A 576,716-nucleotide genomic window follows, 5' to 3' on the forward strand; every position below is an offset into this window, starting at 1 on the left:
GATGGATTAAGGAAACAGTAAAATTACTGCTTTATTTTCAACTAGCCAATAATTTTGTTGCAACAAAAATTGGCTTCAGTTCAGTGGTTCTTAAACAGGGAAATATAAACACATTACCCAAGCCAGAACAATAGTGGGATGAGGGGTGGGAGGGGGAGGCTGGAGAGTATAAGAGTAGTGGAATTTGCACCATATGCTCTAATTTGGATTTGGACAGCTTTTTGGATGTCTTTGGTAATAAACAGGATTTCTGCTTTTTGTCTTCTTGATGTGAGGTTTATATTTGGAGGAAAAAAACCCCACTAGTTTAAGGAAACAAATGAAGACCTTCTGGTTTGAATATTTATTTTAATGAGAAGAAAGCACATTTGGATTAAAAAAAAAAGGTGAAGAAAAAGCAAGTTTATACTCCCTTGATGTGCTCTATGATCACGTCTGTCTTATCCAGCTCTAATTTTCTTTGATTTTAACTCATCTGTATGACCAGACATCTGTGAGTATTTATGCCTTTTTTGGTTATGTGCTGTCCCGTTCTGGCTATCCATCAAATCCAGAACAGACTTCCCAGCAATGTTTTGTACAAAATGTAGAGTAGAATGATAACTGATTAGCATTACGTGATAAATGGACATTCTTCAGCTGAAACTGTAAAGTGCAAAACAGCTGAGACAACATATGAGCAGGAAATACAGTGCACAGTCTGTCTCTTGGTTCACTTTCACACAGCTAATTTTTTATTGCTACGACTCAAAACCATATACAGCTCAGGCACTGTATATTCTATACAGCAAATATAAAATATGGGCTGATGCCCTTTTGTCTGCATATATTTTGGGGAAGATATCTTGATGTTATATTCAAAGAATGATACATTGTTTAGTAGCATATAGAAAAAGATAAGGCTCAAGGTTGCTGCTGACTTTGTCTTTTGCTAAAACTCTTGGTGTGGTTGTTTACCCCTCCCCTAGATGCTGTAAGGTCAAATCTCATGTCTTTTAATTCTTTGAATTTGATTAATCCCTTGATGAAACCCTGAAATACACTTAGATTTGCAAACAAGCCTACAGAGTAAAGGAGAAAATGGTGGGGTGGGGTCTGACATAATAACTGCTGCTCTAGATAAAAGCCGCAGCTCCTTACCACTGGCCAACTTTTATTCTGCAGTAGCATTCAGACCAGTGTTTACAAATATACATTTCTTTTTTTAAGGAAGTTAATAATCCATTTCTTTAAAATATTATGTTTCCTAATTTAAAAAGTTAACACACACACATACACACACACACACACTCATGCACACACATTTTAAATACTCTAAGGAGTGAGATTTAACATGTAGGAATTTGAAACCTCTATTTTGTATAGTTTTTAAACAAACTTTTATTTATGTGAGATGACAAATACGTCACTTCATTTATATGAGACTTATAAGAGATGAAAAAATATGTATTTAAAAATGTAACTATCAAAGTTTAAGAATAGTCTACATCATATTAAAAACTGATTTATTAGGAAGTATCAGTGTTCAATAGAATATTAAATCAAGTAATAGTCTGTTGTAGTAATTTTTATCAATTACTATTAGTAATTAGTTACTTATTAGTTCATATGTAAATATTCTAACAGATTTTTTTTAATCTAACCCACAGTAGAGATGAAAACAATTAGAGTCAAAGATTAGGTGATGAGACAACACTGAAACACTGCAGCACAGTAGGAATAAGCAATTATCTGCACCCAGGTGCTGCTCCCAAATTGTGTTTTGATGCCCTTTTCACTACATCAAGCTTCTCTAATTGTAATAATGGGAACAAGGGTTAGATTATGACTTACTTAGAACCAACAGTTATAATAAGCCTTTCAGTTTGTAATAGTGAGAATAAGGGAGACATTATGGTTGCCTAACACCAACACTGAAAAGGGGTTTTAAACAAATAGCTTAAGGCAATGTCAAGGAGATTTTTTTTTAAAGAACACATTACTTTTTACATCAGATCAGATCAGATCCCAGGAGTGGCAGGGTTATTCTTCAGTCTGATACAATTTTTTTAAAATTTGTAAATGGCAATCTTTGTTTACTTACCTTTTTTGTTTGTTTGTTTAAACAATAGACTAAATTTCTTTCACGTTTTAAATTTAAGAAATTTTGAAGTCAAGTATACAGACTAGAGTCATTAGCTAATCAAAAGTAGAAATATTTTAGTGTTTTAAAAATTGGTTTCTACAATTAACATTTTTTTTTAATTCGGAAATTAAATTGCATTTGTCATTGTGGCAGTCTATTCATTAATGTCTAAAATCTAATAACCATGTCAAAGATTTTAACATTTCTAATTGTTGTAATTCTTCTTGGCCTCTGGGTGTTCATTTCCCTCCCATGGATCAGAGTAAATTAAAATTTAGATAATTACATCTATTTCATCAGGAAATAATAGTTTTTTTTCCTTTTCTGTTAAACATAATGCTTGTACATTTGTGAGCATGAAGACTGTGGTTATGTGTCATCTGGTTAAATTATATACTTCTTTCAGATCAATGAACTTACTAGGCTCAGGTAGAATTATGTTAGGTTTCTAGATATTTTATTTGTTTGGATTTGAGAACAATTTGTAATAGTATAAAACCTTTGCAATATTTTAAATTGAAAATTTGAAGATATATTCTAATTTGACATTTAATCTTTTTACAAAAGCATATTTGAAAATTTGTCCATGTTTTTTAAAATTTCATTTCTCCAAATTCTTTTTGCATTTTGATAAGATTTTTATTAGCCCATTAAGCTTCTAAGATATTTAAGAAAATTTATTATGATGTACGATGGGGTAAAAAAGCATTTTGAGGCAGAGACAGATAATGTAATGAAATGTACATTTTGTTCTCTAAAATATCAATTACTTTATGCTGCTGTAGGAGTTTCAGGGTGCCATATTTTAGATGTCTCACCTTATACATGATTTATATTCTGGTCACAACCATTGTCTCTACCAAGTATTTTATGTCCCATTTCCAAAGATCACATAATAATTCAATTTTTAATATGCTAATGACTGTAAAATATTAGGTCAAGTAAGTTTAACAGTGGACTTTTACAAACAGTAAAATCTAATGTAGAAATTGGGTCTCCTAACCATGTTAACCTTGATGCTTCTTCTTGCAGCTGCTAGTGGGCAACCAATACAATCTGTCCTCCAACTCTTTTTCAGTATACCTTTTCTCCAATATTAAATCTTACATTATTATGCCTTTGCTTGTTTCTAAAATCCTTGGCTACTGATATGAATACTTTGAAATGTTGGATTGACTTCATCTATCAAACGTGGGTTTTAATACTGTTTCTCTTCTCTTCATTTTTGTCTTTCCTCTTTGGCTATAATTTGTAGGAATCCTCTTGAAACAAAATAGGTTTGTGTTAAGCAAAAAGGTGGGGAAATGGATGCATAATCAACATACCCAACAATATTTTTAAAGAGATAATACACAAAATTAAATCATAGAATTTCCATGTTAAAATATTGCTTTGAACCAAAGAAGGTAAACACATACCACCAACCAAAGTAAATTTACTTGCCTTTAAAAAGTTTATATTGATTTTTATGGTGACAAAATAAATTGGTTGATTATTTTGTGAAGTAACTTCATTGCCTTCTCATGAGAATTGTAAGTAAAAATACTGCTAGAAGAATGTATGAAATGTTAGTCATCTCTGTTCTAATATTATCTCTTGAGAGTCTCTAAACAATGTTCCCATGACATTTGGTAAGATTTCATTTCAATGCTTAAACAGTCTTCACTACTATTTCCAGAATCACAGTGTTTTTCCATGGTATTTTGGAATTTTGACTTTATTACAAGTAAAACTATTAATTCTCTGCACATATTGTAGTATATTTGCTGTAAGCTAGGTAATTAATTGCCTCAACTAGTTTTTACAGTTAAAAATAAACAGGTATGAACTTCAAAGATATAGACAAAGGCAAAGATTAGATATTGCCTGCATTTTGTTCTCCCACATGTTACCTGGGGCAGATGCAGTGAGGGGAGTTACCTAAACATTGCTGTTGTGTTGCCTCATTCTTCCCTCATTATTTAATAATCATCTTTATTGTTTAATACCTTACATATTTTTTTCCACCTAGTTTGTCCTCATATAAAAAGTCAATGCATAAACAACAAAGACGCTTTTTATTCATGAACATGCATAGCTCTTTAGTAACATGCAGGAACTCGTATATATTGCAGATGGTGGAGGAGTAACTGAGTGCATATTTATGTTTGTATGTGACTGTGAGTTTGTGCCAACATCTTCCTGTAAACGGAAACCTTCCAGATCATTTATGCTTAGTGAAAAGAACTGCTCAAAGCCTGTTTTATGTGTAAAAAGAAGAGGAATTCAAATATATTTGGGGGGTTCTGGAATGCTAATGTTGCCTTTTCTCCGCACTATCTTTTACCCACTGATCAATTCTTGTGATTCTGCTGTAAGAATTTATTTCCAATGTAACACTTTTGAGCTTAATGATGATAAAATATTTTGGAAGGTTAATACATAAGTAGTTTATCATTAATGTGCAAGAAAAAGAAATGGAGAACTTTCCTCAGTAAGAGGCTTGTGAAGTGATTTTGAGAGTCCTAGCAATCCTAGAAAAAAAATGTTGACTATTATAAACATGGAGGAAGGAATTCAAGATACACAATAGGCTTTTAATATTGTTTACCATCGACTTGGGATTTGATGGTATGACAGTAGGGAGCAACATATAAATGATTTTTAAATTTATACATTTTTACAGTGCTTTATTTGTGACAATATATATTATTTTGCAATAAAATGTAATTAAAATGTAAAGTAAAAAGATTAGGGGAAAAGAGGGTCATTAAGTGGAAATAAATCCTTTATGGGAAAAAGCAATCTATAAAGTTTTCATAATTTTACAAATAACTATTCTGTGAGGGCCACAGGGTTGCAATCAAATAAACTTTATGTGACCCATTAATGAAGATTTTGTGAATGCAGTATGTAGGTTGGAAGGTTCAGCTGTGATGATTCCCCAAACAGATGGTATTAAAAATCATTCTGGGATTTAATTTAACCTACTAGTTTAATTAACCTACTATTGTGGTTACATTTTATCATCTGGCACTACATAAGCAACACTGTAGGAGGCCCAACTTCACTCTTGGGTAAAAAAACAACAACAATAAAATAAATAATAGGGCATTGACCTTTAAACAATGTTATAATAATGTTAAACTACACTTGTGAAGGGTGGCAAAGATTTTCCATAAACACTAATGGATTTTAGGTCAATTCCACTTTTTTAGAAAGCAGAGTTGTGTGCCATTCAAATACCAAAGCCCTTGGTTCTATTTTTCAAATGACACACATCCCATTTCTGAAAGGCAAGATAATCTTAAGGGAAAAGTCTGTAGCAGAAAGAAACCCCATGTAATAGAGAGTCTCATTTTTGTATTATATCTGTATTATGGAAATATTATTGACTTGATTAATAATGGAGGGCTGGGGATGTGGCTCAAGCGGTAGCGTGCTTGCCTGGCATGCGTGCGGCCCAGGTTCGATCCTCAGCACCACATACAAACAAAGATGTTATGTCCGCCGAAAACTAAAAAATAAAAATATTAAAAATTCTCTCTCTCTCTCTCTCTTAAAAAAATAATAATGGAGAACTTATTGGTAAATTAGAGCACATTGTAATTGCATAATAAAAATACAAAATTTGTGTGTACAATAATTGTATTTATATAGAGAAACATAAGTATTAAAGAGAATGTTAAGATGAAAATATTTATGTTTGATAGTGGGATAATTAATAAACATTTTTGTGCATTTATAACTATTTTCTCCTGAGATAAAAAGCAATCTTACATATGAAGCTGATAGCTCAAACTAATTGTGCAGTTAAGTCTCCTATATGCTTGTGTAAGAAATGGCCCATTTGTATGTTTCTGCTTTTACTTTCAGAGCTGCCCAAATTAACAATCAGTCTATCTTTAGAGATTATGATTTTATAGATCTGAGGTAGTGCATAATATTGGAGTGTTTTAATATTTTCTAACTATATAATTCAGTGATTTTTAGAACATATACAGAGTTGCACATCCATCACCACTAATTTCAGAATACTTTTGTCACCTAAAACAAAACCTTAAACACATTAGTAGTAATTTCTCATTCTCCCATCTTCCAGCCCCTAAAAACTGCTGTTTCACTTTCTGTCTCTTTGGATTTGTCTCCTTAGGATATTTCATATGAATGTTTCCATACAACATCATCTCTTGTGTCTGGCTGTTTTCAGTTAGCACACACTCTTCAGGACTCATCCATGTTGTAGCAAGTATCAAACTTTGTTCATTTATAAGGATGACTAATATTCCATTTTTTAGATATACTGTATTTATGTGTTCATCAATTAATATACATTGGTGTTGTCTCTACTTTTTTTGACTACTATATGAATAACAATGAATATTCATGTCCAAGTATTTGTATAGGCATACATTTTCAATTCTCTTGGATATATTGGTTGGGTATGTCATATCCAAAATGCTTGAGAAGTGTTTCAGATTTCAAAGCTTTTTGGATTTTGAAATATCTATGTAGACTTCATGGTTGAGCATGAAAATATAAAATACTAAATTCTACAAAATCTGAGACATTTTGCATGCCAATGTAATGCTCAAAAAGTTTCAGATTTCAGGGCATTTTGTATTTTAGGTTTTCAGATTATGAATGTTTAATTTATTAACCTACAAGTGAAATTGCTGGATCATATCACAAAATCCTGCTTAGCATTTTTAGAAATTGGCAAATTGGTTTCCACAGACCTCTATCATTTTACATTTCCATCTGCAGCATATGAAGATTCCAATTTATCCACATCCTTGCCAGCACTTTTTATTAATTAATCTGATTTTTTTAATGTAGACATTGTATTGGGTGTTTAGTGGTATCTCATTGTGATTTTATTCTTAATTTCCCTGATGACTAATAATGTTGGGCACTTTTCATAGGCCTTTTTTTTGGCCATTTTTGTATATTTTGTGGAGAAATGTCAAATTCAATGACAATTTTTAAATTGTTTTTGTTGTTGTTGTTTAGTTGCAGAGGTTCTTCATATACTATAGAGACAAGTCTCTTCCTTAACAGCTATACTATGGAAAATATTTTCTCCTTTTACAGACTTGTCATTTAAATTGCTTGCTTTACCTTCGTAATTATAGTAATAAGATATAATGTTGTTGACCATAATTATTATAATAAAAACATAATTGGGCAGACCATAATTTTACTTGAATGGGTAGACATAAGTATGGTAAAGAATTATTAAAGTAATTATTTTATGTTTGTGGGATGAAGAGTAGCTAAACATTTTTGTACTTTTATAACTTTTCAGTTTATTCTTAAAAACAATTTGAGGGATATGCATTTATAAGACAATACAAAAAGAAGTCACAAAATTTTATATTTTTGTTGTCTTACTTATCTAATTTTTTCTTTTGTTGCTTGTGTTTTTCATGTCATATCGAAGAAACAATGGTAACATAAGATCACCAGAGTTTACAGTTATGTTTCCATTTAATAGTTTTAGCTTTTATATTTATTTCTATGATGCATTTTGAGTTATTTTTGTGTGAGTTGTGACGAAGTTTCCTTGCCAATGTGTTTCCAGTTTTTTTAAAACTTTTTTTTTTGGGGGGGGGAAGAATGGTCTTTCCCTTGTGAATTATCTGGCTCCTTTGTCAAAATTGGTTGACTAAAAGTTTAAGGTCCATATTTGGATGCTCAATCTATTTCATATATGTACACCAATACCACAACATCTTGATTACTGTGGCTTTGAAGTATGTTTTAAAATAAAGAAGTATGAGTATTCTCTACTTTTCCAGTTTGTTGTGAATATTATGGGATGCTTGAATTGCTGAATGTTTTGGATTTATTGGTCAATGTCAGCAAGCATTCAGCTGGGATATTTATTGGAATTGTCTTGAATCTGTAGATCAATTTTGGCAGTACCAGTGCCTGCATTAGTTTCTTTGGATTGCCATACAAAGTACCAGAACCTGACTGTCCCAAGCCACAGAAATTAATTTTCTCACTGTCATTGAGTTTAGAAGTGTGAGATTTAATTTTTGGAAGGATTGAATCCTTCTCAGGGCTGTGAGGGAAGATGTGTTCCAGTCCTCCTTCCTAGCTTCTGATTTTCTGGCAGTCTGAAATTCATTGTAGGTGGTTGCCCTGTATCTTCACACTGTCTTCCTTCCTTCTCTTCATATAGCATTCTTTTTATAAGGACATCAGGTATACTGGATTAGGGGCTTATTCTTCATCAGTGTGACCTCATTTTAAGTTAATGGATTGCTACAATAACCCTTTTTCAAAATAAGATCATATTTTGAGTTACTGGTGGTTAGGGCTTTAATAGGAATTTTTAATGGATACAATTCAAGTCATAACAACAACTTAGAAATATTTATTCTTTTGATTACTGTACATGAAATAATATTTTTCACTTTCCTAAGTCTTTTATTAATTTTATTATAGATGGTTTATAGTATTCAGTGTGTAAGCCTTACACTTCTTTTGTTAAATTTGTTTGTAATTTTTCTATTGATGCTACCCAAATGGAAGTGCTTTCTTAATTTCTTTTTAAGATTTTTAATTGCTCTTATACAGAAATACAATGGGTTTTTGATAACTTAGTGTCTTGCTACGTAACTGAACTTATTAGTTCTAATATTTTTATGTGCATTATTCATAAATTTCTCTATGTAAAATCATGTCACCTATAAGTAGAGATATGGGCTACTTCTTTCTTTCCAACATGGATTTCTTTAATTTCTATTTACTAATTGCCCAGGGTAGAAATTCCAATACAATGTTAAATATGAGAGGTAAGAATGGACATCCTTGTCTTGGTCATGACCATAGTAAGATGCTAGCTTTGAGTTTCTCCTCTTAGTTTGATTGGTATTTTTATTGGGAAAGAGAGTCAAGTTTGTTCCAAATGATTTTTTTCTCCATTTAATAGTTAATCATTTATATTGAAAACAGTTTTAGTCATGGGATGTATTAAAATGATTAACTTTGTACACCGAACAAACCTTGCATTCTGGGCTCAATTCCACTTGGTCATGATATATAATCCTTTTAATTTATCCAGATTAGGTTTGTGAGTATTTTGTTGAGTATTTTTGCAACTCTAATCACAAGGAATATTTTGGGTGGCCTTTAATGAACACTTTCACAGTGGCTCTTCAACACTGGTATTTTTAAAGAGCCCTTCACTTTTTTTAAAGTCTTAGTTTAGTGAACTAATCTGATTTATGTCCATGTATCACAAATTTGAGCTATGCTGATTCTTTACTAAGCAAGAACTAACTTTCTTACTGAACCTGATAGACTTGTAGCATTTTAGTATAATTTACAACTATTAGGATTTAGTTTTCCATTCCTGAGCAGGTCAAATCTTTTCCTCTTGCTTCTTTTTTTCTTCTCCTCTTATCTGTATTTTGGACTTTCTCATTTCTGAAAGTCTCAGAAAACTTAAGAATATATTCTTCTGGATTAGGGCCAAGTTATTATTTTTTTGAAAAACTTACCAATATTATGGTACTCATCACAAAATATTACTAAACTGATCCTTCATGTTCTAATAATAATTTTATTTTATACTGATGTGTTCAGGGGTTTGCTTTTTCTGGGAAAATAAACTGTAGAGGAATTATTTAATGTTTTTCTGCCTTTTTTACCACCCTGGGTGATTTCTCAAATCAACCCAGTGTGTTCAGAAAGAAAATAAGCCCTGTCTAGTGTGTTTGAAACAATGTCCTTGGAGTTATGAAGAATCTCTCTTTCATAATCTGTATTCTGTGTGAAGATACTCTCTACTCATTCTGAAATATGTTAAATCCCTAGAAGTCCCTCTGATTTCTAAGAAGCATAGCATTTTCTCAGTTAAAAAAGTATGTTAATACATGTGTGTGTTTTTTTTTTGTGTGTGTGTGTTATTTTATGCTCATCTTATTTACCTGTGAATTAAACGGAAAGGTAGAACAGGAAAGCTTGAGTGAGAACTCTGAAAGCAAGATATGCTCTGGACAAGCAGAGAATAGGAAGGAGATGAATGTGCTGGTTTATTATGTACTTGGGGAAGGATAATGGAAAGAGAGGGGTGGTGCTAAGGATTTGCTTCCCCCAAGAGTGTTATACATATCTTGGATATTTGTACCCATTGCAGTTGTGAGAAACAGTTCTGCCTGTCTTAATGAAGCTCTCTACTCAGGGGGCTTAAGATTTCCTGGGGTTCTTTGAGAATATTTGCGGTAGATAAATGGATAAGTAAAAGCCACAGACAAATATCTCACAGGATAATAATGTACTCTTACAAAGTGGAACAATGGAGATGCTCCCTTTTCAGAAAAGGGATTAAAATAAAGAATCTTGTCAGTGGAAAATAGAAGGTAAAAGAAAATTGCCAACAACAGCAGTAATGCATAGCTAGGGGAAGAATAATGGAAAGCTTAAGTCTCTTGTTATGTTTTTTTTTTTTTTTGGGGTGGGGATTTGCCAGCAGAACCTCTTTGTTTAATGTTACTGTGTTACTGGTGGAGGGAGTCCTGATGGAACATGGGGAGAGCATCAGGGGAATGCCTGTTACATAGGTATTTACCTTCTTGGTTTTATGCTTTCCCTGGCTTGATTTATTTTTCCAGTTACTATTTTTATTGTATGGATTTCTTTCTCCCACTCTTTTCTAATTCTGTAAATGCTGTTGTTAGGTCAACAATGAAATCATTGTTCAATCTAGTTCACACTTTCCATCTTACTAATCATATTTAATCTCTTTTCCACATTTAGCACAGTGGATTCCTCTCTTTTTGAAATTCATTGCTTCCTTGGCTTCCAAACCTATTCTAATTCTTCTTCTCTTCCATCATTACTGGCAATTCCATCATTGCATGTCAGACTTTTTTTTTTTTTTTTTTGGCTTTTCTTCTTCTCTATCTCTTAACAATAGACTACTGAATGATTTCACCTTTTAACCTCTTCTAACTGGGAGTTCACCTGGCCAATATAAAGGCGATCAACCCCAAATTGTAGCTCCTAAACATCTTCTCTGAGCTTCATACTCATATTTCTAACACCCATTTTGATAATTCCTACTTGGTGGTAAATAATCTCTTACATCATAATGTCATTACGGTATGCCCTCCATTTCCCATTGGTTCCTCTTCCGTGGACTAAACTAATAGAAAATTAAAAGTATTAAGAAAAAATGTGCATCTATGCTGAACATACACAGATCTTTGTTGTGTTACTATTGCTTAAACAATGCAGTTTAAAAACTCTTTACATAGCATTTGCATTTTATTAGGTCTTATAAGTAATGTAGAGATGATTTTGTATACAGGAGAATGTGCTTAAGTTACATGCAAATTCTATGGCAATTCTATATAAGAGACTTGGTGTGTGTTTGTGTGTATATGTGTATATGTGTGACCTATAACCAATCTTCATGGGTCCTAAGTGATGACTGTATGTCTACATTCCCAAATCAGCTTTTCTTCCTGTATTTATTGCTTTGTTTTATGGTACTACTTTCCAACAAAGTGGAATGGACCTCACTCTCAGAAGCCTGTGTAGCCTTCTATCTGCTACTCATTTCCCATAAGCAGTCAGTCACCAGGCCCTGTTCAGTCTAACTTCCATCTCTAAATCCCATTCTTTATTCTCTTGCACTGCTATGGTTAAAGACAAATACCATGGTAAATATTTTTTATTTTTATTTTTATGAAGCACAGGGAATAAGAATGAGGAAGAAGAGAGGACCAATGACAAAACCATCTTATTGACTGGACTCTAAGTATGACAGCTAGTTGCTGAAAAATACTTCCCCCAAAGTCTTTTATTTTTATCACTTTTTATTAGTTCTTTTTAATTATAAATGACAATAGGATATCTTATGACATCATTGTAAAAGCATGAAATATAATTTGTTCTAAATGAGTCTCCTGCATTTCCCCTTCCCTCTCTTCTTCCCACAGATGTCTTATAACCTATATTTAAGGACTGGGAAGAGAGAGGTTCAGGAAATGTGAGGATTATTTATCAACCCAATTTGTTTTCTTTTTTAGTCAAAGATTTTTCTAGGACTTTCACAAATTTCCACTTACTGGTTATATATTTGTTTTTACAAAGTGGGACCACAAAGATCAACAGGAATGCCTCAACACCAGAAGCCCAAGACATACGACCAGTAAAAGACATGGAAGTGCTTTAGGTTGTGAACGCCTGACTCATGCAGAGAAAACTGAGCCTCAGAGGATCTGAGATGTTTTATAAGTGGTGTCTAATATACTTCCTAACTTCTTTCCCATTAATTTATCCTCTCTATTTTCTGCAATGTCATCAGCCTAATCTTTTGAATTGCTAATTCTACCAATATAGTCCTAAATCCTTTGGTTACTCTACATAACTCCTGATAAATTTGCAGATTCTTCATACCAAATACAAGGGATTCATAATCCAATTCTTACTCATCTTCTCAGCATTCACAATACTACTGTACATTTCCCTAAAAAATGACCATGGGCAAGGACCAGCATTTTACATCTGTTTATCAACTTGTGATTTCTTCTGCTTAGAAATCTCTCAAATTCAGCATTTAAAGTGGCTCAAATATAACTTTTTTTGTGATATGTTCTCTAACATCCTACATAACTGTCATTCTTTTCCTGAAATTTTTAAACTACTGGTTCATACTGTAATACAGCATGCAAGAAAATGGCTCAAGAATTGGTTTACACATATAGGATAGATACTGCATTCTATTTCTTTTGCTATTATCTGAGACTAACAAGAAATCTAAAAGGTATGAAAATTGTACTTAATATGGTAGATTATCTGAATGAATAAAACTTAGATAAACCTCTACCATAAATAATTTTATCTTATATTTCAATCTGTAGCAATCACCTTTCTCTGTTACTTTATACACACTTTTGTGTATCTTTTATGAAGTTATTTTTCCCACATCCATTTATATTTCAAATTTTAATTATTCAGTTGAATTATGATTTCTTTCAAAAACAGGATCATTTCTCTTCTTTATACTTTTCATTCCATTGTGCATAGAAAATAAGCTCAGTAGTCAGTATCAAATTCATTCAGCAAATGAATAAACTAAATGAAGAATATTTCACTTTCATTGAAAGTTTTGAATTGCTGCTTCATTTAAAAAATAAATTTCTTCAAGGGTTTGAGGACAATTTAAGAATGACTTCTCTTCTTATTATTTCTTTGCTCAGGCTGTTTTACTCTGTTAGTTTATGAAATTGCTGTAAAATATTATCAGTAGTTTCTTCTGCATTCTGTAAGGGGTCTAGACATTAATACATTTTAGCACTGCATTAAGATCCTCACATGAATATACGACTCTTAAGGATCATGAAATAATTGGTAATAATGGCTATTATAGAATTTGGGGGCTGAGCTATTGTTTTGGAATTATTCTGTGTAGTTTCTACATGTATAGGAATGATAATCTCTCATTATTTTTGATGTAATGAAAAGAATATGTGTTCCCTGTTAGAATCTCTCTGCATATAATTTTCATTCTCCTTTCTTCAATATATTTTGAAAATATCTATTACAGATCCTTACAAAAACGATATATATTATATGCAATATGAGATAGAGAAGCAGTGCTAATTTGAGGATTTGAATAGTTCTGTTCATATAGTGAAGTCACTGAATATAAATCCATGTCCTTTTTTTCTATCTGTACAACAATTGCCTCATTATTTAGAAAGTTTTCAAGTTACAGAAATATGACACCTAAAGTAAAGTGCATGAGCTCTCAGATTAACAAATAAAACTGTCTTTAGTAGTATTTTTTAAATTACGTGTATGAAACAGGGAGAAAAACTTTTAAAAAGGATAATGTTAAAAAGGAAAATTTTGTGCTGTCTCGTTTGCTCCTGTGCTATCTATAGTATAGCAAATAATAACTCGTTCCTTCTCTTTCTTTTTTCTTCTTTTCCTCTGTCTTTTCTGAGGATAACATTGATTTAGGGCAGCTTGCAGAGAAGGTATAAAAGACTATCAGGAAAAAAAATCACTCTTTTTTAAACCCTGAATTTATTTTAATGTGTTTATTTCTTTATTGAGTATTCTTATTACTAGTGTCTTATTAATTAACCATTAATTTTTTGAATGATCTCTGTAAGCAAAAGGAATAGCCTCTATTTATATTCCCTAAATGTCTTACTGCAAGAACTGTCTTACTATAAGAACTTTGGTTTGTGAGCCTGGAAGGCTATGTCAATATTTTAATCAAGAAGTAAGTAGCAGATACTTGGACTGAAAAAAAGTTAATATGAGGTGTTTTATAACATATGGTTTCTGGCTGCTGTTGAAAAGGTGTGCACACTTATTTCCATCTCTATAGCTACTCAACTTTAAAAGGAGTAGTACAAATTTCTCTAGTCACATAAAAAATACCGCCTAAATGACTGATAAGTATAATCAACCTTATTGATGAGAAAATTATATATTGGAATTTTAAGAATATTTCTTATTCATATTGAACTTCAAAACTAAAAATAAAAATACAATAATGACTTTATGTAAATTGTTTAATAAACATAAAGCGGATATAAATATCCTGATAAGAGTATATCTAATTCTTCTGCTGAAGTACATTGAATGAAAACCATTTAAAATATGTCATTAAGAAGGTATTGGATTTACTTCAACTATATTTATTTAAAATTGCTTAGTCATTTACTTTTGAGGTAAAAATGTGGATTTTAGGGGAAAAAGTCAAATTATGTTATTATTAAGAATTACATTTGTGAGAACTTCATTATCTGAAGTTAATATATAACAGGTACAATAACAACTTAACTTCATTTACATTTCTCATCTTAAACTTGTTGCTTAGGAATAATTCCAAATAAAGTCTCACAAACTAAATGAAGATTCAATAGAATGATTAGGCCTAAATATGAACAAGTAGAAGGGCCCATAGTTTTTCTTGTATTAACTGCAATTCGATCATAACTTGACAAAGACGTGGCAGAAGAAATAGAAATACTGCTATTCTTCATGCATTACTTCATGGAGAACAGTTTTATATTTACAGAAAACTTTTTTTTTTCTCTGAGTCATGGTCATTTCTAATTTTAGTGTTTAGTCTTTGAGAATCAATGAACCATTTATAAGCCTCATAGATCTTTGCTTAGTCACAATCATAAATGTGGCTCCAGAGTGACACAATGGTCATTATCATTGCACTGTAACATAGTCTAACTAGAGAAAATACAATTATAACTGTAGACATAACTTGATTATTTTCTACCTATATTATATCCCTTTATTCTTCTTTATTATATTAATTTCAGAGTACTCCATTAAAAATTACACTGAATGCCTTTGTAGAAATACTTGTCAGTATCTCTTATTACCATTATCTACTAAGAAATCTCAAATACATTAATTTTAAAACTGCTATCTCTGTTGAAAGGATGTTTTATCTGGCCACATATTGTCATATGGTCTAACATAAAGTCTAGAGTAAATATTTGTAATTTTTCTTTTAAAACTTTATCTACCTCAGTATTCCATCTCAGTGAAAAGAAATATTTTCTCAGCAGTTACTCAAGTAAAATTTTTTTCTTTTAACTTATTAATTATCTAATCTTTTGCTTCAAACATATGTTCCATATTTATCCACTTATTTCCACCTCAAAAGTACTACTTGAGTTTGAGTTACTCCCATTTCTCTCCTGGATAACTCCAATATCACCTTTTCCTAATTACTCTTACTCTGTGTTTCTAACCCCCTTCCTCCTGCCAAGGAATTCAGAGGGATACTTTAAAGCTGAATATAGACTATGTGGTTTTCTGTTAAAAATCTCCAAATGACTCATTACTGGACTTGTAGTTAGGCTTCAACTCCTTAAATTCATTGTTTTTCTACGTGACTTCTCTTTGTTGAATTTGGCTACACTGAGCTTCTTACTGTTGTTTAAGTACAACAAACTGGCTTAAATTTGACCTATATATCCTATTTGAAGAAACTTCTATGGGTACCCATAGTTGAATTGATTTTCATTAAAGTTCTATATTATCTGAGATGGAAAAACAGATTCAATGATCTGACATATACACAGTTGTATTATGGTCATCACAGCAGTCCTGCCTTACCTGGGTTTTTGCTTTCTGTGGTTTCAGTATTCTGCAGTCACCATGGTCTGAAAATATTAAATGGAAGATTCCAGAAATAAAAAAATCACAAGTTTTAAATAACTTAATCACAGCATATTGTTATAATTGTCCCATTTTATTATTAGTTATTGTTAATCTTTTACTAACACTATAGTATTAAACTTTAAAAACTAAATTTCATCACAAGTACTTAGGTATAGAAGCAACATCATACTCTATAGACTCCAAAGAGAACACACTCTGCGCTCTCTGCAGCTTCAGACATTTGCTGGGGCTCTTGGAATGTATGCTCTGTGGGCACCTGATTTTTTTATATTCTCTTTTATGTGTGGCAATTATTAAGCCATTCTCTCTCAGCTTCAAGTCCACCTTTTCATACTCAGTTTGTGATGCTGGGGCTAACACAACATCCCTATGTTGCCTCCTCTGCTGGCTAGTCTCTGTTAGGCCCTCAGTGGGAGGTAACACAAGAGTTAAGTGTTCCTGCCAGTGTCTCCTATGCAGCACTTCTTCACTCATCAGCAGCAGTTTGCTCCAACAGAAGCAGCGAATTCCAGGTGACAGTTTTCTAACAGTTCTAGAAGAGCTTCATTAGAGACACGCTTCTTGGAGTTCTGAATCCCACCTCTGTAAGGCCCCTCTCCTGAGTTCCCCAGGCTCCAACACTGTCCAAGCCATGTGCCTTTCTCAGAAATTTGAATTGTGTTTCTACTGGCTCCTTTTCCAAGATTCTAAACTTTAATACTCTTAACCTTCCTTTGTTTTTCCAGCCCTGGATTAGCATCTGCTTCTTGCAGTTATTACTTCATGATACTTCAGAATGGCCTTTTCCTTTCCAGTTTGCTAATGCCAGGTTAACAATTATTCACATTAAATTCTCTCTGTTAACATAACTTCTGTGGCTCCTATCTCCTGACTGGATTCTGACTAACAGAGTAGGACTGAATCATTGCCTAATTAAAATGTCTAAGGAGAGGACAGGGTTGTATTTCAACTTCTAAAGGAGCTCTTAGAGTTATGGGAGGAAAAACTTAAGTGGTTTTCTAATGTCGGTCCCAAAGGCACAAATTTCAACTCTTTGGTAAATTTTTTTTCTTTATAATGATCTCATTCTTGCCAGACATCCATATAATCTTGAATTGTCTGGTCAGGATTTTCATTGCAGAAAAGGCAGAGCAATAAGTGGTACTCATTATGAAAAGGGTACAGCCAAGAAGGAAGCATGATGAAGAAATTATAGGGATTAGAAAAGGGATCAGTGGCGGGGGCTGTTTATGAACTTATAAAAGTACATTCAATTTTGATTACACTGTTCTTCTAAAACAGTAAAATAGTTATTCATGCACTATTTATGTGGTATGCTTATTGACATATATAAGGAATGATCTAACTAAAAATATTTTGAGAAATATGAACTGCTAATTTGGATGTATATGCATTTTTTTAAAGAGAGAGTGAGAGAGGAGAGAGAGAGAGAGAGAATTTTTTTTTTAATATTTATTTTTTAGTTTTCGGCGGACACAACATCTTTGTTTGTATGTGGTGCTGAGGATCGAACTCAGGCCGCACGCATGCCAGGCAAGCACGCTACCGCTTGAGCCACATCCCCAGCCCATGGATGTATATGCATTTTAAAAATAATTTAGAATGTGTAAGGAAGGGTATGGGTATTCAACTTTTGGTGTCTGTTTTCATCATTCTATCCTTAAAACCAAGAATTATACGCAAATACTTTATTTAGCATTTCTTCCTACTAATATATATATATTTATACATATATATATATAGATATAGATAGATCTGTTATCATAACATGAATTTCTATTTGAAATGCTACTATCTGAAAGTCAGAACCTTTGCTCCATTTAGTTATTCAATTACCCTTAGACAATATCCTTTACATCACAGAAAAAAAAATGTGTATTTTCATGGTTATGATGCTTCTAACACCAAGTACTAAGTTACACTTACAAATATACATATCAGTTTTGAGAAAATAAATGACGTGATGTATCAATATTTGGATCCAGAATTTTTAAAAAAAAAGAAATAATAAATTTAAAGTGCTTTGTATGTAATTAGCATGTAATACATCCTTAAAACATTAAATTGGTTTCTAATATTTTTAACATTTGTTTTCATTTGAAGATATACTAACACGACACTGTGGTGATTTTTATTCTTCTGTCAAGGTTAGGCTGGAAGGCCAATAATATAGTGACATCAAATGACCTGAAGCAAAAATGTCAGTTGTAGAAAATACTATTTCCTTGGTTCTCTAATTTTTTAGAAAAAGTCTTTTATTTTTCTCTTAGAAAATAAATGAAGAACTATAGACTGCTAAAAACTTGCATGACATCCTAAGAGTTTGGGGGACTAAACATTTAGAAATTGCATTTGGACATAATTTTATCCTTCCTGCTTCTGAGAATTGGTAGTGGTATCTGCAGAGGGTGTCAGCTGTGGCTCTACCAACTGGTGCCAAGAGAAGGCTAATGTGGAAGTATATAGAAACTTTCCATTTTGGAAACAAATTCTACATTTTTTGCCAGATTTTGTGCCAGAAAAAATTATGAATGCAGTCCTTATCTACATCACACCAAATATAGGACAAATTCCTCCTAAGCACGGCAGAAAACATTATTTATTGAACAAGTGATAATCCTGGGCCTTCCCCCAAATCAACCTTTACAGCATGAGGAACATACTTGGGTGAGACCCAACCCTTCCTAAATAAGAGGCATTGACAATAAAGCACGACGTCTACCATTCTCAGCCCCTGAACGCCAGGTGAATCTGAAAATCCTGCTATTGCTGTCCTCCTGTTTGCATTACCCTCCGCCTCCATTCTGAACAGGCACAATGGCAGAGAGCCTCAGTTATTGCAGTTGTCTTGGCACGAGCATTCAGATATTCTGTTCTCTGGCTGCTCACTCTGTCTATTGGCAGACAGAGGATGAACAGGCTGCAGAATCAACCCCATTAGTGTCAACCTAATCCCCCATAATGGGATCTGTACTGGCCAAGACTAGGCACCGGTCCCTATCTCCATCCTTATGTGCAGTGCATCTTATCCTGGAACAACGTGGAGCAGTTAGTAGATGGGATGATAGCATTGTGTTTGCCGCCACCTTTTGAAGAAAACCAGAACATATGCCATGGGAGTTTGATGGTGCACATTAGAAGATTGGGAAAAATAGGTATTTCATAGTAAAAGGAGGTTATTGAGTTATATTTACCTACATATTTCTAGCCATGCCTTTTATAGAACAATAAATACTGTTGGAGCTGTTGGTCTCATGGAACAGTACCAAGATTCAAGGGAAAATGAAAGCATTTTGAGCAGGATTTTGTAAGTATTATATGTCTGTAAGGGTGGATGGAGAGAGAAAGAGAGAGAGAGAGAGAGAGAGAGAGAGAGAGAGAGAGAGAAGAGGGAAGAGAGGACGATGAACACTCATATAACATTTTTACCAGGGTGGGACAGGGGAACAGGTAGAAGGGCAGGGAGAGGCAGAGATTTGTCAATGTTTGTTGGGGGTAGAGTTTTTGAGATTGACGACAGACAGACGGTACATAGCATTCCTGATCACTAAAAGTTCTTGAGAATCTTTTGTTAGGTGAGAAATGAATCCGTTAGAAGATTAAGTTCTTGATGAATTTGATCTTGATGAATTTCTGTGGTTCCTTCCTGAAGAGTTAAAATTGCCTGTAAGAGCTCACTCCACTTTTGTCCCCCTTTTCTGCCTTTCTGTCTCAGAATATTTTGAAAATAAGAATACAGAGGAACATGGAAAAAAGCTGTTTTGGGCAGTAACAACAAACAAAGTCTAAGCATCAGCAGAAAAACAATAAGTCACTTGCACTCCCCAAAACAAAGTGAGCACTGAACAATGGAGAGAGAAACATCAGAAGCTGAGTAGCCTGCCTCTGGGCTCTTCAGCGATGACAACCTGGCTTCTAATAGTCCTAAGGCCTTGGAGTATCCAGTTCTGTTTTTGGAGTTAGGATCCTTACTTCATATACTCTAGTAAACCCTGGAACTCTTATGGTTCAGCTGCTCTTGTCGAAGCACCTGTCTGTGTATGTACCTGTAGGCCTCAAAATAGCAACAACCCAGGCAGCAAACCCAGTGGTGCTCACAGTTTGTGTTTCCATATAACTCCTTGTTAGGACACCCACTTAACACATGTTCTCATATTTTATGGGCAGCTGCAGCATTGGTTTCTTATTTCTTTCCATGTGAGGGTTTCCCCCGCCCCTTAAGAATTTTAAGTTTTCAAGAGCTGAGTCATCTTTGCCCAACTTTTCAGGATTATGTGGGGCTCCTCTGGAGGTTTTGCATACTAAAAGTTTTTTTAATTGGAAGATACAGGGAATAGTGAATAGATCAAAATCACCGTAATGAAAAGTAATTGAGATCCTCATTTGGAGACATCTGAGCTCAGAAGGAACAGCCAAAGAATATACTTTAAATGGTCTTTGTTTACTTCCCACCCCATAAAACTGGGGAGAATAGGAAAATTTTTTACTTTATTGAGAAATGTGCTCAGTTTGGACCCTTAGCAAAGGTCTAAAAACTCCCATTTACTAGCTTTTTCCCTCTGAGTTCAGGATCTTTTACATCAACTATGGTGCCACCCAATTTAGTCATTGGTTGAACAAGTGAAGGTCAATGGGTATGAAGGAAGACATAATTTCTAAAACAGCTGCCTCCAAAGATATGCAGGTATGAAAGATCTGAGCACAATATAAGGGAATAGAGTAGAGAATTTTATTTCCAACCTCAGAAGTCTTCCTTCTTACAAAAATGTCCCACTGTACCTTTTGAATCTAGTTTTGTGATGAGAATTCCACCAAAGAGTTTCAAATTTATGAGACAAGGCAGATTGCATCTTGTTCTACCTCCTAAGAAATTGCAACTTGAACATAAATTGTGGTGAAATGAGTGAGCAGTAATATACACCTTAGCAAGGAACCTCAAAATATCTAAACTCAGAACTTTAATATTTTTAGTTGTAGATGGACACAATACCTTTATAGTGTTTATTTATTTTTCATGTGATGCCAAGGATCAAACCCAGTGCCTCAAATGTGTGAGATATGCATTCTACCATGGAGTTACAACCCTAGACCAGCACTTACTCTTGATTATTTCTTAGGGTCCCTTCGTCCTGCTCTTCCCTAGGATTGCCTTTGATACCTTCTGTGTTTGCACTCAGCACTAGAAATATAGCACGGATGTCTTTTGGGTCATCTCCTGACAGATGCTCAGGAGGCAAAGTTTATTTTAGCAGAGCAGAATCATTGTTGTGCTGAGAGAAAGCAACTGACTTACATATAACCTCTGCCCTTCTCTTGGGCATTTTCAGGACTTTCTATGACATCATAAATATAGAGTTGTTGTCCTAATCTAATCTGAAATAGTTTTTATAATACTCTTTAGCTATCTTCTGCCTCTCTTGTATTGAAAAAGAATTAAAGGAGTTTAGGCTATGGATAATTCTGGCTTATTGCATATATATTAACATAATGATAGCTCATTCCTTATTTTGTTTAACAATGTATTAGAGACTCCTGTTGTTGACTGAATCAATACTTTATTTTGTAAGTAGCCTAAATAGCTTATATTATTACATTGCATACATATAACATATCATCCATTCTTATAATAGACATTTGGGTTGTTTCCACTTGTGGCTGTTATGAACATTTTTGCACAACTCTTTTTGTGTACATATGTCTTCACTGTCTTGGGTAAATGCATGAGAGGTAGAATTATTGGGATCTACAGTAGGTGTTGAAATAATTAGTTTTCTGAAGACGTTCTTTTAACATATTCAACAGATAATTATATATATATATATATTAGAACTTTATTTATTTATCTTTATGTGATGCTGAGGATCAAACCCAGTGCCTCACATAGACTAGGCAAGTACTCTACCACTGAGCCACAATCCCACCCCAAAAGATAGTTGAGTGTTTTATTTTGATGAAGTCTAATTTATCATTTTATTTTATGATTTTTTTGCAGTGTCTTCTCAAGGAAATTTTGTCTACTTCAAGCTCATGAAGATACTAGGCTTTCCCTGTGGAGTTTATATTTTTAACATTATTGGTTGGTCTTTGATGGATTTCAAATTAACTTTTGCATAGTGTTTGGAAGGACTTTATTTTTATAATTTCATTCAGTTGTTATAGTACAATTTGTTGATTTCTCTTTCCCCACTGAATTGCACTGCACTTTTGATGAAAATTGTTTCTGCAAGTTTTATTCCTAAATGCTCTCTTTGTGCGTATTGAATTATGTTTCTCTCCCCACACCAAGACTATAGTGTGTCATTACAATGCCTTTTTAGAAATTCTTAAATTCAGGCAGTGACAGTTTCCCAGACATATTCTTTTAAAAAATGTTGTATTGCTTAATCTAGATCTCTGCATTTCTATCTAAATTTTAAATCAGCTTCTCAACTGGTGCCAACAATTCATTTGTACTTTTGACTGGATCTACGTTGAAGCATACAGATCAATGTGGCACACCAAGAAAATTGTCTTAAAGTCCATGAATATGGTATATGTCTCCATTTCAATGGATTGCCTTTAATTTCTTTTAGCAGTGTTCTTTTCAGTGTAGAGACTGACTTTTCTTTCATTAACTCTATTCCTAAGTGGTTTAGGTGAGCTTATAAGTGTTTTTAAGAAACACAGTTCCATTTCTCAAAGTTGCCTCATATATTTTGTCTAGTGTTTTATTTTTTATTCCAGGAGGTCACAACCAGTTACTTTGTCATGGCCACAAGTGAAAATGCTGCAGCAATCTTTTTATAAGAGAAAACAGAAAACATTTTATGTTACCTTCTATTCGAATTTCAATTACAGTGGAAGACCTTACAAGTCCTCAAGGGATCCTGTGGTTGTGCACCATTCCTAACCTCACAACTCACTACTACTTCTCCCATTGTGATCATCATTCCAGTCATTACTCATTGTTCCTCAGAATTACCAGGAAAAATACAATATGTCCTTTTCTGAAATGCTCTCTGTGTCTGTGACAATCCTATTCGGATTTCTATGAGGCTGATTCTCCTCTCTCCATTTTGGCCTAATCTTATCCTCTCAATGGGGTCTACTCTATAAACCTCATTTAGTACTATAAACTAGGCTTTCCAAACTGGAAATAACAATCCTTGCTAACTTACTCTTTTTTTCCTTTTTGCCACTGACATTTTTGTCTTCTTCTAACACACTTGAAGCTTATTTTTCTACTATGTCAGTTCCTTATTGTCTTTCTTAGTGTGGCATATCTGTCTGGGCTCTAACCAAGACCTATAAACCTTTTATAGTATTCATGCTCCTACCCAAGTGCCATTATTTTTTGCATCTCTGGACTTTAGTACTTTCCTCCAGAACTATAGAAGACTGTTCTGTGTGCAGCAGACTGAATATGTGGAGAAATTAACACCTTCCAAGCACTTCTCCAATGACTCACATGAGTTAGTCCATAAATACTTTAGTTTTCTCAGTTCCCCTGTGGATAATTCTCAAACCTGTGTTTTCAACATTTTCCAAAAGTTTCCACTCAAGAGTAAGTGGCAGTTGCCCACTGCTCACTGTGGTAACTGATTTAATAATCCATGACTGATTGGTTGCCTTTCTATCCCTCATTTAATCGATCACTACTGTGCCTTCCAAATAATGTACTTCTAAATAAATTATTTCCACTCAAATCCTTTATTCAAGATCTGCTCCTGAAGCAAACTGAATTAAGACATCAGATAGAGTGTAAGTTCCATGGAGGCAGGGATCCTTGACTTTTAAAAATTATTATCACTTTTAATTGATGTATCTCAAATGTCTACAACAATGTTGAGTGCAGAGTACATATGCAAATATTTTTGGAATGACTTAATGAATGTAGAAAATAGTTTCTAAAAGTATTCTTCAGTAGTGAGACTTACATTTCTTGGTTTCCATTTCTGTTTCCATTTCTTGGTTGCCAATTTTCCAGTTTTATAAATCAACCTCATTTCTTTTTGCATTATAAATTTGTTAAAAAAAATTGGTAATTTTGGATTTTTAAGGGACTCTTATGGCTAAGATATTTTATAATTTATGCAAATTATAAATTTTACATTTATAATTATGTAAAATTATAGTTTATATTTTGAATTGTTCTTTACAAATTTCTTTTTGGGGGACTGATATGTTAAATACTTTTTGCAAGTTTTTTTCCTTATGCTTTTAATATTTCAATTTATTCAATGCCTAAAATTTTATATTTGTCTAGGTAGATCTTCCCTGTGATTCTCTGTATGCCTATACTCAAAATATTCAAATAGTAACCTATGTATTCTGCTTTTATGTTATCTTTTAAAGTGGATGTTTATTCTTTATTTTCCCTAGAATTAAGTGAGGTTTTCCCTTTGATATAGATAATGATTACCTTCACACTCTCTCTTGAATATAGTAAGCCATATTTTGAAGAATGGGGATTAACCATAAAGATAAGGAAGGGAACAAATTTTACAGCAAATGGAACCATATGGTGAGAGACAAAAATATAAGTAAGAAAATAATGGGAACCAGGATCTATAATAATTTAGCACATTGCTGGAAAAGTGAATTTGGACCTCCGTATTTAGTTTGGGACCTCAGTCTTATTATAGCACTATGTGTTGTAAAGGATTTGATAGTCCCTGTGATAGAGATGGTTCACGTGCTACCCTACATTTCCTGTCCTTCCTTTCAATTATGTTAGGACCATATGATTAATTCTGTACTTAGGACTGTCAGAGGAAATGATGTGGGTCAAATCTGAGATGACACAATCAAAAGCATGTATTACATTCCATCCCCACTTTGTTGTATGGAACAGCCAAAGGCCTGTGTTTCAAATAATAGCTAAAAGGGGCAGAGTCTTCAACAGCCTAGAACAGTATAGACAAAATCCCCAGGTAATCTGTGTGGGACACATAATGAATTTGAGTTCTCAGATGTGGGAGATAACATTCTGCATCATGGAGCACCCCACCTATACTACGAGAAAAATGAAACAGAATTCATTTTTCATTACTCCAAATCCATTATCCCATTCAATTTTCTGATTTCTGTTCATGGTAAACTGGTTCTTGCCTTTTTAGGAATGTTTTGAGGAATATATAAATAAGTATATTTTGGCACTTAAAATTTAGCAATCTTTCAGTTAGTGTTTGATATCATTGTTGTTAGCTACCTGAGTTCAGAATATTGGACTTTCTTGTCTTAAACCTTTTTCTCATTTAGTTAGTTATGGATACATTTTTTTCTATCTCCTAAATTCAGCATTAAATCAAGCTCACTTCCATTTCTCCTCCTGCTCTCTTAGTTTAAGCTTGACTTAGTCAATTCTAATAGTCTTATAACTAGTTTGCCTTCTGTTACAAGATTTATATTATTATTACTCATGCAATTATATTCCTCTCAAGCTTCAATTGTTGCATGCTTTCCTATGGCATACTAAGACTAAATTTTCATCTTAGGTTCTATGTGATTTAAGTCCAAGTTACACTCAAGCTTGATCTTATGCCATTCTTGTGAACCTTTTTCTTATATTACTGACCCAAACACATCTCATTTATTTTTTATTTTGTGCTTATGGAGGTGATAGCTTTAAACACTATATCAAATGCACCAACTCTTGTTTGAGTTCCAACTTGAATATTACTTCTTCCCGATAACCTTCCATGATTTTCCTAGTTAAAAGTAACCTTTTTTTTCCTGCTGATCTTTCAAGGCACATTGCATCTTACTGTATTCCAATAAATATCATATCTTTAAGAATCTACATACTTGACTCATTTTTGGTTTTTAATTGTCGCTTAAAATAGTATCTTGGATCTCTTGAGTGAACAGTATATATTACTTGATACAGACTGAGCAGTCCCAAGGTGATTTTATGTTAGAAACTTTACATGCCAAGTTCTTCATAATCTGTGTTTTCTTTGCAGAACTTAGCTGTTGCTTATTTATTTACTAGGGGCCTATTTTTAAATCAACTCATTGAATTGTGTCCATTGCAATTTAGTAGTTATTAAATAAAACATTCAAGTTATTTGCTTTTATTTTTCTACAAGGTGACATTCATGTCATTATCCACTACAGACTTTAATTTCTTATGTGGAAAGGTCTAGATTAAGGAAGTACACTTTCAAAGGCCAAGGAGAATAGCATAAGTTAGGAAAAAATTATTAGGCGCTTTAAAGATAAATAAAAGAAAAAATTATTAGGGGCCTTAAAAATAAGACAGTATGGAATATCCTCTGAAGCAGCTGCAACTAAAAATGTTAATAAGAATCCATGAAAGAACAAAAACTGTAAATGAGTCTTTTAACAGGTAGAAATACAATAAATTGCACTACTCTGGATAATCACAATTAGCAAAATGGAGAATAATTAACAAAACCAAATGAGAGCACATATAGTGATAAACGAGGTTAGACTCATTAAGAACTGTGTCATTAGCAGATTCTTTCTGCTGGTGGGTAAAAGAATAAGGAGAGAAAGTTTTCATGAAAATAAAAGGTGGATGTCCATGCCCTATTACACTTAATGAAATAGTGGTCTAACAGTGAGCTGTCCATAGGGATGAAAATCTACAACTAGGCAAATGTTCCTGAGCCCTCAGGGAGGCAGCCTCTGTCGCACAACTGTCACTCAAGTAAGTACTTGGAAGATTCAGGTCACTAAATACTAACCTTTTCCTGCCCGTGTTTTCCTTTGCAGAGAGTGGCTATGAATTACACAGCAGGAGAGGTGCGTGTCTGTGCTTATTAAAGTCAGGGAGGCTTGATCACATGTTTTCTGATACTGAAGGTTAACTGTGCTAACTCTCTAGAATATTCTTAAGAAAATAGTGTAATTCCATATCAATAATCCCTAAAAATATTATATTAAATATTAAATTAAATATTAAATATTTAATATTATATTAAATATTAAAAAATGGTATACATTCTCAGAGTTATCCTTGACTTATCAGAAACAATATGAGAATTGACTGTTTTGGCTAAGCAGCATGCTCTCATCCCAAAGTCTGGGATTTGTGTTGAGTGCCACCTCTGAAATAATGGAAATGTCAGGCCTGTGCCTCGAGCCTTCCAGGACTGAGTTTATCAGTGTAATCTGGTAGAAATGGGTGTACTAAGTTGTTTTGTTCAGTTCTCCTGATCAAATTACTTTAGAGTCATACCCTTAAATGACTAGAAGTTACAGCTATGTGCCCACGTGAGTAGCTCAACACTTTTTAACTCCGGAACACTGCTTTACCCTAATGTCTATTACTTTCAGTAACTGCCTACCTGCTGCAGTTGTTTGGTCTGTGAAGGATACACTGGTTAGAAAATACATACAGTTTCCAAATATACAAAATTCATGACATCTATGTTGTTCACAGATATCTAAATGAGTTTGTGGTTATTACTAAATTATATAAACCTCCTAGAGTATCCCAAGCTGCTATTTCAATAATTTCCTGAAGAGAACAGTTCCTGTTCAAATATCTGATCCTATTTTCTTGTCTGTTATGAGTCGATAAATGTACATATATTTGCATTTTGCTTCTTCAACATGTATGGAGAGTCTCCATAAGGTAAGCACTGGTTTAAGCATTAGAAATAGGGGATTGAATAAGAAACAAGTTTTTGTGTAAAGATTATTTTTAATGGGGAAAGATAGACAATAAACAGATGAACATACAACATTCAGTACAATGTATTGAATATAAAACAGGATGTTATGCTAGAGATTAAGTGGTCAGGAAAGGCTTTCCTTTTGAGAAGATAACATTGAAAGGTCATTCCTGAATCTGGATGAGTAAACATTTAAATGTTCTACAAGACCCTAAGATTTGAATGATATTGTTGTATTTGAAGAACAGAAAAATCAGTATTGTTAGAGTGTCCTGAGCAAGGCACAGCATGGTGTTAGATAGGTCTGAAGTTGGCAAAGGATCCAGTAGTTTGGTATATTGCATGTGAATTTTTTTCTAAGTGTAGTGGGAAGCATTTAGTTAATTTTAAGGGGAGAAACATAATAGCATGATTCCATTTTTTATCTGTACTTGGGATTGCACCCACAGCCTTTTTTTTAAAGGGAGAGAGAATTTTTTTTAATATTTATTTTTTAGTTTTCAGCGGACACAACATCTTTGTATGTGGTGCTGAGGATCGAACCTGGGCCGCATGCATGCCAGGCGAGTGCACTACCGCTTGAGCCACATCCCCAGCTCTGCACCCAGAGCCTTTTACATGCTAGGTAAACACCTTGCTACTGAGATATATCCCTAGATTCTTGATTTCTATTTTGGTTGGTCTGTTGAGAAGGATTGGAAAGGGACAAGAGTGGAAAAGGAGAAATCATTCACAGTAATCTGGATCAGAGTTGAGAACAGCAAAAATAATGTAAGGTTAGGTTAATCAGAATTATTCGAGAGAGGGGTTGGAGGACAATGAAAACATTTTTTCTTTAAATTTGTTAATTATGAGATGCCTATTAAAAATCCAAGTGGATGGATCATATAGATAGTTGGAGTCTGAGTTTTCAATTCAGAAAAGATCTTAGGACTGAATGTATACATTGGAGGTCAAAGACACATCAATTTATTTTAAACTTGAGCTAAATGAGATTGTCAAAGGAAAGATGGATAAAAGAATGAGGCCAGGATAGTACCCATGAATAATGAGAAATTGAGTAGAAGTGTAGAAGCCAGCAAAGGACAGTGAAAAGGAATAGCCAGTAAGGAAGGAGAACGAGGAATTCCTGAGATGAAATAATTACAAGAAACAAAGGATGTCTCATTGTGGTACATCTGTCTGAGCAGTCAAAATATGTAAGAGAGTATCCTAGGACCAATGGGGAGGGAAGCGGTGTAGTGATTATAGGAGAATAGAGAGATAAGCAGGACTTATTTTATTCAAGAGTGCTTGCATGCCATGGGCAATGCTCCCACAGAGATAAATTGCTGGTGCAAAAAAAAAAAAAAAGAAGTCATTGCAAAGCTTCATATAAATTTTGTAGGGACTTGTCTGAATAGATCACTTTCAGCTTGTGCACTGCAAAATTAAGAACAAAACTTGGAATTACCAGTACAGTACTAATCCTGGGAAAATGAACCTGAATCAGCTATTTAACGTGATTCACTGTTTCTGCATAGTAGGCACTGTGAATGTTATTGTTTGGCATGGATTATTTTACCACTATCATTGTACAGTGTGGTAATTTTGTGAAATAAAATTAAAGTTTTGCTAAGTTTAAATTATTTAATCAGGAAGAGTAATATAGTGAAGATAAAATATTTCAGTTCATAACATAACTTAGAGAATATCTATTGTCTTGAATTGTAATAGGTGGAAACTTGGCTATAAAATGTCAAATGTCACATATATCAGTTATAGCTATTAGAGAAGTTATGGAAACAAGATCTGCAGATATCTTTGCTTTGTAACCTGCCATCCAATCAATATGTAAATAAAATATGGTGATGTGTATCTGTAAATCATTTTTATGCTTCTTTACATATATATGTATAACTTTAGAAAACATGCTTTTGATTTGCTGAAAATAATAAGGTTGTTTCTCCCCCCCCCACACACACACAGACACAGATTAGGTTTTTTTGTCTGTTTTAAGTGTTATTTTCATGTATTTTCAGCAGTGCATTTTATGTGAATGAGTGTCATAAAGTGGTAAAGATATCTAACAACTGCTCTTTGAAGTAGTCTTTACTCATCAGCCCTGTTTTTCAGAGTGGCCATTTAGTGAGCAATGCTTTTATGTTGTATGGTCTGTATACATTACCTTGAATCTTGACAAAGGCCAACAGGTAAGTTATTATGATGTAACTTTATAGATTGAGGAAGTATGAGTCCATGTGGTTGAAGATACTTTCCTAAATTCACTCACATTGTTGGTGAATTAATGTAGATTTGAACTGTTGTATGTCTGATTTGTCATTCGGTTTATCAATGACTACCTTTCTTATTGCAAAAGCTTAAGTATATAAGTGCCAATCTATTTAGTTTATTTAAATATAATTTTTATACTTGGAAAAATCAAAATTATTTTCTTCCTGAGAGAAAATGGTATAAGAGAAGAAACATGTTTAAAAAGTCCATCATCTGTCAGAAAAAAAGTGAAATATAAGGGGCTGGGATTGTGGCTCAGTGGTAGAATGCTCGCCTTGCACGTGAGAGACCCTGGGTTCGATTCTCAGCACCACATAAAAATAAACATTTTTTTAAAAAGTGAAATATGATAAAAAATACTTATCTGGATTTTTGTCTTTGTTCAACGATATAATATGTAATCTTAGCCAAATTGACTCTCTGAACCTGATTTCTTCATCAGCAAAAGTTTGTTATTAACTATTTCAGATTTTGTGAAGTTTAAATTATATACATTTTGACTGTGTTTAGGGGCATAATGTGCTATTCTTCAAACTTCAAGATAAAGTAATGTTCTGAAACTAAAATAATGGTAAGGCCACATAAAAGTAATATTTATTGAGGAAACAAAAGTTATGTGTTAATAGGAATTTAATGGCAGCAGAAGCATTTTGGAAGACTCAAAGTCCAATCAAAAATTTAATATTCAAGTTTGTGGATATTATTGAAAATACAAAAACTTAACACCCAGAAATCAGCCACAGAGTAATCTGAACAGTTGAAATAAAAATAATTAGTCTCTTTGTTTGCAGGATAGTTCCCATAAAAATGGATCTGAATACTCTACATATGAGGAGGTACATACTGATTAAAGAGGGAATAGATAACCAGGCTTATGCATCTTAGCCTAAAGTAAATAAATGTTAAGTTTTTCTGTCATTTTTTTATTACAAGTAATGAAATGAACATTGAGTTCATACTAGAAAGGTAGGTAATGCATGTGTATTTCCTTATTAACAAATCTATTAAGATATAACTGATATATGAAGAACTTCATGTATTTAAAGTTGACAATTTGTTAAGTTTTGACCTATGAATACATTCAGGAAATAATCACTATAACCAAGGCAATGAGCATATCTATCACCCCCAGAGTTTCACTGATGCTCATTTAAAATCCCTCTTTCCTATTCCTCCCACTTCCTCCCTCTGCCCAAATATTCATTTCCTTCCTGTCACTATAAATACGTTTGCATTTCCTATGAATTATATAAATGGAATCATACAGACTTTACTCATTTTTGCCTGCATTTTAAAATTGTCATAATTATTTTGAGATAATGAATAGGCACATCTTGTGTATATAGTTACTTCATTATATTTTATATTTGATTAGTATTGTATTGTAATAGTTTATACATTTGCCTTTTAATTGATATTTGTGTTTTATTCCAGTTTCAAGCTATTACAAATAAAGCCATTATAAAGATTTATAAACAATTATTTAGATACTAATATGCTTTCATTTTTTCTTGGTGAATACCTGGAAGTGGAAATTCTCAGTCAAAATTTAGGAGGGTACCATTAATTTTATAAGTTACTACTAGAATGTTTACCAAAGTGGTTGTAACATTTTACATTTCACCAACAATGTAGGGAAATTCTTGTTGTTCACATCTTCACTGACTCTTGAAATGCTTAATATTTTTAATATTAACTATTCAAATAAATGGGTAGCAATGTTTCATGGTGGATTTACCTTACTTTTTTCTAATATCTAATAGTGTTGAACATTTTTATGAGCTTATTTAACATCCCTATAACTTCTTTGGTAAAATTTCTGTTTAAATCTTTTGTCCATTCCTTAAATTGGATTACTGATTATGTTATTGAATTTCGAGGTTTATTTTGTACATTTTGGTAATATTATATCAAATACGTAGTTTGCAGTAGTTTTGTTAGTGGTACCTTATTTTTTTCATGCCCTTATTAGTATCTTTAAACTAACATTTTTTTCATGAAGTCTGATTTTTCATTTTTTTTGTGGATTATGCATTTGAAACTGTATGTAGCTGAGATAATTGCCTGAACAAGTTTGCAAGTATTTACTTGTAGGTTTTCCCCAGATTTCTAGAAATTTGGCTGTTTTTTTTTGTTGTTGTTGTTGTTATAACACTTCCAGTACATACACAAGTTGGGGACATAGTATGATGAACTTTCATGCATTTATAATCTGTTCTATTAATTAACTCATTACAACTCTTGTTTCATCTGTATTCCTCCCTACTTCTACTTACCCTCAAGTTATTAATGGATTTTAAAAATTTTATTGACATACAATCCATATACAGAGAAGTCTACAAATCATAAATGTGTAGCTTAATCAATTTTTAAAAAGTCAGACATTTGTATAATCAGCATCCTAATCAAGAATGTCAATATTACCAGTCCTTCAGAAATTCCCTTATGTTCCAAAAGGAACTCCTACTCTTAATTCTGATATGATGCATAATTCTGGCCTGTAGCCAAACTTACAAAATGTAATCTGTAATATATTCACTCCAATCTCTTAGCTCTTTCATATGTCACTATGTTTATAAATTTATTCATGTTGTTTCTTGTAGTAATTTTTTTCATTTATTATTCCATTGTATAAATATATTATAATTTATTTGTACAGTCGGTTCTTGGTGGACCTTTGGATTGTTTTTAATTTCTACTTCTTACATACAGTACTGCTCTGAACATTTTTGTACAATTTTGTTTTTAATTATACATATGCAGTGTATGTGTGTGTGTTTGTGTGTGTGTGTATCATAACATTGAGTCCAAAACTAAAGGTAGAATTGTTGGGTAGTTAAGTATATGTATAATAAGCTTTAGTAGACATTGACACTTTTTATATAAGTAGTTGCATCAACAATGTATGAAAGAATATTGTATACATATATGCCATGTAATCTTCAGGATGATAAATTTTAATCCCTAAATTCTTTGTTTAAGTATTTCTGCACCTGTAAGCAGTAGAAAATCATTTGATACCATTTGCACTTGTTTTTTTTATGAGTGATTTCTCTGAACTTATTCAATTTTTTGGTCCAACAATAGAATTTCTGGCTATAATGTTGAGACTGGGTCTGTACATGAAGAAACCAACCAAAGTTTTTCCATTTCCTGATACTTCAATAAAGTGCTATTTGGTCTCCCTAGAAATTATTTTTGGTTCATTTCATTATAGCTGCAACAGTTTGTTTTTAAAAAAAAAGGAAAAAAAAAACTCTTCTAAAGCCTAGTACATAGATGTACAATAAATGTGATTCTCTTTCCTTCTATTACAGTAATCTTTTTACAATTTCCTTTAGCCTTTTCATTATTGTTAACATCTAGCTTTTTACAAAAAGTACCTCCATGGCCAAATCTAGACAAAAAGTAGAAATCCATCGCCATGTAAGCCTTCAAGCTTCAATGACAAATCAATACCACATCTCTATGAAACAAGTATATCTTAAAGTATTTTCACAAAGGTCCTGACCCACCCTATCTTTATGTAAGTTTGGGCCCAATCCAATAAAATTGTAGATCTGAAAAAAAAAAAATCTTTCCTATCAAGTAATGCTGTTGAAGTCTTTGAGATAAATTCATAACAGCAAAAAAATCACTCTTGAAAATCTGAATGCCTCATTTTCACTAATATAAAAAAATAAGTTGCTGATTTGTGTTTTAGTATGATGACAGGAATTATTTGAATTATACACATGAACATATTTTATGCATAACTAGTTATTATTTAAAGTGGTCACATTTTTGTGTGTGCCTGCCTCTCTATTTTGATATTTAATCTAGTTAACAGCTAGAAGGCAGAGAACATTGTGTATATAGAATCAGCAATTGTATGGTTTGTATGACTTTACTAATCACTGCTACTTGTGAATAGACATTTTCACATTGGGTAACGAATGGCAAAATAGATTACAGGTGATAAGCCAATTAGGTGGCACTGAGGCAATAGAGGGACATGTGAATAATGCTAAAATAAATATGAGGTCTGATTTGCACATTCACAATATATCTCAAGATCTGTTATTAATAGTAAGGTGGAGCCACTTGTGTTTTTCAAAAAATCCACTTATTTATGTGCAACTCTGTAATATAACTTACTTCAAAACAAGGGGCAAATTATGGAACTTGCTCTTTTGGTATTTTTATTTATTTATTTATTTAATTAGTTGTTCAAGACAATACAATGATCTTGACATATCATACATTTGATTCAAATAGGGTATGAATTCTCATTTTTCCACGTGTACAGATTGCAGGACCACATTGGTGATACATCCATGTGTATTTTTGGAAGTATCTTTAGACCAAACAGAGAGGGGGGAAAAAAGGAGGAAATTAAAAGCAAAATTGTTTCTCTCAGAAAGTTTATGTTGTGGTAGATCACATGTAATATATATTTACCGGGAAAGAAAATTTAAGATATGCCAAAGTTTCTGAAATGTTGAGTTTAATATTTAACATTCATTTTACTGAATTTTAAATAAGAGATGTCAACTATTATGTTTTATTTAAAATTTAACCTATTTAAGAAAGTCTTTTTGATTTATTCTGTGTCTTTTTTTTTTTTAAAGAGAGAGAGAGAAAGAGAGAGAGAGAAATTTTAATATTTATTTATTTTTTTTCGTTTTCGGCGGACAACATCTTTGTTTGTATGTGGTGCTGAGGATCGAACCCGGGCCGAACGCATGCCAGGCGAACGTGCTACTGCTTGAGCCACATCCCCAGCCCATATTCTGTGTCTTAAGAGTTATTTTTTCCCCTGTGTATTATAGGGTTATTCAGTAGTCTCTTTAGTTAGTACCTGTTGAATCAATATACTGCTAATATAGCAGAATCATTGTACAATGGTAAAATACAGAATCCTTAACTTTACAACTGAACTAAAAAAGGTTTAGGGCAGTGGCTTTGTCATTTGTACTTTTCTAGAAGTTCCATAGAAAGTTCTGATTCCAAAGGCTAGTTTGCCATTCCTTACACTTACGTGCCTGGCCGTGGGTGGGTGGGGGATGGTCCCTGATGCCGTGTGTGTGTGTGGGTCTCTCCCATATCTCTATGGCAGTGAATACTAACAGCTACATACCAGAATCATTGCCCTAATAATAAGATTAGACCAAGTGACTTTGTTTCAGTCAAAGTGGTAGGAACAGATGTGATGCCAATTATGATATGAACAGATATGATTTGTGATTTCAACTAAAATATTTTTTTTTTTCACTGAATCTTCCACTCCCTTCCCTGACAATTGGATGATTTTCCCATTATTAAACTTTATAGTCAGGAGCTGGATTCCAGACTCTCTATCAGTCCATGTGCTTAAATCATTGTGTGGAGGAGAGCCCCTTTACTGATACTGAAATTCCTTATAAGACAATATCAAACTTATTCTAATGTATTGGAGCTATTGTTTACATTTGGAGGCAAATTTAACTTACTCTAACAAACATTTTATCAAGGAATCTACTGCTTACAAAAATACATAGGAGAGGGTATTGTTTCTGTTCTTTTCAAAGACCACAGAATAAGAGTAGAATAGGAGATAAACAAATAATGGTGTACAACATGAAAAGTTCTTTGATTATGTGAAAAGTATAGATAGGAATGCCACCTTTCCTAGGGAGGAAGGTGAATGGTCAAAAATCAGGAAGCCCTAAAAAGGAAGTATTTTTGGAATATCATCTAGGGAATAAATATGAATTTTCCAGGTAGAGAAGGCACTTTATGGAGTATTCAAAGACAGACTGCTTTCAGGAGCAGGGGTTAAGTTTCAGGACTGAAGACCCAGCAGCAGGAACTAATGGAAAAGAATAGATCAGGTGGTGATCTTTATGCCATACTAAAGAGTTGGGCACTTATTTAAAGAGCAATCAGTGTATACTGGTTTTGAAAAAAATTAACAGGGTTATCTGTGTTTTCAGCAACATCACTTTTAAGTAAGAAAAGAAAATGGAGACAGAGAACATGATTTGGATGTTTTAAAATAACATCTGAAATTAAGTGACAGCATTAACAATGGGAAGGAGAGAAGAAGCTACAGAAGATTTTTAGCAGAAGATGAAAAATCATTTGGTAAAGAACCAAATATCTGAATAGTGATGAAGATTCAGGTTTGGCAAATGAGCAGACATTGGTGGTGGTCACTGAAAAAGGGAAGTTGGCAATGAAGTTAGTAACAAAAATGGCAGCTTTATCTGATACTTCACATGTATTGTGCCAAGTCATTTAAATGTACTAACCTATAAAATGTTCATACCTCCTCTGTGAAGTTAGTACTATCCTTTATGAATTTTGTAGATATAGTTATGGAGAGGTGATGCATTTTAAAACATACTGGTGGTGATATAAAGTAGTCAATGGAGAAGCTGGTGTGCATAGAGTCTAGGTTCAGGTCAAGCTCTTAATCACCACACTATAATGTGTGACTGCCTGAGAACTGAAAAGATAAAAAGTCTGTTTGGGTTTTGTTGAATTAGAAATGTTTATGAGTCATTTGGTGGAGAATTTGTGAACATCTAAAATATAATGTTCTGTTTTGTGACAGAAGAGAATCAACACTAGCTATGAGAGTTAATGATGCAAAAGTTGAAGAGATGTCACAGAAAGAAAATATATAATGAAAAAATAAGAGAGGTGGAGGATGGTTAATTAGTGAAGACAAATATATAGACATAATAAGAAAGGGATAAATATCAGCACACCAAGAATCAAAAAACTAAAAAGAAATTTAAAAAGAGCCTATTTTAATGAGAAAAGAAGAGTTCATAAAAGAGTAGTTAAAAAACATGCCAGATGTAGCAGAGACTTCAAGCAATATAAGATTGGGAAAAAATAAGTGGCAACCTTAGCTAGATTAATGTTAATATGTGGGAATTGAGATCAGAGTGGAAAGAGTTGAAAATTCATTTGTGAGAAATCAAGGAAATAAAGGGAAAAAATCTTTCAGATTTTTGAATAGATAAGTTTTCAGGGAAGGAATTTTTAAGATGAATACATCTTGAATCTGTTTTAAGTTGCACTTTCATAATTTATCAGTTGCTTTATGTAATAAATACATCCAGAATTTTGACACTGGTCTAAAACATCTATTGCTGTAACATCTATTTTGTCATATAACTCCCAGCAATAGTTCTTCCATTTGTTTTCCTTAAATTTCTTCTTCTGGAGTTTGACACTCATTTTCTTCTTCTATATGAGAGGACTGTTTCTTACTATTTCCAATTTTTTGCAAACATAGTTGACTACTTCCAATTTAACTTCTAGAACTAGGAAAATTCTAACTGGAAATATTTCCAAGTTAGAAGGCATTATAAAGTCTTAACTTGAAAAAAACCAGATAAAAAAGGATTAAAACACAATGAAAAATGCAAGTAGAAATTTTTCTTAATGCATTAAATAAAATTCCAAAACAAAAGTTTATTACTATGCAGTATAAACATTATCAGAAATTAGCACATGTTCAACCAAATTAATAAAAGCATCTCTTCCTTAAATTATTAAAATTTTCTTTGGTTTAATATGTAACTAGGCAACTACAATTACATGAACATGAGAGTTCCAAGAGTTTTATACAAAGTAAAAGCTGGAAATTGATCTTGTTTTTATTTGGATCTGAGGATGCAGAAAAGGAAAAAAAAATTGTACAAAAATGCCAATCACATTATCTTCATTGTGAATTTATTCTTTTATGTATTTATTTATGATAATCAGTCCATACAAATTCAGATGAAAATACATATTGGTCTTAGAAATGGTGAAGATGAAACAAAGAAAAAAATGTTTAACAATGTGACAACATGGAGTAATGGAGGAAAGGCAGAGTTACCTTAGTTCTGGAAAACTTAGGTCTGCCTCCCACATATTCTGTTGTATTCTCAATGGCCAAATTAAAAAAAAAAGAATAAAAATATCTCCCATAGTTTATTATATCAGAATCTAAAAGAAGATGGTGTGGGTGGGGTGGGAAGGGAGGACTGCTAAGACATAAATATAACCAAGAAGACTGCCCACTTTATTACTAAACAAGAGAATCTAATGGTATTACGTATGACATTTGTGGGACTTCACTGACTCTTGAGCTATGTCTAAATATCTCAAATTTGAAAACTAGTAAGGAGATATTATATAGCAATTAGTAAAGCAATTAAGTTTCCTGTGCAAGTTTTTTGGAGACAAATGATGAAAACCACAGATGAAAGTGAAAATTTTGCAAAGAAAAGGGCGACTTGAAATTAAAATAAATCTATCAATAGCACCAAGTTAGGAATGAAATTGTTTGTTAGAGAAGAGGTAGATGCCCAGGAACTCAGGAATTCCTGTCTTGAGTAATATTAGAAGCAATGGGCAGATGAGTTTAAAGGAATTACACTGAGTCTGAGGTATCTATGGGAAAACTGAAGTCTGACCTATGTGAGGTAGAAGTCACTAAAAAGTCACAGAAGTTGTTTTTTTTTTAATATATAAATATGCTGTCTACCAATATTAAATAAACTACACCTTAATTTGTGAACATGAACAACTGTAGAAAAAGAAGACCAGACTTCTTTAAAACAAAAGAGGAAAAAAATTAAAAATTATAAAACTTATTCTCAGAAATATTTGACTCATATATTGCATATCAGAAAAACATTTCACAAACTCTTATAAAAGTTTTTTAGAATACAAATACAAAACGCATTATAAATTTTAAAAATATTTGACATAAGTATGAAATAAATAAACCTGTGAAGTGAAAAAATTAAAGGAGAAAGAAATAGTGAAATTCTACTTGAAGAAAGAGATTAAAAATGAATAAATTTTGAAAGAAAAAATGAAATTTAGAAAAAGATAATTTGTTATTTGTGTATTTTCATAAAGAAAGAGTGAAGTAGAGTTGGAAGACCATCAATAATAAAAAAAGGAGAAGGAAGTATTACAAAGCAGCCAATAATATGTGATTTTTACATTATTTGTTGAGCAGGATTAACATTACAAATAGCTGTACTTTATTACCAATGGCATCTCTTTATTTTTCAGATAAAATGAAATTTTCAAAAATATTAAGACACAAATTCTTACAAAAACTCATACAGTAAATAAATAATTTTCAGTAAATATATCTATAAATAAAGACCAATGACAGGACTGTTTATCATATACATTTTGATAACAAAATAACAAAATTTAGATGATGTGGAACAATATTTCTAGATTTTTGAGTCTCTTGTTTTCTATATCTGGTAAAACTATTTTTCTTTTGTGAAGCTGATTTTACAAAAGGAGATTTGTCTCCCATTTGTGCATTATGTATTTGTGAATTTTCCTGCTTTCTGAAATTTGCTTGTAGCCACTAAATGAAAACTAATGATGTTTTTATGGTCACTTGTTGATATATACATTTGAAACTCAAAAAAAAAAAAATTGAGTAACCCGAGGTCAGTGTTCCCATTTGAAGATAAGCAAGGCAGCAGTTTACCTTTTTGTTTTAGTTCTCAGACTAAGAATAGGCATCCTTCTCAATGTCTATCCATTGCCACATTTTCATCATTTTTCTGCCGTGAGTGTGTGTGTGTGTGTGTGTGTGTGTGTGTGTGTGTTTGTTGTTTGAAAATTTTCTCTCATACCCAATTCTTGTCTATTATTCCTAAGTGCAAGACAACTTTAATGTGCCTTACAGGAAAAAAAAATGTGTTAAATAATTTTTTTAGGTCCAAGTATAGATTATATCTGTGATTCAATTTGTATAATTTTTTTAAAGATAGCCAAGATGCTGTAAATATTGTTGAAATGTAAATGTATATAAATTAAAGTTCAGACAGAATGCATGGAAATAACAAACATGAAGCTCATGAGTGTAGATTCTTTTGGGATGAGAAGAGAAAATTAAACAAAAACATCTAAGAATTTTCAATTATAATACTTCATTTCTTAAGGTGAATGCTGGTTACCATATCATATCATCATTTTATATTTTAGGTGAAATGTTGCATTATAATAAAACAGCATACTTTACACCAAATCTGTGCAGAAAAGTCCTGATTCTGTCAGGAAATATAGGCAGCTTAAATATATGAAAGTAAATTATTTAAAAACTCATTTATATTTCTATATGACACTAAGATACAGCATTAAAAGTAAGAGAAAGTATTAGAAACTGTTAGAAACAGCTTTTAAAGTATATGTTTGTCTAGAGAAAGTGAATGCCTGCTGTAGTTAACTTATCACCTCAAGAAATTTTCAGCCATTAATAAATAAACTCATATCGGTGGTCACCATCAGATTATTAAGATAATCTTGAAATTTTATGAAACAGTAGAGATAAACTAGCTTGAGTATGGCTTACATGGAGAACCTTTCCTGAATCTTTTTGAGTTTCAATGTCTGTATTTATAAAACTGGTATTTAAAAGCATTTACTACATGAGTGAGTAATAAGGATTAACTAGTAAAGAACATAAATACTTAAGTGTAAAAGTGCCACATGAATGCTATAGAATATTGTAAAACATTTGTCTACCGTAGGTGTTTTGTTGATATTTGTTCAACAATATACAATTATGTGATTTCATATACTACTCAGGCAGAGTGAGTTTGTTTGCTTTTTTTTGCTTTTTTAGTCATTGTTACTATTGGTAAAAATTCCAGATAAAACAAGAAAAAGCTCTTGATTCAAGGTAAGAACAGTGAGTTCATCTTTTTCTTACAGAGTTTAGAAAGAATCCAGTCCTCCATAACAATGGGAAACAAATGAATATGAAGGATTCCTCTCTCCTCCTCAAGTGCTTTTAAAACTCAAGCTGATCATTTCTGTAACAAGGATGTGAGTCTAAGTGGACCATTAATATGACTTGGTGGGGAATCCTTTCCTCACATGCTCAAATAAGCTGGCTTTCTTTGAAATATAACCTTTAGCATGTATTCTTGGAGACATGCAGCAATCTGTAGACAGGCAGGGGATAATGACAACTCTTACTCATGTTGGCAATCATCTCTTCCTTTGGTGTTTTAGCTAGTTATTACTCATGCCATCCTCTACCATTTCCAACTAGACAACACATGTTAATTTTTATAACATGAATATAGGCTGCCACAGGAAAAAATGCTAATAAAATAAGAATCAATAAATAAAAGGAAAGGGTTTTCTAAACACTTTTCTTGACCTGGCATGCTTTATGTTTCCTATTTGCTTCGAGCTATTAAAATGTTATACAAAACAGCAGGCTAAATAAGACAGATTTCCAAGGAGCTGAGCTATAAATTTCTTGACATATTATTTGATGAAGGTAAATAGTGTCATTTTCTACTTTATTAACTTCATGTGATATGCACTCTGATCTTTAAAAATTTATTATATTTGGAAGAGAGAGGAGATAGCTTGTTTAAAATCCCCTCTACCTATAATTTATTGGACCTCTTATGACGGTTGTGCATCTCACACTCTGATCTATTCACATTATATAGTATTTGGGTAATTGGATGTATTTTGGTTTTTCTTTATCTAAAATATGACAAAATAAGAATAAGAGATGTCTTTTTAAAGGGCAATGGGATTTATGAATCATCAAACAGGTAAATCAGGTTTTTTTCTTTTTTGTAACACTCCATGTCTATTTAAAAGATTGTCATTATCCTAGTTCTGTCATAGTTTTTTCTTCTTATTGTAAATTCTGGCATTTATGAGCAATATGTGTGAATTTGACCTTGACAGTATTAATCCTGGCTGTGTTTGTCACAACTTTATCTTCATTTCCTCCCAAGCAGCCTGAGTAAGTAGACTGTGATTAACCAGGCAAAAGAACAATTTTCAGCTTCTATTTTCTTGAGCCTAAGAAGTTGAATTACCTCCTAAGTCCCTGGGAATTATTAAACAGGATGCCCATCAAAATTAGTGAATGTGTGCAGCACTTTTCCTTAATGAGGATACTGAATGTCTATCTTCTATAGGAAGAGATAATTCCTCTGGTTTAGCAGTTCTCACAATTTATTATTTTCTGCAGAGTCACACTTGACAGATGATAGTCCCATGACCAACATGCTCCCATGAACTTATAGAGAAGGGCATTCAGTCCCCTACATGAGCCCACCCATTCCCACTTGTATAAATGCCCTACTCAATGCCAGGGTACATGATGCTTTTGTAGGAGTGACAACAAATAATTAATTTTTTCCCCAAGGTAAATGAACTGAGAGAGGCAATGTTATAAATATTTGCAGTAACAAATCAGAAACATTCCTTTTTCACCAAGTGATACCCAGTGTCTTGACTTCAGAATTGAGTATGGCAGCTCTAGATAGTATGTAAGATTTTAGAACTTAACTAAACACACAAAACTCAAGGATTCATAAAGAGGTTGTTTTCAATGCCTTTTAAAAATATAATATCTCTTATGAAATTGGTAGTATTTCATATTAAGAAGGTGAGGGAAATGGACAAATCTTATTCTTCTTGGTGAAAATAGTATAGAAATGGAAGAGTATTTATCATGCTTCTGTTTTTGATTATACTAAGACTTTCCACCACCAAAATGAAAGAATGTGAATCTTACCAACTTGGAATAATCTAAGGGTATCATGGTACTGATTACTAAAAGAAAACAAATACAGAATAAAAATATTTCCTTATTATAATGAAATTCTGATTACCAGAGAAATGATCTGCTTGAAATTGTGTCTTAGGCAAAGCATGCTTTTAAGTATTTGCTGACATTACTAGGTGCTGTGCTTTTTAATAATTCGGTGACATCTCCCATTCTCAGGTAACAGTAAGGTGAATGAAAGACCACTTAAAGCAGCTCTTTTCATTCTATAGATAAATAACTGTGAGCAGTACAAAGAGCACATCTAAAGAGGACAGAAATGAATCTTTATATCAGGCTTCAATGACTTCCTGAGCCCTGGGAATCAGTGTGCGTAATCATAGTTATATGGACATTTAGAGGGAGGAGTCCATAACTTTGTTGTTTTCTTAAATGGGGTTAATGATCTACTCAAGAAACCAAGGACCAAACAATTTTAGTATTAATGTTTTATAAGAGACTGAGAATAATCACATTGGCGGACTGGGGAATGGAAAGGATGTGGTTTGCCAAGCTAGATGACTTTCTTCTCATTCTGACTTGAATAGACCACAACAGTGTTTCCTCTTTAGTTGAAGTCAGTTGGATAAAAACAAACATGATCACAAAACTTTGCAATGTCAAATATAAAGTATTCTAGGGCTAATCATCTTTGGGGCATTCCACTTTTGCTTCTCTTCACTGGGCTCAACCAAGAGTTAGCAAACTATAATCTATGGGCTGAATATGGCCCAGAGGCTATATTGATAATATTTGCCAGCTAATAAAACTTTCATATATTTTTTTCAGAGACACAGACAGAAGTTTCTTTAGGAAAGCAGAAACATATTCAAGGAAGAATGTGGACTCTTGAGAGTAGGAAGGTCTTGGGGGTAAAGCAAAATGTACACATCCAAGGGGGTATACAAACCTTCTCCAGGGGGAGAAAAAGCTGAAAACTTTTATATTTTTAAAGAGCATGTAACAGAAAACGTACGTGGTCTGTAAATTATAAACTATATACTATCTGACTTTTTATAGAGAAAGTTGACCTTGGTCAGCCATGGATTAGACAAATCATTAAGTTATTTGAACAATAACTAATGTTTTCAAAGGGTTATCAAGCATCTGGTGAGATTTTAGAGCTGATAATACATCAGTGGAAAAAAAATGACCTAAGTACCTACTTTAGTAAATCTCACATCTATTTAAAGAACAAAAAAATAAAGGTAGTAAAGGAGTTAATATGTAGCATATTGTAAGTAATAAATGTGGGGAAAATAGAGCAGGGTATGGGATTTGGGGAGCAGTTGGGACAGGTGGGATGTGTTCTTATAAGGAGTGCCTCAGTTAAGTTCACTGAGAAAGTACTTTCAGTGCAGACTTGAAAGAGATAAGGTAGTAAGTCCTGAAGGTCTTCAAAGGAAGAGTGCAGTAAGCAGGTCAGTGCAAAGGCCCTGATGTGGGATATTTTGTTGCAGGAAGATGGAGAACAACACTTTAGAATTGACTTTGTATCAATAATCCATGCTTTAAGTCTTCCAGGCATAATTTATCTATAACATATTTATTTTAAGTTTTTGTAACATGTAAATCTATCTTTGTTTTACCAATATCTACACAAACATAATGACACATCTTGATTTATGACTTAAGTGCTATCCACAAGTGGGCTGACATTGTAATTTCATTAAACTTCTCAGATCTTATGAGGGTATCAGTATAATAAGTCATAGATGAAAAATTTAAACTGTCATGAATTATGTTTAGGATATTTTAATGTGTAAGAAGTAAATGCAGTTGTGCAAAATAGCTGCTCGTGTACACCATATATGAAGAAAAAATTATCATTAAGCATGCAAAAAATATTTAATTGCTTTCAAAGAACCATGCCTGAATGAGTTCCTGATGATTTGTGTAGAAGACTTTTAATTCTGCACTGTCCAGTATAATAGCCATTGGCAACATGTGTCCATTTTAATTTAAGTTGAAGTTGTTAAAGACAACAAAACATTCAGCTCTTTAGGTGTACTGGCCACATTCCAAGTGCATGGTAGCCACACATGGCTACTGTATTGAACAGCACAGATTATAGAACATTTCCACCCTAGGGTTGCTTTGACAGAAATAGTGAATTTGATTATGCTTAATAGAACTTACCTGAGGAATTGGGACTTTAGATATAGAAGAATGAGGGTGACTCCAATGATATATATTTCATGTAGGGGAATAATATATGGGCAAAACCAATCAATTGATTAGTACAATGTTTTTAGGTTATACCAATTAAAATTAATCAATGAATGTAATAAAAATTACATCAAGAAATAAATGAATGATGGCTATGAATCATTCTGCAATTTCAAAACTTATTCTGACAATTTTCTTGAAAACTAATCTAGCAAATCCAACTTAATCATATTAAGTATTGTTAAGAACTGGTTTGTTGACTCTTCATCCCCTTTTATATGTTACATACACAAATGTGATCTTTATTCAAAAATTTGGCCAGAATAAATATAATAATAAAATATTTTATATCTACCTAAAGATGGTCATTTATACTCCTTGAAGTTGAATGTTTGGTGCTCCAAGATAGCAGTGTGATTCCCTTAATTAGAGAAGATAATTTTCTAGCACCATAAATGAGGCCAGCAATAGAGCAGGAAGTCATGTTGGCTCTGAATTAAAGAAACATACACTTAAATGCTTGTTCCCTGCGGATTCAAAAGGCAAGTAGCTAAAAGATAAACTTCAAAGCACCAACCCCATAGATTGTGATAGTCTTTGAAGAAGCCTAGACAGAATAATGGCTTCCCCTAGACACTCCAAAGTTCTTCTGCTCTTGCAAAATTTGAGATGGATAACAAAACAAGAGTGAATGAAGTTTTTCATATATGGGGCAATTAAATGTCAAGGCCCTGAGATTTGTAGTTTAGATTGGCTGTGACTGGTGCCCCATTGTAATAGAAACCACAAATACAGTTGATTAACTCAAGCTGAAGAGAATCTTGATTTTTAAAAAGTAAATTGATAAAGATGTACTGAAGAGTCACAGTTACTATTTTCATAATTTTCTTTCCCAGATTCATTAAAAAATGTGAAAATGAATGATGATTTAATTATGAAATGTTAAGGCTTTGATACCTGCATACCATAGTATTTATAAACTGGAACCTGGCACAGTGTAATTCATATTCAGGTCATTACTTGATATTCTAAGAAACATGTTCACATACTGAATGGCAAATGTTCAGAGCACTGATGATTTGGTGTGAGAAAAAATATTTTCATATAAAATGTGCATTTGGAAACTTGAAATATCAACAATAGGATTATGAATAACCTGTTCTGTATGTTTATATCCATCTTTCAAATTTCATACAATAAGCAGTTATTTATTTTATAAACAGAGGAAAATATAGAATTGGAAATATTATAATTGGAAACCTTTCTTATTTTATGATACTTTTCTTTTTATCTCAATAGAAATATGTAGAAAAATAACAAGGAGCACAGATCTTGAAACTTTCTGTGAAGTTTTATCATGATAGTGAGAAAAGATGCTGCTTTATTATCATATGTACATTTCCAGGTAGATCTGATATTTTCATATTATTAAGTTACTAATATTTTTATATTATTCATAGAGAATTTCACTTTATTCATAATTTAAAATTATTAATAAAGTTAATATATTTTCATTATTAAGATAAGTCATTGTTTGGAATATAAATTATCAAATTTTCAGCAAAATATTAAAATGAAAAGTAGAACAAAAGTACCAAGCAAAGTATTTTGATCCTGGATATTTTCTCTTCAACCTCTCATCTCATTCTTTGGTCAGTAAAATTCTCCTAGATTATAATACCTGATATTTTCATTGAAATGTGCTACATTTGTGCTCTGGGTCTAAAACATTGGGCAAGAAAGACAAATGGAAAAATGTTGGGAAAGAAAAAAAGAGGGGGAAAAAAACCCCTAAATCCTAGGCAGACTTGCAACTTAGAAATATAACATGAAATTGTTACAAAATGCTTTTGTTGCAGGACAGAAGATGATGGGAGCAAATACAGTCTTAATTCAGGTGGCATAATCATTTTCCGTTAAATGCTCAGAAGTCCTGCTTTCTTCCACAGCACAACAATTACACAGCAGAACATAATTATTTTACAGTCAATTGAGTACACCAAATGGGCATATTTATGAAACCTGATTTATCCCTCATACTTGCAACACTACATGGAGCGTGGCTTCACCTCCCACCAAACCTGCAGCCAGTAAAGCTATCAGAAGGACTCTGCTTCAGCCCCACAGCAAAATAATTTCAGTTTGAGCACTCCTTTTGAATGTTGGTACTGCACTTAGCTTTTTTCTATCAAGTTTACTGCAAAGAGTAAAGGCAAAGCAAGCAATGTGGTATCTGTGGAGAAGCTCCATAAAAGTTTTATGGCTTTAGTTCATGCCCTGATTCTTGCTGTGGTGAGTGAGTACATTTTTCATTAGCCTACCCCACAAAGCAATGAGACCGTCTACATTTAAGTAATGACCTTCTCCATATAAACTCAAATTTGTTTTCCTTGTGCTTCAATAACCAAAAATTATTTATGAAGGTTTTCATAATTACCCAAGGTGGTACAGGAGTTTGATCACATTGTGACCTTCCTAAGAACTTCTCTGAATATGTTAGTTCTAAGATTTTGAAGACATTAGACTCCTGTTCCTTTTTCAGAATTATATCCTTTTCTCACTGATTTGTACAATTTGCAAGGCTTCATCTGTTTGTAGTGATGGCTTTTTAGTGCCATCAGTGAATTTTGTATTGCCTTTGTAATGCATGTAGATCTAGTATTTTTTTACATGCAAAAAAAAAATCAGGTTGATATGCTGAGACTATTTCAAAAGTCACATAATAAGTCACATAATAAGGATTACATAATAAGTGACTTTGTTGATTTGCTGATTAACTATATTCAGTGTATATGTTTTTCTTGTTAATTGCTTCATTTTAGACAATTGCATGAGAGTATAAAGTCTTCTGATTCCACTCAAGACTGAAAAGAAAAGGAAGTACTTATTCAGCATTAACTAGAGCACTGTGTGGTCTCTGGTCTCTCTGTAATTTTCATCTCCAATCTCTTAGCACAACCTAATATGGAGACTGTAAGACATGATTCCTCTATCTAACTTTGACTTCCAAATGAAAAAAGATTTTTCACTCCTTTTATTTTCCGAGATCAGACGAGATTGGGCGCGTTCAGGGTGGTATGGCCGTAGACATCACTCCTTTTATAATACCTGTGAAAATCGGCTCATGTTGATGGCCTCCAAGCATAGTAAACTAACAAATAAGGGTAAACAGATGTTTTCTCTATTAACAGCATCAACCACCTGGCTGCAGGCCAAGTCTAGTCTGGGGAGTAATTTCAACTGGCCTGCTTGTTAATGTGAAAACTGACTAAACACTTTCTCCTGTTAATCTTCCCATCCTGAAGTTGATGTTTCTTCCAGTGTATGATTCATGCAAGAACAGGAAGGAGGGAGATCATTTCAGAGATTTAATTAATTCTTAGTTGAAATTTTATTCAATTAACTATTTAAAATATAAAATGCATAGCATTTGAGATGTTAGAATCTAAACTAAATATGATTTGGAGAATTAGGGAAAACAGAGATAAATTTTCCTTAACACTGGAATCAGCTGTGGTATTTAATTTAATCTTTATTTAAACAACCTCAGTTCCTGGGAGACTATGAAACTAGGTTGCAGACTGTCTACTAAACAGTAAAGGAGTGAAAGTAACTTTTGTGAAGAGTAGGTAGAATCATGATCATATCACATATTATTTAGTTTTAATCAATGAATATATTATATTTTCCCAAATAGAATTGCCTTAATTCTAAATTTTAATGTTTTCTTTAGTAAAGACTCTTGAACAACATGAATGTATTGTGCTCTTAATGAACCCTAAATTATTTGAATTAAAAGTTACAATTTATAGCAGTATTATTTTCACAGACGTAAAATTGTCTTGATTTAGGAGAAATATCAGTGTTTTTTTATTCAAGGGTATTTGTTATAAAATATCCACCTTTGCAGAATTTCTCTTTTTTTCTTATTTACGGCTAAATGCTTTGATTACATTTTATTTGATTACATTTTATTTTAATATCAGATTAGGTATACATACTGGGAAATTCCAACCCAAGAAGAGCAATCCTTACAAATGGAGAACTGATCTTGGTCCAGAAATTATCTGATATTGATGCATGGCATCTTTTTTCCAACTAAACCTAGTGCAACTATTTTTCCTCCTGTGTTGAAGAGATCTCTAACTCTAGGAATAATTAAAAATTGTGCTTAAGGCTTCTAGACTCAAGTTGGCTTACTTAATGAACACGTGGTTTTCTACTGGCTGAGTAGAATTTCTTGAATGGATCAGCTAACAGGGAGGTGAAACTTGATGACAGTACTGATCAAGCTCCTTGCCTGGTGTGGAGAGAGATTCAAGTCTATAGACTCTGATTTGAGTCTTGAACTAAGACTTACTAGTTGCCCATTCCTTGCAGAAATGCATTACCAAGTTTCTTTAAATAATTACTAATGGGTTTATTGTGTGCCAAGTTCTGTGTTCATACCCCACACACCATGGTAGCTTTTAGGCTACCATAAATTTTAACTTCATAGAATAGGTAGTCTTATTGAGAAAATACACATAAACTGGTATAATTAAACATTGAGGCCCATGCAATAAAGGAGAAGAATTGAGTGCTGTGACAAGAAGTTATATACTTCAGTTTTGTGACTCATTTTGTATTGGTGGATTAGACAACGTTTCTTTAATGAAGAGGTATTTAAAAGAACACCACAGAGGTAATAGAGCAGCTGTTTAGATGGAAGAAGGAAGTGTGATGGAGAAAATAAGAGCAGAATCTGTAAGCTCCATGAAAAGAAAGAACCGAGGATGTTAAAAAATTGAAAGGAAAAATGTCACTTCTGATATCTCCCAGCCATGTTAGATGAGCATCTGCACAATAGATCTAATGTGATGTACACTTCAGATAATTGTTTTGGGAATAATTATACCTAATGTTTATTAAGAAGTTACTATTTACCAAGTACAAGTGGAAGCACTTGCCTTGAATTTATTCAGTTAGAGTTTATAAGTCACCTCATAACCACTCCCTCTTCATTTTCTAGATAAGGAAACTGAGTTTTTGGATAGATTTCAAAATTAATATTTGATTGACAGGGTAAAGTTGTAATCCAGAAGGATGGCATCTTGAATGGCATGATGTAGTTGATGCTTTAAGTGTAGAAATTGTTATTATACTTTACATGATACAGAAATATATTAGTCTGATGTACTGGCCTCCCACATTTTATAGTTATTTTTATAATTTATATTTCATGCCAGAATGATTTCAGAATGAGAGTGTTTAATTATAGGAGGAGAAGTATAAATCTAAATTGTACTGGTCAAACTGGGACAGATGGTTGTCCTGCCTAAAATGTTGTAAATTTGCCATAATTGGCTTGAGGTCACTATTTAGTGAACAACAGAAGTACTATACCTTCATGAATTCATTAAGCTGGAAGTGAATTTAGAGACTACCAATTCCAATTTCTTGTTTATAAATAATTTATTTTTAAGGGTCAGAGATCTGAGTTTCTTGCCTAATGTAGGAACTGGTTAGGAATTAGAGCTAAGAATAGAAATCCATTGTCCTCATTAGTTTGGGCTGCTATAACAAGGTACCATTGATGGATGGCTTATAAATAACAGAAAAAAATCTTCATGGTTCTGGAGACTGGGAGTTTGAGATCTGAGTGTAAGCACAATTAGGTTCTAATAAGGGTCATCACCCAGGTTGAAGTCTACTGACTTCTCTATAATCCTCATGTTGGAAAGATTTCAGTGGGGTTCTCTATAGAATCCATTTTATAAAGGCATTAATCCTATTTTTGAGGGCCACCTTGATGACACAATTACCTCCAAAAGGTCCTATCTACTAATACTATTCCCTTGGGGATCAGAATTTCAACATATGAATTTTGGGGGATGTAACATTCAGTTTGTTGCATTTGGTGTTTTTTTTTTTTTTCTTCAGCTTTAAAGTGGGTGCGGTGAATCATAATCCCAGCAACTCAGGATGCTGAGGCATGAGGACGGCAAATTCAAAGCTAGCCTCAGCAACTTATTGAGGCCCTATGCAATTTAGTGAGATCTTATCTTAAAATATAAAAAGGGCTGAAGATTTGACAAATGTATATTTTTAGTTGAAATATATGGAGTTTACTTTCCTATTATACTTTTCTTTTTTAAACTCATGAACTACATTACAGAAATGACCATGATTTCCAAATAATCTTGGAAACTATTTAGAAAGGTACCATAGTGAGTTTACTGAGATGTGCAATTGATATTTCTTAAACATAGGTTGTTAATTTTGCCTTTGTCATTAATTAGTTAATTTAATCGTCTTAAGTCAGTCAATTATTCTCCTTAAGCCTTGATTTCCTTATATTGAAAGGAAAAAAAAAACTTGCCTTTCAAGTCCTTTTAGCTTGAACTTTTATGAGAACAACAGTTTGAGTTTGAGAAAGGAAGAGTTGGTAAAGGGAAAAACAAAGATAATAAAAGATTTCAATTTTGCCAAGGGCTAGGCCTGAGTCTTTTGCATGTTAAATCACATAGTTCCTTCACTGGATTAGTGAGTAGGTAGATAGAGTTATTGATTAGGACACTAGTGATTATCCAGTAAATTATGCATGACTGAGTTTAAGTAGACCAACAGGATACTTTTGGACTGTTTCCCACAAGACAAACTAACATTGACAGCTCATTTTCTGGAATCATGTGGGATTGTTCAAGTCTTTACAAATGGGCAATCATGGGTATTTTAAATTTTTAATCCTAAAATAAATAGAACTAAGAGTCTAGAAAAATGAATTGCAACATTATTTGAATTTTAAAAAAGTTAGGAAGGTGGAGACTTGCATTTGCCTCTCCATTTTCTATATAATCTGGAAACAGTTGCTAAATATTTGTGTTGTTTAAAATATGGTAATGATAGTAAAAGAACACAGGTAAAATTTTAGGCATTTGGATTTGGAGTCAAGTAGATAAGTTTAAATCAAATGACTAAAACATAATAGCTTTGTGATATTTGGCAAGAGTTATGTCCACATTTGTAAAATGTAGCTATTACAATTTGTGGATTTATAGGATTGTGATGAGAATCAATTGAGATGAATACTTACCTCATCCTTTATTGTGCCCTAGCTACACAGCTTTCCTTTCATTCTCTGATTGCATTACATTCTCTTCAGCCACAGAGTTTGTGAAAAAATGCTGTAGATTGATTGGCTTGTTCAACTTCCCTTGTACAGAAGTTGAAAAGCTAGACTCTTTTCTAGGATTTAAATGTATCCAGAATTCCATAGACTTATTTCTACCAAACAGACCCACACAAATGAGAACAGGAGGGCAAAAATAAACATTGGGAGATAAAAGCTAGTTTTTAAAAAGAAATTTTATCTTTACTTTTGGTTAACATGTAGAAATTGTACATTTTAATAGAGTTCAGTGAGATATTTTAATGTACACATTTGTGTACTAATCAAACTTTAACCTTTTTTTTTTTAAAAAAAACCCTGTCACAGGCCCCACCTTTCCTGACCTCTAGTAATCACTATTCTGCTTTTGATCAATATTTCTTTTTTAGCTTCCACATATGAGAAAGAATATGCAGTACATGTATTTCTGTGTCTGACCTATTTTACCTAACATGTCTTTAGTTTCAAACATTTTACTGCAAATGGCGGAATTTTGTTCTTCTTTATGGTGGAATAGTGTTCCACGTTCTCTTTATCCATTGATATATTATAGATGGGCATCTAGGTTGGTTCCATGTCTTAGCTATTCTGAAGTACTATATAATAAACATGGTATGCTAATTTCATTTTCTTTGAATATATACTCATAAATGGAATATATCTACCCACTATCATGTAGTAGATCCATTCCATTGCTACGTTTTTGAGGATACTTCATACTGTTGTGCATAATGATCACATTCATTTACATTCTCACCAACAGTATATGAGAATTACTTTTTGTCCAGATCCTCACCAGCATTTGTCATTATTTTTGTTGTTGTTATTTTTACACAGGTAAGAAGGATTTTTATTCCTGAAATATCTGAGAGGATCTTATGTCTAATCCTTTGCTCTCTAGGACCACTGAATGCAGATGGTAGCATCAATGAGGTTTCTGGTGGTAGTGTTGGGTATAGCTTCTGGTTGAGTCACCCGGTTGTTTAGCATCAGTTTTACCTCCTTGATGTCCCCCAAATTCTATGCATTATTAATAAGCTCTTATATGTGCTCTTCATTTTAAACTAGCCGGAGTGGGTGCTGTTGATTGTAATTAAAAATCTTAAAAGTACTACAGAGATTTTGAACATTAAAAGAATTCCATTAAAGCCTCTGGCTACAGGAAAATCTTTATTTGTATATGTATCCTTTCAAAATAATTATTTAACATAAGATATTGTGTTAAATGCTGCCAATCTACTGAACAAATTAAAACATGTTATCCTTAGATGTAGAAGTTAAAAACTATTAGGGGAGACAGATTATTAACAAGTGACTAAACAAATAAATGTATGCTAAAATAGTAATTGTGATGTGAATTAAATAGATGAGCTGAAGTGATATAATAGGAGAAGAAGCCCAGTTATGTTGAAAGAGATTGCCTGAGGAAGAGAAGAAGTCAGAGAGTAAGAGTGTGAGAAGAGAATATCTCAGCTTTTGAGGTAAAAATTGTGTTTGGTGCACAAAGAACTTCTGGTGAATTTTACAGGTGTCCATTACATAGCAAGGAGTTAAGTTAAAAATTTTTTAAAATAGAGAAAATCTACAGTTTGGCGGTAACTGATATATAGTTATTAATGAAATGTAATTCTGATAACATGACAAAAGCAGAAAAAGTGACCTATTTCTAATAGTTGGATACCTACATAATTGTTTCCAGATATTTTTTAAAAGCTTCTTTGATATTTTTTTTAAGCAATGAGGATGGTGATTATCTCTCTACTAACTAACTCCTCTAATAACACATTACTCAAGTTAAAGTCGTACTTTTATTAAAAACCATATACTTTATATACAAAGATATGAAAAATTGTGCTCTATATGTGTAATAAGAATTGTAATGCATTCCACTGTCATGTATTTAAAAAATAAAATCAATTAAATAAAAAAAAATCATATGGCATATCTATGGTGGTGGGAATCCTATGATCACATATGATAGAAAAATAAGGTGAGGAACAAATCTAGTTATGAACAGCAAAATGAGCAAGCTAACAAATTTGGAATGACCCAGTGGCTGCACACTATCATTTACCACTGTCGGGAAGACTGTGATTACTGGGTTCTCTATAATTCTTCTTCCACATTACTACTAATTTTAAAGATATATTTTGTCTTTAGTATATTAATTTACCTTTTACAAGAGCTCACTGCTCTTAAAATTTAAAGTGATACTTTAGGGTCAGCAGTTAGTTCCTGCAGTTTTAATCAGAGAGACCTGTGATTAACACAACTGGGAACAAACTGGATCTTGAAGCTTTTTTAAAGACTTGGCTCATACTAATCAAACGGTGTGATGTGTTTTCAGTATTCACAGTTTAACTGAGTCTTCAACAATCAGGAGTTGTTTTATTTATTTTATTTATTTTTTTATTTTTACCTTAAGATGCTTATTTGTATAGGAAACAAATTTTCTCTTTAACCTGTCTTTGGCTGGTACCTTGGTCCAGCTAAGCCTAGTGGAGTGTTCTTTGGATGGGCACGCTGCCATCATGGCAGATGGACCTAGGGCAGCTAGTTCAAAAGCCAGAACATATATTGTATTTGACAAAGAAGGGCACAATGACACGGGTGTGTATGTAAATAGCACTTGGTGTTCAATCTCCCTCCCTGTGGCTGAGGAGACATGACCCACTAATCTAGCTGACCAATGAATTAACTTCATAATCTAAAACATTTAAGCCTAATCACTACAGCCCTATTGCCTAGGAAAGTTACAGATGGGATTCAGGGTATGTTGGGAGAGATGAAAATATAAAGTTTTGTCTCAAGATATTCTTTGAAGAAAATATTTGACATTTCTTCAAAAAAGGATTCTAAATCATTTACAAATATTATATTGATCTTATACTCCATTCATGCTACTTGTAAGGTACTATATCTTATAAACAAACTCTTTGAGAAAAGATTTATGATTTTTTTTCTTCACATAAGCAAAAGTACATTATCTGAGCAATAGAAATTTTATACTTTATATCCCTTTCATTTTTATATATCCTATTAATATATTCCAGGCTCTCCTCTTTAATTTCTTCAATGCATTCTTTCCTCTTCAAATGCTTTACTGTATCTTATATTACACTTCACCAAGAATGAATATTTTGCAAAATATCTTTTAAAGCATTTACCTACCTCAATTCCATCCTCTTAACCCTGCTTTTGTGATTTCTGGCAATGGTGTTACAATTACCCTGGTTTGAAACATCAAGGTCATCTTTGACATTCACTTACTTTCATTTACATACCTAAATATTATTCAAATTTTGCCAATTGTATCACCAAATTACCTTTTCAATTAATCATCTTCTTCCCAAGCACAACTTTCTTATTTTAATCTTTAACCACATTATCTCTTATCTGGATCAAGAAACTATTCTCTTAAGTATTTACCATAATGACTTTGAAGTAAGATTTGTTATTAATTCTGGTGAAACCATTTTGATGTCTAGCCAGAGTAGGTGCTGTTGATTGTAATTAAAAATCTTAAAAGCACTACACAGATTTTGAACATTCTTCATCCTGAAGAATTTGTAAAACAATATTTATCTCTAAAAATTGGGGAGGGAGGAGGCAGATAAAATAGTAATATGCATATGAGTATAAATATGTAAATATTAACTAAAATAAATGGTTACTGTATTTGCTATTATTAGCATCATTATTAATATGTTTTCTGGTTTCTTCTCTCTTATTGCTATGATTCATTAGTTAGATGCCACATCTAAACATATAATGACCAAACACCACTTCTACCCTCTACTTCAAACTTGCCTAAGATATCCTCCCCATTTTTATTAAATAAAATGGAAACACCTAAGTATGTACTGCAGCAGATAATAAGGTTTTGGTGTCTAGAATACTATATTAAGATCTTAGCTTGGGCATTTTTTGAAAAAAAAGTATTGGTGACCTATTGCTTACATGGGACTTTGCTGAAGACTAAAAATAGAAAAGTCAACCAAACATAATTACCCTCTTTTATCAATTTTGAATCTCAATTTACGTTGCTACTCTGGTGTCTACTGTCTCTATTTATAAAATAAGGGATAATATTTTAAACTGTAAAGCTCTTTGAAAGGTTTCATGTAATAAGAGTTAATGTTGTTATCATTAATGATTTTTAAAAGAATACACAGTGATAATTAAGAGTAATCAGATATGGGACTGGAGCGGTAGAGTGAAAAAAAAAAGGTAATACATATAGACGCTGAAGTTCACCTTCATAATGTTGAGGGAGTGCTCTAGATAGGGGAAGAAGGAATAAAACAAATCTAAAACCTAAAATACAACTGAACATTGTATTTATGACCATAGATGCAAAGAAAGTCTTTAAAAAAATCATTTGGACATACATACAACTATCAGCTTTTGTTTGTGGTTGGTTGCTTACTTTAAAACATATTTGCACTATGTGTATTACTTTTATCTTTCAACTTCTCTTACTGTTTTTGTTCAATATTTAAGTGTTAATAAGTTTGCATGTTATTATTTTGTATAAAAATAAAATTGAATCATAATTATAATGCTAATAAAATAAGAAAAAGTGGGTTGGAACCATGTAGGATTTTGGAAATCATAAAAATAATGAATTTTGTTATTGTAACAGGGGAGAGTTTTGAGGGGAGATAATATGAGGGAATCTAGGCTTTAACTAGTTCACACACTATTTTGTAAAGAACAGAAGGTAGTAAGGCATGACAATAGTTTAAGGAACAGTTAGAGGGAACAATTAGAGGCAGGAGTTGATGGTGGTAAAGTGGTAATGGTAAAAAGGTAGTGAAATTCTGCATATGTTTGTAAAGTAGACATAATTAATTTGCTAACTGGTAGAAAGTGGGACTTGAGAAAAGTATGTGAGTGGAAGATGACTCCAACTAATAAATAGTAAGGAACTGCCCTTTGCTGAGAAGTGTTGGACTGAAAGGGGAACAAGTTCTGAAAGGTGAAGTGGTTATACTGCATTTGGCATAGTCTCAAATATTACAGATCCTCTTCTGTGAAAATAATAGGATTATACTTCCTTATCTTTCTTAGGGCATGTCCATATGATTTGTTTTAGCTTAAAAAAAATATGAGTGGAAGTGATAGATGTCATTTCCAGGTGGAAACTTTTAAGGACCCCTACTTGATTCTACATTTTACAGACTTTTTCAGACTTGAACATAGAGACTGAGGTTAAGATGAAGTGTCTGGATATATTTGCTATGAAGCTTCATCCACATACATAAGCAACTACAATTATTTTAACTTCCTGTTAATCCCTTTTGGAAGTGTAGCAAAACCCAGAAGTGATTTTTTTGTTATGCTAGACCACTGAGATTTGGGGGCTTTTCACCACTGCAGCATATCATATCTTATCTTGATTGACACTAGAGAAGAATGGCAGAAACTAAATTTTGAAATTGCTATGTGTGCAGTGTTATTAGATATATGACTGAAGATGTCAAGATGGATATATCTGAATTTTGAGAGACAAGACTAGAGATATAGATGTGGAAGTCATCAGGATATAAATCATTTTTATGGCACAGTGGTGGATGAGATCACTAAAAGAATAATGTAGAGAGAAAAAAATTGTGTCTAAAACCTGAGTTTTGAGCCTTGCTATTCTAAAAAATCCAGAAAGAAAGATGGAGCCTGCAGATAAAACTTAGAGGAGCAAGCAGTAAGATTCTGGCATTATGCATGCCAAGTAAGGATAGAGTAATCAAGAGAATAGATTAATAAACTGCCAAATGCTGATGGTGGGTTAGTTAAGATAAAAAATAAAGTTTTGCTACTGAATTTAACAAAACCAAAGTTACTTGTGAGCTTGAAAAGGAAAATTTTGGTGGCATGGAAGAGAAAAACTTGCCTTCCTACTTTTATCTCCCTTTTCTATCACTGCCTGATATTCATTCACTCATACAATCATTTAAATTGTTTGTCCCACTAGAATGATCCTAGGTCTTTGTCTTTTATGTTTACCTTTTTATTTCTAATGACGAGAATAGTTCTTCAATAATTATTTGCTGAAAGAAAGGACAAACATCAAAAGCCCAAGAAGATTCAAAGAACAGATGAATATGGCTTTTCTACTATTAGCAAGAATTAATACTTTGTCACATATTTTTTAAACTCCAGGATCTTTTCATTAGCACTTTTGCTAGAATTGAGACACTAATTATTTAGCCAGCAGGCCACTGCATCTTCCTTATCACATTCAGGACAGAAGTTATGAATTAATCATAGGACTTTGAATATTAGTCAACATGCTCTCATAATCCTTCTCAACCCCTTGCTCTATGTAGTCACAATCAATTGGGTGGAAATTGTATACGGTATTATTTAAAACTTATTTATTGAGAGGTACCACTAACTAGAAATAGATATTACAGTAATGGTGTTATACAATGTACAAAAGCCATATATGTCTGTAACAGTAAATTTTTGATCTCTTTAAGAAAATAGACAATAAACAAATGTATAGTATATTAGATAGAGATCAGGGGATTTTGGTTGTATATAGGTTGATGTATCATTTGAAGTACACATAGCTCTTGCAACAGACAAATGTTGAAATCTCATTTAAATTTGTTTCTTCTTCATAATTGTAAATGACAGAAACTATGTATGCTCAACTCTTTGTAGTCATTTGGAGATCTAGACTAATGTGTGTCCTACTGTTTTCAAAGTGTGAGTCCCAGAGTTAACTTGGGCAGCATAATCTAGATGGCAGATAAGAAATGAGGATGTAGCAATTTCACAGATTTTTATGTGGTGGGCACAGAGTGGTGGGTTACCTTTCCCACTCCCCCCCTTTCACTCTGTATTATGAAATTACATGATTGCTGTAGGTTGAAGGGGTGTTGGCAACTGTTGTCCTTGCCTGGGTAGCCACTTGCTGTGCTGGTAATCATGGAAGATGAAAACCATTTTTGATATATTGGGTCTGGCAATTGTTGACTGAGAGTTCAGCATTTGAAAGGAAAGCTGGAAATAATGGTAGGGTAAACACCTAGCTCTCTCTATGAAGAACTAGTAGGCACAGGAAATAACAGATATAAAGCTCCTGAAAAGGGAAAGAGGTGTTCTTTGAGAGAAATAGTAAGATAAGTAAGAAAAGTAGTATCTAATGAACAAAGGAAAAGCCAGAAGACACAATATTAGAGGTGACCTGAGCAGATTCTGAGCAGATCCTAAGGTCAAAGTGACTGTGGTCAGAATTTCACTCTTTACTCTGAGAGATATAAGTAGTCACAGGAAGGAACATAGGAGTCGTGAGTTATAGTTTGGAAGAGAACTACTCTACTATAGAGAATAGATTATAGAAGCCCATGAGCAGAAGCAGGAAGGGTTATGATATTAATTCTAAAGTTCACACAGGTTGAGAAAAAGTGGTTAAGAACAAGCAGGTAGAGTTGGGTGGATATCCTAAGAAGTGTTTCTGGGGAAAAATAGTTTGTAGAATCATCACTTGTATCAGACTTTTTATTCTAACATCTTAAACCCAGAGAATATTGAAATAACAGTAAAATAATCAGAGTATATTTAACTTTCAATTTGATTCACCAATTGTTATTATTTTACTGTAGTTGCTTTAGCTTTATCTACTTTTGACTATGTGTGTATGTATGTTCACATTCAAGTTCTGGTTTTTTTTTTTGGCTCAATTAATTTAAAAGTAGTTTGTAAACAAATTCATGACCTAGCATTCCTCAATGTTTCATACTGCAGTTCTTAAGGATAAAAAAATTAGCCTACTTTACAATAATACTGCAAATATTTTGAAAGCACAACTGACAAGATTTCCTGATGGATATTTGTGGGATGTAAGAGAAAGACATAATCAAAAATGATTCCAAAGATTTTGGCAGGAGCAACTAGAAGCATGGAGATGCAGTTTACATACACAAGGAAAACTGCAAGAGAAGCTGGTTTTAAGCGCAAGAGATTAAACTTCCTGCCATCCTTGTCTAGACTTCGTTGGGCAAGGTTATGCTTTAAAACCTTGGGGGTATGTATGGTGCTGTACAAAACTACATGATCCTGGTGTCATAATATTTTTAGTAAAATATTTTTATAGGAAACTCAAATGGAAAATGAAGGTATGTCATTTGTAATCTGTAACAGAATTCTAAACTCAAACTGCTGTAACTTCTGAAAAACTATTAATTCTAATATGAAGAAATGCAGAGTAGCGTAGTTTGCAGAGTTGACTGAGTTGATGGATAGAAGTATTTCTAGTTTTCCATCCTATCATGCTAACTATAGATTTTATTTTGATAATGATTCCCATTGTGTTCAAGAAACAGCTATTAGAAATACCTAAAGCAATGTTTACTTGTTCTTGTCCAGTGAAATAGCAAGAGAGGAGGCTTGGTTTGTAATTCCCTGTTTTAATAATGCTTTATTGTATAAGGAAGATGAAGGAGTAAGCAAATAACAGAGTCCATTACTCAAAATGCTTTCATACGTGACCCAATATTGCCTTTTTTTTGTTTTTTTTTATGATAGATTATTATGTTTTGATCAAGAAGTACATAAAAAATTAACCATATAGTATATACTCATTTAGTATGGTTTCTTTGGTCATGCATAATCTCTGTGATATTTATTTATTCCTTTATGTGATATGTGTATACACACACAAGATATATCTATTCTTTGTGTTTTTGAATATTAGTACACAGTATGAATACACTACATGAATATTTTGGTTAATGACTAAATGACCCAACCAGAACAACTTCAGAGGAGGAAAATTTTATTTGAGGGCTCATGGTTTCAGAGGTCTTAATCCATAGAAGGCCAGATCCATTCCTTGGGACTCCAGGTGAGGCAGACTATCATGGCAGAAGAGTGTGGCAGAGGGAAACAGCTCACATGTTAATCAGAAAGCAGAGAGAGACTTCACTCTCCAGATACAAAGATACATGGCAAAGCAATATCCCAATTCCCACCTCCTCTAGCCACACCCTATCACTTCAGTTACCACTCAGTTGATCCCTATCAGGGGATTAAATCTTGATTGGGTTAAGACTCTCACAATGGATGTTAGACCATTAGCAGTTTTTGGTACTTTTGATTAATGCTACTGTTGAGAGCCACAGCTGAAGGGGCCCCAGCAAACTTTCAGACTGCCAGCTGATGATTGGCTCACAGCAGCCCCAGCAACATTTAGCTGATTGGCTTCTCTGCGGTGATGCTCATTGGAGATGCTCATTGGGCTGTTTCCCCCGCCCTTTCAGACTGCCAGCTGATGATTGGCTCACAGCGGCCCCAGCAACATCTAGCTGATTGGCTCCTCTGCGGTGATGCTCATTGGGCTGTTTCCCTGCCCTTTCAGACCACGGAGCTGCTCATTGGGGGACTTTTTTGGCTCCGCCCACACGACCCAGCCAATCGGCCTCAAGAGCAGGAGGATTGTGGGAGGTGGAGGGGCTTGTGGTTGTGAGAGAGGCTTGTGGGAAGCTTGGGCTCTGAAGGTTTTCCTGAGGAGCTGTTTTGTTTGGCGTGTGTGGTTCTAAAAATAAAGTTAGTTTCTTTTGACAAGTGGCTCCTGAATTGTGCCCAGCCAGACTGCGACAGCTACTATGAACTTTGGGGAACTATGCATATTTTCATTTCTGTTGGGTAAATACCCAGGAGCAGAACGCCTGGGTCACACCAAAGGTGAATGTGTAACTTTGTAAGAAACTGCCAAAAATTTTTTCGAAGTGAAGTCTTGGAAATAACAGAAGCAGAACGAAGGTATTAGCATTTGTGGTTATGGATTATTTAATACAAAATTTAAATTATTGTATGAATTGTTAATTCTTAATTTCCAAATTACTATATGTAGAGAAAGGAGTAAGGCACAGATCTTATTTACTGAAGGCATGCACTTATTCTTTCCAAGTTTGGCCAATGCAAAACTGCTGGCATATGATATTTGAATCTCAGAAAGAAGAGTGTAAATGGATCTTCCTGATGGAAAGAATACTCAATACTGTCTTAGAGATTCAGAAACTGAATCATCAACTTACTAGAGCCAAGAAAGGGCCATGGCACAGGACTGGAGCCTGATCTTTAAATTAATGTTAAACTCCAAGAACTGTTAGAAGAACTGTTACATCTCCTGAATGGAATGTGTTTTCTCTGTGTTAGGAAAGGTCTGGTCTCTTGTTAAATCATGGAGATTAGTTAGTTGTCATCTCCAAGATGTGGGTACTGGTGCCAACCCTGCAAAGTCATTTCTGACTCACCTATATACCCCTTTACCAGGTGCACTTTTACTGCCTGTCTACTCATAGGGCAGCATCCATTTTGGTGGGGGGTGGCATCAAAGATGTGCAATTCCAATACAAATATAAAATGCAAGCAAGTTTATTTGTTATGGCCCAGTTAGTTTACTTTTCTTGGCCTACCCTTTTTCTCCTTATAAATCTTGAGAAATAGCTGTTGTAGATAATAAGCCCTTTCATTGTTCTTCATTTCTTTCTTCTCTACTTTTTACTAACAATTATTTATAGCTGGTTTTATTCTGTATGCCCTACTTTTCATGACTTGTAAATATGCAACTGTGTACTTCTTTTGCTTTTTCTTATCTTCTAGACGAAAAGAATTTGTTCTATAGGACTCTTTGCTTTCCAAAATATTTAACAAGTTCCAGGATCAGCTCACAAATGTATTCTCATTACTTTGTATGTACACTCATTGACTTTTGGTCACTAAATGAGAGCCTATGTGCAGCCAAACTTTAAGAATGACAGCACTACTTAATATTGGTTTCTTTTCCTTTATGTACATGTTGCTACAATTTGTCATTGGCAGCAAAGTGAAATATTTGCAGGCCTAGGTTGACATTTTTTCCCCACTCTTTTTTTTTAAATAAATCCCTTGGCTTGAGGTCATTATTTTTAATAGAGAAAGTGATAATGTGACTGTCATATTTCCAATTTGGAACCAGGGTGTTTTGATGTAATGACTACATAGGAAATACCTACTTGACTAGTTACAAGTGTTAACTTGGGCTCTTTCTACAATTATTGGTGTGGGGTGAAGTGGAGACATATCCATCCTCCTTTATAACCCATTTGTTAAAAATCCCTGATTCTATATTTTTCATTGACTCAATAAATACATGGTTAATAAATGGATAGTTAGGTCAATCTATTGATCTAATTTCCTGGTGCCACTTCTATATTCTCATAAATTGCAGAGTTCAGTCTTACAATTCTGAGAAGTCATTGCCTCTGGATTCACCATGTTAGGCTCAGTGTCTTCATTGTTCTAGTTGTTTGCAACTGCTTCATCATAGGCCAAACCAGCTTGGTCTTTCGCTTTCTTTTCTAAAACATCACTCATATAAGTTTGTGCATCTAATAGACCCTTAACAATAGGATAACAGACAGTAGTTAGATCTCACAGAACCTTCTACGTTAAAATAGAAACCAAGACTACAATACCCTCCTACATTGCATCATCTCTTCCCTATCATGGAATAATTTTTGCTGACTTTTTTGCCTCATTAGACCTCAGCTCAGTACCATTGCCTTGGGCCTGTTTCTCTACCTGCTTTCCTTTGCCACTTCCAGGCTATCAAATGCAGACCTCCACATTGCTTTCCTGGTGCAGAAATTTTATCTTCTTTCTCCTACTCTTGCTCAGATATATCCAGAGACCCCCTACTTTACTAATATTGTAGACTCATCAAGTTTCTACAAGTGTTTAATACATTGAAACAAGGAAAATACTTTTGTTTTCTTTGCTAAAAGAAATATTTGATCCATATTTGGCTATAAACATACCTCTTTTTTATATCTATTGAGATTCCTTATCCCTTACCTCACTCTGATTATAATTTGAATCAGATTTCTGAGCTCCGTGATTTCAATCATTTTTTATCATCTCAGCATAGAAAGCAGTGAATATGAACTATATTGCACTCAGATTAAATTTTTCTAAGATTGCCCAAAGTGTTTTCTCTTCATATTTAACTATTAAACTGAGCATATCAAAAGAGATTATCAAGTGATAAAAACAATTTTTAACCTAATACTAAATCATAGTAAATTGAAGTGCCATTCTTGTACCATTTCATCATTTTGTAAAGGGAATGGTAAACTTTAAAATTTGGGTCATGAACCAAATACATCCCTTCTGCACAGCTAGGCCATGCTTTTTCCACTTCGTTCCTGAAGTCCAACATAGGAAAACTGACTGAAAACTACCCTCCTAAGTCCCATTATTTTGTCATAAACTAAATACCCAGTGTTTTAGACTTTTGGGACTACTATTTTTAATTTTTTTAAGCTGAGCTGCTTAAAATATATAGAAAGCTCATTTTCACAGGTTTGGAGCCTGGGAAGCCAAAGTCAAGGGACTGGCAGGTTCAGTGTCAGGTCTGCTTCCTCGCTGATGATTCCTTCTGGTGAACTTACATGTGGCAGAGACAAACAAACTCTTTAGGATTCTTTTCTAAGGTCACTAATCCTATTCATGAGGGTTCAGTTCTCATGACACAATTGCCTCCCAAAGTCCTACCTATTAATATGTACCACCTTGGGGGTTAGGAGTGTAACAAATGAATTTGTGGGAGACACACACATTCAGATCATGTAGCACTGGGGAGAATAAGGCTCTTTTACATTCTCTGAGTACCTTGTAAAGAGGAGGTTACTCAGGATCTCACTTTTGCAAAGCACTTAGAAGACACCTAGAAAGTACTTAAATGGTGTTGACTATCAGGATTAATGAAAGGTAACATCACAATAGTTATAAGACTGACCTCTGGAATAAAACTGCCTAGATTCGAATCTTGGCATACCTTACTTACTACTTGCTGTGATTTGGGGGCAGTATTCTTATATTCTCTGGGTCTGATTTCATTGTCTATGAATAAAATGTTATAATCATGAAAAGTATGTCAGGATATTGATCAGAGGATTAAATCACTTACTATATGTGATGTACTTAGAAATGTGTTGGTGCATATAAGTACTAAATGAGAAGAGTTCCTCTTTTTGTTCTTTCTTTTGCCAGAGGCTGCCTAAAATCACTTCCAGTGGCCTAGAATCACTTCATCTGTGCTCTGTGGCTTTGATGATTTCATAAGTTGCTGAGAAATATGAAACTGTGGTGATACTGTATCTGAATAACAGTAAAGGAAAAGATCTGGTGTTATCAACACTGTTTTTTTTACTGATTTTATTTTTTTAAATACATGACAGTGGAATGCATACTGTGGATACTGCAGATCAAGTGGAGCTCTGTCTAGAAAATTTTAAAAGGGTATATCATAGGGTATCTGAAGTGTGTGTGTGCTGATCCAGGGGACACTTGGTAACGTATATTCATAGTTCAAGCTAAACCATGAAATTTTAAATGAAGTAAAATATATTTTCACTGGGGATTTAAGGGTACTTACAACTCTACTAATTATAGAAAGGAATCAATGGAAATTTTGTCATGCACACTATTTCTGATGCTTTTCATTAATGTTCAGATTTGGAAATTTGGCTGATCTAAATATGTATAATGCATCAGGTTCTTTCATGTTTGGCAAATGGAAGCCACGAGGATTTTATTAGGGTTTTCTGGGCATGTTGAGGGAGGTGTTCTTTTTCCTCCTCTGCCAGTGTTTCCTCCAGCTACTGGCACTTCTCTGTGGTTTTGGTACCTGGATTGGGTCAGGTGAACCTTGGGAAGGGTTAGTTCATCTCATTGGGAATCTTACCTTGGTATTATTCAATTCCAAGAGTCTTTTATTCTTCAGGTTCAGGAATGTGGGTCTCGGATTTGTTGGCTCTGTTTGGCAGTATACAGGTTCTGATTTGTAATAGAGGTCTGGGAAAATATTCAGGCATCTGTTGGAAGGCAGGAACTGAGCCAGGGTAACTGCTGGAAAGCAATTGACTTTTTGACAACAAAAACTGCTTGTCTTTGCTTCCACATATGCAACTCTGTGAACAAAGGTAGAGATGGGAGTAATGAGTGGTGTGTGGCTTCTTATTTACCAGGAAGGGTCTGGGCAATTTACTAGCATCTCCAAAAATCTAGCTGTGTGATTCTGTGGTTGTATGTATGGAAGTGGTTATAAAGCTGAGCAAATAGGCAACAATGAGCAAAAGATCCCAGCATCTTTCAGAGTTGGCTGAATTAAGTGAAGTGGCCTCTATATCATGCAGAACAAAAGATGGATTCAGAAGAGGAAGAAAGCCAATGCCCCATGATTCTACAAGACCCAAACGGAACGTATGATCTTTTACCATGCTGCTACAATATTTTAAAAGGAACACATAACATAAAAGTGCCAAGGGCAGAGTTTTACATAAACTTTTCTTTTACATTATTTTGCAATCAACTTGCATGTTTCAATTAAGATGACACTTTAATGCTTAATGTGTAGAGATTTACACTATTAAATGAGAATTCCATGGTAATTTTTTTTGAATGTGTTAGGAAAAGTACTCCATGAATTATTTTAGGTCATTTAGTTAATGATAAGGAAAGGATTTACTTCACTGCGGTCTAAAAATATCAGTTAAGAGTTTACTATTGGGAAAAGATATGGCTTTAGAACATGTTCCTTTGGTTGGTTTAAGAAGGTTACAGGTGGACTGTTCATGGTGGTTCACACCCATAATTCCAGTTACTCAGGAGGAGGAGTTAGGTAGATCACAATTTTTAGATCTGCCTGGGCAACTGTCTCCAAATAAAACATAAAAAAAAGAGCTGAAGATATAGCTCAGTGCTAAAGTATCCCTGGGTTCAATCCCTAGTACAAAAAAAAAAAAAAGAAAATGTAAGAATTGGGACATTTAGTTCAATTTATAATCCATCACGTCCATTATTCATTAACAAATATTTATTGAGTGACATCTACACACAAAGCTCTTTCTTGGCTCTAGAGTTACTTCTGTGTAAGACTAGTTTCCTGGTCTGAAGAATATCAAAATCTGATGAAAACTAATGCTTAACAAGTAATCTTGATAAAACAGAATTATGTAGTCTCTGACAAGAGACATCAAAGATGAATGTGCAGGCTGTCACAACTGGGGTTCCACTTCAGCTTTCAATGCTTACAAGTGCTTTGATCTTTGGTTAGTTATTTATCTCTCTGAGCTTCCATTTCCTATCTCTCAAATGGAGATAAAATTATCATTTAAGGAAGTTTCTTGATATTGTTAAGAATATTAAATTTAAAAAAAAACTTAATTAGATGTATATAGTACCCAGCATATAGTAAGTGATATTCATGATTCCTCCACCACATACAGTTTGTAATAAATGATTTGTAAGTAATACTGGCACAATTTTGTTTTTTAAAAGGAGCTTTACATAATGGTCCCATACATCACTGTTTGTGCAACACAATTTGATATAAAGTCTGCAACAATTAGGTGGTGGAATTAAGTAACATTAGGAAGGTAACATTAAGAAGGCCTGAGAAAATGGATATTGGAAGAACATAAATTCATCTCTCAGGTACTTTCAATGAAGCTAAAAGAGAGAAAAACAATGGATTCCAAAGTTGACTGCCACCTACTGGGTAGATGACTTTGGAAATATGCTTTTTTTATGTTTAATTTACTTCTCAGGAATATAGGTCTGTTTCAGAAACAAACAGGAGAGTTTATGTAAGCACTTGAGACAGCACTGTGTGCATAGGAAGTGATTATTTCAGTGTGTGGAAAGCCATAGGAGAAGATGGTGGAAGAACGCCATAATCTGTCCAAAATGTTGAAGTGATTATTCTATCTGATAATGAAAAGCAATAGATAAATGGAAGGAAGAGATAGATGTATAGAAGTGTGGAAAAGAGCAAAGAGGACTACAGCAAAAGGACTACTACAGGGAACTGGGTGGTGTCAGTAGAGTTTTGATGAGGAATTATGTTTTAGGATGTTTATATATTTGATGGTGAGCAAATAGGATTTACTGATATGGGCTGAGAGAAAAGAGTTAAGATGTTTAGAAAAACTGGGTTTGAACATCCTGTTGTCTCTTTTTATCACTATGTTATTATAACCATTACTTCCCCCAAGTTTACACCATATGCACTATACTGTCTTGCATGTAGTAAGGGCTTAGTAAAAATTTAAGAACACTGTGGTAGTTTTTCTTTCTGTAAAATGCTTTAAATGCAAAGACTATTAAAAATAATAAATATATATTGTTTTAAACATTAGAGACAAGATATTGAAGTGGGAACAATAGAAATTTATAAAAAGGCAAACTGAGGTTCAATTCTGAGGTTAAATATTTAAGTTTTCTTAGGACCTATGTTGAGTCCTAGGTTCTGATTCAGTTCTCTGTCTAGTACATTCTCTGAGATGGCATATGCCTACAATTTTTGTTGTTGTTTTTATGCCATCCCTTTAAGTTGTTATTAAGCAGTATGTTAAATTTTGGTTCCCTATTATTTTTCTTTAATATTTTAGGATGATCACATTTTCTTCCTGTATCCAGTGACCCCTAACATTATTTGATCCTTACCCTTTTTTAGGTGACCTGTTGTGGATGCAGGCTTGCAGGATTTTTTTTGTCTTGTGTTTTCATAGCTTTCCTCCTCCTCCTCCTCCTCCTCCTCCTCCTCCTCCTCCTCCTCCTCCTCCTCTCCTTCATCAATGGATGGATTGCTTCAATTTGAGATTTTTCATCTTTCATTTTTTTTTTCTTTTCATCTCCTAGGACTCTTATTATTTGATACTGACATATCTAACTCTATGTATTCTCTACCTGCTGCTGATGACTTTGGGGCAGTTTATTCATCCGGTCTAACTCACTAATTTCTTCTTCTGCAGAGTCCATCTTACAGAGTATTCAACATATTGTTTCCTCAAATTTTTCTGATTTAATTGTTCTCAGATCGTCTCTCATCTCCTAAATATAAAAGGTATATTATTATTATTTTAAATTATCTGTAACTCTACTTTGAATGATAGGTTTCTGAGGAATTAGCTTTGTATTTAAAGGGTTCCAGCCAGGCTGGGTTGGTCTCATGAAGTTCAGGGAGAAATGAATCAGTTTTGAGTATAAGTGTGGGTGATCCCCATCTTCACAAAATGCCAATAAATATCTTATGTCAGGTTGTCATTACAAACCTTTAGAAAGAAGAAATTTTGAGTTAACCAGTGTCCCCCAAACTGTAATCCTACCATGTTGGGTACCCAAAAGGGGAACTTTCATGGTTTTCTAGTTAATCCTCTTGCATTCCCTTCACACAGTTCTACACTGAGTTCTGCACAGTTGCTGTGACTGATTGCTCTGGTGAAGGCGCTGAGTATGATGCTCCACAAGCTGTGCTGGACAGAGTCAAGGACAGCATGCAAACCATGCTTTCACCCTTTTCTTGCCACCAGTGACTGTCCTTAGTCCTGAGTTGGAGGTCCACTGACCCTTATTCTTCGTGCATTCAGCACACACCAGTTCAAGAAAAAAGGCTTCCCAAATCTATTGCTTGTGTTTTTGTTGTTTAGTTTGTTAATTCCTGAAGTCCAAGCCCATTTCTGTTTTCTATAACTTCTCCGGATTGATTTAATAAGAGAAAGCAAACAGTTCACTGCAGTTCCTTATCTTGTATGGTGCTCTACCCTTTAAGACAATACTCAGGCTTTCCCAAATCCTGAGGAAACATATGCAAATTGAACATGATTATTCATTACAATATAACTTTTCATTTGCATATTTAGATTGTAATTTTATTTTTAGTTTTACTCAATGTCCCTCCTTCAAAAAATAAAATTTTGTCTTGCATTTTATTCTCATCATTGAACATTGAGGAGCATGTAATATTTGCTTGTAAAACTGCCTGTACTTATACACCTAAAAAAAAATGACTTTCTAAAATATAAGCTCTATTTCTGTTGTCACACTTGTGAGATGATAAAACAGGAGGCCTGCAATGTGATGCGTTATAGTTAGTTTTTTTTTTTTTTTGTATCTTATTGCTGTGGCCTTGCAAAAAGAAATACTTCACCAACAAATAAAGTAGACAAAATAGGCTTGGATATAGAAAATGCAGCAAATGAAGTTAGAGAAAGTGACAGCTCACTGCTCTTCAAAATATTATGGGAACAATTGCTCTGAAAAGAGATTGTTGTGTGTGTTTTTTTTTTTTTAACCTGCCCATTTATTTATACTCCTTTCATTTGTTGAAATGGGTTTTTATTTGATTACGATACATATATATGTATATATATTTCAATGACTCAAGCACAATATAGGACATTAGGTACTTGAAGAATCATTTAACGCTTTTTAAAATTTTTTTTGCTTCAGGAGTTCAAAGCCAATTACAATCATAATATATTCATTAATGTGCTTATCTAGATGAGGCTAATGGATGTGATTCATTGGAATTTAAAGAAGCAAATTAAATAATAATGGGAATTTCTTAATGATTAAGAAACATCATAGACTCTACTAGAAAGTGAGAAGTGGAAGGGAGGAAACAGATTTGTGCCAGCTTTCTAGGCTAGCTCCTTCCTCTGCTATGAAATTTGGAAGTTAACCTGGCATATTCTGCAGCTGTTTTGAACACATTTATTGAATGTTTCACAATTACGTGTTTTCCCTGTTTGCTTGGGTAGGTGACCTTTGGTTCGGCTTCTGTGTGTACACACAATCTAATTGAAGCTTTTAGAGAGTTCCAAGGAAATGGAATTAGTTTTCCAGATGTTGTCTCTCAGAGAAATCTAGCCAGGAGGTGTGAAGGTTCTGGGGTTAAATACCTGCCTTTTAATGGTAAGACTATATCGTTTATTCTCTCTATTCCATTTCCTTTCCTTTTCTCTCTTTCCATATACTATATTTTCTTGTTGTTGGTGAGAACCTACTGTGATTCAACTAGAAACCAGAACTAAAAGAATTGGGATGTTTATCTGACCTTAAACAAATCAGTTTCAGATTAGGTAGGTGTTAAAGCAAATGAATTAATTTTATATATCGTGAATATTACAGCCATGAAATATGGTAGAGCTAAATGAAGTTGGATTTAAGAAAGCCAATAGCAAAGTAAATGTTTAGGAGTTATTGTCAAAGATAATTCTATTTTTTTTAAAAAATGCTTTTTGTACAAAAAAACATTTATATGAGATGCATTGAGAATTTTTTTTAAACTGAGAAATTTGTTCAAAACAAAAATATGATAAATAATATAATCATCAAGTTATTTTACTGTTGGTAATGCCTTTAAAGCCTTCCTTAAAAAATGTAATTTTGAAAAAGGAATGCTTTCTGTGTGCTCTAAACTGATGGAGAGCAGGTCCTGAAAGAGAAGCTCCCATGTGATCAAGCACAAATAACATAATTAATATGATGTCTAGATTTCCCAGGGGACAGTAGTCAGCACATATATTTGTGTATTTAGGTCCTAGTGTGTTTATGACTAAATCAAGCCTATCCTCATAAAGTCACATTGTGTATACTTGAGCAGTTAAGGTTAAGATACTACCTATTCATTTCATGTATTGTGAAAAAGGATGGGGGAAAAGAAAAGAAAGAAAAGAGTGGTGTTAAGAACAATTTATATGCAATAAAATTCAGCTGGATTGAAAGCTTTGAAGCAAAGGAACAAGTTTCCATGCAAGAATAATATGTTACCCAATGATTATAAAAGATGCACTGAATTTGATGGCTATCACATGACAAAAGCATTGTCAATGTCTATCAGCTTTTTTTTTATTACATTCCAGAAATATAGAAAATAGAGTTAGATGCTTAAAGACAAGGACAAGGAAGAAGAAAAATACAGTCTAATCTGTTCAAAGTTATCCACAAGCAGAATAATAGTATTTGCATATGAATACCAAAGGAAATCTCTACTGCCTAGTCCATTGATTTGTAATATAAAATATTATTGAACTTTTGCCACCTCTAAGATTTTTTCTTGCTAATATATAGTGCTGATGTTCTATGCATCTTTTTATCTTTAAGACAAAAACAAACAAAAAACAGTTTTTAGTACCAAATAGCAAGGAAATGTCTTCCTTCCTTCTTTCCTCCTTTCCTTTCCTTTCCTTTCCTTTCCTTTCCTTTCCTTTCCTTTCCTTTCCTTTCCTTTCCTTTCCTTTCCTTTCCTTTCCTTTCCTTTCCTTTCCTTTCCTTTCCTTTCCTTTCCTTTCCTTTCCCTCCCTTCCTTCCTTCCTTTCTTCTTTCTTTCTTTTTTTTTTCTCTGCCCAGCCTATGAATTCCTTCTTATGGCAAGTATAGACTGCATCATGAAATACTCTATGGAGCTTTGTCAGGCAGAGTCTATCTGTAGGTACAGGTTCTGATAAAACCTTTGGACCTTTGTGGCAATCAAAACATGAACATGACTTAGTATCAGTAATCAGGGCTTGGTAATGGGGCCAGGGACAGGGGTGCATTCATTTTGCTCATGGACCAGAAAACCTTTGTCATTTCTAGGGGAAGACATGGCATGGTGCCAGCAGCTGCATCCAATGTCTGGTGGTGGTAAGTGTAGAAACCAATGTAGGGGAGATAGGTTGGTTAAGATCCTTGGACTGGCAAGATTTTCATTTTAGTTATTTATTGAGCTCTTACTGTGTCTCCAGCACTGATCTAAATACTATCCATTGATTTAACTCATTTATTTTTATAAAAATGATGTAGGTAGATACTGTTTTTATTGCCATTACACAGATGAATTAATAAGGAATAGGAAAGATGAGCAGTTAGACTTAAGTAGGCAGACGTAGGGATCAAACACAAGTATCAGGTCATTGGCACCTAAGTGGTTAGCCTCTTTGCTTTCTGGTCTTCCTTTGCTCCTGTATTTTCCATGTCTCATGTCAGAACTTTCCAATTATATATATATATATATATATATATATATATATATATATATATATATATATATACACACACACACACACTAGGGTTTGAACTCAGAAGCACTCAAACAGTGATCCACATCCCCAGCCCTATTTTGCGTTTTTATTTAGAGACATGGTCTCGCTGAGTTGCCTAGTGCCTCGCCCTTGCTAAGGCTGGCTTTGAACTTGTGATCCTCCTGCCTCAGCCTCCCTAGCCACTGGGATTACAGGAGTGTACCACTGCACCAGCCCCAGTATTCTTTTAATATGCTATTTTTATGCTCAAAATATCCAGTGAGCTTCAGTTGCTAACAGTTAAGATCCCTACCTGATACCATAATTATTTTATAAATGAATTAGTTGTACAATCATAATCTATTGAATCACATATATGTGTATGTACACATATATATGTACATATGAAAATTTATGAGTGTTCTTATTTTCTTACCCTTCAAGCTTTCAAAGAATAATAAAATACTGTTTAGAGAATTAATTTATAAACTAATATTATTAAACTCACTAATTTCATCTGCACCAGAATGACTTCTAACCTCTTGGATGTAAACACCTTATAGTAGATATAAACTGCATCATAGTAGATATGGCCCATCGACTATCACAATATACCAGTCACTGCCCAGAATGGAAAACAGGAACTACTATGGATATTGTCAGTAACTGTTATAAAAATGTTGGAAGGACTTGAGAAGCAAAATGATGGACTCTTACTCTATTTAGACTTCAATAATTACAGGAAGTCCCTGCTGTGCCTGTTGTGGGAGGAATGAAAGTGATGAAGCATGAGTCAGCAATTAGAAGTTACAGAAAGCTGGTGCTCTCCCGGTGGCTGGAGACTTGTAATATTTGACACATTACATTTAATTCTAGAAACTTTTTAATGTGTAATTATTAAAATTTATTTTGCTTAGCAAGTTATTTTTATCTATAATATTATTAAATTGTTATTGGTGGCAAGCAAATGTTGGGAGGAATTCTGCTAACAATGGTACCATTCTCTGCCTTATTTCAATTAGAAAGTGGATAAGATTATTGAAAATGTTCCTTGATATTTCATCAATTCCATGTGGGGTTATCTTTTCATCAAACTTTATCGTCTTGCTAAGATTATAATTAGTCTTCAAATCCAGTACCACAATATTATCAAACTTTAGAGGGGTGAAAAAGTCTTTAAGACTTTCTGGTTTAATTTAGTATGTTATAGAACTTACTGGTCAGGCTGTGACTGCAAGTCCCTTCTGATACTTCCGTTCAATTTCTGTGTCCCAAATGTGGTACAGGGAATATAGTTTCTATCTATGAAAGCTGCCAGGGAAAGCTCTGGTAACTGTCCATGGTCAGGCCTCAAAAAATGAAATATAGGGTTTTGTCTAGGAACCAGACTTCTCAGAGGTGAGAGGGGTGTAATGTTCCTGTCAGTTGGTTCTAATTAGTTATACTTGATAGTAGAATGTATTAAGACGTATTGTACGGTGTATAATGTCTCATTCTTCTGGTTGTACATGATGTGGAATTACATTCATCATGTAATCATACATGCACACAGGATAGTAATGTTCATTTTTTTTCCTACTATCTCCCATTTTCTCATTCTCCCGACCGTCCCTTCATTTCTGTTTCTCTAATCCAAAGCACTTCTATTTTTCCCTAACTGCTCTCACTTGTTGTAAACTAGAATCTGTATATCAGAGAAAACATTTACCCTTTGATGTTTTGGGTTGGCTTATTTTACCTAGCATGATATTCTCCAGTTCCGTCCATTTACAGGCAAATGCCATAATTTCATTTTTTAAATGGCTGAGTGATATTCCATCGTGTATATATACCAGAGTTTCTTTATCATTCACCTATTGAAGGGCATTTAGTTTGGTTCCACAGTTTAGCTATTGTGAATTGAGCTGCTATAAACATTGACTTGGCTGTGTCACTGTAGTATGATGATTTTAATTCCTTTGGCTATGAACAAAGGAGTGGGACAACTGGGTCAAATGGTGGTTCTATTCCAAGTTTTATGAGGAATCTTCATATTGATTTCCATAATGGTTACACCAATTTGCAGTCCCACCAGCAATGTAAGAGTGTACCTTTTTCCCCACATCCTTACCAATATTTGTTGTTGTTTGTATTCTTGACAACTGCCATTCAGACTGAGTGAGATGAAACGAATTAAACTAAAAAGTTTTTCACAGAAAAATGAAACAATCAGTAATGTGAAGAGAGAGCCCACAGTATAGAAAAAAATATGTTCTGCACCTGCACCTCAGATAGAGCATTAATCTCAAGGACATATAAAGAACTAAAAACACTTAACACACACAAACACACACACACACAAAAAAAAAAAAAAACCAAAAAACCCTCAAATAACCCAACCAATATATGGACAAAGCAACTGAACAGATGCTTCATGGAAGAAGAAATATGATCAATCAACAAATAAATGAAAAAAAGTTTAATATCTCTAGCAATTAGTGAAATGCAAATTAAAACTTCACTGAAATTTCGTCTCACTCCCTTAGATGATGCTTCTAAATGCATCATCTAAGGTATAGTGTGAATAGGAATTAGGAAAATTAATCCACAGAGAGTAATACCTTCAGTCACAGGGTGCCAAACTGTGAAGGACCAAACATGGGATGAAATAATAGTTTGAGGCATCATAGAATATCTTTTGTCTCTCTAATTGATTTGGAAGATGTCTCAGGGACGAAGAACATATAACGTCTTTTTGTGGCTTTTTTTCTCCTAAAATATGAAGCCCTGAAGTAGAGAAAGTATTTAAAACCAGTGGGAGGAGGACAAAAGGATAATTTTGTTGTTGCAAAATAGATTACTTTGGCATTAAAAACAGGAAAGAAAAAGCCCATGCCAAAAGAAGGGTGGTGGCAGGAGATATCTCTGCGGAGAGAAGGCAGCTGACCATTATTTCCCTGCCCTAGAGGAAATAGAAAGTATAAATGGTGACAGAGGACCTTATGTCCACAGCCTTCAGTCTTTTTGTTTGTTTATTTGTTTTGTTTTGGTCCTGGAGATTGAACCTAAGACTGCTTAACCACTGAGCCACACCCCCAGCACGTTTTTATATTTTATTTACAGGCAGGGTCTTGCTAAGTTGCTTAGGGCCTCACTAAATTGCTGAAGCTGGCTGTGAACTCATAATCCTCCTGCCTCAGCTTCCTGAGCTTCTGGGATTACAGGCATGCACCACTGTGCCCAGTTTATAGACTCCTGCATTACCAAGAGCTTGCCACTACATCTGGTTCCAGTCCTCTAACAAGTCCTGGTATAGAAGGGAGAACTGAGCTTAAGTGTTTAGATTTGAAATACAGCTGAGCTTGAAAAAAATATGTTATAATGTGAGCTGAGATTAACATGTTCTCTGTGAAACTGACATAAATTCTTTAATAATATGCACTTAGTTTTAATGAACATTTATTGTATGCCTGATATTTTAGGAATAACATTTAACGACGTTCATGAAAACCCATTGGACACTTACAATTAACATCTACTCTATCCAGTTGAGAATATTGGGTATGTAAAATGATTTCCCCATACTTTGCAAAGTTGGCAGGTGGCTGATGTCAGGCTTCATCATAAGTATACACCTCTAGAGATTTTGCTGTTAGCTTTTACAACACTGAAGTTATCAGGTGAAAAACAAGACTGTTACTTACCAAGAAATATTTGGTAAGACTGTTACTTACCAAGAATATTTCTCTAATTGTAGATAAAAAATAAAGACAAGCTTTTAGTTTTGAAGGCTGGACTTGCCCTGAAGGTGAAGGTTATAGTGGTCCTTGCAGATATAAATTAGATAATCTGAGAAAAAAGAAATTCAGATAGAGGGGCTAGAGATTGCATCTGTTAATGATCACTAATCAGTGTGTCCCCACTGCAAGCACAGTGCTGGGAATGAGAAACAAAATACTATAGAGATTCGTACCCTCACATGGAGAGAGAGAGAGAGAGAGAGAGAGAGAGAGAGAGAGAGAGAGAGAGAGATCCCATTTGCACAAAAGAGGTGTGAGCACACAGTAATATGGCAGCCTCCTACAAATGAAGAGAAGTCACAATGAAATTTACCTTGTCAGCACCTTGATCTTAGACTTCCAATGGGCAGAACTCTAAGGAATCATTTATATTGTTAAGCCATCCAGTTTATAGTATTTTGTCATGGCAATTTGAGCAGATTAATACACAGGTATTTCAGTTTACCATGCTCTAACTTAATTCTAACTTAATACAAGAGACATGTTTAGAAAAACTACTCTCTAAAAAGTTGGTCTGTTCTTTAGACTGTCTCCTTGAAATACGACGTGTTTGCATAGAGGTTATGGAAAGTGTTGGATCACATATTATTCAAGGCTTAATTATTTATTCTATAAAACCTGTCCTGTGAAATGGTTGAGAGAGCAATACTTTCTTTTTTATAGCTGCTTAAATTTCACAAAAACACTTTTTCTAATATCATCTTATCTGATCCTAAAACAGCCTTGTGTTGCAATCTTTTCCCACTTTTCAGATAAAAAAATAAGGTCCTTAAAGAAAAGTAGATTGCCAGAGATTAGTTTATTTTTTTCAACTGACACTAAATATACATTCACTGACTTTTTCTTTTTTATTCCAGGCACTGTGCTTGCAATGGGGACACATTGATTAGTGATCATAAACAGATTTGATCTCTAGCCCCATGGGGACTCTACCTTCATGACCTCATCTAACCATAGCTGCCTCCCCTAGGCCCCATCTCCAAATCCCCTTACATTGGAGGGTTACAGCTCTGATATATGAATTTTGGGAAGACAAAATTCAGTCCTTAGCAAATGGATTTCTTGTGTTATCATTTAGTTTTGTGTTCTGGGCTTTATCTTCCAAGGCTTATTACAGGACATGGCCTTTTGAAGAATGATTACATATCCTCATTTGATTATATCTGAAAACCCTGTTGGCCATGATAACTTTATATCTGGAAGCACAGGGTAGGTACTGACATGACTTAGGCTCAAAGGAAGTTTATGCTCTCAAAATTCACTCCCAGGTTCCTATCTGTCTAACAATAAAGTCTCTACCTAATGCATTTTTATTGTCTTCAATGCCAGGGGGGGAAAAGGGCTAAAATCAGAGTTTTGTTTTTATAAGCAATTTATCTTATGTCCCTGATTTAGTTTTGTACTGTCTTGATCATTTACATAATTTCTAGTGTATCTTGGGCACTTGCTGTTTAAAAAAAATCATTATTGTTTATTATTGTTCTTACATTTGCTTATTTTCCATAAAAATTTCAAGATTTTTAAGATGCTATGAAAAAAATCAACCCAGAGCTTGGCAGACAGCAAACTTAAAAGAAAAAGCCATATGCATTCCTCTCCCACTGTGGTTCTCTGAGACTCAGGTCTTCCTACTGCCTTGTTTTATTTTTCACATTAATAAATTTAGGAGAGGGATTGTGGTGACCTATTTATCATACAATATTGGGAGAAGATAATTTTATAAATTACAACACTCTAAAGAACCAGAGGGCTTAAATTCTAGGAGCAATATAAATAATACATTACACTTCAGTCCCAGTTAATTTCCATAGACACAGAAAAGAATGAGTATGCATGAGAGTTTTAAATTATCATTATTCTGAAAGGAGAGGATCAGAAGAGTGCAAAACTACATTTGGGGGTATTTCAGAGGCAGATAATGTTTTTAATATGCTTGCCTTGGTTGGAGTCATGTCACAGTAACAGATGCCAGGAGGCACACAGCAGCTCTGATTGGAGGAGCGGCAGAGTAGCTGTACAGTGACATGTGAGGATGTGCTTTGTACATTAGGATGCTTAGTCCAGCTCAGGAGTCCCAGAGAATGATAAGTGATACTTGCTTGAGGTTCTCTTGCATTTAGATTCTCCACTAAACAAACACACACACACATAGCAAGAGAGATGGACATTCCAGTGTGGGAGCACCTTCACTGCCTGCCTTATTTCCCCTGCAGGCACATTCCAAGTTCAATGGTCAATGCAACCCTTACACAGTATGGAATCTATCATGTTAGAGGAGACCACAAGAACAGGATTTTTTTTTTCCTCATTAGCCTGTGGGCAGGTCCAAATTGTAGCCAAAGGTCTCTCCTATTACCAGTAAGGTCATTCTGTCATTCTCGTTGACAATGTTTCCTAGTTCTATATTCTATTTGTTAATACTATCATCTAGCCTAGAGCAGGCAGGTCCATAACCTGCTGCGGATATAAGCACAGGAAAATAAACAGAAAACAAAGCAGACCCTTTTGGATAGAGGTGTAAATACACATTAAGTATTTATTCTTCCGGGGTTTCTCTACCCTGAACTGAAACAATGTTGTTTAAATGATGTAATTTAATGGTACAGTGAGATAATTTTCTCCAGTGAAATAAAAGCACTGACAGAGATACTTCTTCTAACTGAAGATTTCTGCAGTTCACTTAACATCTGAAACACTTAGAATTGAATAATACAAAATAAGCCATATAAGAAAGTGATTTTGATTATTTTGTCTGAAAGAGTCACTATATGACCTTGTACAATTTCTTAGTTTTCTTAAGGCACTTTACTGCTTACAAAATAATTTTTGTAATTATGATAATTACAAAAACCTGGCCAGATTCAGTGGATTATGCCTGTGATCCCAGCAACTCCAGCAGCTGAGGCAAGACAATCGAAAGTTCAAAGCCAGCCTCAGCAACTTAGTGAGATTAAACAACTTAGCAAGGTCCTATCTCAAATTAAAACATAAAAAAAGATGTTTTTATTTTGTTGTTTTATTTGTGGTTCAGTGATTAAACACCCCTGTGTTCAATTTCAGGTGCCAAAAAACAAAACAAAACAAAAACATAAAACAAAATCCCTAACATTATATACTATGCATATGGTTTACTGTATGGATTGTAATAATTGGTAGATATTCTATGATTAATCTGCTATAACACTTGCAAAATTTAGAATAACTTGAGCTATGACAGGCCTTGAAAGTATTAGCATCATTAAAATTTTTTAGTCTTTTATCAATTTTTCTTACGTTTGTTTCCTAAAATATACTAATGACTGGCAGCAAAAACAGGAAAATCTATAAGATTTCTCTAATGACTTGTGCCAAAACAGTTCCCTAAGTATAGAACTGATCAAGTAAATAAAGGACAATCTAGAGAAGGATTATAGAGTATACATAACCATAAAACTCATTTTGAAAGTGTTATTTAAAGTAGCAAAAGAACATTTATATGCCTCCAACAAATAATAATTTGAATTGCAACATTATTTTCTTCAAAAGCACCAAAATAAAACACCCCCAATGTCTTTAATAATTTAATTAAATTACCTAATGATTTATACTGTTAAAAAAGTAGAGACGTTTTTCTCTATTCTTTGAAGTATAGTTGAAATTCTTGAGTATTATATATAAGATAAACATAAGAAAATGGGAGAAGGCAGAGAAAAGGAAGCAGATGAGACCTTCATGTCTGACATAAAGCAGTGAGTCCCTGGGTTTTATTTTTGTTTCATATATCACAGATTTGGTACCAGAGAAACACAGACATTTAACATATAGGAAAAAGGTCCAAGAAAAGTCTGTTCTTTCTACACAAGGGAAAAGGAAGGCAGTAGCCTATCAAGACACAGGCCTTTTAGATAATAATTCTTGTATTTTTTCTAACCAGTGTGAATAAGTTGTGGCCTCAAATGTATTAAAAGGGCAGAGTGGAGAACTTGGACTTCACCCTTTGCCAGACTCTAAAGAATCATCAAAATCCCTGTCTGGACAACTTCAGAGAAAAGAACAGGAAAAAAAAATTTATTACAGAATTATAAGTAGTATTTGGGTTCATTTTGACAAAATCATGTATGTGAAGAATGGATTTCAACCCTCCTCCCCCCCTTGCCTCCCCTCCTCCCTCCCCCAATCTCCCTCCTCTAGTCTACCAATCTTCCTTTCTTCTACATACACATACATGTGAAATTCCCTTTGGTATCTTTATATGTGAATGTAATATGATTTCGAGAAATTCATTCCATTTTTCTTCCCATTTCCCTGCCTTCCTCCCTCATTTTATTCTCCTTCTTCTATTCCCCTTAACTTCCCTGTATCTTTATGATATCTGATCCCTTCCCCAACTTCCTTCTTTCCCTTTATTTTGCTCTGCCTTCCATATATGAGAGAAAACATTCAACCCTTGATTTTCTGAGACTGATTTATTTCACTTAGCATGATTTTCTCCACTTTCATCTGTTTACCAGCAAATATCCCCAATTCATTCTTCTTTATGACTGACTAATACTCCATTGCATATATATGATATAATATATAAGTATGATATCATATCATATCTATCTATCTATGTATCTATCTATCTATCTATCTATCTATCTATTTTTCTATGACATTTCCTTTGTCCATTCATTTTTTGAAGGGCATTTGGTTGATTCCATAATTTGGCTATTGTGAATTGTGCTGTATAAATATTAAAGTGACTGTATGTGAAAGGTTTGGTTTTAGATTTTTTGGATAAATACCAAGGAGTGAGATAGCTGGGTCATATGGTGATTCCATTCCTAGTTTTTTTGGAAAATCTCCATATTGCTTCAGAGTGGTTGTACTAATTTGCAGTTCCACCAACAATATACAAATGTACCATTTCCCCCACATCCTCACCTGCATATTATTTGTGTTCTTGATAATTGCCATTCTGACTGCAGAGAAATTAAATTTTAGTATCTTTTTGATTTGTGTTTCAGGGACCTTTATTTTTGTTGGACAGTTAGGAGCCCTGGAGCACCCTCTCATGAGGAGAGACCATGCGGTGAATCTGGACTTCCACCCCCATTAATATATTGAGGCATGCTTTTCCCTTGTTGTGGTGGTGTCCTAAAAGCCTCAGGTGGGGATAGTGACTTATGCTGTGCCTTCCACTGTGTCAGTAGAACCACATCAGGGGAAGGGAGGAGCAATCGCTGGGCTCTAGGTCAGGATGCTGTGATCGGAAGTTTAATGGAGAGTTTGAACGTCCACCACCAACCCGACCATGACAAGAGTCTCCTCTTACACATCAGGATTCAAACTCATGATGAAATAGGAGGAATGTGGACTTCCATTCTTACCTGAAAGTAAGAAAGTGATGTCAGATGCTGCCTGCGAAAACACAATCAGCAATTCATATTCATTCTTCTAGAGCCCAAACACAGATTTTAATTGAAAATCACTACCAATATGATGAAACAAGAATATCTAAAATTCAATGAGAAAAGACAAACAACAGATATCATCATTGATATTACACAATTCTAGGGTTATCTGACAGGGATTTTAAAACAGCCATCATAATATGCTGCAATAAGCAATTGAAAACATGCTTGAAACAAATAAAACAATTGAAAATCATAGCAAAGAGGTAAAAGATAGAAGGATAAAATGAAAATTTTAGTACTATGAGATATAATAGCTGAAATTGAACAGTCAATGATGGGTTGAGAAGCAAATTAAGACGACAGAGGAAAGAATCCCAAAATGAGGACAGAACAATAGAAACTCTTCCAGTCTCAACAACAGAGAAACTGAAAAAAAAATGATCAGGGTGTTGGGTGATTATACTGAATATATAATATTCATGTCATGAGAATGTAGTAGGAAAGAAATAAAGGGGACTAACGGGAAAATCCTTGAAGAAATAATGCAGAAATCTTCCCATATTTGGCCAAATACATAAATCTGCAGAGTCAATAAGTTGTGTAAATACCACGGAGGATACATTTAAAGAAATCTGCACCAAGACCTGACAGTAAAAATTTAAATAATCACAGACAAAGAAAACCCTAAAAACCAATCATAGAAAAACAGTATGTTTTTATATATAGGGAAAGTATTTGAATTACAGAACATTTATCAAAAGCAATCATGTAAGCCAAAACGACATACCACATGCTCTACATGTCCTAAAACAGAAGACCTGCTGATTTAGAATTATTTATCCACTGAAAATATCTTTCAGTAGTGAAGAGAGGATATAAACATTTTATGATGAAGGTAAACGCAGTACGTTGGCCATCAGTGGACCTAAAACTAAAAAGAACAGCTAAAGGAGTTTCCCTAATTAGAAAGAACATGATAAAAAGAGGAATGTTGGAAAAACCAGGAAGGGATAACAAAGGAAAGGGCATATATATGAGAAAATATGATATATATTCCCATTGAGTTCCTAAGTTATATTTGAAGGATAAATTAGAAATTTTAATACTATTAACATGGTTTTCAATGAATATAGAAGAAATATGGCAATTTCAAATGGGATTTTCAAAGGGACTAAAATAAAGATAGTTTTTGTACTTCACTTAGACTGGAAATGTGTTAACATTAGTAGAGTGTGATAAATTATGTATTGCAGTTTTGTTGCATAATGATGGAAAGCAACTCATACATACAATGGTGATCCCATGAGATTATAATGTAGCTGAAAAATTGTTATTGCCTAGTAATGTGATAGCATAATGACATTGTCTTCATGCAACACATTACTTATTTGTTTGTGGTGATGCTGGAATAAATAAACTGACTGTACTGCCAGTGGTATAAAGGTACAGCACATACAATTATATATATTATATTTTATAAAGATAAACAACTTTGTTACTGGCTTATGTGTTCATTACATGATATTATTCGTCATCATTTAGAATGTATGTCTTCTACTTGTAAAATTGTATCCATTGTAAAGCAGTATGCCATATTATGCTGGCAGCAGCCTTGTATAGTTCATATTTACCATGTCTCTTGATCATGTGCTTAATTTTTCCTTGTTTTTAAATTTTATCTCTCTAACAACACATTACTAGGCACATATTCCTGTTGTTAGGTAATACATAACACAGAATATTTGGCTGTCATCTTGCTTTAGCCAAGAATTGGACAGAAACTAAAAGAAAAGAAAGAAGTTTGAGCAATAAATAATAATAAATTTGTAGGCTTATACATAATTTAATTATAACAGAGAGTAATCTACTGATAATGTTAAAATCATGAAAAAATATACTGGAAAGAACAGTGTGTGCCTGTAATCCCAGATGTGCAGGAGGATCACAAGTTCAAAATCAGTCTCAGCAATTTAGTGAGGCCCTAAGCAACTCAGTGAGATACTGTCTCAAAATAAAAAATAAATAAATAAAAAGGGTTGGGGATATGGCTCAGTAGTTAAGTGCCCCTGGGTTCAATAGCTAGTACCAAAACAAAACAAAACAAAACAAACAATAATTATCTTATCTTCCATTTTTGGTAGATTATTCATGATATAATTATATAGGAAGTGATATTTTATATTTTATATCAAACTTTTGAGAGTATTTATAGGTTCTTTAATTGCATATAAATTCTTTGTTGAAGCCAGGTGTCTTAATGTAACAGATTTCTAGCAGGTCTAATTTAAGGAAGAATATAAAATTTATCCTAAAAGGTATCCCGATGATATTAAAGGATTTTAAAAAGGTAAAAAGCTAATCAAATTTACATTTTAGAATGCTCACTGTGGCAACCATGAGATGGAAGTCTGTAGAATTATGGGGATGTAATTATAATCCAGTTAATAAGGGATGAGGGCTTGAAGAATGGCAAGAGACATTGCAAAAGTGAAATAATTCAAGGCATTTAGAGATAATCTATAGATCTTAGAAACTGATGAAACCAGTAATTAAGAAGGAAGAAATGCAGAATAATAAAAGTAAATTACATTGATTGTGTCTGTACTATTTACTAACTAAAGGAACAGAAAAAGGCACATGTTTTGAAATTTGGTGTTGAAGTGCTTGTAAGACATGCAAGTGAAAATGCCCAGGAGACATTAAATGGAGATCAAGTGAGAATTCTCAGCTAAATCCACAAAGGTTGCAAACAGCACATTCACACTCAGTCAAGGATATTTGTCAAATGTGTTTAGTGTGCTGTAGGTACTGAGCTTGGTGCTGATTATGCAGGGTGAATAAAATACTTCTACCCTCAAAATGTACATTCTACTGGGTAATAAGAAAACTGTTTAGAGTTAGAATTAGAAATTTATGTGTATGACAGATTTGCTTAAATTTACTGCTTGGGTGAAAATGAGTATACTCAGTCACCTAGTTTGCAAATGCTGGTAATCTGGGGAAATAAAGTTTTTGATTAAAAAAAAAAAACTATTATTATAATGTATTTTTAATGTTTGTATGTTTTTCCCCTGTGCAAAGGTCATGTATTCTAATATAGAAGACAATCAAAACAAAATAAGTAATTTATTCATAAACATTTACGGTGTGCCCAATACATATCAAGTGTTGCACTGTGTGTTGACATTAAATTTCCTCTCCTCTCTGGTCCAGCCAAAGAGCAATGTGCTTGCTTTGTATCAGAACCAGAGTGGTCCACGTGTGGTAGCCTTTTTCTTCTTCTTCTCTAAGTTCACTCTGTTTATTTCTATTTGCCCCTCATGTTTCCACCTCTTTGTTCCTTATTCTGAGATGCCTCCTTTGACATGGACCTTACAGATAAAATTATGTGTTTCCATGTTATTCTGTCCTTACCAAGCTTTTGGCAAATTTCCCAACATGTGGTAATTTCCTGTTTATTAGCACCAGGTGATTTTTGATAAAAATAATTTGGCTAAAATCATATTAATTGTCTTGAGAGTATGTTCAAAAATGACAATTTGAAAGTCAATATTTCTCATCACAGAATTTGGTTTTTGATATTGATGATTTTGGCACACCTAAAAGATCAATTTGTAACTTTTGCCCATTCTTTTGCTAAGAATTTCTGATTTTTCTTAAGTAGTTTTCCCAATCTTCAGTCAATTTTCTTGCTTTATAATCTTTGCAGTTGGAAAATATTGGCATACTTTACATAATTAGTTCAAATCATAGTGACTGAGATTAAGAAGCTGAAAAGTCTAACAGGTCTTATAACCATTGGAGACACGCATTTCAGCAGATCACATCCTAGTACTGGACTCTCACTGTTAGAATCTGTTCTTCAGTGACAATTGCCCTCTCACTCAAATTCATTATTGATGCATACCTAGTGACATTAAAAACCAAAAGAATGGTAGGATCCATAATTATTAGTTTTCCTTATATGAATAATCACTATCAGGAGGTGGCTTGCATTTGACATATTAAAACTGAACTATGAGCTGATGTTTCATTTTCTGATTTCAGATGGCCTAGGAATATGTTATCTTTGGGTCAAAGGACCAAAAAAGCAAAAGATGCTTCATCATTCTCATTCTGTACCATCCCAGATATAGAAAGTGAGTTAATATCAGGAACATTGGTTTAGACTTTTTGCTTCATTTTGGGGTGGTGTTTCTGACAGGCAACAAAAACCCTCTTAGATTTTATTCATTGTGTTTATCTAAAAATTTCATTTGACCTTTTCCTTTTCACCCTGTTGGAAAATTCTAAGGCAATATTGACTTGTAAAAGTCTCGGTTTCTCCAATTATATCTGAATTGGCAGTGAACATGTCAGATCATGGCATCATGAATCAAGCCAGCATTATGCCACTTTCTAACCTCCTGCAATGAGTTCCATGCTGAGTTTCATCACCAGCTCCAGAGCCCCGTCTGTGGCCTACACAGGCATAGAGATTGGAGACTGGATTCTGCTAATTACCAGGATGCATTTCTTTTAGTAATAAGTACATTCTGGAACATTTGGTCTATTTCCTTCCTGTTTGGAACAGAGAAATTTGGAAATAATTAGAGCTTTTTCTCAAGTTAAAACATTGACTGGTTATAATGGCACCTAAATTTTACATTGCATGCTCAGAGAAAACAAAACCAAAATCGTGTTCAGTCACAGGGTTTCATCTAGATAAATAGTGCCTTGAATGCAGAACAGGTATTTAGCTTTGTATCATGGGAGGCAAAGCAGTGCTTGGAACTTCTGAATTGTACTCTTGACTCACTCTTCTGTGTTACTCTGAATAGCACCTTCATGCCAGCATGAATTCATTAAACCAACGATTATTTTGGGCCTCTATCATATGTCAAGCACTAGTTTAGATGGAGAGGTTACAGTGGTAAGTGAAACAAAGTTTCTTACCTGATGGAGTTTATAAATTTGTTTTATTCAGAAACAAATCTTTATGAAAGATGTATTCTTTATTATGGCACATGACTTTCACTCAATTTTGAGTAGTGAAGAGACAGGGGGAACACGAACTGCTGCCTTTCCCTGTATAGCTTGGACATTACACATATAGTCAGAGGCCATCTGCCCTTCAGTATAAACTCTGAACTTTTTAGTTCAGCCTGTTCAAAGGAGTCAGTAAGCCAGCAAGACTTAGACCATATCTGTGATTTTCTTTGTTGATATTCCTAAGTATGTGAAAATAATAGGTTAGAATCAGGCAGCAATTGTCACTTAAGCAACGCTTCTAATACTGAGGGTTAAGTGCTGAAGGTGATCCTCTCATCAACTACAGATATGCATGTCTTAGAGTCACTGATGACAGAATGATGGGGACCTTGGCAAAGATTTACTTCTGTAGTAAGTCCCTATTTTGCACAGTGACATTAGGGATGTTAATGTGAAGGTTCATAAGTTTGCCTTCTTCAGATTTTAGGTTATTTTCCTTTGGTCTTTTTTTATTCCCTTCAGTAATAATAGTTTGATTTTTTTGTTGTGAAAATGTTGAGGAAGAGAAAATGAGCCATATTCTGCTGTAGCAATCATTTAACTTTGTGATCTCTCAGCCCCTCCTGTCCAGCCTGCCCAGAAAATCAACTCTAGCTCATGGCTATATAGAAAGTACAGTAAAATCTAACTTTCCCAGGATGTGAGGGGCAATTATTCTCTGGTTCCTAATGGGAGGTGATGACTCAGTGCTTTCTTTGGCCTGAAATAGTGAACTAAACTAGAGAAATTCTATCAGCTTTTTGAGATCACCCTAGAGTAGCTGGGCTCCAGATATGCCGAAAGGAAAGAGGGAAAGGGGTGGGAAGTTAGCCTAGTGTACAAGTGTTTCTGGCACCAGAGTCAGAAGGTGAGATTGCCAAATAAATAGGACAACAGGTCACTGAGGGAGAGAGATAAATTTTGAATTTTAAGGTTGTTGATTCTATTGAGCTGCAGCAGACACTAGGGCCAAAAATCAGCTGGCAAGGTCATCCGTGTCTGCCAAGTAAACACACAGCAAAGTTGTGAGATAGGCAAGATCTTATGACCCACTAAACCACCAGGAAAGAAATGAGACCACTAACCACAGAAACATGAGAATGATTTCAGAACCATGCATTGTTAGTCTTGATGCCGAATGGAGCCCTATGGTGTGCTGGTAAATTAACTGGAGCATTTGCTATTTTCTATAGTACAGATAATTTCTCCATGGCCAATTTTAAGCAACCAGTGGTTTGACATTTCACTCAACAGACATCCCAGAATATTTAATGTTTGGTTCTCATGGACCATTAGGAAATGCTTCCAGGAGACCACTGGCTAGGAAGTGGTATGTGCTATTAATTTTCTTTTTCTTTTCTTCCTTTCTTCTTCTCTCCCTCACCACCCTTCTTTTTCTTTCTTCTCCTTTTTCTTTCTTTCTAACATTAAAACATGGATGATGATAGTAAAACTAGAATAATCTTATAAAGATTGAGGAAGAATATCTTTATCTAAAGTAAAAGAAGAACAAGTTTATAGATTAAAAATTAGAAAATAGAAAGTTTCAAGGATGACTTGAATCAAGTCAAGCTTGTGTATCTGGATGGATGTTTGTCTCATTCACTAAGAGAAAACAGGGAGAAAAAATGCTCTATAAGGGATGGGCTGAAGAATCAAATTCAACTTTGGACATCCTGAATTTGAGGTAAGCATGAAAATAGTTGCTCTAACAGAATTGATGATGATTAGAACAGAGTCCACAAGCAGGTGAGCTATGATGGAATAAAGAGCATAATTAATTGATAATTCTCTTATTGAAGGAGGAAAGAAAGGAAAAAGCAAAGTATGGATCCTGACAACTTTGTTGTTGTCTTGAAAGGAAGTTGAGAAAGTTCTTGTCTCATGTCTTTGATTTACTCAGTAAATTGGGACACACAGTCATTTGCTGAGGTTGAGGCATAATGTAGGCGTTTTGTAAAAACAAGAAAAAATTAGGGATATTTATTAAGGTAAATCATTAGCAGAGACAGCTGAAAGGAAATTTCCTAGGGAGTATTAATGACCCAAATGAAATTGAATTTGTAGTGGTTTTGATTCAATGTTCTAAATAGCTACATGCCTTTTTAGTAATTAGAGAATATTATTAAATATTCTCTAACTCATGCTTTCCACTCATTCCAATATAGTCTCTGGCTAAAGAGCAAACTATTAGATATTCTGAAAGCAAACAATTTAGTGCTGTTAACTCCTAATAATTTTGAATTTTACTCACTGATTTAATCCTTGTAGCAATCCTAGGAGGCAGGTACCATGACTTCTCTCATTTTGCAGATGAGGAAATATAGTCCTGGGACATTAGTAAACTGCCCAAGGTCATATATCACCATTGAAATCACAACCCTTCCTTAGGCTTCAAATCTGGTGCTTTCAGTCATTTACATACCTCCCAGTATAGAATTATACATATAGAGCTGACTCAGAAACCTCAGTTCTTTTATTCTGCTTAATTGTATTTTATCATATGTCATCCAAATTAAGTAGATATAAAACAAGAAAATGTGAAAGCAAAGCAACAAGCAGTGAGGTTATAGTAAGCACCTTTATGTAGTTTTATTTATTTATACTTAGGGGAATATTGCATAATTCAACACAGTTTACAAAGATTGAACAATATTTAAATAACGAAAGAAATATCTTTCATGATGCTCTATGTGGAAGTAGTTTTTCTCTTATTAAAAATTGAGACAACCTAAAAATCCCATTTGATACCAGTATCAAAGCTATTCCCAGGCAAGCATACACAACCATGTTATTTAAGGAAATCTCTGAAGAATCAATAGTAGTAAATAGAAGGTTGGAATTATATGACTACATGTGGAGAAGACTTTATTTTAAGGGTTGATTTTGTTTAGATTGAGATGTCTTTGAAATTAGCATGTCAGTTTTGTTACTAGGATATGATTAATTCAAGTTGAGCAACACAGCAAGAGGAAAAATCGACAATTCCCTAGTGGCTCCTGTCTATGTTTTACCAACATTTAAAGAAAAGATTTTGTGTTATTTATATTTTATGGTCTCTATATACACCAAATATATGAAACTGTATTATTTAAAACACTAAGCTGTACTGATTTTTTTAACTTCCACTTACAAATTAAAAAAAAAAAACTATCTTTAAATGTTTTAAGTAAAAGACTAGCAGACAAAACTGATAATCATAGTTAAGATTTTAATGGTCAGATATGGCTAGTCAAGTAAGTTGAATTATCACAGAACATTCAGTAGCAAGTCTGATTCATGAGTCTTCAAACATCATTATAACACCACACCTTATGTCATGTTTTAAATAATATTAACATTATATCTTAAGATTATGTCCATTTGGGATTTAATGCATGATTGTCTTCACAGCAGAACTTTTAGTATCTGAGTCTATTTTGCTGTGATACCTCTAACTTTGCTGAGAGAACATGGGCTTTCTTATAATATGATAGCAGCTCACCACTATTTAAAAGCATCAATCTGAAGGACACCATGCTTTTACAAAAGGCCTGTGGTATCCCAAACTCATTTATATTTTATTATTGCTAATTCAGTAATGTGCTGCATTTTTGTTGATGCAATAACATGAACAATGAGTTTGAAATAACCTTATGGTGCTTATTTAAGGATGAGAATTTGGTATATTTCTAAAGACTTTCCCTACTTTTATTTTCTCATCATATTAATCTATACAACATATCAATTTACTTTGACAAACATCATTAATATTGTACTGTATTCCCAAAAAAGGATGATACAAAGCTAGGTGAAACACATCAAGAGAAATCAATAATTTTACTGTACCATATATTATGAAGAAGATGAAGGAAAAATGACATCCAAAATAGATAGTACTACAATTAAAGTAGCAGCATATACAAAGGTATGAAATAATAAAAGTTTAGAATATAAAAGTGGTTTGGTCTTGCTGAATTATAAAGAAGGAAAAACAGAAAATCAAGCAAGGATCATATGAAAAATTATAAAATCTTCCTTACTTATACTTATAATCCTTATCTTCTGCTTTCATAATTGTGCATGTTTCCATGCTATATCAAATCAATCCTGAGTATCTCTACATGGAAATAAAGGTTTTATTTTAAAAAAATCTGATATTAGCCTACCTTATCACCCTCCTATACTTAATCTCTCTTTCCATGCAAATTTAGCATTTGCTGACCTCTTCAAATATTTGTCGCCTTTTTTTCACTGTCCCCAGTGCCTGAGAAATTTCTTGTATTTGCCATGACCCTATTCATTTTTTGAAGGCAAAGTTCAAAGACACAATTGCAAGAAGCATTCAAAGTTTTCCCAATGGTATATTATCCCTCGTCTTTCTGGAAACACTTGAATTTCTATAATTCAGGGTATTTCTTTCTGAAGCTTTTCATAGCACAGATTTTTAAATTTGTGAATGACTCTGTTTTTCCATAAGTTTATGAGCTCTTTTTTATTTCTTGCTAACCATAAAATAACATAGGCTACAGTAAAAATAAATAAATAATCCGAAAAGCAATGGTTTGACTCAATAGGAACATACTTTATTCACATGGAGAAGTGCTGGGGAGGTGAACAGGGTAGCTGTTGGGCTCTCCTCTGCAGATTCAAGAACCCAGGAAAGGAGAAACTGCGCCATTTTCACCAAATACTTTCCAAGGCTGATATTGGTACTAATATTCCAACCAACCAGAAGAGAGAATGAGCCTGAAACGTAAGGAAGACTACCTTCCTGGGCCTGGCTTGACCTCACTCTCCCTCGCCTGTGGCTTAGCCACATGACCACACTTAAGAGTAAAGGAGTCTAGGGTTCATAGTCCAGATAACATGAGTGTTCAGCTACTGATCTTGGCCATGGTGCATTGTTATAACATTTTAATTATAACAATGTTAGTCAATATTGATAGAGCATTTATCATATGTTGGACAGTTTTTCTTAAGGGCTTTGCATGTGTTTACTGATTCACAAAAAGCCTTGAAAATAAATGCAGGCACTTTCTTCTCTCTCTTATTTTATACAAGGAAAGACAGAAACAAAGGAAATGTAAGTAAATACCATGATGGTCACTTGGTTAGTACGTTGGGAAGTAGGGCTGTCTTCACAGGGTCAATGTTCTAAGCCACTGCTTTTAGGAGGGTAAACTCTCAGATGTCCATCACATGAGTATACTGGAGGTCTATCAAGTAGCACACGACAGCACCAGGACATATTTACAGTTCAGGTTCCATATCTACAGAGTGGGAAAGTGGCTTATTAGAACTATTCTAAAAAAAATTGGGGGGGATCTATTTGACAAATGTTTACACAGCACCTTTAGGAAGACATTATGGAATGTTTACACATTTTTGTACTCAGTCTCATCATCAAAATATTATGAACATTAGGAAATGGACATTTTTTATATTTTTTATTTACTATAATTCTTAATCAATAGATGAAAATCAACAATAAACATAAAGGCAGTTTACCTACCCTTCATTTAAAACACTGCCTAGAGGTGGCTGGTGTGCCAGACAGCCTGGAGACGTTGTATTGACAGCTGAGTCTGAGTAAATCAATGGATCTGTGCCTTGAAACCAGTTCAAAAAACATTTTTACCAATGCATTGAAGAATGCTGAAGGTAAAATTGTAATGGAAAGGTCTTCAGTGAGTGGGGTCAGCCTTTCTTAGACTTTGTTTTCACTTTCTAATACAAAAGTTAACTAATGTGTCTTAACAGGTCATCACTTTTTTAGTGTTCTTTCAGATTTGTGCTGTATTCTATGTGATTCTCCTCTACCAAAAAGAGCATTTATTGATTTTTTTGAGCAGTCAACTGCAAACTTGGAGTCTCTTGGCTCAATCAACCCAACCTGAACATTTTGCAGAGCATTAACTGAAGGATTTTATGGAATGTTTCTTAAAACTTTATAAATTGAAGGAAGCACATTTCTTTCCTTACAGGTGTGCATTAGGATGATATATTGATATTTTTATTAGCACAGATATATAGTAGTGAATGTTGGCCATCTTTTCAGTTCCTAGAAATTATACCATATTCTTGTGGTAACAATATTTCTATTTTTTTTTATCTATGGCACTACCCATCTTTTTTTCATTGCAGTAGCTCAGTAATTTTGGGTGGATAGTTTTTGCCCAAATCTGGAGAAAGGATTGTATTGTTGTCCTCCAAAATAAACTAAAGAGATTTATGGAGATTTAGACTGTGGCTACTTGTATAGGTGACCAAAATCTTTTCTGCTGAATTTAAACTGTGAAGGCAGGAATCTGGAATTACTATTGCCATTTAACTTTCATTCATTTATTTACTTACTTACTCAATACATATTTATACAATATCTACCATAAGTATAGTGCAAGCACTTTGGATACAACAACAAATAACATAAACAGAAATTCCAGAAAACTGGATATAAGAATCAGCTTGAGAACATAATTAACACTGTTGAAATAGAACTGAGAAAATAGAGGATGGGTTTTTTTTCAACATTGTTTGTGTCCCAGGATAAAGCCTGAATGAAGTTCACACTGGCATGAAAAATTCTATTTCACATCCTGATACATTTCCTTCTTAAGTAGTATGGGTTAAATCTTTCACTTTCATTCAAAGACACCTCAATTAACATTTATACTTGCAATGACATATACTATGAAAATCACCTGAGTCATATGACTTTTACACTCTATCCTATTATTATAAATTTTTGCTCTCTAGATTTTCTTCTTGCTACTCCTGCCTTGCAATTTTAGGTTAGGGGTTGCATCATATTCATTTTATGGTTTTGAAAATTGAATGTGAAGTTCTAGAACACATAAATATTCTTTGTATTGCTATTACCCAGGGCTTGGGATATAGATGTGTAAAAGACCTGGTATGTATATATGTAGTTACTTCTAATTTTCAACATATGTATATTATATTGATTGAAGGTATGATTTATAATTGTGAGGAACAAAATATTTTTGTCCTAATTATTATTTGCAGTGTGGACTCAAAGATTTTTGATGTTGTTTTAATGTTGTTCATTTGTACACTAATTATATCATTTAAGAAAAACATCATGCCCTAGTGAAGTACTTTCAAATTGAAAGAACATTGTATAATGATGTTTTATTAATTATGCTTAAAATACCTCTTTCACTTTCCATTAAAGCTGTTTGTCTTATGTTATGATGTATTTCTTCCAATGTAGAAAACAAGCCCATCTAAAATTTAGATTGAAATATAGGTAATTTTGTAGGAATAAGCAATTACTATATGCTTAATGTACAAAATGAGAAAATGTAGAAAGATAAAGTAGATAAAAAAATCACCCCTACTGCCACAAACCAACTGATATGTTTGTGCATTTCCTTCCAGAAGTGTTTTAAATGATACAGAAGTATTTTTAAATGACTTATTTCTCATCTAAAGCATTAGGTATGGACTTTCATCACCTACTTCTGTTTTGAGTTTCTACTAAATAATTCTAAGTACGAAAGATAATATCCCCAACATATCTAATTTATTGTCATACCATGATCTCTTTAAATGTTCCTCTATTGTGCAAATTTACATTGTTTATAAATTCATTATTTTAAGAAATACTATAGCCGGCTTCTTATTCTGTAATGTTTAGCTGCATTTCTGATTATTTAATGCAAAAATTCCCTGAAGCATAGTTTTAAAACACAAAAATAATACTTTATCTTTGCCAGGCATGGTGGCACACACCTGTAATCCCAGTGGCTCCATGGGGCTGAGGCAGGAGGATTGCAAATTCAAAGCCAATCTCTGCAATTTAGTGAGGACCTGACTCAAAATAAAAGGTAAAAAAAAAAAGGCTTTGGATGTGAATCAGTGGCTAAGCACCCCTGGCTTCAATCCCTGGTACCAAACCAAACCAAACCAAACCAAACAACAATACTTTAAATTTTGGTCATTATTACTAAAGATAAATAAGTTGTCTTTTGAACTTCTTTCTCCATTTTTCCAGTATTATGTGGGCTTTATTCCTTTGCTTGTTTCTCTGTGTAACAAATAAATTAACCTTTTTTCTCCCATGTTCATTGCCAATATTTCTCTAAATTTATCTTTCAATCTGATTTAAGAAATTATTGGCATAAGAAGACATATGTTTGCATGCATGCTGAAAAACTTACTATTTATCTTTCTTTACAATTATTTGCAATGTCTTTTTGTTCAGAAAAATTTACACCCATACTTAAATCATTTACATAATACTTAAATAGTGTCTTTGTCACCTTTTTCATTACTGTAACCAAAAGATTTGGTAAAAACAATTTTAAAGGGGAAAAGTTTATTTTGCACTCAGAGTTTCAGAGGTCTTAGTCCACACATGGCCAGCTCTATCCCCTGAGACCTGAGGTGAGGCAGGACATCAACATGGAGGAAAGCAGCTCAGGATATGGCCACCAAGAATCAGAGAGAGAAGGAGATTAAGCTCAGTTCACAAAATATATACCTCAAAGGCAGGGCCCCAGTGATCCATTACCTCTAGCTACATCATAATCTGCCTACAGTTACCAACCAGCTAATCCCTATCAGGGGATTAATGCACTGACCAGATTAAGGCTCTCATAAACTAATCATTTTACCTCTAAACTTTGTTGAATTGTCCCACACATGAGCTTTTGGGGACACCTCATATCTAAACCATAACAAATTCACTTTAAAATATCCTTTCAGCATACAAAATAACAATTGGTAAGTACAATTTGCTAATTAGTGGGGAGTTAATTTTGAATTATGGAGTAGACAAAACTTGCATTTTTCATTCTTAACTTAGCTATTTTCCCTCATATCATTTGTTGCTTAACTTTTATTTTCCCCATTTAGTTTGATTTCTTTATCATGTAACTATTTAAATATAATACAAAATTCTCTTCCATTGATTCTGGGATTTTTTAAAATCTATTTACCAGTTTTTCTCTAGTAGTATACTACATTAATTTTTATAGCTGTGTCCTAGCTAATAACTAGTGTATTATCTTCACCACTTTTCTTTTTTGAGTACTTTCATATCAATTCTGGAATCTTTATATTTATAAGTAAATTTTAGAATAGTAGTTTGGAAGTTTTATAAAAATTCACCTACTGTTTTTATTGAAATTTCTCTAGTTTTCTATGTTGATTAATAAAAATTTGATTAATCTCAAGTGTTTACATCTTTCCTGAAACATAATGTGTGTCTTTAATCATTTATAAATTCTGTAATATCTATAGGTATATTTATCTCTTTTAACCTATACATACATACATATATATGTATATATATATATATATATATATATATATATATATATACACACACACATATACATCTACCTGTTTTTTGTTTTGCTGATTTCCAATATATTTTAATTTTCTATTGGTCAGTATATATATATATATATATATATATATATATATATATATTATATATTATATTTTATATTTCAGTATATCATATATGTTAATATATATGTCAGTATACACACACACAGAGAGACATATATGTGCGTGTGTTTGTGTTTGTGTGTGTATAATATATGCCCAAATATATATATATATATATATATATATATATATATATATATATATATATCTCCTTTTGGGCATGGTGGTGCACACCTGTAATCCCAGTGGCTCAGGAGGCTGGTGCAGGAGATTCTCCAGTTCAAAGCCAGCCTCAGCCTCAACAATTTACTGAGGCCCTGAGCAACTTAGTAAGACCCTATCACAAAAGAAAACATAAAAAGGATTGGGGATATGGCTCAATGGTTAACCAAACTTGGGTTGTATTCCTGGTACCAAAAGAAAAAGAAAAAAAAAAATATATATATATATATATATATATATATATATATATATATAATCCTTAGGTATTTCAGCATTACTGTGATTTATAAGGAAATTATTTGAATGGAACATTATTGGAATAGTTGAAGGAGTGAGACCTACAATCCATTTATGATCTCAGGAACACTGATATTGATTTTTCTTCACCTGCCTCTGTTTCTCATGAATTTTGACTGTTAGATGCATATCATGACAACTACAACAGTCTCCTAGTATTTGTGTGACTATGACATTGCTTGACCTCAGATGGAACACTTGAACAGATTTCTACATAATTTCTGTCTTCCAAATCTGGCAAAAGTACAACAAAGTATTGGAATATGTTTTGTATCCAAACCTCACTGTTAAGCTACTGTGAAAAATGTAGATTTTAGGTTGTGAGCCTGTAAAATTGAATCTGAGTCAATCTATAAGATCAATCATAATAGTATTTTCCATTACCTATTCTTAAAAATTGTCCCTGATATACAGTACATCCATTGAGATTGAATATTTATTACATTCACTTTAATCTTAATTCAAACTAGGTACAAAAACAAAAATAAATAAGTTTACAATTATAAATATGGTCTGATTGATAAACTTTAAAAATTTAGATTGAATTGAATTGAAATTATTAAAGCATAAAAATTATATTATCAATAATGTCTGAGTGATTGGAGTGGTGACACAAGCATATAAACTCAGCAAGTCAGAAGGATGCAGAGGCAGGAAAATTGCAAATTTGAGTCTCAGCAACTTAGCCAGACCACCAGCAAGCTACCAGAGTAGTAGTAAAAAAAGGGAGTCAGTCACAGGGTCAAATGCCTGTAATTCTAGTGGCTTGGGAGGCTGAGGCAGGAGGATCACAAGCTGAAAGCCAGCCTCATCAATTTAGAGAGGCCTGAAGTAACTTACTGAGACCCTGTCTCAAAAAAAAATCCAAACCAAACCAAAACAAAAAACCAAAAAACTGAGGAGGCTCCTTGCTTAGGCACCTCTGGGTTCAATCCCCAGTACCGAAAAGTAAAAATAAAATAAAATAAAAATAAAGGACTACAGATATACTCAGTAGTAAAGCAACCTTGGGTTCAATTCCCAATATAAATAAATAAATGAATAACAAGATAGATAGATAGATAGATAGATAGATAGATAGATAGATAGATAGTAGCTAGCTGGCTGGGCTGGCGACATGAGCTGGTCTCAAAGGAGCTTGCTGTATCAATAACTAAGAAAACAGTGAAGAAACCATGCAGCACAGGAACATGGGTTTCTAAGATAGAAGGTGGGACTACTTTGCGACCCCAAGGGTCAGCTCCACACTGGGAAGTGCTGGAAAGACAGAGCAGGCACCCAGATTCTTTTTATTTTATAGATGGGGACACACACAAGGGAGGTTTGATGAAATGTTTTTCACTAAATAAGGCAGGGAATAGGGTTTTGAAGGTGGAGTCTTGTTTTGTGAGGTCTTGTGGTCAGCAGATTGATTGACATCTTGGCTAGTCACACCCATCTCCAGTGCTGTGTGGGATCACAGGCAGAGCAAGAGGAAAGGCACTCCTTCATTGGACAGCCCAATCAATGTGCAATGCCAGACCAGTTCCCTCACATGCTCAAATGTGCATAGCTCACACACAGAGCCCATGGATGGCTCACAATAATAGATAGATAAAATATCAAAGTTAAGTAAAAATGTAATTTTTGGTAAGTATTTTGATAGTTTTTATTTTCTTCTTTCTCATTTCCTTTCCTTTGTGATCTAACAATCAGTTATTCATAGTCTTCAATGTCTAGCAATTTAAAAATTTACTATGCTTTTATCTGTTTTTTTTACTATAAACTTTGAATGACATTAATAATAACTTTGACAACACCTTCTTACACATTGACTTGATATCCTTAAAACCACATAATATATTTGTTAATAAAATAAATAACTGTAAATATATCCAGGTTATATTAATTTTGCTTCAGAAACCAGTGTGAATTGGCATGTAGACTATTTTCTCAAGTAAATATTCAAATGTTTTTAAAGTCCTATTTTGTTAATTTAAAAATGAGGACTTTTACAATAACGTAAGAATGGTTTCATTTTTCTGAGAAACACATAATATAAAAGCTAGAATAAAAACTCAAAAAACAGAGTCCTGCTGCTCTCACTTTCATACTTGCACATTTTAAAAATACATTGAGTGTTAAAAAAGAAGCACTCTTTCCTGATTTTTATTATTGAACATTCTTGTATAGTGGCTGATGGGATGGGAGAGGGAATGGAATTTAGAACGAGCTATAACAGTAATTTCTCATGTTCTCATATACCCCTGCTTTCACGGCACTCTATAGTCAACAACAACAAAAAGCAATGATAACACCCAACTATCAACTTAAAAGAAATTCATTCCTTTTAGGAAAATGGCTTTCTCTGTTTGCAGTGTGTCATTTTATTTTGTAATATTTATGTGATTAATGCTAGTAATATTTGGAGACTGTTCAGCATTCTCTACAATTTCAGTATAATTCAGTGCAACATCTTTATGTGCAGTAATATTTGATGAGGTCTGATGATTTAGTATTTCTAATTTTACTATCAGATGGAAAAGTTTGCCAGTGTAAGGCTTCTAATTTATTAATGATGTGCTTCAAAAGGTATTGTCTTTATTATATATGGTGTCTGGATATTTTTTTGTACAGTTGTATATGCGAATCCATAATTATAAACCTTTACCCCAGGCGTTGCCTTTATTTATTACCATGCCTGTTCTCTTATTCCTAACCAGCAGTCCTCTTTTCTGTTTATTTTGGTTTTCTCTGAGCCAAATGCCCTAGTAGCTTCAAGCAATACCAAAAAAAAAAAAAAAAAAATAGAGTGTATATAGAGTTCAACAGTAAACCAAACTAACAGTTTATAACTCAAATCCCCACCCAATTCTGTTTTTTCATGGCTCGTTTGTTTTACCCTTCTTCCCTGTCATCTGCACCTTCCGAATCTGAAGAAGACAGTACACATGTTGATTTGTGACTCTGAATGTCAGAACTTTCTGTAGACATAGTAGCTAAAGTTCACTCCGTGGTATTATGTTTCTAATAGAGAGAAAACTGAACTGGGAATCAGGAAATTGGATTTTTAGCCTCCTCCTATGTGTTGAACTGAAAGGAGCTGTGTTTTCTTTTCTACATCTTGTACTAGAAAGGAAGTTAGAGCTGGAGGGAGAATACTGTTGAGATTAATGCTGTGATTGAATATGACAATTATATACAAGTTGCAGACAAAGGGGTTTTCCTAAAGAGGATGAAAATTATACAGTCAGGCTTCATGATGGGAAACATAAATGGAACTTCAAAGGTTTCTTATGTGGATAGAAAACAATTAAATAATATACTTACCACAAACCTGTTCCAACTCCTGGATGATCAATTGAGTTTGGAAAAAGCCACCCGGTAAAAAAACAAAACCTTTAAGACAGATCTCTATGTTAAAATTAGAGCTTGAGAGGCTGGGGTTGTGGCTCAGTGATAGAGCACTGGGCTGGCATGTGTGAGGCACTGGGTTAGATCCTCAGCACCACATAAAAATAAAATAAAGGTATTGTGTCCAACTACAACTAAAAAAAATATAGAAATATATAGCTTGATACATTCCTTTGTTGCTGTATATGGCTTAATATGAAAAAGATTTTTAGAGGAATTAATTCACTGTTTACTGAAAACTCAATAACTGGATTACTGATTTGCAGCCAGAGTTACATCAGAAAACAGATGGTCTCATACAATTTATATTTTAATGTGTTTCAAGTATATATTAAGATTGCCATGATAAAAAATTCTAGGATTCTGAATATTGAAAATTCAGTAAAATAATGAACAAAACACTTGAATAGTCACCTCACATGAAACATCTTATATGAAACAGAAATGGCCAATCAGCATATGAGAACAAGGCCATCTTCATTATTGTTTGTGTGTGTGTGTGTGTGTGTGTACAATGTCTTAGTCTATTTTTTGATGTTATGATAAAATACTGGAGACAGAGTAGTTTGTAAAGAACAGAAATATATTTAGCATGGTTCTAGAGGCTGGGAAATACATGATAAAGGTGCCATCATGTTGGTTATCTTGTTGAGGGTCTAATCTCTATTTCCCAGATGGTACCTTGAATACTCCATCCTCTAGAGGATAGAGATGATGAGTCTCTTCATATGACTAGAGGCAAAGGGGCAAAATGGCTGAATACTGAATTTGATTTTTTACAAAATAAAGCCCTTAATCTTATTCATTAGGGGAAAAGCCTTACCTTCAATTGGCCATTAGATTTTAACACTTGAATTTTAGGGGGACATATTCAAATCAGGAGTGATGCCCAATAGACTCCATAAAATGAAAAGATGGAAAAATAAACAAATAAAAACAAGTATTCTAAAGAAGAAAGCCCAAATTCTTACACTGCTAGATAAAGTAGAAATGGCCATATCCACACTGAAAACTCTTTGGTAGAACCTATCAAAGGTGAACACTTGGCACACTAAAGAAACAGTAGAAATTCTATTGTCAGGCATATACGGGACATAAATGCATAGATAGGTTCAACAGAAGATACGCACTTTTCACATGGGCAATATTTGTAAGCAACACAAATTGGAGCCCAATAAAGTATGCATAAGTAGCAGAACATAAAAATAAATTGTGGTATTCCACAATGGAACAATTCTTGTGAATATAAAGTTGAGCAAAAGACGCCAGACATAAAAGAATACATATTCTGTGGTTTCAACTATATAATAAACCAAACGAGCAATTGAGGTTAGAAATCAGGATAGCAGTTATCATTGAGAGCAGATGTTGTGACTGGAAGGGAACAAGAGAGGTACTTTTTGAGCTCTGGTAACATTAGGGATTTTTACTTGTGAGCTGACTATATAGGCCTTTACATTTTGCAAAATTTTTCTTGAACTGGACACTTATGAAACATATACTTTTGTTTGTATTATTGGTCAATTAAAAATAAAGTTGCTTTCTGACTAAGCCCTACTCAGTTCAGCTCATTGCATTCACTGATTAGTCACTTTTAGTTCCATTAAAAATAGAGGTGATTCAATAGCTAGAATAAGTTTATAACAGACTTGTAAGTCCATGCTGTTTCATGAATATGAAAAATCATGTTTTAAATATGATGATAGGAATCCAGAACTCTCAAATTTTCTTTACATAAGTAGTAGCCATATGAAAAGACTAGTAGAAATAATGGGAAGAAAACCCTTACAATTTACTAACCTATTAATGAATATTGTGATAGAAATAACTTCCTATATCAATTTCAATGAAAATAATGAAAATTTACATGAATATCTTTGAAAAAAGGCTCTCATTGTCTGTACTATAGAATTTATTATTTTCAAACCTTGTTATGATGCACTTCACATAGGTTGTATAATGACCTTAAGTTCCAAAATTCTCAATCTATATATTTTTTTTGTTAAGGCCATAATATTTCCATTAATTTCAGCAAGTATTTATTGATTGCCTATTATATGGCCTTGCTTTTGTAGAGTAAGAGATACAATAGTGAATAAAAAAATTCTCTGATATCAAAGAACTTATATTCTAGTTCAGGAAAGTAGTCTCCAAGGCAAAAATGGTAAACTGTCATCAACTTCTTTTACAGAAATGTACATTTTTTTAAATAAGTTAAGTACTCCAAACCCCAATTACTGCCAATTATGGCTAATAAGAGAGGGCTTTGATATTAACTAAAGTTATTAAGAATCATGCCTTTTATGAGCAGAGTCCAATGAATTAATTGGTTTCTATTATTTCTAGTCAAATGAACTTTTTATGTAATTTCACTATTCTTTGAGAAGAGCCATAATTAAAATTCTGATTTGCAAACCGTCCATATAATGTTGATTCTAGGGTGGGTGGAAATACTTTCTAAAATACATTCACAAAAATAAAATGGAAAATTACTTCAATGATTCTGTTGAATTAAGACTAAAAGGGAGGGTAGATATTTAATGATTTTCCTGAGAAGGAGAGGTACTATACCCCTCAGCATCACTATTTAAATTTCTGCATAACAAAGCTGAGTTACTTCAGTATAAATTTAAAATTCTGTTTATTGCTTTAGTTAGATTGTGACTTCTTGTGAGAAAAGTAAGTAAATTACATAATGATGATGGTAGAGTGGTGGTGAGAAATCCTATTTATAGACTATATTATTTTAGACCAAAGCATTTAGAGGAAGAGGAGGCCCATATATAAAGGCACAAGGAGATACTCCTCATATCAAAACATAGTTAAATCATAAATGTACTAATTATTTAAGGTCTAAGTTAAGTGGATTATAAGGGTTAATGAAGATTAGCTTACTTTGTTACTATCACCACTGTATTTTTGAAAATTATTAGTTGAATGAAGCACTACTTTAAATCCAACCCTATAACCATGTGAAAAATCATGCAAGTATTACATTGTCAGTGTGTTAGAGTTCCACTTTTTTTCTGCCTGAGCAGAGTTCTTTTTTTTCTACAAATAGTAAATTTGTTCATCTTTATATTTAGTTACCTGATGATAAGAACATGCATACTAATTTTATTGTGGTTTTAAATTAAATAACATATTCATTAATATTTTCAGAGTATATTCAAGATAATAAATATTTTTTTTTCAGGTCCTCCCTAAACTTACCTGGGCATTTCTACACAGAAGTCAACATCACTGTTGATGATTGTTTACTATTCTGCTTGGTTGCCACAACAAAATGCTGGAGACTGGTAGCTGAAACACCAGAAATATATGGTTTCACAGTTTTGGAGGTGAGACACCCCAGATAAAAGTGCTGGCAGATGACTTTTCTAATGAGGCCACTCTTCCTGACTTGTAGGCAGCCATTTCTTCCCTGTGTTGGCATGACCTTTCCTCTGTGTAGGCTTCGTGTCTCTTCTTCTTCTTCTAAGGATCCCATTCCTGTTGGCTCAGGGCCCACCCTTATGACCTCTTTCAACCTTCTTTACCTTTTTAAAGGCCCTCTCTTTAAATGTAGTTACCTTGGGCTGAGGGATTCAACATAGAAATTAGAAGTAGGGTGAGGTAAGGCAGAATTCAGTCCATTTCAAGATGTTCAAATATTACTCTTTTTTTTCAAATAAACTTTTTATTATAGAACATTTTTAAGTTTGCCAAAAAATTATGAGGATGATATGGAGCATTCCCGTATGCACTATATTCAGTGTCCCTTTTATTAACTCATATAAAAATATGTTCATTTGTTACAATTAATGAAACAATATTCATACATTAATATTACAGTCCATGTTTTACTAATGTTCAATATTTATATCACGTTTCTTCTTTCTTTCTTATTTTTATTCCTTCCTTCCTCACTTTTCCTCTCCCTCTTCCTTCCAAATACACACACACACACACACACACACACACACACCTCTCTCTCTCCCTGTCTCTCTCTTTCTCTCTCTCTTTTTTTCTCCCACTCAGGATAACATTACAGTTAGTAGTCATTAGGCCCCACATGGCTGTGATAGCATCTCATATTTTTCTTGTTTTTGATAATCTTGACACTTTTGAAGATCATATGTTTTTTTTAATTAATTAATTAATTAATTAATTTATATAGACCAGGGATTGAATTCATGGGCACTCCACCACTGAGCCACATCTCCAGCCCTATTTTGTATTTTATTTACAGACAGGGTCTCACTGAGTTGCTTCGTGCCTCACTGTCTTTGAGGATGGCTTCGAACTCTTGATCCTCCTGTCTCAGCCTCCCAACCTAGTGAGATTACAGGTGTGTGCCACCATGCCCAGCTCTAGGTCATATGTTACATAGAAGCAGTGGGATTTTGTTCAAAGTTGAACTGGGGCTTGTGCATTTTGAAAGAACTGACCACAGAGATAACAGTGCTATTTTTATTACATCCTATGAAGAATTCATATTATCAATCTGACTTATTATTGAAGATGTTAATTTTAATCATTTAGCTCAGACAGTATTTGTCAGGTTTCTCCACTGTGAAGTTACTGTTTGCTTGCTCCACTTTCCATACTGTATTCTCTGAGAGACAGTTACTATGCTCTGCCCATACTTAAGAAGAACAAAGCAGTTATATCCTCTTCTTAAGAGCAGAGTATCTTTATAAATTATTTGGTATTTTTCTGCACTGGTCACTGTTTCTTCACTTATTCATTTAATAATTTATATTGGTTGTACTCATGTACAATTATTCGATACTTTATAGTCCAGTATTACTTTATTTTTTTTGCCCGAATTTTTATAGCTTTGGCTACTGGTAATCTTCTCACTTGGCTCCTGTCTTTCTTTAACATAACTCCATTGTTGTGACTTTTAATTAAAAAAATATTTTGAGCAATTCCTTACTTTCTGGCACTACAAGGAATTCCAGGTTCATCTTGTATATTTTCTGGGCCAGTTCTAGAATCAGCCACTTTGCCAAAGTGCTTTGATCCCTTTTTGCTGAACAATGATATTAGAGATCAAGATTGGGGTATTAGATGTGCTCCTTGTTACTGGGATGTGTTGCTTTTAAGCCTTTTCAGCTTCTCAGTACAAGGAGATACATGCACATATGTAATGCTGTGCACATTATGAAATTTGTATATTTAATGTATGTCAAACTAACATTTTTACTGATGTCCCAACTTCAATAAATCACTATCTTATCCTCTCCCCTTGCTTATCAGCAACTTCCCACTTCAGCACTTTCAAATTTCAATCCAATTATCTTCCCTTCAGTTGCTTAATTATTGTTTAATTAAATAAAACAACTGTACATAGCACCATACCTTGGTTAAGTAGTTTACCACAGAAGTATGGGTGAACAATTTGCTGCTGGGTGTTTTGGGCATCTTATCCAAGAAATCGTTGTGAAACTCAATGAATCTCTCCCACCAAGTTTTTTTCTAAGAGTTTCACAGTTTCAGGTCTTATATTTATGCCTTTAGTCCATATTCAGTTGATTTTGTTATTGTGTGAGATAAGAGTCCAATTTCATTCTTTTGCATGTGTATGTTACGGTTTCCCACTACCATTTTGTTGAGGAGACAAATCTTTCACCATTATGTTCTTGACACCCTTGTTGAAGATCCGCTGGCTGTGTCTGTCTGTGTGGGTTTCTTTCTCAACTGATGCTATAGAAATAGAAAAGATCATTAGAAACTATTATGAATGACATGCCACCAATTCAGATAGCCTAGAAGAAATGAACAAATTAACAAATTTCCCAGGACTTACTCATGAAGAGATAGAAAACCAGGAGAAAAGAGCAATGAATAAGGAAAAAGACCGAATCTCCCAGCAAAATAAAACCCAAAGATGAGATGTCTTCACTGGTAAATTCTACTGTGAACATTTAAAGAATTAACACCAATACATTTGAATAACTTTTAAAAATAGAAGAAAATAAAGCACTTCCAAATCTATTTTATGAGCCCAACATTACACAATCATTATTATTTTAAAATAATAGAGTTTTTTTAAAGGTCCATGTTGGGTTCTGTTTGGATATAATTGGTCTGTAGAAAGTTATTCATGGTGCATGATATAATTGGAACCAAGATAAACAGGCTCTTGTTTTGTGGCTTTATGTAATCTCCTCAGGAGTTGAGCTGTGTTGAAGATTCCTGTACATGTAGGCAACAGAGGTGTCCTAATTCTCATTTTCACATTCTGTTGTTAGTTTGGATTGAACCTAGTATTTCTCTTCTGGAGTCTCTTTCAAGGTAAGTCACTTTTTAATCCTGTGTTATAATATAACCCCTTCGGTGTTTGGTATAATACGAAATACTTGTATTTTGCTCTATAAATTTCAGATTTATTCTCATTCCTTTGTGGCATGGGTCCTTCCATTGGGTGTAGTACTCTTGTTTCTTCATTGTATAATATTTTGCTCCCTTAGGTGAGACAGGCAGGCTAGCAGGGACTGGAGGTGTAGGGGGTGAGTTTCCTTCTTCAGCAGAGCCAAAGTTCTGCTGAAGTCCCTCCCCTTGGAGAGCATGTCTTTATTAAGAAAAAGACTGTGAGGTTTTTGTAAGCATTCTTTTTCTCCTGCCAGTCATAATGGGAACTTTCTTGGATCTTTACTGAGATCCTTTTATAAAACCTGGGGGTAAATCTATAACAGTGTGAGGAGCTTCCTAAGATAAAGCTGCCAGAGTCTTTCACTCTGATACTTGTGGATTTTCAGCCCCCAGCAGTTCATCAAATTACCACATAAGTGTTCCTACCTGTTTGTGGCTCCAATAACTTCTGATCTAGTTAAGCAGATCTCAGCTCTCACTCTCTATTTTTCTGTCTCTCCACCTTTTGGGGTGACATTTTTTCCTGAGACCTCAGTACTCTGATGGGTCAAAAAAGTAATTGGTTTTTCAGTTCCTTGAGTTTTCTTGTGAAAAGGGAACTGATGACTTCCAATCAATTTATGTGTCAGAGCTAAAACTGGCAGTCTCGTATTTTTCTTTTAAAGATTTATGTGGCCAGATGTTTACCCAGACTCTCAATACAAACATCTGTAGCCATTTAGGCAGTTTAACAAAATGCTAATAATTTCCTTTATGTATTCAGAGCAAATGACCATCTGTGACTGCTGTGGTCAATTAAATTGTATATGGTCACTATGTGTGGCAAATTCTGAGTTCATGTAGAAACTAACTTTTTGTTCTTAAGTCTTGAGTTCATGTGGTTTAATAGCTATCATAAACATCTTAGTTAAATTTTCAAAATATCCAGATTCAGCTGTGGTAGTCAGAGTCCTAATTAGCTCCTTGGATTCCAAACATGCTTATATACATGCTCTGCGTAATTCCTCTCCCAGTGAGAGGGACTTGTCATGTGATGAGATAGCCTTTCTATGATTATATCACACTATATGACAGAAGAGACTTTTAAGATGTAATTAAGGTTCCCAATCAGTGACTCTGAGTTAATCAAAAAAGAGATTATCCTGCTTTGATTTATTTTAATCATATGAGGCATTGAAAAGGTCAAAAAGATTCAAGGCAAGAGGGATTCTTCCTGCTGACCTTGAAAAGACAAAGTCCCCTTTGGGAATTACCTATTGAGGGGGCTACATGGCAAGAAATTGATGGTGATTGATCTCTAAGGCTCAGAGTTTTCTTTAACATATGGAGAAAAAAAGGAGTATTCAGTTCCTATAGTCACAAAGAGCTAAAGTCTTTAAACAACCAGTAAGTTTGGAAGAGAACTTTGTACCTCCAATGCAAATACAATCTTCACAAACACCTTGATTTCAGCCTAGTGAAAACTTCTGGGAATGGGTCTCAGCTAACCCATAATGGGTTTTGAGTCTTGGAAACTGAGATAATGAATGTATGCTGCTTCATACTGCTAATCTGTAGAAAATTAATAGAAAAAGCTGGGGGAAAATGAACAATGTCAAAGTATTTGATTATTTTGTTAATATTAGCCCTATTGGAAACATACTCAGAATTTAGATCTAGTACAATTAAATTCCATTTTTTTATTCTTATATTTAACTTACTTAAATATAAGACTAATCTATAGACATACATAGGTGTGTTGCCACCTTCATTGGGCTGTGATTTCCATGTGGTCAATGCAACCAAATAACATGGGATTACCCAGCAGCACTACAAAATTCAAGCATTGAAAATTTATCAGTTTGATGCTAGCTGTTGGCAGGCAGGTAGCAAACAATTCCAAGATCTGTATTTGTTTCACAGTATTAATTTGCTTAACTGTAATTTTAAGAAGAATAAATATGATAGATCTGTGTGTACCTAATTAGCATACAAAAGTGTTAATTAATATGTCAAAGACAGACCAAATAGATAAAGACTAGAAATCCTTCACTGAGAAGTAAAATGGCAAAGAACACCAAAGAATAAACAATGAGAATAAAAGAGAAACACTCTGATTAATCAAATGAAAAAAATTACATGTGAAAAATTAATGCTTAAAATGCAAAGAACTAAAGAGGAGTATGTGTCGAACTGTGAGAGTTGTGTTGTTTTCTTTCCCATCACCTTGTTAGGTCTGCCTTCCTGTGATTTTTCATCTGGAACTATTTGAGTTTCAACTTTCATAGTTGTAATAAGCCATTATTCTATATAGTTAGCTTTCCAGAGCCAGAATTTGCTGTTTTCAAAAGTCTAGAGTTAAATTGTCAAAATTTGAATTTTTACCTTCTTATGTACAGCTCCCTGAGAATGAGATCATGTTTATCATGAATAAGATAAAATGGTACTGTACTATATTTTTATATAATATTCTTAATATTTTAAGAGAGGAATTCAGAAATAGAAACAAATATCCATCTTATTATGTAAATTGTCATAATATTTTTATTATAATAGAGAGATATTTTAAAAATCATCCCCACTTAAAAAATCTTTAGCATAGTGGACTTGTTTTCAAAAGTTGTTTATATTTCTGTTTTTCTGAATGTATTCCCAATTTGTTATCATTTTCTTTGTGGTTCTTTCCATTGAGGTTTTAAGACTCCTCAAATTCTCAAAAAAGGATGCCTATCTGCCTCCCTATTTGAGACCCAAATTCCTGTGTACAACCTCTTTGTTGGTTGAAAATTACTTCTCTACCAACTCCACTGTGAACTGTGGTCTGAATTCTTCCTTACCATCACCCATTTTAAGAGTCTACATAAAATGCAGGCTCTTTGGACACTTTTATCTTCCTGTATCTTCAGTAACTCCTCTTCAGCCTCTTGTTAACTCTGTCTCTGGTATCTGCTGTGCATGACCTCCTTTAGATTTGGGGAATCCTTTAAGTTTCACTTGCTTTATTTTCTCTATTTTTTTTATCTGCTCATCACTTCCTACTTGATTATATTGTGAGTCACCAAGGCATCACAACGTGTGGTATAATTTTTTTTGCTCATGTTATTTTTATGTTTCAGTATTACATCAATTCTCTTTTACTCCTTTTCTTGTCTAGTGGATAATGTTTAAGATTGACAGTTACGGTGTTTTTTATAATAATAGGTGTGATATTTGTTGCTGTATACTGTTGCCATATTCTTATCTATCTTTATTAAATAACATTTTGAACACCTGAAAAGCCATGAACTTATACTGAATATGGATGAGAAAATAGAAAGTCTTTATATATCTAACAAAGAAGAAGACTGCTGATGTTTCCCTTTTTACCTGAAATAATTTTGTTCAGTTAAAAATGCTCCAGTTTTCTTTTTTAAAGCTAATGAGCCAACCTCCTGATGTCTTTTAGGTGCCCTCTAAAATAAAGAGGAGACAATTTGTTATGTGTGTAAATAATCATTGACATATATTAAGTACACTTCTTTCCTGAAATATCTGTATAATAAATCTTTATTTAAATCATACTGCAACAACTCTTAAACTACTTTTCTACTTCATAGCCCTTTCTTCTTTTGTGTACAAATTGGTTTGTAATGAAATAATTGGACTAATTTTGCAATCAGGGAAACTAGAATTTATTTTTTAATGTCATAAGGTATTATAAAAGAAAACAGGTTCACAGAGGAATCCTGTATTGAAAATCTACTTACAAACTTTGAATTACCATCACTGTGCCATAGGTGAACTCGGTGTTCAAGTGCCAGTTTTAGAAACCACTTTTCAACATCTTAAAGAATTCCCTTTTTCAAAGCAGTGACAGTGAATGACTTGTGAGATGGCATGCTCTGCTAAATAGAATCAGTGTGCATTTTCTTCCAAATAAATTATCCAATGAACAGTAAAAATAATTTTTTAAAATAAATTAGAATTTTAAAAAGGAGTTGTGGTATTATGGGTTGAAACACAGAGACAAATTAATTTTTGGCATCATTATTATATTAGTTTTAATATCTTCTTTAGATGTACAATTTAATATTAAAGATTTGTAAATGTTTATTTAAAGATGATAAAAAATGAATATGTATGTTGTATCATTATGTTACATTGCTATATTGAATGAGAACAACTGTGCTTTACTTGTTTGATATGGTCATGGTGTTTTGAAAATGTTTTTAAATTGGTAATATTCTACTAAATTGCAAAGTGATGTCAGTAGGGGGCATGTATTATCTGTTTGAATTAAACTACCATGAAAACATACAGAGAATCTTCATATATCAATGAAAGCAATCTAATCATCAAGGAATTGTTTTACCCAAATGTTGTAACTACTATTAAAAGTTGTGAGCCATTCATGATGGCATATTTCTGTAATCCTAGTGGCTTGGGAGGCTGAGGCAGGAGATTTCGAGTTCAAAGCCAACCTCAGCAACTTAGTGAGGCCCTAAGCAACTCTGTGAGACCCTGTCTCTAAATAATATAGAAAATAGGGCTGGGGATGTGGCTCCATGGTCGAGTGCCCCTGAGTTAAAACCCTGGTACCAATAAATAAATAAATAAATCAGCAAAAAAATGTGTTATGATCAGTTTGAAATATTTGCACAGTTCTTACTAGTTATTTGTTGTCAGATGAATAAAAGGACTGGCAGAGTTATAGATTTAACAGTTCAGAGGAAAATAATGCAATCAAATAGTAGTAACATTAAAATCATCATTGTACAATGATAGTAAAAGCAATATCTGCTATCAACTTCTTGAATATTTATGTGTATGTTACTGAGTATAATGTTTCTGGTGGTGTTCTGATCACTTTCTAAGGGTAAAAACATTTGTTTCCCACAATAATATTATGTAGTAGTTATTATTTTATAACTTATAGTCAATAAAAAACTCGATACAGAGAGAAATCAAATAAATACAATGAAGCACTTAATACCATCAATCGAAGATGGCTCACATTGGCCTTTCTTTTCTCTCATGCAGCAGACAGACTAGCTGGACCTGATCTTTGTTTTATGCATAGATTTCTAGCATGTAATGGGTTTGCTGAGGATATTCAACAAAGATTTGTCATGACACGCAACTGAATCAGTAAGGGTCACTCAAGGTGAATTGGGCTGTCTACTAAATAACCAAACAGAGACATAAAATACCTTTTTTTGGGGTGTTCAGTGATGGCTCTTCAACCTTGGCTTCCACAAGAGAGGCAAGAAAAATAGGCAAAGAGAGAGAGCACCCCTGAAACCTATTTATTGAGGGGGGAAGACATTGGAGAAAGTTCAACCCAAATAAGGCAAGGGTTTGGGTTTCAGGAGGATGTAGCTCAGTCCTACTGGTTGACACCCACTCCCAGAGCTGTAATTCCTTGCCTAGGGAAGGTGAGGTCCACCTGCTTTGGAGCTTCGATTGGAAGTCAGTTCTACACCTTCACTGCTCAAGGCTAAGGGCATGTGCTCAGCTCCGACATGCTCAGCTGCTGTTCATTGTGGTCCCAGACAAAGATTCATGTGAACAACATAATGGTCTCACTGGACAAGAGAAATCATCCTTTAGTTAGATGTCCATCATGAACACTCACTCTGTCTCTGTCTCTCTCTCTCTCTCTCTATCTCTCTCTCTCTGTCTGGGCCTTGGGACATGTTCGTTCACACATGGCCAAGGGATCAGATAATCTGTGGAACTATTGAAAACTAGGTTATTGGTCAGGAAGTTACACTATATAAATAATACAAATTAAAGCAAGCATATACTACTACTATTAATAATAGAAATATCTCTTGTAGTAAAATAATAGTAAGTTATGTGTTTGGTTTTTATACCTCACCAAATAGTTCTCAAATTGATTATTTGTATAACTAGTAAAGCAATATTATTGAGTATATTTTATTATTGTCATAACTTTGAAAAAAGGACCTAATTTTCCAGGAGATGGGTCACACAGCCAGAACTTAGTAAAACCTAGTCTTGTCATTCCTGTCTTTTAGTAACAAATCCCCCTGAGATTAACTAGTTTAAAACAGTATGGTTGATTGGTCAGGTCCATGATTTGGGCTGAATTCCACTGGTCATGGCCAGACTTTCTCCAGTATGTACAGTCAATTGCTGGTCAGCCAGGTAGTTCTGAAGGTTGGATGATGGTGAGCTGAAATGAAGGGGAGGACTGAGCCAGGATGTCTCATCTAACAGTGTTCTAAAATGAGTAAAAGGAAAAATGCTCCAATGTTCCTTCACTTTTCAAGTTTTTGCTTGTATCTCATTTCTGTTATTTCATTGGTCAAAGAAAGTGACATCGCCAAGTTTAGTGTAGGTGGTTGCGGACCACCCAACAACATTGGTAGAAAGAGATGTGAACTGCTTGAGGCCATAATTGTAACAATCTACCAAACATACTTAAAGGATAAAGCCCCTCCAGTTTGATAGGTCCTATGACAGGTATTTCTAAGGGCACATTGATTATTGATTCAAAAAGAAATGAAAGTGTAAAATCTTTCAAAGCTTATGGAGAGAGTGTGGTGTAATGTAACAGTCATTTAAATCTCAAGCTATAAATCTCTAAAGATTTTTATAACACATTGTTCCTGAGAATTGTTCTTTCAAGAGATGAATTTTCTCATCAAAAATGTTTAGAAAATGCTTATATTCCTGTTTATATTATCCTGAGATTACACATTAGCATATATAATAGTTATTTGTGTCACCTTTTGACTGCACAGACATTTGATTAAATATAATTCTGGATGTGTCTGTAAGGATATTTCTGGATATGACTAACATTTGAAAGAGAGTGCCTTTATTAATGTGGGGTGGGATTCTTATCCCATCACCTGAAGAACTAAATATGACAAAAAGAGGAAATTTTTCCTTTCTGACTGCTCAACTGGAATATCAGTCTTTTTTTCAGCTCTTGAATGCAAAGTGAAAAATTGTCTCTCATTGGGTCTTGAGGCTGCCTGATTTCAAATTTTAACTTACACATTGGCTTTCCTGGTACTTAGGACAAAATGAAATGGCGTAGTGTACTTATTCTTGCATAGAAGTTTCTAAGCAAAGCAGAGCTTTCAGTGAGATTCTTCTGAGTTACATCTTTTTTGGGAAAGGCTGAGTACTAGATGGAAGGTTTATATGTTTGATAAGAAGATAATATAATAAACAATAGTAATGACAGTCCCATATAGTTCTCGGTCATCCTTAAGTTTCAGAGTATGTGTTACCTCATTTATAACATAACTCATGAACAAAAAAGCAGGACTTTTGATATGGCCACAAAGTCACAAACTACTAGAAAGTTCTACTGGTTGACAGATCAACTACTCAAAAGCAGAAAGAGTGTCATGAATACCTTGTCCTTACAGATTCAGAATATGAGGTTGATAAAGAACAAATAACATGGACAAAATGGATCACTCTGAAATATCAAAATAATAGTTTTGGGTTAATTTTTTTTAATTGCATCTAATAAGTAAAGATTACATTAAATATCCCTTACTCTAACAAATCTCAAAAATGGAAACTTCAACACTGTGGTGTCTGGGTAAAAGTGATTTCATTCTTTTCCCTTAATGTTCTGTGCCTCCCATAAAGTTTATTTTAGCTGGAACCAACTAATGCCATATATATATAATCATTATTATACTACTTCTCCAGTTAGTTTATAATTAATAGAGGATTCTGTCATTTTTCTCACCTTTTGTACATTGTGACCTCTTATCACAAGGATGAGGAAGCTAGAAAAACTTTTGGCTATAACAATTCGCCATCAATGTTCATAGCAGCTCAAGTCACCATAGCTAAACTGTGGAATCAACCTAGATGACCTTCAACAGATGAATGGATAAAAAATTGTGGTATGTATACACAATGGAATATTGCTCAGCATTAAAAGAGAATAAAATTATGGCATTGGCAGGTAAATGGATGGAGTTGGAGAATATCAGGCTAAGCAAAGTAAGTCAATCCCCAAAACACCAAAGGCTGAATGTTCTCTCTTGTAAGTGGATGCTGATTCATAATGGTGGGGGGGGTGGTGGTGGTAGGGATGGAGGAACTTTGATTGGGCAAAGAGGAGGGAGGAAAGGGGAAGGCCATGAGGGCGGGAATGATGGTGGAATGAGATGAACATCATTACCCTAGGTACATTTATGACTGCACATGTGGTGTGACTCTACATCATTTACAACCAGAGAAATGAAAAGTTGTGCTCCATTTGTGTACAATGAATTGAAATGCATTCTGCTACCATGTATAACTACTTAGAACAAATTTAAGAAAGAAAAAATATTACTATATTTCTAACTGCAAATATAAAGTCTACTGCTTCTTTAAAGAGATGTGCAGAAATATCAGCATTTTCTTATACTATTTGTCAGTGATTGATAGAAGTCAGACTGATACAATGATGATAAAATGTTGATTTTTGTGTCTATAGTTACATTTTTCTTCCATCACAGACTAGACCTAATCAAGAACAATTTATTTTTTATATTCTTATTTTTCTTCTCAAAGGCCTTGGGCAAAAGTTAGTTAATAGATGAATTTCCAGAAACCCAAATCTCTACTGGGACACTCAGTTAATTTGAAAACCATATTGAGAAAGAGGAAATGAGATCTTTATTTATGCAAAAAATACAACGAAAGGAAAATCATCTTTAGAGTTCTCCAGTATGAAGCTTGATATCTAATCATCTCTTTACTGAGCGTAGATCATAATTCAACTCTTTTTCCTCACCATGCATTTCACAATCCAGTTCAAATCTTAATCCCATTATTATTTTTTCCCCTGAATAGTGCATCTGAATGCAATCTTTTTCTTTTCATCTTCCACATCAATATTTTCTACACTGCTTATGTTATCTTTTTTTCACACGTTGGTGAATAATGTCATGGTTAATAAGAGCATGAATCACAGATCTTAAGGACTGAAGTTCAAGTCTAGCTCCACATTTATTTGCACTATTCACCTGAGTGATTCTTTCATGTTCCTATCAGTTAATCTCCATGAGGTATGACAGGCACATATGCCATTTAGGCCATTATAAAAATAATTAATAAAATATCTGATACATACTCTGAGTTCTAAAAAAATGATCTTGAATCATAAGCTTTATGAAAATTCTCAATGTTAATTTTCTAGTTATAGTTTAGATACAAAGGATGGGACAAATTTATAACATTTATTTTTTTTTAATGTCCATATTGACAGTGCAATGTCTTGCTCCTAGTTGGTACATAAAAATACTTGTAAATAATAGTTGTCTGATACTAGCTAAAAAATGAATAAAAATAAAGATACAGGGTAAAATATTTCTATATGGAAAATACTAACATTAAAATTAATATCTTGGGTGTCAACATTTAGCATCTATATTAAATCAATAGAGTAAATGCTAACATTTTAGACAAAGATTCTTTCAGGCTATGTTCACATAAGCTGTAATTCTTCTACTATGATTAAAATATTCTTGAAAGAACTAGAGGGTCAATGAAAAAATGATCTATAATATTATGAATGTGTCAAGTAGAGTGAATATAAGAATTAGCACATAGAAAATTTCTGTGATTTGCGTATGTGCCCTAAAATTTTATGTATTGGAAACTTGATCCCCCAAATCATATGTTAAGAATATTTGAAGGTGGGGTCTTTGGGAGGTATTTAGAATGAAAAGAGGTCATGGGGATGGGGACCCCATGAATGACATTAGTGGCTTTGTGAGACAAAGACAGACTCAAGCTAGCATTCTTACCTCTGTCTTGCAATGTGGTGCTCTCTACAACATTATGAAGTGGTTAAAAAGCCCTTGCTAGATGCTGAGCACATTCCATCCAGTGTCATGCTTTTGCACCTCCCAGCTACCAGAACTATGAGCCAAATAATCTTCTTTTCTTTATAAATTATCCAGTCTCAGGGATTTTGTTAAAGTCACAGGAAGCAGACTTAAAATAATAAACATCTCCAATTTTCTAGGCATTGTGGTAAATTCTGGGAATAAAGTGACTACAAGTCATCATCTCAAAGCAGCCCAAAGTCAAGAGGGCAGATAAGTAAGCAATAAATTGTGAGAGGGTGACATGACTTTACAGAAATATTTGTTCAAGATGGTAAAGAGGCACAGAGGAAGGGCACCCAAACAAGTCAAGAGAATGTGTCTGGGAACCATTTAGGGAAAGAAGTCTATTTTAGCAAATTTTTAAGACTCTGACAAATTGGTTAAGAGGCTACTGTGATTGCTTAGCCAAAGTATAATAAAGGTCTTGGAAAGATGCTGATTAAAATTAGAAAATAAATGAACCAGAAAAAATAATTCAATATACTCCCATGGTAGTTCACCCCAAATCAATCCAAGTTTGGAAATAATGGAATTATTGATTAACTCTCATCCCATGCCCAACCTGTTCTTAGAAAGAAGGAGTCTTTATCTTCTAAAGATGAGGCCAAGAAGAAAAATAGCCGAAATTTCATCTTGAGAAGATTCTCAGGTTCTCCTGTATCCATACTTACTGATTGTTGGTTTCAGAGTGCACCATGGAAGTAAGTCTATTCCTAGGCAGAATCCTGAAATCACTGCTCTGTCCCAGAAGTTCCAGACTGTTAAAAGACCCAGCATCATCCTCATTGATTATTAAAACTAGGAAGCAACTGCCACCAGGTGGCACCAAATGGCAGGCTGGGTTTCCATGAATTTGGAGTACACAAGTTGTCTGATTCCTTTACCAGTAATCTAGACAATAGAGCCCATCATTTCATTAAGTGTACTACAACATGAGCCAACATTTCACATGACTTTTTCTGTGTTTTCAAGTAAAAGAAGAAAACTACAGCCTGGTGGAAGGAGACAAATGCAAGATCATTTGATTCTGCTGGCTCACCATCAGAGGAAGTGATTCAGTCGTTGGGGCGTGAAGAAGACTGGATTCATAAGAATATGCAGGAAGAATCTTCACCTTCAACTGTTTAAGCTTCTGGAATAGATATTAATAAAGGAATGAGAATTAGAACAGGGGCAAGAAAGGCTGAGAGAGAAACCATTCTAACTATTTTTTAAGCAATTCATGAAAATTGGAGCAATGTTGGCATTGAGAGAAAAAAAAAAAACAGGAGATGCTGATGTTCTTATTATTGTTTCATTTTGTACTATTGACCAGTTCCTGAAATAGAATGGCTAGTTTTGTAATGTATAAAATCATTTCCGCTTGCTCTTCTCTCAAAAAATGTCATTGAACCACTCTTGCCTTCTGATAATGGTTTAAACTGTTGGCAGTCCAGGAACAAAATCTTAATTCCTGATAGTTTGATGCTTATTTTTTAATTTCTCCCCAAAATCCATGTTCCTGTCTTCCTAATGCAGTACTGAGTTTGAGCTCTGTCTGGTGATATAGCATTTTCATTGACTCAAGACCAGGCATTTTCTGTCCTCTTTCCTTGGGCTGCTCTTTGTCTTCCTTGGTTTGGAATTGCTCATGCCTATGAAACTTGCCTCCAAGGAGAACTTTGTCTCCAATTTTCATAATTGTTTTTGCTATAAAATTATCTCGAGAAGATTCCTAAATTGACATAACTCTGGCTCAAATTTATTCAACTAGGTTCCTAGATATGACTGATACATTTACCATGTATGTTTCAACACACTGTGATTGCTGACCTTTTGATGAGTTGAACCTGTGTTCCATTTCAACTCATACCATTATGTGGCAGAATCTACCTCTAGTGTGATGTTCTGACTGCACATGGAATAAGTAGGGATATTCTTGAGAAATCATCCTGTTACTGCACAGTCTGTCCTACAGTTGCTAGTTTTTAACACACTTTTCTAAATATTTTTTGAAGGTCTCCCATAGCAAAAAAATAATAGACTTTCCACATATATTCACTGTTCAAAAAAAAAATCTTTTCTTTTTTCTCATCCTGAGTTAGAAAATTCTACCTAGTATCCATTTTCTCATAAACTAATATTTGCCTTAAGCATTTACTGTAGCTTTACTACTTATTTCTGGTTATATAATTTTAACTATGGGATAGTAGGAGTTCTGTGTAAGATGTTCTCTACCTTCTATTCTGTAGTGAATCCTAATATAATATACTTTTCAGCAATGTGTGTGCGGAGGACATTTAATACCTTCACCCTACCTATGAGTATAGGGATCACTTTAGAATGTACCCCATAAATCCCTTAGTACTCAACAGTAACTTTTATGGTCTTCTCTAGGTTTTCTGTAATAATTTGAGATGCCTGCACTAATTCTAGTGTTTTTTTCTGTATATGAGGGAATTTCTCAATATTTTCTGGGTTGTGAATCTTGCCTGGGAAGTCATTACATTCTGCGTTCTGTGATTGTGATATCTTTGAGCTTTAGCCATACTAGCTGATTTATTAATAGCTAAAGCAACATACTCTTTCCAGCTACTCTATCTTTCATTTCCCTTATTAATATCTCTCTTTTCTGATCTTCTGAAATTCATTTCAAAATACATCTTTCTAAGATTTAGTTTTCCTTTTGAGGAAATCTTTCTTTCCCTGAAATAATTACCTTTTATTCTCATTCTTTTGGCATAATTTATCTAATAAAAAATTAAACTTTATTTTTTAGGTAATATCAGTTTCTCTTTGATTTACTATTATTCTTAGGGCTGTAAGTTCTAAACATGGATCTTTGTAAAAACCTCCTTGGCCTTTGGATTTCCCATCATTTCATTGAGCTAACTCTTCAAACAAAAGTAGATAGGGTATTTTCATAGGTATCCTTCTACTGTTGCTCGTTATTAAGAAAAATATTGTCATTTACTTGTGAAGGAGGCTCAATTTTATGACTACAGAACTGAAGTCATTGTTAGAGCTTGTATATTTAATCTAATTAACAATGAACTCAAGACCAAGGGCAGAGGTCAGGACTTGGGCTGTCAGGCAAATCCCAGATATAAAAATGCCTGATCCCATAGGTCTAAAGTATTCTCCTAAATTGAAAAATAAGAGGCATCAGTGTTTTTGTTTGTTTGTTTGTTTTGCTGGAGAAAATCAAGTTAGTAGGGAGAGACTAGATATTTTTATTTAAAAATATTCTCTTATAAAGTAGAAAGGAGAGGAACAAACAAAGTTCTTTCCTAATGTTTAGTACCAAGTCCAGTGCAATTTCCCCTGAATGAATGGGTTATAGAGTTGGGGGCTGGGAAAGTTCTCCTTAATTTTAAGTGCCCCAAAGCTATTATGGAAATAAGTGGGAAGGACTGCTTGACCGGAGATGATACAGGTGGGATCACAGTGTATGATAGCTGGTTAACTGGGTTTTTCTTTAGTTCTACAAGTTGATAGTTCCCTAGTAGTGATAAGGAACAATAGTGATAAGGAATAAAGATAGCAGAATTCAATTATATGAAAAATATAACAACATTTATATTAAAATATATTCTTTTATATATCTTATTTCAATTTACAATATATGAGATTTATTATATAAAGTGTTAAGGAATAGTAAACATATGAAAAATGCTAAACATCAGTAATCATCAGAGAAATTCAAGTTAAAGCACAATAGGATATCACTTCATACCAATCAGAATGAATATTATAAAAAAGACAAAAGATAAATGTTGGAGAAGATGGAAAAGAAGGAACACTGGTACACAGTTGGGGCAAATGTGTTTAGTATAGCCATTATGGAAAACTCTGTGATGGGTACTGAGGGGGAAAAAAGCAAAAAAGAAAAAGAGAAAGAAAGAAAGAGAAAAAATAGAACTACTACATGATCCAGCAATCCCACTACTGTTTATATATCCAATGGAAATAAAATCATTGTGTTGAAGAGATATCTGCACTTCCATGTTTACTGAAGCATTGTTCAGAATAGCTAACACATGGAATCAATTTGTGCACATTTTGTAAATATACATAATGAAATGCCATTCAGCTTTAAACAAAAAAAGGAATCTCGTCATTTGTAGCAACATGAACGAACAGAGGGCATTATGATAAATGAAATTTGCCAGGCATAGAAATACAAAGATTACATGATTTCATTTATATGTTGAATTTCAGAAAGTTCAACTCATAAAAGTAGAGAGTAATATAGTGGTTACCAGGACCTGGGAAAGGAGGGATTGGGGAGATATTGATTAAAGAATATAAAATTTCAATTAGAAAGAATAAATTCGGAAGATATACTAAAACATGGTGACTATAGTTAATAATCAAGTATTGTATTATAGACAATTGTTAAGATAGTAGATTTTAAGAATTTTCATCAAAAGAAAAGGATGGAAGTAATATATAAATCAAACACAAATTAGTTCTATTTAGCTAATCCACAATGTGTGTGGGACAAGATGTTTTATATGATCAATGTATAAAACTTTTATTAGTCAACAAAATAATCATTTTTTTTTTTAGCAAAGACAGACTTTCTTATTCCTTGAGAAGATGCACTACTGTATGGCAGTATAACTCAAATAAAGTGTTGTCAACAGAGCTACCACAAGAATTTAAGAAATGTCTCTGTATTCAAAATCAATTTTGGAAATACATAGAATCTTATGCAAAACTTTGAAGAAAAGAGAGTATAAGGAATTATGACTTATATTCCATATCCAAAGCTCCCAGATTTCTAAGACTCAGGGAAGAAATCCCATATCTTTATTTATAAAAATAGATTAGTTTACTGATTTTCAAGACTCTTTTTAATTGTAAAATATTAGAATTCTGACAAAGATGGAAAAAAATCTATAATGATGTAAATGAAATAATTTTGACTTATACATAAGATTAAAATATACAGAATATGTTTTGTTACATAATTATGATATATAATATTTATGCTAATGTATTAATATGATGGATGTTTTATCTGTTTTCATGTATAAATATTGATCCATACATAGTCTATACAATTAGCCTTTTAAACCTTCATACCTTTTATCTGCAACCAAAGAAAATCTTAGAAAATAGACCAAACTAAAAGTAAGAACTTTGGGGTCTAATGCAGGAGCTCACTCCAAATCAATGAGTTCCTTTAAATTTTACTCAACAAATTATTCACTTGGATTAATTTTTAAACACAAAATAACCAAGTACAAGTATTTGCTCTAACCCATGAACAGAAACTTGGAGAACAATACTTGTTGGCTATAGACAGACTAAATTTGTCTCTTCTTTAAGGCATTGAGAGTAAAACTTTGACATCAATGGCATTTTATGAATCAGAACTCTCAAGCAATAATCTGTATGTGTTGTGTTCAGATACACTGATGACTCTGAAAATACAACTTATGTAAAAAGAAACAGCTTCTCTTTTTTACAGAAGCTGGAAGTTCAAGGTAAGGTACCTCAAAGTGATCACTCAAGAATCCTAACCAAAATTAATAAATAGAAATTTGAACATCATTGCTCACCTCCATGTGTCAGGCACTGTGTGGTGAGGATAAAAGGGTGATCCTGGTGGGGATAAAAAGGTGCTCAGGCAGATATGGATTTCATGTTGAAACAAGGAGAGAGAGAGGAAATAAAACAATAAATAGCATAATTTCAGATGGCAATAAGTGCTACAAAAAACTACAACAAATTCATGTGATAAGAGTTTGTAGCATAGAAATTTCTTTGGAACAAAGGATGAGAGAAGAACTCTGAGAAGACATCATTTTAATTCACATCAGAATAATTTTATTAAATAAATTATATGACAATGAGGGGTGAGAGAATAAGGCCATAAGAATCAAACTGGTTTGGTTAAAGCAAAAGAACACAGGTTAGTTTGGGTATGATGAAGGTTGGGGGATAAGTTTGCAGAAATAGTCAGGAATGCATCAAAGTCATAGTTAGCACATGGGTTCTTACAAAGTCATAGTATAGAGATTCTTTTCTAAGTGGAATTACATAAAGGATAGCATTGGTGCCCAATTCCCTGGAGATATGTATGCTCTTTTTTTGTGTGTATATTTAACCTGCAGTGTTCTCTTCTAGGGATCTGTTTTGGAGGAACAATCCCCATGCTGTTGAAGTCTGCCTTGTTGACATTGTAAAGAAATATCTGAAAACAATTCCCAGAAAACAATTAGTTAATTAATAGGTGCAACTTCTTGTTGGGAAAACACTAAGACTTCATATTCTGTCTAGTGTTGGAGTGGCTCTGTGCGCCCAGGCTGAAGCTGCTTTCCATGGGAATATCACATCCTTGCTTGGATTTATCCATTTCTCTGTCATATTTTCCCATTTCCTCCCTGGAAACAGCTCCTTCTCAGTTTCCCTGGGAATGGCTCTTTTTCAAAACCCTTGCATACCAAACCTTTTCTAACATTATGTCTATACAACTCAACTTCTGACAGTTGGAAGACATTGGAGGAAGTTATCCAAAAAGACAAAAATTGACTAATGTTTGAAAAATATTGCCATGTAAAGAATGTGTAGTGGGGACTGGGAGAGAGCCAGGAAGTAAGGACAAAGTCAAGCAGCCATTTATATAATCCGAACTAGATAGCAAGCTGTAATTGCCTAAATTAAGTTCTATAAGATGACATAGGTGCATTGGAGAGGTTGCCATAAATGAAGCAACATGGTGTAAAAAGAAAATATGTTTAATTTCTTTGCTTCATTCTAGAATTTAGGAAATAAATTATGCTTCACTATTAATTTGTGGATGGACAGATATATACATGCTTATGCTTTAAAAACAAATTTATATATTTGAGGATGTGCTCCAAGATTTTGTCCTGAGGAAGTAGGTCATCAAAAATGACCAAAGAACACTGGTTTTGGACCCCAACCATCCTCATATTCTCTATTACAATGCCTCTATTCTTGAAAATCTTATGAATGCTTTTTATGTGTATCTGTCTCTGGTAAATACTTTTTCTCTTGAATCCTTCATTTTGAGGAAGGAGATTAAATTATTTGGGAGCTCCTAAAGGATGGTTATTTTGAAAAATGAAGCCATTCAATTTGTTCTGAAGAAGTGCATAACTAGTTGTGGGGGCAAGCTTGATAATTCTCTATTATTTTCTGAGGATAAGAAAATTAAAAGTGCTCCAGATACTTTAAGTGTAATTTTCCACCTACCATAAATTTACTTCAGAATGCTTTCCTCAAACAAGGTCAGGGCATTAGTGCTCATTAAGGACTATATACATGCACAGCTTGAGAATTCATCAGAAAACCAATCAGTTGTTTGAACTCAGAGAAAGTCTGTAAAAAATTGTTGAGCTAACTTTTTTCCTCACTCAGCAATTCACTGACACCTTTTCCATTAGGTATTGCTGTTTCAAAATGTAAATTTTATTATTATTTAGGTACAGTCAGTCTAGCAGATCAGAAGGCAATTGCTGTTAAAAAGATAACTTGTTACTTAAGAGATTCTAAGAGGAGAGACACAAGGCCATGCATGCTACTTAAAACAGAGAGTGTCCTCTGGGTTTAAGAAGCCTGTGAGAATTCAACAAAGGAGGTGCTTCATTCTGGGCATGAGCTTTAGATTGGTTGATTGGCACATGAATGGGATCTTACTGGTCATTTTATACTCATTCCAGAAACTGGTTTACCCTGGGAAGACAGTTTCTCCAAGGTCAGAAAGGTTCCAACATATGAAGCATCAGAAAATTCAGGAAATATGATATGTCAAGAGCTTTGTAATGTTGTGAACAACCAATAAAAAAATTAAAAAAAAGAAATAAAATGATGGTTAATACAATCACAAAAAAATGAAAGAAAATATGTTTTTATCATGGGATAAAAGAAGGAAAAAAGAAGAAGGGAGAAAGGTAAAAAAGAAGAGAAAGAAGAAAGGAGAAGAAGAAAAAGAAAGAGGAAAGAAACAAAATGGGGAAGAATGGAGAAAATAAAAATTGTACTTTTGCTAATTTTTAAGAGGAAAGGATTTTAATGTGATAGTCTAATAATAATTTTGTAGGCTTTATTTTTAAACTTCTTTCTTTCTAATGTGAATTGACTCATTTAGCAGTGTGGAAAAGTGTGGCTAAGTAGATTTGAGACAACTGAATGACTACATATTTCATAAGAATAAAAAAAAAAAAAGAGTTCCACATTCTCTCCTGAACACCTGTCAAGTTTGCAGTTCTTGATGACAAGAAATCTCCACTATTCATTTAAGGAAGAAATCATTCAAGCAAAAAACTTACAAAAAGAAATTATGTAAAGCTTAAGTTAAAATACATTCAATACCAAACTACATTTTCAGAACCTTTGTGGGGTTAGTGGAGACAACATGAATTCTGTATCAAACTGCCAAATTCAAATTAGTTTCTCCTTTATAAAGGTATTTGACCTTATGAAGCCAGATTTAAAATTAGGTAGTCAGTGTAGTTAGGTAAATGGGGTCTAATATCGAGTGAAATCTAAAATGGAGGCCATGCTGAGAATGATTCCGGGAAACACAGGACAACTCATGGAATGTTAATGAAGTCCCGAAAAGGCCCTAGGCCAAAGTCCACCCCAAAGAAATGTTAAGGGAACCCAGGAAACAGCCCCCAACAGATCTGGAGAAGTGACAAGCTCATCCCAAAAAGTGATAAAAAGTCCTTCCTGCCCTTTGGCCCACCTGTGTCCTAAACCTTCCCCCTTGCATTCCATCACCAAACCTCTTCCTCCTGGAGAAGTCTTTTCTGCTGTCCTTTAATAAACTTCTAATTTCTACTCTGACCTTGCCTTGGCGTGTTCTTTTCTGGTGTTATTCTTCAACATCAGGGAAGCAAGGACTCGTCACCGGCCAACAGCAGTAACACTTAGATAATTCACTTAATTCTTTTGAATTTCAGGGTTCTTATTTGTTAGTGAGACCATTATTGCTTGCCTAATGTAGATCAAGCCCCCCCCCCAAAAAATCATATAAATATTTTACAAAAATTTTGTATACCTTTTCCCTTTTAAAATTTTAAATAATATTTAACTGGGGTCAATTGTCCTTTTCTATAATCCCAGCTATTCTGAAGATTAAAGTTATGGAGGAACCATAACCATGAACTTGAGCTGGTCAGCAACATAACAAAACTGTATAAAAAAATCTTGTAAAATACAGTTTTGAGTAAATAGTTAAATTTACAGTTTTGAGTAAATAGTTCAGTAATAACAAAATACATTCATGTTGTTGTATGAATAATCTCCAGATTGCTTTTCATTTTGCAGGGCCAAAACTCTATGCCTATCAAATAATTCCTCATATCCTCTGTAGAGATATTCCTAAAATAATATATGACAAAAACTGTACGTCCATTTCAAAGAGTGATGTTTTGGCTGCAGATTCAGGTTTCTTTCTGTAGGAAGAGGGCATGGAGCAGCATCATCCTGATCCCTGTAGTGGTCCAGGTCTGCCTACATTTACTATGCTTTTATTTTGATTCTTCATGTCAAATTTTTGCTTATTCCTGTTCAGCCAAGTGATATTTCCAAAACCAAAGTAAAAGCATGTGTCTCTCAGTAAAAATTTTTGGTGGCATTGAGGATATTCTGAGAAAAGACCAAAATCTAGAATTTGCCCTTTTAGAATTTTTTTTTTATTTCTTCAGCTTTATTTTTATAATAGTCTCCATCATAGATTGATTCAGCCTCACTTATCATTGGATTCCCAGAAGGGGTCTTGCTTCTTCATCGCTCTTTCTTGTGTGTGTGTGTGTGTGTGTGTGTGTGTATATATATATATATATATATATATATATATATATATATATATATATATATATTGTGAAACTTGTTGGCAGTTTCTTTCACTTAGGACCATTTCCATGAATCCTGAGAGAAGGGTTAGAGCATTTCTTATGTCAAAATAATCTTATAACAACAAATTTCCACTATACTTTATCACATTACTAGGTAGAACCAGAAAATATAATGAAATTTCCATACAATGTATTAATGGAGGAAAGAGAGATAATATAATCAGTTACAATGTTAAAACTACTGAATGGCAAGAAGAAGGAGAATAACATGTAAGCATAATAGGAAATGATTTTATGTTTCCTCAAGGATCAAGAACTCAAACTGTATTAAAAATTGAGTTGGTTCCAAGTCAGTAGTACTGTTGTGAATGCATGTGATACAAGTGGTTAGCTGGGGGAAACTTCTGTGTACAATAAAACAACAACTAATGGTTTTCATTCTCTCTTTTAACTAGCAACTTGACTTGTCCATGTTATCAAGTTATCTGAAGCCAAACTTTTAATATTGGGAAATGCCATTTATTATTAATGTCTTTTCTTTATGAGTGTAAATGAGAGTCTATCAAACCAAATCAAGAAATATTAAAGTATTTGTATCCAGGATGACTACAGAGCAAAGTTGAGGTTCACTATTATATTCACCCATGATTTGGAAGACCTAAATTGCTTTGCATAGTAAGAGAAGAGAGAGTGTAAGAAGGTATCAATACTATGAAAAAAAATTATTTCTTTTATTCTGAAAAAGCAGCTGTGCTGAGGTTCAGCAACAATCTTAAAATAGATTGGAATGTGTGAAAGTCTGGTCATTGTTGTCAACTATTTTCATGTTCTTTACTCTGATTTTCTCATAGAAAAGGAATCCACCCTGAAGATATTATGTGCTACTTGTCAGAACAATTTAAATATATGGAGATACAGAGGCAGACAGAGAGAAGAGGATCAGGACCCTTTTCTTCAGGCAACTATCTGTAACTATTTGATTTATAGTAGCAGACTTGGTTGCCAGTTACCATGGTGGTTAAACCACATCTAAAAAATATGACAGATTCCTGGAAAGTAAAATAGCCTCATTTCTAATTAAGCATCGATAGACTTTTTAAGAACTTTGAGGCTATGATTTATCTGTTAATCCACAGTAATTAATTCTTGACTTTCAGAATACTTAAGAAAAAACTAGAGGCTATTTTTCTTCTGTAAGTTATATTTAAAATTCAAGAATAAAAAATATCAAGACTAAATTGGATAGAGAATGACAATATTTACAATAATTATAATTAATTTTGACAGTTAATTCCAGTGATTTGTGTGTGTGTGAGTGTGTGTGTGTGTTGTGTGTACTCACTTTTAAAGAATTAATTGTAGTGTGAATTGCCATAATGTCTTTCAAAAGGTTAGAAATTTTTAATATTCTGACCTAAAAATCAACCATCAAAGATTTTGCTTTGGAGACAATAAGTGGTTCAAGTTCAAGTACATGGCATTAAATGGGGGTACATAATCTTTCTCAGAAGTTCTTGCCCATCTCTCTAGTCTTTATCATCTAATCATCCTGTGGATTTGTATCCAAGAACACTCAAATACTGGCAATTTTAAGTCCATTTCTTATGCTTCCTGAATGAAAATTTCCTTTTATAATCTTGTTTCTGTTTGAATTTCAATACTCTTATTGCCATTTCATCATAATCCTGAAATAAATGTGATGTGAAAATAGGATCAGATGAGTTACTTAGGCACCATAATCTTAGAGCTTTGTGGCATTATTTTCAAAGTATCTTTGGGAATCTGGATACTTGTTGATTGCTTCCTCAATATCCAATCTCCTTTTCTTTCCACCAAAAAGAACCCGAGTTTCTTCAGGAGAATTTACCCACCCACAGTTTAAAGCAGACGTGTTTGGGATGATAGATGCCTCTAGTCTAGAAGTGCATTAAAAAAAAAAAAGTATCAGAAAATCAATGAGAAAACTTGTAAAATACAATAGCAGTTTTATAACTCCTTATAATAGCAAGGAAGTGACATAAAATCAAAACAAAATTAAAGAATGTATGTTTGTGATATTGTGCAACAAATAAAATTCTCTCGAATCTCTTCCCTAATTTGTAAAATGGTCATTGTAGCCGATGAGAGACTTTTCCTCTACCTTTTCAGTTTCTCTGGCTGGGCCTGAGGTTTAACCAGATACAAAGCAAATTAGCAGGAGAAATGTATCATGACTAAAGAACATCTTTTTCTTTTTTGATGTGTCATCTTCAGTTTCTTTCATCAATGTTTTATAAATTTTATTGCAGAGATATTCCACTTCTTCACTTAAATTTATTTTCAAATAATAATTTATGTACCTATTGCATATGAGATTACTTTTCTTGAGCTCCGCTCTCGTTCTCTCTCTCTCTCTTTTGAAGTCTGAATTATTTTTCAGAAATTCACTTTCAGTATATAGATACTTATTGAGGTTTGTATGTTTATTTTGTTTGCTCTAATTTTGTTGAATTGTTTTATTAGCTCCTGATAGTTTTTAGGAGGAGTATTTGGGGTTTTCTGTGTGTAGGAGCATGTAATCTGCAAGCAGTGACAGTTTGATTTGCTGTTAATTTGAATGCCCTTGTATATCTTCCATTTCTCTTACTTAGTTGTTCTTGATAGAATTTCTAGTACTATGTTTAATAAAAGCAATGAAATTCATCTGAAGAACTTCCTTATGGATTTCTTGCAATGAACAACTTTTGGTGATAAATTCTTTTAATTTTCCTTTGTCTTTATCTTCCTTTCATTTTAAGGGATAGCTTTGCTGTGTAAAATATTACCAATTGTTTATTTCCCTCAGCATTGTGAAGATCTCACTTTACTATTCCCTGGCCTATAAGCTTTTCTGTTGAGAAGCCTGCTGTCAAGAATTAGGAGACTTTTCTGTGTTATTTACTTATTTTTCTCTTGTTGCTTTGAGAATACTCTCTTTATTGTCAGCATTTTAAATTTGATTGTAATATGCCATATAGTATATATTGTTTAGTAGAATCTGACTAAAGACTGGACATTTATATCCTTCCCTAGATTTGGTACATTATATGTTATTTTCTCTTTTAATAAACTTTCTATCCCTTTGGCATTCTCAAGTCTCCATTGGGCCCCGATAACCTGAATGTTTGCTCTCTTAATACAAAGTAATCTGTCTTCATTTTTGTTTATTCTTTTTTTTGTTTTCTTTCTACCTGTGCATTTTCAATTAGCCTTTATTTGCAGTCACTGAGACATTCTTCCCTTTGATCTTTTTCTTTGATGCCTTCCATCACATTTTGAACTTTCATTTAGTGTACTTTTCAACTCAAGCATTTCTGTTAGATCTTTAAAATGTACTTCAATCTCTTTGTTAAGTTTCCCTGATAAAGTGACCAATTGCTTCTTCATGTTTTCTTGGAATTAGCTGGATTTCCTTAGAACAGCTATTTTAAGTTGTTCAGAGAGTTTCACATATTGGTGTCTAGATGGTAAATTCCTTGTGCCTTATTTTGTCTCTTAGGTTAAGTGAAGGTTCACTGAAAGTTCTTCATGATTTGGGCATGCAAAATCTGTACTTTGAAAGATTCTATATTTATTTCAGTCTTCATAATCTATCTTTGTTACTCTGTTTCCAGAAATTTGAAGCAGGTTATTTCCTCTGAACCTGTGGCATTGCCACCATTTCAGCACTAGGTGGTCCCCTTACTCCCAAGTTTGCTGTGAGTTCAAAAGTTTTGTTTTGCCACTGTTTCACTAGAGAGCACTCTAGGCCAAGTTTTTCCCAGTTCTGCAGTTGATTGTTATTCAGAATGGCATAAGGGTGTGCCTAAAAAGGATAAGCCATCCTCATAAGACACCATCTAGTGTTGTGGTGAGACAAGTCCTTACCCACAGTTGCAGTTAATGTGGTTTTGGAGGCTCTGTCTGTAGGCACTAGCCTGGGGCAGGAGACAGGGAGTGGTGCACATGGTGGTGGTGAATTTCACTTTGGCAGGCCTAATCCTGGGTTTCAAGTGTAGGGCCTGGACTTAACTCCTTATCCTTATGGAGATAGCTCTTATTGCTGGGTTTCTTGGAGTTGGGGAAGAGCTGACATGAGAGCCACTCTTTCCTTCTTGTCTTATTTATTACAACTTTTCTTATTCCTACCAAAGACAGATTCTGTGATCTCTCATTTTGTTTCCTTATCTGTGGTAAAGGTGATTTATCTATGCCTCTTCAAATGTAAATTCTGATACCAGTATATAAGTAAATAATTAGATAAATAAAAAGTTTGAACAAGTTGTAGTTAGTTAGTACAAAGGAAAATTTATAGATTTCTCAGGAATTTGAGAACAATAGGTCTGGAAGAGGTACTGACATAGGGAGTTACAGGCCTCAAAAATCATGGGCCCTCTTCTTTTATTTTTCTTTTCTACCTGTTTCTTATTTCTTCTATCCTGCCTCACAATCAATAAGGTGGCAAACATATTTATGTCCAAAACCATGGGGTTTTCACTAGTATCTGATAAATCAATATTTGAGAGGGAAATAAATATGTTATACAAAGAATGTTTATCTACTGGTAATTGATGACACTGAGCATACTTTCATATGCTTATTAGCTTTCTTCTAAGTTGTTGTTCAAACATTTCAGGCACTTTCAGTCTGATATTTCTTTTTCATTAATTTGTAAGAGTTTTTATGTATTCTAGATATAGATATTTTAAAACAAATACATTTTGTTTAAACATTTTTCATTTAAATGAACCAAAAGGAAAAGACACAAAAAAGAGTAGGAGAGAGAGTCAAAACTAAAAAACAAACAAAACAAACAAGGATTCAACATGGCGGCCGGCGAGGAAGCAGCACTTTCAATATCTCCACATTAACGGGATCAGAAAGACCTGTTAAAACAGCTACATTCTACCTACTGAGGAACTTCTAGCAAAATTCCGTTGAAAGGAGACCTGCCAGGAATTAGTAAGTTTATTAGAGGTGACAGTTTGTCCCAGACAAGTGAATCTTGGCCAGCCACGCGGGCGCAGAGGTCCAATCCTGCGGCCATCGCCCGCCTGGCTCTGCAAGCGGCCGGCGGCCCAGAGCAGCGAGGGCGAGAAGGGTCCCCGCCTGACCCGGCAGAGAGCCCCCGCCATCCTGGCTCTCTTGGTGGCCCCACTCGCTCTGCGAAAGGCCACCCCGCCCGCCCAGTTCTCTCCCCTTCCAAATTTTATTGTTCTTTCCATTCTCCGTTATGCTATCTATCTCCCTCTCCTTCTTTCTTTTCAAGAGCACCTTCCTTCCCCTTCCCCCCAACTTTCATTCCAAGCATTACGTCCTCCATTTCGTGTAACTGTCTAAATGCAAATAGGTGAATGTTTCGAGGCCGTCTATAGTGCTCCTAAATACCTAGCTACTACCAACACCCTGATCCAATTGACGGTTAGTATCCCCCTTCAGTAGAGCAATCTTCTAAAGGAGCCAAGACACACTAACCCTTATACCTGCATAGTACCTAACCTAAAGTCCTAAGAACAAAAAACAAATCACTATATGCATACAAAATCCGGAAGCCCTTTATAAATTGAATGAATCAGCTCTAAAGTACAATAAAGCCCAACATCTATAGGCATAATCTCCCACCACAAAGGAGAGACAACAGAGATAAACAAAGCCAAAACAAATGTATAGGAGAAAGCAGTTACAAAGCAGTCAAACAGAGCTGGAAAGTAACGTGAACAACATGAAAAAACAAGGGAAAAAAGGATTACAGATAATGCAGGACAACTTAAATATACAGGAGGACCTAGAAGCATCAGAAACATGGAGAGGGAAAGAAATCAAGGCATACCTAACTCAGATGGAATGGAATTTTAGAGAAGACATGAGACAGCAAGTCCAAGAATTGAAAGTATATTTTGAAAATGAACTAAACAAACAAATTCAAACTGCAAAGAACGAGCTTTACCAGGAGATAGAGATCTTAAAAAAAAATCAAACAGTAATTTTAGAAATGCAAGAAACCATAAACCAGATTAAAAACGCTAATGAGAATATTGCAAATAGACTAGATCAAGTAAAAGTCAGAACATCAGATAATGAAGACAAAGTTTATCAACTTGAAAAGAGTATAGTCAACACTGAAAAGATGCTTAAATCTCATGAGCAATCTATCCAAGAGATATGGGATCTCATCAAAAAACCAAATTTGAGAGTCATTGGGATAGAAGAAGGCACAGAGGTTCAAACCAAAGGAATGGACAACCTATTAAATGAAATAATCCTAGAAAACTTCCCAGAGATGAAAGATGGAATGGATTGCCAAATCCTGGAAGCCTACAGGACCCCAAACATCCAAAACTGTAATAGACCAACTCCAAGACATATAATTATGAAGATAGCCAACATACAGAACAAGGAGAGAATATTAAAAGCTACGAGGGAAAGGAGGCAGATTACATTCAGGGGTAAACCAATTAGGTTAACGGCTGATTTTTCATCACAGACTTTAAAAGCGAGAAGATCCTGGAACAATGTATTTCAAATGCTGAAAAATAATGGACGCCAACCAAGAATACTGTATCCAGCAAAATTAAGCTTCAGATTTGACAATGAAATTAAAATCTTTCACGATAAACAAAAGCTAAAAGAATCCGCAGCCAGAAAACCAGCACTGCAAAGCATTTTGGGCAAAATTCTACAAGAAGAGGAATGGAAAAATAGTGCCCAAAACAAACAGTTGAAGGTATCTCAGTAAAGGGGGAGGAAAACAACCAAAAAGTAAAAACTAGCCAAACTAAAATAAATAAATAAATAAACATGACTGGAAGTACAAATCATATCTCAATTGTAACCTTAAATTTTAATGGACTAAACTCACCAATCAAGAGACACAGGCTAGTAACCTGGATCAAAAAACAAACCCAACAATATTCTGCCTTCAGGAGACTCATATGATAGGAAAAGACATACACAGGCTGAAGGTGAAAGGTTGGGAAAAATCATACCACTCACATGGCCCTCGGAAGCAAGCAGGAGTGGCCATACTCATATCGAATAAAATCAACTTCAAACCTAAGTTAATCAAAAGGGATAAAGAAGGACACTATATCCTGTTAAAAGGAACTATCCACCAACAAGACATAACAATTATCAATTTATATGCACCAAATAATGGTGTAGCAATGTTCATAAAACAAACTCTCCTCAAGTTCAAGAGTCAAATTGACCACAACACAATAATTATGGGTGACTTCAACACACCACTCTCACCATTAGACAGATCCTCCAGACAAAAGCTGAATAAAGAAACTATAGAACTCAATGACACAATCAATAACCTAGACTTAACTGACATATATAGAATATATCAACCATCATCAAGTGGATACACATTCTTCTCAGCAGCACATGGATCTTACTCAAAGATAGATCATATATTATGCCATAGGGCAACTCTTAGTAAATATAAAGATGTGGAGATAATACCATGCACCATATCTGATCATAACGGAATGAAACTGGAAATTAATGATAAAAGAAGGAAGGAAAAATCCTGCATCACATGGAAAATAAACAACATGTTACTGAATAATCAATGGGTTATGGAAGACATAAAGGAGGAAATCAAAAAATTCTTAGAGATAAACGACAATTCAGACACAACATACCGGAATCTATGGGACACGATGAAAGCAGTTTTAAGAGGGAAATTCATTTCCTGGAGTTCATTCCTCAAAAAAAGAAAAAACCAACAAATAAACGAACTCACACTACATCTCAAAACCCTAGAAAAGGAAGAGCAAAACAACAGCAAATACAGCAGAAGACAAGAAATAATTAAAATCAGAGCGGAAATCAACGAAATTGAAACAACAACAACAAAAAAAAACCATTGAAAAAATTGATAAAACTAAAAGTTGGTTCTTTGAAAAAATAAATAAGATCGACAGACCCTTAGCCATGCTAACGAAGAGAAGAAGAGAGAAAACTCAAATTACTAACATACAGGATGAAAAAGGCAATATCACAACAGACACTACAGAAATATAGAAGATAACTAGAAAGTATTTTGAAACCCTATATTCTAATAAAATAGAAGACAGTGAAGACATCAATAAATTTCTTAAGTCATAGGAGCTGCCCAGATTGAGTCAGGAAGACACACACAATTTAAACAGACCAATAACAAAGGAAGAAATAGAAGAAGCCATCAAAAGACTACCAACCAAGAAAAGCCCTGGACCGGATGGGTATACAGCAGAGTTTTACAAAACCTTTAAAGAAGAATTAATACCAATACTTTTCAAGCTATTTCAAGAAATAGCTACCATCCCTAATGGATTGTTACTATGAAAATAATATACTCACATAACAGACCTGGGGAAAGCATAGTTGGTATAATCACAGAAAATAAATAAAGAAATAATGGGAGTGTGTGCACAAAAAAGTAAATGTATAATTTGTTTAGTTTGAATAATATTTGCATAATCAAAAAATATAAATATTTACTGACAACTTAACATAAAAAATTTGTTATGTAACTTTGAGTTTGTATAAATAAAAACACACACACATTTGGGGTAGGAGAGGTGTCTAAGAGACTGCTATGTATCATTATTTATCATAAAGGAGGCAAATGAAGATCTAACACTGAAAAAAACCAAAAAATCAGAATATCATTTAGATTTATTTAGTTAAGTATCAGATGATAGAAACAGCTAAAAGAATTCAGAATGTTTGTTTACCCTAGTAGGGTTTGGGCATGATAGATTTGGGGATATTATTTTTCTGTGATAGATCTAGAGAATATAGTCTCTTAATGTCACTCTGACTTGAAAATATGTACTGTATTATTTTAACCAATTTAAGAATTAGTTTATACTAATTGACTTCCCAAATATTATAACCTTATAATTTCACTAAAAATTTGGAAGCATATATATTTTGTGAGAAAATCAGCCACGATAATATCAATAGGAAAAATACTTACTAGAGCCTGGCTATAGTAGACTGTTAATTTGGAGTCATTTTCACATTTTTGTGCCAGAATATAATTAGTATTTATACAAAGACTGATAGGTTCCAGTGATCAGTATGGAGAAAATCCAAATGATTGATGGAAATATTAATATTTGGGATGTTATTCTGGTTAATATACTTTTGCAATACTTAAAGGAATTGGAAAGAGTAAAAAATGTGAGTAATTGACATAATTTTGCTTATAAATCTGGAAGTCTGTGAAACTCACATGAATGTAGATCTTCCTTTCTGTTTGCTGCTGCAAGCCAAGAAATAGTCCCACTAATTACTAGAAATAAGGGAGATTATGAGGACATAATATAATGATTTATCATCTTTACTTATAATTTGGTAGAAACATGACCCAAATGCAGAAACACTCATTCATAGGAATTAGTCAAATGAGATTTGATAACTTTTGATACTGAGGAGTTAAATGAGTAAATTTCAAGAGACTTCTCAGGTAATATCTTATGTTTGAAATCCATCCCTGAGAAGCCTATCAAGCTGAGCCTCCATAAAGACTAGGGGGAAACCAGAGACACCTGACCTCCAACCCCTCCTCCCAGTAGCAGCCAAAACGAAACCTGGCTAGCCAGCGCTGGGGGAGGGGCAAGCAGAAAAAATCAAAGTGATAGAGTGCCAGGGATCCCAGCAGCCTGCACCAGGGCCCCGGAGATCCAGGCCAACTGATTCGCGTGGCCTGCCCTGCGGCTACAGAAGGCGTGGCGCCTCAGTGAAGCCATTAATTAGCAAGCAGGGAGGTTAGGGAAGGCCATTAGGTGGAATCCCACCAGCCAAGCCCACACGGACCCTTGGGCCGAGCACGGGATCTCAGAAGGGGAAGGAAGCGGTACAGTCCCATCCCCCACAGCGGACACTCCACCGAGGCAGTCAGAGGCCACCATCCGGGAAAGCTGAAGGATACACCGCCACTCTCCTTCAGAGTGCAACATCAAAACAGCGGACACTCCATCCAGGCAGTCAGCGGCCACCATCCGGGAAAGCTGAAGAATACACCACCACTCTCCAACAGCTTGCAACATCAAAACAGCCAGCAGCAGGACCCCGGAGATCCAGGCCAACTGATTCGCACGGCCTGCCCCGCAGCTACAGAAGGCGTGGCGCCTCAGAGAAGCCATTAATTAGCAAGCAGGGAGGTTAGGGACTGCCATTAGGTGGAATCCCGCCAGCCAAGCCCACCGCCCACGCCCGGAACAGGCCCAGCGACCTGCCAGCATTGTAGTCACGACACCCCAATTGGAATAGGGACAGAGCAGAGCCGCCTTCCACTCCCGGAACAGGCCCAGAGAGCCGCCAGCGTGGTAGACACGTCACCCCAATTGGAGTAGGGGCACAGCCGCCGCCCGCACCTGCAAGGGAGACTTTTCAATTATACAAGAGCAACATAAATAAATAGGGGGTAAATTTCAAAACACAACAGTTGCACCAAGCAGAAAGAAACGCGAGCAGTATGAAAAGACAAGGAAAGAAAGGACCACAAGCAATGCAGGTCAACTCAACTTTAGAAGAGGTAATAGCTGCAACAGATGGAATATCAGATAAAGAGTTCAGGATATATATGCTTCAGATGATCTGGAGTCTCAAGGAAGACATGAGACAGCAAAATCAGACAATGAAAGATCACATTGACAAACAAATCCAGGAAGTAAAAAGATCAATTTCACAGGGAGATAGAGGTAATAAAAAACAAACAAATTGAAATTCTAGAAATGCAGGAAACAATAAACCAACTTAAAAACTCAATTGAGAATACTACCAGCAGAGTAGATCACTTAGAAGAGAGAACATCAGACAATGAAGACAAAGTATTTCAACTAGAAAAGAACATAGACAGCTCAGCAAGTCTGCTAAGAAACCATGAGCAGAACATCCAAGAATTATGGGACAATATCAAAAGACCAAATTTAAGAGTCATTGGGATACAGGAAGGCACAGAGCTCCATTCCAAAGGAATAAACAGTCTATTCAGTGAAATAATACGAGAAAACTTCCCAGAATTGAAGATTGAGACAGAATCCCAAATCCTAGAAGCCTACAGGATGCTGAATGTGCAAAATCATAAGAGATCCACACCTAGACACATTATAATGAAGATGTCCAACATACAGAATAAGGAGAGAATTTTAAAAGCTGCAAGAGAAAGAAAGCAGATTACATTTAGGGGTAAACCAATCAGGATAACAGCTGATCTCTCAACACAGACTATGAAAGCTAGAAGATCCTGGAATAACATATTTCAAACACTGAAAGAAAATGGGCTCCAACCAAGAATCGTGTATCCGGCGAAATTAAGCTTCAGGTTAGAAGATGAAATTAAAACCTTCCACAATAAACAAAAGTTAAAAGAATTTGCAGCTAGAAAACCATCTCTTCAAAAAATCCTTGGCAAAACATTACAGGAAGAGGAAATGGAAAATAACATTGAAAACCAACAATGGGAGGTAGGACAGTAAAGGGGGGAAAGTAGTCAAAGAGGATAACAAATCAGGCTTAGTAACATCAATAAACAAATATGGATAGAAGAACAAACCATATCTCAATAATAACCCTAAATGTTAATGGCTTAAACTCATCAATTAAGAGACACAGGCTAGTAGAATGGATCAAAAAACAAGACCCAACAATATGCTGTCTACAGGAGATGCATTTGATAGGAAAAGATATACATAGACTGAAGGTGAAAGGTTGGGAAAAATCATATCACTCATATGGACCTCGGAAACAAGCAGGAGTGTCCATACTCATATCTAATAAAATAGATTTCAAGCCAAAGCTAATCAAAAGGGATATAGAAGGACACTTCATACTGCTCAAGGGAACCATACACCAACAAGACATAACAATCATAAATATATATGCCCCAAATAATGGTGCAGCTGTGTTCATCAAGCAAACTCTTCTCAAGTTCAAGAGTCTAATAGACCAACATACAATAATCATGGGAGACTTCAACACACCTCTCTCACCACTGGACAGATCTTCCAAACAAAAGTTAAATAAGGAAACTATAGAACTCAATAACACAATTAACAACCTAGACTTAATTGACATATATAGACTATACCACCCAACATCAAGTAGCTACACTTTTTTCTCAGCAGCACATGGAACCTTCTAAAAAATAGACCATATACTATGTCACAGGGCAACTCTTAGACAATACAAAGGGGTAGAGATAATACCATGCATCTTATCTGATCATAATTGAATGAAACTGAAAATCAATGATAAAAGAAGAAAGGAAAAAGCAAGCATCACCTGGAGAATGAACAATAGGTTGCTGAGTGATCAATGGGTTTTAGAAGACATCAAGGAGGAAATTAAAAAATTCCTAGAGTTAAATGAAAACACAGACACAACATATCGGAATCTATGGGACACATTGAAAGCAGTTCTAAGAGGAAAATTCATTGCTTGGAGTTCATTCCTCAAAAAAAGAAAAAACCAACAAATAAATGATCTCATACTTCATCTCAAAATCCTAGAAAAAGAAGAGCAAAACAACAGCAAAAGAAGTAGAAGGCAAGAAATAATTAAAATCAGAGCTGAAATTAATGAAATTGAAACAAAAGAAACAATTGAAAAAATTGACAAAACTAAAAGCTGGTTCTTTGAAAAAATAAATAAAATTGACAGACCCTTAGCCATGCTAACGAAGAGAAGAAGAGAGATAACCCAAATTACTAGCATACGGGATGAAAAAGGCAATATCACAACAGACACTTCAGAAATACAGAAGATAATCAGAAATTACTTTGAATCCTTATACTCCAATAAAATAGAAGATAGTGAAGGCATAGATAAATTCCTTGAGTCCTATGATCTGCCCAGATTGAGCCAGGAGGATATAGACAACCTAAACAGACCAATAACAATAGAGGAAATAGAAGAAACCATCAAAAGACTACCAACTAAGAAAAGCCCAGGACCGGATGGGTATACAGCAGAGTTTTACAAAACCTTTAAAGAGGAACTAATACCAATACTTTTCAAGCTATTTCAGGAAATAGAAAAAGAGGGAGAACTTCCAAATTCATTCTACGAGGCCAACATCACCCTGATTCCGAAACCAGACAAAGACACATCAAAGAAGGAAAACTACAGACCAATATCTCTAATGAACCTTGACGCAAAAATCCTCAATAAAATTCTGGCGAATCGGATTCAAATACATATCAAAAAAATTATACATCATGATCAAGTAGGATTCATCCCTGGGATGCAAGGCTGGTTTAATATACGGAAATCAATAAATGTTATTCACCACATCAATAGACTTAAAAATAAGAACCATATGATCATCTCAATAGATGCAGAAAAAGCATTCAACAAAGTACAGCATCCCTTTATGTTCAAAACGCTAGAAAAATTAGGGATAACAGGATCATACCTCAACGTTGTAAAAGCAATCTATGATAAGCCACAGGCCAGCATCATTCTGAATGGAGAAAAATTGAAGGCATTCCCTCTAAGATCTGGTACAAGACAGGGATGCCCTCTCTCACCACTTCTGTTCAACATAGTCCTCGAAACACTGGCCAGAGCAATTAGACAGTCAAAAGAAATTAAAGGCATAAAAATAGGAAAAGAAGAACTTAAATTATCACTATTTGCAGATGATATGATTCTATACCTAGCAGACCCAAAAGGGTCTACAAAGAAGCTATTAGAGCTAATAAATGAATTCAGCAAAGTGGCAGGATATAAGATCAACACGCATAAATCAAAGGCATTCCTGTATATCAGCGACAAATCCTCTGAAACGGAAATGAGGACAACTACTCCATTCACAATATCCCCCCCAAAAATAAAATACTTGGGAATCAACCTAACAAAAGAGGTGAAAGATTTATACAATGAAAATTACAGAACCCTAAAGAAAGACATAGAAGAAGACCTTAGAAGATGGAAAAACATACCCTGCTCATGGATATGCAGAACTAACATCATCAAAATGGCGATATTACCAAAAGTTCTCTATAAGTTCAATGCAATGCCAATCAAAATCCCAACAGCATATCTTGTAGAAATAGATAAAAGAATCATGAAATTCATATGGAATAATAAAAGACCCAGAATAGCAAAAACAATACTAAGCAGGAAGTGTGAATCAGGCGATATAGCGATACCAGACTTCAAACTATACTACAGAGCAATAGTAACAAAAACAGCATGGTACTGGTACCAAAACCGGCGGGTGGACCAATGGTACAGAATAGAGGACACAGTAACCAATCCACAAAACTACAACTATCTTATATTTGATAAAGGGGCTAAAAGCATGCAATGGAGGAAGGATAGCATCTTCAACAAATGGTGCTGGGAAAACTGGAAATCCATTTGCACCAAAATGAATCTGAATCCCTATCTCTCGCCGTGCACAAAAGTTAACTCAAAATGGATCAAGGAGCTTGATATTAAATCAGAGACACGGCATCTGATATAAGAAAAAGTTGGTTATGATCTACACGCTGTGGGATCGGGCTCCAAATTCCTCAATAGGACACCCATAGCGCTAGAGTTAACAAATAGAATCAACAAATGGGACTTACTCAAACTAAAGTTTTTTCTCAGCAAAAGAAACAATAAGAGAGATAAGTAGGGAGCCTACATCCTGGGAACAAATCTTTACTCCACACACTTCAGATAGAGCCCTAATAACCAGAATATACAAAGAACTCAAAAAATTAGACAATAAGATAACAAATAACCCAATCAATAAATGGGCCAAGGACCTGAACAGACACTTCTCAGAGGAGGACATACAATCAATCAACAAGTACATGAAAAAATGCTCACCATCGCTAGCAGTCAGAGAAATGCAAATCAAAACTACCCTAAGATACCATCTCACTCCAGTAAGACTGGCAGCCATTAGGAAGTCAAACAACAATAAGTGCTGGAGAGGATGCGGGGAAAAGGGCACTCTTGTTCATTGCTGGTGGGACTGCAAATTGGTGCAGCCAATTTGGAAAGCAGTATGGAGATTTCTCGGAAAGCTGGGAATGGAACCACCATTTGACCCAGCTATTCCCCTTCTCGGTCTATTCCCTAAAGCCCTAACAAGAGCATGCTACAGGGACACTGCTACATCGATGTTCATAGCAGCTCAATTCACGATAGCAAGACTGTGGAACCAGCCTAGATGCCCTTCAATAGATGAATGGATAAAAAAAATGTGGCATTTATACACTACGGAGTATTACTCTGCATTAAAAAATGACAAAATCATAGAATTTAGAGGGAAATGGATGGCATTAGAGCAGATTATGCTAAGTGAAGCTAGTCAATCTTTAAAAAACAAATACCAAATGACTCCTTTGATATAAGGGGTGTAAACAAGGACAGGGTAGGGACGAAGAGCTTGAGAAGAATATTTACAGTAAACAGGGATGAGAGGTGGGAGGGAAAGGGAGTGAGAAGGGAAATTGCATGGAAATGGAAGGCGATCCTCAGGGTTATACAAAATGTCATATAAGAGGAAAGGAGGGGTAAGTCAAGAGAATACAAATGGAAGAAATGATTTACAGTAGAAGGGGTAGAGAGAGATAAGGGGAGGGGAGGGGAGGGGAGGGGGGATAGTAGACAATAGGACAGACAGCAGAATACATCAGAATCTAGAAAGGCAGTATGTCAATCAATGGAAGGGTAACTGATGTGATACAGCAATTTGTATACGGGGTAAAAGCGGGAGTTCATAATCCACTTGAATCAAACCGTGTAATATGATGTATTAAGAACTATGTAATGTTATGAACGACCAATAAAAAAAAAAAAAAAGAAATCCATCCCTGAAATATCCTGTGATAAACAAAACATGTTTGTAAATTTAATGGAAGAATACTATCTGTTTAATAAATTAGATTTTTAAAAGGTGTTTCTCTACTAGGCAGCAAATAGTCTTTTAATCAATGCAAGCATTAATGTAATTTCCTTCCTCCTTATTAGTCACTGTATTGAGCAGATCCTGGATGGCAGATTCTGTGCTGGTATTTTAAATATACCTGTAAATATTATAACAACCCAGGAAGTTTGAGAAATATTCTGAGAATAAGGAAATTTATTTTTAAAGATGTTAATTAAATTGCCCAATATCACAATGCTAGCAAATTGGAAAAAAAATATTTCTTTCTGAGAACAAATTTAATACTTTTCCATTACATCATCTCCTCTCATTTTAAACATGTATTCTTTCAATCAACAAGTGTTCATAGAGTGCCTAGTATCTGTCATACTCTATTCTTGACATTGAGATAGAGATATACACAATGTATTTTCTCTTCTTATGATTCTCGTAGCTTAATGAAGAGAAGTATTCACATAAAAATTTATTTTGGGAAGCATGAAAAAATTGGTTTTAGTATTATTATTATTGTTTTTTGAGAATTTTGTATGTTGGGAAAATAAATTAAGAATAGAATGCTATTACAGAATTTCATGAAGAAAAAAGAATCCAAAATAACTCTTCAATTATGACATTTTAAAAAGATAATAAGGGGCTGGGGATGTGGCTCAAGTGGCAGTGTGCTCACCTGGCATGTGTGTGGCCCGGGTTCGATCCTCAGCACCATATACAAACAAAGATGTTGTGTCCACCGAAAACTAAAAAAATAAATATTAAAATTCTCTCTCTCTCTCTCTCTCTCTTTAAAAAAAGATAATAAGAAGAAAAAATTTTGAAAGATAGAGAAAGCCAATGTAATGAAAACCTTATTTTGTTCCCATTTTTCTAATTTTGAAATTGTTTTCACAAATTATTTGGGAACACAAAGGGTATATAGAAAAAAATTGAAGGAATTTCTCATTTAAATGACTGCAATAAAATGTTAAGCATTTTCTGTGTATAAATATAAAAACATTTTTAGATTTACTCAAGCCATAAATTCTAAGTAATGGAATTATATATAAAAGACATGTTGCTGAAATACTACTTATACTGCTTCTGACTTACACTCTTCTGTGTACACCAAGCCAAAAGTTTCCATATTATTGAATCAGTATATTTCTTTTTTAATAATCATACATTTAACCACAAGATACTACTATAATTATTTTCTTTTGTGATGCTGAATAATGAAAAATTTAATTATTCATATGCATTATTTTTAAGAGACTTCTGGATCTTACAAAGTTAATAACTGAGTGAATCTGATTGTTGAATTATATGTGGAATAGGAAGATCAGTAAAGAAAATGTCATAATTATAACTGACAATAAAATCAATATGGCAAAAGTTCTGAGTGACATGGGATAAAAAGATGATGGATAATTTTGTTCACATCCTTTGGGATGTGTTGAAAAAGTAATTATAATACAGAAAATGTAACAGAATGCCTGCCCTTACCCAGGAAAACAGTGAGCTAATATTATCACTCCACTTAATCCAAAAACAATCTACATGACATAGAAGGATGATGGAACTACATTGTCAGATATCAGATGTTCAAACAAGATGGAACTGAAGCTGTTACACTTTTTAAAAAGATTGAACTAAGGAAAGCTTTGTCACTATACTCTGCCAATAACAATACTAACATACAAGACAGCTTGCTTGTAAAGAACATAATTTATTTGTTGGAATCTGCTTGAAAAATAACCAAACAGGTGTGACTTGATAGTAGCAGCCTTTCTTACATTATGCTTGCTATAAAGAGCCTCTCAACATTTTGCTTCCCAGAACATGCAGAAATTACTGTGCATGGAATTAAAGCTGAGATAGTTGCAGGTGGTAATTTGGAGATTTGTTATGTTGAAACCTTATTTAGTCCATTTTCTTTTTCTATAGCAGAATACCACAGACTCGGTAATTTTTTGACAAAAATAGATTTATTTGGCTCACAATTCTGGAGATGAATAAGTCCAAGAACATGGCACTGACGGCAGCTGACAAAGACTTTCATAGTAGATCAAAACATGTAAAAGGGCAAATTATGTTTGTGTGTATGTATGTGTGTGTGTCAAAGAGGGAGAGGGAGAGGGAGAGAGGTGGAGAGGGAGAGGGAGAGAGAGAAAGAGGTAGAGAGGGAGAGGGGGAAGGAGAGAGGTGGAGAGAGGTAGAGAGGGAGAGGGAGAGAGGTGGAGAGGAAGAGGGAGAGAGATGAAGAGGAAGAGGGAGAGGGAGATAGACAGAAAGATAGACAGAAAAAAGAAGTTATCAGTGCCTGAGCTGGGTTCGCTATTATAAAGCCTACTGTCTTGAAAATGGCTCAGTTCTACAATAACTAAATTAATCCAGTCACAAGAATGGATTAGGTGTCCTCAATAGTGGGAATTGTGTTTTCTTCATGGGTATTTTGAGAGACATATTTAATCCATAGCAAAACCAGTTCAAATTGCCATTACTGTTATCTATGATCATGATTAAGGGAAATTTTATTTCAGATAAATGTAAAATAACAATTAAGCAAAAATATTCCTGCTTAAACAATAAGTGAAGACATTCAGACTCTTTAAGTAGTTGAACAACTTCAATTTTAAAGATTGATTTGATCACTTTATAGGAATTAAAGAGTTGATAAACCTTTCCCTAGACAATGAAAAACTTCCAAACTCAGTGGCTAGTTTCACCATAAATGGGAGCCTATTTCGGCAAAGTTACTATAAATTATCTTAAACACCCATTGTTTATACTTGAAAGTGAGAAGAGAAATACTTTTCCCTAAATAAAATTTTAAAATCTTAAAATTTATTTTTAACATTTTAAGTAGAAAGATTGTAATCATAATTAATTTGGGGGGAAATTTTTCCAATTTTCTGAAAGTCCCATACATTCATTTCAGGATGGTATCACTTGGCTTTCTCTAAAAACTGATTTTAACATTCAACCCAATTAAAGGTATATTGAAGTCATATCTATGATTATAAAGTGGTGTGATAATTTTAGTAATAAAGATATTAACTCAAAGATATCCACTCAAGGAGATATATTGATAATCAGAAATGATGGTAGAACATTAAGGAAAGAGCTAGACAAGTTTTTTATGGTAATGTATAGAAATGAAAAAAAAGTGCTAGGACTGTAGCTCAGGGATAGAGTACATGATTGGCATGCAAGAAGCCCATGATTTTATCCCCCTCACACACAAAAAAAGAAAAATATAAAAAAGAAAGAAGAAAATAAAGGAAGGAAAAATGAACAAAGAACAGATAATAATAACCAATTTAATAGAAAATTTGTGTTAGTAGAACTATAAATACAAATCAATGCAATCACTATCATTTTGTACATCTTCTACAATGTCCACAGAACTGGTTAAATACATATAAAAATAAAATAAAATTGCCATATTTTATTTAATATGTTGTGTATGAGCCCTTATGTAAATGTTAGTCTTCCTATTAACACCTATTATAAATAACCAAAAAATTTTACATTTGATTGCATATTCCAGAATATACTATTTTTCTCATTTTGACATTTATTCATTTTAAGGGCAAAAGTTTTTTCATTCTCATATGAATTTTTGAATGTACGGGAATTGTTGGAGTCTACAAAACTAGATAAAATGGTACCACTGCATCTTCTCCTCATTGAATAAAAGTAGAATGTTCTATATGATTGCTTATATGAGCAGTAGGAAGGATTAAAATCAGGAGATCAAAATAAAAAACTGATTTTTGCCACTGGACCTCCCTAACTTCATAGCTCTCTGCTGTGTCAAAAGAGGCAAGAAGAAGACTGAAAACAGCAGCCCAATATTACCCAGCCAAGGAAGTGCAGTGAAACAAGGTAGAGCTCAATTAAACAATTTTCAACTTAAAAATGACATCATAATATTTAGTAGAAGAAACAACTTGGTGACTCTAACCCAGTTCTTCTAGTGTAAGTTTCCCATTTACATTTTTGTGCATCATTCATTTTCCTCTTGACCTCTGCTTTGGAGGATGATGCAATTCTCCTCCAAATCCTTCCAGACCTTATACCCAAAGTGGAGCCAAGTGGATCACTGAAAATCCCTGTCTAAATTAATTTCCATATAATTATTGTCTCCTGTAGAAGACCACTTAATTAGAGCTTCTAGGAGAAGGTATTATATTCTAAACTTGGCCAGATTTTTTTGTGTGTGTGTTTTTGATTAGCTTCATTTTTGTGACCATAAGAATGTAATAATAATTTAATGTTTTTCTCTCTTTTGTTTGGCTATTTTTCTCTAAGATCTTGTGACACCTTGTATTTCCAGAATGCAGTAGCTTCTCAAATTTTCAAAGACTTCCAAATGGGTTATAACATTATGATCTCTCTTCAGTTTTAAAGCATCACCCAATAAAATCTCCTATGTTTTCAAGTTTGTTCGGAGATGGTGATGTGACATAAGGTGAAGCCAACTAATGTCATTGATATTTGGTCCACAGAGGTCTTCATTGTTTAGTACTGATTTCTTTTAAAGGAATGATGATACATTAGTTCAAATGCAAAAGTTTGACCATCAAAAAAAAAGTGTGACATTTAACTTTAAAAACATACACTCTTCCTAAAAGCCTCTACAGTATGAATGCTTTTCTCTAAATCACTGTGCCATTATTTTCCAGGCAGCCTGGCTGAAGGTAATTAGTTTTGCTTCTCTTTGTGAAATCCATTGAGAACAGGTCAGTGGATAATGAATGTGAATCAGAAAATCTTCAGCACATTCATTTTTAAACAATACACCACAATGACTAGTTGTTTATGGTTTGGTTCCCACTAGACAAGAGCAGCACAGAGATCCAGGAGGCCTGACACTAGCTCCTTTTTGCTGGATGATGTGAATCAGCTTTTGACACATTGTTGTAATATTTCAGGTTTTACTCTAGATAGACACACATAGATATTTCCTGTTCATTAATTTAATTTAAATCTTAAGAATGAAGATCGGATTGAAATCAAATTTTAAGCATGTTGCTGGAAACATAATTCCATTCACTTATTTCAGAGATTTGAATGACGTTTCTGAAATTAATCATGTGGAAAATGGTCTTAAAGGGCAAATGAGATGGTGAAGTGACTTAAGTGGTACAATTTTTGACTTAAAATAACATCAAAGTTATATAAGTTCTCACTTGAGAAAAAAAGAATGGCATAGACTGTTCAAAAAGTGTCAATAGTAACCTGATGATTATCTTAAAACACCTTTAGCTGGGTGCCTTGAATGCCTGCCTATAATCCCAGTTCCTCGGGCATCAGGAGTTCAAAGCCAGCCTCAGGAAAAGTGAGGCGCAGAGCAACTCAATGAGACCCTATCTCTAAATAAAATACAAAATAAGGATGTGGATGTGGCTCAGTAGTCAAGTGCCTCTGAGTTCGATCCCTGGTACCCACCCACCCCCAAGAAAAAAACAAAACAAAACAAAAAAACCTTTTGGAATTTTCTTAGAGTACTTCATGAAAAGCTAATGTAACCAATTTTATTTTACAAATGCTGCTGTGTGGATTCAGCTAATTTTAATATAATTGATTAATCAGTACAGCTAAATAACTAGAAACTCGTTTATAGTTTATGGTTAATGGAGAATGTTTATTTAAAATATTGCATTATAAAAATAAGCAAATCATATGAAAATTAAATTTGTGATTCTAGAAATGCATAAACATTTAATACTCTTATTTATTACACCTCGGTGCTTACTTTTTAGAATTTTGTGAAGGCTTTTTAAAAACGTCATTCATCATCCTCTTCTTGCCTCCATCTAGACTAAGGAGTTTGGCAGTAGGAGGCATTTCATGATAGACAAAATGGGTCTGCAGGGAAAAGAGTAGTGGTCCAGGCCTTGAAGGTGAACCTTGTGAAGGAAGCTTGGTGTTTATGCCACCCACAAATTTTAGGAGGCTCACTTGGTAAGTTGGCATGCCTACAGTTGCTTCCATGAGAAGATACAAGTTCTGACTAGGAAGCTATCATCCTCAATAGATACATCCAAGAACATGAGTCACAGTGAGTGATAATAGCAGCTTGGGTCCTAGTTTTTCTTTGAAGGTGGACTGGATTAGTCAGCCAATTAGACAACACTGTGAAGCATATAAAGGGCATATGCCTATTCCTAGATAGTGTGGAATCTTCACTATATACAAGAATTAACTGTGGTGTGTGGTACAAGGAACTTTCCTTCATGCCTTTTTCAGAAATCATGATTTAGAAAATATATTTTTGAGTCCATTAAAAATCAAACTTTTAGGGCTGGGTCTGTAGCTCAGTGGTAGCACTGCATGGCATGTGTGAGGCACTGGGTTCAATGCTCAGCACTGCATGTAAATAAAAAAATAAGGCCTATCAACAACTTAAAAAATAGTTAAAAAAACCCTTACTTTTTGGAGAATATTTGATTTATGGAAAACTTCTGAATATAGTACAGAGTTTCTGTACATCTCATACCCAGGGGAATATTTTCCGAAGTAAACATGATTCAGATGCGTGTGTTTTGAAACTAGAGAAGAATCATTTTCTGCTCCTGAGGATGCAGAGTGGGGAATGTTTGTTATTTAGGCACAGCTTGCACTATCTGGATCCATCATAACCTATACTGTTGGAGCAAAAGCTAATGGGCAGCTGGCTATGAGCTTTTTTTTTTTTTTTTTTTTTTTATAAAGGCACTGACAGGCATTATACATGAAATTCTGGTACTGGTAATGTGTCTGAATTCTACAGGACTGAGGGATAGGATTGCCAATATATTTCCTTTTACAAACAGAAGAGTCCTGACCTGAGCCTGCAGGTGGGTGATTTCTGTATTTCAAAGTAGAACTAACCAGGGAAAGCCTAGCAGTAAGGCTTCTATTCCATATGTTAGACTAGTTATAAGGTAAATCTTCCTAGAGTATTTCATATATAATATTCGCTCATATACTGATATAGCTTGCTTATACTGTTCTGTATTTATTCAGGAAGCTTCTCCTGTTATGAAATTACATGAAGTCTTCAAGTTAAAACTATATTCTAATTTTCTTGCTTTCAAAGTACTATATGTACATCATTCTGTATGTTTTGCTTTGGGCCATGGGTAAAACAACTCTTTTAAATTGGGAATTGGAAATAAATATAACCCAAAAGAGAGCAAAGAGATACATTCATTCAATATGTGTTCATGAGTTTGTTTTTTTTTTTTTTTTAAGAATAGCAAACATGTACTTCTGAACATGGGATTTAGAAAATACTTTCATAATTTAACTTATAGACTAGCCTAATGCTTTAACGGATGCATCTTAGAAATAAATGAGTATAAATTCATCATGATGAAATGATTGATAGATTTCTGACAATGCTATGACAGCTGAATTGATGTGTGTGAAGCGTTAGCTTTAATGATAAACATTAATAAATGCTGCATGTAATTGAATTAACAGTGATGTTAAACAATTTTTTTGCTTCTATGCAAAACTCACTGAACCAGGCAGATACACTACATTCTTATGCCTAACATAAACAATTTCAAAGTAGAGCACCTAATACAGGATACTCATTGAGATTCCATTTATGTTGCCTAAGCTTGCATTCATCAAAGCTAATTTTCTTTGTGTAACTTCTTTAAAAAAATCATAGCTTTGGTGCTAAAGTTCATATTCATAACATAGTATTTTTAAATAAATTGAGTGCTAATGAAATATCAAAATTGTTCAAACTATGTAAGACCTACTAGTCCTTGATTATCCTTTTTATTAGTATGATACTAATAGCCTTTATATACAGGCAAGGCTGTTTCAATCAGGGACTACATTGTATATTAGTTTTTGAATTGTTACAAAGCAAATATTCTCCCTTCATTCACCAAAAAAAAATTAACATAATACTGAAATAATCCAAAGTACTCTTGCTCCCTTCTTAATCCTTGAGTGAATTATGTAGTATCAAAAGAAGACAGTGCAGTTGAAGCATCATCTAATTCAAAATAGATGAGTATTGTGTATGGATAGGAGAGTGAACTTAATACTTTTTTTTGAAAAATTTTTAAAAAAAGGTAACAATTAATCCCTTCCTTATTACTTAAAGATAGAATGCTGTGTCTTTCACACCAATTTATTCTGGTTCCTGAACCTGGTGGCAAAGGGATTGAGAAAAGACAAACAGACACAAAAGTAGAGAAAAAGCTGAGGCCTGGTGGTTCAGACAATCTCTAATGGAGGAAGACTGACTGACCATGAGCAAGCTCAGCACATTTATAATATAAGTTTTAACATCAAAGGGTATTATTGTGAGAAAGTTACTTTAAAACAAATAGAACTGAGCCCAATTATAGTTATCAGCTTGCATCCATAATTCTCTACCTCAGGGTGGCTGACATTTGAACCTCAGGCCATGAACTGATACATTTTGTGGCTGGCATAGAATTCCCCTTTGAAGAGGATGTCACCATAGCAAATGGGCAATCTTCAATTGTGACTTTGCATGGAGACATTCCCAACAGCTCAGTCTCTGGGCTATTTAAGACCCATAATTCAGTTGTTGCTTCCATTAATAGATGTGTCCAAAACAAAAAAATTATGACTGGAAGCCAATAGTATGTACAACTTTTCACTATCATTTGTAGATTCTGCTGCATTTTGAATTACAGATTCTACTGAATTATGTATTTTCTAAAAGTGAGTAAGGACTTTGCACTTTGATCAGGTTGAATATGTCTAATTTTTTTTAAACTCTACATCCTGCAAGTATGCTTCATTTCTTAGAATAATTATTTTGATATAGTTTGTGAAAATTATATGGTTTTGTAGAGAAAATGAAAAATACATTTTTCATATATAAATGAGGCAGATAGATATGCAAGCAAGAATTTAGTCTCATTCAAAACCTATTGAAGGACTGAAATTTCCTTCATCTCCTCCATTAGAATTTAAATAATATTTTTTCTTAGCTATGTAATGATTTTGTGTGTAACTTTTTTTCAGCATTCTAATTGTCATTGAGATTTTTTTTCTGGAAGAACTTACTTAATTTTAATTATGTTATTATGAAATTTTAAACCATATACTAATCAAGAAATAATCGATATATTCCTATGAATGTGCCAAAGACTGATCTTTAGTTACAGATTCATCATTCAGTTCCAACTTAATGAATGTACACTAAATACCTAATAATGTCAGATAAGATTTTGCTCCCTAGGAATTTTAATATAATCCTTTGCATTTATCTTTTCCAAATCCAAAAGGTATTCAATATTATGTTCTGTTTCTAGTGTTGAAAATGACAGTGAAGGGAAGTGAGCCACTGCTTACTGCAGGTACACATGCCAGATGATTAAGAATCAGATCATAAACCAGACCCTTTAATTTCAGGTTTCATTTTCTTTTTTTCTTTTTTTTTTTTTCAGGTTTCATTTTCCTTCCAAAGCACAGGAAAAGGAGAGTTCTTGTGAAATCAAGGGGTGGAACAGGAAGTTGAGGGTGCAGTTGAAGCATCATCTAATTCAAAATAGATTAGTACTTTGCATTTATGGAAATGCCAGAAGACTATGAATGAAGGACTAAGACTGGCTTGCTTTCTAAATCTCCTTTCTTGAGGGAGAGATAGTTGAGAAGAGAAGACAATTCTTGTCACACAGGGTTCTAAACAAAAATCTGACAATGACGTAGGAGGATGGAGACGGGATAGATAGTTGTTACCTAAGCCTTTTTTATAAGTTCAATTAGGGAGACAGAACAAGATGATATTTTTCATAGACATAAGTGTATTTTATAAGCTATCCTCACGTTGCTAAAATATATATTTTTGATTAACAATCATAATTACCAATAAGTCAGGTTTTATTGTTTCAATGATTTTATGCTTATAAATTAATTTTTAATTGGAGAAATGACTTTCTATTAAATTGGAAGATTGCATATAACATAATAATACTTTTAACAGATCAGAGACTAAGTGAACTGTGGAAAAATTCTTTTCATACTCTACTTCTTCAATAAAATCAATATTTATTTTCTTTATTTTTTTTAAGAAGTTAAAAGCTCAAACACTTAACTTTTGGGATGCTTAGCTTGTTTTCTAATTTTAGGAATTTCTAAGTCTTAGTCTTATTCAGTCCTCAAATAGAAGTCATTGAAATAAAAAAAAAAAGTTGAAATTTTTGGCATTGCTTTTTGTTGATTTGGATATTACAAATTCTTGAGCTTTTATTGTGGGAAATGACCTTACAAGGCTGTTCTTTTCTGACTATGTCTGACAAGTTTTCAGGAAGCTGGTTGAACACATTCAATAATGAGGTATTTGCCATGTACAAGGGTTGGTGTAGACTTCTGGCTAAAAGAAATGTCTCTAAAGTCTTTTTATGTATTTTTGAACCTCAGTTATGTTCCTTAATGTTTATTATTAAATTATTGAGCTGATTTGATGACTTAACACTCTAAGGTTATTCAGAATACTGTGACACATGGTGAATATCATGTAACAATTAGTTTCACATCCCAGGGCAATCATCTCATTTCTAAATGGATATACTTTAGAATACTTAGTATATATCCTAATTCATTCTATGAATTGGAAAACTTTTCTTGCGTAGGGCCAAGTAGTAAATATTTTCAGGCTTACAGGATACAAAGCCTCTGTTGTAGCTATAGACATGATCACAAATGCAAAAAGCAGTCATCAACTTATAGATTAGTATAGATTCATGACAATTTAATGAATATAATAAATATAAAATGAATGGATGTGACTGTGTTCCAATAAAATTTATTTGTAAAAACAAGTGATGTGCTAAGTTTGGCCCACAGTTCATAGGTCACTAATCTCTGATTATAAAGAGTATTTCAGTTCTTTTATCAGTTTATCATTCAAACTAGAAGATCCTTAAATCCAAGTTGAAACAAACATGCCCTAAATAAGGAAATTATGTATTCTATGCACCCTTGACAACAAATCCACTTGGATATCTGTCAACACAGTGGAGGAACAATGGCATCTAGAAGATCACTATTAACTACAGTGAAAACCTGGAAGGGAATATCAGGGTTCTGATTTATGACTAAAATATAAGTCTATCCAAAGAAGTACATTTAAAAATTACAGATAACTGTTAAATAAAGATGTTACACCTCTTCTGTATTATGATTTTGAATAGCAAAACCATACACATTTATACCATGTATGAAGACTTCATCTGCCAGTGTATTAGAAGAACTTATTAGTATTCATGAAAATTTAATGAATATAATAATATTTTATATAAATTGATGCTTAAAACAGTGCATATATGATTTGGAACTCAAATTATAAATGTAAAATATTGAGAATTTTTAAAAGATCAATATTAATACATATTTTAAAAATTATACATTAGAATCTGAAAAGAAAACATAGTTAATAATTCTAAATAGCATTCTATTAAGTAGTCAAATGAATCATTAAACTAAAAATTGAAATAGAATTGATATTTCAAACATTTAAACATGCAACCACTCTGGAAAGGAATATGGAGATTCCTCCAAAAACTAGGAATAGAACCACCACATTATCAAGTTATCCCATTCCTTGATACATATCCAAAAGATCTAAAATCAGCACATTACAGGAATACAGCCACATCAATATTTATAGCACAATTCACAACAGTCAAGTTATAGAACCAACTTAGGTGCCCATCAACAGATGACTGGATAAAGAAAATGGATAAATATATATTCACAATGAAGAATTATTCAGCCATAATGAAGAATGAAATTATGACACTTGCCAATAAATGTGTGGAACTGGAGAATACCCTGCTAAGTGAAATAAGCCAGACCCAGAAAGTCAAAGGTTAAATGTTTTCTCTGATGTGCAGAAGATAGTCCAAAGTAAGCAGTGTGGGGGTGAGCAGTGGGAGGGGAGGAGGATGGGGAACAAAGAAACAAAATGAAAGAAAAGGAAAGGAATGTGAGAAATTCCATCAAATTAGAAGCAAGATCAGTGGATAGGATTGAGAGGGAGGAAGGGAGGATAGGAAAAGGAAAGAATAGTGCAGTGAATCTGACTAAATTTTTGTATGAACACATATGAATATATATAGTGAATCTCACTTTCCAATATATCCAAAAGACACTAATTTAAAAAAATGTAAATAAATAGTAGAGAAATCATAGAGTAGAGGAAAGGGAACAGGGTGAGGGAAGAGAGGAAGAAACGGGGAAGTATTGGCAAGTGAATTAGAGCAAATTATATTGTATGCTTTTATAATTATGTCAAAATTAATCCCAATATTATGTATAACTAGAAAGAGCTAAAATGAATATATACAAATACAAAAATAAAATAAAATACTAAAATCTGAAAACAATTGGTTCTACCTGCTTAAGAATAGTATTAAGTAACTTCTAGTTTTAAAAAGTATATGTTGAAAGCACTTTTGATAGTTGATACTTATAAATTAAATAAGATTTTGTTTACACATAAAGCTATTTTGTTAAGTTTAAAAGTTAGCAGGATGTAATGTAATTGTAATAATTTTCCTAAATGTAAGTTGATGTTATAATACTTAATGAAAAAATATTAATAGAATTTTCAGCAATTTTAAAATACATTTTACTTCTTTTACCTTCATGAGTAAAATATACAGGACTTTGTGTTATGGTAATCCCATCTGTGGTGGATGGAAGAACTGGGGAGGAGGAAAGAGATTAAAATTTGTAACAGAGGAAATGAAGAGTGAAATAGATGGATTACTAATACTCAGTAGTTTTCAGCTTCTGACATGCAATTCAATCATGCAATCCAGTTATTGTTCTAAGGGAGAATTTATCAAATTTCTTTTCCCCCAATTTAATGCCTCGATTATCACTTAGTTTTTGGTATTACATGCACAGAGGTCAATAGAGTAAAAGAGCAATAATGCAGACTCTTAAAGCATAGATAAGTAGTACAAAGAGGGAACGGTACAGAACATCTAAAGAAAGCTCAATTTTTTATGCCTCTGGGGAATTCCATGAAAGAGAAAGAAGAGATAGAAAACTGAATCAAGGAGGGTGATATCCATTGACTCTGAATTGAGAGGAAGAAAGTATTTCTTGTGAAATGAAGAGGGAAGTTATGGCCAAAGGTAGTCAAAATTTTCGCATTTGGCTTCTCCTTGGAATTCTAAATTAACTTTAAATTTAGCAATCTAAATTTTAAGCTTCTGTCAACCTTAAATTAAAGACATGATTCAGAGGTATTATTTCAGGATTAGATCTCCTGAGCCAAACTCATTCATTCTTATCAGTGACATTGAATGCTGGGCTATATGTGTCATTGGTCCTGTGGTCGTACCACATAAGCAGATGGAGGTGGCCACAATAGAGGATGGCTAGATTCTGTATAAGTGAAGAAAATTACAGACTTAGGAAAATAAAACCAGAGATAATTTACTAAATATAAACAAATAAAATATAAGAAGTCTAAAGATTCAACAGTTATATATTTCAGTATCAGAAAATGGCAGAAAAATCAATAACCAATAGACATGTGATACACATGACCAGAATAGCACCTCCCTCAATCCCACTCAAAATGGTACATAGCCAAATATCTGGTACCTATACTTCCTTTCAGTTTGTTTGTGTTGCTATAGTAAAATACTTTAGATTGGTAATTTATATACAAATATAAACGTGTTTCTCATAGATCTGAAGGCTGGCAACTCCAAGTTCCAAGTTAGTTTTTAGTGAGGGTGCTATCTCTCCTAGATTGTGCCTAGTTGCTGTGTTCTTGCATGGCACAAGGGCAAAAGGGCTAAACAACTGCTTTGTATGTCTTTTATGAGGTCATCAATCCACGTCATGAGGAGTCCACTCATAACTTAATCACATCCTAAAAGTTCCTCCTCTCAATACTATCACTTGGTGATTCAGTTTCCATATATGAGTTTCAGGGGGAAATTTCAGAGGGTAGCACTCACAGAAACCATTTTGGAGAGGAAAAAAAGCTTATGTGAGAATTTAAGAGACTGATTGTTCTTTTCTTTAGAAACGAACCTTACTTGAAAACTGTCTTAACCCATGTTGCATCACTATTACAAAATACCTGGGGTTGGATAAGTGTAAGAAAAAGTGATTCATTTAGGTCACAGTTCTGGAGGCTCAAGGGCCTGAAACTAGTTATAGTCTCTTTGTTGGCAGAGTTCCAGAGAGTGCAAGGAATCACCTGACAAAAATCAGGGAGTGCATGCATGTCTGAATTATTTGGTACCTCCTTATTATAAAGCCACCTGTATTCAATCATGGATCTTCCACCATTGTGATCTTATCTAATCCTTATTCCAAAAACTGCACCTGTAAAGAACATAGTTGAATTAAGTTTTATTTCTCTTAATATTTCACAATGGTCCATAAATTTTAACCCTTAGGGGCAAACTCAAATCACCTCCAATCCCTAACAAAGGTACTCCTAAAATTATCATTTTGGTTTAATTGTAAAACCAAATTAGATAATCAGGTTAATTCACCCACCTCAGCAATAGGTATGTGTTTGATAGAAGAAGACAAAATGAAGTGCATACTAAATAAATAAATTATACAAAACTGAAGTGATAACCTTGTTTCCAGGTCACTATTGTAATTTGTGAATGTCTTCAAAGATTTATTATAGACAAATCAACAGTATTTATACAGTATAGAACCAATGTCTGATTTATTAATCATGGTAAAGAGAGATAAAGAGCACAAAACTTAGTTAACACATAAATAATTAAGACATTGACTTCTTGCTTCAAAATTCTCCCTGCTAATTTTTAACTAAGTAATTATTTATTTAAAAGACTTATTAAGTATTTCATGACTTCTGTGTTCTTTCATGAACACTAAAAGAATTAACATTTTTCACTCTTGGGGAACTTATTTATAAGATAAAATTTGAATACTTAGAAAATTAGATATTAACTCTAATAAATATCAGTAGAGAAGTTAAAATATTATATGAGAGATTGTTATTGGAATTGGAGGAAAAAGGTCATGATAGTTTGACCTTATAAAATTCATGAATTATTTGTATGTACACATGATAAAAGAATTAGATTGAGCTATATCTGAAGGGAGAGCAAATATGGAACATGACAGAAGTGTAGCATGGTCATAGACCCATTTAAAGTCAAGACATATATTTGGAATTATTAAGCAACTACCAAAATAATAGCAATATTTAGAACTTACTATTTAAAAATATTAACAACTCTATTATTGAGTTATTTTCTTTACTTGTATGTAACATTTCCCACAATTAAAAAATAGATCTGTTGTATACTGAACATAAGCATTTGCTTAAATTTATGTATTGAATTAGTAGCCCAAATTATGGTGGTACTAAGATGGAACATTTGGAAGGCAATTATATGCTTAGTGTGAATCCTTCAAGAGGATCTTTAGATTATTATTTCCCCTCTCCTCCTTCTCCTCCTCCTCACCAGAACCTAACCATTCTGGCCAATTGATCTTGGAATTTTAACCTGTGAGAAAGAAATATTTGGTGTTTAAACCACCCTGTCTTCAGAATTTGTTTGGTAGCTCAGATTAAGACAAGATCTGTACTCAGATGCCAGTGTTTTAGCTCCTTGTCTCAAACACTTCACAAAACTGAAAGACTAAGACAACATCAAATAAGAGTGGACATGGAATACCAGACATAAGAATTTTAACGTTGAAATAAGAGATGTGATAACATAAACTGATTGATGTAACAGTAACTTTTTGATAGAGTTCATGTTCAGAAGGAATGATGAGAAAAGAAAAAATAAATAATGTATATAATATAAATATTAAAGCTTTTTGGTATTATTGGATTTGGTTCTGAATCTGGGTTTGCTGATAACAAGCTGCATTACATTAAGTCCATTTCCTGATCTAAAAAGCTAATTAACCCTAACTTGGTTTTTAAAAAATGCAGGATGCTGGAATTAAGAGGTCACATGGGCTTCTCTCAAGATTTCAATGGAAAGTCTAGAAGTTTAGGCAAAGTATAGCAGAGTTAAATTCCTCCAGGCATTGCTTGAGAAGATAATATGTGAACTTGTGAGAATGAAGTTGAAGTTGCAGTGTAGACTCCACAGAATTAAGAGATGTCAGTAACATGGAACATCTGCTGATAGAAGTTTATGGCTATGAACACAATCTCCCTAACAAGGAGACTTTGTTTTCTAGAACTGGCACAGCAAACGGGGTGGGGCTTCTAAACCCCTTTGGAACATTCTTGCCACCATGTGTCTCAGATTCTGTACATCGAGCTACTGATTTTGTTTGCTCAACTGGGTTTTGATCTTGCTTTGGTCTGATTTTTTTTCTTTCTATTCCACTATTTTCCCCTTTTATAATGAAAATGTTTACTTTGTGCCATTATATATTGAACATGTGTAATTTGCCTTTGATACTTATGGGGTCACACTGCCAAGGGTTTGCCTTGAATCTTAGAGGAGTCTTTGGACTTCAAATTTTGAGCAATGCTGGAATTGTGAAAACTATGGAGACTTTTGGATATAGACTAACTTCATTTTGCATTTTGAGATGAACATGAGCTTTTGGGAATCAGGGGGAGAATGTTATGGCTTGGATATAAGGTGTCCCTGGAAAAGTTAAACAATAAAGAAATGCTCAGAGGTGAAATTATCAGATTATAGTAGTTGTTACCTAATGATTGAATTAAACATTTTGATAGGTTATTGAGTTGAATTGATTGAATTGATTAGCTGTAACTGTAGAGGTAGAGAAAGTAGGTTCCTAAGGGGGCCTCCTTTTGGGAATTATATTTTGTCCCTGGTTCTTTGCTTTTACTCATTGTGTTTCCTGGCTGCCATGATCTTAGCAGCTTTCCTCTGCCATGTCTTTCTACCATGATATTCCACCCCATCTTGGGTGCAGACCAATGGAATCAGCTGATCATACAGTGAACCTCTGCACCTTGAGGCCAAAGTAAACATTTTCTAGTGTAAGTGGTTCTTGTCAGTTATTTTGATCACAGTGATAAAACAAAAGAAAACAAAACAAAACAAAAAAACCTAAAACTACATGAGGGCATTGAACAAATATGGAATTGTGTGATATTTTTCTCTTTGGTATCCCTAGGTCCATAAGTGGAATAAAAGTTATTTATTAAGAAAATTTAATACTAATGGTCACAATCTTTAGGAACCAAAGAAGTCTTTCTTAGAACAGTTAGAAAAACAGAACTTTTGGGGAGGGGAAGTCTTTTGGAATATGGTGTGGAACATTTTGGAGTACAAAGCACATCTCCCACACTGTAGAAAATGCATTAAGTGTTCTCCCATAGAGAATGGCTTTAGAGAATGGCATCTATGGATCTTCTAGAATGGAAATAAAATGGAACAAAAGTTCCTAAATGATTTCATACTTTCAGATTAATAAATTTGACAGGATTATGTGTGCCTCAAAAATATTACAGATGTTTGCTAAATAGTTGATTAAAAGTAAAATTGCTAATTGGCCTATTAATGTTATCTCATGAAAAATTCACCTTAAGAGAAGACAACAGCTGCATTTCCTAGATTTGAGAATTACCCTGAATTATGATAAAAAGAAATCATTTACAAGACACATTTAAACATTTATCAAATGCATGTACTATTTGTTATAATATATTGATGGATATGAATTGTGATGGTATAAGAAAATTTTATTGTCCTTATATTTTCTGCAACTCTGTACAGGAAATATCCAATTTTATTTTTTATGCTCATTCACATTTAATGTGCCATAATAATTTTTAAAGCCTTTAGAAATTATACAGTCAACTTAAATTTGTCCTTAAGCAATATTAGAAAAGAATAATTTTGAAGACATTATGAAACATCAAATACCTTTAAATCTTCCAGACACTTGGAATCATAAAAATGAACTAAATGATCCTTTAATCATTCAACACCAAAGTCAATATTTCTACAACACTTGATCATCACCATTTTCCCTTTCTTATACTTACAAAATAGACTTTAATTAAGTGTTCAATAACAAATACATTTTTTAAATTCTTTGTATACTGACCTTGAATCCTAAGACCTTGCCATAATATACTTAATTTTTGTAAGATATCTTCAAAATTTTAATTTACACAGTCATTTCATTTATGAATAAAGACAGTATTGCTTATTAGTTTCCAATTTTTGTGATCTATATGTCTTTTTGTTGCCCTTGAGTAAGACAATGAATAGTGGTGATACAAATGGACCTTCTTGCTGGGGTAAATAATATTGCTTTCTTTGAATAAATAAAATTAGTTAAAATGGATGATTCCACATTAAAAGTTGCTGAAGTTAATCTGTAAAATGTTCATTTATAATTTTAATGTTCATAATAATGACTGTACTCAGTTATCTTTGCTGTACCTTTGCCCTGATATCACTGTTAAGATGACTGTGCAATGAGATAAACAGATGTCCTTTTGTCCTATTCTTTGACAGATTTTGATTGTTTCTTCATTAAATGTGAAGAATTATTGGTGGAGCCTTCCTGGGCATAGAGTTTACTTTGTGAGAATAGATTGAATTTTTCAGATTCCTTAGCAGATGTTTATTCAGAAAAATATCTTGTTAATTTGGGTAATTTTGATATTTTTCTTAGAGAATTTCCCAATTTATTTAAAATTTCAAGTGTATTAGAATAAATTCATTCATAATATTCACTTGTTATGTTTAATATTTTTGAAATCTGTGGTGTTACCCTTTTTCCATTTATAATGTTGTATATGTGGTTTTTCTTTTGAATCTTCTTATGATGGATGTTGTAACTTTGTTTTCCAACTTTAGACATGGTTTCTTTCTACTAAATATTTTTTAATACATTATTTCAGGTCTTTTACTCTTCTAATATGTTTTTGAAAGTCCAATTTTCTTTTTAATCACAGCTTTAGCTACATTCTACAAATTTTGCTTATTTTGATACTTCAAATATTTTCATTGTGAGTTCTGTTTTCATTAATGGGTTAGTACTATGTTGTTTATTTTTAAAATATTTGGAGAATTTTGAATTACACTTTTATTGTTTTCTTGATTAATTTTATTGTACTCTCATGATTTTAAAGTTTGCTAACACTTAAAAATTATCCATGTTTACAAATGTTCCAAAACATGAGAAAATAATTTGTATTGTGAAATTCTTGAGTGAAACATTCCATAGAATCAACTTTGTGAAGTTGTTTAAACTTTTTCTGATCTTTACATCCATATCTCTTATTTTATCCTTTATCAAAAATGGTATATTATCATATAGATATGTCTTTCAGTTTTCTTACTTCTCTTTTCATTTTTAGTTGTATATGGACACAATGCCTTTATTTTATTTTATTTTGGGGGAGTTTGGGGGATACCAAGGATTGAACTCAGGGGCACTGGACCACTAAGCCACATTCCCAGCCTTATTTTGTATTTTGATTTGGAGATGGTCTCACTGAGCTGCTTAGTGCCTCACTTTTGCTGAGGCTGGCTTTGAACACATGATCCTCCTGTCTCAGCCTCCTGATCCACTAGGATTACACACATGTGCCTCTGTGCCTGGTTTAGTCATTTACTTTTATGTGATGCTGAGGGTCAGACCTCATGCCTCACACATGCTAAGCAAATGCTCTATCACTGAGCTACAACCTCATCCCCTTACTTCATAATTTCTTTATTTTTAAGATAAAATACTAAATTCTTAAAAAAATATAATCTGTTTATATTCCTGGTGGATTGATTTTTATTCTAAAAAAATGATTCCTCTTCATTGTTATAATTGACCATTGCTTTAAATACAATTTTTCTATTACTTGTTTATGTTACATATTTTTCTTTAGGTTTCTATGTACCACCAGATATCCTATAATTAAGATATATCTCTGAAAAGAAGAATACAAGTATGTTTGCTTTAAAACTCAATCTGAAAATATTTATCTTTTAATTGGTCATTTAATCCATTTAAGTGTGTTTGGTCATAAGCGCACAATTTTAACATGCTACGATTTTGCCACTTATCTTATATTCCTTAGTTTGTTTCTCTTTCTCTGACATTATTCTGAATTAGTTAGGATTTATGTTATTACATTATTTCTCTTTACTACCTTAATGTTAATACATTATGAAACTTCTACTGGAGAATACCTTGGAGAGTGCAATATGTACCATTAATTTGTTTAAACTATGAACTGCAGTAGTATAATAACTGTGTTCCAGATAATGCTAGAACATTGAACCTTTGCTTAACAAAGTGTGATCCATAGACAAACAATATTGCTATCACTTTGTTGTATTTAAAGCTTCAAATTCTCCCCCTTGAGACCTATTGCAACCAAGCCTGGAGTTTTTGAAAGAATCTCAGGTACATATTATGTATGTTAAATTTGAGGAGCATTGATTTCGAACACTTTAACTCTATTAGATTTGTTTCTTGTCTTTTTCTTTAATTATGTCTGTGTAATTTCATTGCAAAGTATTGCAAAATTCAACAAATATCATTTTTAAGCAAATAGTTTGGCTACCTATTTACCCACAATTTAGAAATACTCACAAATAACATATTCACCTTTTCCCTCTCTTCCTTCCTTCCTTTTCCTTCCCTCCTTCCTTCTTTTTGATAATTACACCAATAATAGTTTTCTTTCTACTAGAGTAAGTATGTCAATATTTCCATTATTGTAGATAAGCTGGTGTTTAATTCTCCCATTTTAATGTTTTACAAATGTACTTACGTATCTTTAATTTGGGGAATATATATAACATAATAGTTAATGCCGCCCAGAGGGTCTAGCACAATGTGTTTGACACAGTAGATCCTCTACATATTTGGAGAATTAATAGTTGAATTTAAGAAATTCATTTTCTTAATTGAGTTGTGTTTGACATGTGACCCAATGGACAGTATCAGAGTATTTTTCATAATAGGAAAAAGTGATCCCTTATTTTCTACATAACAAAACAGTCAGTTATCCTTCTCTACTTTTTTTGTGCATGTGGAAATAATCTTTATAAAACCTCATATATATCAGTTACAAGAGTTGCAGGTCTGTATGGAGGTCACCAATGTTAATTAACTATATTCAATTTTAAAGTTTTGTCAAAGCAAATAAATATGTAACAGCCTCCTATTGTGCATTAAGATTTCAATTCAGACTGAAATTATATAATACGATCCATTTATTTTTGTGATAGGCTTGATTATAGCTGATCATGAATAGTTCTCAACAAAAGAGAGAATATATATATATATATATATATATATATATATATATATATATATATAACAAACTACAGATTATTTTGCTAGATATACATCTTAGCTGGAAAAGAAGTGATTAAACCCTCTAGCTAAAGAAGCTTTGTTAAATACATAATGTGCTGAAGAGTTAGACATCAGACTACTGTTGTGACTCTTACAGCAAATTAAATGGAACATCTAGAATTGGCAATATGTACGTTTCTGTTTTAAGTGTATGTCATCCAAATCATTTAAGTTCTTTTCCTGTTCACAGTGACAGCTGTCAGTGTTCAGCAAACAAATAAAACAAACAGACCTACAAAATCCTTAACATCTGTTCTTATTTAGCTATAACTATTTTAATAGAGTTTGTTTTACATTCTTTAAAATGGGAAGAATGGGAAACCAGCAAATGAATATTTCTCTTGGAAGTTATTTTTTACTGGTATTTACTAGTCTCTACATAACTGAAATGTCTATAAAGTGAGCATATGTTATTTTTTAATTAAATTTTTATTGTGTGCATAACATGTTGTGATATATAATAATGTGATATTATGGGATATATATATATATATATATATATATATATATATACACACACACACACACATACATACAACATATCGTCTCATATGGCTACTTTTTGTGGAAAGAGCAGATAAAATATATTCATTGCATTAATCTCAAATTCAGTACAATTTTATTATTTATAATTTTCATGTTGTACTTTAAATCTCTATACCTGTTACTCCTACATACATTGTAACCTATGTTCTACATCTCCCATGTGCTCTTCACACCCAGTGCCCCAACTCCACCCACAATAATCACTGTTTTATTAATTTTGTGTATTTGTTTATTTATTTTTATTTAGGTTTTAGATCCCATATATAAGTGAGGTAATGCAATTTTTTTCCTGCATCTAACATTTCACTTTGCTTACTGTTCTCCAGCATCATCTAATCTGTTACAATGGCAAGATCTTCTGTTCAGAGCTGAATAATATTTCATTATATGTATGTGTGTGTAATCTTTAATTTTTTGCATATAGAATGATGTTATCTGTGAACAACCATAATTTGATTTCTTCTTTTCCAATTTATATCTCCTATTGGGTTTTCATTGTTTGATTGCTTTTTGTTAGCACTTCCAGTACTATGTTGAACAGAAATGGTGAGAATGGGTACCCTTGCCTTGTACCACATGTTAATAGAAAAGCTTTCATATTTCTTCCACTAGTTGTAACATTTGATATGCGTTTTATTATATAAGTGGTCTTCATTATATTGCAAAACTTTCCTTTTGTACTTAGACCTTTGAAAATTTTTATCAAGAAAGAATATTAGACCTTGTTGAGTATTTTTCTACATCAATTAAAATGATCATGTGACTTTCATCTTTTATCCAGCTAATCACATTAATTGTTTTTCATATGTTAGACTAACTTTTCATTCCAGGGATGAATCATTATGTGCAGTCTTTTTGTTGTTGCATTTTGTTTGCTAATACTTCCTCAAGGATTTTTTTTTGCATCCCTATGTATTTGAGAGATTGGCATTTCATTTTCTTCTTTTGTGATGTAGCTGACTCTTTTAGGTGTTAAGATTAAATTGATCTTATAAAATGTTTACAAGTATTCCTTCTAGGTCTGTTTCTTGGGAGAGTTTAAGAAGCATTGGTATTAATTTTTTTTTCTTTTTTTTTTGTACAATTCAGCCATAATATAATCTGGACCTGGGTTCTTCTTTGTTTGAAAAGCCTTTTTTTTAAAAAAAATTATTACTTCCTCAATCTCTTTTTCATTCGACAGATAATGACAAACATGTAAGGTTTTCTAATGCTTTTTAACTCAATCTTCAGAGTTTATAGTTTTTTAGGAATTATCCATTTTGTCTTGGTTATTCAATTTGTAGGCATAGAGCTCTTCATAATAGTCTCTTATGATTATTTTTACTTCTAAGCCATCTGTTGTAATTTCTTCGTGTTTGGTTTTATTTATTTGAGTCTTCTCTAAATTCTTCTTAGACTTGCTAAAGGATTTTACATTTTATCTATTTTTAAAAATCCACTTTTATTCATTCTTTCTGTAGTATTTATTTTCTCTACCTGATTTATTTCTGTTATGATTTTATTGTTTCCTTTTTTCTGCAAATTTTGGGTTTAGTTTTTTCCTTTCCTAGTTCCTTGGGGCATAATGTTTGGTTATTTTGGATTCTCCTCCATTTTAAATGCAGACATGTATTAGAATTGCATTTGCTGCGTCCCGTAGGTTTGCATACGTTTTGGTATGTTGCATTTCTTTTTTTCACTTGAATGAAGACATTTAAGAATTTCCCTTTGATTTCTATTTTAACCTATTGAAATTTCAGAAACATGTTGCTTAATTGCATGTATTTATAAATTTTTAAAGATTTCTCTATTGATTTCTGATTTCATGATATTTTCTAATGCAATACTTGATATGTTTTTATTCTTTTTAAATTTGTTCTGATTTGTTCTGTGCCCTAACATATGCTCTATCCTGCAGAGTGTTCCTTGTGTCCTAAAGGAAAATATGGATTATAATGATTTTGGACGGAAAGTTCTGTATATGTTGTTAGATCCATTTGGTCAAAAGTACAATTCAAGTATAATATTCCTTATTAATTTTATGTCAAGTTGACCTATTTATAATTGAAACTACTCTGTTGAAATCCTCACTAGTATTGAATTCCTATCTCTTTCTATTTTCATGTCGATTGTTTTCTTATATACTTAGGTACTACAATGTTGTGTGTATGCATATTTATAATTGTATATTCTTTTGATGAATTGACACCTTTATCATTACATGGTGACTATTTTGCTTCTTGCAGCAGACTTATTTTTAAAGTACATCAAACACTAGTATTGCTATATGTATAAACATGGCTGTATAACCAAAGTGATTCTGCAATCTGTACACATGGAAAAATAGGAATTCAACCCCATTTGAATCAAATGTATGATATGTCAAGATCATTGTATTGTCTTGAGCAACTAATAAAAAAAATTATAAAACTTTTTGTTTCTTCTTTTTTATTGGTTCATAATTATTATATATAACATTAGGTTTCACTTTGACTTATTATAAATGCATAGAGTATAGTATACTCCAATCATGTCGTGAGTACTTCTGTTCCCCTTCTCCCTCCATTGGTCCCCTTTCCTCTATTATATTTATCTTTGTGTTTATTTAGTCTTTCATTAAATAGAGTTTTGTATATATACATAATGATTATATTCACTGTAGCATATTCATATGTGTACATTGAAAATCAGTTAAGATTCATTCCACTCATTTTTTCCTTATCCTATCTCTCTTCCTGTTCCCTCAAGCTCCTTCTTCAACTCCCTGATCACCCCTTTATTTTGATGGAAATTCCCCACATTTCTTTTTTTTCTCTCTCTCTCTTTCCCCATACCACTAATTTTAGAATAGATTCTGCATATCAGAGAAAATATTTGGCCCTTGACTTTCTGAGTCTGACTTATTTCATTGAGCTGCAAATCTCCAGGTCCATCCATTTAATAACAAATAACATAATTTCATTCTTTTACCTGACTGAGTAATACTCCTTTATATATATAAAGGAGTATATGTATATTGTATGTATGTATGTTTGTGTTTGTGTAGATATATATAACATTTTCTTCTGTTGAAGGGCACCTAGGTTGGTTCCATGGTCTGGAAATTGTGAATTGTGCTGCTATAAACTTTGATGTGGCATCCCTATAGTATGCTAATGTAGATCATTTGGATATACTCTGAGAAGTGGGATAGCTGGCTCATATGGTAGTTCCATTCCTATCTTTTTGATGAATCCCCATCCTGCTTTCCTGAGTAGTTGCATTAATTTGCAGTACCACCAATAATAATGAGTATACCTATTCTCCCACATCCTTGCCAATGATTTTTAATTGTATTTTTGATAATTGCCATTCTAACTGGAGCGAGATAAACTGAATATGTTTTTTTTTAAAATTTGCATTTCCCTAATTGCTAGAGATGTTGAATTTTTTTTTCATATATTTTTTGGTCATTTGTTTTTTTTTTTTTTTTTAAATTTGGAGAATTGTCTGTTTAGTTCTTTTGCTCATTTTATTTTTGGGTAATTTGCTTTTTTAGTGTTAAGTTTTTTGAGTTCTTGATATATTCTTGATATTAATGCCCTGAGGACCAAGTGGTAACTGTTTTTTGACTCAAGTCTATTTCATCAGTTCAGAGTACCAACATCTCTGTCTATTTTGGCATGATTTCCAAGGAATATCTTTTTCTGTGCTTTTATGTTTGGCCTCTGTATATCTTTAAATCTAAAGTATGTATCTTACAGGCAGAACATAGTTACATCTTGATTTTTACCCATTCAAGGACATTCCTTGTCCTTGGATGAGAGAATTTTATCCATTTGCATTAAGGTTATTGACTTGGTTTAAATATGTAATCCCCCAATTTTGAGTTGAGAACTTAAACCCCAATATAGCATTCTTGGAAGATAGGATCCAATGGAAGGTGTTTGTGTCATGAAAATCCCACCCTTGTAACCATACTAATGCTGGTTATATTAGAGCTTGAGACTATGAATTCTTTCATCCTCTCACTTTCCACAGTGGAATGAAATACCTTCACTTTAGACTTTAGACATCAGAATTGTGAGCTAAATAAATTTTTTAATTATAAAATAATCAGTTTGTGGTATTCTGTTATGCCAGTCCAAATGGACTAAGAAATTTAAAACTAATAGGTAATGATGCACTATTGCCATTTACATTTTTTTCTCATTGTTTGAGGGCTCATTTGTTCATTTTCACTGCTATTTTTGGCCACCTATGTGATAGTTTTCTATATTGCCAAGCTATGAATCCCTTCTTTTAATGTTTGTAGATCTTTTTAATGTTTGTAATTTTTATTTGTGGTTACCATGAAGTTTATACAAAACATCTTATAATCAACTATTCTAAGCTTGTAACAACTTAATTCTGTCATTGACAAAAACTATAGACTTTTATCCTTCAGCCCCACAAATTATGGCTTTGATGTCACAATTTACATTTTTATATTGCTCATTCATTAGAAACTTCACTTAGTTTTAGTTATTTCTGAGTGTTCTGATTTTTTATCTTCATGTTAGAAAAATATGGATATATATAATGTACACACACATCACCATTATAATATTGAAGATCTTTTATTTGACTATGTATTACTTCTACCAATAAGTTTTATATTTTTAAAATATATTTTTATTTGTTGATGTATACAATACCTTTATTTTATTTTATTTATTTTTGTGTGGTGCTGAGGATGGAACCCAGGACCTCACATGTGCTAGGCAGGTGCTCTACCATTGAGCCACAATCCCAGCCCCAAGTTATATATATATATATATATATATATATATATATATATATATATATATGATAGTAAGTACCATCCTTTTATTCCTACTTCATGAAGTCCTTTAAGAATTTCTTGTATGTTACGTCTAGTGGTGAGAGAATCCTTCACTGTGCATACTGAAGATTTATATTCCTTGATTTTAAAAATATAACATTTTTAGACATAGTATTCTTGGTTGAAAATTTTATTTTTTTCAACATGTTCATATGTATCCCATTGTCTCCTAGCTTGCATAGTTTCTACTGAGAAATCTGCTGAGAATTTCATATCACTTCCTGTTTCCATGTCATTTGCTGTTTTCTCTTGATGCTTTAATTTACATTTTTTCCTTTTTTATTTTTGTCCTTGCCTTTTGTCAATTTGATTATAATGTGCCTTAGAAAGTATCTCTTTGGGTTTTTATCTTTTTGAGGATATTTGAGCTTCATGGACCTTGTTGTTCATTTTGTTTCCAAGATCTAAAAAATTTAGCAGTTATTCTATTAACTAAGCTTTGTGTCACTTTCTCTGTCTTTTCTTCTACAGCTCACATTAAGCAAATATTTGTGTACTTAAGGATATCCCATAAATTCCATAGATTGTCATCACTTTTTTTCATTCCTTTTCTTTTATTTCCTCTGAGTCACTTCAAAAGATGTATTTTCAAGTACACAGATTCTTTATTATGCTTGATCTAGTTTGCTGTTGAAATTCTGTATTGTAATTTTATTCCATTATCAAATTCCTCAGCTACATTTTTTGTGGTATTTATATCTACATTTCTCATTCATATCATTAATTTTTTTCCTGATGTCACTGAATTGTCTGCTTGTATTTTCTTATATCTCACTGAGTTTCCTTAGGATCTTTATTTTGAGTCCCTTTTCAGGTAGTTAACAAATACCATTTCATTGGGGTCAGTCACTAAAACTAATTGTATTCCTGTGTTCCTTTGCTGGTGTTATGCTTAATTTTTTTTTGTATCCTTGAATTGATATCATGGATATAGTAATGGTAGTATAGTCAAATGTTACAGAGCTGCTAGTGTTGGGGAAGATTTTCACATGCAGATGGGCTTGAGCTGGGGTTGTTGGGCAGGGTGTGGTGACTATAGTTCTGTGTTTATTCAGTGTTTTAATCTTGGTGTAAATTCTTCTGTTGTGATCAGCATTAGAAATGACAATTGATTTAGTCAGCTTTTTTTTGCTGCTGTGACTAAAGAATATGACCAGAACAATTTTAGAGGAGGAAAGGTTTATTTGAGGGCTCATGGTTTCAGAGGTATTAGTCCACAGAAGGCCAGCTTCATTCCTTGGGGCTCCGGGTGAGGCAGAAAATCGTGGCAGAAGAGTGTCTCAGAAGGAAACAGCTTACATGTTTACCCCAAAGCCACATCCACAATTCCTACCTCCTCCAGCCACACCCTACCACTTCAGTTACCACTCATTTAATCCCTATCAGGGGATTAATTCACTTATTGGGTAAAGACTCTTATAACCCAATTATTTCTCTTTTGAATTATCTTGTTTGTCCCACATGTGAGCTTTTGGGGGACACCTCAGATCCCAAACCATTACAGCTATGTATTCCCCAATGATCTAGGCTGCAAGAGCTTTAATAAGTGACGATGCTGTATAGAAAAACATAAACCTCTTGTTTCAGCAGAAAGTGAAAACACCTTAGATTCTATGAGGGTAGCTGTATCAGCAGCAAGATTGTGCATGGCTGGTTCAGTTCCAGATACCACATGGTACCAAGTCTGTTCATAATAGAGGGCTGATTATCTCAATTATTTCAGGCTCTGATTCCCTGGGACAGGAAGCATTGCTTCTGCTCAGCATGGAAAGCATGGATACACTGATTGGTGGAGCTCTGGATACTAAGGCAGAGAGCACTACACCAACTATGGCATTTGGAAGTGAACTTGAAAGAGTATCCTAGAGGTTTCTAGCTCCTTCAGTACAGAATGCCTTCTCTCTGTGACAACAGGGGTGGGGTTAACTTCTTCAATGGGCTGTAGATCTGAAATCCAAAAGGGGTGGAAAACTGTCTCAGCTGTGACTATGATGTCAGGGAACATGACTACTCTGGTAGGCAGTGGTTCAGGAGGCCTGAGCTTTCCAGAAGTTGGGTACCACTTCAGCTTAGTCATAGAGGAAGCTGTACCAGTACATAGAATCAGGTCAATGGAGCAGATTATGAGCAGTTTGTCTGTAGGGGATAGGGAATAACAGTAACTTGATTTGGGGATGGCATGCCACTGGAGGGTGTGTTACTATAGTGGGGAACCTTTCAGGACAGAGGGTGCAATGGCTGTTTTTCTCTGGAGAAGGATGCACTCTAAAGGTGGTTCTGGTTTCAAGAAGGTGCAGTGAGACTGGAATACTGTATTAAATCTTCTGGGGATACTCAGCATGTACACTGTAGGGAGGACCCTTAGCTGGGTCAGAGTCTCTTAGGATTGTAGGAATCTCCTCTAACAAAGATTGCAGATGTCCACAATGGGGCTTCTGACTTTCTCTTGCTTACAAGAGATAGAAAGAAGTCCTCCAGATTCTGAACTGATCTTCATGGGGGGGGGGGATAAAATGAGGCAATGATTTCCTTCACTTCTTCATGCAGCTATACCACTCTGTATTTTATAGAACTTCTGCTAGTTCTTTATCTGTTCTTGGCAATGCTCTAGTCATTTTGTTTTTATGTATGTTCCTGGGGAAAAGTGTGTTAGGAGTTCCTAATCACCATGTCACATGGTATTTGTTTTTTAAAAATACACTGAACAGATATGTTATAGGTAAACAATATTTTTGATAAGCTTAACCTTAACTAATTAACTGACACAGATTTAGATTCTAATTGCTTTGAAAGACAGCCGAGAAAATATATTTTCTATATCATGTGAAAAGGAAATTCTTTATCAAACCTAAATTTTGTATGTTGTATCTTACTTTGGTGTGAAAAATATTTAGTCCATAAGAATGGGAAAAATGGCATCAACCAACCAATTTATTATGTGTGTTTTTTTTCTTTTACCTGATGAATTAGGTGGTTCTTTTCAGAACCTTGCTGCTTGATTTAGAAGTAGCAATAATACTTAAGTTCTTATTCCTATTCATAAACAGTTTACTGTGACAGGGCATTATCATCTCAGGGAGCTACTAAAACTTCTAGATACTCTAGTTTTGTGTGGCAAAAGAGCTTACTTTTTTTTTCTTCATCAAGCTACTATGTAGTACCAATATGTAGAAGTTCAACATTTTGGAATTAGGTGATTAATAGAAAAAAAGAGCAATACCATAATAGAAATTCAAAAAATATTATTCATCAAGCAATAAGGAAGAGGATCATTAAGCATCATTTTTTCCTTATCTAGGGTTTGAAACATTTTTACAGTTTGTAATCAACATTTAAAAAAAATTATCTATTACCTCTACCTAACTCATTATGGATTGATATTTTGTCTACTTAATTATTATTATTTTTATTTAGTTAAATTGGCTTCCATGTTTTTGTACCAACTATACACCAAAATAATATGTGTGTGTGTGTGTGTGTATAAAATATATATAAAATATTTTATCTCCAACTGGAGGAAGAAGTGCATTCTCAGGGTAGTTGTGCTATGTCTTTAATCATTCTACTAAATAGCTCTGAGAGCATGTTCTTTTTTATGTTAAAACACTGAAATTTGAACTATCTTATTTTTCCCAATTCATTACATTTTTAGTAATATGCCAATTTGAATTAATTAAAATTGCTCTAGTAACATTATTATAGATAGCATGATAGAAAATTGGACTGAAACATATCCTTTACTTTGGAACTGAAAATTTTGTAACAATTATAATGCTCAGCTCATACTTCCAAAATTTTCAGTCTTTTGTAAATAATACAGACTTCTTCCCTTTTGCATTCAGTGCAGAATTTAAACAATAAAAATCTTACTTATAGTTTAGGGAAAACATAATCTAAAAAATGCTGATATAAACAGAAATGTAGTAGATTCTTGTTTTTCCATGCAATCTGTCAACTTTTTAATAGAGAAAATAAAGATAATTTATAAAATATGGGATGGCAACAGATCTAAGAAAGAGTTATGCTTTATGCTTACTCCTAGATGTGTCCTTTTAATGCCTAATGATTTTGCTTTTTTTTTTATTAATTTGCTTTTAGTCATCTAGTTTAGTTATTAAAGACAGACACTATCTTCCTTTTCATGGATTACTATGTCAGATGAATTCAGATATTTCACTTATATATACTATTCTATTATCTATATTTGTAATATAATAAACTGTCAATTATAATTTGAAGTTGTATATAATGATATGAGTAATGCATAATTAAGGATAATTAATTAATTTTAGGCATCATATTAAGCATTGATGTTATACTCTCTTTGAATTATAACTTGTAGCCTCCATGGAATATCATATATGTAGTTATTAATGACAAAGAATGAGCAGTGTTAAAGAAAAAATATTATGAATAATTTACAAAGTAGATAATTAGGGTCTCAAAACAAAATTTTAGGCTTTACCATTTTCAAAAGTAAACATTTGATGATGTATTCAATTTAAGATAAAGCAATTATAAAAAGAACATTCATAAAGTTTTCTTAAGAGGAGAATACAGATGTACATATATATATAATCACTACTATCAATACTATTAACTTTAGTAATAAATACTATTGGTTGAGAACATTTGTTTTATATGTGAAATTGAATTTAATCCTTTAAAAATTACTGTAGTTCTTCCCACTTTCTAATTATGACACCGAGTTACAGTGAATTAAGAAATTTGTGTAAAATACGCTGCGAGAATTTAATAAAACCACTAATACCCTCATCTTGGGAGGCAAGAAGACTGCAATTTGAGACCAGTCTCAGCAACTAAGCAAGGCCCTAAGCAACTGTCTCAAAAATAAATAAATAAATAAATAACAACACTGGGTGTGTAGCTCAGTGGTTAAGTGCCTCTGAGTTCAATTCCTGGTGCCTACCCACAAAAGAGAGAGAGAGAGAGAGAGAGAGAGAGAGAGAGAGAGAGAGAGAGAGAAAGGAATATTTAAAATGAGTATTTATGTACAGATAAATTTTTGGAGTGCGTGATTTTAAGCTCAGTGAAACTGACTTTATGATGACATTTATTTTCCTACTAGGTCTTCTTTATACTTGCCGATTCCTGGTGATGGATATGGTAATATTACTTTCATTTAAAGTTCTATAACTTTTAATTAAAAGAAAGAATATGATTAATTGGCAGAGTAAATTAGAATTTCTAAGTTAAACCATGTTTCAAAAATAAAATTATTTATGCCTAAATAAACAAAGATAGTTGTACAATTCTTCAAATACCAAGTACAAGCCTATATTATTAGTCATCTTTTGCTGCATAAAAGGATATCACAAATTTAGTGGCTTAAACTAAATCATTTATTATCTCATAGCATCTGAGGGTTAGGAATGTAGTCACCACTTGGCTATGTTTTCTGTTCAGGGTCCCCCTAACCTATGAACAACGGATCAGCTAAACCATGTTCTCTTCTGGAGGCCTCAATGAAGAACTGGCTTCTAAACTCTTGAAGCTGAGCAGCAGTTAGCAGAACTGAACTTCCTTCTGTTTTTGGCAAAATTTGTTCCTTGCACTTTTATAACTAAAGGTTCTGACGTTTTTCTGGCTATTGGTTGGAGACCACCTTCAGGACCTGAAAGTTGCTTGAAATTCCTATAAAGGCCACCTGCAGATCCTTACCACAGAGGCTTCTCTAGTATGTTCAATTACTTCATCAGGGCCACAAGGAGAGTCTCTGACTCCTCTGCCAAGACTTATAAAGGCTGATATAATATAACATAATTACAGGAGTGATATCCCATAATATTTGCCATATAATGTTACATATTCAAGCCTAATAGTGGGAGTGAAATCCTTTGATGTATGACATTACCTAGTTACAGGAGTGATATCCCATAACTGTGCCTTATTCCATTAGTTAGAAGTCAATGGCTGCATTTATAGACCAGAGAAGCAGTTTAATATTTCAATAGTGATAATTTTGGATCTGCAAATAGGCAACTTTACCTTCTGGTAATTTAACTTAGTTCAATTCTAGTGTCCTTAATATCCAAAGATCGTAAGAACTGTATCTGGCCAATTTAAGGGTAGTCAACTCCCTTTTGGTTCAGAAATCTGCCTTCTTTTCTTTGCTTCAAAGGAATTTCAATTGTCAAACATAAGTTCACATATTAAGACAGAATTTAGTCATGAAGGTGCATTTTACTGGCAAATTCTTATTTGTAGATTATCTGCTATGTGTTGATTTTTTCCTTGGCTGCGTTTGCTGCTGTTGTACAAAATCCTGCCATGATCTTAGTTCTTTGACTTAAGTAGTTACATCCATGAAAATGTTCTCCTTTTTTTCACCAGGGATTGAACCCATGGAAGCTTAACCACTGAGCCAGATCTTCAACCCCAACCCCTTCCTTTTTTTTTTCTTTGAGACAGGTTCTACACAACCTAGGGCCTCATTAAATTGCAAGGTTGGTTTTGAACATGTGATCCTCCTGCCTCAGCTTCCCAAGCCATGGGCCATGCACCTAGCATTTTCATCCATTCTTACCCTCCTTGGGAGGTAGAGTAATGGAGTTCTCAATTACGTTGGGGAAAGACTCTGTAAATTGCTCTCAAGACCATTAAGGCAAATCATTGTACATCATCCACTACTAGTCCATTACTCTGGTTCCTAAAAAGAGGAGCTTACTGAAAATCTATTCCTTTATCTCCATTTGTTTAAATATATGATACTTAGAAGAAAGAATGTATTATTTTAGTTTGTCAAACTAGGATAAGTGTGTGATGTCTCATCTACTTTTACCCTCTAAGCTTTCAATTGCACTCTAAATTTTGTTTTCTGATAGTCAAATTCTAGTTCATCCTATCTGCCTCTTGAAGTTGTCTTCTAATGCCATCTTCAATTTACCATTCAAATCTGAGCTCACATGTCATTTCCTCCAAAAAAAATCTTTCATTAATATTTCTCTAAAGTCCCCTGCACACTTGCTATCACTTTCTCCTGCTCTTTTCATTAAAGCACATATCTGATGTTATATCAATGTTTTGCCTTTCTCTCCTGAGCCAGATCTTCAACCCCAAGATAGAGAGCCTTGTACCGGGTCCTGTTTGTCACCCTAATACTTACCAATGCCCAGCACATACAGATAAATGGTTGCTTAATAAATGAATTACAGAGGAAGTAAACAAGGGATTCTTTATATTATATATAATATATGTATAATATTCTTTATATTACTAGGTATTTTTGAATAACAAATGTATCTCAATATACTTTATCAAATAAGTCATTAAATTTCACTATTGGTTACTTTATGAACACAATTGTACATTCAATTAAAATAGACTTCAGAAACCTTTTTAATGAAAGCCTGATCACAAATTTGAAAATGAGGTTTGTAGCAGAAACTACTTTGTTTCATCATCATACAACATTACTTTTAAGTGCTATAGAAGTAGTATTTGACTTCAATTAGAGAAAGTTAAGGAAATTAGGCATTTATAATGTTTAACAAAGAAAAGTTCAGTATTGAAATCTAGAGAATTAAAAATATGCTGTATTATAAAAGATACTGTAATAAGAGTAGATTAAATTATAATTCCACTTTAAAAAGTAGTATCAAAAAAAACTGGTACAGAATGAGAGAGAAACAGTTACTCTGAAAATGGAGCAATGAGAAAAAGTAGAATATAAAGAATTACTTATAATTGAAGGGAGCACCTTGAAGTATAAAACCAAAAATAGAATGAGTTTATTGTTCATAAATGGCTTTTAAAATTATAATAAAAAGCATTTATAAAGATATACTCAGGGGAAATATCCTATTAGTGAAAAACTCCAGAAAGGAAGACTGTTAATGATGATATTAATTTGGAACACTATTGTCATGTAATTTATAAATTTTCCTTTAAATTCTAGAAAGGAGAGAAATAAAGACCTCAAAAAATTGTCAGTTGACACAAAGTGGATGAAAGAATGGTAATTAGAAAAAATGACCACATGCAAATTAGCAGACCTGTTGACTTTATTTTCTATGATTTTAAAGGATTGTTTTGTGCATTTATCATGTTTGAAAAGTCCTCGGGTATTCGTGCTGCATTTTCCTGTATATGAAAAGTCATCTGGTATTGAAAAATCACCTGAAAGTCTATAAAGAGTGAATCTAATTTGAAGGAGGAGTCTAACAGGGTGCCAGCCATTTGATGTCACATTGTCAGCCTTGAAATTTTAAATAGTTTGGAAAGAGCTATTCAAATGACCTTTATAAATGATGCAAAAACCAGTGGGATCGGAAATATTGTAACAGGTTTCAAGCTGTGAGTTCAATTTCTCAAATTTTGACATGCTGCAAGTAGTAACACATCTAAAATCTTCACAAAGATTTCTGAGTCTTCAGTGTGACTTTAACTTAAGTGAAGATCTAAAGCATCCTTATGATTAAGGCTTATCCCCATTGGAAAGTGAAAGAGAATTGAAAAAGGAGAGATGTGTAAAAGATAATATAAGAAATTTAAGCAAAGAAGGTGATAGAATGTTATGTGCCATGGAGAAAGAGTTACTGCTTTTATTGCTTGGTTTTATGGTTGGATTTTTCTCTGGTCTTGTCTTTCTGAAACAAAAATGTATCTTGTGAGCATCTAAAGGATGGGTATAAAATATCATGCAAATAAGCTTCCAGGGAAGATTGGAACATACTTCTACCAATTTTATAAACAAATGAGCTCTGATGGAAAATAGATATTGAAATTAACAACCTTGTAAAATGTTTTGCAATATACTAACAGTATGTATTTGATACCTGTATAAAAATAGAACAGATAACATTGCTACAGGTATATGTAATGGCTTTTCTTTATGTAATGTATGAATTGGACACATCTTTACATGTCCTTTTATGGAAAGGTAAATAAGAAAGGTGCAAAGATTACCTCAGCAATGGGTACTTGCTGCTAAAATTTCTTGCCTTCCACTGATTTTGAAACTAATCATCAGTGATGTATTAATAATTGTCACAAATAATCCAGTTAGGTTCCAATTGAAATTATTTGTATTTTTTTAATTTTTTTTGTATGTATGTGTTGTACTGGGGATTGAACCCAGGTTGTTATGCATACAAGGTCAAGTGCTCTAACACTGAGGAACTAACCCAAGTTATCATTTTCTCATTTACATTTTTGAGTAGAAAGTGATTATTTAAGCAGCCTGCAAGGAAATTTAGTGGTAAATTTATTAAACAAGCAATGGAAGCAAAGGCATTTATTTAAAATATCTTATACACTTTCTTGAATTTCCAGCCTGCCAACTTGACCACAAAATCAAGTCAACATCATCAAGCCTGGTGGCACAGGAAATCCAGAATCTAAGGCAGGAGGATCACAAGTTCACAACCAACCTCAGGAACTTAACTGAGTGAGACCCTGTCTCAAAATAAAAAAATAAAAAAGAGCTGGGGAATTAGTTCAGTGATAAAGCACCCATGGGTTAAAACCCCAGTACAAAACAAAACAAAATATAGAAAAATAAAAAAGGAAGAATTTGAATCCACAGATTTTGAGTTTTCTAGTCTCCCTATTCTGTGAGTCAATTCCTTAAAATTTCCCTCTGTCTCCGTGTTTCTGTAAGTCTCTCTTCACAATCAGATATGTATATTATATATAATATATGTAATATTTATTCACACACATGTATACACATAAGCATTCTTGTTTCTGATTCTTTAAAGATCTATGGTACATACTAACTTGTATAAGCAACATATTCTATTAGGTACTTGAGGGAATATTTTTATCTCACATCAGCAGTGCTACAAAATCCTGAAGCTCAGAGACAAAAAGTATGGTGTTGGACTACTTTCATTTTTCTTTTTAGTAATAAAAGCTTTAAAATTAACATCACAGTAAAGCTAAGACTATAAGAGTGAATGCAAGATTGTGTTGTTAGTAAATACCAATTATGATTCATCTAGGAGTTATAGCTCAGAATATCATCACTGATAATTTTTATCATTTTTCTATAAAAAATTCAATAATATAAATTTTATCATCTCCACCTACAAAATTAGGAAATTATCAGATATCTCTTTTCAGATATCCTTTCAAATGAACATTCTTAAAGCGATAGGGTTGTTAAAACATGTCATTCTTCTAAATATTGTCACATTTACTTAAATTGTTAATACAAGGAATGATTTCAGGAAATTTGGAGAAGTGATTAAGAGGAATCAAAAAAGATTCATGTCATAATTTTGTTTATTTGGAATGACATAATAAGCCAGAATAATGTTACATATTGTTAAGTACTTCTATTATATAAGTTATAATTGGAAACATTATAATAATTTTAAAATATAGATTTCTCAATTTATAGCATTAAAGAGCCATGAAAATATTTTAAAAACCAGATGGCAATGTGTGGGATGGGGCTGGTGTTATGACTCAATGGTAGAGTGCTTGCCTGGCATATGTGAAGTACTAGGTTTGATCCTTGCACCACATAAAAATAAATAAATATAAAGGTATTGTGTCCATCTACAACCAAAAAATAAATATGTGGGAGAGTGAGAGAAGTCATTCCATTTTCTATTTCAATAAACAAATTTATATATCTCTTTAAAGTTTATAAAACAATTTACACACTTTTGTTTTCATATATTCGTATGATGTGCAATAAGACCAGCCCACAGGACTTTTTTCATGACATTGCCTCAGTTAGACAATAATTGATGAGTGGATGTGGATATTGACTCAGAGTTCAACCCAACAAGGCATTTGTGCACACTATGGTATAGGTGCATGAGCAAATGTATTGTCATTTCTTAAAAATATAACACAGGATATAATTACAGAAAAGCACTCAAGCACTAAAAAGAGCAAGAAGATTGTATGTTTTTCCTGTTCCTTTCCTATGTGAGTTTCTCCCTATTGGAAATGTCCCTTTTAATTTATTTTGGCAGAAAACTGTGAGGGTTATTACATTTGATGGCTATGGGGAAATATTAGTGGTCACATGGTACACACACACTTAACCAGTCATTCATTTCTTTGAAAGGGTTCAGAGATTAGCACTATCATAGAAACATTTTTCAGCATTATGAGCTATTTCTTCTACTGGAAGTCTTTACTTTTAACTTTACCTATATTGAATAATAAATGTTTTGACTAGGTAATTATTTGATAACAAGACCACCATTTGCCTCTTCTTACAACTTTATTTAATAGATTATGATGGATTTGTCAAAGGTTAAAATTTTAGCCACAAGGACAAAGGTTTGGATTGTCATGATTGTCTGATAAACATTTTATTCATTCTGCAAATATCTTCTTTGCATTCTTGTTCACAGTTTACATTCCGGTCATCACAGTAGTCAATTTTCATAAGTCTTTCTACTTATCAAAAGTCAGGTTATGATGAGTCTAATTAGTTTATTCATTTCTGGTGAATGCAAATACATTTAAGTTTTTTTTCTACATCAACTTGTAAAGTCTTTTCAAATTTAGATCATTTAGTAAACTATTATAGAGAAAACTTCAATTTTTTATCTTTGACCAGGGGAGTTTTATAGTTCAGATAATTCAAGGAGGATTATTTTTATTCTATAAAACCAGAACCTGCTGTATATCATTAAATTATTTCAGAATGGCAGGACCTTTCTATCATTCACTCCCAACAACATTCATTATTTTTGGCCTTAGGAAAATTCCTGAAACTATTATGATCCTTCTTTTCTCTGACCTTTGATTCAACACTGTACTGTGCCTGATACTGTCCTTCAAAATTACCATTGGGGATAAATACAGAAAATCTTTATAAGGCTAAGGATGTAGCTCAGTGGTATAGTTATTTCCTAGCATATAAAAAGCTCTGGATTCAATCTCCAGCACTGTAAAACAAAAAGGAGAAATAAAGAAAAAAAAAGAAAGAGTGTGCAATATTTTTCATGTGTGTGCATATTTTCAATTTCCAAGAGATTTTAAGAGGGATGTGTGGTATCCTTACACCATTGCATGATCAGTTATGAATCATTTTTCAGAGGGGACAATAGGACTGTTGAACATTTTAAATAAATATTATAATTGACCAAACTGTTCAATATGTTTAGTACAGAAAAGTATCTTTGTGAATTATGTATTGGAAATGCAATTTCAAAATCTTAAGGAGGCCTATGAGGGTTATAATTAACCTCTTTGTTTTAAATTAATATCTATTTAAGTGGAAAAGATATATTTATATATGTATTGGATTTTTAAAATATTTATGATTAGACAAAACTATGCAGTTATAAATATTATACTTGACTTATGCATTCTATAAGCTAATTTTCCAGTGTACCAAATTCTTTAAGGAAGGAAATAGAAAATTAAAAATTAAAGGAACAAAAATGTTAATGATTGAGAAGTGTTAGATATTTTTTAGGGAAACTTCAGAATCCCTAGGAGGTATTAGTAAGTTGGCAGAGAGACAAAGAGAATTATTTTGAAGCTATTAACATTTTGACGTATAGATTTATTTTTTAGCTTATGGCTTTGGGGTGGGTAAAAATAGTGATTTGGAGTGGAGGCGGAAGTAAACATCTACATTTTAGAATCTTTAATGCAATCTTAGATAGAAAAAAAAATCACCTGAATCTTGAAATTAAAACATATGTAGAGATGTTGGGGTTTTAGATGTAGAAATCAAGCTAAAGCAGAATCTTCTCCTATGCTTTGTGGAATCTGGAATCATCATAAAATAAGACCAGAGCACTGGCATGCCTTGCCTGCCTCATATGACCAATTCATATTTATATTATAAGACATGTAAGTGAAAGAAAGTGATTCATATATATCTCCCTGTATACAAGTGTTTTGTAATGATGAACTGAGAATACCCATCTGTACAGAACAATTGGTGCTAATGATAAAGGATGGAAATAAACCAATAGAAACAAAATAAAACAAACAAGAAGTCCTCCAAAATTAACTACAAAAGAAATCATCTGAAAAATTGAAAAAAAAAATATATATAGTCATGTTAACAGATTATTTTCTTTTTAAAAAGGATTAATGGTATTTACCGTGATATCTTCATATAGTTGTTCATTGTGATTGAACATGTCCATCTACCCATTTTGCACCTTTGCCCCTTGCAAACTTCCTCTTCTACTTTCAGATCAACTTTTAAAAATTGGTTTATTTATTAATTCATTTATTTTAGTTTCCACATATGAGAGAGAACATTTGATACTTGTCTTTCTGTTTCTGGGTTATTTTTCTTAACATATGTCCTTCATTTCCATCTACTTTGCTGCAAATGACATAATTTTATTTTTCTTTATAACACACACACACAGACACTCACACACATACAAACACCTACACACATTTATTTATCCATTCATTTGTTGAAGGGCACTTAGACTCATTTTATATCTTACTTATAATGCATATTGCCACAATAAACATGGGCATGAAGGTATCTCTTCTGTATACTGAGATCATTCTCTTTGGACATATTACAGGAGTGGAATGTCTACATCATATGGTTGATATATTTTTGTTTTCTGAGGAACCTCATTACTGTTTTCTGTATTGGCTATACTAATTGACATTCCTACCAACAATGTTAAGGGTTCCATTTTCTCCATATCCTCACTAACATATGTTATTATTATTACTTTTCACTAATAGAAATTCTAAATGGGGTGAGATGGTCTCTCATTGTATTTTTTATTTCAATCTCCAAAATGGCTAATTTAGCATTTTTCATATATTTATTGGTCATTTTTATTTTTTTCTTTTGAGAAGTGTTTCTTCTGATCATTTGCCCACTTTTTAATTGGATTACTTATTTTTTGCTAAGTTTTTTGAGTTCTTTATGTATTCTGACTATTAACCTTCTGTCAGATGAGTAGCTTGCAAATATTTTTTTCCTATCCTATAGTTAAAATAAGCCAGACACAAACAGATAGCTAGTGCACATTCTCTCTCATATGTAAAAATGAATAAATAAATAAATAAACAAATAGATAGATAGATAGGTTGATATATTGAAATTAGATAAGGGGTTCCCGGGAACCAGGAAGGTGCAGAGGGCAAAGATACTATTTACTCTGGTCACTGTTTGCAGTGTATAAGCTTTTTAGTTTGATGCAATGCAATTTTTAAAATTTTCATTTCCTTCCTTTCTTCCTTCCTTCCTTCCCCTTTTCCTTCCTTTTTCTTTCACATTTGAAGTACCATTTAAGAAATATTTGCCTGTACTAATATTTTCATATCTTTCCCTTGTGTTTTCCTTATATTTTCAGAATTTTCCTGTCCATTTCAAGGTTTTTTTTTTTTTTTTTTTTTTTGTACAGGGTGGGAAATAGGAATCAAGGTTTAATCTCCTGCATGTGGATATCCAGTTTTCTAGGTATCCTTTGTTGAGAAGGCCACACTTCCTCCAATATATGGTTTTGAGATCTTTGTCAAGAAGCAATTCATTTTAATTATTTAGATTTATTTCTGCGTTCTCTTTTTTGTACCATTGGTCTATGTGACTGGTTTTGTTTTGAAACCATGCTGGTTTTGTTACTATAGCTGTGTAGTATATCTTAAAATTGGGTATTATAATTCCTCCAGCTTTGCCCTTTTTGCTCAAAGTTTTTTTGTCTATTTGGAATTTTTTATTCTTTCATTTGAATTTTAGAGATTTTGTTTTTAGTTCTGTGCCAAGTGTCATTGGTATTTTGATGGTGGTTGTACTGAATCAGTAGATTCCTTTGAATAGTATGAAGTCTTTCAAAGACAGTCAAGGATAATTATGTTTCAAAATATAGAAATAGATTGCTATGTTTAAAAATATATACTCAATATATAAAAGATATATTCAAGAAAGAGAACTTTTGGAAATGGAATGCCAGATAGCCAACATGAAATACAAGTCAAAAGTTGAGAGAAGATATACATTTTAAGAATAACCGAGATCACAGAGCAAAAGCAAAACACAGAGGTAGATAAAGAGAGAAGATAATGAGCAAGGTATGCTATTTCAAGACAGCCATTATCAGAACAACCCAGTTTTTTATTTTTATGAAGAGAGGGAAGGTGACAACAAAAGAGATTTCTCCAAGTTGAGTGTGTGCATTCATTGCTGTTATAATAATTGAATTCAAACCACATTTAGTCATACTAAAGTAAAATTACATCAATAAAGACATAAGAAGATATTCTAAAAGCTTCCAAAAAGAAATCAACTCAAACTAATATAAACAAACAAGCAATCATTCTGGAAGGGAAAGAAGACAGACTGAGATATGCATTCTCATTGGTGACAAAAGATGTCAAAAGACACGTAGAAGTAAAATTTTACCTGATCACTTTTACCTTGATTAAAATGATAGTCTGAAGGTATTTGACAGTCTTTGAGAATAAAATATCAGTATGCCGATAAGATACAGATATTTAAAGTCTCTAATCTCAGAAGCATAGTAAAACCAGAAGGCTATTAATGTATCAGGCAAGTGCAAAAGGTTGTTATTTAATTTGCAAAACATTTTATTGTTCATTTAATCTATAGACTGTTGTAGGAAAATAAGCTAATGAGCTGTGTTAATCTTAGGTCTATAAAAAAGAGTTTAGGTTTTTCTATTAGCTGAAAATTATCAGTCTCTAGTGTCTAGTTTTTCTCCTCCTGGGATATGCAAGAAGAACAAATGGTGGTTTTAGCAAATTTAAATCTAAACATAACATGAAACTGACTTATCTGGCATAATAAAAAGATTTTCAGAAATTGTTAGAAAAAAATGAAATTTTTTACCTATAATTCATATTTGAATAACTTATGCAGTAATTGTCATCATATAATAAAATAATTTTAAACTGTTATGAACTTAGTACTTTGACTTGATGGGTACTATTTCTTAGGGGGCTCTTTTAGTATATGCTCCAAGAAAACTAGGAAGTACTCCAGGCATACTTTGTAGATCTCAGGTGCAGACCAGTTGGATTGAATGCCAGCATGTGCTGTGTCACTGGTCAAATTATTAGCTCTGGCTCTCATGCAGAAGGGCACTGTATATAAGGTAAGGGAGTCACAGGTCAGCAATGTTTTCAGCCTTACTTGTGAGAAATATAGATTGGAACAGTGGGAGAAAAGGCTCTAAAAGGGAGATTTCTGGGGAGGGGGTTGGTGTAAAATGTGAAAGGAAATTAAAAGATTATGTGATTATGTAATTTATAGCCAGGATAGCAGAGTTCATTTAAGATCATAAACTCTAGCCAGTGTTATACTGCTCAATAATTCTGTGCCTTAGTTTCTTGTTCTCTGTAATTAGAATAACAAGATTTTATTGTAGGAATGAATTATTTTAAATAAAGCAATGATAATAATAATGCAGGATACATGAGAAAACAATATGTAAGAGCTGAAGGAAAAATGAGGATAGGATAAAAAATAATTCAGGAAAACTAATTAAAGTAGTATTAATTAACTAAAATGTGGCCTGACTTAATGAAAACAGTAAAAGTTTGAATTTGATTTTACAGTGTTCTTACAGAAGGCCAGGCTCTTGATATGCAATCAATCAGTGGTTGAAGAAAATAATTCCAAGTCAAAACTTGACTTCAGATCAAGTAATATTTTAAAAATCATTATTATGTAAATATAATTTACTGGGGTCAAAACTTTAGAGTAAATCTAAGAAAAAGTGGTTGAAGAAAAAAGTAAATGATATTCTCTACGACCAATGTAAAACAACAGACAAAATAAATGTGTTGCTGAGAAAATATTAGCAGTGAAGAAGGAGAAAAAAATAATGCTAGAGCATAGGACTTTTTCAAATGTTGATGGAGTTTCAAGAATAACATTGACAAGAATAATTAATAAAAATAATAACTATACATAAATTGTCCTTTAAGGATAGCAAATTTTGAAGATTGCAAAATCCTCATCATTTCTATCCAGGTGTTAGTAGAAATTGCTTTGATTTTGTTAACCATAGAATAATGCTAGTAAAATCTAAATTTATAAAAAATGTAATAACTCACATTTTCAGCAATGCTAAGAGATGAAAACACTATCAACTTCACAGTATGTATACATCTAGAAAATAAACTCCATATCCGCTAGGCTGAGCTCCAGACCCCACACATGAGTGTGGTGGGCAAGGGCACAGTTGTCTCAAACAGACACATCCCACAGTGAATGCTAAATATTGAGAGCAATGCTGAGATCTAATAGATCCAATAACAACTATTAAGAGATTGAAAGGAAGAAGCTCAGAAAGCTGTGGGAGCTGATTGTGAACACACTGCTTCTTTAGAGTAAGGAGGTCACTTGGAAGGAAGAGCATCTTCCTTTTCCTGCTCTTTTTTTCCTTCTACCACCCAATCCAGGAGATTGGGTGGTAGAAGAAAGGAAGAGAGCAGTAAAAGAAACTAATGGTCCTGTTGAAACACAAGCACATTATAAATTCAGCCTATATTGGTTTCCTATTGTATTGCTGCTGTAATAAATGACTACAAGTGGGCGACTTAAATGACTCAAATCTTTTATAGTTCTGGAGGCTGGAGGTCTGAAACCATTGCAGCAAGATGAAGTCAAGGTGTCAACTGGAATGATCCTTCTGGAGATTCTACAGGAAAATGTTTCTGGCCTTTCTAAGCTTCTAGTGGTTTCCTGTATACTCAGCCTTTGCAACCTTCTTTCCTCTTCAAAATGTGTCAATCAAATTCCTCCTTCAGCAAGGGCAATGCATTCTGTCTCACCCCAGCTTCACTCTTACAAGGACCCATGTGATTACACTGGCTCCACCCTTGTAACCCAGGATAGTCTCCCCATCTCAAGATGCTTGGTTTGACCATAAAAGTCCCTTTCTTCTTACAAAGCAGCATTCACAGATTCTGGGGATTAAGACACAGACATATTTGGAGGACCACAATCGAAATCAACTACCTTCTCCCTACTGAAATAGTATAAAATGAAACATAAAAGAAACTGCACTTTTCTATGCTAATGAAAGAGGGCAGTCTTGAACTAAGAAAACTAGTTAGACCCTCAAACGTTTCCTACATCTGCATACAACTAAGATCACTGGTCCCTAGGGCAGGAGGCAGGGCATTAGGAAATGAAGAAAGAGTGGGAAGACAGCATCTATAAAGTGCTTCAGAAAGAAGAAAAAATCAGAAAACTAAAGTGAAAATATTTCAAATTGTGGAAATTCTTTCAACAAGCACAAGTTCAAGTCAGAAGACAACTGCATCACAATACTCTAACCTCATAAAATATACTCAAGAAGAATTTTTATGTGAGGAAAACATCTCAAATTGAGAACTGAAAAAGTCAGGAAAATATGTAAAAACCAGAAGGATGTCAAATAAGCATTCATCAAACTTAGGAAAAATTCTTGAACAAAAAAAACACATCTTAAAAAAGTAAAGATTAAATTCCAAGTTACCAAAACAAGAGTATATTCACTTAAAATTTAATGAACATTGACAAGATGCCTAAAAACAGAGAATGAAGAATAAAAAATTTTAAAATCAGAAAGGAACATTCAAAAGAAAATCTAAAGTATTTTCAACTAGATTATGAGGATTAAGAAATAAAACAATGTCAAATAAATAATACATAATAACAAAAGCAAACTAAACATTAATCTGGATGTTAAAAGGAGTTAAACAGGAAGCTGAAGAATCAGACTACATAAAGAAGGTACCATAATACTTTTGATAACATATAATAGTGGAAACAAAATAAAATGGCAGAGTTGAAACAATGTATGTTGGTCATCTAAGTAAATGTAAGTGGACTTAACTCGCATATTTAGAAGATTTTCAGAGTGGTTCCCTAACAGAAATCAACTCTGTGTTTTTTAAATAAAAAGATTTCTTTTGTAAAAATTTTTAATTTGTTTTAATTATTTATACATTACAGTATCATGCATTTATGCACTTTGATATATCATATGTAGGTGGGATATAATTTCTCATTTTTCTGAGTGTACATGTTATAGAATCACATTGAGCATGCAGTCACACATATATATAAAGTAATAATGTCTGTTTTGTTCTACTATCCTTCCTATCCTCATACCCCTCGCTTCACTTTCCTCTAGGGAATCTGAGGTAACTTTATTCTTCTCTAGTGCCTGCCCCCCTTATTGTGAATTAGCGTCCTCATTATAGAGAAAACATTCAGCCTTTGGTTTTTTTTGGTCAAATGGTGGTTTCATTCCAAGTTTTCTGAAGGAATCTCCATACTGCTTTCCATAGTGGTTGTACCAATTTGCAGTCCCACCAGCAATGTATGAGTGTACCTTTATAAATGAAAAGATTTCTAAAATAAAAGAGCTCTCAGAAGCCATACACACACACACACACACACACACACACACACACAGGTCACAGATATATATGTACTTGTTTACATATCAAGAAATTAAAGTTCATATTCCAATATTAGACAGAAATTCAGGATGAAAAAGAAGTACATATGGCTAATAAAACAATTTGAGATTCTGAAAGCTCTAGTTCATTTTGAGGTGTAACTATCAATATCTCTATATAGAAAAACATAGTGATCTTCATAAGCAAAAACTACAGGAGATACAAAATAATAATAATAATAATAATAATAATAATAATAATAATTAGAAACACTAACCAGAGACTAATAAAACAATCACAGATAAAAGCAGGCTGAATGAACCAGCCAATAAGGACATAAAAATCATTAAAAACATAAATCTTAAGACAGATTTTAAGGTAATGTCTCAAACATTATACATTTTAAGAGTGAGTACATTCAGCATGCAAAGAACATTCACAAAAATTTTGCTCAAATATCACATTTTAAAATAGCATTATTAAATTCTATGTCAAATAAAACTTACACTCTCTGATAAAATTATTAGAACACTAGAAATTAATAAAAATCTAACAAAGTCTTTCCACTCGGAAATTTGAAATCTGTTTTAAAAGCCCCCGAGTAAAAGGGCGAAATGCAAGTTCAAAATGAAAGCCTTGTAAACTGTGATAATATAAACATTTCATATAAAGTGGGAACACTTAAAGCAGTGGATAGAGGAAAAGCTAATGCTTTACTCTATCAATAAAATCTAAGCAATGTGCATAATAAATTAAAAGGAAACAAATATAGTTAATAATATAAAAAGAGAAGTTGGTGAGACAGAACAAAGAAAGATATTAACAACTAATAAATCAACACATTTATTTAAAATTGATAAAATAGGCAAACAAATGAAAAAAACTGGAAAAAAATAAATCTCAAAAATAAAAAAATACAAAGGAAACATTTTAAAAAGAAATAAGAAAAATATACTAGGCACAGATATTTAGCAACACTTAAGTCCATAATATTATATTGCTACATAAATTGTTCTAGAGTTTTTATAAAGCTTATTCCCAAACCCAATGAATAAAATCCCCTGAAGAAAATTATATAAAAAAACTTAGTAATTCACACTGATACTAACAGCCTAGGTAAAGCATTAGCAAGCAGAATTTAGTACTATATTCAGATAACAATGTGTGGTGATAAAAATGTATCATCTTCAGTTAAGTTTGTTTTTCTAAGAATTCTTCCACATTAATTTTTCAGAGCTGCAGTTACTGTCCCTACAAAGGATTCAGACAACTAACTCAAGGACAAAAACATGTAATGACATCATGTTGAATGATATTTGGAGAGCAGACTTCCATAAATAAAATCTTTCTTCAGTTAGCTTTAACAATATTAGTAAGGACCAGATCATCCCTGATGACCCCTACTGCAGGTTTTTTTTTTAATTGGTTGTTCAAAACATTACAAAGCTCTTGACATATCATATTTCATACATTAGATTCAAGTGGGTTATGAACTCCCGTTTTTACCCCAAATACAGATTGCAGAATCACATCTGTTACACGTCCACATTTTTACATAATGCCCTATTAGTAACTGTTGTATTCTGCTACCTTTCCTATCCTCTACTATCCCCCCTCCCCTCCCCTCCCATCTTCTCTCTCTACCCCATCTACTGTAATTCATTTCCCTCCTTGTTTATTATCCCATTCCCCTCACAACCTCTTATATGTAATTTTGTATAACAATGAGGGTCTCCCTCCATTTCCATGCAATTTCCCTTTTCTCTCCCTTTCCCTCCCACCTCATGTCTCTGTTTAATGTTAATCTTTTCTTCCTGCTCTTCCTCCCTGCTCTGTTCTTAGTTGCTCTCATTATATCAAAGAAGACATTTGGTATTTGTTTTTTAGGGATTGGCTAGCTTCACTAAGCATAATCTGCTCTAGTGCCATCCATTTCCCTTCAAATTCTACTGCAGGTTTGATCAAGAGCAAAACCAAAGGGAGAGCAGTAAAAAGAAAAGATTCTTCCCATTCTTGGGCAAGATCTGCTTCAGGACTAAGTCAAACTTAACAACAGGATTCTGTAGAGTGTTTGTTTTGGAATTGAGTTGTCTGCTGAGGGAAGATCATGCTGATTTCTGCCTTAGAAATGTATTTGTGTTGGTGAAAAGGCAAGAAGGGATTAAAGCTACTTATAGAATTTTGTTGACCAGAGTGAATCCACCACAGATTGACTAACTTTCAAAATGTGAAGCAGCCACCAATGGATTTGCTTTCAGAAGAAAGCTCACTGTAGTGATCTGTTACTGATCAATTAAATATGAGATCAGTTATGGTTTTGCCTGTGATGGTTGAGTAACTGCCATTAATTAAAATTTTTAAATCTGTTTCTATATTAATTTATAATTATTTATATAGATTTCTTCCCTCCACAGAACTACAGGAATTCATTTTTGTCATCACCATGACCTTGTTGTAGATCAGGAAATGCTCCCCACTCTAGACAAGTGGAATTAGTTTAATAATTTGAGCTTTCTATTCTAAGGACCCATTTTCTCATTGTCCAGTTGGTTTGTTGATCTACAGCTTTCCTCACTAAACCCACTTGTTTGCAAAATACTTTAGGAGTGTATCATTGCAGCATTATAACATAACAGAAAAAAAAATCTCATAAGCACAGTGTACGTTAGGCTGTGTAAATTTACAGAGCTCAAACAATATTTTCTTTTTATTCTAAAGAAAAGGTAGAATCCAAAATATTTTGGGTCAAGCACAACTTACTGCTTTTCTATTATACCTAATTTCTCCATTCCCTCTACTTTTAATATGTACTCATATGTATATTGCTATTTGCATGTTTCACCATTTAATGAATGATGTTTGCTTAATCAACAACTAAGATTAGCTAATGATCATAGTTATCAGACAGAAGTAAGATTTTACATTTTTGTTCAGTTGTATTTTGGATATATTAAATTTTACCTTATTTTGTGGCAGAGATTAATAATTACCTACATAATATTTATTCTCTCTTTTTTAAAGGGAAAATTCCAAGTTGAGGGGAGATACCTCCCAAAAGTTGCATTACTTCCCTATAGTTGGTGCTGAACAGATATAATTTATGACATTGGGCTTCAGGAAAAACCCATTAAAGTGTGCTGTCTACTATCATGATCATTGACCATCACCTTTTTCCTTTTCCCTTTCTATTTATCTTTACTAGAAAGGTGACGAGATAATAGAAATGGAGAATCATCTACTGACATGAATAATCTGAAGAAAAACCATGGAAGGGACATGGACAATAGTGGTACCATAAAACAATCATGCTGGCTGTGCACTGCTTTCCTTTGATTTCCCTCAGAGACATAAAAATCCTTGCTTATTTGTATAGAAAGACTTGTTGTTGTGTGTAATTATATCCAGTTAAATTTATGCATACTTTCTACAAATACCTTTAAATAAGTGTTATTTCTATGCTCAGTAATACCAATTTATACTAAATAATCATAGAACAAAAATAAATTGCATTGTTTTTCATTGATGTGGGTCACATAAATTGGGCTTTAGCACACTTAGTCAGATGTTTTATACTAGAAAAAGACAACAGAAAAAAATATATACTTACATATGCATTCTCTGTGTGTGTGTGTGTGTATATATATATATATATATATATATATATATATATATATATATATATACTTTTGCTGATATATGTTGCACATAACTTTAGTGTTCAAATATTGAATATTTATTTTGGGTTCTACTGTCACTGATCAATATTTATTTTGGGTTCTACTGTCACTGATCAGTTTAAACATAGGCATAAAATTGGGTGCATAGTGGAGTTTGAAATATTCAGACTCAAAATCAACTGAACCATACACATTTTAAAGCTGTTTTGGTATCATGTAGATCTAGTGGATATTTATGGTACTATAGAAAATAATAATGACATATATTAATGATTCTCTATGACACTGGGATCTGTACTAAAGAAAAATTCAATCACCTTTTGAAATCTCCTCATGACAAGAGATATAGCTTGGCATTTATTATCCTTCTACTAAGAGCAAAATTTACTCTTAAGTGCCTCTGCTTAATCAACCTTAAAATAATTTAATTTTGATCATTAATTCCCTATTACAATACTAAATATAACAAAAGAGAGACAGATTTTATTGAATATTAAAGAACATTTTGATTGATTCTAAGCCAAAAAGTAACTGCTTCATATTTTCACTGGCATAAGTGTGCTTTCTATGTAAAGTTTGCTGCATTGGAGGGCCCATTTAGGAAAAAGTGAAACCAAAGCATTGTTTTGTATCTGCTGCATAGACATTTTCATGTCTTCTACTGCTTCTTTTTTAGAAATTCTCCAAGTTGAGGTTAAAGTCTTTAATGGCTATTATTAAAAATGTAAATAGACACTTAAATATATTTCAAGGAAAGCACGTGGCTTGTCCCTGAGTCTAACATGCAAGCAACAGGTATTTTTGTTTAAAGAGAATGATATTAACAAATGAGCATTTGCAATGACACATGTTCACTCCTTCCTCAGGGGAGATTCGTCACACTACAGATGTAATTCTTGAGGTATTCAGGGTACAGTATAATCACACTGTATAAGTACAGTAGTGCCCCAGCTTTAAGTCTGTGTATGCAGAAGTTTTTGGCAACTTGAAGGAGACTCATATGTTTTCTGAGTTTAGTTTCCAATAAGTAAAGGAGAACACTGGCATATAGGACATTCAAAATTCCTGCTATATGTGAAAGCCAACAAAGTTTATGGGTAGACATAGGAAATATTGTTCTATTTTAATATGTTTTTCTTCCAGGCAAAGTTTGAGATTCATCAGTTATCTTGCTTGTCTGTGTTAAAGCATGAGCGGGAGGAAGGGCATAAAGTATGTTGGCCTTAATATCAGCAGATCAGACAAGAACTGGACTGAATCACATTTTGACTGCTTACTCCCTGTGCAACCTTTCACAAAGCAATTAACCTTCAGACACTCAGTTTTATCATCTGCTAAATGGCAATTACTGTTTCCCCAGATACAAACAGTGGAGGAAATTTTAGAAGGGCACCTACTAAAGTGGCTGGGACATTGTATGAAGTCAGTTAATATTAGTCTAATTGAAATTTTATTTTGAAAACATAGAGATAAACTCCAATATAGAATCCAGTAGTTTATTAAGGTTCATTGAAAAGGAACCCTGATAACTATCTGATTCCAGGACAGAATAAATCATGTTTGATCATGACACTAGCATCTTGAATAAATAATACTTGTCTATTGGAGTTGGATAATATTAACAAAATACTTCGAAGAATAAGTGCAACAGTTCTTATATTTCGATGGTGGATATTGTTTCTAAAAATCTGGCTAATTTACAAAACATTTAAGTGGCATAGGCAGGGAGATTTCAAGGAATAGTTCTATGATGGGACATTTTAAGAAGAGTTGCCGAACCATAAGTTGAAGAGACACATCTCAAAGGAAAAGGAAGTAAATCAAATTAAACATAGTGAACTAAAAGTTTTTCTTGTTTTTTTTTTTTTTTCTTTTTCTGGTTACCCAAGTAGGTTTGGGTTTTTCATTAGAGAAGGTGATATCATGATTAATGTCTCTTGTGGTTTAAATTACACATATATTTTCAGGAATACATACTGTAATCAAGCCACAGTGTGTTTGAATTTATTTCTTTATTTTTCTAATTATGTCCTCTAAAAACTGGGTGAAATTAAATACCATTTTAAAGGTAGACAATTTTTTTCTCTACTGTTGAAATGAACGTACTTTTTGATCTTTTGCCATGATGCATTCATACTAAAATGCCTATGAGTAATTGATGAAGGAAGTTTTTAGCCTTATGCTAATGCTGTGGTCACTGTTATCAAATCTACCTCTTCTTAGCTGGAAGACTGTATTTTAATATAATTTGCATATTAATTATTATAATTATCTGTGATTTGCAAACTAAATGTACACCTCTGTTAAAAGATTTTTCTTACTCATGAGTCTCTAAATATCAACTGGATAATAGAACCAGAATTTTCTGAACTTTCCTTCTTTAGTTTGGTCCTCATAGCATGCTAAATGAGCTTTTCCAGCTATTCTTGAATTTGGTAAAGTCATTTTAGTTACTTAACAAGGAAAGCAATGAACTACTGTATTCCACATCAGTTTATCTGTGTATTTTAATATCTGATTTAGCATAGATGAGTAAGTCCAGTGTCTTTCCTCTCTTTAGTGATATTTATTATTTCTATTTTCATAATTGAAATATTTGGCTATCTATCCTGGACTACTTTTGTAAGTACTGGAAGATGTATGATCTTATTAAGGTCTAAAATAGAATTTTAAAATTACTTGTATATTACAGCTAAAGTCTGAACAAATATTGATACTGAGGAACTTCATTGTTTATTTTTATGCATCTTTACACCTCTTTGCAGAAATAAATAAGATAATGTTATTCATTTGTAAAGTATTACAAATGATGACAATATCCATTATACTTCTTATGTTATCAGTTAGATGTCTAAATGAAAAACTAAGAGTGAGATTATATGAAAAAATAGGATTCAAGTCTACAAATTACAGTATCCAGCCCAGGAAGGCATTCTTTCTTGTGTTAGACTTGTAGGAAGTCACCATCATCTCTAGAGATGTCCAGATAGCTAGACTGTAACAACTGGTCCAGAATGCCCAGCACATGATTAATGATATTAACTGACAATTTCCCTAGTGTTTTGGACTCATTTTCAAGTTAGAATCAACTAGATAAAGCAAAAATACATCCCTAACACATCACAGAGATGCTCCACTTCCAGTTAACCTGCTCCATGACATTTTATGCCAACATCCTCCAATTATGCCACTTGTAAATCATTCCCTCTTTTTCACAGTGCTTTGCCACTCCTCTGCCTGTCATTGACTCTGCCCTAACACAAGTGGTGGCAGCTGACTCTCTGCTGAGACAAGTTCTGAACAAATTGCTTGTTCCTGTTTTTACTTGGTTGACTTTTTATTTCAGCATTGGCCTAAACTACATAAAATGACTTTAGTTTAATACCTTCAATGTGACCTTTTTAATATGTTAGATTTTGTGCCAGGAATTGCTGTTTTGACAATTAACACATAGTGAGTTCATGCCTTCACTAGATTTAAATTGGCAAAGAAAAAGAGCAGGTAAATATAAAATATTAATATGATGAAATAACTTTGAATGTAGAGGTAGGCACAGGTTGTTATGGGAACACAGTCACCTCCAAATAGGAAAGATTATGTAGCAGAATCTGAACTTGGTGGTCCATCCTTGTAATCACAGGGACTCTTGAGGGTGAGGCAAGAGGATTGTTTAAGTCAAGGCCACCCTCAGCAACTTAGTGAGACCCTATGCAACTTAGTGAAAACCTGTCTCAAAACAAAAAATAAAAAAGAGTTGAGGATGTAGCCCAGTGGGAAAACACTCTGGGTTCAATCTCCCCTACCAAAAGAAAAAAACAAAAAGATTACATAGCTTAAAGAAAGAGACTAGTACATATGTAATACATTTTAAATGTTAATGTAAAAAATTAATAAATTATTTTACAACCAACAATCATTTTTATACTATTGTTTTCAAGTAATTCCTCTTAACAAAAGGATTATCATTCTATTGTTATGACTTAATATACTTCCAATATATGTTTCTCAAATATTTCTTCAGATTTTCTTTTATGCTGATAGATATTCAGCTCAGCACATCTTTTTGTCTTTTGGGACTAATGAGATTAGACACTCCTTTGATGAGTATGTAATAGATGTTTCCTCTTAGGTTCTCATATGTTTTTGACATTATACATGGATCAAATGGAAAATTGTACTAATTTGAATTTTGTAATTAGAATTCTTCAACTGTCTCATGTTTAAATAAAACTGTTTAATTTTAGTTTAGAAAATAATTTCTGCACATTTGGGGGCAATTAATATATGATGGATTGCTTCTCTTCTTGAGGCTAAAATGTGGTGTAAACTACCTGGTGTGTTGCTTGACTGCTGAAATCTTTTTGAAATCTTAAAACTATTCACTATCTTAACACTATTGCCCCTCATAAGCTGTAGCTTAAACCAAGCTTGAGATAATCTACAATTAAGCCAAATTCATGAACTTATTTTTTATCAAGTTTATTAAAAATATATAAATGGATTTAACTCTCAGTTTGCAAGGCACAGATTATCAAACTAGTGAATACACACACACACACACACACACACACACGCAGACTCTATATGTTGGTATCAAAAGACATAATGAAACTGAAGAGAGGAGAAATGTTTAAAATCAAAAGGAGAAATATGTTAGGAAAGTGTTTTAAAATATGTTTTGTCGGATATTTATTTTGCCATTGAGATTTAAAGGCCAAAAAGCAATATCAGAAATCTGTATGTGTCTATATCAAGGTAAAGTTTCAATTTGATGGAAGGATATAGTTATTACAGATTTTGCTGGATATAAATAAGGAAGCTTCAAAATATATAAAGCACATATCAGATAATTGCAACAAGAGAATATGATAAATTCATTTTCATATTTGAAGACTTTTATACTTATCTCAGTATTTTATCAAATAACTACACATTAAAATATAGACCAATTAGGGGCTCAGAGGTAGAGTGCTCGCCTAGTATGCATGAGGCACTGGGTTCAATCCTCAGTATCACATAAAAATAATTTAAAGATATTGTGTCCACCTATAACTAACATATATATCTAACATATATAACTAACATATATCTATATCTATATATCTATATCTATCTATATCTATCTATCTATCTATCTATATCTATATATATATATATATATATATGTCAGAGGTGAGCTTTCATCTGCCCTTTGGTTTAAAAAATATATATGAAACAATTAACATGTGTTACAGTTGTCATAAAACACCTTTAGCTGATTTTTTAAAATTGGAATTATGTATTTATTTATTTATGGTACCAGGGATTAAACCCAGGAGTACTTAACCACTAATCCACATCCTCAGCACTTTTAAAAAATGTTTTAATTAGAGTCAGGGTCTTGTTGAGTTGCTTAGGGCCTTGAAAGCTGTTGAGGCTGGCTTTGAACTCATGATCCTCCTGTGTCAGCCTCTTAAGCCACTGGAATTACAGGCATGCACCACGGTGCCCAGCTTTAGCTGATTATTATAAAATACATATTTTAGAACTTGAGCATATATCTTTCAGTAAAGTCTGAGCCAATAAATTCTAAACAACAGGTTTTTTTATACAGACCAAAATTTCTTAACCAGGGGCTGGGATGTTGCTCTGCAGTAGAACACTTGGTTCTTTCAAAAGATTAATAAAATTGACAAAACTTTAAGTAGAATTAAGGAAACAAAACAATGCAATAAAAGTACTAAAATGTAATAAAAATACTAGAATGCAAAAGTGTTACAATGTAAAATATAACTCCAATGGCAATATTAGAATATAATGAAATTAACTTGGACAATTATATACGCTCCTTGAAAAATATAAATTGCCAAAACTGACTAAAGAGGAACAAATCCAAATCATTCCTACAATCAATAAAAATTTAACACAGAAATTGGAATTTTCCCAAAACAAAATCCAACTTCTAGATAGTTTAGAATATGTTCAGCCCACAATCAAAAGAAATGAATAGAAGGAGTCAGGGAGTTCATAGCAGTTCATTTTAAATATTACTGCATAAGCTAAGTAACCCAAGGTTACTTAATCACTGAGCAACACTCCCAGCCCCTTTTATTTTTTATTTTATTACAGGGTCTTACTAAATTGCTTAGAGCCTCGCTAAGTTGCTAAGGCTGGTCTTGAAATGGGAATCCTCCTGCCTCCTACTTCCATGTTGCTGGGATTACAGGTGGGCATCACCTTGCCGAGCTAGTCTATGCTTATCTTTGAAAGTCTTTATTTTCCTTTGATTCTGAAGGATAACTTTGCTGGGTATAGTAATCATTATTGACAGTTTAGTTATTTTAGTTTGTGAATGGAAATACATTATTTCATGCCTTCCTGGTCTTTTGAGTTTCTTCTAAAAAAATGCTGATATTTTGATAATAAGAATTGTAATGCAAAAAAAAGTACATGTATAAAGACATGAATTGGTGTGAACATACTTTATATACAAAGATATGAAAAAATGCTCTATATGTCTAATAAGAATTGTAATACATTCTGCTGTCATATATTTTAAAAATAAAATAAATTAAATTAAAAATAAATTAAAATAACAGAAAGTTTTACCTTGAAATCTATTTTCTGACAGGGTGCAGTAAGTAAATGTTGTGTGGATTTGTATGGAAAACTAAATACCTGTACCCAAAAGAAAATATAAACATTTGATGATGTGTCTGAATCACAAATATCAAGGTACATTTTTATTGTTGATGTAATTAAAAAAGAGAAGATTTTGAATAAAAATATTAATAAGGAAAAGTATCTATATTGATTCCCTTTAAATTATAATCTCTCTCTCTCTCTCTCTCTCTCTCTCTCTCTCTCTCTCTCTCTCTCTCTCGTTATGGGTTTTTTGTTTCTTAAGTATGTAACTAAAAGACAACAGTATTGTTGAAGACCTGATCTTAATGTGTTTTAAATGAAGCAACAACAAGGAACTTCTGATGGACCCAGATTCTAGTATAGAAGGTTATTTTGCAGGGTCTAAGTCCATGTTATGCTCTCTTCACACCAATAATAAATTAAGATTATATATTACTTCTCTTTGATTTTCCTTTCCATATTATAATTGTTAAGATGCTAATTAGCAAATGGTGTGTTTGTTCACCAGTTAATTTATTTTGGATTTTTTAAAGTGTAGGAACAAATTAGCATGGCATATGACACACAATCACCATAACAGCATAACAAGCAAAAGAAAATAAATGAATATGCACATATTAAAGTTACTTGGAAGATTTAATTTTATTTTAGTTTTTGAGAAAGAGGCTGATACTTTATATGCTTGGTGGAAATTTCCATTAAATTGGGATATGTAGTAGATATTTCTGAAGGTTTTATTGAAATTAAACTGACCATTATTATGAGAAGAATAACTTCTTTCTTATGTTGTGGAGATTTTCTTATATTGATTCATTGTGTGCATGTATTTCATCAACACTTAATCTATACCAACATTCTAGAAACTTCTATCTTACTTGTATTCAGAATATGCCTGCACAATTTTTTTTCAACATAGATGAATCAAAATATCTTAGTATTTTGTGTACAAGAAAAAAAAAACACTTCTAAAATCCTACACAATAAAATTTCTGTTATTTGATGAGAACTAAATTTTAACACCACCACCAACAAAGCAGTCTCTTAATATCTTTATATGCAGACAAAGACACCTGGCATGTAGTAAGAATACATTAATAAAAAAATGAATAAATACAAAAGTGGATCAGTGACTTTCTAGATAACCAAAAATGATTTTGTAACAATAAATAACTAAAAATTGTTTTAGCTATTTGTTGTTATATTAGAATACCTCACAATATATGTAGAATGACAATTTTATATTTTCAATGAGGTAGAATGTGCTGAAGAGAAAATGGAATCTCTGGGTGACAGTCACACAGTATAATGGAGTAGCATAAAATGGTGCATACAAATGATACAAGTGCTTGGCAACTTTTTTTGGCATAGTATGAGCCATTTTTTCCCCTTTGAGAAAGTCCCTCTTCAGTGACAGTGCATTCTATCTGGTATTGGAGTGTGGTTTGTGACTTTTGAAGGCAGCTCATGTTTGGATGCCAACATCATCACCTGTAAAGAAAGAAGATCTGTGTCATTTAGACCTATAACAGAACCTGATGTTTACTAAAAGACCCTTGGCACAGAAGCATCAATTCTTAGAACCAAGCAACCTCTGCAGCAAAATGGCTTTAGAGAAGGGGAGACAATGGAATGCTTTATATTCTTTTGTTTATTTTGATCAAACTTATGTCTAAAGGTAATTGATGCCTTTCAAAGTGTAAATGGCCTCTTACCTTGAACTGAATTTAAGTTTTGTTGCAGATATCAGTTCTCCTGTGAATTTATTCATTAAAATTGATTTTTGTTTTTTCCTTTCACTAGTAAGGGATTTCATACATACCCTCCTAAACTGTCATGCTTGGCTTTCTTCCATTAAAAAGGAAATCCAAACATGACTTACGACTTGTATAAAGACTGAAATATCTTTTTCTGGAAAGAGATGAATGAATGTTAGCAATGAATGGATAACTCCTTTTGAGAGAAAAATCAAAAGGTATTAAAAGGTTATTCCAAATCAAATTTCCATGGTTTTATCAACATAGTTTTATTAACTGAGTTGAATAGTGTCCTGATGAAATTCATGTTCACTCTGAACCTGTGACTGTGACTGTTCAAGTTTGAATGTTGACCGTCTCCTAAAGAGCAGTGTAATAAAGGCTTAGTCTCCAGATTGGTGCTATGGGGGATGAAGAACATTCAGGAGGTAATGCCGAATGGGAGGTCCTTATGTCTTTTTGGGACTGTAGGACTCTGGCTCAGTCTTTTGAAACTTTTTATTCCTGGTGTTGAGGTGAGTGGTTTTGCTCAGCATATACTCTCACCATAATGTGCCACCCCACCAAAGGCCCAAAGCAATGGGACCAAAAAATCATGCCCTGGAAACTTTAAAACGTGAGAAAAACACACCTTTTCTGTTCATAAATTAAGCATCTCAGGTACTTTTTTTATAGTGACAGAAAATTGAGCAGAAAGTGACTTCATTTGGAAATAGGTTGTTTGAAAGTGTAATGAACTAATATGATATTATATATATTATTAAGAGTAATACACACACACACACACACACACACACACATATGTGTGTGTGCCCTTAGGCCAATAGATATTTCTCCTTACAAAGAGAAGAAAATTTGGACACAGATAAGAAGATACACAGTAAAGAAAACCATGGGAAAATTAAAACTTTTGATACTCAAAGAAAGAAAGAGAAACAAAGGAAAGATTCTCCCACACAGACATCAGAGGGACTTTAGTCTGCTCATTTTCAATTTCTGCTCTCCCAAACTGTGAGACAGAAAAGTCTTTCTTAAGCTATCACGTCTGTGTAATTTGTTTGTATCTCAGGGAAACACTTTTATTAAGATTCTGCTGTTGGAAAGTTGGATCCTGATGTAAAAAAATAAAGTAAAATAACTAAAATGAGACAGTGGTAATCCAAAAGGCCTTTCATCCATAGTTTTGCTTTCAATAGTTGCCTGAGGTTAACTGCAATCTGGAAATATTAATTGGAAACTTCCATAAATAAATAATTCACAAAATTATGGGCCATTCTGGTTATGTGATGAAATCTTACTCTTTCCTCCTCCATCCTATATGAGATTTGATTGATCCCTTGGTGCAGCATAGTCATAATACATATACTGCTGAGTCAGTCACTCACTGGCTTTCCAGTTATCAGATACTGTTGTGGTATTGCAATGGTTGTGTTCAAGTAACTCTTGTTTTAATTAATAATGGCTCAAAATATAAGCATAATGGTGGTAGCAATTCAAATTTAGTGAAGAGAAGCCAAAAGTACTGTCTTTAAGTGAAAATGTGAAAGTTCTTGACCTGATAGAAAAGAAAAAAATATCATATGTTGAAGTTCCTAATATTTATATAAGTACTGTTAATCTTTTCCTGTGCTTAAACTATAAATAAGACTTTATCATAGGCATTTGTATATAGGAAAAAACAATATAGATAGAATTTGTTACTATCTGTGGTTTCAGGTATATACCAGGAGACTTTGAACCTTATTCTTATAATGGCATGGTTTCCCTAGACTTCAACAGAAGACAATCAAGAATTTTGAAAATTTTATATGAGTACAAAACTGTAGATCTGAACTAAAAGAAATAGTGATAGGACAGATTTCTATTTTAAGCCACCATTTTGTGGGATCTTATTATTCAACACTTAGAAATAAGTAAAACCTTTAAAAGATGAAAAACTCAATTGAGTAATACATACCTAACAAAGTCATATTTTCTTCTAAACGGAGAGGCAATGTTTGAGATGAGCTCTATGAGATTATTAATGTCTTTTGAACAATGTCTCTAATATCTTTATCATTAGGAGATCAAGAATAATCTATAGGTTAGACCGAAAGTAAATATAGTAATTGACAATTTATACTACTATGGGACTATATGAGCAAATTAAATGAGTGAAAACACATGAATTTTTTAGAGTTAATGTGGATATATTTTTTATTTACACAAGAAATGTGTTCTCACTATTTTTTGAAGGTATTATTTTCAAATGCTTTCTGTTTTCACCAAACCCTTTTTCTGCTTTTGAAGACACATTGGTATAGCTCCATGGATTTGCTGGCAACCACTCAACTTTGTCATTGTAGGGAAAAAGGAGCACTGTAAAATACATAAGTGAATGAGCATGGCTATATTTTATTTACAGAAAGAGACAAGGCTGGATTTGGTCAATGGACCTTCAATTTTTCCTGTGGGTAAATCCTGCTCTAGATGACAACAGAGATAACACTTTTATTTATCACTAAAGAAATATGTAGGCATCTATACAGTGTAGAAACTGCCCTTAAATTCAAAGTTTAGGTGGCATGTAAGTAGAATATGGTAGTAGCCTCCTTACTAGACAGGCCACAGACGTTCTCAGCTCTGATCCTTTTTACATGCTAGTGCCCTTGAAGTACAGTTCTGTGCATGTTGATTTTCTGTACATATATATTTATAGGGGTTTCCACGGATAATAGAGGAAAGTTCAAATTCCAGCTTCTCATCTTTCAGACTTAGATTAATATTACTTTAAATTATGTCCGTCTTACTAAATTGAAATATTGCTTTCATTAGCCTTCCTCCCTTTGATCATTCTATTCCTTCCAATTTGATATGCCAATATTCTCAGGTAGTTGAAATGTCATTTCCTTCCTTTTTAAAAATATTTTTTCCCTAATAAAACTACTCATCATTTTCCAAGTTGATGATTTTCCAGCCTATGTTACAACACCCACAGGATTTGTTTTATTTATGCTTTTCTTCTGGCATTTCATCTTCACATTCTGTTCTAATTTTTGGTGTAATACATTATCTTTTTTAAGTATAAAAAGATTTTTGAAGATAGGATTGGTTTATGATTCATCCCTATTTTTTCCCCACTTATCTCACTAGGAGCCAAACAAATACTGCTTCTTTGAATTAATGTACAATGCAAAACTGTAACACAGATATATTTGAAAGATGTATATATAGTATATGTGTGTGTGTCTATATATATGTATATATATATATATATATATATATATATATATATAAAATTTATACTTTTTAAATCTTCCTATTTTACATATAACAAATCATTCTTCCTAAGGCTTTTTCTTAAATTAGCTATTTTATCCATAATATATGTACATATATACATATATTTGTGTTGTTTTATATTTTTTAAAAATGTTATTAAGTGTGGTGGTGATTGAAAAAGCAAGAATCTGCTTAGAGTAAAATAAAGGCATCTTCAAGCATAAGAAGGCTAGAGTCAGGAACCTTAGCTTTCATCTTGACTCCTCTATTTATCTGATAGCAGGCAATGAGAAAATTATCTAAATACTTAGTTTTAGTTTTTTAATCTGTAAAACATAGATAATGAAATTAACTACCTCATAGGTTTTCTATTTCAACTAAGTACTTGGCACAGGTGAAATACAACATTATTCCTTCAGTTAATTGCAGTTTTTAATATAATTAATCTCATGTATAAGAATATTATATATCTGATTTTAGACTTCTATGCTCATCATTAATATCCTAATAATTTTCACTTTTTAAACATCTCAAAGCAGATATTCATTTGTTTTGTTTTGTTTTTTTCCCCTATAGCAAAGTTCTTACCACATTTCAGTAGTGCAACTAGAGAAAATACCACATGAGGTTCCTATATGATGTTAATCTCAGCGATTTCTGGATAGATTAATATATACAGGGACTACATTTAATTGAAGAATAGCACAAATTATAATAGGCAACATTATTATTTAAACTGAGTAATTTATGCTAGAATGAAAGAAGTAGTGAAAAGATTGAAAAGTGATCAGAATTTATTTCCACAAAGAAATACCAAAATTATGGTCTGGGTCTGTAGCTCAGGGATAGAGCACGTGCCTTGCACTTGTGAGGCACTGGATTTGATCCTCAGCACCACTTAGAAATAAATAAATAAAAATATTTCAAAAAAAAGAAATACCAAAAATTTTCAGTCTTTTTTTCTTTTAAAATATAGCAACATTGCTTTATTGCATCTATGCCTTTATCTTTTCTTAAATTGAAGAAAAATATTTGAATTCATATATAGAAGGCTAGAGTTATCTTACTTTGATTTCTAAACATAAATTATTGATAAATAAAACATCATAGACCACAAAAATTAAAAAAATAAGTCATGCATTTCAAGTCTGGAAAATTATCTCTTATCTTAATTTGGCATTTAATGAATGAATAGAATAAATCCATTCTACAGTGAATAGCATGAACCTTCTGTTATGTTTTGGATATATGGTGTCCTCCAAAGTCTCCTGTGTTAAAGCAGGAACACTCAGAGGTGTTATGGTTTGATTATGGGAGCTGTATGTTAATCAGTTCATCCTAGTATGATGCACTAATTGGGCGGCAACTGTAGGCAGCCCAGGGTGTGACTAGGGGAGGTGGGTCATCTCCCTTATTTATCTTCCCTTGTTCTTCTCAGCCACCATGAATGGAGCACACCTCCTCCACCACACTCTTCTACCTTGATGTTCTACCTCTCATTGGGATTGCAGCAACAAAGTGATTGACTATGGACTGAACCTCTGTAATCATAAGCTAAAATAAACTTTACTTCTGTAAGAAGTTCTTATTGGATATTTTGATCACTGTGACAAACAGCTGACTAACACATTTCTGTTCCAAATGTGAGTCTCTTGAGATTTAAGACTTTTGTACTTGTTTGTTTCTGGCTTGGAAGCTACTACTTCTGCAGGAACTTCATTTTAGAAATATGATGACATTTTAAGGTCACTGATTGCTACTTTGACCCTGTAGACTACTCTTAAAGCCTAGAAATAGGACATGCTCATTGAGATAAGATTTAAATATTTTTGTATGAGCTTAATATGCATTAGTTTAATTGTCTTAAGTCTGTTTTGTTCTAGAATAACAGAATAATACAGGGTGGGTAATTAGTTTATAAAAAAAATAATTTATTTCTTACAGTTCTTGAGTCTGGGAAGTCTGAGATGAAGGGATTTCACCTTTTGAGGGCCTACTTCTTGCACCATAACACGACAAAATGTATCATATGTCAATACAGCATATACGCTTAGATCCATAACCAAGCCACACCCAGGAAAACTAACCCACTCCCTCCACAATAACACAAATCCACTCATGAGGGCAAAGGCCTCAAGACCTAAACATTTCTTAAAGGTACCACCCCTCATCACTATTGAAGGTACCACCCCTCATCACTGGGCGACACATTCAAACCATAACAAAGTGCAAATAAGATTTTCTAATGTATCAAAATGAAAGAAACTTTTTTATATACATTGAAAAAATCCCCAAAATATTATAAGTAATCTTAACCAAAAAGCATGGTTTAAATACATAAGTTTTGAAAAATACTGTTTTTGAGCAAGTCTGACAATACATACTGCTGTTACACAGCCTCAAGGTTTCTATGGAGCAATATCTAGATTATAGCTAAGGTTAAAACAATTAATATCCTGGCAGGGCATTGTGGTCAGTCACCCTGCAGCTATAGATTAGGCCACAATTGAAGGAATGGTGGCCTTTGTACTTTAAGGCATAAATGAACAACCTTAAAAGACTGCAGGATGAATCATGGACTGAGGTCAAATATAAATGGAGTGGCCCTTCTAGAACATGTAGTATTATTTTAGTCAAAGGATCTCATGTCAAAAGTTAATGTCTTTCATGTATTTTCTTTTAAGCAAGTAGAGTAAATAATTGCCTATTTACCTCTATCATTGATGGCTAGCTGCTTAAGTCATTTTCAGTTGTCTTTGATCAATCTGCTTTTCTGAACATCCTGAAGGTTAGACATGTGGTGTTGCAGATGATTCTTCACTATTGAAACTTTTGGAAACATTTGGTACATTGGCAATTCTGATAAAACTCAAGAGATGAAATTCAAAGATAATTTTTTTTAAATTTGTTTTTTATTCTAATTTGTTATATATGCCAGCAGAATGTATTACAATTCATATTACACATATAGAGCACATTTTTTCATAACTCTGGTTGTATACAAAGTATCTTCACACCATTTGTGTCTCATACATGTTCTTAGGGTAATGATGTCCATCTCATTCCACCATTTTTCTACCCCCATGCCCTCTTCTTTTCCCTCCCACCTCATTCATCTATCTAGAGTTTGTCTAATCATCCCATGCTCCCCCTCCCAACCCCACTATGAGTCAGCCTCCTTATATCAGAGAAAATATTCAGCATTTTTTTTTAGAATAGGCTAACTTCATTTAGCATGATATTCTCCAACTCCATCCATTTGTGTGCAAATGCCATGATTTTATTTTCTTTTATTGCTGGGTAATATTCAATCGCATATATATACCACATTTTCTTTATCCATTAATCTACTGAAGGGCATCTAGGTTGGTTCTCCAGTTTAGCTATTGTGAATTGTGCCACTATAAACATCGATGTGACTATGTCCCTGTAGTATGCTATTTTTAAGTCCTTTTGGTTTACACCTAGGAATGGGATAGCTGGGTTAAATGGTGATTCCATTCCCAGTTTTCCAAGGAATCTCCATACTGTTTTCCAGATTGGCTGCAGCAACTTACATTCCCATCAGAAATGCAAGTGTGTCTTTTCCCCTATATCCTTGCCAGCACTCATTGTTGTTTGTATTCTTAATAGCTGCCGTTCTGACTGGAGTGAGATGAAATCTTAGAGTAGTTTTGATTTGCATTTCTCTAATTGCTAGAGATGTTGAACAGTTTTTTTTCATGTATTTGTTGATTAATTGTATAACATCTTCTGAGGAAGGAGTGTCTGTTCAGGTCCTTGGTGCATTTATTGATTGTTTTTTTTTTTTTTTTTGTGTGTGTGTGTGTGTGTGTGTGTGTGTTTGTTTAGCTTTTTGAGGTTTTTATGTACCATAGAGATTAGTGCTCTATCTGATGGGCAAGTGGTAAAAATTTGCTCCCAGGATGTGGCTCTGTATTCATCTCACTGATTGTTTCTTTTGCTGAGAAGAAGCTTTTTAGTTTAAATTAATCTCATTTATTGATTCTTATTTCCAATTCTTGTACTATAGGAATCTTATTTCGGAAGTCAGGGCCTAATCTGACATGATGGAGATTTGGGCCTGCTTTTTCTTTTATTAGACCCAGGGTCACTGGTTTTATTCCTAGGTCCTTGATCCACTTTGAGTTGAGTTTTGTGCATGGTGACAGATAGGGATTTACTTTCATTTTGTTGCATATGAATTTCCAGTTTTACCAGCACCATTTGTTGAAGAGGCTATCTTTTCTCCAATGTATGTTTTTGGCACCTTTGTTTAATATGAGTTAACTGTAATTTGGTGGATTAGTCTCTGTGTCCTGTATTCTATACCATTGGTCTACAAGTCTATTTTGGTGCCAATACCTTGCTGTTTCTGTTACTATTGCTCTGTAGTATAGTTTAAAGTTTGGTGTAGTGATGCCACCTGCTTCACTCATCTTTCTAAGGATTGCTTTAGCTGTTCTGGGTCTCGTATTTTTCCAGATGAATTTCATGACTGCTTTTTCTATTTCTATTAGGAATTTCCTTGGGATTTTGATTGGAATTTCATTAAATCTGTATAGTGCTTTTGATAATATGGTAATTTTGACAATATTAACTCTGCCTATCTAAGAACACAGAACATCTTTCCATCTTCTGAGGTGTTCTTTGATTTATTTCTTTAGTGTTCTGCAGTTTTCATTATAAAGGTCTTTCATCTCTTAGCTTGATTCCCAAGTTTTTTTTTTTTTTTTTGAGACTATTGTTAATGGGGTAGTTTTCCTCATTTCCCTTTCAGAGGATTTGTCACTGATATATCAAAAATAAATTTAAGATAAATTTGTAGTGTGCACAAATGTGTAAAGTTACAAGATATACCAAGACATATAAAATATAGGCCATTAAATAATATGAAGAAACATATAGCAATTCATAAGTGTGTTTAAATTCGCTTAATACTAAGAACATATAGAAAGAACTTACTTAAGGAACCATGTTATAAATTAATATCATTCTAGATAGGAATCTCAGTGAATTGGAAACAGTTATTTTTATATACCTTTGGCCTCTTGTTTCCTTTGCTTTAAATAATATTCTGATATGTTTTTATACTTGCAGAGAAAGACTGACAAATAGATGGAGGGACTGTGTGGAAAAGAAATGAACAGGATGAAGAAAGAATAAAAGGCTCAATTAAGACCAACAGAATTAGGACCTCTTATATAGTCACAATAAGAGAATTGCTAGGTCATTTATTATTATCATGACAAGATATGGAAGGTACACTTGTTGTTGGCTTGAGTTTCCTCAATAATGATCTAAGATTGGCATTTCTTAGAAATTTTAAGTTAACATAGTTTTGGACTTTGATAGATTAACTCTCATTTGCTTCACTTATGACTTCTTTTCTCTTTTATGGAGGGGGCGTGTACTGGGGATTGAACTAAGGGGCGCTTGACCACTGAGCCACATCCTCAGCCCTACTTTGTATTTTATTTAGAGACAGTGTCTCACTGAGTTGCTTAGTACCCTGCTTTTGCTGAGGATGGCTTTGAACTCATGAATCTCCTGCTTTAGCCTCCTGAGCTGCTGGGATTACAGGCATGTGTCAGGATGCCTGGCTCACTTGTAGCTTTGTGGGCCTGACCTAACTTATTAGCCATTTTGAGTCTTAGTTTGTAAAACAAGAATTTTACCTACCTTAAAGAATTCTTATGAAAATTCAATGAAAAAATAAATATTGGAAGCTCTGATATAATTAGCATAGTACTTGTAATACAATGAGTGCTTTGTAATGTTAACACTCCTCACCTGTTGTCTTGACATATAACTATCAGAAATATACAAAGAATTCAAGAACCACTTTCACAACCCACAATTGTGGTTATAATTTTGTTGATTTGTATAATTTCCTATTATCAATGAAGCCAATTTGTACATTGCAGCAGATCTTTCATAATGCATCTTCCTACTTGTTTAGTTGTTATTTAGTTAACTGAAATCTCAATTTCTGTCATACAAGCCACTGCAGTGCATTAGTGTTTTCCTTATCCTTTAATATTGCTATGTAAATATAAAACATCATTTATGATTTTATCTTTTTGGTCTTACATCATCCTAGAATGTATAAATCTTTTGGGTCTCTGATTTTTGTCTTTCCAGTTCATTATTATCATTAAAAGTGATAAGAGTGCTATCTATATGAAGATTGTACACAATATGCAAAACATCTTTTTAGTGGAAGATGCTAAAGATCTATGGATTTCCAGTTATTGTCTATATTATTGCTATGGGAAGCTTCAACCACACCATCATCCTGCTCATGCATTTCATCTTGTGAATATGATTACAATGCGACTTTGTTAATGTCTTGTTTAAATTTTAAAATACTCTACTGCAGGTGTCTACCTGATATGGCATTCTAATATCTAATTCTGTGAAGGAATTGATGTCAGTCTGATATGACTCATACCGAGCTATCACTATTTCGTTTTCCAAATACTTAACAGACTATTATTTTAATGAACCATTTGAAAATTTGGTTTAATTACAGATTCTCTGGTCTATAATTTTTCACCATTTTTACCCTCTCAAAATTAGAACATTATTTATGCATATCTTTTCTTCACCACTTTCCAGCTAGCCTTGATCAGTCAAGAATTAATATCAATGCCAATATAGTCCTGAAACAACTTTTCTTTGTAACATGGTAAAAATTTGTTCTATGCCTTAAAGTTGCATTTCCTGAAAAGCTTAAGTTTTAGATAAAATTTTTATCACTGTGACCAAAATACCTGAGAAGAACAACTTAGGGGAGGAAAATTTTATTTTGGTTCATGTTTTTAGAGCTTCAATCAGTTCCATTTATTTGGGCCTAGGTTAGGCAATCATCCTGACTGTTTTATGACTAAAACAGCCTTTTCACTGCTGTCACCAAAGTACCTGTCAAGAACAGTTTTACAAGAGGAAAAGTTTATTTGAGGGCTCATGGTTTTAGAGATCTCAGTCCATAGATGGCTGACTGTATTGCACTGGGCAAGAGATATAGTGGGACATCATGGGGGAAGTGTGTGGAGGTGGAAAACAGTTCAGGACATGACAATGAGGAAGCAGAGAGATTCCCTTCACCAGGGAAAAAAAAAAAATTCTACCCCAGGGTCATGTCCCAGTTTTCCAACTATTACAGCCACACCCTATAGACTTTACCTGCCTACAGTTACACTCAAGTAATCCCTATCAGTGAATTAGTGCACTGATTAGGTTAAGTATCTCATACCCTAATAAATTTTCTTTATTTGTTAATTTGTTGATGGATACTTAGGCTTGCTTGATGACTTGATTTTTACTAATTATGCTGCTATAAATATGGGTGTGAATGTGTCTTATAGGATGATGACCTTAATTAATTTAACCTAATCATTTTATAAGATCCAAGGCATTTCGAATACTTTTTCTTGATCCTACATGTACTTCATACTTCTTTTCACAAAGGATTTAATCCTTAAGCATAACTGAAGTTGTTTGGTATTGAATTTAACTGATCTAGATTCAAATACTTGTTCCCTGATGGACCTTGGAGATATTGGTTAAATTCTGTGCTCAAGAAAATATTATTCTCTGTCCTCAAGAAAATATTATTTTGACTTCTTCAAATGTGGATTTGAATGGGGCAGTATAGAAAGAATTTGTAATGGACTTAAACTTTGGTATTTAGACTTCCAGTTGCCAAGTTGTATTACAGTCTACCCAAAAATATTTTAAGAATTCTGAAATTAAAAATAAATATCACTTGTCTTAAGTAGGGTTTCCTGGTAAACAGACTTTGGTGGAAATTTGCATGCCGAGTTTATTAGGGAGTGCTTTTGGGGATCAATACCAATTATGTAGTGAGATGAGGGAAAGTTGTACTGCTATGTATGAAGCTCTGCATCTGACATGTGTTTATTTTAGGCAAGGGGGTCTGGATTTTATATTTCTGCATTGACCAGACACAGAGTGAGGATTGCCCCTGGGAAGGGGACATTAGGCTCTGGTAAAGCAATTCTTTTTGGTGGAGAATATTTTTTGGAGAATGAAAGCTTCAACCTTAAGAGGTATCTAAAGGGAACATCACAGAATCTTCTACAGTTCATTTCTTATGCTTCTAAGATCCATTTTATTTCATTTAATTGACTTTAATTTTCATCAGATCCTCAGGGATTCAGATTTGTCTCTAATCCTTGGAAAATTTACAGGAGGAAGACTAATGGGATAAAGTACAAGCCACATACTGCAGCTAGAGTTAAGGCTTCAAATAATACCCGTCACCTCTCTCCCCTACTAACGATTCTAGATTTTCCTCATATTTGCTTAGAAACTCTGTGCCTTATTTGGTGGGAAAACCGTGGGAAAACCGTACCAATTATTGCTGATGAGTCAGCATATCAATTCATGTATGTCTCCTGTTTATCTGCTAGATTTTCAATTTATGTTTAAATTTGGGCAGAGGAATACTGTTAGGTGTCTAGTGGATCACCTTTATGGCAGACATGTTTTCCCTTGCCAGTAGCATAATGGCAACCTATTTTCCCGTGGCGATTGAGGTCACTGGGAATCAATTTCAATTTAGATTTTGGTGAATAATGGTCCTTCAAATGTCAGAGCATTCTACCCATTCTTCTTTTTCAATGCATTTTCATATGAATAAGTGATTCATAGGTTTCAATAAGAGTATGGAATTATTTATTGATATATTTGCTTTGTTTGCAAGGTCCTTGTTCCTGGGAAATCTGTTCTTGTATTCAACAAATTATGAGTCTAAAAATTGTCTCAATCTTTCACATTTTGGGGCCTTGAAGTCTCTAAGCTCCTGCTTATTCAACCTTGATTTCTTTTTGTTCAATAGATCAATACCTTTCTTGCCCATCTATGTTGTTCCAAGGCTTGTTGTGTTTTATTAATCATCTCCATAACTGTATCAAATAATCAAGGTTGCCATCTAATCTAGCCACTCATCCATTAAGTATGTCTGACTTTAATGATTCTATTTTCTTCTATTATTAGGAGACTCTTCTACATTAGCATCTCCTACCCTCGGTTCTAGCTTACAGAAGACAGTTTCAATTGATTTTCTCAATCAAGTGTTTTGTTCTACCTGGAGCATTTCTTATTTCTATAATAAAAGGAATGTTTGCTGGCCCTTTTATGGATATTATTCAGCTGATAGGTTTTCTGGCTTTATGTATCATATCAATTCTAGTATGATTCTTTCTTTGAACTTATTTCTTCCTCTCTGCCAAAAGAGTTCTGTTATTTCTCCTTCACTTAGTGTGAGTTATCAATCTCTGAAGGCTTCTAAGGATCATTCTAGCTGTATTTTAGCACCTTCTTCTGGAGCCTTGCCAAATTATTTTATTCTCTATCATGGGAGAGTTCTCCCATATTGAAATAAATTCTTATTAATCCAACTTTATATGCCATTTTCCTTGATCCAGCACTTTTAGGAGCCATTCTGAAAATACTTTCTTTACTTCTTTGGGTACCTATATTTCCATTCTTGTCGAGAATGTTCCTTTTTTTTTCCTTTAACAGACGTGACATTTTCCTGATCAAATTATATTGACAATTCTAGGTATTGGTATAGAGGTCAGCATGGAAGGCGAGGAGAGAACTGAGGTTTGTAACATGTAGTCTATTAATCCAATGGCTTCAGCATCATATTCAAGGAAGGAGAGAATACTAGTGCTAACTTAGAAGCACATCTCTTCAAAAAAATATAAAGTTCAGATAGACACAAACTGCAAAAAAACAATGTGAAAGTAAAAAGCCCAATTTCTCGATTTCACATCTCAGGAGAGCACTCCTTTCAAATCAGGGACATGATAATAATTTATTAGCTTACTAACCCTTATAAGAGATTCTTCAGCAAGACCTTTTTTTTATTGTAATCTAACTGCAGGAGATAATAGACTCTTAAGCAGGCATCAAAGAGGATGCTGTTGCCTTCATATTATGCATTATTTTTTTATAAGTAGCAGAGCAAGATGTTTACAAAGAGGCAGGATACACTTAAGAAATGGATTGCAAGTGATGAGAGAGAGAGATTGATTGATTATATTTTAAGTTAGTATATGATCATTCTTCTTTTATTATCATCCCTCAAAGCATATTTTGTGTGTGTGTCTGTAATATGGTTATATATATATATATATATATATATATATATATAACATATGTGAATATATATTTATATTACATATAATTAAATATATGTGTGTATATATGTGTACATATATGTATATATACATATATAAATATATATGTGAGCATACACACACACACTCAAAATAATTATTCAAATCTACAGACCTTATAACTACTTTTATCTATCAGAGGTCATGATCACACCTGCTAGTGCATTACTTTATGTTGTATAAATAAATAAGTCCCATTCTTCACCAGCAAAGTTCTCAACTATTTCTTCACTACTGCTTGATGAGGGCTATTAACACTCTGCCTCCTGGTGAGGTCGTTGTTGTAAGCTGGCTGACCAGTAATCCAACTCCCAAATCCCACTATACCTACTCTTGTAGATTCAATTGCAGAATTAAGAATCTGCAAAAATTTTTACTCTTGGGAGTAACAGTTGGAAGAGAGTGAGGAAAGCAGGATTGAAGTCGGGGAGAATTTCAGATTCGATACAAAGGCAACAGAGGCTTCAGCTGATCCCTGGAGAATTTCTAAAGTTTGTATGGTTCTTCAGAGATGCTCTGCAACCAGCCAATTGGTTCAGGCTGCCCTCTAGTGATGAGGCATACCTTAGAGGAAGCATCTTTCTTTGGCCAAGGAAGAGTATCAACTATGCATGGCAGCAGCAGCTCTCAGTAGCTGAGACAATGAGCACCTATATTGTATAAAATGTTATCTTAGTGGTATACTACCCCAACCACTACCCTTCATGATCTCATGAAGTTTACATCAAAGCAGATTAAGAATTGTTTTCATGGGAGCAGGAAAAGAAATGTTACAATAAGGCAATATAGTGAAATGTTGTAGTAAACATCAATATTTTCAGCTAACATAATAATGGTACACTGAATGAATGAAATATGATTTTTTTCTTTTTTCCATTGGTACATTATAGTTATCCACATAAGTGGAATTCATTGTCTTTTTTTCTTTTTTTTTATTGGTTGTTCACAACATTACAAAGCTCTTGACACATCATATTTCATACATTAGATCGAAGTGGGTTATGAACTCCCAATTGTCATATGTTCATACATGCACATGACATGATTTGATTACTTCATTCAGCTATTCCTTCTCTTCCCTGTTCCTCTTCCTTCTGCTTCTTTTCTTTCCTCTATTCTACTCCTCCCCTTTAAAATATTCTATATTTCTCTCTATCTTCCACAAGAAGCAAAGACATTTGACCCTTGGCTTTATGAACCTGGCTTGTTTTACTTAGCATGATGTTCTCTAGTTCCATCCATTTACTGGCAATGTCTATTCTTTTTTATGGCTAGTTCCATAGCTTGGCTATTGTGAATTGTGCAGCTTTGATTCCGTATAGTATGCCGATTTTAGTTCTTCTGGATAAATACAAGGAGTTGGATAGCTGTGTCATGTGGTCGTTCCATTTCTAGTCTTTTGAGGAATATCCATACTGCTTTCCAAAGAGATTATACTAATTTGCATTTGCACCAACAGTGTTTAAGTGGGCGTTTACTCTCACATCCTCAGCAGCATATATTGTTCTTTGTATTTTTGATGACACCATTCTAACTAGAGTGAGATGGATTCTAGTGTGGTCTCATTTGAATTTCCCTGATTGCTAAATATGCTGAACACTTTTTTCACATTTTTTTTTTGGCCATTTGCCTTTCTTCTTTTCTATAATATAGATTTGGAGTTATTATTTTTTGAATTCTTATTTCTCGAAAGAAGGAACTTTTGTTTCTTAAAAGAGGAATGTTTGAAAATTTCAAACAAATGACATTTAAATTTTTTGATTAAAATATTTTCTGTTTCTCTCACTTTAATTGTGCTTTATTTGTTCTTTTCATTTACACATGACAGTAGAATGTATTTTGACATATCATACATACATGGATATAACTTCCCATTGTTGTGGTTGTACATGATGTGGAGTTATACTGGTCGTGTATTCATATATGAACATTGGAAAGTTATGTCTGATTCATTGTACTTTTTATCCCATTCCCATCTCCTCTCCCTTCTCCTTAATCCTTGCTGTCCAATCCTGTGAACCTACCCTACTTCTTCCCCATGCCTATTGTGAGTCAGCCTTTGCATATCAGAGGCATCTTTCAGTCTTTGTTTTTTTTCCCTCACTTTTAAGGCTTTTGAAATATCAGTTGCTGTGCTTTTAACTCTGTGTAACAGAATATCCCAAGAGTGAATTACATGTTTTAAATATATATATATATTTAAAATATATATAAATATATAAAATTTACAATTAACAATTAAGCTTGAGATAGATACGTAAGAGAGTTCATTCAAAAACGTCACAATGTCAACTGGGCCTTATGATCTTATATATTTTCACTAGATTCTCAGTGACACTTAAAGTATTCCATTCTTACCAAAACTCTGTTCTGAAGACTGAAGAGGAAGAGTCAGAGAGAAATGTTTCTCCCTTCTTTTCTCCATTTGGGTTAGAGATGAAACTTTTTCCTAAGCCTCTTTTCTTCCTTGACCATAAAAATTTCACCTGGTTACTCCTAGAATTGCAAAAAGAGATGAGACTAATAAAGTTGGCATAGATCAATTGATTCATCACTTGGGACAGGGCATATTGTCTCTCATCCCATCTGAATAAGCATCTGTAACCAAGAAAAAAGAAAGAGTAGGTGTTGTATAGGCAGATAATTTACTTTGCCACTATTACTTTAGCAGGATGACACTGGTGTAAATCAGGATGTGGAGGATGACATATTCAAATTTAAGAAATGATGGAAGAGCAGGTGTGATTATATTAAATAAAATTGTATTAACTCACTCAGGAGCAATTTTACATCGTAGAAAGAAATGCTGCTCTTGGAGACTTCAAATAAAAACAATGTCTTGATCAACATTTTATGGCATAATATTTATCTTTTCATTGAATATACTCCTAAGCTTGTCATCATTTTAATGTATGGCATATCAGTATGACAATTGAAAATGATGACAGCTAAGTTTTTACTTCAGTATTGGTTTTCTACTAAAGTATTTAAAATATTCTGATATTTAAGGAAGATGACAAAGTACCCTGAGAACATACAATTCTTGCTTTTATCTGTCTGAACATACATGTATGCGTGCACACACACACACACACGCATGCACAATTTTACCATTGTCTTCTTATGAAGCATAGACTTCTTCCAGGAAATGTATGTTTTAAAGGAATCATTACTTTCATATGCATTTATGAATGAATGAATCTGATGTCTGCTTTTTAAACTTTTCTTTCAATTCTATTTATAGCTCTCTGACACTGCTTAGCTTTGCTTTCTGTTGAATGTTCACAGTGCTTAGCTTCTGTTTTCTAATAACTTTTCATACTTTTATATTACTCCCTGTTTTTCTTCTTTGTCTCCAAAGACAGCACTCACTAGACTGTGACTCACTGGACTGTTTCTCACCTGTGGCTATCTCTCAGTTCTTGTCCAACAATCCAGCAGTTCATGTTCAACTTCTTTTACTCTCAGATTCGAATTTTTTTCCTTAAATTTAACACTTTTAACAAATAATATATTTTTGAAGATTAAACACTGCAATATTGAGAAAATTAATGTTGCTCTGAGAGGTCTTAGAAAGAACTATTTACATATGTTTAACTTTAATTCTGTTTTAAAGCAAAAAGAAATTGCCATATTATGCCTTTTCTATTATTATTATTTTTTGCACAGCAATGTCACTGCACAGGGTTCCTTGCAGGTACTTCCAAGGGTATCCTAGAACATCAACTCAGCCAAGATGGATTATTGACTTACACTACTGAAAATAATTTCAGAACTTGTTGAAAACAGATCGTAAGCAAATATTTATTAAAGGATAGTATAGGTGTACATAACCCAACAACAGGGTGAGTACACTCCTTGTCTCAAAGAAGACAAATGACTCACTCAGGGTTGGGATATCTGTATATAGAATTTTTCAGGGAAGAAAAGTACAGGTTTCCAGGTAAGCCTTTGTGATAATCGAGTGCAATGTTAATCATTTCATATTTGGGGTTCTGAACGTTTCTTCTTGGTTAAGCCATCTAGACACAAATCAGTTGTGGGCACATTATATAGTTTTTTGAGTCTGATGTCATTTAAATTGATTATGTTTTTGTTCTAATTGATGTCATCCAGGCCCACACAGGAGGTTTTGTTTAACTAAAGAGACAAGCATGTCTGGTGATGTTCTATGTCTAGGTTTCCATCTAGTGTGGTTCTGTCTTTCTCTCCCTGAGAATCTACCTATCTCAATAACTTTTTAAGACCATCTATGTTACTTTTAAAGAGATTGTTTAATAATCATATTTCATATCACAATGTTAAGATTTAAATGTGCATATGGAAATGTAACATGGAATGAATACAAACATGAAGTTTTACAATTTATAATATACCATGTTTTAATTCATTCACTAGATTATTCAATATCCATGCATTATATGAACTTGGAATACAAGGAAAAAAATTAACCTTAATGACATATTAATGTGGAAGCTTCTGTTGTGTAGAACCATCAGTTCCTCTGCACTCTACCAAATAGCCTTAGATCAATTTAAATTTATGAAATAATCAATTATTTCCATCATTGCAATAGCTTTAGCATCGTATCCATTAAAAGAATTATGATTATTTTCTTTAGTACAAACTGATTCTGGATTTTCTTTTTACTAAAATCAATGGAAATCACAGAATAAGTTTAAGCAAAAATAACATAATTAGTTAAACTATTCCTATGGCATGATAATGAATAAATCAGAGAACAAGAGGTGCTTACTGTAAAAACAGTTGGGGAATATTCTAGTCCAATCATGGCTGGGCAATTCAAAACTTTGGTGCCAGGAGTTATATAAAACTTCCTTAAACTGTATAAGTTCAGAGGAAGACTAACAAATGGAGTTTAACTCCAGTGTAGGAATACTACAGTGATTTGAGGTCAGGTCTGGAGAGACCTGATGATCAGGTGTTAAGAACAGAATGCTCTGGGATATTTTAAAATTGTTCCTTTTCTCCTGTTCCTACCAGAAGTATAAGGGTGTATTCTCTCATCATTGAGAAAATCTGGTAGAACACCTGGGATATAAAAATAACAAAAGTCCCATCCCTCCATTACTGGGTCCTCCTGGATTTAAAAAAAAATCTGAAACCCATTCCACAGGCAGCCTCCAGCAATTTTGTGAATTTCAATTCAAGTTTCTCCATCTCTGTGCTAGTTCCCCTGGAGTTAGTCAGTTTCTGCTTCAGTAAGTTGTGATTCTTATAACCTCCAGCTGTCTTTCAGGTTTTGGGAGACAGTGGTTTGTGCTGAAACCTTACATTTTTGACAATTCTAAGATTTAATTTTTTCAGTTTGTATAGTTTTGCTTCTTGCTAGGATGGAGAGATAGAGGGACATCTTTTAGGCTCCTCAGATGCCTGAACAGAAACAAGAAAACCAGTTTTTTAACTCAATTATGATAACTTCTTAGAGCAACTGCATCTGAATGGGACTTAGGTCTGAAGTCAGGATTAGGTAGTTGAATTAAAGAACACAAAACCTGAAAGATACTTTTTAGTTGATGATATAGAACACAAAAAAGGTGAAGATAGAAAGAATACTGAGTAAAAGAATTATTAAAAAAAATAAGAAGAAACTTCAAGCATGTGAATTTGTTCATGTTAAAATAATCATTTTTTTAAATTAAATTGATCCATTATTAGGTCATAATATACATTTTACTACCAACATTTAAACAAAATTATAAAATAAAGAAGAATGGAAGAATTTAGAATATTACTTATAGTGAGTTTAAATATCTTTGTACTTTACTTCTGTATTGCATACATTATGATTGTATGTCAATTTTTATAAAAAATTTCATTTCACACTACACAATGAGCAATACTACATATTTTTTGAAGATTTTTTTAAAATTTGTTTTAATTAGTTACACATGACAGCACAATGATCTTGACATATACAATTGAATCAGATGGGATATAATTTCTCATTTTTCTGAGTGTACAGGTTGCAGAATTACATTGGTCATGCAGTCACGTACATACCCACAGCAATAATAATGTCTATTTTATTCTGCTGACAACAGAATAAAATACTACATATTAAATGTTAATTGTTTACTTAATGATTAAATATGTACTTCTATTTTCAAATTAACTGAAATGAAATGTGTTGGTAGTGGGACAACTAGAAATGATATATATAGAAGGCAAAACTAAGTTCCAAAACAAGGACCAGTCATGCTACCTCTTGAACCATATTGGGTGTGGGGTCAATTTCTTCTTATTGTGAGCTTTCATTCTCTCAATATATTGCTGGTTACCCATACTACAGATGGAATGCAAAATGATAAAAGAAGAATTCCTGGTTCAATCTTGCAAGAGTAGATTTTCTTACTGATATTTTGTATATGACAACTATTTGTATTTGTGATGTCTGAGAGACATTTGAGTGTAGTTTCTAATTGTCTGGTGGAATAGAGGTACATATATGACTCAGTACATTATGACTTCCTCATAGCTGCTTATTCGTAGTGTTTTTGATAAAAATGTAGAAAGACCTTTTTAAATGACACATAAGTACAAATTCCAACCATGTTCAATTTTTTTTCTTTTCATTTAGAAAAGAACTTAGAATAAACTATTCGAGGTTACATTTTCGTGGGATTTCTAAGACAATTGAGGTCACATATTTTTGCATTAGACAAGGAAAAAGGGTGACGGTTTTGTAAGACAAAGTGTAGTTTGATTTTATCCAAAATTTTTAAAAATGTCACTGTATATTTTTGAAATATCAAATTAATATGCACATCAATTAAATATAATGAGAAAACAAAAAAATGAACATGTGAACAAGGAATTTTCACCAGGAAAAATCAATTCTAAACAGTTTTTCTATTTACAGAGATTGTTGAAAAAAGTGAATTTTGCCTAAAATTTTTGTCACAATGAAAGGTAAAACACAGTTTCATTGTTTCTGTTCATTTGTTGTGTAGTTAAAGTGTAAAGATATGGGATAGATAGCTTTTGTTTATCAGAGGATTTTGATAAGGTTTTATACAATTATCAATCCTGACCCTGATATGTGTTGGTGAGTATTACAAACTAGGGTGTTAGGCATAAAGAAGAATTAGAAATGTGAGTATCATAAACTTACTTATCAGTTAGATTTTACTGTGTAATATGACAAAAACCCAGAGGCTTAAAATAACCAAACTTTTAGTTCACATTTTGAAGGTTGTTTAGAAGTGTTGAATTCCAATATGGGCTATGTTTGCCTAATCTTGCCTGGACTTGGTCAGCTGTCATGTGGAAAAGAACTGGCTGGATTAGGATGGCTTCAGTTAGAAAGGCTAGGAGGACATAGAGCTCTTTCCAGTAGACTAGCCAAGCTTATTTATGGGAAAGGTCTTAGAGTTAATATAATAGCAAAAAGGTAAGTTCCCCTGTGCAGGACCTTATCCTCCGCTTGCTTCATATTGCTGTTTTCCAAGACCTTTTACATCATGTAGCCTTGAGAAATTATAGGCTAGTACTGACAAAGAACTTAGTTACAGGATATATGAGAGATTGTTCCTGCAATCAGTCCACTTTGGCTGCTATGATACAGGATGATTTCACATAACCAAGGCAAGTTGATACTGGAAGAGTGATATACACACTTATATTTACCATATGTAGAGAGTTAGGCTATACCCCGCTCTGGGTTACTCATTGATGTATAGAAGAGCAGTTTTCAGGCTGTGCCTAAAGCTGAGTTACTCAATTTTGTAAAGGGGTAAAATTTGCCATAAGTGACTCCATTTTGAGTACAAGTGTCAAGATAGGATGATGTCACACCTTGTTCAAATAAACAACCACCATCTGCTCAGCACCACCATAAGGCACAAATTGAAAAATGACTTATACTTGCCAATTTATCAAACAAAATCAAGGGGTAAGTGGACATGTGGAGGTACCAAATCACAACAGGAACAGCAGACATTGTGACTTATCAGCCTCACCAGATGAGAACCACTCACTCAAGGCCCATAAAAAGAGGATCAGCCCAAGGCCTTGAGCTTGTAACCTGCCTCAGAAAAATGGCCACAGTGACCAACATCCATTTCCTGTCCCCATTAGGCTTCAGCAGAGTGTGGTTACTCCTGCCTGAGATCACCACATATACCCACTCCAAGCTGACACTTAAAGCTGACACTTTGAAACTGAAACTACTGTCCATTTGAACCTCTGCTTTGACAACTCAGCAAAATTGGTTCATTTAAAATCCTTATTTGACCAATAACAGTGACTCTTTGACTCCATTCATCTTTCTCTTTGTGCACTTTTGGCATAGTATCCTGTAACCTTGAGATGGCTTTATAAACCTTTCTTAGTCTTTCTGTGGCCTATTTATATAATATTGAGTGAAGTATGTGTAACATGAATATTATAGATATTAGAAATTAAGATTAGAATAAAATAATTTTTGTTTTCCCAGCTTATAATTACCAAGTGACCCACAAATATTCAATGAACTACCATTGATGAAAGTGTTGTAATCTATGAATTTATTGTTATTCTATAGATTGTAACATTGTGGAAAGGCACAAATGTGTTCTATGTTAATGACAGAGCACACTCATGACACCATAGAAAGTGCAGCAAATAGCCACTTTGCAGTGCTATAACCTTGCTGTGATTTTCCTCAAATGTCAGCAAAAGTTTTTGGTTTTTTTTTGTGTGTGTGTGTGTGTGATTCTCTATTCTTAACACAATGACTTTTAGTTAGTGTGCACTCTGATGAAATGAATGAACTGCGATGTTACCCATTATGGGGCTATTGGAATATAAAAAGGTAGAGATATTAGAAGGCAACATGCAAAGAGAAGATTAAGAATTCATTATAAACAAGAAGTTTGGTTCAAGGGTGATTATCATGATCATAACCCTCATAAACTTCTGCATGTTTGGGGAATATTTTGGGTTTCTTATTGAAAGTAGAGTGAGCATTTAATAATAATAAGAGACAATCCTTGTAAGATATTCAGCCCGTTCTGTAACATCTTTTAGCTTATTTAACACAATATTCTTATATATTATCTTGTTATTCACATTCTACAAAAATGGAAACCTAAGTGCATAATATTTGAGTGAATTCTACAGGGCTCAATCTCCACAGGGCTTGTAGAAGTTGAATCCATGTGACAATAGAAATAAATTTCCAATTGACCCAAAACTCTTAGCTGTTTATTGAGGTAAAATGAAAATGAATCAGTTCACTTATGAAAGTAAAACTAGAGGTTTCAATAATATTGTTAAGCCTTTGAAGGACAATTTATTTTATTATAAGTTTCAGAATATATCCATTTAAGGTAAACACATATTCAGTATTTCCCTGTCTACTGTTTATTCCTGTATTTCCTGTATATTCTATATTTGTTGCTATTAAAAATGTCATCATTGCTCTCTCCTTGGTTTTAAAAACAACCTTGTTGATATATCTACCCTCATTTCATAAAGACCTCATTGGTGGTGTAATTAAGCTGTTCTATTTTAATATTAAATGAAAAACTATAAACAAAACACTACTTAGCTTCATTAGCCAGTCTTGGATTTTAATGAATTGTGTGTTTCCTGTGACTGAGCTGCCTATTTTTATCAAAATTTCTGGATATGTGTTCCTCATATTCTCATTTTATTAACATATAGAGAGAAATTTTGTCATATGACTTCAATATTAAATAAAGTATAACTATAAAGAGGCTGAAAAATGCAGACAGCTTTAAGTTAGATAATGGCAGTCCTCTGTTGCCCAGTAGATAGCACTTCCTAATATAGCATAAAAAGGCTTTTTCTGTTAGTGAAAATGGACTAATAATGGCAGCACTTGCCTTTTCAGGCTAGCAACAAAGTGCCATAGACTAAGTGAAATTTACTTCTCAAAGTTCTAAAGGTTGAAGGTCTCAGAAACAGCATTGGCAGGTTTGGTTTCACCTGAAACCACCCTCCTTGGTTTGCAGGCAGTTTCTTTCCCACTGGGTTCATACATATCCTGTCCTTTGTATATGCTCACTTTTGATATCTCTTCCTCTTCTTATAAGGACACAAATAGGGTCCTTATTAAAGAGGAATATTATAGCGCAATATATGTAAACACACCTTTCCAATCAGTGAGTAGCTTTATGTAAAAAGTGGGGGGCTACCATTCTGAAAATTTTTCTGGGATGTGGTTGTGTGGTAGGTTGGTGTAAAAGACTACAAAGGTTTATTCCTCCCAGCTTCCAAACTCTAATCTTAATTGATTGAATTTTTAGATTTGCCTGCATGGATCATACTTGATCCTAGAAAGAATTTTTCAATCCAATGAAGGAAGAGAACTTTCAGAATCTGAAGAGATAGAAAAAAATAATTTTAAGTGGTAATTGATGCAGTTACTCAGATGAAGAGATGTTCTTAGAGAAAGAACGAAACCAAGTGGTAATTACAATGAGCTTCAGGTATAAGTGGTACTGGCATGTAGGCTATATGCGTGTGCAGAGAGAGAGGAAGGGGAAGATTGTGATGATGGAGTTACACAAGTGTGAGATCATTCAGAACACTGCAGTACAGAGCCCGACTGAGCTGTTTTTGAACTCAATCTAAATTGAGTCAAGCTCAGCAATTGTCTGTAATTTGTTTGAGAGACTCTTTATCACATATTCTTTGAAATTGGATTTAGTATTAAGATTAGCTATACATAATGGATTTTTGATAGGACCTACAGGATAATTGGCTGAGAGAATAATTCTGAGATATCAGTGATGAACTAGGCTCAGAAAATATTATTTTTTTTCTTTTTAGGAACAAATTGAAACCAGAGCTAAGTCTATACATATTAAGTATGTCGATATAAACTGAAATTCTTTAGAATGCTGGATATCATTTGATTGCTATAGGGAAATTAAATTTAATGATTTTTCCCATATTTCATTCAAATATTAGTACTTCTGAAATTTGTATTTTGTGCATAATTCTCAGGTTTTATTTTTCCTAGTAATTACCTTAATATATCATCAGTTTTTTAAGTTTAAAATTTGCAAAATTTAAAACAATTTTAATTCCACAAAACAGAAAATAGCTCTTTCTTTGCATGGATATCATTATTCCAGTTATATGTATATGTTTCTTGACTCATTTTTATGTTTTATTAGACAAATTAGAATAATTTAAAATTCAGTAACAAATAGACTAGAATCTCAGGATGAACTTCACATAGATTTACTGTTCTTATTGTATTTGGTACACCTTTATGTCTTTCCTAGGAATCGATGCTCATATGAAAATCTTCAATATTCTCAAAGGTATCTGATTCCATGATGCTGTCTTCTTATATGTGTGCTCCCTTGTGTCAAGATAGAGCCAGGAAGAGGCAAACAAAGGAGATTTTAGCACCGCCCTCCAACCCCCGCACCAATAGCTGCATCTGTTCTACAAATATGTCATTTCCGTGAACTCCCTTACCCAACCTCAGCTCAAATGCAAGCACCAATCCTGAAAACTCTAGTCTTCTTTTGTGATCAGGAAGGAGAAAATGAAATCAGAATTGTAAAATGCATAGCATGGTTTTGATTATATGATACTTAAAGATATGTTCTGGGAAATAAGGACAGAGGAGAAAATGAAAATGTTTTTGGCACATATGTGATCTAAAAGACCAGAGGCTGATAAGGCACAAAGTTGCCTAGTAAATAAAATTAAGGAAACATGTACTGATGAGAATTCAGCAACAACTTCAGTCCAGTCAACCAGAGAGGAGAGGATTAATGGATTATTAAAACAGAGATGCCAGACCACTTATTAAAAAGTGATGTAGGGCTGCAGTAATTGGAGGGACAAGGGAAACATGTGCTGAGGCATGATGTGTAGGAGAGTCAAATGTGGGAGTTGGTATTAATTTTCAAAGATATATGCTATGTTCTTCCTGAAGTGATATTACACATTCTCATGCACTTGAACTCTGAAATGGAAATATAACTTGCTTTGACAAATAAAATATGAATGCAAGAAACAGGTTCAATCCCAAGCATAACTGTTAAGAATGAGTGTGCTGTATTTCATGAAATTTTTCCCCCATTCTTTGGACATGAAATCTTGGGTTGAAATGCAGATTCTATCAGCTGATGTTTTTAGGTGACAAAAATGAGCAGATCCTCCTAAGCACATACAAACATGCAGTGTAAATGTTGTAATTACATAGAGATATTCAGGTTGTTTGTAATTGCAGAACAGCTTATCCCCTCCTGACTGAGACAGAAATTGAGAGGAGGAATAGGGACCTGATGTACCAGAAAAGTACATTATGTATTTTTTAATTAGATAGTGCACAGGAATGATTTTCTTATTGGGGGATGAAAAGGTTATGCAAAAGTAAAACATCCCCTTGTATAATGTGGAAGGTTGAATAGTCTTACATATTTTGTGCCTTTCAAGAAAGATGGAAAAACACACAAAAGAAATGAGGAGACTAACTCTTATAAAAGTCTGATAAGCAAAAAGTAACCAGCTTTAATTCTGGAGTAAAATTGTTCTTATAGACACAATGGCTATGTGGGTATATACAAAGAATTTTGCAATAAGGTACATATATATAATGCACACAGATGACTACATATATCTTGTTGACTGTTATTATTCCAACCACCCAACAAATGCCTAAAACATAACAGTGTTGTCACAAGTGTTGTGTAATATTTCCAGTTTGTAATATTTCTCTCTCTCTAGAGACAGAGAAAGAATGAAAGAAATGATGCCATATATTATTATGTTATGTTTGCTAGTCATCTTTTCTCTCCTTTTTTACTTGTTCAGTGTTTTTTAATTACAAATATAAATAAAAGAAAAAGAGCTTTACATATGCAGCTTTTGAGTGTATGAAATCCACAAACACTTGTCTTCCTGAATACACTGCTAAGCTTCTAAGCATTGGTTCCTCTGGATGGTATTATACAAAGTAATAGATGAAGTCCTTGAGATTATTCTTCATATATTCATTTCAATAAATAACTTCTCCACTATTTTAATAAGTTTATCAAATTTATTTAAGAAATTTTGGAAATTTTCTACCACAATATTTGATTTTTTATATTATGGAAGGTCTTTTATTTTTAAGGTTTTCTATATAGGTTTGGGTTTCTGTCTTCTTGATATCTTTAAAAAATGTTCTTAATTCATTTTGTGTTTTCTGTTTTGTATCTTTTGTGTCATTTAAAAACTCTTAACCTTCCATTAATTAATAAAACAAACATAATGCCATTCTCTGTTAGAAATCTTGTCCTTACTAACTTCTGTTCAAAAACTGTTTTCTATGTATATTTTAGTCCATTACTTTATGGACCTTTGATTTTTATCTTATTGGATCTGTGTTACCTTCAGATAATCTTTAAAAATTAAAACAATTCTTTAAATTAAAAAAAAATTCTTTCTCCAAATATTATAAAATTGTCCAAATTTTATTTACTTTGTGTACTTGAGAAGATATTTTTAAACTTGCCAATTGTGAGATAGTTCATTTTTTCATTTCTTACTTCAGACAGTAATTTCAGGAAGATACATTTCACACAATGGCATGAAAACCCAACCATACTGCTCATGAACCATAAAAAGATCTGATAGGATTTGATAAACCATTTTTAATTATTTTTTCAACTCCTTTAATTTGTTTACATCTTCTATTTGTATGTCGAATCATTAGCATTTGTGCTCAAACACATTTATTAAATCTTTATTCTTACTGACTGGCTCTATTGTCTGATACAGTCGGCTTCTATTTATCTTTTATTCTTCTCTAGCTCCTAGATTCAGCTGAAATTCCCTTTAATAATTAAACTGTCTTATATGTAGAAATGGTAGCCTTAATTTATTTTCTCATTTCTTCTTGATGTTATACAAATTTAGAACACTGATATTTTCCCATCCTGAGTTCTGGAATTGTGAATGTGGATTATGAAATGTGAAATAAAATTTTCATATATTCTAGACATCTATTCCAAATACCTACACACAAATAGTAAACTACTCTGGGCTAAAGCTATTTTCATGATAATGGCTAAAACGACACTAGAGAGAGAGGTAACTCAAGGGACAAGGCATTTAATGTGTCTTCATGGAGGTTCAAGAAACTCACGTATTTCCCCTTTTATCACTTGACACAATTATCATGGCATTTTCAAAAGTCTGTTTGCTCCTAGGGCGTCCATAAAGGCAGGACCTTGCCCTCCTTTCCACCCCGTATGTTGCCTGACACATAAGAGTTTTGTTATGAATGGAGTTTTTTGTTTTGTTTTTTTTTTTTTTTTTTTTGAATAGGAGGTGTTTGGGGAATGAAGCAGGTTCCTCAGTCAGAGGACACAGCTGGGGTTACTCCCACCTCACTTACCCTCTGTGCTGTGATGGTCCTGAACTAGAGATCTTTAGTGTTACTTATTCTTTTTTCAATTATGTGTGTAAAACACTACTAACTTTCTAGTCATAGAAAACATATTTCATTTTTTTTCTTTTCCTAAGTTCCATACAATGACTGCAAGTTGAATTCATGTATTCCCAAGTGTTTTCCTAGTTCTTATTAGACTACATCTCCACAAGGAAACTAAAGTGTTCCTGCCTCAAATTTTCTTACTCTGATGCCTCAAATCTGTCTCTTGCTCCTACTTTATATACATAAATACAACCCAAATCCTAAATATCATCACTTCACTTCCCCATAGATATTTGGAATTTAATCTACCTGCTTGTCTTGTTCTGTTCCATAATTCATTGAATGGCACCCAGAACCACTAAATTCTTAAGGAAGTAAACTTGTCTTCATCTTAATTGCTCCCTCGCTTTTGAACACACTTTCATCATTTCTGATCCAGCATATTTTGGTCATAGATGGTTAGCAAAGTTGTCACAGCTTCCTACTCCCATTGCTAACTTCCTTTCAGGCTACTGTCAATTCCAGTAAAGGTTACCTTGAAAGCATAGCATTTTTACTCCAATTTTTTCCTCCTCCATGCTTCTGGCAAAATGAAGTTTATAAAATGCAAGCATGATTCTGGCATTCCATGACTAATTTCATTCTATCATTTCCTTCGCAAGAATTTATTAATTTACAATAACCTTGTTCATTACCTCTTTCATCCTTAAAATCCTAAGCACGGTTTTTTATATCATTAGTAATGTGGTATTTGCTTGCCCTTCCAGATTTTTCTTTCATCAGTTGCAATGTATGTTGAAATTATACTCAACTCTGATCAGTTTCCTTATGCCCCTGGGATATGCCTATCCAACCACCTCACCTTATGTTCTTCCTCTAGCTAATGTCTGTTCATTATGATTGCTTCAGCTTTGAGGTCTTCTCTTTCTTTTGCTCTTCCACAATTTTCCAAGCATAGCTTAGATGTCCCTGACATGAACTTCTGTTGGAACTTATACTGCTAACTTATGCCCTCACAAAATATCATTATTATTTATTCTGTATCTAAATGCATTATGATCCTTGTGATTGAAGCATGTCTTTTTTGTTCAACTTTGCATTCTTTGCACTGAGCACAGAACATGGAACATGCAGGCTATTCAAATATGTACTATTGAATGTTGAAGGGAAGATACCTTTTTAGAAGTGGAGTTTCTAAATTTTATTTCTAAGAATTCATTTTGCATTGTTATCATCAGACAAACCTAAATATTGAGGTTAAAAAAGTAAAGCAGACAAATAAAAGATTTTAGCTTTTGAGAGGTGGAGTGTTTAATGTAAATAAGTCCTTAGCAAATATTCGGAGTCAGTTTGGACACAAAGACAATGAATTCCCAGCAGTAGCACCAAATGTGGAGTGTACCATAGTCCATGAGGCACTGAACACCTAAAGCAAACAACCTGGATCAACTTTCAAAAATTGTGGTCTATAATTAAAAACCACATAAAAATTCTAAATCCCACATTTCTTAAGGAATATTGTTAGTTTATGCAAGTGTTTGGTGTGCATAAATATAGAGTGAATTGTACAAGTTGGGAATTCTTGTGGGGACTGTGCGTGGCTCTTCCTGACATCAATCACAAGAGTTAGCGACTATAGATTCCACAGAAATCAATTCCGCAGACAAGTGCCTTACGTTGTACAGATACAGAAACAGGCCATTTTGTGTAGGGATGTATGATGATCACACTGTAACTTTAAGCCAACCATTTTAACAATATATACTAATAGATACACCGTTACATATGTACTATTGGAATTGGTTTTGGCTAGTAAACTGAATTTTCTTTAGTTTAAACATATTACTTGGGCCTCTGACTTCCTAGAATTCATAATACGATTATACAATTTCAAATCTCTTCACAATACTACTGAAATTGTATTTTTGGATAAACATGGAGAGCAAATGGGCACTTAAGTTTGTATGCTCCCCTCTATATGTATCTATATCTTTGTGTATGTGTGTTTGTGTATGTGTGTGTGAGGTTTGTGTTTTGGTGACATTTGGCTTTTGTTGGGTTTGAACCACAGAAGTTATTTTGCTTTTTTATATGAGCTTTCCGTACCTCACTGCCTTTGATTGATTTATTCTCAGTGGTCTGATGGGATTGCTTTCTCTCCCTTCTCCACTCACTTGATCCTCTGTCTATTTTCAGTGGGCCCCTGGCCATTTTTCCCTTTGGTATTTCTCTGCCTTTATTCCTTTAGATGTCTTCCTCACACTGTTCCTCCACACTCTGGGAATCTAGGAAAATGCACTTCTCCTGCTAACTAGCCCCTTGTCTCCTTGTGAGTTCTGGCTCTTACTTTCTTTTCTTCCTTATTTCATGTTTATTCCTTGCTCGCCTGTTTCTTACTCCTTTTTTTTTTTTTTTTGAAATTTCCCTGCTCTTTGAACTTTCCTATTTTTTCCCTCCTGTCCCATTGGACTCCTTTTATCTTTGTGGCAGTGAGGCAGGGGTCACATAGAAAGATTCTGAGATGGAGACCCAGAGATTGCTAGGCTTCAACATGGCTTGTTTCTTGCTACCTGTGTAGCCTTGGGCAAATAATTGGCACTCTCCGAGGCTCAGTTTCTTTCTCAGTGAAACAGATAATAATAATCACCTTGTGAGATTGTTGCCAGAATTAGAGATAATGAAAGTAAAGTGCTAGCCTGGTGGCTGGCACTGTACATCAGAGGGCCCTTCTTGTCGTTTTCATCCTTATTACTGCCCCAGTAGGGTTACCGCATTCACTAGTGTAGACTTAATAGTTTTGTTGATTCATTTTTCCTTCCAATTTATGTACCCTTGAAGCTGTACAGCTGGGCCTGTTCCAGTTCTCATTTGACATATTTTGGAGCAGTTTGTATGGAAAAAGTTTTAATCTTTGGAATAATCTTTGGGTCACATTTAATCATTTTTTTCATAAATAACCATTAATATATACTTCTCCTTTATTTAAAAAAACTTTATGTCTGATTATCTTTATCATTTTGGGTGGTATTTTGGGCTATTGTGAATCACGAATCTGTCCTTAAATTTACTTATATCCTTATGTTAACAGTCCTTTATGAAATAGTGTATTATATTTTAATATCACATTTTAAACTAGAAGCAAATATGCCGACATTTCTTGGAACCATGATGACATTATTTCCTAATATTCAAAATCAATTCCTAATATTCACCATGACTGTCTGTATACATTATTAGGGCATTCATGTTGTTGGAAGACTGATTTCTTATTTTGAGTAATATGAAAACAGAAATACCTACAATAAATTTCAGAGAACAGTCCATCAAGTAAAGATATTTGCGACAGAATGATTGATTTATAACACTAAATACAACAAAGAAAACTGCTGTCTTTTTAGCTTCCACTTACTAAAAAGAATGTCTAAAACTTGTTGGATTTTTTCGGTATCAAAGATAGTAAGTGCCCTATATGGACATGTTCCTTGGTCCTTCAGGTGGACTAACTCATAAACAGTGTCTTTTGAATGAAGCTCAAACCAGTAGACTGTAGGGAAGGCATTTCTCAAGCCCTGACACTCTCTACTATTGGACACAAACCCTGAGTGACCTCTTGAAAACATGTATACTCTGACTGGCTTACCTTTAAAAATGGGCATCCTCAAATTGGAGATGATCCTTGGGGTTTTGAATTCAATATGTTCCATTAAAGTTATTTTGCATCATGTGTACTTATTTGTAAAATAAGCAGGCCTTTATATTAGTCAACTCAGGTTGCCAATAACAGCAACAAAAATTAAAAATACAAAAAATATAGACTGAATGGCTTGAACAATAGAAATTAATTTTCTAATTGGTCTGAAAACTGGAATTTCAATATCAAAAATCACCATAGTCAGGTTTTGGTAAAGATTCTCTTCAGGTTATAGCTGGCCATTATTTCATTGTGTCCTTATGTGGTAATGGTGGCGGACAGAAAACGGGAGAGAGGGGAGAGAGAGGGAGAGAGAGACAGAAAGGGAGGGAGAGAGGGAGGGAGCGAGGGACTGTGTTCTCTGGTGCCTTTTTTTACTAGCATTAATCTTATCCTGAGGATGATCCCACACTATTGAACTCATAACTAACTCTATTTCACAAAGACCCCATCTCTAAACACCATCACATTAGTATAATTACAGGTTTGGTTTCAGCAGAACACTCTTGGGAGGTGGCAGAATCTTTGGGAGGTGAGATTCAGTAGGAGAATGTTAAGCCATTGTGAATCCCTTGAAAGGGATTTTGGGAACCCATCTCTCTCTCATTCTAGTTTAAGATGCAATTACCTGCTTATTCCTGTGTGTGCTCCCATGGTGATGAGCCACTATCTCATGCCCTTTACCTACCAACTACAGCCAACCACTATTATGGGAAATTTAAAAAGGAAAATTACTATTATTCTTTATTAAGACCCAGGATGAGATCCCCATTCCCCATTTCTTGTAAAAGAAAGTTTAGTTTCTGTTCTTGGATCCAAGGGGCTCTCTGATCTAGGCCTAGGATAGTTTGCCAGCAATTTACAAATGCAGAACCTTTTATTGGAACATCCCAAACTCCCTTTCTCTATTCCTCTCCCCCCCACCCACATATATTTTGAAAGGCATGGCTTTCATTGTTTCTTTGCCTTTCTACACTTTATTCTCTTTCTTCCAAGATATGCTCAGAACTGTTTTGTAGTATTTATACACCACTATCCTTCTAGTTTGAACTTACAGAAAATAGGGACCTATTCATAATTATAGTCTTGATTTAAAGCCTAGAAACTTATATTTTATTAAATCAATCAAATAAACATGTTTTTGACTTGTGGCTCTGGAAAATGATTTCACTATAATTTTGTTTATGTGCTATTAAGCAAAACTGTTATTTTTCTCTATGTATGTTCAGTTGATAAGGATGTTTATGCTAGAATTCTTAAGTTATCTTAGGCACTGAAATTCTAGATGTACATGTAATTGTTTTATCCCTTTAATTCTTATGTTTCATTATTACTTGACAAGAGCAGCCATTGAGCCAAAGCTAAGATCCATAATGTAGGACAACTGGGTTTTAGAGAGTTCCACTCCCCATGTTGCTCCTGGGCTTCTGGCCTCACAGAAGATAATACAGAAATCTTACTTCATGTAGAAGGGATCATGAAGTCATGGCAAGGGAGGAGTTGGAAACCCAAATCTTTCTTCTGAATTAGAAGGCAATTAATAATACGTAGATACAACAACAACAAAAAAGAACCGGATCTAAGCATTTTATTAGTTTTCTCTTATTAATTTTATTATCTTTCCCTCTATTTAAGCATGGATATTTTTTAATGAATGTATTCTGTGGTATTGTGGTCCTAACAAACATTGGAAACTTTATTCACACACACGCACACACCCATACATCATATATATATATATATATATATATATATATATATATATATATATATATATATTAATTTAAAAGAATTTAAGTGATGCTAATTCCAGCTGGTTCTTCCTACATTCTGCCCTGGAATAGAACTGTACTTCTTGACAGTGGAAGAGCAAATACAAGACATGGGCTCTTGACACTGAAGGATTGCATTTTAATTTATGGCATTTCCAAGGTTCTTTTTCCAGGGTATTTTTTAACTTACTTTTCCCAAACACACTAACTTTAACAAATATTCTTTCAGAAGTGACAGGTATTGAGATCACTCTGGGGAATTCTCTGGATCTTTCTATTACAGTTCCCAGGTAATAGATTTGAAACCTACTGCCCACACATGTTTCTGCTATAGCAACATCTATATTAATGATAAAATATAAGAATTTGTATTTCAAAATGCTGCACTTGAAGTATAAAAGTTATAGGATCGTTTTTATCATCTTTGTAGGATATAAAACAAAATGCTTTCAGAAAAATAGATGATATTTAAGCAAATAATTGGGAATAAACATCATTCCTTTCTATTTTTTTCTTTTTCTTTTCTTTTTTTTTTAAAGAAAAATAGTCCTTCAGAGATTTTGGTGAGAAATTATTGCCTCTAGGAGTTGTTAACTGTTTGCAAATAGTTTATCTTTAAGCATTTGCGTTAGAGGATGCTATTATTTTAATTAATGTTGCATATAAAAATATTTTAATAGCAATTTATTCTGAATATATTAAGGCTAAACAGGCATAATATTTGATTTACAAATATGAATTAAATACCTGATGAATTAAAAACTTTTATAATAAAAATATAAAGTTTTGTAAGTGAATTTTAAATATAAATTTGAAGTAAAATCTGGTACTGTTTTGTTACATTGTGCATCACAGAAGAATCCTGAATATTGCTTGACTGTTCTGCATGATCTAGGTAACACTATGGCCCTCATACATAATTTTCAGAGGCCAATGATTTTTGTCTATCTTTATTCACTGCCGTAAGTCTACAGGGTCTAGAAATAGAGTTTGATATATAGTAGACACATAAAAATGTTTGTTGAAAGAATAAATATACCATCATCTCTTGACTACTAGGTCAATAGACATACAAGTTTGAGTATAAATCCTGTAATTCAATATGATTCCCTTTGCTCTTTATTAAATATCTGGTCAGCCACTGAGGAAATGGGAGTTACTTCATTTAAATTTAAAAAGAGTAAGAATAAAATGACATTTAGAAGAATGCTTTTCTAGGAGACAATACAATGAGGATGAGGACATTTTTACAGCCTTAATTAGGTTGTTTTTGTTAATTTGGGGATTAAAATTGTTGTTGTTGCTATGTTTTTAATTTTTTTCTTCCCAATGTTCCAAAACAATGAAATGGAATAAATAAATAAATATTCAGGTACTGTTCTGGGTTGGCTGAGTGGAGTGTGGAAATCCCACCTGAGAAGCAAACCTGAAGATACCTTGGCCAATATCTATTCTACTTATTTTCTTGCCCTGTGTATTTTATCCCCTACTTACCCCAATAAAAACCACCACCTTCACACACACCCCAAAATGTATATAGACTTGACTTTATACTGGACTCCTTGAGAACTATCTTCTAGTTTTTTAATCTGTAAAATTGTTGTTAAGATTAAACTTATATAGCTGTCAGAAATGCCTTTCTTTTGACATGTCTAAAAATCCTTAGGAAAATTTGTTAATCAGTTCCTAATTTAGCAAAGATGACTTAGAATGTCAGTAATTGGGATGTAAAAAAAAAGAAAGAAAAATAAATTTGGAAGCTTAATTGATGCTTCAATACCTTTAAAGGTGACTTCCCTTGATACTGCTGACAATGTTTAAAGGTGAAGCCTGAACACAGAATGAAGGGTCTCATCTCCTTCTGACAATGAAATGAACATTCAGCAAAATCTTTTGTTATCTCTTGCTGCTTGTAATCTGACCAACTGTCACTAAGCATTGTCTCTTTAGCCTGACAAGCACTAAAATACCCTGAGGAACCCTGTTTTGTTGCGATCTGGCAAAACAATGATTAGAATAATGACAGTTTGTAGGAGGCAATGTATGTGCAAAGCCTCTTAACTCTGTAGTGCTCTGTACATGTGAGCTGTTTTTATTACCCATAACTGAAGTTGTCATGACTTACTATTTTCTCTGCTGGGTGAGAAAGTCTTTATTTAACCCAGGCTTCCTTTTGCATTGGCTGAGAATGTATGTCTCATGGACATTAACTGTGACAGTTTTCTGGAAAGCTTCTTCTTGTTTGTAATATCTTTGGGGAGGTTTTCTTAAGGTTACAAATCTAGTTTCAGAAGGTGGCTTTTTAGCTGGTAAATGAATTATTTGTGAAGGAAGGTCACTGTGCGATGTATTATTGAAAACACTGAAGATGATGCAGTTTGCTGACTTTTTCAGAAAATAGTGATTCCTGCATATTTTAATATTAATTGAACCTAGAGTTTGTAGTGGAAAGAGTTAAGAAACAGAAAGAAAAGAATCTGAGTCTAATGAGGAAATGCTAGAAGGCATGCTCATTAGTACCCACTGGAACTTTAACCCTCAAGAGTATAGAAACCTTTCTCTGTGTCAACACTAATTCACATATTCGTGCCTCCCTTACAAATGGATAGAGAAACTAAATCCGTCCTTTGTCCTCCTCCATTCACTTGGTATCTCTTTGTGTGTTTTGGCACACATGTGTCCTGTGTTCTCAGAGGTAGTCACTTAGTATTTGAGTATATAAAATGACATTTTTAGATTCAAATTATCAACATGTGACAAATTAGCAGTTGAAATTTTCCTACTCATTTCCTCAGTCCCTATTCCTCATATTTTTTCCTGCAATTCTCTGCTCCTTATATGGCTACTAATGAGAGGTGCTTCCCCCAACAGGAAGTAGAATGGGCAAATGGGAAGAAATCCTGCTCTGTGATGGTCTCCTATTGACATACCCTCAAATAGCTTAGCTCAGAATCTCTGCTCTCTGGTCAGTAGTGGAATGAACATTAGCTTATGTGATAAATGGAAGAGCTAAACTAAATTTCTGTAGACAAATAGATGACTAATCCATATAAAACTCATACTTAATATGATCTATTAATATGATCTACTTTTATCTAACTTTTATGCTAACTTTAAGGAGTCACATGCACATCCTTATTCTTTCCTGGAATTGTCCTATATCTTCTGACATTATAACCTCACTGAAATGTTAGGTATGCATGATTTGTTAGAGGGTAGAGTAAATAGATGAGTAAGTCAAGGCTTGTGTCTGAGATAATTGTCCCTCAAATATGTGCTGTCAAAGATACATAGTTTTGTAAATGCACCTTACAGGTCTGTAAATATTGCATTTGTTTTCTAAGAGCCTACTATGTGTTTTGATGACACAACATACAAATAGTAGACCTTTGCCTTCTCGCAAATGGTGATTATCTGGTAATTTTTGTAAGAGGCCATATTTGCATAATTGCACAATATTCTGCAGTTAGTAGAAACTCAAGTTTTCATTCAAAATCTAAGCCATCAAGGATCTTGTCTCCTACCCTATGATTCCACCATTGTTAATAATGGCTGCTGTACACCAGGCATCACATGGATAGTTCTGGCATAGACAAAGATGCAGAGCAGGAGTACTCTGGTTCATTGGCCAAACTTGAATACATGGCTCAGTTTTTATAATATCTAATAACACATGTGGGTACACTTCTATCTTCCACATGTCAGAATTATTCGTGAAGGAAGGTCACTGTGCAATGTATTATTGTTCTGTTTGCTATTTGAGATGCAGCAACTCATTTGGAAAGTAGCCATTTGTCATTTAGCAGAATTACTCAGGGAAAGTTTGAAGAAAAGATTCTGAAGAATACCCTGCATATCATAATCTCATTAAAAAAAAAGGTAAAACATTTGTGGCACAAAAAGAAAGGCGATTCTGTAATGTCAGAAGTGTTTATCTCAGTTAAACCTATATGGAGGATCTGCAGGCACTCTGGAACATCCTGTCCCTAAAGACAGGTGGGGCAGAAGTCTCACTCTGTCCTTAGGCAGGTAGTGCTCCAACTGTCATCTAGGAATAGAAGTAAATTCAAACCTAGTTTTATATTCATAAGAACCAGGGAACAAGGCTCATTAATGTGCTTACAAGACCTAAAAAGGAGCCAACGACGTGTCTCTTATTTCCCCACTGAGAAATCCATCAGATTTTTGTTCAGGCACACAATTGCCAAAATCCTTTTCTCTATTTCTGAATCTTAGCTCCTCAGCAGTGATAAAAGAATAACTGTTGGAAACATTTCCCTTAAATATTTATCCTGTCAATTATAATCATCAGAGTTTTAAAAATTCCTTGGCTTCCATATTGCTTTTTAGTATGATGTACTTCCACACTATTCTATTTTTGTGCAAATCCATATAATTTAAGAACAAAGATTTCTGAAGCTAGAATAAACTTCAAAATCACTTCTTCAAGGCTTCTTGTCAAGAGGCAGGCAAGATTATACTATACTCATTTCAGGGAAGATATCCTAAATCCAAAATGGCTTTTATACTCTGTTTATGGGGGAAAAGTGCAAATGAGTGTTGAGAGGAATTGATACAACTCAGTCTTGGAAGTCAGATCAGCAATGAGCTGGCTGCTGGATTTCCAGGCATGAGTGGCATATATGGATATTTTACAGCAGCCTTTCTAAAAATGATGTGAGCAAGGGTTCATAAATGAGGTATCAGAGACAAACTGGTACTATGTGTTGCATGAATCACAAATGATTGAGTGAAACCCTTCTGATTGAGTGATGGAATGAATGAATGAATGGAGACTCTAACCAGCAATACAGTTCAATTGAGGATACTCATTCAAGCATGAAGCCATTGCTGAGAGTTAATGCAACTGAGGTGCCCATAAACAGGAATGAATCAGGAACCAAGTTACTCAGACCCCATATTTGTCTTTTCTCATGAACATTTTAATACTCCTATTCAGAAAAGTGACACAGACATACCTCTAGTTCTAATTCTGGTACCAGTTCAAATAAATGATTGCCTATGCTATTCCCAGGTTCCACAATGGATATAGGAAAAGAATAGACTAGTCAAATTCCTAATGCAAGAAAAATGTGAAATAATCATTTTGTCTGAAAACAGAATCCAAAGATATTAAAAGGGGGTACAGTGGTGAAAGGCATTGAAAATCCAATGTTGATTGATTCTGCTGGAGAGTCCTTAATTAAGGATGACTGGACCAGAGGTTGGGGTTTTGTCCTTTCAGTAGAAATGATTAGAAAAAGAAGTAGGTCAGATCAGCGCTTGACTTGACTTGTAGTCACTTGACTTACTGGTTCTTTTGTTTTTAAGTTATTATTTGCTAAAATGTTCAATGCACAAAGTTTTAAATATTAAGAATTTTTTATAGCTTTATAATAACATTGAAAAGAACCCTGCTCTTTCACTCCACACTTCTGATTATTGTTTCTTATGAATAGCTGTTTTAGACATTTCTTCTAATAATCACCTCTGCATGTCTGTTTATATGATGTTCTGAGCTCTTTAATTTTAGATGTTATCTATGAGCTATTAGATAATATGAGGATTTTGTTTCCTCAACTTGACTAGCATTTCATCCTAAACCCATTTCCCTTCTTCTGATGCTTCGTAGAGTTAGTACATTAAAATTACTATCTAATGCATACATTATTGTCTCAATGTAAATACCACATACAACTAGCCCCTTTAATCTACAAAAAATTATATTTCCTTTCTTATTAGCTTTATTTTGTTTTGCTTTGTTATAGTTAAATAGCCTTAACCAGCTGTGTTGGCACCTGCATAACATCCTGTCCATCAAGGGGCTGAGGTTGGAGGATTGCTTTAATTGAGAAATTGAAGAGCAGTGTGGTCAAATTAGAAAGCCCTCCATCTCAGTTAAAAAAAAAGTCCATTTTTTAATTCATTTTGTTTTCTATACATCTATGTGAATTTATTATCAAATCTGAAAGTGTAAATCAATGTTTTTTTTTTTAATATTCTTTGCATCATTCTTAATCAGAGCCTGTATTCCTGTTCTGGCATATCCTACCCTAGTTCTTCTCTGAGCCCTTCACCCAAACCCTGAAGATTCCCTTTATCTATTGCCTGGGCTTAATCTCTAGTGTTCTCAACCCTATGTCATTTCTTTCTTGATCATCTTACTGATGTTGATAGAATGCATTTTTCAATGTGCTTTTAGGAAGAAATGATTGTAGGTAAACATGTTGAAAATTGTGCATTATTTAAAGTTCCTTCCATCCTTGGTTGATGTTGGATACCAAATTCTCCAAACTGGAAATTAATGCCCACCCCCAGAATTTCTAAGTCATTACTAAGCTACTTTCTGGTTTCCCAGGGTTGCTTTTGTGAAGCATAACATCTCTGGAAATTTTGAAATATTCCTTATGTGATATTTGCATTTAGAATTTCACTGTGTAATACCTTGGTGAGAATTTTAATTTTATCCTCTGGTGTATGAGTTTTGTAGGACCACTATATCAAAATGTCACAGGATTGGTACCTTCTGGAGATTGAAAATCCAAGATCAAGGTGCTCACATTTTGGTCTCTCCTGAGCCCTCTTTGCTTGGCTTGTAGATGGTCACCTCTACACACATTTTTCTCTATATGAGCATGCCCGTGGTGTGTCTTTGTGCGTTCAAAATTTCCTCTTCTTATCAACACACAGGTCAGATTGGATTAGCAATCATCCTAACCACCACCCCCCTCTTGAAAGGTATTTATTTACAAATACAGTCACCTTCTAAGGTACTGTATGTTAAACTTGAACATACAAATTTAAGGGCATAATTCAGCATATGCGTCTTAGAGTTAGCCCTTTAATGCTGAGATATTTCCTTGAATCATTATGATTAATACTTTTTATGGTCTACTCTACCAATTTTCTTTCTTTTTTGAGATTTTTATCATATATATACTGAATATCTTAATCTAGTGTTTGAATGTTTTCTTTCCATTTCTTCATTATATTTTCCTTGCTTTCCCAGTAGAGATAGTGAACTTTATTTTTTATATTGATTTTATTTGTGTATTGCAGTATCTCTTTTTAACAGATGTTTTGTATTAGCTTTTCTTATTTCATTTAGTTTAACCATTTTCCTTACCCATGAAATATCATGATATATTGTTTTTAATTTTTTTCTGCTTTTAGCATTTTCTTTTTCATTTTATATCTTAGAGTTTTTGCTCAGATGATTGGTGATATTTGTCCACTTAAATTTAAGAATGAGACACCATAAATATTATTGGAAGTTTTGAAACTATGGATGAGTTTTATCAACTATCTGGTTCCATTATGGGATGTTCTTTTCTTGGAAAAAAATCTGTTAGTATTTGTAAATTATTCTTTAATATCTTCTCCATAGTTAAATCCTCTAAATTCTGACCACAGCACAGAAACCAATATTTCATAATTTTCAGAATCTATGGAATAGAGGATTATATGCTTTCTAGCAAATATAGTCACGGTACCTCCTTTTTTTTTTTTTGAGTCTTGGACCTCTGGCAAGGTATCTGTGTTTTCTGATACTGCTAAGTCCAGAGTGTCTGTGCTTTAACTTCTTCACAATAAACTCTATTTTCTGGAGGTTTATAAAACTTGATCTGGGAGACTAATTGCTCTATATAAAGGTTTGCAACCTATCCTGTCTGCCTTTCTCCTGTTATTTTAAACTTTTTGTGCCATTTTACTGAGGTTTTTATGAGTAAGAGAAGGAAATCATGGATGTTCAATCCATCATCATTAACCAGAATTCATTACTCAGGCCCAGGTTAGGGACAGGAGTAACTCCATAGCAGTGACTCTCAGCCAAGGACACTTGACAATTTTGAACTCTTTTTTGTTGTATGTATTCTGCTACATATTCTACAGTGCATGGCACAGACCTCCTCCCCCAAGAAGAGAATGATTTAGCCCAAAATTTCTATTGTGTTACAGTTAAGAAAGCCTGTCCTAATGGGAATTTAAAAGGCTGTCTGTAGGGGAAATTAAAAGATGTTAAAGATTTAAAGGATTTGTACATGAAGAACAAGTCAAATGCTAAAAGGTATAGTAAACCTTGGAATTTTTTGTGCAAAAAAAAAAAAATAGAAAAAACTCCATTATGAGCATTTGTTTTAAATATCTTAGTAAATATTTAGACTGACATTTGTGTTCAGTTAAAAATTTTAAGGCAAGAAGTTAATATAAATATCCACATATATTAAATAGGAAAATGAATCTACCACAGTGCTTCTCAACTCCTATGGACATTAGAGTCAAGTGCAAAACTTTGAAAAATAAATAGTGTTGCCTATATACTACACAAACAAATTGAATCAGCATCTCTTGGGGACATATCCTAATAGCATTGTTTCTAGAAAAGTCCCCAAATGATTCTAATGTGCAGTCAGATTTTTGAATCACTGATCTAGAGCAAATATCCAAGTCCTTTTCACATCCACCTAATGGTTAATTACTGTTTATTTGATGCATTGTGTTCTCCTTTCTGACCTTTCTTACATCATGAGAAAAATTAAACTATTGTATGTGCATTATGATATTGGCATATGGCTCCTTTCTCTTTTGTTAAATAAAAAACAAAGCTATCTCTTTTTAATCTGTCCTTCTTTGTAGTGTTTTCTTTTCACTTTCATTAGAAAGTAAAGTTGTGGTCATTTTAAGCAGTAGTTTTTTTTTTTTAACTTTATATATCTGTGGTGATTTATTTCCTGTCCTTTTAATAATGCTTACATAATGCCTGCTTAGCAGTGGGTCATCTATCTCAATTTCTTTGACCTTCTATTTCGTTTCCCTCAAAGTGACCATATTCCTTCCTTGCATAGATATTACCTGATTTTTGCCACTACAAATATTGATAACATGAAAAGAGCTTTTTAGAGTAACTTAAAATAATTAATACATTTTTCTGGCTTTAATAAGATTTTGGAAATCCTGAGTTCTATGTATGTGTTTTTTAAAATTATGTAATCATTAACATCAGTTTCATTAAGACTATAGAATAAGAGAAAAATCCAAATTTATATTAATATATAAAAATTTTTAAATGACACGATTGCCACATAATATTTGAAAGTAACAATGTCAATAATAGCTAACTGAGATTTATTAAAAACTTACTATGCACATTTCATATAACATGAATTAATTGATGTAATCTAAATTAATCTGTTTAACATAACCTATCTATGTAGTAGGTACCATTTGAAGAATGAGGATATAAAGGCATAGAAAGGAATATATTGCCTGAAGACATAAAACTGACATGCAAGGCACAAGGATTTTATCTCAAGAGACAATATTCTTCATCACTTTCTACTAACTTGGATTTTATAAATGTGTAAATTCATAGAGTAAAATTACGGAAAAATAGAAAGTCAAAGCAGATTCTGTTTTGTAAAAATATTCCATATTTTATATTTTCCTTTATTATTTTATAATTTTGTGTTGGAAAATAATCAACATGATTGATCTTAGATATATTTACAACTTTATAGCATCTGTTTGTTTAAAAATAAGTATGTAATGAAATTAATATTTGAATATATCTTCCTGTATATGTTTATTTTTGTGGATTTTCAACTGCAAATGATAAAAATGTACAGACATGGACCGTTTATATTGGTTTATTTGTCTTTAAGATTGCCAAATCACTTTAGTGTCAACTGATATATAGTTATCAAGAATCATGTAACTATTTCTTACACTGGCCACTGTGAAATGTTCACAATTAGATTTACAATAGCATTTCATTCTTTTAAAATTCCAATATTCTTGGGATTTTCCTCATTTGACAAGCTACTGTAGTGGACTTATCCAAGATTCAGTGTAAGATCAACATTTCCTAGATCTAAGGTATTTAGCAAGTTGCTTAATTTCTCTGAGTTTAAAGTAGAATAACAACCTAACTCATTGTTGTGCAGAGGAAGACTGATTTAGAGTAGGAAAAAGACTCTTTATAGACTCCCCAAGGTTATATCTATCCCTGTACCAGGCCCTCAATTCCACCATCACCACCAGCTGAGTGATATTTCTAGAACAAAAAGGCCTATAGATTCTATTATTCTCCTTTTAACTCTATTCTGCCAACATTCTTTTTTTTATTATTATTATTCTTTTTTTTATTAGTTGCTCAAGACAATACAAATGATCTTGACATATCATACAATTGATTCAAATAAGATATGAATTATGATTTTTCCATGTGTACACATTGCAGGATCACATTGGTTATATAGCCATGTATATACATACCAACAATACTAGTGTCTGTTGTATTCTGCCAACATTCTTGATGCAAAATGCCTTGGATGCAAAATGCCCAATTCTAAAGGTTCCAAAAGATGGTCTCAAAACTTGGGAAGAATCGTTCTAATGGATATGAAGGTGACATTGGGGTGCCTAAAGAAGTAAGTGATATAGATGCCTTCTTGGCAGTTTCTCTATCTCCATTCCTTCTAGTAAGTAAACAACATAAAGCCTTCTCAAAGGAACTAGATCATCCTACTCAATTTTGAAACACTTCCTTCTTAAGTTGGGAGTGTTTAGCTTTACCCCTTAGTGATGTGTTTCTCTTTACCATAAACTCCTCAACACCTATGCTGTGAAACCTTTATAGATTATCTTTTGAGGAGCACAGCACTTTATTTTTCTCAACAATCTTTCAATGGCATTAAATCTCGCATAAACACCAAGAAACCAATCTAAAAGAATTCTTTCAAAAAGGAATAAAAATGAGATTGAAACCTGTGAGGTCTAAATTCTTTCCTTTATATCCTAACAATAAACCATTTATAGACTCAAGGTATTGCACCTGGCTAATTTAAAGATTTCATATACATAAAATTGGCCAATAGTTTCCCTGGCTTTAGATTCCATGTGATATTCAGACACATGTAGTTAAAGTTATACAATCAAATGTCTCCAGATAGAAGGACACCTTAGGAAACCCCATATCTTAGGCCAATTATGCTGTTATAACAAAATGCCTAGACTTGGTAATTTATAAACAACTGAAATTTATATTTTTACAGTATTAAAGGATGAGAAGCCCAAGATTAAGTCTCCATCAAGTGTAATGTCTTTGGGAATTCCATTCTTTGTAGTTAGTACTTTGTAGGTATCCTAATGAGACATTAGGGATGGAAGGACAAAAGGAAGTAGATATTCATTCAAGCTCTTTTATAACATCATGAACTCATTTATGAAGTTAGAGCCACCTAAAGATACTTCCAGTGTTTTACTTAGATCATTTAACTCAAGAGATTATTATGGCCTGTGCACATTTGTTAAGCTATCCAAACTCTTTAAACAAAAATTTTTGCTCCTTCTTAATAAATCTCATAGTAATGATACAAGAAGATTTTTATCAAGTTGGTAGTTTATTCTGAAATTCATGTTTTTGCAATTTAATAATCATATTATTGTTGCATTTATTTGTAGTAAAACACATTGAAGTTAGCATTTTAGAAAGAAAAAAAACAGCTACTTTTTAAAAAGATGAATTACTATGAAGTTATCATATTGAGGACTGGATTATACTCTAGGTATTTAATGTATTTGGTTAATCAGTAATTTGGTTAAACAATATTTGCAAAGTTTGGATTATTGCAGATAACTTTAAAATTATAAAGTATTATTTAAAATATGTCAGATTCAGATCAAATTAATAGAGAAGTGCTGAACTGCAATGTAGTTTTTATTGAGACATTGTTTTTTATATCTCTATGCAGGATGTTATAATTTGATATATATGCACAATAATCAAATCAAGGTAATAAGTATTTCTAGCTTTTCAAATATTAGCCATTTATTATGGGAATGCATAGTAATGTTAAAGTCTGTAAATAATAGCACCACCACCAATTTAAAAAATAGTGGTATATGGCAATTCCAAATCAACCAGAATGTATCTTAAGGAATTTCTTAGTTTCAGTTTTACACAATCCTAGATTTATAACCATCTTACTCATCTAGATTTTATCTATTATTTATGTTTAGAGCTTTGAAATTCATATTGACATTTAGTTGACTGTTTTATAAGTTTTTGAAACAGTATGTCTATAACATTTTCAGTCAATTCTCAAAGCTTAAGTCTTCCAGTTTTATCAATGGACCAAAAACCCCAAATAATACTTTTTAATCTGTGAAATAATCACTTTATTGAAATATTTGTACTTCTTTTGTAACTTTTAGTTTGATTAAATCTTCTCCATTTCTTTATCTGAAGCATTTTTTTTTTTGGCAATTGAGAAATATTCAGCAGGACCAGATTTTCTACAGACCAAGCTTATGTCTAGGGGGCTAGGGAGTTATATTCTTTTTTGGTTTCTTATTCTTTTTATTTTCAGATTAGGGATCTAACTCAGGGTGCTTTACCAATGAGTTACATCCTTAAATCTTTATTTATTATTTATTCATTATTTACTTATTTATGTACCAAGGATTGAACCCAGGGGCACTTAATCATTGAGCCACATCCTGAGCCCCCCCACTTTTTTTTCATTTTTTAATTTGAGACAGGGTCTCATTAATTAGCTGAGTCTTGCTTTGAACTTGGCATCATTGTGCCTGAGGCTCCCAAATCACTGAGATAACAGGAGTACACCCTTGCTCCTAACAAACGGGGTTGCATTCTTAAGAAAATGACTACAAATTGTGGTATGGACAAGACATAAATGTTTGTTCTACAGAAAGTAAGATTTTTGATTTGTGATACTCCTGAAGTCCCTTAAACTTGAGTGAGCATATTAGTGAAAGTTTGGAGAGCACTCCTTTCCTGCTTACTGTCATTTTCTTTTTATAGTGAACATGGTTTTTATTTTGTGTGAGTACAGAATGTTGTTTCCAGAAATCTTGGCATTTGAATATTAAAGACTGAAAGACAAAGAACAAATCATTGAAAACTCATATTTTTGCTCTTTCAAATTTTTACCATCTTAATGAAAAAAACTATCTAAAAGTTAAGAATCAGAATAGTATCTAAGAGTTCAATATGGAACATTAGGAAATACTTAGAAAGTAAAATGTTGCTTAGTGCTATCAAAGTAGATCAGGAAGGAGGAAAAGAGGAGATAGGATATACTGAAGAGTGCTTTAGTTTAAAAAAAATTAATATAATGAAAACATAAAGCTAATTATTACACCATGGAATGTTTTTACAAAGCATTCTTTTTTGATGTTTTTTGTTTAAACACTTGTTATTGGTATGTGGACTCACAACATTAAATGTTAAATATGAAGACTTCCTTTTGGAAGAGATAGTAATGAAAATTTATGAATGCAGACTAGAGAATGGATAGAGGTAGATATGGGAGATACTGAAATTCAGAAGGCCAAATCCCATACTTTAATTGATATAAGTATTTTGTTTGAGACTTCTTTTTTGTGAGTCTGCCAGAGTATATCTATTGTATTTGGTTACATGAATTTTATTTCTATGACAATTATTAATAATCAACAGTATGCGTTAACTTATGCTTATGTTTTATTAGGGCATTACAATTATGCATAATATTGGAGTTCATTTTCACAATCATACAAGCATGGAATATAATTTGCTCCACTTCAGTCCCCTTTCCCTTCTCTTCTTCCTCCCCTGTTACACTTCCTTCATTCTATCCATCCTTCCTCTATTTATGTAAAGTTTTTATTTTTTTTTAAATCATATCTTTATAGATATACATAAAGGTGAAATTCACTGTGGTCTATTCATGTATGTACATAATACAAGTTAGTCAATTTCATTCTACTTTTTCTCTCTTCCTGTTCCTCTTCCCTTCGCCTGCTCCATTGATCTCCCTTCTATTTTTGTCTCTGCTTTTTTGGTCTAGTGTGAGCATATGAAAGAAAACATTGGACTTTGACTTTCTGAGTCTGACTTATTTCATTTAGCATGATATTCTCCAGTTCCACCAATTTACTAGCAAACATCATAATTTCATTCTTATTTATGGCTGAGTAAAACTTCATTGTGGATATATACCACATTGTATTTTATCCATTCATCTGTTGACAGGCATCTGGACTGCTTCCATCATCTGGCTATTGTGAATTATGTTGCTAAAAACACTGATATGCCTGTATCACAAGACAACCCAATTATAAATGGACAAAAGGACTAAACATGCTATTCTCAAAAGAAGAAACACATATGGCTAACAAATATATTTTTAAAAATGTTCAAAAACCTTAGCAAAAGGAAAAGCATATCGAGGCAACAATGAGATTTCATCTTACTCCAGTTCAAATGGCGATCATTAAGGATATAAATAATAATAACTGTTGGTGAGTATGTGGGGGAAAAGCAACACTCATACAATATTGGTGGGACTGCAATTAGTACAGCCACTTTGGAAAACAGTATGGAGAGTGCACAAAAGACTAGGAATAGAACTGCCTACCATACTACCCAGTTATTTTTACTAAGTATTTTTTTCCAAAAGAACTAAAATTAGTAACGTATTTTTTAGCATACTACTGCTTTTGATTAAATTTTATATGAAGATGGATGATCACCTGCTCACTAGCTTTATTTTTTTTAATTATATTTACTTATTTTGGGGTAGGTACCAGGGATTGAACTCAGGGGCACTCAACTACTGAGCCACATCCCAGCCTTATTTTGTATTTTATTTAGAAACAAGGCCTCACTGAGTTGCTTAATACCTCCCTTTTTGCTGCGCTGGCTTTGAACTTGCAATCCTCCTGCATCAGCCTCCCAAGCAGCTGGGATTACAGCTGTGTGCCTCCACACCCAGCTCACTAGCTTTATTTTTCCCAAGACTTTTGCTTTAATTTGTACAACTTAAGTCAGCCTCCACTTATTTTTCCTGTCCTTACACTCTTAGGATTTTTTTAAAATGCTTTTTTAGTTGTAGATTGACACAATATCTTTATTTATTTATTTTTACATGGTGCTAAGGATCTATCCCAGTGCCTCACGCATGCAAGACAAGTCCTTTAGCACTGAGTTACAACCCCAGCCCTACTCTTAGGATTTTATAACAACAGTTTATTCTGGATTACTTATGTTTTAAACTTAAAAAAAAGAAAGGAAGATTCCTATCAGATATACAGCAGTTAAATCCTCCCTGTCTGAATTCCAGCTTTCTGCACTTAAGGAACTGTCAGTGGATATATTCTTTCAAGCCTCATTTCTAATATGGTTGTCAGAACACTAAAAATAGGTTTGAAATTTGTGCTTTTCTTATATTTATCATTGTGTATAAATATTCGAGTCCTTTATCTTGAATTGTCTTATGACTTCATAACTATTGCTATGCTTGCACTATTATTCTTTCTCCTAAAATTTTTTAAAAAAGAACACGTTATAAAGGTCTCATCTCACAAAATGGTTGTGAGCTAGAAGAACCAAAAATATTGAGATGTGGACAGAGTTAATTAGCTTTAGAACCCTAGTAAACCTCCTTATGTGAGAGCCGTAATTGTAAATACAAGCCTGCTTCAATCCACTCTCTCATTTGAGAGCAATCATAACGAGTACCATCTGCCAAAGGGGAGAGAGAAGGCTGCTTGGAGCAGTTGGTTTGTAGGACAAGCTGCTCATTGTGTCATTGTGTTCTGGCTCTTTGTTTCAAGAAAGTATGTTTGATTTGACAATGAGCTCTTATGTTTTCTTTTAAATATTGTTTACATGGGAGTTAAACATCAAATAAACAATAGGCATTGATGTTAAGAAATTTAGAGCTGATTTCCTTTACATCTTTCTTTCATCTAGAAGAGGATTATACTCTATTGTTCCTATTTGCATTCAAATTACTTGCATATGTTGTGATTAAAGTCTTTGAAGTTTACTGATTACCAATATGAATAAAACAAGTTATCATTTTTAATCTATATAAGCTGCACAGAGAGATAATATGTGTATAAAATGCTTCTAGGCATTGATGATATATACTAAAATTATGGGATATATTTTTCTATTATTAAGGGCTCTCTGCCCAGGTGTCAAGGCAGGGTATATACATAATAATAACAACTAACATTTTTGGTGTACATTATAATTCAGGTAGCTGCTAATTCAAATACTTTTCTTTCTTTTTTAAAGCATGCAGTAAACTTTATAATTCAATGGCTACACCTGGTTCCAAAACAGGTGCTGATATTGTTATGAGAGTGGAAACTATAATGTTAGTCAAAGTGGTAGGACACTGAATAAAAGGCTAAGATTATTATCATTATCATTATTGATAAGTAGGTAGCAATAAATAGAGGATTAAAAATAGAGAAGCTACATGGAGATCCATTTAGTAAAAAAACATTATAACAGTTGCTGCAGGACAGGCCCTTTTCAGATAACAAAGGTTGATAAAGATATAAAAAAAGTGTCCATTTGAAGAGGTGGGACTAAAACTCAAATGCCAGTTTGGGTAAGAGAGTAATCAGTCATTATAAGCTTGTGCTAGAATGAAAGTGGAAGTTCAAAGTCAAGGCTATGATTAGAGAAGGGATTTAAGAGAATCATCTGGGTCATACTGAGTTAAGAATAAATGAAGGAGAAAATGAATGATAGACTTGCAAACAGCATGAGAAATTTGGTTATTAAAAGAAAGGAAAGAAATAAGAGGTAGTCAGAAGGATCAGTGGAATCAACTAAATCAATCATCAAAAAATAATGGTTAATTGCTCAATTGCTAAGTATACAACATTATTTTCTATTAGCACTGCCTTATAGAGCATTCCATGATAATGGAAATGTTCTGTATTTACAGTCAGTAGCTGTTTGTGCTTACTGAGCACTGAAATTATGGCTGGGTGCAACTAAGGAACTGATGTTAAATTTCATTTGATATTAAAGTATATACCCACATATGATTCATATGTGCTCTTTTGAATAGCAGATCTAGATATTACCAATATAAACAGGAGAAGAAAAAAATGTTGAATTAGTCATATTTTGGGCACTATAAAAATACGTAAGATAATCAACTTATAAAGAGAAAATATTTATTTTGGTTCACAGTTTTAGGGGTTCCAATACATTTTTCAATTGACTTGTTGCTTTGGGTCTGTTGCAGCACACAATGGCGAGCATATGTGGAAGAGTAAAATCACTCATATCATGGCCAGGAACAAAAGCAAAAGGAAGAGAGCAACTGCCACAGTCCCATTATTACTGTTTAGATAGGAGGTGTCCCCCAGAAGCTCATGTGAGAGCAAATGAAAGATTTATAGGTGAGACAATTGGTTTATGGCAACCTTAACCTAACCAGTGCATTAATGGATGGGTTATTGAATGGATTAACTGGGTGGGAATCCTAGGTATATAGGGTGTGGTTGGCGAAGGTGGGTCTCTGGGGCCATGGATTTGGGGTTTATATTTTGTCCCTAGTGGGTAAAGTCTCTCTCTGCTTCCAGATTGCCATGTTCTGAGCTGCATTACTCCTCTCAAACTTTCTATTATGGTCTTTCACCTTACTTCAGACTCAGAGCAACAGAGTCAGTGCTCTATGGACTGCAACCTCTGAAACCTTAAGCTGCAGATAACTTTTTTCTCCTCTAAAATTGTTCTTATAGGGTCTTTGGTCAAAACAGCAAAAAACACCCTTTCAAAGGTATGTCCCCAATGATCTGAGGATGACCCCCAAGATCCTAACTCTTAATGTTTCCACTGCTGCTATTTATTTATTTATTTGCTTATTTGTTTATTTATTTTTTAGTACAGGGAATTGAATCCATGGGCTTTACCATTGAGTTACATCCCTAGTAATTTTTATTTAATTTACTTATTTATTTTTTAAATTTTGAGGCAGGTCTTGCTAAATTGCCTAGGCCTTGCTAAATTGCTGAGGCTGGCCTTGAACTTGCAATTCTCTTGCCTCACACTCCTGAGCTGCTGGGATTACAGGTGTGCCCCACTGTGTCTGGCTGTTCCACCCCATTTCAATAGCACCAAGCTGGGGACCTAGCCTTTAATATATAGGTCTTTGGTGGACACTATCCAAACAATAACAATCATCATCTTTTGAAATTGAAAATTAATACAGAGCAAAATCCTTAAGTCTTTTTTTAAAGAGAGAGAGAGAAAGAGAGAGAATTTTTTTAATATTAATTTTTTAGTTTTCGGCGGATACAACATCTTTGTTTGTATGTGGTGCTGAGGATCGAACCCGGGCCACACTCATGGCAGGCAAGCACTCTATCACTTGAGCCACATACCCAGCCCTAAATCCTTAAGTCTTAAAAGTCTAATTTGTTAAGTTTTAAGAACTGAATAATCCCATAAAACTACCACCCAAAAGTAGACACAGAAATTTTTATCAATCCAAAATATTTTTTATGTCCCATCAAATTGATCCCCTTCCTAAGTCTGAGAGCAGACAATTTTTAGCTTTTTAAAAATAGATTCATGTAATATTTTCTCATTACTGTCTGGATTCTTTCATAAAACATAAAGCATTTAATGTTCATTGTACACTTGTATACAAATAAATATAGTTATACATATGAACAGAATGAAATAGTTCATTCTGTTTTATTGCTGAGTAATTTTCTGTCATATTAATAGATGATAATTTGTTTATATGCTTTCCTATTCATGAACATATGTGTTTGGGACTTGTATTATATTCATATACAGTTTGGGATTTGTATTATATTCATTGTTGATTATCCAGAGGGAGAAATGTATCAGCCATGACTTTCTATTCAAGTTGTGGGCTACCCAGAATGCCCAGGCTCATGTGATTAAATTATCTAGGGGAAGGTTTGATTTTAGATGCAGCTTCCTACACATGCACTTAATCATTAAGATCCAATTTAACTCTATCTTCTTCCTCCCTCCCTCATAGTCTAGCTTCTTGGTGGCAAAATGACTTGCAGCAACTTAAGCTTCCTATCTTTATAAGCATAATTTCATCAGATAATATAAAATAATATATAAAATAATAATATTTATAAATAATACAATTCCAATTCTATAGGGATTAGATAATTTTCCTATGAACACCAAAGATATGTCCAAAATATTAAAATAATCCAAATTTCATGAACATATTGTAGTGGAAAGTTTGATTGCCATTAATGTATTGTTTTTGAAGGACAATCTGAAGAAGAGACAAGCATAGTAGAATATTTATATTCTAATGGTTACTATTCTGGACTTTGGACAAGGGCAGATTTGAAGGTCCAAATATATAATATTGACCAAGTTATTCAGTTGCTCTATTTCTTTATATATAAAATTAGAATACTTTATAGAGCTCAAAATATTGGTAAATGGTAAGGATTAAATGAAACAAGGTATGTAAATTACTTATCAAAAAGACTGACATAAAATCTTAATAAATATTAATAATTATTATTATCATCAAACATACTTTATGAAGTTCTTTTATGCATGTGGAATTTAAGATTGTGGAGATTTCTTGCTCTGTATTTGAGGGACTCATAATGTCTGGTGTTAACTAACTTTTCTAAGTTTATATACCAGTCAGTTGCAGAACCAGAGTTGGAATCATTCCTTTTTTTCCCTTTCTAATACAACAATATGTAAGCATTTTTGCAAGTCCTGGCCTATTTGTATCCTAGCTTCCTCCTTTTTCTCTGAGACACAAAAAGAATTTTACTTACAAATGCCCAAGTCAAATTACCTTCTTTGAGAGATCCCATTGCCTCAGTGAAATCAATTCATGGAATATAGTGTTGGTAATATGGAAACAGTTCAGAATTAGGAAAATAATCAGAGTACTAGAATGTTTCCATGTCTGCCCTTGTGTCATCTGCTTCCCCTTTATCGTCCTCCATGCCCCCACCATTAATTCCCCCATTAATTCCTAGTTACTCATATGAACTCTACCTATTGGAGATTTTATCTTCTGCTCCCTTATCAACTTATCTAGGAGTCTTCAATGAAACCAGGCAGGTGTTCCTGACTTGTACATATCAGTAACTACCAGTCACATTGTGATGACTGAAAGGATTTTCAACCCTGTATGGGGTTATCTATACTAGCATTTCCTTCTCTCACCACCACCTTCTCCATTTCACCTCCACTTACAGATAAAGCAGAGTATATGTTTCTGTGTCAATGCACTTTTACAGCTAATTGTCAAAAGTGAATGTCAAGGAGAATTGAAGGTAAAAATAGACTAAAGAGGAGAAATATAAAAGAGTAATTGCCATGATTCAAATGCACTGAACCCACTTTCTGCTGTTCCATGAGGCTATCACATTTGATATGTGGCTTTTATTCTACTGGGAAATGCTTTATACTGAAAGAAATAGAAAACAGTGTAGAAGATTTGTATTGATACTTAGAAAGAATTTCCCTCTTGGTGGCAATAGCCTCTTTTCTCCCACAGTGCCCTGATGGTGGTTTCCTAAAAGGGAGGTAAGTACACCCTCCTACCAAGCTGAGAAGAAGGAAAATATGTGAAAGAACTTGAGCAGACAACACATTCCTTGAAATGTGAAAGGGTGTAGGGACAGGGAACATGGGCATGCGGGAATTAGTTCAAGAGAAAATAAAGAGAAATAAGGTGTTAACAGATGAGTTTGAAGAAAATCAGGGAAAAGAAGAAGGTCATGGCAGAAAGCAAAGAGAAAGGCAGAGAGCCAAAAGGAACATTTGACAGGAAAGGACAAACCAGCATGTAGAACCTAGAAAAACAAGACCTATTCATGATAGTAACAAGGATAGCAGTGATACTTGCAGTGGAAATCTGTTTGGTACTTCAGTGTGCCCTATGACATTAACTGAAGGAGCAATTTATCAAGACCAAATGTGTTAAGTAAATCCATTGGTATAGACCTGACTTCCCAGATTAGCAAACTTTCAGAATTATTTGGATAGGAGGAAATGGAAATTTGGGCTTATAATTTTAACATTTACCTAAGAGTATCTGTAAGTAGTTTATGCATTCAGTTTAACTGGTTATCACATCTGGCAATAATGTTGCGTATACCATGTGGATTGAACTGTTTTTAGATCATCCTTTGACTTTGTGGTATGAATTTGAAAATCTTAACCCAGAAAACTGAAAATTGAAACATTTGAACTGGGCTATATTGTCCCAATATTTTTTATTACACTTTCATGTTTTATTGATGCAGTTGGAAAAATCCTTATCTTAATTTCTAACCAGCCTATCATTGCTGTACTATGGAAGATCACTAGGCTGATTGTGTCCTGGAAAGAGAATCTGCTTGTTTTTACAGTAAAATGATACAATTTGGAGACACTGTCCAGAAGACAGAGTTTAGAGCAGTGTGGGAAGCATCACTGGGGAAATATTGTTTCCAGGTTTCTGCTCATTTAAAAAAAAAGTTTCATTCTGTTTAAAAATGTTTAGCATGGGCTGGGGATGTGGCTCAAGCAGTAGCTCCCTTGCCTGGCATGCATGCGGCCCAGGTTTGATCCTCAGCACCACATACAAACAACCATATTGTGTCCGCCGAAAACTAGGGAATAAATATTAAAAAAAAAAAATTCTCTCTCTCTCTCTCTCTCTCTCTCTCTCTCTCTCTCTCTCTCTCTCTTTTAAAAAAATTTTTAGCACATGTATTAGGTATATGTGTATGTTTGGTAATAAATACTGTTTTCAGTATTACTATTTACATTAAGCATATTCTACTATACTTTGAGTATTTAGTATTACTGATAAAATATGGTCTCAATAGTGTCTACCATTTTCTGCTGAGTTTTTCTAGAAAAAAATTGCAAGTCATGTCCCTCTGACTGTGCTATTGTTTATATATTAGGTGTCCTCCAAAAGCTCCTGTGTGAGACAATGCAAGAAGGTTTATGCATGGAATGATTGTATTAAGAGTTTTAACCCAATCAGTAAATTAATCCCTGATAGAAATGAACTGAGTGGTAACTGAAGGCAGGTAGGGTGTATCTGGAGGACAGAGCTCATTGAGGGCATGCCTTTGGGTTTATACTTTGCATCTGGTGAGTGGAACCTCTCTTTCTGGGTTCTTCTTGGTGGACATGTCCATCACATTCTTCCATCATGAAGTTCTGCCTTACTTATAGTCCTGTGCAAAGTAACTGGCTCTTTATGGACTGAGACATCTGAAACAGTTCCCCAGCAAGTATTGATAAGTTGTACTAAAACATTTCCTATGGTTTCCCCTCATTAAACCATCATTCACTGAATGGTAAAAGGAGTGTCCAATGAAAAATATTGAAAGATTGAATCTCTAGAGAAAGAATAGACCATCAAAAATGACAGAGTGTACGCAGTAACAAAAGACTGTGATCTATTTCATTCTAAAATTTAAAATACCAATGCAGTGTGAAGTATTAAGTATTAGTTTAATCCTATGTCAACAAGTAGGGAAATATAGGAAAGACCTTTTAAACGTAAGGTGAGTTTCATGTTAGGATGTAAGGAATTATTGTAAATCACTTAATTTGAAGATTTGCCTGAATTATGAGGTAGAATTCAATATTGGGAAACTTGAGGGTAATCTTATTAAGGGTCTAATGGCAGAGTTCAAGGAATGGTGGTCATGAATTCCACCCAGCAGAATGTGTTCTTTTAGAAGGAAGTATATCCAAAGCAAGAATGTTTTGTGTCCATGGAGGAAAGATACTTTATAAACTACAGAAAATACAATAACAAAGAGTCATTTGAAGGACTTTAAAAAATGAAAGACTTGAATACTGTTTATATTTTTATTTTATTTTATTTTAAAAAATAAGTTTTTTATGGTTTGTTTTCTTTTCAAGTACAGATTTTTCCTCTATAAATTATAGACTTCAAAAGAAATCTCAGATTCCTGATTAAGATTTTTTTCCAAGAGTTTTCCCTGTTGTTATTAAAAACTACAAATAAATAAAATGAAATAAAGAAAAAAAGGAATGCTGTTCTAAATAAGAAATAAAAGACTTAAATAACAATATCATAGTTCTTTTATAAAACTTATTTTTCTCAAGTAGTTTTAATAAAAATATAACCTCTTCTACCTTTTACTTACAGGAGAGATTGTAAAAATGTGTGCAATTTCTAATACTTTACAATTGACACATTGTATATCTTGAGTGAACTGCCTACAATAAGCCACCTCATTTTGAGTTTTATGATTTTCATGTAGAGTGTTTTTTTTCTTTTTTCTGAAGACACCATGGTATAACTATTTGGCATAACACACACAATATATACAATATTTAATAGAAATACATGTCTTTATTTGGTAGAACTGTACCACTTCCTTATATCACAGGTTTATTGTGTGAGTCAAATATACATTCAAAAGCCAAGGGCAGAAAATTAGTATCTGTTTTTAAGTCTGAAAATATATATTTAAAAGTCATAGCCATGACATATTGATTATATTTGGTGGAAATATTACTCAAAGTCGGGGTAAACTTAAGGACTAAAACATGTTTGGAGGTCACTTTGGATTATCAACTTCTAAAAATTAATGAGTGATTGTAACTGGAGAACTGAAGTGTACACACAGAATTTTTCTGTTAACTGTGAAAATGGCAGTGATGGGTATGAAGAGGACTGTGGTTCACTTGGAAATTTAGTAATAAGATCAGCCCCTACTCCATGCCCCACCCAACATGTTGGGAGAGCTGACCTATAGTAGGATAGATTTTTGAAAATATGTTGTCAAAACTGAATTTAAAAATCCCTTCTATATGCATAAATGCCCTAGTCAGTTGAAGTCAAAAGGCAGAAATCAGCGAGCAACAACTGAACAATAGTTATAAAGACTAGACAGGAGAATTACCATTGAGCTTAATTCCATGTTACCAATAGTATAGTCCATTTAAGAGTCTGAAGTGAGAATTATTCTCACTGTTGCTGATGGTTTCCTTAATACCATAAAAATTGTGTGGAAGGACAAAGGATTAGAAAGAAATGCAATGTATTCTTTATTCTTTGTCTATATTTTCACTGGCTAGTAAATGATTATTTAGTTGGTCTATTCAACTTCATATCAGGGTACATACAATTATGTGATACAATGTAGAGGTAAATTACAAGTTTGGAAATAAATGAATGACTCTCTTTGAATTAGAGTATAAAGAAAGACACGGAATTTTTAGAGTATATCATAGGCACTTTACAAACATGTACAATTATAGCAATTCAGCTCAATGTAGCCTAATGTGATAAAGCCATTTGCAGAGGACAAGTGAAAAATATTCAGTTATTCTTTTTTGAGTCAAGAACTTTTTTTTTATAATCTCAAAGAATGAACATCTGTGTCCCCAAAACACTCATGTACAGTTACTCAATCCTTCACCCATATTCAATCTTGGGTAATTAAGGACTATCAGAAGTTTGTATTGGATTTCATGATGGCTTCTTTTTTATTTTCTAATATAGGTTAATCAGACTAATTCAGTCTGTCTTTTATAGTCTTAGTTTACTCTTGTGTTTCTGGGTAACTGATATCCAGATTTTCTAGAGAAATTTCTTTTCTTTAAGTTGATATATTATACAAATTTATTGTATCTATTAAAGGCCATCTGAGTAAGATCTAGATGCATGTTTGATATAATAATGAGATTGTAATCTAGAAAAATTCACATGTCAAAAAATCATCAAAATTGTTATATAGTATGTGGATTTAGGTGTCAACAATATTTATTATTTATAAAATACCATATCTGTCTTCCCTAATGCTGTGAGCATGTAATACCCAAGAGTGACAATTTGAATCTATGGTTGTAAGAATTATAATGAATGCTCATAAGAATCATTGAAGTAGTAATTCACCTGTTTTTTTATACCTGAAGTGAATTTCCAAGCATAGTCATGGGTGCATGTATGTTCATATTGTGGCTTTAATTTTGAAAATAAGCACACCTTATTTTTTCCAGTATCCTGAGAGATACTTTATGATAATGCTATTTTTCACTAAAACATTTAGTATATGTTTTTAGAGCTATAAATCCACAGTTATTACACCTACATGTGCCAACCTATTAAATTTTGTTATTAACATAATTTTCCCATTTGATATTCTTAGTCAATGAAAGTTCGTGAATGAAATTGTTCTGTATGTTTATTACAAGAATTATGTCTTCCACCATATCATTAATTCTCAGATGTGAAGCCCTAGATATAGCTACTATAAACTGAATAAAATGTGGGGTTCTTGCTGGTTAGTTCATTGTGGCTTCACTTTAATCAGTCTTTTCTAGTTTGTTAAAAAATTTTTCATAATAATGCCTGAAAAATTGTGAATAAGTTTTGGAGTATCAAAATAGAGAACTCTCCTCCACAGTGGTTCTAGAAAATTTAAGGAATATATAGCACACACAGATCTTGGTAATTAAAGATTAAATATCACATGCATGCATGTAATATTTACTATACCTGGGAAAGTTTTTCAACAATTATAGAAAATGTAACTGGAAGCAATTCTGGTCTAAGATCTATTATTACTCTATTATTACTCAGGAGATTCAAGGGAATGGAAGGAGTAGCCACCAATTTGGAATCTGAGAGCTTAGCACTGATTGACTAAGAGTGCCTTCACTAGAGATGTATCACTTCTCCTCTGCTTCCGGGAAAAATGTGGAATGCAAGTACCAAAGTAGTTTTTAATGTGAATGCTGTCCTCTGTGTGTTTTGTGCAAAATTTTTGTTGTACATGAAAAACTATAAAATAGTTCTTTATATTTAAATAGCATAAGAGGTAAATTTGGAGTAAATTCACAAATGAGCATAATAATATCTGTTAAATAACCACACAGTAAGGAAAACACAAGGCTGTCATCAGTAGAATATACTACCTGCACAGGAAAGGTGCAGAAAAGTAATGGAAGGGAAACACTTCTTGATAGAGGATAAGTTGACTCTGATCACAAAGGATGGGCAGGGTTTGCCCCAAAAGAACGTAAAATAAAACCTTATGGATGGAGGAAGAAACATTGAGTTGAGCTGGCAATGCTGTGTCTAGCAGACCTATGGGGAATATAACTAGGAGAGCCATAATTAGTGGGTGAAGAGAGCAGAAAAGCAGACTGTGATCAAACCACGTAGGAACATAAATACCAGGAAATAAAGTCTGGAGTTTATCCTTATAGGTAATGATTCCTGAGAGAGCCATCAGCATAGTGAGTAGTGACAAGAATAATTGAACATAAGAATTTGAGAGAACACTTTAACTTAATAAATGTATCAGCTGTATCATTTACCATAATGGATAGAATAATATGATTTATTTTAGTGCTAATAGTAACACAGGAGGCCAGTGTTCCAATGAAAATGATTTGGTTAATGAATTAACTTGTAAACATACTGGGCAAGATATCTAATGCTATGTCAGGTCCCAGGCTTCGTGTACTGCCAGTACTCCAGGAGTAAAATATAATAACAGAACTTGTCAAGAATGAAGCAATACAAGTGTCATTGAACCCAAGGGACAAGAAGATCACTTAGCTTTCACTTACCCAGGAATATATACTTCCATTTTTTCTCAGGAAAATCTAAAAGTCTGTTAATGAATTTATACTGAAAAATGAATACATTATGCATATATACAGCATGATTCAGGTCCCCACATCATAAAGAAAAAGGAATCGTACTCGTGTTGATTGGTCTCTTAAGAGGTGTATGGGGGAAACACCCCTCTCTTAATCACTGAATTAAGTGGAATTTGCTAGCATTGGTTTAATCAGTACCCTGTAATCAAATCAGGCATGAAATCAAGTTTTGATTATATATTATTCTCTCTATTACTAACAAATTGGCAAATCATTGGAAACACCCCTACATATGAGGGAGGATGGCAAAGAATTGGCAAAGCAAATAGTTTATTTAGTAAAACAGAGAAATACAATTAGATCTCACCATGTTTTCAGAGCTCTTCAGCCTTCATTTTTGAGCTATCCTGGGAAACTTATATTCCCAACATCTTGTACCTGGTCTTATGCTACTGTGAAGGGGTGTAGCCTGAATATAGATAGGGAAAACTACTTGTTTCCGCTGTCTCCTCTAAAAAGTCTTAAAAACGTGGAGACAGCTTTAAAAACAAAATACAAAGACTTTCTAGTTTTCTATCAATATTCCTAATTAATCATTCCATTAAAGGGGTTATACAAAGCAAAAAGTAAACTTTATTCTAAAATATTTGCTTTCCTCTAGGTAAAGATATAATTAAGGCTATGACAATGCCAATTTCTTTACTTACATTTTCACACTAAAATATTTTTGTTGTTATTGTTTTTGCCATTTTTGGTACCAAGGATTGAACTCAGGAGTGCTTAACCACTGAACCATATCTCCAGCCTTTTTTGTTTTTTTATTTTGAGAGAGGGTCTCACTGAGTTGTTTAGGCCCTTGCTAAGTTGCTGAGGCTGCCCTCCAACTTGCAATTCTCCTGCCTCAGCTTTCCAAGTCTCTGGATATACAGATGTGCGCCACCTTGCCCAGCTACATTTTCACATTAAATTCTAACAACCCTCATAGTGAAGGTATGTTCCATTGCATAGATAAGAAAAAAATGAGTTCAATATCTTTCATTATATAACTTACTAAATAGTAAATGTGAAACTGAGATGAAGTCAATTACATACAACTATTTTTTCATATTTCCATTTAAAAAAATCATGTTTAAATATACCTTTTTCCAATTCAGGATATTAGCAAGCAAGAAACCAGTGATGGGAAAATCTACCCTTGCAGGACAACAGAGGCCTAATAAGAGAAATCTTTTAAAACCAGGAAATGACATAAAGATTTGTATTAGTTCTCAAGTCATTCACAGATTGCCTGTTGAATGTGCATCAACTCAACAATGTACAACTGCAATTCTTCAGCATATCTAATTACAGTCGTGTGCCATATAATGATATGTAGGTCAACTCTGGGTTGTGTTCATGATGGAGATTCTCTAGGACTATAATGGGACTGAAAATTGATATCACTCATTTTGAAGTCTTAATTAGCATCTAGTGATGAACTTTTGAAAATTGATGAACAACTTGGAATTGTGGAGCAGTGCCTTCACATATTGGCCCACTGACAGATCTTTGGGTGAAATAGTACACTTGGATCTATCTTCTTTTCTTCTGGCACACTTTCTGTTGATAAAAGAGAGAACTCTGCAAGCCATGCATAGTCTTATACCAACACTTCAGTTACATTCTTTCTTTCTGTCACATGCAGCTAGGACTGCTGAACTACAGTCCTCTTCTCTATATAGAAAGTCTCCTGAAGTATATCATGACATCAAATTCAAAGTCATTTTCAAGAAGATGAAAGTGTCTTCACGGTAGCAATATTGGTAAACAAGCTACTCTTCCAGAGATGATAGTATTTTTATTTAAAAAATAAAAAGCAACCAATTCACATATTTGGATATGGTGCACATCTCCCTCTCTTTGCAAAACTTTCAAAAGACTCTGCAGGATCCTTTGCTTCATGGACTCTGCACTAGTAGGCCTATTTACTCCTACTGTGGCAAACATATGGCTCTAATGTTCACATACAGTTTAAGTCTTTGTCAGGCATCAATTGCAGCAAACGTCTGGTTTTCTGTATTTGATTATACCTTTTGTTCACTATTTTCCTCAAAGACTTTAAATCTGAGGCTCTCAAGGACTAACAAAGGAAAGGACAAGTGGGAAGTGAGATGTGCACGTGCCTCACATTCTCAGAATCTGACTAGAAAACCAACACATGGCTCATAGTATCAGGGATCACTGGGTTTTCTATCCTTTGAACACACTCCAATATATTTGGAGTAAAATAACCCTCTGTTTGGTTACTTAACATGAACACATTACACATTACAAACTCTACTTTTTTTGTAGACAAGTATTGAGATTTTTCTTTATCTCAGCACAAACTGTGCACAGAATAATGAGCATATGCATAAATTCTTAGGGTTTGGCTGTAGCACCCTACTGGATCTTTATGTAACATTAATATAAAGTGGCTCATGATATTAAGTGGCTAAAAGCTCCGTTTTGACAAAGACAAGATTCCTGTTGCTATTGGTTACACAATATTTTTCATCCATTTAAATCATACACTCTTCTAATAGGCTAATTGTTTTGTATCCATTCTATTTTAGACCTTGATCTCTAGAAAATAAAACCCGAGGCAAGGAGTATTGCTAGTCCTTGACTGAGAAGGTAAAGTTCCAGAGCAAGAATGAGAGAAAATGGAGGTACAGTGGAAAAGGATGGAGAGAAAGGCAAACTCATTAGTAACTGGGACAGTAAAGCTGGGTTTGAGCAGGCATGACAAATCTGCAATGTAGGACAGATCCCAGCAACATAGTATAGTCAAGGGGACTTAGGAAAAGGAGAGTTTTGTTTTGTTTTGGTCCAACTCTCTGTAGGGCTGTTTCTCAATGGTCAATGTTTCCACATGGGAGAAAAAAAATTATCTTCTGACATTTTGTTTACCCTTTCTTCATATTCTTCAAAAGTCACATCACAAGCCCTTTGATGGAAAATTCCTTCTTTTAGGAAGGGTGGTCAAAATCAAGAAGTAAGGTGATATGGAATGTTGTTATGAGCATATAGAGATGGCCAAACCAAAAGATCTCAGCTCTGTTAAGCAAACAGCAAGTAAACTCTGGCAGTAAAACCATATGGGCCCATTCTGATCTCAGTGGAAGCCACAGCAGAATATGTGGCTGAGGATCTGGGAAATAATGGTCCTAAGTGATTGAAAGAAGGCATAGGAGACATATTTAGTATTCAACAACCCTATAGGATATGTTTATTTTCTTTTATCTCTTAGAGTTCTTTAATGTACCCATTAGGTAGGAGTTACATACTTAGTGATGATCATTATCAAAATCTACAATTTCACAATGAAAAATTAATACTCTATGTGACTTACACATAGATTATTAAATATTTTATATGAATGACAAATAACTTGAGTTTAAAAACAAAATATCCAATATTGTTTGTTGAAGGCCTAATATTGGGGGGAATTGGTCTAACTTCTGTGGATAGAAAACTGATTTTTTAAGACTAAAATTTCACACTTCAAAGTTTCACAGTGAGGCTGGAGATAAATAAAAGTATATAAAAAGTATATGATCTCACTAAACAGAAGAAACCTGAGGATATTATTGGAATATAGAAGAGAAACAGTCACATAATGCTTAATGGTATCAGAAGATTCCTTTAGGAGATTGTAGTTTATAGTCTCAAAGATAAAGTAAACAGGAGGATGAAGTAGATACACTCATTAAAGATATGACTTCAAATTGTTCAAACAATTGAAAGAATGTTAGTTTATGATGTCTCATGAGATCAGCAACATGATTTAATTGAGGGAATGGTAAGATTGAGGTTGAAAAACAAAGAATAGTACATTTGTGTATGAGAAAAGAAGGGAGGAACAAGAGAGAAAAGGAGGAAGAGGAACAGGGGCAAAGGAGAAAAAGTGGGGGAAAGAAAGAAGAGGGGGAGGGAAAGAGAAAAAGAAAGGGAAAGGAGAAGAAGAAGAGAGCAAATTTCATTGCAGAGGTATAATTGAAGGTCAAGTAGTTTCTTTGACCTTCAGCAGTCACCTCCTTCCTGACCATTTCAAGCCCTTGTCTTCCACATTATTGCAACAACTGTGCCTTATGCATAATGTTTTCAGCATATTTGCTAACTGAGTGGTATGCAAGAATTTGTCAATAAAGTGAATCGATGCTATCAGGAGTTGAGTTTTAAGTTGAATGTGTCATTGTCTATACGTTCACGAGGTATAGATATATGTCTATATCTCTTAAGTGTAAATAGAATACCTACCCACAGTATATAAATGTTAGAGTAGCCTGACTTGAGCAGTCCATAATAAGCAGAAAAGCATTTAATTCCTTTCTCAATGATGATGCTGATTTTTATTTAGGATCCAGAAATCAAACTGGTACTGATGCTGAAATTTCTGCATACTGATCAGTGACATCTGACAAATTAACTTTTGGGATATACTAAGGGCATACATTTCAGACAAATGAAATAACTTCAATTATACTTTAATTAGTATTAAGGCTTATTAAAAATCATGATAATTCACAATAATGGACTAAAATCAGGTACAAACACTGAGGTTCAAGAAATTTTATAATATATTAACTTTTATTGATAATTATTTTTTCTCACCTTTTCCAGGATCATTCACCATTTCATTCAGAAGTGATATGGAAAATGCAATTTTAATTAATAAATGAATTTGCATAACCCACTCATTGTTTTGTATGGAAATGTTGCTCTGGAAAAATATATTTTTTTAGGATATAAAAGATAGTAAATGAAATTAAATTATCTGTAATTTTTTAACAAAGCAGCAAATTTTATTATTCATAGTCTTATCTGTGTTATCATTTTGTTTAATAATGTTCAATTTATATCCCAGTTATATGTATATATTCTCTTAGACAGTTTCAGCACAACTATCATGGCGGAGATTTTACATTGTCTTTGATGCTTAGTCTGTGAAATAATTTGTTTTTATACAATTAAGGTTATTGATTTAGGCCTTTATAAATTCTTTGAAAACTTAGTGAGTTCATGTCACCCTCTTCTTTGAAATACTTTAGCAGATTAATGATAAACAAAAGACAAAATTCATAGATAAATGAAAGGCATGAGCTTTGATAACTAGATAATCCTGACCTAAAATAGTGTGGATACTCCAAGGACTCCTCTCCATGTGTCCTTTCCATTGACTTGGCACTCATCCTGTCTTACTGGTGTTCTTTCAGTAACTCAAAGTCTCAGTATACTTCCCATTTCAAGCAAGTACTACTTGCATTTCTTCCAATACTTTCACTCCCATTCTTCCCTTGGTATCATTCCTCAGCTATGTTTTTCCTGTGCTACTTATTCAGAAATAATTATGAGCTAACACTTCATGCCAGACATCTTCATTGTCCTACTAATATAGCAGGAAATGCAGAAGAAAAAAATATCCAGGCCTTAGAGCTTATATTCCAATGTGATAGAAATAATAAATCAAATATAAGGTTAATAAATAGAATGCCAAGAAGTGAAAAGTATAGAGAAAAATTAGATAGCAAGTTAGAAAATAGAAAAGCAGGTGCAGTTTTAAATGACTGTTTAAAGAAGGTTTCTTGGGTTACGCTTCTTAGGTTATACTTGAGCAAAAATCTAAATCACAGAGGTAAGTCATGGCAATATCTAGAATAAAATGGTCAAAAAAGAGAAAAATATGGCAAAAGCTCTGATGGAAGAGCCAGCATTTCTGTTTTCAAAGAGGAGTAAGGACAGTATAGCTCTGGCCCTGTGAGGCAGGGACAGAGCCCAAAATGGTATAGACAAAGGAAAGTGAGACCACATTTTGTAGGTTTTATTGTCCAGGTGTGATATTTTGTCCTTTATTATAAATACAATTAAAATCTATTGAATATTTAGAATAAAGAAATAGATTTGTCTGAATTAACTTTAAGAAGAATAGATCTAGCTATTCAAAAATAGATTCTAGAAAATGTAGTAGTTGTATTTTGCCAGGAAACAATTAACCCCAGACTCTCAACACGGTGGAGGGGGAAAAGATTATGATGTTGACATGGCATATAAAAGGTGGTTATCATAAGAAATCATGAAATCAAAGCTATTAAGGACATGTATTAACATGAAGGGAGTTGATATAATAGTCCCTGCTGCTCTGTTTTTTTTTTTTTAAGTAGTATTAGAGGAAACGGACTAGGAAGAGGGGAGTTGGAGATGAAAGAGAAGGAAAATTTTAGTGGAAGCTGGAATGTGGTGACATTATTGGTAATGTCTAGGATATGGATATAGGAGTTGGTGGGTAAGAAAAGGCACAGAGTGAGATCACGAGAGGTGAGGAAGTGAGGGAACTGAGAGACCAAAGTAACCATAAGACAGAAATAGTCATGATGAAAAAGAGAGAACAAAAATATGATGTGTTTAGTGAATAAAAGCCCAATAGGGAGGGCAGTGGATGGCTGCAATGAGCAGACTATTGGAACCATGTTTGATATGTGTTTTAGAGAAGCTGAATTGTCATAGGATTAGGGAAAAGCCCTCATCTAGAAACAACCATAACAAGCAAAGATGGATGCACAGGTGATTGTGGTGGGGGTATGTCAGAATCAGGAATCAGACAGAACTCATGATGTTCCCTCCCTTCAACACATAACAGGGCCTCAGTAATTATTTGCATGGAAGAATGATAAAGGATTAAAATGAATTTGGGTGAAAAAGAAGGATCTTGAACTTAATGAAATTAAAATATTTAAAAAATATTAGGTATATTTTTTTTTCCTGAAGAAAATATTTGGATTAAATTTCTATGTGTGATAATTAACTCAAAATAGCTCCATTTAAAGTATTATTGTTAATTTCAGTTATTCAAAGATACGGGTTATTTTAAAAAGCACTAAGAATAACATTGATGGGCTGGGGATGTGGCTCAAGCGGTAAGTGCGCTCGCCTGGCATTCATGGGCCCTGGGTTCGATCCCCAGCACCACATAAAAATAAAATAAAGTTGTTGAGTCCACTGAAAAAACTAAAAAATAAATATTAAAAAATTCTCTCTCTCTCTCTCTCTAAAAAAGAATAACATTGAATACTAGTTATTTTGAAAATTTATAAAACGCTGTATTTTTTACCTATTTGGTATATTTAAATGTATCTCCACATTGTTTTTTTCCCTTCAAGTTTATTTTAAATAATTTCACTTATATTCTAAATATCATGGCATTTTTTTGTAATATTCTTATTGATGATGTCTCTTATAAACATTGAAAAGACTACTATTGCTCTAAAGTAACCATATTTTGTATTTTGTCTCTGACATTTTTATTATGATTTTCATCTACTAAATTTCTCTTACAAGTCTATAAGTTTTCACACCAAAATTACATAAGTTTATCTTTTGTATTTTTCTAAATATTCTTGAGTTCTCTTAGAAAAATAATATCAATAAAAATTCCTTCATTCCAATTTTTAATAAAATAAAATAGTAAAATGGATATTATATAAATTATCTGGAGCTTTCAAATATATTAATGATAATCTCCTCTGAAGGACATATGCTCCTAAGAATAGAATTTTGCTGATATTTATGGAACTTGGAATATGGCTAAAAGAACAAGTATAAAAATAAATTGAAGAATTATGAACTTGAGTTCTAGAACATTGTAAGACAACCTACAGAGAGAAAAGTGGGCAAAAAGATGTTTGAGAAAGTTATAAGGCGATTATTGAGTTATACTCTAGATAGTTTTTCTTAAAAGGAATGAGAAAAAAATCATTTGGAGATATTTTATAGATAATAAGAAGCAATTGAAAGTCTAAAAGTTATATATTCCTCTAGCAAAAGTAATAGGTAGAAACAATGTGAAAGATATTTGAGTACCTCTGCCTATTCTTAAATCACAAAAAACAATTAAGATTTACCCCTGTATGGCAAGGTATTCAGAAGATAAATTTAAGTAAATTAACACTACAGACTTATTATTTGTGTATCTAAAATATATTGAAAATAAAACATTTTTGTGGGTAATACATAAAATATATTCCAATGCTAAATTTCTAGGCATTTTCATCACTAACAACTATTAATTATCTAGTTTGTGCATAACACTGGGCCAGGTTCCTGGGTATAAATCTTTATTTTGTTGATTTTATGTAGTATATTGCAATTTGAAATAATCATTTCAACCCTTCTTTAAGGCAGATATTTAAATAATCTTGTTTTTTTACTTCATATAATGTTGAAATATGTTATTATTTAATTTATTTTTTATTATGTAAAATAAATCTATCCTGACACTTAAATACAGTGTCACTCATGCTGTTTGGCAGTCTTCATAAAACAATATGCATTCAGCAGATAAAAGAGAAGGAAACAAACAATTTGTAAGCTTTCTAAAAATATGTTCAGAGGTTGTTTTGTGAGCCCAATTAAATAATTAAGGTGATATGTGTGAATCAAGAAACAGGTCAAGATGACTGTGAAAGAGCTTACTTAAAACATGCATGTAATATTAGCAGTCTTAATATTATAATATCATACTGGAATGACTCAATTTTTACACATTTCATAATTTGGAGGATAAAAAGAATCCTATTTATATGTTATGGCAAAGATTGTGTGATGCATGAAAAATGATTAGTTTTTCACTGCCAAAATAATGTGATAATGGCATAGAAAAAAAAGTAACATTATTTGCCACTCAAGAGTTCCTCCTTCCTGTCATTGGTGTGTGAACAAGCATGTGTGTGCCATTGTACATGTCAGTACATGGGAAACATTAATAAAAGCAATAGCAACAAAGAAACGGTATGTAAAATATGAAAGAGATGAAATTAGGTCTAAAAATGATGAGTAAGAAATAAAAATATAGTCCAAAAGTGTGAGAAGTTTTTTCTTTTCACATTAGGTAATATTTTGGAAAACTTTTCCTGTCAAGTAAAATGTCTATTTTTAGTACAATAGCACAAGCTGAACACCATTAAGGAATAATAACAATTAAATATAAAAAAATAGGCAATATTAGCCACTACTAGCCTGAGGAAAATCACATTTCCCCATTTTCTCTCTTGACTTCTGGATCTCATTATATTTGTGTTGAGGGATTTTTTTTCTTTGTTTTTGGTTGCTTGTTTTGGTACTTGGTGTTGAACCCAGGGTAATTTATTACTGAGTTTCATCCCAAGCCCTTTTTATTTTTGATTGATTGGTTGATTTTAACACAAGGTCTTGCTAAGTTTCTTAGGGGCTTGCTACATTGCTGAGGCTGTCTTGAACTTGTGATCCTCTTGTCTCAGCTACCTGAGCCATTGGGATCACAGGTGAGCACCACCATGCCCTGCAAGTCTTAGCCCTTTTAATTTTTGAGATAGTTCTTACAAATTTTCCCAGGCTGGCCTTGAACTTTTGATCCCCACAGCACCAGTCGCTGGGAATACTGGTATGCCCTACCATACCCTCCTGTGTTGAGGGTATTTATGTATTATTTTGCTAAATCACAGTGGTGACATGAACTAAACATACTAAAACCCATTTCACTCCAATTTATCTTTTTAATTTAACCACTCATAATAAGTGACGTGGTTAATTTGTTCATTTGTTTTATTTCATTTGAACTCTGTACAGCTTGTTCTTTTTATCTTCTTTTGATAAAACATCCTTAGTAAGTATTTGTTGTGAGATTTTTAGAAAGGCATAATTTCTTACTTTAGAGTAAGATAAAGTGTTACTCAGGTGATCATATATCACATCAATACCATTAGGTAGTTGGAGGTAGTGACAGCTTAAATTCCACCATTGATAAATTTTGAGAATGCTATTAATTAAAAATTCCCTTATCAACTATACTAGTTCACTAAAAGAATCTTCAGGCATCTATCATATGCCATTGCATTTTTGTAAACAAATACAGCATCCATCCACAGCTGCCTATGAATACTGAATGTAGTTGCTTAGGGTTTGGCACAACTTCTTTTAAAAATATTCCAAATCCACGTCAGTGTTTCTTCTCATCAATCACCCACTTACTCTAATAATGCATGTGTAAATGTGCTGACAATGTATTGTCTCCTCAGAATATGCCTTAACATGCTTATATGTGAATGTTTTTTTAACATGATTTACTGTTCAAAAGAAAAAAATGAAAATATTCATTGATAAATACAGAAGGCATGCCATTATTTATGATATCCATTACCAAAGAGTATATGGACATCTTAACTGACTACTTTGGGACTTATCCTTTTAGACGATTTGCACATATTCAGACCTATTACCCTGAAGTAAGATGGTGAAATGCTTTCAATCAGATTGGCTTCTGCATCAGTATACATTTTATTTTAAGACTCTTCATTATGGTAAATTTTGAGTGTGCCTCTGCTGTAATATCACAGACAAAAATTACATTAAACAAATGCACTTTTTCCTATAGAAGACTAGAAAATATATGTACAAAAATTCCATAAAATTTTAGGAATCTTCTAGGTTCCCATAGTGAATACACTAGTTAGAAAAATAAGCTATTCTGCAATGAAGCACCAGAAAATGAATGTTTTGTTGTTTCCAGATTGAAGAATGGCATTTTATTAGGTCTTATGAAGGACATTAAGAATAATTGAAATTTATACATTTATGGGACGTACAAGACAAATATATATTAAGATGTAGACATGAAATATACCAAATTCCTGTAGAAGAAACTACTCAAAATCTGAATATGACACAGGGTTAATCATATGTCCCAAAATCCAGTTATCATTTAATACAAGTGCACCAACCAGGGGTTTTCAAATAGGAATTTTAAGATTTGGAGAAGATAGTGTGACAGGAGTGGAGAGATGATTTCTGTCTCCAGCAAAGGTTTACACAAAAGCCAGGAAAACATATTCAAATGTATCAGTGAGAAAAACACAATCACTTTAGTGAGTCCAGAATGGAACTTATGCACAGATAGTACTGAGAGATAAGTGTAAGTAAATGAGAGAGGGTCATGGGAAACAGGTGGCATACTCTGGAAAGACACACTAAAGTGATTGAGTTTAAAAATAATGGCAAAACATGTCATTTTTTAAAATAAAGAATAAAATAAATTTTTACCAGATCTGCAGAGTTTGCAAAACTGATGTGCTGTTGTAGAGTGTTCAGTTAGACCCTCCTGTAATTGATACCCAGTAAGCTTGGGTGATCAGGGATACAGTGTGTTCTCTAATTGCCAAAGAACTATTCTTCCCTATCTGGAATGGGAGTTCTGGCATTTGGAAAAATACCAATGCTTGAATTTTGAAAACATCATGAAAAATTTTCTTGAATTGATATTGATCAATTTTAAGGGGTTTTAAATGATGTACCACTTCATATTTGTGTCTAATTTAAAGAGCTTATGGAGTCAAGAGCATTTTTTGGCTCAATATCACCTTGAGGAAACAAAATTAGGAATAGGATTTGAACAGATAAATACATTAATGGGAACTGAATCTCAGTATAATTGATTATTTCAAAATAATTATTCCTTAATATAAATCAGAAAGGATTTTTGTTTTTATATATTCTTGCTTATCCACCTCAATACAGCTATACAATCTCCTATGACACTTTCATATTTGACAATTCTGCTTGAGGTAGAGTTTAATAAAATAATTGATGACAATTTCCGCATTATTACAAATTCCGCCCTTACACACAACAATAGATAATGCTGTTTTCTTGTTCTCTCTATATAGTTAAATTTCCTTGACTAATGGAATCACACCCTCCACCTTCCTTATTGGATCCTACTCTCTCTGGACAAAGCAGCTGCACGGAATGCCTTCTTTCAGATATCTGAAAGATCTGCTCCTCTCTCTCATTTATATCTTCACTGAGAGGATTTAGAATGTATCGATCTAAAAGAACCCATGTTCCTTTCTTTAGTTTATGACTACTTATTTTTCTTTATTGAACTGTATCATTTTTTTTCCTGGCTCTTCCACTAGAATGTAAGCTTTGTGAAGGTCCAAAGTAGATACTTAATAAAACTTTAATACTTGTTGAATAAATGCCAAAAAATCAACAAGCATTATGGTCATTACAATCAAATTAATATTGTTTATCTTTGCAATCATCAACATTTAGCAACTTTTATACCTTCTACAAATAAAACTTTTTAAAAAATTTATTAAATATCATTGCAATATTACTGCTCCTAATGAAAATTAAAGGTGGAAGGAATCAAAGAATATTATAGATTTATAAACTAACTTGTCCTCTAAGAAGTGAAGATCACTTTATAAAACTGAATTCAAATTTTTGGCTCATGGGTAAGATTCTTTATTAAGTGCTTGAGTTCCTCAGAATTCAGTCCAGACTTCCTTTTCATTTTGTATTTTGTTTTGGGGTGATATCTTCAATGTCCATGATTTTACAATTCTTATAAACACATCGTTTACATATTTTATACTTCACCCAGGCTTTTTCCCATGCGTGCTGAATACTGAATACAAATGTGTATTTGCATTTATGCATGGGTCATTGAAAGGTATTTTAAGATGAACACGTCTGAAAACAAATTCATTATTTTCTACACCCATCACTTTCTCTTTTCTTGTTTTTCAGTCTTACTAATGGCAACATTATTTATAGGAAAGTAAAATACCGAAAAGCTTTGATTAATGCTGACATCTGTAACTTTCATTTCAAAGTATCACTTAATGGATTTGGTACCCTTAAATGAGAATCAATACCCCTAAGTATATTATTCAGAATTTCACTTTCTTGGTTTTCTTTTTTTTTTTTTTTTAATTTTATTTATTTATTTATTTTTTAGTTATTGGCGGACACAACATCTTTGTTTTGTATGTGGTGCTGAGGATCCAACCCGGGCCGCATGCATGCCAGGCAAGTGCGCTACCGCTTGAGCCACATCCCCAACCCACTTTCTTGGTTTTCAATAGTTTCATGGTATTCTGTTTGTATAAAATGTTATTTTGTCCAAATAGCTGACAGGTATTTTGATTTCATATGACATCAGAGATTGACATTCAAGTTTTTCTTAATGCATTGAACATGTTATTCTGGTGTATTATAGCTGTCATTATTTCAGTTAAGAGATTCAGTATTTAAACTAATATTCATTAAATTGAAATTAATCATCTTTTTATTTATTTCTGATTGCTTTTAGAATTTTCTTTTTTTAGTGTTTCATTATCTTGATTCATAACACCTATTTATTATTACTCCTTATGTTTTGGGAGGGACTCAGCAGTGTTCTTATCTCTGTGGAATTTGGAATTCATTTTCATGTCAAATATTGTGTCCTTTAATTTTCTTTCTCATGCCTTTCTGGATGCCCAACTGGATAGATATTGGATATTTAAATTCTACTCCTTATGCCTCCAATTAAAATTTTCCTATCTTCACCCTATTTGTTGTATTACATTTTTAAATAATATCTTTATGACAATTTTTAGAACATGAATTTCCTTCAGTTGTGATAAATCTCCTTATCCTTTACTGGTAATTCCAGTCCTTCTTTTTACTTTAATTACTTTTTTTTGTACCAGGGATTGAACTCAGACGTGTTTAAGCACTGAGCCATATCCCCAGTCCTTTTTTATTTCGTATTTTGAGCCAGGGTCTTGCTAAGGTGTTGAGGCTGGCCTCCACCTTGTGATCCTCTTGCCTCAGCCTCCCAGGTCTCTGTTATTAAAGGTGTGCACCATTATGCCTGGCTGTTGAAGTGCTTTTTTAACATGTTTGATAATCTCAATATCTGAAATTGTTGAATGGACTCGAATTCTTGTCTTTTTCTTCTGTCACTCTTTGCTGCAGTTTTTACTTCATTTTTACTACTTTGCTTTTTTCTTGTAGATTCGCCTCTAGAGATTTCTAGATGCTCCTATTGAAGGTGAGAACATTTACGAGGAATAAGGAGAGGGCATGGAGGAAGAAGAGAATGACAAGGAAGGGAAACAAAAGGAAGAGGTTTTTTTTTTTATTATTTGTTTGTTTTGGTACCAGGGATTTAACCCAGGGGTTTGCTTTACCACTGAGTCACATCCCTAGCCCTTTTTATTTTCATTTTTGAGATAGGACCATGTTGAGACTGGTCTTGAACTTGTGATCCTGCTTTTTTTTTTTTTTTGGTTCCATTATTTATTTATTTATCTTTATTTTATTTTATTTTTTATTAGTTACACATGACAGTGCAATGATCTTGACATATCATACATTTGAATCAAATGACGTATAATTTCTCATTTTTCTGAGTGTACAGGTTGCAGAATCACTTTGGTCATACAGTCACCTATATACATACAGCCATACTAGTGTCTATTTTATTCTGCTGTCCTTCCTGTCCTCCTTTCCCCTCTCCTGCCCTCCCATCACATCTCTCCACCCAATCTAATGTGACACACTTCTTTTTTTCCCCCTCACATCATCATACATATATTCTGTATAACAATGAGTGTCTCCTTCCATCTTCCATGCAATTCCCCTTCTCCCTCCCTTTCCTTCCCACCTCTCTTCCCTATTTAGTAGTAATCTTCTTCTCATTCTCTTCCTCCTTATCCCATTTTGAGTCACCCTTCTTATATCAGAGAAGACATTCGGCATTTGTTTTTTAGGGATTGGCTAACTTCACTTAGCATCATCTGCTCTAATGCCATTCATTTCCCTGCAAATGCCATGATCTTGTTATTTTTTAGTGCTGAGTAATATTCTATTGTGTATAAATGTCACATTTTTTTTATCAATTCATCTACTGAAGGACATCTAGGTTGGTTCCACAGTCTAGCTATTGTGAATTGTGCTGCTATAAACATTGATGTGGCTGTGTCCCTGAAGTATGCTCTTTTAAGGTCTTTTGGGTATAGTCTGAGAAGGAGAATAGCTGGGTCAAATGGTGGTTCCATTCCCAGCTTTCCAAGGAATACCATACTGCTTTCCAAATTGGCTGCACCAATTTTCAGTCCCACCAACAATGTATGAATGTACATTTTTCCCCGCATCCTTGCCAGCACTTGTTGTTGTTTTACTTCATAATGACTGCCATTCTTACTGGAGTGAGATGGTATCTAAGAGTAGTTTTGATTTGCATTTCTCTGATTGCTAGAGATGGTGAGCATTTTTCAGGACAGCATCATTCAAATGGAGAAAAATTAAAGGCATTCCCTCTAAAATCTGGAACAAGACAGGGATGCCCTCTCTCACCACTTCTATTCCACATAGTTCTTGAAACTCTAGCCAGAGCAATTAGCCAGATGAAAGAAATTAAAGGTATAAATATAGGAAAAGAAGAACTTAAAGTAGCACTATTTGCTGATGACATGATCCTATACCTAACAGACCCAAAAGGTTCTACCAAGAAACTTCTAGAAGTAGTAAATGAATTCAGCAAAGTGGCAGGATATAAAATCAACACCCATAAATCAAAGGCATTCCTGTATATCAGTGACAAATCCTCTGAAACAGAAATGAGGAAAACTACCCCATTCACAATATCCTCAAAAAAATTAAATAAATAAAAATAAAATACTTGGGAATCAACCTAACAAAAGAAGTGAAAGATTATACAATGAAAACTATAGAACCCTAAAGAGAGAAATGAAGATGGAAAGATATACCTTACTCATGAATAGGCAGAATTAATACTATTAAAATGGCCATATTACCAAAAGCACTTTACAGATTCAATGTGATTCCAATCAAAATCCCAACGCATTCCCTGCAGAAGTAGAAAAAGTGATCATGAAATTCATCTGGAAAAATAAGAGACCCATTATAGCTAAAGCAATTCTAAGCAGGAAGCATGAAACAGGTGATCCTCCTTTCTCAACCTCTCAAACTCTGGGATTAAAGGCTTGTGCTACTCTGCCCAGCTGTATTTGCTCTTTAAAAGCATATGGGACTACTACCAACTGTTAATCATTTTAAATTAAATTATTACTTTGAGCTCATATTTAGGAGTCCTCAAGAAAAATTTATCCTCTATTTCTATAAATTAATAGTAGTTACTTAGTTTTATCCGAATAGCTAGACACAATAACACATGGATAATGTGCATTTTAGTAATGTATTTGTTCTAAACTCTCAAAATCATAAAGATTTAGGCAGGCAAAAAGTAGTATATCCAAAACAAAAAATTGAAAGAACTGGTGGCAAGGGAATGTAAATAGCCTTCTCAAACAGTTCCTTCAATTGAAAAATATAGTACTTGTCCCACCTCTTGATACTTACAGTTAAATTTAGGGAAAGGTGATAATCTCACTACAATGAAGCATGAATACAAATAAAATAAAACCGCTAAGAAGGCAAACAAAACATATGTCAAACCCTTTAAAAATGCTATCCTTTAAATTTGATAGGAAGGTGATTTGTTACCTAAAGGTTTACCACACTTTTATTGTAGTTGCTCAAATGCCTATCTTAGTCTAGCGCCAAAGTACAGCAGTTGAAGTGTTGGCTGGGTCTGCCCACCCAACACACGCAGACTGGCACATTTAAGAACTTCTACAGACTGACAAAACAGTGACTTCCCTGTAATCTAATGAGGTCTGAATATTCTGAGACACCAACTGTTTTCAACACCCACTATTTTAGAAAATGTTTCCTAAAGTCCGCTTTGTGTTTTCAACTGAGATATTGCTGTGGTTAGTAATTAACTAGGCAGCATCTTTTCTCTCTCTCTGCGAGTAAAACAAAAAAGCCTATCTTTGCCAAAGATTCCAACATAAGATCAATACAAAAACAAAATATCAAATGAACAAAAGTAGGAAATGTACATTCTTGTCTTTTAAGCAGCTGTAAATTATTTTATTATGTTCTATTAACAAGGCTCATTTGTTCATAAATTGATTGCCAGCTGTTCTCCTTTTTATGCTCAATGTAAGAAAAATCTTGTACAATAGCCGAAGTACACTTTATTAAAATATTTATTTTTTTAATGAAGAAATTCTTCTTGATTCACAATGCAAAAGAAGCTAGAAAAAGCCAAAAAAATTTAAATAAATAAAGTAAGGAAGAAAGAAAGAAGGAAGGAAGAAAACAAAATGGGCTTAAAACACCTAAATCCAAGAATGATCATTATGTTTGAGAGCATCCTTCTAATTGTTTGCCTATCTATATTGGATAGATAAATTACAAAAGTCATGCAATGTGCATACATACACATATAAGAAATATGCATAATCATATATCACACAAAGTTTGCTTTTAAAAGCACATACATATGCAGTGGATATGAAGTTCCTGCATCTATTTTCTTAATGTTTTGATAAGCAAAGGACAGTAGTAAATATCATAGATCCTTTAATGTGGTATATTTTAAACTATGTAATTTTGATTATTCATAGTATCTTCCCACCAAGCCTAAATGATTCCTACTTATCACACTATCTCCTTAGTTCTCTAATTCCCATCTTGAAAAGACTCTTTATTGTGGGGAGAGAATTTTTATCTGATCTTTGTTCTTTAAACTTGAGTACTAGTGAATGTCCAATTCACATATACAAGTCTTGAGAGATTTAGGGTACTATAAATACCTATAATAGCTACAACTTTTATAGCACTTTAGATTATATAGATAAAAATTTACAATCACCATTTTATAATATCTGTGAGGTAGATGTTATTAGGAGCAGACTGTATAGATTTAGGATTGAAATAGATTTAGTTGAAATCAGCCCTGCTATAGTATAGTTATATATTAATATTTCAGATCCCCAGTTTCTCCCTCAAAAAAAAAAACAGGTAGTATAGTCTATCACTTCTAGTAATTGGAGTAAATTCAATGAAAAATACATGTTTGATTGCTTAGCATTTTGTTATCACACAGTAAATATCCCCCTACCAACTGTCTTCTTTTCAGATTGAATGGCAGGTTGGAGAAAGAGCAATTATGTATCCAAATTTATTTGGGAGTAGTAGAAGCAGAGTTGGCACTTGATCCCCAGTTTTTCAGTTCAGTATTATCTTAAATTATTGCCCTTCTAATACTTAGTGGTGTCTACTGACAAGAGGTATGAAAGAGAAATGACAGATCTAATTTTGACTCTCAGCTAAAAATTGTAGAATTGTAGAGGGAAAAATTGGATATATTCTCTGTTTCTGAATTACACTAAAACATATAAGGGAAGTAGTTCAAGTCTTCACTCTTATACATGATCATAAAATATTAGAAGGGATTTATGGAAGTAGAGTGAAAGCAAAAAATGAAATTCAAACACATTATTCTCAAAAACTAGGAAGGGAAGGAGGGCTTTTGTATATTGCTACTCAATATCAAATCACTTTTATACTACTTTATTCATGATTATGTACATTTTGTAAAATTCTAGATTGAAACATTTCATTATGCAATATTATAGCTTTAAGAAGTTATTTTCTACATTAATGTGACTAGATTGATGTAAATATTGAAATTAAAGATAATGTGAACTAAGTTAATGTGAAGCATTTCTAACACTCTGGTTGAATGGATTTAGTTTTGTCCACATTTGACAGTGGAACATTTATCTTAGTAGGTATTAAATGTCCTTATCATTGTCAAAACAGAAATCTCTTTAAATAGATTTAAAATAAGGACTTCATAATACTCATATTTGTGTTAAAACTAATTGCCAGTACTGATAGTGAAACTGGAATGAACTACTAAATAAAGAAAAGAAATACTTTAAGTAGTAGTCTTTATTCATCAGTATGTCTGAGGTCCAAAAAACTACCTACTGGCAAAAATAAGCCTTGGAAAATATATCCTCTACTATGTGGTTAGTTTTGATGAATATAAACTTCTGTTGACTTGTATTTACTGTAGACTCACAATGTCTTGAAAATGACTTAGAACCCCCTTTTAATTTTATATTAATTTCTAACTTTATTAAGTGCAGAAATAGAAGAAAATACTAAGAGTAGGTAAAAGTTTACTTTGGGCCAAGCAGGATGATATATGATAGCACTCTGGAATCACCACTAGCCAGAGTCTGGTTCTCAGGGTTGTAGGGTTGAAACTTTTTTTGAGGTTATTGCTAGAATGAATTTATTCTGAAGATACTATATATTGCCTATTAATGAACAAGATAATGCTTTGTAAATCATACTCAACTGCATTACTTCATTGCCAAGATCTGACTTCTCTCAGATATTCCTGTCCATCTCTCTTCACAACTGCTTATGTTGTCAAGATTAAAGAGAAAGAAATTCATAAACAGAATCTGTCAGTTGTCTTGAACACAGCATCAGGGTGAAGATGACTGTGAGGAGAGATTAGCAAATGGAGCAGATTCAGAGATGGGCCAATTGTCAAAATCACCTGAGGAGATAATGTCACCCTAATTCTAACACTTGATAGAAATGCAAGGGTAATAAAACACTTACAATTTTTTAATAGAATGTATCCTAAGAAACATATGAAGTTAAAAAAATTCTCAAATGACTCTGATATGCTAGAAGAATTTCCCCACAGTGCTAGAGAACATTACATTTTTATACATCACATTTTAAAAACTTACACTTGGTAGATTGTCAGGTGTACCTCACAAGAACAGCATTACATAAGCCTATTTCACTTATCCAATAACAGAAAATTTGATCCTATAGATTTGTTGTTATATTTCTACAATCTTTATAGCAACTGAATGGTAACCATCCATTTTGTCTCAGGTAGTGAAGTAATTCCTTTTTATTGATTATCTTTTCTCTCTTTTTTAGAGAAGAAATATTTGGAATGAAATATGTCTAGTGATTTAGTCACTGTTAATATAAATATTAAATTCTATAATTAGGACACAGATATTTATCCACTTACAATTTAAGTTCCTATTAACTAGCTTGTCCTTACAGGGATGGTGTCCACAAAAAACTAAAAAAATAAAATAAAATAAGTCTGTTTCTTAGAGCACTATTTTGTACTTGACAAATAAGCAGTCTCTAATCATATGTATTCCATAGACATCATGGCATTTATATATATGTTAATATTTAATTGATTTTATTTTTTAAGTACAAAACAGTAGAATGAATTACAATTCTTATTACACATATAAGGCACAATTTTTCGTATCTCTGTTTGTATATAAGGAATGTTCAGAATTTATGTCTTCATTTATGTACTTTGGAAAATAATGTCTGTCACATTCCATCATCATTGCTAAGCCCCTGCTCCCTCCCTTCCCCTCTCACAGCTCTGCCCTATCTAGAGTTCCTCTATTCCTCCATGCTTCTGCTCCCTACCCCATTATGGGTCAAGCACTTTATATCAATGAGAAAATATTCAGCATTTTTTTTTGTGGGGGGGGGATTGGATAACTTCACATAGCATTATTTTCTACAACGCCATCCATTTACCTGCAAATGCCATGATTTTATTCTCTTTAATTGCTGAGTAAAATTCTATTGTGTATATATGCCACACTTTTTAAAATCCATTCATCTACTGAGGGGTGTCTAGGTTGGCTCCACAGTTTAGCTATTGTGAATAATGCTGCTATAAACATTAATGTGGCTGTGTCCTTGTAGTTTGCTGTTTTTAAGTCCTTTGGGTATAGACCTAGGAATGGGATAGCTGAGCTATATGGGGATTCCATTCCAGTTTTCCAAGGAATCTCCACACTGCTTTCCATATCGGCTGCACCAATTTGCAGTCCCACTAGCAATGTATGAGTGTGCCTTTTCCTCCACATCCTTGCCAATACTTATTGTTGTTCTTCATAATAGCTGCCATTCTGACTGGAGTGAGATGATATTTTATAGTAGCTTTGATTTGCATTTCTTCAATTGTGAGAGAGGATGAACATTTTTTCATATATTTGTTAATTGATTGTATATGCTTTTCTGAGAAGTGTCTTTTCAGGTCCTTGGTTCATTTGTTGATTGGGTTATTTGTTTTTTTTTTTTGTTGTTGTTGTTGTTGCTTAGCTTTTTGAATTCTTTATATACCCTATAGATTAGGGCTCTATCTGATGTGTGAGGGGTAAATTTTGTTCCCAAGATGTAGGCTCTCTATTCACCTCACAGATCATTTCTTTTTCTGAGAAGAAACTTTGTAGTTTGAGGCCATCACATTTATTGATTCTTGGTTTTAATTCTCGTGTGATTCGAGTCTTATTAGGAAATTGGGGCCTAATCCCACATAATGAAGATTAGGGCCTACTTTTTCTTCTATTAGATGCAAAGTCTCTGGTTTAATTCCTAGGTCCTTGATCCACTTTGAGTTGAGTTTTGTGCATGGTGAGAGATAGGGGTTTAATTTCATTTTGTTGCATATGGATTTCCAGATTTCCCAGCACCATTTGTTGAAGAGGCTATCTTTTCCCCCAATGCATGTTTTTGGCATGTTTGTCTAACATAAGATAATTGTAATTTTCTGGGTTAGTCTCTATGTCCTCTATTCTGTACCACTGGTCTACTAGTCTGTTTTGGTGACAACGCCATGCTGTTTTTGTTACTATTGCTTTGTAGTATAGTTTAAGGTCTGGTATAGTGATGCTACCTGCTTCACTCTTCCTGCTAAGGGTTGCTTTATGTATTCCAGGTCTCTTATTTTTCCAGATGAATTTCATGATTGCTTTTTCTATTTATATGAGGAATGCCATTGGGATTTTGATCAGAATTGCATTAAATCTGTATAGTGCTTTTGGAAGTATGGTCATTTTAATAATATTAAATCTGCCTATCCAAGAATATTAAATCTGTCTATCCATCTTCTAAGTTCTTCTTTGATTTCTTTTTTTAGGGTTCTATAGTTTCCATTGTATAGATCTTTCACCTCTGACGTTGAGTTGAGTCCAAAGTATTTTATTTTATTTTTTTTGAGGCTATTGTAAATGGGGTAGTTTTCCTTGTTTCCCTTCCTGAGAATTTATGACTGATAAAGAGAAATGACTTTGATTTATGGGTGTTGATTTTATATCCTGCTACTTTGCTGAGTTCATTTACTAGTTCTACATTTTTCTGGTAGAGCTTTTTGGGTCTTCTAGGTATAGAATCGTATCATCAGAAAATAGTGCTAATTTAAGTTCTTCTTTTCCTATATGTATCTCTTTAATTTATTTTGTCTGTCTAATTGCTCTGGCTAGTGTTTCAAGAACTAAGTTAAATAGAAGTGGTGAAAGAGGGCATCCTTGCCTTGTTATAGTTTTTAGAGGGAATGCCTTTAATTTTTCTCCATTTAGAATGATGTTGGACTTGGGCTTAGCATAGATAGCCTTTTAGATGTTGAGATATGTTCCTGTTATCCTTGGTAATCTCTAGTGTCCCTATTTCTAGTGTTTTGAACATAAAGGGGTGCTGTATTTTGTCAAATGCTTTTTCTGCGTCTATTTAGATGATCATATTATTCTTATCTTTGAGTCTTTTGATGTGATGAATTACATTATTGATTTTCTTATTTTGAACCAACATTGCATCCCTGGGAGGAATCCCATTTGATCATAGTGCACGATCTTTTTGATATGTTTTGTATTTGATTTGGCATAATTTTATTGAGTATTTTTGCATCTTGAGTTCATTAGAGATATTGGTCTAAAGTTTTCTTTCTTTGATGTGTCTTTGCCTGGTTTTGGAATCAGGGTGATACTGGCCTCATAGAGTGAGTTTGGAAGTGCTGCCTCTGTTTCTATTTCCTGAAATAAATTGAAGAGTACTGGTATTAGTTCTTCTTTAATGGTCTTGTGGAACTTGGTTGTGTATACATCCAGTCCTGGACTTTTCTTGGCTTGTTTTTACTGTAGACCGGATATCAACAATATACCACCTATGAACACTTTGTTGTTATTAAGTCATTCACAGTTTATTCTCAATGTACAGAAATATTGGATTCAATTATTATCTAAAATATAATCAATGGTTTTGTATAAAGGTTTATAGTTTCTCATGGTGGACAATGAACTGGGGGTGGGGTGTAGGACCATATGCTGAGGAGGTAGGATGTGAGGATATAGAGTTAATATATCTTAGGAAGTGTGAAAGAGAAATCTAATGAAGAGGGCTAATAGCAAGAGAATAGATAGGTAATTTAGAGTAGGGAAGTATGTGGGAAAACAGTAGAGTACATAAAACAGATACAAATATGTATTTAGAGAAATACAGATGTTAAAATAGTAAAATTTGTAGGGGGAAAGAAAAATGAAAGAATAAAAAGGAAAAGAAAAAAGAGCATATTCAACACCTCAATATTATATTGTTCAGATGATTTAGTCCTCAAAATCCTATTTCATGCAAAGTTTTTGGTTTCACATTTGTTGGGGGATGTGAGGGCTGGAGGGTAGAGGGGTAGAAGAGAAAAAAAAAGGAAAAAAAAAACAAATAGATGGGATCCTCTGTTGTAAGCTGGTGTCTCTGCCCTCAGGATGGTGGAGAAAACCAGGGTGGGAAATCTGGTCTTGGTGCAGGTCACCTGGAAGCGGGCAGTGGAACCTGCCAGTCCCTGCAGGAAGACTGCACCTCACAGGTCTCTTTTTTGGGACCGCTTATCTGACTTGAGCACCTGGTACTATCTCTCTATCTTGCCTAGAGATTTCCCAGTTCCTGGTTTCTCTGTTAGGCTCCAAAGTTTAGCCCCATCTCCCTCTATCTTAGTGGTTCCTAAATGAGGAACCTCTCACACCAGGGCTATCTTGGGTGGCTCCCTGATCACACTGCACACCTGTGTTGGGCAACTACTGTGTTGGGTAACCACTGCTTGGGAGGCAGTTTTGGAAAGCTGTTACCTGGCCACTGGAGATCCAATCTGGGAGCTGCCCCCACCTAATATGGTGAGAATGTTGAGGTAAGATGGAGACCATCTGCTTTCAGCTCTGGGGTGTCTGGTGAGGTGAGGGGAGCTTGTCAATGACATTGTGCTGTGTGTAGGTAGCAACTGAGTGACCTATGTGGGAGCAGAGTGAAGTCTTGGTGATCTGCAGATGTGTCTGATAGATGATTCTGCTAAGGCTCTCGAAAGCCTTGCCTACGCTAGAACTTCTGGCTTTGGGTACTGCTCCAATGCTGAGGCCCGGAGCCCTGCGCAGGGTCACAGTGTTGGTGATTTCTGTGGAGATCAGCTGAATAGGGGTCCTCTAACACTCTCAGAGATGCAGTATTCTGACTAAATGAGATCTGGATCACTGAGCAACACAGAATCCTGCCTACTTTTGGCCCGCCATCTTGAAACTCATGCATGACATATTTTTCATGTGATAATATAATTAATATTTTATTCTATTTTAATTTTTATGATAAACTTGATTAGAAATCTAGGGATTCCTAACTTTTCGTTACATTGCAAGAAGTTTTGATTTTATTACTCTGCTTATATCCAGAACTGACAATACACCCAACAAGGATTATACATCAGTAAAGCAATATGGTCAATATATTAACAAATAAACATAATATGATTGGGGGAGGACTTGAAGAAGTCACTACAAGATATTTCAGAGTACATTTTTTGGCTTTAACATAGAAACACCAAAACCGGTGCTAAATGAACAGCATTTCTAACTAATTTTGTCAATCTCTGATAGCAGAACAGAAACCGCAATGTAGAATCTACCTCTTGCAGCATTTTCAATGACTTTATAAGAATTTTGACAGGCTCCCCACCCCACAGCCTGAATTAACTATACACATTGTTAATCTCTGGAAAGCTGTTCACATTTACCAAATTTGATTCTCTGTCTTGTGAAATGATAGATAAATTAATGTCATCAAGGAGTAATGGATTTTTCAAAGAGCTAGAAGGTAGTTAAATGCTTCTCTCATGTAAAATAAACTCTTAATCTCTAGCAAAAATAGATTATTTAAAATCATTTGTACTTTCAGTGGACTTCGTGAATTTACATTATGAAGGATACATTATGACTTGTTATAAAATCTAGTATTACAAGTACCTTGACACTACCAGAATTTCCTGTGGAAAGGATGCTGAAGTTCCTGAGAAGGTAATGTTACAAAGCATTCTCTCTTAAGGACATTGGTATCCATTGTCTTTGACAGCACTACCATGATTGGCTACGTTCTTCCTTAAGACATTTAAATGCAGCACAATATCAATTTCACATAATTTAAATGAGAGCCATGCAGTATTGCATTTGTGCTTATGCTGTAAAATCAAGATTCATGAGGGCTCAAGGAGAATCAGACAATGAATGTGTTATAAATGAAAGTGCTAAAGGCCGTAAAACTAAGGCAGTCATGTTATGACAAATTGGTACTCTCATTACAAATATAAATCTGAAAAATATATGCTACATTGTAAGAGATTATAATGAATACATACAAAATTATATTCATTTAATTAGATTTTCTAGCATTTGAAAGAAAAATATTATTTTAGAATCTTCTCCTGAGAATGATTGACATATACCAGAAGGCTTGTGATGCTTTATAGCTGAGATATATTTGGTTTTCACAATGAAACTTGTATGGGCTTTACTTGACATTCCTATGTAATTGATCTATGCTAAAATAGACATTTCAGAAAGATGATATTTGCCTTAAGGAATAGCTTTCTGAATTCATACAGACATGAAATAATGACCTTAGTCCTTAAATCCTCTTTCATTGATTAAAATACTAACTCACTTTGATTTTGTCAAATTTTTATATAATAATTACCAAACTGTACTTATTTTAATAGGATTGGTCCTTAATGGATTCTTTGTTATGCTTAAATCATGTTACTTGGTTAATTTTATGCATATATAGTTGTTTGTATGGGCTTTAGAAAAGAATAAGTCAACATGCTTAAGTAAAACATCAAGAATTATGATTATATTTTAAACCAATGTACTTTGCAGATTAAAAATCGATGTGCATTAAAAATATTTATTGTTGGAACATGCTTGGTGTAGAAAGTACACACATGATATAGAAAAAACTTAGTATGATGATGGCCTTTGAGACTTAACTGTCCATTGTAAAACAGTATGGCCATTAATTAAAAAGATCCTGATAATCTTGTCTATATTGTTTAAATAGATATCCAACATCAACAATGTGTTTTCTTATGCTTTATGTTTTGACTTTTTTCCCAATTGCTCTTAAGAATGGCTTCTATATTTATTTCTCACCTGTAGTTGTAATTACTCTTGCCCTAATCTCCCAAGCCCTTCAACTTCATCACATGATAAACACTTCCTCATTAAGATGATCTGATGCATGTGGTGTTTTTTTGTTGTTTCTTTTTTTGTTGTCACTGTTGTTTTTACTTGGGTCTTAATTTTTTAAATATGCCAATTCTTTCAGACTCATAGATTTTACAGCCACTCCTTCTTCCCTCTAAATACCACTTATCTACTCTTCCCTTTGCTCTTTCTCTGCTCTTCCTTGGATCTTTGGTTGAATACAACTGTTAAAGGCTTTCCCTGTGTTCTGGGTCTGAATTGCTTCCCTTATTAGTTTCTCCCAAATTAACCCATTTTGTCCTTTATATCACAACATTAATGATAATAATTATGGATCTTTTCAGTTATTTGGTTTCCATATATTTCTTTTACTAAAAAACAAGCTAATCAAAGATAAGTCCCATATTCCTAGGCTTTTTTATATTGCATTAAATAGTCATACAGGGAAAATATTTTGAATGAAAAAAAATGTAATATAGCATTAAATTGATGTGCAAGACAACCATCTGTGAAATATCCTGGAAAGTTAATTATGAATTAAGATTAAATTCAAGTAAGATCCAAAGTGAATGCAAGTGAGTTGTATTACAGATTTAGATGTCAGGCAGTCATTTGAATCTCAGTTGTGATACTTACCTACTAAAATGTGACTAAGATAATTTATATATTTTAATAATTTTCCACATCTATAAAACAAGATAGATCTAGTACAATGACTAAAATGCAAGATGTGTGAAATCAACAGCTATTTTTGAACTACATAGAACTATACTATTAAAAGTCTTTTCTCAAATAGGCTCAAACTCTTCACAATTTTAAAGTGTGAAACTATATTTTTTAAAAATGTTTTGTTCTTTTTTGGTGGCTATTGCTTCACAAAAGTCATTTAGTTGTATTATCTTACTTGTGGTTTATTACAAAATGAAGATTTTAGCTGCATTTTAATGTTTGGTCAGATTCATGTTATATTCTCTATTGCAGATAGGTCTATAGATCATTTTGCATAATCTGCAAAAGATAGTAGGAAAATCATTAAAATGAAAAACCTCTATCTTTCATGATCATTACTAACTTCTTGATATTGTGTGAGCTCTTAATATATGTGTATTTGTGATACTAAATATGTGACTGTCCACGTGCTTGGGTGTGTGTTTTTGTGGTTCATGTGTGTGAGGGGAAGGATGGCCTAGTATACACACTGTTAGATTACACATATTCTTCTGTAAAAAGTGAAGATATTTTTTCTTCAATTTATACTTTTCTTTTAGAATTTGATCAGAGATGAAAGTTTTACAGATTTTATTGGGAGAAACACATGAGTCTTTATTCTATAGGAACAAAGCTAAATGGCAAACAAACAACAATAACAATTAAACACCTATTTTATAATTACATTTTTGTGTTTTATGTTTTCACTAGTTATTTATGTAAAAGTATAAGCATGATGATTAAAAACAAGTAAGTTCAAACTTCTATTCAGTCTCCTGAAGATGATGGTTATGCATGAGGCCTTATTAAAGTACCAAAAATATTCTTTTGAGATTTTTTTATACTTTTAAAAAATATTAGTTTAAAAATAATCAAATTCATTAAACATGTTATGACAATGAAGCATTAGGGTAACTTCATTGTCTTAATCAATCATGTGGCCTAATTAATTGTTAAAATATTTAACTTGTTCATTTCAGTGTTCATTAATTTTTATTTGCACTTTTTAGTTATGCATTATCCGTAGAATGCTTTTTAACATACCATATATACACAGAGTATAACTTCTCATATTTGTGATTTGTTTCAGTTATTGTGTATTGGTCTTAACATAAATTTCTATAGTCATTTGGTGAATATTTTTCTATAGTTTCAAATATTCCATTTCAGATATATACTTTACTTTTCTTATTTTTGAATTAATTTTTTATTTATGTTGTAAACATGATTATATATATATATGACAGCAACCTATACAAATGATTGAAGTAATTTATTCTAAGATACCACATCTTCCCCTGTTTGGGAAATGTATTTTAGAATATACAATAAATCAGACTTAATAAAGTTAATGAAAAACATCTAGAGATTTTTTTCCCCCACGGAAACTATCTGCTGTACCTTATTTTCTCTGACCATTTCCTAGTTCCTTAAAATAAAATGGGTCTTCAGTGGTACCTTACCCTTCCGTGAATTTCTCAGATTACCACTTTGCTTTGAATAAAATTTAAATTACAACACTTAGTTGAACCATAACCTAAGACTCAGAACTGATCACTTTGAGAAGTTGTGAATTACTTGAGGAAAAAAAATGTAAAAGAGGAAATTTCTGTTTAGCATTATGTAACATTTGTTTTTCAACAAGCCTATGTCATTAGAAGGTGCACAGGATGCCACTTGATCTATTTTTTCCCTTCTGAAAATAGTTGGCAAATTGAATGTTTTTGAAGCCTGAGACCCGTCAGCACCACACTGAGCTTTCCTTCCTTGGTGCTCTTATCAGACAATGACAATGATTAAAAGTGATGAATAGCAGATGCATTTGAATCTATAATTGAATGTCTTTAAACATAATGACATTTTTTCTCATTTTGAATTGGCTTGTAGGATCCTGATGTTCAGCAAGAGCAAACATTCACACTAGAACGACTTATCTGTGGTCCCAGGTTGGCGCCTTCAGATACTCTTGTTGCAGCTGGCAACCTTTAAATCAGAGACTAAAGCCAAATCAGAAGAGAGCTGAAACTTGTGTCATATTGAAATGCAAGCTATGTACTAGCCTTGAAGTACATAATATGCATTTGCTTTTCAGAGGATTATGTTTTTTTCCTCCATTGATAGGACCAGATGTTGCTGTTAATACATCTGGGGAACACATTTTTCTTTGTTTTGGTGTCATTGATGAGAAGATGCTGTCAATTCTGGAAAAATGCCATTTGTATTTCTCAAGTTGCAGAGGGAACAAGGAAGGTAGGTAGTTAATTACAGAATGGAATTGCAGTGTTTTGCATTATCAAAACTTTGCATTATCAGAACTTTGACCAAGCATTCACATTATGGTATGCTAAATTATTAGTCAGAAAACCTACAATTCTCAACAATTTTTATGAGTACTGGGTGATGTGTCTTTCATCTGTCATTCTTAGTGTATTGCCTGGATAAGATTTTAAAATTCAGTCACATGAGTTGATAAATTAGATTCAAATACTGACCATTTATCTGTTTTCCTTCTTGCAAAGTGGGAATAAATGAGTCATTTGTTTGTCTCTGTGAGACAATATGGTACTCTGGAAAAACTACATTAGCAATCATAATATAAGAGTGTTAGTTGTAATTTTGTAAGACCTTGACTCATGGCCTTATTTTTCAGTCTTTTTTTCTTAAATCATGAAAAAAAGGCTGACATAATAATCTCTGAGGCCTTTTGATTTCTAAGCATCTATGAAGTTTGCTACTTTTGACATGGAAATAAAAGTAATTTACATCATACTTCTTTAGAACAGAAACTCTATATTTAAAATGCCTTCCATTCTAACCTTATCCAGCTCCTCAATCTTTTACTCTTCTACTTGACATTATGTGTTGAAATAAATTCCTACCATAGAAAACTGTTCTGTATAAAGTTTTTACAGTCTTATTGTAATGTTTTAAAATGTATATATAGAAATTAACAGTCTCATTATGATATCCCCATAGTTGTTATTAACAGTAACATTCTTCTTTTATAGAATCATTAAAGTCATTCTTCTATTAGAGATAAGACAATGGAAAAGTTCAATGAATGTTATGGTTTGGATCTAAAAATATCCCCCAAAGATTTCATGTGTTAAACTATGTTCAGAAGTGAAAAGATTAGATTATGAGAGCTGTAAACCTTATCAGCAGATTAATTCAATTGGTGAATTAATAACTTGAATGGAACTATGGGGTTGTAACTGTATGCACAGGAAGCTGGTCCCTGGGAGCATGCCTTGGACTATAACTTGTTCCTGACTTTTCTCCTGTTCTTGCTACTTCCCAGATACTGTGAGCTAAGCAGTTTTCCTCTACCACACCTTCTGCCATGATGTCCTGCTCACCTAAATCCCAGAGCAACAGAGTTGACTAGCAATGAACTAAACCCCTGAAACTGTGACCCCTCCCAAACAAACATTATCCCCTCTAAATTGTTTTTTTTTAATCATATATTTGCTCAGAGTGACAAAAAGCTAACTAAAACAATGAACTATCTGAAGTTTGCCAGTTATTATCATGAAAAGAACCCAATGTTGAATCCGCATCATTTAAAGTAAATATTCAAAGTATATTTGTCTATTCTTTCTGTAAACTTTAGAGTGAGTCACATTTCTTACTTCTGTTGTAGTCTTTGTGGTTGGCTAGATAAATTCTTCCAGGGCATTCCACTTGTGATCTTCTTGAATGTATATAGTTCAAGACCCACAATGACACAGTTGATATATAGTGAAATAATAACAAAATGAAATATTGGGGGGGATTACAAACTCTCTGTTATATTATAAGTCACATAAAATTTATCAAAACAGGAAAGTTTTCAATAAGGATTTAAATTTTACAAACTTTTTTATAGAAAGTTAAAATAATTGTTAAAAAGAAGAAATAGCAGGCCTATGATACTAGGCTTTATATCTTGCCCTTAGGATGTGGGTTTGGGTACATTAAAGCTATTCTATGTTTTAATTTCTTCATTTTAAAAGTAATGATGGGCCAGAGAAGATTGATACTTTTGGTTTCAAACTTTTTAGACTTTTAAAAAAAAAAGTTCAGGCAACTCTTCATATAATATATCATCAACAAAGAAAGAAATTGCTGATTTTGATATAACTTGATTATATTCCCCAAAAGGTACATGCAATTGGGCATTTGGTTCTCAAGGTAGTGGTATTGTGAGGTGGTGTAACTTTAAGTAGGTGGTGCCTCGAAGGAGGTCTTTAGATTATCAGAGGAGTGAGGTATTTCTCATGTGACCCTTTGATAGGTCTCAAAAAGTATTGTGATAAAAGGAGCAAGCCTGGTCAAATCATCTGTCTTTACTTCCTGTGTTAATATTTAATCTGCTTGCTCCATAATGCATGCCCATTATTGCTAGGTACCATGAGGTGGTGCAAACAAAAATCGGTCTTTGCTGAGCTTGTGCTGTGACATTTGGTTTTGAACCTGCAGAACTATGAGTTAAATAACCTTTTTTTCTCCATAAGTAACTTTTGTCGGACATTCCATTACAAGACAATAAACTGACTTATCTAGCAAATCATAATACAAATTATGTTTTTTTTTCTCAGTAGATGTACAAAAACTATAGGATTAAAAGCTTATCCCATCTATTCTATTCTTAGAACATCCTCTGAACAAAATACCTAACAAGAACAACTTAGAGGAGAAAAAGTTTATTTTGGCTTACATTTCTAGAAGTTTCAGTCCATAGTTAAAAGACTCTATTGTTCCGGGCCAGAGGTGAGGCAGAAAATCATGGTGGAAAGACCTGGCAGAGGAAAGGTTGTCAGGCCATGGAAACTAGGAAGCAGAGAGGGAGGAAGGGGGAGAGAGATTGGGGGGGGGGTGTATCAGGAGCATGGGGAATGGGGAGATAAATTCTTCCAGGGCATTCCACCAGTGATCTTCTTCCAATTGGGTCCCACTACTGAGTACTCCATTCAGCTATAATTGGATTAATTTTTTTTTAGATTAATTCACAGATGAGGTCAAAACCTTGATGATTTATTTAATCATTATCTAAAAACCCCACCTCTGAGCCTTTCTGCTTTGGAAACATTGCTTTCAACCCATGACCTTTTAGTGTCATTCCAGATTTAAACCATAACAGCTTGGTTTCAGTGATACTGGGCTTCCTTATTTCTCTTGTACAGACAACTCTATTTTTCTTTTTCCAAAATGGAGTTACCCTCCATTTTCTTTTTCTTTTAATTCCAAGACATCAAGTACCACTTATGGTAGCTTGATGATCAGAAAATCTATGCCTCTAACCATGACTTCCTTCCTTAACTCTGGTTCTGTATTTTAAATAGCCTATTAGACATTTTATGCTAATGTCATTTGTGCATTTCAAACTCAGTTTATCCTGGTAGGACTTGATTTATTTTCCAATCTACCTTCTGCCTCAAATGTTAGCCTATTCTCCACTTTATTGATATTTAATGACATTTTATTCAACTATATCCTGAAAGTTCTAACATCTTTTTCTCTTTCTCTGTCCCACTTTCCATTTCCGATGTCACATAAGATTCAATTTGTGTAAAATTCTCTTTGCTAACTCTTATGCATACCCTTCTCTTTGCATGCTTATTCTTGTAACAAATACTTATTCCATTTTGTTACAAGTATTTGTTTCTGTGATGGGACCCTTCACTAAATCATGAATGTAGGAAGGTCATAGACAAAGCCTTAGAAACACTGTGACTGTATTGCAAGTAGAACCATGTTTTATCAATAGGAATATTTCATATATATGGATATATTATGATTTTAAACTTTTTTTTGGGGGGGTAAGATTTGTGTTTTATTTACTTATTCTATCAAACCACAGCTGTTATGTCTGACAATGATTAGTTTCTGACCTTTGGCTATACAAAGAAATTATAACAAAAACAATCCCAATGGTTTTATTTTTTTAAATCATCTATTATTAAAAGATACTTAAATCAACATAAAATGTGCCAATAATAGCTAAAATTAATCAATATTTAAAATAAAGAATGTTCAAAATATCATGCCTGTAGTCCTAATCTCAATGTAATATTAATTTTGTTACATAGGTGTCATAATAGTCAAACATTTGATATAATTACTACTTTTAAATTATAACTGAATGCTATGTAATTTTAATTAAGTAATATACTGTTGATGGGATCGTAAGTTAATACAATCAATATGAAAATCAGTAAGGATGTTCTACAAAATACTAGGAATAAAACCACCATATGACCTAGTTATACTACTCTTTGCTATATAGCCTAAAGAATTAAAGTCATAATTAGCTAATGATACATGCATACCCATGTTGAAAGCAGCACAATTTATAATAGCTAAACGATGGAGCCATCTTAGTTGTCCATCAATGGATGACTGAATTAAAGAAAGGTGTGGTACATAGACAATGGCATTTTATTCATACAAAAGAATGAAATTATGTCACACACAGGAGAATGTAAGAAACTGGAGAATATTATGGTAAGCAAAATAAGCCAAAGGGTCAAGAAATGTATCTTTTTTCTCCTATGTGAAAGTTTGAGAGAAAAAGAAAGAAAAAGAGGGGGTTTGAATCTCATTCAAATCAATGGGAGGGAGATCAGTGGAGTAGAGGGCAGGGAGCAGGGGAGCAAGTCAGAAAATGAAAGGAGAAATACTGGGGAATGATATTGGCCGAATTATAATGTTATATCGCATGTTTGTGTGAATATGTAACAACAATTCCCACCGTTTTGTACAACTATATTATGTACATTTATCAACCTCCACATGAATCTGTCACTAAAGCCAGAAAAAGTACAACATCCTTAACTTAATGTAGCCACTTCACTACTTGGCTCATCACTGCCCTCAGATGAAGTCCAGTCTCCTTAGTACCTGGCTTTCTGCTCACTCATCCAGCTTCTGCTCTCAGCCCCAGCAAAGTGAGCACATTGTCACATATTTGCAGTTTCATTTTTTTTTAACGTGCATAATTTCCTAGCATTCAGACTTTTGCTTGTAGTTTTCTTTCTCTGAAAGATAAAATTCTTCCTTGTAGGGAAAATTTGCTCATACTCATTTCCATGACCGGACCATTAAAATCTCACATGTATGTATACATGAATTTCTCCTGAGAACTCTTTCTCAATTGACATCTCTCTCCCTTAACTTAAGTGCAGGCTAGTTATTTGTTTGGTGGAATTTCATAAGACTGTTCTTCTTTATCTTGCAATTTCTCTGATTTTTTTTTAATTCCTCAGTAGCAGTACTTATTTTTGCCCTAGCCCTGTTCAATGGCATCCCTAGTGTCTGACAATATTTAAAATAGATCCTGAATTAATGTTCTTTAGTGGAATGAATTACAGTTTTCATAATTCGTCCTAAATTTATCTCTTTAAAACTCATTTAATTATTGGTGAACTTGATGAACCTTTATAATTTTAGCTTGTTCTCATACTTATGATTTGATAGTTCAAGGGTTCATGATCTATGAGCCAGAAATCTGTCATGCAAGTTAGGCATTAGGATCACATTTTGAACCCAAAATAATAGAAACTTGATATTCATGGGTTTTAATATTGGCAGCTTCAACAGTGATTTTCTTATTATCCAGAAGGCTAATGAAAAATGGCAATATTTGTACAGTGGCTGTGATATCAATTGGAAAAATAAATTTTAGGCTGATTTGAAGAAAGGAGTCACTTAACTAATTGTTGAGGCTACTTTGACTTTCTAGCTTCTGACTCTCAGTACGGCTTTATTTTTCTATAATGCAATCATGTCTGTAAAACAATGGTTTTGGAGAAAAATCAAGTTTTGGGAGTTGTTTATGATTGAAACAAAATTTAGGAGTTATGATTCTTAGTTTAAAGATGAAGTTTTATGAGGAAAATAAGGTGTAAATGGTATTCACATCTCCAGTAATTTCTGGGACAAGTTATTGAGGAGGGGGGGGAAGGAAAGGAAAAGAAATGAAGGAAAAGGAAATGAAGAGAGAGGACAGGCATAATAATATTTACAAAATTGGTATTCACAAAACTATCCAGCTGTATTAGCTACAAATATCAAAAGTTTATTTTATAATGGCACCATTGACAGTGGTTCTACCACAGAAAGATAAATGTGGTAAATATAATTAGACTCTGACAATTCCTGTGAGAATTATGGTTTTCCATCTTTACTAGTTTTGGAGTAGGTCTATAAATCATTGGAATGTAAAGAACTTTAAATTCTAAACTAAGATGAGGCCTTTCTGTATTTGCAATTTTCTAACGTTTTGTTTGGTTTCACACTGCTTCCTTCAGAACATTTTATCACATTTAACTTTTCCAATAACACATTCTTTTTCTTTGATTGAAGAAGTTCAGCGGCTCTCAGATTTTGAGATCCTTTCTCCTTCCCGCCAAGGCCTTCATAATTGCATGAGAAGTGTATCATTGCTAATGAAATCCCAAATCCTATGGTAAAATTGTATTGACTTAAACAAACAAGGCTCCAAAGTAATATACTAATTTAACTGGTTTTCTCTTTAATGATGACTTCAGTATCAGATTAGGCAGTCAAGTTCTCTGTATTGACAGAGCAACAAAATATCATTTCCACATATGATTGTTATATGAAGATTGTCATAGTTTCCATGGAAATCTGGACTCTAAATTGAGGAGGAATAAAAAGAAAATATTTGATAAGTAGGATGATTTTGGGACTAAATCAGTATAATGACAAATTATTACAAATTACCACTTTTGGATATTGAATTAGAAACAATTTCAACAAAACTTTTTAAAAAAACAATTCAATTTTCAAATACATAATTGTAACATATTATATGCTGAAATTATCTCCAAAAATTGAAAAGTTTTACATTTGATAAATTATATTGAGTAAATTGTGGATTGTATAAACTATATATCAAATATGTATTAAAAAATGACCTGTAACAATTTAAAAATATTTTAGGTAGTATACTTAAAATAGTCAAATATAAAATATTCACTTTAATTTTATTATTCCACATTATTTTCTGGATGTTTCTCTATCAGAAAGAAGCCACATGACTGTAAATAACACCCTATGATCATGCTGCAATGTCTGTAAACACAATGCATATTATAATATTATTGACTGAAATATATATTTATAAATATTTACTTTCATTTATATTTGCTATGAATTATATATTAAGAATAACTTGCATGCTTCTATTAAGAGTAGTTGAATATAAGATTTTGAATCATTTCAAACTCTGTTACTTGATATTTTCAATGGAAAAAATGGTCAGAGAGAATATGCAGGTTGGAATTAACAGTGTAGAATTAGTGCAGTAGTATCTACACAGAATATGCACATGCATATGTCCCGATAATCATCAAACACCAAAACCACAACTGCTGCAAATTCAATGGAACTTAAAGGCAAGAGATTCCACAAGAATATTACTAAAAAATAGGATCAATTAATTTTAATGCAGTAATAGAGGGTAATTTCCTTCCTGATCTGCTTTAGTTTGTCACTTGTAATGAGATTGTGACATAGTTACTAAGGTATTAGAGTACATAGGCAAAATCTGCACCAGATTTGGACACATGTGCAAGTGACATGAAGATCTTCATAGGTACCCACTAATTCTGATATTCAAAGCACTAGGAGGCTCATTCAGCTTGACATTGGATAGTAGCAACTAAACCCTAATTATGCAAACACTCTTGAGTTCAAAAGTACAATTTTTAAAAAAATTTCTTCCTAAGCTATCACTTTATTTCACTGGGTCTGGCTAAATTGCTTATCCTGGCCTTGATATTAAATTTCTCCTGTTTATGATTCCAGAGTAACCGGGATTATAGGCATGCACTACTGCATCCATATTTCTTCACATAAATATTTTAACCCCTTTTATTTCAAATTTCCATCTGTGTTTTTTTTTTACTTTTTATTGCAATCATATTGATGGTACCTATGTACTGTCCAAATACATTTCTTAAACACACACACACACACATAAACATATGACATACAATGTCATATACATATAAATATGTCTTTTATTGAATTTAAGAAATTCAACAAGCAAAAAATCAAAATGTACATAATTCCTGTTGTCATTTATGCACTTAATGTTACTATGAAGAGGAACTGAGAATTAATAATAAATAAATAAATTCATATTTGGAAAGCAGGTTGTGCTTTGCTCTGGGTTACTCCATGATATATACAATAGTGGTTTTCAGTCTGTGCCTAATCCTGAATTACTCTATTTTGTAAATCGATAGTTTGAAATAAGTTACTCCATTTTGAGTATGGGATGACTCTATAACATGATAGTACAAGTAAACAACCAACATCTACCTTTGGTAATTATAAGACGGGCAGTCACAATATTAATTCTGAATACCTATAACACTAAACAAATATATATAAAAGAAAGATGGAAAGCAAGAGATCAAACAAGGAACACATTTTATATATTGTAAAGATGGGAAGCAAGGAGATCAAACAAGGAACACATTTTCCCTCAGAGTCTTCAAAGTAGATCAATTCCACAAACACCTTGATTTAGAACTTTTGTGTCCTTCAGAACTATGAAATATTATTTTTTGTTGTTTTCTGATATAAGACTTTTGGTAATTTGTTATAGCACCCTCAGAAAGCTGACACTGAAAGTATACTGAGATGTACTATCCAATGAAATAGGAAAGAGGTTTAGACATATGCAGGTATTTTAAGAAATTATAGGGCTGGTGTAGAGCACTGTCTAGCATATGTGAGGCATTGGGTTCAATTCTCAGTACCACATTTAAATAAATACATTTTTAAACATAAAGGTTCAGGTTCATCCACAACTAATATATGTGTATGTGTCTGTGTGTGTATGTGTATGTATATACACACATACACACACACACACACACACACACACACATATATATATATATTTGTATATACATAAGAAATTATATATATAAATTACAGATTTATGTATCTTAATGAGTATATGACATTTAATCAAAGATCTAAAAGAAGTAAGGGTAAGCCATCAGATAATTCCAAATTCAAATACATTTCAAATACAAAGAAGAAGAGGTAAGAGTATGGCTATACCTTATAGAACAATAAGGAAAGGATGGGTGGGCCCATTTGAGTGACAGGCAAGAGGATGTAAAATCAGTGACAGGCTCAGTCTGCTTCACAGAGGGTCATGTAGGTAAGAATAAACATAAGGCAATATAGGATGTTGGAATATCATATACAGAAGAGAGACATGTTATTATTAAGATCCTTTGTTGAGGATGCTTTTTATATTTTTTTTGTAGCTGTAGATGGACAACATGTCTTTATTTTATTTGTTTATTTTTATGTGATGCTGAGGTTCACACCCAGTGCCTCACATGTGCAAGGCAAGCACTCTTCGACTGAGATACAGCCCCAGCCCTGTTGAGGATACTTTTGTTTGAAAGGGGCTAACTTCAATAATAGATAGTTAAACAGCTATTACAGTAATCTAAATAAAAACAATGGTAGCTTTGTGCAGGGTGATAGGACCAAGATACAAGTAATAGTGGTGAAGAGAAGGTCAATTTCCAGATACGTTTTCAAGGTAGAACCAATAGAATATAATAAAAATATCGTGTAATGTGAGAAAAAAGAGTTGAGATAGAGTCCATATTTGTGGTCACATTAGCTTTAAGAATGGAATAATTTAGTGCATGGAGGAAAAAGCAAGAGGAGTATGCAGTGAATTAGCAATTTGGTGTTAGTCAAGATAAGGTTGCAATGAGGTGCTTTTCATTCCCTTACTTGATTAGTCCTCCAATATTACTTCAAGCAAGACAGTTTCATCTCCAGATCTGAGTTCTGTCTTCTAGATGATATTCCAAAAGAAAATCATATGGTCAAAATATCAATTTTCTTCTTTTCAATTTAAATATGTCACTTATTTTTTTCTTTGGTCAATATTTCTTCTGTCAATTAGTCTGTCAATAATGACTTCACTATCTATCCAGTTACTTAGATTATAAACCATCACTGGTTGTGGTGGTTATTTTATGTGTCATCTTGACTAGATTAAGGATTCCTAGAGTTTTCTCTAAACATGTTTTCTGGATGTGTCTGTGAGGATGTTTCAGGATGGGATTAGCATATTGGTTGGCAGTCTAAGTAAAGTTGATTCTTTTCCCAATCTAAGGTGGGTTTCATCAAATCTATTGAAATCCCAAATAGAACAAACAGGTGGAGAAAGAAAGAACCTCCTTTATCTCTTTTTCTCCCTGACTGCTTGGGCAGTGCCCTTGGATCTGGAATTACCACCACTTGTACTCCTGGTTCTAAGGCCTTCACACTCCGTCTAGAATTTGCACTAAGTCTCTTCGATTTTCAGGCCAAAGAACTTGTATGACATTTTATATCATTGATGGTCTAGGTTCTCAGGCCTTCAGATTCAGGCTGGGGATATCTCACCTGGTTCTGTAGTTTGTAGGTGGCAGATTGTGGGATTTAGCCACCATAATTATATGAACCAATTTCTTATAAGAAATTCCTTTCTAGACATTTTTGAAGCCCACATATGCTTTGTAAATGCATTGTGTTCCCCCAAAACAATATGAAAGACAAAGAATACCCCATATATCTTCAACGTTGGCAAACTTTGCGCCACATTTGAGAATCATAAAAGAGAAAAACATCAAAGTGGAGAGTGTCAGTGAAAATAGTAAAGAACTGCCAGTTTCTATTCATCCATAAAAAGCAATGAAAAAGAGCAGAAATGCCAGAATCAACTTCATCAGGATTCTGGAACTAATCAAAACCTTGCAGTAATCTAGGAAGTGCTTGCTTAAGAAAAATGGCTGAAATTTTGCTAGAACAGTAAGACTTGTATCATTTTAATTTAACCTAATTACTTTCCTATTTCAGCAGTATAATTGAAGATAACAGAAAATATTTCTAGTACTGGGAGAACACAATGGGTTTTATTCTCAAATAATTGTCCTTATTTGATTTGTCTGGTGACTTCAAAGTCAAAGCTTCCCCAAAGCTTTGTCTAGCTTTTTTGGTGCAGAATTCTCCCTATATTAAAGTTTATCTGGGAGATGTGGAATGGCATTGGTTGAAAGCAGGTAAATAAATAGTAATTGGGGCAAACAGCAGCCTAACTAGAAAGCTTGGGTTAAAAGGTGTGGGGATGAGATGTTTTGGGGAATTAGTTTTGGGAAGCTCTATGAGTCTTGGGAATCTCAAAGCCAGTGTGCATGCTCAGGTAAAACATGAGAAGACACTTACTTCTGGGTAATTTTGAGGCTCTGTACAAGCAGGAAAATGATAAAATTAGAGTTTTAAACTGCCTGTTTTTGTGTTGAAGATATGCACCAACACAGATGGAACCCTCTTTAAAGACTAGGAACATTCTTTGTTCCAGGCTTCAAAGAAAATATCTGTCCAATCATTAGCTGATCACTAAATCAACAGAATATTTAAATGGGAAGATGCTTCCAACACTACAAGATGGTGACATAGTCAATAGTAAATACCTTATTTTTAGACTCCCCAATACAATATACTTTTAACACTATCACTATTCTTCATGTGACATATAATCCTGCCTGTCCTGGCTGCTGTAATTATTTTGTTCCTCCATTTGTTTCAACTTATGTTGATTTGTTAATATCATAGTATAGCAGAATTTCAGTTATAACAACCTAGAGAAAAACTATTTCAGCTTCCTCTTGCCTTTCATAGTATCATTGAGACCATTCAGTTTATCCAACTGGATTCCCAAGGCAGATTTCTTTCTTCTTCTTGTTCTATAACTCTAGCAATATAAATCTCTGTAGCTTTTAAATTAACAATATAGTAATTTACTAATTAAAAGACTGTATTTTTCAAAAATTGGACACTGTATATTCACAAACATATTAAGCACAAGTATTAATTTTACCAATTCTGTAATCTTAGATTGAACATGCCATGATTGATATGTTGCAACTATAATATTCTAAAGGGGGTTCAATCAATAGGGACAAAGACCCAGCACCATTTTGAAAAGAAAAATAGATATATACACATTATATTTCAAGTACATTACTGATATACATATATTATACTAATTTTAGGATATCATTCTGAATAGTTTGGGAAATAGCTTTATATTGTTTTGCTTATTTCAAATCTATTCTTCCATTCTTCTATTGGACCCAAAGAATAATATCAGAAGCAATGAAGTAAGATAACTTAATTTCATTAAAAGTTTTAACTTCTGTTAAGAAATAAACACTTTTTTAAAAGTCAGTGTTCTGAAAATTAGGCTTTGGTATTTCAACAGGGAAATTTACTTTTTTTTCTGGTTTCATTTCTTTCATTTAATTTCACACAATATCCTAAAGGAATGGCATATGTTCACTCCTTTGGAAGTTATTTTCCCCATATTGAAAGATAATTTTTCTTCCCAACAACAAATTAGTGCAAATTATTACTATCATATATTTAACCAAATGAGGGTAATACTTCCTCAGAGGTTTTAAAGATGGCAGGTCACCATTTGGTTTGTTCTTTGACATATAAAATATATGAGATGATAAATACATTCTCTATATATTTTTACTTCTTTTTTCTCCATAGCAACACTTGCATAGTAATTATTGATTTCGTGCAATATTTAAAGAATATAATCTCAAAGGAAAAGTTTGGAGATTAAGTGAATATCTAATTAAAGTGTATTAGATGGCTTAACATTAATTATAAAATTCGTGCACATTAAGTATTACTTTTCTATTGATGCATAAAATATTCTTATAATATACATACTAATGAAAACTTAATGACTATCAAGACACAAATCTCAGAAATCATTTTCTCTTATGTTTAATAATATTTTACCTATAAATTTGAGATACTATGTTCAAAACAACTACACAAACACCAACAAAAGTATACTAACATTTTCTTAATTCATAACTAATTTTACATAGTGATAAGTATACATATTTCAAAAGTAAATGTTATTATGTTGCAAGAACTTTTGTATAATAATGAAAGAAGCACTTTAGGCAATCAGTGAAGCTAAGTTTGATTTCTTTATGGATTGAAACTTCCAAAGTACCAAAGTGGTTAATATCTGAACATTCCAAATAGGAAATAATAGAAAGAGAGTAGTGGGAACAGGGCCCTCCAAATTTAACAAGGAATCAAATCTTCAGGAAGGACTTCTGTTTTATATTTTTGGCTTCAGAAGTAATGAATACCAGTCCAGGAAGGCACAGATCAGTTTATTAATTGATCATGAGACAACCCCCATATCCCAGGTTTAGGCTAGAAAAGTTTGTAACTACTATGTAGGCTCTAAGTCTGGCCAACAGCAATAACTCTTTCACAAATCAATTTATAAACCCAGAAATGATTTGTTTATTTTCCACCATGCTTCTTGTCTCCTGCACACTTAAAACTAGATGTATTTTGTGGGATATAATATAGCCTAAATTAATAGTTTTCTTCATTCCTCATATGCCTTATGACTTGTGAAATTGGAAGATGATAAAGTTAAGAAGTCAGTAGCATAACCTAACCCATAAATTTTCTGCAAACTTATTACATTTTCTTTTACTTAAAACAGTTAAGAGATTCATTGCCAAACAAGTACAGTTTTCAATAAAATAAGAAAACAGCAACAATAAATTAACAAAATCAAAATGATAAGGCAAATTAGGCTTTTCATTTGCAGCAATATGTTACATAAGTTATTTTACCATAAGCCTCAGTTTTCTTACCTGTAAAAATATGGAGAGGGGTTGTTTGTTTCTTCAGGGTTTGCTGAAGGGATTAAGTCAGTCAATGGCATAAGCAATGAATATTTTCTAAAGATACTCATCTAAAAGCTTTGTAGAAACCAGAAACGTATGAAAAATGGTGACGATTTTTTTCCATATATTCTTAAGGCTTAGTGCTGTTTTATTCTATAAAGGAATTCCTATCTTGTATTTTCCTCATGGTATGTTGTCCAGCATGTACTGCTGAGTAGGGAGAAAATATTTTACAGCTACATTAACATCATATGGCCAGTAAGGGTTATTTTGTTCACACTGGAGTCATAATTTATGACATCAGTTTTTTATTAGTTTGAAGGAGTCAATACTAGTATTCCCTGTGCACTAATATGGTCAGACTTATTGTTGGGAAACTGCTATGAAGTTCTCAATGAATAATATTCTATAAACATAATTTGATGATGTTTTAATAGCAAAGGGTTGGTAATAATTATGCTTTCCAATGTGCTGAGTAGGAAAGCTCTTTAATGTCTTATGCTCTTGAGGTCTTAATGCTGCAAGATGACTCTTGCTAAATATCTGGCAGGGATTCACCACTAGGAAGTTAACTTTGTGCCTTCTATTTGTGTGTGCATGTATTTTCCAAATGTAGAAACATCTTGTCTCATTTCTAGTGTGATGCAGTGGTGACACCACTTAATTACATGCTTATCAAGAAATAATATGACAGCAATTGCAGTAGACAGAGCAGTGAAAGTAGATAATTTCCTGCAACATTCTTACCAGCCATTAAAACAGAATCTATGGAAAAATAAAATTGAAGCAAATTCATTGTTCTTTGATAAATACATGCATTACTTCAAGGAACAAATAAAGCAGTTGAATCTAATCACTTTTAAAATACCTTATCATATTATTTAAAGTTCTTAAAGTTATTTTCTGCTTCTCCTGCAAGTCTTTAACTTTACCCTATATCTGCTTTATTTACTCCCTAGCACAATAGTCCAATTTTATGAACCCAAGACAGAAGTAAACCTAGTTTTTATCATTAATAAAGTATGTTGCCTGCCATAAATTTGAGAATTAATGGAAAAAAGGCAAAAATAGATTAGGTTTTAATGGACCCATATTAATTATTAAAGCTTTATATAAAGCAAATTGGAGATTTTTAAAGGCAGACTGGGAAAATTTCCACGCCTCTAAGAAATTAAGCAGGGTTTCTAGGACAAAAAGATATTCTCATTTCTCCTTACCCTTTGTTTAATGATGTGGAAAAGTATAAGTTGACCCATTCGCCAATGAATATTTTTCCAGTTACAAAAAGTCAATTTTAGGCTACATGTAAAATAATTTTAAAATGTATGTTATGAGGTCTTGTTTTCATAAAATATTATATTATATTTTGAATCCCACTCAACTTGATGTTTTCTTATAACCTAAAGCTTATTGATGGGAATTGAAAGCTGCACTGCCAATGTAAACAAAATGATACAACTCCAAATAAATTATTTTCATTAAATCATAAAAAAATTAGAAACATGATTGGTATAAAAAATTAAACATTTACAGTTTAGGCTAGTGAGAGAAAAATATTCATGCATGAAAAGAACAAGAATTAATTTTTATTCATATCAGATTTATGTTTCTAGGATAATATTCTACTAAACTAGAAATGTAAAATATTCTTTAAAGCTAGCTGCAAAACTAACTGCTTATAAAGTTTGACATTTAATAGTACTTTGGGATTCTAAGGAAAAAGCCTAGCCTGTAAAATTTTGTCTTCATATTTAAATCTACATATACATACATATATTTATACTTGAGGAATTATATTAATATACATCTAGATGAATACATATGCTTATTATAAATCAATGGAGCACTTTATATTCTTTGGGTAACTTTAGATAGATTTCCCAGATAATTAGAAAAATTATATAAGATGAATAAGTGAAGAGACTGATATTCAGAGGTGTTGTAAGTTTATCAGTTATTTTTTATTTTATGAATTATTTAAGAAACATGAAAATAGACTTTTAGACTCACTTTGGATGATACAACAAATAAAGCATTACACATGTACTCTTTCTAACCTCAGCCATCTCCCTCCTCTCCAGAGGTAACTACTATGCTCAGTGTATGTTAATAAATGCATAGTTTTCTATTTGCTAATTATATATGTAATTTAAAACAAAATATAATATTATGTTTACATGATTTATTATATTAATAGTTTCAAATGTTGTGTATTTTAATTTGCTTCTTATGTTCATTCTTATGTTTTTGACACTTACCTATATCCATACACAGTTCTCTAATTTATTCATTATGTTTGTTCTATATTACTAAACTGATCCATATACAGCAATGTAGTTAATATTTCTTATGCTAATGAACTTTACTTTTCCTCTTTTTAGCTATAAAACACACACACACACACATGAATATATAAGTTCACTGCATACTTGAAAATTTCTCTAGCAATGGGGCTGTTTGACAGTAGGCATGTAGTTAACATTTCTCCTGCTAGGGTACTTTTATATTTTTTCTCTAAGCTATCAAAAATAATGCTTATGTGAGTTTATAAATTCAATGCATGCATTTGTGAGAGTTCCTCTAACAATATAACTGTTTTAGGGTAGACATGTACATTTTAGCTATATTAAATATTACAAACTTCACTGTATAACAGTTTGCTATCATATATCCCACAAACAACACATAAAACATTTTTAATAATTCCATCTTAAATTTGTTTGCTCTTAGAGCTTAGCACAATTCAGTCTGGAAAATACACAAAAGAAGTCCCATATATTTTTGTGCTTTATAAATATAGCTAAGATTCATTTAAAATTCAGCATAACCATTTATATTAAAATGACAACTCTTAATTATATAATATAATTTAATATATCTGTCTTTGAAGTTTGTTTCTTGAGAAGTTTTACATCAATAATTCCTCTTCCATTACTAAATTGAATAACAAATCATCCCTTTATGCAAAATAGAAAGTTCAACCTAACCAATTTACAAACATGTCACATTCTGAATAGCTTGGGATGGGATTGAATTAGATTTTCTACATATGCATTTGTGTCCTTTTTTACATATCAACCTTTTTATTTAATAATAAGTTCACTTTTGCAATAAACTAAAAGCACGACATACAAGTTTTAGAGTTAGTTTTGCTTTGGTCTTCTTAAGTAATTTTTTTAAAATTTATATAACTTAGTGAGTTATTTATCATTTGTATTTCAACACCAGAAATTTAAACACTACTAAGCATATGGTATGTTCAGAGCAACATGAAATAAATTAAGAAATAAGATGAAGAAATGTGTGAAAATGAGTATTAAAAAGTTGAAATGCAAAACATTATTCTAGTGAATGAATTATATTGTAAAATGAAAATAGATTTCTAGTACTGACATTTAAAAAGCTTGGGAGTTTTCACACACATCCTTACAAACACAAAAGGAAGAACTTACTGAAAAGCAGACACTTAACCTCCTTAGAACCTCCTGTGTGCAGGACAATGTCCTGGTCTGGAATCTGGAAAGACCCATGAGTCAAGAGTAATAGTTCAGATTTGCTTACTAGGAACAAAAAGCAAAAACATTTACATGGTATTAATAATGAATTAATATAGACTGAGCATGGAATGACAAGTGATTGAGAAACTGCTGGCATCAAAGTCTTAAAGATCCATCCACACTTTCATGATTTTTTTTTTATTCAGAAACACTATCAGAACCAAGAAATACCCACTTACAGCTCTATCAGAAGAAGAGGAAAAGTAATCACTATGAAATATGCCTAGAGCTTTTTTCATAACAAAGGACGATTCTTCAGGGAAAAACACTTTGCCAAACCTTTATTTCATTTGTGGGGAAGATAGTCCTTCACCTCTTGTTCTCTCTAGCCTTTTTGTCTCACTGAAAGGTGGAGGAAAAAAAATCTATTTATCTATCTATTTTTCTATATCTATCTGTTTTTGAAATAACACATGTGAACTTTTCAGCCAGGAATATTAGGTCCCCTAAAGAGATTTAATCATAAGATTAATAATGCTTTCCCTCTGCAACACCTGACCAGCATATCAACATGGCTCTGGTATAACAATGGGTTATAGCTTAAAGCCTTGAAAGATGAAAGCATTTTCTGAATAAGAGTACTTAATGACAGACAAAATTAAAAGAAGGAAGAAAGGGAAAAGAAAGAAAGTCAAAAAGGAATGTGTGGCCTTGTTCATCTTCATTTACGGCAAATACTAATCACAGCCTAATTTCTAGCATGGTCTCTCTCTCTCTCTCTCTCTCTCTCTCTCTCTCTCTCTCTCTCTCTCTCTTTATCTATCTATCTATATACATATTTATTTGTACATATACATATATATTTTTGGGGGGAGGGTGGGGTACCAGGGATTGAGCAGGAGCATTTGACCACTGAGCCATGTCCCCAGCCCTATTCTGTATTTTTATTTAGAGACTTTAGAGACAAGGTCTCACTGAATTTCTTAACACCTTGCTTTTGCTTTTGCCAGCCTCAGGCTTTGAACTCTCAGTCCTTGTGCCTCAGCCTTCCAAGCCACTGGCCTAGCAATATTAGAGTAAATCCTAACTCAAGATTTACATATCTCAATTTTCATTTAGTTGTATGAAATATTTTTCTTTCAACAAAAAAGCACTAAATATATTAAAAGAAAATGTATCATAGTTTGAAGAAACCAAGTGAACAATTTAACCAGACTTACATATAACATAGATGTCAGGATTATTAGACAAGGCATTTAAAATTGCTATGATTAATATGTTAAGGGCTCTAATGGAGGAAGTAGAAAACATTAATGAAGGTATGAGAAATATAAGCAGTAATATGGACAATCTAAAAATTGAAAGGAAATAAGAAATAAAGAATGTCTTCAATGGATTCATCAGTAGATTGGACATGACTGAGGAAGAATTACTGAAATTGAATAATGCAAAGAGAAAATCACATAATAATTATAGAAATGGAACATATAAGAAATGTAGAACTATTATAGGAGGTGTGACATATATCTTCTTGAAATTCCAGAGAAAGATGAGAAGAAGAAGAATTAAAATAATAATTGCCAAAAAACTTCCAATTAATGACAGTTGCAAAACCATAAATCCATAAAACTCAGAGAAGAACAATTAGAAAAATAAATACATAAATAAAACTAAAAACAATAAAAGGAAAAACAATGAAAATAATAAAAATTATATATATATAATTAATATAAATTTTATATATATATATATATATATATATATATATATATATATATATTCACTTTTTGGAAAACCATAGATCATAATAAAACCTTGAAAATTCTATGGGTACAGGTTTAGAAGTAACACCATACCTACAGAAAAACAAGGACTAGAATTACAATAGACTTCTCATCAGTAACCAAGCAAGCAGGAGACAGTACATAGAATATTTAACTTATTGAAAAACATAAGAAAGCTAGAATTTCTTATTTAGTGAAATCTTTATGTGGTAGTGAACAAGAAAAAAGACTTTCTAAAACAAATACTGAATACATTACCAGGAGACTTGCCCTGCAAGAAGTAATAAAAGAAATTCTTTAGAGAGAAGGAAAAGGATAACCAGAAATTCATAACCACACAAATAAAGAAAGAAGTCAGAATAAATAAAGAAAGGTAAAACAAAATATTTGATTATTCTCAATTCAATTGCTCCAAATCATAACTTTAATCATAAAAGCAAAATATTCAGTGTATATAGTATGTGGGTAAGTTAAATGAATTAGACATTATCACAAAGATTATCACGAAGAAATAGTGCAAAATTTCAGATGCTTCACAAATTTTGTTCTATGCATACCTAGAAAAATGTGATTATCAGCTTAATTGATTTGAATTTATCTCAGTAAATTACAGTGTTGAAAAATTTTTTTAGTTCAAAAAAACTGAACCATATATTTTGGTTCTCACCTCCAAGTCCCTGTGAACTAGGTTTACTCTTCAACTAGATTTATTAAGAATTACAGTAATTGATTGGTAAATTACCATTGGCTGGTAATATGCTAGTAGTTTCTTTAGTTTCTTATGGATGCACAAACAGGCCACTAGGAACTTAAGCTGCATAAAACCACAGCTGCTTAAAGAAAACACAAATATATTAATATAGTACTATAGATTAGAAGTCTGTAGGCTTAGCTCATTTCTCTGCTCCAAATCCCACTAGGACCAAATCAAGATATTGGCCATCCTATGGTGGTAACTGGAGGCATTAGGCATTATCCACTTTTATATTATTGACAAATTTCAGTTTTGTGTGGTTGTTGGACTGAGATCCTTTTTGCTTCATGGGTGTTGGCTAAGGATGTGCTTATCCTATAGAGGCTGCCTATTTTCCCTTATTTGTAACCTCTTTCTCTATTTTCAAAGCTTTGAGCCCTTCTCCTCTTTTGATATTATCTTTTCCTTTGGACTCATTTCTCTTTATTCCACGTCTTTGACTGTTCTGTTATTTTTTTAGGTTCCATGTTATTACATAGGGCCATGCCAATAGCAAGGATAATCTCAACATAACCACTGAGTCACAATTTAAAAAAAAATATTTTATACCAAATTTCAAAGAAAAAAAAAGACAATTTTGAAACCCACAAGAGAAAAAGTGACTTCTCATGTACAAAGGAAGCTATATAAGACCATCAGTGGATTTCTCAGAAGAAATTTTGCAGAAGCTGAGTGTGGTGGTGCACACTTGTCAACTCAGTGGTTTCAGAGGCTGAGGCAAGAGGATCACCAAGTTCAAAGCCAGCCTTTGCTACTTAGCAAGGCCCTAAGCAACTTGGGAGACCCTGTCTCAAAATGAATGAATGAATAAATAAATAGGGTTGGTTCGTGGCTCAGTGGTTAAGTGCCTCTCAGTTCAATCCCTGGTACCCTTCCTCCCCCTCAAAAAAAGGAAGAAGAAATTTTGCAGAAGTAAATGGGATGAAATTTCTAGATAGAAATGAATTACTATTAGTGTGCTGAAAGAGGAAAACTACCATCCAAGAATAAAATAGCCACAAAAATGTCCATCAAAATCAAAGCAGAGATTAAAAAAAAAAAACATTCCCAGATTAAACAAAATCATACCAAATCTCTCTTCTGACCACAGCAGAACGAAACCAGAAAGTAATTGCAAAGAGAAAACTGGAAAATTCTCAAACGTGAGAATTAAATAACTCACTCTTGAATAACCAATGGTCATAAAATAATGAAATTGGGAATTTAAAAAATATCTCAAGACAAATGAAAACAGAACCATGTCATACCATAGCTTGTGGAATATAGAAAAAGCAGACATCAGAGGGAAGTTACAGTGATCAATGCCCATATTAAAAAACAACAACAACAACAACAACAACTTAACTTTTACACTTCAGGGAAATAAAAAAGTACAAACTAAATCCAATGGTAGTGAAAGGAAGAAGATAATAAAAATTAGAGCAGAAATAAAAGAATAATGGAAAAAAATAATCAATGGCAACACAGTTTTTTTGAAAAGATAGACAAAATTGACAACTACTTAGTTAGAAAAAATGAAAAGAATACAAATAAATTTTAAAAAGAATGAAAAAGAGATGGTACAACTGATGTGCAATTTATTCATATTATCTAACAATCAATTATAAAAAAATTTCTAATATTTATGCTTTATAGTAAGTAAGAAAGTAGTATTTCTCTTTACATTTGTGTATTTTTTTCCTCCCCTCATTTATTTTACTGTTGTGTCAAAAGTTAAATTCATTTTTTCAAGCTTCAGATTTTAAGCTTTTTAAAAGAATCTATGGTCCTGGGGATTGAATCTGAGAGCACTTTATCACTGATCTGTACCTGCAGTCCTTTTTAAATTTTTTTTTTTTTTGAAACAAGGTCTTGTATATTTGCTGAGGCTGGCCTCAAACTTATGATACTTCTGTATCAGCCTCACAAGTCACTGAGATTACAGGTGTGCACAACCACGCCTAGCACAAACTTCAGATTTTAATAATATTATTATTATAATTGTTTGTATTGTTTTCTTCTTCTAATTCTTTAATTCCTTTCTATTCTGCAACTTAATTCCATGTAGTATAGGGCACTTTATTTAAAATTTAAATAATGACATTTGGTATTTGTTTTTTAGGGATTGGCTAGCTTCACTGAGTATAATCTGCTCTAGTGCCATCCATTTCCCTGCAAATTCCGTGCTTTTGTCATTTTTTAGTTCTGCGTAATACTCCATGGTGTATAAATGCCACATTTTTTTTATCCATTCATCTATTGAAGAGCATCTGGGTTGATTCCACAGTCTAGCAATTGTGAATTGTGCTGCCATGAACATCGATGTGGCAGTATCCCTGTAGTGTGCTCTTTTAAGGTCTTCAGGGAATAGTCCGAGAAGGGCAATAGCTGGGTCAAATGGTGGTTCCATTCCCAGCTTTCCCAGGAATCTCCAAACTGCTTTCCAAATTGGCTGCACCTGTTTGCAGTCCCATCAGCAGTGTACAAGAGTACCCTTTTCCCCACATCCTCGCCAGCACTTGTTGTTGTTTGACTTCGTCATGGCTGCCAATCTTACTGGGGTGAGGTGGTATCTTAGGGTGGTTTTGATTTGCATTTCTTTGACTGCTAGAGATGGTGAGCATTTTTTCATGTACTTGTTGATTGACTGTATGTCCTCCTCTGTGAAGTGTTTGTTCATGTCCTTGGCCCATTTGTTGATTGGGTTATTTGTTTTCTTATTGTCTTCTTTGATATAATGAGAGCAACTAAGAACAGAACAGAGAGGAAGAGCAGGAAGAAAAGATTAACAGTAAACAGAGACATGAGGTGGAGGGAAAGGGAGAAAAAAAGGGAAATTGCATGGAAATGGAGGGAGACCCTCATTGTTATACAAAATTACATATAAGAGGTTGTGAGGGGAATAGGATAACAAACATGGAGGGAAATGAATTACAGTAGATGGGGTAGAGAGAGAAGATGGGAGGGGAGGGGAGGGGGGATAGTAGAGGATAGGAAAGGTAGCAGAATACAACAGCCACTAATATGGCAGTATGTAAAAATGTAAATGTGGATGTGTAACCGATGTGATTCTGCAATCTGTATTTGGGGTAAAAATGGGAGTTCATAACCCACTTGATTCTAATGTATGAAATATGAGATGTCAAGAGCTTTGTAATGTTGTGAACAACCAATAAAAAAAATTAAAAAAAATTAAATAATGGTTTATATTAACAGAATTTATATTTTAATGATATTTTTGACAATTTAATATTTCTTATTGTTACCTTTTGTTATCCAGTTGAAAATACACAAAACTTTTCTATTAGTTATTAACCTTAATGTAATAGTTCCTTCTATAATATGGAAACTATAAAATTCCTCATTAATGTGAGATGGAAATTGGTAATATGATTTCATTTTCTTTTGGAAGAAAAGAACATGACAAAAACTTATTAAGAATCCCCAGTGTTGGTTGAAAATCTTTAAAAGTTTGTATTTTTTGGTAAAACATTTTCTTTGATTATGTAGTTAATTAATAATTTAGCAAAATATATCTGCTTGGTAAAGATTTTTAGAATAATTCAAAATTTTAAAAAGCATACCACAGTTGTTTGCCTGTCTCTATTGGTACCTAGATTTGATAATTTGGTCTATTTTCCTCAGACATTTTTGTTTTTTATTTGTCTACTAGTGTTTACATTTTCAGTTATTATTTTTTTTGCATATAGTGTGAATTGGAATTCTGCTTTTTCCCAAAATGTATTGTTGAATAAAACCACCTTAATTTAATTTAAATGAACATTCACAGTTAACAAAGTGTGTTGTAAATTTTAAAATTTATTTATAGTGTTGTCTTGAAATTTAATGCAATGTTTTAAACATTTTAGCACTGAGATTAATATTTAATTTCAGTAATTAGGAAATACCAGTTATTCTTGTGATAACTTCCATGCTATTTTTAGCTTGATAAAGTTATAATGAATGATTGCTATGTTTAACATTCATTTTCATCAAAACTATCATATTTTTCTATGTGATCTGACTATATAGTAAATATTAGATCTGATACTGAAATTTTGAATTCTGTGATTAAGTTGAAATATTATTTTTAAATAACAGTAAATAGGATTTGAAATGTTTTAAAGTGTTTACATGCATATTAAAAATAAATTTGACCTGTGCTTTTGCTTTATTATGTTTTACTTTTTTGTTAACCATTAACCAAAATCTTAAAATTATTTGAGAATTCCTCTGATAATTTTCTCAAAAAATTCTACTCACAACTTATTGCTTACAAATATTACAAAGAAGAAACCAACACATACACAGAAATTATTTTGTCTTATAGTTAAATATCTTTTCATTTCTAAATGTACAGTTGTAAGTGTGTTTGATTCTAAAGCATACTATACATAAAAATCTATATTTATATCATTATTTTGCTTATTTATTATGGAAAGTTTTAAAATTTTCTCCATATCCTTAGAAATTTTACATTTCTAAAATCATATTTAAATAAAGACAGTTTTCACTAATACTACATACGTATGTTGGATTCTTTAAATCTGAATGCTAAAGTTTATTTCAGCATAAGTAAATTATTAATTTATTGACCCTCTATTTTTAAAAATGCTTTGTTAGTGCATTATAGTTTTGCATCATAGTGGGGTTCATTTTGGTATACATGTATGGAATATAATTAGCTGTATCTCAGACCCCAGTGCTTTCTCTTTCCCTCCCTTCCTACCTAGCTCTGTTTCCCATTCTCTTCTTTTACTGTTGACCCTACACTTTTCCAAATTTTTATTTCTCTAAGTTTATTTAAAAATCAAAGTACACAAAAGTTAATGTTTGTGTTTTCAACCACTGTATCTTTTCACTTTCCTTTGTCATATTTTATTTATTTGTAATTTTGAAAAGTATTTTCAGAATATTTATCAGCTGGTCTTCCAGCTCAAACATTGTGTCATATACTCTTTATTCTGTTGTTAATGGCATCTATTATTTTTTTTAATTTGTAGAATACTCAATTATTATTTTATGATATTCTCTTATGATATTATCCTTGGAAGTCACTAATTAAACTGCAAATGATTTTCAGTTTCTCCATTAACTTTTTTATTGTTTTTGAGAAAAATCAAAGTTATCAAAAATTGTTTTGAAATATGGTATATACATTATCAAACAACCAACGATGTCACTAGAGGACTTGTCAAATATTTGGTAAGAATATTCAGGGATATATGGATTTATATAACACTGGCTGTACTTCCTTTTAAAAATAGTCAAATGAATTTATGCTGTCAAAACTATCACTGTATAGAGAAAAAGATAGATTATTAAAAATTTTAAGAGGCAACCAGCATATTTATTATTTAAAACTTATAAAAGTATTAGAAAATATGGAATGTTATCCATGTATAAAGTTGCCACATCATTAAAGAGTAACAAATCAAATATATATAAGAATTGGAAAAATAATGTAACATGACCAAAGTAAGCCTTCTCTGTCCCCGTCAGGAAAATGTAGAAATGTTCAAAATTACTATGATTTTTACAATAGTGCTTTAAAGGAGAAAAAAATTGTGATAAACATATTTACACACAGTATTTATTGGTCAGTAAATCTTAAACCATGAAGTACATCTAACTGGAGCCTAACAGGGCTCTGGTGCTTCCTAGCTCTTGTATTCTGGGTGTCAATTGACACTCTGAGTGTCAATTCCCTATGGTGTTTTTTGAAAGAATTCAAAGGAGTAATACACATAAAATGCTTGTAACACTGGCATATAGAGGCATTATTAAGTTTCACCTGCTATTGCCATTATCATCGTTGCCACTAAAGACAGGATGTGTCAGTGATGTCTGCCACCAGCACTTTCTTCAGCATTGTTATGAATGTTTTAGCTAATACAATGAGGAAAGAAAATGAATGTACAGAAAACCGAAGACCTGTTACAACTATTAAAAGATAGTGGTACTGCTGTAGTTACACTCAGTGTAAATGCGTGATTTTAAAAATTTGATACATTCTCTTAAAAATGAGATAAAGAAGGGGAATTTTTTTTTCATAACAGAAATAGTGAGTTTTTTATTTCTAGATCCAAATATGTAAGGAATGTCCAAGAATTTTATGACAACTCAAAACAAAATTACCTATATGTAAAACTAGAAGCTAAATAATTAAAAATCATAACAACTTTGTAATAGATAATTTAAAATATTGACAATATTCTGTCAAAATTACATTTAATTCAATTTTACTATGATTCTCATATTGGGGGGGTGGTATTACAAGAGAATGCTTGTAAAAATTTACCTAGTAGAATAAATGTGAGAACAGATGATAATATTTTTAAGTATTGGGAGAACATTGGGGAGAAATACAATATTTTTCAGAACAGAGGATGCATGTCCGAGATCAATAGTGGTAGATAAGATTATGCTGCTTCAATTCAGGGAGTATTGTAAAGACGTGTGAATACTGGAAATGCAGCTCTGGTATTACATGAGAAATTGAACAAGCATTGTCAAAGTTTTTATCATAACATTAGCACGTTTGAATCTTTAGATTAAAAGATTAAACATTCTTCAAAATGCAGTCAAAATTCTGAAAGGTAAGGATTCCGAGATGTCAGATTTCAGACACATGGGTTCTCCCCAGACACCTTGAGTTAGAATTTCCTAGACTGGAATGTGGTAATCTGTTTTTTAATGAGTACTTCTGGTGATTTCAATATTTGAAGTCAGATCTTAGTTCTCAGAGGATATTATTCCTAAGAAATTGGTTTAAGAAATTGTAAGAAAATGCAGATATTAGCTTCCTCCTTTAAAGATTCAATCACAAGGGACTTAAGGAAAAATAAAATGAGACTCAATATTTAAAAATAAATATTCCAAATTAAATTCCTAAACTTTAAGCTTCATGTTATCATTTGTCTAATATTTATTTTAATTGTAAATTTGTCTCCAAGTTGCATCTGATTACTTTTGGCAAACAATTATATCAGGGGAGGAATGCACATGGGATTAAGAGTTAATCCTAATAATGTGAGTCTAAGATTATTTGGAACAGGTGGTTTTATATAGTTTTCCCCTAATAAGCATTATTTAAGTAGAATTCATAGCATTTGTAGAATTAGGGTGAGTTTTGAGAGAAAGGAGTCAAATATTGACATTAGCAATGTAGTTAAAAAACAGGCAGGTTTGTAGCATGTGAAGAAATATTTATTTAGATTTCTAAGCTTTATCAGATATTAGAGATGGATAAGGATGCATGGGTCCCAGGACATGAAAACCTATCTTTAAAAGAATAGAAATAAAAGTGAAATTACTAGAAAAGAAAGATGACTGACTGGCAAAGGCTTAAGGTTAGAATGGAATTCTTGAGAATGCAAACATTTCAAGAAGTAAGAGGTAAGCACCAAAAATTTATGAAATGAATGAGAGTGCAAAGTACTCAAAAATTAATTAAGTGCATAGTGCCTTAATCCCTCGGAGAAAAGCTAAAAGTATCAGTCCTTTAACCTAATATTTTTTCTCATACATGCACAAAGAATATTCATATTGTACTAATTCCCCACTTGTAACACAAATCTCTGTAACCTTTAACTCAACTTCTCATTGATTCTAAAATGTTTTTTCTTCCCCCACTAACTCTATTTGCAATCCAAATATAGTGTGGAAATACTTGAATAACCTGTATTTAACCCCAGACAGGTATTAAATTACGAATTACATATGTTCAATATCAATCAACTTTAGCCCTTTGGAATATCTTCTTATAGCCACCAACTGTACTTGCACCATTTTTTGTCTGTGTTTAGAGAAGGCGGTATGTAGGAAATCATTATATGAAATATGTGTGTTCCAAAAGAGCTCTCTGAGAGTGTCCATTTCTATACTGGATTATATTTGAAGTGAATAGAATACTTAAAGAAATTCTCTAGTGAATCAATTTGTATGTGAGTTTTGTAATCTCCCCTTTGAGGTTTTGTTTTTTTTTTTTTTTCCTATTCTGCCTCTTGTACTTGGAGCTTTCTTTACATCTCTGAGTTATAAAATTATAAAATCAGACCTCTTAGTCCGATGTCCTATAAAATTTCAAAATCCCACAAACTAAGCAAATCACACCAGCAGAGAAACTTCCGTTTTGCACACTGATATGCAAACATATGTCAAATAAAATAAGTGACTTATTTAACACTAATACAAAATAGTTTTAACTTTAAATATACTAAAATTGCCTGCCACTTTATGGCATAATTCATCTTCCTTTTTTATTATTATAAACTCCTTCATATCCCTTGGTTAATTTCTTTGAAGCACAGGAAGACTACCAAGAAATTAAAGGGACCAAAACAATTTTTTATACTAGCTTATTTTCTACCTTTAAATCAGTCCGGTATAAAAGCAATTGAAATTTTGGCTCTTGTTTCTATATTTCTAACAGAAATGCTGGTGGTAGTTTAGGCAAGATATCCTATGGTGGGCCATCTCTTTGAATGTTTTGAGTCACTAGAACCTGATTATTCTTCCTTCAGACTCACCCATTTTCCACCAAACACTGTCTTCCTCAGAATTTATCCTATGCCACAGAGAAGATCAATGAGAAACAGTCCTAATGTAATTTGGAAACTTCTCGTCCAGTTGTTGATGAATTTAGCCTCTGTTAGAGGGTTTAGGCACATTCTCCATATAATATGCTATCATGGGAGACCAACAGTGTGTTTAGACACCTTCTAACATAGCTCATAGCTTTTAATTTGATTTCCCTTTGAAAATGGATCTTGACAATCTTCTCTGAATACATACCCTGCTTGAACTTTTTATTTCATGTGCCTACATTGGCAAAACTACCCATTAGTTTTTTTTCTTTAATATCAAACATGTCCAGCAATAAGCTCAAATTCATTATATTGCATTCAAATTTGTATTGTGTTATTGACCATTTCCCAGGAGAAATGTGACACCCCTACAATAATTAATGCTTCATACTTCCTGGTCTTGCTAAAATTTCTGGTTTATTTGATGTCCTGTTTTTATAATACAAGCATTTTTGAAACTGCTGTTGTTAAATATTTGAATAATGGCAGCTCTGGAACAAATTCTTCTTTATAGGAAATTAATCTTATTTCATCATCTTATTAATAAACCATTATTTTTCATGGTTGAGCCAATTGCTTAACAAGAGATTTCTTGTTGAAAAGCACTACTTTCTTTTTAACAAAATGTCTACTAGGTTGACTATCAGGTTGATGTCATATATAAGGTAGTCATATTCCTATATTTCCTTTCCATTGAAAAGGTCTTTCACTAAATGATTCTGAAAGCAAAACTATAGAATGCAGTTTATTAATTTTTGCTCCATCTAACATAAAATAGCAGCAATAATTCTGTATTATAATTAGCAATTACATTCCTTAATGTAAAAGTAGTTTGCCTCACTAGTAATTAAATAATGCAAAGTAGAAATAAATTTTAATCCCAAGCTATAGATAGATTCCTTACTTTGGGAAATTTCATTTGATTAGTATTATTTTATTTTATTTTTTAAAATATTTCCAGACATAAATAACTAAGGAGATAATAAACTTACAATTTATTTTTACAAGAGTTTAACAAAAAATAATACTCAAATCCATTAATCTGTGTTTTGGTATGGTTAGTTAATCTTTGACTCTTATTGAATTTTATATAAAATATTTTGTGATCTATTCTAAACAAACTGACTTATGGGAACAAGAACTCAATTCTGACTAGCTTTTTTGTCTAGTATCATTTCTTATTTTTTCATCCCCAATCTTACATTTTGGTGTCCTCAGTTTATTTTTAAGTTACAATGGGTAATTGCATATTTGAGGTCACTGCTTCATGATGAACAAGAGGACCCAGTTCCTTAAAGGTGCACGTATTTATTGGAAGGCATACTTATATGGCAGATTTTAAGCACTGAAAACTGTGGTCAGAACTGTATGTACAACAAAGTTTATGAAATGCATATATGTTTCACTCCATTTTTCCTCTCCATTACAGTTACTAATATTGTCATTATTTACAATCATCATTTGATGTTTAATTTCTTCTATGAGTCTGATCACTGTTCTTAATGCCTTTGAAAAATATAGCAAAATAAGTCAATGCTCAAATTGTTCCATTTCTAGACTGTTTCCTTTGTGCTATAGACAGAGTGTTTAAGTCATTTATTGAAACCTAATCCCCAATGTGATGATATTTGGAAATTGAGTCCAAAAGGAGTGACTAATTGGGTAGAGCTGAAAATGGGATTACTTTCATTTAAAAATTATTGTCATTTTAAAGACCACCCTGGCCCATTTCATCCTGTGAGAACACAGCAAAAATATGGCGGTCTATGAAATAGAAAGCAGGTCTTCATCATACATAAAATCTTTTGGTGCCTTGATCTTGGTCTCTTCAACATAAAGGACTATGAAAAAATAACTTTTGCTTATAAACTACCAGGTTTCTTGCATGTTACAGTAGTTCACATGAAGGCAAAAACTGATTCAGAGAAGAGGGGTTGGATGCTGCTGTAACAAACATAAAAATGTGGAGGTGGCTTTGGAAGTGGGTAATGGTAAAAGTCGGAAGAGTTTTAAGATTCATACTAAAAAAAATTTTTCATTGCCATGATGAACCTGAAAGGCAATTGTAGGAAAATATCTGATAGAAAACAGGAATTTTATAGACAATGTCTCAGTCTTGTTAGAGAATACCTTAATATTTATGAATAGACATTGGTAGAAATATGGATAATAAAACCTAGTCTAATGAGATCAGAGGGAAATGATATATTTAGACATGAGTTGTCGCCCCAAAGCTCATGATTAGGTTAGGAGAACTGTTACCTAATCAATGGATTATTATGTTTGATGGATTAAAAATTTGAAAGTACTACTGTAGTAGGTGACAAGTGTAGGTAGTTAGGGTATGGCTGGAGGAAATAGGTCATTTTGGGGTTTATATTTTATCCCTGGTACCTCACTCTCTCTCTTTGCTTTCTGGCTTCCATGAACTAAGTAGATTTTTTCTGCCTTGCCCTCCACTATATGTTCTGCCTCATCTCAGGCCCAGAGCAATGGAGTTGGCCCTGATCATGGACTGAACCTATGAAACCATAAGCTCAAAATAAATATTTTCTCCTCTAAGTTGTTTTTTTCCAGGTATTTTGGACTCAGCAATGACAATGACATACAGAGGAAATGAGGAACATTTTATTGGAAACTAGGGGAAATATCCTTCTTGTTATAAATTGACAAGGAACTTAGCTGAATTGTGTACATCTAGTGTTTTTGGAAGGTATAACTTTTGAGCAATGAAAGTATATATTTGGCTAAGGAAATTTCTAAGGCAAGTACTAAAGGAGCAGCTGTTCTTTTCCTGATCATTTATGATAAAATATGAGAAGTGAGGAAACTATGTAAAGATAGATTTTTTTTTAAAATCAAAATGGATCAGAACTTAATGACTGGGAAAATTCTCCATGTATCCATATCTTTTAGAGTAAGAAAATGTGTTTGGTAAAAATACTAAAAATGTGGCCTAGTGATTGGCAAGGATGTGGATCAGTCATACAACAAAAGTCAGGCATTATTCAAGAAAATGGAATAATGGCCCTTAAGATAAAGTAGAGATCATGAAGGCCGCCCTTTGTATCACAGGCTCACATAAAAACAAAAAACAAAACAAAAAAACAAAACAAACAAACAACAAAAAAACAAAACCTGTGTGGTGTGAGTAGTTTCAAAGGTGGAGCCATCAAAGTTTATGCAACCTTAGTGTTGCCCAATTCTGCCTCACATCATAGGCTCTGCTTCCCATAATCTGGGGTGCAACAACTTGGCAGCCTCAAATGAAGCTCAGGTAGGCCCTAGTGTTGCATATTCTGCATTAGCGACCTCTCCTGAGAGCAATGTCTCTGGGAGATAACAGAGCACAAGAATGTTGGGGGCATAGTTACCTCCAACTGGATTTCAAAGAATGGGACCTATGTCTCACAATACCAGTTTGTTATTGAAATAAGACCATCAATCCAGTTGGCTTACAGAGCAGAATATTGAGCTAAAGATAATTCTTGAGTCTTAAGGTATAATGGAATCAGTCAAATTGAATTTTAGACTTATCTTGGATCTCTCATTCCATTTTTCTTTTTACTTTTAAAAATGGTTAATTCCATCCTATGTCTGCCCAACCATTGTATTTTGGAAGCACATAATGTTTTTTTTTTTCCCCCCTAAAGTTCACAGTAGGAAGAGAAATTTTCTTCAGGATTAATATACCTTGAATCTCATCCCTATATGATTTATGTGATATTTACATGATATATTTTACTTTAAGTTGATGTCTAATGAGTTAAGACTTTTTTGTTATTGGAAATATGGATGAGTATGAGAGAAGTATATAAATTTTGTGGGGCCAATGATGGAATGCCATAGATGGAATGTTTATGTTCCCCTATATTTCTATGTTGAAAGCTAATTCCCTGTGTGATAATATTTGGAGGTAGAAACTTTAGGAGATGCTAAAGTCATGAGGGCAGAGTCTTAATGAATGAATGTCATTAATGTTAAGTATTTTAAAATTATTTTACATAACAGTAGTGTATATTTTAGAACATTATATGTACATAGAATAAGTATAACTTGTTCAATTAGAATTCCATTATTGTGGTTGTACATAATGTGGAGTTACATTGGTTGTATACTGCTATGTAGATAGAAAAGATATGTCCAAGTCATTCTACTGTCTTTGCTATTCTCATTTCCCCTCCCTTCTCTTCATTCCCCTTTGTGTAGTCTAATGAACTTTTAATCTTCTCCCCCCTTGTTGTGGGTTAGCATCCACATATCAAAGAGAACATTATGCCTTTGGCTTTTGGGGAATGGATTATTTAAATTGGCATGATATTATCCAGCTCCATCCATTTACCTGGAAATGCCAAAATTTCATGCTTCTTTATGGATGAGTAATACTCAATATTCAATATCTATCACATTTTATTCATCCATTCATCTGTTATAGCGCACCTAGGTTGGTTTCATGGCTTGGTTATTGTGAATTGAGCTGCCAAAAACATTAAAGTGGCTGCATCACTACAGTATGCTGATATTAAATACTTTGTGTATAAACCAAGGAGTAGAATGACAGTCATATGGTGGTTCCATTCCAAGTTTCTTGAGGAATCTCCATACTGCTTTCCAGAGTGTTTACGCCAATTTGCAGTCCCACCAGCAATGTATAAGTAAACCTCTTTCCCACATTCTTGCCAATATTTATTGTTGTTTATATTCTTGATAATTGCCATTCTAACTGGGATGAGATGGAATCTCAGTGTCAATTTCATTTGCTTTTCTCCAATTGCTAGAGATGTTGAACATTTTTTTTCTTATATTTTTGACCATTCATATTTCTTCTTCTATGAAGTATGTGTTCAATTCCTTAAACCATTTATTGATTGGTTTATTTATTTTTTTTGGTGTTAAGTTTTTTTGAGTTCTTTGTATATCCTGGAGATTAATGCTCTCTCCTCTGACATGCTGGTAGTAAAGATTTTCTCCCATTCTGTAAGCTTTCTATTCATCTTCTTGGTTGTTTCCTTTGATGTGAAGACATTTTTAGTTTGATAACATCCCTCTTATTGATTCTTGATTTTAATTCTTTTACTTTAGGAGTATTATAAAGAAGTTGGTTCCTAAGCTGATATAGTGGAGAGTTAGGCCTACTATTTTTCTAGTAGGCACAGAGTCTCTGGTCTAATGCCTAAGTCCTTGATGTACTTTGAACTGAGTTTAGTTCATAGAGACAGAGTTTCAATTTCATTTTGCTACATATGGATTTCCAGTATCATTTGTTGAAGATGCTATCTTTTCTTCAATGTCTGTTTATGTCTTCTTTGTCAAGTATTAGATAATTATATTTATGTGGATATGGTTCTGTGTCTCCTAATCTGCTCCTTTGTTCTTAATATCTGTTTTTTTTTTTTGCCTATAACATGCCATTTTTTAATTTTATTTTTTTTATATTATGACAGCAGCAGAATACATTACCATTTATATTACACATATAGAGCATATTTTTTCATAACTCTGGTTGTACACAAAGTAGAGACACACCGTTTGTGTCTTCATACATGTACTTAGGGTAATGCTGTTCATCTCATTCCACCATCTTTTCTGCCCTGCTGCTCGATTCCTTCCCCTCCCTCCATTTTGCAAAGCCATTTTTGTTACTATAGCTCTGTAAAAAATCAGTTGCGATTGTATACACTAATGATGAATCAGCTGAAGGAGAAATCAAGGAAACTATCCCATTCACAATAGCCTAAAAAGAAAAAAAAAGCAATCAACCTAAAAAAAAAAAAGAGAAAGAACTCTACAATGAAAAGTACAGAACACTAAAGAAAAAAAAATTGAAGAAGACCTTAGAAAATGGACCTTAGAAAATGGAAAGATCTCCTGTGTTCTTGGATAGGCAACTTTAATATTGTCAAAATGGTCATACTACCAAAAGTGTTATACAAATTTAATGCAATTCCTATTAAATTCCAATGACAATCTTCATAGAAACAGATAAAGCTGTCATGAATTTATTTGGAAAAATAAGAGGCCCAGGATAGTGAGAAAAGTAACCCAGGAGACATCACAATATCAGACTTTAAATTATACTACAGAGCTACAGTAACAAAAACCATCATGTCAAGTTATATGGAGAAGAGGGTAGTTTATCAACCTATAAATGGGCTCTCAACAGACATCAGATTTTTGTTTGCCTTGATCTTAGACTTTGTAAGGATTCAGAATTGTAAGAAATGTATTTTTGTTTTTATGACACCTAGTTTATTATATTTGTTTTATTGGGTTGAACAAAGTGACATCTATATTGCATGATTCTTTAATTATTTTCTCATTTGTTCCACAATTCAAAAACCTCATCTTGTATCTGTTAGGCCTTTCTGCTCTTAGATTCTATTATTCAGTATAGATTTTCCAGTTCTTTGCTAGAATCAATCTATGGCCAATTTTTTGCAAATTCCCCAAGTCATTCCATCACATCACCTTGATTCTGTGTAATTTCTTATGTTATCATTGCCTCTTTCTGAACAAGAAAAAATAGCTGAGCCCAGTGATAATAGGTAACATGAATAGAAAACTAAAAAATCTCCTATTCCAACTGCTCATCTACACCAATTTTATAATCCTCTCTATTATATAAATTCAGCCCTAGTGTTAATCCATTTGATCAGATGAAAAAATTAAGATAAAGGATCTTGAGTAATGTGACTAGAATCATTTTACCTGTTGTAGTTTGGATGTGAGGTATCCCCCAACTGCTCATGTATGAGACAATGTAAAAAGGCTTAGAGGAAAAAATGATTAGGTTATGAGAGCCTTAACACAATCAGTGAGTTAATCCTGTGAGGGCATTAATTGAGTGGAAATTGAAAGTGGTGTGGTGTTTCTGGAAGAGGTAGATTCCTGAGGGCATGCCACTGGGGTATATATTTTGTATCTGGCAAGTGGAATCTCTCTCTGCTTTCTGATTATCATGTGAGCTGCTTCTCTCTGCCACATCATGGCAGAAGCCATTGATGTAAAGCCTTGAAGAATGGAGTTGATTGCCTGTGGATTGAGACCTCTGAAACTGTGACCTTCTAATAAAATTTTTCACTTCTACTATTTTTTTCTGGTCAGGTCTTTTAGTAACAGCAGTGAAAAAGCTGACTAAAACAGGGTATTAATTTGCAAAACTTGAATGAGAATCCAGGTGGACTGCCTGCATTTTTCTCACTCTATGTAACTGACTCCTTCCTACCAAGAAAAAAATCTACACAATCAGATGGACTGTAGATATAATTTGGTAATCTTTAATTTCAACTGGGTCTTTCACTTTTCCACATAGTCCTTCTATTTTCTAACCATTTTGTCAAAAAGTTAGAAATGATAGGGAGAAATCCTTTCCTCATCAATATTCTTAGAAAGGTACTCTGAGTGAACATATCTAGATAAAAAATTTTCAAATCAAACTCCTAAATTTATAAGGTTTCTGTTAACTGTAATTATAAACAACAGTTTCCTTTCATTAAATAATGATATAATCCCATACAGAGAGATAAATATTCTGATATTTATTTTAAAATTTCTCTCTTAATTTTTTCTTTATTTACAGATGAAATCCTGAAATTTGAAATGGGAAAAATAGTCCATAGTCATTGTCAATAGTACATAATATCATTGTCAAATATTACATATAGTACATAACTGAATGTGCTGTACTTCACACAACAATATCACCACAAACACATGAATGGGCATTGTTCTATTTTGTTACATTGGCTACATTACTAGCAATAGGATCTTTTCAGCTCCATTATAATCCTATAAGGTTTTCATCATACACATGATTCCTGGCACACTATAATGTTATGAGGCAAAAGATTACACTAAAATCTTTATTTCTACCCCACACCTCATGTTCCCATTATATCTAGGAAAATTTGCTTCAATTTTCCAGAAAATCTATATGCCATCAAACCAATAATATATATCAATGCCAATGTAGTCACATGCATAATTGCATGATCAACAGTGATTTCAAGTTTCTGATTCCAGGGTTGATTGTCTCCTGATTTATAATTATAGTCTGGTTTTTATATACTGTGCTCTTTATTCACTCTTCCTTTCTTATTTCTTGTGGTTTTTGATCCAAATAGCTTCACCCCTTTAGAATTAAAAGAAGATTCAAATATTTTCTATGTTTACTTAAAACAGCAACAAGTTTTCATACTAAAATTCATTTTAAGACTTCAACCTCTGTCTCCTGTTACTCATCTTTTATCATTTCTTCAAATAAATGTTATTAATTCTACCCTCATACTGAAATGTCTTTTTTCTTTGATAATTGGTCATTATTTATGTTGTTGCTTCCCCCATTTTCATGGAAATCTACACTTATTGTAATGGATTAAGTAATTATTTTTTAAATGTTTTGCCCTAAGGAAATTAATGTGGATTGGAAAAAGTGATTATGTTATATTAATTCTTCCTTATACTTTCTTTAGATCTTTTATTTTTAGGATGACATATCTATTTCTACTATATACTGTGTCTGTGGGAGAAGCCGAAAATGTCCAGATGCAAAGAGGAAATGTGTGTCAGTTATTTAAGCATTTTTATGCTGTTTCATATTGTTATGGATATCCCTAGTAAGCAAATAATTGCGGGGCTTTATTTTTTGATGTAGCAATTAGATATTATGTAGATCCAGAAATCTCTTCATTAATTGTGTGATAGGCAGCCTCGATTCAGCTGTGACAAGAAAACAAATCTTAATGGCAGAAAACTTAGCATGAAATATTTAATCTATTATAATCTTTCATTCATTTCAATGATAGCTATAATACATTACAATCAAACTGGTTACAACAGCCTATTTAAATTGAATTTTGTATCATGTTATTCAATTATAAATGTTATCTTTTCTGAATGCTGAGATTCAAATGCTTTAATAGAGAAGAGGATGATAAGGTTTCTAGGAACACTGGCTAAATAGTGTACATATTTACAGCTGAGTAGCTCATCAAACATGGAAAGATTAGAATAATTATAAATCTGACCCCCAAAAATTCTTATTGAATTTAAATCACAAAAGTTTCTCTTCCACTAAAAACTACAAAAATTCAGAGAGAAGCACACTGATGTTTTTGAAAAGAAATAATCAATCTTCAACAGAATTTTGAGTAACTGCTTTCTAAAATAAAATGAAGTTGACCTTGTGGACAATTAAACACACATATATACACAAAGAATATTCTCTTCAAAACACTGAAAGCACAAAAAATACAATTATTTTTCTTCATGGAAACAATAAAAATGATGTACTGAGAAATGATGTAATACCTGTTCAGAAGATTTGATATTGTTTCTCTTTCACTTGTCTGACAGACTGCTTTTTTTTCTACTTATAATAATGAATTTAATGTTTACAAACAAATTATATTGTGCTTCTTCTATCTTCAGAATTGTGAATAAAATCAACTAATATTGCCGATTTATGTCACTACCCTCACTAAAATAAATTATCTGATTCAGATTTGGTGGTCTTAAAATTTACCTTATGCTCTATTTTCTTCGGTAGCCCATGAAGAGATGTTTAACAATAGATATAGGACAGTGCTCATATACCACAGGGTTGGACAGTGGCAATACAGTTGAATTTTACTACAATTTACTGTGATATTTGCATCTTATTCATATGAAGCAATATTGCTGGAAAGGTTGAATGCTATTAAAACATTATACAACTTAACCAATCATAAGACTCTGTTTTATTGCATCAGTGCTTACCAGTCTAGTAACTAGTTATGTTTATGTATTCATTTAAAATTACACTTATATATGAATTATATGTGATTACAAAGACATACATAAGTGCAAGTGAAAACCATCATGCCTTAAAATATATTATTTAAAAATCAAAGAATTCATTTAAAAATTAATAATTACATTATTGCTTTCATATCAGCATATAAAATATATAGCAATATTTATATTTGTACATATAAATATCGCTATAACATTCTTAATCCATCTTTCATAAGTCATTAATCAGTATGTAAAAACTTAAGAAATACTTTTTTTTTTCAATTTTGGGGAATGAGTCCAGAGCCTTGTGCATGCTAGGCAAGTGGTCTACCACTGAGCTACATTTCCAGATCAGAGAATGCATAATATATATATTATGTATGTATACACACACACACACACACACATATGTTATCTGCTGTTATCTGGCGAGTTGGCCTCACATATATTAATTCCTTTGTATTTCCTGCTTAGCTCTTTGTTTATATCTTTGCATGGATTTGAAGGATAGACCTTGCTTGAGAACAAAGAAATTTCAGTTTCCATCCTTCTTGAATAAAAAATACATCCACATAGAAATAAATTGTCCATATTCTGACAGATAAAGAACTGAGGTCTTATAAAGATTATGTTGCTTTAATTTAATTTTGGTGTTGTCTATTATTCAGTCCTCATGTTTTCTGTCTGAGGTTAATTTTGTTGGTTTTAGTTATTCTTTACTCCATAGGGGGTTATTATTTTTTGTTGTGCATTTTTTAAAATTAGAAATTAAGAGAGGTTGATTTGAATATGAGAGTCTAATACTTTCAGAAAGAAAGTGATGACAGCTAGCTTGGAGAAAAATTAATTGAAATCCATATGAAAGAAAACAGAAAGAAAAAGATAAGTTAATTTTTATTAAAACTAAAAATATGAAAACACAATTAAACACAGTCAAATGCATATGAAACATGGAAATAGACCTAAATATATTTGAAATGGAAGAATGTGAGTTTAGAATAAGATTATGTAAGTATTCAGTTGTTCATTGCTTGTATTTTTTACAGGCATTCAATAGGAATTGGTTTTGAAAGTTGCTCTTGTTAAAGGATCTAGTCTTTGGACTGGACACAGTATTTACCTTCCTTCTTTAACATGGAAGAAACTAAACATTGATTTTCCAGCCACCACGAACTATATGACAAACTAGGCTTTTCTTTCTTTGACAAAGGACTTTGTTACCTTAAAGAAAAACAAGAAAAGAGAAACAAACAAATGGGGTGGGTTGGGGTAGAAATTGGATGTAGGTAACCACTTACAATGAGTGGTACACGTAACACATAAACTCACTCCTCTTTCTCATATACATACATAGACATGCACATACATGGATTGGAACATAGAACGTGATGTGTTTCAAATCTGCAAAACTATTGAACTGAGGACCCTATATGATCCAAGATAAAAAAAAATGTTTCTCATCAAATGTCTATTTAATCTAGTTTAGAATATGTAAGGAATTGACCGAATGGAGATTTTGGAGGGTATCATTTTACAAACTATATTTGAAAATAAATTCTTACCTGTGAATGTGTTTGAAAACACTGAAATTTCAATTATTTGGCAACAGACCTTTAATGTGGAATATTATGGAATGCCTAAAACAGACAAATTTTAGGAATGGTGTAGTAGTACACAAGGGAAAGCTACTGTCAATAATTTAAGGCTTAATTTATTGGTTTAAATCACTTGAGATTGTCATTTACTTGCAATAAGAATCATTTACTTGCACACACACACACACACAAACACACACACTCACACACACACACAGATAGGAATGTAGAGCATGATGTGCTTCAGCTTGGCATGATGTGTTCAGTTTGGCAAAACTTCTAAACCTAAGTCCCTAGATGAGACAAGATGAAATAAAATGTTTCTCACTCTGCAAAAGTTCAAAAGAAAAGAGACTAATGAGATAAAATAAAAATAACAGACGAGACACCTTTGCCATATTTAGTTATGCACTTTGGGTACTCTTTCCATGTCATTTTTGGCAGTGATTGAGAATATCAATAAGGAAAAAATTAAGACAACACCAATTATTTTGAGGGCATGCAGTTAGGTACATAGCAACTAACCTGATGCTTTGTGGATTCCAGATGGGACAAGTAATCAGATTACTTGTGGGTGTTTTAATAGTACCCAGAGGGTATCATAAAATCACTCACCATATGTTTAATATCCATATCGCTCTCTTTCTTTGAACTGCTACTTTAATCTTCCTTTTTATTTACTTTTTATTGCCATATACTTAAATTGATGTCTTTTCTTATCTACAGATAAACTTACAGGCAATATGTGAACACTCAGGCACATCTCTTATCTCTCATCTTACTGTATTTCCTACTTATATATTTTAAATTTTGGTTTTCTGTCCTGTAATACAGCTGTCATTCAAGCTTTATGACTCCAGGATTCCATTCCCATGTCTCTTGGTGGTATCTATTTTAGGTTTTTTGATTAGGAGTATGAAAGTTATAAACCAAATTGCCATGGGCAGAAAAAATTGGAAGGTATAGAAATATGGAAATCAAGTAAATGTTCTATGTAAATCTGTCAGAAATATTTAAGTGGTTCTAAGTCATATTTATGGTCTCAAGTAATATTTTCCAATGAATTATTGTTGCTTGGTTATTTCAATGCTACTTTAATGTTATAGCTAGCAAGTTTTTTTCTTTTCTTTTTTCTTTCTTTTTTTTTTTTGTTGATAAATTGGGAACTTGTTTTCAAATCAAAGTCCAGGAGGGAAAGGCCGTTAGCCCTCAAAATAACCTGCTGTGTATTCAACACAGAATAGCATGGAAATCACAGCAAAGAGAACACAGAGCATTCAAGATGAAATAAAGGGAAAACAGAACATTAAGTGTCTGCTCCTACAAGTACAACAGACAGGGCAGCTATTTTTTGCAGAGCATTTAATAAGAAAAAGTAGAAATTATTAACTATCACCCAGTATTCATTTTCCCCCTATTTAGTAAGAGAATTCCAACCCTGAGTTTTAATTTTGTGTGGCAATCCAGTTGTAGAGAGCACACCCAGAATCCCCTGCCACTGTGTGTGGCCATGTGACCAAACTTAAAAGAAGGTCATGTGGGCATCAGTGAAATGTGCAAAGTGAGTCATTTTCTGAGAGGAAGATACTTGTCTGTGACTTTGTATTCGTTCCTTGTCACTGATAGGACAAAGGTTGATGACAGAATAACAAAAGAAGTCACACAGGGAGTATGTAGAAATGTCCCAGTAGTGCTAGCCAACTCATCCCTGGATTGTTATAAGTAAGAGAAATATTTATCTGTCAGGAAATTAATTTACCATTCTATATTTTGAGAATTTTTTTAAAATATAAATTTAGCTTTTACCCTAGTACTGTATTTTCTTAAATGAGAAAGTAAGCAATCAGAGATTAAGCAACCATTGGTTAAGCCTACAGAGACTTGCTACTTATACAACACTGTTAATGCCCTTCATTCCTGTGGGCAACATCTTGAAGCCATTACCTCATCAACAAGGGACCATTTACTTAGATTTTTGGCTTCTTATCAACACATCTAGGAGAAGTTTAAGAAATTTGTCTATGATTTTAAGGTGTATTTGTACAAGGCCAGTGTGATTTAGAATTTCTATGTACTCCCACGTTTTGAGGACATTTTATATTTCTCCAGATTTACTAGGTATTTTTAATGGTTGCATCTATTTCAAATTAATTTCCATGGTGGTCTTGGCTTTGTAACAGCATCTTATAATGGAATCTATTAACCTTCCTTTTTAAGTCCACTACGTACATTATAATATTTCAAGTTTAGTTTTTGATTATTCTCTTACCTCTAAAAATGTAACAAATAAATGTGTGTAAATATATACACTCATACATATGTGCATTTTAAATGGAGATTTTCTCTAAATATTTGGCTTTCAGTAGGTACACTATTTCTATCTTAAATCTATTTTCATGCAGAGCATTTATCTCATCTTACTGATTTGAAAGCAGTTGAATATAATTTAATTGTCCCATGCATTTGTGACAAATGTTCTTTTTGCATTTTAATACAAATAAGTTTTCTGAAGTGTTTCTAAATTTTGACTTACTTGTCAGTAAGCTGATTTCTCTCCTGTACCAGAAATACTGGGGAAGTGGAGAAGAGATAGGCTATGATTTTTAAAAAGAGGTATAATCTGATATAGGTACCTATTATCTACCATGAACAGTGAAGAAAAGAATAGAGAGATGAAAGATATTTTATCTCTGCTATACCCAACTCTTAGGTAAAAATCAAGATGTACAGTCTTAGCAAACACCATATATATATGCTTATGAAGCATTAAGTAGTATCAAGTTTCCCACAGCTCATTATTAGAAATCTGCATGCCTGAAGAGAATGTCCCATGTAAACCATTTATTGGTGTGAATGCAGGATGGAAGCATGTATAAGTAGATAGATGAACCATAATTTGTGATCAAGACCCTCCCCTATGGATCCCAGGATCCCAGAAATTCTTGTATGCAAAAGTACAAGGATGTCAAAGATAACAACTGACTTTTGTTAAGGCAATGGAGCCACAGACTATGAATTCACAACAGATAGTAACTTCTAGGGACACGAGCCATAAGTTCTGTGTTTAAGGATATAAGACAGCATTTCTTGCCCCAATGCAGACAGGTTTAGTTTCCTTCTGAAATGAACTGGTCAAGGTAGCAGACAAGATGTTTCAATTCCTCATTGAGATATGTGGATGGTCCAGAGGGTACCACGTAGCTTCAAGGATTCTTTCACCTGCATAAACCTCAGCACTTATATCTGTCAAACCATCTTTGAGTGACTTGTAGGAATGAGAGGAAATTTAAGAGACTCATTATATCATATAATACTACTGAATGCATGTTTAAACAAATGTTTAAATTATAATATTGTATAAAAATTAAAGCACTGGACTAAAATATAATTTTGTTTTGTTTCCTCCTGCTACTCAGCAACTTTGGGCCCATAAAGAACAGTTAAAAAGAAATAAAGTAGTATGCTTTTCTTTCCATATTTTAATGGAGGATATTTGTGGTTTTGTTACACATACTTTCATTCAAGATGGCATCTGGACATATGAGTCCATTTTTAATTCACTATCTCTCAGCTCTAACTCCACTCTCTTGCCCTGATTGGTAATGCTGGACCTAGGGTCCCTTAACATTCCTCCTTTGCTGTGGAGCACCATGCTGGGTCTCTCCAGTGACAGGTGCTTGAGGAAACACTGGGAGCAGAAGGGTTGGCTTCTGATTCTGGGGCTCTATTCCATGTTATCACAGCATGATTGCCTACAACAAGTCCTGTGCATTGGCAGTCTCCTCACCAGCAGATGAATTTTTCCTGTGATTTGTAAGAGATCCAGTGGTCACAAGCAAATTTTGCTGACTCTTGAATAAGTACATTCCTCAGTTTAGGTAGCATCTCTGTTGACAAATTCTCAGCAAATTTTACCAGAACCATGAAAGGAAATTCGGTACTGAATTTATTTTAAAATAACCTGTTTCACAAATACATGTGGGAAACCAAATGGGATTTTTGTTGTTGTTTTATTTTTGAGCTTTGATCCAAAAGGGAAAAAAAAAATGCTGAATGAATTTAAGGACAACTCATTAGCTAGTAATAGAGTTTAAGACATGCATTTCCACTGCAGGGATAAAATTTGACAGTCTCTCTCTTATTAGGACAATATAAAAATAAAAAAAATCTCATTTTCTTTATTTTAAATGTACCAGGGTAAGAAAACTTAAGAGATAATGCAGAAATTCACCCTGTTAAAATATCTTAGGTGTAAGATACAGTATTGTTGACCCTAGGTGTAATGTTAAATAGTATCCTAATTCATCCTGTGTGATTGCAATTGTTTACTGTAGAATTGCAACTCTCCATTTCTCCTTTCCTCAAAACCTGAGAACCAGCATTCTACTGTTTCTAGAGGTTAACTATCTTGATTTGGTTAATTTGTATGTTTTCTCTTGTAATCAAATTTTTAAAGATCATAGTTTTTTTTTTTTAAGTTCTTTGTAAGACAATTCAATATCCATTTCCTTAGGGTTGGTTACCAAATCTTTATTTTGTTCCTTTGATTATGTCAACATATTTCATGTTCCTTATGGTTTGCCCTGGTTATATATTTGAAGAAACAATCACCTCACTCAGTTTTTATGGATGGGGTTCAGTAGGGAAAGAAAGTACTTTACCAGTGATCTTGTCTAGAGGTTCTGGAAGGCTTTCAAATCTCTCCACTGGCTGTACAATCTATGCATATGTGCATGTAGCTCTGCAAGGAGAGGGGACTTACTGGTCTCTGTCTTCCTCTATCTCTTGTTCCTTCCTTGTTCCTTTGTTCTCAGGCTCCTATAATCTGTTGTTCTGTCTGGGATTTGACTGCTACAGTTTGGGCTGGGACACCAGAGGCAGGCTCTAATCTCTCTTCCTCATGCAGAGAAACATCAAGTTCCATGCTTTGTCCCAGTCTTGCTGATGTGAACTAGGAATCCCAGCTCACTGTTTCCTTTCCTCTTAGCTGTACCCCACAAAGCCATAAGGGTGTCCTTAGTGTTCTCTGGATCAGTCAAGACAGAATTGGCCCCTCAAGCAGCACTCCCTTCTGGGGAAGAAGCCTATGGTTCTGCACTCTTTATCAGTTTTTACAGAGTCATGCTGGCCATAACAAGCCATCCATTCCTTTTTCCTTTTTATTAATAGCCCCAGGTGTTTGATCTATGTCAGTTTCTCTGAACTCCATTGGAGGCGAACTGGCCCCTCCAGCTGTACACTGAGTGGCTAGGCGATTGAATGTTTGCTTCACTGTCTTCCTTACCAAGGAAAAACTTTACTGGCCTAGGGAATCTCAGTTGTTGATCTGTGCTGGAATGGTGGTTTGGCTGATGTGATTAAAGTGTCTGTTTTCATCCTTTTATCCATTTCATTACAGATTTTCTTGCTTTTGTGCTTGTTTGGAGTAAAACAAATTCTTAAATAGAATCTGGGCTTCTTATATATTGTTAAATTGTTGATATCACCTGCTATCTTCCTATTTAATTTATAGTGTTTCAGTTAATACATCTCTCGGATTGATATGTTCATTTTTTAATAAGTGAATGGCCATAAAATTTTGCAGGCTTGGGAAAAAAATCTGTCAATTAGTGATTTTTTTTTTTTTGGTTATTGAACATCATTAATTGAAAACACAATGTATAGTATGGTCGCATGGAACTCGCATACGAGTGTTTATGTAATAAAACTATAAGTATGCCACTGATCTACAATAGCACAATATAAATATATTCTACTGTGAATGCAAGTGTAACTAAGATGTAAATATGAAGCATTGTGTGATTCCCTGTGATATTGAGTGGACCTCAAGATGTCATGGCCATAATTTAATGTTTGTTTCTCATTTTTTGCAGTAGCAAAAGTTTGAAATTTTAAGATGAATGAATCTAATGAGTTTAACTAGGTTATTATAGGACATTTCAATTATATCAACTGGAGGATGAAGTATGACTAGAAATTAAAACTTATAAAATACATACAATTATTCATTCCACAAATATTTCTGGGGCATTTTTACATATGAGGTTCTTTGTTAAAGGCTGGGAATAAAATGCTGTAGAGATTGTCACAATACTCTTGCATTTATACTGTAATAAGGGATATGAAAATAAATCATTATGCAAACAAAATATTCAAAATAATAAATGATGGGAAGGGGGTGCTCTGGGCTACAATGAACACTAGTTTATCTAAGTTAGATTTTTCACTAGTAAAATGTCAAAATTTTGCTGGTTTTGTATTTCCTCTAACAAAGCAAGAAAAGGGCATTCTCTAAAGATTATATTAAAATATTTTTATTAGGATATAGTTCATGATATGAAAGACTAATATGTTAAAAGGACAGATAAAGACCACACATGAACAGAAAACTTAAAACATTGACAGTTAACAAGATGTATGTATAATAAGTATACAAAATCTATAACAAGTGTAAAATTAAACATTGTTCTATGTTAAGTACCATAAAACTTCCAAAAGCTTTTAGCTGAGCCCTCTGGAATTTTGCTAAACATTGGGTCTCCCATACCCTGAACTTTGCATTGATTACAGCATCATCTTTTTCTAAGCACCATAACAAAAATACCATAAAATAGAGAGCTTATAGACATAGCATGGAGTTCTGAAGCCTAAGAAGAACAAATAAAGGCATCGTCAGATTTGTTGTTTGCTGAGTGTCCATACCTCACAGATGGCACCTTCTAGCTATGTCCTTACATGGTGGAAGGGTTAGATGATCCTGTGGGGCTTCTAATCCCATGTGATGGCTATACCCTCATAGATCTCATCAATTCCCAAAAGGTATCATTCTTTATGCCATAACTTTGGAGGTTAGGACTTCAACATATGAATTTTGTAGGGGACACAAACATTCATACTATAGCATTCCACCCTTTGGGCCCCTTAAAATTCACATTCTCCTCATATACAGAATCCATTAATTCCATCACAGTACCCCTTGAAAACGTCATTCACTCCAGCATCAACTCAAAAGTGTCAAGTCTAGAGTCTGATATAAATCAGATATGAGTGAGACTTAAGGTATGGTTCATCCTGAGACAAGTTTTTCTCTAGTTGTGAACCTCTGAAATCAAACATGTGGTGTGCTTCCAAGAAACAATGGTGGGACAGAAGTAAAATAGTCCCATTCTGAAGGCATGAAATAGTAAGAAGAAAGGAATAACAAGTCCCAAATAAGTCCAAATCCTGAAGTACAGGGAATAGTGTTTACTTGAATCTCTACCGGCAAGGCGGAATGGGACCCAGATCATTTCTCTGTATCTCTCCTGGGGATTTCTGAATGTCTCTTCTTTCAAGGTACTGGATGTCCCTATTCCCACAATGCCACTGTCTCAGCTTTCCTGGGTTGGAGCTAGGTATGTGCAGATCTCTCAGGCTAGAGTTTCAACTCTCTGGCCCTACCAGTCTGGAGGTTGGGGATGGTCTCACTCCTTACTCCCTCACTGGGGTCATAATTTGAAATCTAGATAGAAACTTCTACACCTCTTAGCGCATGCAACCTGTGTACCTACAAAGATGGTCTTGCACAAAAATGGCCAAGATTTACTGACTATGCACTTTAGAGAGGAGGTCATCAAGGCCAAAACACCCCTGAATTTACTGCAACGACACTTATGGTGGCAGAATAACAGGGCTCCAAAATTTGGGGAAAAGAGAATTGAGGTGCATTTCACAGCAAGTGCAGAGATCCTACAGGTCCGTACGACCTTCTTTGAAACTGTGGTGTTCCTCAGGTCCTTATACTCTGTGTCTGTGCCTGTGAGTCAAAATCTTCAGAATGTCTATTGGTTCTTCTTTCACTATCTTGATGAATAGAATCTCACCTCTGTAGAGAGAGTCTAGCCATGATAATCTCCTTATCAAATCATATCTTGGCCACACTTTGTTCATCTTTCCTGAACATAATTTTTCATACTTTTTCTGTATGGGTAGGCTAGGAAGTTTTCAAATCTTTAAATTCTGCTTCATGTTCAATTGAAAATTAGTTACTTAGTTAATTAATTAATTTACTTATTTGTTACTGGGATTGTTGAATCCAGGGACACTTTACAACTGAGATACATCCCCAGTCCTTTTCATCTTTTATTTTGAAACAGGATCTCATTAAGTTGCTCAGGCTAGCCTCAAACTTGCAATCCTCATACCTAAGCCTCCTCATTACTGGGATTACAGAAATGTACCATGCCCTGCTGAAAATTCCTTTTTTTCCCCCCAGTGACAGAAAATGGTCCTTAAACAGAGAATTTTATTTCCTTTTATAGTTTGTTCTAATTAGTTACACATGATAGTAGAATGCATTTTGATACTTCATACATAACTGGAGTATAATTTCTCATTCTTCTAGTTGTACATGATATAGAATCATACCAGTCCCATACTCATATAACACATGGGCTACCCATGTCAGATTGGTTTTACTATCCTTCCTAATCCTAAACCCTTCCCCTCCCTTTACTTCCTTTTATCTAACCAGAGTAAATTGATTCTTCTTTACCCCACACTTTATTGTGAATTAGCATTTGCATATCAGAGAAAACATTTTATCCTTTGTTTTTTTGGGGGGATTGGCTTATTTTACTTAGCATGACATTCTCTAGACTCGTCTATTTAGCAGCAAATGCCATAATTTCATTCTTCTTTAAGGTTGATTAATATTCCATTGTTTCTAATACCACATTTTCTTAGGAATCGCCATACTGTTTTCCAAGGGAAGCTGAAAATTCTACCTTTCTAGTCTCTTCTCATATTGCACCATAAACACTCAAGAAAAGCCATGCTATACCTTCAACACTTTGCTTAGAAATTTTTCTGCTAAATACCCAATTTCATTTCTTGCAAGTTTTACCTTCCACAAAACAGTAGAACACAAATACAATTTAGCTGTTATTCGCTTTTTAACAATGGTGACTTTTCCTCCAGTTTCCAATGTTCTACATTTTCCCCTAAGACTTTATCACAATGGCTCTGACCATCCAAATTCATATTAAGTTTCTGTTCAGAAACAGATAATCTCTAAGAAGATTGAGCATTCTGTCCCTTCTGAGACTTCACCAGATTCACCCTTAAAGGTCTGGTTCAGAAAATGAAGGATATTTCTAATATGTAAATCCAAACTTTTGTAGACTTTGCCCATTACTCAGATCTAAAGCAACTTCTACATTTCTAGGCATTTGTTATAGTAACATTGTACTCTTGGTAATCATTTCTGTCTTAGACTCTTCAGGCTACTATATCAAAAATACTGTAGACTGGACAGCTTATATATACCAGCAATTTGTTTTTCAAATTTTTAGAGTCTGGAAAGACCAGGATCAAAACACTGACATTTTAGATGTCTGGTAAGGCCTGTTCCTCGTAGACAGTGCCTTCTCTCTGTGTCTTCATATGGTAAAAGTGGAAAGACAACTCTGGAATATCTTTATAAGAGCACTAATCCCACTGTGGGGTCTCTGCTCTCCTGATCAAATCACTTTTCCAAAGACCACCTCCTAATATCAACACCTTGGGAATTAGCATTTCAACATATGAATTAAGAAGTAACATTCAAACCATAGCTTTATCTGAAACCCAAAATTTCCCCAGGACTCTGTTTTTTTTTTTTTAATCTCTTTTCAGCAGGGTGTTTTCTTGTGAATCATGATTTATATCTTTGGGCTCAGAATTGGAATTAACTGTTTTCCTTTCTTCTCATTGCTGTTTCCAGGTCTTTCTCTTTTCTTACTTACCTACTGGTTCACAGAAAGAATTTAAATTCTTCAACAATACAAATCATCATGTACCTCATTGCAGAAATCTACTCACCCTGGTTATCATCCTTCATCTTACAGTAAATTTTGTTAAGAATTTGGTAAGGTGTATGAAATTAGCTAAACATGCTCTAGTGTATTGTCTTAAATGTTCTAAATTTCAGTACAAATGAACATATTATTTGAATTTCTATACTGGATAAATTGCCTTCTATAAAGCAAGTATAGCTATGGCAGCATGTACAACCAATAATGTTACTTGGATTTTGTTGCATGCATTGATTATTTTTGATGTCACTTTTTATGAGGTCCAGGTGCTTTGTCTGACAGATCTGATTTGGCAAAAAGAAAAGAAAAAAAACAAAACAAAATGCTTTTCAATGTTGAATGTCATTTTTTTCTCTTTGAGGCATAATTGAGGTCATGATGTGCAAATGTTTATCCCCTGAAGATCTCAAAGGTAACTTACCCATAGGGACTCATTATTTCTTTCCCTGTTGAAATTCATGTTTTATCTCTAGACTTGCATCTGTAAAGAGCTGGCATAGAAGAGACATACTGTGTCTAGCAAATAATATAGTGTATAAAGAGGCAGCAAAACAAGTTTTATTGCCACTTCAAACATTAACTTTTATATGGAATGCACTCAAGGTTTATTTATCTTTTTGTAAATGAAAGCTGGAAACAAAATTATTTAATTAAAAACAGTTTTACTGGTTACTATATACATTTGTTGAGACATGTCAATTATGCTCTAGTAGCAAACAATTTACAATTTTTAGTAGCTTAAATTTACAAAGTTTTACTTCTTGCTGCAGATTGACAGCATTATGTATTTTATTTTTATAATCCTTCAGGATCCACAGTAGTAGAGTTGATACTCTAAAATGCTATCATCATCAAGGCAATAGAAAATAGATTTTGGAAGAATTCACACTGTAATGTAATACTCTTATTTGAAAGCCATGCATGGCCCCTTCTCTGTCTATACCAATATCCCAATCATTTCCAAAGAAACCAGAAATGCAGTCCTATTACTGTTAGGGAGATGGAAAAGAGGAAGTGTTTGGTGAAACACACTAGTAACTAATGTATTAGTACCAATTTCAAGTAAATGAGAGATACTAAAATATAAGATTACTCAGGGAGCTGATGTAGTCTTACTAAGCTATGTCTGTAGTTCATACCTAGAAAGTCAAAGTAAACAGACAAAACTTTATTATAGATGATAGAACATAGAAAGTGAAGTGTCTTCTTTTTCCCCCCCAAAAATCTTGATTTGTTTTGCTACTGAGAAGATTTTAATTAGTGTATATTAAACACATATATTAATATAAATGTGACATAAACTGTAGGTTAGAAACTAAAGTACATTATCAAAAAGTGTTTACTTTAGAATTTAAAAGTTTCTCTGTAATTTTAAAAATAGTTTCATTTTCTCAAAGCTTGTAAGCAAATGGATGTCAAGCTTTCTTATTTTGAAACTTTACAATTTTGGAAGTAGAAATCCACTCTGAAAAAGTAAATAATGAATTAAGCTGCTAAAAGTAAAGAAAGGTGACTTCATTTTTACCTAAGAACAAATAGAAAGGAACAAAGAGAGGTGCAAATTAATGTGTATGCAATAATTAATTCATTTAATAATACTTAATCATAATTAATCTAAAAGTAAACATTGATTTTAAAAATTGATAAATTTTTAAACATTGATAAATTGTATTTATCAATTTTTATACCCTAATTTAAGGATACAGAACCTCAATTAATATGCCTTGATGTCCTAGAGTTTTAGAATACTTGGTTAAATATCACAATTCTTTAATTTTCTTCTAAGATTGGAGAAATAACAAGATTATAAATTTTAGAAAATGTTTTAGTATACAAATATAGATTTATTTTCAACAAAGTAGGCTTTTAAATGTTTATTTTTATCAATATCTTTGGGCTTATAATAAAAAAAATCAAATCTTATGATATTTTATTACCTAAATTGTTTTATGTGACAATATCTATTATCTATAATACAGAGATTTCATTTGTGATACTGCTGCATGCATAGGCTATAGTTATAGGATACAATCTTCCCTTGGAAATAAAAGGAATGATATATTCTTACAACATTATCTTGGCCTTAATGTTATTGTGCTATTTTTGCTTATATAGAGAAAATAAGAATAGGAACAAGAAATCACCCTCCTCATTTCATTTCCACAATGACTCAGTGAAGGCAGAAGACCAAGAAGTCTGATCATTTTCTGTATCTTCCTAAATAGAAAGGAACTCATAGTAATCATCTATCCCAGAGAATCAGCTTGACAAATCATGAGAATTAAAACATGATCTGGAAAGTAGGAGTCAAGACAAATTATGAGAATTTGAATTTTGAAAATCAAGCTTCAGTCACAACATAGAAACAAGTCTAAATTTTCAATGTTTTTTATGATTTCAATTGCTTCAAATCTATGAATGATTTCCCTTGCTTTTAGAACAATTCAATATTTTTAACAAAAAATGAGGCACCATGAATTAACTGATCTCCGATTATCTCTGTGGCCTTACAACAAGATCCTACATCTTTATGCCTATGGATTTCCTTTTCCTTTGCTTTGACTTCCAGTCCTCAAACCCTATACTAAACACCTTCATCTGTTAAAAATTTACTTGTATCATGTACCATGGACTACAACATCATTCTCTCTCAGAGATCATTTCTGGACCCCAAGCCAACTTAGATACCCCTAATATATATCAACAAAGCTTTTTATACCAAGGATTGTCCAATATTCTCAATAGTCAATCACAAACATTCTGCTTCGGCAAGCACTAAACAGAAGAATAATAAAATGTGGACTTCAACAGCATTAATTAGTTGTCAATTAATGCCCTCATATTCGGGAAATAAAACCGATTACTAGACTACATAGTATTTGATCTTTGCTTATGGATTTTCATTTTTTCCCTTTGCCTTCTGGTTGCATGAAATTCTAAGATATTTCAACCTGATAAAAGAAAGGATTAGCCAGTATCCCTAATTAAATACAAACCCAAATAAATCTTCCTCTCCAGATATAGGATCTATTTACCTATTTTACCATGCCAGAATTTTAAACCAATGCATAAAAGAATAAATACTTAAGTCAAAATTAATTTAATTTCACTAAATCTGGATTCAATAAGAAAAATAAGTATATTGCAAAGTGATTGTATCATTTTTGCTTTTCCACTAATAGTTTTTCATTGTTTCAGTTACTCCATATCCTTTCTAGTAGTTGATGCTTTTAGTCTTTTTGAATTTTAATTCTAGAACTATAATATTTTAGTTTGTACTTTCCTGAAGACTAATAAATTTAAGCATATTTCATGGAGAAAAAAAGAAAAAGAAAAGGAAGAAAGTAAAATGCTGAGGTCTAAATGATTAAGATGGTTTACAATAATCCTCCCGAGTAAAAAGTATCTGATCAAGGGACACTTTTCAGTATACAATTATCTAGAATCACAAGAAGAAAATTTTTTTTGTTGTTTTCAGGTGCTACAAACTTAGAATCATTGAGGAATACTTTTCAGAAAGTCTTGTTATAGAACCAAAGAAAACAATTTATAGAAATGGGAATAGTGTGTCCTCTCTCTGCTGGTCATTTTATTATGTAAAAGTCAGTCTGGTAACATATCTTGCTGGTGATTGAACATCTTACACTTTATCTCTTCTTTAGCAGAAATAATTCCATTTGTGGTTGGGCATTTATGCCTAGATTTTCCTCCAGAATGAGTAGGTTCCATGTAGTTCAACTGTGTTTTTTTAAGACACCTTTGTGCCATCACCATGCAGAGTGGTACAGGTGTTCAACAAATGTCTCTGGTAGAACAAATGAGAAAATGAAAAGATATGTGCATGAAATAAGTGAAAACCATGTTGATAATACCATGACATGTTAGTACAGAGAAACTTCATTTCTGAAAATACTTTCTAATTGACATTTCTTTTGAAACCATAATTATACCTCAAAAGGGTTATTAAGTCATCAATGGAAAAAAATTTGAACTTTTCTAAACTTTGTTTTTCCATTTACTAACTAGAGTTTGGCATAAATTATTATGTTCTCAACAAATTTTACTAAATACTTATTTGTAGAAGTCCTTAAAAAATTAAATAAAAGCAGTTTTAGATGATGTGTTGATTCTGAATATGGACTAATTGAGGAAATTTTTCCCTGTTTATGTAATATTACTCTTCAATTACCAGAAATAAAAAAAAATTACATTTAGTATTTTAGTATACTAAATATATAAAATTAATTTACATCTCCTACTGTTTCATAATTATTTCCAATTCTCTAAATGTGTTACTCATGCACTTTAAATAACATTAATTTCAAAGTAAGGAGAGTTTGCCTCTAAAATTAATTTTCCCAACATATAATGAAAATGTGTTTTGACATAAGGAAATATGTAGTTTGGTGATAAATAACAACTATACAGATTACAAATTTATTTGAGGTGGATCAGGAAATAAAAGTTCCACACACTGGTTATTTCAAAACAATCCAGATTCAGTAAAATACTTCCCCTGCTCTTTGAAGAAACAATACCACATAGAACCTCAATTTGTCTTTGGACTGAAAGATACAATTGTAACACTGCAGAAAAGAACTTCGGTTTGAAGTGGAAAACTAATTAATAAAGCAGGTCACAGACAATTTCTTAGGCTATTTTATGTGCTTTGATTAACAGCATTAGAAACTTTGTTTAAAAGAAAATCCTTAATAGGAGCAGAGAAGTAAATTCAGGATGAAATAATTCTCAACATCACACTAATTACCTTCGTGTTATTTTCCCCTCTGCAAAATGCCTGCATGGCAAAAATTCCATTAGATTTGCGTCTTTTACTGAATAACATATTTATTTTAGTGGATGTCTGTACAAATAAAATGTTGTTACCTGTTGTTTATATTATCTAATAATATAAATTAAGACCATGAATCTTTTTTCCACAATCCATGTAAACCAATGATGTTAAACAGTACACTTAATTTCACTGCAATGTAAAAATTTAATTTACTTCTACAAAATATGCTGCTATTCCTTAAAAAAGAGCATATGGAGGACAATGATTAGTACTTAGGAGGCAGTATCTAGATGTACTGAGTAATGGAAGATTTGGGTCTTGAAACAATAACTATAAAACTTCTAAGCTCATGGGCTTATTTCCACTTACCAGGCAATTTCTTTTTTCATCAAAAACCTTTAACTAGCCCACATTTATTATTACAACCTCAGAAAAATTTGGGTCTGATTAGGACAACATGCAAGCTTAAAGCAAAATGAGCATGTCGGTTCTTGGCTTTTGGTTCTGGTCTCAAAAAGGGGGAGGGAAGGAAGCATTTAGAGAAGGAGACTGTGCTACACACATGAATAACTAAGAAACAAACATGGTCAACATCTGAAGTACTTCTTCCAGGAACTGAAATAAATAGGAGAAACTGTAAATGAAGCAGATTTTATAATGCAGATTTGTTATGTTTCCCTAGAGAGAGAAACATAATAAAAATGTTTATATTTTAATTTCTCAGTTAAATTATATGATGATAGTATATAGACAACAACCATAAATTCTCAAATTCCCTAAACAAAATATAAAAGAAAACCAAACAAAATATATTTGCCAACTTACTGGAACTTAAAGTATTACCCATTTAGACAGAGTTGAATTTAAGATAATCTTCATTAAGTACACTTAACTAGTACTTTTCCTCTCTTCAACCCTCCCTTTCTTCCTTATCACTTTGAATACCACTGGTTAAGGAGATTTTGTAACAATTCTTGGAAAAACTCAATATTCACTTAAAGAAGTAACTTTCTGTTTTAATTAATTAAAGTCATCCTCTCTTGCTTGCAAAGAAAAACTGCCATCAGTATAATTGCAATCCTTCTAGAGGTCACTATGTACAAGGCCAAGCTGGTCAGAAGCCTTGGTAAACTACCATATGTATTACAAGGACAATAATTATGTGATCAGCATGAGAATGAAACCTAATGTGTGAAATAGAGGGATAAATGCTAAGTGTGTGGCCTGCATTACTTACTACTGCTGGTGCTTAGCAGAGGGCAGCACACATATGAGCAGGGGAGATCAAGAATACCCAAAGGACTTAAAATCAGCATAATATAGTGATGCAGCCACATCAGTGTTTATATCAGCTCAATTCATGATAGCTAAACTATGGAACCAACCTAGGTGCCCTTCAACAGACGAATGGATAAAAAATTGTGGTATATATACATAATGAAATATTACTCATCCTTAAAGAAGAATGAAATTGTAGTATTTTCCAGTAAATGGATGAAACTGGAGAATATTGTGCTAAGTGAAATAAGCCAATTATAAAGAAGCAAGGCTGGATGTTTTCTCTGGTATGTGGATGCTAATTTACAGTAAGGGTGGGGAGAAGAACAGTATTTTGTACTAGATATTGGGGAATGAAGGGAGGAGAGGGGATTTGGGGGTAGAAATAATAGTAGAATGAATTGGACATTACCCTAAATGCACATATGATTATATGACCTGTGTAACTCCAGACAAATGTACCACCAGACAAATGAGAAGCTACACACCATTTATATATGATGTGTCAAAATGCATTCTACTGTCATATATAACTAATTAGAACAGTTTTTTTTAAAGTTGACATGTGAGCTATAGTTTGAAAACTATATGGAATTTAGACATGCAGAGTTTGAACATGTATTAAAGGACAGCAAGTGATTGAGATGATTGAAGCAAATGTTATGTTCAAAAATGAAGAAGACAGTAGGGAGAACTATTTTATACATCTGGTAGTCCAAGAATCCCTTGTAAGTATTTGATATTTCATTCATAAAGGGAAAATTCAAAGATTTTCTGTAGATTAAAAAAAGATACTGCTGCTGCTTACATAAACAATTTATTCATCAATATCTTAAAACTTTTCATCACATGATCTATTTATCATTGGAGTATAGCATATATACTGACTAGCCAACTTCAAGAATGTTCAGTGAGTGGGCATACCAAGCCAATTAGAGGCCACATCAGAAGCAGAGCCTACCTACGCTCTTGTCCCTTCCATAATCAGGCTCTTAGATGGGACCCTGTCTTTATATATAAAACATAAGTTGTTTCTTGAACATTATACAAATACAGTGAATATATTCTTTGCATTTCTTTGTGTCTGTCCTTTCTCAGTATTATGAAATCATCCATATTATTTTGTATAGTTGTAGTTTGTTCATTCTTATTGCTGTTGTATTATTCTATTGTTAAAGATACCGTAATTCATTAATTCATGATACCATTAGTGGTAATGGCTATTTTGAATGAACTATATTGCATATATCATTGGATGAGTATAAATACCGGAATTTATTTTTTACATCAGAAGATGAGTTTGGATTGACATTTTTGCCCTTAATTCTATCTATGTATTGGATTAAATGGATTGATTTGTACATGTTGAACCATGCTTTCATCCCTGGAATGAACCTAACTTGATAATGATATATAAACCTCTTAATATATTTATTTAATGTATTTATTGTTGTCTAGGTTTTCAAGGTAATCCCTAATGATCCTCTGGATTTCTGTGATGACTCTAGTCATATCACCCTTTAAAAAAAAAAAAACCTGTTTTTAAAAATATTTATTTATTTTTAGTTGTAGTTGGACACAATAACTTTATTTTATTTATTTATTTTTATGTGATTCTGAGGATCAAACCCAGGGCCTCACTCGTGCTAGGCGAGTGCTCTACTGCTGAAACACACCGGAACCCTTAACCTCTATTTTTATTAATTTTAATATTCTCTCTCTTTCTTTGGTTAGCTTGGTCAAAGGTTTATTGGTTTATTTATCGTCTCAAAAAGTTAACGATGTTTCATTATTTGTATTGTTTTATAATTACTATTTCACTAATTGTGGCTCTAATGTTATGGATTTTCTTCCCCCTACTGGTTTAGGGAATTGTTTGTTCTTATTTTTCGGGGACCTTGAAATATGACATTAGGTTTTTCACTTGTAATCTTTCTGTTTTTTTTTCTGTAGGCACTCATAGCTACCAACTATATCCTTAGTACCACCTTCATAGTGTCCCAGAAATTCTGATATGTTGTATCTCTAGTGTATCTCTAATTTAAAGATTCTATGAATCTTTAAATTTCTCTTTTTATTTCTTCTATCACGTATTCATTGTTCAAAAACACATTGCTCAATCTACATATGTTTATATTGTTTCTGTAATTTTACTTGCTATCATTTCTCATTTCATCCATTAAAACTTGAAAATATATAAGGAATTACATAGTTTTGTGTTTAATTTTAGTTTTAGTTTTTTATAATACTTTCTGGCTTAAAATATGGTCTATTTTGGAGAAGGTGCCAAATTAGCTAAGACAAAGGTAAATTTGGCTATTGTTGAATATACAAAGATTAGTCTTACAACACTAATATAAGATAATAACATTATTGGCAACATGATATAGGATAATTGGGGTGTATGCATTTTCTTTGTAATTTATCTGCAAATCTTAAGCTATTCTACAAACAACAAAGTTATTGAAGAATAAAAAAAACAAAACCAAAGTATTTTGATTGGTTTTGCTATTACTAGGTTGAGCACATTTATACTATCAGTTTTGGATTCAGAGTTATATTATGTTTTTGACTCTAAAACAGTTTACAAAGTGGGTATTTTAGCAGAGAAGTCTTTCATTAAAAAATCATTTCCTCTTTAAAGCATAATTGGATATCTCTCTATATATAATGTGTAGACAAAGAATTGAAAAAAAACAAGCAAAACTGGGGTTTAATTTTTATATAAAATAATGGGAAATAATAATAGGACACAATGACAGTATCAGAAATGCTATAAAATAATCAAGACTAATAATATTTTCCTTTAAATTTCTACGAAAAGTTGATAGCAATTATTCTACTGTGAACTTTCAAAAATGAACAAGCATCTTTAGCATCTTTTGAAAAACTTAAGCATGTTTTAATTTATCGGAGATAGTTTTAATTTCAAAAATAATACAATATTATTCAAAGACCACAATCATATTTTGAAATGGGAAAATAGAGAGCCCTGTTTATGTGCATCTGGAGTATTTTTTAATGAGTAGGACAAAAGGTTAATTTGGTCCCTTGATTAGAAAACCTGTCTTAGGTTCCATCCATATGTACACCAGCTGACTTTGCTATCTAAACTAACAGACAACTCTTGCAACATTGTTTAAGAGGGTATTTTTGAGTTTGGACTGACAAGAGCTGCATTCTGTTAATCCTCAAGACTTTTGGGGTAAGAACTATTATTTGCAGATAAAGAGACTTTGAAAGGCTGTATGGTGTGCCAGAGGATGTAATGCACTCTGAATAAGGGGTAGAGTAGGCCTGTATTGGAGGTTAGATTTTTATCTCCATGTACATTGCCTACATAGACTTCAGTACCTAGTGTAATGCATGTTTTCCTAGGTAATATATTGCAAGTAACACCATTATGGATTGAATTATGTCTGCCCTGACCCAGAGATATGCTTATATACAAATGCTTAGCACTTTAGAAAGTGACCTACTATGGAAATATTGGCCTTATAGATGTAATCAAGTTAAAATGAGGTAATAAGTAGGGTTTCTTAATTAAATATTCCTGTTTACAGAAGGAAGAAAGTTTGATTCAGAGACAGATGTACATAGATTGAGGACCATGTGAAGTATGGAGGAAACATCTTATAAAGATGGAAGAGATGGGAGATCTGCATCCACAAAGCAAAAAACACAAGGATCTATTTACCCCAACAGAAGCTCTGAAGAGACAAAGAGAGATTCTCCAACACTGCTTCAGAAAGAGCAGTCCTTTCAATACCTCAATTTCCAACTTGTATCCTCCATAACATAGAGACAATGCATTTTTGTGATTGTAAACCACTGAGATGCTTGTACTTTGTTATGGTAGCCCTATAAAAGACAAAATAAGAACCAAAACAAAATTTTTTTTTTTACACTAAGCATTCTCAGAGTGATATACAGTAATTATAATTACCTTTAAACTTCATTTGTTCTATTCGGGTACAGAATGAATGAAACAATTTTGTCAAATTATCCTGCAACTTACCAAGGTTGTACTAATAAGGTTTTTGTTGTTGTTGTTTTAACACTGTAATTCTCTTAGATAAACTGATGACTTCTCCATACAATTCTGAGAAAATTTTCTTTCTTTTCCTCTCTCTATTATTTTGGATGTTTTGGGGTTGTAATTGCTGTTGCTTAACTCTTCCTAGAAATTGAACACTCATTTGATTTTTCTACATTAGCTTTTTAAAAATATTGCATGCCCTGCTTCCAGTTCCTTTTATAGATTACATTCTACCGTACATTTGCAAACTTGAATTTCAAGGATTAATTTAGTATTACTGAAACATTTACTGAATTAAAGTAATATTGTTATCTTATTTCTACATTATGTGAGCATGTGTACACATTCCCAAGAAAATGTGTATGTTTTTGTTTGTAAATGAACATGTGAAGAAATATTTATCCAGTTATCTTTGTCTTCAATTATTTATAATAATGTCAGTTTGAATTCTATAAGCACATGAGTATGGAAAATAATATAAAGGTATGTTGAAAGCTGTTAAGTTTGCCTGCAGCTATATATTTGCTGTGAAAAACACACATATAGATAGCTTGAAGTCTGATAAGTTTTTTTTTATTTAGTACATTAAATGATAGATCAGTTTAAAGGAGATTTAATGCACTTTGAAAAATTAAGTATATATCAATTGGTACTAATTTACAGTGAGAAAGGTGTAAGAGTTCCTGGTGTATTAGTGCACAATGAAGGGACTATAGATAACAACAAACTGTACATTTCAAGAAAGCTGGAATAAAGGGTTTTGAAACTTTTCATCATAAAGACATGATAAATGTTGATATATTTGCTTCATCTGATTTAAACATCATACAATGTATATAGGAATATTAAAAGATTCCCCAATCATATGCACATTTTTATGTTTTAATGTATCACCTAAAAGAAATTTTAAAAATAAACTATTTCTTCTCTCTTAGAAAAAAATGTATTTTTCTTCCATAATTTAATCACATGGTGCACCATCACTTGCTTTACAATTTGTTATCATACAACATTCTAACAAGCAAATTATTTGATTTATCATTTATATAAGTAGTTTAATTAATTAATTTAATTTAATTAATTAGTTTAATTAATATGTATATATACATATTTCATGTATGTATACACATACATTTAAAGTTTTATGTGTGTGTGTTTCCTTCACTCCATATCCTTTAGTTTACATTTTATGTAATTAAGTTCCCATAATCCTTTAAGATCCTAATAGGCAGTGATTAAAGGAATTGCTAAAGATAAGTGACTTGTACAGCTTTTTAAGTAAATGCCATTTAAAAAGAAAATATATCATCATGGCAAAAATATTCTATTATGTTCTATCAAATCCAGTTCATGTAATTTTTCATTTTTAACCACACACAAAAAATACTTGCCTGTGAATCTTTTATCCACTAATAAACATAATTTGGTACTTGTGCTGTACATTGCTCTAATTGCAACCTTATCTTTTATGTGAAAGACAGCCTCAAACTATGGGTAAGAGAAGGAATCTTTTCTTTCATGAAAGGGCTTAATTATGTAGTCTCACAATTGTCTTTGTTGCTTAGTATTTGCCTTCCTTTCAAAACACAATACTCCAATTTATCAAGTAATCATTCTACCTGTTCTTTTATCTCCAATTTCACACATTCATCAAAAAGCTTTAAAAATAATTATTTTATGATACATCCACATTTGTATTACTTTCAAGTCAGAGAGTTTATTTCTAAATGCTTTCAGCCCTAACCTCTAACATTAACAAGAAGCATGCCATTTCCAAAATGTGTGAAAATGTAAAGCACATGAAATATTTTGCAGTATGTAAACTTGGAAACTCTTAGATCTGGGGATGAGGAATGAAATATCTACTATTTATCTGATAGTAACAAGTTTAAATTGGACCACCTAATTCCAGTTTACACAGTCTATGAATATGAACCTTTTCCCTTTACCAACCTCAGATAAAGGAAAAGCAATATATATGAGTTCATCTCTTTTAAACCATTGTAAACAAATTAGACCATTCAAAATCAATACTTGTTAGCACTTGATATTGTAGCATTCACAATTACACAGATGCAAGCATTTTGAATTCTTTTATCTGATTCCCCCAACCCCCAGGGAGGGAATTATGGAAGATTTTTCTGGATGATCACCCTTTAAGTCAACCATTACTTATAAAAACAATGATATGCATATATGCACATTAGAAGTTCTTCCTCTCAAGTTTTCTCAATTTCATAAATTGATACTTGCCAAACTGATGTTTTTTATTCTTTAGCTTCATAAGGTATTTTTAGAACACTAATTTACATTATTCAAAACATAGCAATTATTAAAAGTTCGATTGTTTCTAAGTAAATAAAAATTATTTTTGGAATGAAATAAACAGGTTTGAATCCTGCTAGATGAGCAGCTTTAGGTGAGTTATATCAATTCAGAGTCATAATATTCTCACCAGTGAAATAAATATTGTAAATATTGTATAACTCAGAGAGATAATACAGTAAAAAAGTAAGCATTAAGTACATTTTGTCTTGTATGAATCTTTTTGGTTTTTCTATTTGCAATGAAATCAATGAACTTCTACTCTTTTTTCAATCATTGGATTCCTCTTTGCTTAAAGTACAACTAGATAACATACTCACTTATGGTAATAGAGCATTCTCAAGATGAGAGTTTGAGAAATCCATAGCACACAAGTGACAAAGACTTGTTTTTTGATGCAACTGTAGTGAAGATCCTTGGAGCCTTCTTTTTCAGTTAAGCTTCAACCTTGATCTCCTGTACCTGCCAGGCTTTAGCAAGACTTCTTCTAAGTTGAATTAGAAAGAATATCTTACCCTGATCACCCACAAAAAAATTGATGAAATTCTTTATCTTTCAAAACTAATATCAGATTACCCTCTCTTTCTTCATCAGGAAATTACAGAAGTTAGTCTAGAAGGAATCCCACTACCCTTGATGTCTGGTCTTTTCTTTTTTAATATGACAGCAGAATGCATTACAATTCTTATTACACATATAGAGCACAATTTTTCATACCTCTGGTTCTATACACAGTATATCCACACCAGTTTGTGTCTTCATACCTGACTTTGGATAATAATGATCATTTTCTATTTATTGAACCACCCCCATTCTGACATCTTGGCTATAAATCCCCACTTGACTTTGTATTTGGTGTTATGCTTGTTTTCAATCCTTTACCTCAATGTACCAATTGCAATAGAATTGCATAAAATCTTCCCCAGGGTTTTAAGAAATGTGAAAAATATTTTTTACCATACTACATATAAGGACGCATGTTAAACATTGGTATTATTTCTGTATATTTGGGTTGTTCTAATTACTTCACCATTATTAAAGCATAAATTTATTTCTGCAAACATTATTAAAATATTTTTATTGTTTAATATACATAATGGTGGATTCTGAAGTCCAGTTAAAGCAAATAAGTTAGTTCAAACTAATTATCCCACTAAAAACACATGTGATGTCAGCTTACTTATTAGAACAAAAACAAAAACACACAAAAAACCAAAATTTTACAGAAAATTCTTATAAGAATATTGTCTGTAACTTGTCTTTTTAGCTCATTCAATGGTATTTTTCACATAGCAAAAGTTTTATTTTTGATGATGTCTATATTTTTTTTCCTTCAGATCATTCTTTTAAGGTCTTATCTAAGAACATTTGAGTTATTTTTATATCTTAAACATTTTCTTGTATTTTTTTCTAAAATTTTTAGAACTTACGATTTACATTTAAGTACATGATCCACTTTCAGTTAATATTTGTGTAAAGTATATTCAGTTGATATCTCTTTTCTGTTTTTCATCTATAACTGTCCAATTAATTCTGGAATCATTTATTTCATTTTATTTATTTATTATTTTTTTGCATGTGTGGTACTGGGAATTAAACTCAGAGGTCTTCCACCACTGAACCACACGACACACTTTTTAAAAAACATTATTTTGTGAGTTTCTATTAAGTTGCTGAGTATCTTGCTAGGTTGCTGAGGCTGACTTCAAACTTTTGATCCTCCTGCTTCAATCTCCAGAGTTGCTGATGTGTGTCATCTTGCGCAGCTTGAATTATTTATTCTAAGAGATATTATTCTTCCTGTGAATTATTTCCATGACCTTGTCCAAGATGTGTTGGGCACTCCTTTATGGGTCTAGATCTGGGTTTTCTATTTTGTTAAATTGATCTATATAACTATTCCTCCAGGAAATACACAATGAGAAAATATTTTTAGACCTTATATCTAAAAAAAACCTACTAGTATTTAGAATATAAGGACCTCTCCAAATAAATTTTATAAATGTAGGATAAATTAGTGGTTTTTAAGGGGAGTTCTAGGAGGAAGAAGAGAGGTAAACAAGGTTACAAAAGGAAAACATGAATGATTCTCGATGTGTTGGAATTATTTGGTATCTTAACTGTTGTGATGTTGAATTTTACTTTAGTTTAATAAAGAACAGCTATATAGGTGATAAAACTGTAAAGAACTAGTTTAAATACACAACAAGTGAGTACAAGTAAAACTGAAAAAATCTCAGTGGCATCAGTGGGATGTATCAGTGCCAATATCTTTGTTGGGATGTTGTACTATATTGCTTCAACTGTGTAGATCTCTATGTAATATATATATATATATATATATATATATATATATATATATATATATAAAATATATATATTATATATATATTCATATACATGTATATTTATATGTATTTAAATAGAAATAATGAAATGAAGGAAAAATAAAAATAAAAATAGAAAGAAAGAGGAAAAAATGAAACTACTATTCACTAAGCATAAGTTTTTTGAACAAAAATCATGTTTGTTCCTTTTACCTCTGGGCCTTTGTTTTGGCCTTATATCTTCTTTCTCTTGCCAGTGTTCCTCTCAGAACACTGAATTTTTTTTTAATACATTATTTGTTGCTCTGAGATAGAAGGTTGTGTGAGCAAATAAGATTAGAAAAAAAAGAGTCTGCTTCTCCATCTTGGAAATAAACAATGTAATTTTGTATATTATAAGTTACGAGAAATTCTGTAGTGGTAAAATCAGTTTTCAAACTTATTTTTAAACTTTTGATTAATATATTTTAGTATATTCCCAAGATATATGATCTCCTTGAGTTGAAGATGTAGAAAATATTCAATATTTTTTTCATTTTCAGTCTCTCATTTATAGTTATACAAATTAAACAGATATATCCAATAGAATTAATATATTTGAATTCCCATGACTTAACACAGTGACTTGTACATTGGTAGGTGCTCAATAAATAATGTGTTAACACCCTGAGTATCGTGTTGTAGCAAATTCAATGATCAAGTTACATATAATGAGAGCATATACTATGTTTGCTCTGTTAGTTTTCACTTCACATTTTTTTCCTTGCAAAATCTGAATTTTATCACAGCATCTATATGTACATGCCATGTTTCTTTGCTTATTAATGACAGAATTACTCTGTCATTAATAAGCAAAGGGCAATTTTCCATTTGAAACAAATATTGGATAAAACCATCATGGGTTTTCATCATTATTATCATCATGATTTTAATTATCATAATTATTGATTTATTTCAAATTCAAATGTAAACAAGTAAATATAGTCCTTCATGTTTTGATTATGTTATCTTTATTGGTATAAATTCAATAAGTAAAAATATTTCTTTCTTCAAGTAATGTAAGTCTTAGCTGTAGACTAAAATAATCTATTTCCTTATAATATTTTATCTGAATAATAATTTTTAAAGAACTTAGTCTTTGAGATAAAGTGTTTCCAATAGGCCAAGTATAGAAGTTTACTATCTATATTTCTGGAATCAATGAAGTTTTTTTACATTTATGTTAATCTAGCAAATTTTGCTTTATTAAATTTATTTGAGTCTCAAAATATCCTATAGAATCTAATAGTATTTTTAATGAGTAATTTTGTTAAAGACATTTAAATATTATATAATTTTAAACTCATTAAAAGTTTGTTTTCATTAGCTTTGGTGTCACAGTCTGATATAATTGTTCTCATTTTATTTTATTAAATAACATTCTTCTTCATGTATAGACATTTTGAAGATATGTGATCAATCTGTTTCTGGCTGTAAAAAAATAGCTGCAGGAGATTTCAGTCCATCCCAACAAAATTTCTTTTGCAATTTGCTCTTAAGTTGAATACTAATAACAAATGAAGAAAACACTCTTGTCTCTAGGGCAAATAATGAACATTTTGTTGATGTATTTAAGAATGTGATTTTAGTTTTTATTGCTTCAGGTTGCTAATAAAAGATGATTTATATATACAACAAATTGTCTTTCCTAATAATCTTACCTTGAAAACTGAATTGCATATTATTTATATTGTTTTTATTTCAAAATTGGCATTTACTCTGAGATAATATTTCCTTTGCTGGGAGCAGAAAAATTGCAGACATCTTTTAATATATTGATATTCATTCATTTGTAAATAATACTTGTATTAGAGTGAGCATGTGAATATATAGGATGGCCTTGTTTGATACACTAAAGAATATATTTTGCCTATATATTTTACCTAGTTTTCCCCCAAAAAATTAAATTTATGTTTCTGTTGTTTTTCATGGTGCAGGTGTCAAGAACTTGGGAATTAAGGGTAATAATGTCAAGATTATATTAATCTTAGAATGAAAAATAATATCTGATTTATCATTTCCTATAAGGCTTTTTGCACTTATTCTACCAAAATCTTGACAGTGCTATCTTTAAATTATCTAAAATCTAATATATCAGTATTTTGCCCTAATTGACAAATTATTTTACCCTTAAATAAATATTTATTTAAATTTCTTTGTGTAAAAGTATACATAGAAAAACCTTAATGAAATTGTGTCAGATGGAGAATAAAGAAACATTTATGCAGAAGGTTCTCTCTCTCTCTACCTCTAGAGTTGGTCCACATAAACAGCTGCATATATGCAAAAATTATTAATAAAAAACTTTGGAATATATAAAATACAACAATAAATTTTTAAGATCCAAAGGCATTACTGTAATATACATTAATATATAGTAATATACATTACTGTAAGGATTCTGACCATGGAAATATACAGAGAAGCCTTCCTCTGGTGAGCAAACTCCCAGGGGGTAACTGATACTCTGTTTCCCATCCTTAGAATGCCCTGCAGTTTCTCCTAGGAACTAGTAAGATAACTAATGCATATGCTATGTCTAGCTGCTGTGGCAATGCTGCTAAAGTCTTATCAGTTTTGACCTTGATCTCAGACACACAGCTCCTGGTAATAAAGAAACTATGTTGTTAGACAACCACAATGTTTTACTGAGCCTAAACCTGTCCACAAAACAGTAACTTTATACAATGGATTTTCTTGAGAGCTACACAAAACTCCTAACATTGCACATTGCAATTTGGTATGTAACTGAAGAATAAGCTGCATAATGTTGCTAACTCTGTAACCTGCCTAGTAATACAATGAACAATATGTACTAATGATGCCATTGACCTAAAGTAACCCATTGATATGATTAAATATTGGCTGCTCTGCCTCTATGTCATTCTGTCATCTTTCTTTCCTTCCTCTGCTTCTTGTCTCTGTCTCTCCTTCTTATTTTCCTTACACATTACCAACTTAATGTATTCCCAAATTTTCACCCTGTTTGACCATTAGGCCTTTTCTTCCCTAATTCACATTAATATAAATGCATTGTAAAATCTTGTTATAAGTAAGAGGGATATATTGAAATTTTGGGAACTCAAGGGAACAAGGGCCATATCTATGTATTTTCTATTATCTAGCACATTGCCTTAAATATTACAGGTAGGAAATACATATTTATTAAGTAAATAAAGTAAAGAAGTGACCAGATCTCAGTCTTGCTATAATCATGTGATAAGTGTTAAGAAGCATAAGTATTATCAGTCCATTCATATCAATGCAGGTTTACTTATACTTTAATAAACCCATTTGACACGTTGTTCCTATACTCAGGTGCAGGTTGCTGGGGACACTGAGTTCATATATCATTTCAGTTATTTTCAACATCTCCATTAATACCACCAATGAACCATACCTAATGCTATAGACAAAACAGGATCACCCAAGAGCATTTACTCAATCAGTGTCAAAACCATTCTCACTGGAAGTCTGTTCTGCTACAACAGACTGGTGAGTCAATGCTAAGTAAATACTAAATGACAAGTAAATGTGGAAAAATTAGAGGCAAAGTGGATTGAAACAACATTCCAAGAGATTTAGTCAAACTACTTTTTATTTGTTATAATTTCCCTGCTTTAAACACCCTTTCTTATCAATCTGTTCAAATTACATCCTGCAATTAGAATTCAGCTCAGATACTACCTTTGTTAAGAATTCTTTTTAAATGTCTGCTACTGTAACTTTATTTTGGTTAGCTTACTCAAGAAGTTTTATTGAGCACCTACCATATGCCAGACACTATTCTACATGCTAAAAATATAGCAGTTAATAAAACAAAACAAGAAATTGACATCATGAAATTTATATTCTAACATGAAATGTACATGATAAGCAATTGAAGAAATAAAATTTCACAAGCAGTGGTAAGACTTATGGAGAAATATAGAAGGAAAATAAGTGAAAGATCTTATCACAGAAGTCATACCTATTTATGTGATAACAATTGTATGTATGTCAGCACATAATGAGATAAATATAATTAAAATGCCTCACTCAATATTTTAATGTTTGTCTACAGACAGCTTTAGGACTCACAACCCTTCTTCTCTTTTCCACATCAGGGCAAGTTGAGAAAGCATAGATGTTCTTCCTTGGGCTCAAGTAGGAACTTCAAACCATGTAACACCTTTCTGGCATGACGGAACCCTCAGCCAGGCTCCACTCTTTTGCCACAGTAAGGCTCCAGCTCATCTCCTTTCCTTGTTTTTTAAGCCACTTTCAGACCTTCTTGGGAGGCCCATCTTGATCTCTTCAGAAAGCTCTGTTTATCCTCTTGGTTGGCATCATCAGTCTTGGCATCTGAACTGAACCCTGGTGGGAATCAATACTGATTTTACAGAGTGGCTACAACACTTGTAGATAGAAGTGAAATGAAATTTGAGTGAAAGTGCAAAAGTAGGAACAACCTGATATTTGAGTGACTTAAAAGTTTAATTTTACTGGAATGAACTTTATGAAATATATAGTTGTCAGGAGAAAAGACCAGGAAGAAAGTTATGAAACACATGATTAAACTACTACATGACTAAGATACTATGCATTTTTAGGTGAGTATCTTGACCAATACAGCATGGTTGAGAAGAGTATAGGATTTGGAGAAAGAGAGACCTAGAATGGAACCCTAGATTTGTGACAATGGAAGAGTGAGGTAATCTCACTGAGATTTGGTTTGTTCCTAATTGGTTATGTTGCATCCAACTTACACTTATGACTTTCTTTTCTCTGGAATATTTTCATAAGATTTTTCAAAATGTGTATAGTTAGTAAAAATCCCTTGCTCAAACCATTAAAATTATTCCCATAGCTTTCAGACAAGGTTAAAACTGACCCAGTACCCACCTTACTATCCAGTCTTATCTTTGAACATTTCCTGATCTAAGGACTTCAGAAACATGCTATTTTTTACCCTGTGTTTAAATGAATTATAATTTCCAAGATTTACAGTATTGCCCCACATATAACTATTGTATTTCAACACTGCATTAATGCATATTTACGAGAATTCTGTGAATCCTAATCTTACACCAAAGACAGATTAATTATAAATGATTTAATGTAATACAGGCTTTTTTTTTTAGAAAAAGAATCACATAAAAGTTCTGCCCACACTTTTGCAAAAAATATTTGGCATCAAAGTCTATGACAATTATGCAGTTAAATATGCATTCTTGTTTAAAAGCTTCATGCTTTAATGTTTTATTCCCAGTGCCTGATGAGTTTTGGTAAATGAATTGATGAATAAACAACTGAGAAGGAACAAAGTAAGATCTTGTAAGCAATTGAAGGTGTAAAATCAAAGGAAAAGCTTTCAGTTTGGGAGTTTTTCTAGAGTAGAATAGGCCAAGTTAAGGTCTAGAACTGGAAAGTCCTCTAAATTTCATGTGTGGGAAGCAGGGTCCCCAATTCAGCAAGGTTCAGAGATGGGGCTTTAGGAAATGATTAATGCTCTGACCTCAAAGTATATTAATTTAGCAAAAGGGTTAATCCAATGATAGCTGTGTGGACTACCAGGAACTAGTTGGAGGAAGCATGTCATTGGAGAGAATGCACTGGAAGTGGTTATGTAGTCACTGGCCCCTTCTCTGTGTTTCTTGACTTACTGGGAGATGGTGAAAATGATGGGCATGGCTGAGAAAGTAGGTCACTAGGGGTGTGGCCTTGGGACTCTATCTGTCTGTGGCCCCTTTCTATCTCTCTCTGTTTCCTGCTGCCATGAGCTGAGCCACTTTCCTTCACCACACTCTTCTGCTATGATGTTCTGCCTCATCTTAGGTCCAGAGTGATGGAATCAGTCAACCATGAACTGAGACCTTTGAAACTGTGAGCCAAATTAAACTTTTCCTCCTCTAAGTAGTTCTCATTAGGCATTTTGGTCACATATATTAAAGCCGTCTAAGATAGCCAGCAATCAGCTTTGATGACATATTTTATTTGAGTAATGTTCAGTTTTCAGATTCTATATTCAGAGAGAACAGTTGGAAATATAGGACTTGGGCTCAAAGAGGCACAATCAATAGATATTATATATGTGAAACAAATATTCGAATTAGATATTGGATATCTAATTTGATTCACTGGTCTATCAATATCTGAAAAGTGAGAACATCCATATGTATGACAGAATAATTATAAGACATAGGAAATGTAAATGTTAATATAAAAATAAAAAAAATGTGAATACATCTGAAAAAGAATATTATTATTTTATGTGATTTTTAATTTATTATCTATTATTTGACTAATCTAAAAAGGTTGCCAGTATTCATGCTAAGTCAGACAAAAAGTGAAACACAGAAAATATTTGTGAAGAAATTAATCTGCAAATAGGTGAGAAGAGAAACAGGATATTATATTGTTGTAGAAATCAAGTTTTATCTTCTGAGTTTATTTCTATGGGTAATATTAATTAATTATGATGCTTAAATGGAGTACACTAATATAAATTCTTTGTAACATATAATTTGCAATAAATACACTCTTGCTTTGTATATTTAACATTATCCAATTAATATGTGGGTGGGTTTTTGTCATTGTTGTTGTGGTTTGTTTGTTTTTTTTGCCTCTGTCCACCAATGAGCAAATATAATAGTTATTCTGGCACATTTGGCTCTCAACTTCACCTGGTCCTTTACTTTATTTTTAATATAAAACTATTCTCCTCTATTCTTTTTGTTTGTATTTTATATTAGTCTTCAGTGATTCAGATGAAGCATATTTGTTGTGTTTACAAGTCTGTTTCACCAATGACAAAACATCATCATTCACTTATTTTTATAAATGGTCTCAGAGGAACTCTTGGAGTAGGACTTGTCACAATTTCAGCAGTTCTCTTAGTATTTCTCAAGAACAACAACAAAAATTAACATCATACTATCTTTCAAAACAGGCATAATTTTTACCTTTTAAAGTAAACTACACTCTATGTAGTTCTACACTTCAATGAAATAGCAGAAATAAAAATAAAAATATCTAATAAAAATTTGGCAGTGTATATACTTTATAAGTAGATTAATAGGTATTGATTATTCAGAATGTATTTAGACTTACTTTTAAAAAACAATTTAGAACTAAATGAGCCTGGCAATTTAAATCAGTGTATTTAAACCTACATAAATACTTTAGTAAATAACTAAAAGTTTACTCAAGTATCCAGTTTTCTGATAAATTGATTTTTATATGACTTTGCATTAACAATTTTAGCTAAACTATAGCGTTAGCATTTAAAGATTCCATTTCCTAAGTATAGATCTATTGGTATACATAAACTTGCCTGTTTTTTAATGTTGAGATATTTTACTCTTTCCATCAGAATGAGGAAAGACTTGAAAGGCAGACAAAAATCCATTCATGGCAACATCAAAAATGCAGTGAAAAATATTTCAATTATAATACAGTTTATATTTTACTAAACATTTGTTTTGTTCTAGGAATAATTTGAGAGACTTAGCATAGGTTGAAAAGTCCTCCCAATAACCCTGTAAGGAAGAAATGACTCTTATTATCCTGATGAAAAAACTGAGACTTTAAAATTTAATAATTTGCAGATTACTCCAACTCAAATGATAGAGGTGAGATTTGCACCCAATTCAGTCAGTACAGTGGGAACCCCCTTATTTGCAGTTAATTTTCTGTGGTTTCAGTTACTTACAGTTAATTGTGCACTGAAAATATTAATTGGGAAAGTCCAAAAAAATTTTAATAGTTCATTTATATGTTATGGCTTTATGAGTAGTGCAATGAAATCTGTGACAGCCAGTTCTGTCCTGCTTTGCATTTTAATGACTCTTTCCTGGTCTAGTGTACATACATTGTATATGCGACAAAGTCATTTTCCATTAGATTGATGCCATGGTATCACAGAACTGGTGTTAGAGTAACCCTAAATAGCCCTATAGTACAGAAGTAGTGATGCTGGCAATTTATGTATGACAAAGGAAGTACATAAATTAATGTGTTTTTTTTCCAGTACTGGAATTGAACCCAGGATTGCTCTACCAATGAAGTATATCTCCAACCATTTTTATTTTCTATTTTGAGGCAGGGTCTCACCAAGTTGCTGAGGCTATCCTTGATTTTGCAGTACTTTTTCCTCATCCTACTGAGTTGCTAGGATTTAGCATCTAGAAAAGTGCATGAGACTTCATATTAGCAATTAAATCAAAGTTGTTGAACAAATAAATGTAATTCACCTTACCCAACTTTTATCCATTTCACATTAATCTAGCTTCATGAAATATTTTATCTTTTTTTCTCTTGTTACCTTCACATTTACCTTTTTGCGTGTGTTTTTGAGTTTTTGGTATGTGTGGTTTTGGGGATGAAGTCCAAGACTTTCTCATGTTAGGCAGGGACTCTATTTGTGACCCAATTTCCAGCTTTTGTGTATTTTTATTTTTTTAACGATTGTTTATCTTTAAATCCCTTAAATATTAGTTGCCCCATTTCATTCTTCATTTCTTAGATGAAGGGATTCATCTATTTGAGTGTATAAAACAACCAAACATTTAGAAGATGATAAGTCTGAATTGTTTTTTTTAACTCAATATTTTCTTTTAACCTGCAGACAGTATTCATCAATTATCTCCACCAATATACCCACAATAACTCATCCTAATGTATCCAACACTCAACTAATTATCTTATGAAGAAATTTAATTTTACTATGTACCCCTTGTCAAATATCTATGTGACAAAGTTTTAGCCTATAAATAAGGAAGAAATAATTGGGCATATTACACTAATAAACTATAAGCACAATAAAAATGTACTACTGGAGAAGCTCTATTATGATGAAAATAGAGTATTTTGAATACCACGAGGGAAGAAGTGGATTTGGTAGATCCACTTGGCAGGTTTTGCACACTGGCTTAAAATATGAGCTGAGAATGCAGAAAAAAGATTAACAAAAAAAGATTTAAGGTAAAATATCCAAAGGAAGAAAAGTCCAATTAATTCAGGGCTATTTAGCTCACATTTCATTGTGTGATATAATTTATTCTTTTCTCCTTTCATCTGAGAATTTTATTTTACAGTCCAGGAACAATTTAAAATATTAAGTGGAATTTGATTTCTTTCAATTAAATAAATAGTTATCTTCCTGTTATCTCCAAGTACTTGTCCATTACATGTGAATAATATAGTAATTAAGACAGTCATAGCCCTTATTCTCAATGAAAAAGCTGGTGTTACAGATGAATTTAGCATTATTGCTTCTGAAAATATAATCAGGAGGCTTTCTTTCTCCTTCTTTGATCTATTCTTTCTCTCTCTCTCCCTCCCTCCCGCCCTCTCTCTTTTGACTATGCAGAAGCCAGTCAATATGGCCTAAGAAGAAAGTGCTCCTTCTGGCCATGCTCAGCCCTGGCACCTGCAGTTGGCATCAGTCCCACACAGATCACAGGGACAGAGAATAGACAAGAGATAATTTCCAAAAGGATGACAGCATCTGTTACCAAGAGTAAGACCTCTGTGTTGGCAAGAGGATAATATATTAGCTATAGTCTACCACTTCAATGGATGCCCAGAACCTTTCTTCTCGAACATGGAATTTAAAAAAATGTTCTCTTTAACATAGTGCAACTATCTCTATACAATTAAAAACTCACTCATCCTGTCCCCAGAGGAAGACAGCACTGTCTTGCCAGTTCCACCTACAGGATGATTAGCATTCCTTTCATTCAGATCCAGATGGAGCTCATCACAGTCCAGTAATCTGTGGAGGAATGATAAATTTTACAAACTCTCACATATACAAAACACAATGGTGCAGAAGAGTCGCAATAAAAGTTGCCATTTGGAGTAGGGTACAGGAAAAAAGAAACAAAGTGATTTTTCTGGGCAAGGATAGCAAAGATTCCTAACCTGAAAGAGAAGAAAGTTCTGAGGCAGGCAATTCTGTTTGGCTGACCAAATATATTCTTAGTAGGAATTCTTTGATTCATTGTCTACCTGGGAAATAACTATTCGAGAGATTTTACTTCAGGGGCTACATTATTATATTCTTCTAATTTATTTTCTGGAATAGGGACTTCCAAAGTGATGAACCATGCCTATGGGAGATTTGGTCTTTGTTTTGTATGCAACTTCTCAATTAATGTTAGCTTGAACACAGGGAAATCCCTTTCAATCAGAAGGTATAATCCATTACGGGAATTTTTATTTTTATTTATTTTTTACTTAAAAAAAAATCCAACCAGTAGTATTGCAATAGTTGAATAAATATGTGTTAAATGAGTTAATCAGTTTTCCTTTTGCTGATTCCCATCTCCCATTTTATCATCCCTGCCTACTAAATAGACATTAAAATTGCTTATTTATCTTTATCTCCTCTGAGATCACACTACTCCAATTCATTAGCCTACTATCAAAAATACTCTGTCAGCTTAGAAAATATTCCTTGATATAGTTTAGATCAGGAATGCCCCCCCTCACCCCCACTGCAGAAGCTCAAGTGTCAGGCAAAGCAACAATGTCCAGAGTGAAAAGATTGGCTCATAAAGGCTCTGTCCTTAGCAGGACACTAATCTACTCAATGCACTAATAGTTTGAATGAAATCGTGGGGAAGCAGTGGAAAGTGTAGGCAGGTAGGGAATGGATGAGGAAGTAAATAATTAGGGGCGGTACTTTGGCCCCTTTCTGTTTGTCTGCAGGCCTATCACTCCGTCTCTCCTCTCTGCTTCCCAGATTCCTTTGAGCAACTTTCTCCATCTACTTTCTTCTGCCATGGTGTTCTACCTCACCCTGGGGCCAGAACAATGGGCATGGCTAACCATAGATTGAGACATCTGAAAGCATGAGTCAAAATAAATCTTTCCTTCTTCCAGTAGTTCTTTTCAGATATTCTGGTCACAGCAATGAAAAACTAGCGTGGACCTTCTTTCATAATTCTATTCCATTCTATTTCATTTAATACTCGACAGTAAATTTACACTTTTAAAATACAGTCAGGTTTATGTTAATGCTATCTTTAAGTGGTTTCCCATCCTACTGAGAGGTTTAAAAACTGTAATGTGACCTGTAGTCTAGTTCCTCTTTTCCTTTGTGTATCACTCTGCCCACTTTCCTCTGACCTCTCTCTCTTCCATATTCCCTCGATTGCAGTCACCCTAAACTTGTCCCAGCAGGTTAAATATTACATGATATTTCAATTTGAAATATTGATTCTTTCACTTGCTATTCATTATTTCTAAAATAAAACTTTTGATCCAGTTCCTTTCTGCCTTTTATATGGCAAATTTCTAGGGTTATTTTCTGTACACCAGGAAGGATTTGGAAAATTCTGAAGTTAAATTACCTTGTAATATGGTTGGAAATGGCTTGAGTGTGTCCCTCAAAGGTTCATGTATGGAAACTTGGACTCCAGTGTGGCAATGTTAAAGTGGTGGCACCTATAAGAGGTGGGGCCTACTAAGAGGCCATGACTGGCCCCTTCCTTCTGGCTTCATGCTTCATTGTGTGATCTCCCCCTTACAGAAGTTCTGGTCTTTTATTATAGTAATGGAAAACAGATGAATATGTCTTGGGAATGAACCCTTAAACTCAAGTTAATTAACCTCTTTCTATTTCCTTCTAAAGGTCTGTGTAGTGGGCATCAGTTATGCTAACTTGCAGGACACCATTTCTTGAACAGAATTCTCCTTTCTGATTGAGAATCTTCCACACTCATGGCATTTTCATTGCTGGTAGATCCTGTCAAGTGCCCACCACTCTCTGACAGCAAAGGGCATACTACTCAGGTCTGGAATGGGAATTCTGATTTTTCCTCTATTTCTTACTTTAATAGCAGACAGAGACATCAGATCATCAATAGGAGAATTTCATCTACTTTTCTCTAGGTGACTTTCCAAGATGTCTTTATGAAAAGGAGATAATTTATTTTTTTTCCAGAAACTTTTTGGAAAAGAACTTGGGAAATCAGTATTTCCTGGTATTCCAAAAAGATAGAGTTCTTCTAAAGAAATTCAAAGTTTCAAAATTTTGAGTTAAAAATACTGCTTTAATTTGTTAATTGACTCTTCTTTTTAGCCTTAATTTGTTAAGGTAGTAGAAAACAATTAGAGTCCAGTCTCCTTGAATCATCCTCTTGTGTTTAAATTCCTAATGCACAAAGTAATATTGAAGAACTAATAATTACTTAGTACTTATTTGTAAATCAAGAAAAAGAGCAAATGGATGAACAATTCATGTATTTCTTCTTCTAATAGTTCCTTATAGCCAGAGTAAAAACATTCATTTTGGGGATTATTTTCCAGTCAGACCTAATGAGTATAATTTAGTCAAGATCAAAGGAAAGGTATCGGCCCTGTGGAAAGATTCATTTAACTCTTTTAATCACTACCTTTATGTTCTAAGCTAGAATATATTAATGATAGATTTCATAAAATGAATTTGAGTAAGTAGATGGTTTTAGAGTGATCATTAATTTTATAGTTTCTAATTTTTCACAGTAAGTCTGTAATATTCTATTTTCCATATTCTGTCATAAAATAAATTTACTTCATCACTTTTCTTACTATTTTTAAATCTTTCTATTTCTGATATCTGTATTATTTATTCAAATATTAGGTTGCATATGTCTTTCAATAGATAGTACACAGGTCACAAAGATATATGTATAATGCTTGGAAGTTCATTTCTAAAATTCCCTTTAAAACCCAAGAAAATATAGAGAAAAACAGAGACTAACTCTTATACCATATGTATAAACTACAAATGACAAATACTTATCATAATAAAATATTTTAAACTAATTACATCACTAATGGGAACATATTTTTAAATGTCATTAATATAATTTACCATGTGTTCCATTTATTAAAAATTTCATATAGACCACTCTATTCACTAGTAACCTTGAAATTCTGTCTAATGTCAATACCTACATTGCCAAAAGAACAAAGGTTCCATATCATTAAATGACTTTCCTTGGCATTTTTGTCTTGATCCATTGAACTACTATAATTTGAAAATATCCTAATCCTTAGAAACCATGAATAAAATTTCTCATTGTCATTTTTTAGTAACATTATTAGTTCCTCCAATTATCTTCAACTTTGGAAGAAATTAGAACAGAAAATTATTCCAGCAGCATGAATTGTTTTAATAAATTATATAGTACCTCAGGTATGAAATATCATCTGTTTCTACTCCATGCCTCCTGCGTCTTTTAAATGTTTTAAGAATTCTGTCACTCACATTTGCAAGAATTCATTGTCAGTAGAATTCTGCATCAGATTATACTAGTTGGGAGACATGAGATATGGAAGGTAGAAAAGAAGAGGTACTGTTCTATAACAATGAATAGAACTAGGAGCAGACCTGAGAAGATGTACAGCAGTTTAGCATAGATGAAACTTTTGATACCTTCCTCTTGAAATTCTAGTGCTTCCTGTTTCATCAAGACTGACAGTGACTCTCATTCTTCATTATGCCAATGTGACCAGTGGCTTTGCTAGCACATAATTCCCTACATTGCGTTTCTTTTGTGTTAAAATACATGGATTTTTCTTTTATACACAAATATGATGAATGTTTCCCTTTGTGTGTGTGTGTTTAAACATCTGTCCATATATGTACATACATCACATTGTATGTGCATGTGTAATTGATCAAAGATAATGATCATGTTATGCATTTCGAGCAAATTTTGTAAAGTATATTTCACCTTGAATTGTTTATTCTGACTCATCCCACACACACAAAAAGCAGTTTGTATGCAAAAAGTAACTACCCACCTATTACTTCACTCAAAAATAAGGACGTGCTTCAGGTTTGATATAAACCACCTTGATGTTGTATGCAAATAAAAAGTAATTTTTATATAAATAAAATGTAAATAATTGACTTTAAAATAATCCGTATATACTCTGAGTGTGAATGCACTAATAAGAATGAAAGAACCTTGAATCAACAGAAGTTAAAATCATGTCTATAATGCTTAGGGTCATAAGTAGCATAGAACACTCTGACATTGAATATCCAAGAACTGCACATGGATGTCACTGCATTTCCTTAGATTTTTGATGGACTGGAATGAATACCTTGGAGAATAAGCCACTCTGGCTCCTTTGGCAGATCAGATTCAGGGTATCTGCAACCAGAGGCTGTTGTGTACCAGTTGGAAGCAAAAAGCTCTTATATGGAAGGAGAGAAAGACTGACCAATTCCCAGTAAGATACATATGCCACACACACCCTTCCTTCCCCTCCTCCTCTTTGTTAGTTAGCATAGCTGCTTAATTGCTGAATTATGATAATTGCTTAATTGATTTGATTGCTTAAGAAGCGTGTTGAATAACAATAAATGTGTGTTTAGAAATGGTTTATAGCTTTATTGTTTACCTCTTCTGATATCCTTCCAAAATCCTTCAGATCTCTGTCTTTTACATAACCCTAGAGAAAGATTTGATTTTTAATGTGAGCACTTGAACATACAAATTGGAACTTAATACAAATACAGTGTTTGAGAAAAAAAAATCAAAGAGCAAAAATGATGAAAAAACTTGTATAAAATTTTTCAATGTAATGCAGTGTGATTAGTATCAAATAAACTTGAAATAAATAATCTAAAACAATATTGTCTTTTTGGGTGGGAGGCACAGATTTGATAGCTTATTCTAATATTCTATATATTCGAGAAAATGAGTGTTTCAATTATTTTTTAAAAAAGCTATAAATTGTGCTTATGAAATGTCCATTTTAAACACTAATTGCCTAACACTTCCACTATAAAGAAGTGAAGCAACAACAATTAGTCATATACAATACATATTATTCTGAAATATTGTTCATAGGAGTTTTCAACCAGCTAACTTAATCCTGCAATTAGCATATTCTTTGTGCCTAGTGAGCAGCACACTACAGGGTTAGAGCCTTCTGAGAAACTTAAGCAGGATGAAGGACTCCTTCAAATGTTCATTCTTGCAATCAAGTCAGAAAGAGGTTAGACATGTGGCTCAGAGTAACAGATATGAGTATATTAGAAGGTCTAGGAAAGGGGAAATGAGGACAGTATTAAGGGTGAGACTGAGTCTACTCAGAGAGAAGAGGGCCAGTGTGCTTCTCTCACACTCCAGTTTTATTAGGGATCTCATGGAAGTTTCCATCGAGGTGCACCCAGGTTCAACTGTTGACTTCTGACTGATGGCAATATGACATGAGACTTTCAAGTTCCCCCATGACAACTCTAGGTCACTTTGGTTCTTGCTAACCATTTTTAATTGGAAATTATTCTTACAGATTTTATCCTTAGGGGGAATTATCTTTATCTCCCTGGGTTCTGGGATCTGTTCTATATAAGGATAACAAAGGTTCCTCCATGCAGGGTAACTTGTGTTCTCTAAATATATTGGGGCCTGCATTTCTCTTGAAGATAATAAGTAGTTTGCTGAGAAATGTAAACACTCCTGTGGACTTAAGCCAGACAGGGCTGAAAGTATATTTCTTTTCAAAAATGAAAGCATGTGGGAGTCAGCACACTGGGCCTAGTTTATACAATTATTCCTTTAACCTCATGCTCTCACCATTATCATCTATATTCTTTATCATACAAACTACCAGAAATCGCTGAAGTTTGTGATCTTTACAAAAATGCATGGCATGTCATGCATTGTGACAATAAAAGGAAGCTTGATGCATCAATTTTATGTAAGAGGTAAGAATTCATAGTTAACATTCTGTGAAAAAGGACTAATTTATCCATCCTTAGATAAGGTCAGACATGACATTGGTTAACCTGGAACATGGTTTAATGTGGGGAATACAGAAGCCATGGCAGGATGAGTGAGTATCCTTTAGGTTCGCTCACTATAATCACCTTACTCTTAAATACATATTTATAAATGTCTAATTTAATAGTATCAGCTTCCTACACTTAACTTTAAGTTTTTTTCCCTACCTTGAAGCTGTTGCACTGAACATGGATCTGGTACATTAAAAAAAGTGTTCAATGAATGGTGAAACAGAGAGAGAGGGAGAGGCACAGGGGGAGGGAGGGAGGAGGAGAAGAAGAGGGAGATGGAGGAGGAGCAGGAGGAGGAGGAGGAGAAGGAGGAGGAGGAAAGAAAGAAAGAAAGAAAGAAAGAAAGAAAGAAAGAAAGAAAGAAAGAAAGAGAGATAAAAGGAGGGAAGTAGAGGCATTGCATTTGTCAATACATCTCTTTCCTTTACATGTTGGTTACATAACACAACATTTAAAACATATAAAAATGAGATGAAAATAAGGTAAAAACATAAAAGAGTTTGAAATCTCTTCAAGTACATCCAATTATGTTTTTCCCTCTTACATGAAACCTATTCAGCACACATTATTAGCTATTACATATTACATTTGGAGACCTGGTACTTATTATAGCTGAAGATCATGTGCAAAATATTTAAATATTAATTTATAGTAATGCTTTTTTTCTTCATAGCTTAGCATGCCATAACATCTGGAAATGGTATATCTTTTAAAACATTTAAGAAAACTGAGTAAAATTTCATTTTGGCTGTCCACGTTGTACATATTTCAGCAACACATTAAGAGATTCTTTCTCTGTGAATTATACTCAGAGATTAAAAATAAAAATATGGTGGTAAAAAAAAAACCTGCCAAAGGACATTATATGACTGTTTCTGGCTCCCACTCTATATCTCTCTATCCAAAGGAAGGATCTTCCTGCCAAAAAGATACAGGTGTGGAAGCAGTTCGTTCAGTCTGTGAACTCTTGGGTTTACATCTGAAGGATGTATCTTATTTTAGAATACATATAGAGGATTTACAAAAAAAGTGTTCTTATGAAAATGAACAAGAAGGGAAGCATATGTCACCTTTTTTGAATTACAGAAAATGTCAGAGAGATCTGGAAGATAGCTACTCAGTTGTGCTCCAATATTTGTAAAGCAATATTGGGTGCATTGATCCAAATACACAGGTTGAGTGTTGAAAAAAAAAAAGATCCTAAATACTATTGGTAAAACCTGCACAATATCATACTAATTTATAGTGATGTCTGGAAAAAAATCAATGCTTATAAGTGACTTGTGTTTTATGTTTTGCCAAGTATAATTAATGTGATGTTATGGTATTTTTGATGAATAGACTAAGAACATTTTATTCCAGTGAAAGGAAGGAATGATTACAATAGATCTTGGCAAAGGAGATGAAAAAAATTTCATATCAGAATCTTAAGGTCATTTTGAGCATGGTTGGAAATGTGTTTACAATGTTGGAAAAACACAGTAACTCAATTGTTAAGTTGCAAATATTCAGATTTGTTAAATTTTATTATATTTGATTCAGTAGTCCTTTCCAATATAAATCTTCTGAAAATAGTACATCTTTTCATATATTAAGTTCAGTATTATTTTTTCAGTGCTGGGGTTATACCCAGGTCCTCATACTTCCCAGCAAGTGCTCTAGAACTGTGCTACTCTCTTGGTCCAGCGTTCTGGTTTTGAGTGACTTCTATAGGCCACCAGTTATAGAGGTAACATGAGAGATTCAAAATGGTACATGGTATGAAATGGTTTCAATGGTCTCTTTCTTTACTCTTTAGTTTTTTTCTTTTCTTTTCTTTTTTTTCAAGGAAGGTTATACCAGGGATTGTGCTCAGTGTCACTCCACTATGGAGCCACCTCCCCAGGCCTGTTTTGTATTTTATTTAGAAACAAAGTCTCACTGAGTTCCTTAGCGCCTCACTTTTGCTGAGGTTGGCTTTGAACTAATGATCCTCCTGCTTCAGCCTCCCAAGCCCCTGGGATTAGAGGCATGCACCACCAAGCCTGGTTTGTTTAGTTTTAAAATATTGTAATGGTTCACAAATAAAGAGAAATTTGATTTCATTCCTCATTCCTCATTATTCACAGAAGTCAGTTCATGTCCTTTTTCTGTCCCAAGTTACAATTTTGTATTCATCATGTACCTATTCTCACTTGAGCCTACAGAATTCTTTTCACCCTTATAATGTTCACATTTTTGTGTTGAGATAACATACCTGTTAGATCAGGTAAACAGTTATTAACAATACAAAGCCATAAAAGACTAGTGCATGTAAACCTATGACAGAACTATAAGAACACATAAGAAAGGAAATACACTTTGGACTGAGGTGACCAGAGGTACAAAGTCAGTGAAATATTTGAATTGATGTTTGAAGGATGATTTTATTTTTTGTTATCAAAGATGTCAGCAAAATAACATGTCAAATAGAGGAAAGAGGATGAATAAAGATGAAAAAGGAAAATCGTGTTGTAAGTAGGGACGAGGTGGGAAATTACTTGAAAATGTAAAATCGGATAGTAATAGGAGCTGTGGAAGCCAGGATGAACAGGTTGTTCCAGCAAAGAGTAGGGAGGAAAAAAAAAAAACACTGCAATTGGGTTTTCTTGTAAATGGGGTAGCTCAGCATACAAATGCTGCCTTTGTAAAACTTATTGAAAATTTTTGTAAAGATAGCTATATTTGTACAAATATTTCTGGCACTAATCCATCTAAATATGTTTATGAGAGCCATATTTGATCAACTACCAGTTGCCCAACTAAATTGTCAATATCTCTTATGCAAAAAGAGTTCAAGTAAATGTACAATAAAAGTATTTTTCTTAAATGTGAATATGTTAAATTCGCCATTTAGAAATGGTGCCATTAAAAGAGAAATTACATTATATAGACAAACAGAGGTGACAGTTAGAAAAATAGAGATTTTTTTAGAAGTTTGGCACATATTATAGTCCCTTGTTTTAATTATGTCACCTGTAAAATGTTGATTCAGGATTTTTTTTTTTTTGTATTTACGTATTTAAGTAGGCCTGTTTTGTATTTTATTTAGAAACAGGGTCTCACTATTTCAGACACAAAGTTCAACATTTTGCAACAGTGAATGTCCACTCTAATATAATGCTCATATAAAATTTATTACTAAACCTCATTATATATCATTAACATCTTCAATTTTTAAAAGTTAAGGTAGATTAATAAAAATTTTCATCATTTTTGATGCTTCTACCTCAAAGAAATGTGATTAAACAATTCATTTTTTCCAAGAAAATCATGTCCAAACTAATAAGCATTGAAAAATTTCATAAAATCCTATCATAAACTTTTATATATTTGCTTGGAAACTCCAATGAAATATTATTTTGAGGTGTAAATTTATTAGGATAATTCATTAATGTATCATCATTTTAATTCATGAATGTGTAAAATATTTTTCTTCCCTATAGGAAGAAGCTTTTATGATTCGATTTGGGGCAAATCTCCATAGTCAAAATACTAATCACATAGTATTTTGGTACTGAAAAAGAGAATGTATAAGATGCAGGGCAACAGCCGCATAAACCGTTTTCTTTAACAAAATTTGAAGCAAGTAGAAAGAAACTACAAATGAGAATAATTTGCAAATTTTCTTTGCAGGTACAAATGAGGAGAATTTGTAAATGGCTCTTTACTGGTGTTAATTGTAAAGGTGTGGATATCTTTACCTCTTCAAGGGACATGAAAAAACACATCTAATATACTACTTCTTAAATCTTCGTTTTCTCAGTTTTACTTTCACCATCTGCAAATTTCTTGCCCTTCATATTTCAAATAAAATGTAAACGGGTTTTGCCTTACAAAGTTGGCATTGGTTTGGTCCTCAATAAATGGCTATCTGAATTGAACTACAGTTATAAGACTTATAAATCAAAAAGGCATGATTAAAAACTAACTCACTGGAAGCTGTAGTTAACACATGTAAGATTTTTTAATAGTAGAAAAGATTAAAAATGATATTGCTTTATCATAGTGAGACAGAGTGAAATATTGCCTTAGAGAATATCAAAAATATGTTATAACATTTAGCAGTTGAAACAGTCATTACAATATAGATTTAATCACCAATATTTTAGGGGATAAAATATCTAGACATAATACTCCAAGAGTTCTCCTAGTTGTGATCCTGCAAACAGACAGTCACAATGGCTCTAGAGTTCTGTTAAAACATTTGGCTAATTATAAAGTATCAAGGAGATAAAATGTATCCATATTTTAAATTTTCTATTATTAATCTTGATATAAGCCTTTTTTGTTTTAAAATAGCATTCCAAATATTTTTATATTTCCTCTACTTTGTGCATTTATTCTGTTGTTCATTTGGTAGAGTATGATATCACACTGCTCTAGTCATTTGGTGCTAAAAGTCATCTCTTTCCAACGTTTTGTTCACCTTTATACTTCATCATGTTCCATTGAGGTCTTTTTGCCTCTGTCCTAAAAAAAAAAATCACAACTGAAAATGTCATTGATATAATTCTGAATGATCATTTGTCTAAGTTTATGTTTTGTATTCATAATCTATTAACATTCTGCTAATTAATATTGAGTAAATACATTTCTTAATCACAAATTCATATTTATTTTCCATATGAAACACAATTATTTTTATTTTTAATGAACTTGTGAAATATGGTAATTTGATATGTATTCCTGATAAATAAGTTTCATGCAATTGGAAATGTGATATGGAAATTGATAACTTATTTCAATTGAGAACCCTTGGAATAATATTATTCAGTTATCTTTCTAAAAGCCAACATAAATTTTTCTAAAATTAAACATCTATCCTTGCTATGGGCAAGGACTTGAAAATTGATCTATGTCTTATCTGGGAAACAAATGCCCAAATATAGCTAAATATATATATATTTTACAGGAGAGTTATAGGGTCTCTAATTCTTTGATAATAGAATTATATTTCAAAAAAATGTTTGCATATAAAGCAAAGTCAAGTATGAAGAAAGAAAAACATCAAGGACAGAAGGGTTTAATCTTTCCTTCACTGATATCAACTGCTTCCTGATTAATATTTTCTCTTTTTGATGCAGCTTCTTCATTAATATCTCTCTTCTCTTCTTTAGGTTCATGTTACCGAGTGTCCTTGTGTTTTCTATTTCCTTGCAATTTTATCTTCTTTGCTTAGGAAATGACCTCATATCAGCCATTTTTTTTTCTCATGAAAAGTTTTGTCCCAATTAGAAGAATTACAGGCATGGGAAAAGACAGAGAAGCAGCAAGATCTTCCCACAGTATTTGAAATCAAGATGTGTGGACAGGTGCTTGCTGCACTAATGAGAAAAAAGTGGCCTTCCTTTTGATGTGTGAAAAGCTCTAAGGACAAGATCAGCATACACACAGCAATTATCCCTGTTTCCCCAGATGTGTGGATGGAGGAGTGGAGGCTTTTGAAATAGGAAATTTCAATGTCAGATATTTAAGAATTACTTCTGACCACAGTGTGTGCAATGAAAATGTAACACTTTCAAAAGAGTGTTGACACATTTATTACCTATATACAGAAATGATTGATCATTTGGGATGTTGAAAATGGGTACTTGGGAAGGAAAGCAAGTGTGAAATATTGAAGTCTTTGGAACCTACAGTAGGAAAGACAGAAATTAGTATTTATTCTATAGCAGCAGGTGGCTAACAGAGGGTGGTCAGTCAGAAGTGGAAACCAAAGAATCAAATTGTGTGAAATGAGTAACTGACATGAGGATTAGAGGACTCTAGAAACAAGAAATGTCAAAGACATTCAAGTCGAGGGAATGATGCAAAGGGGAATCAATACTGAGACCATGTGCATTGACAAGTCTCAAAAAATGTTCTGCTATTTCATCTCACTTTTATCCAGTTCCATAATCACAACAGTGTTAGACTTCTCCCTTCCATCTCCAGTCTCTTGATTGCTCTAAAATCAAGAATGATTAAGACAATTATGATCATGTAAATACCATTCCAAGAACAGTATTTTGCAGAACAGATACAATTGATTATGGGGCAAGGTCTCCAAGTCACTGTGAGTGTCTCAGTGAATAGGTAGGAAGCCATAGACATTTCTGGACTCTATGAAAGAGGCCATCTAGGATACACTCTTCTCCAAATGAGACATAATTAATGGATCAGTATTATGGATTTGCTTTTATAATCATAACTGATCATTAATAAGTAGTGAAAAAGTTATGGCCTTCCAGATACCTGAACAAGAAAAGAGGTGATTTTTTTAGTTAATAATGAGAAATATATGCTACACTTACACCAATATTTTATATGTGTTGAACTTCAGAACCTATCTAGTAAATTTGTTTGAATTATGTTGGAGGTAGAACTGATTAAAACATGACCATGTTCATTCTTTCTCTTTCTCTCTCTGTGAATTTTAAAGCCTGGAGCTTTATCACTAAAATGTAACACAATTTAGAATTAGACAAAACTCTAGATATATATATATATAATAAGGTAGTTCCATATTCTTATTGCCATTCCCACTTCTTATTAAATATGGCAAAATCAAGGCCATGGAATTTTAAATAGTTCTCTAAATGTCTAATAATTTTAAGAGACACAAACTTTTTCTTTTTTTCTTCCAAGTTTCATTTTTTACCATACTACATCATTCAGCATATAATAAAAATATTGATGTCTCTTAATATTCATTACCATATTTTCTTAGTCTGAAGCTTAAAACAATACCATTTTTTAAGACAGATAATCATATATAATGTTTATATTCTAGTTGTTTTCATTTGAGGCATATTTCATATAAAAGCTAATGGTATTACTCATTGTTCAGTGGACATTCAGAGGTAGTAAAATAGATAACAGTTCTAAATTTATTTAAAATGTTTGGTGATATGTGTGTTTTATGGCATAGTAACACAGAATTTTTATATGTCACATTATTAAATAGCCTAAAATCCTTTTTTTTTTTTATTTTGGTGGTGGGGGGAGCTTAGGGAAAGAGAAGGGAAAGGAATGATTAGAGATAAATTCATTAGTTTTTCACAAGAAATATCATAAGGCTAAATCCATTTCCAGATTGCACTCCAATTAAAAAGTGCCTCTTTCTGCCAAAGGGGTTATGAACCTTTCCCAGAGGCACAGCTCATAGAAGATGGCTGTGACACAGAGAATGTGTTCTCCCCAGACAAGTAAAATAGGAACTGCTGCAGTGGCCATGACAGAAATGGGCCTTCCCCACCCCCCTTGAGTACAGTGCAGTGCTTCTTAAGAGTTAGCACATAAAGATCAGGAACAGTTCAGGTCAAGAACAAAGACCACTAAGTGGTTGGATTTTCTAACTGGTTGGATTGGAACAAAATGGAGCACACAGTTAAAAGGATAGACAATCACTGAAGGAACCTGTCTCTAAACTGCCCAGAGAAATTTACAATGTTACCTATTTTGGTTAACTGATTATTTTTAGTGTTCTGTACATTTTGGATATGTTTGGATAATTTTAAACCCTCGGAAATTTTTCAGATAATTGCACTTTTTTCCTTATCCATGAAGATTAACAGTTATCACTAGTTTCTTAGTAAAGAGCAACTGGAGGCATTTCCAAAATTAGTATATGGAGTATCAATAAAAATATTTTTTTTTCTTTTTGGGGTTCATCTCTGTCATATCTGAATGAAGTTCAGGAAGGTCTGACTTTTTTTTCCCTTAATCATTGAATAACCCTTCTTTATCACAAAGCCTTACTTCTGGAACATTTCTTATAAAATTTGTTAATGATGAGGAGTTACATATCTGGTTAAGGGTTAATTAAAAAAACTCTTAAGTTAAAGAAACTTCTAATGTATTATTAAATCTAGATGATTTATTTCATGTGCTCTATTAGGGTTGGTAGTTTTAGAAGAATAGAATAGAGGATACCAATTTAATCTTAATTCCTGATTTAAAAAAAAAAACAACAAACACATTACATAGAACATAATTACACTAAAAAAGGTTTTTCTGAAATGCAAATTTAAGTAGACACCTTGTTTTTACCTGGCAATCATGAATTTACTTGGTGATTAGGAGCAAGGTTGTATTTACAACATTAAAATCAGGTGAATTCTTTATGAAATGATGCTTTTAAAAATGCCTATTTCTGAGTTTGTTGTCTGTATTAGTTGAGATATTTCTGACAATACATCTATTCTAGACTTTGGAATTTCTTTTACATTATTTTGAATACCTACATTTCCTATTCATTTATTTTGGAGTGCTTGATGTGCTATGAATTCTTATGTCATTTTATATGAGAATCACTCTTCATTGTAACAAGAAAGAATTTCATGGATTACCATGCCCAATATACTTATTTCCAAAATTAATATATTTAATTGCAAATGAGTAAGGAGACTTGCAATAAGGTTATAGATCTAGATGCTGAAGCAGACTTTTTAAATACCAGAATAATGGACTATGTAGCTCACTAATAAGCAACAATTTAAAATGAAATAAATATATTTGAAGAAGTGTTAATTAGTTCAATAAGATGCTTAGCAAATATAAGGAGGAAACAAGGAACCATTATATATTAGACATATACTGTATTCCAAAACACAAGTCTACTCATTTAACCCTCTCAAACACATGGGAAGTAATTTCTATACTTACTTCAAAAAATTCTCGAAAAAGAAAAAGAAATCATATTCTCTGAGAAGATTTTTAATAAAGTATTGTTAAAATGTGTCTCTCCCCCAATGTTGTCCTCTCTTCTGAGAATATGTCATTCTAGCACATTATCAGCTTAGATAGTGTCAGGTTGTGTGGAGGTGTATTTTGACCTGAGATTACAGGTATTTGTCAAAATTGTTTTAGATGAAGAAAATATATATAATTTGCCAGAGAAGACACCATGAGCAATTGTTGCCTCCAGTAGACCTCATATACCACAGACACGAAGAAAGACTAATAAACAACAGCTTGCCATGGCCACTGCTAGTTTCAGAAGTTGCTTCCAACATCAAATTTTTGTTTTTTCATGGTCTAAAGGATGGCTCTATACATTATTCATCTTAAGTCATCTTTTGTTCTTTCCATTGATATTCTTGAACAATGTAAAGAGCCTATCAAATTTTATCACTTTCCTGCTTGAAATATTTCAACATTTGTCAAGGTTTAGTGAGGAAGGAAATTAGTGAACTTATCAAACTTGTCTGCATCCCACGGTATGGCAAGGACTTTGCCATCTTCTCCATTGGGTTCTTGCTACCTTGCACAGTCTTGGTGGAGAGTCAGTGCCACACCTACAAATTGCCTATTGAATGAATTTTAGAAGTTTAAAAGTGAAAAAAAAATTATACATATAAAGATGTATTTTTAATTTTTTACAAATTTGTTTTTATGTTTTTATTACTATCATGTATTTCAACTAGTGGAAGATAGTTCCGTTTAGGCTGTTTTTTAAATTGCCAGATGGAGCTTCATATTTTTCTATCCTTTATCATAAAATAATTTCATTCTCAATAGGTATTTCCTAATTTTTTATAGTTTTTATAAATATCTGATTAGAACAGGGCTATTAATTACATGTCAAGGGGATTAAAACTTCAAATTGAAGTTATTTTATCTAGGGATCTCTGCCTCTTTTAAAACCTGAAAAAATTATCTTGAATAGTTTCACTATATATTCATAAGCCATCAGTTTGAGATATTTTTTAGATGCTTTTGCTATTCAGAAATAACCTTAGAATTAGGGTTTTTTGTTTAAAAAAGATAAAACAATTGAAATTTTGATAGGCATTGCATTGAGTATGTAGATATTGGGGGGTACTACCGACCTTTTTAAAAACATTGTCTGATACTCTATGTGCATGGAATTTTGGGTTTTCATTAATTTATTTCTTCTTTAAATTCCCACAGCAGTGTGTAGTAGTGTTTTTGATTTTTTTTAATATGTCCCTTTATTTCCTTGGTTAAGTTATTTCTGAGTACTTTCATTTTTTCTGTTGCTACTGTAAGTGGAATTGTTTTGGTAATTTCCTTGTCAGAATGTTTATTGTTATTGTGTAGAAATGCAACTGTGTTTTTATGTGTTGAAATAATTGTGCTACTTTGCTGATTTTATTTGTTTTTTTTCTGACAGGCTTTTTTTTTTTCTTATAGAGTCTGTAAAGGTTTTCGACAGACCAGCTCATATCTCCTGAGAAGAGAGAGTATTTTATTTTACTTTTTAAAAAAATCTTGGATGTATTTTGTATGTCAATACCACCCAAAGTGAGCTACAAACTTACTACATCTTTGAGAAAATCTAAATGGCATTTCTACAGAAACAGAAAAACTCATATAAATTTATATGAAACTTCAAGGGACCCTGGATAGACAAAACAATCTTGTAAAAGCACAATGCTGGAGGACTCACTCTTCCTGATATCAAAACTAGTTCTAAAGCTATAGAGATCAAATCAGTGTGGTCATGTCTTAAAAGTATGCATATGGACCAATGAAATAGACTAGAAAGCCCAGAAATAAACTTTCACACATGTGTCAAATGGTTTTTGAGAAGGGTATCCAAACTATTCTCTGCAGAAAGCCAGTCTTTTCATCAAATGGTTCTGTGAAAACTTGACATCCACATGAAAAATGTAACATCATGTGCAAAAATTAACTCCGAATGAATCAAAGACCTAAATGTAATACCTAAAAGTATAAATCCCTTGGAAGAAAATCTAGGGCAAAAGTTTCACAACACTGGGATTGTTAGTGACTTTTTTAAGATATGACACCAAAATGCATAGATAAGAAAATAAAAAAATAGACAAAAAAACTTTCATTAAAATAAAAGCAATGTGCATCAAAAGATACTACAATCAGAGTAAAAAGGTAAATCATAGACTGGGCATAATCCATTCACAGAAACCAAATGCTTTATGATTCCACTTATACAGGTAGAATAGTTAAAAAAAATCATGGACTTAAAGTAGAGTGGTGGTTTCCAGGATTTGGCATGACAAGAGAAAGAGGAGCTTTTATTTAGTCAGTAAAATGTTTCAGTTTTAAAGATGAAAGGAATTATGGAGATGAAAGTTGGTGATAGTTTCAAAAAATGGTAAGTCTTGTATTTAATACCACCAAAACATGTATTTTAACACATAAACACAATTAATTTAAAAAAAAATGCTGAAATGATTAACCTTACTTTTACATCATTTGACACATGTGGGTATATCTAGAAGATAAATTCTAAACATAGAATTGTTGGACCATAATACTTGTAAATCTATAATTTTGATGACTATTGCATAGATGGCACATTAATTTAAAAAAAGGACATCAAGTGTATTGTACATATGAAATGAGTAGAAAATTTGAATAGGTATTTTAATTATTATTGTATTTATTTTACGTCTCCGTACAAAACTGCTGAAAATACTAAATTTAAAGTTAGCATCTTTAATTTAGGATACATATAGACAACTGATGTTGTAGTTAATGACATGTATCTTTGTTTACGGTCTGATAATTAAAAGAATGATAGCAACGTATTAAGTTAATCTATACACAGCTTTATTAAGATGTACAATAACTCATCAAGAATAGTACATCTTAACAGACACTGTGACTGTTTGCAATCACAGTTCAATGTTGAAAGTGATGGGCTATAAAATATAAATACAATTCTTAGTGGATAAAAGTGCAATCTCTTCAGGTACTAAATTTTCACTCTGTAAAATTAGTGGCTGTTCAGAAAACTGATTCTCTTCCAGGAGAGGGAGTTTTCAATTATTAGAGGAGAGATCAAATCCTGTGATAATTTAGCATCAGCACATTTCTGATTGAAGGGCCTCTCCCATAAAGTATCTGACAAGGTCAAGAGGTTTCATTCTGTGCTGTTTACTCACAATTGATTTCTTCCCTCACTTTGCATTTTCAAGCAATTAATATTTTTCCTGTACTAAATGTGTTCTGCTTCTTTTTGTTAACCCTTATCAAATTTTCTGTTTCATGAATGAAGAAGTGATGAGATGGGGAAAAAAGGTAATAATTTGTAGTAGAAAGAAATGTGAATCTCTTGTTTATGGAAAAATAATTTTATTTATCTAAATTATTCAAATAATATGGTTTAAAGTTACTTATATTATTTCTGAGTTCTTGTTAATTCAAGTTTACCTTCTCATTTTTAGTTACCTACAGAGGTTGTTATAACTTTGAAGCAACCTTGAAGAACTCATCTTGTGTCTCTGCATTATTATTTTAAAAATACCTTAAAAATCATACACCCTTGGACTCCAGCAAGCATTAACATCCCTAGGTGAAAGATCTAAAGAACAGACTTCTATGAAAAAGATTCCAAGGGCAGATAATTATTTAAATAATTAACAGGAAATTGGTGGTTTTCACTGTGTCTGTCCTGCAGAAAGAGAAGCAAAGAGAGGGAGGGAGGGAGGGAGGGAGGAAGGGAGGGAGGGAGGGAGGGTGGGTGAGAGAGGGGGGGGGAGAGAGAGAGAGAGAGAGAGAGAGAGAGAGAGAGAGAGAGAGAATGAATAAAGTGTATAGAAATTCTGACCAGAAAGGAAGCTACATGTAACCTGCTCATGCATATTATAATCTAAGAAAACTGATTTTCATTTATTAATGAGAAATGTGAGGATATAAAATCTTTTGCAAATAACAAAAGACAACTAGGTTATTTTGTTTCAGTATTTCTCCCTAATAAGAGAGTGTTAGAAATAGAGCCAGTGTAGGAATCTCTGCTCATTCTGATGCTTTTCTGAGAAAATTCCCTGGAGAAATTGACAAGAGTAAATTATGGAGATAATGCAATAAATGTTTTGTTCTATGAGATAATAAAACTATAATTAAAAGTTTTTTTTTCTTCTCATATTAATGTTTTTCTGAAATATTCAATGTTATTATTTAGAGTGTAAATTGTTTATATTAAATGCTTATTAAATATAAACTATTTTTATTAAAAAATTATAACAGTTTCTTCATAGGGTGAACCATTTTCAATAGCCAGTTATTTTCATTTAGTAACTGGTAAAGTATATTTTAAAAAGCTAATAATAGGTTATTTATGGTCCTTTAAAAACAGATATGAGTCAGTTTTCTCTTTTATAGATTTTAGGACTCATTGCCATTTTTCCCAGAAGCTTAAGGATATATCTGTGTTAATAAGTTTTCATATTATCCCAGCCCCAGGAGAATTAGAGGAAGATTGTACATTAAGAAAAATTCTTTAAAAATTTTTCATGTGTGTCTCCTTATATATATGGCTTGTATCTTTGGTTTTTTTGTTTTGTTTTGTTTTGTTTTTTCCTTTTCCTCTTTATAGTGCTGGACATGGAACCCAAGTTGCTCTACCACTGATCTATACCCCCCAGTCCTTTTTATTTTTATTTTGAGACAGATTCTTGATAAGTTTCTGATGCTGGCCTCCAACTTGTAATCCAAATATTTCAGTCACCAGACATGTGCTTTGACTCAGTATCTTCTATTACTTTCTTGGGCCCCAAAAGTGTTATTAGTTCACAAGTTTTACTATTGAAAGACATATATTTTTTTGCATTTTTATAGAGATTAGAATAGAATATTTCTTCCTCTCTGTGGAATATAATAAGTTCCCTAAAATACCCTGCTTATATATTACCATATTCATCAGACCCAACAATTCTTTCTTTCTTTTTTCTTCCTTTCTTCCTTTTCCTTGAGAATGATATTATTTTCACTAATTTGAATATTCACTACTGTATAAAATGTGTATTGTTTTTCATGGAAATATGAGTGAAAATGTTGACTTGTAATCATCATTGGAATTAAAAATAAACTACAAAAAGAAAACAATACTCTGATGTTTGCAGGAGGGTGGGCATGCATACCCACAAATGAAATGTATTGTACACACACACACACACACACACACACACACACACACACACATTCTCCTTTAGCCAAAGTACTACATAAGAAGAATTGTTCCTTGGATAGTTAATAGGATTGCTATACTTAAATTAAAACTTTTAGAACTGAGGCAGGTGAAAAGACAGTCCAAAGACTCTAGATGCTTTTCTTGTGCATGCAACTTTAACTGCTTTAATGTTGTTTTTTTTCTAAAAATAACATCCTACTTATTTTTCTCAACATCCATCTTAAAAAAAAAAGAAAGAATCCACAAAGCAATTCAAAAGAAGGGAGTGGGTGTTGAAGAAAAGAGGTAAGCAACTTTATAGAAGGTGGAAAATACTTAGGCAAGCAAATGATTGGATCAATGCCTGGGACTGTGAGGGCCCTGCTGGAGGTTAATATGAATGAGATGTTATGCTTCATTGACTAAGTTTACCTCATTCTTTCATACATCAATATTGCTTTTTATGATGCTGTTGCCTAACTTTGTTGCAATTTGCTATTTAATCTATAATGCTATTATAACCTCAACAGCAATTGGGAAAGCAGCTGGAGAATGCTTTGATTAGACCTTAATTATTACCATGCCTGTGCTATACGTACAGTGAGAATATACAATCTCTACCACCCCTATTACTCTCAGTATCTTACTTCAAAGTAGCAGCCAAACACATCACATCTGTAACAGGCAAATATGGCACATTAGTTCTTACAATGCACTGCAAAAATCTAAGAGGTTTGTTCATTCCCTGTCACTAGCATCAAGAGAAGCCATTGGATAACTGACTATATATTATACATTGTCATAGACAGCAGAAGCATCACAAATGAAATATATTCTAGTTTGTTTATTTTAAGGTATAGCTAAAAGCTTGATTTTGTATTCTGTTGGTTTCTATAGTTAAAAGCTGCATTAATGTGGCTGAAATACTTTGAAGTAAGTAGAGATAAAACAAATCAGCAGGTATTTAAACTGAGGGCTATGAGGTGGAAAAATCGCCACTTTCCCTTCAGGTAGAGGCTTGAAGATATATCTTTGTTAATGAGGTTTCATGCTGCCTTACTGGATCCTTAATCATTTAAAATGCAAATCTCGAATAATGAAGTAAGAGCTATCATATATATGAGAAGGGTGCTGATTTTTTAATAAACGATTATGCCATCTGCTTCCCCCATCACTCTCCCGACTGTGAAATTCCACCTATGAAATTACATGAACTTGTATGCTATAAACAATACACATTGGAAGTCAGCAAATGAAGCATCATTTCTCTGATTTCCTGCCTCCTCCTCTCAATTTAGAGCATTTGCTCATAGAATCAGGCACAGAGAAAAGAAAAAAGAATTACATTTTTATGAATAATCGGCATTCTGCTACTTATGATTCTTACATTATTTTTTATGGTGGTTTTTGAATGAACTAGAAGGACGTTTATAAAGCATTATTTCAAAGTGACCTACTTTAGATATCTGTAATACATACAGAGACTAGCTGTGCCTGCAATTTTTTTTTTCAGGTAATTCTGTGTGAAATGAAGAAATTGGGATGAGGACTTGGTTTTTGTTTTCAGAAGGAGACTTTTTCTCCTCAAGGAGAACTCAGAGTGACTTATACTCTACTTTCAATGCCACCTGCCTCTAATCTATTTGAGGGATTTTAAAAATTTCCTTTTCTTTCTTCTCTCTTTTCTTTTATTTTCCTTTATATTGTTATTATCATTTTTAATTCCACTGCTGGCTTGATCCATGCTGCAGCCTCATTCTGTCTTTTCACTTTGTTCTTCACGGTTACTTTCAGGTCTGTCTCCACTTGCCTTCCTGCCACTCTCACCTTGAACGATGGAACTGCCATCCTGCTTATCCCCACTGTATCCCTGGAAAGGATTGAGAAGGCTGCTTTTTACCTAATTGGCAAATCCCTTCATTCCTCTCAATAAAACACTACATTCAACAATAAAAGCAAAACAATATGAAACAAGCAAACAAATTAAGCAATAAAACCATACCTGGAGTTGAGAAAAAGAGAAATGCTGTGTTTTCACAGGAAGATCCTTGTGCAAGCATCAATTATGTTATCTGACTGCCAAGTCCACCTTCCTCAGAGGCTGTGTTTCTTAAGAACTGTTTCTTGGTCTTGGAATTCTAAAATATCACCTTTTGCTACCTAACAAGTTTCTTTAAGACTTATTTGAAAAGTGGCTTAATACTGAATTTTTATTTAAATTCTTTACTGTGTTTCATCCAAATAAAACACTGAGGTAAACCCAAGTCATAAATTAATATGTTAATGAACTTCTTAAGACATTGCTTATTCCTAATGATTTTTGGCCAAAGGTATAATTCTGTTTTTAGAGAATAAACGAGTTGAAAAGCTATATTGCATCAGACGGTATATATATATATATATATAAATTATTAAACATCAAATATGAAATGATAAAAATTGAGGCTGAACAAGGTAGGCAAAACAGAAATCATTAATTCATTTGCAAGATGAATTTTCATTTTACTTTTATAAAAGTTGAAACTTAAATATCTTTAAATAAGTAAATATTTAATATTTGCCATACCTGAACTATTTCAATAAAGTTTAGGAGAAATATTTGACAGAGGTTAGGGTGAAGGTAGGATAAGAAATTGAGTCACAGAAGTGAGAACAATGACTGTATATATTACAGCAGTGACTATATGCTGTAGTGGGAATGGAGATTCCCTGAGAAAGAATCTAAAGAAAGAAAAATTTGATTTAAAATATTCACAATGTAAAGAATAACATATACTAGATTTTTTAATTGAAATTCCAGAATTTCCCATTGCAATGCTATCCTGCATATAATTTTTAATCTCTAAGTTCAGACTAATACTTAAACAAATATTCAAGGTCACATATTTTCTTCTCCAGGGTATTTAAATGACATTATATTTGTATGCAACAGTATTCTATGCAAACTGCCTTTCAATATCCCAGGAGAATGACAATACAACTAATTCATTCCCCTCCCCAAATTATAGCTTTACATTATTTTAAATTTCCATACCATCTTACATAGTTAAAGGAAACTAAAATTATGATGTTAGATTATATGCAATTTTATATTATTATTTAAAATCAAATGTTTCAAGAAAAATGCATAAAGTAATAGGTGATGTTCTAGTGTGTGTGTGTGTGTGTGTGTGTGTGTGTGTGTGTGTTGGGAGTGTACTTCATCTTTCTTTCACTGGTGTTGATGTTCCTAAATTAAATCAAGAAAGCCTGTTCTACAATTTTTTATTTACTCATTTATTTTTAGCTTTTATAAGAAATGTTTTCATGTCTTAAATCTATTAAAAGAGGAAAATACATAATTTCTGGTCACGACATTTCTCAACAAAAATCTAAAGAAATTGATATTAGAACACAATTATGAAGGATGAACCCAGGCTAATAGAAGATGTAGAAGAAAGATATTCTAGGCAAATAAAGCACTGTTGAGAAAATTTGAGTAAGTGAAAGATGTGGGGAAAGGGTGAAATGACATGGCAGCCATATAACACATGAGCATTACTAGTGCTACAAAATAAATGGGATGATGGAAGGTGGGAGAGTTGTGGTCCTAAAGTTTGAGTGATGATAAAAATTGAACTAAAAATTGAGGAGGTACAGGGCCATTGACAATATCAAAAAGTGAGGCTGAACTTGTGTCTCAGTGGCAGAGCACTTGCCTAGCATGCACGAGGCACTGGGTTTGATCTTCAGCACAACATAAATGTAAAATAAAGATGTTGTGTCCACCTGAAACTTAAGAATAAATATTTAAAAAAATCAAAAAGTTTAACAAGGAATTAGTATTATTTTCAAGAATGAACTTATAAACATAGGGAGTTAAGTTGAAAAACAACTTACAGTATGAGAGAAATATTTGCAAACTATACATCTGACAGAAGTGTACAGAATATATAAGAAACTCCCCAAACTCAATGTCAGAAAACCAAATAAATCAATTAAAAATAGTCTATAGACCTAAATAGACGTTTCTCAAAAGAAATGGCCCACAGGTACATGAGAAAATATTTAGCATCACTAATCACCAGGGAAATGCAAATCAAAACCACTTTGAGATATCATCTCCCCTGTAATAAGAGTGCCTATATTAAAATGATAAAGGAGAACAAGTGCTAGTGCATACTGTTGGAGAGAATGTAAATTAGTAGGAATGTGATGAAAATAGTATAGAGATTTCCCAAAAAATTTAAAATGGAACTAGCATATGATATAGCAGTTCCACTACTAGATATATATTTAAAGGAAATGAAATCAGTCTTTGGAAGAGCCATTTCCACTCCTGTGCTCATTGTAGCTGTATTCATAATAGTCACTAAATGTCAACCAACTTAAGTGTATATTGGCTGATGAGAGGATAAAGAAAGTGTGATCCATCATTTGCAACAATATGAATGGAGATCATTATGTTAAGTAAACCAGGCACAGAAAGCTAAGTGCCACATGATTTCAATTCTATATAGAGTCAAAAATAGTTGATTTCTAGCAAGTGGTGGTTAACAGAGGTGAGAGAGAGTAGAGGGTGGAGGAAAAATGGGGAAGAATTACAAATGGGTACAAAATTACAGTTTGATAGAAGTAAGGAGTTTTGATATCCTACTTCACAATAGGTTGGCTATAGCAAAAATAATACAGTATATTTCAAAAAACTAAAAGAAAGTATTTTGAATGTTTTCAACATAATTAATAATAAATATTTATTTAAATACATAAGTTTAACTTGATTTCAATATTACCAATATATATAGATATATATAGTATCAAAACATTACATGGTACCTCATATATATATATATATGAGTGTGTGTACCCATATTTCATTGTGTTATGATTCTCTATGCCAATAGGCACTTCCTATTTTAATGTCATTTGTCTCGAGTAGAAAATTTAAACAAGTATGAGGAAGATGAAATAGTCATTCAATGTTTTAAAAGCATTCACTTTTTTAGGCTGTTTCATATGAAGTTTGGGATGTATTATTATTTAGTTAAAAAAAACAAATTTGAAAATCATTGTTTTATATTTAATTCAAGAATTGTGGGTATAATCATATTCAAATTTCCAAACTGAGATATATCTTATATTTATAATGTAACTATGGACTGATCAAAATAAAGTTCCTGGAACAGTTTATGTCATCCATATCTTTCTTCCAGTTTAACTTCCTAAAGGCCACAGATAATAGTAATAAAAAGGAAGGCATCTAAGTCTTCAGCAGAACTATGCATGTCTGTGATAAAGTTAATGCAACTCATAGTATGCTATTTCTATTGCTAGATGTAACATGGGGGTACATTTTACAGTATACTACGATATATACATATATTGGGATTTGTGTATAAATTACGATATATATATATATATGTATATATATATATATATAATCATATGTTGAGCTATTATGATTCACTTTGTCAATTTCTATTTATCTTATCCTCTATTTTGAGGTTTAAGGGTGCTTGAACCCAGATTTCTAAACTCCTAGATGTGAATTAGATTCTATCTATTAAAAATGTGCCCATAAGATTTAGAAGTCAAAGCCAAGAAAGGTGATTTTCCTTCAATTCTGTATATTTCTATTCAAGTAGTTTATGGTTCTCCTGCAACAGGACCCAGAGCTCATTCCTGAGTTTCTGGAAGAAGTACTCTTTGGTTTTATTGGTTCTTTATGGGTTACAGTTTTACAGGTCCTTTGGGTTTTCTCGTATCCAAGTATTCTTTGGTAGTGGAAGAGGCATGATGGGGCATTTTAAGACAGTCAGGCTTTACAACCAGTAAGTTGTAGATTGTTCTTGGGATCACTGTGGAGTTTCACCTAGAAATGACTCTTTTAACACTTCCAACAATTTTATAAGCACCTATTGTGATAATTGCTTATTTTTCTTTATGGTAGCTTCTGTTTTTGCTTCACCTCCTGAATTATACAATGTATAGTTTATTGGAATTATATCAGTATGACTGTCTCTTAGTTTATCTGTTGATATTTCCTGAATTTGTATGAGAACAAATTCAAGTGAGAACTATTTACCTTAGAACAAATAACTATAGAGACTAGGAAGAGTAATTTACAGGAATTCTCTTACTAAAGCAAGGTAGAAATATAAGAAGGTGCAATTAATTTTACTGGATATATGTTTTTATGTTGATGATCATCCTTATGGGTTTCTTTCTTGTGGACTTAAGAACTTGCTTCCTCTTTTTTCTTTTTTCTTTTTGCCTTACTTCATTGTGTTGTGATTCTCTGTGCAAATAGGCACTTCCTATTAAAATGGCATTTGTCTTGAGTAGAAAATCTAAGCAAGTATGAGGAAGATGGAATAGTCATTCAATGTTTTAAAAGTATTCACTTTGTTTAGCCTGTTTCATATGAAGTTCCCTGAGTTTCTTCTTTAAGCATTCTCTTCACATCCCCTCTGTCTTCCTTTGTTTATTACTGTGTTTTTCCTCATAGTTCTATTATTTTTCATTCACTTTCCATCCCTGTCACAATTGCACCTCACTCTACACCAATAAGCAATTTTTACTGAATACTGAGATAACAGGTTCTTCTGGGTCAAAGCCTGAAAGAGCTGTCAACATGACACTTATTCTCTAAATGTACCCTTAAATTTTACCAATTCATGGACTGCTAGTATTGTTGCTTTCTCTGGGGTTCTTTTCCTCTAAAAGAATAAAACTCAGAGCTTGTGATAATTTTTCTGTTGCATGTAAAAAAGCAGTCAATATGTGTATAAACAAAGATGACAAAAATGAATGGTTTGAAGAGCAATGTAACATGGAAGCAGCTTTCTAGACATAGCTGAAATTCAGGACCTTCATTAAAGATTTAAGCTCGCTATTCAAGTGGGTTTCTTTGCTGGGGGAATTTGCTGATTACCTACATAAAATAGGTCATGGAATTTCGGTTATTTTCCTACTTTGCCACAGAAGAGTATTGTGATCCAAAGGAAAGGGAATAATTAGGTCAATGGGGAAGTCGAACAACACAATCTTAGATGGAAAGAAGTGCCTTGGAGTTTTAAAATATGCTTTTTAGATGGATACTTAGTTCAGGAGCTAGAGTATTTATTATGTACACTCAAGGTCTCTGAGGAAATCTTGCACATAAATGTTGGCAATATAACTTACAGAACTCATAATCTTAAGACGTGTTTGCCTGAGGTGTTTGTATTTCCATTGAACTGCACAATTACAATATTAAAAAATAAGAATAGGTAAATAGAATGATTAGAGATGCACATCTTAAGGATTAAAGATCCATAAAGGGCAGCTGATCTACTTATTTGTACATGACTTGACTATCATTACTAATGTGATTGAGCTTGTAATTAATATATGTTCATGATAATTTGAATCCTCAATTCCTGTTTAGTCCACATGATAATGTCTATTTTAGTTGCTCATAATAAATTAGTGATTCTGAATAAGAGAAAAATTTCTAGGCATTGGATAAACATTTTTAATTAAAAATGGTATAAAATATTAGGAGAAAAATAGCATTATGTCTCTTGAGTGGGTCAACATCTGGAAAACGCATGATCATAATTCTCCCTCAAATCTGGACATCACATGCAGGTTTAAATCTTCCGTATAAATCCTCTGGAAAGAGAACATAGAAGAAAAAAAGTTAGTGGGATTATTGTATCTAACTAAATATTTCCTTTCTCTTCATTCCTTTTTCCTACTTTCTCACAGTTAAAACTGGTGTTCATCACAATCCTCAAGTTCATGAGTTGTTTCAGTCAGTTGCCTATGGAAAGCAAATGCATCTTTTATATATCCAGTTGGAAATGATCATATTAATGGTGACACTTAGTATTAATTAAGCTCATTGCTTTATGTCTTTTTTCCTCCTTTTCACTCTCATTATGATGTCTCTTCATGAACAGAATTTCTAAAATATAATAGTCTTTTTAAGTGCTAGAAATAAATAGTACATATTTAAAGTGAAAAAAGCTTAATGCTGGCATACGAATAGATGGAGACATTATCAACATATCTAAGTAGTTAACACATTGATCACCCTAAATGTCTCTCATGCCCTTACTAAATTATTTTGTTTGTTGTACTGTTTATTGCATCCCAAGCTATCACTGATATCTCTCATTAGAGATTAGATTTTACTAGAGCTACTTTTTTGGGTCCAATTTCTTTACTCAGAATAATATTGTTAAAAACATTCATGTAGTAGCATGTGTCAAGAGTTTATTCTATTTAATTTACTTGAGAAGTTATTCATTGGCAGGGTACACCAATTTGGTTAAGTTAATGTACAGACTGGTTGTTTCCAGTTTTGGTTAATACAAAAAGATATGCTACTACTTGGTATGATCAGTATTTTCAAATTTTAAGCACCCTAACATACCAACAATGTCTTTTTTTTCATTTTTTTTATGCTAGAGATTGAACCAAGGCCTTGTGCATGCTAAGTACATGCTCCACTTCCAAGCAACAAACCCATCTCTATTATTGTGGCTTGAATTTATCATTTCCTGATAACTTATGAATTCTGATGATTTTTCATATATATTCTTTGGTAAAGTACCTGTTAAAATTATGTTCATTTTTATATTGTTTGTTTTTAAATTGATTTTTGAGAGTCATTTATATATTGTAGTGACAAATCAGTCATGTATATAATTAGAAAATATTTTCTACAAACTCGTGGTTTGTATTTCATTACCTTAAATATATTGCTAGATAAGCAGTTATTTTAAATTTTTATGACATCTCTCTGATCTATATATTCTTTAAATGATTGTGCTTCTGCTATCATAGCAAAGAAAACATTACGCATTAAAACCATCTAAAGTCTAGAGGCTTGAACCTTCATAAGGCTCATTTTGTTTATTTCTCATCTCAGGAAACCACTAAACTTACCAGCAGTCCACAGACTTGAAAGCCATTGTTTCAATTTGCTCTTGGAATTATTTTAAATAAGAAGATGAATCTGATCCCCATTATTACATCTTGAACAAGCAGGACCAAAATGCCTGAAACTTTTGGACATAGGCAATTTTCAATATCAGAAAGAATTGTACACAATGACATTTATTTCACCTCATTAATGTTCAACTGTTTTCTGTTCTAACACATTTTTAACTATGAGTTACATTTCTGGAAGACCTGTTTAATCTCAAGAAAATAGGCAAAGTTTTTGGCCTGTTCTTAAGTTAATAGGCACTTTTCCAAATCTATCACAATAATCATTAATTTTTATTGATGTTGTTGCAGTGGAACATCATCCATCTCATTATGTATGCCAGAAAACTGGGTGTCATCACTGACATCTACAATCCCTCAGCATCCTTCTTAATTTATCACTGAATTTAGTCAGTTTAAATCATGCATTTCTATGAAATATTTTGAATACTTTTAATAGCCACAAACCAAAACTGCTATTATCTGTGTGTTAGAATATTGCAATATTTTGGTAAGTGGCCTATTCTCAACACCTCTTCCTATCAGCTGTTCCTCAGGCTGTGATCAGAAGTAAGTTTTTGGAGCAAATAGTGATCACATTAGCACCTTGTTTGAATGTGTTATTCTCATGTTCTTTGGAAAAGATTAAAATCCTCAACAAGACCTGTTTTTACCATACCTATATTTAAAAACTTAATATCATTACCTTTAGTGTAAACACTCTATTCTTTATTGTGGTATATTTCCTCTTGTCACTAATCTCAGCTACAATTCTGCATTAATTCGTGTGACTATTTGATTAATATTTATCTCTCCTTTAAACTTATACATATAGTATAAACATACCTTCAAATTACTAGAACTTAGCCCAGTCCTTGACACATTTTATCATTAAATAAATATGTGATAATTGAATTATACAGAAACGTTTATATAATTATAAATACTTGTTAACAGAGATACAATAATAAAACTAAATTTATTAAATATTTCACAAGACACAGTGCTCAGATTTTCCATAAGCCATCTCATTTTACACTGAAATGTACTCAGTGAATTTAAAATACATGTAAAGGAGGAAATAGTTCAGTGATATTAAGAAACTGATCCAAGTTAAGCAGCTAGTGGGAAGTAGCACAAATCTAAATGAACATTTGTGTGACTCAAAGATATTTAGACTCAGCCATTATATTACTATTTCTTCTATAAAAAATTGAATAAACCAAAACTTGTTCTTTTCAAATAAAACATTGCACGTTTAGCTATATATTTCTAGTTTATTTCTGGGCAAAATTCTTCTGTGCATGTATTCTGCTATCATTCTACATGTAAGAGTCTATCTATTTGAGAGATGTTTAGTTGTCATTAAATGTGACATTTTTTTTCCCAGGGTGCAACAAATTAAAGTCTATTGAGAGAATGATGAGAATGGGATATTTGATTTACAATCTAAGGCTGTGTCCCTCCAAAGTCTAAAATATTGAAAGTCAAAATCAATTTGAAATCATTCAGGGTCAATGTTGAGTAAGGGAAAGTATGACATGGGGCTCTTATAGATTTATTACTTACTAAATGATTGATTTTTACATTATCAGGTGTGTTACAGCTTCTCATACATTCATATAGGTGGATACACAAATTGTGAGTAAAATAGTTTTTAGGAAAAATGATCCTTTGTTACTTTTGTATTTGAACTTGCGTCACAGTACTCTAGGAGACCTAAATATCGAAAAAAAAAAAAACCCAAAACACCACAATGGTTCATTTAAAAAAAATCTCTAGATAAACACTTCATATTCTACTGGCAATAATTTCACTGATTTTCAACAGTTCTTTCTTTGAATTTTTCTGATTAATTCATGGATTTCTTGAACATATAGAACATGTACTTCCTTCCAGGATGATCTGACTCTAGGTGTACTCTTAAGGCTCAATTCTGTTATCATAACCCACTTCCATCTAATGTATGAAATATGATATGTCAAGAGCTTTGTAATGTTGTGAACAACCAATAAATAAAATAAAATTTAAAAAGGCTCAATTCTGTAATTTATGATATCAAGAAATCCTGATTTAAGGTATTTATTACCTTCTATATTTGGTATCTCATGATATATTACTGTACTCATGTGCTGCTAACATAGCCATCTAAAACTGATTATTCATGGAGGTGAGACTACTTACTTCTGATTTCTCTGGAAGCAAACTCTTTACCAACATTGTTGTTAATGCAGACCTCACAGTATCATTTATGATACTGCATTTGAGGTACCACTTAACACCTTAAGGTTCTCCCAATTCAGGATACTCAATAGAAGAAAATAGCTAAATGGGAAGTTCCTTTGTTATTAATAAATGTATATAGTCCTGATTTCCCAGTAGAAAGGTATAACATAAAAACAGCTAGGTTGGCCAACATGATTTTAACTGTACAGTATAAGTAGAAGCCTCCTGAAATTTATTCTAACAATAAAAATTGTACTCATTTGCTCAAGATTGACTATATCTTGTGAGATGAAACTGAACCTGGTGGTAATACTCTAAGTCTAGCCAACTGCATAGGTGGATATATAACTTATTTTACTTCAAAAGGGGAAGAAAAAGTACTTAGCTTACCCAAACATCTCAAAATATGTCTTGGTAAGTTGCTTTATCACTAGCTAATAAAGAAGTTGAAGCTGGTAAAACAATGTACTCTACAAGAGCTTCACCAACTTTTCTGCTGTTGATAGGATTTTTGCCCACTAGTGACGTGGGACCCAGACATACTTTCACCAATAATTTCAGTATTACCACCACTGGAAAGAGATAAATAAGAAAATGTATATAGTCAGAAACATCCCTGGGCCATAAATGCAGTGTGAAGATATTGAAAGAGGGGCAAATACTTTTCCCTATCTTACCTCAGAGCTGATTACATAATTAAAGAAAAAAAATTACTTCTGACCAGTCTCCATAAAGGATATTCCATTATAAAACTTTCTTGGGGAGGGAAAAATTTTTAGCAATAGAGAAATATTTCATTGAATTTGCTGTGCCAAGGTAGTTGTGCTGGATTTGGTTCTCAAGACAGATAGATATATGCTGTGCCAGAAATAGTTACGCTTATTTTATATTTGGGACTGTTGTAATATTTATCTTAAATGTCCCCAAAGGCCATATGTTAAGGCTTGGTCCCAATTGATTTCACTACACTATACATATATTACTCTGTTAGTTATTAAGAATGAATGATATGTATACATATATTACTTTGGCAGTGTGGAAGCTTAGATGGGGCCTTGTATAAGGAAATTACATCACTGTATGGTAAAGGGGATAATGGAATGCCAGTCCTTCCTCTTTCCCTTTTCACTTTCACAAAGTCAATAGAACTTCTCCACCATGTGCTTCCAGTCATGATACACTGTGTTATCATAGTTGGTAAGTGATATAGCTCAGCAATTATGGACTTAAAATTTTGAAACCATGAGCCAAAATAAACCTTTCTTCTTTAAGTTTATTTTACTTAGATATTTTGTCACAGTAATAGTAATAACTGACCAACACAGTTACTTGGTACTGAATTAAGAATATAACATATAGAATATTTCCTCCTAAATAATTGTACTCAGTAGAGTGCATTTAGTACTAAGTAGTTAATAAATTTGTTCTATGATCTGTCCTAGGGCTGTTGTGTTGGGACAGTGTGAGGTAGCACAATCAATATTAGGGTATTACACGGTTTTCCTCAAGAAGAATTTTTATCCATATTAAAATTGGTGATGAGATATAGAAATATCATGAGCAGCTAATGTATTGAATGCTTGTTTTTTTGTGTGTGACATTATGTAAATATGTTAGCATACATTATATCATTTCATCACAAAATCAACTTAAGAAAAATTTAAATGTAATCTTTATTTTATGGATAGAAAACCAAAAACTTAGAGAATATAAACAGTTTAGTGAAGATAGCATAATAAATGATGGACCCGGAATTTCAACTCTAGATCCAAGGGCAATAGCATCTAGTTTCATTAGTGAAATCAGAGACACACTGCATTAACTGGGCATGAAAAAAAACAGTTTCACTTATCAGCAGTTTCTACCTACCAACAATCCTTGTCATTTTTAAAAAAAATAATTATAGTTACAGTATTATAAAATAATTTTATATTGTTAGTTATTAAGAATGAATGATAAGTATACATATATTACTTTGGGCACAAAGTGGATGTAATAAGAAAGATGCTTTTTCATTTTTCCATTCAAAAAAAATTGTTTAGTTTTTAAAGCAATGGAGGAAGATTATACACTTGTCTTTTCTTTCTTTAGAACTGAAGCTGCTTTTAAGGATTTGAGTGCTGAAGCTCACAGCTTGAAATTTGCTGTCTAACATTAGATAAAAAGATTTTGAAGGAGATTTATTGCTCAAAAGAACTGTAATACTTGGGCTATTGCAAAGTAAGTATAGAGATATGAAGAGCAGCAGTAACTCTTCTTATCAAAAAGAGAAAAACTTGTGGTATTTTAGGGTGTTATGGGTGTTATTTTTATTTTAAGTATTTTATTTGGCATTTGAGACATATACTTTCAGGTGCAACATCAGTGTATTTTCCTGTAAATGAAGCATAGAAAAACACTTAAGGCAAGATGATTTGGTATCACACTGAAAAGTAGTAAGCAAGACTGTCCTTCAGGGATTGGGATAGATTGGCAGAAATCTGTACAGATAACTCTTATAAAATATCAAGCAAGGGAAAGTCCCCATTCCAAACTAGAAAGTTATTATCTCTATATGTGGCACTCTGATTACTCTACTTTGCTCTTTGATGAATGGCTAACTCAAAAAGTCTCTAAATTAGCGTTGAACTAAGAGTTCAAATATTTAATGATAGGGTAGCTTTACTGATATACTTTCATTGAGCTCCTGATACTGCTCTGAACACTGTCTTCACTAATGCAAATCTCTGGTTGTATGAAATCTACATATTTGTATTGAAAAAGTAAATAATTTATAAAACCTCTCTTAATGTCAAAGTTTTTTTTTTCTTCTTTCCCCCTTTACCAACAAACTGAAATGATATTTTACACCAGGCTATTGGAGCTGAATGAACGTTACAAATCTCTGGTTGTATGAAATCTACATATTTGTATTGAAAAAGTAAATAATTTATAAAACCTCTCTTAATGTCAAAGTTTTTTTTTTCTTTTTTCCCCCTTTACCAACAAACTGAAATGATATTTTACACCAGGCTATTGGAGCTGAATGAACGTTACAAGTTAGACTGAAACTTGATCTATTTTCTCTTTCATCCATTTCAGTAGAAACTCTGCTCTCAGACCCACTATCATAGCAAATGTTTAAGAAAAGGTTCTCTTATAGGACACCTTGCCTGGATGGTGTGTCAGACTATTGTTGGAGTTCAGCCAGTTATGGGACCTTAGACATGCCAGTTCCAGTTGAAGGAAACACCAAAATCAAGATGAATATAATTATCCTCCTTAGAAATGACGTTACTATTTAAAAAAAAAAATAAAAAAGAAAACAGGACTGATATGGGTAGTGACAGTGAGTCTTCTGAATGACCCTGTAGAGATGGTACCCCTCAACAGATGAATGGATTAAACAAAATGTGATATATATATATATATATATATATATATATATGACGGAATATTACTCATTCTTAAAGAAAAATGAAATTATATCATTTGCCAGTAAATGGCTAGAGCTGGAGAATATCACACTAAGTAAAATAAGCCAATCCCCCAAAACCAAAAGCCAAATGTTTTGTCTGGTATGCAGATATTAATTCACAATGGGTTTAGGCTAGAACAGACTGACTTTAGGTAGAGGGGAGTGAGGAAGGGGAGGGTGTATGGAGGTACAAAGGATAGTAGAATGAGTTAGACATCTTTACCCTGTGTACATATGTAACTATATGACCAGTGGGATTCTACATCATATATAATCAGAAGAATGAGAAATTCTACTCTATTATTTATGATGTATCAAAGTACATAACTAATTAAATGAATATTAAAATTTTCTTTAAAAGTTCTTAGAAATAACATTTCTACCAAAAAAGATATATTAAATCTTCCTATTAGTAGGTAGTTTGTTGGTAACTTGATTGCCATTAGTAGGTTGTTAACTGGAATCTTTAAAATTTTTAATTGTTGCTTCCCCCACCCTCGTAAAATATATAAAAGTACAACATTTTTTTTTACATGTCATCTTAAAGAATGTTATCCCTAAGGAAAAACACTAGAGAAGTGATTTTAATTGGGGGAAATTTCCCCACAGGAAATATTAAGCCATCTGGAGGTGATTTTGATTGTCACAACTGGGTGCTAATAGCCTCCCATGAGTATAGGTAAGGGATGCTGATAAACATTAGGCAGTTCACAGAACAGCTCCCCACAATAACATTATTTAGTACAAAAACCAATAATATCAAAGTTAAGAAAACAAAAATGAAAGTGAAATTTATAACACTTACATAAGTCACTACCACTATGATCCATTTTACTTTTAATTCTCTGGTGGCTTCTAATCATTTCCTCAAAGTTCCACAACTGAACATTGGTGCAGTGGGGACCAAGTCTTCAACACATAAGACTTTGGGGGACATTGCATATCCAAACTATAACTCCAGTTCTAGTAACCAGAATAAAAATATGTATATAAATGATGTTTTTTTCCTTTAGTTTTCAATACATGAAAATGGGATTCATGAGGGAAAAACAAAAGATATAGAGAAGAGGTGAAAGAAATATCATATGTAAATATCATATGTAAATATGAGAATTATATAACAAGAAAAGTTGCAGATTGTAATTGAACACAGGAGAATTTCTCTAAGCAAAATACACATTTGTATTAAAAATTTAAATTCAATAGTTTCTAGAAAAAAAATGATTTAAAAACTTACTCTTGGATATTACATAGAAACATTCTTAAGGTTCGAGGATAAACACCATATATCTTACCAATATTCAGACCAAAAGAACACTTGATTCATAGATATTTTATCTGACATACTAGAAGCAAATAAGGAAAAAACATCTACAGATAAAATGGAAAAAAATAGAACAATCTCAGAAACTATGACACAGCATATCTTTTCTCTGTTAAAAAAAAAACATGATACCTATTTAGGCATGCAAGATTTCAGAAAAATATTTACTTACATATGTTGAGAGTCACAGTTTAGTCGGAATGACGCCTGGCATTTTGCTAGAGGGAATGGTTAAAAGGTGAACCTGCTCTGGGATTAGGGTGGCTCCAGGATTAGGGCGGATCCTTCTGGGATTAGGGCGGATCCTGCTGCCTCTGGCACCTGCCTGCTACTTTGGAGTTACCTTTGAGTTCTCCTGGGGTTCCGGGAGAATTGGCATACTCGGAACCTGGTGGAGGGAGTGTGTTCCCAGGAAGTGTGTGTAGAGTGCCAGAACAAAGAGTTGCTGTTTGAACCTACAAGGCTTTGTGGCAGCTCGGTTATTTTGTGCCCAGACAGACTGCGGCATACATGTTCTTTAACAAAGTGTCAATTGCATCATACAGACATTTCAAGATATGGAGGATAAAATAAGTAAACAGTGGCTAGTACAAATTATTATATCAATTATAATTAAATTCAGATAGTTGGTAATATTGTGAAAACATTTAAAATGTAAGTAATTAATGATTACTAAAACAGAAGACAAAATGTGAAAGGAAAAATATGTAATAACCTGTAACTAAGGCCTTTTGTATATTGGTGATAAAGGAAAAGCTGGCTGGGGAAGTAAAACCTTTCTAAATTGAGATTTTAGGTTAAAGGGGATTGAAGATAAAAGTGAAAGTATTCAAAAATTTCTCCCTGATAAAAAACTTGTTGGTGAATAAATGATCTGGGTGACAGTAAAATTTGAAAGAACAAAGATATACAGCTTGGATCAGGAAAAAGAATAGAATTAGGAAAGGCAAAACAACAATGAACACAATCATAATGCAGTATAGACATAAATGAAATGAACAAAATAGACTGTTCATTATCACACTAAATGTGAATTTACTGAATCTCTTATCAAAATACAGACATTGTGAGATTGAGTGTTTTGGTTAGGATCTTCTTGGGGCCTTTGAAAGAACCCTGGTGATATGGAGCCAAATGGAATGTGAACTAGCATTCCCACAGAATTTCCTAATTTTGTGTAGAACCTAAAAAAGACATTTGATCATACTGGTCACCGGATTGTTCTTTTAATTATCTGAGGCCCAAAGGCTTACTATGAACTGACTATTGGAACTTGATTATATTATAATACATCAGTTTGAATTTAATCTTCAATGCCCTTTTTAAAATGGGAGAGAGAACAAAATTCCTCTGGGGTGCATAGGATTAACTAAACTCTTAGCTTGTACTTTAAGCATGATTAATAAGAATGTTTTACTCTATCTCAGCTCTGGCAAAATCACTTTCCTTTCCAGTGGATCTCATGATGGTAGGAGATTGATTGATTGTGACTGAGCCACATGGTATGAGCTATGTTCTTTGAATGAAATCAAGAAATAATTTTAATCTCCATCCAGAAACTATGAAATCAATAAATAAAATTAGTATCTTGAAAATCAGCCAGATGTCTGGTGAGGTGGAGTATCCCTAAGTTCAAGGCTACCTCAGAAACTTAGTAAGACCCTAAGCAACTCATGAAGACTCTGTCTATAAATAAAATATAAAAAGGGCCAGTGATATTTATCAGTGGTTAAGCACCCTGGATTCAACCCCTGCTAGTAAACAAAACAAAACTATACAAAGAGACAAACTCATCATTAAACAAATATATACCATGTAAATGTAAATGTAGGAATCATACATGTATAATATAAATATAACACAATTGGAATTAATTAAGGGCCAAAAGAATTATGAGGAGAAATAGAGACACATACTTAAACAATTTAAATCAACAAACACCAAACATCCATGAATCAATTACAAGAAGCTAAATGTATGAATATAAGTTACTTAGATACAGGAAAAATTCCATAAATACACACATTTTGTGGGTAATTCAATACACCCTTTTCAAATGTAATAAACCAAACATACAGAAAATCAAAGATATAGCAATAACAGAGGGTTTAGAAATAATACATATATGTAATTTTGTTTTCTATTTTGAATGCACATGTTTTTCTTATACACATACCTATTGTATTACTTATTGCAAAAATACTCATTTATTTTAAGAAGTTGAGTATTTCATAGGGCAAAATTCAATGAGTCCTAAAAATCAAGAGTAAAAAAACTATCAAAAGTGATTTATGAATTTAAAAGCTAAAAAATATTCTCAAAAATATCCATAGGTAGCTAGAGGATATAAAAATAAAAACTGGAAATAAACAAAAAAATAACAAAAAGTAAAACAATTCAGTAAACTATGAGAATCAGATAAGAATATATTTAGAAAAATAATTAACAAGGTACATTTATTCATTATGAAAATCAGATGAAAATTAGGTAAATTAAATATTTATATTTAATAATATGAGCAATAGAGCACAAAATAAGTCAAAGCAACTGGGAAATAAAACTATAACTAAGGAACTATGGAAGAAAAGAAATATAATAGATCTGAGCTATAAAATTAAATTCTTGTTTGAAAGAGCAATAAATCTTTGTAGTTTAATGTTAAAAGAGAGGAACAAAATCAATTTCTTATTTTTGCTTAAGGCATTGCTAATTTCTTATGTAGTCCATTCCGAAGACTTTTTTTTTTTTTTTTTTGCAATGAAAGTGATTTTGTTTACAGTCAGTCAAGTGGTGTGGTTTTTAGAGTCACAGATGATGAATCCACAGGCAAATGGGTCTAAGCAAATGGTAGTACTCTCAATCATGTTGCAAAGACTTTAATTTAGTCATGAACATATGGCATATTCTAAGAAATGAGAAGTTAAGGAAAGATAACTCTGTGCAGCTTTTGAAAAGGTTAATGTTTGCAAGATAAGGTATTAGATGGGATTATTTTATGTTCGACCTATGGACATTGTTATGTGTAAGAAAAGACTGAGCTGTTTGTGGTCATTGTGAGAAGTGGTCTAAGATTGTTCCTCAAAGAAGGCACATGCAGCAGAAACTGTATTACTTGGAACCCTGTGAGATCTACAACTCTTGGGCCCATTCCAGCCCAGGGTTATTTAGCAGAAACTGTGATGTAAGAAGCCTGTTGGGTGATTACAATGCAAGTTAAAGTTTGAGAACTACTACTTTAACAGGAAGAGCACCATTCTAAGAATGGTTGAGGGGAAACATTGAAGGAAATTGAATGACAGTGGTATTGCTGAGATGTTGATTTAATCATATTTGTGACATTTTTATCTCCCAATGTTTTTAATTATTGCTTAGAACATCTAAATTTACAGCTCATAAATACAAAAAAAGAAAAACCAGGAATGAAATATTAAAATAAAACAATCTTGTATACATGCCATAGTCTGGCTGGGCAAATAACTGGGAGGAGACAAGCAACTTGAAGGTTGAAGCGAGAACTACTTTATTGCACATGAACTCAGCAGGAACTGAGCAAGAACTCAAAGTAGTGGGCACCCGAGGTAGCAGGAGCCGCTTCTCTGCTGGAGAGCAGAGGTATATATACTTAATTAATTACACACAGCTTAACTCAATTAACATAATCTAGATACAGCAGTCAGCCAATAAGGAATCCTTATCATCTTAATGGCTCCCTGACCAATTTCACAAACCACTCCTCCTGGCAAAGTGCCAGGTGCCATCTTGACTTGATTTGCATCCCCAACATATACAGTATAATGGCACTATATAAGGAAAATCTAGAGAAAATAACTTTCTAACAAAATATAATTTGACACATTTTTGAAAGGGGAGTTTTTAAAAAAGGACAATATTGATGGAGTGGTTAGAAATGCAATAGAACTCCATTACCAAAATGAAGACATGAGCAACAATGCTTTAATAGCTGATTTCCATTAGCCAATTAAAAGAAAAGCAATTTTCTTGTAAACAGTTTAGATTATAGCAACAATTAGAATTTATCATAGACCTAATATTCTTACAAATGAAGATAATTCAAGTTCATAGTCACTTATAAATACAAATAGAACAAGGCAAACATTATATTAGTGTATTGAATCTAGGATTCATAAAAACAACATAACATGATCATAGTTAGATTTTATTCTAGCAAAAGAGTTTCAAGAAAAAAATTTAAAAAGGAAAATGAATTTATTTAACAATAAATTCTAATAAGCTAATTGATAAAATGCAGCAGTCATTTGTAGTATAATAATAAATAAAATAGGAATAGAAAGAGAACTAATTAAACAGGATAAAGTTAATTTTCAAAGCTCATTAGAAAACATTAGAAAGCATTTTGAAATATTGAAACCTTTTTATATTAAATTTAGAAAGAAAATAAAAATATGTTTTCTTACCTATTTTTTCATGTTTAGAGACAATTTTAACATATTTTGGAATGAAAATCTATAAATTTTTTATTCATCTATTTGTGAAGATGATGATATTGCAAATTTAAGCAAAACAAGACTCTTTTGTTAACATAATTAATTAAATGGGGTGATATTTTTAAGACATAAGGTAAATGTGAAAAATAGGATTTTCTCTAACTGAAGTAAAAGCTACATATAAATAGCAACACACACACACACACACACACACACACACACACACACACAGCAAAAATATAAGAACCTGAGGAAGAATTGTAATAAAAAATGTTTGTGACTAGCAAGAAAGAAATAGTCTATTTTCAAGGATATTACAAATTCCTAGAGTTAATTTTCCATTTCTTTACATAAAAATTTGTATGCTACCTGATAAATAAAATCACTTTTATAAAAATATATATTTAAATGCATTGTACTTCTAAGACTTCTATTGGAAAAAATGTAATTTACTTTCTTGAATAGTATTTAACTTGTTTTTATGATGCTATGTTATATAGGGTTATTTCATTTTTATTGCATAATATTTGTGCTTCTTGGTAATTCATTGACTTTCCATTACTCTAACATCCTATGACTTCTCCTCTCACTTCAGCAAAACCACAGATTTGATCACTATGCTCACCAGTGGATTGTCTTTAAGTAATACAATTAATGTATAATATCTTTCTTTTCATTGGGATGAAAAGGGAATATTTAAATATTATATTCCATTTTCTTTTTAAGATAGATCCTGAACTTGATATCCCTCTCATAATTTTGAAACATAAATTTATTACTGAATCAGTGATTCTGTTAATATCAATATATTCCAATAACTAATATACTTTTAGGATCTGTTGCAAAACATTCCAACTATATTAATTATTTATATTAATAATTTTATGAAAACATTCTATTAGTTAAATATTGGGCATATTTTTATTAGGAGTTTACTGTATGTTTACTATATAAATAAATGTATTCCACACATAGTTAATCCAAATTGCCATATAACTGGCAAAGTTAAAAACATATATCTTTTTCCCATTGATCCTGTTATGTCACTCTGGGAAAAAAAAAAAGTCATTCTGAATATAAGTGACTCATGTAATCATATGATTAGGTTAGTAGAGTGTCTGAAATTATGCATATGGGAAAGCTATGGGGATAATCTCAATATGCTTGAATAGCTAATATATCTCTTTCATCAGCATTTCATAATTAAACTATGTTCCCATGTATCTTTTAAGAATAAACATAAATAAACAAAAACAAATGGGACTGTTTTATGCTCACTATAAAACAGTTTGCAGCTGGAAAGGCATTAGAAAGGATTTCTTGAACCTGTCACTTGATAAAATAAGATACTGAATACTGAAACAGAGTATCCAGCTAATAATTCTTTGTAAATATAACACACTAAAATTCTGTTAAGTTTAATTAAAGAAAACGTATGCATAAAGGCATGTAGACAATTTCAGGTGAGCTAAGGATCTAAATTTTGTTTTCTTATCCTAAATTCCAAGTGTATCCCTCATATGTTATCAATCATCAAAATTACTTGGGGCATTTGTCAAAGTGCTTATTTTCAAACCCCTTAATTTGAGGCTTTGACCAATTCTGAAGATCTGTGTACTTGCTTATCATTGTAAGTAAGGATCTTTGGAAAAAGCTGAACAACAAGATCTTGTCCTTAGAGTGGGATATTACCAAACCTTAAATTTTAACAAAATATATATGCACATCAGTTGCATCCATTCCATATGATATTCTCTCCAATGAATTCATCTAATACTCAGCTCTTAGTTACCAGTCTTTCTTTCATTCTTTTTTTTTTTTTTAATCAAAGGACACTATGAACAATTGTCTCTTTTTCTGATTCCACTGGAAGAAAATTCCCTGTCTACTCTAAATTTTTAAAGCTTTAATTAAATAAAAACTCTTCTTTGCCTGATATGTCAGATTCTATAATTTTAATATGCATATATGTGTATATAAATGAGTTATTTATTGATCAATAAATATAACAAAATTTGAGTTGAATAAAATCAAGTCTTTCAACAAATAAGAAAATATCTTTAAAAATACTAAATTGTACATCATTTATATCCATTTATTAATGTGGACTTGTCTGATTTTCATTAATATATAAGAGAGAAATTTGTGTTAAAGTTACTTTTTTTCTCTTTTTATTTTAGATATGATACAATATATGGTAAGGCAAGAATGTAGCAAGAAGTAAATTCAAATTTTACAACATCAGTAAAGCACTTAAACAATTAGATTAGGCAACAACCAAAGACAACTAACTAAACCATACTGGTACATATCAACTTTGGATGCATATGAAATGTTTATTGAATACGTATATGTGGCAGTACCTACATTAAGTGTTTGGAGACAAGCAGAATACAGTATCTATAAAGAGTTTTTCAACTGATTAAAATGTTATAATCATGTGGAATTAGTCATTTATTTTACTGGAAATTGTTGATATTTTCACACAGGAGCACACTTAGCCATTCAATTTCCCACATGATTTTGCTATTGGAAAAAGGGAAAGAATAAGGTGAGAGAATATTGACATACTTTTTTTTTTTTTTAGGACCCCAGTCCAAGTCATTAAAATGCTACTCTGCAGGATACTCTATTCTCACCTTCTTTCCCTTGATTAAGTATCAAGTACTACAAGGATTTTTCACACAAATACCATGCCTATTAACCCATGAATGCTTTTTTGAGAATTTGGAAAAGTATCCCTTGGTGCTGGACAACCCCTATATGGTAGCTCAGCATGTATAATTAGTTAAGGTGCAAATACAGTCTTCCATGAGCATTTTAGCATCTTCTCTAACAAAGATGCTTTGCTTCAAAGCAATTATCATTTAGAAACATTTTTGAATGTCAATGCACATAGATTCTTTAGATGTTCCTGAAAGTTATAACAAATTCTGTATTTTTAATAATAAGGAATTAACTAATGGTTACCTCCCCCTAACATCTTTCCATCTTGTGATTTTTCATTTGCAAAATATGTTGAAGAGTCAGTATTTATGATACCCATATTTACCAGCTTCAAACACGTGCTTGTTATTTTAAATAAACCTATTGAAATAACTCAAACGGGAAAATGATATCTTTACCCTTGTTTCTTCCTTCCTTCTGTCAGTCACTATTTTTTTTTCTTTCTTTTTTATAAGGAGAAACACCTGGTCATTTTATTTTTTTCCCATGAGAAACTTGCCTAGTTTTTAATTTGGAGCTCAAATACTTCTGAGGAAAGCTGTTTTAAATAGTAAATTTCCCAGTTCCATTCATTTTTTTCTTAACCATGCAACTGGCATTTGTTTTGAAATACAGTCCAAAAATTATTTAAATCTTCAAAATAAGGTATAAGGTTTTATATATCTGGCAAAGTGTACCAATTTACAATTTTATAACATTAGTATTGTTCTTTTCAACATACTTATTTGTGTGGCAGTTTTCTCATAAAATGGTGATAAGATGTAAGAACATACTTCAAAAACTACCTTGGAAACTGGAACTAAAAAAATAGTTAATGGAAAAGAAATAGAAAAAAAATACAGTGAATTACACTGAAATAATGCTAACAACATCTTGTTTATAGCTTCCTTTTATTTTTCTGAGTGAATTGTCAAAGTTCTTATCACTGAGGTGTGTTGACTGACTTTTGTCCAAAACCATCAGCAATTTAAAATTAGCCATTTGATATTTACTCCAGTCTTTCCCAGCTATCTTTAATTTTCAGAAGACAGGGAATTGTCAATGAATAAATTTCAAGGATATTTTACATTTTTCTTTTATATTTTGGTGTTTATATTTAAAAAGTAATAGATGTAATAAATGTTAATTTTTTCTCCCTGAAACTTCACATATATCTTTAGATTTTATTTATAGAGTCATATTTCAAATTCAGTGAAACAAATGTGTCACATGAAAGAGAAAAATAGATTTTTTTTCAGGAACTTCAAAAATGTTTTTTAGGTTGGTGTTGTCATTTGGTGGTATATTACTTGTCTAGCATTAAACCCCAGCACTAAAGAAAAAGAAAAAAATCTCAATACAACAGTTTAAGGTAAACATTTTCAAAGTTGGAAGTGACTAACTTCTCTGATGTTAAATTAATCTTTCCTCTATTATATAATTTATATCTTTAATAAGTTTCAAATGACATGTGATTATAGCCTGCCTCCACTTACTATTGAGATAGTGAGAAAGGCCCACATGATAACGTCATGCTTAGAAAGACACATTTTTTTCTTTTTACCCTTCTTTCCATTGATTAACTAAACATTGATTCCATAAGCAGAAATAGTGAACACATTTTTCCATAGTTAACCAGCTAATATGATTTCCTCAAAATTCCTCTCTCAGTAGTTCTCATTAATTACTGTTTGGGAAAGCATTGACTCAGAAACCAATTATTTTACGGGAGAAAAAAAAAAGAAGGAGAAGAAAATTGCCAGACAGAAAGTAATATCTCATTAGTTCAGACCTATTCTTCATGTCATGCTCATTATCAAGTAACTGGTATTTCTTACAACCACTGTGTTAATTTGGGTAATGCAAAGTACTCCCATGTTTCAGTGTTGATGAATTTTTCCCTCTCCCTTGTTTACATTTTTACCCCCAATAGCAATAACTTTTCCCCCCTGTATTTGTTTTCAAGAGACATTGCTTGTATTTATGGATTTTCTTTGGACTAAAGTTATTCATGAAATAAAACATCTCTGGAATTTGTCTTGCCCTGAATAAATTAATTTATTCATACTCGAATGTCATTTACTCTTAACATTGCTATTTAATTCCTGGCTTGTTCCTATGAAACTTATGTGGTTCCTGAGGTTTCTGTTTAGAGAAACACTAGCGAAAAGTTACTGGCTCAGTGGAGGCTTGCCTGAAATCTCAGCAGAAGGAGAAGCTGAGACAGGAGGAACAGGAGTTTAAAGAGCCAGCATCAGCAACAGTGAGGTGTTAAGCAACTCAGTGAGACCTTGTCTCTAAATAAAAAACAAAACAGGGCTGGGGATGTGGCTCAATGGTTGAGTGCCCCTGAGTTCAATATCAGGTACTCCGCCCCGCACCCCCCAGAAAAAGAATATCAGTCAAATGGTTTCAAGGGGGCCTCCAACTTTTGTAGCTTTCTGCCTTTTTTTTATATTAGTTATTGATGGACCTTTACTTATTAATTTTTAATTTTTTAAAATTTATTGATTTGTTTATATGTGATGCTGAGAATCAAACCCAGTGCCTCACACATGTTAGGCAAGCTCTATACCACTGAGCCACAACCCTATCCCAGCTTTCTGCTTTTCATAGTTATGTTTGCCTTCTAGGCCATCCAAAGATGTATTACATGTAGAAGAGTCCAGTAATCCCAAGTTACTCATCAGAAGCAATTAGAAATAAAAATAGTTAAAAAAACCAAAGAAAATATTCAAAACTTCTGTGTCTGTTTTACCTGGTAAATAATAATATCAAAATATCACAACAAGGTTGTCAGCGAATGATATTTCTCTTTAATATTTTTACTGAGTTCAAAATAAAAGGATATAAAAATAAGAGTAGCTACAGATGACAAGATGATATGTGAAGTAGAAGGAGTCATTTCCATCCCACATCAGTAACTTCTTTTATAGAACATTCGGCTAGCTGCAGCTACTCCGCTTTCCATTTTTTATTTCCATGTGAGTGACTTTCCCAAAAGAGTGTCTTGGATTCATTTTTGCCTTGTATTCTGTTTTTCCCTTTATTTTTATAGTGTTTTTTTTTGTGAACTACTTTTGCATCTTCTTTTTAAATGCTAAGAATTCTCTATCACCAGTGATAACAATGAAAACATTTGGATGAGTAAATTCTGTGACATTTCTTATCATAGAGTTCTTGAAGGAAACTTAGCAATGTTCACCATTTCTCTTTCATTAAGAAATAGCCTTGAAGAAGGAGATTCTCTTTGCCCAAACCCATGCAGGGCTTCCCAGCAGAGGCAGATTCAAAACATCAGGGTGTCCTCTCTTCTGTTACCAAATGCTGCTCAATTTCCCATAATTATGAGAGTGGCACCTCTCCTATGCCAGGCTTTGCTCTGGCATTAGCACAGGTGCTTTGCCTGATTAGCTTTCAGTCAGCTGTCAGGTTCAGCAGCCCTTTTAAAAATGTATGTGTCTTGTCACTTTTGTGCTTTTCAGCAGCTCCCTTTTCCATTTCATTCTGTTATAACATTTTGAGTCTTTTTGAGTATTCTATGAAGGATGATATGAAGAGATAGTTTCACAATTATGGGAGAAGTCGTGAGAGAAAAAGTTCATAGTTCAATAAGTGACCTAAAGAGAGATTTGTCCCAAGCTATCAAACAAACAGGCTTACTTGGATCTAAGGCACAGGGACTAAAACGTTTGAATAGGTAAGTAACTTGGATTTTTAAAAAGAGTTGTGACACTCCAGGCTGTGGGTATTTGTGGAAAAAATATAATGCCTTTGTTAGAAAGCTATTCTTGTTTGCTCTGAACCCTACTAATCACCTCTGATGTGGGTTTCCCATTGACTTCAAAGGATCTTACCCCAGGCAGGGTGCTGTGAAAAAGGAAAAAGAAGTCCAAGGTCCTTGAAAGTCCTTGAAAGTCACAATAATCCTCCTTGATGATTCAAGTTAGCCAAGTAAAAAAAGGACAAAAACAACAAGGAGAGAGACTTTAAAATAAATGGAAATAAACGTGGGAATAAAAGAAGGACATGAAATTTAAAAAATATCACTTTGGTTACTGGTTTCTATATTGTGAGTTCTTGTTCTATTTTCAATGTGTCACATTTCCAAATCTTAGTAAGTTAATTCTTTGAGTATGACATAATAAAAAAAAAGAAGGGAAAAAAAAAAGACTTGCCCAATATAATACCCAGGCATGTTAAGATTTACCTGCTCTGTGAAGTTATATTTGCAAAATTGCTTCTTTGTTCTTCAGAATTAATTATGTACTATATGAAATTAATTTTTAGCTCATTTCATTAATTTTTGAGTGGCTCAGTTAATTATAGTAATACATATTTACTGTAGGTAACAAAAACGTGTATCATTTATACCTTATCTTTTCAAATATGTACAGTATACAATAAATACATATATGTGTGCATGTGGGTCTATGTATGTTTGTGCATATACAAATATATGTGTACATTATGTGTGTGTGTGTATATATATAACTTTATATATATATATATATATATCTTCAACTAAAGGTAATTAGTTAGCTTTTTTGTAAACTGACATATGTGGTAAAAAGGAAGTAGTATTTATATACATACAATTACATTATCATTAAATGTATCTTTAGCATTTTATGTAACATCTTTTAGATTGCAAGAAATAAGCATTCTAGGATATATAATTTAATTAATCACAATTTCCTTGAGCAATAATTTTTATAAGATTTCCATGTATCTCCCATATTAAATATTCATTTAAAAACAAGGGCTGGGGATGTGGCTCAAGCTGGCCTGGCATGCTCGGGGTGCTGGGTTTGATCCTCAGCAACACATAAAAATTAAAAAAAAAAAAAAGATATTGTGTCCACTGAAAACTAAAAAATAAATATTTTAAAATTCTCTCTCTCTCTCTCTCAAAAAAAAAAAAACACCACAAATTGTTGATGTTAAACCTTATTCTTTAAAGAGATAGAAACAGAGAGAGACAGATGGTTGGGGGGGGGGGCAGGATACAATGTTGGCCATAATTTCCGCCTAATTCTAATTATCCTAAGATCAGAATTTATGAAAAAATAGTTTTTATTTAAAAAACAACACAGAAAACTGATTAATTCAAGTTAAAATATATGTGATGAAATGTATGTTCCTATCCTTCAAACTTTTTATTATAACAAGAAGAGTATAATATTCAAATTGATAAATTCTGCTCCTTCTACTAATACTGCTGTATGACAGGAAAATGTCCAATTTTAGATACCTTGGTTTTTCAGGTGTAAGAAAGGACTCTTGAATATGTTGATTTGAGGATAAAGTGAATTGTATGAAAATATTGCAATAAAGACAAATTATTGGTAAGCTATTGGAACCTGGCCAAGCACTTACTTAGATAGGATAAGTATTATCTTTTTCACAATCACTTCATTATCGTATGTGATGGTAAATGTCTAAAAACTTTACAAAAAATAATGAGTTATTGGTTGTCTAACCTCTGCTAGAATATATTTCTAAGTTTTAGTTTTTATCATTGTATATAAAATAACATAACAAATATGTAAAATGATAGTAATTGATATATTTTTGATGTAAAGTACTTAAACAGCATCAAGGTTTGCTCATAAATGCAAACTATGCTTAACTGTATCATTATTATTATTGAGAAAGAAGAACAGAAAGCCCATTCTATTACTTGCTACTTGTAATATCCATAAACGTTATGATCTTTATGTAGTAACAGATTTATTACTAGGTAGCATGATTGCCAAGCTGATGTTTTGACCACTCACAAATCACATCACAGTTCTTTGAATTTGCCACAAAAAAATGGTTAAAATAAAATCTTTCTAAAATGTTAAAGCTATAATACAATTCTATTCCAGAAAAAACGGAAAATACTATAATTACTCAGGTGAAGAATCAAACTTATGTAAGTCTATACTGAACTCTATACTGCAGGGACCTGCACTATTTGCTTTTTGGCAAAATTAATGGTGCCAATATTAACCAACATTCACTTTTTAATTTAGTTTAACCATCACAGTTAATTTTAGGAATAAAAATAAAGTTTTTTTAAAGAACTTAAAATATGAAAAATATTAGATACTGGTCAAATAAAATGGTAAGGTGTCAAACACCATAAATATTTTAATTCTCAATAAGCAGTTTGAACATTTGTAACACAAAATCTAAAATGCTCAAAAATAAAAAAATTTCTGAGCACGAAAAAAAGATATTCAGAAAGATTTGTATTTTGGAGCACTTCAAATTTCAGACTTCCTGATTACAAATGCTCAATTGGCAATTTCTATGCAAATATTCCCCAAATTGAAAAAACTTCAAAATCTGAAACATTTCCAATTCTTTGTATTTTAGATAAGGGATTCTCAGTCTAAGATAATTTTATAAATATATGTACAAATCTTATTTATAATCACATATTTTATCTGAGATAATTGCCCATCCACGTGCAGTTAGAAACAATAATACAGAGAGATGGCTGGTACCTTTATTTACTTTTTAACATCTTATAAAATCATAATACAATATTTAAACTGGAATATTGATATCGATAAAGTCAAGACATGAAACTTTATCATCACCAAAATGATCTCTCACTGAAATTTCATAAACTAATCTGTGATATTCAATAGACGATGTGTATCAAATGCACTTTCAACTTATGACATTTTTAATTTGAAAAGCTTATTAGATAGTAACCTAATTGTAAGTTGAGATGTATCTATATTGATATTCTTATATTTTAATTAAGTTTCTTGCAGACAGCATATATTTGAGCTATATTTTTTAACTACTTCACAAATCTCTTAGTTTTACTTTTTAATCTCTGTAATTTAGGTAATATCTATAGTTTATTTATATTTAGTATAATTCTTGATATATTAAGGATTTGTCCATTTTTTGGATTTTGTTTTCTGCTTGTTCTCTCTTTCTCTTTCTAGTTGTTTTCTTTTTCCTTCTTTTCTGTATCGTACTAGAACATTTTTAGTGTACCATTTTTGCTTATCTGTAGTACTTTCAAGGTGTCTTAATTTGGTTGGGCTGCTACAATAGTATATTATAGTCTAGGCTGATTGTAAACAACAAAAATATATTTAGCACAGTTCTAGAGTCTGGGAATTTGAAGATCAAGGTGTTATCAGATTTAGTTTCTGATAAGGGCTTATTTCTTGATTCATAGATTGTTGTCCATCAGCTGTATTCTCACCTTGCTTCTGTATTATTCATTATGTCCCTCTGTGTATACATTGAGCCTTTTATTTCAATTACTATATTTTTCAATTCTACCATATTCATTCATTTCTTTATTTTTTTTATTGTTCATCTTTTTTTTTTAAATGATCTTTCATTTATTTTCGTTTCAGGTGTGTTTCTAATTGTTCTTTGAAGCACTTTATGACAACTGCTTTAAAACTTTTGTAAAATAATTCTAATATCTTTTTCATCATTGAGTTGTCAGTTATTGACTATTTTTTTAATCACTTTGAGATCCTCCTTTTTCCTGATATAGCAAGTGAGTTTTTATTGAGACTTAGATGGTTTGGATATTATGCAATGAAACTGGAAAACCTTATTTCTGTTTTTCCTGACTTTCTTTGATGCAAGTCTGACAAAAGAAGTGTATATGAGAGGGGGCCCTTCTTCACTTCTACCAGACAGGTTTAGAAGTATAGGATTTGCACTCATAATCCATGGCTACAAGAACAAAATCTCCTTATTACAGCTGGACCTGAGATCTATTCTAAATATTACAAGTCAAGAATCAGTTTTGAATTTCCACACCCAAGTTTCTAAGCTGGTATTTTATCCTGATTTGGGGATTTTAATTACATTTATTAGATAAATTATCAATTTATACTATATTTTATAGACAATCTTTAAAAATAACTTTTATATGTGGATTCTTTTCTCCAGGATTGAAAGGAGGTTGTGACACTTTTTTCCTCATCTAGTATATATGGTACATGAAAATATATTCGAAGTCAATTGTAGATTGTTTTGCCTACATGTAAAAGTTACTCAAAAAATAGACCTTATCTGAGGTAAAATGATCCAGACTATGTTATGCAGAACCTTAGGGAGAATGTGTTTTTATGCTTTTTTATGTCTTTAAATAAATGAAAATGTATGAGGCTTTTAGTAATATTAGTATTTTTACAGAGTATCATCTCTTAACTGCAATGTTTTGTGATTGAATATCAAAAACAAATTAATGAATGAATAAATAAATAAAGGCAGAAGAATGACCAGTTTAACTTAGGATGGTGATTTAGAACTCCATTCACAAGTGTTATCTTTTATATCTACTTGTAGTTTAAATTAGGGTGCCCTTTATGCCTGTTTTATACTTCTAAATATTTCAAAGGGGTGAATTTATATATTACTCTTAAAATTCAACACTTGAAAATGCAGGTAGTGAAAAGGGGGTTTTAAAATAGATCCACACTCTGTTACAAGGTGATCATTTTATTTCAAATAAATATTCAAATTTCATCAAAACATACAATCAAGAAGTTGTCAATTGCTAAATTAAAGCCGAATAAATAAGGAAGTATGAAAATATCAGCTTACTATTGTGGAAATAGCCACTATTACTTCTTAAATGCCTACTGCTAGAAATCAAAGTCATGGAATATAAACTACTGTTTAGATTTGTCATTGAGACATGACTAAAATGCCATTTAGTATATGACATTGAAAACCACTGAAAGAATTTATTGTATATGTTTCTCTCTGGAAGAAATATTTTTCTATAATTCAGGAAGGATTCTGGTTCAGAGTTCCATTTAGTTTGGCATTTCCTCAATATTTATTGAGGACCTACTTTAAAGTAGACAAGTTATTTTATTTAATCTTTAAAATCCCAAAATACATGTATGATTTTGTAGATGAGGAAACTACAACTTTAAGTTATTTTTTTCTTCAAAATTTTCTCATGTCATGGTACATGGTTCCTTCAGTCACTTTTATTAGCATTTTATCCTGTGTTTTGTAATCTAAATGATATTTTATTTCATTGACTTAGTTGTAAACACTTTCAAAGTTTTAAATACAGAGCTTCTACTTTAAGTTTTATATGAGATTATTCTTAAATTATGTCACTTTCATTATAAAAATCATTACTGGATTCCAGTATTTGGATTATTTCTTGATGTCTAATTCTCATGTATCAATATGTGAGTAATTTTTTCTTTGTTTTTTTTTTCATTAAAAATAAACTTTCATTCTTCCATTAGAAATATATATATATATATATATATATATATATATATACACACACACACACACACACACACATATATATGTATATTTATACTTATGGAGTATGTAGCTATATATTTATAAAATGTAATTTTATACAGATATAAAAATCACATTTATATATTTATGTACATGCACATAAATATATAAATGACAGTTTTAAAATACTGGTATGAAAGATAAAGGTTTTACTATATAAAATTCTTCAGAGATGTCATAGGGAAAATTTATTATGCCTGCAATGGCTGATTCTGTGTATTTTGTCCAATTCTTTATCTGGAACACTATTAGTCTCTGAAAATATCCAATTGTTTATCTACATACTTCACTTCCTCTTCAAGCTTAAGTTTGAATTGATGGTTCTATATGTCTTGATTCATTTGAAATAGTAATATTTAGTACTCTCTGGTGATGAAATCTTAATGTGTAGAAATTCTCTTCAAATGACACAAACACATTTAATTTGTCTACAAAGTCTTCACATATCTCATCTTTAGTAATTTATGATCATGTTAAGATTTTCATACTTAAATAATAAGTTAGTTATTAATAAACTTGCAGGAATTGGTGATTTAACCAATGATAATCTCTCTTATTAAAGGTAAGTATAGTCTGGAGAGCTCATTTTGCTTTCATTTCTTTTAACAAGGCAGAATTCTACATAATTCCTTTCAGCTATATAGATTTTCTAACTTTACAACATTTGCTTAAATTTTCTTTTGCAAATGTTTAGCATGTGGTAATTCTAATATTTCTGGAAGTTAAATTCCAGTTTTAACTAACAACTCTTTCTTTCAAATGAATGTGCTTCTTACTGTTTACTGATAAGCCACTGAGTAGGAATATCTTGCCAAAGGTTCGAAAGTGGGAAGCCAATTGAGGGTAATCTCTTTCTCTTAATTTTTTTATTCAAAGAATTATTCATTTAATATCATCATTTTCTTCCTTTGCATCTAATTGTATTAAAGTCAGGATATTTGAATTCTTCTGATTAAAATCTGACTATAAGATGCACAAATTTTATACTTGTTTAAGAGTAACAAACTCTAAATATTTTTTTTTCACAAATAGATACCAAACATATAAGAACTACAAAGTAATAACACTTTGAACATTAGCCAACTAGATTTTTTATTCAAAATTACTGGAAAGTAAAAAAGTTTATTGTTAGGGAAAAAATTCTAGTATTTACTATCAGAAATAGTATTAGAGACAGTGGAATGTATTAAAATAATACCTTCTATTTTCCTTTTCAGTTCTGAGTCAACTAAGAAATAAGGTGAGTTAAACAAAAAGTAAAAAAAAAAATAAAATAATTAGAAAATATTGCATAGATCCGAAACCAAAGTACACTGCCCTCATCTTGTTATACTGACTTGCATTGCAATTCATTATCATTACATGGTTCTACCCAGTCAGAGGCAGAAATGTCAGAAAACTGCATTTCCAGAGGGACAGGGAGCTTACTGAATTAAATGAAGAGTAAAGAACAAGGAGAGAGAAAAAAAAAATGTGCATCCTGTTGCCATATGACCTTGAAAGATTTAGAAAGGCCAGGCATTGAACTGCAAATATGAAGTTTCTTCTCCTAAATTTTATAATGTACCTCAGTTCTCTATCATGGAGAAAAATATTCTTCTATTCTTTTTCTTCTTGAGGACGTTAGACAATTATTTCTTCCATGGAAAATGGAGGAGTAAGCAATAGTATATTTCAACAAATGATAATTTTAGAAATACATTTGAAGTTTGAAATGACATTGATTTTTATCAAAACTCTTAATATAAGTTCAGACAAGTGTGTCATACATTACTATATCATATAATTTGCATCTCCATATATTTTTGACAATGACTTCTTAACCACGGGTGTTGTGGTTACTTGTATACATTTTCATTTCACAAAGGCATCAGGCCAAAATGAGAGTAGAAATTAAAATCTAGCCCTTTCATTCCTTGTCCAACCCTTGGCTCCTCTTTGAATCTGTGTCAGCCTAGAGGAAAACCTGTCTCGCATCAATATACCTAAAAGTGCTAGTTGTTTTCCAATTTGAACAAAGACTTTATAAGAATTAGTAGAGGCCCTGGGTGACAAAAGGGTGTTAAATAAAAATGATTACTAAGGAACTGTTTTAAATATACAGTTATCCTTTGGAAGCAGATGAGACTTTTAAAGGCACATAAATCATATCTCACAGGCCACTATGTTACGATGTAGTAGTGGCCTTGACTGTAAAGAACAGTAGGGTATTTTCAGGTTTATTTATTTTTTTCTATTTGTGTCCTTAGACTGTAAACAATCCTGAATGTAGTGGCAATATGTTTTAATATAGAAACACTTCATGAATAGAAGTGTTCTAATAAGAATAAATGGGTCAGCTTCCTGTTAAAGACTGAAACACTTGTCTTCTTCTGAGACATCTCCACCCTGATCATGTACCATAATTATATAGCTTAGTAAGAAACTGAAAAACAAAATAATAGCTATCAGCTATCACTTTTTCATAACTATCCAGCTAAACTTATGTATGACATTAAAAAGTGGCTTTCATTTTCATAGACTTCTATTTCTTTTAATTGCTTCCATTTTTCTTGAAGTCATTAATATTAAAAAAAAATTAATCATTGCACTTACTTCATTTCCTTTTTGAGAATCTTAGATAAAATACTTCATAAAGCTATAAAATATAAAGAATTATTTCCATATTGGAATAGTTTTTAAAGCAGGATTTTGAAGTCTTGCTTTACATAGAATAAGCCTGGCCTCTTTTGATATCTAACAGCTGAAAAATTACTTTTGAGAAAATGTTCTTAGGTTCAGGGCCTTTTGTCTCCTCTGATAATTGCTCAAATGTCTATATTTTATTTTATGTTTTGTTCCCTTGAGATTTTTCTTTCATTCTAATCACATACAAAATTCTGAATACAGAAAATGTGTTTTAAATTTAGATATTTATTTCAGAAACAGTGGCCTTTCTCTCTTCAGAGGGCAGCGTTGCAAGTGCTGTTTTGCATTTGTCTTTTTCATATATTTTGTTCTTTGAACCTCTGTAATTTAAAGTACTTCAGTTTTGTGTTTAAGACAATAGCGATTCATTTATTTATAAGTTCTGGTAAAAAGATATTGTTGGGATTATTTTAAAAGTTAAAACACATGTAGAAATGAATAATCTCATGTTATTCAGGTATTTTGAATTACATATAGCATAGCATTTATGCAAGTGTCAATTAGTGCATTTTTACAAAGTTACACATTATAATAATTTTATATATTTGCCTGCATTCTTTTTTTTTTTGCTTATATGTGAAAAACATTTCAAAACTTTGTTGATATACTGACAATACTGTTTGAGTTAGTCAGATTTCTGTCACTCGAAAAAGATAACTGAAATAAACAATTTAAAAGGACTCAAAATTATAATGACTCTTGGTTTCAAGTCCTATTGTCACTTGACCCCATTGCTTTGGTCCAGTGGTATGAGAGTATATCATGATGAGGAGCCCAAGGTATATATACTCTGTTCAGAATGACAGCCAGGAAGCAAAGAGATAGCACAGAAAGGGCAGAGTTCCAAAATCTCCTTCAAGGGTTTGCCCCAATGATATGACTTTCCTCCATTAGGTCCCACCTCCTAAATGTTCCACCTCCTCTGGGTGGTGACATTAGGCAGTGGCCAAGTGTTTAGCACATAAGCCTTGATGGAACATTTGTAATCCAAACCATAACATTGTTAACACATTTTACCCTTAATATTACATCACAAATATTATTAAACACCCTATAAGATAATTGTGTCCTTATCATCAAGTTGAGACTGTTTTTAAAGCTTAAGTCACTTTATTTCTCATTAGGACAATGATATTTTCTCTTCCTTAGGCCATTTTTCCAATGATAATTCTAAACCATCCTCATGCATATTTGCCCAAAGATTGTTCTAGTCATATATGTATTCATGATGGAGCTAGAAACATTTTTAAAATGTCATCAGAGTCCCTGCCTTGGTTAATCCTTTTTACTTTTGTTGTTAATAGTGGTCCTGTTCTATACTGAGAGAGAGGTCATTGAAGATGAGCTGGGAAAGTTATTATCTTTACTATTATCCCTAATTCTCTTCCCTGTTAAGAATATTGAACTTTTAATATGAGGCCTCCATTCTCAAAATTATAATCTATTATTTTAATTATGTAGTCTGTTTGCTTAAAATGTAATTTTATTCCTAAGAGACTGCATTAAATGAACTTTTAATATTGAAACATTTCTTCTATCAGCTGACCTGAAAGAAGTAGAGGAATACTGATTCCAACTCTTTCTACTTCCATGAAAATTTAAAACCAGAATTCAATATCCTTCCACATTGCAGATCTTCAAATTTACTTATTTATTTATTTGTTTGTTTGTTTGTTTTTAGCTTGTGTACATCAAAACTAGATATCCTCTAGAGGGGCTGATTTCCCTGGGAAGCATTATTTTCCAATCAGTTTTCACATGAAAAAATTTCTCATTGCTTGGGCATGATTCTAACATTCTCTAGCTCAAATTCCAACCAAATTGCAGTCTATGTATATTCATAATTTTTTTAAAAAGTTATTACTTTGAGTTATGTCATTTTCATCCCCTTTGTGAGTAGAAGGTTTCATTTTTCTCTCTTCTAGACTGAGTTCTGCACATTCATAATAACTTTCTTAATGAAGATTGATATTAAAACTTCATTTTTTAAGATATTCTGCTACAAATGATATGTAAGTAAGTCTTCTGAGATTTTATTGGATGAAGAAGTACTCCAGTATTTCCAACTTCAAAAAAAATTGCAAGAAAAAAAATGTATTCTTTTGGAAAGGAGGGCTTTAGCATACAAATTCCTCTGCTTCACCACCTATTTGTAAAGAAGTAATCTTTTCCATGTCATCCAACATGATTTGATGACTTCAGTACAAGAGAAGGCCATGAGAATATCCATATCTCAACAATTAGAAGAAATATTATTGCATACATTATTTAATTTAATGAAATTCCCACCAACCTTCCACTGATTCTTTGCCTGTTTATAAACCTCACATATAATTGGTACCTTTTCCATTAATTGTGATTGTAAATCAAGAAAATATAATTAATTAATTCTGATGCTTATTAATTTTAATGGAAAGATTCCTTTGGCAGTAAAGTTAATTCAGGTTTTTTTTTTTTTTTTTGAGAGGTGGGTCTGGCTCGGTTTGTTTAAAAGTTTTTAACTTGACATATCCTATATAAATGGAATATAACTTCGAATTCTTCTGGTTGTACATGATGCAGAGTTATACAGGTCATGTAATCATATGCACAGAGGGTTATAATGTCCGATTCATTCTATTATCATTCCTACCCTCATATCCTCTCCCCTCCCCACACTCCCCTTTGTCTAATCCAAAGTACCTCTATTCTTTCCCAGCTCCTCTTGTGAATTAGCATCCGCATATCAGAGAAAACATTAGGCCTTTGGTTCTTTGGGATTGGCTTATTTTGCTTAGTATAACATTTCTCCAGTTCCATTTATCAGCAAATGCCGTAATTTCATTCTTCTTTAAGGCTGTGTGATATTCCTTTGTGTATACATATCACAATTTCTTTATCTGGTCATCTGTTGAAGGCCATCTAGGTTGGTTCAATAATTTAGTATTGTGAATTGAACTACTATAAACATTGATATGACTGTGTCACTGTAGCATGCTGATTTTAAGTGATTAGGGTATTAAATCGAGGAGTGGGATAACTGAGTCAAATTATGGTTCCATTCCAAGTTTTCTAAGGAATCTCCATATTCATTTCCATAATGGTTGCAACAATTTGTAGTCTCACCAGCAATATTGAGTATACCTTTTCCTCACATCCTTGCCAATATTTATTGTTGCTTGTATTATTGATAATTGCCTTTCTGACTGTACTGAGATGGAATCTCAGTGTAGTTTTGATTTGCATTTCTCTAATTGCTAAATATGTTGATTTTTTTCATATATTTGTTGGTTGATTGTATACATCTGTGAAGTATCTATTCAGTTCATTAGCCCATTCATTGATTGGGTTATTTATTTTTTTGTGTTAAGTTTTTTGAGTTTTTATATATCTTGGGGATTAATGCTCTGAGATGCATTTAGTAGGTGAAGATTTTTCCCATTCTATAGGTTCTCTCTTCATGTTACTGATTGTTTTAGTTGCTGAGAAGATGATTTTTTTTAGTTTGATTCCTTCCCATTTATTGATTGTTGAATTTACTTCTTGTGCTTTAGGAGTCTGATTAAGGAAGTCAATTACTAAGCAGAAATGGTGGCCTACTTTTTATTCTGTTGGGGCAGGGTCTGTTCTAATGCCTAAACCTTGATCCACTTTGAGTTGATTTTTGTGTAGAGTGAGAGATGGGGTTATAATTTCATTTTGTTACATATAGATTTTTACTTTTCCTAGCACCATTTGTTGAAAAGGCTATCTTTTTTTCCAACTTACATTTTTGGTCTCTTGGTCTAGTATGAGATAAATGTATTTATGTGGGTTTGTCTCTGTATTCTGTACTGTTGATGTATGTATCTGTTTGGGTGTCAATACCATGCTGTTTTTGTTACTGTGGGTCTGTAGTATAATTTAAGGTCTGGTATTGTGATGCCTCCTGTTTCATTTCTCTTGCTAAGGATTGCTTTGGCTACTCTGGATCTTTATTTTTCCAAATAAATTTAACAATTGATTTTTTTTATTTCTATGAAGAATACCCTTGGAATTTTAATAGGAACTGCTCTAAATCTGTATAATGCTTTTGGTATTAGGGCCATCTTGACAATGTGAATTCTGGCTATCCAAGAGCATGGGAAGTCTTTCAATCTTCTAAGGTCTTCTTCAATTTCTTTCTTTAGTGTTCTGTAGTTTTCATTGTAGAGATCTTTCAGCCCTTTTGTTATATTAATTTGCAAGTTTTTTTATGTTATTGTGAATAGGGTAGTTTTTCGAAATTCTCTTTCTGTGGATTCACTAATTATAGGAGTGTATTTGATTTATGGGTGTTAATTTAATATCCTGTGAATTTGCTGAATTCACTTGTTCTAGAATTTTCTGGTAGAATTTTTTGGATCTCCTAAATATAGAATCATGTCATCAGCAAATTGTTGTACTTTGAGTTCTTCTTTTCCTATTCATATCCCTTTAATTTCTTTTTTTCTCTCAAATTTCAATGGCTAGAGTTTCAAGGGTGATGTTGAACGAAAGTGGTAAAAGAGGGAATTCCTATCTTGTTCCAGATCATAGAAAAAAATTCTTTCAAGTTTTCTTGATTTGGAATAATGGGTTTAGCATACATAGCTTTTATAATATTATCCCTAGTTTTTCTAGTGTTTTGAACAAGAAGGTGTGTTGTATTTTGTCAAATGCTTTTTTTGCATTTATTGGGATGGTCATATGATTCTTGTCTTTAAGTCTATTTATGTGATGAATTATGTTTATTGATTTTTGTATGCTGAACCGACCTTGCATCCCAGAGATGAATTCCACTTGATCGTGGTGCACTATCTTTTTAATATGTTTTTGTATGCAATTTGCCAGAATTTACTGAGAATTTTTGTTCATGAGGGATATTATTCTGAAATTTTCTTTCCTTGATGTGCTTTTGTCTGGTTTTGGTGTCAGGTGATTCTAACCTCATAGAATGACTTTGGAAAGGTTCCCTCCTTTCCTGTTTCATGGAATAATTTGAGGCATATTGGTGTGAATTCTTCTTTGAAATTCTTACAGTACTTGGCTGAGAATCTGATTCTGAGCATGTCTTGGTTTGTAGGCTTTTGATGGCATCTTTATTTTGTTGCTTTAAATTGCTGTTTAAATTGTTTATGCCCTCCTGATTCAGTTTAGGTATGTCATATGTCTAGAAGTTTGTTGATGTATTCAAGATTTTCTATTTTATTGGAGTATAAATTTTCAAAATTGCTTCTGATTATTTTCTGTATTTCAGTAATGCCCATTGTGAATTTGCTTTTTCATCACGAATTCTGGTAATTTGAATTTTCTCTCCTTTCTTTTTGTTAGCATGGCTAAGAGTTTCTCCATTTTATTTATTTTTTTCAAAGAACCAACTTTTTGTTTTGTCAATTGTTTTGAGTTGTTTCAGTATCATGGATTTCAATTCTGATTTTAATTATTTCATGTCTTCGACTACTTTTGATGTTCATTTGTTCTTTTTCTAGGGCTTTGAGGTGTAATTTTAGGTCATTGATTTGTTGACTTTCTATTTGTTAATGAATGAGATCAATGCAATAAACTTTCCTCTTAGCACTGCCCTCACAGTGTCCCAGAAATTTTGATCTGTCATATTGGTGTTCTCACTTACCACTAAGTATTTTTTTATTACATCCTTGATTTCTTCTACTATCTATTTATTATTCAATTGTGTATTATTTAGTCTCCACTTTAGTTTTTATTTTTTAATTTTATCATTGATTTCTAATTGGTTCCATTGTGATCTCATAGAATGCAGGATACTTTCTCTCTTTCCCTCCTTTTTTTTCTTCTATTTGCTATGAGTTGCTTTGTGTCCTAAGATATAGTCTGAGGACTATACTGATGTATGTAGATACTCCATTGTTTTGGGCATAAATACTTATGATTGTTATGTCTTATTGATGTATAAATCCCTTAAGCTGTCTCAAAGATCCTGCTGTGTCCCTTTTGATTAACTTGGCTTGAAATCAACTGTATTTGGTATGAGGATAGAATATCCTGCTTGTTTACACAGTCCATGTGAGTTATATGATTTTTCCCATCCTTTCATCTTCAGTCTGTGGATGTGTTTACTTAAAAGGTGAGTCTCTTGGAGAATGCGTATTACTGAGTCTTGTTTTTTAATTCAGTCTTCTGGTCTATGCCTTTTGATTGATGAGTTAGGTCATTAACCCATTAACTTTCAAGCTTGTTATTGACATATGATTTGAATTCCTAATGGTTTATTCTCTATTTTAATTTGAATTTCTCCTTTGATTTACTTAGTTTCTCCTTTGATTTACTATTTCTTTAGAGTAGTTTCTCCTTTCATGAGTTTTTACTTTTTTCTTCTATTTCATCTTCATAGATTGTTTTGTTGAGAATATTCTGTAGTGCACTCTTTCTGGTTGTAAATTCTTTTAACTTTTGTTTATCATGGGAGGTTTTTATTTCATCTTCAAACTTGAAGCTTAGTTTTTGCTGAGTATAGCACCCTTGGTTGGTACTCATTTCCTTTCAGAGATTAGTATATGTTATTCCAGGACCTCCTGGCTTTGACAAAGTATCTGGACTGAGAAATCTCAGATCTGAATTGTTTCCAACTGTACGTAATCTAATAATTTTTTCTTGCAAACTTTAAAATTCTTTCCTTATTCTCTATCCTAGGCATTTTCATAATAATGCATCCTGATGTGGGTCTGTTATAATTTTGTACATATGGTGTCTTGTAAGCCTATTGTATTTGATTTTCCATTACATTCTTTAGATATGGGAAATTTTATGATATATTTAATTGAAAAGATTTTGTATTCCTTTGATTTGCATCTCAGTGCTTTAATCTATCCCAATAAATCTTAAATTTGGTCTTTTCATGTTATCCCATACTTGTTGGAAATCCTTTCATAGTTTCTTACCATCTTCTTTGTGTGGTCAACTTTATTTTCAAGATTATATATTTTGTCTTCATTGTTTGAGGTTCTGTCTTTCCAAGTGGTCAAGTTTGTTGGTGATGTTTTTATTGAATTTTTAATTTGATTTATTTCATTCATTTTGAGGACTTCTGTTTCTTCCCCCCCCCCCAGAATCTCTGCCTCTTTATTGATCTTTCACTTTCTATATTTTCTATTTCATCCTTATTCTACCCTTTGCTTCACAGATCAGTTTAATTATGTACATTCTAAACTCCTTCTCTGACATTTCTTCCACTGTGGTGTTGATGAATTCTGTTATTGGAACATCTTGGTTTGCTTAGGGTGATTTGTTCCCTTGATTTTTTATGTTGTTTTTGTATCTACCCATCTAACAGTGTGGATTTGAGGCAGTAGAATTTCTATCCTGTGGACTTATAGTGTCCATGAATGTTTCCAGTACTGTTTGGGGAGATAAATAATAAAAAACAATGGAAGCAATATTCAGCAGTAAACCAAATAGTATCTACTGTGACCTCTATAATGTTAATTATCACAATAATCCGAAATAATATGATTAATTATTGCTTTTAGCAAAAACAACACGTTTGCAAAAGGGTTTACATTTTCAAATGTTAAAGAGAGAGGAAAAGAAGTGATATAGGATGTGATAATTATGAGAAAGGAGTAGTGGAGACAGAAGTAAAAAATTAAAGAAGGAGTGAAAGGCAGAACAATAAAGATTGGCTGTTAATGGAATAAAAGTGAGAATCAAGGAAAAGGTAGAAGAAAAGGAAATATATATAAAAAGTGAAAATTTAGAAAAAGATTAAAAATGAAAAAGAACAAAAAATAAAAGAACAAAAAACAAAAACTAAAATATACTTATCAAACATCCTGGTTCTCAAAAATCTAATCCATGAAAAATAACTAGCCTCCAAAATTCTAGAAATAAATATAAAAATGTATAAATGCCCGTGTACCGTTAAGGTCACAATTAAACTCAGAAAAGGAATGAGAAAGAAAAAAGAAAAGACAAAAATCTTGATGATAGGATAAAGAATTTTTTCTTTGGGAGTTCAAATATTCTTATCTTCTCTTCTCAGCAGTTTTAGTGGGGTCTTCTGGAGTGTGATGTTTCACCCTCTGGAATGCTGGAATGAGAGAGGTAATCCTAAAAACAGGATTCCTGGAGGCAGGGTTTAGGTTTAGACAGGCCCCAGGCTCTTGTTTGAATGACAATTGGCCTGAAGATTTCAAATGGGTGCACCTCCAGTGCCCAGTACTTGCTGATGCATGCTGGAAGACCTTACCCCTGGGTTCCACTTATGTGGTGAGGCAGCCCATTCTTAATCCCCTTTGTCACCTGTTAACCCCACATTTCCTTGCTTCAGGTTTGGTCTCCAATCTCTCCCACCTCTGCCCTTCCAAGTTTCTGGCTAGATGTGTCTCTCCTAGGAGGTCCTTAAAGCAATTGGATTGGCAGAGGAGGGGTAGAGCCAAGTGGGTTTGTACAACCAGTTGTCCAATATAAACCTCTCTCCATGTTTGATTTTATCCTGGTCACTTAAGCACACTCTGTGCCTTACAGTGTGTGTTTACTGGGCTTATATTTCAAGCCAAACAGGTTTGCCAGGAATCGGCTTCCTCAGTTGCTGGCCCCAGAATAGTTGCTATAAAATGGTTTCTTCTTTTGTCCTCTCATGCCTCCTGGATGACATCCTCTTTCCCCACAAAAAAAATATCCTGCCAAGCACCCTTCAGGTTTGTTGGACAATGTCCTTGGTCTCTAAATGCTCCATACCCAGAAACACCTTGAGCCTCCCTCAAATGTAGATTCCTTTAATTCCCTTATCCGTCTAATATGCTCATGGAGGGACCACTTTGGATGGTGCTTCCACTTGGCCATGGCAACAGCTATGCTGCTGAGGATTTTTTCCTTATTTTATTATATCCAACCTCCTGTGTCCCTTGTCTGCTTTGAATGTTCAGTTTTAAGTTTCAGTAAGCCCTCTCGTTTTCTGTTCACCCACCTTTCAGAGAAGCTGCCTGTCTGCTTTCTTGATTTCATAACATGGAACAGCCAGGAACATGACCTCCTCTATTCAGCCATCTTGGATCTTGCATCCATGAACCTTGCTTCCAAAGCTGTTGCCCTTTGCAAAACAAAATTTTAAGGATGTCCAGTGAATTTTAAAAATGTAGAATTTGGTAGTTGTAGTTAGCATTTTCTAAAACCAGCTGTTCTCTTTCTTGCCTTTTTTGGTCACTAATGAAAATTTATTTTTTTTTTCACTCCATTTTAGAACTTTCTACTTCTCTGATCCAAATTTCCTTTCCTTTCCTTCCCACTTAAATGTTCCATTCTGTAATCTGAAAACCTACATTCTATGTTTTTAAAATGTCATTTTTATTTTAAGACTTTTACACAAAATTATTTCAAACTTTCTTGTTTGAATTGAAGCTAAACATCCCTGAGGCCATTTCATTATCAGCTTCTCATTATTTCTGCTTGCTCTCTACTGTCTTCTATGAGTACTTTCTCCAACCTACTCTTAAATAGCATTGTGGATTTGATAGACCTATCCCCTACTAATATTATACTGTGTTTCATTGTCTTGCTACCCCAGAAACTAACTTTCATTGCTGAAGAGTTTTTGTCTCTTATCCTTGGAAATTCTATTGACCCCATGGTGTCAACTTTATGAGGGCACCCTGAGATATCACCATTTCCTCTTGGTTCATTAATCCCCTCAAGTCTGTATGCTGTAAATGTCTCTACTATTGGTCATACTCTGTCTTTAATAATTTTTTTATGTAATTTAAGCACTGGAATTAGTCACTTCAACCTCAGCCTTTTTATTATTGTCATCATATTGCATCAAACTTTAAATGTCATTCTTAGATATTTGGATTTTATTCTCTCCTACCAAATTTAAGCTGTATTTCAGTGTTTCTGAAAAGATGATTCATGATCACAAATATGCCACTTATAGAAATTTATGATCTTAGGCAATCCAAGAACTTCAGGAAATAATACCAATCTTCATCGTCCTTTATCATTTCTTTCAACCAACTACAAACCTTATTCCCCTATCCTTTATGTAACATTTTTCAGGAGATAACTTTCTCCACTTTTCTGGATTATTAATATCATCATACTGAAACTGTACGCATTTCTTATAATGTCAAAGGCAAATCTAACATTTGTAGCTAGATAACTCTAATGACTATAGTATAACTGCAAAACAAAACAAAACAAAACAAAACAAAAAACTCTTTCGATGTCTGTACTAACTATATTAAAGCTGGGCTGGGTGGTGAATGCCTGTAATTCCAGCATCTCTGGAGGCTAAGAAAGGAATATTATGAATTTAAAACCAACCTCAGCAATGGTGAGGTGCTTAGCAACTGAGTGAGACGCTGTCTCTAAACAAAATACAAAATAGTACTGGAAATGTGGCTCATTGGTCATGAACAGTGAGTTCAATCCCTGGTACCAAAAAAGAATTACTAACTATATTCAGGATGCCACACATTCATAAATTCATCAACTAGTCATTTTATTTTTTTAACATCATTTTTCTTTCTATTGGACCATTTATCAATCGACCAGTAATTATTATAAAATACATGTATTTCTATCTTACAAATTCTTTCACTTTATCTATTCCCACTAAAACTGTTTTTTTTGTAGGCAATTGTCCTATTTTTGCCTGACTTACTCTAACATCTTCCTAAGTGATTTGTATTGTTCAGTCTGTTGATTCATTAAATACAATTGCTTTTTTTTTTCTTAACTACATTTCTCACAATGTCAATGATTTTAAAATACAAACTATCCCTGGATCCTCTCATATTACTGAATGCATGGAAGCTAGTCCTTCATAATAGTCTTTGATATCTCAATTTTAGACAATAAATAGATCAACTACCATTCAGTTTATTTTCAAATTTCTCCTCTAAGAATACGAATTATAAGTTCATTTGATATGATATCTAGTTGACTATTATTTTTATTTTTGATTACTGACTAATGTAAAGTGTGCTTCTTGACCTAACATGTAGGTCAAGAATGATAGCCTATGTTGGCACATTATCTTCTGTTCCAGTCACTTTATACTATTTTGAACATTGCCCATTAGGTATAAGAATTCCAGTCTAGAGTCATTATCTATCTATTTAAAATCCCCTGAGGCTGCTGAAAATGGTCTCATATAACATGATTATGCCCTATGTATGGGGCTATTTCTCCAGAGATACTGCCCCATATACTTCTACAGCCTTTGTTTCTTTTGTTGAAATATAGAACTTTTTTTTTTTGGCATTTTATGTCTCAGGTAAAATAGAAATATGTCAGCAATTATTTTATTTCTTTATTGCTATAGCCCTCTATGTCTACTCAGTGTGAAGATTGAGGTGGTCACCTCAATAAAGGATGACAGGATATTCACTTTCTGACTTAATTACCTTCAAGATTTGATATGGGGATTTTCTAATGATCATTAACTGACCTACTTTGAGGTAGCCTTTTGAGGATTTTCACAGTGTCATGACCCTATGCGCATCCCTTCCAGAGTCTAGTTTTCCTTTACCTATCTACTTGACTGTATAGCCAAGACATTAGTCATTCTTTATAGTTGGAGTACTCCCAAACTTTGGAAATCTTGGCATTGCTGAATTTTTGGCATCACTGCAGAGAAAGAGCCACCATCTAAATTCAAGCAGTTCAATCATTCTAAATCAAGAAGGTCAATCATGAACTGTTCATAGGTCAGAAGATGACGTAGCAATAGGATTCCAGCAGCCTTATAGAAAGTTTCTAAGTAAGTCCTTGAAGAAAATAAGCTACCTGTTTTTTTGCTTTTTTAACATGAGAATCTCCTTGCATTTTTTCCAATTTTATGTTTCTTGAAAAATAATTTCCATTTTATGATGGAACTCTTATGGGAGCTACCTTCCACTACCTCTGACATTGCACATAACATTGCAGTTTTTAAAATCTCAAGATTATTTTATAACTTTCAGTAATAGAGACAATCAAAATGAATGTTCAATATCAAGGCAATGATTATCCCTCAAAAGTATAACCATGCCTTGTCCAATACCCCAGCAGTCACTGCTATGAAGTATTAATTTGCTTTTGCCATAGCTCCAGGCTGCATAAGTGCAAAATACATTCACTTTGAAATCATATCTGAGTGTGAATCATAATGGTCCAAAGGCATTGATCAAGTGACTTTTATCTGAGAATCAAACATAGTATGTTGCTCTTTGGTACTCACTCAAATATAGGCTTATTTTTTTAGTAGCTCTATAAACTGGGGCTAGAAATATATAAGAATATAAAATGTGCATCCCTGAAAATCTAAACAATCTAACACAGTGCCATGTTTTTTGCTTGGTTTAGCTCTTTTTTCCCCTAGTTGCCTGTAGAATGGGTGAATCCTACCTGAGTTGTTCCAAAGATTTACATCATTTTGGGAGACCCTTGGATGTTTTCTGGATTAATCGACTAAACTCTTGTTAGTCATAGAGGTCACCACTGTATTTAAGTCAGTTCTATTTCATTCTTCAGTTTCTGATATTATCATGAAATCATCAGTGTAGTGTTTTATCACACCAAGAATCTTCATTAAGTCCAAATCACAAAATTTTGTGGTAACTGGCAAATTCAAATAATTCTATGACAATCTATTAAATGTGAATTGAGATCCTTCCTACATGAAGGCAAGATGTTCTACAAGAAAAATGTCTTTGACTCTTGCTTTTTCCTTTTCCTTTCTCTTGTGAATCACTCTTACTTCATTAGCATGTATACAAGCCGAAGTCTGGCTGGGCACAATTCACGAGCCACTTATCAAGCACAAACGAACTTTATTTTTAACACACACACACACACACACACACACACACACACACACGCCACACCACAGGAGCTCTTCAGGAATTCCCTCAGAGCTCAACTGCCACCACCTGCTCTCCCAGCCAGCCTCTCAACCGCTCTTGACCCGGATTGGTTGGATTGAATGGGCAGAGCCAAAAGAGTCCTCCAATGAGCAGATTCGTGGTCTGAAAGGTTGGGGAAACAGCCCAATGAGCATCACCACAGAGGAGCCAATCAGCTGGAAGTTTGCTGGGGCAGCTTGGGCTGTGGCTCTCAACATATACAGTACCCATAAGAGGAAACTCAAACAATAAATCAGATATGTTTTTTCTGATATGGTCATGGTCAATTTTCTATAAAACATGATTTGCTTATTCTTCATAGGTAAATCTCCATCAGTGTACTACTGGGTAGGGTAGTCATACTAAATTATAAAAGGCTTCATGGCTTAAACAATAAAAGTTTATTTTCACAGAGTTCTGGAATCTGAGTACTCAAGATCAAGATTCAGCAGGGTTCAGTTTTTAATGAGCATACTTTCTGCCTGTTAGAAGGCCACCTTCTCACTGTGTCCTGTATTAGTCAGTATTCTCTAGAGGAACAGAATCAACAGGAGGTACAATTATAAAAATGGAATTCATTAGATGCTTGCAGAACCAGAAGCTGGATAGTTCACAATGGCCAACTACAGGCTGGTGAGCTGGAGGAATCAGTAGCTGTGCAGTCCAAGATACAAAAGCCTCAGAACAAGAGGGCTCAGCAATGCTACCCAAGTCTGAGACAGAAGGCTTCTGGAAACTCCTTCAAGAATCACTGGCATAGTTTTCTTTGGAAAAGTGAAGGAAAGAGAGTCTGTTGTCCTCAGGCAATTTCAGCAACAATCAAGAACCCATTTCAGAAGAAAGGAGTTTGCATCTGCTGCTGCTTCCTTATTCTTCCAAATTTTATTCTGTCCAAGCCTCCAAAGTATTGAGGGGTGCTGCCCATGCTTAAGGAGTGTCTCCACTCCAGTTCATTATCCTACAAGTCTATCATCCCTAGACACAGCCTCATTGACTCAGCCCCAAATCTCTTAATCATTGGTATCTCTTAATCCAATCAATTTGGCAATTCAAATTAACCATTATATCCGTACATGGTCTTTGCTCAGTGCATGAGCATGGTGAGAGTATGAGCTCTCTGGTATTCCTTCTTAAAAGACCCCTAACCCTTATCCATTTAGGGCCCACCCTTATTATTACATTTAACTCTATCTTCCAAAGTCTCTGTTACCACACACAGTCACATTAAGGTATGTGGTTTCAACATTTAAGTTTGGGAGGGGAGTTGAGAGAAATTCATTCCATAGCAATTAGATGCCTACTTTAGTAAGACTCCTCAGAAGACTTCATTTGCATTTCTTATATGCATTTCTTCATGATCTATACTAGGAAGAGACTTATCCGTATTATAAGTCTAATTTCACTCTTCAGATCCTTCTAAGCCACTCTCATCATAATTGCAACCAACCAAATCTATCCCCCAAAGCCAATAACTTCTACTTCATTTATTAAATATGCCAAGTAAAATGAACATCATTAACCTAACCCAATGTCAGAAACCCAGAAAAAAAAAAACAAAAAACAGTCACAGTCACCTCCTTTATTGTCATTCATGACCTGTGTGGAAAGGGAATAACTAACCCTCAGAGGTGTGGAGAGGCTGAAATCAAAAGCCTGAAAAAGTAATATTAAAAAATAATACAAAATACAAAAGACATGGAAAATATTTTTCAAAGCTGGGTGCTTGACAGGTGGAAGTGACCTGATGGGTCTGATCCTAACAAAGGGAAAAAGCCATGGGATTCTTTATTCATAGTGAAACACACCAAAGAAATTTATGCTAGGGAGGGTTCTCCTTGGTAACAAGAAGCCAGCACTTGTAGGGATGTTGGCCTGACTGGGGCCTTTCTACTTGCAAAGCATGTCTTCCTACTCCAGGCCTCCAGATGCCTCAAGGCTAGATGGGGCATTGGGGTCTCTCTACCTCCCAGAAATTACCTTTGAACATAGGGCTGTCTGAGCCAATAATTTCCAGGGTATCACAGAATTCTCTTTGAGCAGATGTTTGCCAAGTCAAGGAAGCAGTCTCAGATCAGTGAGACTACACTGATAGTTCTCTCAGGGGCTCACCTTCACTTAGAGATGGCTTCAGAGAAACCCACAGTTCATTCATGGCTTCCTACACTTTATCTCTGAAGTCTAGTCAATCACAAAGTTATATTGATTTTTAAATCCCACATGAATCAGTCTACTTCAGGTAATTTTCAGTGTCATTATTGAAATTCTTATAATCTCAGGCATGTTAATCCATCTTCCTGTTTCTGTTCTTGTCTGCCTGTAAGTCTTCCTGTACTTTTTAATTCAATTTCTTTCCAATATCATAATTTATTCCCCTAATTGAAAACCATCATATGATTTTAAGGAGCTTCATAATCTCTCCTTAAGGTAACATTCAGAATCCTTTATGAACTGGCTTATATTTACTTTTCCAACACCAATTCTTAAAAATGTTTTCTTATGTTCTAAGATCCTACCCTTAAGAATGAATTGTCTTCTCTCAACTGGATCATATTTTTAGATCTCCAGAACTTTTAAAACACAGTTCTAAATAAAGCACCTTCTACCAATGTCTTTATTTCTTTTATCAAAAGCCCTATAATCATTTAGGACTCCACTTAAATACTCCCATCATCTTCCCTACACTAATTTCTTCAAATACATTTTAACCATTTTGATTTATGTGTGACTTACAAGTAGTAATTACAATAGCTGCCTGTTTTCCCATCCATAGGAATAATTATTAATCCTGTTAAGAATGAAAACTTATAATACAGAGCTGGGACAAAATTGGTTGCCATGTTTCTCAATGTGAGCAAAACTAAGAAAATGAGCTCTGAAATTCCAAGTGGCTGCAGAAACTATAGTATGCCAGACTGTGGTTTCCCAAATTGATCATTGTAACTCCCATGTGCTCCTCTACAATGTGACTATGGAATTTCCTGTCCCCTCACTATGTAATTGGTAAGGCAGGATAGTCTCTACCTTATGCTTTAAAACTCATATGCTTGCAGCTTTAAAGTGCCATGTAAGAAGGCTTATTATAATAAGGTCAAATACTGTGTGAAAGCTGAGGCACATATAGACCATGTATAAATGTTGTGATTTGAATGAATGAAAGATCCTTCAGGTGATTCTGATTCCTATTTATCAAGTCACCGCCATTAATTGAGTTTGCCCACTTAGACCATCAGACTTGGTAGATCAGAGGCAAATAGTTCTGATTTTACCCTTTCTGAATTGTTAACACACAGAAACTATGAACATAATAAAATGGTTTTGTATACCACTAAACTGGGTGTGGTATGTAATATAATAACAGAAACCAAAGGGTAGGTCAAAGAAAACACAATATAAATTTTATAAATTTCTTTACAATTTGGAAACATAGAATGAGAAAGTAATGCTTTTTTATACATATTTTCTAGATGCCTTATTTTTGTATTGGCTTTAAGTTCAAAAGAAACGTTTTGCTAAAATTAATAGAAATCTCATTTCCAAAATAATCTGATAGATGTGTTAAAAAAAATCTAACATGTTCAGATAGTCACTTATACTTTTGCTGATTCTGAAATGAAACTCATCCTCCTAAACTGCCAAGGTAAGTTTTTATTTGACAAACGAATTAAAACCAATGCTCGAAGATTTTGTTGTTGTTTACTAGTTACTGATGAGTTTTTGCTTTGTCTTAGGTATTGTCAAAATTTTCATTCTTTCAAATATGCCCTCCAATAGTAAGCAAAAAAATCACTTTAAGTCTTTTTCTTAACTTTTTTCTTGTTTTTATTTCCATAAATATATAAAGCCTTTTTACTATGAATGAGAAATAAAATCAATTAAGTCTATGAATAAGATGACATTTCAGCTAAAATAGGAAGTTTTTTTGTTTGCCCAAACAGGAAGAAAAAAAATTACCAAATCATTTGAGATTTTCAAGCATCCAACACAGAAGAAGAATTTAAGTCTTCTTTTTCTGCAGCTTCTTAAAAGATACCATGTTACTGCATTTAAGAATTCAATTACATATCATGATATAATGAATGTATACATAATGGAACTACCTAAATAAAAAATATTTATAGATTATTATACTGTAAAATATAAATTATACATTATATTTTAAAGATACTATATGAGAACATTCTTCTAGCCTTTAAATGAAAATATTCCTTAAATGTAAACATTACAAATAGTTTTGTAAAATTGTTCATTATTTAAACTAAACATGAGAGAAAATTCAATTACTGTTTTTCTGACAGATAAAATGTGTTCATTTTTGTACTAACATTTAATCATTGTCCATAACATTTTAAATGTGTAAGATTATAGAAGTGTTCTTTTTTATTATACTGTTTTATTCTTATTCCATAGTATGGTTTATATATCTATTTACTTAATGGTCATATAAAATTACATCAAGGATATAATATTCTGAACAGATTGACTAAAACTATAACAATCCACAATTATTTAGACTAATTTCTCATGTTGTAAATAATGCTGTGCAAAACACCTTTACATATATGTTTTTATGTGTGCTCATTAAATTATTTTCTTAGGTTTCTAGAAAGGATACAGTGTGTGTCATATGTTAGAAATCTGCATGACCTTGAAAGATATTAACATGTTACTTTCTAAAACGGTTATTCAAGGCTAATAGTACATTATACATATGTTTTAGGAATACTGAAATTTTGTGGGCATGGGTTTATTTATTTAAGAAATATTGATAATTTAAACTGTATGAAATTATACCTTTTCTTATTCAATTCTAAAATCCTTTTATAATTTTAAAATATTACAGCTATATTGAGTTTTTTTTAATAGTTGTCCTATGGGATCTAAAAACTTCTATAAATTAATTGCATATTCCTCTGGTTCAGCTATGGAGTCAGTGAAAATCCTAGCCCTTCAAAGTAGTAGCTGTGTGACACTGAGCAAATGACTTGATCTCATTAAATCATAGGTTTGTTATCTGCAAAATGGAAATAAATTGTCTTGCCATTCTCATGATGGCATGAAGATTAAATGTGATTAGATATATAAACTCTTAGAAAAATAACTGATGGAATGTTCAATAAATAGAACAAATTGTTGATAACATTATACTGCATGTGTTTTGTTTGTCAGAAAGTTGGGCTTATGACACTTTCAAGACAAGTGAGCATATATAATTTGCATGGTTCTGTAACCTTGACTCACACAGGATTTTATACATAGTAAAGCCCTGGACACTACTTTTCAGCAGTTTCTTTTTCCATAATTTCAGTTACCCAAGGTTAATCATGGTCTGAAAATAGTAAATGAAAATTTTCATAAATAAATAATTTATAAGTTTTATATTGCACACCATTACAAGTTCTGGAATGAAATCTCATGCCTTTTCAATCCATCCTGCCTGCGACATTAATCATACATTCACACTGTATATGCTTCCCATCTATAAATCACTTAGTTTCTCTCTAGGTTACCTAATTGACTGTTGTGGTATCATGGTGCTTGTGTGTAAATAAACCTATTTTACTTAATAATTTCCCCAAAGCACAAGAACTGTCATTATAGCAACTGCAGCAGACCAAAGAAAGGCAGTAAAGTGTTTCTTTTAGGTGCAAAGATGAAAGTTCTAAACTCAATAAAGAAAAATATTGCATGCTGAGATTGATGAGCTGTATGAGAAAAAAAACTCTCCTTGAAATTGTGAAGAAGTGAAAAGAAATTTATTCTAATTTTGACATTGCATTTCAAACTGCAAACATTAGGACTCTAGTGATAGGTGTTTAGGTATGAAGGAAAATCCATACATTCTAAGGTTCATTACTGTTCTTGCATTCAAGCATTCAGTGGGGAACTAGAGAAAGATCTCCTGAGGGTAGTGGGGAGCTACTCTCATAATTGTTAAACAATTGAAATGTGAATGCATGCAATAAAAGCTAGTAGTACATTCATCCCTCTTAAAACATTTGAATCAATCTTTTTTATAATTATTTGTTCAATTAAATATGGCTTCATAAAGGTAAAACTGATAATTCAGCATAGAAGTGGTTTTATGGAAATTATTCAATTCTCATTTTAATCTACATAATTAATTTAAACTTTATCAAAGATAAGCTTACTTGGATGCTTTATTGAACAGATTGTGTACAGCTCTATAAAGATTAGATCTGAGTAAAAACTCTAGATAGCAATTTGGACCTCATCTCTCCAATCTTAAAAATTACATTTCTACACAAAATATCCTTCAAAAAATTGAAAATTTTAAAAATCTACAATTTCTAGGGAAAACATTTATAATTTTATTATGTTAATCTTTTTATGGAATATATTTTAGAACTTATTGTAATCAAAAACATGAATTAATAGATGTTTTATCTGCAGTAAGTTTTGGATTCAATCAGATCAGTACACAATTTCTACAAATGTTGTGCAAATTATTACTATATATCACAATTGCTTGATTGTAGTCTACTATAATGGGATTTACATAAAATGTATTGAGAAGCATTTCAAAGTAGGGGCTGGGGATATGACTCATGCACAAGGCTCTGGGTTCAATCCCCAGCACCACACACAAAAATCATTTCAAAGTAATAAGTTTTGCAAAGTAATATGATATGTACCTGTTGGCCATAAAAGAAATACTGTGCCAACCAAAAACATTGCATTGGAGGAGGGACTTCTAGTTTAGAGCTTAAGGATTGTTAACTGAATTTTCTTGGCTTAACCTATTTTTAAAAAATTTTCATTGAAAGAAAACAGGTAGAGAAACAGCTATCATAACCATGACATGTAAACTATACTGTAAAATTTAAAAGATAATAATTTTCATTACAAATAGGTTTTAAGTAAATGAAAGATAATTTTCTTTTTTAATCAGATAATAAATTAAAGATTATTAAAATAAGGGTCATTTGATGGCTAAATGTGAATTATTGAAAAATGTATAGGACCTTGTATTGATTTGTAAACACAAAGAATATTCTTTTAGGTTATTTTATTTTGGAACAAGTTCTCTTATTTTGAAATAAAGTTTCAAATTATGAATATATTAGAGGTGCAGTTGTATGATTTATATAGGAAACCACCATGTTCTTTGCAGGGGAAGATGCTAACAATAAAAATAAGAAATCTAGGAGAAACATCAATGAAACTATTGAAAAAAAAAGGTTTGTAATAAGCTTTGGAGTGAAAATAGCTTAAATTAAGAAGAGTTCTCTTTCCTCACTTTCTTCTCTCTGAACTGGTTTCATGTGGAAGAAGGAAAAATTAAAGAACAAATAATGTTGAGAAAATAATGTCATAGAAAATGCTAACATGTTTCAGCTCAAGTTCTGGCTATACTTGAAAGAAGACTGTTGCAGGTTAGGAGGGTAATGAGTAATTAGTGATCTGATATTGTGGGAAATGAGGCAAACCCAAGGCCTATTCAGATTATGCATAACCAGTCCTAAAGTATTATCTCTTTTGAGACCATTAAATGAGAAAGAAACCTGAAGTCAGCTGTTATCAGGTGTCTTAAAAATACAATAGATTCATAAAACCCTAAGCAACTGTTTTAAATTGCTTTAGAATTGCTTTTCTTATTTTGGGAAAAATACAGCACAATTTGTATGTGAAAAAGACTGCAACTACACACAATTTTAAAGTTTAATTCATTTTAATTTTAAAAAATAGAAGTTAGCCAGCTGCAGTGGTACACACCTGTAATCTCAGTAACTTGGGAGGCTGATGCAGGAGGATTGCAAGCTGTAGAACACCTCAGTAACTTAGTGAGCACTTGTCTCAAAATGATAAACAAAATAGAAAGGATTAGGGATATAGCCCAGTGGTAAAGCACTCCTAGGTTCAATCCTAGTACTGTAAAAAATAAATAAACACAAAGAAGTCTTTTTAAAACACTGTTTAAATTTAATAGTAAAAATAGTAAGATATACCATTCCTTAAAATAGAAACATCAAAGTAATTTGTTAGATTGAATAACCAATGGAAGTAAATAGAGTTGAAAATTTATGAAGGAGCAGAGATTTATAATCATAAAATGAAAAGAAGATACAGCAAATAAAATTTGGTAAATATATCTAAAGATGCTATGATACTTATTCAGTGGTAAGGGAACTTGGTACTTGACTTTTTACTGAATACTTATAAACTTTATTAAATATATACACTTGTTTCATTTTTTACAAAGAATTTAGTAATCATTTAAATCAATAGGCCTTCTATTGTTACTCAATATGAAATAGATAACATCACCTGCATACTTTTCGTGCCAAAAATGTTTAACCTAAATTCAACCAAATCCATATCTAATACCTATTTATAAAAAAAAGAAATAGAAATAATAGAAAGATAAGTTAAAGGTAAAATGAATAAAAATATTGATGTCAGAGCAAAACTAAAACCAAACAAACAGAAATAAAAATAAAACAGAAAAGAGAGAAAAGTTTCAAGATTTAAAAGCCATTGAAAAGACCCAATAAGCAAATGTCATCCATGGCTATTCAGTACATTCTGGTAAGTCCTGATTTTGTGAAGACATTATAAATGATATTTGGGGTAAAATTGGCCAGAGTTAATATGTTTTGAGCTTATGACAGCAACTTTCTTTATAAAAAATAATATTATGAAAACTCAAAAATATTTTAAAATTAAAAAAAAAATCCTGGTTAAAACTCTGATCAGAGAAGAAAATTTTTAAAATTAGATAAGAAAATTAAAGTTGAAGAGAAAAGCAAATGTAGAGAAGGGAGAACTTCTAGATTTGTGACGACTTTCTCAGTCAAATATGATAATGCCAAATATTGCAATGACAGAGGCTGTCAGCACTCCATATAACCCGTAGACCTTAAGTTTCCGGGTACACTACCCAGCTTCTATTTGCATTCGTGTCTTTGGGGATGATGGCTTTTTCTAGGAGGGAGTTTCTCTGCCTGCACATGAAGCAAACCAGAATCATCAGGAAATTAAGAACTCTTGAGTAGCCTCGAAGATATAAATGATGAAAGTTAATGTTAATAGTCCACTTCCCTTGAACATTAAGAGGAATAATTCTCTTTTACACCCTTTCCCAGACTTTCTCAGTATGAAAAAGCTTCAGTTGCTTACTGTAGAAACTGGCTTAATAATATACTTTTGTTTTTGTCTTTCATTCATTCTTTCTCTTTTTCTTTCTTTCTTTTTTTTTAAATGTTAATTCCTACTTCCCTGCAAGGATTTCCCTTGACTCATGATCTTCATATCTAGATTTGTAGAAAACCATAAGAAGAGATTTGGCCCCAAAATTGGTCTTAAAAATAAATGTTCATCTTCTGTAGCTGGATTTTCTAGCCAGATTGCATGGGCTGTTATACAGACTGGCGATAGGATACCAGTCTAGGCATATTGTAAAATCACAATTACTAGTTACCTCATTGTGAAGAATTGTGTTTTATATGCATAGGAGGTATACTGGCTTACCAAATATCTCATGCATTTTAGGAATTTGGTGACAATAATACGGAGAAAATCTGAGAAGCTGGCTGTATTTTGTTCAGCACCATCAATGTTCTGAAGGAAGAAAATAGTTTGTTTAAGTGAGCTAACCAGTGACTCAGAGACCTGGTAAGAAAGACCAAAGACCACAATGGAAGCATTTTTTAAAAGGCCTTTGTTTTCAAAACAGGATCTGAAATTAGGCAGAAAACCAATTTCAAGAATTTGGTGGAATGAGGTGAAATTATTACCCTAAGAACATGTATGACTGCACTTGTGGTGTGACTCTACATCATGTACAACAAGATAAATAAAAAAGTTGTACATAATTTGTGTACAATGAATTGAAATGCATTCTGCTATCAAGTATAGCTAATTAGAACAAATTTAAATAAAAAGAATTGATTGTGACAATGTCAAAGGAAGGCTGTATTCACAGTCACAACATGTCTCCAATACTAAAACCAAGACACTATCAGGATGTGGGATCCTGAATCCTGACATGGGAACATCTGGGTAGATGCACTTGAGGCTATTGGAAATACACATTTACTCTTTGTTAGAAAAAAGGAGGCTTTTCTAGTCTTTAGACCTGACAGAACCACACTTGAGGAGAGAGAATGAACTGTGTTATGTAATCTCTCCAAGATAACCCATTTATCCTTTCAAGAGTTCTAGATCAATAAATTATGAAGAGTCTACAAAGCCTAATTGCAGAAATACTTTTCTTGCATTGAGGGGAAATATAATATGCACAAAATGATCTGGAAGCTAATAAGATAATAAATATTGACAAGAACTATGAGAAAATGTTTTGAGGTGTGTATGACAAAGTATCAGGCTAGTTAAGGGAAATTTTACTAATTGTGTTACTCATATGTAAATCAAGGTTTATATTGTTAAAAACATACTGGAATCCAATCTAAATGCACTAACTGGATATCTATATGAAATTTATAGAGAATGATGACTCATTGGAAATGAGATTTGATGAGTTTCCTTGACAGAACAAGAGGAGAAAGAACTCAGAAATGTGAAAATGTTAAAATAAATTTATGTCTTAAATATAGAAAAACCACCAGCTGTGTTCCCCAAGGCATTCCAGAAAATTCTTCACTTAATCAAAAGAAAAAAAGTGTTATTAAGGGGTTACAAGATGGTGAGTCAGAAGGAGACAGCATCCTGTGCTGCTCTGTGACTTGGGGTTCAAGTTGTGAGAAGAAGGCTTCTCTGCCAGTGACATTCCTGCCCCCATGCAGGAAGCACCATGCCCATCCAGGGCTACAGGTCTCAGTGTCAGAGTAGGTCTCCCAACTACTTGCCCAAGCAGAACTACTGGACACCTGAGTGAGACCAGCAGCAGCAGCTGCAGCACCTGAGAAGAACTTTCGGCCACCCACTAGAGCAGAAATCATGGACATTGCTCCCATGGAGGACACCCAGCAGCTTCCCATGAGTAAGAACTCTGGCTGCCACCCCCATGTGGACCCCTTCTACTAATGTGGGGAATCCACTGGTCACCACCACCTTGGGACTCTGCAGCAGTGGACATAATTCCCTAAGCTCAGTAGGCTGCCTGCACCTGGGGACTTCGCACAGGCTCTGAAATCAGCCAACACTGCAAGCCATAGAGTGCGCCACTAAACTCATCATCCAACACCATTACCCAGCTCCCCCAACCCAACCCGACACCTCACCACTGAAAGCAGAAACCTCCATCTTGGGTCACCTTCATAAACATCTTCCAGGTACCCAGTTTTTAACTCCCCACTCTACCCAGAAGCCATTAACCTAGCACATTGACACCCTGGTTACCTTTACCATTCTGAGGGTAGAGATACCAGCTACAGATGATCCCACCTATTGGATGAGAATGGAAACAGGAAAGATACTGATAACCAACCAGAATAAGCCCTGTGTCTTCCTTCAAGATTCATTCTCTCTCTCTCTCTCTCTCTCTCTCTCTCTCTCTCTCTCTCTCTCTCTCTCTCTCTTCCCCTTTCCTTCTCCTTTCTTCTGCCCTCATATCCCCAACACATGTCAAACCAAATACTTTGCATGAACTCAAATTTTTAGGTCTGGAGCATCTGAACAGTATATTACATTGTGTTGTACATTTTTTAAATTATTTTTAAAAATTTTATCTTTTCTTTTTTACCACTAATTTCTGCTATTTTAACATTTTTTTAAAAATTTTCTATATATATATATATATGTGTGTGTGTGTGTGTGTGTGTGTGTGTGTGTTTTATGTACTTTACTGTCTTCCCACTTACTTGTCTACACAAAAGTACTTCTTCTCCTTTGTCCTTCTACTAATTTTCCTATTTAGATTTCTCTTTCACACTTCCTAAGATATAACAACTCTTTATCCTCCCCTCCTTCCTCCTTAGCATATCATTTTACTTCTCACCCCTGGTTCTTTATCTACCATCAAAAACTGTAAATGCTTTTACAAACCGATTGGATATATTGTAGATAATAATTGAATTCACACTTTCTGTACTTTGTGAATTGCAAATGTCTTACTAGCAAATATTTGGTTTTTTTAGGGTGTATATGTTTTTTATACTGGGATCTGATAACATTGTCCTTCACCTCAAAGGAGAGGTATTGGATTCCTACAGGGGCACAATAAGCTTATAGGGTAAAATCTGTAATGCCTAGGATCCACAGTGCTAGAAGGGAAGACACAAAAGCAATATGAAGAGACAAAGAGAGAAAGTGCCCCAAATAAATCAAGGTACACATTATTAGAATCCATGGCCACTACAGCAGAAGATAAGACAGAGAAGGAGTGGAGGATGTACATAATTAAAATGTTCTGTGAATTAAAAAATGATACAAGAGAGCAAATACAGGCATCAAAAGATCATTTTGACAAACAGCTACATAAACAAATACCGGAAGCAAAAAAAAAATACTTTGATAGGGAGATAGAGGTTTTTTGTTTGTTTGTTTTGTTTTTATTCCAACAGATATTCTTGAAATGAAAGAATTAATAAAACAAATTAAAAGTTCAATTGAAATCATCACCAACAAATTAGACCACTTGGAAGACAGGACCTCAGACAATGAAGACAAAACATATAATCTTGAAAAGAATGTGCACTGTAGGGTTTCTGTGTTTGGGATTGGGGTTCCTGATGACTTCATTGCTGTGGCATTTTACAGTAGATCACACAAATAACAAATGCTGAAGGTTTTCTCTGAAATAAGGAGGCTGATTCATAGTGGGGTTGAAAGCAGAAGCATGTGAAGATGAGAGGAACTCTAGATAGGGCAAAGGGGAGGGAGGGAAAATAAGGGGGTAAAGGGTGTAAAAAAGTTGGTGGAATGAGATGGACATCATTTCCCTAAGTACATGTATAAAGACATGGATTGTGTGAATATAATTTGTATTCAACCAGAGATACGAACACTTGTGTTGTATATGTGTAATATGAATTGTAATGCATTCTGCTGTCATATTAGAATTAAAAACAAAAACGGTGTTTTTAATACTACCATCATGATTTAGGTTTGTAGTAGCTGATCTCTCTATGCGAGGCTTGGTATTTCTTTATCTCCAGAGACAAGATGAGCATAATTATCAGTGAGCAACAAAACCAGAAAGGTGACCCAGAGATATTGACCTTCACAGATTTGTGGCCACAGATTTCTCACAGAAGTCTTTTTTTTTTCAGATTTAACCCATTTTTAAAGGGAAAGTTAGGAACCCTGAAGCAGCTGAAGCATGTACTTAGAGTAGCAACTCAAAGGGAACCGAAATGCCATTATGCTTCATCACACAGCTAGAAAGGAACACGTGGAGTCCAGGAGATAGAGCCTTAACTTAGGTCTACCTCAAAGCAATTTAAAGAGGTCCAAGAACATGCTTTATGCTTATATTGCTCTTGGGGTCATAATGGGTTGTAGATATACATCATAGCTATCAGAGCACAAATTTTGTTTCCAACTTCAAACATACAGCACAATGGTTCCCATCAATACCTGACTAAGTACTGGTTATTTTTCTATTTTTAGTCATGTACATGTAGGAGTCATTCAATTGACTATTAATAAGATCCAACAATTTTTAGAAGTGCAATAAATATTCAAATGGTTTGTGTATGTCTTTTTACTTGCTGAGAAATAGTAAAATTTCTATTTGCAAGCATTATTTTTAACTGTGGTTGAAGTGAAAATACAAAATCTGTGAATTCAAGAGATAAGTGCCATTTCTGAAAATGGAAAATAGTTTTCTTTTGTAGAATCAAAATATATAAAAAATATTAAGCATGCGATTGAAAGTGTTTTTTTTTTCTTTTTTTTAAGCATTACACTTGAATAGAATGTAAAAAGTGATCAGTCTTCCTTTGAAGATCCAGAAACTGCTTATCTGTAGTTGACCTAAAAGCTAGCTATTTTTATATGCAAGAACTAGAGCTAGTGCAAATGACTAACAGAGGACCATTGTGTGGGGCTGTACTTTTACAACTGCATTTTAACTTCTTGCAGAGTTCTTAAAGAAAGTACTATAATGTGCATTGCCCACGTAGAGGAAAAGAGCCTACTTCTATTCTTAGATGAGTGTTTCATAAAAGCTCTTTATTTTTCCTTCCTTGGAACAGCTTGTGGTGGCTGTACTCCAAATCAGTTATGGGTGTAATGGTCAACTAGGCTGAAATATGTCATATGCCATTTAAAATGTTCCTTTTTGATTCTTAAAATTGGACAATATTTTAAAAACATGAATTATGAGAGGAAACCTATACCATAGAACCAACAGTTCATCAGAAATGTACATTGTTACCTTTAGAAGATGTAGCTGGCTGCCTCTTTTCTAGTAGAACCCTCGTTTGGCTCAGGTAACCATTTCTCCATCTTAATGCCTTGTGCATCAGAGGAAGCCAAGCCACCACTAACTACAGATGAGGCCCCAGTGTTTTAAAGAAAAGCTCATTTGCCTTGATAGTATTGGGATGGAATTAAATTCTGATCAGTAAAACATGAGGGGAATTCTCCCTAGAGCATCTGGGAAAAGTTTTCTAGTTCTTTACAGAAAACTATATGAAGAGATGGTCTCCCGCTCTTGTCATCCTGAAAGGTGACTCCTGAAACAGCTTTAAATATTTTAATAGACTCCTAAACATTCAGCCAATATAGAGTATAACTCACAGAAGAGATGGAAAGACCAAGCAATTAAGCTTACCATATTTTTAATGTGTGTGAGGTAATATATTTTCTTATAATAAAGTTAACTTGGGTTGTCTGCTACTTACAGATAAAAAGAATCTTGCATGTCTAATAACTGCATGTTCTATAACAATATTTCTTTTTTATATCCCTTTCTTATTTTCCATTATTTCATTTATTTCAGGTACTTTTATATTCACCTACAAAGTCAATAGTTTCTTGATGGCATTACAGCACACTAAAATGAAAATTAAAATCAGAAAGATTGTAATTCAATATTACCCAGAATCATTTTTCTTTTTGAAAAATAGTAAATACATGTCAATATTAATAATAATTAATGATTGTTGAACTTATAAATGTACCATAAACTGTATTGGGCACTTTTCATATTTTATTTGTATTAAATTATTTATTTATGTAAAGATGCTATAAAGTTCATAGAAGTTAGGCAAATTGTTTAAATTAATCAGACTATTAAATGGAAGAACCAGGATGTGCTCACCAGTGTCATGCATTTGCAAGGCCATATAACTTCCTCAATGTAATTAATTAAGTAAAACTATAAAAAGATGCATTATTTTAAGATAACCGTTAACCATTTTGGTAATAAGAAATTTTTTTCCCTAACCTATTTGGGGAAATAAAGTATACTTATCTACTGTGGCAAAAATGATAACAAGATTATATTTTCTGTATTTTGCTGCAATAACATTTCAAAGAAATTTAAATGTTTCATTAGCTTATAATAAGAAAGATTTATTTCTTGCTCAAACTAGCTTTTTTAAAATTAAAATTCTATGGAAAGACTGAGGTAGTTTTACTTTAGGCCACTGGTGAATCCAGATATGTTCTGCAGTCTCACTTTCAGGAATTAGCAGCTACCCAGTTCAGCTCTCTATATGGCAGATGGCAAAGCACAAGGCCCGAAAAAGTTTCATCATCTTTTAAAGCTGAAACTGAGAAATGCCACATTGAGGCAATCCATTGGGTAAGGAAAGTCACATGGAAGTGCAAATCAAAGTGGCAAGGACCTGCACTATATTTTTGGTAGTAATGGAAGGAATCTAAGAATGAAAAGTTGCAGAATAATAATAAATACCAGCTTTTCTTATATATATTAACTACTATTTCTACAAACCAATGATTCATTTGTATTCATTACTGAAATACATATTTGCTCATGTACATATATACAAAATGAAATATACCCCAAAAGCTATAATATAAAACCTAATTTTCCAATTTTCTAAAAAAAATACTGATTTTTTTTCATATTTATTTTCTTAGTTTATCTAAAAAACTGTATTTATATAACTATTCAGTCTGTTTGAAAATCTTATGTATTAATCTGTTAATTCCCAGCAATGAAAAGTAAGACACATGAACACTTAACAACTTCCTCTCTACTATTTATTTTAAAGAACAACAGCCACAGAAATCCAGTTTGTATTATGCACAATAATTATATGAGTTTAATAACTTGAAATTATGCTATTTAAGTATAGTTTGTGCAGTTCTTATATAAAAATTCTTCGGTTAGAATAGTTAGTGTGTCTCTTCATTTCTGTCAAAAGAAAAACTTTATAAAAACTAAATTTAGCAGGTGTTACATCTCAAAACACCAAGTAGAGTTCAGAGTGCTCCATGCATCTAGCACCATTTATAGACAGAAAAAGGAAGTGACAGAGTAACAACCTGATTGGTTGTAGTTTGGCATTTACTTTATATGGATATGATCTGAACAGTTGGCAGCCTGTGATTAGCTAAAGCCTGCCTGCTTTGTTTGGCTGAAACTCAACTAGATGTTGTAAGAATATACTTTAGTTAGGTTGCAGTTTGTTTTTTACTAAATTAGGTTGCAGTTTTCTATATACAAAGGGAGAATTAGTTTAAATTTAGCTAAACAATTTTAAAGTCATCTTAGGTTATTTTCCTGTGCTTTTCCATCTTCACCTCTATTATTTCATGTGACTGAGTGGAGTCGGTGTGTGATCTTCTTGAGGATACTTCCATCCATTTCCATTTGTCTTGGAATCTTTTCTACCTGGACACTCTGGACCAGGACTTCCATTTTAGGTAGGCATGGCGTGATTGAAGGAGGTAGGTATTATCCTTTACTAAAACATAAAAATGAACTATAATAAAGGAACTCTGAAGCACAATCCAATAGAGTCAGGAAACATCCTTTTCACACCTTGGATGATTGCAAATGAAATTCTGTACCTAGAGAAGAAATCAACAAAAGATACAATGCCTAACAAGTTCCTGTAATTTTTGTGTTGAAATGTTTTCAATAGTGGGATGGATAAAGATGCTTTTGCTATTAACCCAGACCAATTTGGTTAAAGGATGTTTGGAGGAAAGAAATATGATACAAATTATTCTAGCTTAAAAACTGACATATGATTCCACTTGAAGTCAAAATGGAATAATATATGCATACAGAGCCTATGTGTAGATCCATTTTTTTCCTTCTAAATTTTCTTTGAAAAGATAGAAAACGGTAGTATGTGTGGCTTACTTTGTACATAGGTGAACTGTTGATGAATTTTGTGATAAATTTCTCAAATGATAGTTCAGTATTCATTCATTTCAACATCTGGCTTAATATAGATACAAATATACTATACATTAGGACCTACTGAGTAGATTATCCTGAATAAGCCAATTAAATTCATTGTGCCTACTATATTATTGCAGTAATTGAAATTTATTGTCAAATTTCATCCTGACATGTATACCAAAGAAGGAGATTTTAAAAACAAAATATGACAAGTAAGTATAAGATTTTAGACAAATAAATATAAAATCTCTAGCAATAATTTTTATTAGAATTTTATAATATACAGCAAAAAAATCCACCTACTTATTCACATTTATGCTTCTACTAAATTTATTATTCAATTTAATTAACTCTGTAGCATAAGAATTATTTTAATAATCACATTTAGACACTGTAAATCATCCTATAATTTTTATTAGGTCAAAAGAAACAAAATATTTACAGATTTTATTCATCTTTTCTAAAATTTATGTTATTTTGTACATGATTAACTACTTTTACCAGTGATACCCTGTCTTTACATTTCTCTCTGTCTCCATCTTGCCAGGAATTTTAAATGATTCAAGATTAAAACAAGTAAGTGCTTCCGGGGAGATGGAAGGGAAGATGTGAAGTAGGGTGCACTTGTTCTCAGGAGGTGGAGGATTTTCCACACATTAGAGACCCAGATTCTGAAGTGTTAGATAAAATATGTACATGTTGAAACCAAAACAATGTAAGGAAGTCCTGAGAGTGGGTAGTACAGAAGAGATCAATTTAAAGAAATCCATGCCTTTGCAAAGGGAGTCTTTGAGCCATCAAACACACACACACACACACACACACACACACACACACACAAGTGTGCATCTATTCTAATAACAAACTAGATATGAACCAAGGTTCCCACAGAAGGATAGGGCTTTGGCAAAGGAGTTTAGAATTTGAACTTTAATTTAAGGACTTTCTGAAGAAATTCTTCAGCCAAGCCCTGCCTATCTATACAGTAGTCCATTCAAATTACTAATCAATCAAATGGATTTATCCACCCATAAGAGTACAATTCTCACCATCTAATCATCTTACCTGTGAATAGTACTGCATTGCTTAACACATGAGATTCTGGGGAGAACACCTCATACTCAAACTATCATAGTATTTCAGTACCTATCAATTATCACTAAAACAATTATTCCCTCCTTTTTATTATTGATATGAATTTTAACATTTCAAACTATTTTTTAAGTCACACTCCATTGTCAATATATATTCAAGTTTTTTTTCTTATTTCTTATTTTTATTTGTTGTTTTTAGTTATACATGATAGTACAATATATTTTGCAAGGATGGCATATAACTTATTCTAGTTAGGATCCCAGTCTTATGGATGTACATGTTTTTTTTTTTTTTTTTTTTTTTTTTTTTTTAGAGAGAGAGAGAGAGAGAATCTTTTTTGTAGATGGACACAACACAATGCCTTTATATGTGGTGCTGAGAATCGAACCCGGGTCCCACCCGTGCTATGCCAGCACTCTACCGCTGAGTCACAATCCCAGCCCAATGTACATGATGTTGAGATTCACTGTGATATATTCACATAAGAACTAGGAAAATGATGTCACATTCATTCTACCGTCTTTCCTCTTCCTATCCCTGCTTTGTTCTCTTATGTCTTTCCCTTTTTTCCTGTGGTAGTGATTTTTTTTACTTTCATATTTCCTGTTCAAACAGCTTGTTTAAATATCTTGGATCAAGAGATACTTCATGATGGTACTATTGACGTTATGAACAGATGATTCTTATTGCAAAAAAAAAAATGTTGTACACTAGATGATGTTTATCTCTGGTGGCTACCAGTTAGATGCCAGTAGCATTCTACTGATATTAGTTATCACTCAAAAGTTTCTCTAAATATTGCTGAATATCTTCTCCTTCAAAAGGGGCAGATATTTCTGTGCTGAGAATCACTGATATATAATAAGAAGTTTCAGGATTATACTGATGTCAATTATTTTTCTCATTTTCCTATATTTAGGACCATCTAACTCAATTGGACATACAGTCTATGGACATATCATATGAGACTGAAAATGTTTGGCTGTGAAGTGACAGGACCTACGGAAAGGGAGAATGATCACTTGTGATTTTTATGCTTTTGTTCTTCCCATTAAATATAGGTTTTGCATGTCTAAAATAAGAACTTAAATATCACAAAATCCAATCATGTAAACTTCCATTGGGATCAAAGTCAAGTCAGTAATTAGTGGATGTCCTTTACCACTACATTTGAGAAACTTAAGTAGAGTGATGAAAATTATTCCAGAATGTTAAGAAAGTTCATAACCTTAGGCCTTGGTACAAAGCTTACTTCAGGCATCGATTTCCACTGATTTCATTGAATTTAATTCCCACCAAGTAAGGTTTCAGGTTTCAAAGTGCATTTCCATCTTTACCAGTGCTTCTCACAAGTAATTGCTATTTTTATAGGTAATTACCATTTATATAATTAGATTAGGAAAGCTGGTAATTTAAAAGATGGCTAGAATTGAACAGTGACATTCTAAAGAATGACACTGCCATCATGCTTCTGTCATCCTCTTAAACTTCTTGAAGGAGTAGAAAAAATGAGATTGAAGTTATGGAAACAGCAGTATGGTTTCAAAGAGCCTCAGCTTTAACGTGAAAGTCCAATAAGAATTTTACTTTGCAATTTGCTGAGAGTAAAACCCTTATATCTGAATATTCTGTAACTGTTTTTCAAATAAATATAGTATACATTAATTGTGATTGTATTTCTTTGTGGAATTAATTGCCAGGCTCTAAATAAATGCGAGGGCAGCACTGTCCATTATGGTTTGTGTGCTGGCATCTGCCTGATGGAGCTCCCCTGTTGTCTCACCCACCTGTTCCAAATTAACATCCAAATGCTCTTTTCCCTGGGGTTTCTTTCAAAAATATTTGCTTAGAAGAAAGGTGATACCTACTCTGCCTTTTGACATTCTTCTAATATCCTCACTGAGTTCTTAGGTCATTATATAGTCCTTTCAGTGATGATTGGGGTTGCTGTACTCACACTCCAGGAGTTTTCTGTTAATATAACCCCTTAGAAAATATGATGAAACAAGATGTTCATTGAATATTGATATATATGTATGTATATTACATATATATCCACACCGTTTATGATTAAATTTAAAAATTATCAATTAAAACATTCATTCTGTTTTCTTCAAAGTATGTATTTCTAGAAATGTACGATTGTAGGATATAAGTATAACAGTGAAAAAATAAATGAAGGGCTTTATGATTAACATTTCAATAAATGAGATACTCATTCTAATTCAAGTGCTTTTTTGTCTTTATAGTGAAATTTGCAACCCATTCTCATTCTGTTGAATGTATTTTCGTCTTAAAAAATTAAGAGGGAAATAACATTTAATCACCAGACTCTGTGGATCTAGCAAAATTTCACATTCACTCCAAGAAAGTTTTTAGTATACAGTGGTTGCTCAGTGACCTGCCTTCCATAGATACCAAAATCTTCACCTACTCAAGTTCCATACATCAAATGTATTATTTGCATGTAACCTAACCACACCCTCCTGTGTTCTTCAAATCATCTCTATGTCACCTATAACTAATGCACTGTAAATGCAATATAAATAGTTGTTATACTGTATTGTTTAGAGAATAATGACAAGAAAAGTCTATTCATATTCAGTACAGTTGTAATTCTGCTTTCATTCCACCTCAGTTGAACTGAAGGTTATGGAATTCATTGTTAGAGAGCGCTCTCTCTCTCTCTCTCTCTCTCTCTCTCTCTCTCTCTCTCTCTCTCTCTCTCTCTCTCTCTCTCTCTTTCTCTGTCTCCCCCCTCTGTGTGTGTATATATACACACACACACATAGATAGATAGATAGATAGATAGATATAGATAGATATAGATGCCTTTGTCTATCTATCCTATCTATTGAGAGTCAGCTCTCTCTTTCTATACACACACACACACACACACACATTCTGTTGTTTTGGTCTGTCATTCAAAATGTTTTAACAATTGAAGTAATTATTGGCTTTAGTTAGATGTCTTACCTTTCCCTGTATTTTATAGGTCACCTAATTTTAGTCAAAAGTAAGGCTGGTTTTATTTGTAAGTGAAATGTAAAGACAGATATAGGGTACTGATTAAAGAAACAGAAAATTTGCCAAATACATCAAATTACTGATGACCCTTAGTCCAGAATCACTATTCTTAGTTAATTCATTTAATGTGAAATCAACTGAAAGCAACTTGGAAACACAAAGATATTATAAAATTGGGTATATGCTAAATAATGTTCATTCTTTAATAGCAGGTTTAGATAAACATGTAATAATCTGACATTGATGGTTATTTTAAATTTTTTTAAATTGTTTGAACAGAGGAAAAATATATTTCCATGGAATTTCTTAATTAAACAGAAAGCAAACCAAGGGCTTTATTGGCAGTTTTAGTAAAAAGATGGTAAATGTTTACAATTTGTTTTTCTTATTTACCATTAATATTAAGAGACATGGTTCAAGTTACTTAAGTATGAAACACAAGGTCATCTGACCATTCTTTTTGGCTTTCTATTAATAGAACATCACCAGTGAATCCACATATTAACCTTGTTTATTATGCCCTTTTCTCAATAGGAGGAAAATTAATTCCTGTGTTAGCAGTAGATATATCTATGAGAAACAGTATAATAATAATTTTCTATTTTATATTCCATTTTTAAATTTCCTTAATAATATTGTAGAACAAATACAATTTTATGATTTAGACAAGTGATTTTTTATTATTAATTTTGAAAAATCTATTATTATTTGCTACCTTTAACTGAAACTGTAACAAAGCAGTATTATGATAGTGTGTGCAAGAATATAATTAGTTACTTATGCATTTATTAAAAGTTACATATTTTCTATTTATCAATTTTATATTGCCTTGTTCTTTGACTTTCCCACAAAGTCGGGCATTCTTATTATCTCAAGAAGGGAGCATAAGAAGCTAAAAGATGGGTCATTTTGGGTCTTAAATTTTAAATTTTTGTGCTTAGAAAGAAATAAAAAGGATTTAAAAGTTAAGAAAAATATTAAGAGCAAGGATTCTGTTATTCTTGATGACTGCCCTCTTTCTCATACCTTTTCTCACACACCCAAGAAAACAGAAAGGTTTTCCTACACAACAACAAAAGTGGAAGGAAGAAACTGGCATGATATTATAGAAAATAGCCTTGTACCCCTCAACAAACACACACACACACACACACACACATTTTTTTTTTAAGAGAGAGGGAGAGAGGGGAGAGAGAGAGAGAGTTTTTTTTAATATCTATTTTTTAGTTCTCGATGGACACATCTTTGTTGGTATGTGGTGCTGAGGATCGAACCCGGGCTGCACGCATGCCAGGCGAGCGCGCTACCGCTTGAGCCACATCCCCAGCCTCACACACATTTTTTTGTCAAATTCTAAGTAAATATTTTATATTTAAGCATAAAAAGAAACTGATTCTAAATTTCCCTTGAAAAGCCACCAAGAGAAGGTAGACAACATGGATTAGAAAAGAATGCATGATATCTCTAGGCACATAAGACCTAAAAATATTTAGAGAGTTCTGCAATGCATGAAAATTCTTTTAAAATAGGATTGTTCACCAGTTTCAGAGAACTGATATGACCGATGGTCACATCAGGAGATATTAGAATATACCTGATTACTTAGACAATTATCTACTGAATGTCTATTTATAGCAAATATTTTTATAGACAGTAAGTCATGACTGTGAAGAATGGTCATAGAAATCTTTGCTTTTGTGAGAATTACACTCTAAAACAGTTCAATGGTATTAAGAACCAGTTCTTCATCTCTAACTCTTTAGCTTGATGTAATAATACTTCCAGAACATAAATTCAACTCTCTAGTTAATGAAAATCTGTTAAATCATCTCAGAGAATGGACTGTGATAAAAGTAACATCGAACTTGAAGAAAATATTACAATTAAGTTGTTACAGAAAATCAAGTCAAATTCACTGAACCATCCTGAGTTTGTGGGCAGAGGATTATATCTACTCCTGAATATGTGCAACAGATAATGTTTAAGAGCTAGGCATATGGAACATTTCTCTTACACATTAGTTTATGTTTCTGATGTTGTTATTGATTATTGAAATTAATAATAAAAAGTATACAAGTATGGAAAGAAGAATTCAGTTTTCCAATGTTCATTAATTTCTTCAACTCTTAAAATAATAAATTCCCTCCAAATTATATACAATCAGTTCAAACTGACACCATATTAGTTCTTCACATTCCCCAAACCAATGAATATTTATGTAAAACAATAAGACACTTTAAGGTATAAATAAATCCTTCATATTTACATATATGCACATTTAGATAAACTATTTTAAAGCATCATTTTCTGGTCATATGGTGAGACCAATTATTATCTCCACCATAGAAATGATGCTAGTGATATTCTTTATCAGGAATCTTATGTAAAATGCTTATTTTATTTAGTTAGTTGCACTGATGTTTGGGGCATACATATTATCAGTATGTCTTCCTGTTGGATTGTCTCCTTTACCAATATGTATTGACCTTTAATGTCTCTTTGTTTTTTCTAATTAAATTGGGCTTGACGTTTGCTTTACTGGATATGAGAATAGGTATTCTTGCTTGCTTTGGGGTTCCACTTGAATTTTCAGCCCATGGGTTTCATTCCCTGTAAGGGACATTGTTGCAGGCAACATGTAGTTCGGTTTTTGGTATAATTCAATCTCCAATATATGTCTTGTAATTGGAGAAGTGAGTTTATTTACCTTCCATGTTGTTCTAGTGAGGTATGACTCCTCTCATTTTGAGTTATTTCTAATGTTTCTTTCTTATTTGCATAGTTATATTTTTTTATAATTTTCTTTTTTTATAACTTCTATCCTGTTGTTGATTTTTTCCCATATCAGAGTTTTGTTGGCTTTCTGGAGAATTTAGAAATTATTGCCCAATTTTCAATTATTTTAACAAATTTGCATAAGATTAAAAATTGTTAAAATTTATAAAATTTGACAGTCCTTGGGTTTTCTTTGTGGGATCATTTTATGTACCACTTCAATATTTTTAGTTTATGAAGATGAGTTCTTTTCTCGGGATTGTATATTTCATTTATCTCTCTATATATGTATTTATTTTTATTTTAAAATGTTTTTATCAGTGCATTATAGTTTTATATAGTAGCGGGGATCATTTTGACATAATCATACATGCATGGATGTAATTTGCTCAATTTTAGTCTCTAGTACTTCCTATTTCTTTTCTCTCCTCCCTTGTGCTGTTCCCTTTCCTCTATTCTATTTCTTTATAGCTTTCTTAAACTGGTGCTTTACAGATATACATAAAAGAATCTACTATGGAATATTCGTATATGTAGATAACAATAGTATAATTTGGTCAGTTCCATTCCTTTTTTTCCCCAGTGGTGTTGTTTTTTATTTTTAAAATTTTAATATTTTTTTAAATACAAGATAACAGTAAAGTGCATTACAATCCTTATTACACCTATAGAGCACAATTTTTGTATCTCTCTATATAAAGTATGTTCACATCAATTTATGCCATTATACATGTAATTTTTTGCATTACAGTTCTTAATACACATACATACCACAATTTTTCATATCTCTGTTAGTATATAAGGAATGGTGACACCCAATTCAAGTCCTCATACATATACTTTGTATAATGATGATCATCATATTCCACCATCCTTGCTAAGCCCCTTCCCCCATCCTTTCCCTCTCACCCCTCTTCCCTATCTAGAATTAATCTAATCCTCCCATGCTGCCCCTCCCTACCCCACTATGAGTCACCCACCTCCCTTATATCAGAGAAAACATTTGGCATTTGTTTTGGGGGGATTGGCTGACTTCACTTAGCATTATCTTCTCCAGTGCCATCCATTTACCTGCAAATGCCATGATTTTGTTCTTTTTTAAGGTTGAATAATATTCTATTGTGTGTAAATGCCACATTTTTTTTTCCATTCATCCACTGAAGTACATCTAGGTTGGCTCCACAGTTTAGCTATTGTGAATTGTGCTGCTATAAACATTGATGTGTCTGTGTCCCTGTAGTATGCTGTTTTTAAGTCCTTTGGGTATAGTCTGAGAAGAGGAATAGCTGGGGCAAATGGTGGTTTCATGCAAGATTTCAAAAGAATCTCCATACTGCTTTCCAAATTGGCTACACCAATTTGCAGTCTCACCAACAATGTATGAGTGTACTGTTTTCCCCACATCCTCACCAACACTTGTTGTCATTTGTCTTCATAATAGCTGCCATTCTGATTGGAGTGAGATGATTTCTAACAAGACTTATTCTTTTTTAGATCTAAGTTGCTTTTACGCTCTTCTCTGTATAGGATTCTTTGTAGTATCTTTGGCAATGCAGACTTAGTAGTCATTAATTTACTTTATGTTTATCTGTATCAGTCTTAGTGATTATTTTCTTTCTGGGGGTTTTCTGGAACTTTAGGGGCTTTACTGAGAAATATGATGTTTATTTGATTGAATTTTCTCTCAGTGTGATCTAGCATCTCTTTCACCAAACTTTTAAGATTCTTTCTAAGATCTGTGTTTTTGACATTTTAAATTACAAAGCTTCATTGAAATGTTCTTTGTTCATCTTTTCTATTTGGGTTTTTAAACTTTTTCAGAACTTGGATGTCCATGTCATTTCCACTCTTTAGAAATTTTTCTATTATGCCACTAAATAGGTCATGAATGACTTTAGCCATTGTGTGTGCTCCTTGCTCAATGCCTAGTGACCTTAAATATGGTCTCCTATGTTGTGCCAGATTTCCTGTACATTCTGATCACAGGGTTTTTAAAATACTTTCTCTTCATAGTTTCTGAATGTTCAAGGCCAACTACAATGTTTCCAAGACCTGAGATTCTGTCCTCTACTTGATATAAGATATTGGAGACATTCAACTGAATTTTTATTTGTCTTATTGAGTCTTTCACTTCTAAAATTTCTGTCCACTTGCTTTTCTGAATTCCTTTCCCTTTATTAACATGCTTTTTTATATTCAGAATTTTCTTTTTTGATTCATTCCTTAGAACTTCTTTTAACTCACTGATGATTTTAATAATCAATGGTTTGGATTCTTTGCAATTTCATCTATTTTGAAAACTGTGGATTGAGTTATTGGGAGGTTCTGAACTTTTAAAAGCAATTTCCTGGCTTTTATGTTTTTGAGGGGTTTTATGATTTCCATATCTGTTGTGAGGGATTATTCTTTTTCTATTATATGAACGTTTTTGATGAGCATTTGTATCTTTACAATCTATTCTGAGGAGATGGCATATTGTAACATCAAAACATTCATTCAGTTTAATCAAATATCTCAGTTCAACCAGTACTACTTTGAGAAGGGAGAATAAATTCCAGTAATAGTCACAACAATAGCAAACCATATATCAGTGCTTTTGTATCTTTGGAAAGGTGGCTTCCCAATTCAAACTTCTACTTTGAGGGTAAAACAAAATAAGATGTACCCATATATCAAATAATCATTCTGCTTTGCTGGGTATAAGTGTTCTCCTAACAAAACCAAATAAAGTAATAATTGCCTTTTTTAGGTAAAACAAAAACAAAAACAACTTATATTATTTTTGAAGAATATGATCTATTAAAAATGGAAGAAAATTAGAAGCAACTAATAAGTGGTATAGAGGTTATGAGCACAGATTCTAAACCTAGAAGAATCCCTGAAATAATACTGAGTTGCCAATAAGGATGCATGTTTTCTTCTAATTTTTTGTTCTTTTTTTTTATTGGTTGTTCAAAACATTACAAAGCTCTTGACATATCATAATCCATACATTAGATTCAAGTGGGTTATGAACTCCCATTTTTACCCCAAATACAGATAGCAGAATCACATCGGTTACACATCCACATTTTTACATAATGCCCTATTAGTAACTGTTGTATTCTGCTACCTTTCCTATGCTCTACTATCCTCCCTTCCCTCCCCTCCCATCTTCTCTCTCTACCCCATCTACTGTAATTCATTTCTCTCCTTGTTTATTTTCCCATTCCCCTCACAACCTCTTATATGTAATTTTGTATAACAATGAGGGTCTCCCTCCATTTCCATGCAATTTCCCTTTTCTCTCCCTTTCCCTCCCACCTCATGTCTCTGTTTAATGTTAATCTTTTCTTCCTGCTCTTCCTCCCTGCTCTGTTCTTAGTTGCTCTCATTCTATCAAAGAAGACATTTGGTATTTTTTTTTAGGCATTGGCTAGCTTCACTAAGCATAATCTGCTATAGTGCCATCCATTTCCCTGCAAATTCCATGATTTTGTCATTTTTTAGTGCTGAGTAATACTCCATGTTGTATAAATGCCACATTATTTTTATCCATTCATCTATTGAAGGGCATCTGGGTTGGTTCTACAGTTTAGCAATTGTGAATTGTGCTGCTATAAACATCGATGTGGCAGTATCCCTGTAGTACACTCTTTTAAGGTCTTCAGGGAATAGTCCGAGAAGGGCAATAGCTGGGTCAAATGGTGGTTCCATTCCCAGATTTCCCAGGAATCTCCATACTGCTTTCCAAATTGGCCACACTAGTTTGCAGTCCCACCAGCAATGTACAAGAGTACCCTTTTCCCCACATCCTCGCCAGCACTTGTTGTTATTTGACTTCACAATGGCTGCCAATCTTACTGGAGTGAGATGGTATCTTAGGGTGGTTTTAATTTGCATTTCTCTGACTGCTAGAGATGGTGAGCATTTTTTCATGTACATGTTGATTGATTGTATGTCCTCCTCTGAAAAGTAGTGTTCAGGTTCTTGGCCCATTTGTTGATTGGGTTATTCGTTATCTTATTGTCTAATTTTTTGAGTTCTTTGTATACTCTGGATATTAGGGCTCTATCTGAAGTGTGAGGAGTAAAATTTGCTCCCATGATGTAGGCTCCCTATTTACCTCTCTTATTGTTTCTCTTGCTGAGAAAAAACTTTTCAGTTTAAGTAAGTCCCATTTGTTGATTCTTGTTATTAACTCTTGTGCTATGGGTGTCCTATTAAGGAATTTGGAGCCCGACCCCACAATATGTAGATCGGAGCCAACTTTTCCTTCTATCAGACACAGAGTCTCTGATTTGATATCAAGCTCCTTGATCCACTTTGAGTTAACTTTTGTGCATGGCAAGAGGAGGGGATTCAGTTTCATTTTGTTGCATATGGATTTCCAGTTTTCCCAACACCATTTGTTGAAGATGCTATCCTTCCTCCATTGCATGCCTTTAGCTCCTTTATCAAATATAATGTAGTTGTAGCTTTGTGGATTAGTCTCTGTGTCCTCTATTCTGTACCATTGGTCCACCCGCCTGTTTTGGTACCAGTACCATGCTGTTTTTGTTACTATTGCTCTGTAATATTGTTTAAATCTGGTATTGCTATACTGCCTGATTCACACTTCCTGCTTAGAATTGCTTTTGCTATTCTGGGTCTTTTATTTTTCCATATGAATTTCATGATTGCTTTATCTATTTCTACAAGAAATGCCATTGGGATTTTGATTGGCATTTTATTAAACCTATAGAGAGCTTTTGGTAATATCGCCATTTTGATGATTTTAGTTCTGCCTATACATGAACAGGCTATATTTTTGCATCTTCTAAGATCTTCTCCTACTTCTCTTTTTAGGGTTCTCTAGTTTTCATTGTATAAATCTTTCACCTCTTTTGTTAGGTTGATTCCCAAGTATTTTATTTTTTGAGGATATTGTGAATGGAGTGTTTTTCCTCATTTCCGTTTCAGAAGTTTTGTTGCTGATATACAGGAATGCCTTTGATTTATGCATGTTGATTTTATATCCTGTCACATTGCTGAATTCATTTATTAGTTCTGGTAGTTTTTTTGTAGACCCTTTTGGGTCTTCTAGGTATAGAATCATGTCAACTGCAAATAGTGTTAATTTAAGTTCTTCTTTTCCTATTTTTATGCCTTTAATTTCTTTTGTCTGTCTAATTGCTCTGGTCAGTGTTTCAAGAACTTTATTGAATAGAAGTGGTGATAGAGGGCATCACTGTATTGTTCCAGACTTTAGAGGGAATGCCTTCAATTTTTGTCCATTCAGAATGATGGTAGCCTGAGGCTTAGCATAGAGAGCTTTTACAATGTTGAGGTAAATTCCTGTTATCCCTAGTTTTTCTAATGTTTTGAACATAAAGGGATGCTGTACTTTGTCGAATGCTTTTTCTGCATCTATCGAGATGATCATATGGTTCTTATCTTTAAGTCTATTGATGTGGTGAATAAGATTTATTGATTTCCGTATATTGAACCATCCTTGCATCCCAGGGATGAATCCTACTTGATCATGGTGCACAATTTTTTTGATTTGCCTTTGTATCCGATTCGCCAGAATTTTATTGAGGAGTTTTGCATCTAGGTTCATCAGAGATATTGGTCTGTAGTTTTCTTTCTTTGGGGTGTCTTTGTCTGGTTTCGGAATCAGGGTGATGTTGGCCTCTTAGAATGAATTTGGCAGAGCTCCCTCTTTTTCTATTTCCTGAAATAACTTGAAAAGTATTGGTATTAATTCTTCTTTAAAAGATTTTGTAAAACTCTGCTGTATACCCATCCGGTCCTGGGCATTTCTTGGTTGGTAGTCTTTTGATTGCTTCTTCTATTTCATCCATTGATATTGGTCTGTTTAAATTGTGTGTATCCTCCTGACTCAGTCTGGGCAAATCATATGTCCTAAGAAATTTATGGATTTCTTCATTATCTTCTATTTATTTGGAATATAGTTTTTCAAAATAATTTCTAATTGTCTTCTGTATTTCTGTAACATCTGTTGTGATATTGCCTTTTTCATCCCGTATGTTAGTAATTTGAGTTCTCTCTCTTCTTCTCTTCATTAGCATGGCTAAGGGTCTTTCGATCTTATTTATGTTTTGGAAGAACCAACTTTTAGTTTTGTTAATTGTTTCAATAGTTTCTTTTGTTTCAATTCCATTGATTACCACTCTGATTGTAATTATTTCTTGTCTTCTGCTACATTTGCTGTTGTTTTGCTCTTCCTTTTCTAGGGCTTTGAGATGAAGTGTGATCTCATTTATTTGTTGGTTTTTCCTTTTTTTGAGGAATGACCTCCAGGCCATGAATTTCCCTCTTAAAACTGCTTTCATTGTTTCCCATAGATTTCTATATGTTGTGTCTGTATTTTCATTTATCTCTAAGAATTTTTTGATTTCCTCCTTTATGTCTTCTGTAACCCATTGATCATTCAGTAAAATATTGTTCATTTTCCATGTGATGTAGGATTTTTCCTTCTTTCTTTTATCATTGATTTCCAGTTTCATTCCATTATGATCAGATAAAATGCAAGGTATTATCTCTACCCCTTTATACTTACTGAGTGTTGCCCTATGGCATAATATATGGTCTATTTTTGAGAAGGATCCATGTGCTTCTGCGAAAAAAGTATATCCACTTGATGATGGTTGATATATTCTATATATGTCAGTTAAGTCTAGGTTATTGATTGTGATATTGAGTTCTATAGTTTCTTTATTCAACTTTTGTTTGGAGGATCTGTCCAATGGTGAGAGAGGTATGTTGAAGTCACCCATAATTATTGTGTTGTGGTCTATTTGATTCTTGAGCCTGAGGAGAATTTGTTTTATGAACGTCGCAGCACCAATATTTGCTGCATAAATATTGATATTTTTTATGTCTTATTGGTGAATGGTTCCTTTTAACAGTATATAATGTCCTTCCTTATCCCTTTTGATTAACTTAGTCTTGAAGTTGATTTTATTCGATATAAGGATGGCCACCCCTGCTTGCTTACGAGGACGGTGTGCATGGTATTTTTTTTTCCCAACCTTTCACCGTCAGCCTGTGTATGTCTTTTCCAATCAGATGTGTCTCCTGGAGAAAACATATTGTTGGATTTGATTTTTCAATCCATGTTACCAGCCTATGTTGCTTTATTGGAGAATTTAAGCCATTAACGTTTAGAGTTACTATTGATATATGGTTTGTACTGCCAGCCATGTTTGATTATTTATCTTTTTTTTAAATTTAGTTTGTTGCTCTATGATTAGCTTCCCCACCCCCTGCCCTCTGTAATTACCAAGGCACTTCCCACTGATGGTTTTGGTTGTTGTTTTTCATTTCTTCCCCGTGTAGTGTTTTTCTCAAGACGCTTTGCAATGCTAGTTTTCTGGCTGCAAATTCTTTTAGCTTTTGTTTATCATGAAAGATTTTTATTTCGTTGTCGTACCTGAAGCTTAATTTTGCTGGATACAGAATTCTTGGTTGGCATCCATTGTCTTTCAGTGTTTGAAATATGTTGTTCCAGGATCTTCTCGCTTTCAGCATCTATGATAAAACATCCGTTGTTAACCTTATTGGTTTACCCCTGAATATAATCTGCCTCCTTTCTCTTGTAGCTTTTAATATTTTCTCTTTGGTCTGTATATTGGCTATCTTCATAACAATGTGTCTTGGTGTTGGTCTACTGTGATTTTGTGTGCTCTGTGTCCTGTATGCATCTATAATTTGTATATCCGTTTCCTTTTTTATTTCTGGAAAGTTTTCTGTAATTATTTCATTCAGCAGGTTACTCATTCCCTTGGTTTGAATCTCTGTACCTTCCTCTATCCTGATGACTCGTAAGTTTGGTTTTTTAATTTTATCCCATATCTCTTGGATGTTTTTCTCATGATTTTTTACCAGCCTTTCTGAGTTGGCTAGACTCTTTTCAAGATGATATATTTTGTCTTCATTATCTGATGTTCTGGCTTCTACTTGCTCCAATCTGTTAGTGATACTCTCAATTGAGTTTTTAATTTGGTTTATCGTTTCCTTCATTTCTAGAATTATTGTTTGATTTTTTAATAATCTCTATCTCCTGATAAAGATGCTTAACTTCTTCTTTTATCTGTTTATGTAATTCGTTTTCAATGTGTTCTTTCACTGTTTGAATTTGCGGTCTCATCTCCTCTTTAAGGTTCCATTCCATCTGTCTAAGGTGTTCCTTGAGTTCTTTATATGACCATTTTTCTGATGACTCTAGGTCTTCCTGAATATTTAGGCTGTCCTTCATTGTTTGTACTCCTTTTCTTCCTTGCTTTTTTATGCTGCTCATGTTACTTCTTGTTCTGTTTGACTGCTGAGTTACTGTTTACTCTTATAAATTCATTTGATGCTTGGGAGGAAAGATATTAGAAGGGAAGGGAAGAAGTCACTAAAGAGAATGAGAGTAGGCAGGTAGAATTCTAGGAAGGGGATTAAGAAAATTAAAAAGAAATGAAAAGATAAAAGAGAAAAAATAGAAAATAAAGAAACAAAAACATTTTTTTAAAAAAAGAATAATGATAATAAAAAAATGAAAATTAAAATTAAAAAATAATAATAAAATAAAAAAATAAAAAAAATTAAAAACATTTAAAAAATTAAAGAAAAACAACAAAAAATGAAAATGAAAGAAAAAAACCCAAATTAAAAAATAATAATAATAATAATAATAAATGCAGTCAGAGAGTTCGATTAATTTCTCTTCCCACTGGGCCAAGCTTCTCCTCTCAATAGCTGGGAACCAATCACTGTGCAGCAGCTCTTCCTCCCAGACTGTGCGGGTCTGCAATCCTGAGTGCCTAGGGCCTTCTCTTGTGTTTCCTCAAGCCAGGCCCCGCTCACCTGTGACGCTCACCACAATACTGGCTACACACCAGGTCTGCTGCTCCTGGGAGCCCTGTTTTCATGAACGTCTGGGCATACTCTCCCTGTTTGCCTCCCTCAGACCCTAAGTTTGTAGAGCTTGGGGCTGAGAACCCCCAGCAAATTTGCTTGCCCTCCGGTTGCCATGCCCCCGGTAGCTGGTGCAAGAGACCTCAGTTGTCAGCACTGGTGGGAGCGGTAGCAGGGAGTTCCGCACCGTGAGTCCCGCGCCGCTCCTGATTCCCTCGTGAGAGCTGGGAGGGGCCCTTAAGGTTTCCCCGCTGTGTGGAGAGGGATGGCTAGGGGATTACACACCTGTCGCCACTGGTTTCAATGAAGTTATCTCCTCCGTCCGTGATGTCAGTTCTCTGCCATGGTGGTATCCCATGCAAATGGTGATACCACCACGGCAGAGAACCGTTCGTTCCCTTTGCCGGGTGCCCAATGCAAAGGGTGGGTCCTGACTGTCTCTCCCAAGCCCCGTTTCAATCCTATGGCCACTGCCTATGAAGGCTCAGTTGGCTTTTACCTCTGTAAGTTCAGAAGGACCGAACAGTTATTTCAGCGGGATCGTTAGTGCTGAGTCAAGAGAAGCAGGCGAACCGGAGCTTGAATGCAGCTGATCTGGGCTCGATATGTGTTCTGAGAGGCCCAAACTGTTCGCCCCAGATCCACGTCAGCTCAGTATTGCCTAGTGATCCTGAGCAAACAGCATTTAGACAGTTTACGACTCCCTATGCCCGCACAGCTGAAGAGGTCAGAGACTTGATCTCTTCGCGCCCACCGCCATGTTGGATCTCCCCTTTTCCTTCTATAAGCTCTTCAAAATGTCAGGTATTTTGGTCACAGTGATGGAAAAGCTGACTGCTCTTCTAAAGAGTTTCACTGCATCCTGAGAACAGCAGTAAGCCTACAATGGATATGAAACCATGTGTCAGTTTCCTTTTAGAAGGATCTCTTGGTAGCCTGGTGGCAACACCAGTGTGGTTCCTGTTCCCTTCCACACCATAGCTTCATCAATGCTACAGTGTTACCAGGTCTTAGTAGCCGAGAAAACCAGGAGATTTATGACAGCAGGTAGGGTCCAATGGTTCCAGAGGTAACAGCCACATGTGTGAGGCAAGATATCCTGGACTCCCACAGGACCATGGGGCATGTCCATCCAGCTACACCACACAGCTACAAAAATCTATTTCTAATTTAATAACTGGAAGCCTCACTATTCTCATCTGTAAAATGCAAATCATAAGATTATTTGATGAGTTTTTATAAGTATAAAGCAAAATAATGTATAAAATTCACTTATATAGATCTATAATATAGTTAATGTTTTAAAGAAATGTTGCATCTTAGTGTGCTTTAAGTTAAATAATTATTTTTATACCTAACATAAAGGATGGAAGTCAAGAGTCTATATCTGTTTTGGGTGTAAATAGTTACACATGCAAGAGATGGACTACAAATAGAGGTCAAAATTTTATCTGTAGTACTTACTTATTCAGCACCACCAGGAAGTAAATTGAAGCATTTAACTTCATAGAGGAAACATATATTTGACATGCTGTTAGGAAGTAGGAGAAACATAGATAACTTTTAGTTAAAATTCATTAAGTGTTTGTTATAATTTGGAAAACTGCATATCATACAGTATTTCTATAGGCAGAGCACTTCATATCAAAAGGAAACTTGAGCTAAACACTTAGCAGATGAATCTTGATATATCTATGAAATATAACTGATATATTCTTAGACTCAAGAACATTTTAAGTTATAATAGAAGAAAACATTCAATAAAATTAATACAGATATCTTGATGTTAACAGAAAGGAAGTGTTAAACAATGTTTTTTTTTAAGTGGGTGTACCCAATAACCTTCAAACATTTTATTCAGCACCACATGTCTCTAGCCATAGTTTTCTATCTTACCACAGGTTGAAAAGTAATGGATACAGCTGACCATGAACTGAAAGCTTTAAAGCTGTAAGCAAAGTAAACCCTCTCTCTTTTAAGTTGATTTTTTTTCTTTCTCAGCTGTTTTGTAACAGCAATAAAAATCTGACTAACACAGAAAATTGGTACAATGAACTGGGTTTGATCTTGAGATTATACTTGAGAATGTAGTTCAAAAGCCTTTGAAATTGGTTTATGGGAGACAATTTGATAAAATTTTGAGAAACATGTTATAAAAAGCCTAGCATATTGTAAAAAAGACTCTAAGGGATGATTCTCATGAGGCTCCAAAAATCAGAATGCTCAAAAAAATTCTGAGAGTAAAGGTCAGGCTTATGAGGTTTCAGATGGAAATGAATATTCTATTGAAGATTTAATTTTGGCCATTTACCTTACATTCTGGCAAAGAACTTGTCTACATTTTGTCTATGCCAGGAGTCTTTGTGAGAGGCTGAGTTTAAAGGTGATGGGCTTATTTCCCTTGCAAAGGAAATTTCAAAACAGGATGATATTGAGGCAGTGGTATGCATATTTTACTTACAGAATTTAACTATAAAGATAGTGAGAGTTGAGCAAAAAGCAGAACTGAAAATTTGGGGGAAATTACAATGTGGCCAGAAAAGCAGACTGTTTAAAGCTCTGGCCAAGGAAAGTATAGTTGCTAAAGAGATTATGACATTAAACAGCCAAGACTTTTGCACAAGAACAATAGGAAATGTTCTTGAGGGCCTGTCTGGAATTATCTGGAATCATGAGAGCCCTGGGGCACTCCTCTCAAACATGGCTGTCTGGGGGATTATTTCACCAGGATTCATTTCACATGCTCAACCATCTAGGCACTTAAGGACCACTGCAGTTGTAGTTCAAACAGGACCTGGTGCAGCTTACACCATCCACAGACTTGGGCATCATTCACATGATATGAGTGTTTCAGCTACACAGAATGTAAGAGTTATAGGGTTCCACCAAGATTTTCAAAGGAAATGTTGGAGGTCAGGCAATATGTGACATTGTTGAAGTCTTTGCAATCAGATCCAGAGAGGATGATGCAAGAAATTATGATCTTGAAACTGAAGCTACAGATACCCAGAATGTGGAGACATCTTCCAAGAAAAAGCAGAGCCAACCCAAGAGAGTGGCCATGTGGGCTGTCACCATCAAGGCCACAAAAGTGGGGATGCCCCAAACCATTGGTTTTCATAACATACTACTATGCCCTGGGTACTGGATATGGAAAGGTAGAATTCAATGTTAGCCTTGCAGGGTTTCAGTTTTATTTTCTGTACCTTATTCTCTCTTTTAGAATGGAAATATTTACACCATAACATTGTATCTAAAAGTATATAACTATCCTTTTGAGTTTTGCTGTGAAGAGTTTGTCCTAAGCCTCAGAGGAGTTTTTGGACATAAATGTATGAGCAAAGCTAGAACTATTAAGTTTGGGGACTCTTTAAGATGGAATAAGTACATTTTGCATTGTGAGATGGACATTAATCTTTGGATGTCCAGGGATGGAATATTATGGTTTTGATCATAAAAGTCCCCAAGGACTCATGCTTGAAGGTTGGGTCCTGAGCTGACGGTGCTATTGGGAAATGGTGGGGCTTTTAAGAGGTGGGCCCTAGTGGGAGGAACTTATGTCACTGGGGGTTGCCCAGGAAAGCTGATATTTGGCCCAATCCCTTCCTCTCTTTTTGCTTGCCAGTCACCATGTGGTGAAGAGTTTTGATTTACCACATGCTTCCCTCCAGGGTGTTCTGACTCATCACAGGTTCAAATGCAATGGAGTCAGAGGATCATTTCAGCCTGTTTCAGACAGACTGAAACCTCTGAAACTGTGACCCAAAGTAAATCTTTTCTTATTTAAATTGATTTTTACCTTAGGCCTTTTGTCATGGTGACAGAAAGTTAACACATATAACTTTGATAGAATGTAGTATTTATTGAACAGACCATACATTATAATGTATTTTTCTCAAGATGATTTACACCATGCTTGCTTTATTCAATATTCATAATATATGATTTAGATTCTAAGAAATATCATTATTAAAAACTACTTTAAAATGAATCCAAGGGCTAGTCCTTATAGAGTGGCTAAGACATCAAAAATAAATGAAGCTACAACTTGTCAGAATTTCTTTTTTTTTTTTTTTTTTTTTGTCAAATACATTTCTGTGCTACTTGTTTTGGAACTAAAACTGTCCTTAAAAATGTCATCTGTTACAATCATTTGCTTTAGTCTAACAAACAAATAATATCAAACCTCTACTAAGAGCACACTGTGAAGCTGTAAGAATACAGATGAGGAGAGAGAAAAATTTAGCTGTATAAACAGTTTATCATTTCATTTCATAGATATGGAAGCTGAGGCTTGCATAAATTACTTACCAAGTCTATGCAATTAGTAAATACTGACTAAGACCCAGAACCCAGTTTTTATTTCTAGTATTGTACAGTTGTTGATATACTAATCTGATTTTCAAACATAATGTCATAGTTTGGATGTGAGGTGTCCCCCAAAAGCTCATGTGTGGGACAATGCAAGAAGGTTTCAAGGAGAAATTTTTGGGTTATGAGACCCTTATCCCAATCAGTGAATTATTCCCCTCATGTGATTAACTGAGTGGTAACTAAAGGTGAGTAGGGTGTGGGTAGAGGAGGAGGGTTACTGAGGGCATGATTTTGAGGTAAATATTTTGTATCTGGCAAGTAGAGTCTTTATTTCTGCTCTCTGATCATCAGGTGAGCTGCTTTCCTACATTACACTCATCTGCCATGATGTTCTGCCCCATCTCAGGCCTTGAGGTTTGGAGAAAGCTGTCCATGGACTGAGACCTCTGAAACCATAAGTCACCAAATAAACTTCCTCCTCCAAACTTGTTTTTGTCAGTTCTTTTAGTCAGAGCAACTAAAAAGCTGACTAAAACACATAGTCTCAAGATGACTTGAGTATTTCATTCAATAACTTTAATAATGCCCAATTATAGTTAATGATTATAATGAATTAACTCTCATGGATAAAAGAAAATAATTTTGCTACGATATGTGTATGCATTCCAACATATGTACTATGATATAATAGAGTGAAATTTTAGGACACTGTCCAAAGATCTTTTTCTATAATTTTACACAATGACTAATAGTAGAAATACTATTACACCATAGGTATGCAGGAGCATTTTATACAAATAGCTACTAAATGGAACAGAAGAATTGTTATGGACACTAGGAAAGTGGAAATATTAGTAAATATTATACATTAAACTCATAAAGGGTAATGGAGCTAGACATCAACTGTTACTCTTATCAGCCAAGTTGAAGTTGGAAGCAACTACCTTATCATTTAAATGATTTGTGCTGCACACTCTAAACCATAGGCAATATCCAGCAGTGAGATCATTTTTAAGCAATAAAAATCATTTGAATACAATTACTTAAGCAAGTGAGCATCTGTGTCTTTTTCTAAATGACCAAATGCTGGAAATTGAGGAGAGAATCCAAGATGCTCTTTCTTAAAAAGAAGCAAAACATAAGCACAAAATATAACACAGTATTTAGAAACAGACAACTGGCGTGTTACTATGATATTCCCTGGGAGAATTTATTTTTTTCCTAGTTGCCTGTGTCTTTATTGTTGCCTCAGAATTAAATTGCTATTTTAAAGTTACATTTACCTTAATAAAATTATTTCTAAATATTTTAAAGAATGACAATATTTTTTTTAATTTCTTTTCAGTTACAAAATTCTATTGGCTTTTATTTTTAAGTAATACCCATAGATTTTTAAGACGGGTGGGATTTTATTTAAATCATGATTTACATATCATTTTAAACAAAATATTATATCAGCAAACTAAGTAAAGACATGAACTTTTATTGATCAATTGCATGCAAAACTCAATACGTGGTATCTATATTCATAGGTAAATATTGTTAAACTCAGATTGTCAAAGATATGTAGAAGAACAGAAAGGGATAGAGCATACAAAATCTGCAAACAGCAGACATCTAGTTATGTTCTAAGATATAAAATAACTGTAACATAACTAAGATATAACATTCTAAGATATAATATTCTACATTGATAGAATGTTGAACTTCACTTTCTTATAGGGCAAAAAGCTGAGCAATTAGAATTTTAGATCCAAAATTCAAGGCATAACACTTCATTAACATAGTATGGGAGCCAGACCCAGTGGCACATACCTATACTCCCAGCAGCTGGCTGGGAAAGCTGAGAAGAGGAGCTTCACAAAATCAAAACTACCCTTAGCAACACTGAGGCACCAAACAACTCAGTGAGACCCTGTCTCTAAATAAAATACAAAAGAGACCTGGGGATATGACTCAGTGTTTGAGTGCAACTGAGCTGAGTTCAATCCCTGGCTCCTCCCCTACTCTCCTTCTCCCAAAATAGCTTGGGAAAATAAAGTAGTTAAAATATTTTCAAAACTTAAAGGAAAGGAAGATCTCATTTTTTCTTTTTTGTTGTTGTTGTTGTTAGCTAAATCCCTGTGTGGAAGACCAACCTTACATGTGACTGAGTTACACTCCCTGGCTGGGTGCTGAGGCTCTCAGTTGCAGAAATGTGGCACCCTTCTTGGGTGCGAAGGTCAGTGCATGGGTGTGTCTTGCTACAGCCCCATGGGTGAAGCTATGCTCACCTGTTCCTTTGTAATATAACCCCTTGCCCTATTTAGGATAGAAACTTCCATGGAAGTGCCTTGTGTGTGTCCCCTTCTTTTACTGTGCCCTTGGGTGTGGCCTACACAGGTGTCAGTCAACCTGCTGACAGTGGACATCATGAAGACTCAGCCCCCTGAAACCTGACCCCTTGCCTCATTTGAATAGCTTCTCCTCAATAAAAGGGGTCAGTGAGTGCTCTCTATCTCTCTCTTTCTGAGGACCCTTAAGGTAAGAGGAGCCGTCACAGCGACCCCAAAGAAAAAGGTATTTGTGTCTCTTGTGTGGTTATTTCATGCAGCCCAGTTAGCCCAGTTTAACTGGAGTGACCCCTGAGCCTTTTAGTCGAGAGAACAGAAACCCCAACATCCCTGGGTTGCTTTGAATATAAATGAAATAACATAAAAATGCGAAACATAGATATTATATTATGAAATCTATATATACTGAATAAAGTACTTCTGAAATATTTTTATTTCTATTTTTTTCCTATAGATGACCACTTTTAATAACCTAAAAGGAAATATATCATATGTGGAACTTGCACATCAGCAGAGAGGATAAGACTATGCCTGGATAATATTTAGAAGCTAGATTAGCTCAGAAAGAGAGAATGGCTAGTTTGAAGATGTCCCACAATGGCCAAATGATAGGGGTTCAATCAACAGGTGTTTAACATGGTAAATTTTAGTGAATGCTAAAAGTGGAACATAGAACTTGCATATCTCATAGCTGACATGAAGGATGGTCCTGCCAAGCCATAAAATAGCATTGTACCCACTACCAAAATGCCATTGAAACTCATACTGTGGGTTAGAATTTTGCATTTATGTCTCAAATACATTTACTACCATATCAAAGTCACTCTGAACACAGTCATAGTTGTTAAGCAGCCATGTGTATACTCGTGTTTCTATTCATGGATCTTACCTATTAGGCTTGATGTCTTTGGCACATGGCTCGACTAAGGTTAGCACTGGGAAGTTAACTTGAAATGACTTGTCCTGTAAAGACACACCAAAACAGTGTTTTCTTTGATACCTAATTTAAGATATACCAAGGGAACAATAAAGTATGTAAGCAGTGCAAAAAAGAAATAAGAAGAATGGCCATGAGTAACATGAACAACTCATAATGAGATGTCACACACTGTCATACATCCAGGACCCCATAGAAGAGAGCATGTGACTTTCAAGATAGTGAGAAATTTACAGAGAAATAAGCCATTCTTAGGGTATATAAACCAAAGTCTTGGGTTCTTAAAGTTAATCTTTTCTTGAAAAATATTTTATTGTGAAAATTTGTTTAAATAAATAAACATTTATAAAAGACTAAATAGAGCTAAAGTTTATGCCACAGAATAAGAGTGATAAAAATGTAATATAAATGAACAAACTTCTGGAGAGATTTCAGAGAAAAGAATCATGTATGGATAGAGTTACCCAGTGTCTCAGCTTCCAGACTGTGACCTCCTCATGGGGCAGCCAGGATGGGGACAAGTCAGTGTTCAGATTAGAAAAAGAAACAAAATATTTTGATATAATGTCAAAATTATTCGGATTATTTACTTACCTTCTAATTTTTGTCCTTCAGCATCAGGAGTTGAATTTGTGTTAAAAAATAAAACTGAATCAATAATGCAGCATTAAGTTGTGTGAAACTGCATTTTTGGGGACTTATTTGAAAGTTAAGAATTTTAAAAGTGCAACAGCAGTAAATTAAGCCAAATACAAGGTCTGTCTGAGCACAGGTTCCTGTGCATTTGCACAAGTAGAACACTTATAAATCTGGTTTTGAAGGCCTAGGGCAATCATGTCAATTTCCCATGAATGAATCATTGTGGTGGAGATAGTGCTCACTCATCCCTCAAGTCCTTAATCTAATATCATTATTGTAATTATGGGGTGGCTATACATCTAGGTATCAATTGCTTTTTTGTTTACCAGACATCTCTCTTCTAACTTACAAAGCACAACATAGTTACCAACAATGTCCAGAATATTCTCATCATTCAAAATTCTCTTCATGAGTTTGGATAAAGTTCTGTTACATTCAACTGGCTAAGATCCTGAGCTACACTAGAGATAATATGATTATAGTAAAACTTTATTATTGAATTTGAAGAAAGGAAATAATAATTTCTCTTAAGCACCTATAAGTCAAGTTCAAAATAATTTACATGTGGTCTAAATATTTGGAAATAAACTGTCCTATAATTTGCTAAGTCTAGCTCCTAGGAAAAAAAAATTCATGTACTTCATGTACATATGGGATACCTCTGGGATCATTAGAGCTACAGGCTCACTATTTTTACATTTTTAGGCTTAATTGAAAAATAATGTACACTCTCAAATACCAATTTCTTTGGAAGTGGGGTTTTTAATTTACAACTTTTATTGATTTTGCAAAACAAAACTGTCATTCTCATGCCCTGGCCCCTAGGTTGAAAATTGTTTTATTCAAAGATATCTATGAAATAGCCTGAGGCTACAATCAATTAGCAACTCTTTACTGGGGAGTGCAATCCCAGGGAAACTTGGGTGAAAGAAGCAAGGGAAGTGAGGCTGGGAAGCAGGAAAAAAAACAATGCATACATTATTAGCTTAACCACAGCTTTACCAGAATAACACAAAACTGGTTGAATTTCCAAAATGAAAAAATAAATTACTAGGTTTTCACCATCACCTAGCTCTCACTGGTCTATTGTTTACACCCAAGTTCATGAATTTCTAGGTACTTCCACATAAGTGGAAGCAGCCCCAAGTCTAACACAAAATGTGTAGCTTTATTTGGGTCCAGATGTGGAGAGAAGGATCAGAGTCCAACAGTTCAAAGCCAATATAGGAAGGTGAATAAATAAGCATGAAACTCCAATGTGATGTTATCCCCAGACTCCTTACGTTGGAGTCACACTGTACTAATTTTCTTTTTTGGGAAAAAATAACCTGTGTATTTACATTCTTAATGTAATATATTCGGTGGTAAATGCACTTCAACTTGTATATCTTCAGGTCGGTTTTAATTTACTCAGCTATCACACTACCTTTTCACTTCTAGTATGAATTGGATTATGTAAGGGATTATGTAAGAATTGGATTATGTAATTCTTATAAGAAAGAATGAGTCATGGGCCCTTCTCCAGATTTTAAGTAGTGATCTTAAAGTTGGTGCCCACAGACACAGGTACATATTTACCCTTGCTTAGATTGGCTTCATGCCACAGAAGAGGAAGAAGGAAGGAGGGCTTCTGAATATTTGTCATGGAGTGTGTGTGTGTGTGTGTGTGTGTGTGTGTGTGTGTGTACTTTATTGATTTATTCCTTTCTATTGATTTTAAAATAGTTTAGAGGGATGTCATTTGAATTTAGAAGAGCCTGAGAATAGCTATCCTGAATTGCTGTACATAAATATTAAATGGTAAACAATAAAATATTTTAATACCTTTCAAGACACCATTTCTTAAGAATTCAGAGGTTGTTTTGCTCAGGATTTGTTTATTAACAGAGGTTTGAAAATAACCCCCCCCCTTTTTTTTTACTACTCAGTCCTTTCTATAGGCTTTAATAAAGGGATGGATATTCAGAGCTGGGAGCCCAGTTACAGGAACTGTAGTTTATATTGAGATTGTCCGGGTAGCCACTGTTTATTAGCAACTGGAAGAACAGTTCAAGGATTGCAATTATGCTATTGATAAGCTTGGCATATAAAGAAGGTCCTTTTAATGAAGACTAGACTTTCAGTTGATTATACTGAAATGTTGTAAATTTAGCTTGCTTAGTTTTCCATTGTTGCAATAACAAATTACCACAAATCAGTGGCTTTGAAGAACATGCATTTACAATTTTATAGTTCTGGAGATCAAAAGTCGAAAATCAGTCTCAATGGAATGCATTCATGGTGTCAACAGGCTTGTTCCTTCTGTGCTGAGAGCCACAGCCAAGTCGGGATGGCGCTAGAAGGAGTGGTTAAGAGGTGACGCTGCCATTAAGATGATAATAATTAAGTTACAAATGCTGTGACTGGATGATGCTGGATTGAAACAGGCTGTGTATTGAGTTGTATATGGACCCTGCTGTCCAGCAATAGGGCAATAGGGCTGCTCTGGGAATAGGGCTGCGCCTGCTGCCTCAGTGCCGGCTACTTTGGAGTTAATGGGGAGTTCTAGGGGGGTTCACGTGGAGTTCCCGCAGGAGCCCGGTGGAGGGTGAGAGAGCAGTGCTGGTGGAGTTCGGGCAATAAAGGAGTTCCTGTTTGAACCTACAAGTGCCTCGTGGCGGTGGTTATTTTGTGCCCAGCCAGACTGTGGCACTTCTGAAGGAGAATCTGTTTCCTTGTCTTTTGCTGTTGGGGTGCTGTGTTATTCCTTGATTCCCAGTCCTGTATTACAAGTCCTTTTCTCCCTCTGCTTTTATTGTCACATGACCTATGCTGTGCTTTTCTGACCTTTTCTTCCTTATGTACTGACCCCTCTGAATACACTGAGCTCACACAGGTAAACCAGGATAATCTTCCTGTTTCAATCTCTTTAATTTATCCATATCTGCAAAGATCTTCTTTACCATGTAACATATTCACAGATTCTGGGGACTCTGTGTCCACATCTTTGTGGCCATGATTGCATGTATTACATTATCCAAATTCAGAAAAGTAAGTAATGATTGCCAAGGGTTACTATAGGGCAACCAATGGGTTCTTCTCACATTGGATTTGAGTTATAGAATGCCATCTATTTTCCTACAACCTCCACTTGAATTTTGGATAGCAGCTTTTGTAAGAATTCCCTTTCAAACCACTAAGAATGATTGTTCTAACTATCTCATTCACTGGATTCATTAGCTGAAGAAGAATCAATAAAACTATTTGTAGGATATGCTTCACTAATGGGAAAATATAGTTAGTTCTGTCATGGAATATTCTTAAGCTAAGAATTATATATGTAATTATAAGTCCTTGTATCCTTGAACATAGAAATACAAATCAATAAAGGCATAAAATATGAACCATGTCTACAAAATGTTATTCCACCAAATTCAAACAACAATTTGCTGTATTGTGCAGCTTCTCTCTGTACTTATCATTCTATCTTATGACAATCCATGCATCCATTCATCTTTTTTTCTTTAACAGACAAGGCGGGATTTCTTTTGTAAATTTGGTTAAGATATTTATTATTCCATTCAATTGAAATTTCATCCCAAATGACTTATATTTTCAGTTTCAATCCTATAAATCTCTTTGGTTTCACTATAGTAAAGTGAATTTTGTGGCTTAGCAATAGAAAACCTAAATCAAAATAAAAATTTCAAGATTTTTTACCCCTATTATTGTGTTCAGGTCCTGGCTTGTCACTCCAGGCTAAGATTGTGCTCCTTCTGTGACATTCCTAGGACTGAAGCATATTTCTCTTCTTTAGCAAGAATAGGAATTTAAATTCTTTAATTTATTACTTTTTCATTTTTCAGGCTTTATTGGGAAGGCATGACTTAATAGTTATTTTCTTGAAATATAACCTGAGATCAATCTTATTTTTCAAGATTTTAAAATAAAATTTTAGCATCCTGTCCTCTTTTTTACCTGGTCTTCTCTATTAGAAATGAGTTAGTAGCATTGGGAAGGAAAATGGGTTTGACAAAGTGTGATTAATGAGCTAGTCTGAACTTTGGCCAAAGACACAGCAGTGTTGTCCAATGAAACTGTAATATGAGCTCTTATAGGTATAATTTTAACTTTTCTAGTAGTAAAACTCAAAAAGCTAAAAAATAGCTTTGCATAGTGACTGTATTTTAGTCAGTGAGGTTAATATGAGGAGAAATTTTTGCCGAAACAAAAAGTAAGGATAAAGAGGCAAAATTAAATGTAATAATATAGTCAATAAATGTAGTCAAATAAATAGCTGAAATAAAATAAAATAGTCAATATATATTTGACTCAATGCATCTAAATTCTTATTATTTTAACGTGTGATTAAAAGAAAATATGAAAAAGCTCTTTTAGATGAGTTTTTCTTTGTTTGATATTTAAGTAAGAAATCAAATGTCTTTACACTTATAGTACATCTCAGTTTGGACTTGCCATATTGCAAATGAATAATATCCATATATTAATAAAGTTTAACATAGTGGGCAGACAGTAGTTCCACATTTATTGAAGATACTAAGACATAATTGACCAAATTATCCTAACTTGTAGAAGGAAAAATAATATAGCTAACCAAGCCTCTAAATACCAGCAGTATTTTTTTTCTGATGACACAAGTTCACAAATTTAAAATTGAAATTCAGAATCTATTGTAAAAAAAACTTTCAAAAATCATATCATTTAGGATAATAGAACTGTGATATACAGCATGAATGGCACGATTTCAAAGTAGAATACGTTTATAAATCTTAGTTAAGTTATACATCTTTGAGTGATTTATCATTGTTTTTAAGTCTCATTTTATAAATTTTATCTATTTTAACTCTGTTTTCTAATTTACTTGGAGATAGAAACTTTTTTTATACAATGTTAATTAACATCCTATAAACTAGTGCTTTTATGAAACCCAAAATATTTAAGATAGACCATTCTGTATTTATGGGGTACTGAAGTCTTAAGATTCCTTATTCCAATTTTTCTAGATATATTTGTGCTTAAATATTAATTATTTCATTTACACTTATTTTTATTGAATATTACCTTTTGGTATTCTGAACATTTAATATTCATTAACATTAACTAGCATGTTCATAGTTTTTATTGCTATGATGAAGTTATTATCTTCACTAATAGATAATAAATTTGAAAAAGAGAGAGATTAAGTATTCTGAAAATTACAGAGTAAATGTCAAGGTAATCTGTCTCCTGTGCCCATTTTCTCCTTCACTAATTAAGCCACCTCCCAATATGATCACTGATGAAGTGTATTATTAATAAAAGTACTCAAAAATATTTTGAAGCAAATAACAAAAAGGAATCCATTGCTAAGCACTGTAGACAATTACAGAAGAGAATGATTTGGGATTAATGGGAGAGAGTAAAATACCTTTTATGAAAGAGGAACACAAAATCTGGTGTTCTGTTTCAAAACACACACACACACACTTACACACACACACACACACACACACACACACACACACACACCAAAAGATGGTTGTTAACGATTGCTTTAAAAAATGGCTGTTTCTAGAATACAAAACTTGGTGTCATGTGAAATCACAGTTAAAATAGACCCAGACCCTTCATATATTACTGGAATGTGAGCTATATAAAAGACAAGACCAGAGAGATCAAACAGGAATAGTTTGTTCTATCTGTTTTGTCATTGGCTGAGTTGTGTGTGTAGTGGCAGTCTCTGAATAATTAATGGACAAAAAGAACAGTACCTGGCTTCTAGTATTCATTTAATACATACTTGTTGAAAATACTAAATATTTCCATTTTAGTTTTTAGATGAATCCAAATAATTATGCTCCAGGAATTTATGAGAAAACTGAGAAACCATGAGAAATGAACAAAAGGCAACATGTACCCTAGTTTTTGCACAAGGAATATGAAGGGGAAATATGTAGAAAAAAAAATAGTCACTTGAGGAATGGAAGTACCTATGAGTTCTTAGTGGTTTTTACAATTATTTTTATAATTTACAAAAAATACTCAGTATTTTAAGATGCATTATTTTGTTAAGGTATTTTAGTGCATCATAAAATTCATGTAGGATAATTTTTAAAAATATTCCTAAGCAAGCTTACATAGCAATATAAGCTATATAACAATCAAAATGCAAAAATATACATAACTTTAATAGCTATAATAGGATCCATTCATATATGTTATTTGAAATATGTATTATTTAAAATTGTAATACATTTTTTATGTTATAATATAAATGTTATAATACCTAAAATAATTAAGTTTATTTTGCGGTCTTAAATATTATAATGAGCACGGTTATTAAAATATATCTTTTTAAATAAGTTAAATTAAACCAGCCAGGCAAGGTGGTGTACACCTCCAAGTGGCTCAGGAGTCTAATACAGAGTACCCTAAGTTCAAAGTCAGCCTCATCAACTTAGCAAGTCCCTGAACAACTTAGTAAGACTCTGTCTCAAAATACTAAATAAAAAGATCTGGGAATGAAGCACAGTGATTAAGTGCCCTGGGTAGCAAATAATAATAATAACAACAACAACAATAATAATAATAAACCAAATTCTTTATTTTCCTTTAGAAGTTAAAATTGTATTAGGTCACATTTGACTTTTCTAGTGTTATTCATGGAATTATTTTCCACATTACTAAATGTTTTTCTGTCACTTTTCTCATGTAAGAATAATGTCTGTCATATCATTAATCTTTTCTTCAAAAATAAAGTTAGTATGTGATTATAAGTTTAGTATGAAATAAATAACCTTAAGCAAAAATGCTAAAAAATATAATTATATAATGAAGTATTATCAAGATAAAAGATTGCCCTTTCCATATGAATATATATATATACATATATTAAGATATATGTATATATGTATATTTGTGTATATATGTGTATATATTCCAAACCTTCTTAAATGAAAGAAAAGATAATTCTGATAATAGCAATGATAGTACAGAATAACAACAATCATCATAACAAAACTAGCAATTATTGAACTATTAATATCTCCATATTATTTCAAACACTTTCTCTCTTAATACTTTTAAAAGAAAACAAATAGTAAGGGGAAAGGGAGTACAGAAAGAAAACTTTTTCATTAGAAAAGAAGAAAGTATAGTGGAGATAAGAAAAAGTGCAAATAAACTAAGGAGATTATGTGAGAAAATACACACATCTTAAGGCTTCGTGAGGCTGGCATTCTTAGATTTATAATGAAGAACTGCTGCCAAGGCCCTGGTATAGCACTCAAGGCTGAGCATTTTTTATAGCACCCTCCCACTCTTCTTCCGAGTGTGGGCCTCTGTTGCTAGCTGTGCTTACTGAGCCAAGCACAGCAAGGAGAAAGTCATCAATTACTCCCCACTCAACTTACAGAGCCGGCGCCTGCCCTCTTGAATGTGTGTATAACTCCCTGAGACTTGAATGAAAGTTAGGTGCGTGTAATTGAGGGCAGAAGTTGACCCCATGAGGTTGAGTGAGAAATGATTGATGGGTTTGAACTCCAGTAGTTCTTCCTGAACTAATGGACTTCAACAGGGTCCAAACTGGCCCTTGGAGATTTGGTTCCTATTTTCTTCAGTCTTGGCCACCCTGCATAGAATTTTCACTGTTTCTTGCTTACAATTCCTCAGTGTACTAATCCGTTGAATCGTGCAATTGATTAAGTGTTTATAAAAGGCATCAATTTTTTTTTTTTTTACTAATTCTTGAACTTAAATAAGCTGCTTGCTAATTCAGGAAAAAAAAATAAAATAAAGAACCCAATACACAGTCATCTATGAGCATAGAATAATAGCTTGCTGCTCAAAATAATGAACTATAAATAGCCTTCTATGATCAGTAGTAATGTCCTTTTTATGAATAACACATAAAACTGAAGAAACTTATCACACCTAGTTATTTTAAAATATTTGCTATTTGATATATAGTAGAACACAAGTAATTCTTCTAAAATGTTAACATAAATTATGTTTCCCCTTAGTACAAATCCCTCTGATTACCTCATTTAAATGAAAATAAATATTGATTTTTATATGAGAGAGAGCTATCTTTGAAACATGATTTGTATTTTTAGGTCTGGTGGTTTGTCTAACATCTCTCTTCCTAACTAACCTGATATTCCAGGAGCGCAAGGATTATATCTAATTATACTCAACACTGGCTTTCTGGTACTTATTCCGAACATATAGAGAGAATTCATTTAAAAATAATTCAAGAAATGAATAACCTATTATTTCAGAATCTTTAATATAAACAAGCCTATTGCTAGTAATTTTTTTAATTTAAAATTTATTGCATTCATATCATCATTTCGGGACAGAAGAAATTCTGGGAAAACATTATACCTCAAGTCATTAGTTAAACAAGGACAGAGAATAAATCTATTTCTTCCCTAAGTGATAGTCATTCTTTCCGACAGATTCATTTGTATGAGCTAAAGCAAGCTTCCAGAAGCATGGTCAAGGATATGGCAGTCTGTTTTAATCAATGAAGTCTAAAATCATTAGAAGTGCTAGGGTTAAACATTTCAATAAGAAAATAAATTATATTTCCACATCTCTGAAACATAAATGGGATTTTAGAATATAGGAGATTTTTGTGACTTTCAGATAATACATGGGCATGGAAGAGTTTGGTGGGAGGAGCAATGTCTTGTGTTTCTTTATTTTCCAAATTTTAGTCATGTGCTAGTAACTTGAAGCAAGATTTTTTAAAAATAGGTTTATCTTTTTTTATGGTTTTCCTGGTGTAGAAACTTTCCACTGGTATCCAAAGGCACAAAGTATTTTTAATCTATTTTTTTCTCTTTATAATTTTGAAAAGTTATATACTTATTGTCTTTCTGACACAGGGCACTCTTCCAGGTATCTCTTTATTCCTCTTTACACATTTTGTGTAGGCTCAGTTTCCATAGACACCGTGAGTGGTTACAATATCCCTAGCAACTGTTCTCAGATTTTTCTTTCAACAAGACATTGTCACCATTTACAAATGAAGTTCTGTGCTTCATTGTTTCATGAGATGTATAACAGGTACTTCTTTCTTCTAATTTTAATACTGAAAATTTAAAGAGTGTATTGATTTTACCAAGTTGTTGCACTTTACTTCTCTATACATCCTTTCATTTTTAAATAGCACTTCTAACTTGTAGTGTTTTGAACTGTGTGAACGGTTTTTGAGCAATGCAAATTTTAATAAATGTCACTCTCCTTTTCTTTCACAAGGAACGAGAGAACATCAGCTTTGAATTATAGCAAAAAGTGAGATAAATGGTACATTTCAAAAGCAATGCATACTGAACAGTAAACAAATGCAGTGTACAAGAACCTTGAGTTAATTCACTTTTTCTCAATTCAATGTAATCTCACAAATATTTATTGAGCATCTACTTTTGACAAAGGACTCTGTTTGGCAGGGCTGTATAAACAGAAATAAAAAAAGATATTAATTTACCTTACAACTTTTATTACTTGACAGAATAAAAAAGCATAGACACAATTTCCAAATGGTAAAATATTTGGTACTAAAAATGCACATAGTATGTTTCACAGAGGGGTCTTGACATTAATGCTAAATAATGACATTTGGAATGATTTGTTGAGAGCTGATGTTAGAAATATATCTCAAATATGGTAAGGTTTGAACTGGTACAGATGACCCTTGTTAATGACAAGAAATATTTATGTACAAGTGTACCCTTTTCCCCACATCCTCACCAGCACTTGTTGTTGTTTGACTTCAGAATGGCTGCCAATCTTACTGCAGTGAGATGGTATCTTAGGGTGGTTTTGATTTGTATTTCTCTGACTGCTGGAGATGGTGAGCATTTTTTCATGTACTTGTTGATTGATTGTATGTCCTCCTCTGAGAAGTGTCTGTTCAGGTCCTTGGCCCATTTGTTGATTGGGTTATTTGTTAACGTATTGTCTAATTTTTTGAGTTCTTTGTATATTCTGGATATTAGGGCTCTATCTGAAGTGTGAGGAGTAAAAATTTGCTCCCATGATGTAGGCTCCCTATTTACCTCTCTTATTGTTTCTCTTGCTGAGAAAAAACTTTTTAGTTTAAGTAAGTCCCATTTATTGATTCTTGTTATTAACTCTTGTGCTATGGGTGTCCTATTAAGGAATTTGGAGCCTGACCCCACAATATGTAGATCGGAGCCAACTTTTCCTTCTATCAGACGCAGAGTCTCTGATTTGATATCAAGCTCCTTGATCCATTTTGAGTTAACTTTTGTGCATGGGGAGAGAAAGGGATTCAGTTTCATTTTGTTGCATATGGATTTCCAGTTTTCCCAACACCATTTGTTGAAGATGCTATCCTTCCTCCATTGCATGCTTTTAGCCCCTTTATCAAATATAAGATAGTTGTAACTTTGTGGATTAGTCTCTGTGTCCTCTATTCTGTACCATTGGTCCACCCGCCTGTTTTGGTACCAGTACCATAATGTTTTTGTTACTATTGCTCTGTAGTACAGTTTGAAATCTGGTATTGCTATACCGCCTGATTCACACTTCCTGCTTAGAATTGCTTTTGCTATTCTGGGTCTTTTATTTTTCCATATGAATTTCATGATTGCTTTATCTATTTCTACAAGCAATGCCATTGGGATTTTGATTGGCATTGCATTAAACCTATAGAGAACTTTTGGTAATATCGCCATTTTGATGATGTTAGTTCTGCCTATCCATGAACAGGGTGTATTTTTCCATCTTCTAATATCTTCTTCTATTTCTCTCTTTAGGGTTCTGTAGTTTTCATTGTATAAATCTTTCACCTCTTTTGTTAGGTTGATTCCCAAGTATTTTCTTTTTTGAGGATATTGTGAATGGAGTGTTTTTCCTCATTTCCGTTTCAGAAGTTTTGTTGCTGATATACAGGAATGCCTTTGATTTATGCATGTTGATTTTATATCCTGTCACATTGCTGAATTCATTTATTAGTTCTGGTAGTTTTTTTGTAGACCCTTTTGGGTCTTCTAGGTATAGAATCATGTCAACTGCAAATGGTGTTAATTTAAGTTCTTCTTTTCCTATTTTTATGCCTTTAATTTCTTTTGTCTGTCTAATTGCTCTGGTCAGTGTTTCAAGAACATTATTGAATAGAAGTGGTGATAGAGGGCATCACTGTATTGTTCCATATTTTAGAGGGAATGCCTTCAATTTTTCTCCATTCAGAATGATGCTAGCCTGAGGCTTAGCATAGAGAGCTTTTACAATGTTGAGGTAAATTCCTGTTATCCCTAGTTTTTCTAATGTTTTGAACATAAAGGGATGCTGTACTTTGTCGAATGCTTTTTCTGCATCTATCGAGATGATCATATGGTTCTTATCTTTAAGTCTATTGATGTGGTGAATAAGATTTATTGATTTCCGTATATTGAACCATCCTTGCATCCCAGGGATGAATCCTACTTGATCATGGTGCACAATTTTTTTGATGTGTTTTTGTGTACATTGCTGGTGGGACTGCAAACTGGTGCGGCCAATTTGGAAAGCAGTATGGAGATTCCTGGGAAAGCTGGGAATGGAACCACCATTTGACTCAGCTATTGCCCTTCTCAGACTATTCCCTGAAGACCTTAAAAGAGCGTACTTAAAAGGGATACTGCCACATCAATGTTCATAGCAGCACAGTTCACAGTAGCTAGACTGTGGAACCAACCCAGATGCCCTTCAATAGATGAATGGATAAAAAATGTGGCATTTGTACACCATGGAGTATTACGCAGCACTAAAAAATGACAAAATCATGGAATTTGCAGGGAAATGGATGGCATTAGAGCAGATTATGCTAAGTGAAGCTAGCCAATCCCTAAAAAACAAATGCCAAATGTCTTCTTTGATATAATGAGAGCAACTAAGAACAGAGCAGAGAGCAAGAGCAGGAGGAAAAGATTAACATTAAACAGAGACATGAGGTGGGAGGGAAAGGGAGATAAAAGGGAAATTGCATGGAAATGGAAGGAGACCCTCATTGTTATACAAAATTACATATAAGAGGTTGTGAGGGGAATGGGAAAATAAACAAGGAGAAAAATTAATTACAGTAGATGGGGTTGAGAAAGAAGATGGGAGGGGAGGGGAGGGGGGATAGTAGAGGATAGGAAAACTAGCAGAATACAACAGTCACTAATATGGCATTATGTAAAAATGTGGATGTGTAACCAATGTGATTCTGCTATCTGTATTTGGGGTAAAAATGGGAGTTCATAACCCACTTGAATCTAATGTATGAAATATGATATGTCAAGAGCTTTGTAATGTTTTGCACAACCAATAAAAAAAGGAATATTTATGATGATGAGAACAATGTTAACATAGGCAAGATGGCAGCAAATAAGAGGAAGGAAACAGGAGGAACAGAAGTGTTGATTTTTGTTGTATGGTGGCGAGATAATGAAGGGATGATGTAATAAGACATTATGGCAAAGGATATATTTGAGGTCAGATCATTGGTATTTATAAATGGTTTTGCAAATTAATTTCGAAAGTCTATCTTATACATTTGCTTACTCTTCAAAAATAATTCTTTAAAAGAAAATTTCATTTGGACTCATTTTGACTATGAATATAATTTTCTACTCAACCCACCAGTCTTTTTTTGAACACAGACTTGTGTATTTTTATACATACAGAGATATGCACATGTATATCAGTTAAGATAGCTATTTATTATTTAAGCTTTTACAGCTGTCTCTGAAATGATTATATTCATTTATTAACACACATGACAACCTTTTTCTCTATAATATTCTTCATAAAACCTTGTCTATCTTAAATTTATGAATCTGAAATACTTCCTTAGGATTTCAGTTAAGTATCAATCAATAAAAGAAAAGAGAATATCTAGATAAGAAAAATTGATGTCATTAAGTCAATTAATGGAACTGCCTATCTCTTTTCTCAAGGGTGCTTTCTGGATGTTTGGGCCTATTTTCTTTGATGCACAGTTCTGCAATGTGTGACTGCTTTGCCCTTCAGCCCAAGAAGCAACACATTGACAGAGGAAAGAACAGCCGTGCAAAGGAGATCATGCAAGGTGAGAGCGAAGTGGCAACAAGTTAAGAATTAAACTTAAGAATTATATGAGTAATTCAAAAAATTTAAATTCTGTATGCAATATTATGGCTAGGCAAAAGGTGGAATAATTTTTAAATCTGTTATATCACAAAATATAGATAATAAGTAGTATATATTTTTTATTCCCTAAAGCAAATAAGATTATATCCATCATTACAAAAACATCATTTTGTCAAATGTTTTGAAATAAAAATACTTGTAAGGGGCTGGGATTGTAGCTCAGTGGTAGAGTGCTTGTCTAGCAGGTGTGAGGCCCTGGGTTTGATCCCCAGCACCACGTAAAACTAAGTAAACAAAATAAAGGTATTGTGTCCATCTACATATATATATATATATATATATATATATAAAAAATATATATATATATATATATATATAAAGTCAAATACTGAGGTATTGACACAATGTGATGTTTATTTCCAAGTGGAAACCATTATAACAGAAATTTAAAAAGGGATCACATGCTTCTATTCATATGCACATATTCCAAATTTTTTTTTTGATTCTGTTCTATTAATTTGAATTTGCCTACCATTCATTTTGCATGGTGTTCTCCCACTATGTGTATCATATGATTTTATTATATATAACTTATTCTCAAGGTATGATTGGGATAGTTGACAGGAGCATGATAGACATTTTAATAAATACACATTAAAAGAATAAGGGGATGATGTCGCCAATTTCTGCTATGTGGCATTAGACTCTGCTCAGATTATTGACTTAAAAGGAAAGGCCTATAATGGTTCTGGGAGGTTTCAATCTATCTTCTGTCTTCTAGACATTCAGAAATGAGAAATTGTAGGAGGAATTGTTAATACACAAATCACATGATCTCCAATGGAGCTACTGGAAAAAATCTCTGAAAAGTAACAGGTTTAATTAGTCTAATAGCCAATTAGAATGCATCTACAAAACTAGAATTGCTGTGTGTAACTATGTAACTCTCTTGCTCTCCTTTTTTTTTTTACTATTTTTTCTTTATATCAAAGAAAACATAACATAGACTGACAGAGAAAAAATATCAAATTGTACCCTTAAAAGAATTTATTTGGCTTTAGTTACAACTCTAAAGTTTTATGTTTCGAGAAGATAAATATTATTGAATAATTTTATAGTAGCCTTAGATCATGTACACTAGGACAAATGAGCCAATGAAGTCACTGCAAGCCAATACAGTAATTGAAGATAAGCCACTGAGTGATGAAGTTTGAAATATAGCTATTTTGTTCATTTAAAAAAAATTAGGTACCACTAAATAGCAGCAAATAAGAATAGACAGAAACATGGTGATATCAGTCTATCAATGAGGTCTCTTCCTGGTTTGAATTTTCAGTTTAAAGTTTGGATCTAAGTTTGTGTATGTAGTTCTGATAGTAAAGGCAAATAGAGAGGAAGAAATTCTAAACAGCAGGAGAAATAAAGGGTAACACATTTAGGACATACTTTCTTCTTTAATTATAAGTGGAACTTCATAAACACTTTGTTTTAAAACACATGGGCCTTCATATTTTTTAGATCCTTGCCATCATATAGATCATGACTTTTTCTAAAAAAAATGTATATACTTTTACACATTGTTACAGGCTCATCAGAAAATTATGTCCAATAACCGTTTTCCACATTTACTTTTAAAATTTATGTCTGTTTGCATGACAGTACAGTAAAGAAATTTGAAACTTCTGATATATTTTCATATTTTATTAGTAAGTATATTTGTCACTTGAGGAAATGAATTTAAATGGGTGCTTTGGTTTCTATTATTCCTGACATACAGAAACAATTTCCACTGTACTTTGTAAAATCTGAAAAGTATATATTTTGATCTACTCAAAAGACCCTTTACTAATTTCTTATTGAACTGATTATAGGCATGTGATTTGCTAACAGGTGAATTTGGTACATTAAACACAAAGACACACATCTTTACATGTTCCCTCTGGTACTTCTGGCTCACATCATGAGTCCTAGACACAGATATGACTAATTTACAGACCACTGAGGGATTAAAAATCATTCAAAATTCATCAAAGGGTTAGCAATGATATAATGGTCACTTTTATTCCAAAGTTCTAGATTTATACCTCAGATAATCCTCCAGTATTCCATGAAGTTAACATAATTATTAACAGAAGGATTTCTTTACAATTTGAAAAAATGGAGCTTGTTTAATTTAGCTAGCACATTCTGGAAACTGTTATGGAAGAAACATGTACCTGTGGAAGAAGACCAATTCCTATTCTCAATTATGTTCTTCAGGTCCAGGTCCTGGTCAACCCCATTTTGCCACTTTCTTTTCTTTAAAGAAGAAGAAAAAAAATATCATGTGCCCTAGATATTTTCAATTTTTCTTTCTTTCTTTCCCAACTATGATTTTTTTTTTTCTTTTGTGCGCAAGTCTCTGACTACCCTCCATAAGCTGAAAAGCTGCTAAGGAATAAGAAGCAGCATATCTCTGTCCTTAACGGCTATCCTTGAAGAATGTAAACTTATCTTTTGTATTTTCAAGTGGGTTTGTTACTGGAAATTAAAGGACATAAAAAAAAAATAGCCCAAAAAGCAAGAAACACTTGGAGGATAATTTAGTCCAAAATGTGAACAAATAGCTGTTTAATGTTTTCAGATTTTTAATTTAGATTTGGCAGAAGTGAATTTAAGTGTTACAGTTCCCACCTGTCACATTCACTTTCCTCTTCTTTTTAGGACCCGGTGTAGTATCTGACATCTATCAATGTTCAGTAAATTTTGCTTAATAGGTAATTGAAGATCTATAGGAATGACTTACCTTCTCATAATACATACTAATTCACATCTAAGCGAAAATATAGTCTTTGATTTCAGGCCCATGCTAAAAGCATATCTCCATAATCCTATTTATGTTTCTTGTGGTAATATTTACTTCCTGAAAAAATTCTTATTATTTTAAATCTACTTCTATTTGAGGTAAAAACATTTTTTGCCCCTAGTGTTCTATGAATCAACATTGCAAAGTGTGTTACTTGCAAAATGATTCTATATGGAAAAAAGTTTCTATGGCCTCATCATGATCAACGTTGGCATAAAAGAATTGTGAAAATTCCTGTAATGAAAAAGCCTCATACTGTGTAACCTAGTTTGCTATCTTTAATTGACCAAAGAAAAAGTTTATTCCACAATTTAATATTCTATCCCAGTGAAAATACTACCTCACAGGCTACCTTTGCTATACTCTATTCTTATGTGATATAAGGAATATCATTTCCTGCAGAATCATCTACTAAATATACTTTAATAGAGACCTCTATCTTTATTTTGCATTTCATCCCTAAATTTATGAAGGCTTCTAATTCTGAGTTTATTTGTGGAAGAGAGGTGAAGACCATATTTTCATTCCAAGTGATTCAAGACACCTATAAAAGCTTACCATCTGCATCTGCTTCTGCAGGTTCTCAGTACATGTAGGTTGTTGCCTTCAACTTCATACAGGTGATGCCATTTTATGAATTCTTAGATTGATAACTAATAAACTATTAAATAAGTGAAATGAAAATAAAATAAAATTTAATAATATAAACACATAACATAAAATCCAAAAATAGATTACCTACATAATAATGTTATAGTAACTACCAATTAATGAATAATAAAACTAAAATTAAAAGTAAAAACTACAAAGCAATCTGAAGTTTTAATGCAATTTCTGTCAAAATCCCAATACACAAATGGACAAGAAAATCAAGAAATAAACCCTGATATTTATGGTTAAATAATTTTTTACAAGGCTTCCAAAGAAGAAGGGACAGTATTTTCAACAATTCTAGGAAAACTTCGTAGTTACGTGTAAAAAGATAAAGTACAACTACAGAAATATAAAACAACAGGAAGAAGCTTCTCATTGCAGCTCTCCTCCTGAAATCTTGCCACTTTCCCCTGGCTTGGGAACCTGGTAGGCAGAGCACTATTCCTTCTGGAATGGCAGCTCGGCAGCCACCAGCCATTCTTTACTCCTATAGAAATATTAGTAACTCCAAATTAAAAAAAGCATTAAAAGCAGAGAGTAAAAAGAACTCGCCTAACATCACATACAAAATTTAACTCATAATGGATCAAAGATCAAAATCTAAGAACCAAAATTTTATAAGATTCTTAGGAAAAAAACAGGACAAAATTACCATGACATTGGATTTAGTAACAATTTCTTGGTTATGACCCCAAAGGCACAAGTAACAACAACAAAATAGACAAATAGGACTTTACTAACAGGATAAAATAAAACTGCAGAATGAGCAAAATATTTGTGAATCATATCTGATAAGGAAAATATGTGTGGAATATATAGAAAATACCTAGGTTCAAAAATTCATAAAAAATTTAAAATAGGTGGGAAAAATACTTCAACAGACATGTCTCCAAAAAAGATACACAGATGGTTAATATGCACATGACAAGATACTCAACATCAATAATCACTAGGAAAATGTAAATAAAAATAAATGAGGTAGCATCTCACACCCTTTACATATGTATCAAATTGTTTGAAGAATGAAGTGGGATCTCTCACACACACACACACACACACACACACACAGATATCAAGTGTTATAAAGGCTATGGAGAAATTGTAGTCCTTTTTCTTTATTGATGAGAAGGAGAAAAATGGTATAACCATGGTGGAAAACAGAATAGCGGCTCCCCAAGAAGTTAAAACAGCATTATGAACAATTTTGGTCTAAGTTATACATGATTCAGCAAGTCCAGTTTTTCAAATAATTGAAAGCTGCCTTGAAGAAATGTGTCTATACCTATGTTCATAATAGCCAATATATGGAAATAAATATGTGTCCACTAACAGATGAATGGATTAGTAAATATGGTATAATTATTAAATAGAATGTTAGTCAGAATGCTGTTTTTTATAATTCTGAATTATTTTTAAATCTTAAAAATTGACGATATAAGTACAACACACAGTAGCAACTTTACTATTGAATCTAGACATTTGCAAACAACAAAACATTACCAATACTATTTCTAATATACAAAATAGGACCTTTTCTTAGAATATTTACTGTCTTCAATGTGTATCTCTAAATTTGTTGTATATAATATTATAATAAAATATATCTTGAAATAAAAGCAGAAATTATTTTTCAAAATAGTTATCACAATAATCAGGATGGATGGAGAAGCAAATGTTAAATGGCTTGCATACTGAATCTCATTAGATAAATGGGGTTCTGTAATTTAAAAAAAAATTTAAAATGCTTCCTTTATATTTAGATACACAAACCACATTAACTTCTGTATTTGAAACCCTCGGGCCAATATATGCACATTATGTGATTTAGTAAGCAACTCCTTTTTAATCTATAAGAAAGTGAATGTAATTTGTCAAGATGGGTATAGAAGGGAGTGTTCACAAAGAAAGGGGAGTAGGATGCATTGGAAGAGTTCAGGTCAAGAGAGCTATGAAAGGAGGCTTCATCTAAGGGTAAGTTTGAGTTTGACAAAATGTCAAGCTTTGGTGCAAATATAAATGACAAAAAAATTGCAAGCCCATGTGAAATACTATCTACAAGAACTTACGGAACTAGCCATACATGACATTGGAGGTCCATATAAGATGAGTACAGAAATGAGACATGTCTCCTAACAGGGAAAAAGAGAAGAGTCAGCAATGACAAAGAGAAGTTGAAAGAGCAGAGATGTTAACTACAGAAAGAAAACTTGTAAGGAGTTCATTTTATAACAAAAGCCAGGAAGTGGCCTGAATGTGATCTTGAGCACAGTCAGTAAATTATTAAAGGATGATAGCAACTTGGATTGGATGGGGGAACCTGGTGTAAAGAGTCATTTTTGACAGGAAGTGTACAAGCACAGATTTATGGACCTTTTCAGGGGGCTGCAAGGAGTTGAGTTTTAGCCACAATGTATGACCAGTCATACAACTTGTCCAAATTCCATGTTTACCAGTCATGTTCCCTTTGGGGACTCTTCAAAGGAGTCAGGGTATGGGATTGTTTATTTAAATGAGAGAAGATATATTTGAAGAGGATCTTCCAAGCATTTCTCTGTGACTTTACACAATCTGCTTCTTCTCACCCCCATGTGACATGAAGGTAGACTTTAAATCTCATTACTGAGATTGAATTCTTTACCTGGGTTATTTGTGTTGAAGGGAATATAAATTTTCCGCTCCCTTTGTGGCTTTTGGAAAGACCGACTAAGGAACCACACCTGTGGAAATGAGAATGTTCTAGCCTCATCAGTTTAAGTGGAAACCATTTAAATAATTATGTTGTACCAAGTAATATATTCTGGTATCCTATGAATCAATGCTGCTGCTATTTTATGTCTTTTCATTTGTCTTAATAACTTGAGTATTCCCTTAGTAAAGGTCACCCCAAATATATCAAAAATACATATTGTCAACCCAGAACATGTGGATTATGACCAGTTCTTTGGTATTTTTTATATTGTCATCTTCCAGATAACTATAAATCCTAGGATAATATATTCACATGAGTTAAATCTTTTATTTTGTTCTGCAACCTAAGTATTTTCACATGTATTAAAAGTTTAAGCCTTTATGAAAAATCTAGAAATTGTTTTACTTATGAAACAAGATAAACCTTAATGAAGAAAAAAAAATCCCATTCCATAGAAGCTCAGGAAGTAGAGGGAGTAAATATTAAACACCTACTGTGTAATAGCACTCTCTTGGAGTGTTTGCAATCCTGTAGTCCTTGTAACAGAACTTTGAAATATGGGCCATTGAACTCATTATCCTGTACAAGGAAACAGACATTGAAAGGGTAAATTCTCTGTCTAAGGTCATGTAGTTGGACAGTTGCTGAGTGTCACATCCAGGTCTCTTTAAATCCAAAGTTCATGCTCTTACATCCTATGTAGCCTGCAATGACTGTGTGGCCTCTGGATTTTCAGAAAAGGGGGAAATGGAGCAGATCAAATATGAGCACTTGAGAGATGGAGCTAGCAGCAGGAGAATATAATAGCGGTCATCTGGAATAGATTGTATAGTAGTTTTTTCTTTTCTTTTTTTTTTTCTGTCTTTTTTCAACATTCAGCCTGTACAGACAGGCAGCATGTTAAGTTATTTTGGCACAAAATGAGGCTTTCAACATCAAAATGTAGCTAGCCTAAGGATCTTTAAAACACTAAAGCTAGTACATTCAGTGAAATTCCTGGAAAGCCACAGTGGTATCTGAAAAATGACTGAAGTATTTATCTACTCCTACATCCACATTCTTTAGAATGTTACTCTTCAGGTTCTTCCATCAGAAATTAGAATCACTTTGCTTACCTTGTAATTATGGGCTAGACTTTTAACTTGTTTTGTTCAATAAAATACAGAAAAAGAAATGATGTGTCAGTTCTAAGTCATGGTCTCAGAGGATTTGTGCTCTCCTACTTTTCTCTTAGATTGTGATATTGCTATGTATATGAATCCAGGCAGACCTGCTCCATGTGATAGCTAGATAATCAATAACCACTTGAATATAACTGTCCTAGACCAGCCAGTCTCCACTCAGGGAATATCAGAGGTAAGTTTAAGTGACAACAGTCAAGGCTGACCTCCACCAGATGTGTCCAAATGACTCCATGACAATAATAAACATTTTTTTTTTAAATTTTGGTGTTGTTTGTTATACAACAATAGTTAACTAATTTTTCTGGTAAATTATGTGGTTCTAAAATCAGTGACAAAAATCCAGATATTTCATTTCGGGGAATTAAATGAATGACAATGAATGTTGGTGGAAAGCAAGATGGCCAAGGAGTTCTATTGTCCTCTGAAGAACAAGTACAGGATATTTGAATTTGTGCTATGTAATATTTTTAAGTTACTACTACTTCCAACATGACTCAGAGATGATATTAATTATCTATATCAGTTTTTCTCATAAGTGAAGAGTTGGAACCAGCAATGGTGTTTGATAATTATCTATCTGGAATTATTTATTAATTAGAATAAATATTTATGTACAAAAGTAAATATATAAAGCATATATATATATATAATTTTACATTCTTACAAGTATTAAAAAAGGACTTAAAGAAATTTATATTGTTAAAAACTATATAAAACCAAATTATTGAAATATGTGTTGGAGCGCAGGGGTTGTGGCTTAGCAGAAGAATGCTTGCCTGGCACTTGTAAGACCCTGATCCTCAGCACCACATGAAAATAAATAAGTGAAATAAAGGTATTATGTCCAACTATAGCTAAAAAATACATATTAAAAAAAGAAGCATGTGTTGGAAATGAATAAAATTTAAATTCAGGAAAAATAAAATTGCTTGATATAGGATGACATGATTGCTATAATTGAAAAAATTGATATTTGAGTTTTCTAGAAGCTCAGGCACAATAAGTTATTTTGGGAACTTATTAAGATAACACTGTATTTAGATTCTTACTTAAACACATTAGCTTTTATGTCACTGAATCTACAACACAATAATCATCTATAGAAACACTTAAGGCTGTATATTCGATGTTCTAGCAAAAGAAATACAGGATTTAGATTATATAGTTCATACCCTGGCTTTGCTATGTCCAAGTCATGTAATATTACCAAGCTTCAGTTTCATCATCATTAAAATCTAAGCAATAAATAGTTCAATCATTTGTTTATTCATTTATGTCTTATAACATGTTAGAATGCCTACTTTAGCTTTACTTTAGCATATGAAATATACTAAATATAGTTTAAAATAGTTAATTAATTTGTATATGTGTGTGCACGTGTTTATGATAAAAAAGATTAAAAAAATAAATATGGTAAACATTTTGTATTCATTTTCTAAATAGGATGGAATAATACACAATCCTACAAGAACTCATAGTCTAATGAAAAATATTAGAAAACAAAATGGCAAAAGTAATTTCCATGCAGAGTAAATTGTTTTCCTACCATGACAAAACAAATTTTATGTAACAATTTACCACAAACTTGGCTTAACCAAGGCATATTTACTCTTTTGTGGTTTGTGGGGACAAGTTTCCAGGCATGGATTAGGTGAGTCGTCTGCTCAGGGTTTCCCAGGGCTGTAATCAAGGTGTTGGCCAGGTTGTGGTCTCATCTGGACTGCAGACTAATTGTGGCTACTTGTCATTAGCAGAATTCATTTCTTTGTAGCTCTAAACTGAGGAGACTGTAGCCATGGATTTTTACTGCTGTTTTTTTTTTTTCCCCAACATGGGCTTCTTCAACATGAATGTTTACTTCATCACATTCCCAGGTAGAGCTTCTAGCTTTAGTCAATTTATGAAAAAAGATAACCACAGGGAGAGACACTACAACATCATTACATTACTCAAATAGTCAGAAGCACATTACAGGTCTTGACACTCAAGAGAGGAGATTATTCAAAGTTTAAATACTGGAATTAGGGAGCATTAAGGGTCACTATAGGACCCATTTGTGACAGATACACAGATAAAGAAATAAGACTTGATTTGCAAAGTATCTGAGATAGAGGCTTGCAAATAAAATGAAAACATAATGTTTAATTTTGAAATATTTACATAATAAAATTTATGAAATAATGTTTCCATTTCTATTTGTTTATTCCTATATTTATTCTAAATTTCTATATCCCACATATTTATATTTAAGATATATTATACATATCTATATTTATGAAGTGAATATTCCTCTTTTTTGTTTAAATGTATCTTAATAACACTATTTTTACTGACTCAACTAAATGACAAGGAACAATCTCAACTTTAACAGAGATGCTGTGTTTCATGATCACCATATCATTTTAGTATCTTTAGAAAAACTATTTGAACTTTTCTTGTCTTTGAGTGTGTGTTTGCACATGCTTTATCTAGAAATCAAATCAAGTTTTCTTAGATATTAATCTTAAATTGAAATAGAAAACAGAAACGATAATTTCAGCAATCAAATAGCCTAAAACTTTTAATGTAGTCAAAGCAACATGGCACATGCTTTGAGGAAATATTATAAACTTAAGTTACACTATAATATATCTTTTGATTTGTAGCTACCAACTATGGCCTAATAAGTATATCAACAAATATAAAATTAATCAATAGATTACTGAAATTGTAACAATTCTTATGGATGAAATATGGGCTGAAGCATTGCATTATCAGCACACAAGCATCCTATGATTAGTTAAAAGAAAGATAAATACACAAAATGAATATTTTATAAAAAAAAAAAACTACTGGAAAACAAATGTGTGCCACACAAATAATTTTGGAATTTTAATGATATCTCTGATGATTCTGTAATAAAAATACTTTTTTCTGCAGGGTATATTGTAAATAAAGATTTGCAATTTTTTTATAACATTTTAAAAACCTATTATGAATCAGAATCTCCTAACTGTTCTTTGATATAAGCCATTCTCCCTACAGTCTAAGGTATAGCATATGCACATTTTTATTGCAGTGGGTATCAATGTGAAGAATTTAAAATTTTATGGGAGAGAATTGTTTAAAAGATAGGATCACAGGCCAAAATTACCATCTGATTGTCCTTAGGCTCTTGCCTCAAGCTAGTGCATATCTCCAAAAAGATATGAACTTCAAAACACTAAAAATGGAGAACTGAGATCAGTCACGATAAAGTAGGTCTTTATCGTGACTATGGCTTGCTTGTAAAGAAAGGTCCAAGGTCCTGCCTTAGTAATTTTTAATATTGTATTAGGAACATTCACTTTTATAACATTTCAAAACTATACTTCTTTTAAGTTCAACTGCCCCCCAGAGGTTTGTCTCCAAATAATAAGAAACCTGAACCTAGTTTACACTAGAAGGAAGTTAAATAATAAATGAAAGTTTTGTCCTATTTCTACTGTCTTAGTATTCCATTATTCTAGAGGATTTCTGTCTTCAGTCATGGAATAAATTCCACTTAGTTCTCCAATCCATAACTGGAAAGATGGTAACATAATTCCTCATTCTTTAATTTGATAACAGATAATCTATATCTGTCACATGATTTTCAAGGACATAAAATTTATATATTTAGATATATAAATTTATAGACATATATAAAACATATAATCTAAATAAGTAATAAGGAGACAAGAAAAATGGTAGACACGTTTTTTCACTCATGCATGTATAAATGTTAGACATGTTTTTTCACAATTTTGTATAAATATTGAGTGAGTTTTTATGTGCTGTCACAAACAGTGATTCTGGATATGAAATGGAGGGGTTGTATATGAAAATACACATACCATGTTATCAAACACTGACATTCAAGAGAAAAAGCTATTTGGTTAAATATGTTTAAAAAATGAAAAAATGAATGACATTACAAATAACTAATATTTAATTATTGCATGTTAGTTGTTTGGTACTGCTTCAAGACTTTTGCATGTGCTTGGTGATAAACTCTAACAAAAGCTCCATGTCACAGGTGAGTTCAGAAGGCTAAAGTGCATGGAATATAAACACATCATTCAGGGTTACAAAGCCAAGAGGAGAGTCAGAATTGGATGAGACAGACTAAACCCAACATAACCATACTTCTCAATGGAAACCTCCATGACACCTTAATTGGCATCCTGCATGTCTGCCAAACCAGCATCACATGGATGATGCCAAAGTGTACTGCCAGCACAAGCTGAACCTGCACCCACTTGAACCAGGGCTATGGCAACAGAGCTATTGCTAGCAAAATACAGGGAATGAATTCTGTGGAGGTCTTGGGGTACACGGTGCCCATGAGCTCTTTCAGAAATGATTCTGCCTGGAAGATTTGTTTTCTGGAGTGTATCATTAAACACTTTTGACTCCTTTGAGACCCAGGTTGCATTTGGTCCCCCAAATATCTCTACCCTATTACTTACTCACCCTCTCTCTCTCTCTCTCTTCCCCGCCCCCCCCTCATGAATTTTCACTGTAAACCTAACAAAAAATGACTAATAACATCCATGCCTCAGTCTGAATGTTTTGCTGTTTTGAAAAATCCTCTGCCAAATAAATTAGTTCACTACATTTAAATCCAGCCTTCCACAGAGTCTTATAGCATAGATACAATATACTCAGAAGTTTTTTTTTCCACAGTGTAACAAAGGCAGCCTTTGCTCTAATTCTCAATCCTATACTCATTTTTATGTGAAACGTCAGCTGCATGGCCTTACCATCCACATTTATATCAAAATTGTCACTCTCTGAGCCCTCACCAGAATTGCCCATAATGTTCCTCTTACAGAATTCTAGGCTGTCTTTAGCCTACTCCTCCAAATTCTTTCAATTCTTCCCACAAATCAATTCTAAATATCTATAAACTTTCAGGTATAGTTATTGTATTAGCAAAACTTCTTCACACCAATTTTCTTTATTAGTTTTTATTACTGCAGCAAAATACTCAAGGCAACTAACTTATAAAAAGAAAAGGTTTATTTAGTATAAAATATTCACAGTTCAAAGTTTAAATAACAGTGCAGGCTCAGCAAGAACCATTCCTTTGCTTGCAATATCTCATGGCACAGAGAAAAATGGTGACTGTGGGTGAAATACACATCATTAAATTATATCCAGTGTATATCCTTTATACAGAGAGTGCCACCATAAGAAAAATATTATTTACTCAATAACTTATTGTACACCCCATATGTTTATATATATACACACATATTTAGATATACATATAGACACACATAAAATTACATACCCACTTTAGGCATGGACTTAAATTATAGATGTCTGTTGAAAATATTAATCTACTAAATTTATTAAAAATTAATTAAAATGAAATATTACCTATCCCAAATAGATAAGGTTATAAACTAGTATCTAAAACTTAATTATCATGTTAATGAAAGAAAAAAACAATTCAAAATATTTTTAAAAATTCAACCATGTTCATTAGCAAACTAAGCTCTCAAAAAAAATAGAATATAAATATTTGCATACCAGATAGACAGATATACTTTCTTTTCATTTTTTAATTTTGGTATGGGGACTGAACTCAGAGGGACTTAACTGCTGAGCCACACCCCTAGCCCTTTTTATATTTTATTTAGAGACAGGATCTCACTATGTGCTTAGAACCTCACTAAGTTGATAAGGCTGGCTTGGAACTCTAAATAGTCCTGCCTAAGCCTCCTAAGCTGTTGGGATTATAAGAATGTGCTATCATGTATTCTCTTTATGAACAAATACACCAATTCCCTCCATTGGGTCTGTATTTCAGTTCAGTATTGGAGGTTGTGACCAATACTATATGAAAAAAAAAGTATCATGATTGAAAATTTGAGAAAGGAAGAAGAAAATGTAATTATATATTGATTATATGATATTGGTTAATAAAATCCAACAGAATGAGAAAATCATCATAGGATGATGATTAACAAGTTTGAATACAGTTTTATGCTTGTGATATTTAAGGTTAAACTGACAGAAAGTAACTCGCTGTTAGCATCTGTGAAAAAGAAAATATTTTTCTCAGTACTGAACAAACTACACATATATACTGAATACTCTAAAAATTTGTACACATCTTCATGACCATATCTTCCAAAATTTTTAAATCATATTAAATACATGAAATATTGAAATAAAAATGACCTTATGCCATATTTTCCTGGCATTTATCTTTGTAAGGGAAAGTTTTCACAAATAAATTACTACAGATAAAAAAAGTGAAAAATCAACTTACTCTTAAGAATATTTCTAAATTTTATTCTAAAATTTATATAGGAAAATAAAAGTTTAGAAATAGCCATTCAACTTTGTGAAAGGAGATTACAGAAAGAATCGTGCTCTAATATATGACTTCATGTTAAAATGTTTAAAAGTGAAACCACCAATTTGTTTCTTGTAAGGACAGTTCCTAGAACAATGCAAATGAAAACGTTGTGAACAGTCTTATGTAAATACAGATGCTTGAAACATGATATCTATGTTATTAAGCAGGAGAAATGCCAGATTGTTTAGCAGATGGAGGTAGGAAAGCCAAATTTCTATACAGAAAAAAATAAACCTGTACCTCTACTGTATCACTTATAGAAAAGAAGATTCAATGAAACAAAGAGTCTAAACCTGAAAGTTGATTTAAAAAAAAAAAAAACTAGAAATCATGTGGGGAACCATTTGCATCCCAGAAATATATAAATAAATTTATTAGCAAAATAAAGAGTTTATTTGATGAAAACTTAGGGATGTACTTTTATCCAAATGAAGATTTCTGATTAAAGAAAAATGTCACAAATCTTGGCATGGTGGTACATGTCTGAAATCATGAAAAGGGATGGAGATGTGAATCAGTGATTAAGTGCCCCTGAGTTCATTTCCTGGTACTAAAAAAAAAAAAGGAATATATTTCAATATTTATATAGGTATTCACTACTAAGGGAATGGTGAAGAAACATGTGCTGAGTTAGTGTTATAGAAAAAATGCAAACAAAAGCTGTAACAAATACACAAAGTCAAAAATTTCAAATCATTGAATGAAAATATTAGAATATAGAATAATGTTTATATTTAGTGTTATTGGAATTCATACAAAACATGAAAAATTGAATGGCTTATTTCAAAAAGTAAACATAAGAATATATGTAAAATATGGTAAATGCTTACTATCAACAAAAGGCATCTACCAGAGAGAACAACAGCACCAAATATATAGGATATAATTAAAAAAAGGAACTTCATGATGATTGGCCATTTTTGTTATCTAATATGACAACTTTTTAAATATATTCATGAATATATAAAATATTCCTTAGTAAACACTAGTGGAAATAATAATAATGATAATAAATGTAAGCACAGGTTCATTTTAGTGACATATGAAGGGGGAACTGTAATTGCCATTATTTATTGTATGTAAAGCTATATAGATTTCACAGGAAATATCATGATGCATTTATTTCAGTTTATTTTCTAATTAGAAAATGATTCTCCCTTATAAAATAAAAAGTGAGAAGTTTTCTTATTGTAAACAACCCTACAAAATACTACTTTAAGACAAAGTACAGTCACAAGAAAGCAAAAAGCCACAGAATATGCAGGATATGGTAAATAAAAGAACCACATATTCAATTGGCCATTTTTATTTCCCATTAATTATGGAACTATCTTTAGAGTTTGTTCATAAAAAATCTTGCATAGAAAAGGCAAAAGTTTTCTAAATATTTAGTAAAAAGATTTTACACTGTACTGTGAAAAGTCCATGATTAGTAATAAGTGTCAGAAGTAAAAGTGCAAATAATAGGCATAGAGCACTACACCCAGAAGAACTTCCAGAAAAGGAATATTCATTTGACTCCACTAATAAGAAATTACAATCTCTCTTAAGGGAAATATTGAAGACTCATATCAGAACACAGCTGAATCCTTTCAACCTTTTTAAAGTCTGTGATTATATTCATGCTAACTGAATATAATTTTTACTACTGAAGGTGTGTTTAAGGAGTCATAATCAATAATTCTTTTCATTTTATGAATTTCAGAGAAAACCATACCTACACAATCTCCCACAATATTCCTTTAAGGTACAATTATTTTACAAAACTGAATTCATATTGATACTGTTGAAGCATTTATTGCCAAATTTTATGCTGTTAGAGTAAACAAAAATATTTAAGAAAGACCCAAACATGTAAATAGTACCAAACAATATTCTTGAATATAAAGGTACTCAGAGGCCGGGTTGTGTCTCAGAGGCAAAACACTCCCCTAGCATGCTTGAGGCACTGAGTTCGATACTCAGTACTGCCGCAGTCTGTCTGGGCACAATTCAGGAGCCACTTGTCAAAAGAAACTAACTTTATTTTTAGAACTACAAGCCAAACAAAACAGCTCCTCAGGAAAAAACCCTCGGAGCCCAACTGCCACCACCGGCTTCCACAAGCACTCTCACCCCCACACCAGCCTCTCCACCTCCCACAATCCTCTTGCTCTTGAGGCCGATTGGCTGGGTTGTGTGGGCGGAGCCAAAGAAGTCCCCCAATGAGCAGCTCTGTGGAGGAGCCAATCAGCTATATGTTGCTGGGGCCGCTGTGAGCCAATCATCAGCTGGCAGTCTGAAGGGCAGGGAAACAGCCCAATGAACATCACCGCAGAGGAGCCAATCAGCTAGATGTTGCTGGGGCCACTGTGAGCCAATCATCAGGTGGCAGCTGGAAGTTTGCTGGGGCCCCTTTGGCTGTGGCTCTCAACACAGTACCACATAAAAATAAAATAGAGGTATTCGGTCTATCTACAACTAAAAATTAAATGTTTAAAAAATCATAAAAAAGGTACTCAGTAATTGTGTCAGTATTTCTCCTCATTCAACTCAATGCTAAATCCTTAGTTTAAAAGATGATAGTCCCAGCTCTAAGGTCATCTCTCCAAAAGCCTTTCTTTGATGATTTTGATGCCGTACCATATTTCATTAAAGCGTATCATTTTGGTTTTTATTTAATAGTGAAATGCTTAGTTTTAATAGTGATATTTAAAATTGCTTATCACATAGGAAATTGTACTATTAGACTTGAGAAGAGTGATAGGTATATTAGCAGAATCTCAAAAAAATTTGAATTACTAATTTAAACACAAAAATATTTCCCAAATAAAATTTAAAATAAAGTAAGACAATAGCGTGCGCAATGACAAAATAAATATTGGCAAGTACCATAATATGTTACTAAGTCAGTAAAAAGAATCAAGAGGGGTGGGAAGGAGAATATTCCATATTTTACTTATGTCATTAATTTATTATTATAATTATGATAAATCTGATATTAATTATTTTTCAATAATGCAGTATATTATTATTAAAACTAGATTTTGATTATGTTTTGAAAAAATCTCAATATCTTCTTACTTTTACAATTCATCTGTTTAATGGTTATAGAGTTATTTTACTTCATAGAAAAATAATCCTTGGTTTTGAGTCATATTTTCCACCTATGCTTTAAATTCTCTACCAATTATGTATTTTTATATTTATTTTCACATAGCTACAATTTTTAGTGATTTTCAGTATAAACTTCAATTGAATCATTCTGGTTAATTATGAAAAGTATGTTTTGCTATTCAAGATTTGTTTGTGGTCAGGTTTGATCCCAAATAAGCTTATATTTACTTTTAAGTATCTTCACTTTTTTGTTTTGTGGGGGTTTTTTTTGTTTCCACATGGGAATATTAATATTTATTCACTTTAAAACTTTTGAAATTTCAATGATTTTTAAATATCTTTGTGTTATTAATTATGATAATTATTGTGTACTTATCATTTTGCATGATTCTTCTATTTTTAGATAATATGAAAATAAAAGCTTCTTTTACTTTGTTATTCTCATAAGTAAAGATTTTAATGTCTTCTAAAAACTAAATATATATATTTTGGAAATTTTATATAATAGAAACTGGTTCGATTGCTTTTAAATTTTCTGTAATACAATTACATTGAACAATAATCAGAACATGTCTTTCCCAATGATACATTTCACATAGCTTACTCAAAATTCCTTCTGTTTGGGTTTATAACTGGATAATTTCATCATAGTTTTTCTTGATATAAAATCATTTTATGAAGTCTTTCTTTATAAAGCACATCTCTTAATCTTCAGATAAACTTCATAACTTCTTAAAGAATATGAATTCCTTTTCTCCATTAAAGATTGACATCCAGAAAAATGTTAGCTGAGAACCATGTATTTGCTTATCCAACTTGCTCAACTATGCCCTTCTTCCCTATATAATGTGCAGATGTTTTACTGTCTGCTTGCTTATTTATTTATTTATTTATTTTCTTCTTATATAAAAATGTTTGGAATAACATGACACATTTAAGAATAACTCAAGTGCAACATCTCATATTCTTTTTTATTGTGTGTGTGTGTGTGTGTGTGTGTGTATGTGTGTGCATGTTGGTCTTCATACCTGTACTTTGGATAATGATGATCATTACATTCCACCATCATTAATTATCCCATATTCTCTCCCTCCTCCTCCAACCCCTCTGCCCTACCTAGGAGTTGGAGGGGGAAGGAGGGCGTATGGGATAATTAATGATGGTGGAATGTATTCTATTCCTCCCATGTTCCCTCTGCTTATCCCACTATGAATCAGCCTCTTTATATCAAAGAAAACATTTAGCATTTGTTTTTTTGGGATTGGCTAACTTCACTTAGCATGATCTTCTCCAGCTCCATCCATTTACCTGCAAATGCCATTATTTTTTTCTTTTTATGCTGAGTAATATTCCATTGTGTATAAATGCCACATTTTTTTTATCCTTTCATTTATTGAAGGGCATCTAGGTTGGTTTTACTGTTTAGCTATTGTGAATTTTGCTGCTAGAAACATTGATGCGGCTGTGTCCCTGTAGTATGTTGTTTTTAAGTTCTTTGGGTATAGACTGAGGAGAGGGATAGCTGGGTCAAATTGTGGTTCCATTCCCAATTTTCCAAGAAATCTGCATAATGCTTTCCATATTGGCGGCACCAATTTGCAGTTCCACCAGCAGTGTATGAGTAGTACCTTTTTCCCTGCATCATTGCCAACACTTATTGTTAATTGTATGCATAACATCTGCCATTTTGACTGAAGTTAGATGAAATCTTAGAGTGGTTTTGATTTACATTTCTGTAATTGCTAGTGATGATGAACATTTTTTAATGTATTTGTTGGATGATTGTAATCATTTTCTGAGAAGTGTCTCTTCAGGTCCTTGACCCATTTTTGATTGGGTTATTTGTTTTTTTTTCTTTCTTTGTTTTTTTTTTTTTTTTTTAGTGTTTAGCTATTTGAGTTCTTTATATACCCTAGTGATTAGTGCTATCTGATGTGTGAGGGGTAAAGATTTGCTCCCAAGATGTAGGCTCTCTATTCACCTTACAGATTGTTCCTTTTTCTGAGACGAAGCTTTTTAGTTTGAGTCCATTCTATTTATAGATTCTTGATTTTAATTCTTGTGCCACAGCAGTCTTATTAAGGAAGTTGGGGCCTAATTCCACATGATGGAGATTAAGGCCTACTTTTTCTTCTCTTAGACACAGGGTCTTTGGTTGTTTTTCTAGGTCCTTGATCCATTTTGAGTTTTGTGCATGGTGAGAGATAAGGGTTTGATTTCATTTTGTTGCATATGGATTTCCAGTTTTCCCAGTACCATTTGTTGAAGAAGCTATCTTTTCTCCAATGCGTGTTCTTGTCACCTTTGTCTAATATAAGATAATTGTAGTTTTATGGGTTAGTCTCTGTGTCCTCTATTTTGTACCATTGGTCTACAAGTCTGTTTTGGTGCCAATACCATGCTATTTTTGTTCCTATTTTCTGTAGTATATTTTCAGGTCTGGTGTAGTGATGCCACCTGCTTCACTCGTCCTGCTAAGGATTAATTTAGCTATTCTGGATCTCTTATTTTTCCAGATGAATCTCATGATTGCTTTTTCTATTTCTATGAGGAATGTCATTGGAATTTTGATTGAAATTGCATTAAATCTATATAGTGCTTTTGGAAGTATGGTCATTTTGATAATATTAATTCTGCCTATTCAAGAGCAAGGTAGAGGGCTGGGGATGTGGCTCAAGCGGTAGCGCGCTCGCCTAGCATGCGTGCGGCCCGGGTTCGATCCTCAGCACCACATACCAACAAAGATGTTGTGTCCGCCGAGAACTAAGAAAAAATAAATAAATATTAAAATTCTCTCAAAAAAAAAAAGAGCAAGGTAGATCTTTCCATCTTCTAAGGTCTGCTTTGATTTCTTTCACTAAGTGTCTAATTTTTAGTATATAGAGCTTTCACCTCTTTCGTTGATTCGCAAGTTGATTTTTTTTTTTTTTGAGGCTTTTGAGACTGGAGTAGTTTTCCTCATTTCCATTTCTGAGGATTTGTTACTGATATACAGAAATGCCTTTGATTTATGGGTGTTGATTTTAAATCCTGCTACTTTGCTGAATTCATTTACTAGTTCTAGGAGTTTTCTGGTGGAAATTTTAGGGTCTTCCAGGTATAGAATTATATCATCTGCAAATAGTGCCATTTTGAGTTCTTCTTTACCTATGGGTATCCCTTTGATTTCTTTCACTGTCTAAATGCTCTGGCCAGTGTTTCAAGAACTCTGTTAAATAGAAGTGGTGAAAGAGTGCATCCCTGTCTTGTTCCAGTTTTTAGAGGGAATGCCTTCAGTTGGTCTCCATTCAGAATGATGTTGGCCTGAGGCTTAGTTAGCATGGATAGTCTTTATGAGGTTGAGATATGTTCCTATTATCCCTAGGTTTTCTAGTGCTTTGAACAAAAAGTTGCTGTGTTTTGTCAAATGCCTTTTCTGACTCTATTGAGATGATCACATGGTTCTTTAAGTCTATTGATGTGATGAATCACATTTATTGATTTCCATATGTTGAACCAACCTTTCATCCCTGCATGAATCCTGCTTGATTATGGTGCATCATCTTTTTGGTATGTTTCTGTATTCAATTTTCCAGAATTTTATTGAGAATTTTTGTATCTATGTTCATTAGAGATATTGGTCTAAAGTTTTCTTTTATTGATGTGTCTTTGCCTAGTTTTGGAATCAGAATGATGTGTCCTCATAAAGTGAGTTTGGAAGTGCTGCCTCTTTTTCTATTTCCTGAAATAAATTGGAGAATATTGATATTAGTTCTTCTTTAAAGTTCTTGTAGAACTTGGCTGTGTATTCATCTGGTCCTGGGCTTCTCTTGGTTGGTAGACTTTTGATGATGTATGCTATTTTGTCACTTCAAATTGTATATATCATCCTGTTTCAATTTGGGCAAATTATATGACTCTAGAAATTTGTTGATGCCTTTGACATTTTCTATTTTATTGGAATACAGTTTTTCAAAATAATTTCTAGTTATCTTCTGTATATCTGTAGTGTCTGTTGTGATATTTCCTTTTTCATCATGTATGTTAATAATTTGAGTTTTCTCTCTTCTTCTCTTCATTAGCATGGCTAAGGGTCTGTCCATTTTATTTATTTTTTCAAAGAACCAACTTTTTGTTCTGTCAATTTTTTCAATTGTTTCTTTTGTTTCAATTTCATTTCTTTCAGCTCTGATTTTAATTATTTCCTGTCTTCTCCTGCTTTTGGTTTTGATTTGTTCTTCTTTTTCTAGGGCTTTGAGATGTAGTGCTAAGTAATTTATTTTCTGAAGTTTTTCTTCTTTTAAGGAATGAACTCCATGCAATGAACGTTCTTCTTAGAATTGCTTTCATAGTGTCCCAGAGATTTTGATATGTTGTATCTCTGTTCTCATTCACCTCTAAAAACTTTTGAGTCTCCTCCTTGATGTCTTCTGTAACCCATTGTTCATTCAGTAGCATATTATTTAGTCTCCAGGTGTTGGAATAGGTTTTATTTCTTATTTTATCATTGATTTCTAATTTCATTCCATTATGATCAGATAGAATTCAGGGCAGTATCTCTACTTTTTTATATTTTCTGAGAGTTGCTTTGAGGCATAGTATATTTTAGAGAAGGATCCATGTGCTGTTGTGAAGAAATTATAATCTCTTGTTGAAGGTTGAAATATTCTATATATGTCAGTTAAATCTAAGTTATTGATTGTATTATTGAGTTCTATAGTTTCTTTGTTCAGCTTTTGCTTGGAAGATCTATCTATTGATGAAATAGGTGTGTTAAAGTCACCCAAAATTATTGTGTTGCAGTCTCTTTGACTCTTGAACTTGAGAAGAGTTTGTTTGATGAACACAGCTGCTCTCTTGTTTGGGGCATAATTGTTAAGTCTTGTTGGTGTATGGTTCCCTTGAGTAGAATGTAGTGTCCTTCTTTATCCTTTTTGATTGACTTTACTTTGTAGTCTAGTTTATTTGATATGAGAATGGAAACTCCTGCTTGCTTCCTCAGTCCATGTGAGTGGTATGACTTTTGCTAACCCTTCCCCCTAGTCTGTGAATGCCTTTTTCTATGAGATGAATCTCTTTGAGGCAGCATATTGTTGGGTCTTTTATTTTTAATCCAATCTGCTAGTCTATGTCTTTTGATTGGTGAGTTTAGGTCATTAACATTCAGGGTTATTTTTTAAACATGATTTGTATTCCCAGCCATTTTTGTTTATTTTTACTGTTTAATGTGACTTGGTTTCTCCTCTGATTAGATTTTCCTTTAGTGTAATCCCTCCCTCTGCTGATTTTCATCATTATTTTTCATTTCCTCTTCTTGGAATATTTTGCTCAGGATGTTCTGTAATGTAGGCTTTCTAGTTGTAAATTCCTTTAACTTTTGTTTATCTTGGAATGTTTTATTTCATCCTCAAATCTAAAGCTTAGTTTTGCTCCATATAAGATTCTTGGTTGGCATCCAATTTCTTTCAGAGCTTGGTATATGTTGTTCCACCATCCCTTGGCTTTGAGGGTCTGGGTTGAAAACTCTGCTTAGATATGAAATGGTCTCCCTCTATATGTGATCTGATTTCTCTCTCTTGCAGCTTTTAAGATTCTATCCTTATTCTGTATGCTAAGTGCTTTCATTATAATGTTCCTTGGTGTATATCTGTTGTAATTTTGCACATTTGGTGTCCTGTAAGCCTCTTGTATTTGGTTTTCCAATTCGTTCTTCATGCTTGGGAAACTTTCTGATATTATCTCCTTGAAGAGATTTTGCATTTCTTTGGTTTGAAACTCTGTGCCTTCCTTTATCTTAAATTTAGTCTTTTGATGCTGTCCCATAATTCTTCCATCTTTGGTTTATGATTTCTAAATTTCTTTACTGTGTAATCAACTTTATTTTCCAGATTTTATAATTTGTCTTCATTATCTGATATTCTTTCTTCCATGTGATCTAGTCTGTTGGTGATCTATGTCTTTTGATTGGTGAGTTTTTTATTTGATTTATTGTATCCTTCATTTCAAGAATGTCTGACTTTTTTTCAGGGTCTCTATCTTTCTCTTGAAGTAATTTTTTGCTACCTGAATTTGCTCTCTTATCTCATTGTTGGAGTGAACAACTTTTGCTTGTATTTGCTCATTTAGGTCATGCTTTAATTCACAGATCATTTTAATTATGAGCCTTCTGAACATCTTCTTTGACATTTCATCTACTTCACTGTCCATGGGTTCTGTTATTATTGTGTCTTAGTTTGTTTGGGGCACTTTCCTCCCTTATTTTTTCATATTGTCTATGCGTCTTCCTTTCTTGCAGTATGGATCTGAGATATTACAGTTTCTTCCCTATATCTTGTAGTCCTGTGCAGATTGTCTGTACCTCACCATGGTGATGGCTTCCAGACCCTGCTGGTGTCCCTCAATGAATGCCACTGAATCCTATGTCTGGGACCTGAGTAAGTTGGAATGGGTGGATCTGGGTTGTTGGGCTTGACCTCCCATGGTAGTCTGCTGGTAGGAAGGAGTGGTCCTGTGCCACAGGTTAGGCTCTGGCAGTGTCTGCCCTACCAGGGTAAGGGTGAACTGGGCCTACTGAGAGCCTGGAACCCACTTGGGCTGGTGTGGCAGTCTGGGCCATCTCGTCTCCCACAGTAGTTCACTGGACACATCTCATGTTCTTCACAAATTTCTTTCTCTGTGTTGATCAAATTTTTGTCACTGATAAATACCTGAGATAAACAGCATATAGGAAGGCAGAAGTTTATTTGGATTCATAGCTTTCAAGGTTTCCATCAATGGAAACTTGATTCTGTCATTTGGGACCAGAGGCAGCACAGTCCAACATGGAAGATAACATCTATTCCATCTTGTGTTGACCAAAGCAAAAATAACAGAAAGGAAGTAGCCAAGATCCCAATAGCTCTTTTGACAACATGGCCCCAATTACCTATATTCCTTTTCACTAGACTCAATCCCTTAAAGGTTTCACTACATCCCTGAAATGTCAACTTTGAAGACAAAGTTCTTAATATGTGGGGCTGTGAGTGTCCTTATAAATCCCACCTATAGCACTCTTTCAGGAAATTTATATCATGAAAGAATGAGAAGAGTTATCTTCCTCCTCTTCCTCCTCTTCCTCCTCCTCTTCTATTTCTTCTTCTTCTTCTTCTTCTTCTTCTTCTTCTTCTTCTTCTTCTTCTTCTTCTTCTTCTTCTTCCTCTTCTTTTTATTATTATTATTAGTAGTAGTAGTATTTTTCATCTTATTCTTAATCTTATTCTTATTTGTTCCAGGGATTGATCCTGGGGTTATTTAAACACTGAGCCACATCCCCAGCCCTTTTTATATTTTTATTTATAGACAGGCTTTTAATGAGTTTCTTAGGGTCTCACTATATTGCTGAGGCTGGCATTGAATTTGAAATTCTTCCACCTCAGCCTCCAGCACCCTAGTATTGGATATTTTCTTGGAACATTCAGCTAGGATAAATGTATATTTCCTTGTGGAGTTTAATTGAATGGGATGAGTTCTGGAACCAACAACATTAGACTTGGTCTTAATTTAAAACTTAAAATTCTAATTTAACTTGTTACCTATAGAGCAGAAGCTAATAACTGAATAAAAATATCTTGATTCAGATTTTGATTTCTTTGTAAAATTAAGTCAACTTAGTTTTACTCCCAAAGCAGTGTTTGTGTGGTATGAGATCTTGCTTAAAGGTCTATCTTGTTCGTGGTAGATTCTGACCTTCCATCTACATTTATTTGATTATCAAAATTGTCATTTTCTTTTTTTTCTTGAAATAATGTATCATCCCATTTCTCCTCAAAATATCTTTCCATTTCCCATATACCGCCTTTTCCTTTCTTTTACAAAATAAGAGGACATTTTCCAAGATAGGACACTTAAATTACTACTGCCACACTAACCTAATTGCCACTTTTTCTTTATCTTTCCTTCACAATATAACAGGTAAGGCCTATGCCTCACATTCTGTTACCTGAATTTCCTTCTTCTAATCTACTTAAAGTCTCAATATGATGATGAAAATTTTCTATATTATGTTTATTTCTTTTTTATTACCACTGGTTACTCTCATCAGTAATTTCAGTCTCAAGCCATTATTATCTTTAAGCAAAACTTCCATTACCAAAAGAACATCATCCCCCAATTTTCCTCCAAAGAAAGGTATTGTCAAATATTTTATTACCAAAATGCTTGAAACAGTTATTTTCCCATTATGCTTCAGAAATTCTTATTTTATTTCCCATCATATCTCTTTTTTTGTACCCTCTCTCACATCAACAAATGACAGATGGATAATCTCCATTACTAAATTTATTGCTAACATGATTTTTATTTCCAAACATGCCTGCACACAGAACGTATCTAAATAACTATTCTGAGTTCTAAATTACCCATATTTTTACTTACATACTTCTATTTTAGTTTTTCACAGATTCCTCAATTTCCTCAAAGTCAAACTTATTCTATTCTAAACAAACTTAATTTTCTTTTTATTTCCTGTGATTTAAATGAATGAAATCACCTTTAACTCTTTTAATGCAAACTGGCACATAATAACCATTCTTGATTCCTTTTATCTTCTCACTCTGGTAGGTAGGACAAGAAGTTCCAGAGAAATTTATGTTTTAATCTTCATCTCTTTGAATATGTGACCAAAGGAATTTAGAATATAAAATTAAGGTTAAGAATCTTGAGATGAGGAGTTCCTCCTGGATTTCTGATTATGCTCAGTCTATTTACAGAAGTCCTTAAAAATGGATGACTCTTCAGGTCATGGTCAAAGGGAGATAAAAGATGGGAAGAATCTAATTACATGATAGATATATTGGTTCTGAAATGTAGGAAACTGTGTGCAAGAGGACTGGAGAAGTCTTCTAGGATCAAAAGGTGACTTCCTATTAAAACAAGAAAACAACACTCAGTCCTACCATCCCATTGAACTGAATTCTACAAACCCAAAGAATCATGAAACAGATAATTCAAAAAAAGAAAGAAAGAAAAAAAAACTTAATGAATAAGGTACATCAATAACTTTATTTTAGGTAGTATGTCCTATTCTTAACTTCTGATCTACAAAAATGTAGGACAATTTATTATATATTTATGAGTTATTTTATTTAATATATTTGGTACCATACATTGAAACCAGAGCTGGTTAACCACTGAGTCACATTACCAGCCCTTTTATTTATTTATTCATTTTTTTAAAAAATTTTGAGACAGGGTCTCACTTAATTGCTTAGGGCCTTGGTAAATTGCTGATGCTTGCTTTGAGCTTGTGATCCTCCTGCCTTAGCCTCCTAAGTGGTTGGGATTTACAGGCATGTGCCACTACACCTGGCTCTATGTGAATTATTTTTAAAACTTCTTGAAAAATTATACTTCATTATTTACTATATCAAAGTCATATCACCAGTCATTTCTTATAAAAGATGCAAGTAGTTCACTTTCCTGTCAAAATAAACTTTGAATTTCTTAAAATAACATTCGTAGTCATTTACAGACATATACATGAAGATCAATTTTCATCTTTTCACATTCTTTTATGTATTCTAGATTCCTATTATTTTGTGGAACTGCTTGGATGTTAACGCTAGGCTTCAGCTATTAATTTACCTGGGTTTGTAGAATTCAGTTCCATGGCATGGTAGAACTGAGTGTTGCTTTCTTCTTTTCAAACTATCATGCTTTGGGTGTTGTTTTCTGAGCACCAAAATGTGGTTCATTATAAATTTGCCTAATCCTTGCTCTCTTATCCTGTATATTTCCTGATCTAAATTTCCCTTACAAATTGGATACTTTCTTCAATTAAGACATTTACATAAAGCCTGGTTCCATGACCATTTGGAAAAATCAATCTCACTGTAAATCTAGTCACTATTTTTATGAGAGTTTTTTGTCTTTTAAATAGGAATACATTGGATGTATAAAGCAGGATGAGTTTAGAGGGATACAGTTTAATTTTTTGATATGCACTAAGTACTTTAGATTTTTAACATATATGTAGAAGTATTATAAGGCATGCCATATGCTATTTAAATAAATTTGAATGTTTAGTAAATTATGATTCTATATTTCTGAAGCAATACTTGAACCAATGTTCTAAATTCATAAAACTTCATCCTTAAAAATGAATAAAATGCTAGAAAATAAATTTGAATAATTTAAAACATACCAATATCATTTGAATTTAATCATAATAATGTTGTAAATAACTAAGATATATTACATTAAAAAATTGGGGTTTTCTCAAATCAGAAACATATTTTTTCAGAGAGGAAAAACAGTGTACACATAATCTTTTATTTCCTAATACTCTTCATTATAGATAAATAAGCCTAAGAATATCCCAGAATTTTTTTTATTTATGTGTTCCATATATAGAAAATATAACATTGCTTTTCTAAAATTGTGATTCTTTTGTTCTGTTATCCAAAGAACTAATGAGAAAAGAAGAAGTATAAGAAAGAAAAATAAATCACATAATTCTCCATTGACTTTGGGGGGAAGAAAGATACATTCTGTAATTAGTATAAATCAAGAGAGAGCTCTCTGTTGGCTTCTTATAGTACTCTTATCAATGTCTTGGATATTTACATTGAGTTTCAAATTTCTTTCAAAATTATTCTCTTCAGCTTTTGAGCCTCTGGAATTTTCAAATTTATTCCTCTCAAAATCTCATTATTTCTCCCACTCTCATTATTTCTCCCATTATTAGATAATAATGTATTAAAGGAGAATCCAGATTTTATAGCAGTAAGATTTTCCCTTAATAACCAGATTAGAAAAATTGCTTATTCTAATGAGGAATTGGATAATATGAAATTTGGGAAAGTCATTATAATCATTAAATGCCATCAAAATTTTATCTCCTGTCAATAACCTATAGAATGTGAATTTTTCATTGAGGATGCAATGAAATAAATAAAATAAGTGAAGGAAAGGCAGAAAAATAATAGCAGGATATTTTCTAGTTCTGAGTAGTTATCCCTCTGATATTTTGAATTATCATATAAATGAATAGAGTAAAATTTCAGGGAAATCAATTGATGCTTTTGAAATATTTATGCCTTGTATCAAGTATATTTTCTGGGTAATTTTAATTGAATATGTGAAATACCAACAAAAATGAAATGAAAAAGGGTGAAAATGTATAATTTTCTGATTCATGAAAAAGAAACCAAGTAATCTCCAGAATTTATTGAGCATATGAAATAAATACACAGAGATTATACAAAGCACAGAAACACATAAAATCAGAGAGATGTGGGGATTATAGCATGTCTGTTTTTGCGAGTTATATTAGGTGGGTTAAATTTTTCTAGAAATTTGCTTGGTATGATTTTATACAGAGGCATAATGAAGGTCAGACTGAATTTTTTACTGATTACTTGGAAGTGCATGATGGCCTGTATAGGGTAAAACTAAAAGCAAGAAAACAGATAGAATTAGCACTCAGGAAATTATCTAGAAAGGTTTATAAAGTAGTCAAGTGTGAATGAGAAGGGAACATCAGTGAACATAGAAAGGAGAGAAAGCATTCAAGAACTATTAAGCAAATTTTTATTTAGAGACAGAAAAATCTTCAAGAAAACAATCCTTGATATCTGTCCTGAACTATAGGAATAGTAGTACATTTAGCAATAAAGAAAACAAGAAGAATTCAGAACAGTTGGAAGTAAAAAAAAATGATGAATTCTGTTTTATACATCAGGTTTTCAGTGCTTCCATATTATTCAAATGGTGATGAGAAGAAATAGAATTTAGAAATGTGAGTTCACCTAGATCAATTTTGGAAACAATTAACCTGTAAGTGATAGTAGGAGTTTTGGATGTAGATAAAATCTCTTAGGATTTGGATCAAAATCAAGAATAATATGAGGTCAAGGATGAAGCTGTGTTCTATCATTATGTTTAAAGGACAAGACTAATGGTAATTTGAAAATGAAATAATAAAATAACTGAAATAAGGATAAAAGCACAACAGCAGTGATAGCAGCACACTTCTAACACTAGGTGGAGCTCAATGTTCCTCTTTACTATTATATTTCATCGGGGGTGGGTCAAGTTAAAGGCAATGTTGTTTTTCTGCACAAGAAATGGACAGTCTCCATTTTGCTCTATGATTTTGTTTGCTTTTCTTTTATATCCTAGGGATGTGATCTTAGGCAAAGATGTTGTTATCTTTAGTCCTAGGATTTAGAGTAAGTGATACCCAGTTGAGCCCTAGGCATTAAGGCAAACCATCTCCAGGCCCCCAACTCTTGCTTTCCTTAACCTTCATCATCACTACTTTCCCAAAATTGATATCTGGACCACCTGTGTCATAATGAGCTAATCCAAACACCAGTTTGCTGACTGAGAACAGAGTGGGTGGAGTGGTGTTCTGGTAAACTGCAAACAGGTATCACTTGTAATCCTTTTGTTTGGTAAAGTTTGGAAGAATTAATTCAGGTAAAATATGCAGTCATGGGCCTAAGGAAATGTGACCATGAATTCCAAGGTCTAAGTCAACCTGGTTCAATGTGATAGCCAGTAGCCACTAGCCACTAGCCACTAGCAACTTGTAGCTATTGAATACACTGATATGATCACTTGTGTTTAAGAACAGAATTTATAATTGGATGTAGTGCAATTAAATAAAATGTAAAATTAGAATCTGGTACATGTATCAATAAAAGTTTAGTTATATTTGTAACAACATGGTTATGTGTGACTATTTTTCAGTATAAATTTAATAAACTTAATTTTATAAATTTTATAAATTTTATAAATTTAATACAACTTAGATACAATCAAGTATTTCTGATAAAAAAAATCTAGCATCTATATGGATGGTGTGGTGGATTGATGATTGTGCTCTAAGTTCACACTTGGTGTTGAAGTTTTGACACAAAAAAAGCATATAAAATAGGGGTTGGCAAGCGCACTTGCCTGGCATGCCTGAGGCAGTGGGTTCGATTCTCAGCACCACATTAAATAAATAAATTGTGAACAAATTCTTACCACATGCTCATCAGATAGAGCACTAATCTCTAGAATATATAAAGAATTCAAAAATCTTAATGCCAAAAAAACAAATAACCCAATCAATAAATGGGTCAAGGAACTGCAAATCCATAATACTCTAAGATTTCATCTCATTCCAGTCAGAATGGTAGCTATTAAGAGTACAAACAACAAGAAGTATTGGCGAGGATGTGGGGAAAAAGGCACACTCATACATTGCTGGTAGGACTGCAACATGGTACAGTCAGTATGGAAAGCAGTATGGAGAATCCTTGGAAAACTGGGAATGGAACCACCATTTGACCCAGCTATCCCTCTCCTCGGCCTATACCCAAAGGCCTTAAAAATAGCACACTACAGGGACACAGCCACATCAATATTTCTAGCAGAACAATTAACAATATCTAAACTGTAGAACCAAACCCAGATGCCCTTCAGTATAAAGAAATGTGGTATACATATACAATGGAATATTACTCAGCATTAAAAGAGAATAAAATCATGGCATTTACAGGTAAATGGATGGAGCTTAAGAATGTAATGCTAAGTGAAATTACCCAATCCCCCCAAAACAAATGCCAAATGATTTCTCTGAGTTAAGGATGCTGATCCATAATATGCTGAGGGGTAGGGGGATTAAATGAACTCTAGATAGGGCAAAGGGGTAAAGAGGAGGGAAGGGAAGGGATAACATAGGGGTAGGAAAGATGGTGGAATGTGATGGTCATTATTATCCTAAGAAATGTAAGAAGACACAAAGGATGGGACTCTACTTTGTACACTACCAGAGATATGAAAAATTGTGCTCCATATGTGTAATATGAATTGTAATGAATTCTGTTGTCATATATAACAAATTAAAATTTAAAAAAATAACTAAAATAAATAAAAAATAGGGACTATCAACAACATACACACACACATATATATAAAAGACTTTGTTAATGACTTTTATGTTATTTATTGAAATTATAATATTTTAACCATTTTGAGAAAATAATTTTATGTCAAAATAATGTATTATACAGACAATATATATTTATATTACATACTGTATAATATGATACATTTTAATACATATTATACACAAAATGTTCACAGATAAAATAAATTAATATATAAATATACTTACATGTGATATATAAATAAAATACATTATAATTATTTTTCACTTTAGACTTTTTAAACATGATTACTAGAAATTTAAAACAGCATATGTGTATCTCATTTTATTCCTATTAAACATCATGGGAGGAATCAAAGGGAATATCATATGTTAGATTTCTCTTGCTACATAGCAAATTACTAAAAGTTTAGTGAGGTTAAAAAATATATATTTGTATCTCTCAGAGTTTTCATGGTTTAGAGGTCTGGGTATAGTTTAGCTCTCTCTTCTCTGTAGGGTCTCAGAATCTCTTTTTCTGGACATGGTAGATTTTCATGGAAAGGCTCCTGGAAGGGAATTCCTGTTCAGGTTGTTAGAATTCATTTCAATGTGGTTGCAATGTTGAAACCTGCAGCTCCCACAGGCAGCCTGCAATTCTCTCCCATGAGGCATCTCCATAGTCAGTTCACAACATAGCTGCTTGCTTGTTGAAGGCCAGCAAATAGCAAAAGTGACTCAAGTGACAGATTCATGTAATATAACATCATTAATGGGAGTTATATCTCAACAGCTTGTCATAAATTGTCATTTAATCATGAAGGAGTCATCTTCTTACATTGCCATCTTCTGTGATGAAGAACAAGTCTCAATTACATTTCAAGAATAAAGAATTACAAAATTCATGGACATATGTAGGCAGACATCCTTTGAGAGGGAGCACCATAGGGTATGTCTGCCACACAAGTGCAGTTTCACATGTTTATCCCTGTCAATGGTGGACCACATTTTCAGTTAGGGTAGGGAGCACTATTTTTATTGAGTTTTCATGAGGTTAATTGAATTTAATACTTCTCTTGGAACAAATCTATATTACTTGAATGGAAATTAATTATATAAAGAAAAAATAGTATTCAGCAAAGCTCTAAGTAGCTATTCCATTTGTTTATATGATGACAGTAGCTGAAAAGGTAATATAATACTGTAAGACAAATTGTAGCTTGAAATATTGCTTTTGCAGATGGAAAAGTAAAGACCACTTCTCTTAGGGAAATCTAGGTCAACTTAAATTATGGGTATGCTTTAGTAGTATACTCACTTTAAACTTACAGTTTAAGTGATTTCACTTTAATATAAAATTAGAAAAAAATTATAGAAAATCAATAACTTTAAGAAAGTATCCCTCTCTTAACACTCTTTTGCATAGAGTCCCTTGATGCTAATCAAATTTCCTAGGAGTACAATTATATTGTTAGAGCAAAATCGTGCATAATTAGTAGGATGATTTTACTTTGAACAATCAAGGGACCTGTGGCCTTTGTCAAATATTTGAACAACCCTTGAACAGATATAGACTCAAGAAGTAGGAAGATAAACAGAATCAGAAGAAGGACTGGGTCTTTGTTTACTGAAAATATGAACTTTCTTAGAGATATTTCAGTAATTTCTAGTGTCTCTAGAGAAAATGAAAATCCTATTAGCTGAAGGACATGTGGATCATTTGCATATACAATTATATGCAAATACATATACATGTATTTTTACCAGGTACTAAGAGATTAGTAATTTGTATTTCTGGTACTAATACAGCTTATTCTTGGGTGGAAATGTTACAGAAGTCCAACTTCTAGGACGGCACTGGGCAAGACTGAATAAAAATAAGAGGGAATGCCAGATAACAAAATAACATAGTACAATGAATAGTTATCAAACTAAAATATTAATATATAATATGTCAAGTGGAAAGGAGTGTTCTTCATATTGCATCTCAATTGAAAATTTGTCTTATTTCCATAAAATACTCTAGCTACTCTTCATCTTAACAAAGGCAATGATGGACTTAATTTATTTTTGAAAATCTACTCTGAAATTATGAAGTTTTAATAATTATTTTATTTCATATCTTCATTTTTTATACCAAATAAATTAAAAGGTTAAGAGAATAGTATAAAATTTATGATCCTAGTTTAATAAACATTATTAGTAATGTAAATTAAGAATATATTTAACTTAGATCATTTATACCTGAGCATATGTCAACATTTATTAAGAACAAAATAGGGAAAATTAAAATTAGAAGCAGAAAGAATATTATTATATCTTTGCAGTTACTCTCTCTTTAGTTATTTATTTTTATTTTATTAAAATGAGTATCTGAAAGAAGTCCTTAGAACAACACAAATATTTGTAGGAAAAAAGTACATGTGTTTTTACCAGGTACTAAGAACACAGAACTAATGAATAATAGAAAAACCATCAGAGTTACAATTAGCTTCCATACTATTCTAAAGGAACTATGTTATATACCAAAAAGCATAATGAGCTGTATTCCAGCTGAGAGTATAACATTACATTGACATTCCACATTTCAAAGACATTTATTTAGTTCTCTTTTCTGAGTAAATGAAAACAATCTCACCAAATCTTCAGAACTTTCTTTAAGATATCCATTTGACAACATAATAGTGAAGGTTGAAATTACATAGAAAATTGGTAGTTGAAGACACCTTTTTATAGGAAACTGTCAGAGTGGTATTTACTTTTCACCAGTTTGAACATGGGTCCATGATTAACTGCACTCAGTGCGTAGCTGTGGTTAGGATGTTGAAGACCCTCAAGACATATATGTTAAAGGCTTGGTTCCCAGGGTAGTATGTTTGGGAGGTGGTTCAAGTTTTGAGAAAAAGGGCTTATAGGAAGTTCTTAGGTTACTGGGCATTTCCACGAAGGAGATTGTGGGCCCTGGCCCCTACTTGAGCGCTTCCTAGCTCATGAGGTGAGCAGCTTGCTCTGTCTTTTGCTCATGTCATCATCATGTACTTCACTTTCTAGAGGAACAAAACAAGCGGTCCCTGCTTCTTGGATTAGAACCTCCAGAACCAATAAATAAGTAAATAAATAAATATTTTGTCTTTATAAGTTATTTACCTCAGGTATTTTATTAAAGTGATGGAAAGTTGGCTAATAGAATGATTGGTCTACTATTTTTAAATTAAGTATTTTGTTGATAATCTGGGGGATGCCAGCAATTACAATGTGCTTAAAAAGGTGAAAAATAATCACACTAACTGAAAATTATATTGTCATACTACAACCTGTCATGTGCAGTGCTACATTGTTTTATATGCTTATTATTTCTTTTATCTATTACTATAAAATTTAGGGGCATAAAATTAGTGTCATAAAAACTTAGTGGCAGAAAACAATAGTGCTATTATTTTTCATAATCTGGTTTGGCAGGAACTTGATCAAGTATTAGCTAGGTTAGTATGTTTCTTTTATCAGCTGGGACCCTCAATAAACTACAGTAAGCTGAGGGCTGAGCTGGTCTGGCAAATGCTAGAAGACTCTACTCTCTGCTGTTTTAGTGCTCCTCCATAAGGTCTCTCCATGTGGTCAGCTTGGATTACCTCACAGCATGTTGCTCTCAGGGTATTTGAATTTCCTTTATGACAACTGGATTCACTAGAAATTAGTCATAATATGGATTTCTTTTAAGGCTGGAAGCAGTCACAGTATCACTTCTACTAAGTTATTTTTGCCAAAATGACTTCAGAGTTAAAAATCTGAGTTTTTCAGTCTTACTAAAATGCTAGAAAAGAAATTCCTGAATGAATCCATTCCTTCCTTTCTGCCTGACTCTACAACCTGTTTTATTTTCTTCCTTCTCAGTAAGTTCTGGAATTGACATTTTTAGACCATTTCTCCAAAAGAGAGTTTTTGCCTTCTACAGAATTCAGGCTCATTTCCTTAGGCTGAGAATGTTTGCATGAGATACCCACATAGAGGCTGCTGTTTCTTTCTTTCAAAGCCTGACACAAATAGTATCTGTAGAATGCCATCTGTGACCTCCTTATTTTAGTAGCTAAGTCATTCAGAATTTTATTATCATCTTTTTATTTGTAATTTTTCACTATTTATACTTATGTCTTTATTTATATTTGTAAAATATGTAGTTCAGGTGTCTGTTCACTTATTCATTGTCTTTCTTGTCAGAACATAAGCAACAGAAAGGAACAACATTGATTTCTTTAAAAAATTTCTGTCTAAAACATAAGAAGCGCACTTTGCATATGAAAAGTCTTTTCTTAATAAATATTTGTTTAATGAAGAAAGGACAAAAAGGGTCATAGTAATTTAATTTCAAGTAAAAGAAAAAAAATGTTTCTAAAACCGAATGAGTAGAATAAACCTGACAAGTGTGTTTGTGTGTGCGTGCAGATAATGTCTAGAAGGCTCAGAAGAATTTTATCCTTACCTTGTATTTTTGGTTGATGGTATTATTAGTAATTTTATTCTTTTATTCTATTTAAAATAAAATTAAACATGTATTTACATCAGCTGATATAGGACAACATGTTAAAGACATAATTTTATTTTAAACCTTTTTCAATAAAATATATTGCTTCTGCTAAAATTCAGATTTTGTCTCATGTTATTCTTATCTCATAGATTCCTTGTACCATTGTGAACTTCAATGGATTATTTTTCAGTTAAATCTGTTTTTCTAGTGAATGCAAGGAACACATGCTAAGATTTCATGTAAATTGAAACTAATTACATCTGATCAATATATTAGTTTTCTTTGAGGATACATTCAAGTAATTGTAGAAATGAAACAGAAAATTAAACCTCACATTGTCCTTGGCATAACACTTCCTCCTCAACTATTTAGTAAAAACGGATCACATAAATGTTAAATTTGTGCTGTTCTGCTGACAGTGAATCTTAAAGAAAGCCCCTCTGCTATTAAGCCAAAGTTAAAAGAGTAGAGCTGAAGAAATTTCTCTATTGTATGAGAAATGTGAGCTTTGCAGAAAGTAAATTGGCTAAGAGAAATTCAATGAGGTGCTTTCTAAAATGAGGAGATAGAGTAAAGAGAGGGCTTTGTAGAACTTGTGAGAAAGCAATTTAGATATTCCTGGTGATAGCTAAGAGGCCTGGGTGCCTAGAAGTAATCTAAATCTACTTGAGGGATATTGAACGGGAACACTCTGTCGTGTATCATTTTTGTATTTATCTTTACTTGTTGATCTGCAATCACTGTTAACACGTTAATTATTTATTGTATTGTTCCACTTTAAAAGAGTGGGAGAACAAAGATGTAAATCTCCAAAGACCAATGTAGTGTCCTTGATTAGGAAATTTTTCTGTATGTCCCACATCCATGACTACTTCTTAATTTTTCCATTCTATTTCAACTATACTTGGAAAAACTGTTATGCCTATATTCAAGTAAGTTTTGTTTTTTTGTCTTGAATGTCCAAAGAATTCAACTTCTTCATTAAATATATCTTTGGTATATAATAAATCAAAATATCTCATTATGTATGAAGCCATAAATAACTTTCTCCATTATTTATTATTTGGCACCAGCAAGATGTCTATTAACGATTTACACACATTATATAATTTAATCCCTGTGAATACCTAAGAAGCTCCATACTATCAAACTCATTTTAAGGGTAACAAAAATGAAGCTTCAAGACCACTGACTACGTATAGTGAAAAAAATATTAAATTTCTTACCACCATATCCACAAAGGTTGTATAATATTAGACAAAACTAGAAAAATCAGGAATTGGTTTATTTTATTAAATAACTAGCAGTTTATGAAAATGCCTGGGATTTTATTGTTTAGAGCCTAGAACTAGAACTAAAAAGTGTCACAAAGATTTACAGATTATCTTTCAATCATATTTTGCTTTATTTACTTTCTTATGTCTACTGAGAGTGGTTTCAGAATAATGTCTTTATTATTTCCATAATTTACTAATTGAAAGACCCTTATTATAAAAGATGTGGGAAAATGGGCAAAGATTAAGATACAAATGGACTAATCTAAGAGCAAATTAATGTATTTTCCCATGTAAAAATTACTTCAAAATATGAACACATTTTAGCTCAGGAATATTATTCCAAAATATGACATGTTTGAACACACAAACCACTATTTATATATAAAGATGGTTATAATGACATTGCTTATGGTATCTGAAAATTGGGTGTACTACATGTCCAAATTAAGGGATGGATTAAATTTTAACAAATCCATTATATAAAACAAAATTTACTAACTTGAAATTATGATGCCATTGTCTACTGGAATTGTTCAATAGGTATAAAGCGGTAACAAAGTTGAAAACACATGTTTGATGCTATTTTTGAAAATACTTATTGATCAGTAAATATTCATAAAAGTATACACAAATTATTACCAATAATTAATGCCAGATAGTTCTTTTTTATTTCATATTGAACTGTATTTCATAAAAACATAAAAATTGACGTCCTATCCCTAAAATATTATTAGATACATGACAATTGGTAGAAATAACCCAAAATTAGAGAATGAGTACCAATGCTAAAATTCAAGCTGCTACTTTATTACCACCTGAGTGAATAATGAAACATATACTTTTAAGTGTACCTTATTGTTTGATTGTTTGAAAATGTAAGACTGGATATCAAAGTCTACTTTGAAGAATAAATAATATTTGACAAAATTCCTTTGATTTTTTTTAGAATAAAGTCTTAAAACTTCAGATTTTCTTATGATTCATAAAAGCACTATTTTGGTTCTTGCCAGGCTAATGATAATAGTAATAATGGAACTTTTACAAGGCTTTAGTTTTCCTTTCATTCGTAGAGGATAAACAGACAATTGGCACAAAAATTATAGGTTTTGGACAGAAAAAAAAACACATCACATCATATCTTTCATTAGATATGACGAAAGTAGGGAAAGTGAAGCTAAAGTGACTCATAAGGAGTTAATAGCACAAGAGTTTGTTAAAGCAGAAGCATCCTATGTGAAGTTATTGGACAGATTCTGCTATCACACAACTTTCCAAGAGCAGTTGTGTGCTTTCTTTCATTCTAACTGATGATTCCTTTCTCTTCTTCTGTCCAGATGTCTTTTTTGCTGCTTATCTTTATTGAATCTAGCTGGAAAAATAAATGTTTTGGGCTATAACATCAAATATGAAAAATATGTTTTTTTCTATAAAAAGTTAATTTTGTCTTTGATATTCATTATTATGTGCCTAAAATCATATATACGTTTCAAAAAGACATTATGTTGTATTTTATGAACATTCTAAATAAAGAGTCGCTAAGATAAATGTTTTAGGATCTCTAAATTCTAAAATCTGCTAACATACAACTTTCAGCTGCAGACCTGGTGAGCATAGGTGCCCAAACTGGAAAGGTTGAGTAGCCCTTGACATACACATTTAACTCATTGCCCTAGGAAGCTGCAAATATTTCCCCTTAGGTTTCTTCTACTTTAACCATCATGTTTTAGTTGAGGTTCCCTTAATTTCATGTTATAATACTATAATAATATCCTGACACATATATATGTGTGTTTATTTTTCAATTTACTTTCCAAGTTTGTACATCTGATATCAGCAGCTGCCTACATAAGTACCTTAATTATCCCCAGCAGAAAGTAAAAGTACATTTTTAAAATCTTTGTTTCAACAACTTATCCTTTTCCCTCAAATGTTACTTTCAATACATCATCATTTTACTGTTAGTAAGTTAACTATTACTCCAATTCCCTTTCTTTATCTATCCTCTTTGTCATTACTCCACATCAGTGTTGTAGGGTGGGAGACTTCCCCTGGGGACACTCGAAAATGCCTGGAGATGTTGTGATGTTGTTATATTAGAGGTGAGGAGAATATTACTGATATCTAAAGAGTAGAGTCCATGGATAATACTAAACTACTACAGTGCACAGGGGAACCCCCAAGGGCACAGAATTCTTCAGTGCAGAATGTCATAGTGCTGAGGATGAGAAACTGCCTGAGATCAAGTAATTAACTAGCACCTAGATAACTGCAACAGCAGGATGAATTATCTCTCTCTGTCAATCTTACTCCCTTCCAAGGCATTTTCCAAGCTGCAGCCAAGCTGGTCTGTCTAAAATTAAAAAGACCCTGTATTTTGTACTTAAAACTTCAATCATTACTGAGTACAAGATCTGAGAGGCTAATAAAGTGTCTTCGTGATTTGGTTCCTGATTAACTCTTTAGTTTCTTCCAACCTCCCTTTTTCTTTCTAAACCAAGCTTCAGCTCTACTGAAGTGCTTTCAATTCTTTGTACATCCATCTTCTCTCTTCATTGTCTGGATTCTGGCATTTTGACATGCTGAACCTTCAGCCTGATTGCTATGACACTCAATTGACAAGCCTTGTTCCTGTAGGACATAGGTCTGCTTCTGAGGAAAATGGAATGCAATCAGGAATGTACACAATAACTACTACATCACTGGCATTTATGAGAGAGCCTATTAGGCTATTTTGAAAACCAAACTTAGTTCATTTTGTATTTATGTTGATGCTCAAAACAAAACAAAACAAAAAACAAAGGCCCAGTTGTGTTGTTGTTTTTACCCTTTTAAAACACAATAAGATATTTCTGAGACAAAGTTTTTCTTCTGATTTGTTTTGGCACTGGAACCTTGAGTCATCCAACATTAAAGAGTGGCTAAGGAAGATGAACTTCCCCTCATTTTATTTACAGATACCCCAGAGATTGGTGTGGGTGCAAGCTGCACCTTATATTGAATTGTGTGAGCATTGGATATTATTCCATCTACTTAATAGCCAGGAAGTCACAAAATAATGGAGAAAAAGATGGCAGGTTTTGAGACACCTGGGAATTCCTCCTGCCTACACTTTAAGAAAAGAAAATCAATATGAACAAAATATTTGGTAATGTTCACTGGCTTAGGTAAGGTAGGGAATAACCATTTTGCCCCTTCATATTTTTACTTCAAGATGATGTCATGAGGAACAAGTTACTAACATATCAGTATTCCCATTTGGAATTTTAGGTCATTTTATGACAAAGTAAATTTTGCCAATCTGAAGGATAGTACAGGCATTTTTTTTTCCTTAGAATAAAAACATCCTACTGACTTTCACAGATAGAGCTCAATTTTTTCAGATCCTGCTGCTTAATTTTGCTACTGTTGTCCAATTTCCCTTCGATTATTTTGAATCCTCTTATGTAATTCGTACAAGTAGCTTCTTGGTCTGGTGAGCATATTTTTTCCCTTTGTGACACTGTCGGAATAAGGATTTTGGTAATTACGTCAGTAAGTTCTATATCATTTTTTTTTAAAAATTAGCACTTATGTATTTAATTTTTAAAAGAGAAAATCAAATGTTATTCTTTATAAAAGACCTGCCACACAGAAAATTAATTTTTTATACTTTTTCTGTTTCTTTCATTTATCCACAGTAACAGTCTCTTTTAGAATGGAGGAAATAAAAGCTTCTATGTTGTTGACATATTGAAAAGAGAAAGTGAAATGAGTTCAAGTTTGATAAAAAAAAAAAAAGTCATTTTCAGAAAATGTATCAGTTCAATTTTTCTAAGCATTAAAACCAAGCATCTCTAAATGATCAGGCTTAACTCTTCTGTCTTTAAAAATTATTCCCTAGATAAGAGTAGGCAATTGAAAAGCACTCCCAAAATCCACAGAAGCATTATTTTCCATTTAAAAAAAAACCTCAAGTACTTTGTATTTTTTCTTTGTTTCATTGTCTATTAGAAGATAGAAATATTAGCTCTGAGAAAAGGAGACTATTAGATATATATTATAGGCAGCAGAAGTATTTAAATTGCATCTCTGCCTGTCTTAAAAATTGCCAATTAAAAAAGTAAATGCCATTCTAATTTTATCCTATTTAAGAGGTAATTTATTCAAGAATATTCAGAAATTATGTGTCTAATGGAATGCTAGGTTTTATTGAGGAAGAAATAGCATTTATTACTGGTGAACTAAGTGGTTTTGAGTTTTTGTTTTCTTTTGTGTCCACTTGCAAGGTAGAATTATGGTTAAAAAAAAGTACCTTTTCAGAAACATGTCACAAAATACAAGATGGATATTATAATTTAGGTTCTTAGATATGCTACACAGTAAAATAACTATTTAGAAACTTTAAATATATTCTATCTTTAGAATATTCTTTCATTTCTTCTTTTATATACTAGATTTTGATGACATAAAGAATGACACAATATGATCCTGACCTTGAAAGAGTTTGCATCCTAGTGGAGAAGATATTTATTTGTAAAAACTGAGACAAAACACGCTAATTGTCGTGATTAAAGGTTTTGCAAAAGGATGTGGAAATCAGATGAATAAACTCTCACTTCTTTTAGGATGGGAAAGTAATGATGATACAGTAGAAAGTCTTTTGAACAGAATAAAATAGAATTTAACGTGGAGATTAAAGAGATGGAGGCAATGGAGGCCTTGTTGGCAAAGGTTAACCATGTATAGAGATGCAATAAAAATCCAAATATTTAGGAATTGTATTAAACAATTATGTTTGAAAAAGCTGGGGTACATATAAATAAATTTCAAATTTAATGCACAAATAATAGAATCCTCTGTTATCCTTATGGGTATGAAATGGATAAATGTTTATTTTAGAAACTAACACTTAAGAGAAGGGGAGAATAGCACACTGGAGAGAGGCCCATGTCAGGAATAGCAGGTAGGGGCAGGTCACTGTTCTTCAGGCTAGAGATAAGAGAAAGGTGGCACTGGCAATAATGTCAAAAGGAAAATTTATTTAGAAAGTAGAATAAACAAAACATGATGGTAGCAATTTGATATTTATAAGGCATGTTGTAACTATGAAAAAAAAATTGTTTTCCATGTAATCAATCAGTTGAATGTGACAGGTTAAATTGGCATAAAACAATTTTATCTTTTCTCTTGACTCAGACATATTAATGGTCTTATTGTTAAACCATATAAATGCTCATATTTAATCAGTCAAATCTTAAAAAGTAATCTTTGTTCATGATCATAAAAATAACACATTTACTACAAAAAATGTCTAAATAAGAAGAAATATATAAAGGAAACTAAAATGTGACATAAAGTCACACAATGCAAGATAAGAATTATTAACAGTTATTAGTATTTCTTATGTATATATTTATATATTTATTAGTATTATTAACAGGTTAGTAGTGTTTATTACATATATCCTTATATATATATTTGTCTCCAAGCCCCTTTTAATATATAAAAATATATGTGTGTATATATATGTATGTGTGTATATGTGTGTAAATTCTGTTTTATATATATATATATATATATATATATATATACACACACACACACCTAATATATATATATATATATATGTGTATATATGTGTATATACATATATACATGCGCTTCTGTTGATGGCTATTGAGAAGAACATCTACATTTTCGAGGTTTGCATGTAAATAACATGTCTCTTTGCTTACAATTTTATACTATATAACAATATTATGTTATTAAACAGAAATTTCTTAATTTGTAAACTACAGACAAAAATGTTACATATAACATAGGAGAACTTTATAGTGAGACTTTTTGGTTGATTGCATGCTTGTTTTAATATAAATAATAAATATTTATAGCATATACAGGTATGGAATAGGGATTTCCATTAAAAAGTTTATTTGGGTAAAGGAAGTGTTCTAAAACTTTAGTTTAAAAGTTAGTAGCATGTCAATTTAACATTTATTAAGACATTAAATGGTTGTGACATTTAAATTTGAAAAATACAGACCTATAAATGGATACATGCAATTTCCAAAAAATTATTTGATAAGTGGGAAAATTGCCATTGAAATTTATAGTCAAGTCATGGTTCCCTGGGGGTATGATTTTAGAGTTCTCTTGTATAATACAGAGAAAGAAGCAGTACTCTAAGAACCAATTTATTATTATTATTGTTTTCATAAATTAGAAAATGTTTAAAATACTCCGGCAAATCTATTAAAAACCATTAGTATTGTTGATTTGAATTTTTGAATAAATGACCAAAAATATATCTTTACTTTGTCAACTCAGATGCAAAAAGTAATAGAATACACAGGATCTTATTCTCACTCTAGTTTTTCTCAGGAGTAACTTTTAAGGTAATCAAAATCTTCGAAAGTGTTGGATGATATTATTTATATCATGCTTAATTATCTAATTGAATTTAATTATACATAACTTCAGTTACTTAATTTTCATTAGTTTTCAACTTTTCACTTATTATTTCTGTTAGATTAAGCCCAATATTAACAGCATTGGCAACTCAAAAGTGAGAAATGTAAGGTATTGAAAAGGTTGATTAAATAAAAGCTTGCTGGGAGAACATTTTCTTTACCATGAAATTTCTAAATAAAATATGCCAGCTTGTGCTTTAATTAAACTTAAAATGTGTTTTTCCTTTGAGTATTAAATATTAACAGCTGTGAGTTGTAGGATGAACAGCATTGTGAAGTGGGGGTTAGAATAAGCAATTTTTCCATAATATCTCATTAGTTTCTAGTCCTTTCTAGACTATTTAACACCTACATATGTACACCATGTCCTCTTATCATTTTTGCACTGGAACAGTAATACTAAATATATATTTTAAATGTACCCAAAGCTATATCTCTTGTAACAAATGGCCAATAGCTTGTGAGAACTCCCTGAGGCTTTTATTAACATGCTGCTAGATCTCTGTAGCTGCATAGGGAGATGTTGCTGGTGGTCCAGCTGGCCAATTTATTGAAACCAGGACAAAACCCCAGTTTCTACTTAATTATCTGTGACATTGCCACAACCCCAAGAAATTGGGTTGCCTGGTAATTTCCCTGTATTGCTGAATCTGTTACAAGGTGAAAATGGTGAATTCAAGAAATTCAATGAGTTACAGTCCTGGAATGAAACTTTAATGCCTACTTCATTCATCTCCCTCTTTTAATCCTAGAACTGCAGTTAAGTAATCCCAAGAAGATAGATATCTTATTTTTATCTTTAAGGAATAAGAATCTATAATCTTATTGGGAAACCAAGTCTCATGTCTCCGTGTCATCTCAGTCAGAAAGTCATTCCCTGAATCTATACAAGTTCTGGCTAAATTACTATTTATTACTTCTCATTAAAAAATGGATTGAAAGTGAGTCATGGAATATCCTCAAGGCTTGATGTCTGTTATCTGAATAAAGGCAAATTTGTTTTATAATCTTACAATTAATACTCTTGTATTTGTAACAAGATGGAGAGGATTGTATGAATAATCTAGGTTGCCTCTCAGCACTTCCCTGTATTTTCTTAAAAAACTACCAAATGACATAATTGCAAAAAGTATGGTTTTTCCCTAAATTAAATATTGGTTATAATTACACTCATCTAACTATGAATTTTAGTTTCATTCCATTAGATGTCAATTATGCTGCCCAAATTTGCCTCTATTCCTCTCTCTATATAAATAGCACTTCTATTGAAGTCCAAATAAAAATGTTCATTTTTACTGTATAGATTGAATTATGAAATTTGAACTAAAATGAAACAAAGTACTTAATAATAGCAAAGAATTACTGAAAACTTCTTTGTCCATGAGGTCTATATATTCTTTTATCACAAAAATATACTGATAGCTGGGCACAGTGTTGCATGCCTGTAATCCCAGCAGCTCAGAAGGCTGAGATAGGAGAATTGTGAGTTCAAAGCCAGCCTCAGCAAAGGTGAGGTGCTAAGTAACTTAGTCAGACCTTGTCTCTAATAAAATACAAAAATTGGGCTAGGGATGTGGCTCAGCAGTTGAGTGCCTCTGATTTCAATCTCTGATACAACCCCCCACCAAAAAAAAAAAAAAAAGATACTGAAGACATTTTTTCTTTTACAGAATGTGGAAATAAAGCTTTGAGTGATTAAAGTTCTCTATGACTTTGTCATAAGTGCAAATTCCTTTTCTTGCTTTGCATCACAATAATGATTTATCAAATTTAAAAATGTGAATGCAGGTATCATTTATTGAAACTAGCTTTTATTTCACTTTTGGATAATCTCTTTGTGTATTAGGAATGTACTTTCCTTATTTCCCCCAAAGGTGAAGAAATACATACACACACCTACACTGACACCACATACTTACACAATAATATACATAATAAGATTGCATTCCATGGTGCAGAAGATTTAGCGACATCATTTACCTCTCTGACCATAGACATTAAGGTGTTGTACAGAATTCATACAAATATGCCAGGGCTTACAAACTATAATAAAAACAATGGCAATGAAAGAATATAATATAGTCCATGGACTGAAAACAGATAATGAAATGCATATTGTGACCTGGTAATGAGACAGGAGCACTGTCACCTCCTCCCTCACCGCTTCATATGGTTAAGGAGCTAAACTGGATCAAGAGAGGTGCCTATGATGATTACAAACACCATGAAGCAAATAAACCATTGTGGCTCTGTTGTTACTTGTTTTAAACAGTGTCTGTTCTGATCTCACAAAGTTTCATCTGTAACTCTAATGATTGCATAGAAGGGTGCTTTCTGGGAAGTCAGGATAAAGAGGGAGCATAACGCCTCAAAGACATTTGGGCACCAGCTCTCTTCTTTCCTGTCCATTCTTAGGAAGGCAGCCATGCAGACTTTGAGGTACATTTAGCAAATGGAGAGTGAATGTCTGCAAATGTTCTCGTCAGTACAATAGAAGAAATTATCTATGTGAGACCTTGACTAGTATTGTAAACTCTGAGGGGAAGAAGAGCAAATTTTACTATCAAAAAATTAAGATGCTCAGCCAAGGCAAGCCCTTTTCTTGTATGGATAGCATAAGAGGAGTTTCAATTTCCGTGGAAGGGCTTGAGTCTGAGGAAGTTGTGATATGTTGCATCAATTCCTGCTCTGTGAGGTCCCCATAAGGATGTTAAATGACCTAGTCTAACAGCAAAGTGTGTTATTGGAGTGTATTTTTCCTATTTAGCTATAGCACAATGATGCTACATTTGCTAAATGAGGGTCTTATAAACATATGATACATATCTGATCTGTATTAATATAATGTAGAAACTATAAACATTTTAAATAAGGGAAATACATACCACTCTTTAATGAATATATGTCTCTCTACATGTGTAGTTAAAAATATGTAATGTTAACTAATTCTAACCTAGAAGTTGATTTGATAAATGTAGCTGTCAGCCATAAGCATATTGAGAATGATACCCAAAAGAATCCATCCCCTTTCAGCATGACATTCATAAACATCGACTTAATCATTTAATTCAAACAAGACAATTACAAAAGTATGCTTATGTCATTCAGATGCATATATACAACAGAATAAAGAGGACACACAGAATTTTACATGTATTCTTATTCATCTGGGGTGATTGAAGATTCTTCTAGCTAAGTTACATAGAAGCTTCATATCCTGTGGCTTATTAAACTGTTGAGTTAGAAGTATAACCACCTTTGCCATGTCTTACATTAGGAAGTAAAAGAATGGAGGAGGGGTATATATTGGATATTTATGTATATATATATATATATATATATATATATATATGTGTGTGTGTGTGTGTGTGTGTGTGTGTGTGTCAAAACTAGAGAGAAATAAATTTATTCTACAAAAAAAATTGAAAAAATATGGAAAAAAAATGAAAAATCAGTGTTAAACACAACCAATGTGAAAAACATGTTTCAGATTGTGCATTTTTTTCAGCAAAAATCTACATAATTCTTATAATTGTCAGGCAGTTGTTTTAACAGATGCTTAGTCATTTTTATTTTTCTTTAATTTACACTTCACTGAATTAACTTGGCCTGATTAGATTTCAACTTGGGCGTTACTGGTAAATTTATTAAATGCTACAAAGGTAAAGAGAGTCATTTAGCTATTATATGCTTTTATAAACATGTAAGTAATATTTAAAATTATAATAATTTCCACCATTTATATTGCATTCTCCTATCTGCTTTAGTCATGAATTCACTGAATTCTAAATGTAACTCCTTGTGATGTGCACTATCATTATCTCCATTTTACAGATGAGAAGACTTGCTCTGTGAGGTTAAATAATCTTGTTCCACAGTTACTAAATGTAGAACTAGCATAAAATTCCTGGCAGTTTGGCGGCAATATTCATTCTTTTAACACTGCACATAATTCATCTCACTGTTGAAAAAGCACCCTCTGTAGAGTTTGGAAACACTATAATTATCCAATGTTTAACCTAAATTTGCAAGGAAAATCTTCCTTGTTATACTATTAGAATAAAAGGAAAATACACCAGAATGTTCTGACCATAAGCCTTCTTTCTACCTATAACTGCCCTTTTAAACTGTTATTTTGGATAGGTTGCTTTCTGCTCCTTGGTTGATACTGGGAGCAGGATCTATGACTTTTCTGCTCACTCTCTCAAATAATGAAATGTTACTGTGGGCACAATTAAGTTTTATTTCGGTTATTAAAATGTCTATTCTTAAGTAATTGTTGAAACTTTTAAGAGAATCATATGGCATCCTTTTCCCTATGTTTCAATTAGAGACCTGCCATTGTGGCAGATAGTGGTCAGACTCTTTTGTTTTCTTCCCACCTCTGATATTTATTAAGGAAATTTTAAAACATGTAGCAAAGTTGAGAAGTATTTTAGAGTGAATGCTCAAATATATACACTGGTTGTACCTCAATTGTTTAACTGTTCTTAGTCATAAGATGTCCATACCTTTATCCATGTGTCCATCTATCACTGCAGCTTATGTTTGATGAAATTCAAACTAAAGACATGAGAATACTCCTCAATACTTTTGCACACATATCTTTAATTTAATACTTATTTGTGATTCTGATTTTATTTCAAAGTTATGTACAATACTGCACAAATTTTAAAATATTCTTTTTGAGTTTTGAAAAATGTATAAACCCTTGTAAACCAGACCAAAGCTGAGATAAGCAGTGTTATTAACCCCCTCAAAATGGGTCATGCCCCTTTCACATAATCCTCACAAAAGAAATTCTCATTTTGATAATTCTAGAAATTAAAAGAACGATGTCATATAGTATTACCTCTTTTTTTTCCTTCTTTTTCTTTTTTTACGGATGACCTGTAATGCACAGAAATGCATCAATTTGACAGTATAGTCTCCTATAGGCAGTCATGGATGCTTACAGTCTTGAATGACAGTGGAGAGAGCTGTTGGGGAGAGTGGAGTATGCATTTCTGTGTACATATATTTTCATTTGAGGAATTAAATATCAATGGTGGAATTTACTATATCAACATACAATACTATTTATTTTAGTATGATGTTTTTTGTCATATTTTTCCCCAGAGTTTTATACAGGTAGGAATTATGATCCATTCATATTCTCTCTAACATTTAATGTTCTCAGTCTAATTTAACTGTTTAGACATGTGCACCAGGCTATTTTATTATGGTTTCATTTTTTCATTTCCGTATTTATTAATGTTGTTAAGGACATTTTCATGTAAAACAGCATGTTTTGCTTTTGTAGGTTAGAATGATTTGGGGTGTGTTGCTTGATGGTTTTAGTGTTTGTCTCATACCTGAATCATGTTTGATTATTGCTTGTTATTTTCAGAAAGTCTTTTATTGCTCTTTTCTATGTCTCATTCATCTTGTTCTTTTTTTTTTTTTTCCAGAAACTCAAAAGTAAACCCAAAGCCACAAGGGGAACAATACTGGGGAAACAAATAATCAAGAAACCTCTGGCATATCAAACTACTTTGTGGTACAAGGAAGAAACACAAAGCAACAATGCACCCATAAGTCAGCTTAACTCCAGATGAGATGCTTATTCAGAAGTCTATATCAGAAACAAGGAAGAGGGAAAGTAGTGAAGTTTCACAAGCAAACAAAACATTTGCTTCAATGTATACTGTCTGTATACATTTTATTAGGAAAACTAGTACTGAGGAAAAAAATAAAGAAAGAAAAGCCAAACTAGAATCTGTTAACCTGTTAAAATTTATTTAAAAAAATAAAAAAATAAATGTTTTTAAAGATATCCAAAATGACAAATATTTCAAATGAATTAAAAACCAGCATTCTTGTCTATGACAATGTTGATAAAGGCTTCAATATTGTATTTACTTTTCTAGAATTTAATATGGGTCTTTATTTAAGACTTTGATGTCTCTACTTAAGATGTTTAAAAATTTTTATTTTTTAAAAAGTGGAATATTCTTTTAACAAACTTTAATTTATTTTTCTTCCAATTCTTCCATTTTTATATTTTAAGTTTTGCTTTCTACTTCTTTGTAATACCTTTATTATGCGTAATTAAATTGTAACAAAATTTACCCATTTAAAGCATATGTTTTTAGGAAATTCAAAGAATTGTCAACACAATCTAATTTTAGAATATTTTCATTCTTCAAAGACATCTCATACCTGTTCACACTTATTTGCCAACCTAATCCTCGTTTGTCTTAGGAAACTGCTTATGTCTTTCTGATTATTCAGATTGTATATTCTGCACATTTAATTTAACTATATTAATAAAATAGGTGATATTTTGTGACTAGCTTCTTTCATTTGGCAAAATGATTTCAAAGTTCACCCATGTTGTATCATGTATCAATTAACTCATTTTCTTTTATTTCTAAATAATATTTCATTACTTAAATATACTGTAGAGTCTTGTGTTTCTTTGTCAGTAGAATGGATTTTGGAGTTTTGCTTTTGGGCATTATGAATAAAACCAGAATGGACATTTTGTACAAGACTTTTGTAAACATATAGTTTCACTTCTAGGTAAATACCTCACAGTGGGATTTCTGAGTCATTTGTAACTCTGTTAAGTATTTTGAGGAATGTTCCAATGTGCCTATACTATTTTATATTTCCATTTTCAGTCCAAGGATTCAAATTTCTCCACATCCTTGACAATACTTGCTTTTGTCTGCTTTTGTGATTAAAGCAATCCTAGTGAATGTGAAGTACATATAACTGTGGTCTTGCCTAAATAAATAACAATGTCTTCTCATGGGACCTGTTTCTCAAAAAAAAAAAAATCCTATATGTATTCAAAGTCCTGAAAATCATTGTTTTCCTTAGCTGATTTTTAATTATTAAAAGAAAATCTATTCACTCTAATGTCACCTCTACCTCAAAACTGGATATTTAATAAAATGATTCTATCAGAGAATTTCCAAAGATGAACTGGATAGCTTTATATTTGTAATTATTTCAAAACAAGTGTAGCAGCTGTGTTTTATCTTGAGCCCAATCCACTGTGAAAATACCCAAATAAAAGTAGCATGAATTGCAAACAAAATAAAATAAAATAAAATAGACACCACCCACAAGATCTGTCACTAAATCCAAGACTGAAGATACATGCAAGTGTGACATTGACCCAAATAAGATCACCATATTCATGTGTTTAGAAAATTGTTAATTTATTTTCATGGCTAATTATTAAATCACAAGTAAAATGGATATAGTGATAGGCATGACCAATTTAAACTACAGCTTCAGGAAACTATGGGCAAAATAGTTCTTTCTTAGTGTTTCACTACCTGTGAATTGAATAGTGTTCGCTCCCAAATTCATATGCTGAAAACCTAATCCCAAGTATCTTAGAACATTATCCCATTTCAACATCAGGATTGTACAGAGGTAATCAAATTAAAGTGAGGTCATTATGGTGGCAACTCATTCAGTATGGTTGTTGTTCTTGTAAAGAAGGGAAATCTGGATACAGGGAGTGGTTCAGAGGGAAGATGATATAAAGATTCAAGGACATAACTATCTAAGAGTTAAGGACAGAAACTTGAACCAGCTTCTCTCACAGCCTGTGGAAGGAACCAACTCTGTTGGATTTGAATTAGAGCCTCCAGAGCTCTAAAACAATATGTTTCTTAGGTTTAGCAAATTGGTTTATGAGGTAGTGCAAAATTAATCCATTTATTTCAGGAACCTTACTTTCCTTTTTGCATTACTTTGTCCCTTGCATAACTCTATTAGTTTGCCTTTCATTTTCGTTAGTGTTGCCCTGAACTACAGAACGAGTGTTGATTTTTCCACAATGCTGACACCATGTTAAGCCCTTGTCTGCTCCTGGCAGGTATTTTCTTTCCTAGACAAGAACATTTTACCCAGTGACAGAACCTGACACAAAGCAGTAACCTGCCAGAGGCTTTAATATCTATGGCAACAAGATTGGAATGCCATTTACTGCTAAAGTTCAAATCAACAATTCTGTGGAGGGAGGACAGGATGCTAACATCCCAAATAGCTTTTTTATCTAACACATAAGAAGCCACCATCCTTTTTATTTTTTATGACTTGACTTCAATGAAATTTTAAAAGCATATATACAAAGTCTATATTAAGACACTTCTTCCTCAAGTAAGCTGCCAATATGCTATTGTTTATCAAGAAAGGAAAGAAATTTAATAAAATGAGAAAGATGAGAAAGGAAAGAAAACAATAAAATTGGAGATGAAAATGCTTATATTCTCTCACCTATTTTTATTTTTAATTCATATATCTGATTTCTTTTATATGAGAATTGTTTTGTTAAGTATTAGAGTTTAAGCAAAAATAGGAAGAAGTTATGATCCTTATTATCTCTTTTGTATCAGATAAGTTGATGTCCATTTTAAGATTAAATATACTATGAACTTAGAGTGTTTCCTGATTTATTTTATTTAATAAAAATGATCGAACACGTTTTCTACACGAGAAAACTCCACAATATTTAGAACAATCTTACCTTTATGTTTCTCAGATAAGCATAGTTTTCTTTCTCTATTCTAAAATAAATAGAAATTATACAGATAAATTTTTGGTACTTTGAGAAATATTATTTGACTTTTCCTACACTTGGCATAATCAATATTTCCACTCGCCTTAGTTTTTAACCAATGCTATGACCAAAATATAGGATGTTTTAAAATGTGTTTTTGAAGAAACTACGTGTACAAACATTTTGTAAAATGGCATAAGACATGTCAGAGTAAACATTTTAAAGATGAATTTTTTAATCTAGTTTCATCAATTGTAAAAATGTACCATGCTACTGGAAGATAGTGATAAAGGGCAAGACAATTCATGTATGGGAAGAAGGTTACATAAGAACATCCTGTACCTTCCTCTCATTTTGCTCTCTAAAAGATAAAGTCTAATACATAAAAGTTGAATCTTCAACCTTTGTTCATTACAAGGGCTGTATGGGTAATTTTAGGTATTTTGCCTTTTATATGGACTTTCTAATTGGCTTGCCTGTATCAAGAAAATAGTTTTTTTGTGAATTTTGATTGGGATTGCTTTTAATCTATATATCAATTTGGGAAAATAATCCTCTTAGCTATATTAAATCTTTCATCTCATGATAATAAAATATTTCTTCTTTGATTTAGGTATTTGATCCCTTTCATTAGGGTTTTATGGTTTGCTGCATTAAGGTTACATACACATTGTTCTAAATTTATAACTGCTTTGTTTTTGTTATTTTAAATCATATTGAGAATTGAGTTTTTGTTGCTGTTGTTTTATCTAATTTTGTTTTTGTTTTATCAAATACTAGCTCTTGCTAGTATATGGGACTTAAATTGAAATTTATATGTAATTCTTATGGCTTTGCTGCACTATCTTAGCTCCAGGAATATTTGTGACATACTTCTGAAAATTTTTGCACAAATAAATATGACATTTGCATATAAACAGCTTTATTTATTCATGCCAAATCTGTATACATCTCATTTATTTTTTTTCTTTTCTTATCTTATTGTGTTAGCTAGAAATTCTATTATCATGTTGATTAAGAGCTGTGATAGAGAATGCTTCCCCATCTGAGAGGAAAGGTGACCAGTTTTTCACTAAATATGACATTTTCTGATATTTTTTTCTAGATGCTCTTTAGTAACTCACAGTTTGGTGGGACCTTTATCCTGGATTGATGTTAGATTTTTTTTTTTCTGTCAGATTCTTCTTTTGTATCATTTGATAATCCTTTGTTTTCACTAGTTTATTCATGTAATGCATTATTCAATTGAATCTTTAAATGTTGACCTTGGCTTTCATACTTGGAATAAATTCCACTTGGTTTATACTTTGTTTGATTCTTTTTGATAATTTTTGTTTGAAAATTTGTATCTATATTTATGAGACATATTGATCAAAATTAATCCTTTTTTTGTAATGTGTTTAACTGAATGTAGAATAGTGCTATTGTATTATAATAAATTAGGAAACATTTCTTCTGCTTTGAATTTCTATAAGATATTGTACAAAATTTTTGTTATTTTTATTAATGAAACCAATGAAGGAAGTAAAAGGGGAAAATAAATAAAATAAATAAAGAGAAAGCATCACAAATGTGATAGATGTGAACCTAACTATATCATTAACAATTTTTTATATGGATAGTATAAATATATAAATTGAAAGACAGAGATTATCATAATGGATGTGACAACAAAGCCAGCTATATGTTGTTCACTAGATACTCGACATACAAAGACCTGAGATAGGTTCAAGTAAAGGGATGGATAAATATAAATCATTCTAACATTAAGCAAAAGACAACTGGAATAATAATATTAGTTTATAGAAAAATAGACCTCAAAGCAAAGAAAATTATACCAGACAATGAGGGGCATTAAAAATGATAAAAGTGGTCATTTTTCAAAGAAGGCATAATAATCCTAAATGTGAACACACCTACAAACAAAACATCAAATTACATGCATCAAAAACTAACAGAATGGCCAGGAAAAACTACGCAAGTCTACTACTGTGATTATGGTGACTGAAATTCTAATCTTCATCATTTTTTTCATTATTGAGAATAGAAAATAGGAGTGCTTTTATGAGAAAGCTACATGTCTATTTTGAGACATGATATCACTAAGTTGCTGAGGCTGGTCTCTGACTTGATATTCTCCTGCCTCAACTTGCAAGTATCTGGGTTCACAAGCATGTGTTATTGCAGCAGGCTTAATCTTTTATTAACTGATAAATCTAGAAAGACAACAATTAGTAAAGTTGTCCTCAATACCACTATCAATCAATTGGATCTATTGGCACTTACTGAATACTTTATCCATCAAAACATTTATTTTTCTCAAGCTTTCATTGAACATTCCCCAAGCTAGACCACATATGGACCATAAAACAAACCTTAAAATTTTCAAGGTACACAAGACACAAAAAGAATGTTTACAGACAACAATGAAATTAAATTAAACTGGAAAACAGTAACAGGAGGGTGGCTGAAAAATTCCCCAAATATTTGAGGATTAAACAAGTGTTGGGTAAACATGACTCAATAAGGAAATCTGAAGAAAATGTTTAAAATACTTGAACTAAAGGAAAATAGAAATACAACTTACTAAATGTCTGTCATGCAACAAAAGCAATACTTTTGCTTTTCTTTTAGCATAACTTGTAAATTTCGGTTTAAAGCTGTATATGATGGATTGGGCCAGGGAAACACAGTGAAACCTTCTCTGAAAATTAAGTGGAGATGCTCATAATGTCAGAATGATTGACTAGTATCACAAGATCTTAGGTTCATGGCCCAGTACTATGAGAGAGAGAGAGAGAGAGAGAGAGAAGAAAGTGTGACTGAAATGGCCATCCCCTATTTGCCTAGGGCAACCTGATTGATTATACATAATACTCCTTTTACATTCCCAGAAGTTAATCTGCTTTAGAGAATAAACCATTTGAACACTATAATTATGATGTATATTAATGATGTTTCTTCCTTTTTCTGTTTCTTTTGCCTTTTTGTACCCGAGCTTGAGCTCAGGGATGCTTAACCGCTGAGTAATATCCTCAGTCTTTTTATTTTTTATTTTTAAAAAGGGTCACGCTAAAATACTTAGGGCTCAGTAACTTGCTGAAACTGGCTTTGAACTTGTGATCTTCCTGCCTCAGCTTCCAAGTCACTGGGATTACAGATGTGCATTAGCATTCCTGGCTAATGATGTTCCTTGAATGAAATCTTCTCTTGCATTTCTTTAAATAACACTGTGTATAAGATAGCAATTAGGGTTCGGTTTTATTGAAAATGAAAGAACAGAATGGAGATGTTGAAATAAGGATTGTCATTTTTCAAAATTCTATCTGGCAAGTTTTTTTGTCCATTATGATTATACAATAAAATAACATTTTATATTATAGAAGAAAAAATTAAAACAGAATAAAAATTAAGGGTTCTACTAATTATTTGGATAAAACCTTTGCTTATGTAAAATGCCAGTGAAAATAGTTTTAAAAAATGATTGGGACTGGGGTTGTGGCTCAGTGGTGGCACACTTGACTGTCATGTGTGAGGCACTGGGTTTGATTCTCAGCATTGTATATAAGTAAACAAAATAAAGGTCTATCAACAACTAAAAATAAACAAACAAAAAACAATGATTGCCTATTGTGGTTGATAATAAAAATTAACCTTAATGTGTATCAAGATTTCTATTACCACTGTTTCTACAAGAATGTTAATTTACTACATGGGATATTTTAAAAAGTAATATGTGTTTAAAATCATATTTTTATTACTTAATATCTACTGTGAAATATTGAGAATATACAATTAGAACAGATGATTCAACAAAACTTGAAATGAAAGCTTTTGCTGTATGTTACTAAAAATGACATGATGCTTGCCTCATTTATTTTTAAATAATTATTGTTCTTGTAAAACTGAAAATAAAATATTCTCTAAATCCTATTATTATTCAGGTATTACTTAATATGTTTCTTTCTTTCCAAGATTCTTCCTGGTTTAGAAATGACTAAGATGAAATATAGCAAAGCACCATCATGATTCACTGTGTAACAAATCCAGGTGTTTCTAAGAAATCCATTCTTGTTTACTTTCTTTTATACAACTAACAATTTCATTAAGTTGCAGCTTAAATAAAGTCACCATGAAAATCTCATCCATCTAAATTTTAAAGTGCCAGATTTTGTTCTAAGCAGAAGTTTTTTAAAGCCTTTTCTTTTACCTGGTCTGCTGCCAGTGTGGTTATATGGCAGGGGAATGGCTTCCCTGCTGTTACTATAGTAGCTTTCTGCACTGTTTGATTGTTTTGACCACAACCATTTGTCTCATGAATTAAGTGCTGTGTCTGCATTGATTTATCTGCTACAGCACTTGTCCTGGTTCAAATTTAATTATTTCTGTGTATGAGGCTTGTTGCATTAGGATTCATGCATTTATCCAACTAAGACATATTTTGTCATGTATTGCTGGAGCACCTGGGTACCTTAAAATGAATGAGAGCTAAACAAATTTATAAATAATAAACCTATCCACTTAGCCAGAAACCCATTTCCACACTAACAGCTGTAATCACCTGCTAAATAAGATCACTTATGCTTGACTCAGAATCAAGGAACTAACAAACTAAAATTTATTCATATTGTTCCCAATTTAGTTTACTTAAAAACTCAACTTTCATACTCATTACTTTATGAACATACTTGAAAGTTTTTTTTCCAAGTATTTCAAAGTTAAACACTAACGTTTCTTGAAATTCATCTGACAAACAGTTGTTTAAGAAATTGAAGGTCTCAAGCAGTTGCCTGAGAAGAGTAGTTTATGTCCCAAAGGTAAGAAAGTGTCTTGTGATGAACACCTTCTGTGGTTGATATGTTCTATAATATGGACATTGGTGGATAACGGCTAAGTGCTCAGTGAACTGTTAAATCTTGATGGGAGTTTTATACTTATTCCTGACATACAACTGTTGTAGGTTTGCTGTAACATAATGATGACACTGAGATTATGGCTTTGATATGAAGAGTTCTTGGGACAGGTATGTTTCTGTCAATTCTCCAGATGCTGGTATTAACAACCTGTCCTCTTTAGATTTCCAGTATGACTTTACCCTGTAGTTCCTATAGAAATGACTTGGGCATAGTCTCTGATCGGATACTTCCTACTTTGGAGGGACTATTCAGTAAAATACTAATGGCAGTGGGAATTTTTGTGGAGCTCAGAGAAAACAGCTTCTAAATTTCATTTGAGAAGCTATATCATTCATATCCTATATTGTACCTCATGATAATAGAAATTAAGGAAAATTGTATTTCACATGTCATTGCATTAAAATTATGTTTAAACTTAAAAAAACTATCTAACATTATATTTTTTAAATTTTACATATTTATGACAAGCACATATTAAATAAAATGGTGATTCTGTACAGTTGAAAAAACTGAAAATTTGAAAAATTATGCAACTCAGCCAAAGTGACATACTTAATGACTGACAGCCAGAATGCAGCATAAACCTTCCTAGCCCCAGTGCTCAGGCTCCTTCTCTCTCATAATATTATCTCTAAGAAGGCAATTTCATCTATAAGGTGATGCAACAAGAAACTTCAAGTATGCTTTATTTATAGTTATAATTTATAATCTCTAACATAAATTTATGTTCATTAATTTGTTAAGACATTTGATGGTTTTTTAAAAAAATTAGTCATGCCATACTTTCCATAAGGGTTATTATAAGATATATGGATGAAAGCTTAAAACAATACTCGTGAACCCTGATAATTGCATGCTTTTGTTCCCAGTATAATTTTGGATTTGAGGCAGATGAATGAAACATTTATGTTAAGCTGAAATAGATAAGATTTTTCTACCCAGAGGGAAAAGCTTTCAGGATATAACAGAATTGTAAAACCTTGTACTTTTTTTTTTTTTTTCTAAAGTTTGTTTTAGACTTCCTGATTATAGTTATTGAAATTAAGGTGCTGGAGTTTCTATGCAGAATGAGGAAAGAACATGTTCAAAATTTAGTTTGGCAACTCTCACTTTTGTATCAAGCATAAAGCATTGTTTAAAACAGAAGGACAGTCAAACTGAAGCAGTGTTTATTGTGAGTTTTACTGTGTGCTAGGTCCCATTCCCTCATCTGAATGTCATCATTCTTTTCTCTTACCTTGATTCTAAGAAAAGCCACTTCAAAGAAACTACTTGGAAGGATTATGTAAATTCTCTGTAATTCTAGAACAGAGAATTTGGTTTGAGTTCAACCCTAAAGAAAAAGGATGACTTGGCCACCCATCTCATCAGTAGCTCACTACTCTGGATGCCTTCATGTGGAGACTCCACAGTTTTCCATCAGAGGCAAGATAAGGTCAGTCCCAATGTTTTAGTTTTTTAAGTCTCTCTGTGTATAATATCTGATATTGTTTTACTGACTAGCAATTCACATGGTTGAACGAGGGTCAGAGATGGTGTTACCCAAGAGTATGGGCAGAGGAAGGGGAAATACTCTGACAAGCTTTCCAAAGAATCACTCAGGTGGAGACTTTAGAGATAGTTTGGTGGAGTAATCCAAAATAAGAGAAGGGTAAATATTTAACTTTAGATAAGATATATGGTGTTGACTGTTTTGCAGGAGTATACTATGCTAAGGACTAAAGTGATTATAGTGATTTTTATTATCAGAAGCTGACAGGAAAAGTTAAGACATGATTCTCAGATTTCATTTAAGCTTAAAGAAAGAACCTGCTAACAAATGTATTTGAGCTGGTGTGGAAAGGAAATAATTGTATTGCTTTATGACAATATCACTCAGGTTCTGCTTGTTTGAAGTAGGGATTAGAAGCAAAGAAGCAATTTTATAACAGAGTTAAAACTAAAAAATATTGGATCTCACAAATATGCTACATCTGGTCTACTAAATATTAAAATATATTAGCATTGTTTTGTCTTGATATTTTTGCTCTTAGCAACCAACATATATATACTCATATATATTAGTATTTCCCTATGTTCATCATTAAATATAAAATAGTTTAAAAAGTCTGACAGTAAAAAATTATGAAAGTGTTTATAATATTTATATGCATTTTCATATATGAAGAAAAATATATATAAAATATGAAGCATTAATGTATTTATTTCTAGGTAGATTATATTTGTATGTATTCTACCCATATGTACAAAAAAGATAATAATTACATAGGCTACAAAAGGTAATAGACCAGAAGGTTTTCTATAGGAAATGAATTAATGGGTCCATTGTGCATGAAATCCCATTTTGTTAAATGAAACAAGCCCATTCGTCTTTATTGATCTTGTTGCTTTTAGATTGGTTATGCCGCCTGGTTTCCTTTTATTTAATCAACACTACAATGTGGATGCACAAAAATAAACAGTCTTGAAACCTTGCAATGAACAATTGTTTAAATAGTCACTTCAAATTCATACTGCCACTAAATATTCTGTCATAAACACATTCTCAAGATAATTTTGAAAACAATTAGCATGGTAATTAGGAGAAAATGACAAATGAAAAAATGAAGAGTTATCTGATTACATAAAAGCAATAAATTGTATTTATGGCGATGAATTTTCATGTCAGAATTTACAAGGGGGAAACTGATTTCATGAAACTCTTTTACACATGAGTACACACACACACTTCTTCACACATTATTTCAGATATTAGAAGATGAAACATGGACAGTGGAAATGTTGCTGATTTTTAACTTCATACTGAAAAAGTGAAAAAAAGATTGTTGATAAACAAGTCAGACCCTCTTGGTTGTATACATTTACAAAATCTTGTCAACTTATAGGATCATCATTAGAAAACTATTCTCTGCAGTCTCTAACCTGAATAAATTTAACCAAAAAAATGTTATTTTTTTTGTCAATTGGCCTTTATGCTCTTATGCTCTTTCTAAATTTATGTCTGTCTGTCTGTCTATCTATCTATCTGTCTATCCATCCATCCACACAACCATACATATCTAGGTATGTATCTATCTTTAGCTAAGAATTGTTATTCCTCATTCAAGCCAAAGAACTTCTTCATAATATAAGAAAAACATAAGGTTCACCATAAAAGAAAAATCTATAATCATCAAAGTTTGAACTTTCGTCATAGAAAATGTTGAGAAAAAATCATCATCAGACTATTTATTTGTCCTCTTGAAATTATTGCTACCTTTACAGCAATTATTGGTTTTATTCCTATTGTACTAATTCAATCGTTAAATTTGTTTACCACTTTTTACAAATTGAGCATCTTATACCCAAAATTCTAAAATTGAAAATACTCCAAAATCTGAATCCTTAAATGCTGACAAGAAGATTTCTGCCAGTCGAAAATCCCTATATGATTTCATAAGATAGGACTCAGTCAAAATACAAGTATCTTCTGTTTCCAAAGGGGTGGGGATTATAGTCCCCCTCAGCTGCAATTTATCTTTGTGATGCACAACAAGTTTCCTCCACAAAAACATTCTCACAAAGAATAATACAATGACACATGTGCAGGTTGAATATTACCAGTGGCAGTTTCTCTCCAATGCCCTCTGTGGGGTTAAGAACTATGTTTATTATTCACTGTGGATTTTTTTTTTTGCTTAATTGCTTTATAATATAAAGATATGGTTGAAAAATGTAAAAGACCTCCAGATACTTCTATGGCAATAATGATAAGAAGAACAGAAATCATTTATATTTTATTATAGCACAAAAAGTCAACTTTTTAGAGACATGGGGTAATGGTGTAAATGTGATATGTCTCATATCTGATCTTAGAATGACCACCATACATGACCTGAGGAACAGAAGGATAAATTGCTAAAGTTTGATGCTAAGAATGATGAGTAAAAAGTTAACAAAAGATAGAAAAACACTGCATAAAGCTAAAAATTGTGATCTTCAGCATGTTCTGAAAGAGCAGATCCATCAGGAAGATGGTGAACATGTGACAAAGGCAAGCTGATTGTGAAACAAGAAAAGATACATCACAAAGAATTGAAAATTTAAAGTAACTGTGAATATTCAACAGGCTGGTAGCAGAATGTTTTTAAAAGACAGCACTACTTTAAAGGTCTGTGATAATAAACATCTGACATTTATGAAGGTAGTGGAAAAATTCATTGAAAAAGTGAATATTGAAAAGTTGTTAACATTGATAATAAAATTCCAGTGGTTCATTCATTGACTGATGGTAAAATAGCCAAAATAGAACAGTATCAATATGATCATGGCAATGGTGACCATAAAGAAGATACTATAGTGTGGATATTGAATATTCCTCAAAGAACCATGTTTTAAAAGTTTGATCACTAGGGTGGTGCTATTAGGAGGTGGTAAAGCCTTTAAGAAGAGTACCATAGTGGGTGGTGTTTATCCCATATCATTTTTTCTTCATTTTATCTTCACTGGACATTTTTTATTTAAAAGCAGTAATGTCATTTCATTCATTAATATTACATTAAATTATATAGTTTGGCTTATAGGAGTAAGGACATTTTACATTTAGGGAACTTGAAAATGTCTAAACATGGTTCTTCAATATTCACAATTACTATGATTCAATTTAGAAGTAGAAGTAGAAGTGATATGAATTCTATCTCTTCTTTTTGAACTACAGTACTTTTGTAATGAAGCATACTCTGATTTCTGATCATTAAAAACATTAAATGTGCAAAGATACAACAAATATTGGTAATATTTTCTCGCCCTTGATGTCTTTCTTTTTGTTAATGTATTTGCATTCTACTCTCTGAAATAATTAGGTATTGCAAAATTCTATGAGGATATTAAATTTATTTAGTCAGTAATAATATCAGAGTGTATAGTGGTTGCTTGACATGCATTTTTAAACATTTGGGTTGAAAAATTAATATAATATATTCAATGTTTTATAACTAAAATTGTTATTTTTAGTCAGATACCAAAATATAGTCCCAATTCGTTATTGGTCCTGACAAAATCATATAAAAACTCTTTTTGGGGTTTGTCTTATGATTGGGGGATCTTATATTTATCTTCTAGGGGCATCTGTAGAACTAAGAGTATGAAGAACTGAGAAAAATATCTAATTGGAAGTAGTTTATCAATCCAGAAAAACAGTTTATTTGAAAATAGATTTAAACTAAATATCTGTCACAATTAAAATATTAGATAAACAATAATTAACCTTATAAAAGTTTCAAAAAATTTCCAAAATAATATAATTGGGATTGATACATTAAATGACGTAGAGGATTATGTGAAGCCAAGGTAGAAGAGATAGTAGTTTTAAAATGGTCAAAGTTTTATTATAGGACTAACATCTTTTTTGTTTATCAAACAGTTCCAAATTCTTTTACTGTGAAAATATTAAACAGGAACTTTTCTGTTCTAGGTTTAGCTTCTCCAAATGTGCAATTCAACCACATAAAATATTTTATGAAAACAATTATTTTAAATATTTTTCAACCATGAGAATAATAAAGGAATCAGCAATGAAAGTAAAGATATATACTACAATGTGCATATTTGAATATACCATCTATGTTACTTGATCAATAGGAAAACATTCATGTATGTTCAGAACTGGAAGTGTGCTGCAGTCTGGCTGCAGCAAAATAACCAGGGGGCGAGGAGCAACTTGTGTAGATTGATACAGCAGGAGTAGGAGCCCTTTATTGTAGGACAACAGAGGTATTTATACATTCCACACAGCTTATCTTAATTAACATTAATTAGATACAGCAAGCAGTTAACCAATAAGAAATCTCCATACTTAATGGCTCCCTGGAGTTACTTCACAAACCAATCCCTCTAGCAAAATGCCAGGTGCCATCCAGACTTGTTTATAGACTCTAACAGAAGTGAACTTGACTTTTTATTATTACTGTCTCATTTTATCACTTAAAAAAACAAAATTCAGAAACATTCAAATTTTCCATAGTTATGTCTCCAATTTTGGTAAAAATTGCATTAAAATAAGTGATTTAATACAAATATTTTCCTAATACATATTGTAAAATCTATTCAAAATGAGAATAATAGAGGTAATAATCTCAGAGCTTTTGTTATGCCAAAAATAATTAGGAATTATTTAGAAGAATGCTCTTCTCTTCAAAGAAAAGTTTCAATATATATCAAAATTAATAGTGAAGGTCATAATGGCAATATTGATGATGAAAATGATAGCAACTGTGAGAAACAATCCTTTCATAACAGATGTCCCCCTGTTTATATACCATGTCAGTGTTCCTGAAGATAATATGTGTATTTGTGGTAAACTGTTTAAAATCCACAAGTTTATTCCACTCCAATATACATGACAGGATTCAATGCAGCATTGTTGATTTTCCATCCAGAGGCAAGATTTGTGATTTTCTTTGATAAACTAAATGTGATGAAACTGATATTATAACAGTTTTAGTTCATGCCTCAAGAGATTCCTTGGAGTTTCTATATGTGCCACCTTTAACATTTCTCTGAGAACATGAAATACTAGTGAAGGCTCTCAGCTTAATGAGGAATGAAAGATTATAGTTAGTTCTACCTGTCAGATGTGTTATTAAGGCAACTTACATGTTCTGTTTCAACCAAACCTCTAATTGAGGATAATCAATCCCCCAATGCAATAGAATTTATGAGAAACATTAAGTTACTGAGAAAGCCTAAATGTTATGGCTGTGTTATGCATAAAAATAGATAATAGATACAAGACATCCTTGATTTTCATCAATTTGACTTTGCTTATTTTTAATATGCCTCTTAGAACCTTCAGCTCTTAAAGGTAAAAAAGAGTGCTTTCACTGCTTTGCTTATGTAAATCTATGTAAAATCGAATGCTACATTAATAAATAAATTAATAAATTCTAAGATTGATGACCTAAATTTTAATCTTACAAGGCAGAATATGGAAATCCACTCTAACACAAATTATATAAAAATAAATAAGAGCTGAATATGAATAACAATAAAGAAAATTAATGAAAATTATAGATTTATTAAGTTTGAGAGAAATACTCAAATCACTTTTGAAAGTATCTCTTGCCAATCACATTTGAGGAAGTCTGACATAAATGAATGGAGAAAAGAATGAGAAGTCACAAAAGAACACTTTCAGGAAGGGATTATTGTATCAATCCTACAGACATAATGAATATATTGTTGAGTGATGGCCTATGGGAAAATCTTCACAATGTATACGACTACAGACTATGGAGTAACAAAATTAGAAAGAATGACATTAAATAAATGTTAAAAGTAAAAGGAGGAACAGGAATTCTTAGACAATGCTAGTGAATATATAAAATATTATAAGCACCATTATGGATAATAGCCTGGCAGGCTTTTATTTACCTAAACAACCAAGCAATTACACTTTTAGATATTTTAGATATTTATTTAAAGGAAGTGAAAGACTGTATTTATATAAGTAGTTGAATGGCAATGCAAAGATAAGTTTATATATGTTAGCCCCAAACTAAAAATACAACAAAATCTATCAACAAATATCTGGTAATAAGAATAAGAATAAAAATACATCATATATATGCATTATATATGTATTTACACACATACCCAATGGAATATTACTCTACAATAAAAGTCATGCAGTTAATAATATATAAAACTTTATAACTGAATCTCAGAAAACCATTCTCCTGAATAAAAGAAGCCAGATATGAAGATATGAACAATATATGATATATAATATGAGTCATATATATCACATGGCTCTATTTTTGTGACATTTTAGACAATAATTCATTGATGTTTTTTAACAGAAATATATGTAGTTGGATAAGACCAGTTGGGCAGAAGTTATTTCCAAGGAAATGATGAATATGTCTTAAATCTTAATGTTAGTTGTCACAAGGATCTGTAAGTTGGTCAAAACACAGTAAATTTTAAATTTAAATGGTAACATTTTACTGTTTTTCAATCATATCCAAATAAAATTGATATATAATTTATTGATGAATGATGTCCCATATTTATATGTGCCACATTTAATCTTTGATTAATTATAAAACTTTTAGAAAAGCTATCATGGTATTACCAATCTTAGCAGTAGTGTGAATTGCAATTTTGAAATTTTCAAAATATATAAAGGTGGACTTTTTGTTGTTGTTTTGTACAGTAACAGATATTTTTAAGTTGTAATGGAATACAAGAAACCAAATAGATAATTTCAGCATCTTCTTAGGAAGGATTCCTACAACAGAATAATGTTTATTTTTATTTTAGACAGACACAGTTCTAATGTCACAATAGTAGTTCTTGTAATGCAGTAAATTTGCCATTCCTCAATGTTGCTGTTCATTACTCTGTAATCTTGAAACTTCATTTTGTTTGTTAGTAAAGTTGTTTCTAAATCTACTTCTTTATTTTTGCTTCCTGTCTCTAGCACTGAGGTAATATTCTGTAGTTGGTTATATATTTTATCTACATCTCACTCCTAAAATGTACAAATAACTTAATATTTACAAAATCTTTATTTAATGCATATTTGTTGCTGTTTACTTTTTATTCACATTGATTTTTTCATTGAACAAAAGTGCCAAAACTGAGAGCTCTTTTGAAATTTACTATTTATATTAATAAACTCATTAATTTCATATATATTTTATATGTATTAGATATAAAGAAATGTCTCTTATGAGTAAATTACATGAAATAAACTTATTTTTGAGAATTTTCTATTTTCCTTTGGTTACTAACATAATATTGAGCTGATTTCCCTTTTGGAATACTTGGAAGGTTTGGTTTACATCTCTTAGGCTACTAGTTATGAGGTATATTCACATAAACACATACTTGGATGCACAGAGGTAAAAATGACATGCTTCTTTTAAAATGTCATATACACAAAAGAATGGAAAGGAAATGTATTAAACCAAGTTAATGTAATACTTGAATGTCTTGTGAAGAAATTTTTCAGTTAGAAAGTTTCACATTTTCAATTGATATGGAACGTGTGACTAGGAAGCCACCAACACCTTTTCCAAGATGTTTTAAAATGATTTCTATTTATATTACATACACAACATCACAGAAGCAGATTGCACTTTTCCTCTCACCTTCTGCAATTTTATTTCAATGCAAATTCTATTTCTTCTGTGTCTCATCTTCCCGGCCAGTTTCTATCAGCTCCTCTAAGTCTTGAGGATTTATACCTTCTCCAATCCATGAAGGGAGGATAAACAGAAATGAAACACCAAATGCAGGCTGACCCCACAAGAAGGCAAACATCACTTTTGCTCAAAAGTACTTTTCAAAACTGACTCAGTAAACAAGCCATTATTTTTACAAGCATGGTGTTGTTATACCCTTAATAAAAGTAGAAAAGAAGGTTGAGAGTTTGAGTCTTCAAAAGAACCAATGAAAAATGAAATAAAAACTGATTCTCATTATTAGTTCTGTCTCATTTATAAGACTTCAACCCCTTTTAAAAAATAATCTGTTTGTTATCAGTATGACCCCTTCTCAGTCAGTGGCAACTGGGCCATAGACACCTCAATGTTCTGTACTTTCCAGGTTTGATTTTTTTAAGCAGTAGAGCCTTAGATAAGTAGACATTTTTAAAATTCATTTTAAGTCAATTAAATTAAACAAACATTTTTTTTTAAATCACAATATGTGTCAGACGATGTCAAAAGTGCTAGGGATGTGAGTAAATAATTGGAATATGAGGTAATAGTGCAGTTTGCAAATATTTCCAAAATAGAACTGACTTAAATCAGAAAGTCATTAAATTGATTGCATAACACATGTGTTCAAAAAGGGAGATTTTATAAGTATCACAAAAGAGAAGCTGGATATTTCCAGATGGGAGTAGAGTGACATTGAGTTGTTGGTGAGAAAAGAAGAGGATTTCAGGAAGCACATCAGCATCTGCCAAACTAGAAATACATTAGAGAGTTAAGAAAACTGCAAAGTTTTAATTTGATTGAAATGTGAAATATATTTCTATAGCAAAAGAAAAATAGGCAAGAGAAATCAGGGAGAACATTGTATGATCTTTTAATTCTTAAGCAGTAGGAACCACTGAGAAGATTGAACAGACAATGTCTGCAAAGACAGGAGTAACATGGTGATGTTTACATTTTAGAATAATCTCAATGACTATATTGCTGAAGATGGGATAACAGGATTTTTTTTTTTTTTAGAGAGAGTGAGAGACAGAGAGAGAGTGAGAGAGAATTTTTTTAATATTTATTTTTTAGTTTTCGGCAGACACACATCTTTGCCTGTATATGGTGCTGAGGATGGAACCTGGGCCCACGCATGCCAGGTGAGCGCGCTGCCACTTGAGCCACATCCCCAGCCCCGATAACAGGATTTAAGACCCATGCATGGATGATGGGATCAGAATGAGGTTGCATTTTAGCAGAAAGATGATACAAATTTGTATTATTGTTACCAGTTCTCAGATGCTGATATTTAGAGTCACCAAAGTTGAAAAAGTAGTAGAATTTAATGACCTCTGATATGTGGTAGGAAGAGGGAGGAAGAACTAGAGGTGTGCAGAGTTTGTGGTTTGAGACTGCATCAATTCTACCATTTAGTTAATTCAAAATATGGTTATATAAAGATGAGCATATTGAGAAGAAAGATTTGATTTAAGTTTGATTTGTAACATGTTGACCTGGAATCTATATATTAAAAAAGCATTTGATAATTGACACTTGGTGTTTGCTGTGCTACTAGAGATGAATGTTTGAAGGATTTATACAAGCTGACAGTTTTAGTGTATTAGTCTCTTGATTCATTAATATAAAATGCTACATTTTAATTCAGGAAATATTTTTTATTTGAATTATTAGTGTTGTCTAAAGAGGATATTTAAATGATTATATCTAGTAAAATTTTTATGTCTATTTTTATTTTTAATATTTCCTTTTAATATCTTATAGAAAGCAAAAGTTTAATAATGGAAAATTATATTTATTTCCTACAATTCAGGAGTCATTTTTAGCAGAATTATCTAAGGTTGAAAATAAAAGAAAAAGTAAAGTTTTAGAAAGCTTGACTTAAGGGTAAAAATGGAGCAATTTGTTTCCATTAAAGTCATAAATGTTAGTCTCTGAAGTTTGATATTGTTACTATCTTCTCCCCTTCTTCCCAAGAAGCAATTACATTACTTTCTATGAATGCAGAAAGTGCTGATTGCATTAAATTAAATTTTGACATTGAAAGACTTCACATGTAAATGCATTGCTGAATGTTACTATTTTAAAAAGCAGAACTAAAGAAAGCAGTTGCCTGTATTTAATGTGGCCATGCTTCCATTGACCATAATATTAACACCTCATTGAGCTGACAAAGTTAGGGAAAGGCTGAATTCCCTTCATTGCTACTGTTATTCAGCTGGACATGAGTTTCATTAAAATTATTATTGGCAAGTTTTCTTTATGTGAATTGTTGAAATGTATTCTCCCCTGAAACAGTGTAACCCTTCCTCTGCTCCTTGACCCACTTCAAGCAAAAAGCAATAACCTTCCTATTACTATGTGAAGAAAAAGTGAAAACCTCTTAATAAATTCCTTAAAGAAACTGACTACATCATTAGTTTTTCCAAAGACCTCAAAATTGTCCTATTTTCTGTACGATACAGTGTTTTACTTGCCCATGTTGTAACAATAAACAAATAGAAAAACAATCGTTTGACTTGATAAAATAATTTAAAATTTTAAAAATCTATGAATCATATTAAATATTATAAGAACATTATACCTCAGTAAATGAAAATAGGAATATGAAAAGCATCTATGGTATCAGCTGATACTACTATGATTGTGACTACTTAGTTCCTTTAATATTGAAAGCTGGTCAATGCCTTATTTTTTATATGGAACTGGAGTATTGAAGGCACTGGAGAAGGCCTGACACTTATAGTCAAGATCTGCCTGAAGTAAGCTTAATTCTGCAGACATCCTTGAGGTGCCGTTTATTATTCCAATTACAATTAATAGAAAATGAGATCCACCTATTTGCTTTAATAAGTTTACTTGCATTAAAACATGGTAACTCAATCAGAGGTGTCTTTCATTTATCAAAAATCACACACACACACACACACACACACACACACACACATTCCTGGAAGAAATAAATACCAAGGAGAATCTGTAGACACTACTATCCATCTCTGGAGAAAGACACCAATTAGGCTATTTCCTTTTGTTCCTTTTGCCCAGAAATACATAAATATATATTCAAACAGTGTCTTAGTTTTAAAAACTGAAGTAACTCAACTTAGATTTATATCCCTATGTGGTCATTATTTTTTCCCTTTCCTCTCCATAAAACCAGGCTTGTAGTTTCTCAAGATTATCAGCAAGTAAACATAGACTGGTATAGAATATGTGAATTGCTTTAGATTTCTTTTTCCCACAATCACCCACACATTGTCCAAGCCATCTGGTCTTCTCCTTAACAGAAGCACAGGCAATCAAACAAAAGGATACAGAAATACTACAGTGGGAAAATAAGTCCATTAAAGTTCCATAGAGAGCAGCATTAGTTTTCTAGCTTCTATGAGAATTTTCAAAAGGGAAAAAAAAGACCCAAAGAAAACAAAGCAAAAAAGTCAAACTTGTAAGATATTCCCTAGTGTTGAGCAATGTCTCTATGCCTGTAAGGTAATGTTTTCAGCCAAATGTAAATGTCAGTAAGGAGAGAATGAAATGAACAATATGTTTCTTTATTGTAGAAAAGGCACTGAAATATAGCAAATTGTAAGTGTACCTGTATCCCTCCCATTTTCTTTCTACATCTCACAGATGCACATACATCAGTATTCATTCTCTAGTTTTACTTCAATAAAATTCCTTGTAAGTATTTTTTTTTTTCCAGAACATCATGGCAGAAGTGTGTGGTTAAAGAATGAAGCTGGGAACATGGCACAAGGAAACAGAGAGACTCTGAGTGAAGCTGAAGACTAGGGTCAAATTAAAATTATAAATACAAAGACCCAACTCCTCCAGCCACATCCTTCCTGCCGAGAGTTACCATCCAATTAATCCCCATCATGGGATTAATGCACTGATTATTTCAGAACCATCACAAGCCAATCATTACACCTCTAGACCTTTTTGATTGTCTTACACATGGGTTTTTGGGTAATGTCTCATATATAAGGCATATCAACCTCCCTGCATTTTTCCACTTTTTATATACTTTCTTAAATAAAATAATTAATACTGAAGCAAGAAAGTTTATCTTCTCAATTAACAAAGTTCACAAATACATAAGTTTAAAGAATGAGTTTTTTAAAATTTCAGCAGCACCACTGACGACTATAGAAAAGGTTTTATTTACTCTTTGCAAAAATATTGTTTGTTTTATGCAATCTTCAAATGAAGTGATAATTTTGATATATCTATAATTTGATACAAAGCCTCGATTAATTCAGAAAGAATAACTAGATGTACAACCATCTTGCTAGATGTTGCTTCTAATAAGATGTGAATTTTGCTAGAGTTTGGACATGCTTTATCCCAAAGGATTCATATGCTGGAACCTTTGTCCTCAGTGTGATGATATTATGACAGGAGGTATAATCTTTAAGAGGTGGAACCTAGTGACAGGTGAGTAGGACACAGGGATTTATCTTCAGAAAGAGTTAATGCTGGTCTCACAGAATGAGTTAGTTTCTATCAGAGTGGAAACAATACTGGCTTTTGCCTGATCTCTCTGGCTTCCTGAATTACCATGTAATCAGTCCATCTTGCATGGGTTTTCCCACCATGAAGTAATATTTTGTTGCAGCTAGGAATCCTCACGAAAGCCAGCTAATTCCAGATGCTAATTTCATCTCTGATACCTCCAAGACTGTGAGTTGAAGAAACTAATTTTCCTCACAAACTGATTAGCCTTAAGTATTTTGTTATAGCAACAGAAAACAGAAAAAAAACAAATGTGAACAAGAGAAAGCTGGATATATTCTGTTCTCTCAAATATATTATACTAACACAGGCATACATGCTTATCGATGGGAAAATAATTGATTAAAGTGAGAATTTCATAACAAACTTGTCTTATGGGTTACTGAAAAGGCATTGTTTGAAGGGAGATACACCTGGTGTAATTCACAGAGAGTTCACTGTTGATCAGTAAGGCCAGTTCTAGTCAGGCAGATAAAAGATTGGTCATAAAGTCTCAGAGAGAATGGCATCTGAGGACAAAGTATAGTGGTGACAATGTATGCCTTTAAGTACAAAATGACTCATGAAGAAAACCCAAAGGGAAAAAAAATAGATATATAATTTCAAGTAGTGTCAATAATTAAATGAAATTTGAAAGTTCTATTTAACCGATTCTGGTGTTTCTAAAAAAGAGCCAATAGTTTAACATTTTGAGTTATTTGTCTAAAAGCATCATGTAGGTCTAAGGTTTGGATAAAATTGTGTAGATTTAAGTGAATTTATATTTTGTACCCACCCAACCACATGATCTCCAGGAGAGTAGGATCATATCATGATGAAAACTCTTAACTTCAACCTGAAGTCTACTGTTGCCTTACTACATCTGTTAACTGTGGATCATAAATTGTGGTGATATACCAATTCATAAAATCATCATGACAGGCTGAGTGGTGGGAGTAAAAATTTTGAGCTCTGATAACATGGATATTTTGTTTTCTTTTTAGTGTGTTAAAGGAAGGAGCCTTACATGATTAATACCACTTCAAATTTTTCACTTTTAAATATCCAATAATTTGATCTTTTACTTTCTAAACTCTCTGCATACCAGGCGAGCACGCTACTGCTTGAGCCACATCCCCAGCCCATATATATATATGTATGTATATATATATATATATATATATATATATATATTTTTTTTTTTTTTTTTTAAATACATAATAAAATTTCCATGAGCACTGTTGGAAAATTCCCTGCTTTTTTCTTCTTTTTTTTTCTTTATTTGAGTCTGAGATAATATTTTGTCAAAATGATCTTTGAGTTCAGATAATTCTGTCTTCCTTTTGATTGAGTCTGGTACTCAACTTGAGTTTTTATCAGCTTATTGAGTTTTTCATTTCCAAGATTTGTGTTTGGTTCTTTTCCCAAATTTTTATCTTTTTATTTGATTGCTCATTTATATTCTGGATTTTCTTCCTTAATTCATTGAATTGTTTATTTGTATTCTCTCAGATTTCATTGAGTGTTTTTTTTAATCATCCTTTGAATTCTTTGTCTGGCATTTCTTCCACATCAATATTTTTGGAATGTTAGTATGAAGTTATAAATTTTAGAAGATCACACATTATCTTGTTTTTCTATAATTCTTCTGTTACTATGGTAAGATTTTCACATCTTCTGGGATAGATATTTCTTGACTTTCATGTGGTGCCTTCACAGTATGCAGCTTTCTTCTGTCAATATGACATGGGTTTGTTGTATAACAGTGAGTTAATTTCTAACTGGACTCTGTAGTGTAGTCTTCTTCTTCTTCCTTGTTTGCAATTTATGGATTTAGATATAGAGTGTACGGCATCATGGTCAGTAATACCACTGTCTCTTCAAGACATGTAAGTATGAAATAATTGTAGTATTTCAAGCAGATGTAGCATACTATGTGGTAGAACATACAGAGAAATACAGACCAAAAAAAAGTCAAGAATTCCTCCTAGTCAAGGTGCTCAAAATATTTCTCAATAGGTTCTCTAAGGGTTATGTTTACTATGGAATGTTTATGGAGTCTAATGTATCTTTAAATCATAAACATTTCTTTGTATATTTTATAAAATATTTTTAATAAAATTACAATTATCTCTTTTTAGATCATTATTGGAGTAAACTGCAATGGTATTTTGGTGACAGGTAGTTCTTTTAAAATTTCTATGCATTTTATCATTGTGCTGAATGATAGTATTTCCAACTATATTGTCATCAACTTTCATGAATCCTAGCTTTCCTAGAAAATTATCCTAGAAAATTAGTTCAGGTACATATAGCTAAATTTATTTTTATAGTTTTTTAGTGAAAACTCACTTATAAATTAAAAACAATACAGAATAAACAATGTAATATATTGTATACATTATATTTTGTTAATATTTACATATTTTATATTAATATTTATTTAGATTTTACTTAAATATTTGTAATGTTATATTCACTTTATATTTTATATGTGGTATAATCATATGTTCATTTTAATATTAATGTATATTAATGTAAAATTAACATAATCTGATATAATAATATAATTTGATATAATATTTATATACTTTGTTCAAATGCATGAGTGTTGGCTTTTATCCTCATTAAATCACTTTTTTTTCTTTCTTCTTTTTCTTTTCTCAAACATCACCTCTTAAGAAAGAATGCACAGAGAATTTAACAGACAGATATGTTCAAATATAATTCTTAGCTCCTCTTAGCATAGAATGATATATTATTTTATTTATATTTAATTTAACATATGAAATAAACCTAGCTAACTGCTGGAGACTCCTGTGTGAAACAATAAATATAAAAAAATCTATTTTTTTTTTTTTTGCTTCTATTGCGTTAGTTACTTTACCTTAAAAATACACCTTTAATTAACTTTTCCTTTCTGGGCTACAAGGATTTTTTATCTGAAATTTCTATTATAAAGTCTCCCTTTTTTGTGTGACTAAAAACCATATGATCTTTCAAAGCATTTCTTGGGATATTAGTATATTTTTATTATTCTATTTCCTATTGCATGGTCTTGGTATCTTTTAAATTGCATTTTTTACCTGATTGACTTTGTTTTGTTTTAGTTCAAGCTAGTTCCTGCAAATATTTGATAATTCATGAAGTTGCCTTAGGAGTAGTATTACAAATTTTATTGGAATGCATGTGAATCAGCAGTATATTTTAATTAGTGGACATTAGTAAGGTATTTTTTCCCTTCTGATGGAATAACATTAATACTCAACTTTTAGAGCTCCTTTTCTTGAATTGATCATTTACAATATAAAGAAAACTTGCAATATCTTAGCTTTTGCATTGAAACCTAATAACCATCCTTCTTAGAACTGAGAATGGCCTCTTTTTATCACTCTTTATCATATAGAATTTTACTCCATGTGTTAAGTAGAACAATCAATAGTTCTTGGTCATATATCACAGAAACGTAGACTCAAATAGGATACAGATGCTTTGGACTTATTTAGAGATGTTTATTCTCTTAGGGAGAAACTTTCACTTGAGTGAAAAAAGGTAAATAGGGAAGAAAAATATCTGTGATCTCTGATAAATTATCTGATCTCTGGAATGAGTGATCTGGAATATACATCTTACCATAAGATGATCCTGTACTTTCCTTACTTTTTATCAGTGATTTATTCCTCATGTCTTTAGAGAGCTCACCATGGGGACATAATTCACATTAATTTCTGGATAAGCAAAGAGATATTCTCCAGGCCAGATAATAGATCTAAGCTGCTAGTCACTGTCACTGTGGGATAAGAGCACTCATTAGAAAACAGATCTTGCTGAGAAAACTGTTAATGTTCTTTATGTTTGTGTCCACCTCAAATTAATATGTTGAGATCCTAACCCACAAGGTGTTGATTTTAGAAGGGAGGCATTGGGAGGTGATTGTGCCACCTATGGTATTAGTGTCCTCAAAAAACAGACTTAAGAGTGCATACTTGAACACTTCTACCATGTAGGACCCTGCGAGAAGGCACTGGGAACCAGGAAACTGGCTGTCACCAAAGTCTGAACATTCTGGTAGCTTGGTCTTGGACTACCCAGTCTCAGAAACTGTACGAAATTGAATTTCTATTGTTTATAAACTACTTAGCATGTGGTATTTTGTTGTAGAAGCCCAAATTGTCTAAGACAGTTATCCGAATGCCAATATTCTAGTGTCCAAATTGTGTTTCAACAGCACTACAGAGTAAACTTGTGGGATAAAGAAAGTTATAAGATTTTAATTATGTCCTATATTTTTAAACAAATAGTTTGTTAACCAATAGAATTCAGTCATTTGAGTTCTTAACTCTTTAAGATTCTATAATGTGATTCATTTTATGTGTGAAATTCCCCTCTTGCTAGTTTATAGTCTAATGCTCTTTGCTTTTCTAAGTCACTTATGACTTATTTTATTTCCAGTTATAAAAGTGTTAAAGTGTTGTTGCTGTTATACTCTAATTTTCTTTGTGTGTGTGTGTGTGTGTGTGTGTGTGTGTGTGTGGTATTGGGGATCGAACCTAGGGCCTTGTGCATGTAAGGCATTTTTTTGTGTGTGTTTTATTTACTTACACTGTTTATGTCCATTTAAAGCTCAGAATTGTTTTGGAGGGAGAGATTGTAAATATATGATTTAATCTGTAATATTGAAGTAGAAGTTATAAGGATTTACTTCTCCAGATTATTCATATTTGAGAAAAGTGAACATGTACTAAGAATAGTAAAAATCAAGATAATATAATATTAATAATTAAAATGTATTGAATGTTAAACACCATTTAACAATTTTGCAAAGGTCATTTTATTTGATCCTGACAGCATTCCCCAGTAAGGGTTGTGATTACTCCTCAACAGCCATTATTAATATTACTATTCAGTTAAATGTTCTGTAAAGTAGAGAAGATAATAGTAGCAAGCACGTAGGCTCTTGTGAATATGAAATGCATAATTATACTCTGAAATTTATGAACTTTGATTAAGAAAATTTATATGAACTTATAAATTTGATTTAGTTTAATTACATATAATATATAAAATATATATAATAGTGCCCACATAATTTGCATTTGTGGTAGATATAAAAATATTACCTTTTGAAAGATGTTCTTATCTTCATCCCAATAATTGGAGAAGATTCAATATTATATGACTAGAGAAAATTAAGGTTGTATTTAGGAATAAGGTTGTCAGTCAGATGATAAATAGATCAATCTTGAACGGAAAGGTAAACTCAGTGTAATTGTAAGGGCTTTCCAAACTTGAAAAATTGAGGCAGAAGATTCTAGAAAAAAATATGACAGAAAGCAGAGTTGGAAGTCATGCAAAGTGAAGTCTCAATTTGGTTCTCCTAATTTAACAGATAAAAGAAGCCATAAGCCAAGAGTGCCACTAAATCCTAGAAGATAGAAAGATCAAGGCATGGGATTCTTTCTTCAACTTCCAGGCTTTGCTTTAATCTACTGAATTAGTAATAATGTTTAGCAACAGCAATTGGAAACACATGAGTGTTCCACAAGTATTACTTTTCATTATCCCAATTTTAAAGATTAATAAAATGAACAAAATAGGATTAAGTAGCATTCCTAAGATCATATTGTAAACTTGAGAATAAGAATATAAATGCAGATTGTCTAAATTAATGAATATAATTTACTTGTAATCACAATACTAAAGTTTTTAATATTTGTAATACTATCAGAAAAAAAATTAAAGAGAAAACACAACTCAACTTTCTGTACTTTTATTAAATTTTTATTTAGTTTTTATTAAATTATCATTTATTATAGTTAAATAAATCATTCAAATATCAAACATTTCTATTTATAAGAGGTTAAAAGAAATGTAGGTTAAATTCTAAACTCTCATTAGATTTTAGTAAATCAAATTTATAATTAATTATAGAATATCAGTATAATTTTGCACATATAATGGTATTCAAGAATAACTTTATATTATTTCATTACAAATAATAGTATTTACATTTGAATTCATGACTAGTTTAAGCACCATTATGTCACATATAATTGTAACAAAAAACAAGTTGTATACATACAAATAAATAGTTTTTGGTGAGTTTTATATAAATAGAAGTAGGTTTAGATTTCTAAATTCATACTGTAATTCACTGCACAGTGTATACTAATTAAGTTTAAACTACTTTAAGAATCATTTTTGTTGTAATATGGGGAAGACAAAACTTGAAGTTTATATTTATTTATAAATATATAAATATAGTCAAGCATAACAAAACCTGTATTTAAACAGTATTTCAGCGAACATAATGTTTAAGTATATTGCATAGGTATTAAACATTTAATGAATAAAAGAAAAACTCTTTCAAGTTGCATATACACAAAATAGTATGCATAGAAAGAGGTCATTTGTATGAGCATAATTATTTTATAAAGTAATGTTAAGTAAAGATAGTGTGAATTGGGGCTGCGATTGTGGCTCAGAGATAGCCTAGCATGTGTGAGGCACTGCATTCGATCCTCAGCACCACATAAAGTAAAATAAATACATTGTGTCCACCTATAACTGAAAAATAAATATTAAAAAAGTTAGTGTAAATTGGCAAAACATAAATTTTATGTCCATATAAGTGTATACTCAAATTGTAATTAAAATGATTATTTTCCAAAATTAATTAAAATTCTTATCTTTCACATAGTAACATAATAGTCTCATAGTTGGAATACAATTTAAAATAATTTCTAACTTGGTTACATGTTCTACTTCACTGCATTAACTTTGAAATTGTATATTGCATTTCTTTTGTAATGAATCTTAGCATGAGACCACAATCTTTGTTACCGTTCTTATAGTCAAATATATTTTATTTACGAAAAACATTAATAAATAACTAAAGAATAAAATGATATTTTATAGGATTTATGAGAAAAATGGAACAAATATTTCAAATTTTATGTTAAAAGAGAAATGACAAATGATTTCATTGTAGAATAAGAGCTTAGGAAACGGAATTATTTAAGAACAAATTAAATATTTATTGTGGTTAACTGATACTAAGAGGTGTATCTAAATTTGAGATTTTTGCTCTTTTTGAAAACTATGTAAATCCTGTTGACAGAAAGAATATAGTTGAAAGGAGGAGCAGAATGATTCAATCTTATTAAATTTGAATTTAATTTTTTTTAAATTATGAGTATTAAATAATCATCATAATTTCTTTTGAAAAATTTTCTAAAATCAAAACCTCTATTTTATACAGTTGATATTCATTTGTACCACTATTCATATTTCGTACCATTATGATATATTTATACAAAAATATATATTATATAATAAATATGTAAATATGATATTATATATATTTATAAAATCTGTTTTGCACCAAGGATTGACTCAAAGGGTGCTTAACCACTGAGTCCCATCTGCAGCCTTTATATTTATTTATTTTTATTTTGACATAGGGTATCACTAAGTTGCTTGTGGCCTTACCAGGGTTGTTGAGGGTGGCCTTCAATGTGGCATCCTCCTGCTCTGCCTCCTGAGTGCCTGAGATTACAGGCATTCACTACTGCACCCAGCCCCATTCTGATTGTTGTTAAAGTTGTGTTTAATCCATCAGATATTTTCTAGATGATTAGTTTAATTTTTAAATATTTGGCCCCTTATCAGTTTCCTTTTCTTTCATGCTGCCTTATAAACATAGTCACCATGACTTGTAATACTCCCTAATAATAATTCAGTTCTCAATTTAAGCTTCTAATGTCTCTACAGGAAGATCAAACTCTCTCAGTGCTGTGTCAAACCCGATCTTCATAATTCTTGTGCAAGTCATTGATTCTACATTTCTTTGTAGTTTTTAGCAAATATTTTTCTTTCCTTTACTAAACTTTAAGCTCCTTGGGAGCAGAAGCCATGTCCAGTTTTCTATTCTCAGGCTTTTTCCATGTGCCAGATACATAAATGTTCTAGTTAGTGATATGTATTTGGTTTATGAATGAATAAATTGGGATATGATAATGTATTGTTTTGAAGGCAGGAGTAGATAATTTGTATTACATAAATATTTTAGTCAGCTTTTTTTGCACTGTGACCAAAAGACCTGAGAAGCAATTAGAAAGGAAGAAAAGTTTATTTGTCATTCAACTTTTCAGAGGTCTTAATCCTTAGACTAAGACCTCCATTGGCTGAGGTGAGGTAGAACAGCAGGGTGGAATGGTGTGGCAGAGTAAAGCAGCTCAGGGCATGGCAATTAGAAAACAGAGAGGGAGCTCCACTCACCAGGTACCAAAATTTATAACCTGAAAATTCTCCCCCAGTGATGTAACTCCTCCAACCACTCCCTACCTGCTTATAGTTATTATGCAGTTGCTTTGTACTACAGAATTAATGCACTGATTAGGTTCAAGTTCTCCAACCTCAGTCATTTTACCTGTCAATGTTCTTGAATTTTCTCACTTAATCTCTTGGGGGGACATCATGTATCTGAACCATAACATGAGGTTATAAAAATTATAAAAAATAAAAAAATACACAAATATTTTAAAGCTTCCATAACAAAGATATACATCGCTCAATCTTTCCACTAAACAGTTTTTATGTTAGTACAATGGTGATTTTTTTCAGGAACAGTAGGACTAGAGTCAATCTATGTGAGTATATAAAACAAAAACAAATCATTAATTATTTATCCTGTCCTTTAAACTTGGGATATTATAAAATTAAAATTAATTTACAAATTTCTAAAACAGATTAAACTGTTTCTAAAATTCAGGGATTATATCTTTTATTCTTTCATTATTTTCAGTTAACTTTGTTTATGGCTAACTTTTCATATTTTGTACGTGTGTAGAAGGACATTCACACTTTAAACAATGTGTCTATTGGTTCCTGTTACAGAACATATGTAACTTTTTTATTCTTATATTCAAATTAGAAGAACTTTCAGTGTTTAAAAGATAGCCATTCATATTACCACCTCACAAACAAAGAATGGCAAAATCATTTTGACAAATAAAAAAGGAATAAACTTTCTCTTAACTGTCAGTTTTGCTGCTAAATAATAATAAGTAATAGAAAAGTGAAAGAGAAAACATTTTTCCCATATAGTGAAAATAAAGTCCTTGAATTATAAAATTAATTTTGAAGTCAGATGAGGCTATCATTTTATTGACAAAGATTTTAAATATGTTATTTACATTATATTTTAAAATGATAATCAAATTAATCACATAAGCAATTTGACTAAAAATGTTACATTAAATGCTGATTTTAATAGATAAGATTATATTCTTGATTTTTGCCCCCCTGCCAGGAAAATCCTAAGGAACTAATGTGCTCTTTGACCTGTAACTTTGACTTCTTTAGCTTTTAGACCAGACTCAAAGTCGAATTTTTTTGGATTTATTGATTTAACATTTTTAGTGCTATATATCACTTACTGATTTGGAATAATGAGCGAATAAACGTTTGAGACATTTCTGGTCATTATATTCTATTTCTAAAGAGTTAAATAAAATAGAATATTTTGTTGGTATTTTATAACACTTTGAGCTAGAAAAAAGTATATGTTGCTGAAGAATATTACAGAAATTTAACAGTCTCAACTGTGAAAATTGAGAAATGTGTAAAATATGAAAAAAAATTCTGTAGTGTACTATTAAAAGGATGACAGAGACATTGACAACAGGATCAATAGATGTGGCACATCTTTGAAGGGTCAAGGGGTCAGAGGAGAGTCTGTGATGTCCACATATGGTGAGGAAAAGAACTAGACTCTGTGCAATATTCGTCATTTATCATTTTAATCACAGTTAGTACCAGTGAACCAAACATTAATATCAAGGTACACAATAAACAAACAAAGAACAATTTTGTGGACCTCAGAGAGTGGTAGGTACAACAGTGAAATGTTTGTCCTTGTGACTAAATCATACTGGACTGAAAAAAAATTGAGAATGAATACAAAACATTTATTGCACTGTTTCTAAACACAGAGAACATGCAATCCATGCCATTTACTTTTTCCCAGTCTGATTGTGAAACCAGAAAATAACAGAGAATTACTCCACCTTACTATAAATACAAAGAGAGACAGTTTCACATAGTTATGGCAACATAGGAAAAAAGAACCCCATTCATCTTGGAAATAAGAGGAAAGATTTTAGAGAGATATATATCATTTTCAAAAAAAAAGTAAGGCAAAGAGTTTATTATAAAGTAGTATAAACAATTTAGATATGAAAAAACCTGCACATTCAAGTAACTATTAATGGCTTACAGTGATAAGGCTCAAAATACATATGGGGAACAACAGAAGATGAAGTAGGAATAAAAATTTAGGTGCAGACAGACTTAAAATCTCTAACTGATGCTCTCCTAAGTGCACTGGAATTTATTCTCGAGGTGAGAGGTAGCCACTGACAAAATCCTAAGGGAGATGAAAATAGATGTGCCTTTTATAATGTTCATCTGACTGTCATTTAGAAATATATAAAAGGAAAGGGCTCTGTTAAAAAATTAGGGAGCTACTGTATTTAGGTATTGTAAATCTTATAAAATATTAAAACAAAGGAAGTTAATTTAAATTGAAATATTATCACTTGCAAAATAATTCTATAATATGTAACTGATTAGAAACAGATAAGATAAAATAAATGTTAATGCTAACGTATGCTAAGTGCTTTGCATGCATTTTTCTTTTTGATCCTTAAAATATCTATAAGAGCAATATTATTATGTTCTAATTTTGAATATGGGTGAAAAGACTTATACTTCTTAACTAACTTGTTCATTTCCTCCAACTATTGAATCATGGTGGAAGGTTTAAATTCAAGTAATGACTTCAAGCAACAACCTCTTTTCATCTCTACCACACTGAATATATATTTTATTATCTAGAGTTTTCATTTGGGCAATGGAGTAGTGAACATGTGAGTCATTAGAATAAAGAATGTTTAGAATAAATGGAAATGAGAAAAAAAATTGTGGTTCTTAGGGAAGACCTTTACAGAGGTGAATAGATCACAGAGTGAGACTTAATGAATAATAGCTTCTTAAAAGAGGCCTATAAGAGATGTCCTCACCCTTACCACCATATGAGAACACAGCAAAAAATGGAACCCAGGAGCCAGAAGATGGGCCTTTATCTCACTAAATACTGAGTTTGCTGATGACTTTATATTGAAATTTTCAGTATCCAGTACTCAAACAAATAAGTATTTGTTATTTATTAGCTACCCATTTTATTATTTTGTTATAGCAGGTAAACTGGACTAACTACACTAAGACAATAGAAAACTCAATGGTTATATTAAGATAATTAATCCTGCAGTGAAAATATAGAGAGCTGAAGAACTGAATGGACAAGTTATCTTCCTGAAAGAATAGATAATATAAGAGAATGTTATGAAGTAGTTCTTCAGAAAAAAGTACCAATAAGGAGATAGACTGAAAGTAAACTATATCATTTATGGAAAGCTCTAAGTGAAAGAAAATATTTTTAAAAATTTCTATGTAGATATGCCTAATTTTTATAACTTATACCAATGCAAGAAAAATATATTTCCTTTTTTTGTCAATATTTCCTTTAATATTTAAATATTTTCCTCAGGTATTACTTAGTATTTTCTTTTTAGGGAGTTTCAGGCATAATATGAATCTTGAAATCACCACCCTCAGAAACACTTCTTGGGTTCAGCTCTTGACTCTAGAAAGCACCTGTGAAAACATCTGTTCCTGTCTAGAGGAGATTATATGTACCATTACCAAAGATTGTTTTATTAGATTAATCTTATTGGGAAAGTTCAAATGTCTAAATTAAATCAACATAAAATAAGACAGTTTCCCTAATAGCAGAAAGCAAATCAAAAGTATGGGCTACTCTTCACAATGAGCAACATTTAGTGAATCACTGGAGGACAGAACGACATGAGCATCGACATCTGGATGGAAATTCAGAATTCACAAAATGAAAGGAGCTAAAAGCCTGCTGCAGTGTTCAATGAAAGTTTCCCATGTTGCCCTTGTATCCATAAAGAATAAAAATAAAGTTAGCATCAACCAGAGATTGGGAAAATATGTCCACACCAGTATTTTGACATATTTTTCACTGAATGTTTGGTGTTGATGCTTCCTCAGTACTCTTAGACAATCTGAGTTGTCTAGGTTCAGAGTTTTGTTCATACAGTCCATAGAAAATGTCAAGTTATTTGCTATGTTCAAAGGACTGAGTTGATTAATAAATATATAGAAATAAGTAAGATTTATTTCCATAAGAGGCAAGCAAGCTTTAATCTTTGAGTTTCCAAAATGGATTCACATTTATTTAATAAGATCACTGATAGTTCATGTTAAATAGAAACCAGGAACTTTAACGTCATAAACTATAAAGCACAATAGAAATATGTAGGTGTTTTTGATGAATTTGAGTATATACAATAAATTTGGCTATTAGAACAGCTAGAAATAACAGTTGAGCTATGTTTTCAAATAAATTGTATCTTTTGATAAGATATAGAAGTGACAAAAATCTTGAGTATTTAACTTCACATATTTTCAAAGTAGATACATGGCCCATTGGTTATTTCTATTTTGGAAACTATTTTTTTTTAAAAAAACAACAACAACAAATATGTATATATATGTATATATATATATATATATATATATATATATATATAGTCTAAGAATACTGAGGTACTGAGGAAGCATCAACACCAAACATTCAGTGAAAAATATGTCAAAATACTGGTGTGGACATATTTCCCCAATCTCTGGTTGATGCTAACTTTAGTTTTATTCTTTATGGATACAAGGGCAACATTGGAAACTTTTATTGAACACTGCAGCAGGCTTTTAGCTCCTTTCATATATATATATATATATATATATATATATATATATATATATATATTCATTCATATATTCATATATATATATATATTCATTCATTCCAAAGTTTAATCAAAATCTTGAAGCTTAAAAATATAAAACACAAAATAAATTTAATCTATTTGTCTACTAATATCAAAACTGCATTAAAAAGAAATGACAGCATTACCATAAAAGATTTTACAGAAATTTGAAATTAAAGAAAAATAAACTTTTCAAAATAAAACAACTTTTTTATGATAACAAATAAACATGCAAAAACTTCATTTATTTACTTATTTATATACCCTGGTGTTTTCCCAAGTTGGCACTATCAAAATATTCTCCACATATGTATGTTAAGCTTAGAATCTTAAAGCAATGCAGTATTTATACTTGAAAAGTGTGCTCAAGTAGTTATAGAGATTAAAATGGAATTATGTATGGTGATTACAAAGACTTGTACAGCCTCAGGATCAATTAAAATACTTGCTTTAATGCATTACAGATAGGAATAAACACAATACTGATGAAGGTTAGTTGCACTGGTGATTATACTTATGATTATTATCCTGTAGCTTTCTCATGGTCAAAATTACATAGTTCACCTTTATTCTTATCAAGCCTTTCCAAACCCCACCAAAATAAAAAGAAAATGAAAACAAAATAAAAACAAAAAGCCCAAATCCATTATAAACCCTATCAATAGAAATGCATGACTGTATTAAGATTTACTAATATTTTACCAAATATAATATTTTATACATCGGTGTTGCTTAAAAACTTATTATAGCTAGTGTGTATTTTAACTAAAATATTCATATAGAACTTGCTCCTAAAAAGAATATTTTTTCGGCTATTCTTACTGAAATCATCTATGATATGAAATTAGATTTTTTAGTTGCTTGACTCTCACATATCTTGAAAATATTTGCTTTAGTTATATAAACTCTTTGCATTTTGTGGTTACTCTTTTTAGTGATATAAGGTGGTTGTTGTTGTGTTGTTGTTGTTGTTGTTGTTATTATTATTATTATTTGCAGCAGAATTTATTTGGAGTTTTTCTTAATCTTCTGATCAGCTCTCCCTCTCCACTCTCTAGTCTTATTCTCTGCTCCTCTTAGTTGCTATATTTTGTAGATCATTTTATCTACGCAAGTGGATTCACCTACTATGTTTTCTGATTCCTTCTAAATAAACCTTTCTAATTCAGGATTCAGCTAAGTTTCAATTTTTTTTTAACAAATGTCTCTGGGTGTTTTTGCATAGATACATGCAGTGACCCCAAAATTAACATGTTTAGATTGAACTCATCACTTTTTCTCCAGAATAACCTTCTGAAAGCATTTTGTGATGTTTCCAAACATCTCCATGTTCTTCTTGCCACTCTGACTCCATCATCCCCCTTCCTTGTTCCTTGAATTTAATTGGTTAATTTTTACAGAATCTCATTAAAACCTCTTTAAATTCAGCTTAATTCCTAATAGCTACTTTATGACCTTTGTTCATGATTTTATCATAGTTATCGTATCTCATTGTTACATCTTTCCTGAATTACAAAAACCATCACACATGTCTCTTCTTCATTAGTATTCTGTTATATACTGCCTCTTCTGCATGTGCTCCATTCAAGAAGCTCTGGGTGCAAGGTCTTGATTTAGCAATATGATTTCAGATTTAATTGATGAAAGAGGGAAGGAAGAAAAATGAGTTTTGAAACTGATCACCATCTTGTGATTGATCATCTATGCACCTCATTGTTGTCTATTTGGAAGATAGAAGAGGGCAACATTTATCTCCTGATTCCTAACCTCTTTAGCCAAGTGTTAGTGGTTACTCTTTATTCCTTCAAGGTTTAAGCATTCATCAATACTGAGCAGCTTGGTAAGCACTGAAACATATAACCCAGAAAGACTTCAGGGTAGAATGAAAGAGACACAGTGAAACTGAGGCATGATCTGCCCATTACACTTGTGCAAAGTTGTGCTGCAGCAATGGCTAGAGGTCAGCATAGGAGACAGGTGTAAGCAGAAATTTAAGTTACACTTTTCATGATGTAATCCTGATAATATAATTTCATTATTAAAAATTTGCATTATTTCTCTAATTTCACGATAAATATTCAACTCCTCAGTGTAGCACCAAAGACTTCTCCAGCAAGCCATATCTAGCCCTTCAAAACTGTGTCAAGTTTTATTTCAAATGATTACTCTGCCTCCTGTACAATATAGCAAAGGCACATATAGGAGGTCCTTATCATCAAAGAATGCCGAGTACAGGAAACAGATACTTAATTTAAATCCATTTAAAACTGGAATAAAAACTTCATAGGAAATGGTGGTATTAGAGTAAATGAAGGCAGAAGGGTGCTAATAGAAATTACCATATCAATAAAACTAAAAACTTATTTATTTATTTATAAGAAGAAAACATATAGGGTATTGTATTCTGATTCATAATATATATTTAAAAATCACTTTTTTTGCATAGAATTTTTCTGACAGCATATTATCATTATGTGAAATTACACCCTTTATTACAACATAAGGATTTTTAAAAGATCCTGAATAGCACCAGTTTTATTAAAATATATGGAGAGTGTATCAATTTCCTAAAGGTTTACTTTAAATCTTGATTTTGTTTACCTCCTTTTTTAAAAAAAAATGTCTAATATAAAATTTTTATCAATATTTTCTTCTTCAGTTATTAACTGCTCCAACTTGCTCATTTCATAGCAGCTTTGTATGTGACTGGAATACTCTGTAAGCACAATTTTATTGACATAATGAAAATGTGATTCTTGCAAGATATGCACTTTCGCTTTTTAATTAATTTGCATTGTATTTGCATTGCATTGTCTAATGTTTACAGAACACTACAGGAAGCAAAAAGAGATCAATAAAGAACTTCAGGAAAGGAGCAGGGATACTTGATAATCTTAAGTGGCTGGCAAGGGAGAGAGGGAGGTATTTCACTAGAGAATAATTTTATAAACTGTCAGTTTCTTAGTGATTATTTTCACGCTATGGCAAATTTTGTTTATTTCCTCAACCTCACAAGTGCAGGGATTCAGAAAAGGAATGGGTAATGAGAATACACTGTATATTTACTTTTTGTTCTTTTATCGTTCTCATAGGAACCCTCATGTTCCATTATAATTGCCAGTGTACTTTTCTGTCTCCAATTAGACTATAAATTCCATGAGGATAGCTGACTTAATAACAATAAAGCAATAGCAATAATAGATAATAATCAAATAATTTACTTTTGGGCAATAATTTGGAAAGACCTTTATTTGAATTATCTCATTGACTTTTCATAACAACCATAGTAAACATTGTGCATTTGATTTACTTGTGTTATCCCATTTCATATATCAGAAAACTAAAATACAGAAAGATTTAGTTTACTCAACCACAAAATGCAAAAGTGATAGAGCTGGGATTCAAATCCAGGTTGGCAGCCAAGTCCCTGTATTTTATATAAAATGGCAACAAAATAAGCTTCTGAGTTTTATTTGATGAAGCTCTCCTTTTTTTTTTTTTTTTGGAAAGAAATTTTCATAGATGTTGCTGTATACTTTCTTTGAGACATATCAGGAGGTGCAAGCTTTCTGATTGACTCTCTTTAATTGACATTAAGTTGACCAGGGTGATTGGCATGGTCAACTTTCTAGTTTCTCACCTCCTTTGACCTGATCATTGGTCAGGACATTGTCTCCAAACATGTCCAGTGCACTTGCCTACAAAAAATATAAATCACACATGAATCTATCAAATGAAAACCATGAACTCTGAATTTAATCAGTGTACCAGTCTGTTACTGTACATGTCTAGAGAAATTTTCCTGATCAAATAATAATGGGTTTTGCTTAAATCAACCACAAATAAATCTGTATACACATTTGTCTAAACTGAACACTAATTTCAGTTATTTTTATTACCACCTTGATTATCGTACTGAATTCTAGAATTTAAAAAGAAAATTCTGCCCTTTCTCATCAAAGAACTAGTTAATAAATAGCTTCACTGAAGGTAAGATAATAAACTTGACATTGTGTATTTTCTTTGTGCTTTTTAGTTTTTGACATCAGATATGGGATAGACGCAAGACAGCATAGACTACTTGATAAAACACCTCATTTTCTCATTCTCACCTCAATTTCTTTATTTTTTTTAAAAAAGAGGTTCTATATCATAAGAGAGATACTTGAGTTTTTAAAATACTAAAAGTTATCCTTTGGACAGTTTTTATTCTATTTTTGTATAGATCCAGCTATAAGCCTATTGTAGTGTATTGATGTTAAATTCAAAATATTAGATCAAAAATTTTATCTAATTTCTAAGGCATGAATGGAATATAACATGGGGTTCATGTTTCCAAGACCTGAAGCCTACTTTCTGGATAAGTGAGTAAGTGATTTAATTTCTCTATGTCCCAGTTATCTGATATGGCTACTGTAAATATAAAATAGCTACTAATTGTAAAGCACATATAATCATGTCTGGAGCATAGCAACCCGATTTTATTTTTAATATTTAAACAAGATTGTACTAAGTTATTCAGGCTGGTCTCCAACTGAGAAAGGATCCTGCCTCAGTGTCCACAATGCTGGAACTGCAGGCATGTGTCAAGTGTGTAAATTAAGAGTGTAACTCATAGAATATTTTGTGCATTATTTTATTTCCAGCTACTTTCTAAAGTCAGAAGATTGACAGTGAAGCTAGGTTGTGATATAGTTGGTGGTATAATTTATTTTAAAATTGACTCTTTGAAGCATGGAAAATTATCACCCCAGATATGCCACTTTATGCTCACTAGGATTATGTAATAGAATGTAACTTTATTATAACCAAAATAGAATGTAATGAATTCACTTTGAATTTTTGTAAACTCCCTGATATAAAAACAAGGCAAAAACCAAAAATGAATGTAAATATGGCCTTTTGTATACTAAACAGATATTAGGTTTTACTATAGCTTTGTTTTAGATCTTCAAAAGCTTAATTTTTTTTAGATTTTTTGTAAGCTTCTTAGTAGAAAAGTAATCAAAATTCCATTGTTAAAATAAAATGTTAGAACAATTTTACTTTCAAGAAAAATTCCTCAAAAGAACACTGGAAATGCATTTGATTCCATGCTTTTCTGGTTTTATTACTGAAAATGCCTTCTATATTTTTAAAAAAACTATATATTTTTTTATTTTTTAGTTGTAGGTGGACACAATACCCTTATTTTATTTTTATATGGTCCTAAGGATTGAACCCAGTGCCTCACACATGCTAAGCCAGTGCTCTCCCTCTGAGCCATAACCCCAGCCCTTGTCTTCTATATTCAAAAGCAAGTTATCCTTTCCAGAATTCCCTTTCTGAACCAAACATCCTTTTTTTCTAATTTTGTATTTATTTATTTTTTGGACTAATCTCTCTCATTTGTCTCTTCCTTTTCTAATAGAGTCATAAAGTTTATTCATCTGCCACAGCTGTGTCTAAATTAATGATTTTGGAAATGTTTGGTAAATGACCTGACCATTTAACTGTTCAGTTTAAATGCAGGCAGAATGTTTTAACAATATAATCACTTCATGTTAAAGATTTACCATCCCACATTATACGGATATGATAAACAAATGACTTTTTTCACAGTTGACTAGAGAGGAAAGAAAACATAATATTTTAAAACTCTGTGATATGTGTATACTTACACAAAACAAGGGGGAGAGGAGAAGAATAGAAGTTCTTGGGAGTGGACAAAGGTGGGTGAAGGGGAGGGAGAGAGATGGGAATTGGAAAGACTGTGGAATGAATCTGACATAACTTTCCTATGTGCATATATGAATATGACACAGTGAATCTCCACATCACACAAAAACACAAGAGTAGGAACCTAATTAGAGTAAGATGTACTCCATATTTGTAAAATTATCTCAAATTGACTCTACTATCACGAATAACTAAAAAGAACAAATAAAAAAATCATGAAACAAACCAAATTTTGTCATATATAATCCTTTATGTGTCTGTGTGTGTGTATATATATATATATATATATATATATATATATATGTGCGTGCACGCATGCGCACATAATGGTACTTATAATAATACCCCATTAACATGTACAGTTGGCATCAATTAAATTAAATTTATATATTTAAAAGGCAGAAGGGGAAACAAAATAAGGCAAAACAAGGGATTTTTAAAATTGCACTACATGGTCTTGCTTTGATAGAAATATAGTTTCATTCCCAATGTAATTTCAAATTTTTGTAATGTTTGGATGTACCCATTTATTTTAGTCCATTGAATCTATTGCTTTGAATTATTTGCATTTTTCTCCAACATAAAACTGTGCTAAATCTTAAAAAAGCGAAAACAAAAATAAAAACAAAACAAACCATTTTATGTCTGTTCTTTGAAAAAAGAAAATAGATCTTAGCAATCTATCTATGTCTGTCTATCCATACATACTGTCCAGAAAAAAAATTAAATTTATTTCTCTGCCAATTTTGGTATAGTTTTGTCAGTATCAATAACTGTAAGTAATAGTATTTTGTATTTTCTTCTCATATTTTAAGCAAATGTTTAAATAGTTTCTAAGGGGTGAAGTTCAGGGGTAGAGTGCTTGCTTAAGAAGTGTTAGTCCCTGATATGATCCCCAGCAGAGCATAAAGAAAAAAAATGTACACGTCAATGATGTATGATTCTTTAAAAAAAATAACGAATCTATTGTAACTTCATTAACTAAAATACATTTAGGTTTACTTAATTAAACGGTTAAGAAACTCTCAAAATTTACCTGAAAAATTACTGTTTGAACTATAGAATAAGTATATATATTGTAAAAAATTAAGGTGTAGATCTAGTTAAATGTTACATATATTCCTAATTTCACAGTTTTGCTTCCAACAAGAAATTAAAATGCTACCTTATTGTTTTTCACCTATGGCTTCTATGCTTCCTGTCATCCTGTGCTTCCTCCTCTGTGGGCACCTTGCTGGTACCCATATAGATTGATGCATGAATGATATTCCATTCTATCATAAGCCAGGCACTTTATCCTTAATAACTGGATTGAATATTTAACCCATGAATGATATTTTTGTTAGCTTATAGGGAAAAGATTGGATGGTATCACATTCAGTTAATACATATTACTTAAGCAAATACTATATTTTCTTTTTTTTTTCATTAGTCTCCTTTCTAGTAAAGCAGGGTTGATAGCATATATACACGTGGAAAAACATATATATGTATTATATATAAACACATACCATTTAAAATATCTCTTAGCATATTTTCTTTAATGCTTTACTATTCTTGAATAAACACTAAATACTGATATACTTTTCGTATAATATTTTTTCCCTGATTCTCTAGCTCATCTGTCTACCAGAGAGCTAAAAAAGACATTAGTCACTGATTTCATGGTGATGATTTGTGTCATTTTTGATTTCTCATTGGATGCATTTAGATATATAGATATTTATAGATTTCAGTTTTTATTGTGTCCACAGAATTTTGAGCACTCCAAATCATATAAACACATCCATATATATGATTAAATACATGTATATGTTTGTATATGATATATATCTATAGATAGATGTAAATCTCAAGATATATGTACATATATATATATATATATCTGCATTGACATATCTCCAAAGCACATAGTTTAGGTATTTTTAACAGAAGCCTCATGACATGATCATTGTAAATTATTAACTAAATATCCAGTTCCACTATACTCTTTGTCGGGGGGGGGGTGGATAGTATGGCAGAAAGCTACAATTTCTACTCACAGTTTGATGTTTATTATTATCATATTTAATTCTGAAGCTATCTAAATTAATCAAAATCATTAATGTAAGGGCTAAAACCATAAAAATATGAGAAGAAAATACAAGTGAAAATCCCCTCAAGTGATGCTTCATCGGAACAAAAGACTTATCTATCATCAAGAAATGTTTAGTATCTCTGTGCAAGGTGCTCCTATCAACTTCATTAGTCAGAAAATTACAAAGATTTTAGAAGTTTTGTGTCAGAAACATGGAACAAAGACCAAATATATATTTCTTATTATGTTGTAGAAATCAAAAATGTTAAATCAAGATAATCCTATAAATATAAACAGTGACTTTTTTTATCAATTCAAGAAATCTCACTCCAAAAAGAAAATGAAATTTTGAAGTTTTATTCAGTAAAAGGAAACATTTTGCACAGGTATTTATGAGGTAACTTCATGTCATTTTTTATTAGTAATTAAAAAAATACTCATAAAAATCACTTGATTATTCTGTAATATAGAAATAA

The 576,716-nt window shown here is 32.8% G+C and overlaps 1 pseudogene; it reads right to left on the reverse strand.

Moving 5' to 3' along the window:
• Window positions 1–227,383: 227,383 nt before the first annotated feature.
• On the reverse strand, window positions 227,384–227,494 carry LOC144257349 (small nucleolar RNA U13; annotated as a pseudogene).
• Window positions 227,495–576,716: the final 349,222 nt, after the last annotated feature.

This window comes from Urocitellus parryii, chromosome 10 (genome assembly GCF_045843805.1).
Source record: "Urocitellus parryii isolate mUroPar1 chromosome 10, mUroPar1.hap1, whole genome shotgun sequence".
Taxonomy (NCBI): Eukaryota; Metazoa; Chordata; class Mammalia; order Rodentia; family Sciuridae; genus Urocitellus; species Urocitellus parryii.